The sequence below is a fragment of the Crotalus tigris genome, unplaced genomic scaffold (assembly GCF_016545835.1).
Source record: "Crotalus tigris isolate CLP2741 ecotype Arizona unplaced genomic scaffold, ASM1654583v1 scf7180000018155.2402879, whole genome shotgun sequence".
Lineage (NCBI taxonomy): Eukaryota > Metazoa > Chordata > Lepidosauria > Squamata > Viperidae > Crotalus > Crotalus tigris.
Genome location: NW_024096851.1, coordinates 1,368,649 through 1,856,235, shown reverse-complemented (window position 1 = coordinate 1,856,235; position 487,587 = coordinate 1,368,649). Strand labels below are relative to the sequence as shown.

Here is a 487,587-nt window from a genome sequence, read left to right as displayed (position 1 = left end):
TTGAGCTCAGTTGTGGTCGTAAGTCGAGGACTACATATAATCTGCAGTTAATCAAAGAGTGTATAGGAATGTGAATAGGAATATGAGAACCATTGTGCCCATAATTAAAATATGACCAGAAGCCTTTGCTATAATCCAGATGTTCAAGTGGACAGGGTTTTTTTTTTTAAGTGAGAAGGTGACAAATCAATAGAACAACACCTGAAGAGGACTCAATTACTTTTATTATCTTTATCAAATAATAAAGCATATATAACTGCTTTCTGCCCTGTATCACAAGTTACAAATGCTGATAAGGTTGATTTCTTTTCTGGTGAAAGAACAGAAACAGCTTCATTGTCCTCTTTTGCTCCTGAGCCTATTCAACAAGGCGCCATAGCTCAAACTCTTCTTGATTTATGCCTTTGATTTCACTTAGTATAGTGAATGTTTCAGTATAATGCATGATTATTTCTGATTGATTGGATGGGGGCAACAGTATTTTAGTATATAAACATCCTGGCTTGTGTAGAATAGCATGAGTATGTTTGAGCTCTGATTGCTCTTATGGGATATCCGCCATAATATATCAAATGCGGTATGGCTGTAACTAAGATGGTTATTTCAGTTTATTCTTTATCTTATGCAAACGCCTCAACTGACCAAAGCTATAATAGGCATGGAAAAAAATATTCATGAGCCTACTTGCTGACTTGCAGTATGGAGTGTAAGAGGAGTAAATGATAAAGAGCATGAATTAATAAAGTTAACTAAAATAGATCATTCGTGTGCTTGTAAAATTAAGAGAAAGGTGAAGGATGCATTAGATCTGAACAGGTTTGCCTGATTTTGTGGAGTGCAGCTGAGGGAGGTGTGCAAGAAAATGAAGGCGTAGATTTAACCATGAATGAAAGGCTGAAATGTCTATCAGAAAACATGAATTAAATCTCATGTAGGCCATTCTAAGCTTGTAAGAATTCCAGAAAGGTAACAGTTGTGGTTACGGATAAGGTTCCACGATAAAGTAGACATCTCTGAAGGAGCAGGCATGGCTTTGTGGCAGAGATTGATGACCCAGATTGCCCACCTGCACTCTGGACGCTTGCTCCTCAAGAGCAGACTACAGAAATAAGAAGAGATGGAATCAAGAATGAATGGATACTGAGAGAATATGAATAGAATACAAGAGTGAGTAAGCAGTATGAAAAAAAAGTGTATTGAAATGGCTTGGTCATACAAACACAATGAACGTTGTTGAACAATTTTATGAAAGAAGAATTAACGGAAGGGGAAGCATGGAGTTGATGAGTTCCTGAAAAAGAGAAGTTTGGCATTGAAAGTACAAAAGGCTGTATGGATGGTTTGCAAAGATGGAAAGATATGGAGAGGTATAATGAATACTGCTACAAACTACATTTAATTAGAGCTCACTTCTTTTTATCTCCTGCCTTTAATTTCTTCTGCTTATTACTCCCTGTTCTTTGCACATTAAGTAGAATTGCTTGTCCTGAAAGTGCATAGCTTACGAGTACGGATGGGTGTTGGACCTCACTTAGAATAAAGCAGAAGGCAATTGTTGTGTTTTCACAGTTAAAATTTAGATGTTTGTGTTGAAACAGGTGTCCTACTTTCTTAACTGTAATATTTTGTGTTTTATCGTCCAAACTTTCTCTCATCGAGTAATCTTGGGTAATGTTCCATTGTTCCTTTCAAGTTGGGCTACGCTCTTTACTCCACTTGCCCTGAGATGGAAGAAAATGAAGTTTTCATTACTGTTTGTCTGACACAAAATAGATAATTCCGGGTGGTTTTCTCAATATATGTATTATCTATATATTTACCTTTTGCATGTATGTTTTACTATTAGTCTTAATTTAGGAGAGGAGGCAATGGAAGTTTCTCTCCTTTAGAACCTAAAAATGCAAGTATTTTTAAAATATTTACTGATATACTTGAAGCTATTATCTGAAGCTTAGGATTGTTCCCCTTTATCAAATGACACATTTGCAATGAAATATTGGCACCATTTTGGCAAATACATTTTTCCACAGCCAAGAAGGACTAGGAGTCTTATAGCACTATCCCATGCATGTCTACACCAATATTTGTGCCTATAAGAACAACTATCTTTTGTAAAATACTTATTGCATTGCAATAACTTGCAAAACCTGTATTGCAAAATGGGACATATTCAGAAGCAGCATCTAGTTCAGGGGTGTCAAACTGGCAGCCCATGGGCCGGATGCATCACACATGGGCCAAGCCCACCCCGGCTCCGCAAAGACAAAAAACACTGTGTTTACTTCACAATACATCATGTGACGCAATTGAGTTTGACACCCGTAATCTAGTTTAAAAGCAACAAATTTAGTATTGAAGAGAAATTTGAACGGAATTTTATACTTCACAGGGTGATTTTTTGTTCAGGGAGCACTGGGTAATGTTTCTCTCTTTCTTGATTAAATTTAGGGCTTCCCTTTCTTTATATTTTGACTAACAAATATTGTGTAAAGGAAATATTTGGAGTGCTATCATTTCTCATCTTGATTTGTATATTTAGTGGTGTTGTATGGGACTTTTTTTTTTTACCTTAAAGGATATAATGAGATGGATCTGAATCACAGATTGTTTTATTTCCTTCTGGGCTCTAATATATATATTTTAAACAGAACTGATAAAATTTTTTAATTAAAACATTTGAACTAAGATCCTGATATACTGAGCAAATTGGGTTAAGCAGTATAGGCGATACATTTATTAGGTTGATAGCTCTTTGTATTAACTTATATATATTCACTATATTTTCTTTTACCAATTTTATCCCAAATAAGATCATGTATTTAATTTTTTTTAATTGATATGGTTGTAAGACTAATCAATTAATAAACTGTATTATACTATACTATACCAGGGTGTCAAACTCAATTTCACTGAGGGCCACATCAGCATTGCGGTTGCCCTCGGGGGGATGGATGGGTGTGGCTAGAGTGGGTGCAGCCTACTGGGTGGGTGTGGATGGAGTGGGTGTGGCCTACTGGGTGGGCATGGCCAGTTCTACATCATTCACATCAAGGGTACCTGTGGGGATCTGGGCAGGAGTGGGACAGATCTGAGGGTCTCTGGCAGAAGGGGGTGGGACCAGGGCAAGTGCCAAGGCATGGTCCACCGGGGCAAGTGCCAAGGTGGCCACTACAAAATAGTACATTGGCTCCCGGCTGCCCTGGGCCAGGGCCAAGGCAGCGGGGGCCGTTCCCTCACTGTTTCCAGGATGGCTTCTTGGGCCACATAAAACCACTTCGCGGGCTGCATCAGGCCCCCGGGCCTTGTGTTTGACATGTCTGTACTGTACTGTACTATACTATACTATACTATACCATACCATACCACACCACACCACACCACACCACAACACAACATAACATCATAACATAACATAACATAACACACCTTACTGCTGTCACTTAACATATTTCATCAGATATAAATTTTATTTCTTTTTCTTGTTTACTAAAGAGTTTTTAATCTTTTCTTTGTCTTCACTATAGCAGTTTTTAAAAATGTAATAGCTGAAATGTGTATATTTTTTTAAATAATAACATAATTGTGTTACTATGGTACACAACCTAAGTTCTTTTGCCACAGTCATGTTCAGTATAGATCTTTGGAAATTTAATTAAATACAGTGATAAAAACAAGAAGAAAAGAATCATGTTACATATAAATAATTTTTAAAATAAAGTGCTTTTTTTTTTGCTTTTGTAAGTAATTCTGGAGCAATACACCATAGTGTTAAAGAAATTCAGGTATGCCATTAAACATAACAAAATAGGACATGGGTGGTACCCACCATGCTTGAATCTGAGACAATAATCCTGAACCCATTTGCCGCAGAAGAAAATTTTATCGAATTTAGCAAAAAAAAAAATTGCTGAAGAAATATTACAGGACTATATACTTCATAGTATTTGCTTCTAATGTTCCCTTTCAAAGTTACAAAATGGGGAAAGAGAATTAGTATGGCCTTCCTCATCTTGGTGCTTTTGAGAATTTAGGAATTATAATCCCAGCAGCCAAGTAGGAGTAGCGTACATCTAGATTCTCAATTAGTACTTCTAGTCTGTGCTGGTATATGTAGTGAAAATCCTAATTAATGGTTTATATAGAAACTACAGTCTGATGGCCTGCAGATGTGATGGGATCACTTCTACCTTTACAAGCTATGAGGTTAATGACCACCTGATCAGGAAAGGTTCATCTATGCTAATCTATTCTCTTCTTCACACTTTTCCTTCATGGAAGTTTCAATTCTAACATTTACCTGAAGACAAACACCTTTATTTTTTATGATCTTTAAATTAGGAGACAGACAACATTACTTAATGTTCCAAAGGTATTACAATGATGGCTGTAGCAAAGCGCTCCCACAGCCCATAACCAAAATATGTCATTTCTCATCACAAAATATAGCAATGGTGCTTGGACAGTTACAAAAGTGTTCTTAATGTGAATTAATGAAGAATAAGTCTAGCAAATCTTTCTGGCAGGATGGCTATATATTACCTCTAGCAAATGGGTGGCAGTAGATTTCTCATTACCAGTTGCTAGGAAACCATGGTGAGATTGTGCTCATATCTCACTTATGGGTTTTCTACAGATATCTTGTTGACTCGTGTGGAAAGCATGACTCTGGAATCAACAGGGCTTTGACAGTACATCAGTATTTTTGACACTAAAAATGCTGTGAAATATAATCATTAGGAAGATATAGTTGCATGTAAATGTTTAAACATTCCATGGTCAAACTGTACATCTCAACGAATATTTAAGTGAATAGAGAAGTTACCAGTACAAAATTAAACGCAACATCTTTCTGCAAATATAAACACATGCTTACTATTTATGTGCAGCCATTTACAGAATTAGAATAAGGAAAGAGTGAGTATGATGGGTTTGGCTGGTCTTTGAATTGCTTCATGACTTCTTTTTTCGTAACGTGAAAGGAAAGGTCCTAAAAGTTGACTGGCTTATTAGGTTTGTTCAAAAACACAGTTCTACAGATGACCAATCAGTTCTACAGATGTTTGTTAGCACCTAACCTGTCTGGCTATGATTGCTGCATATTTCAACAAATATGGGTTCCTGTTAAATATATAAAAATGAAGATAATTCATTCCTGCAAAAGAAATCTCTAAACACTTTCAGTTAGCAATTTTAACAGTGACAAACCCAAGAAATCTGTGCTAGAAAAGCCCCAAACTGGTCAAATCTGTAAAACAACTTCACTGTAACTGACCTCTTGAAAAATTCACAGGTCCATCAAACAATGTTGCTTATACAGCAGTGATCCATGTGGAAGAGATGACAGGTTAAATCTTTTTCTCTAACCTCATCATCTAAAACCTGCAGAAGAAAACTTCAATAAGCCTGAATCCATATTTTGGATTCATTGTTTTTATCCTGAAACCATAAATGACTGCACATAAACAGTAAGCATGCAGTCATATGTTCATAAAGCTGTTTATTTTAACTTTTTACCAGTAGAGGTTGAATCAAAGCATGTTCATCTAGAGCAGGAGTAGGCAACCTTGGCTCTTTTATGACTCGTGGACTTCAACTCCCAGAATTCCTGAGCCAGCATGGCTGGCTCAGGAATTCTAGGAGTTGAAGTCCACGAGTCATAAAAGAGCCAAAGTTGCCTATCCCTTGATCTAGAGCTTCATTTAAATCAGTGTTTCCCAACCTTGATCACTTGAAGATGTTTGACTTTCAACTCCCAGAATTCCCCAGACAGTCAGAGTTGAACTCCAAACATCTTCAGTTGTTCAGAAATATTGATTTAAATGCATAATTTAACCAGATGTACCTAAACTTTTGCATGCAATTGAAGGAAAGACCTATTTTGGGAGGATCATGATGATATTTATAAATTAACAGATATGGGCTAGAAGGAAATAAGTAGTTCTGAATGGATATATTCATTTATAGTAAAGTGGGAAAGAAATAGAATAACATAGAATAAAGAAGAATAAAATAGAATAATAATAATAATAATAATGAAAAATCACTAAAAGCAAAAATCATGTGTCTGTATAATTTCTGGAAGAAAGCAGTGTTAGCCAAAAGCTGTATTAACAGTACGTGAATGACCTAATGCATATTTAGAAACATTGTTTAAAAGTAAAAACTGCATTCATTGTATTCCCATGAGAAATGGACCTAACGTGTGAGAAACTATCTGAATGTTACACAAAGTAGATTCCATATACAATGTAAGATTCCATCTATGCTTCCTTTGTTCCTGAGAAAAAGAAACCTATAAAGCTTTAGTTTAGACCCTCCCCCTTGTTCAGAAATTTGCTGATTGTAAATCACTTCTGAACCTTTGCGCAAAAATAAAAACCTCTCTTTCACCCTTGGAATTTGTAAAAGTCCTTTATTTTTTTTAAGGCTTTTATTTTTCCACAAGAATATGTTTTGTATTAAAAAGCTTGAACGTCAATAAAATAAAATATAGCAGCAAGTAAATAGTCTATTATTTGTCTCTCTTTGAGAATTTCCTACTATCAGCTTCTTCTGCAGTTACCATATTTGGCATGCATGTTTGCCTGTGATAATGACCTGCTGGAACCCCATCAGGGGTAAATGTTACTGACGGAAGCTTTAGGGACTACACATTTGGCAGGGAGAATTAAGTGTTTCTTTCTCTGCTGAACTGTGTGTAACACAAACGGCTTCATTATAAGAACCTTGGCAATTGAATAGAGATTGCAGTAAGATCCTGAGATATGGCAGAAGCAAAGCATATAATTTCCCCTGAACATACAATGAACATGTGGTCAAAGGTAATTATGAAAGGAAAGAGTGGAAGGAAATGCTTTTGAATGCCAGATTGAACTGCAGCAAAGCTAGGCAACCATACCTAGGGTTCCAAAAATTGCCAGAAACACTAGATGGCAGCAAAGAGACAAGGAGAAGGAAATATTTTGAGGGATATTAAAAAGGCAGAATATTATATTTCCCAAAGGAATAATGGGAGAAAATCTTAAAAGGCAGAAACTTCTCCCTCTCCCCCAAGCAGACACTTAGCAGGCCAGCTCTGTAGAAATGCAGATTTGATAATCCTATTCAGAAAAACTGGGCCACCTATTCATAAGCAAAATACTTTCAGCCATAGCCCCAGAAAAGGTTTGAGCTGATGGGATTAGAAAAACAAAGTATCCAAGGAACATGAATTTTGATTAGGGGTTCAGTGTGCCCTTTTGGTATTCTAATGGTGGTGGGTTAATCCTTCTGGTCAAAATTCATTGCACAGGAATGGGAAGAGCCTAAAATACAATGCCACAGGAACAGAAACAACTCCAAGTACAAAAGCCCAAAAAGGTTTAAAAACCCACCTCTCCCAGCTCCATTTTGTCAGCCACCTAAGAAACATGCTGCTGTCACTGAAGTTTCTGGCAACTAAATAAACTGGACCTTCTTTCCTAAGCAGTCTCCATTTTGTTTATTCCCAGCTTGGACTGGACCCTGAAGATTTTTTTTCCAACCCTATAGAAAGTGTTCTTGGATTTCCAAATATATTTCTTTCTCTTTATGAACTCTTTAAAAAAATTAACTTGATTAATTACAATTTAGAGTTTTCATCTTATTGTTGCCATTTGCACATATTGTTGCCAATTGTCATAAAGGAGGCTGCACTATAAATAGAGGCCCTTTATTTTTTCAGAAAATTGTAATACAAGGCTTCTGAGATTTTTAATCTCTGCTACCCTAGCTTCTCCTTACATCGCAAAAGCTGGCATGCAAAGTTAAGATTGCCCCCAAATTTTGATTCTCAACAATTATTTGCACATACACAGCAAACATTCAAGATGTACATTTTGTTTAAAACAGTCACTAAATAGTACTGAAAAATGTTATAGTCACTAAATACTTTTCCTTTTAGTTCTTTGACAATAGCAGAAACAGAAATACATAAGAGAGGGTTACTTTACAGTAATTCACAGCATATCCCACAAGAGGCTTAATTTTGCAGCCTACCTTCTGTCAAATATTCCTTGTCTTTCTATTCTGGAGGAGGAAAATGTTAAGGCAAGATAGAAAATTTCAGGTAAGGAAAGAAGAAAAGCAGAGATAGATGATTTGTACCTACAAAAATAGTATACTCTATGTAAGGGCTGATATTCTGAATCACAGGATGAAAGTAATCAACCAGATGGTCATTCCAAGGGTTAGGGTTAGACCTGGGCTATAGGTTTAGATTCAAAAGCCATATCTTTCTCCACATAGTGAATAAGTAACAAAATGTATATTTATCACAAAATTCCATCTCCTGAGGGCTCAGCAAAAAAGTCAACTACATTACAAGACTGAAGTTGCAACAAAATGTCTCCGGGTTAAAGTGTGGCAGACCATATAAACATGTTGTAATATTGGCACGTGAGGTTGAGTTTTGTCTCTTCTCATAAACAAATATACCATTTAACTTATGCTTCACTTTTAAGAAAAAGCAAATGTATCACTGTCGAGTTAAAATTTAACAGGGCTTCCATTGGTCAGATACAATTTATTACGAAGAACGATTTGGTCTATGACTATGAGTTGTGTATCCAAGATGTGTCACAAGAAAAGCATTGCCCCAGAACAGTTTTGCCTATATCAAACACCTTTTGAATGTTCTTTTTGGTCAAGAATATTTTACTGGAGCGGAATAAATTAAATCCCAGTGCTCCGTTTTTTTGTAAGATACAGCAGTTATCTGGATCTAATTAGAAAACTATACACATATCTAAGTATTTTTATGAAGTTGTATTTAATTGCTTAAATCCTGTAACATATCATTAAGGAAATTTGTTTCAACAGAGTTAAAATAGGATAATAACTTTTAAAATGGTATACAACAATGGAAAAAGAATAATGCATTTAACTCTTTACAATGAATACTTTCAGCTGAGATTACTTTTTTGATAATTAGTTCCATAGAAATTGATACAGCTTCAAAACAGTGAAGAAGAAATATGATTATCATTGTAATTTCTTGTGTTAGTTAAATCTAAATACCATCTGTGAATTCTTTGTCTGAGTGGCTATTCTTACATACAAATAACATCATCTAAGCATAAGACTAAGTCCAAGCGCTGTTTAAATAAGCCTGGGAGAATTTCAAGAGTTGCAAAAGTAGCACAGATTAAAAACAGGGAGAAAAATAATAAAGAGCAGACCCCACAAAACAGCTTCTTGAAACTTGAGGATGCCCTTAGATATCCATGTGCTCATAGACTCAAACCCAATGACTCTTTAAATTACAGTTATTCTCCTTCATTCTTTGTATCTTTCCTTGTCTATACAAGCGCTCATAGCCATGTAGACAGTCTTAAACATAGCCTCATGGGAAGCTTTGAGATATGAGACTAGGGCCTCCATTCATTTCCTGAAATTTACTTCCCAGCAGTCAGATGACCACAGGCAATGAAGTGAGATGCCTAAAAATGTAGCTCAGCCATATTAAGCCAGCCACTTCCCCAAGTCTGCATGATACCACAAGTGTCATCTCAGCTTCACTCTGTCACTCAATCTCTAGCTCAAGGGTCACCATACTTGGCAACTTTAAGACGTGTTGGCTTCAATTCCCAGAATTTGTTCTCCATGCTGGCTTGGGAATTCTGGGAGTTCAAGTCCACTAATCTTAAAGTTGCCAAGTTTAGAGACCTTTGTTCTAAGCCAGGAGTGTCAAACTGCCGGCCCACGGGCTGGATGCATCATGGCAAAACTGCGCCCATCCCATTGCCGGCAATGGAAAAAAAGTTGCGATACGTCGCGACACATCATGTGACATTGCGAGTTTGACACCCCTGCTCTAAACATATTACAAGGATAAGCCCTATGCTGAAAATCAAGACTACTATGCTGTTAATCATGAAAATATATAGGATTTCCCACCCTCCAATTCTCATGCATACTTTCAATACAGAAGGAAGCCTTGAAGTCAAGGACCTGTCTGGCGACAACTTGTATAGGTCACAAGTGCAGGTTTTTTTCTTTCTTTTTTCTTCTTCTAATTCTAGGGGTACAATGTGGAGATGCTGGGATCCTTTTCATTATTATCTATCAGCATTATCTCCATGCAAGGACAATTCCTTTGTCTCACCTTAATACTTCAGAGGATTGTTTAATCAAGAAAGGAATGTATATATTTTCTGGCCAAAACCAAACACACATGCACGTACACATACATCCCAAACCCCTTACTTGTTTATAGTTAAGACATTTATAAGCAATTCAAGTGGTACAAAGTGGTACGAGATGCTTGCTTTAGCTTGTTTATAGCGAGCTCCTGTAAAATTGCACACCGTAATGTACTTTGTTACAAATACATACACTTTTCTCCCACAGTGACAAGCCTATCTAAAGGAACTTCTCCTAAATAAAAAGCTTCTCCTTATGGAATTGAAGTCTTCATTTCAGTGAGTCATTTCCAACTGCAACTTCCTTCTAGTACTTTTTCATTCAAGGATGCTGTAGTGATCACTGAGGTTTTAAGCTCCTTATGCATTCTAACTTGAAGCTGATCCGTAATGGCCCTCAGGTTGGAGGAGATACCATCGGAAAAGTTGTAGAGGCTTCTAGTGCAGCTACTGATACAGTTCTACCTTCTCTTCCATGCAGTATTAGGCGCAAGCAACGTCGAAATTCTTCATTCTTCCAAGTATAGAGCAGTGGGTTGAAGGCAGAGAGAGAACAGAAAAGGAGCCAGCTGGATAACTGCAGCCCCCGGGGGGCAGGCTGAAAGAAAAAGCTCAGGAGGCTTACCCACACCAGTGGTTGGGTTGCCAGGAGGAATATCAGACAAAGGAGCAACACAGAGATGATGCTCAAATGGCGCTGGGCCCGACGGGGAGGTTGGCCAGTAGTATTGAGAAAGGGCAACTGTTGCAGCAGATGGAAGTCAAGGACACTGACCCGTTTGACACTGCTTTGAACCCGCTTCACAATCCTCATGTAGCAATGGAGCAGGAGAACTGTCTGGCTGAGAATCGCAAGGGCTATTCCTAAACTTGCATAGTTAGAGCTGTTGTTACTGGTGGCATTTTTAGACTCTTGCTGGATCGGTTGCCATGTTTCCAATCCTGGTGGAACCAAGGCAAGGAGAAGAGCAAATAGCCAGGTGAAACCTATCATCCAAGTAGTATGCTTCCTCTGATAAACAGTCTGGTATATGATGTGTGGTTTGGTGATGAGCACGTACCGGTTGAGGGCCACCAAGAGGTGGGAAAGTAATGAAACAAACAGCCCAAGAGCAACAAGACTCACCCGGAGTAAGCGGTAGCTTTCTGAATGAGCTGTAGGGGAATCAGAAGGTAGCAATCCCTGCGTTGCTTCTTGTGGCATCCAAAAACCACACACACTCAGGTCAGCAATACAACCATTCACAATGAAAGCATTGCTGATGATATGCAGCTTTCTGGAAGCGAAGACCATATAAATAACCATGAAGTTGGATAAAGTTCCAGAGATAGCCAACAATAGATAGAGTAGAGACAAAGGCAGCCTAGTTCCTAGGGAGTCTTCATGACAAAGGAACAGTTGTAGGGGTCTGGAGCTCCGGGAAGAGGAGAAGGAAGAAGTGTTGACCATCTTGTTGGAGAGAAGTTAAACTTTCTCGAACCTCCAAACAAACATATTCCCTGCTTGATTCTAGAGGTGATAATTCAGAAATCAAGACACGTCTACAAGACTATACACAACAGACAGCCAAAGATGGAAAAGTCGAAGGCATCCCAAAGAATTCAGATAACATCTAAGAGAAGCAGACAAACTGGATCCCAGAGAAATCTATAAAACTTCCCAAGCATTCCAGATTCGACTATAAGCAAGACTCAAAAAGGCATATAATAAAATAAAGCGAGGAAGATGCAGCGTTGTCTGAACTAGCAATGAGATCCAAAAATATGTAGTCTGCGTGAAGTGTAGCAGTTGCAAATAAGCAAAATAAAAAAATAAAAAATGAAAAGTAAATCCAGAGCAAAAAGTAATTCATCCATATAGATCCCTTTCTAGATGCCAGGACCTTCTAAGGTAGCAATAAGCATCCTAAGACTGGAAGACAAGGAACATTCCTCAAAAAAGGAAAAGAAATACCAGAAATCCTAAGAGGTCCAAGCAGTGCATCTGAAGATGTGGCACTCTCTCTTGAGCTTCTCAAAATGCTTGCTGTATCTATCAGCACCAGGAAGATGTAGTGCTTCTGCGTCTGATCTTTATGAATTATTCAGAGACTATAGGAGGGAGAAGGGGCGTGAAAAGAAAATCCAACTTGCTCTGAAAAGGCAGCTGTTGCAGAAATTGATCTTTCTCCCCCTACCCCTCCCTCCACCCTCTGTGGTTCCTGAGTCACCTTTTGCTTGAGATGGTACTTCTGTTCCCTGCTCTTCTGCCCTCCTCCTACCACTGATGTTCATCACAAACTGTTCAGAAACTCTTGCTTACACACATTCTTAACTCTAGGTTTGTTTGATGGTGAGAAAAGGTTCTATGCTTCTACCATTTTCAAAATATATGACCCATTTTTTTAGAGCATGTCTTAATTGCTATATTCAAACGCTCCTTTGATTACATGCTTCCTGCTCCTTGGCAACAAGGATTGTTATATTACCGAGCTGGCCTGCTAATATAATCCCCTCTATGTTAAGTAACGTTGTGGGTAATATACTATACAACTTTTCAAATGTAGATGTTTGAAATTTTGTGTATTAATTTGCAGAAAAACACGTGCCGCTTTGATCCCAGTTTTGAAACCTGTATGGAAATGAAACAAATTGAAACTACAAATACAGAAATGAGTAACTAAATTGGACCAATATATTCTTTCACTCACAGTTGACCTAACTTCCCTGAAGCCTGTTCCATCATTTTCAAGAAAATAAAAATCAAGGAAAGAAAGTAACTGTAGTGAAAACCTGGTTGACAGTAGTACTAGATAGGGGTGAAGGGTGTAACTCAGAGGTGGGGAACTATGGCCCCTTCATGACTTGTGGACTTCAGCTTCCAGAATTCCTGAGCCAGCCATGCTGGTTCAGGAATTCTGGGAGTTGAAGTCCACAAGTCATAAAAGGGCCATAGATCACCACTCCTGATCTAACTGGATATGAGAACTTCTAGATGAACTCAGGTTTTGGGGAACAGTTGGGACTACTACTGTTGTACTGCCATCCCTGCTGCATAGCATCTTTCCTGTTGGAACTGCTGGATTCCATTACTGAGTTGGTGGTGGACTGTATGAGGATAGTAGCTCCAGAAATTTTAATATGCCTCCAGGGCAGGGTTCTTCAAACTTGGCTCTTTTATGACTTGTGGACTTCAACTCCCAGAATTCCTCAGCCAGGCATGAGAGTTAAAGTCCACAAGTCATATAAGAGCCAAGTTTGAAGATCCCTGCTCCAGGGGATATTGAGTCCATAGCAGCTTAGGGCTCATGGCCACCCTGACAATCAGGCTTCTGTTCCAAATAATCAAAGGCTTGACATATACCAGAAGTTGCACTCTAATAATTAATCTACTTTTTTTTCACACAGCAGTTATGGTGCGATGTGTCATTGGAGAATATTAACAGCAGTCCATTCCTGTGGACAAAATTCTTCCAATTTGATGTCACCAACTCTCTAGAGAAGATAGGGCATGCTGGATTGGCCCATCCCAGACAATTTAAAGACCATTTTGGGTTCTAGACGGAGCTTAGGATTTTCCCTGAGAATCTGGTGAGCAATTTGGCACAGCCTTGGCTGTAGCCTGGAATAGGCATGGGATGGAGGCCTTGGACTACAGATGTTCCTTGTTTAATGACCACTCATCCAGTGATCATTCAAACTTATGATGGCATTGAATCAATGAAAATTATGACTGGTCCTTGTACTTAAAGCTGTTGCAACATCCCCACGGTCACGTTGATTGTGATTTGGGACTTTCCCTGCTGCTTTTCCACAAGTAAAGTCAATGAGGAAGTCAGCAGAATGTTGCAAGTCATACGAGATCCTTGCTTACCTACCTGCATAGGGCTCACTTAAAAATGGCAACCAGAGTTGCCAGAACTGCCATTGCTAAGCAGCATGGTCATGTGTTGTTGGTTTTTTTGACATAACCATATTGCTTAATGGCAGAGTTTCTGGTCACAGTTAGTGTTATTAAGCAAGGACCATCTGTACAATATTCCTATGTGGCCTTTTGTGTAAATGCAATTCTGGAACAGTATTCCCCTGGAGATATGCATAGTTCCCGTTTTACAAGGGTTCCACAAGTCATTGAAAAGTTGGTTTTGCTCCCAGACCTGGGGTTAGGTTGTTATTGAGTGCCTGATGTTTTTTTGTAATGTAATGAGTGGTTTTGTCCAGATATTACATGTCCTTTTCTCTTGTAATTGTTTTAATGATTTCCCCCCTTTGTAATTATGTAAAAACAGAGAAAGCTGATAGCAGAAAAAGACCTAGAAGTCTGTTGAGTATGCCCCTTTGAGTTTGTTTCTTGCTTTCTTTTTAATTGCATATTATATTTTTAATTATTATTTTAATATTTATTTATATTTAATTTTTAATTTTTGTCAGATGATCGACATGTGTTTATCCCAAGTATGTTTAAATTCAGTTATTGATGATTGATCCACCACCTTCACTGGAAGTTGGTCCCAGGTTTCTCCTACTCTTTCTGGGAATACTTTCTAACATTACTTTTGAACTTGCCTCTGGTTAGTTTGAGCTTATACACCATGTTCTTGATTTTTGCTTAATAGCATATTAGATAAACTGCCTAAAATCACTGCGAGTTAGACAGCTTTCTAAACTAAATAGTAAGTATGAAATAATGCCTGCCACTTTGAGTTCCTAAACAAAAGGTAGTATATAAATCTAACAAATTATTTCCCATTGTCACTATTACTGATCCCAGTACAGCACAGAAAAGAACTATTTTCTGTTTATCTAGGTCAGGGGTAGGCAACCCCGGCTCTTTTATGACTCATGGACTTCAATTCCCAGAATTCCCGAGTCAGCCATGCTGACTCGGGAATTCTGGGAGTTGAAGTCCATGAGTCATAAAAGAGCCGAGGTTGCCTACCCCTGATCTAGGTATTCAGTAACACAGACTGCAAATTATTGATTTGTGATGGCGATGTACACATAATCTTAGAGAAATAATTAAAGATTTTTCATGCTACTTTAATCTTACCCAAATTTTTAAAAAATGATTACCTAGGAACTCAATTTACAAATTGCTGCGTAGAGAATGGCAACAAACGTATTTGAAGAACAGAAGTAAATTTTTATTACTCTGATATAAAAATAAGCATTAATAGGTCCAAATGTTTTATAAGAAAGTGGGAATAACTGCATTTCATGAGAAAATATAAAATGGAATCTTTTAAATAAAATACAGATAACAAAGTTCAGAGACTATAACTACATTGAAATAAGAAAGCACCATTAATATTGCTTACTAATTCAATCATTTTTAAACTAAATTTTATATTCAAATATAGATTAAAAATTGTTTTTCTCTATAATCTGCATTACTTTCAAATTTTCTCCAGTTTAAAAAAAACCACTTTGTATCTTTGCTTAACCACTCTAATGCTGTTCTCTATAAGGAAACATATTTTATATGCTGAAGGTTATTCCTAGCAGAGATAAAAAAAAAAATAACAGATGAGATCAAGAAGGTCCATGGTTCAAGCATGTCAATAACGAGACAACAAATTGCTGGTATTAACAATAATATTGTATTTCATAATATCTGATTAAAATAAAGGATAAACCTATGCATAATTCTTACATTCATTAGCATTTATATTTCTACACTGGAAAAATAATACATCTGTCTCATAAGTAATAACAAAATACATGTCAAATTTCAGAGGTAGAATTACCTTAGAATTTGCCTATTATTCACTCATATATAGTACATTTGATGTACATTTGATAAAATATTGCATTCAGTAATTAAAGCAGCTGACAACAAAACACAAAACACCAAACATTTAGCCATCATAATTAGAACTACATATTTCCCTCAAATATTTAAATACCCAATAATTGTTAGTTGATATGAAATAATCTATTAGCCTTTGATCTTCCCTCTGACATGATTCATCAAATTAGCAAACTTCCAGTTAACTGGAACTGTCCATTTTGTTCCAACTTGGAAGCCAAAGTTCCCAGATTCAGAACAAACCATAATATTAAACATGAGAATGTATTTTATCATACTAACCTGTTATAAAACAATGAATGGTAATTTTCTTTTTTTAGATTAAATAAGAGTATTTTGACTAACCACAGGATCCATGGTTAATATAGTTTGCACAAGGAAGAGTGGAATGGCTGCATAACATGCGTAAAAAAAATATTCTTTCCTTGGTAGCCATTAATAGGGGAACATTTTTGTGATCATAATACAAATGGTATGTGAATGTTATCAATTGGCGCATCCAGAATGGCACTAAATTAGTACTGTAGACCCAAGACAATGCAGTTTCAAAAATAATTGTGAATAGAGGCAGATAAGGTTTTACAGTCAGAGAGCTGTACTTCAATTTTCTTTATATTTTGCTGTTTAGGACCTCAAGGTCTCTTAGCCAGTGACATGGTAAGATCATTAGAACAAATAACGAGAAGGAAACTAAGGAACAAGGAAGAATTAGAAAGACCTTTTTTTTCTTCAAAGAAAAACTAGAAAGTCCAGTTGCCTTGTGAAAAAGCACCTTTGGAACAAGGAAGAAGTGCTAAACCTTATAAAAACTTGATGGACATATTCTGTTCCTTATTTCTCACACTGACATCCCCGCCCCCCAAAATTAAGTAGTTAAAAATTGGCATGTTACTCTCAAAGTGGGGGTGTTCTTGGGAAACAAAAATGGGACTGGGGACTATTTGCAGCTCATGGTCCATTCTCCTCTGCTTTCAGATGAACTGGGAATTAAATGTTCAAGATTACATTAGCCACTAGCTTCACAGCATTTGCAAAGAATAATATTGATAGTATGGCTGAATGTATAAAAAATAGTGGAAAATAAGGAGTTATATACAGCTTTTAAAATGTTCTTACAATCTATAATTAAAATGTGAGTGAAAGACTTCCTGCCTCTTGGTCTCAATTTATAAGAAAAACAAAAGTTGTCTCTCTTATTTCACTGAATAACCCAATGAAAATCAGATGACATTGTAATCTTACAAATTCAATCAGTATATTAGATCTTCCCTGCTATGACAATCTTTTTCTCATGTTGTAACATTATACAACTTTTAGACAAAGCTATATAGAAAGGAAAACACAAGAAATAAAACCCTTTGACAAACAAATTATAGAGCACAATAGTTAAGAGATACAGATTTTAATTAAAATTAGTTTTCTTTGTAATTAAAGATGCTAAGGCAAGTCCATGTTACAGACTTCCTGCAGACCTTTAAAAATGAACATTTTAAACATCAGCATCTGAAATTAAAAAGTGGTATGACAAATATATATTTTTTCCACTAGTAAAAAGCACAGAGATAGACAGATACAATAAAGCCAACAAGTAGCAGAATTGGTATGGCCAGGATCAAAAGATGTACAATTCTGCTTCCAAATCTGGAGACATAATTGAGCAGATGCTTGGGGTCTCTGGAGTCACACTCACAAGGTATGAAGTACTATCAGCCATGCTTGCCCAGTATGTCTGCAGATGGACATGTTTCTCTGGATCTTGGCTCACGTTTGAAGTATAAAACAATATTTGAAAAATATACATTTTTGGTAAAAAAAACACCATCCCCACCTTGAATTCTAAACCAAAATATACTCTATTTTTATACAATATGCATGTTTTTGTGTACACATGGACACACATCTTTTACTCAATACATATACATTATAATACTGAACCCAGAACCATCATTATAAACTATTGCTACAGTTCATTAGAAGTATTCTCAATATTAAAATCTTGATCCGCACACAAAATTGTAATATTTAGAAGTTCAATTACAACGCATTTGCAGTAGTCACTACTGAAGTCCCTGATTACGCAAAGATTTGGGGGTTAAGTTCTAATCATGTATGAAGAAGTATTTCTGCAGTGAAGTGTTTCCTTCAACATTCTTCCTCTTTGAAGAAAAATGATTTTTAAGAGATGTCCAGCTTTCACCGAAGCAGTAAGGCTTTAGTACTGAACATATTCAGACTGAAGGGACTGTGTAGGTAAAAACAAAAGCTGGTATTAAGATTCAGTTAAAAGTATTTCAATTTCAATCATATGAACTTTTTTAGAATCAGACGTTTGCTGTAACCCAAAAAAAAAAGCATTAGAAAATTTAAGACACATATATCCAAGTATAACATAACAAAAATTCACATGATGGGCCCAGAAGCTGTAAATCACTAGCCTGAAACTAACCCCAAACCCCAGTTCAAAACTGTATACATCGTTTTAGACAAATAAAGTTTATGAATTATTCTCTATTCCACTCTTCTGTAAGGCCTTTTTACCTTCCTGTTAGATGTAAGCCTGGAGCTGTGAGGTAACCTTGTCTTCAGAGAGCAAAAAACAATAGTAAGAGCTGAAGAAAAGGATACCTTAGCTCATGATCTTTTAATTAAGAATTTTATTTCTTAACAGAATAACAGTTCCTGTTCATTTTACTTCCAGGTTTAAAAATCAACCCATAAATATTTGTAAGTATTGTAATAAGCACTTTTTCTGTGTTATGAAAATTCAAATAAAGATATTTGGAAAAGAACAGAACTATTTTTTTTAAAGTGATAAGACAATAGTTGCACAGAAACTGGGCATTCAATAGTCCTTTATATTTTCTCTTTATTAATTAAGAACATTCTAGCTGCCTTTGCTTTCAAGTGCTTTAAAACAAAGGGTAGAGTCATAATTATCTCTAAAATTCACTTCTGTACAGAAAATCGTATTGTATCTTAATTACATTCATTTTAGCTTCAATAAGGAAAGTATTCTTCAGTTTCATTTTGTTCAAATATGAATCAAGCAGGAATATATTTTAAAAGATGACGACACACTTTATATACATTTGAGAGAAGAAAATGGAAGAAGAAATAAAAATGAAGGTATAGTTAATGTAAACAACAATAAGAGGGACAGGTAGAAAATTAGTAGAGTTTAAAGCTTGCCGTGAAAATCTAATTTCTAATAATCTGTGCTTCTTTCTGCTCATATCTGTAACAAATATTGGTTCAACTGCTAATATTTTCTCTACAAAGAAAGTAATTTTCAGCTTACTTTTGTCTCTCTAGTGGTAGCGTGGCATGGAATCTATATGATTTCTGTATTTTTCAATAATAAGCTCATTTATCTGGTAATAACTTCCAGTAAAGACAACTGGACTTATTTCCAGTTAAAGAAACAGGAAGAAATTCCTCCCCTCATATGCCAGCAAATGATAGACTTCGCTAGATTGCCTGGGTGACCTTACAAAGCCAGCACATATGCAAAAAATAGCATGCAAATTAGCACAGTTGTATAACAGAATCAGCTTAATGAAGTAAAACTTCAATTGTGAATACTCAAGTATATTTATTTCATCAGTGTTACCTAATTATTTAAACTGAAAAGACACACAGATTTGTCAGAACAAAGTTTTTGAATTAAGTTTTGAGAAATAAACCAAGTACTATAAATCCAGTACAATCAAAATCACAGGGCTGGTTTAAAAATGCATGTTGTGTATATTCAGCAACATTAGGAAATATCCTTGTGTGAACACAGTATATCTACCTATTTTATACAAGTCAACAGAGATTTTAAAAATCAGGAAAAAGCATGGGAATACGCTTCCTAGCAGGGTTTCCAGTCTACTTTTTCTGTTTTCCATCCATGTCAGTGTTTCTCAACCTTGACAATTTTAAGGCGTGTGGACTTCAACTCCCAGAATTCCACAGCCAGCATTGCTGGCTGTGGAATTCTGGGAGTTGAAGTCCACACACCTTAAAATTGTCAAGGTTGAGAAACACTGATCCATGTGAAAGAAATCATCACATACTTATTATCTACATTTATTATTCAAATCTGCACATTTTATTCCACTGAGGCTGCTAAAGCTTTCTCTAAGTAAGTCACATATATTACTAATGAGTTTTGTTTGGGTTTTTTTTTTTCATTTTTAAGATAGAAATTTTATGGAAAACTTTTGTGAGCAGGTTTAGAAGGTATGAGGAAAGGTACCTATTCTCAGGATTATAATCTCTTTGTGCCTTTTCACAAAAGAAAATAGCAATATATCTCAAGTGTAAATATGTACACTTATACTGAGCAACTAAGGAGTACTTCAAATATCAAATGTCAATTTTATTGCATCATTCATTGTCTAAGATAGAATATTTTGTTCCATCTTTTTCTGCCAAGATAGAATCTTCTGTTCTATCTTGATCCGTTATGAAATATAAAAGGCTGTCCTTTTCTTCTTCAGATCAATAACAGCAACAATAATAATGAACTTCAATATATATTTTCAAAAATATTTTCATGGAATTGAAGTTTTACTTCAATGAAGAGAGTGAAAGGTTGATGGACTTCAAATTTGGTTGTAATTTTATATGACAACTCTTTTTAATTCAATCAATACTGTTATTTTCAAACATAAACAAAATTGGCACTTATGGTTAAATTCACTCTCTTGATAGTTTACTTATTTGTTTTCAATTTTTCTGCTAATGTTTATAAACCTAAATCTGATTTTCTACTACAATTACACAATGTCAAGTATGTATTTTAATTTACATAAAGTAACATGTCTCCGTTTATTATCTATGTGTGCCATGTTACATATATTAAAACAAAATATTATGTTTTGACAGTGCTTTTTTTGTCATAGAACGCACCGGAACGGCATTCTGACACCTTTTTTTCAATGGCGTTTGTGGGACTAAAAAAAGTTCAGTCAGACCTTCCAACTTCTCACGAAAAAAAAAAAAGATCTTGCAAAGAGTTGGAAGGTCTGACTGAACTTTTTTTAGTCCCACAAACCCCGTTTCCCTGCAGCAGAAGAGAAATGCGCCAGAGATGGAAGCAAGTTAGCAAAGAAATGCTTTCGGGAAGAGGGAGGAGCTGTGCTGGGAGGAGAAGCAGCAGGAAACGGGGCTGCTGTTTCCAGAAGGGAGAAGGGAGACGCAGGGCAATGCAGGGCAGCAAGCAAGTGCTGTTCTCTGCTCTGCATCCCTGCACAGAGCTGCTGCGTTCTCTGTTCTCCACAAGACAGGCAACAAAGGGCTGGTGGAGGGAGGTGGCGGGGGAGACTTGTGCTGCCCGTTCACAGCACAACTCACAGGAGAGTTGGCGGAGGACCAGGAGGCAGCGGCTATGCCCAGGCAGGTGATCTGCGGGGCGAAGCTTAAAGAAAGCCCCTCCAGCAGTGCACAGCGGCAGCGGACCTATTCACCATCATTCCCCCCTGGCTCTGAAATGGCAGAGGGGGACCAGGCCTACCCCACCCATCCCAGCCGCCGTGGTATGGCAGTCTGGCTCAGGAGGGGAGTGAAAGATTGCTGATCAAGGAATGGCCTGGCTGGTGAGGGGGGGCTGAGTTCTGGCACCTTTTTTCTTACAAAAAAAAGCACTGTATTTTGATATTTCCAGCTATATAAATATATCATAGTGAATTAAACACTTCTCAGCAAACCCAGCAGCAAATGTAGCATTTATAGCCAGCATCTATGTCTTTCAGCATCCTTTTGCTCAGAAAAGCAGGTAAAGACCATTTCAGTCAACAGATATCTTCTCCTCACACTTCTCCCCAAAACCATGATGGATTTATACATTCCCATTTCTTACTACCGGTAGCAGCTACTTAGAGTAAGAGAGTGGATGGAACTTAATGACACTGAATAATAGCAATAGCACATAGACTTATATACCGCTTCACAATGCTTTTCAGCCCTCTCTAAGCAGAGTCAACATATTACCCCCAACAATCTGGATCCTCATTTTACCAACCTTGGAAGGATGGAAGGCTGAGTCAACCTTGAGCCAGTGAGAATCAAAATGCTGAACTGCAGGCCGCCAGCAGAAGTAGTCTGTAGTACTGCATTCTAACCACTGCACCAACCATGGCTCATAATAACAATCAAGTTACCATCATCTTTTAGACTAGAAACAAATATTTAATGTGCTGAAACTGTGAGTACTGTGAAATCCAAGCTAGATGTTTTTGGGTAGATAAATATTGGACTGATCCACTTTGTTTCATAAGGAACCACTGCAATATGTCATCTTTTATATTTATGTTTGAATATATTTTCTCTTTATATTGCTCTAACTTTTCAAACATTCAGGATGTTTCCTGGATTTCTTTTACTGTGTAATAGTCTAACAAAACAACGGTGATCTAAGTTATGAAGAACTTTCTATTTTTAACATGCTCTTATCTTCCAAAAATAACTTATATTTTATGTACTATGCTGCAGAAATGTATTATAAAAACAGACAGAATGGTACATACTGTGCCTTTAAGCTCTCTGAGCAGAAAGATGTAAATAAGAATAAAACTGGTCACATGGTGCCTCCTGGTGGTCAAGGTAACTGAGAACACCACATAGGATACATATTGCATAAAAATAGACAAATCCCACATATATATATATACACACACACCATTTTGACAGCTTCTAGGTATTCCTTCTTACAACCACTGAACTGCAGGGCCTGGATAGCTCCTAAAGCTAATGCATTGCATGAAGTCACCTGACTGGCAAAAATCCATGAGTTCAATTTCCAGCACAGGATTTGAACCCCAAAGAATAACATCTGGCTACCCACAACTGAGGAGTCCGAATAAGGATGACAATGATCACGTGGTGCTTCCTGGTGGTCAATGTATTTAATTATAAGTTCTCAGGTATGAAAAACATACTTGTTCTTGGTTTTTTTTTTTAGTGGCGACTGGAATGAACTTATTTTAAAATAAAATCCTGAGATTAGTTTAGTTTCAAATTTGTGTAATATATGATTTCATCAGAAAAAAATACTTTCAAGAATTCTTTTTAAAACAGAGTGTGGTATATGCCAGATGCTCTCAACAAAATGAACTCATGTTGACCAGTAAAATAAATGCCTTAGTTCTTTTATTTTAATACTTTTATACTACATTCAAAAGTTGATCTTCTAAGAGATAAATCTTACAAGTTCAAGTAGGTAGACAACAGCTGAAGTTTGAAATGCTATAATTTCTTGCTGTTGCAACAAAGGCTTTTGCAGAGGAGATAATAGTTCCTACACAAATGGCTTAAATTATATCTTAGGACACCAGTTTTTGGTATTTTTTTTAAAGTTATGTAAAATGGTGATGGTAGTCAGATGTACTTATTTATCCATTTCATTCACACAGAGGAAATATATATTTTAAATCAGGGCTTTTCAGCCTTTTCACCCATTGTACCACTTTTAGGATATGGCAACATCCGAGTACCATCAGTCGCCTAGCAAGATGTCAAAAACTTGATGATTCCCCCCCCCCAAAAGGAAAAAAGTGATAAAGTACACTTTACTTACAACAGTTCACTTAGTGACTGTTCAAAGTTACAATGGCACTGAAAAAAATGCCCCCACAAGCCACAGCCGAGCAAGACACCTGCCTGCCTGCTCTTCCTCCTGTCCGAGGTTTTCATTGTTGCGAGCATTTCTGTTGAGGATTGGCAGCGGGGGTGGGGTGGGGTGGTGTTTGGTTTTTATTCCCCCCATCTGCTGGGTGGTTGCAGCAGGTTTTGGTCACTTCACATGACCCTGGGACACTGTGACCGCCATAAATATGAATCAGTTGCCAAGCATCTGAATGTAAATCACAAGACCCTGGAGATGCTGCAACACTCCAGCTGATTGGCGCTTCTTCTGGGCTCAGCAGAAGTGCCAGGATCAGCGCCGAGCTCCAGCTGGAGCCTGGTACTGATCCTGGCGCTTCCCCTGAGTCCTGACAGCCCTGCAGCTCCAGCCGTCTCTCGCTCAGGCTTGTGCGATGCTGCCACCAATTCAGCTCACTCCCCTCCCCTGCTACCACTTTTCTAGGATGGTCACGTACCACCTGCCAGGTGCCAATGTACCACAGGTGGTACCCGTACCACTGGTTGAAAAGCCCTGTTCTAAACAAGAACATAAGACTAAATTTAGAGTAGACTGAGAACCAATACTGATTTCCCCCCCTTTTTGGTCTATTATTTTACAGGTAATAGGTAATCCTCAGCTCATGACAGTAATCTGGACTGGAATTGCCATCATTAAGCGATGCAGTCATGAAGTGCAATATCATGAGGCCATATCGCCTAGTGATGGCAACTGTGGCAGCTCTCAATGCTGTTAAGTAAAAATCGTGGGTCATTAAGCAAGGACCTTATGTGATTGTGACTTCCTGCCAGCTTTCCACAAGTAGAGTCACTGGAGAAGCTGGCTGGAAGTCATGAGTCCTGGATGGCTTGCGAAGAATCCAGTGGGCAGGTGTGATCTATGAAGTGAGGTGAGCTGCAGCATTGTGTGAGTGCGTGTGGGCTAGGGAGGGGATGCTGCAGTACACTATGGAGTATGAGATCTCTGGAATCTCGTATTCCGTAGGCAGCTCCCCAGGAGAAAAGGCAGCAGGAGCAACTTGCAACCTTCCCTGCAGGCTTCTCCAGTGACTTTGCTTATGTGAAGCCAGAAGGGAAGGTTACAAATGGTGATCACATGGCAGCAGGATGCTGCAACCATCATATAAGCTGGTTGCCAAATGCCTGTATTGCACCCCTGGACTGCAGGGGCGCTATAATAGCTGGAACTTTGAATTTTGAGAACTGATTATAAGTACCACTTGTTTAGCACTGTCACAACTTTGAACGGTCACTGCATGAGTGGTTATCAAACAAAAACTATCTATATAAATTAGAATTAGAATAACAGGTACCTTGGAGGTTTTCTAGTCCAATGCCCTGCTTAGGCAGGAAACCATGTCATTAATTCTTCTAACTTAAGATAATTCAAAATCTTACTGAATCTCTCCATGCTCTTTGCATATATTTAAAAAAAAAATGTAAAAACTCCAGCAACAACCTTCTCCGTTAGAAACATCTGACACTTTCAGCGTTTTACTACAATGGATGTAGTAGAATGGATATAAAAAGGAAAGTGTGCTCATGGAAGACACTACAAAAATTAGAGAATGAAACAATTATCTTTTTTTCCCCTGAAGTGTCCAAGAAACCACAACAAAAAGTAGCTGACTGGTTTTTGATTGAGATAATAAGATACGAGTTGCGCAAGAGGAAGAGATCATAAATGAGAAAAAAGACCAGGAAGGAAGGTTCTAAGAATTGTTAGAAGAAAACTTTGTGGAGAAAGCTTTGGTTGAAGGAAAGTTCTATAAGGTCTCTGAAAGGGCTGCTGAACTGTGAACTTACAGGAATTGATCGACTCAGGTATCTTGCTGAAGAAGCAGCGAGCCCCGTAAAAGATCTGAAGGTGTTGTACTCCTCTGCCAGGACGTTGGGAGAATTGACATAGTTGTTGAGGTTGGTAGTGCTATTGCCTCTCCTGTTGTACAGGTTGTTGTTCAGCTCATGATAATTTCCGGCAGGCAACAGGGCACTGCCATTCAAATGACTGGAGAGTTGGCTTACAGAATAACCTGTCCTAGAGGATGATAATGTCAGTTTGCTCTCAGCATCATCTGAAGCAGCATGCAGGTTCCCTAGAGAACTGGCTAACCTGGAGTTTATGGAAAAGCTGAATGGAAAACACATGTGGGGTAAAAAGACACACAAAACGTATGCACATGTGATGATCAATGCAAGACATGCTTTAAAAGGCACTGAGGAGAAAAATCACTTTCTCGATATTAAATGGTGGCAACATACAGCTTAATTCTTTTGGTAACTTAATGGGGAAACCATTGGGAACATTTTAGGATAAAGAACAGTTGCAAAATAATTGTAGTGCTTTGAAGAAATACATAGAGGTAATCTCCAGCGATGCTGGAACTTTATGAAACACTTTTCTTGTTGGCTATTTTTAACATTTGTTATTTAAAGGGGATTTCCTTTAGGTTTCTATAAGCTGGTGTAGGCCAGTATGGGAGAAATTATTTTGAAAAATATGCATGTAGCTCTTTTAATATGAGATCAATGGGATGACATGAATGTAATTTTATTAGTGCTCACAGACACTTACAGTATTCCCATAGTCAAACTAAGGTATCTGAAGCAAGTATTTAAAGTTACATCATTTAAAGTTACATTCAGAATACCTTAGATTTCTCACACAAGAAATCCCAATTGCAAATGGAAAAATATAGTATTTGTTCCTATCATCTCTCTTCCCAAAAGCTAAAAGACATAGCAGAGTTAAAAAAAAATACCTTTTAAAATTTGGAACTGAAGATGGAGCATGTCTATTTATTCTCTTTGCGGCAGGTGATGTCGAAACCATAACTTTGGTGGCTTTCAAAGGAGATATGGACCCTTGAGAGAGAGCTGCTGTATTCAGTCTGAAAATATACCAATAGGAAGCAAAAATATATTCATATGATTGAAACAACATTTACTTTTCTATCCTTCATTTAGTTTTCATACCAGGATCACTGAATATAAATATTTACATAAATAAACATTAAAACTTCCTCAGGGTTTGCATATGATGAATTGTGTCTTCTACAACTGGGATCTAAAGATGTCTGGACACAGTAAAACCTTATGGAGGAACAGGAAAATATTTTATTCTATGAACACAGTTCTCTGTGTGAATCAGAACACTATGCCAAGGGATCTTCCTATCCTTTGGGTACTTTTCAGGGCTCGTGTTTGGTCTTGGACTGTAAATAAAATTTTGACGTAATTCAGGGGTGTCTCTAAAGAAGAATATAACTGAAAAAGTCTTTCACATTTGAAGAAAGCTACATATGAACCTTTGGGTACAAATTTCAAGCAGTGAACAGCATGGAGGTTTATTGCATAAGTATGTTCCTCCCTTCAATTTCTGTTTTGAACATTATATATTCATTTAAAATTATGGATGCCTACGTAGTAAAACAAATTCTTAAAATATAAGCGCAGCCTCTTGCAGATGTTATTATTTTTCAGTATCAAATGCACATGCTAATTCCAATGTTTTGATTTCCCCCCCTAATTATTTCCTATTTTTTATTTCATTTTACAAGGCAATGCCCCCCAAATCAGAAAGTTAACAGATACATCACTGAATATCCATTTCAAAAGTGACAACTATTTTGATTGCAATCATGTTTGAAATTTAGCGGCAAATGATCCATCTCTGAATTTTTGTATTGACTTGTTTGCTGGTCTTCCCCACTAAGGCACTGCTACCCTATATTTTTGCCTCTGGAATGTAAAGTCACTAGAGACTCTTCTAATCATCTCTGCTATTCAGGTTCTGCATGAAATCATTTAAAGAGGTGGGAGAAAGTGCCATTAATAGGTTGATAATAAATCTCTCTTTTCTCCATCTTGTAAAGAATTCTTTGAAAAATAGTGAAAACCCCTAACATAGTGCAAATACCATGGAATTAGGATAAACAAATTGAAACACATGATCCTCAAAATGAATGAATAATGGATTGAAGTATAGGTTATGTGTAGAATCTGAGTTTTTTTTTAAGACTTAAATCAACAGTTTGGACGTGCTTTTTCAATTTTGTAGCAACAGAATTTGGTAATAGAGAAGGTGGTTAAAATATATTTTATGTTTCTAGTTAGCCAACTGCACCTCTTCCTAAAAAGGGTGGCCTGAAAATCATTCAAAGATTCGTAGCATCCAGCTTTATACTGCCATAATGCAATTTGCATGAAAACACCTCTGACTTGAAATTTCGGAAGTATTTCAAAGAATGAACCTGCTATTGAATTAACCAGGCTTGTTCTGAACATCTAACTCCAAATCCATAATATCTGCAGACAATTGAGAAAGCTGATTTATACAGTGGTATCTTTGGTACTCATCATTAATTGGTTCCAGGAGGTGCAACAAGTAGCAAAAACGATGAATACTTAACAAACTTTTCCTATAAGGAATAATGTAGTGAGTCACAAGGCAGCCGACAACGACAAGTTCTAGCTTGTGCAATTAAGTACCAAACAAACAACGAGTACCAGGACAAAATGTTCATGTCAAAATGCATTGAGTACCAAATTCGATGTGTTTCAAAGCAGTTGAGTACCAAGGTACCTTTAAATTGCATCCCATCCTTAAGGTTAGGTTTCCTTAATGCTGGCATTTCTGCCTCAGCTCAAAGCAGTTTTCTCCTGGCAGGCACTTGAGGCTGTCTCCCTCACAACATTTAGTTTTTAAATTGCTGCCAATAGTTTTCAGGAAAAGACAGCTGCTCTAAGGGGCTGCAGGCAAGTGACAGATAATGCAAAAGTGGAACACTTTTTTAGAACTGAATTCAAAGTCTCATACATCTTCAAAAGGTAACTCACCTCATGGAAATGTATCAGTGCTAGTATACTGCGATTATATAAGTCAGGCTTCAGTGAGATAGTTCAATTTGCTTTAAATATTAGTATAGTTTTACCTATGAAGAACTATATATCAAGCCATGAAGCTGAATGTAAAATAGTTTTCCAAAATTTAATTTTTGCCCACCAAAGTCTCAAAGAATAGACAATAGACATGTGTTTGTGCTATACATGTATGGACCCAGTTTACCCACAAGCAAGGTTGCATGGGATCACAAATATAAATGTTTGTTATTTCACAGCCTTATTAGGAAGGTTATGAAATAGTATTAGTAAGAATGAATTCCAAAACCATTCTTTGATCTACAAATTTAACATGGTGAACAGCTTTTACAATCGCAGCGCTATTCTATTTAGTAATATTTAGTAATTACCAGCAATATGTAATAATTACATAATTATTATTGCAACAGCAAAAATTCAGAAGGCTTCTATAAATGAACTTGCTTTTTTCTAAACAATCAAAACAAATACCTGAAAGGCTGGGATATGGATCTGACATGTGTTTTCATATCTTCTAACCTAAAAAGTCAATAATATTTTACGTCAGAAGTATCAAACTAAAAAGGATATGTTATATATTACTGAATTTATATAGCCAATATTTACTCGCCCAACAATCCAATATACTAAATTAAACACATATCCCACAAATTCAGAAAAGCAGTCAAGCAATCAGGCAGACAGGCAATTAAGTAAATATGTCAATAAATAAATAACAAATACATAAATACTGGAGTGTCACCCAGATCCCTCTCTGAATCTAGCAGATGTCTTCCTTAAAAGGAAATTATTTCTACCATTGCTCATGAAGACTGGAAATTGGTTGTATCCATCTCCCTATGGAAGGAATTGGCAAGACAGTGCCATCAATAAAAAATCTTCAGGCTTCATGCTCGCACACTGTCGTTTACATAACTTGGTACTCAAAATAGGTTTCTCTTCAATGATCCTAACATGAAGAAGGTCATACATGCAATTGAATTACAATTCCCATCACTCCATGCTCTTATTTTGTTGGCTAGTACAGTAGAGAGTTCAAAGTTCCACACACTACCCATCTATAGGATATGTCAGGGGTGTCAAACTCAATTTCATTGAGGGCCGCATCAGCATTGCGGTTGCCCTCAGGGGGCCGGGTGGATGTGGCCAGGGTGGGTGTGGCCTACTGGGTGGGTGTAGATGGAGTGGATGTGGCCTACTGGGTGAGTGTGGCCAGCTCTACACCGTTCGCATCAAGGGTGCCTGTGGGGACCTGGGCAGGAGTGGGATAGATCTGAGGGTCTCTGGCAGAAGGGGGTGGGACTAGGGCAAGTGCCAAGGCATGGTCCACTGAAGGAGCCTCACTGTTCCTCTCAGGCCATGCGGAGGACGGGGCTTATGGAGCTAAGACTGAATGCATTTCAGCATAGATGGCCACCACAAAATTGTACATTGGCTCCCAATTGGCTTGGGCCAGGGCTAAGGCAGAGGGGGCCGTTCCCTCATAGTTTCCAGGATGGCTTCGCGGGCCACATGAAACCACTTTGTGGGCCGCATCCGGCCCCCGGGCCTTGTGTTTGACATGTCTGGGATATGTGATAGGAGTAACAAGCCAATAGTATAGCACACAATGGCCAGTTTCAATCACTAGCACCTTCACATAAACAAAATGAGGGACATATAGTAGATTATGGCTAAAAGTTTTAGCTGAACACTGGAAATATGCTGCCAGATGATTATCGTGATCATTTCAGTTTTTACCTTCCCTTTCCATCTCGGTATCATTTATCAATCGGAGGAAAAGCAAGCTAGGAAAAAGCATGGAGAGCATGGCAGCTGGAATTCTCTCCAGCCTCCTAAACATCAGTAATTATAGGAGGATCTGCATTTTCTTCTGTGTATCAAAGTACTACATTGCACCTGCAAGTCCTTGCCCAACCGCCTTCCTCTTAGGAACACCCTGGAGGATTATATTCTTTTCTTCTGCAGACTTTTCAGAACCATTTCAGTCAACTTTTTCCTTCCCTCCCCAATAGTAAATTTTGCTGTATTTCATTCATCTTTCGTAGAGTTTTGTTTATGAACCCAGAGCCCCTTTGTATAATTTCTTTCCAAAATTCTGCTGGGTTGAAAAAAAATGATAACTATCAACAATTGCAGCGAAAATAATCAACTGGTGTAAAAACCTTGGCTGGAAAGGAAGGAACCATAATTACTGGGACAGAACCGATGCATCAGTAATCTGGAAGCATATGTCTTGTTTCAGCTGCCTCAGAATTTTACAAAGCTTTTCTAGCATCCTTTTCAATTCATCTTGCTCTTTTAGGGCCTCTGACCACAAGATGACTATTAAGCATCCAAACTTATTCTGAACTTTATTAAAAATGCAGCCTGATTTTTTTTTGGGGGGGGTGACCTTAATGGAATATAAGGACAAAAGAAATAGTACTCCACAGTCTAATGGACTGCTGTAACCTTATAAATGTCATGAGGATTGCCAATAGAGGTGTCAAAGCAAGAACAACTCTTCAAAGAACTTCGAGGTATTGTTTACCTTAAAGCAGTGGTTCTCAACCTTTTTAATGCCGCGACCCCAACTGGTCGTAAGTCGAGGACTACTCAACCAGTCGTAAGTCGAGGACTACTCAACTGGTGCAGCACCGTTTGCAGAATGGGACTTTTGGCGGGCTCAGCAGGGCAGAGACAGCCTGGACAATTCCTATTGGCTTTTGAAAGCCAATAGAATTAGACTCTATTCAAGAGAGTCTATTCTATTGGCTTTCAAAAGCCAATAGAATAAAAGGGAGTAGCACAGCTAAGGAAAAGGGGGGAAAAATGGCGGACTGGGTTGTTTGGCGACCCCGTGAAATGGTCGTTTAACTCCAAATGGGGTCCTGACCCACAGGTTGAGAACCACTGCCTTAAAGATTCTTGAAAGTAAACAATGCCTAGAAGTTCGTTGAAGAGTTTCATCTGTCAGAACCATGACAAGAGGCTTATCTCCCTGATAATCTTATGGACAAATACATCCCTTTCTGTCATTATAGGCAGTCCTCGACATACAATCACAAATGGGATCAGAACTTCTATCATAAAGTGGCTCACTAAACGGTTAAGTGAGTCAGACTCGATTTTACAACCTTTTTTTGCCACTGTAAGCGAATCACCACAGTCGTTAAGCGGGTATATGTTAAGCAAATCTGGCTTCTCCCGTTGACTTTGCTCCCCTTCCCCCCTCCCCCCGGAAGATTATAAATGGTGATCAAATGACCCCAAGATGTTGCAACCATCATACATACATGCCAGTTGTCAAGTGCCCAAACTAGATCACCTGACTCTGGGGACGCTGTGATGATTATAAGTACAAGGATCACTTTTTAAAGCACGTCATACAGCTAAAGTGATAGTGAATGGAGATTATACTGAGAGCTTTGAGACAAGAAAAGGTACGAGACAAGGGTGTCCACTATCTCCATTATTGTTTATCTTTACTTTGGAAGTACTAAACAGAAGGATAAGACAGGACACAGAAATTAAAGGATTGAAAATAAAAGATGAAACATGTAAGTTACAAGCATTTGCTGATGATTTAGTGTTTATCTTGGAAGAACCTTTAGAGATGATTCCTAATCTATGGGGAAAGATAGAAAAATATGGAGAAATGGCAGGACTAAAAATAAATAAAGAAAAAACTAAAGTAATAGTAAAGAACTTCACAGATAAACAAAAAAGGCAAATATTAGAGAAAACAGAAGTACAAATAGTGAAAAAAGTTAAATTTTTAGGTATTCATCTTTCGGCTAAGTGTTCGTCAATAAAAGAAGACAATTATATAAAATTATTGAAGCAAATAAAGCTAGACTTGGAAAGATGGAAAAATCTGCAGCTGTCAATATTAGGAAGAATTGCTACAGTAAAAACGAATCTGTTGCCGAAGATTTTATTTCTATTTCAAACGATTCCGATAAAATTAGAGAGAAAATTCTTTCAGGATTTAAATTCATTGGTTTTGAACTTTATTTGGCAGGGGGAAAAAGCTAGAATTAAAATGAAAACATTACAAGATGCTAAGGAAAATGGAGGTTTTGGGTTGCCAGAATGGACGTTGTATTACCAAGCATCTATGTTAACATGGGTGAAAGAGTGGATAACACTTAGAAATAAAAGGTTTTGTATTTAGAGGGACATGATTTACAATTGGGGTGGCATGCTTTCTTATGGTACGGGAAAAATAAAGTCCATAAGTACTTTCAAAATCATTTTATAAGAAATGCCTTGTCAACAGTATGGGGAAAAATTAAAGCTAAAATATATTTAAAAATTCCAAGATGGTTATCAACGATAGAGGCATTTATACATCCAAACTTGGTAGACTTTGAAAAAATATGGACATATAAAAATATTCTAGATATTGATGGGAAATTAAAATCTAAACAAGAACTGGAAAATCAGGGAATTAACTTGTCCTGGTGGGCACATTTACAGATACAAAGTAGATATGAAAAAGATGTAAAAAATGTATAGATTTTATAAGGATCAACTGTGTTTGATAAGATTTTGTTAACCTCAGATGAGAAATTAACCAAGAAAATGTATAACTTTTTGTTAATTTTGGATATGGAAAGTGAAAAAGTGAAAGAAACAATGACAAGATGGGCAAAAAGTTTTGGCTATAATATAGAATTAGAAAAATGTCAAATGTTATGGGAGAGAAACTACAAATTAACAATGTCAACCTCATACAAAGAAAATCTGTACAAATGTTTTACAGATGGCACCTGCTGCCAGCAAGATTAGCAAAAATGTTTAAAAATATGTCAGATAGATGTTGAAAATATAAACATAACATAGGCACGTATTATCACATTTGGTGGATATGTGGTAAGGCAAAGGCCTATTGGAGAAAAATACATATGTGGTTAGAAAAAATATTGGGTGAACAACTGGATTTTAAACCTGAACTTTTTTTACTAGGTATTATGCCTGAAAAGACTAATAAGCAGAAATTATATTTAATCTTACACATTACTACAGCAGCGAGAATAATTTTTGCACAATACTGGAAGAATGAAGGACTGCCATCAGAAGAAGAAATAATCAGGAAAAGATTGGAATGTGCAGAGATGGACAGATTAACTATGAGGTTGAAAGATAAAGAAGATACAGACTACTATCAAATTTGGAACCTATTTTATTCTTGGCTAGAGGAAAGAATGAAGGATTAGGAATTGAACATGTATTAGCATAGCAAACTCCAGACAACTTGTTGATTGGAAAAATTAACATATGTTGATGAAAAAAAACCCAATAAAATCTTTACAAATATAAAAAAAATATAAAGCACGTCATAATTTCAAACAGTCATAAACGGAGAACTACTTGTATAGCAAGCAGTAGCCACTTCTAGTATGCTTTAGCAGCTGATCAAATTTATAAATATACCGTGGAAGGATGCTATAACCATACCCTAGATCATTAGAAAAGTAAAAAATTTCAGTGTGATTTAAAAAAAAAAAATTCAATATTAGTACAGAAGCATTCAGGTCTGAATAGGTTACCTAAGAGCTCCTGTTGTGGCTGAACGTGGCTGCCTCTGAAGTTTTAAGGCACGAAGTTGATCTCCCTGAGTCAAGTCACTCTTAGTTTCTGAATCTTCTTCCAAATCATTCTGGAAAACAGAAATAATTTACTTTTTTTTAAAAAAAAATTCGAGAACAAAATCTTTTTTTTTTAATAATTTTTTATTTTTCCAAACTCTCCCCCATACATATACCGTGATATTTATCAGATGTTAACATACATTCTTTTTACATTCATATATAAGATACTTTTAATAAAATGAAATAAATACATACACATGACTTTTGGTGTTGCTCGCCCATTTCCCCTTTCACTGTATCCACACTCCTTCTTCTCTACCTTCTTTCTCCCTTTCTTCTCTTCCCTACTTCCCTCTTCTTCCTCTCCTCTTTCCTTCACCACTCTCCTCCCCTTTCTCCCCACCTCCTCTTCTCCTCCAACCTTCCTACTTCCTTCCCCCCTCCTTTACTCTTTTCTCTCTCCTCTCCTTTCTTCCCTCTCATCCCTCTTCAGATACAATTCAGGGGTAATGTCCGAGCAACTCCTCTCTCCAAATTTCCCTATCTGTATTATATACAATAAGATTAATTTTCTTCAAGAACAAAATCTATGACAGAATAATCATCATAGTTTTTTCTCTCTCTCTCTCATTATTTTGACTCCTGACAACTTATCAAAAGCATTTATCACTATGAAAATATTTTAAGCAAAAAAAGGAATAACACAACCAAGTCAAACTTAACTGTGAATGCGTACACAATATGCTGAAGGGAAATTGTTGGAAAAGAAATAGTTTAATAATAAAACTACTACAAGCAATGGGAAGTTTAACTTGTCCCAGATTTCCATACAGCTGAAGGTCAAAAAGCACAATGTAGCATGAGCACATACATGCTTTCCTTCTTTTAACAGGGTTACTGGTGGGAGGCTGGCCAAGACTTTATAGTTAAGATGGTGACTGTAAGTGGCAAAAAAAAACAGCTATAAGTCCACAGCTGATCACAGAGTTCTGGGTGACCATGGGCCAATCACTTTCTCTTAATCCAAGCTACCCCACCATTTGTATGCCATCTTAAACTTGCAGAAAAATGGTGGGGTATAAATATAAAATAAATTTAATAAATAATCACACCGATTCTTTCCACACCTCTTTAGAATAGCAGGAAAATTTTTAACATTCACAAGTGAGAATATTTTTGCCTTCTACTTCTTTACCTTGCCCCGTGGAGTGAAACCTTTGGCTTAAATTAAACCAAAGTTATATTATGTCAGGAATCAAGTTAAAAAGGAGGAAAATATGTCATCATTGATGTGATGACACTAATTAATTTTCTTAGGAAACACAGTCACCAAAACACCTATTTTAAGACTGTAGTTTTGGCAAAGGGCTATTGAACCTATCATGGTTGCATGGGATACCATTGCGTTCCATCTTGTCCTTTATTCTTTCTTGGCCATGTCCTGCAATTTGCTATTTCAATAATCATACTGACCTCTTTTATTAGAAGGGTTGTAACACAAGTATACCAAATATACAAACATTTTGAATATATTACGCTGTTGTGATAAACTTCAAATATTTTATTTCTGAAATTATTGGCATGTTCTTCGGGTATGATTGGAGATTATTCCAGTGCAATTTTACCTCTATATATTTATCCAAATTTTCAATTCTAGTTGAAGTTCCACTGATAGAAATTTCATCGAAGCTAGATAAAACTTTGCTCAAACTATCTTCATCTACTTCTTTTGTTTTCTGTTTAGTTCGGAATATGTCGCCGTGGATCCACAACATCGACTGTTTTCTGTTCAATAAAACCAGAAATAAAATTAGTACCAGTGATATTGTACTATAGAAGATGAGGCGTGGCTTTCTTTCAAAATATGTGCCTTTTCAATCTTTAAATCTGTGCAATCTCACACAATTATTGGATGATCTAGTTAAGATTTTGGCCCTTATAATTAAAATATTTATCACTAGAGGAGAGCATTTGTAGGTCAGGGTCGAAATAAGAGGTCCTTGGTGCTCTCTGAGCTTGGTTGTTTTCTTGCAGACTTTTTAATTATCCAAATTAGGTGACATCCTCAGATGCAACAATACAATCAAGTTCAGAGAGCACCAAGAACTCCTAAAACATTTATTTTGGATATTCTCTGGCCAGCATTTGGGGATATTGCAGGTAAGAAAATGTCCACTTAGACCAGGGGTATAGGCAACCTTGGCTCTTTTATGACTCATGGACTTCAACTCCCAGAATTCCTGAGCCAAGTTTGCCCACCTGAGTAGACGTTTGAAACTAACACATGAAAGAGATTGTGGTTTGTAAAACCAGCAGTCAACACAACAACTGAATCTTATTTACAAAGCCCATTCTTATAGAAAGGGGGTTTGGTGAGTTAATGGTTAAGGTGCTAGGCTTATCGACTAGAAGTTTGGAGAGACCCAAGTACTATGTGATGGGGTAAGCATCTGTTCTTGCCCCAGCTCCTCCCAACCTAGCAATCTGAAAGCATGCAAACACATGTAGATAAATGGACACTACTTTGGTGAGAAGGTAACAGCGTTTGATGCATCTTGGTGTACAGTCATGCCAGCTACATGACTATGAAAGCATCTTTGGACAATGCTGGCTCTCTTGGTTAGGAAACGGAGATGAGCAACACCCCCTACAGTCAGTCAAGACTGGTAAGGCAAACCTTTACCTTTTTAAAAAATTCTTATAGAGTTAAATATATCAGCAGTGACCCTTTATTTGTTTTCTTCTCTCCTTACATGTATGTGCCCCTCTCATTCATAAGCAATCTTTCCCACCAGTTTTGCCTAACTAGATAATTAAATATGACAGCTGTGGCAGTAGGCAGAAATAAACTGTCACCCCTATATTTAAATTCAGACAAAAATTCCTGTTGGGAGATTAATGACTATGAAATAGAATAGGATTAGAAAGATGAAAACAGTATCCTTGGAAGGAAACTAACATGTAATAAAATTAAATAAGGCAAGCCAAGCTAACTCCTAGAAAAATTTGCTGAATTTGTATCATAAACACATAAATCAGGGGGGGGAAAGTCCTTGCAAGAATCAGTGACGTTTATGCTTGCCTAGAATAATTTTACCCATACATTGGTGGATAGGGATACCTCTTTCAAAGTTAGGTTGGAGAGGTTATTGTTAAGTTGACTTCAAAGATTGTTAGTGGTTGTTAACCCAGAGCAGTATTACCTAATGAGCAACAGTATCACAGTTTTAACTGCAAAGTATTGTATGCCTCAGTCCAATTTTTTTTTTAAAAAAAGAAATCCCACTCTTCTTCCTTAATTATTTTTTAAAATCCACTATGATAACTATCACCAATAACAAAACAAGGGGTCAAGGCAATGAATGTCAAAAAATTAGAGACAAAGGCAGTTTGTAATAGCATAGCAAGGAATATAGAAGAAAACTTCAATACAAAAATCTAACCTATGGCAGAAAAAAAAAGGTTTGGATGGTTAATCTGCAATGCTTGCATACAGGAAACAAACCCATAAATTTCAAATCAATAATGAACCCAAATAATTATTTTTTCACAATTTATCCTGCCTGCTCTTGACTGAAAGTTGCCTTTCTGCTGTGATACTGAGCTTTGCTATTTTAATCTCCATTGGACTGAGAAGATATTGCAAAATTGTCTGCCCTGCTCTCACCAACAGCAACTTGCCGATAGTTCTCTGGAGGAACAAGGCACTAATATAAACCAGCACAGAGAACAGGGTGAACAACTCCCGGAAATCCCTAAACCCTGGCATAACCATCATGAAGCAGTGTCCCCCCCCCAAGCCCCATCTCTGGTCCCTTGTTCCTACAGAGGGCACAAACCACGGGCATAATGCTCTGCATTTGTCACAATGCTACAATGCTGGCTGGGGAATTCTGAGAGTTGAAGCTTGAGGAACACTGGTCTATATTGGTCTATCTATATTGTTCCAAACCATTTCATACATGATCATGTACAAAAAAGAAGAAGAAGGGATGGCTTGTTTCAATAATTATTTTGAAGGAAGGGCGTTTACTGCCTTGTTAAGTATGAAATAATAGGCAATAACACTTGGAACAGTTTGGAGGCATTCCTCACACCTCATGCTTCATTTTATATGGCTCTTAGCAATTCATCCTGAACGAATACTTGGGCAATATTATAATATTATTACAGTATTACAGTACTGGTATAAAATCAGAAAGCCCTGTGCGAATTTCATCCTTGGGTGATGTATTTATAGCATGTATGTGCACCCAGGTCACAAGACATAACTATCAGATGTTCATTGCCACTGCCATATATCCCATAGTGCAAACCAGATGGCTTGATCTGATCCATACCAATTAGCACCACAGATAGGCAACCTTGCTAATTGTCAGCTCTTCCACATCTTTAGCTACTTTTAGCAAAGTTATCCCCTTTATGGATTACTGCCTTGTCGTGGCGAAGGGGCTTGCGTAACTCAATGAAGCTATAAGCTATGCCGTGCAGGGCCACCCAAGACAGACAGGTCATAGCAGAGAGTTCTGACAAAATGTGATCCACTGGAGAAGGAAATGGCAAACCACTCCAGTATCTTTGCCATGAAAACCCCATGGACAGTACTAAAAGGAAAAAAGATATGACACTGGAAGATGAGCCCCTCAGGTCGGAAGGTGTCCAATATGCTACTGGGGAAGAGCAGAGGGCTATACTAGTAGCGCCAGAAAGAATGAAGCAACTGGGCCAAAGCCGAAAGGACGCTCAGCTGTGGATATATTTGGTGGTGAAAGGAAAGTCCAATGCTGTAAAGATTTTTTCTCCATAGGAACCTGGAATGTAAGATCCATGAATCAAGGCAAGCTAGATGTAGTCAAAAAAGAGATGACAAGACTGAACATCGACATCTTAGCAATCAGCGAACTAAAATGGACAGGAATGGGTGAATTTAACTCAGATGACCATCAGGTATACTACTGTGGGCAAGAATCCCTCAGAAGAAATGGAGTAGCCTTCATAGTCAATAAAAGAATAGGAAAAGCAATACTGGGATACAATCCTCAAAATGACAGAATGATCTCTATTCGAATCCAAGGCAAACCATTCAATATCACAGTAGTCCAAATCTATGCCCCAACCACTGCTGCTGAAGAGGATGAAATTGACCGGTTCTATGAAGCCCTACAGCACCTTATAGAATTAACACCAAAAAATGATGTCCTTATCATCATGGGGGATTGGAATGCTAAGGTAGGAAGCCAAAAGATAACCGGAATAACAGGCAAGTTTGGCCTTGGAGTACAAAATGAAGCAGGGCACAGGCTAATAGAATTTTGTCAAGAGAATACGATGGTCATAACAAACACTCTTTTCCAACAACCCAAGAGACGGCTCTACACATGGACATCACCAGACGGTCAACATAGAAATCAGATTGACTATGTGCTCTGCAGCCAAAGATGGAGAAGCTCTATACAGTCAGTAAAAACAAGACCAGGAGCTGACTGTGGCTCAGATCATGAGCTTCTCGTTGCAAAATTTAGGCTTAAATTGAAAAAAGTAGGGAAAAGCACTAGGCCACTCAGGTATGAACTAAATCATATTCCTGATGAATATACAGTAGAGGTGACAAATAGATTTAAGGAACTGGATCTGATAGACAGAGTGCCTGAAGAACTATGGATGGAAGTTCGCAACATTGTACAAGAGGTAGCAACTAAAACCATCCCAAAGAAAAAGAAATGCAAGAAAGCAAAATGGCTGTCTGAGGAAGCTTTGCAAATAGCTGAGGAAAGAAGGGAAGCGAAAGGCAAAGGAGAAAGAGAAAGATACACCCAATTGAATGCAGAATTCCAGAGAATAGCTAGAAGAGATAAGAATGCCTTCTTAAATGAACAGTGCAAAGAAATAGAAGAAAACAACAGAATAGGGAGGACCAGAGATCTCTTCAAGAAAATTGGAGATATGAAGGGAATGTTTCATGCAAAGATGGGCATGATAAAGGACCAAAATGGCAGAGACCTAACAGAGGCAGAAGAGATTAAGAAGAGATGGCAAAACTACACAGAAGAACTATACAAGAATGAGCTTAACATCCCAGATAACCACAATGAGATGGTCATTGACCTCGAACCAGACATCCTAGAATGTGAAGTGAAATGGGCCTTAGAAAATCTGAGCAACAACAAAGCTAGTGGAGGTGACAGTATTCCAGCTGAGCTATTCAAAATCTTAAAAGACGATGCAGTAAAAGTGCTACACTCAATTTGCCAGCAAATTTGGAAAACTCAACAGTGGCCACAGGATTGGAAAAGGTCAGTTTACATTCCAATTCCAAAGAAAGGCAATGCCAAAGAATGTTCAAACTATCGCACCATTGCACTCATTTCACATGCTAGTAAAGTTATGCTTAAAATCCTACAAGCTAGACTCCAGCAGTATGTGGATCGAGAACTACCAGAAGTACAGGCAGGATTTCGAAGAGGCAGAGGAACTAGAGATCAAATTGCCAACATACGCTGGATCATGGAGAAAGCTAGGGAGTTCCAGAAAAACATCTACTTCTGCTTCATTGACTATGCAAAAGCCTTTGATTGTGTGGATCACAACAAATTGTGGCAAGTTCTTAAAGAGATGGGAGTACCAGACCATCTCATTTGTCTCTTGAGAAACCTATATGCGGGTCAAGAAGCAACAGTGAGAACCGAACACGGAACCACTGATTGGTTCAAAATTGGAAAAGGAGTCCGGCAAGGCTGTATACTGTCGCCCTGCCTATTTAACTTATATGCAGAGCACATCATGAGAAAGGCAGGGCTAGATGAATCAAAAGTTGGAATTAAGATTGCCGGGAGAAATATCAACAACCTAAGATATGCAGATGATACCACTCTAATGGCAGAAAGTGAAGAGGAACTAAAGAGCCTCTTGATGCGGGTGAAGAAGGAGAGTGCAAAAGTTGGCTTGAAACTCAACATTAAGAAAACCAAAATCATGGCATCCGGCCCTCTCAATTCCTGGCAAATAGATGGGGAAGAAATGGAGGTAGTGACAGATTTTATTTTTCTGGGCTCCAAGATCACCTCAGATGGGGACTGCAGCCAAGAAATTAAAAGACGCTTGCTCCTGGGGAGGAAAGCTATGGCAAATCTAGACAGCATTCTAAAAAGCAGAGACATCACCCTGCCAACAAAAGTGCGTATAGTCCAGGCCATGGTTTTCCCAGTTGCAATGTATGGCTGTGAAAGTTGGACCATAAGAAAGGCTGAGCGCAAAAGAATTGAGGCCTTTGAACTATGGTGCTGGAGAAGACTCCTGCGAGTCCCTTGGACTGCAAGGCGTTCAAACCGGTCAGTCCTAGAAGAGATCAACCCCGACTGCTCTTTAGAAGGCCAGATCCTGAAGTTGAAACTCAAATACTTTGGCCACCTAATGAGAAGGAAGGACTCACTGGAGAAGGGCCTAATGCTGGGAAAGATTGAGGGCAATAGAAGAAGGGGACGACAGAGAATGAGATGGCTGGATGGAGTCACTGAAGCAGTAGGTGTGAATTTAAATGGACTCCAGAAGATGGTAGAGGACAGGAAGACCTGGAGGAACGTTGTCCATGGGGTCGCGATGGGTCGGACACGACTTCGCAATTAACAACAACAGCAAAGTTAATGAATGCATTTTTTTCTCCTGTTTCTCCAAAGGCAGATGAAAAATATTAGCCGACCTCAAACAAAAGTTGCAGAGTTACAAATGAACTTTAATTAGATCCTGATGCTCTCTTTTGAGGATTAGATTGAGATACAGTTGACAAAAAAAGCACAAAATATTGACAAGGGGAAGTAACTTGTTATGATATGCTCAGGCAACAAAACCAAGAGAAGGGACAAACGTTTTCCAGATACTTAACCGATTCCTGGAACTCTTTTAAAAACGGCATATTGAGACATGAGTAATACAATAAACTGAATAACATAAAACATTACAGTGGCAGTGTAATATTATACACACCTTTTCCAGGACTCATTAAACTGTATAATACAAACAATATACACAGTTTGGTAGAGGGAGTTCCCCAAAAAATTACCATGTTTTGTGGCCTTAATAAATATTTATTAAGCAGTACAGGTGGGGAAAAGAACATATCCTGGAGCATCTATTATATGATTAATGTAGTTCTTATACTTACTCTTCAAGGAAGTGTTGCTGGGGTCCAATAATAGAACCTGGCCGACACATTCGTATCCAGGCAATGGCTTCAGAATGGGTAAATTTATAGTGTTTGATTATGTAACAAGCAATCAGTGTTCCTGTTCTTCCTAGCCCAGCTACATTAATGAAAAAAAGACATAAACATTAAATGTTTAGAGATCCAACAGCTGAATATTTGGCACTGAACAATGCAAAATATATTCTAAATGTTTGTTCCTAGGACTCAAGTTTTACAAAATTCATAGTCAAACGAGACGAGAAATGTCATAGCTCTATTAAAGGAAAAATAACCTGTATATTCTACACAGCTTGATTTATGTTTGTTTTAATCACTGGGGCCTTTTCTATTCCTGATGGGGATAATCTAGAACATTTCACTTCCTTGTTCTACATAACTCAGGTATATTGGGGGTTTTTCTAGTGCTATAAATTAGAACACTGATGGAGCCATAGCTCCTGCTGATTTGACCAAATTGACTCAAGTCCTTTTATTATGATCTTCTGAGGTATATCCATGCACAGAAGATACTTCCAAAATGAAGAAGGTGTACTTTAAGCATTCCAGGCTTTGCCTTGATCCTCCAAGATGTTGATTCGGAAAGATACTTTGATTACTTCTCAAATTATCTTTCCAAGGGGTTGTGTAGCCCTATTTCCTACAAATGTCAAATCAAAAGCATTTGCAGAGCTAGATCTGCATGGCTGGTTCTCAGGTTACAATCATTCATTGATTGAGCATTCAAAGTTAAGATAGCACTGAATGAGGGGGACTTATAATGGGTCTTTGGAGTTCCAATCATTGTAGCTTACCTGCAGTCGCATAATCATGAGTACTTATCACCCAGCTCATGGCTACAATGTTGCAACAAGCCACAGATATGTGATTGCGATTTCCAACTTTCCCTGCCAGCTTCCCACAAGCAAAGTCAATGGGGAAGATGGTAGGTAGTCAGCACTTGTGGCCACATGAGGTTGTTTAACAACTCGAGTGGTCCTCACGTAACAGCGTCACTCAGGATTGCTGGAATTAATATCACTAAGTGACACAGTCACATGATGTCACACTTTACAACTACACACTTTACAATTAGTGGTCCTAATTGCTGTTGTAAACCAAGTACGATCTTAATATTGGTATCTTCCTTTTAATGTGTGGAACCATTTAACAGATGAAGATGTTAGAATATGAATTAAACACAGAGGTGGGATTCAGCCGGTTTGGACCTGTTCAGTAGAACTGGTAGCTAATTTTTTGTTGACCTCAGTGAACTGGCTGATGCCCTAGCCCCTTTCACAAGTCCCAGAACGGACTGCTGGAAGTGCATGGATTCCACTTTAGGAAGTCCGTTCTGAGCCGGGAAGGCTTCCCTGGCTTAGAATTGACTTCCGGAAGTGCCGTCCATGCACTTCTGGTATGCTGTTCTGGGCCTGGGAAGCCTCCCCGGCTCAGAATGGACTTCCAGAAATGGTGTCCACGCAGAAAACTGGTTGTTCAGGTATTTGAATACCACCACTGATTAAATATATTATATATCATTAACTAACACAAATGGAGGCAGTCTGAGGATGTTTTTAATAACAGTCAGTTATTAATGAAAAAAAGAAGTGATATTGCTTCCTCTATATTTTCAAGTTTTTCAAGTGAAATCATTTTATTGAAATGGAATAGAAGATTCAAGATGTTAAGGCATCCCACATACAAATCATGGAAATTCATTACTATTCTTACACATGGATAAGAACCGAACATTCTAAAGAATACTAATTGAGAAATCTTTACCAAAAAAAAGGCAATAGCATCACTCAGTGGAATAAAAATGGCTCTGCAGATAGGAAAAAATCAATGCAAGGTCAGAGTTTTAAAATGTATGATTTGGAGTAATTTATATAAGTCAGCAAATATATTAGGATAGAAATTTTAATTCTAATTTTTATGTCAAACAGATTTAGTATTGCAATTCAGACTTACCTTTACAATGTACAGCTATAGCACCTTCTGCTTCCTCACAGATGTTCAAAAACTGTTGCAGTATACTGTCACTTGGGGTGCTACCATCAATGAAGAATAGATCGTAGTGGTCAAACCCACCATCTGTGAAGCGTTTTGCTTCATAAATCTTTTTGTTGAGCCTTATGACGGTTGTTATGTTATGCTTCCTAAAGTATGGGAAATAGGCTTCGGGTGCATGAAGTGGATAACCTACAACAAGCAGAGTGAGAATACTTGGATGTTTCCATCTCATCTCCAAGTAGCTGAACCCTTAAGAACACCATATGTTGAAAATAAATTACTTTAAAATAATACACATATTGAGGGGTTCTGGTACTCTCTGAGCTTGGTTGTTTTCTTGCAGACATTTCATTACCCAACTAGGTAACATCATCATGTTCTCTTCTATTAGTAATACAAGTATTATTAAGCAAATCTATTCAAAGTTGCAAAGCTGAATGCTTTAGTGTTAAAGATCTTCAACAACAACATCACAGAACATTAAAGGGCTCCAGCCAATATTCTGAGAAGTCATTTCTTCTTGTTAGTTCTAAACCGGAAGAAAGCTTTTTTGTGGAATCTTTCTTACCATGAAAAACATAATAATTTTTTAAAAGTTTGAATATTTGGAAAGTACTACCGTAAATGCCGGCGTTCAAGGCAACCCGGCGTATAAGACGACCCCCGTCTTTATAGCCAGGCCGCATTCCTAGAATGTCGTCTTATACGCCGGAAACTACCAGTATTTCCGGCGTATAAGACGACCCCCGTCTTTGGCGCCGATTTCAGCGCTCGCGAAAGTCGTCTTATACGCCGGCATTTACGGTACATACAACTGTAAATATTTGAGAGAGATTTGGCATAGTTATTTTGACTGATTTGCTACTTCTTCCTTTAACTAACTATATTCAACGCAATGAAATTTTACATGCACATACTTTATTTCCATCACTTCTTTTTATACAACTTCTTAAAATAGTACCAAAATGAAATTGTTTTAAAAATGGATACATATTTAAGGTAATGTTCACTGATTTTATAAGGCTGAGATAAAACTGATATTTGTGTGTGTGGGGGAATCAATTGGTAGTGATCACGGAATTGCATGTGCCTATCAACAATGTTGTTCTAAACATTCAAAAATCAGCAACAACCTTGTAATCTTTTATTATGCTGCAGTTTTTGTACAGATTTGCTACACTGCATTGTGTCTAATCCTTGGAAAATAAAGTACCCTCATGTGATTACTTTCCAAAATCAAAGTTCTAATTACCCTTTTGATGTTTATTCAAAAAAAAAACAACACCTTATTATTTAAACTTTCTTTTGCTAAGAATTGAAGGAAACACCCTGTGCTTTCAGACTCGTTGATCCAAAGGCTCCTAATAGCTGAAAATCATTTAAAAAGCAATTTCTAAAAGTGATTAGAAAAGGTATACGAATCTAGTGTCCTTGAAGGTTCCGACAGCTGGTTTGAGCAAGATGGCTATTCCTTCATCTCCCAGAGCTCTATATCCACTGGAGATCACTATCCTGCAGTCTCCTCATGAGGAACAACTGTGGGTGATCTCAAGTCCTCTCCTTGCCCAGAGAGGAATTACAAAAAGCTAGTCTACTAGCTGGCTCTTGATTTTACCATGGTTGTCATTTGTATCCCTTCAGTTTACCATATCTTCCCCAGAAGTCACAAACCTCACTTCCTAATCACTTTCAGAAATTGCCTATTCATCATTTTCAAGTTCGTTGGTTCAAATCTAACTGCTTTAAAATGGTTAAATGTTTTCATCAGGTGAGTTTATCTTCAACTCTGAACAAAAGAAAAATCAATCATAGGCTTAAGAACTTAAAGAATTTGAAATAAAAAAGCTAAATAAGCTTTTGATTTGACTTTGGCTATAAGATTTTGGAATTAGCTATAAAAAATAAAGAGCTTCTTGTGTGAAACAGATATATTTTAGCTATCTTGAATAGAGTAAATCATAACAAAGATAAATGATGATTTTAGAAACTGGTTACTAGAGGGGACTGAAAATTACAAGCAAAAGAAAGGGATTTTCATTACAATGGATGGCCTTAAAATGATGATCAAAATTTCAAAAATGTGTACTTGGATAATGTGGATTTAAGAAAAGAAATTCAATTGTGTTATGGGACATCACAATTCTACGTTCTCCACAGAACTCAATTCCACATTTTCTCAAAATCTACCCTAGAGTTTTGAGGGTATTTCTAGAGCAATTTTTAAAGGGGGAGAGGTGAAAAGTTTTAAAAATTGGAGGTAAAAACACAGACCTTGCTACTATAGGCAAACTCTCCTAGATCAGTGATGGCGAACCTTTTAGAGACCGAGTACCCAAACTGCAATCCAAAACCTACTTATTTATTGCAAAGTGCCAGGGCTGCATCAGCATTGTGGTGCCCTGAGGAGGGGCATGGGGCATGGCCCGTTGGATGGGCGTGGCTGCAGTGGTCACGGCAGACTGAGTGAGCATGACAGGGGCCAGTCCCTCGCCATCCCCGGGGGCCAATGCCACTTTCTCGCTCACTTCCTGCCCTATCACTTCCAAGTGCCATGTGCTCGCTATTCTGGCGAACTCTGCTGGGGCAACAGCGCGCATGCCCACAGAGAGAGCTCTGAGTGCCGCCTCTGGCATGCGTGCCATAGGTTCGCCACCAGTGCCCTAGATAGACTATTTTACTCGTTGAAAATGCGAAGTTGCCTTCATACTAAAAATTAAATTTTTCAGTATTGGTAAACAATTATTGTTTCCTAAACAATATAATGTCCAAAAGCCTGCATATACCCAAGGCTTTCTTGTGCATGAAATTCCTTCCTGGATTTCAATATTACCCAAAATTGCTGCTCAGAATTGCTATCAAATATTTGTCAAAACAAATTTTGTGGACAGTAATTACTTGGGTAAACATAGCAACTCTAGACTATAGTCAATGATTAGCCATAGGAAACAAAACCAAAATTCTATGTCACCATCCCATCAAAAAAAAAAAAAAAAGATAAATACCATTTTCAATCTTGGTCTTCGGATGTGGTCCACTAAATGCTAAGAATTTTCCAGGGACAATCCAATTGAAGTCACCATTTTCTACCCTCTATGGAAAATAAAAGGAGAAAAAAATACTTAAAAAAAATCTCTTTTCAATTTTTCAATAGCATCTTGTTTTGAAAAGTTAATTAAAATGTAACTTTGCTTTAATGTCTGACTAATGTCACTCAGGGAAAACAGTTTGCTGAAAGATTACTCAAGGCAATTTGCTAGTATTAAAAAAAAACCCATCTAATTCTACTGATGAATCATCAAGAGGACCAACAATTACTTTTATTTTCAGAATTCATAAAAGCAATGGAAGTATGCCATATTATGAACATTTGTAAAATTGATGTTTAAAACAATACATAATTAAAACCAATCAGCGTTAATATTTTTACATTGTAAGTACAGCTTCCTGCACTTTAAATTTTTTTTGCAAGACCAAGTGTAACTCCACTTATATCAAAAAATGAATTATGAGTAGGATTCTGTGTCAGTTGAAATCACTGTACATTATACTTTTAGTAGCAAGATTACACAGATAAGTGGAAATAATTTTGAAGATTTAAGCACTGCTTGAAAATGTCAACTTAACAAATTATCTTAATATTACTTAAGGTAATGATTTTACATAGCAATTGGTTAATCTGCCTATTATTCCTTATTGAAAAAAATGTGACTTAATACATATATATTTTTAACTATACTCTTGAAGCATTGTTTCAGATTTACTACTAATAAGCATTGTATTAGGCTAAGAGATGCCACATCACTCAATAAAACAGACACTAGTACAACCTAAAGTAATGAGGAGATTCCACAAGCTAATTGTCAAGTAAATGTAAATCTTTTCTAGGTCTGGGAATTAATCAACCAATGCATCTTCCTAGATTTGTAGCAACAATGAATTTTTAATACCATTAAATATTATATAAATTATCTTATTCAGGTGTCAGATAATGCTGGAATTGTAACTAATCTTTTATTCCTTTTCCTTAGTACTTTTATGATAGAGAAACTCAAAACCTACACAACAAATTTAGAAATCAGCACTAGTACACCAAATTTCCTATCTGTAAATTAGCAAACTCAGCATTTAAAAGATATACAGACCTCGTAGTGTTCATATTCATCTGCATCAAATGTTTTGAAATCAACAAATCCATGTTGTAAGGCCTAGAAAAAAAGCGTATCAAATTTTCATGAAACTGTTCATAAAAAAAAATAAAGAATCCAGTCCCTTCTGAAATAATATACATTGAATTAATGCTTATTTTACATCTTTAGAAATTGTTTTTATGCTGTTGATATAATTATAATTGAGACAAGATTGTTACTTGTTGTACAGTTTGTGACTTAGCAAAACCAACTACTTTGACTCAAACATTTCCATTTGGATCCAGAAAGAATAGCTAACTAAAAGTGAACAGACTGTAATAGAAACAAGAAACATGTTGCTAGAGATGCTACCTTTTATCTCTCCCAATGATTAAATTCAGAAGATGTATGTGCTTCTTTCTTAAACTAGAAATTTCTTGCTTTGGGGAAAAAAAAAAACTTATCAGGAACTTTTGAAATTATCCATCCAGAGGCTTGGCAAGAAAAACAGTCCACTTTCTAAAATGGTTTAGCGTCTTGTTAGAACGTAACACCCAAGAAACTGGAATTTTATTGTGTGCCATTGTTCTGCATGGTAACCCCCTTTTCTCTCTAGCAGCCGAAACAGACATAAGAAAAATAATTATTTTTCTTTAGGATTTATTTTCACTACTCTAGATACTGCAGGTTCTTTGTTCTGTTCCAGTCTGATCTTCACATATTGTTAATACTGTGAAGCAAACCCTCCCCCCCCTCAAAAAAATGGAGTAAAAACAAACTGGGGCTGCTTCAAACAAAGCACCTTAATTGGTTTTATGTTTTCCATAGACTGGAAAATGTTCCTAGGGTATCTTAGATGGGCACTTTAAAAGGCTTAGTCCCCTGCCCTCCCAATCTATGTTGTTTTTATTCTTAATTATGCCCTCAAAGGTTTTAAAAAAACATGTAAAAAAGAAAAGCATAAAACACGCAACTTGAAGCTACTGAAAAATTACTAAGCTATCACTTGACTTGAAGAATGAAAGGGAAAGTAAAGCTGATCCTGGCTTACCAATGTCCTGGGTTACAATCTTGAAAAATTTCTACGAAGCTATTTCCTTTCACGTAAGCACTATAATGTTACCTTTTTTAGTCCTTGTAGACAGTCGAGAATAGATAGATTATATGTGCAGTTCCCAAACGAAGCATCCCTATGAAAATGGGATATTAACATGTCAGAGGAACAGAAAGCAGTGATAACACTGAAGTGAGTGCCGTGTGGCCTTCAAGCTTTTAGATTTCTAAAAAATTCGATCTTGATATCACAGTTCAATTATACGCCTAAATCTGTAGAGAGGGGTTGCTTCTACTAATTAATAGAATGGGTATTTATTTAAAAGTTTAATAGGATTATTTTTAAATGAAGTAACTGGTTTTTTTAAAAGGAGGAAAATTGTACAGTATCTCTACACACTTTAGATTCCCATTTAATGGGATTATTCTAAAGCCCATTATTTTAGTGTATTTTAGTATAACAGTTTTCAAACATTAGTTTGAATAAAAATAAAATAGACAACAGGTGGATTACACGTAAAAAAAAACCAGTAGTCCTTGACTTGTGACAATTGAGCCCAAAACTTTTGTTGTTAAGTGAGAAATCTGTAAAGTGAGATTTGCCCCATTTTACGATCTTTTTTGTCACAGTTGTTGTGAAGCACTGCAGTTGTTAAGTGAGTAACATGGTTGTTAAGTGCATTTGGCTTCCCCACTGATTTTGCTCATCAGAAGATTGGAAAGGCTGATAACATGACATCAGCACACTACAACCACCCTGAGCATTTGACTTTTGATATGTGACCACGGGGGATGTTGCAACAGTTGCAAGTGTGAAAAAAACAGTCATTAGTCACTTTTTGCAGTGTTATTGTAACTTGGAAGAGTCACTAACGAATGGTTGTAAGTCAAGGATGGCCTGTATTACATTTACCTAGATCAGGCGTCTTCAAACTTGGCCCTTTTATGACTTGTGGACTCCAACTCCCAGAATGCCTCACCCAGGCACACTGGCTGAGGCATTCTGGGAGCTGAAGTCCACAAGTCATAAAAGGGCTAAGTCTGAAGACCCTTGACCTAGATGAATATTATTTTAGGCTTTTTATTGATTTCTAAAATTTATATTACATAATTAATATTACAGCTCTCAATATTTCGGTTAAAATAGTTGTACTACCCTTGCAGTTATCTGATTGTGATTTGAATGCTTGGCAACTGGCTTGCCTTTACAACGATTGCAGCTTAACCGTGTGGTACACTTAACAACCGTAGCAAAAATGGCTGAAAATTAGGTCCAATCACATGATGGCTCGTTTAATGGCTGCACTGTTTAGCAACCAAAATTCCAATTGTGGTTGCAAGTCAAGGAGTACCAGTAGTTGAAGTCTACTTTATTTAAAAGCAGTACAGTTACTACCACATTCATATATTATATAATTTTGTGATTACAATCAAAATTGAATACCTTAATGTTTACCAAAATGTCCAGTGTCTATAGACCAGTGGTTCTCAATCTGTGGGTCGGGACCCCATTTGGGGTCGAAAGACCATTTCACAGGGGTCGCCAAACAATGCAGTCCGCCATTTTTTCCTCCTTTTCCTTAGCTGTGCTACTCCCTTTTATTCTATTGGCTTTTGAAAGCCAATAGAATAGAATCTCTTGAATAGAGTCTAATTCTATTGGCTTTCAAAAGCCAATAGAAATTGTCCAGGCTATCTCTGCCCTGCTGAGCCCGCCAAAAGTCCCATTCTGCAAACGGTGCTGCACCAGTTGAGTAGTCCTCGACTTACAACTGGTTGGGGGTCACGGCATTAAAAAGGTTGAGAACCACTGCTATAGACGATTATGAATCTCTAATATCCATTTTGTAATTCCAATTAAAAACATAGTAATGTACTATTAAAAGTCTTATTAGCGTTTTATTTCACTGGATTACTGTTAAGAAGACAATGTGTATATATTTCTGCTTTAATATATTTGTTATACAAATTTTTGCATATATATCAATCCCCATTCCTGTAACCTCCAGTTCAATCGACTTTTAAGGAAATGATCTTCACAGTAAGAGCATATGCCTGTTTGCTTTAACTTATGAAAGATACGGTTATTCCTATAAAATAATCAATAGTAAAAGCAACAAGGTGTATATTTTCTCCTGTGAGAATTGTGTCAGTTATTGCAACAAATATTACAGATACTGATAGAATCTGAATATTTACAGTTTGCTCCTGGAAGAAGCAGAAACCATATTTTTAAAACAGAGCAATTTCTTTGTTAATTAAACTTGTTAATGTTTTATAAAAGGAAAGTTTGAAATTTATGCATGGAAAAAGCTAGGCAACAATACAGTTTCTTGCCCAAAGTGAAGTATATTTTCTGATTAATCATTCATCATTCAATAGAGCTTTACAGTGCTTGAGGCAGTATGATCAGGATTAGTAGCAAAAGCAATTAGATTCTTTCCAATGAGTTATATTAAACATAAAGATTTTAACAGGGCCAAAGTACAAAAAACACTACAATATATATAGTTGATTTCAATCAAACAGAGAACTCCATAATGTTTTAAAGGAGATATAAGTGAAGATGAATTCACATGAAATAGCAAATGAACCTTTAGGGCAAGTTTTAAATGCCTGCCATCTAAGAACCAAGTGTGTGAAAATGATGTACTGCCAGATGTGCTAATTAAAATTGACAAGTCTAATGTGACAACAATGAGCTATAATAAATTAAATGGGATCTGAAAAATAATCTGTTCTCAGAAGAGGTACAAATAAATTTCAGGATCCCATTATTATAAAAGATACATTTTGTATGTTGGACGGGCTAACACATCTCTAATATATATCTTATTTAAGTACTTTTCTTTAAATTTTTAATCCCCCCCACAAAACCCCCTTTAATTCATTGATTAAAATAAATGTTAAATAATATAGCCCAAAGATTATGGATGAATCTTTCCACCTGCAACCTGAGCAAACTTGAAAGTATCAGTAAACTTATTTATCCTTATACCTTATGATATGCAATAAATATCTGAATGTTCTCAATTGTAATTTGTATATCAATCTAAAAAAAAGCATAGAATTCTCAGCTTAAAAATGATTTTAACTAATACTCTTTGCTTAGTATCTATATTGCATGTGTAGTCCACACTTATAATAGTATCCCGGCAGATTTTACTGTAAAAGCACTTTTTATAATATATTTTTTTTTGTAGCAGTAGTTGCAATTAACAGAAGATGCTTAGTTAAAGCTCAAGTATCAAGATAGGATTAATAAAAATATGTGTAATTTTCTAGTTCTTCAACTAATACTAGAAAACAAAGTTGTGAAGAAGTATAAATTTGCATAAATAAAATTAAGTTATCTTGATAAGCAGTATACAAAATTCTACATGTGAAAGCTCCTCCTTAATTGTAAGGGTGAAGCACATATATCTCTCCTCATCTAAAGCAAGACAATATAAATGAACATGCAATTGCAGTATAAATGAATATTACTTGATGGTCTCTAGAGTATTCAGAAACAGAACTGAATTAGCAAATATTTTTATATCATGTGAATTACTGATTATATTTGTTGTTGTTAATTGCGAAGTCGTGTCCGACCCATCGCGACCCCATGGACAATGTTCCTCCAGGTCTTCCTGTCCTCTACCATCTTCTGGAGTCCATTTAAGTTCACGCCTACTGCTTCAGTGACTCCATCCAGCCATCTCATTCTCTGTCGTCCCGTTCTTCTATTGCCCTCAATCTTTCCCAGCATTAGGCCCTTCTCCAGTGAATTCTGATTATAATATACCCAAATAATTTCTATTCCATCCAAACTGCTGTTTGAGTAGCATCTGAAAATTACTAATTTTCTTCCAGAGTCGATTTTTTCTGAAAGTCTACTTTTGGATGCAAATATTCCAGTCTTCCTTAAATACACAGAACAACTTTACCAGGGAAGCAAGCACTCCTTTATTCTCTGAAGAAGGATTTGATACAGGTATCCAGATGCCATATCTAATTTCATATTATAACATAAGATATTGTCAATAGCAAATTTGTATTTATTTCTTCGTGCTGATATATTTCATCTTCCATGTCAGAAATCAGGATGAATGATTAACAACTACCTTGCTCTTAGTCAACATCAAGATTTGATAACATTTAACTGCATACTATAATCCAATTGCTAAGTATTTTAAAACAACAAACAAACAACATCTGGCAGAAAAGATCAGAAAACCTTTCAAAACACACTGTACTGAATTCTGTTAGGGCTGAGACCTAACATACAATTTAATTCAGATAATGCTTGCACAATTCAGAAGCCATCTTAAAAATCAAATTTTGGTACTTCCCCATTCAACTATCATTGAAAAATCAAGAAACAGGTGTATGTTTAGCAATTATACTTAACACTGCTTGCAGATTCTGTTGCCTGTTATGGACAGAAAAAAAAATCCTCTATTGAGAAAGCAGTTACAAGGAGTTTTGTGCACGAGAAACTTTTAAAGTTTGGGAGAGTTTCATTAAGAATCTTCCAGTTCTATATAAGCTGGGCAATTGTTATGAAAATGACTTACTTGACAAAGGAAACTTTGGGGACAAATCATACCAATTTTTAGTACAGATTTATTCAGAGAATTTAGGAGTAATCTCTATAGGTAGGTCTCGATTAATGCCATTACTTCAGTATTCTGCTGTGGTTCTTCAAAATAAGCCTTTTTTAAAAGTTTTCCTCAAATAGAAACCTTTCTCCATTTTGCACAATCAAGTAGCATCTAAAAACCCAGCACAACTGTACATGTGCTAGCGCCAACCATGTGCATGCTAGTCTCACACTAATTGAATTTTGCATATTAAATGGAACCTGGTATCAATTTTTAAAAATCATATTAAATCAAATTTCACACTTTGGATTGGCTACAACCTACATACACTGCAGAGCTGATGCCAAATAGGATAAAAAACAGGATTTCATGTATTAAAAAAAATTATATTTGGCAAGTTTCCTGCTCAACTGACCATACCGCTTAGAGAGTGCTTGCACTTAAAGCGGTATATAAGTCTCATAAATAAATAAATAAATAAATACTAAAGTCACAACATTAAGGCTTCCTCCTTAAGTTAGTTGTGATATAATTTTATTTTAAAAATTATGTAGAATTATACAGTGTTGAAATTGTACGTGTTGTACAGGATCTATAGGGGGATCTCAATCTCTCCTTTACTATATTTCACTGACATGATCTTAGGATACTTTAGGGGCCTGAGACAATATGTTACTTCAATTAATCTTGGGAAACCAAGATTCAACCAACTTCATTTTGTGAGAAAAAGGAAGAGGGAGTGCTCGGTACACCAACATGAACCTCTGAAAGAAAACGAAGAAATAAAATAACAAATTCAATTTTCACATCCAGTGAATTGAGCAAAAAGGCACACATTGGGAGGTATTTTAGCAAATTTGCCTTTCTCAGAACACTGAAAGATTTGTAGGAAGATCTTATGAAACCACAATTAAGGAGTTAGTACTATACTAAATCTCTAAAAGCTTATCTACTGAAAACACTCTTTCACAGTGAGGGATCCTTATTTTTATTTGTACAGCATGTTCTGACAAGACCACATTTGCAATGCACTATTAACAAAGCTATGACTATACTTATATATTCTTTCCATAGCAACAAACATCAAGATGGGGCACTCATGCAAACAAAGAACATTCTTCAATGCCAGACATGCTTTAAAGCTCTAGAAGTTGTATATGTGTGTAATAAATTCTTTAAAAACTTTCTTCCACTAATTCCTCTAATGTATTACATTTTCAAATTGTTCTCTGCTCAGAGCCATGTGGATTACTGTAGTCTATAAGCACTGTTTCATGGTTGTATAATTTTCCATTGATGGATCCCATTCAAAGTATCTTGGTTATCCAATTCAACATACCTATGGTATAATACAATCACCAATATTAAATTATTAATTATGATAAGTATGATATACATAATATTTTTGCTCAGATTGAATGTTTGGGCTATTGAAGTGGTACATATATTTGACAATTCAGGCATGCATGAATTGTTTTCCTGGCTTGTAGTGATTATTACATTCAAGAGGGCTCAATTTACAGCACAATAATTGAAAGGTCCTATCTGCTCATACGTTTTTAAATAAAAATTATTTAATTCAAATTAACTCAAAATTAAATCAGGTTAGTCAAAATATCTTTTCTACAAGATTCAAGTACATAACACACTAACAAATATTCGTTTCATTATTTAGTGTGTATTTAACACATTAACAAATATTCATTTCATGAGCAATGTTCATTCATTGCATGAGAAATTAGTGTGCCCTTTTTACCCAACAGCACAGGAGTTTAATGGGAGCACTGTTCTGTAACTTTTTCTTATGACTAATGTTCTAGAGATGATTTTCAACACAGCATGGTTCAATAGAAGCCTTACTAAAATATATGAAAACTTATTGGCTTTTACATCTAGTAGTGTCCCTATATAATAATAATAATAATAGTAGTAAAGTTGGAAGGGACCTTGGAGGTCATCTAGTCCAACCCCCTGCTTGGGCAGGAAACCCTACACCATTTCGGACAAATGGCTGTCCAGTCTCTTCTTAAAAACTTCCAGTGTTGGAGCATTTACTGCTTCTGGAGGCAAGCTGTTCCACTGATTAATTGTTCTCACTGTCAGGAAGTTTCTCCTTAGTTCTAGGTTGCTTCTCTCCTTGATTAGTTTCCACCCGTTGCTTCTTGTCCTGCCTTCAGGTGCTTTGGAAAATAGCTTAATTCCCTCTTCTTTATGGCAGCCCCTGAGATATTGGAATACTGCTATCATGTCCCCCCTTGTCCTTCTCTTCGTTAAACTAGACATACCCAATTCTAGCAACCGTTCCTTATATGTTTTAGCCTCCAGTCCCCTAATCATCTTTGTTGCTCTTCTCTGTACTCTTTCTAGAGTCTCAACATCTTTTTTACATCGTGGTGACCAAAACTGGATGCAGTATTCCAAGTGTGGCCTTACCAAGGCATTGAAGAGTGGTATTAATACTTCACGTGATCTTGATTCTATCCCTCTGTTAATGCAGCCTAGCACTGTGTTGGCCTTTTTGGCAGCTGCAGCACACTGCTGGCTCATATTTAAGTGATTGTCTACTAGGACTCCGAGGTCCCTCTCACAGTTACTACTATTGAGCATGGTGCCACCTATGCTGTACTTGTGCATTTGGTTTTTCTTGCCTAAATGTAGAACCTTGCTTTTTTCACCATTGAATTTCATTTTGTTAGTTAGTGCCCAGTGTTCAAGTCTGTCCAGATCCTTCTGTATCTGAAGCTGTCTTCTGGAGTGTTGGCTATTCCTGCCAGCTTGGTGTCGTCTGCAAATTTGATGAGTTCCCCATCTATCCCTTCATCCAAATCGTTGATGAAGATGTTGAAGAGTACTGGGCCCAGAACAGAGCCCTGGGGCACCCCACTACACACTTCCCTCCATATAGATGCAGTTCCATTGAGGACCACTCGCTGAGTACGGCCGGTCAGCCAGCTACGGATCCATCTGGTGGTGGTTCTGTCTACCCCACATTTTTCTATCTTGTCAAGTAGTAGGTTGTGATCTACTTTATCAAATGCCTTACTGAAGTCCAAGTAAATTATGTCCACAGCATTCCTCTGATCCACTAATTTTGTCACTTGGTCAAAGAATGCAATAAGATTTGTCTGGCATGATCTATTTTTGACAAACCCATGTTGGCTTTTAGTAATGACTTTGTTTGCCTCTAGGTGTTCGTTGATTCGTTGTTTGATTATCTTTTCCAGGATCTTCCCAGGTATTGAGGTCAGGCTGATAGGTCTGTAATTTCCTGGATCCATTTTTTTTCCTTTTTTGAGGATGGGAACTACATCAGCTCTTTTCCAGTCCTCTGGTAGTTCCCCTGTGTTCCAGGATCTTTGAAAAATATAGTTCAGTGGCTCCGATATCACATCTGCCAGTTCCTTGAGAACTCTGGGGTGTAATCCATCTGGTCCTGGCAATTTGAACTCATCTAGGCTGGACAGGTGCTCCCTAACCATTTTCTTGCCTATCTTAACTTGTGTTTCTGTTTTGTTTTTTATGGCACTATTTTTGATAGGTTGGTCTGTTTTTTCCCTTTGTGTAAAGACAGATGCAAAAAATGAGTTAAATAGTTCTGCTTTCTCCCTGTTGCTTGTCACCTTCTTGCCACTTCCACCCACTAATGGACCAATCATTTCCTTCACTTTTTTCTTGTTTTTTACATGTTGAAAGAAGCTTTTTTTGTTATTTTTGACTTTGGTCGCAAGCCTTAGTTCATTTTGAGCCTTGGCTTTCTTCACTTCATCTTTGCAGGCTCGGGCTATTTGCTGATATTCTGACTTAGTTATGTTCCCCTCTTTCCACTTTCTATACTTGTCCTTTTTATCTTTCAATTTGTCAGAGAGTTCTTTATGCAGCCATGCTGGTTTCTTTTGAGAGCTGTTATTTTTCCTCTTTGTTGGTATTGTGCTAGACTGTGCTTTTATTATCTCATTTTTCAAAATTTCCCAAGCTTCTTGAGTTGTTTTCCCCTTGAGGATTCTCATCCATGGAATCCTTCCCAAGCCCTCTCTAAGTTTATTGAAATTAGCTCTCTTGAAGTCCAAGACTCTAGTTTGACTGTGTTCTATTGGTTGTGCTTCTATAATGTTGAATTCTAATATTGCATGATCACTTCCTCTCAGGGTTCCTATGGCTTAACACCGTCTATCATTTCATCTGTTAGTGAGAATTAGATCCAAAATGGCTAATAAAATCTATCCAATGAAGACTTCTTCAAAAATAAACCAATCAGAAGTCCTCCTACATAATCAGCAGTCCCAAAGACAGACCAATCAGAAACTGATACTCTTAAAATTTCTTCAAAATAGACCAATTGGACAAGGAACCAATCAGGAATCAGCTTTTTGGGATTGATGTGACATGGCCCAATCAGATATCAGCTTGCCAGATTCAAATACAAGAACCTAGTCAGCCCAGTTCAGAGGCCTTTGTTACTGAAAGGCACATACAAAGCAACTGGTTCTGCTTCTGACGATGCCAACCACATCAGTATAAAAAAAAAGCAGACGAGAGTCATTCAACCTCAAAGCTCAACAATACAGTGAAAACTTGTTTTAGCAGACTTTGATGCAAAGGTCTACTTGTTGGACTATAATGTCAATACATAAATAATGTAAATTGATATAAATAACATGTATGGCATCAATGAATAATTGAACTGAATTCCTAAATAACAGATATACTTCCTCTCACTTAATCTATAAGATTTAAATTTTTGATATATGTGCTTACATTTCTTGCATTTAACCATTTAAATGAACAATATTTTGCACTCTAGAGCTTGTTGGAAAAAATAATAACAGAACCAACAAAATATCGAACATTTTCCATTCCAGGGGCGACAAGTCCATCCTTGCTGCTACAAAACTGTTTAAACCTAAACCTGTTCCACAGATGCTGTATGGTTCACAGGAATGCATCTATAATACCTTTAAACCCCTGGATATTTTTCAGTCCAAGTTTTTGCATGCTTTCTTCAAGGTTCTTTGCTATGTCTTAGATGTTCTGATGTGTGTGGAATCAAGACAAATTTTCCTTGAGGAAATAGCCTGCATTTGTCACCTCTTTTACTGGCTAAAACTTTCCTTCCCCTATCATTTGCTGGCCCTCTTAATTCTGACAACTCCCCTTCAGGATGGAAGACAAACATTTGACTGACTTGTGTTTCTGGTCTCTCCCCAGTTTTTGTAGAGAAAGTCAGAGCAGGTATCTGCTCAGTGAGTTTATGATGACATAGCATGGGGATGGACCTAGGGGTTACAGGTGACTGCCATGGGCGAGTTCTAGATCAGCATCTCCTTGTTCCTGTTAAGTATCTATTCAATCCCACCTCTGCAAACCCCACAGAGTCTTTGACTGGCCTGGTTTGACATTTTTTTCCACAGCAATATTGAAGTGCCAAAACAAACAAACAAACAAACAATCCCTTCTGTGGAGTTTGTTTTTGTGAAAGAGAATCTGTTTGGTCTAGTGCAGGGGTAGGCAACCTTGGCTCTTTTATGACTCGTGGATTTCAACTCCCAGAATTCCTGAGCCGTCATGGCTCAGCTTGCAAACCTCTCCCTTTCCCCTCAGTATGGCTGGCTCAAGAATTCTGGGAGTTGAAGTCCACGAGTCATAAAGGAGCCAAGGTTACCTACCCCTGGTCTAATGGTTAAGGCACCAGGCTAGAAACTGGGAAACCATGAGTTTTAGTCCTGTCTTAAGCATGACCGCCAACTGGATGACCTTGGGCCAATCACCAGGAGATGGTCAGTTCTAGTACTGCCTTAGGCATAAAAGCCAGCCGGATGTCTTTGGGTCAGTCGCTCTCTCTCAGCCCAAGTCACCTCTTGGACTTCAAAAAGGCATATTTTAATCAACCCAGATAACAAGGAGAATCGACCGCAGAGAATGCTAATGAGAAGAGGAAATCAAGAGGGTTACATTAGGCATCTATTTCTCTGATTCTTAAAGCATCGTTGCTTTGTAGTTTCAAATCTCAATCTTTGTTTCTTCTGTTCCTCAGAGTTACAGATGGAAAGTTTATAAGATAGAATAAGTTCCTCTTTTATCTCTGTTGATTCCTCTTCTAGTATGTTTTGATTTATAGAATAGTCAGCTATAGTCTGGACATCAGTTTGAATGTTTGAAGTGAGATTTCTGGATCTTAATTTTGTAGTAAACTCTTTCATCATAGCACATATTTTCTGCAGTAGCCTCATAAATCTTTTCCAATATAAGTTTACAGTTCAATTGTAACTGAGGTTTCTCCATTTTTATAGTAATTAAAAAGAGTCTCTTTTTTCTTTTTTGTGGAGGCTATATTTAATTAAAAAAATTAGGCAGTATCCACCCCACAATTCTCATAGCTGCACAACTTATCTTTTCTCTTCAAAAATAATTTGAAGGTCAGGTCTATTCCATCTTCAAACAGTAGCTAGAAGTTGCAGTGTTACGTTTTCACCACTAGATGTCCTCAGTAGGTTAAAAAAGATCTTTTCCAGACACCATTTCCTTTTTTTCTGTCTTTTAAAATATAATGTGAAAAAAGAAATAATCTTCCAGCATAAAATGATGGTACAGTTCTTAGAAAGAGAAAAAAATATGTACCCCAAAAAATATAGAAATAAAATATAGTATTTAAAATTTTGTTCTATTTTCATACAACGCCTTTCTTCCCAAACATATAGAAGCTGCTTTTTCAAGCCAGGGAAATAATTCCAACAAGGCTCTTACAGGCACAAAAAACAAGAGAGAGTAGAGAGAGTAGCAAGGGAAAGTCTCACCCGGATTCACCACAGGGGTTCTTACAGCTTAGATGTTCTTTGACTTGCGGTTTGAAGCAGCAGGGTGATCGGCCATTTTAATGGCCGATCTTCTCCGTCGGCCCTCAGAGACAGCTCGGACAGCTGGAAGAGCCGCCGCTCCTCCACAGCTGAGCAAAGCCTCCTCGACAGAAGTCGCACCCTCCAGAGCGACTTTAGACCTGCATAAGGGTCTACTGGCGGAGGGAAGCTAGCCGACGAGATGAGTCTCTTCAAACAGCTAGAGTCGCCGCGATCCGGAACCGGAAGTCATTTTTAACTAGATTGTTTGAATCATGTGATAGACATGAAGTAACTTGACTTCACCTATCATATTCATTGCTGGATGAAAAAACGAGCACGCTAGTATTTATTTACATACTTATTTGAAAGAAGAGAGGATCCACGGAAGAAGAGAGGATGAGAGGTTTACGGCGGCTTTCAGGATTTCATAAGATTAGGTATGCTCTTATTGATTCAAGGCCAACATTGAACTTTGTGCATTCCATTGAAGGTGCCTTCTGCGGTTTTTTTGGTTTCAAAGTTCCCCAAATCCCCACTAAGCTCAAATTTTTAGTTCTATTTTAGAGAAGGGTAGGACTTTGAGAACAGCAGAAAGGAGGCAATACTCCTCCTCACCTATAATTATATTCAGTACTGGATGGGAAAGGAAAAAAGAAAGAAATATATGTAGATCTAAAGCTTATGATCTTAAAAACTGCAAAATAATAGTGAATGGGCGTTAATGTGATCATTCTTTATCTTAAGTCAAATAGTTTTTAAAAGTATATTCTGAGTGATCAATTTCAGGAGATGGTATTAAGTTGCAAAATCAAATGATTAATTTTTTCTCTAACTCCAATACAAATTTCATATATGCATTCTTGTTTGTGGTTTATTACAAATACAGATGGATATACAACCCAGCAGGCTTTAAAATAACTTTCCTATCATGATGAACTGTCTCTATTTTAAATACTACTACTTTCTATTCAGAATACATTCCTGACAATTCTCTAAATTCCAGGTGATTACAAATAGCTTTGTCTGACAAACCTTTGATCTTAGCATTTTGCCAGGTTCTTCAGGCAACTGAATCAGCAGCTATTTTGCATTAATCAAAAGGTGTATCAAGAAATGTCAACTTTATGTAACAATACTTTTTTTAAAACCAAGCACTGCAAAGTCATTGTGAAAAGGACAAAGAAATAACTTTCAATTACAGTATATACATGTTAAGTTTCAAATCTGAGTTTATTGTATCTATTTTAATCCTATAACTGCAATGAATTTGCACAAGGCAAAAAGCCTTAAAGAAACTAAATACAAATAGTCCTTACTTACTGACAATTCGTTCAGCAATCATTCAAAAAAATGGAGAAAGGAAATCATTTGGCACTAGATAGGAAATTCATTGCTGCCCAGAGTCACTTGATTGAGCTGAGTGACTATAGAAATTTAATTAATTAATTAAATATCTTTACCTAGCAGTGAAAAAAACATTGAGTAAGTGGTAAAAGAGAAGATACAAAGAGTCTTTGTGTAAAGAATTATGATCAAGATGGGCAATGAAGAGCTGAAGTTTTGCCTGTGAGGGAGCTGCTTGGTACGTTCCTACATTTTCTCAATTCACAGTGCCCGTAGCATCTCAGAAAATTTTCCATGGCATCTCACAGTACCCAAGAAGCAAATTTACAGAGGCACTGTGGGATATTTTGAATTTTTGAGAGAAGCACGGCAATAGTAGGCTAGTAGTTTGTGCTATGTTCACCAGATGTTGGGTATTGCTATGTTTCCATTAAAAATGTGAAATATCTCACAGTCAATTCACTGTAGCACCATGGCACACAGTTTGGGAACCATGGATCTAAGGATTTAGCTAGAGATGAATTAAGGTTTGGAATGCCAAGAGGAGGGGAAGTGAAGAGAAGCAAATGAGAGGTGTAGTCTATAAGGAGGAAAGAGTGAGAGAACTGTTAGATCAGTGTTTCTCAACCTTGACAATTTTAAGGCATGTGGACTTCAACTCCCAGAATTCCACAGTCAGCATTGCTGGCTGTGGAATTCTGGGAGTTGAAGTCCACATGCCTTAAAATTGTCAAGGTTGAGAAACACTGTGTTAGATGAATCTGCATGTCAAGGAAATCACAGTGAGCATATTGGCCTAATTATTGGGGAAAGCTAGATTGTTTAAGAATGTTCTAGGCATCAGAAATGTAATGCATTTTTAAAAGGGATCCTTCAGTCTAATGTATAAGAAGCCAATAGCTAACTAGATTTCATGGTACAGTGTTATATATGCAGTGGAAAACTGGGAAAAACTGTGGTGCCTGCACAGCCATCTGGAGATTAGTTGCCAGCTAATGACAAGAGAAAGGGAACAAAAGATCCAGAAAAAACACAAGGAAGAAAGAAGGGAATATGTTACCCATCCTTAGCCCTTCAGGTCTTTGGATTAAAGCAGTTTATATATTGTGGCAAGCGAGTAACACTTTCCTTTCCTTGTTTCTTCTTGTAGAGTTTTATGTATGCACGTGTTCGCCGAATGTGACACATGTTCCTTATCATAAATTAAAGATCTTCTTACATATGAATTGCACTGTCAGATAATATCACCCAACCAATTAAGAAAATTAACAAAAGCAACAAGGTTTGAAATCAAAGTAGAACTCTTTAAGGCTGTTATTAATCAGAAATATGGCAAACTAATGATTAAATTAGAATAATAGGATGAAAAAAAAATTAAAGATTAGGAAAGCCATCAAGACCTGTACATTTTGTTTAATAGAGGTACTTTGAAAAAGAAACAAGCTGAATGAATTGCTGGGCTTATCAACTGTGCAAGGAACAGGATATATCACTTTTATTTGGGATGCACCAGGCATATTTCCACAATAATAAAGGATGTGATAGAATAAGCTGTTAAACATTACTCAAGACTATAAGTAATATGAGCTGGAGAAAGCTGGAATGTATTTGAACATAATCTTACTTATGAAACTTATAGACCCGCCTTAGGCATGAATGCTGGCTGGGTGGCTTTGGGCCATTCTCTGCCCAACACACCTCACAAGATGGTTGTTGTGGGAAAATGGGAGGAAGATATATTACATATGTTCACTCCCGTAATAAAAGTGGGACAAAAATCTTAAATATGAATGTAGTCTATGAGCGATCATCGGTATTAAGCAGCATATGGAATATATACAGGAAAGAATTCAGTCCAGACTTATCCTCTCTTGCCTCATTGTTGCATTTTCATTTTTATGATGAGGAAAGCCCAAATAAATTTGCTCAGGGGAGAACACATTATATAGAATGCAAGACTGATGTCAGTAAAATATGAAATAATCTCTTCAGGATGGCCACAACTATGAAATTGCTTTCAGTACCTTGAACATTTTAAAGCATTATACAAAATTACAATTATACCTAAAGGAAAGATAGGGTGGATTAGATCCAGATAAGAGCATCCGATAAGCTTCTTCTGGTGTTTTCTTCAAGTAAACTACCTACAAAAAAAAAAATGAAGATAAAGAAACAATTTAATTTAGAAAATGCAAACGTACTTACAATTGTGTAATTCATTATATCAATATAAAGTCTGGATAGAAATCAAACATGACATTTTAATTCCTACCATTTATGCTTGAGATTATGTTGATTCTTCAGAAAATTGTTTTTATTCCAAGCTTAAAATAGGAATTCTCTAAATCAAGCTCAACTCCTGGTGACTCCCTAGATACAACCAGGAAGTTTATTAGACAATAATACAGGAATGTTTTGATGCCGGCAGCGTAGCTAACAGCCCTGTTAACTCCTTCTCTCCTATTTTTATTGCTTTCCTAAGAAAATAAAACAAAAACATTTTTCTCCATTCTGAATGCAGATAATTGTTTACCTTTTCTTAGGAAAAAATAGGAAGCATTAATCAAATAAATCATTATGCATTGAACAAATATACCCAAATATAAAAGATATATTTTTAAAAACAGAATTATCAATAAAAATCAACATGTAGCAATGAAGTAACCCATTTTCTAAAAAGCACTCCCCAAATAGTTTTCTTCCTATTAAAATAACAGAATGATGCTTCCTTTAAAGGCAGCCAAAGTTATACAGCATTATTTGGATTCTGCACTTTCAAATTGGTTTGCTTCAGTAGCTTAAACTGTTTAATAATTCTTTTTAAATAGTTCCAATATTTCAATTATTATAGCCTAAGTAGTATTTTTGTAATTCTCTTAAAATCCTCCAGCCAATACGTACCTCCAGGTATTGCAATACCATTTACAAGCATGTTTTATAATTTATTTCAGTTAAAACTCAGTTTTCCTCCTAAAGCTCCTTTCCTTTATGCCTCTTGGCTTGACAGTAAGGGAGGCCCTTAACACTTTTGTCAATCTTCCTTTATCATGAGTATTATTTATGCCCAACCTTTCAGAATCCCCAATATTTCTTTGGTTTATTTATCCTTTAGATTTTCAGAGCATATTATACAGGTAGTCCTGTAGACTTACAACAGTTTGTAGTAGTGACTGTTTGAAGTTACAATGAAAAAAAGTGACTTATGACTATTTTTCACACAATCATTGTAGTATCCCCATGGTCACATGACCAAAATTGAATGCTTGGCAACTGGCTATATTTATGATGGTTGCTATGTCCTGAAGTCATGTGATCACCTTCCGCAACCTTCTGACAAACAAAGTCAATAGGAAAGCCAGATTCGCATTGACAACCATGTCACTAAACAATTGCAATGATTCGATAGAATGAGAAAATGTTATGGAATTTAATAGAATAATTGTTATTTTGTATTTAAATTCTATGTCTATTGTTATGAATTCTTCCTCCCTTTTCTATTTGTGATTTTAATAACAAGTAACTATAACTAATAAGTAATACACCAATATGTTAAAGTAATTATGATTAATTAGTAATATATTAGTATTATATTAAGTATGGTTATTTTATATTAATTATTATGATCGAATATGTATACCTGGACGGGTTTATTTGCTGAAGCGTTGACTTATTATGGGGGATAAACCCATTATTGTACCTATCCCTCCCCCTGGTTTAACTCTTGTTGTTTGTCACCCCTTGTTATAGCCCTATTGAACACATTTCCCCTTTATCCTTATAAAATCTAATAAAATATTTATTTTAAAAAAACAATTGCAGTGATTCACTTAACAACTGTGGCAAGAAAGGTCATAAAATGGGAGAAAACTCACTTAACAACTGTCTCACTTAGCATCAGAAATTTGGGGCTTATTTGTGGTCGTACATCAAAGACTACCTGTACTAATATTTTTAATCTGAATTCATCAGAAGTGGCTTTCTTGAATTCCAAGGAATGTGATTAATATTTCCTCAGCTTTCCCTTTCCTACTTACCATGCCTGCCAACATATTGTAGTTGCCTCCCTCAAAGTGATTGATACCATCAACCCATCAATTAATTCCTATGTTAATTAAGTTTTAATTCAGGATAAATGACCTCCTTCCTGAAATTTGTTCTCTGTAAACATGCTGTAGCATGTTTCAGGTATTGGAAACAAACGTATTGATATGCAAGTGTGTTTTGCTTAATACTAACCTACATATCTAGGGAGACTTTTAGAACCGCTTTTAAGATAGACTGAAATAGATACTGTGGTAATATTTTGCAGATGAAGCAAATTACCACTGCGGATACATTTGGCAAAATCTACAAAGTAAAAATTCATGGATGAAACTAAACTAGGGTACATATAACACTCAGACATGACAAAAGTGTTATGAGTGGGATTTCATACTCTTTAGTAAACTATCAAATATGTGGATAAGAGCATTGTCCTTCTAACAGTTGGATGGATACAGAAAAAAAAGAACACACGGTTGCATTTTTATAGCCAAATATATAACAAATAATGACAAACATTAAAATATAGGTTTAAGAAAAAAAAATTAGGAAGTCACAGTGTGTTCCAGTGTAGAATACACGGCTACCCCAGGAAGGTCTATTTGTAGCATTTAATCTAGTATTTACCAAATTTCATTTGCCACAATACTTTAGCATTAAGGCAATATAAGATTGCTAACGTAGCTAAGAATAATATATATGCAAAAAAAAAAATATCAGAAAACTGTTTACCAAACAGTATGATTACGCAATGCTGCCTGTTTTTAATTCAAGTTTACTGCTGCAAGTGCATGTATGTTGCAATTCTGTTTTCCTCAAGCAGGAATGTAATCTATACTATGATGTAGCTATAACAATCATTCTTTTTTTTTTTTCAAAGATAATTTTTATTAAATTTTTGAAATTTTACAAAAGCAAAACAATCTTCCCCCCATCCTCCCCAACCCTCCCATTCCCTCCCCCGACCTTCCCAGAGCTGAATATAGGCTTAATTAAAACTATAACAATCATTCTCGTAAATCAGCAAAAATTATTCCTTGAAAAATGTACAGATCTTCCAGTGGTTCCAGCGACGATGATGGCGGCGTTTTACAAAGCCGCCCATTCCTGGTCTGTGTAAAAGCCGTGGGACTTTGACAATCAGCTGTCCTGCGGCTTGAATCTCCTCCCTGGGAAAAAGGGAGGAGGAGAGCTCTCAGGTAGAGGTAAGAGCTCCCCTGGATCCTTGTTATTTTGGGGATCGGAGGGTAGAGCTCCCTCGGAACCTGAGCAATCTCCGCGTTCCAGGGAGCCTTCGTCCCGAAGTTTTGGGATGAAGCAAGCTGCCGCTTCCACATCTGCTTCTTTTAGCTGCTTGTGAGTATTTGAAAGCAGACGGAGTAGACCAGGAGAGACTGCATTCAAGTTTGATGGTGTCTTTAACTTCAGCAAGTTTCCTCTTCTTCTCCTTTTGTTCACTTTCCCTTTAGAAGAAAGGGAAAGTGAAAGGCAAAATGGCGATTGTCTTTCCTGCTTGATTTGCATTATAAAACAAAACCTGGACATAGATTAACCCTTTAAATATAGAAGTAAGAATTTGGCTTTTATTTCCTTTTTTTTTAAAAGAATATTTAAAAGAACTGTAATTTTTTTTCTTTTTTTTTCTTTTTTTTTAATAAGAATCTTTCTTCTTGGAACTTAAGAAAATGGCTTCAAAACGCCTGCCTCCTGCTCCTAATGCTCCTATCTCTTCCCCAATGCCTCAGTCTGTTTCTCAGAAATCAAAATCACCTCCACCCTCTCCTCCTCCTGCAATTTCTCTTAGTGATTTACAAGAAGCTTTAAAAAAGCATGCTTTGGACATTAAGGAGGAAGTAAAAGATCTTATAATTGCAGAGAGGGCTAATACAGAAGAATTATTGGAGAAAAAGAACAAGCAAGTAAGGGACCATATACTTTTTGCTTTTCAGGGCCTTGCTCTGTATATAGAGAGGATTGATGACAAAATGGAGGAGATTACTGAAAATGCAACAAGAATTGAATCTAGAATGCAGGAGATAGAGAACAAGATAGAAATCATACAGGATGAACAAACCATTTCACAATACAGAGAGATGGAATATGCATTGCGTATCAGAGGGCTGAGAGAGAATTCTCAGGAGGACTTAAAGATGCTTATTGTGAAAGATATTGCTCTTAATCTTTGCTGGAGGCCTGAAATAATTGGGAATGAGATAGAAAAAATTTTTAGAGTTAAATCACGGGTTGCCAGACAGAGAAATTTACCAAGAGATGTGGTTATCTATTTTTCTAGAAGATCTATTCGTAGTGAAATTATACAGTCTTTTTATAAACAAAAGTTTCAAATTGCAGATCAAGATGTGATAATTTTAAAAGAAATACCTCCAAAAATTCTAAGAGGCAGAAAAGATTTTACTTTTCTGTCTGATGAGTTAAAACATCATCAAATTCAGTTTAGATGGGAGATTCCAAGAGGAATAATAGTGAATTATGAGGGGATACGTCACAGATTAACCACTGTCACAGATTAACCACTGTTTCGAAGGCAAGAGATTTTTATCATTCTATTTTAAAGGCAACATTGTCATCACCTCCACAAATAAGGATAACGGAAGAGTCTCTTATGGCAGGAGCCTCATCAATGATGGCTATGGAACAAGCTGCACAGAATCTTGAGATAAAAGAGCAAAGGATGACATGAGCTGCCCATAAACGTAAAGAAAAAGAGCAGCAGCAGAAGAGTGGTGATAAAGTTGAAAGTATGATTACTACAGAGCCTGTGGGAGGAGCAAGACCAAAAAGATCTTCGACAGTGGATCTGCAGGCTATGCTCCAGAGGCTCCAGGCCGGTGGAGATGGCCAGGTTCCTGACCTGGAATGTTAATGGCTTAAATGTGCCACAGAAACAAAGAAAGCTTTTTCACTATTTGAAACAACATAATAACGACTTGATATGTTTGCAAGAGACTCATATAACTTTAAAGGACTCTAAACTTTTGATGAATTCTCGTTTGGGTTCACATTTTATTGCTCCAGCTCCAGGGAAAAAAGGGGGAGTGGTAATTTATGTGAAGAAAATTTTTTCATCTAAACTAATTGAGGCTGACTCTGAAGGAAGATATCTTTTTGTGCAACTACTATCACAAGGCCAAAAAGTTCTTATTGTTGGATTATATGCTCCCAATCAACAACAGAAACAATTTTATAAGTTGCTGCATGGGAAGATATCTCAGTTGGATTACAAATTGGTAATTTTGATGGGTGATTGGAATGGGGTTTTAGATTCAACTATAGACAAAAGGAGCTCTTCTAAAACTTTTACCCAAACCAAACTACCTAAGACTTTTTTTGACTTGAAAGAAGAATTGGAGCTTACTGATATTTGGCGAGAAAGGAACATAAGTGATAGAGACTTTATTTTCTATTCGGATAGACATCAGTCATTTTCAAGGATTGACTTTTTTTGATCACTAGTGACTTCCTCTCTAGAGTGAGGAAGGTGAAAATTTTTCCCAGAACATTGTCAGATCACAGTCCGGTGTGGATGGAATTATATTTGGAAGATGGGAATAGAAGATCTTGGAGACTGAATGAGAATTTGTTTAATCGGGAAGAGTTCGTACAAAAGTGTAAAGAGCATTTAAAGGATTTTTTTGCTATAAACATGAATAAGGGTACATCGATGTCTATGGTTTGGGATGCCAGTAAGGCATATATGAGGGGAATTTTGATTCAATTGAATAAAGTTTTTAGGGAAAAAGGGTTACGAAGACGTAGAGAAATAGAAGAAGAGATTAAATTAAAAGAACAAGAGTTGGTTCTTAACCCAACTGATAATAATTTAAAGATATCCATAAAGATGCTTAAGGAACAATTTAATATGTTGATGGCAGATCAGGTGGCTACCAATCTGTCGTATATGAGACATAATACTTTTTGTAATGCGAATAAGCCTGGGAGGTGGTTGGCTTATCAGTTACAAAAGAAACAGAAAGCTAGAATTATAGAGAAAGTAAAATATAAAGGTACTGAGGTTTTTCAGCAAGATCTGATTTTAAAAAGAGTTTTTTAGATTTCTACACAAAATTATATTCAAGTGATAACATAAAGGGTTTTGACATAGATAAATATTTACAATCAGTACATTTTCCTAAACTCTCAGAGGAACAACAAAATGGGATGAATAGTTTAATTACTGTGGAGGAAATTGGTTTAGCTATCAAGCAGTTAAAGGTTGGAAAGTCTCCTGGAACAGATGGACTGACCTCGAGGTATTATAAGATTTTATCTGAAGAAATGATAGGGCCATTAAAGGAACTCTTTAACAGTATTTTGTTGGGTATGCAAGTTCCTCCTTTTTGGAAAAGAGCTTTTATATCATTGATTCCGAAGGAGGATCAGGATCTTACAGAGCCTAAGAATTATAGGCCAATTTCATTATTAAATGTTGATTATAAGATTTTTGCTAAAATTCTGGCAAATAGATTAATGCAGGTTATGAAAGATTTGATTCATAGTGATCAAGCAGGATTTATAACAGGGAGATACATGAAACATAATGTTAGACAAATTATTAACTTAATTGAGTACTTGGATAAGAACAACCAGATTCCTGTGGCTTTTATCTTTTTGGATGCTGAAAAAGCTTTTGATCAATTAGACTGGCAATTTCTATTTTCATTGGTAGAGAAAATGAACTTTGGGGATAATTTTTTACATGCACTTAAAGCTATATACCAGCAACAATCTGCACAAATTGTCGTAAATGGGGGACTGACTGAGAATTTTAATATTCAAAAAGGGACAAGACAAGGATGTCCATTATCCCCATTGTTATTTGTTTTAACGCTGGAAATCTTATTGATTCAGATTCGAGAATCAAAGCTAATCAAGGGTGTAAAGATAAGGAAGAATGAGTATAAATTGCGGGTTTTCGCGGATGATTTGGTTTTAATTTTGGAACAACCGAATCAAGCGATTGACTGTTTATTAGAACTTATAACACAGTATGGGAATGTTTCTGGTTTTAAAGTTAACAATTACAAGACCAAGATATTATCTAAGAATATGTCAGTTAAGGATAGGGAAAGTTTGATTAAAGCCACAGGTTTTCAGATGGTAAAAAAGGTTAAATATCTGGGAGTATATTTAACTGCTTCAAATGGAAAATTGTATAAGAATAATTATGAACCATTATGGGTAAAAGTACAAAAGGACTTAAAAGACTGGAAAAAATTGCAATTGTCAGTGTTGGGGAGAATCTCAGCTGTAAAAATGAATGTTCTACCAAAGTTTCTTTTTTTGTTTCAGATGATACCTATTCTAAAAAAAGAGGAAAATTTGGATGAATGGCAAAAGGGTATCAACAATTTTATATGGGCCGGGAAGAAACCAAGGGTTAAGGATGCTCGAGAAAGAGGGGGACTTAAGGCACCTAATTTGAAATTATATTATGATACAGCCGCCTTAACTTGGTTAAGTGACTGGCTTAATTTAACAAATATGGATATTCTCTTTTTGGAAGGTTGGGATTTAATATATGGTTGGCATGCATACTTAATTTTTAATAAGAAAGTCGATCGGACTTTTAAATCACATATTTTGAGGAATGCCCTATTTCGTGTTTGGAAAAAGTATTATTTTAGATTAAATTATAAAATACCTATCTGGGGGATTCCCAGACACGCAATTGCGGGAACTTCTAAGGGGATAAATTTTGATAAAATCTCGTATAAAGAATTGTTAATCTGGTCTGGTTTGAATTGGCATTTGAAATCCCTAGATGTATTAAGGTAAGAAAATATTCTACAATCATGGTTTCAATACTTACAAATAGTGGATAGATGGACTGTAGATAAGAAAGAGGGAATAACATTAGAAGATAAACAATTGGTTATTCAGATTAAAAACCAGAGTCCGGCTCATATAAAAAGAATTTACAATGTGTTATTAGAGTTAGACTCGGAAACAGAACTGGTTAAAGATTGTATGATTAAATGGGCTCAGAATATACAGGAACCGATCTCATTGGACTTATGGGAGACAATTTGGACTAGAAATGTTAAATTTACACAAGCTCAAAATTTGAGAGAAAATTTTTATAAAATGTTTTATAGATGGCATTTAGATCCTAAAAAATTATCCTGTATGTATCCTAATATACAGCCCAAATGTTGGAGATGTGGTAATAATGATGCGACATATTTTCATATTTGGTGGAATTGTAAAAAAGTAAAGGCTTTTTGGATTATGATTTGGTGGAACATTCAAAAGATTTTTAGAAGGAAAATAAAGTTTACTCCTCAACTATTTTTACTGGGTATTTTCATTGATTTAAATGAAAAAGAAACTATCTTAATGTTGAATTTAGTAACTGCAGCAAGGTTATTAGTAGGTTTATACTGGAAGAAAGATTCTTTGCCTACTTTAGAAGAATGGACATTTAAAGTATCTAGTTTTGCAGAAATGGCAAAAATTTCTGCTTATTTAAAGGATCATACACAAGAAAGATACATCATTGTATGGAGAAGATGGATAGATTATATTCAGAAAAAGTATGGAATTAAAAAGTTTCATTTATTTTATGAATGAATATTATAACAAATATTATAGAGAATTGTCTTATAGGTTATGGAGTTAAAGGTTAATTATGATATTTTCTTTTTTCTTTTCTTTTCTTTTTTTTTCTTTTCTTTTTTTTCTTTTCTTTTTTATTATTAAATTTTGTTATTATTAACCCTGTATTCTGCTCTGGGAAGTGAAGGGAGGGGGGGTTGGGGGTGGGAGGGAGGGTAAGGGGGGGGGTAAGTGTAGTATAGATAATGGTTGATTATAGGAGTGCGACCTGGCACTCCTCTTATGCTGCGTTCATGGGTTTGATAGGGATGAGAGGAGAGAAGGTGTAGAGAGGAAGTAGGGTATTGAGAGGAGAGGGGGAGGGGAAAAGAGTAGGAGGGGAGGAGAGAAAGAGGATGGAAGTAGGGAATGTTTTAAGAAAGGGTGGATGCAGCCTGGGGGAATGGGCAGGTCGCACCAATGGTTATGAATTTATCTTATTTTAAAATTGTATTGTATTTTTATAATGTTTAAATGGAAAAAATAAAAATTTTCAATAAAAAAAAAAAGAAAAATGTACAGATCTAACCCAATCTGAGAAGCAGGATTCTGCTTGTTGGTTGGGAATATCTATCCTACTATAAGATTATCTTGCATCTACACACTGCTTGCAACATTTAAATTGGGCTACATTTGCTCTACTTGCCAAATAATTAAATAGTATCAAAAACTTGCACCTGATTTGTTTGTTGCCCACATTAGGCTGCAAAATTAGAGATGAGTCTACAATTTTTTAAAAAGTTTATTAGAGTCACTGACTAGTAATTAACCAGTAATGTTTAATTATTCACCTGCTTAAACAAAAAAAGAACAGAGCACAAGAGGCCACAGCATAGGAAGAAAAAAAAACAGAAATATCTAGAAAGAACAGAAAAATGTCTAAAACATGTTTCAATAAGAGTGCACACAATTTTACTATGATGCAGTGAGTACAAGCATAAAACTAATAGAAAATGATGAATTAAATTAATAAAAATACATTTAAGTGTAGAATATAGATAGTCTTTAGTTTAAGATGGGAATTGGGATTGGATTTCCCATTGTTAACCAATGTGGTTGTAAAGATCAACATTAGGTGACCATGCTAGTCCTGGTTGCCATTTTTAAGCGGGATTGTCACGGGATCATGACTTCTGACTTCCTGCTGGCTTCCCCATTGACTCTGCTTGTGAGAAGCCAGCAGGATTATTGGAAATTGCAAACCTGTGACCACGGATTGTTATGATGTTGTAATTGCAAGCCAGGTGCTGAGCACCCAGATCATGATCACATGACTGCAGGGGCCTTGCCAGGTCAGAAACTTGGAGGACCAGTCCTAAATACCACTTGTTCAGTATCACCCTAAATTTAAAAGGTTGCTAAATGAGTGGTGTTTAAACTAAGACTACCTGCAGTGAATCTTTTAAAATTTTATCAGTTTTTAATCTTCATGTTTGAAAATGATCTCCCTATGATTGAAAGTATGGATTTCGCATAACTCACTGTTTTTTTTCTAAAGAAAAAAGTTGCTGTTAAGCACAATTTTTCCCTAGATAATCAGGGACACCAAAGTGGCTCTTGCATGCTGCATCAGCTGGCAGAAATGCCCTTCAGATGTTCTTCTACTGTTCGTGTGAGCAACAGAGCTAGGCTTTCAGGACAATTAAATGCTTATTAGACATTTTAAAAATTAGTAGAGAAATAATGAGTGGGAAAGCATTGTTCCCAGTCATACTGGAGCAGCTCTTTAAAAATCATCATATTCTAGGAAGAGTTTCAAAGATAAACTTCTGTGGAAATTGCAAAATCAGAATTGATTAAATTTTTTTTTTACTCTGAATAGGAATGTTGATTCTATAGATAGGACATGCTCTTTTTTAATGTTTATTTGGGTTATTCATCACCAGCATCCTCTATGTTGTCAGGAACAGCTATGCTGATTTATTGTTTGGTTAATTGCCTAGATTCTATATTTGCTTATCCTCTCCACAATACAACATCACGTGCAAAATAACCTCTCCAAAACACCCCATTTGTTCCCCTCCCTGAACAGCAGATACAGATTAAGGCAGAAGACTCTGCACATATTTGTTAAAGCAGAGTAGAAGCTTATCCTAAGCCTTTCACTTTTTAGTGTGTCCTTTTATTATATTTACCATTATTTCAAATTGTATGCTTATAAATGAACAGGGGGGAAAATAATATTGATATGGCGTTAAACTGCTTTGTTATTATTGCTCAGAATGTTTAAATTAAAATGCTTAGAATTTTCAGCACAAGGATTTAAATTAAAAAAGAGATACAGGATGCTAGTAAAAATGCACTGTGTTGTGTTACAGTTTGCAGTAGATAAGCAAGACGCTACTCCCAAGATATTACATTTGGCCTTGGCCTAGTTTATCTGAAGTGAAAGGGTTTTGTGTGGGAGGACTACAGAACCCTTAAATAACATGAGTGAAGATTACATGCTAAAGAGGATAGGCAGCTTACTCACACAACACAAGACTAATGACTGAACTGTCTCATCTGCCTTTTCACTGTTGATCATTCCAAGGCAAACATTGTTCTATCATACTGTTATTTCTTCCTTTCTTCAGCACACAGATAAATTAAAGTTCTACTAATTCACAAGCTTGCAACGGTGCTTTGCTGCTTCATAATGAACTCAATTTATTTCAATTAACAACATGATTATCTTAAAAGGAAGATTAAGAACGTGAGCTATTTATATGAAAAGTTATTCATAAGTCCATTTCACTTCCCTCAGAGGCATTATTTTATGGCGCATTTATTTTACAGCATAGTGAAGTACTAAAAAGAGTACAGAGTAATACTAGATCGTATTTACTACAAATACAAAGTTAAGAGGATATGTACATATTACGTATTTAAATTAACAGTACTGTATATTAATAAAGACCTACAGGAAAGTTGTAAAACATAACACAAAGCCCATAAATCACAAAATACTAGCTTTTTAAAAAAAAGTTCTACAATTTTGACTATTCATGTAAAAACATACCCCAATGAAAGGTTTCATTTCTCAAAATAACTATTCTTAATAAAAAAAAAAAAGTAGGTAAAACATCTACAAGAAAACAAATGCCACAGTCGTGTAAAACAAGAATGAGCCTGCAAATCCCAGGGTTCTGATGCTATAATTTAGCAACAAAACTTCATCACAATTCAGCAATAATTTGCCACTCTATGTTGATGGCATAATCTTTTTGTTTCCAACTCCACCCTTCAAATGTCTCTTGCAACTCTCTAAATGGGTGGGGTGGGGGTTGGATAAGTGACAGGAATGAGCGTGAAAGTGTGTGGGAGGCAGATCATGTTTATCCCCTCCCTTATCGCCTCCCAGGTAGTAATTTAAGCAATACTTTAACGGTTGGGAGCAGCTTAAAAATGCAAATGGGAACTGCTTCCTTCCAGAGCCCTCTTGCTCACTCTTAAAATCCTAAAAAAAGCAGGGATGCTAGCTTTTGCAATATCTATTTAGAGACTGAAGTATCAGCAACTTCTCTTTAGAAATGCACCCAGCTATTGATACTTACTGCGTAGGCACCTATTAAAAATGCTGCATTTGCTCTTTTCCGTTGGTCAAAGCTGGTATAATACACAATTTTCTTTCTTGATAGACTGAAAGACTGTTTAAGATACAAATAAATAAAAAGATTAGGAGCAGACCACAAAATTATGCCAAATGTCTCAGCTCACTGATTCATCAGTTAAACAGGCTTCTGGCATGTCCTTCAAATCAGATCATAGCCCAGTAAAATTTAAACCAGAGTACAAAGAAAGTGCTCCCTAACCCCTTCTCCCATATAATGGGAGTATTTCTTCTCTGCATGCAATTCTTTAGTCCCTCTGTTAGTCTAAATATTATGTTAAGTGCAGGGAATCAGAATATTCACCCCCTTCTATCTCATGAATTCTAAGATAATTCTTCCTTTATTTAAGATTACCGTGCTTTAGAATTAAATGTCTAAATCAGGGGTCTTCAAACTTGGCCCTTTTATGACTTGTGGACTTCAACTCCCAGAATTCCTCAGTCAGTGTGCCTGGCTAAGGAATTCTGGGAGTTGAAGTCCACAAGTCATAAAAGGGCCAAGTTTGAAGACCCCTGGTTAAAATCATAGGCATCCAAATGTTGGCTTGTCTAGGTCAGAGGTCCTCAACCTCTGGTCCATGGCTCATTACTGGACCATGACCTATTAAGAACAGGGTTGTGCGAGTGGCGGGCCGGTGTCCATGCACACACACAGCTCAACTTGCAAACATCAAGCTGCACGTGCATGCGCACCAGCCCGCCACTCACCCAGCCTGGTTCGTCTCTGCAAAGGTTGGGGACCGCTGGTCTAGGTCACATCGAGCGAAGAGGAATTATCTCGGGCGACATAAAACATACAATGTAGTTAATGTATATCAATCACATAATAATGTTAAAAGTTTATAATCTTGTGGGGCCATATTATTAGGTGTCCAATGGGCCGTCGGTTGGACATGCCTGGTCTAAATCATGTAAATCATCTGCCTGGCCCCAATTTCAATTTGTTCTTTACTATATAGAAAATTACCCATGTTGAATCTTAAGTCTCTCATACATATAACAAGAAGGACAATGAAATAAGGAGTTGCTTTTTTTAAAATCCATCCAACGTTAACCAAAGTATATTAGTAATACTGTTAAAGAAATGAGTATTCAGAGTAAGCAGGAATAGGCATTAATTCTAAACACTGGTCTTGATAGCTATAATTTATCGGGAATACAGGTAGTCATCAATTTACAACAGTTCATTTAGTGATCATTCAAAGTTACAACAGCCCTGGAAAATGTGACTTATGACTGTTTTTCATAGTTTCCACCTTTGCAGCATCCCCATGATCATGTGATCAAAATTCAGATGCTTGGCAACTGGTTCATGTTTATGACCGTTGCTGTGTCCCAAGGTCATATGATCACCTTTTGCGCCCTTCTGACAAGCAAAGTCAATGGGAAAGCCAGATTTACTTAGCAACCAGGTTACTAACTTATCAATTACAGAGATTCACTTAACAACTGTGGCAAAAAAGGCCTTAAAATGGGGCAAAGCTCACTTAACCAATGTCTCACTTAACAGAAATTTTGGGCTCAATTATGGTCATAATTTTCAATTCTTTTGAAAGACTGTTTTTTTTTAACAATGGAGTCCTATATTACAAACTCTTAAATATCTATATGCATTGATATTTAAGAGTGTTAAACATGAATTTGCATGATATATTATTTTATTACTTACTAGTTTTCATGCTTAAATCACCATTAATATAAGAAACTGAAACCATAAAAATAGGTTTTCTATGTTGCTTTTATTATAAATTTAAATAAACATTACACAAGTAATTAAAAGCAGTTTATTCTTTATTAACTGGATGTATAAAATTATATTCCAATAATTTTGGGTATGTTCTGAAATCCTCTGTGATTACAGTCAGTATTATATAAAATCACCATGATACCATGGATTTGTGTTCACTAAAACTTACAGATTTTACTGAAGGTTGAAGTAAGAATAAAAGTAACACTGACTCTTATAACTATTTAGCCTGTAACTTATAACAAAAGTTTGCCATTCAGCTCCTACACACTTTTAAACTTTAATATAGGAAGTCCTCAGGATACGACCACTCATTTAGCAACCATTCAAAGTTACAATGGTGCTGAATGAGGGGCTCTTGTGACCAGTCCTTGAAGTTGCAACATCCCTGGCGTCATGTGATTGTGATTCAGATACTTGGCAACTGTCTTATAATTACAGTGTGACTGCATCCTGTGGTCCCATGATTTATTTAATTGTATCCCACCTTTATTGTTTTTACAGACAACTCAAGACTATGAGCATACCGATATTCCTTACTCTTTCTATTTTCCCCACAACAACTATGTAAGGTAAATTAGGTTGAGAATAAGTGCCTGGCCCAAAGTCACTCAGCTTTAGCCTCATGGGCTAAGAAGGGACTAGAATTCACAATCTATTCCTTTCTAACCACTAGACTACTACTTGCAACCTGCTCTACAGGTTTCCCAGAAACAAAGTCAATGGGGAAACCAGCAGGAGGTCACAAATCACTCCAGCAAGTCACCCCCATTGCTTTTTCTCCCAAAGACTTCCTGGGTGGTCATGAGAATTGCATTTTCTGTAGTGCTTGCCCATCTGCCTCTACCCACCTTGGCAACTGACAACCAGCTCGTACTCTATAGTCTTGTCACTCTGTTTGCCTGGAATGCAATTTCAATGCCTCTTTCCACATTATGGTTACATGGGGTCTTTGCTTAATAAACTGTCATAATGATGGCATTGGGGACTGCTGGTATTACCATTACTAATGATGTGGTCATGGAATGTCACACCATTGCTTAGTGATGGAAATTCTATTCCCAATTGCCATCATAACCTGAGGATTATTTGTACCATTTTATTTTTTGTCTTATTATTAAGTGGTAAGAAGGTGAGTAATTACATATATTGTTTCATGCAACTCCCTTATGAAAGAAACCTTTGTGTTGTACATGAGTAAACAAAGTGAGAGGTTAATTCAAGTATGATTTTAAAAGAGGACAAGATCTTAACTGTATTAGTAAATATACTGTTCATATCATCATTAAGAGGTTCTAATCTCCACAGGAAGCAATATAGTGGACATTTAGTTAACATGCAGCCCAATCCTATTTATGTTTATTTAGAATTCATGGCACAGTCCCAAGGTATTTATACAGAACTGCATTATAACACCCAAGAAAACAAAACTTTGTACAGCTTTAATATTTCAGTGAGATAATAAATGTAAATCAGTTCTTTTTGATACCACAAAATCTTGTTGTTTTGTTTAGAAAAATTAAACTGATCTGCTCAGAATATTTACCCTAAGTGATATCAGCTATGATATTTCATACATCTTTAAATGTTTAGACAGGTGGTGAATATTTACGATAGAACATGTGCACTTATCACATGCTTTCACACATGATCCAGGAACTGGTCAGAACATACATAATTTGTTTTGCTCTAGCACGTTCGTCTAACAGTAATTAGCCAAAATCACTTTCCTCTAAGAATTAATTGAAGTTATATAGTGATTTTTGTGTTATTAGGCAAAATATGCAAACTTTGGATAGCAACAGAGTTGTTTTAAAAGTTTGTATCTACTCCTAGAACACATTTTATGAAATACTAGAGAAACCACAGCTTCTGTTAGGGTGTTATAATATTGGGAAGGCTCCACTAATTAGCACAGGACACCTTGATTGGAGTTTGGCAGACAGACTCTTTACACAGCCTTCAGCTCACCCACTTTCATAAATATAGCATGCCATCAGTCGCTTATTTATTTATAATGCTGCTTCTTTGATCCATCTGGGTATTATGATACAGAAGCATGTTCATTTATACAGGTTTGATATTCAGCATTTGGGAGAAGACGAATCCTTAGGGGAAGAACTTTTAATTACAAGTTTAAGGACTTTTTTTTGTTTAATAAAAGGCAAAAGGACAAACTAAGGATCCAGATGGATTTGAAATAAGAACTTTCCTGTGGGAAAATACTTGTTTTAAATTCTTAAAAAAAACATAATATGGACTGATGGTTAGACACTGGAGGGAACTAAAGATTATAATTAAAGGAGAAGAACGTTTAAATTTGACTTATAAATACAGAATGAAGCAGAATATTCTAACATTAGATATATTGAAATTTATTTTTGAACAATGGACCTGTAGTTAATTGTAATAGTGTCTGCCTCTCTAAATAGACTCTATTTAAAAGATCTTAGGAGAAGCAAGTTTTACTTGACAAGATTAATACTGATCTGAAAGTGGATTTTAAAATCACAGGCTACAAAAGTAACATGAAAAAAGAGATTATACTGGTCATTCAAAAAAAAAAAACCTCAGCTTTGATGCACCTTCTGCTTTTCAATTTATTTTTTTAGTTGGCATTAGTTTTTATTGTTCAGTGTAATTTTTATAAAATTACTGTTTAAAAAATCAATTAGTAAAGCCAAGCACTCACCTACACCTCTGGAAGCTTACAGAGATTAACCAGATCAATAAAAATAATAATAAGAGAACATTCTTACCTTTAATTTTTTGTTTAATTTGCAGCAGAATCGATACACCAGAGCCAAGTTTAAAGGTCCAAAATCTGCATAAAAACTAAAACATATATATATCCAGATGAAACATTGTTCAAAGTAATTTTAACAGCAAATCAAATACTTCTAAATGCAAGTACTTCTTTTATTAGGTGGCTACATTGCTACTGAGATCTTTTATATGGGTACTGGGTAGCAGCATTACAACCAGAAATGTGTCAAACTATCCATTTAATATTTTCTGTTTTATATCACTGGTTCTCAACTGCAAGTATATAAAAAAAATCAATTGGGAAATTGAAGTACACAATAGAAATCTGCACCATATAAATTTAGGCTACCTCTGATATAATACTGATTAGCTAAGCAACAGGTTACTGCATTTTAGGACTTTTATGAGTAGTGCAATTACAGATTCTGTAGACTCTGCATTGACCTATTATCTGTTTTGCAATTTATTACCTAGATCAGTGATGGCGAACCTTTTAGAGACCGAGTGCCCAAACTGCAACTCAAAACCCACTTATTTATCGATGGTTGCCTGGTGGGCATGGCCCACTGGGTGGGTGTGGCTGTGGTGGTCATGACAGACTGGGTGGGTGTGGTCACCTTTATGTTGCTCGTGGGGAGGGATGCCTGTGAAGGCCAGGCAGGATTGGGGGGGATCCAGGGGATCTCTGGCAGATGGAGCGGTAGGCAGGAAGCTCATCCTGTGGGGTGGGGTGAGGCAAGGCAGGGCAGGGGTGCCATTGTCACAGGGCAAGGCGAGGCAGGGGCCGGGGCGGCTGCTGCCTGACACCATCGGCCCCCGCACACAGAGGCCAGCGAGTGCATGGGGGCTGACAGTGTCCGTCAGCAGCCACAGCCTGCCAACCCCTCAATCTGTGAACTCTGGGGCTCTGCAGCCTGCCGTCAGCAGTTCAGAGAAGCCGCCTTTAAGCTGGACAGCCGGCTGACAGCTGAGGAGGTGATGCAGTGTGTCGTGCCCAGGAAAAGGAGAGCATGTGAGACCAGGAGGAATGGGACGGGGGGGGGAAACCAGCTATGCTGGGATGCATTCGGCCACATGGGACCTCGGTAAGTTAGCGGGTGGCTGGTTGAAGAGGTTCGGTTACCATCTCTGGGACATGGCATGCGTGCCCACAAAGAGGCTCTGAGTGCCGCCTCTGGCAAGTGTGCCATAGGTTTGCCACCACTGACCTAGATAATGCCCAATACATATAGTTTGTTCTATAATTAAATGAAAGCTCAAACTCCACCTTGTAATTTTGCTGATTAAAGTCCACCTATTCCACAGTTCAGAAATACATAAGATGTAAAATGCTTTTCTATTTTGGAAAAAATGTGACAAATGCCTAACAATGTAATGATGGACAATCTTTTGTAGAAAGGGACTGTGCTTTAATGACTAAGAGCTGAAGAAATGGCTGGCTGGGACTGAAGAAATACAACATAGTCCATATATTCGCCTAAATGTTACTAGTATTATAAAGTTAAACCTTTGGGACATTCTGATTTATAATTCTGCTACACTGCTATAAAGAAGGCATAATAGCTTCATTAAATATTTGCACAATTTGCTTCGATTTATAATAAATATGGATTTTGAGCATTAGCTTTCAACTTTACTAGATTTTTTTCCCTACATTTTCACTTCAAATTAGAGGCACATCCAGGTGTAACGCAATTATGGTATAATAGTTTCAAGTTTCAAAGGCAAAAAAAGTATAGACTGGAAAACCTAGATCTTATTCCACAGTAAATGAATTTATTTATTAATGAATTAATCCAGAACATTTTACTTATAACAGTATCTAATGTTCTCTAGGAGTCTGTATTTTTGTGGCCAACTGAAATGTCACGAGAATAGTAATTTTTAATGGGGGGGGGGAGGATTACCTCTAGGATCTGGTAGGTGCCATGTTCTAATACCTCATGTACATTGCCATATAATATTGAACAACTAAAAGCAACTAAACAAAACAAAAGCAACTAAAAGCATTTTCAGAAGACACAAGTCTTATTTTACTGAGGTAAAACAAGCTATTTCATATGGAAACAGTTACAGGCCACCCCTAAAATATGCTGAGCAAATGAAAGTCTATTGTGAATTAACAAGTGAAGTGTGACACGATCATCCTAGATCCCCTTACAAAGAATTGAGTAAGAACTAACACTCCTCTTGAATAATCCAATTGCCAGTTCCTAACTCATTAAATAATAATAAGACTGACTAATTCAATTCTTTATCTACCAGCAATGTTTTCCTGTTTTAATTTCAGCCATCTTAATAAAGAAACAGTACCCATGAGTAAGACTTTTAGTTACTTGTAAAGCTTTTTTTACAAAACTGAATTTGATTTTCAACAGGTAGCACTTGAATCCTACAATTGGCTCATTTGGCCTTTTATTTCAACTAGCAACACACAGGCTCATTCATATTTTTTTGGCACAGATTCTAGTGTTTAATAAAGTATTTAAAAAGGCTTGGCACACTTATGTTGAGAGTTAATGGCATTTTAATAATGGCAACTTGAATCTACATCATCAAAATAATACTGCTACCAAACAGATGCAATATATTGCTGCATTAACACTAATATAAATTACAAATGAATAAACAAGATTTCAATCATAACTTCGGGTCCATGGATTATCACTTTGTAAAAAAATAAAATATTCAAATTATCACTAAAAGCATAGCATAGAATAATACTTGACATACAATCTTAAGGACAAAGGATCTAACTATTTAAATAAATAACACAGTGATAAAAATGTCTGTAATAATAAAAATAGCACCATTTTCTAGCATAATCTAGAAAAATGAAGTTTTAGAGTTAAATGTGCACATGCTTGTATCAAAGCAAATCTTGTTCTTAAATTATAATCGTATGGGGGAATGATCTTGAGGGATGAGTGGAAGAGAAGCTGCCTAGGAAACGATAAGAGAAGAAGGTGCCCAATGATCAGAGAAAGAAACTTGGGAAAAACCTGCCCTAATTGATAGGCGGTTAAAGTGACTGCAGAAGGTTTGTATTTTCAGACTTGGAAAAAAAAGCCTGTCAATGTAGTTTTACAATAAAACAGAATTAGCTCATCTGGTCAAGTTACCTGTCTGGTTACCTGGGAGGACTGACATAAATAAATGGGTATAAGACTGCAACTTAAATCTGCTTTCAAAAAGGAAACAAGAAAAAGATTATATGCATTTTTGTGTAAAAGGTATCAGGCGGAGAACACTGCCCATGAAAAGGTTCTGATGCACATAGGAACTAATATAGACAGTCTGCAAGATAGAATCTATAGTAAATTCCAGTATAAGTTATTAGTTCTTGGTGGGGGAAATTTGTATAAAAGAAGATATTCCCATAAGAGAAATATCAAGATATGCAATGTCTAGGGACTTGAGCTAATGGACGGTAAATATGACTCAGCAAACTAGTATATGAGGAAGTTAGCCCAGGTTTATAACAATGGGTGACTATACTCTATACTAATCTAAAACTTCTGATCTTCAAGATCAATTCCCAGATAGAACACTTGCTTTATCTGCAATTCAAGAGTCACTGGATACGACCCAGTACAAAGCACTGATTATGAAATTAAAATTACAGTACAGTTATAAAATAATTTTGCACTGGATGTTTGTTGTTTGTGCAACAAATGAACAAACTCCCTACCCTCTACCAAGTGAGTTTGCTTCAATAACTCAGGGTACATCAATAATTCTGACCCAGAAATAATAACTCATAATCCTGCTGTATCCAGAACAAAAATTTAGGATGAGCCCAGTATGAAAATAGACACCTAAAGTACTGAATGTGAGAACAAATTAGCTATCTGACCTCACTTTATATTGATAAACTCCACATAAATCCAATAAAATCAGAAATCAAAGACACAACATAGTTTCATTGTAATATTTATGAAGCTAAGAAGAGAAACACATAGCCCTTTCTTAATGACTGGTTCTTAATGACTATATGAAGTTATGACGGACTTAAAAAAAGCTTCTTACAAGCTGCCCTTGAAGTTGTGACTGCTGCACACCTTCCTAATGTGGTCACATGACTCTATTTCCGGCACTTGGCAACCAGATCACGTTTATGACTGGTGGCAGTGTCCCACAGTCATGTCATCATGATCTGCTATGTTTTTTTGTTTTTTTCTTCAGCAGAATACAGCAAAAATGTTCATTAGATATGGCTGGATTCACTTGACAACCATGTGGTTTGCTTAATATCATGATTTGCTTAACAACTATAATGACTTTCTTAATGAATTACAACCCAAATTCTGGACTCAATTATAAACGTAAGTCAAGGATTACCTGTATCTTACTGAAATATCCACAGGTTAGGGTTAAAAAAAAGACAAGCTGGCAGCAGAAATAGTGGGATCAAAGCTCCACTTATTTTTTATGTTTGCACCCACTCGTCTTATTCTCTTTTAGGAGCTCTGACAATTGAGAGATGATTCCATTGTCAAAAGGCCTCGGATATCAATGTAATACAAAAGTGTCATGAAGCTTTTGTACATAAAGTACTGTGCAGCAGATGAAATTGATGACTGTCCTTGAAAGGTCATGTCATAACAATTTTCAGGCATTTCAGCTTTTTATTCTTGTTGCAACAACTTACATGACCAGCCTTCTGGAAATGATTACATTTAGGCAGTCTGTGATATGCAAAATCTTCCAGGTTCATAGTGGAATGGTGGATTAGGCTAAATCTCTGTTCCATTTTAATCCTGCTGTGAGCAGAAGTGCAGATCAACTGTAATCTCCAATTAGATCCACGCCTCTAAAGAAAGGGTGATTTATTCAAACCCAAATCATATATAGGATCTAATCAGGATTGAAATAAATTGCTTAGAAACAGAAAAAAAGTTCAGTAGTATCTTCAGAAAATTGGTGGCACTTAAAATAATTAAAATCTTAAAAGTATTAAACTAATAAACCTCAGCATTGAGCATAGAGATTTGTAAGCACTGGGTCTTGGAAAAATCTACACCATGAATTTAAACACCATGACAACAAAATGCTAATGACAGAATGGCAACATCTATACGTTTTAAAAGCTGGTTTGCAGGGATAAAGTGCACGTCTAAATTGGTAAAGTTAAAAAAAAATGATTTCACTAAATAAAGTAAAATCTCTTAAGTGCTACATATATGATATATATTTAAGAATAACTAATGAAATATTCCTATTTGCAAATACATCAAATTATTCAGCATGGTAAAATCTCACAGTGGCAGAAAAAAGCCTTGAAGAACTGTTTTCTCTAAAGTTGCCTGCTTGGAAGGAAAATGAAACTGAAATTTCTATTCAAACTAGTGCTATGTGAAGTACATCAAGCAAAAGATAAGCATAATTATAGGCGAGCACTTAACAGATTCTTTTAAAAATTATAGTATATTATACCAGGAAGGAAATTTAACACTGGAAAAACACTGCATGTTTTAATAATCCCACTCAAATGCGGTTATCATAATGTTTATAATACTGCACGCAATTCTCAAGACAGATTACAGCTTGAAAATATACAGGGTATGCACATATTAAAATCGACTGGGAGGTGAAGTAGCAATCCTATGATAAATGTTTGAATAGCTGGGCACCTTTCATTCAGACAAGTAGTGGTCAACTTACAACTGTTCATTTAACTACCATTCAGTTATGCACTGAAAAAATATGACTTACAACTCTTCCTCAAACTTATGACTATTGCAACTTCCCCATGATCACATGATCAAAATTCTGGGGCTTGGCAACTGGCACGTTTTTAGGATGATTGTAGTAGCCCACTGTCACATGATTGTGTGACCTTCCCCAGGAGCTTCAGACAAGCAAAATCAATGAGGGAAACTGGATTCGCTAAATGATTGCATGATTTGCTGAATGACCATGACAAAAAAAAGGTCATAAAACTGGGCACGACTCATGTTCCAGTTCCAAGTGTAGTTGTAACTCAGGGACTACCTGTAAAACGGGATGAGTATAAGGAGTGAGGGACATTCACAGAGAAACCAAAAGGCAGTAGAATTTGATACAATGTCTAATGCCACTGGGGATTAAAAAATATATATCTTTCTTTCAATCGAAAGCCAGCTGGGTGACTTTGGGCCAGTCAGTCTCTCTCAGCCCAACTCACTTCACAGGGCTGCTATTGTCAGGAAAATAGGAGAAGGAGAAAGTGTTACGTATGTTCACCACCTTAAGGTACTTGTAAAGTAATAGGGTGGGATGGAAATCTAATAAATAAAAATATAAGAAAAGAATAATCATGACTAAGCTGTTACTTGCTTCAAAAGCTGTAGCGATGTATCACCTATAAAGGCAGCTTGCTACTGATTACAAGATCCTGGGGACAGAGAATAAATATCTAGTAACATATTTTCTTGGAGGGTTGTCAAGAACAGCTGGTTGACTATCCCCTTGAGAAAAGGCAATCAGTTATTTTGTAACTGAGCACACAATTTTGGTGTAACACTAAGAACTTTGACTATCAAATCTATGGCTGAATAAATTTTAATTGTACAAGATTGACTTGTCCTCTGACAAAACTAGAAGAATGCCTACCTATGGCAACCTGAGTCAGCAGTCTATTATGTATCCATACAAATATCTTGAATAGACATAGTTCTCTTTCAGTCAACAAAACAAACCTCAGAGTAGAGGAAGATTTTGCATAGGAAAAGGGGGCTGGGGAGACTGCTATTGAGCTAGTAAAGAAGGCAAAGATTTAAAAAAACAAAAGGTCTGTTGGGAAGGGGGAACTGGAACAGGTTGGAGAAATGGTGGCCCAAGATGAATCTGGACAGTATAGACCAGGGCTAGGCAACCTTGACTCTCTTTTATGACTCGTGGACTTCAATTCCCAGAATTCCTGAGCCAGCATGGCTGGCTCAGGAATTCTGGGAGTTGAAGTCCACGACTCATAAAAGAGCAAGGTTGCCTAGCCCTGGTATAAGCAGTTTAACATTTGTTGCTGGTGTTAGTAAAGAACAATGTTGGCTAGTGAACCTAAAATGGGGAAGACAGTATTACACAAGTGAATACATGTTGGTTCAAGGGGAAACTGAAGTCTTCTGAGTGGACCTGGAGGAAACTTGGAGAACGACCAACGATCCAAAGAGGAAACAGCACTATGGGTCCTTTTTCCTTTTTCTAAAAGACCTCTGTGAAAGACTGAAGCCAGACAGGAAAGACCAAGTTCTACCGGACACAGACAGAAAACCAGCACCAGCCTGAAATAGGGAGTGTTAGCTGCTGTGTTTAGCTTCTTACATCTCTCTCTCAAGAGAAAGGGCAAATGTTAAGATAAACAACAATTTGCAAATGTTTTCAGTGGAAAAATAATTTGCTTTAAAACAACTCAAGCCACTGTGATAAATCAGGCATGTGGGCAGAGGAAAGAAGCAGCAGCAAAGAACGGAATGTAACTATCCCGCTGGAAATAACTCTTGCAAAGGAAGGTGATGAAAAGTTAATGTAAATATTGGTTTAATTGCTTTCTTAATAAGAAGGAAAAATTCACAAGAGGAACTTTGTGTTATGTCTTGCATCAAATCCTACGAACCCATAGAAGGCTCTGTAAAAACCACACTATATATCTAACATACTTCAGATGTTCAGTTTGAGTAAATAAGCAATACAACAATCAACAAGACTGAAACTAAGTCTCCACAAATTTATCCATTTTGGGATACTGGCAGTGATTAAATACTTATCTCCCTTCAAAATAAACTGTTTATACTGTTCTGATTTTGGGATATGTACACCACAACAGTGTGTGAGGAAAACCACAGGATCCAAATTCCAACCTTGCTGAGAAGCCTGAAGAAAAAAGGGGGATGAGGTAAGAATTGGAGGGAATTAAAAACAGCCTGAGAAAACTTTAAACATCACAGAATATATATTTTTGTTCAAAAAAAATCCAGAAATACCAAGGGGTATGAGAGTTAATTTCAATAAATTAAAGAAATATTTCAAATCACAATCAATGTATTTCAGGGAAAAAAAACCTGTATGTTTGCAACCAAAAGCAGAATAGGCTTGCAATAAAAGAGCCCAGGTGGCGCAGCAGTTAGAGTGCAGTACTGCAGGCCACTTTAGCTGACTGTGTTCAGCAGGTCAGCGGTTCAAATCTCACCGGCTCAAGGTTGACTCAGCCTTCCATCCTTCTGGGGTAGGTAAAATGAGGACCCAGATTGTTGGGGGCAATGTAAATATATATATACATTGCTTACTGGTGTACACCGCTTAGAGAGTGCTTGCACTTAAAGCGGTATATAAGTCTCATAAATAAATAAATATCTGGTTGTCCTTTGGAATAACTTCAATAATTAGCCAAAGCCAAGGGGAGCCTTCTAAGACAATGACAGAATTAAGAAGCTACTGTATCAGATTTGCAGAAAAACAGATTGCCACTAGATTTCCTACCTCGCCCCTTTTATTCTTTATTTTTAGAAGATTACAAACTATGGAGTATCAAAACAATAAAACATGTATAAATATATTACAATCAGATAATTACTTAATGATACCACTATATTACTATAAAACATAATAAAAATCTAAGCCAAAGAACATCATATTGCTTCATCCTTTGAGTATCCCAAAGGTGCTTTCTCAAAAAGCAACTAGACTTTGTCTTTCCTTGAAGACATTTCACTTCTCATCCAAGACGTTTCTACAGTTTTGAACTGAAGAACTAAAGAAACTTCTTGGATGAGAAGCGAAGTGTCTTCAAGGAAAAACAAAATCCGGTTGTCTTTTTGAAAAAGCACCTTTGGGGCAAACATGACCTGGATGACTGAGAATCTCCACAGGCATCCTTTGACTAAACAAGGGTTCTCAATCTTGGCAACTTTAAGACTTGTGGACTTCAATTCCCAGAATTCCTCAGCCAGCTTTGCTGGCTGAGGAATTCTGGGAGTTGAAGTCCACAAGTCTTAAAGTTGCCAAGGTTGAGAACCCCTGGACTAGTAGAAAATATTGCCTTTTCCACAAGCAAAAAGTTACACATTTCCAAAAGTCATTCCTTAATATCTGGAATAGTGTAGTTATCACTTTTCCAATTTTCCAATGTAATTCTTTTGGCACCCGCTATGCCCGGTATAACTATAATTCCTCAAAGACAGTCGGATTCCAGGGTTTGATATATAGGTAATCCTCCACTTACAACAACTGGAACCAGAATTTCCACTGCTAAACAAGGGGGTTTAAACAAATCTTTCCCCAACATAGCTTTCCCCATTTTCTTTGCCCATTGGAAGTCGGCTGGGAGGATCACAAATTTGATCACGTAATCCAGGGATGCTGCAACTGTTGTAAATACAGGCCAGTTGCCAAGTACCCAAATATTGATCGTGTGACCATGGGGATGTCGTAACAGTCGTAAATATGAGGATAAGTTAGAAGTCACTTTTTTCAGTATCACTGTAACTTTGAAAAGTCACTAAATAAATGAGTGTAAATAAAGGGCTGCCTGTACAACTCAACCTCGCATTAATATTTTTAATATTGAGAAGCTTTCCGATATAATCAATGTTTGCAACCAAAAGCAGAATAAGCTTACAGTATCTGGTTGTGCACATTAAAATACTATTCCAGAAAAATAACAACAACAGAATTGGAGGGGGCCTTAGAGGTCATCTAGTCCAACCCCCTGCTCAGACACGAAACCCTATAGCATTTCAGACAAATGGTTGCCCAGTCTCTTCTTAAAAACTTCCAGTGTTGGAGCATTCACAACTTCTGGAGGTAGGTTGTTCCACTGATTAATTGTTCTAATTGTCAGGAAGTTTCTCCTTAGTTCTAGGTTGCTTCTCTCCTTTCTTAGTTTCCACCCATTGCTTCTTGTCCTGCCTTCAGGTGCTTTGGAAAATAGCTTGACTCCCTCTTCTTTGTGGCAACCCTTGAGATATTGGAACACTGCTATCATGTGTCCCCTCGTCCTTCTCTTCATTAAATTAGACATACCCAATTCCAGCAACCGTTCCTTATATGTTTTAGCCTTCAGTCCCCTAATCATCTTTGTTGCTCTTCTCTGTACTCTTTCTAGAGTCTCAACGTCTTTTTTACATCGTGGTGATGTAAAAGCACCAGATACAACCATACCATAAGGATCAATGTTCCTGAAAAGTTTTTTGTATCTCCAATGAAAAGAAACCTATCCTTTTGAATACATTCTTAAAGAGTCCAACTATAAATGCAGTTTTTTAATGAAGCAACTTTAATCTCAAATCCATTGATGCCATTTTAATATTATTAAGGACCTGCAACCACTGATAACAGCATTAATAGAAAATCCACATCTTTAGAGTAGAACACCACAAAGAGATAGCCAAGAGATAGAGAAATCTGTATTGCTACCTAATGGGTGGTTGAGTCCAGATATAATAACCTAGAACAGGGGTAGGCAACCCTGGCTCTTTTATGACTCGTGGACTTCAACTCCCAGAATTGCTGAGCCAGTCATGCTGGCTCAGGAATTTTGGGAGTTGAAGTCCACGAGTCATAAAAGAGCCAAGGTTGCCTACCCCTGACCTAGAACTATTATAGTATGCTTTAAGTACATATCTCTGTTGAAAATAACTAGTTGGGAATTGGTAGATAGTCACCTGATTGGTTCAAAATTGGAAAAGGAGTCCGGCAAGGCTGTATACTGTCGCCCTGCCTATTTAACTTATATGCAGAGCACATCTTGAGAAAGGCAGGGCTAGATGAAACAAAAGTTGGAATTAAGATTGCCGGGAGAAATATCAACAACCTAAGATATGCAGATGATACCACTCTAATGGCAGAAAGTGAAGAGGAACTAAAGAGCCTCTTGATGCGGGTGAAGAAGGAGAGTGCAAAAGTTGGCTTGAAACTCAACATTAAGAAAACCAAAATCATGGCATCCGGCCCTCTCAATTCCTGGCAAATAGATGGGGAAGAAATGGAGGTAGTGACAGATTTTATTTTTCTGGGCTCAAAGATCACCTCAGATGGGGACTGCAGCCAAGAAATTAAAAGACGCTTGCTCCTGGGGAGGAAAGCTATGGCAAATCTAGACAGCATACTAAAAAGCAGAGACATCACCCTGCCAACAAAAGTGCGTATAGTCCAGGCCATGGTTTTCCCAGTTGCAATGTATGGCTATGAAAGTTGGACCATAAGAAAGGCTGAGCGCAAAAGAATTGAGGCCTTTGAACTATGGTGCTGGAGAAGACTCCTGCGAGTCCCTTGGACTGCCAGGCGTTCAAACCGGTCAGTCCTAGAAGAGATCAACCCCGACTGCTCTTTAGAAGGCCAGATCCTGAAGTTGAAACTCAAATACTTTGGCCACCTAATGAGAAGGACTCACTGGAGAAGGGCCTAATGCTGGGAAAGATTGAGGGCAATAGAAGAATGGGACGACAGAGAATGAGATGGTTGGATGGAGTCACTGAAGCAGTAGGTGTGAACTTAAATGGACTCCAGAAGATGGTAGAGGAAAGGAAGACCTGGAGGAACATTGTCCATGGGGTCGCGATGGGTCGGATACGACTTCGCAGTTAACAACAAAAGATAGTCACCATTTATATTTGTAGATTCAAAGCAAATAATTATTCAATCCAATCTAAAGAAGCTGTGCATATATTTTTTTAAAAAAGTCAATCAACCTCTAGAGATGTGGGTGATAATGGGTTAATGTATGGCAAAAAAGGACTACATAAAAAGCAATTATTAATCCAGCAGAATTGGGTTCGCTAGAGAATCAAAATCACAAAACCAAGTACTATGAAAAATTAAAAGTGAAGTCGTGTCTCATTGAAGGCTTTTTAAAATTACTGATGTCAATGAAATGAAATAAAGGGCCTGCAAAATAACAACAGAAGAGGAGAAAACTGAAAAAGAGCAATTGGCTATAGGAGAAGCAACAGAAGAAAAAGCAGGTTTGCTAAGAAGCATGCAGGTGTAACAATAGAAAAATTACAAGTAGAGACATAAGTAAAATCTTCAGTTAACATAGTAGGAAAAAAAATCAGTAACTGCTGTTAGAAATTAGGCTGCCAGGCAGAGCACAGTTAACTACAGCTGTTGAAAGAACTGAGTACAACAAAAGTAGTAGTGGTGAAAGATTTAAAAGCAAGGGAGAACTGAACAGGACCATTAACTTCAAACTTTAAATACAATTATTTCTCCATGAGGTGTTAAGCAATCACATGAAATAGGAAGTGAAGAAAGAAGTGAAGTTGCTGAAAACAAAAGCAAGGTAAGACAGAAGAGAGCAAAAACACTGAAGGATCGGAATAAAGGATACTGTACTTATATGCCATAAAATGACATTCTTAACAAAAAATATATCAGCCTCAAATTGCTTCATGATATGGCCAGGGAACTTTTTTTGAGTGATGACTGCATGAAATTCAAGAGGGCATGAAGGACAGAGTAATGATGGAATGATGTCACCTTTTCACTGGGCTATTAAAATTGTACATTAACCTTAGCAAATGCTCAGCCTGCCTGTTTTAGGTTTGATTTCAATAAAGAGCAGAAAACCATCCCACTGTAATTCAGCAATCTGCAATCAAAGCCCAGTGGTGTAGTTCAATGAGGCCAAATGCAGCTCAGAGGGGACTATAATTGCTTGAAGAGGTGGAGAAGATAATAACATTATAGATATCCTCCATCAATATTCACAAAACTTCAAATACTCTTATTAATATAAGTTAATAACAGGTGTTAAACATGTAAATGTTTAAGTGTTAAATGTGTAAATGTTTCTATTCTCTTTTCTACAAACATTTAACATCACATGTTTTAACTGTCATACTTGTTAATCATTTGGATAGTTTTCCCACAAAAACATTGTATCTGTCCAATAAGATATTTTAAATATAACAAAACAATGGAACTCAGATTTAATGTAGACAAAAAAAAAAACTGAATTTAGTTGTAGCACCCAAACCTAAACATTCTGAAATAGTAATGCATGAAAATTAATATGTTATACATGCTTCAGGTAACTAATCTGTAACAGAAGCTGAGTTTTCATCAGCATGTAAAACTTTCATCCAAACTTTTAAACATACCGTACTATCAATTAGCAACAAGTACTATTTCTCAGATATATTGAGGGCTTTTGTTTTTAACTGATGCTACACTTCTTAGTTTCTTCCTGTTTGTCAATGAGTTTTGATAGATTATCTCATAACACATGGTTATATTCTCATGGATTACAGGTGTGTGGATGGCACATCCAGCCATATTTAGATTAAGATATACTACACATTCTTGTCAAGGCAAATTATATCAGACCTAAATAAAATTCTGAACAAAGAACTTGATGTTATGCTAGATATTGCACATCAGACTTTTTAAAAATCATATGGCTAGCTTAGGAGATAATATATTAAAAAACAGATTCCATGCATTATTTGAGTTAACACCTTAATAAAAGTGTCTAAGATCAAATAATTAAATCTGTAATTGTATACACTTACTTTTAAACCCCACTGAATGAATCAAGATAAACCACAGAGTGTTCACTTTTTAGAACTGCACTGAAAGTCCCAGAGAGTTTTTACTTGACCTTATTTACATCTCTGCTAAATCATAATATGGATTAGGCAAAAACAAGTATCTTTCACAAGCAAGGATATTTAACAAACAAGTCTGTTGTGCAACTTTGGGGCTATGGCTAATTCTGAGAAATATAAGCCAAAGTCTATGGTATATATAAAACATTAAATAACTCAAGGACGAAGCTTTCTATAATACTTCATGCATTCATGGGAGTAACCCAAGAGTACAATCATGTTTGTTCCTAGTTAGGTTATATTATTTATATGAATAAACCTATCGATCTAGAAGTAAATCCCATTTAACTCAATGTGACTTAATTTCATGTAAATAAATGGATTTGAAATTGTACTGAAGATATATATATATTAAACATTTCACATGATGGAAAGACTTTGAACCTCTTATCAGTAAATTGTTTTCCACCCAGTAATGTTTAATATAGTGCTGGTGACCAGTTCTGAGCTATTATTATATTAGTAATAGTAACATTACCTCAAATCTTCCACCTGTTCTATATTTTGCATATTAACAGAGCTTCCAGTTGGAAAAATGACCATGGAGCATGGCAGTCTAAATTGGTCTTGGAGAAAGAAAGCTAATTTTGTTAAAGCCCTTCATAAATAATCTCAATAGATACTGGCTTTTGTTCCAGGAAGAACTATCACAGTCCACAAGCTAAGAATAAACACCACATTCCTGTCGCTGACAAATAATATTACTAAGAATGTTTTAAACATTCATTCAATAGAGATTTCATAATGCCATAAAATCAAATGCAAACATACTTTGCTTTTATTGATGTGAGTTTCACATGCAATTTTTTTTTAATCTAGTGCGCCTAACACAAACTACTAGGACACGAAGAATAACTGTATAATACTGTGCAACTATAATCTTTTGTTTTTCCTAAACTTTGGGGTAGATGAGCTATTGTTTTTTTTTTAGAAGACGAACAGATGAATATCAGAAAAGCATTTTAAATCACAGACCAACGGTTCAAACATAACGTCCCTGAAAATTAGTGTCCCTTTTGCAAAAATAAACTTGGGGCAAAGAAAAGAGAAACATCCACTTTCTGATTAAAGAGCTTACAGTACAATGCAATTAGTCTTAAAAAAAAGCTCTAGGACTTTATAAACAACACAATGGTAATACGCTCTTCTGTGTGATTTAGGATGATCTGACAGGATCTCTCTAGTCTAGAAAAAGAGACAGAAAAGCCCCTGTGACCTACTTCTTCTAATCACTTGGAGACGACAGGAACGGAAAACAAACATTTCCAATGAGAAAACGAAAGTAAGCGGGGCTGTCGGAAGAAGCATCGGAAAAATAAAAAAGGCAAAAAGGAAGAACAAACTTACTTTTCATAAACAAACTCCTCATCCGTACAGAAATAGTGCGTGTTGACTGTGCTTTTGGGTCTGTTCCGCAAAGTAGCAAAATATAGTCGGTCTGAAAAGCAGGAGGGGAGGGGGAGAAGAAAAGAAAAAAGAGAGGCGATGAGCTGCTGAAGGATCTGATCTTTCCACACAAGTTGATCGCTCCCCGTCTTCACTTCTCGGCTCTGAGCGTCATTAATAAAAGCCACCACCGGCCCTTGTGACTTCAGTGGAAAGCCTTCGGGCTCCATTTAATAATCGCAGGGATCAACCACCTCAGGGATCGCCCTCGAGGAAAGCGCTCGGGTCAGGCTCTCCGAGGGCGCCGGAAAGCCTCACCCCACACCTCATACGAGATGGGGGTTTCGTGCTTAACCCTCCCTCCCTTCCTCGCCCCACTTAGCCATCCCACTCTTTTTCCCGCGCCTCTTAACATTATCTCTCTCCCCCACCCCAAGTTTAGGCGATTCTAGGGATCCAACCAAACTGTTTGCCTTCGGACAGCTTTCTTGCAGCAAACCTCCCCCCCCCACCCCGGGGCCAGGCAGGTGCTTGCAAACCACGGAAGTCAACAACTAGGGCGGGAGAGGGAAAGTTACGAGCCGCCGCCGCCGCCGCCGGGCCCCCTCCCGTGCCTTGCGCGCTCACCTTTGAGGAACTCAGAGGCGCCCAGCAGCTGCTCCAAGGCCACCGGCGGGTTGGGTTCCATCCTAAAGAGGGCGCGGAGGTGCGCAGAAGCGCGGGACGACGTCTCGGCACTCATGAGCGCCTCTCGGAACGGCGAGCTCTCCGGTGGCGGTGGCGGCGGCGGCGGGAGCAGCGATGGCAAGAGCCCCGCCGCCCAGCCGGATTCACCAAAAACGGCGCCAGCAGCGGGACATGCTCGGGGAAGGGAGAGCCGGAGCCGCCTGGCCGGGGTTGCACTCCAGCGGCTGCGGCTGCTGCGGCTGCTGCTGCAGCCACCAGAGACTCCTTCCCCGCCGCCGCCCGCATGGGATGGGACTGAGCACGCGAAAGGAGGAAAAGGAAAGGCGAGGGCTCCGGGACCCAGCGACCCGCGTGAGTGGCGGAGGAACCGGCCGGAGGGTGGGGTGGGAAGGATTTCTTCGCCTCCGTCCCGCCCTCCGGCGGCTTAAAGGGGCAGGACCCGGTTACCAGGCAGCGGGCGCTGCGGTGGCAACCGCGTTACCAGGGCTTTGTTACATACGCACCTGGGCTCGGGCCGAGGAGCTACGCCTCCGAAGGGCTGTCCCCGGATTGCACCTGAGGCCGCCTCGCCTCCTCTGCCCCGCCAGGTTGCGAAAGAAGGGAAGCTCGCCTCTCCCTCTCGCTTGTTTTCAGCCTCCACGCGGTGGTGGTGTTGGGTGATGGGTTTAAGTAGAATATTTTTATTGCCCAAGTGTGGTTGGACACACAAGGAATTTGTTTCCGGTGCATAAGCTCTCAGTGTACATATAAGTACTAGTGATAGTCATGATCATATACAACATGAAAATACATTCATCGTAAATCGTGAAATACAACACTTCATCATAAATCATAAGATGCCACACTTAATGATCGTCATAGAGGAGTAGCTAAGCAAACAACATAAATCATATTAGGGTGCAAAAAAAAACTATAAATTGTAAAATACAAGCAACAAAGTTATAGTCCTAAGAAGATAAGGATAGGTAATAGGAAAGATGAGGAGAATCATAGTAGTACAGCTTTGCTAAATAGTTTGACAGTGTTGCTGGAATTAGTTGTTAAGCAAAGTGACAGCATGGGGGGGGGGAAACTGCCCTTATGTCTAGTTGTTCTGGTATGCAATACATTATTAGCGTCGTCTTGAGGGCAGAAGTTGAAATAGTTTATGTCCAGGATGTGAAGGGTCTCTAGATATTTTTGCACCCCTCTCTTTTGCTCATGCAGTATATAGGTCAGTGATGGCGAACCTTTTAGAGACTGAGTGCCCAAACTGCAACCCAAAACCCACTTACGCATCATCGTAATGGTGTGACCTATTGGCTGGGTGTGGCCAATTGGGTGGGTGTGGCCCATTGGGTGGGCATGGCTGCAGTGGTAACAGCAGACTGGGTGGGACTAAAAAGTTCAATCAATTAATTCCAACTTTGCAAGATCTTTTTTTTTCCCCGCAAGAAGTTGAAATTGATTTATTGAACCCTCTTTTTTTTGCACACGGCGGCGGAGGCCTAAAGGGAAAAGGTTTTATAAAACCCAGCTGAAGGCCTAGGACTGGGGCGACGGTGCACATGCCCACAGAGAGGGCTCTGAGTGCCGCCTCTGGCACCCATGCCATAGGTTCGCCACCACTGATATAGGTCCTCAGTGGAAGGCAGGCTGGTAGCAATTGTTTTTTTCTGAAGTTCTAACTATCCATTGAAGTCTGTGTCTGTCTTGTTTGGTTGTAATGCTAAACCAGACAGTTATAGAGGTGCAAATGACAGATTCAATCATTCCTTTGTACATCGCCTTGTACCAGAATTAATAGAAAATAAAAGGCTGAAATGTTTTTAACCTACCTTCCTCCTCCGCCCCTCATCCTTGTTCCAAAAGACTTGAAAGAATTCCAACAGCAAATGGAAAGCTATTTTTTTTAAATCCTCGACTTACAACAATTTATTTAGTGGCCGTTCAGAAATACAAAAAAAAAAGCGATGGACCGTTTTTCACACTTACAACTGTTGCAGCATCCCCCCACGGTCACATGATCAAAATTCATATGCTTGGCAACTGGTTCATATTTATGATGGTTGCAGTGTCCCGGGGTCCTGTGATCAGTTTTTGCAGCCGTCTGACAAGTAAGGTCAATGGGGAAGCTAGATTCACTTTAACAACCACATTACTAACTTAACAAATGCAATGATTCACTTAACAATTGTGGCAAGAAAAGTTGTAAAATGGGGCAAAACTCAATAAATGTAAATTTTGGGCTCTAGTGTGGTCGTAACCCGAGGACTACCCGTAGTGTTTCAATTTAGGATGCGTTCCAGATAGGATGAAGTAAAGAGTAAAGGAAAGACAATCCTTGATTATTTCCTTGAGACATCTTGATAGGTATGAATCTCTTTAACTAACCATGTTTATTTCTGTTTATTTGAAAGCTGGTTGCCGGAACTGCACTCCCACACAATTAAACATAACTGTAATTGTCTTGAAGGAGTTTCATCAAAGCTGCAGAAGATCACTTGGAGTAAGTGAGACTTTTAATGATATTTGCTTCAAAATTCTGAAGAAATTAGCAACTCGAGGTCCCTACCTTTCAAGGCAGGTTTGGCATTTATCTAGCCCATTTCAATAATAGTTGAAATGTCTTCATGCAATGGGCAAACTATGATTAGATTTAAGGATTAGATTCTGAAACATTTTGCAAAGATGGCATATCTGTCAAATCAAGGAACAAAATCATGCCGCCATATTTTTGTTCTATTCTTGGTTGTTTTTTTGTGAGTTTGTATTTAAACTCTTGAATAAAAAAATAACATTTTGAAACAAAAGAAAATTTTCCTGTTTTATAACAGTAAGCACAAATCAAAGCACTTTCGCAATAATGGATTGTTAACAGAGGGTTTTGTAGTTAGTTTCTGTTGTTGGGCTTGCCTGTTACCTGTTTCTTTTTACAGTACGTGAATGATAGGTCAAATTGTTTGGGTAAATAGAGTTGTAGAAGCTTATATATTGTAGACCTGTTTTGCAAGGGGGGAAAACTGCTGGTGTTGTAAAATATTTATCAGTATTCAATTAGGGAAGACAATATATGTGTATTTTCTTTTTTTTATGCACTTATTTTTGTTTTTGTCCTGTTTAGTTTTGTTCTGTTCTTGATTATTTTCTGAGTTTGTATTTTATCCCTTGAATAAAATAAATAAATAAATAGAAATATGTCAAGGTACTTAGCCTAATATATTAACGTAACATGTCATGATCTTGTTCACACATCATGATCAGTTCTAAACTATAGTTTACATATCACAATTGCTTGTTCATACAGTAGGCTAAGCCAAAAAACAAATAAATCATAGATTAGCTGATTGCGTGAACCAAACCATTATGTCCCTTGATTTATAATTTATAACAAAATGATGCTGCCTTGCCTTAGTACATGTTCATATCTAAGTCTTATTCAGTCCTAGGAAAATGAAAGATTATTTCATTGCTTGATACATGTAAAAAAGGAAGTCACCACGAAGTTTTAAGACGCATTAACTTGCAGTCGAGAATATTTCCAATATCCCACAAAGAAGACATGAATTCTTGTTAATTTAAGCAAATAGAAATTATAAGTTCCTTCAAGTGTCTTGGAATGGATTCTTCTACACATAGCTCAAATTTTTTATTTAGCTGGCGATACTTCTGTTAACATTAACCCATGGTGACAATAACAGCAACGTATTGTTTTATCACAACACATTACACGACTGGAGTATAGTTAGGTCCCATGCCTCACATCACTAGAATTATTATATGAAAACAGGTGAACAGGATAAGTAAGCTCCAGTTTTAGAAATCTTCAGGCAGAGTGACTCTTGGGTTCACTTGGACAGTGGGCACCTCAAAAATGATTTGGAAAAAGTACTGTTAACTTAATTACAAGAACCACACTTCTCTCCCATACATAAAGGAAAGCTGGTTGTTTTTAGGTTTCTGAATCTTTTTAAAGCCTTATTTTTTTCAAACTAATGTGAAAACCTTTTAAAAAAAACCCTTTTTCCTGATTTTAAAAAGTTGCTTTTTTCAATGATTCTATACTGGGGACTGATAGAGAATTAAAAAGGCTGTTACTGCTGCTACTATTTTAAATATATATATATGTACAGTATACTATTGTTTAATTAAAAACCAAACAAACTATATTACATCTTAGCATGCTGCGTGAACCAGCCATCACATTACATTACAAGGTGGTTTCTTTGGATTTAGCATGTTATATGAACATGGCTGTTGTGATTGATTGTACATCATAATTGAAGGGCTACACTGATGTTTAAATACAATATGTGAAAGCTATATCCGACTAAGAACATTTTAAAAACTAAAGATGAAAAAAGAGCTTTGTTTTTATTTTATGGAAGCCTAAAACATTACAGTTTCATGATGCTACCTATACATGTGAGGAGATAGAATTGGAGGACTTGGGGGTTACAGCGGCTACACAGGCTACATCTGTGGGCTAGAATTTTTCACCCTTCTTTTAAACATAGCTACTATTAGTAAGGTAACAGCTGTTTGAGATCATGGTAACGTACACTAACAGTCATTATGATGTTCTCTGGTGTCAAATCCATTAAATTATGGTTGGTATAGATTATTAGTTTCCATTCATTACATATGACAAGAATTCTTCCAGAAATGCACATAGAAGAGACTCTAGTTTAATATAAACATCTGGTGACGGTTCTTAAAGGTCTTTGCTATGGCATTGTCTCTTCTTGAGTTTGAGAAGAGTCTTCTTTCACGAACTGAAGAGAGGTGCTGCCTTCACACAAAACTAAAGCACTTCTTCCAAATAATTTGTGAAATCTGAGTAGTAGGACCCTATTTTTATATGGCATGATGCTGCTTTTCCATTCCTTTCCAGGATTTGTGTGCACATGGAGTATGTTTTTTTTTTAATTTTGACCAATATCTGTTCCATGGCTTACAATGATTTTATGCGGGATGTAAAGCTGGGCAGCACTTTGGATTCATTTTCAAAATGGAGCTTTTTGGTGCACACAGAGCACTTGTCTTTAAAACAATTGCATATTTTCCTGTACAAATGATGTGTGTTACTGATAGATGCCATGTTTACACCTCTGCACATTTCAAAGTGTTAGTATGTTACAAAAGCTACCTAGAGTCGCTATATCAATGAGATGGGCAGCATAAAAATTTAATTAATAAGTAAGCATTATCACTCCATTCATAAACATGGGAAAGCTAGGAAAGCTAGCTTTCCTATGTTTATGAATGGAGTGATAATGCTTACTTAGCTTCTTTTTTGTCCCATAAATTAAATAAATTAAATTAAATTAAATAAAGACATAAACAGGCGACCATCCTCTATTTGTGGATTCCAAGCATTCAAGCTGATTGTGTGCAGGATGATTTAAAAGTATACTCTTGTGAACTGAGTGAAATCCTATGTAAAATTGTATAAAATGCCTTTTGACTATTTCAAATTAACATTTTGCACATAAGTTCATGGATGGTACACTGTTATGGTAGTTACATGTGATAAAAATATATTGTCAACCGACCAAACATCAGTCTGGCTTTTGTGTTCAACCTTGAAAAGCAGAGAAGAAATACAACCTTTTGAAGTTAGATATACTGTATAGTGCTATGATCTTATGATTATTACTTACTGCTCAGAAATAACTTTTTTTTCAAACTGTTTATGAAGGTATAAATGGAACGATAGCAATATTTCTCTTACAATACAGTGTTGAAAAGTATTTTATCCCATAGTATAGGAATATACTGTATTCTGTTATCACCAAGATAAACCTCAGAGGAAGCTAGCAGATTAAAAGTTAAAATTATAAAAACTTTTCAAGAACTTACTTATTTTTCCCTTAGGCCTTCTTGATACTTGTCTTCACAATGTCAGTTACAAACTGACCGGCATAAGCACTAAGAATACTGATTAGGTATAAGAATCTAGATTCTGTGACATCTGATTGGTCTGTTACTCCGGTTCTGGTCAAACATCATTCCATTTTAGAGTAATAATTTAGATGACTAAAACTGTTAGTCCTATTCTTAATTTGAATGTATCAGTGAGTCCACTTTATGGAGAAGACAGTGGAAATGGGTGGGTCACAAGGACACTTTCCCCAGGAAACGGGATTTTTTTGTGTTATTTTCTTTAATATTATAACTAAATTAATAATTATAACTATTTTCAGATTCGACTATTAAATATGACTTTCAAAAACACCTTTCCTTTTTTTTCTTTGTTCAGTTATTCTATTGTAGCCATTAATCACATGGTTTGTTTCATGTTTTTAAAGATAGCAGCTAATATTTCACTTGTGATTATTGTGCGGCTTGTTGAACTGGCACAAATATTGGATTAATAACCAAAATCATATTTATATAAATAGCACTATATTTATAAAACATTTGCAGCGCTGTTCTGACTGTTCTATGTACCCTTGCTCAAATTTCAGCAGTCTTGCTCTTTTTTAATACTGCTTGGCAAGATCTTAGGAGTGCCATCTGCTGGTGTATTGAAAACTGGGCAATTATTTAAATACAGCAATGAGGTTCGTGATGCTTGCAATACTTCCATTCATTATTTTTTTAATCTAAAATGGGTCAACAGCAGTATGCAGAAAAAAACGCTTCTATGGATTTAGTAAGCAGGCTAAGATTTTTTTCCCTCCCATTTTAGGATTACGCTCAATAAATATAATGACCTTAAGACATGCCAAGTTTCACTAAAGTAATCCCCTCTATTATAGTGTCATTTAATTTGTATAAAAGTGGTTCAGAGGCTCCAGCATCTGAATAAGCCCCATCCTTATAAGCCAAACAAGGTCTGGTCTTTAACTCCAGTAAAAAGCATTAGCTGCACTTGATGTTTATTGCGTGGATGCATTTCTGAATCTTCTTCTGCAGGGTCTAAAGCAGAGGTTTACCGAACTCACTCTTTCTCTCTATGTATAATTAAAGGGCTGTTGGCTAGACTAGGAAATTAAAACATCTTGGAAGAATGCAGTGGCAAACCACTTCTGTAACACTGCCAAGCAAGCCATACATATTTAGTCACTGGAAAATTAACTGAAGAACCACTGTAGTACAGGGGTTAAAATAGAGTAGAACTAGGGAAATTTGGTTTCAGTTTACCCATAGCCATGGGAACTCTGTAACCTTAGGCCTGTTGAGGTTGTTGTGAGAAAAAAAAAAAAGTGGAGAAAATGCTGTATTGAACTGCATGATGAAAAAGGCAGGATATAAAATCCAACAAGTGAATAATAACTAACCTTGAGGGAGTCTTTAATTTTAACACCTAGGGTTGCACATGTACATCTGTAAACGTTCCACTAATTTCAGTGGGAACAGGAAAATCATGTAGCTGTATGCATGAAGTCATCAAGAATAAAGTTTAACTTGAAAGAGACTTTAGCATTTGGAGAATTTTGGACCAGAAAGGCAGGTTTGCTTTACTGAAATCTAAATCACAGATCTGTAGCTAAATGGTACTCTATATCCAAAACCCTTAAGTTCTCCTCTAGCTGAGATGACATTATATTAAGACAGAGCCTTGAACAATGTGCTTTAGATACATAGGGAATATTCATTTTAAGACAGTGAATAAAGGAATGTGCAGTGGACATATAGGGTTTCCTTGGAAATAAATCTCAAGTAGGATTTTATTTCCAAGACATTACAGTATTTTATTTAAAATAACACAGCTCAATCCTAGATAAAGATTACCACTCAGTCATTTCTAATCAACCTTCAGAGCTGTAATCTTATATACAATTAATTCCAGTAGTTGGAATTCATTGGCATATGAGCATAAAAGAAGGAATTAGTCTACTTTCTCTATAGTACAGCTCACTTCAGCCAATAAATAACCATGCAACATTTCTCAATATTACACATTTTATTAGCAGTTCTCTTAGAAAATAAGGATGAAAGAACAACTATTCCAACAATATGACTATAAACGAGAAAATAAAATGCAGAACTTTTGCATTTACAAAATACATCAAAATACAACTGAACTAGGCAGTCACATCTCTAGGAACCACTGAATTCTAAATCATACGTATTTTCAACAGATTGAAAATTATTGAGCAGAAGGAAAAGAAATATACAAACTCAGATACAGAATAAGCCTAACTAAATGAATAGAAATATGGCACCTTAACATACAAGGTAGTGCAACCTGTTCCCAAACAAATACTAATATTCATTTTATTTCCTTGAAAGCAGCAATAAGCCACCAGCTTCAGATAAATGAGCCTGAAAAAAAAATGTGCATTCAAATTAAAAAAAAAATTACAGTTGAACTCAGATTGATTGTAGGCTGAGAAATCTTTGATACCATTTCCTACTTTGGCTTCTATGTTCTACCAGCATACTGCGAGCTGCTGCAGATGTTGGCTGCAGCTTTTGTATAGTAATCTATGCTTAATCTTTTTAATCCGATCAAAATATTGCACAGATAAAATGGGGGGTTCTTTTGGTAATGGCAAATTTTCAGTTGAAACAAGTTGGATATTAAAATATGGATTGAACAGCTTTGGATAGGGGGGGTTGATTCTTTGAAAAAGCAAAAAAAAAATGAATTATATAGGATCTCTGGATCTCAGACTTGGTTTCTGTCGAATGTATATAGTTGAAAACACAATTACTGTTCTTGAATATACAAATGTATAGTTTACAGAGAAGACAGCAACTTGAAATGCTAGGAGCTTTCCAAATTTCACTGTATCTGTCACAAGTGCTGCATTCTCTGTGTCTTGAATTACGATTTGCATGGGAAAAATTCCCAATCTTGTAATTTCCTTTGTTAACTTTTACTGATAGGCAAGGGATTAAAACTGTTACAATATTTTTGAAATATAGAAAGATTTCAGACTGAACAACCACATAGATATTACAAGTTGTGTAAGTTCAGAAACATTTTATCATTATGTTAAAAAAAACACTGCAAACTATTTAGGTCTGGGCTTAAGACATAAAATAGCACTGTCTTCAAAATTCAGACAGCTTTTATTAAAATAAAAAAGATCAGTGGAAGATGAGGGCAAACTCTTCACATGTCTCAAGATCAAGATAATAGTATTTGTGACAAATATCTCACCATTTGCTTTTTAAAAAAATATTATTTAGCTGTGGAAAGGGGAAGCAAATAATGTTATTGCAAATGCTCTCAAATCATCAAGTTATTCCACAGAAAATATTTCTACAAAACTATGAAACTATTCAGTGTCCTGGAGCAATATTTGATATATAAATCAAGTGTAGCCTCATTGTACAGATGTGTGAAGAAGAAACACTACATTTTATGGAGAATTTATTCTTTGCATCCTTTTACAGGCATATTTGAACAGGCAGGCTGAAAATGAAAAATGGTTGTTGGCTTACACATTGTGGCTGGAGATATAGTATATTTGCATCTTAGATTACATGAATGCACATGGCTTTCTGGGACAATCTGCATTCAAGTGTTTGGGGGAGGAAGGTTGTCTGAAATGGGGATAAATAGCAAAGCCAACTAAAAAGCTTTCACATGCTGAGTACAAGAGATAGAATGTTTCACCCAGACTTTACATCCCCTTAGAGCTCTTGCAGAAAGAGCTCCATATAATGTGTACCCTTACAGATTTCTTTACACACTTCCCTACTTGGTTTATTAGTTGAATTGCCGAGAAGCACGTCGAAGCATTTATTGGAGCATATCCTTATACTTTATTCTTGTGATTAGCATAGTTTGGAAAACCAAACTGGGAAATCATAATATTAGAATATTTTAAAGGCATGTTGCCATAGATACTAACCAATTTATTAAGGCAGTAGGACCTTTGCAGCAAGTGTTCTGCCCGGTGCCACATTCCAGAATAACCACTGTTGCTTTCTTTTTCTAAATTCCTGATGTCTACTGGCTTCACAAACATGCCCGATGGCTTTCCAGTATGCTTGGCTACCAAGAAATTCATGGCAATATCATCACAATTTTGAGTCTCATCAATCATGGTGTGCACAGCTTCAGGCTGCTTTTGAAAAAGTTCTAGATATGCGCTGTTGAAGAAGGCAGCTCCTACTAGGATCATTGAATACTGGTCTCCATTGCCAATGACAGGACCCTGAAGTTCAAAGCTCCCGTAGCTGAATATCCCTGCAGGGCTGGGTATGTGCTTTCTGGGAACAAATCCAACAATCTGATCTGGAAATTGCTGTAGGAAAAGAAAAATGTCATAATATTGCCGTTGGGCGCCTAATTGCAAATAAAAACAATTGCAAAACATTTATGACACAATAACAAAAACATACATCAAAAATAATTATTTATAAGATGTTCCCCATGTTAAGGTTTACTATCACTGCAAATTTAGCCACATTTTGTGCCGTATAGTTAAAAAGTTGAAGAGTAGAGTTCAGAAAATGCCCTTATTTTTATATTGGCATGCTTTATGCATTCAGGGTCCAATTTGCCTATGTATTCTATAGCCATTTATGTGTCTTCTGTGATATATTATAAAAGAACAGGATTTTTTCTCTCCTACATCTCGTTTCTAGGCTAAGCACTGACATTCCTTCTGGAAATCCAAAAGAGGTTTGGTCTTTTGGGGAGGTCCACAGCAGCAATACCCCAATTTAAATAACAATTTACATATTCAAAACACACCAAATTCATAAGCTAATGTAATCCTAACAACTACTTTAAAAGAATCAGTATTATTAATTTCCAAAGAGCACAGCTGAAATACTTGCCTAAGGGACATAGGGAAATCACGGTAAGATTTAAAATAAGATCTGCTTGATTTTTAGAACTGGTGTTACTATGCTATACCAACTCTCAGATACATGCAGAATTGTCATTAATTCAGTTTCAGTCAGATGTGCAAAAAAAAAAAAAAATAGCGCTAATATATACATTTGTATGGCAGAGGGAAAAACCATGAGTTAAGATGCAAAAGAAAGGAGGATTGGCACATCTAATTTGAAATTATATTTTGCTGTTTGCTCTTTGGTCTGGATGAAAGACGAGAGGTTGCTAAGAAACAGGAGACATTTGGAGTTAGAAGGGCATGATTTGAGATTTGGGTGGCATACTATCTATGGTATAAGTCTAAGGTTAGTGTAGATTTTAAAAATCATTTTGTCAGCCTGACATACTGAAAATTTGGAACAGATATAAATGTAGGCTGTGCCCAAAAATACCATCCTGGGTCTCAGCATAAAAACATTTTATAGAAGAGATACGATTATTAAATACAAATGATTGAGTGATATATTACAATTTTCTCAAGGAGAATGTAGAATAAAAACACGAGAAGAACTATAAGATAAAATAGATTAAAATAGTGGTCCAGTGGTTAGAATGCAGTATTGCAGGCTAATTCTGCCCACAGTCTGGAGTTCAATCCTAATGGGCTCAAGGTTGACTCAGTCTTCTATCCTTCCGAGGTCGGTAAAAATGAGGACCCAGATTGTTGGGGGCAATATACTGACTCTGTAAGCCGCTCAAAAGTGCTATAAAGCATTTTGGAGTGGTACATAAGTTTAAGTGCTATTGCTAAAAACTTTGGTTATAATATACAAATGGATCAGTGGGAGAATATGCATTGATATAATGGAAATTTAGAATAATATTGTAATCTTAAGGAGAACTTTTATAAAATGCTATATTGGTACATTCGCTGGAAAAAAAAGGCTAGAATGTATAAAGGCTCTTCTAATATATGCTGGAAATATAACCAACATGAAGGGACATTTTATCATGCTCAGTGGATGTGTAAAAAAGGCAAAACAATTTGGACTCAATTACATACAATAATTTTGTATTTTAAAGATTTTAAAGACATATATACAATTGAAAGCAGAGATTTTTCTTTTGGGATTGATGGATAAACAGCTAGAAAAAGTTATGGCACGTTATATATAAATCTGTCGCTGGACAAAGAATCATAACCCGAGGATTAGATGTATTCGTTCTCATATTTGACTTCCCAGCCCTGCACCCTATGTGGTGGGCTAGAAGAGGTGGGTACAAGAGCTTGATTTCTTTGCATCCTTTAGACTGCTTGCTCAAAGAATAGTTTCCTATTCTGGGTATCTTATCCTCACAAGGCTATATGTGTAGAAAGAGTAAGGCAGACGATCTTGATAGAGACGCTCCACATCCTTTACCAATAGACAAGTAAAAAAACAGGGCAGAAGAAATGCAGAAGTGGCTCCGAGAGACACCTCTTTAATTTTCATGAGTATAAGGGCAGGGGAGTGGGAAATAAAGCACAGTCAGGCTCTTTTGTTGATATAGCCAATCTCAACAAAAACAGTTTTAGCCTTTCTGTGAAACTGATTTCTTAATTTAGTCTACACAGTAGGGCTGACAGCATGCTTGCTCAGCGAACTATCTGGTATGGTTTCTGTGTTAGGACCACGCTTCAGTTTCAAATGTGCTATGTGCTCATTGCAGCTGTTTGCAGTTCCTCAAGCCAAATGCCTCTTTTTCAGGGATCAAAAAGCAGCCTTGCAATCCTGGGAAAAGATGTAGCTATATCACAGAGCTGCACTCTCCCGCCCCCTTAGAATCCAAAGTGTCAATCCTGCCTTTCTGTGCATGTTTTGTTCAAAACAATGCTTCATAGGTACATGACAGAACTCAACCTCAGATATATATACAGAGTTTGGCCACTGGCAAAGGTGGAATTGCTACAGATTCCCTTATTAAGATTAGTAGATTATGGTCTCTAGGACAGTGATGGCGAACCTTTTAGAGACCAAGTGCCCAAAAACCGGCCCTGCCCCCCCCACCCCACTTTGCCCCTGCCTGTAGCCCATCCCTGCTCCGCCCCCACCCCCCCACCCACAGGGCCACCCACCTCCTCCATGGTCTGCCACATATTGCCCAAGCAGCCCAGCAGCGCCATGGCAGCCACACCCTCCACCCACACCCCGCAGCATCATCTGCGCGACGGGGCACAAGTGCAATGTCCCCGCTGTCTGGCTGCCATGTTCTTGGCTGCGTTGCTCAGGAGTAATTCTTCTCCGGGGGGGCTGCTGGGGAGGAGGGGGCATGGGGGAGGTGGGCTGGGGCGATGGTGTGCATGCCTAGAGAGAGGGCTCTGAATGCCGCCTCTGGCACGCGTGCCATAGGTTCGCCACCACTGCTCTAGGATAATCTTTCATCAGGAGCTCATTCACTCTTTCTTTATAGGGATGGATGTTCTTATCTACACAGTCAACAATGGGTTTTTTTTGGGGGGGGGGGGATTGTTGTTAGTGTATTTTCTACTGTATTTTCCTTTTCCCTTCCTGGACTTGACAATTAGAAGACATGATGGTTGTTCCACTGGTACAGTGGAAATGTGTCTCTTGCACCACATATTGAATATATAGAAATTTGTCTCTTGCACCACATAATGAATATATTTACGGCCCCTCTGTTAAATAGTTAGGCTTTTAGTATGTTGGTTAAATCTGATTTAAATCTGAATATAGCTGAATACATTACAGACATACAATTTCCTTAGAACATCTTGGCACTTTTGAAAATCACCAGTTTTAAGAAAAATGACTATCTACCTATGCTGTGTTCTTTGAGACTTAATTTCTAAGTGTGACTGTAATCTCTAAGTAAGTGTACATAAAGGACCTTTGGAGATCAGAACAGTACATAACTCAAACACATTTTGTACTAAATGAACATGCAAAGCAGAAAGCTAACATTACCTGCCAAATGGAGAAAGCGAAAACTAGGTCATAGGCGCTAACTAGGGTATCATCATCCATCATCAAAACAGCTGAATGGAGAAAAATGCATTTTAATGAGTGCTTTTACTGAGCAAAATATTTACAATAGATTAAACAATATTCATGGTGATTGGAAAATATAGTTGCTCTTTGGTAGGATCTTGCCAACTTCAAGAGGACCCCAAATATGATATCAGTGGTTAAAATGTTCTCTTGTCCCCAAAGTGAAGAATAATTAGTGAAAAAAAAAACTGGCTCTCATTATAACAATCACAGAAGAAGTTTATGTTTCATTCTGTAAAATATGATCTCAAGCTTTTATACTCAAAGTGAATTCTACTTTGTTCAATAGGGCTTAACTCTGTAGTAAGAATGTTTATAATTTCAAGGGTAGGCTGGGTTCATATATTGCTGCAACTTATATTTTTATCACATTCTCCAAATATACTACAATTAGAAGGCTTTACTCTTAAACCCTGATTTGTAAACCCATTGTCTAGGCCCCCCCAACACACTGAAGCACAAAGTGAGCAAAACACATTTTGGGGCATTATCTTATGAGAATCCAATCTTAATGATGTATAGTATGTGATAATGGGGTGGTGGTGATGAAACTAGAGGTACCAAATCTATAACTTGCTTGTGGTGTGAGGGGCAGAATCAAGAGCCCTGGCTGAGAGAAATTAGTATTAAATTAACTGAGAGAAAAGAAATAGGACTACAAGCAAGTGTAACAGTGGTGGTTGGGAATAGTGCTGGCAACCATTGTGGAGAAAGGAGGGAACCCCCCCCCCAGGTAGTCCTTGACTCACAACCATACAGTATTTGGGACTGGGATTTTGATCGGAAGTTGTTGCAGTTGTAAAGCATGATCATTTCTATGACAATGCGAGGCAGCATGGTCTTAAGTGAACCACATGGTCATAAATGAAAATCCATTTTATCCAATGGAGATTTGTTGCTGGAAAACAGCAAGAAATGTCACAAAATGTGATCACCTGACCATGGGACGCTGCAACTGGATATAAATGCGAGTGGGCTGCCAAACACTCAAAATGTGATCATGTGACTGCAGCAGATGGGTGTGTTTTAAGTAACTTTTTCTTTTTTTTAGCTTTTTGAGGCTAGCAGTTGCAGGGCAAATGGGAAAGATGCTTACCCATAGCAAATATACAAAGATGGGAAAAAAAGAAATAACCATCTGTTATTACAAATCAATTCCAGCAAGAAGAAGGTATCTGAAAAGAATGCAGTGGAGATGAACTGCATGATTTTTGGTTGAAATATCTGATTAAGCTACACACGCCCATTGCCAAGCAGTTTAACAACTTACCACAAGAGATGACATTGAAGATTGGTTTTAACATCTGTAAAATCTACCTGATAATGAAAGATCCAGTAAAATGGGTAGCATCAGGCAGCTATAGACCAATTGCCTGCTTATCAACAACTTGCTAACTGGTGTGGCAGCTGATACAGTGCAACAGTATCTAGTTGAAAACAAGCTTTTTCCACCTTAGCAGAAGGGATATGGCCCAAACATCAGAGGAACAAAAGATCAGTTCCTAATTGACAAGATGATTTTGGAAAACTGCAAGAGAAGGAAGACCAACTTGAACATAGATTGGATTGATTACAAGAAGACTCCCTGCCACATGATTGGATAAACAAGTGCCTAAAAACAACAGGAATCAATAAAAACATCAGACACTTTGTGCAAAGTTCAATGGCACAATGGAAGACACAGTTGCTGGTCAATGCTAATATACTGGGAGAGGTTAATATCAAGAGAGGAATCTTTCAAGGAGACTCAGTATTACCACAACTGTTTCTTATGGCACTGATTCCTCTCAGAAACGCTCAACAAGTCAGGCCATGGCTATCAAACATCAAGTACATCAGCCAGTCTATCCCACCTTTACATAAACAATCTGAAGATGTACGGAAAAACACTATCTAAAATCACTGCTCAACACCTTTCGGATATACAGCCAAGATATTGCAATGGAGTTTAGACTAGACAAATGTGGCACACTCACTAAGATGTCCTATGGAAATAAATTGAGAGTCTGGATGAGGACGATCACTACAAATACTTGGGCATCTTTCAGGCTAACTACATCAAGCATAATAAAATCAAGAAGAAAGTTAGAAGTGAATACATCATAAAAGTGAAGATGATCTGAAAGTGCAAACTCAGTGCAGGAGATATCATCAATCCAGTTAACACCTGGGGAATTCCAGTCATTAGATACATCACTGGAATAGTGGGTTGCATTCAAGCAGAACTAAAAGCCCTGGATAGGAAGACCAGAAAAATAATGACAATGAACATGCCCTTCATCCATGCAGCGATATTGACAGAAGGAAAATAGGTGAATGTGGAATGTTGCAAGTACACCAGACAGTCCAAGAAAAAAAAAAGGCTTTGAAAGAATATATGAAGGACAGTGAATATGATGTACTCAAACTAGTAAACCTTGAACTTACTGTGTGTTTGAGAGATCAAACTGGCGTACAAGAAACACTAAATGAAGAATAGAAAAGAGATATGGCAAGGCAAAGTATTTCGTGGCCAACAACAAGACCTGGCAATGGCTAAGAGCAGGGAAATTGAGGAAAGAGACAGAGGGACTGCTACTGCCTGTAAAATAACTAAGTCTTAAGAGCAAATGCATACGAAGCCAGAACTAGGACTGCAACAGAGAGCAAATGCCCCCTCTGCAAAAAAGCTGAAGAAACAATGGACCAGTTAGTTAGCTGCTGCAATAAGATCACACAGTCTGTCTACAAACAATGGCAGGACACAGTAGCAACAATAGTACATTGGAATATCTGCAAGGAATACATTTGCCTGCAAGGACGGGTGGAACCATGAAATAGACAGAGTAATAGAAAATGAACAAGCTTAAAGTGTTCTGGGACTTCAGAATTCAAACAGGCAAGCCCCAGCCCCATAACAAATAATTGTCAGTAAGAAAGACAAAAAGGCCATATGAAAGTGTGATTATATTGATCCGTGATGGCTTATTCACCTGTAAAAGGCACTGTATGATGTTGTTGCAGTTATTAAACAATCAATTGTCAGCCTTCCCTGGTGGACCAGACAGGAAACAAGATCAGATGTGCTAACGCTAATGCTTTATTGTAAGGTTACTTTAACTGCAAGTCTGAAAGTACAAGTAGTCCTCAACGTACGACCACAACTGAGCCCAAAATTTCTGTTGCTAAGTGAGACAGTTGTTAAGTGAACCTTGACCCATTTGACCACCTTTCTTGCCACAGTTGCTAAGTGCATCCCTGCAATTGTTAAGCTAGTAAGACAGCTGTTAAGTGAATCTGGCTTTCCCATTGACTTTGCTTGTCAGGAAGGTTGCGAAAGGTGATCCCGTGACTCCAGGACACTGACATATGAGTCAGTTGCCAAGCATCTGAATTTTGATCATGTGACCATGGGGATGCTGCAACAGTCATAAATGTGACAAACGATCACAAGTCCACTTTTTTTCAGTGCCATTGTTAACTTTAAATGGTCACTAAATGAACTGTTGTAAGTTGAGGACTACCTGTATAAATTTCCTGCTGTCTCTTATCAGTCTGAGAAGTTTGGAGGGAGGGTCCATTCTTTCTTTGCCTGTTATGTAGCTCTGGCATGCCTGGTGTATCTTATCTAATCATTACCTGGGCACCATCAACCCTTTGCTCAAGGACTTTCTCACATTCCTTGGGCGCTGAATGAATTATTCATTAATAACTCCTCCCTTTCATCAATAGCCCTTTTATTGTACTATAATTACTGATGAGGAGGTAGAGGAGATAATAAGAAAGACAGTAATAATTACCTTTTGTTTCCAGCTCCGGGAAAACCTGAAGTCTATTCCTCATGTGATTTACCGTTTGCACTTTGAAGATGACTGGGACAGGATGAGGTCCCAAAGTATTCCATGTTTCTTCAGGCGCTTTCTCCCCGACATTATTCCACACAACTATCACTTTTTGGAGGTGAGGGATGGCTTGATAGTGATTTAAAAGCTTCAAGAGTAAGTCTGTTCTATTGTATGTCTGCATAATGAGAGTAAATGAATCTGAAGCCAACTGGCTTTGGGATTTTCTCTCCCTTCGCAGAGTGAGCATTTTATCTTCCTTAATATTAGGTAGTAAAGCTGTTAATGCACCTGCCACCAGAAGCAGCAAAAAAATCACTATAGAAGAGAAATGAAGTAGCCGGATACCCATTATTCTTCCAGGTAGCTTGCAGGTATGGTAAAACCTTAAGTATTAAAAAAAAAAAAACCATAAGAGGTGAAAATTAGTCAATCATTCATGATCATATAATGCTATATGCAAAATTAACACAAGAGCTAAGCAGTTTCTTTAAGCTGGTTGCTTGAAATTTAGATAATGAAAGAAACCATTCCCATCTTGCCATATCAAAGTACAATCTAATAACACTTGGGCGATGTCTTAACAACTATATAATTCTTCCAACTGTATAGAAGACCAGGACTGATTGTACAGCTTGAGTTGGACTATTCTAGTTGGTACTTCATGACATTAATCATGCTTGTAGATGACCTTCAATCACTTGGGATGGATGGTTCTCCTTGATCTTTTGGTGGCTTATTATAGCATATTCACTTCTCACAATTGAATACATATTGGTCTAGAGTAGTGTATTAGTCATCAAGACTGAGGTTCCTCCCTGATACCCTTTCCACCAAGGTAACTTCAGCTTAGCCTGATGATCTGCATACCATACACAGTAATAAACAATAAACCAAGGATAAACCAATCTGCACATTTATTTATTAAATATATACTGTATCTTTCTGCTTATACACCAAAATGTCTTGCAATAATTTGAATGAAAACATAAAAAACAGAACATGACGTTAAAATCAATATTTTAAAGAATCTGTGGAAGTAATATTTCCATGCTATTTTCTAAATATTCAGAGAGCAAGAGCATTCCATAACCTGGAGCCACACGGAAGCCCCTCTCCCATATATCAAGTGTACAAACTTTAGTCAGTGACATGTATTCAAAAGTCTTTCTATGTTATCAGACACGTTCATAGCAGGAGAAGTGTTCACTCTTAAGTCAGACCCTAAAGTGTTCACTCTTAAGTCAGACCCTAGATTTTTAACAATCAACACCAATACCATAAGTTGTGCCCAACAGACAATGAGTAGATTGTGCAAGTGCAGATTCTTTAATACAAAAAGTAGTACATGATACCTGACCTTTCCATTTTTTACACCCATTTTAATTTCCAGACACTTCTCAAGCTCACTGCAGTAGTCACAATAGATTGCAACTAAAACAAGGATGACTATCACCCAGCTTATAAGGAGTTGTAATTAATATATCACTTGATAGTTATGTAAACACACTGCAGGCCATAACCATGACCTATGAATTTAATTGTGGCTAGGAATGAAAAGGAGTATTTTCAAACAGTAGATAAACTCCTTCTATGAGAGCACAGCTCCACCTAAAGTAGACTTTGCTTCAGTCCCCACTTCTAGTTTCCTCCTTATTAATACCATCTTCTTCTTGCCTGGGTTTAATTTCAGCTTGGTTTCTCTTATCAAGTCCATCATCAAGATCAGATAATGATCAAAAGTAATGACTGCACTGAGCAGTTGTCTCCCAACTTCAACTTCTGGATATGGCATGATAGGAAGGACCAGACTGTACTTTAAGACCCAATCCTACCAGACAGCTGAGGAGGATATCTTCATTTATGGCAGTGATGTCGAACCTTTTGGGTTTGGTGTATCAAAAATTCAGAAAATGTCTTCCTTGACTCTGCTAGCATGTCATGCGCACAATTCATTAAAAAAAGGTATTAAATTATTTCAGTGTATTATTTAATAAATAGTCACATAATTATACATATTTTTGAAATGCTTATCTGAGGAAGCTCCAGGTTGCATGAAGCCTGGAAACTTCAGATAATGCTCTTGTGTAGCCTTGCAGTTTTTTGGAGGCTTCTTGGACTTCTGGAAGTCTTGTGGGTCTTCTGGTACCTCTGGAAATTAGGGGCTGTTTTTTTGCCGGAAACCGGAATAAATGTCAAATTCTGGTAAAAATGTCACAAAGTAAGTCACATGACTGTGAGGCACTACAAATAGATGTAAATGCAGGCTGGTTGCCAAGCATCCAAAATTGAGATCCTGTACTAGGATGTAATTCCCATTTTCTGGATCTGTTGTAAGTTGACAACATCATTCAGTCTATTATTTCAGAACAGGCATTCTTAATATCAGTGAGGAAATAAGACAAAACTGGCAAAGGGCCATTCATTACAATGCTAGAAAAACTAGCCTTTGGTATATAACACTTGAGTAACAGGTACACTTTTACATGCTAAACCATTTGGGTTACTTCGTCAAGGAGAGCTATTCAATGAAGATGTGAGAATTTAAATTTAGATAGCTTACTGATGAAGACCCAAGGTGATTCAAGAATACATAATGGATGCATATGAATTAACAGATACTTAATACTTTCATCTGAACAAAAATGTGCTGAGAGAGAAATAGCAGGATGCTATTTTCAGAATAGGAACAACTTACATAAATTCTATCCAAAAATGATTTATGCGACAATACATTGCAACATTGGTGGGGGTGTGTGTATATTTAATTATAAAATGTTATAATCTAGTACAATAATGGGGATGACATCGAAAAGAGACTACCCAGGGCTCAGGTGCTCATTTTAAATCAAAGTAGAGGTTTCAAAGAAAAATTAGGGTTGTATAATGATTAGATTACCAGATTAGGCAAAAAGAGATCTAGATTCAAACCTTCACTTGAGCTATGATGCTTATTTGGTGACTTTTGCTCAGGCCCTATCTCTACCAACAAAAGGGGAGATAATGCATGTTGTTCTGAACCACATCAAGATGGCATATAGATACGATAAATGAAGTCCAAGGAACAAAGCAAGACCTCCATCAAACAGCAAGCCAAAAAAAACAGGCTGAGGATAAGACAATTACAGAGAGCAAAATCCATAGAAATGAAAAGCTAAACCAAAGAAAAAAAATGGAGAGAAAATGCTTGCGTTCATAAGCAGAGACAGAGAACCCTTTTGAGGTAGGAACCATTTGAAATCCTGAAAGCAATCGGTAGGTGTTCTTACAAAATGGCTGCCATGGTTTGCTGATCACAAAACATCAATTCACCAGATGGTGAACTGCTTTTTACCATCACAGTGGGATCCTTACTGTGGCTAAAAAAGTTTTGCAGAAGAAACTGGTGATCTGCACAATGCCAGCTTCTGTACTAGAAACATGTTTTGTTTTTATGGCTATAAAATGTAATACAAGGGAGGGAGGAAGCTCAAAGTTGTCAAAAAGAATACAAAAGCTATCTACGGTAGAAAGAAAAGAACAAACATATAAAGGTAAAGGTTTCCCTTTTCCAGTCACGTCTGACTCTGGGTGGCAGTGATCATCTCCATTTCTAAGTTGAGCATTGTCCAAAGACATTTCTGTGTTTGCATGGTCATGTGAGCACATTTCTGTGGTTAGGAGCTGTGGTGGCACAGTATTGCAGGCTAACTCTGCCCACAGCCAGGATGGGCTCAAGGTTGACTCAGCCTTCCATCCTTCCAAGGTCGGTAACACGAGGACCAGATTGTTGGGGGCAATATGCTGACTCTGCAAACTGCTTAGAAAGGGCTGTAAAGCACTGTGAAAATAAGGCTATTGCTATGTGCCAGCATAACTATATTCCAAAGCCAAAGTGGTACTTATTTATCTACTCGCAAAGGTGCTTTTTCACGAGGCAACTGGACTGTTTTTCTTTGAAGATGTATCACTTCTCATCCCAGAAGCTTCTTCAGCTCTGACTAGAGGGTGGGGAATGGGAGGTCACCTGGAGGCTTATCTGTGTCATCAGGGTCACCTGAGTAGTGCAAATGGGTGTGGAGCCTTCTTGGAAGTGCTGAAAGGAACTGTCTCCAAGAAGTATAAATCCTTCCATTCCCCACCATCCAGTCAGAGCTGAAGAAATTTCTTGGATGAGAAGTGAAATGTTTTCAAAGATAAACAAAAAAGTCCAGTTGCCTTGTGAAAAAGTACCTTTGGGATAACTATGGCCTGGATGACTGATAATCTCCATAGATATTTATCTACTTGCATTTATATACTTTTCAACTGCTAGGTGGACAAGCAAACAAAAATATACAAGATATGTATTCATGGCTATTCTATATTCTCTCTCAGCCCACGATGTCAGGCTTGGGCAATAAGCCAATCAGTCAATTCTTATCCAAACCGATGGATCAACACTAGGTTGAGAGCCAATTTAGTCTAGTGGTTAAGGCACCAGGCTAGAAACCATGAGTTCTAATCTTGCCTTAGGCATGAAAGTTGACTCGGTAACTTTGGGCCAGCCACTGTTTCTTAAGTCATAGCATTAGGATCAAGCAATAAGGTGGTTTGGAAATCCTGTTACAACCAATGAATGAACACTCAGTTGTTCTAAAAAAAAAATAAAAATCCTGGGTCCTGTACTTGAGATGAAATGAAAATTCTACACAAACATTTCAATAAATGGTAGCTATATTTCATTAGAATAATCTACAGCTAATCTCTGTTAGTAAAGTAATTCATCTGTATATTGCTAATAAAATCTCCACAAACCATAGAGTTGTTTTAGTCTTTTAGCTGTAAGTAGAGCATATAAACAATCTGTTTTTTCCTTCTACTGTCAACTTCCATACAATAGGAACAGCGTTCATAAAAATATGAACATTTGAGTTTATTAAATCATGTCTCACAATTATATATGTAGTAACAATTATATATGTAGCAACTTCTTCCCAAAAATAGTAATTATAAGATATTGGATCAAACCTTTTGTTTATAAACAGAACAAAGTTCCTAAATAAAATGTCTTGTTTTTTAAAAGTAAGATATAATTTATGATCTATTGAAGAACTTGATATTTAAGTTAACACTTCTTTTCATTGTCTGTGCAAAACAGGAAACTCTAATTTTTTACTGCATTGCATATCAAATTGAATCATTGCCATTAGTGTCAGCAGTGTTGGAGTACTGCAAAATGTCAGCCACTGAAAGGCTTTGTCCTTGTAAGGTGAGGGCACTAAATACTATAGGCCTTAATCAATAATGATGCCATGACTATGGAGATTCTTAGTCATCCAGGCCATAGTTGTTTTGGATGAGAAGCAAAATGTCTTCAAAGAAAAACAAGTCCGGTTGCCTCATGAAAAGCATCTTTGGGACAATGATGCCACAAGTATCTTCACTGAATCCTCCACTGCACCCAAATATGCTTTGCCCGCTTAGTCTGTTCAATCTCCTATTAGGCTGAAACTTTTGATGATCAGCCTTTATGCTCAGAGTCTGTCAAAGACAACAACTGTACAAATCACCATCAACACTCCCAGGAATCTCTGCCACTCTACTTAGTCTTCCCATTACATTTTCAATAAACCAGGGCAGACTAGCTACAGATTCACAATCTGTACATTCATTGGGACAAGATTAGTTTTTCAGTTTTTGTCTAGTGGGGAGCTAAGATTTACTGATGAATTCAGGTATGAAGTTTGACAACTGAGAGCAATAATAACAAGGAATAAGGCTCACAAGAGTGCAGTACTGTAGGACAATACTGGATGGATTTCAAACTTGAGCTATCACAATGCAATGCAACAAAAGGGACATCTTTCACTTAGGACAAAGGACAGATCCAAGTTCATTTTTGTCTTGTATAAAAACTGAAACTGCAGTCTTTTCCCTAAAAAACCCCCACAACTTTGATTCCTTAAGTCTTCTTCTCTAAGCCTAATTTGAAAAAAAGAGGAGAGGATGCTTATGCTGGTATTAAAACAATAATTTAGTATTTCCCAATCTACTTCTCTTCACCACTACAATATGATAACTGATTGATGTTTGATACTAACTTGTACATCACCTTTAGTTCTGTACCTATAACACATGGGGGGGGGGGAATCTCAGTTTTACAACAGCAAATAGTTTGAAAAGCCAAAGCAACATAATTTGTAAGAAAAGCATGGATTATCATGAAAATGACCCAAAGCCAGTAACATCAACATCTCTTATCAACAAAACATGATAAGTATACATTAGGCACAATAACCAGGAGCCATGGAATCACCCCAAACTTTGGGGTAAATTTCTAGAGGCATTTGAGAAAACCTGGGGGAATCCTCAAAATTCCAACCACCTGGATGATTAAATATGCATTCTGCAAAATCACAATGACAAAATAAACAACAGATCAATCAGTTATCTTCAAATCAAGACCAAAGAGAATTTTCAAACTAACCTGAAATTACAGTGTAATGCAATTTCCTTCATTACATGTATGCTACTAGAACTAAGGTGAGTCAATGGTTGCAGGAATTGGGTATGTCTCATTTAATGAAAATAAAGACCGGGGTGGCATGACAGCAGTCTTCCAATATCTAAGGAGCTGCCCCAAAGAACAGGGGGTCAACCTGTTCTCCAAAGCACCTGAAGATAGGACAAGAAGCAATGGATGGAAACTAATCAAAAAGAGAATTAGTTACTTCTCTTTTTGCTTAGTTTCCATCCATTGCTTAGAAATAAGGAGAAATTTCCTGACAGTGAGAAATAATTAATCAGTGGAATGACTTGCCTTCAGAAGTTGTGGGTGCTTCATCCCTGGAGGTTTTTAAGAAAAGATTGGAAAGCCATTTGTCTGGAATGGTATAGGACAGTGATGGTGAACCTTTTAGAGACCGAATGCCTAAACTGCAACCCAAAACACACTTATGCATCATCGGGTGCCGGTGGGTGTGGCCCATTGGCTGGGTGTGGCGGAGGAGGTTGTTTTGATGTTAAATTTGATTACAGCCGCTAGGCTGTTAGTAGGACAATATTGGAAGAAGGAATCTTTGCCTACATTGCAGGAATGGTTTCTTAAAGTAGCTTATCTGGCGGAAATGGCAAAGATTTCGGCTTTCTTAAAGCAACAAACGCAAGAGAAGTTTCTTGCTGTTTGGGATAAATGGATAAAATTTATACAATTTAGATTGGGTATACAAAAATATTATATATTTTTTTCATAAGTTTTATTTTCATATATATTATAGATAATCTTTTTATATATATAAATATAAAGTTCTTAATTTAATTTTTATTTTTACTTCTTAAGCCTATATTCTGCTCTGGGACGCTCAGGGGGGGGGGAAGGGAGGGGGGGGTTTTGGGAGGGGTGGGGGTTTTTTTTTTATATATATGTATTGTTTAGTTTTATTTTTTTGTATATGTTGTCTCTTGTTTTGTATTCTTTTTTCTTTTTTGTAAAATTTATAAAACTTTTAATAAAAAAAAAAAAAAAAAAAAGAAGCAATGGATGGAAACTAATCAAAAAGAGAATTGGTTACTTCTCTTTTTGCTTAGTTTCCATCCATTGCTTAGAAATAAGGAGAAATTTCCTGACAGTGAGAAATAATTAATCAGTGGAATGACTTGCCTTCAGAAGTTGTGGGTGCTTCATCCCTGGAGGTTTTTAAGAAAAGATTGGAAAGCCATTTGTCTGGAATGGTATAGGACAGTGATGGTGAACCTTTTAGAGACCGAATGCCTAAACTGCAACCCAAAACACACTTATGCATCATCGGGTGCCGGTGGGTGTGGCCCATTGGCTGGGTGTGGCCCATTGGGTGGGCATGGCCCATTGGGTGGGCGTGGCTGCGGTGGTAACGGCAGACTGGATAGGACTAAAAAGTTCAATCAATCAATTCCAACTTTGCAAGATTTTTTTTTCCCGCGAGAAGTTGAAATTGACTGATTGATTGAACCTTTTTTTTTTTTTGCACACTGTGGTGGAGGCCTAAAGCGAAAAGGTTTTATAAAACCCAGCTGAAGGCCTAGGACTGGGGCGATGGTGCGCATGCCCACAGAGAGGGCTCTGAGTGCCGCCTCTGGCACCCGTGCCATAGGTTCGCCACCACTGGTATAGGATTTCCTGCTTGGGCAGGGAGAAGACCTCCAAGGTCCCTTTCAACTCTGTTATTGTTATTCAACATGTATAATGAAGAATTCTCACAAACCCATTCCCAATGAAGAACTGTTGTGAACTACAGGATATCATGATACTTGCTGTGAGTATAGTAGGATGACAAGCAATCTTTGCTTCTAAGGGATGGATGATAACACAGCAGAGTTACACATGAAATAAAGGTAGTTGCTATAATGTGTGCAAGCTCTTTCTAATGTGGTACACTTTAGATGTGTCAGACTACAACTGCCATATGTATTGATTGTTCCGGCCCTTATCATCCTATCATATCTGAATAATACTAGATTGGGGAAGGTTGTCCAAAGCATTTCTGGAAATGTCTTCTTGAAAACATTTTAACTTCCACACAAGTTAACTATTAACTGCTGAGTTCACATAACATGGTTAACCAGATTGTGTGTTACGTGTACCCGGTCAATTCATTTAGATTATGACTGACTGGGATAATTTAATAACCCAGTTAAGTGTCAATTCCCACATATTAAAAGACATATAGTGCAATGTAGTAGTTCAAGTGTTGGTCAGGATGGGGAAGCCAACATTCAGATTGACCCAGTGCCATTCTCTCTCCTCTACCTACTTCACAGAGATGCTCTTATGAAGATAAAATGAAGACAGATATTGATAAAAGACACTTTGAGCTCTTAGAGGAAAGATAGGAAGTAAATTTAATAAACACATTTAAAATAAAGAAGTACCACATGCTAAAATAAATGTTCAATTTTGTGATGGTTAAAGTGATTCTGGATTAGGAGTAGGGATACCCAAGTTCTAATCCTCTTTAGGCACAAGTGCCTGTTAAATAACTTTGGAAGAGTCACTCTCAGGCCTATACTTGGACATCTAAAGAACATCTGCCTTTGCAGTAGACAAGCATGGTAGATTATGGTCCATAATTTTCAATGAAGAGATTAGGCAGTGAATTGAGCGACTGATAATTAATATATAAATGATGTGTACACTGTGGTTCAGCAACTCTATCCAAATATCTTTATATAGGAAGCCAAGTAGCAGTGACATTTCTAAATATTTAAACATGGACAATGCTATGTTTTTCCTCTAGGCATTAGAAACAAATAATGTTTTAATTTCTAAAAAGCACAAAAACCAATCCAACAGAGGAATACTATTTGGTTGAACTTACCTCATTCCTGCAAAGGAAGTTTTCTCCTGTGTCTATCAGGGTTCTTGGTTTAGGATAAACTTTACTTCTGTTGGAAAATGAAGTAATTTAAAATTAGGCATTGCCATATTGCTTTAGGACAGTGGTTCTCAACCTGTGGGTCGGGACCCCATTTGGGGTCGAACGACCATTTCACGGGGGTCGCCAAACAACGCAGTCCGCCATTTTTTTCTCTCTTTTCCTTAGCTGTGCTACTCCCTTTTATTCTATTGGCTTTTGAAAGCCAATAGAATAGACTCTCTTGAATAGAGTCTAATTCTATTGGCTTTGAAAAGCCAATAGGAATTGTCCAGGCTGTCTCTGCCCTGTTGAGCCCACCAAAAGTCTCATTCTGCAAATGGTGCTGCAAGTTGTCTGCAGCGAAGGCGAGCTGTCTGGAAGTTTCCACCCCTCCCTGCTGAGCAACTACTAAAAATGTAAGTAAAAGAGGGCCAGGGGTGGGAGGCCGGCGGGCGCAGGGAGGCATGCTGGCATGTGTGGGGCCCGGTGGGTGCCTTACCTCCCTTGGGCTGGGCTAGCTGGTGGCCCAGCCAGTGGTCGGCTTGCGCCGTCCCTGCCTCTTGCCAGCTATGTCTCGGCCGGCGCAGGGGGCAGCACCATGCATACGCGGCAATCCCGGGCAGGGAAAGTCCTCGACTTACAACCAGTTGGGTAGTCCTCAACTTACAACTGGTTGTGTAGTTCTCGACTTACGACCAGTTGGGGTCGCGGCATTAAAAAGGTTGAGAACCACTGCTTTAGGAGTTATGTCATCCTTTCCCAGTTTGATGACCTCCCAATGTACTGAGACTGCAACTTCCTGAATTTCTAACTTGCCTGCAAGCATAAGATAATAGGTTCTAGCAAAGACATTTGTAAGCAAAGCCTTTTTCACCCAAATTGTGTCTGTTAGATGTTGTTAACATTTCTACAGTCTATCACTGCAAAGAGACGAGATCTCACATCTTTGTTTCTATACACCTTTCTGCCAAAATGTGGAATCTTGTCTTCATTATACATATAATGTGAGCCTCTGAATATAAGCTCACTTCCAAACAGACCACGCATTTAGTAAACAAAAACAGACACACTGACTGTTTTCAACTGAATGTTCTGTCTTGTCCACCAGATGGTTTTAATTTTTTGCTGACACATCACATCTAGATCGATGCATTTATCGGTTCTTATTTTAGGAAGGTTAACTATGACTGGTAGCCTCTCTTGCACAAAAAAACTGACAATATTGTAAGAGAGAGTATTGATAGGCATGAGTTCTTCATTGGTCATTACTTTTCTGAATCATCTTGAAGTAAGGCAACTGCTTTAGGACAAAGGTGTTTGTGGAAAATCTGTCCCTGAGTTTCGGGATACTCTCATTTGTTTAGAGCCATGAATTTAATATTTTTTATTTGCAGCTCCATGTTATACAACTCTGAGGAAAAGGCCCAACAATCTCAGTAGGTTCCAGTCCCAAACGTGTATTTATACAAGAGTTTTGTGTTAAATGTGACAGTGATGCAAAGCTGCATGGTTTAAGAAGCATTATGAACATTGCCTTTCATTCCTGTACAAAAGGCAAGATATGAATCAATTAAACATATAAATAAATAAGCCAAAGTATATTTGATTAGTTCTTTTGGAGCAGATTTCCATAACTGCTGCACTCTGTATATCAGACTTCAAATCCCAGAATTCCCAGGATGAGTCCAAGATATGTGGAGGGAATCAGCCTGGGGAAGGCTTATTATTCTGAATAATCATTTACGAGTTTCCCTAAATTAAAAGCTAAGGATAGTGTAGGTACAAATGTGGGGAAAGACCGTGGTTGATGCAGGGTCAGCACCTCTCTTTTTTAGGGGGGCTACCATCTTATTTTTAATACATCTAGACTCCAGATGTATTAGACTCTAGAGCAAAATATTATCTTATAGGGATCCCAGTCTGTAAGGAAGATCTGTACGATATACAGTATGATAGGGTTGTCAGTGACGCAAAGACGAATATACAACTCCTTCTCCTGGGCATTATGAAATCCCCGCAATACCCTGCTACAGTATTTATTTTTTTCATCCCCTTGTAAGTCCATAAAACAAACGCAAAACGACACACGAGTGAGATCAAAGCAAAAGATCCAGTAGACTATTGTTCGAATCAAAAAAAAATTTTTTTTTTTGATCCTTCAGTTTACGTCTCTTCCTCGACCCCCTCCCGTGGGCCCTCTACGTAACCACAAAATGTTTCTTCTTGCTCCCCCCCCCCACATCTCTCGCAATGTATATGACACTTCATAGCTGCTTAACCACAATCACAGTTTCAGACTGTCCCCTGCTCACCTGCAAACAAGGGGAGGCCGAGGCCCGAGAGAGAGTTCACATATCAGCAGGGGCGATCACCTCGGGAATTAGGATGCCGTTATCAAAGGCGTCGCTTCCGACTTGCAAACGTCTAGCGCTGTACCGCTCGTTTCAATCGCAATTAAAAAAACATCCATCGCAACGTGAGAGGAACGCAAAAGGGGGCTGGACTCGGCCTCGCAGTCCCTTCCTTTTTTGTCTCCCTGTGTTTCCTGTTGGGAGAAATCACCCCTCCTCCGGGCTCCGGCAGTTGCCAATGCGAGAGGACAAGTCGGTAATAATCTTGCAGGTATAGAATAAGGGATTTCCGTCCTTCTTCTCTTTTCCCCAGCTAGACTGATTTTTCTTCAGTCGTGAAGCCTATTTTGGGCGTCCCCTCCTTACTGCAGCCTCTCCTGTTCTGGAAAGGCTGTAAAGGGCGAGCCGCGTTAAGTCTATGGCAGCAAAATTCAGGAGGAGTCTGGTAACACCTTTTCAGACCAACGCATTTTATTAAAAGAAAGCCCTTTTTAAAATAACAGTACAAAGTTCTGCATAATACCAAGATCTACAAATAGAAATAGAACTATAGCAACAGAAAGCAAAGACAGTACCGATAGCGATAGGCACTTTGGTTGCAATTCCAAAACAACTAGTACCACTGGAACACGATCAGCATTGACAAAATCACTATAAATCAATTGTAAAAGGCAGCTTTACTTGGAACAGCTTATGTCCTGCAACCTACTTTTAACATCATCATATAACTTCTGCCTGTTCCAGGTTCTTGGGAAGGACTCGATAGGTGGATAAAAATGTCAAATCCAGTTTAAACATCTGGCTGACTGTGGGAAAAACTATAATCATAATTTGGCATGCCCCATTTGTCCCAACACAAAGATGCCACACTAACCATATGCTGAAGTCATAAATGCAAAACGTCCCCAACCTGCATCCAGCCCACTGCAAAGGCAGTCTCCTACTGTTTTTTCTTGATCTCCTTCAAAAGTAGCACTTTTTAATTTTTCCCACAAAATCAGTTTGTGGCAATTGATTCATGATAAATTTAAAAGGGTGAAAACCAGTAGTGGTTTAAGGCATAAGGCTAGAAACTAAAAGGCCATATGTTGTAGTCCTGCCTTAGGGTCAAAGCCTGTTAGGTGATCTTGGGCTAGTTGCTCTCAGCCCTATGAAGGAAGCAATGGCAAACCAAAACATTGCCAAGAAAACTGCAGGGACTTAACAGGCAGTCTCTAAAAATCGGATACAACTGAAGAGAAGAAAAAAAATTTAAGGCCAGTGCCTATCTTGCTGCTCCTGCCCACAACTTAGCTGCCGGGGACATACCCCTTGGCCTTTAAGCCAAGATAATTGAGTGTCTGTTGTGGTGCTGAAAAGTCACCTCTCCTGTGCCTTTGATTAATCTATGAGTGACAGAAGGAGGTTATGTGGAGAAACAGGTTTTTAAATGCCTGTTCTCCCTGTCCCCAAAAGACTTCTTCTATCTAGCTGAAGAATTGCTTCCCCGTGTTTCTGTTCATACAGAGAGGTAGTTCTCTGGGGGAGGGGTAGTGGTTCTATTCTGGAAAGCAAAGTGGGAGCAAATAATCTTCAATGATTATAGGTGGATTATTTTGCATCTGTCTGTGCATGCACAGGCTCTGTAGCCCATACCCTGTGGAAAAGGGTGAGAATCCAGTTTCCCCTTCTGCCCACCGTGCCTACTCCCCATGACAAAAGGTAGCAGGAGTAATGGAGGTAGAGTGGGATGGAAAAGTGAAGTAGGCTGGTGGAAACCAGAGGTGGAAAATGGTTCCTTTGGTGCTGGTTATGGGCAGCAGAGGAACTATGGATAACTTAGCTTACTGGGACTAGAGGAGGTATTGTACTCTTTACCCAGCTTCTTTTCCCTTAGGATCTCATTGCAGAGAAAAACCAATTCTCCTTTATTCCCTGGCAGGGGTCTGAACTATGTTCAATGTATTTCCGAAATGGTGTTCTTTTATTCCTGTTAATGCACTTGATTTTTATTTTGGATTGATTTATTAATGACATGGCATCCAATCAGCATGGACTCTGCTTCTTTTGGAAACAACCCTTGAAGTCCATAGGTTATCCTACTTCCTTAGCTTGGTAAAGTAAAAAATTCTTAGGCAACCATCCCAGAGCCGTTGACCTGGGATAATACCCATTAATAGAATTTACTGCTTTTTCGCATGCATATCTGTAGTGTCATATAGACGTATTCCCACCGTGGGAGGTTACAGCGAAGCGCACATGTTAAGGATCGGCTGTAAACCTGTATTACTTCAAGTCAATATACTTCCGTCTTCCTAGTGCAGCATCAGTGTCGAAGCACAGATCGCTGTACAGTATATCACGCCACTATTTATACAGAGTAAAATTAAACAGAGCAACCCATCCTCCCCCCTTTTTCTCATAGTGATATGACTTAGCCACTCCCACCTTCCTACTGCGCAAGCTCACTAGCGACGCTTGGCTCCGGCTGGGCCGGAAGTCGGTGCTCGGGAGAGAGGCCGGCTTTTGCCTTGCAGGCGGGCTGCCTGGCCATCAAGCGAGAGTTAGGGGAATCGCTGCTTTCTCGGCCCCTCACGCCAGGCGAGGCCCCGGCTTTTCCCTCCGCCGCTAGGAAAGATGCTGCCTTTGTCCATCAAGGACGACGAGTACAAGCCTCCCAAGCTCCATCTGCTCCGAAAGGTCTCGGGATGGTTCAGGTGAGAGCGAGTTGGGCGGCGGGAGTGGGGGGAACACATCACCCGAGCTGCCGGGAAAAGCCTGGGGGTGGATGGGTGTCAGGGAGCCGGGAGCCTCCCGTGGGTGGGGGGTTAACAAGCGGACGAGAAGAGGAGAAAATGGGGCAGTGGCTTTGACTATCGGTGAGGGGGGACGAAAGGAGCCTCCTCGGGTGGGCTGAATATTGAAACCGAATTTAGCTGCGGGGCTTACAGACGGGGAGCCGGATCTACCGGGGGGGGGGGGAGTTGGAGAGGTCGGGACGGGGATTTCTTCGTTTTCTCGTCTAAATGGATCTGCCGGCTGGCCAGGAGGGAGGGAACCGTGGGTAGTCCTTTAGCAGCATCTGTCTCCCTATTTGGCGTGGACTCCAACTCCCATCGTCCCCTGGCTGAGGTTAGCTGGCAAAAGGAGGGGTCCGGGTAACGTTGCAGGGTGGGAATGCAGTCGAGAGAAGGGGCCGGTTTCTCTTCGGCCGGGCGAGGGGCTTAAGCCAGGGAACAGGCGGGTCGTGGGGGGGGGGGGAGATTTCGAGGCCTTGGCTGTCCAGGACGTGTTTCCTCGTGGAAACCGGAACCAAGGTTTGTGTGTGTGTATGTGGTGGTGGGGAATGCGGTTTGCCTCTCGGCCACCACCTCTCTTCTTCCGCTTCCCTGCGAGGCCTTGCTGGGCTTTGCAGGAGCCGGGTCTGGCCTCCTGGCTTGACCCTCTCCCGGCCCTCTTTCTCCAGGTCGATCCTCTCGGACAAGACGTCGCGCAACCTCTTCTTCTTCCTCTGCCTCAACCTCTCCTTCGCCTTCGTGGAGCTGCTGTACGGCATCTGGAGCAACAGGTACAAAGGGGGAGGGCGAGGGAGGGAGAGCCCGAGAGAGAGGCGGTGCTTCTGCCTGGAAAGTCAAGTTCAGCGCTGCTGGTGTTGCCACGTCTCCTTCTGGCCCCGGCCAAAGGGGATGGCTGGCTCTGGAGAGAAATGCCATTGGCTTTTGGGAAAGCCAATATTCAGGCTTCATCTCCTGGGCTACTTGAGACCTGATCATGGAGCACTGGCTTTTTTCTTAAGATACCAGTTAGTAGAAGCTGATTTGTTTAAGCTGCAAGGGGAAAACCAGAAAGGTTTGGGCAGATCGCTCAAATTATCATCCTATGTACCTGGGAAAATTCTGCAGTCTTTCTCCAATATCCTGTCCTCTCTGCCATATTTAGATTATTGTTGCTGAGCCAGTTTTTTTTTAATGTACAGGAGTTGAGGAAACAATCACTCCTAAAAGGATTATCATTTGTTATTCATTAACTTGTCCAGCTACAGTTTATTCAGTCTGGACGGAACTGTTGAGGTGTCTAAACAGGTTCAGTAATGAACAGCTCTTATTTAGTACAATATAATTACTCCATAAAGTGTCTTAATTGTGATGCCATTTGCACTGCATTTATTAAGTTGTTGAACTAGATCTTAAGGAATATGTAGGTGTTTTTATGTTTTTCCCCCACAGATATTGATTTTTACATAAATTAATTGTAGGTTCTGGTGCAGGGATTTGTATGCTCCTATAGAAGCCATGGCTTATTTTTTGGAAGAGAGAAGTGCCTTTACATCTTAGGTTCAGGTCAAAACTAAAATTGTGCAAACGTGTATCAGACTATCACTCATTTAGTTATCTTGGTTTCATGTCCCCAAACTGACAAAGATATTAGCAGCTCGAGAGAAATCATGACACAAATGGTTTTGTAGAATCCAGTGATTTCGTTAAAATAATAACATTGGTATTGTGGAGCATGATGCAAGATCCCTCCCCTTTGTGTGTGTGTGATGTTACAGCACATGTAGAAAAGGGTGGTAGCTTGCATTGCAATGGAGTCATTCCTCACTGCCCATAGATGCTTATGCATAGTCTTTTTTTAATTTCTTGTATGCTAAGGCCTGTTTCTGTGAGCCTCCCCCTCAAAATATATAATTATCAGTATAAGAAGGTAGACAGCTTCACTATTTAGGCATGTGTGCAGTAATGCTATTTTGTGTACACTTTGTGTATGCCAAGAATATTAGGGACAGCAGGAATAAGCAATCCATGACTCTCTAAATGTAGTTAGATTTCAGTTTGCGTCTTCTCTAATTAGCAGCCATACTGGCTGTGGATGATAAAAATTAAAAGTTCAAACCATTTCTAGGAAACTGTCACTCCATAAAATAGGGGAAAATATATGTAAAATAAAATATGTAAAATAAAACACTTGAAAGAAGCCATACCCAATCAGAAAATGTGGAGAGAGCTGGTCTATAGAATTATCAAAAATTAGACACGATCATCATATGTAAAATGATCTTATTTCTGTAAGCATCTAGTAAATCACATTAAAACAAGAAACAATATTTTTAAAACAAAATCTAGCACTTTGGGTTAAAGTCAAAGGTGACATACCAGAGCAGCTTATTCAGTATTCATCCATTTGCTGGTTTGGCTGGTACAGAAGCATACTGTACTACATAAGTGAGTAACACAATTCATTTTGCAAATAAATTTCTGCATTTGAGCATGTATCTGTTATGATGGTATGCCTTAATGTAAGATGCTAGGGAAAAGTCTGGATAACTTTATGTTAGGACATATAAGTTGAAATCTAATAATAATGTATTTACTTTTAATACTAGATTGGTTTTTATTCCTTGTGATATTTCTAAACCTTCAGCACTTTGGCTTGCCCTAGCTAGTGTGATGTTTTTGAGTGTACTAGGCAGTTTGGCTTCCTTCAGACTTAGAAGCAACAGAAATGAAAATTGTCCCAGAGTACTATGACACCTATTACCTCTTGAACTTCAATGTAGAATAGAAAGTGTAGCCTTTGTATGAAGTAATATTTTCATAATAAATACTCTTTTTTCTTAGCCATCCAACCTAAATAATCACCAGAGAGGGTGGAATTAAGTTTAAACAATTGATAAATTGATGGTCAGGGAAAGGTGATATTTAAATTGTGTATTTATTAAATTTTGGAGAGTGTTTGAACTATGGTAGGTTACTTTATAATTACAGCATTTATATCAGACTTCTGGCATAGATTTTAGCTTGATTGGATTGTTGGATGGAGGGTCAGAAAGGTTTAAAGTTGAATTACTGTACGTCAACTTTAAAGCACCTGAAAAAATGGTCAAGAAGTGGGAAGCATTCCTGGTGAGAGTGTTCCATAATTAATGTTCTTTGACAAAGAAAGCTCTTCCTCAGTCAATACCTTCTTTGCTTCATGGGTGGAAATTTGGGAAGGAAAGAACTCCAAAGCTAATGCAACATATTGAGGCAGCTTTGTGTTGGCTAAGAATGCATTCTGTGAGTGTCTCAGAATGGATTCCGATTAATTCCATTTGACTCAAATAAGTTTATGAAATGAGCCTAATGAAAGGTATTATTCCTTTTTTAATCCAGCTGTAAATTAGAGGATTTGTTAGTAACTTTTGATAACATAATTCATTGTAAGAAGTCAAAATGAAAGCTGCACTTTGAAATGAAGGCAAAAATCTACTAAGAGGATATATATGCATATATTTATATTTGGTGTGAATAATAGTTCCAGCCCAATCAAATCATGTCTCATCTTTCAAGAAACAGTGAGGTATAGCATTATTTGCATTGGTGACCTTGTAACAAAGTTATGGAATGGAATAGTACTATTTGGTATTTGTTTTTTAAATTAAATTAAATTAAACTTGTATTTATTGATAAATTCACTTAAATTGGTTATTGGTCTTGAATGGACTGCACCTTTTTTTTTAGTGAGGTGTGTATGTATTGTGAGAGATTTGTGGGGAATAACAGTAAACACAGGTCCAAAGGGACATTGTCACTGTTATTATCAATTTTTTTTAACTACCAGGATTTTTTTTAAACTTTCTAATGTATTTTACTTTCTATAACCTTCTGTTTGTTTATCTTTATATTCCCAGTCTAGGTTTAATATCAGATTCATTTCACATGTTTTTTGATTGTACTGCTCTGTTAGCTGGGCTTGCAGCTTCAGTCATTTCAAAGTGGAGATCAAATGATGCTTTTTCCTATGGGTAAGTGTTCAAGTTCTGAAAAGCTATTTGTTGAAACAGTCACCTGTTGACAAGAATTGAAAAAAAAACCCATGTAGTTTTATTATAACATGCTGATAAAGCAATCTGGGATTTGTACTATAATGATTAATGGAATCAGGCTATAAATATTTCTTGTGTAATTTGGCTAATGTGTTTGAAAAATATACTATATTTCAGTAAATTTTTGCAGGAGAGGAGCCCAATCTCCCATACGTGCCTTGAATAGTTTCCTTCTTGATATTAATAACAATGTAGTAAAATTCACCATGCCAAACTCACCAACTGTTACTTAGTGCTGTTTTTTAAACCCAGAAAACATTTGCTGAGCTTTTAAAGTTTGAAACTTATATAATCTTCCTTCAAATAGATGAACCCTTCTGGTTCCCATTCTTGTTGGCTTTTTCTTCTATGTGGGATTGTCACTTCCTACCCTGTGTGAAAGTTACAGGATGCACTTTGTAGCTGCTATTGGCCTTTATCTAGTGTTATATAATAACACTTCTCTTTATGCTATAGAATTTTTCTCCTTTCATCCATACATTGACTTTAATTTTCCTCTTAGAGGTCAGGGTAACAGCGAGGCCACCAAGGCCTAGAAGTGATAGGGAGAGATGGATGGGTGCGGGAAATTGGAGGCAGTCCACATCTTAATGAAGTTTGGGACTGGGAGGGACCAAGCTCAGAATGATTTGGATTGGGGTGGATATTTGGTTAATCACAGTAGAGAGTGCTGGAATTTCTGTCATAGGTTGATGCAGTGACATGACATCTTGCTTTATGACTGCATCAGCTTATGAAATTCCAGTCTCACTTGTGGTTGTAAGTAGAGGATTACCTGCAAGCCTTATTTGTTTTCGTGATAGCTTTTATTTGTTGATATAGAAACTACATTTGTAAACCTGTGTGTGTGTGTGTGTGTGCAGTATATGTATATGTATGTGTGTGCGCACACACACACACACACACACATGTATATGACATATATATACTCTCTTTTCCTAAAAGTAAAGTCTCCCCCTTTTTTGTTGGACTTCTCGTGATTCCTTAAACACACCTATGTGCAGTGTACTTTTTATTGCTGAAGGCAATATATGGGAGATAAGAGTGAAGCCCATGAAAATCAACCTGTCTACTTCTTTCCTTTTGTATTGTTTTTATTCTACCAATCTTTTGCTATAATATAAGATGTCAGTTAAATGGAATGAGGAAGAGTTGAAATAGTTGAAGTACTGTATTTCAAGACTGAGGAGGGGAGACTTAATTATGTACTCTTTAGTGCTAAGAGCCCCACACCTTCCCTCTTTGTATTCTACTTATTTGGATGACTGATCAAACAAAGCACATAGTATTTATGTTCTGTATTAGCCAGAACAGTGGCAAAGAAAGAATAAGGGATGAAATAAGTTGTGGTTTTGCATTAATCTAGAATGAAATTTTGTGCTTTTTCATAGGTACGTTCGAGCAGAAGTATTAGCTGGTTTTGTAAATGGTTTATTTTTGATCTTCACTGCTTTCTTCATTTTCTCTGAAGGGGTTGAGGTATGTTTTGAAGATGGTTAAAAATATTTTTCTCTGTTCAAGGAAGAGGTTTTTGCACAGCAAATGAGGGTTTTTTTTAAATCCAATTATGTTCGCTTGGATGAAGTTATTGCTAAGTGCAAGGCCAGATAATGTAAAAGAGAATCACTTGATTGTGGCAGAGTATAAGTTCAATAGATAAACAAGTCTTGCCTAGTTGTCTAGCAAGTGAATCAGATGAATAGGAAATGAATTAGAATGTCTTCAGGATTTGACAATACAGTTTTAAATAAGCTGCTGAAACAAGTGACATAAAATTCAGCGAGATTTACTCAGTACGATAGTAATTGTGCAGAGGATGGCAGCCTTACATACCAACACTAATTCTTCAGGGAATATGATCCCATCGGTTTTTTTCCATAATAATGTTGAAAATCTGGCATTCTTATTTTTCTTGTGTTTTCTTTTGTTGCACTTGTATTTTGGTCTGTGACCGCAAAATAAAAAATTATTATTACATGTAAAACGGTAGGCCTGTCGATCACACAATATGTTAATTTTATTATGTTCACTTAACATTACAACACTTGTGAAAAAAATTTCTCTCATTCTGCAAAGCTATATGTGGCTTCTCTTTGATACGCAGTAATTCATGTAAAAATGATGCCACAAACAGTATAGTTTACCTGGAAAAAGCACTTTTGGATCAGATTAAAAATATCCATTTATTCCAGTATCTTGCTTCCTTCTGTAGCTAATCAAATGCCCTTAAGAACCTGGACATGAAAGCATAAGGCATAAGGCTTCTTCATTCAACTGCTCTCTATAACTGGTGTTTATAGGCAGTAATTTTTCTGAACCTGAATGTTACATGTAGCCAGAAGTGTCTAGAATTATTAGTTGCCTTTTCATCATGGGCATGTTTGGTGCCAATTAAAAAAAAAACATCTAAATTGCAACCATCCTTCTTATTTTTCCTCATTGAATGCCATACGTTATTTATGCATTTGGTGATTATGTCCCAAATCTCCCATCAGCCTGTTTCTTGGAATGATTTGAGTTCCAATGTTAAATGAGATTACACTGTCAATACTTAGCAATCTACCTTTGGTTTCTAGCAAAAATAACTAACATTCTGAATTAGACTGTGCTAACGTTTATGAAAAGTTGAGAAGAGCTTCATTAGTGAGATCGACAGTATGTATGAGTTTCACTGAAAGAGTTCGTTTCTCTATTACAGAGAGCACTCGAGCCTCCTGACGTGCATCATGAAAGACTCCTTCCTGTTTCCATACTTGGCTTTCTTGTAAATCTGATAGGAATCTTTGTGTTCCAACATGGTGGACATGGCCATTCTCATGGTTCTGGTAGGAAATGTTGCCAATTTGTTGTATCATGGACTTGTCCCTAAGAGGCCTCAAAATACCTTTGTTTTGTCCCTTGGGTTAAGGCCGTGTCTCTTTAATTTAGTCAACACAGGATAGACGCTTAAAATGACACTATTATGTCATTTGAACAAATGGAACTTTTTTAAAAATCTAATTTGTCTTAGAAATGTATAAAATATGGAAAATCCTTTGCATATTGTGCCGCTTAAAGTGAAACGTTTTATAGTTTGCAATAGTGAAGGAGTAATTGGTAGGGAACTTTTTATTTGAACTGGCATGGTGTGCTTTGGGTTATAGGTAAAGTCAGAATAAAGCCATGTCCCCCCTCTCCCCCCCCATACTTCTTTCCATGTGTTTTTGACATGTTGATTGTATTCTGACTTATTTAAACCACAGTTTTCCATTTGTATCTGTCCAAAAAGAGTGGCTCAGCTGGCGCTTCAAAAGTAATAAGTAAAAGCAAGATAGCTTATTGATACAATGTAATTACACTTAAACTGTGTTAATGCATTAATTAATTTCAATTAATCAAGGGCACTTTTCAGTCAGGAGACTAAACTGGCCTGCAGACATTTTTTAAATATACATTTTAATATAAATTTAATATAAATATTCATGAAACTGGCAAATGCTGATGCCCTCTTAAAGATATCCTTTCCAGCAAGGAAGAAAGATCAGGGCTTCTAAAATAACTGCTGTGGTTCATTAATTCATCACATAAAAGCAATTACATTTTTTTTTCAGAACTATGACGTAGCTTGGGATAGTATAATAATGGTGCAAATAAATAAATAAAATCCACAAATGCAGTTACATTGTTCCAGTGTAGATTTTGCAGTCCCTTTAATTACAGCATCTTACCCCTTATAAGGAGAACACCTACATGCATGGACACTGGAACGTATTTGGCTGTTTCCGCTAGATTCTTAACATACAACTTTTTTATTATCTTAATCAAATCCAGCATCTTGATATGTATTATGATAAATAACATACATAATTTTCTTTCTGCAGGACATGAACACAGCCATTCACTGTTTAATGGGGGTCTCAGCCATGGTCATGGAGGACATGGCCACAGTCATGATTCCAAGCCTGGGCATGGACATGGACACAGCCATTCCCATGGGCATGAGCATGGACATTCTCACGATTATTGCCATGGTGGGTATGTGGGAATGTGCAGCAGGCTTGCTCATCTGTATGCTATGTGTCTTCAAAACGGGATGCCTTTATAGGAGTGATGGCGAACCTTTTAGAGACCGAGTGCCCCAAAACTGGCCCCACCCCACTCCACCCCCTGCTCTGCCCCTGCCCTGCCCCCCCTGCCCCATCCTGCCTACCCGCAGGGCCACTCACTGCCTCCAGGGCCCGCCGCAGATCGCCCAGGCAGCCCAGCAGCACTATGGCGGCCATGCCCTCTGCCTGCGCCCTGCAGCATCAACTGTGCACGATGGGGTGTGAGGGCAGAGTCTTGTCTATGCTGCCTGGCTGCCATGTCCTTGGCTGCTTGCTCCGTGTGGGCCATGCTCAGAGGCGACTCTCCTTCAGGGGGGCTGCTGGAGAGGAGAGGGTCGTGGGGGGAGGCGAGGCTGGGGCAACGGCATGTGTGCCCAGAGAGAGGGCTCTGAGTGCTGCCTCTGACACCCGTGCCATAGATTCACCACCACTGCTGTATAGATACAAAAAGATGCTAAATTCTTCCAGTAACAAAGATGATATAAAAATTGTTCAATCTTATCTTTGGCTAGCTAATCAATTTCCTGTTGTTTCTGTAATAATAATGATTTGAAAGAAAACAGTAAGAAAACCTTTGGTCCTACCTCAGTTACTAGAAAAGGTCAATCTACATCATGCATCATATGTTTGCTCCAGAGACATTGTGATATGTGCATATTCTTCAGTTTGTGTATATGCCTATGGAGATTCTCAGTCATCCAGGTCATGGTTGTCACAAAGAGGCTTTTTCACGAGGAAACGTCTTCAAAGAGAAAAAAGAAAGTCCCATTGCCTCGTGAAAAAACATCTTTGGGACATTTGTCTATATCACAGGTGTCAAACTCGCCACGTCACGTGATGTGTCGTGACATATCGCAACTCTTTTTGCATTACCGGCAATGGGGTGGACGCAGCTTTGGTATGATGAAACCGGCCCATGGGCCAGCAGTTTGATACCCCTGGTCTATATGATATGCCATATGTATTTATTTATATTTAAGTATATTTAGAAACTGTCCATCTCCCTCATAGACCAACTTTGGGTAGTGTACAAATCAACAAAAAAACATATTGTATGAAAGGTGGCAATTAAAATTACACTTGTTTTTATTTTCTTTAAGATACGGGATAGTTTTAACCACATTTTAAAAAGAACCAGGGAATTTTAGTTTAGAAAAAATACAGAGGAGAGAATGGCCATTCTACTTCTGCTTTAAACCATATTGTTATGTAAAGCAGGCACTTCGTGATCAATATGAATGCTGTAATAGCTAAGGGTCTAAATCTGGGTTCTAATTTCCATGGATTTATTCAATAAGTTTAAGTATCTACTCTCACTTAGCTACATTTTTTATGGGGTTGTGTTGAGAGTAATATTATACAGCAGTACTATCTTTCTACCCTGAAGGAAGATAATGCTAATTATGCTGTTGTTTATTGCATTTTGGCAAGTAAATGTAATGCATTTATTAGAGAAAGAGCAATATTGGGCAGTTTTACATATGCAGAGCTTCTTCCCTCTGTATAACTAAATAAACAAACAAAAAAGAACCCTTGTCATGTCAATGTTTAATGGTTCTTTCTACACCATTCTATTTTTAAAGAAAATTAATTGTAATATTTATGTACTTTGAGAAAACTAATGGTGGTTTGCTATATCAGGATCAAAATAACCATAAGATAATTTAGAAAATGAATAAAATGCTGATAAAACCATGAACTCATCCAGTGTCTGAAGTCCATGTGATAGTTACTGATTAAAAGATATACAAAAACTATTAAAAAAAATCCATTGAGCATCTGGTGACAGACCATCCCCAGATTTCTCAAATGGTGATGGGGAAACCTACATCCCTGTTGAAATGAGAAGACTGAATAGAGAAGGAAGTTTGAAGGAGATTGCCTGGGGCAAAGCCATAAAGGACTCCGGAGGTTAAAGCTAACCCACTGAATTGTAGTGGGAATCTACTGAGATATTAATAGTATAGCTTTAAAGCAGTACGAATCTTTGTATAATATCATAGGATAAATCTTTCCGGAATTGTTCATGTTAATTTTTTTGTTGCATTAATTTTCACTTAATATACAGTATCCTGATTGTAATTTGGCTTCTTGATTTTTAATCTAGTGATTGACTGTACTTGGTATTGCACATGTGTCTCTACAATGCTTTTCATTTGATTAAAAAAAAGGTATTTTCGAATGCACAGGAGCATGAGCACCACAGCTGACTGTGGTTCATTAAAGCAGCTGCATAATTTTCCGGCATTGATTTGGCTAAAGCAGAAGCCTGCCCTGGTTGCCCCTTGCTCCTGGAAAACAACCCTTTGCAACTGGGCTTATTGATTCTTTAATGTGAATTGAAAATCTATCCAGACTTATTCACTACTTAGAAATCCTATCTTTGTATTTATTCTGTTTTACTAAACAATTAGACTTTTAGTGTGGTTGAGGCCGCACTAATTACTTCTCGCTTTATTTGGTTTTTATCTTATATTAAAACAAGGCATAAAAATACTTTGGAAATTTCTTAGTTTTGGAGAATTTACTTTAATTTTTTAACTTAAATGCGTGGTTTCTTATGGCTATGAAGGTCGGGAAGCTGTGTTTGAAATATAATATGATTTCTTGAACAAAAGCTAATTTGAAAGGATAAATGTCTTTTTTCTTTGCACCATTTTTACAGATGATCAACCCATTGAGATGGCTGCAGGATCCAACAAACAGATTTTAGAAGGTATGATATAGATACATTGTGTTAAATTTAGGCTAATGTGAAACAAAAATATAGTATGCATTTGGAGAAAATCTAATGCCAGACATTGGATAAGATTAATTATTGAGATTAATAACAGATAAATTAAATTTGGTTTTTTTTTAAATTCTGTTAATGAATTAAACGAATGAATAAATATGGAGTTTTTTCCTTTTTCCAAGCTAACTTTCATATATTTGCAAGTTGGTGATGTCTTTCTTTCAGAATCCTACTAAATTATATCAAAGCAGTAAGTTAAATTAGTTATTCTTTTCTTCCTAAAAGGTACATGAGCTGATATATAAAGAAATAATAGATTTTTTAGAATATAGACTTGCTTCTGAAAATACATTAATAAATACTACCAAACCTTGAGATACTTTGAGTAACCTTTCAAGTGGAAAAAATAAATTAGGCAAACAGAAAGTACCTGGAGGAAACTCACAAAGATTCTATTAAACTGACTTCTTTTATTTACCACTGCAAATATTTTATAGTCTTAGGAAAAGTATAATTACTTTAATGTCTAAATATATTGCAGTGTAGCTTTTCAAATTTTTGTAGAACCAGAACTTTTTTCTGATTGTTTTAATGCAGTAAATCTGCCTGCCTGTCTGTCTGTCTGTCTATCTGTCTATCTATCTATCTATCATCTTATATAATTTCCATTAAGAATAGTGAAAGAATAATGAAATCTAATACAAACTAAGCTTAAAGAAAACTTAAACAAACTCTTTGTTTCCGTTTTCCATCTCTAATCTAAACAAATCCATAAAAGTTCGTCCTTTCAGTCCTGATGTCAGCAGAAAGTCTGTAAAGGGTTGCCAGAGGTAACAACATGCCTTGTTTTAACCTTGATCAAACGCACCAACTTTATAAACCAACTTTTAACAATCTTAACCTTTAATTCATTCAAATATCGTCATGGGATTTGATTTCTCTTCATTCCTTCTTTGTCCCATTGCACAGAGTTCTTCAGATATTTTACAAGGCTCTTTTGTAAACTGAGTAGGAGAAAATTGCAAGGTTATTCTCTTGGTTTCTCACAGTATTTCCCCTTTGAATGTTAAAGCCTCAGGCAATTTCTTTTATAGATTCAGTGAAACATCCTTCTTCAAGACATTCTTTTGTCCTATCAGTCCACTTTCAATACCACTTCTGTCTTGTCAGTTAAAATTAGAAGCATGCATCATTACTGACATTTTTGATCTTGTAGCTCCTGTTTTCTGATTCCATTCTTCAAAAGTCTCCTTCAGTGTCTGATAACTGAGAGCTGATTCTGTCATAGGTGATCTCTCATCCTTTCTTTACATGCGGAGACTTTTTGATCTACTGGTTCCTTGGTCTTTGCTGCAGTTGTTGGTTCCACGTTCACAGAGCTGTTTTCAGTTTGCCCCCCCCCCATCCCCAAGCCTCATCAGTATTTGATTTTTGAAGTGTTATATATCTTTTTTTTTTAAACAAAAACCTACTTCCTAATCTGCATTTCCACCATGTGACTGCAGAGGGTGCTAAATGATCTTACTATACTACTCGTACATCATAATATTTGTGTTTGGAAACCTCTGATTTGCTCATTTCATATAAAATATAGTTTTCTTTTTCTCTGATTAAATAACAGCATATAGAATGGCATTTTTGTCTTCAGATTATCTTTAGGGAGAGGAACGGTATTTTAGCACAATTGTTAAACGGTTTTTTTGGGAGGGGGAATCCATTGGCTTTGAGACTTCCTCAGATCTGCAAAATATGCTGTATAAGAACTTAAACATCGCAATTCAACTGGCAAAAGAATGTGTGGACAGATGGGCAAAAATCCAACACCTGAAGTGCACAAAGGGATGTGAAAACTGGCAAAGCTTCTTTGCCAAGCTAATTAATTAAAAAAAAAACAAATCAAAACAAACACCCAGCAACCCTTGGCCAAAAGGAAGTTTTCTTTCTTTGTGGTATTGCTAATATATTTTTTGGAGGAGCGCATTGCAGATTGTGTGGTTGTTGTGCTGAAAACGCAATAGAAAAGGGACAAATAATAGTCAGATACTAGTTATATGAGGAATATTGTTAATGTGTATTAAGTAAATGACGGGGCACAGCAGGCATCGCCAATCCCCGGCCCATGGACCAGTACCGGGCTGCGGCATGCCAAAAACCGGGCCATGCAAATAAGTGAAGCTCCATCCACAGGATGCTGACAGCATGCAAAACCACATCCCCTCTGGTTCGTGGAAAAACCATGGAACCGGTCCTTGGTGCCCAAAAGGTTGGGGATCCCTGGTGTACAGTACTGTTATCCTCTGGCCCAGGGGTAGGCAACCTTGGCTCTTTTATGACTCGTGGACTTCAACTCCCAGAATTCCTGAGCCAGCCATTTATTTCAAGTCTCTTGGAAAATTTGATCTTGGAAAAAAAATTGATACCTTTTACTCAATATGTATTTTCTTGCAGGTGTATTTTTGCACATTGTTGCTGATACCCTTGGAAGTATTGGTGTAATCATATCTGCACTATTGATGCAGAACTACGGTTTAATGATTGCTGACCCAATCTGTTCGATGCTTATAGCTCTGCTTATTGGAGTAAGGTAAGCATTGTAAGCAGTAAAGGTTTAGAATCACAACATTTAGAACTGTAACGAATACCGCCGGCCTTGTTGTCACTTGTTCCAGCTATAACAATTCTGTTTTAATTACTATTGTAACCAAGCTTGTTTTAAAGAATCATCAGTATTTTTTTCCCTATCGGTATTTTTATTTCTGTCAAGTGCCTGAGTCACACCTGAGTTACATGTTGCTGCACAACAGTATTGATCTCCATTTTTCCCCTAGGGCAGGGGTAGGCAACCCAAAACACTTAAAGAGCCACTTGGACCCGTTTCCCACCAAAAACAAAACACTGGGAGCCGCAAAACCCTTTTGATATCTAAAATTAAGATAACACTGCATATATCCTTTTTTACCTTTATTATAGGTGTGTGTATGTGTGTGTGTGTGTGTGTGTATGTGTATATGTGTATATATATACACACACACACACGCGCACACACAGACACACACACACACATATACACATTAAAAATAAAAGTAAAAATATGACTCTTGGGAATATCCATACTATTAAAACAATGATCACCAAGAGAATGCTTTAAGAGAATAAAATTACATACACACACAGGTAAAAAAAGGATATATGCAGTGTTATCTTCATTTTAGATGTCAAAAGGGTCTCTCTCTCCCTCCCTCTCTATCTGCCCTTGATCTGCCACTCCTCTTCCCCCACTCTCTCTCTCTCCCTCTCTCTCTCTCCCTCTCTCTCTCTTTCTCCCCCCCCCCCCTCCTATCTGCTGCTCACCTGGCAAGCTTCAAGCTGTTGTCCAACAACCTCCCAGGTAGGCAACCTCGTCTCTTTTATGACTCATGGACTTCAACTCCCAGAATTCCTGAGTCAGCCTAGCTGGGCTAGCTAGCTCTCTCCTGCCCTTCCTGCTTCCTGCTTCCTGCAGAGACGCAGCAAAGGGAGGAGCTCCGCCCAGTAAGCTTTTCAGCTCCTCGGAGAAGACTGTGAGTGCGCTCTCTTTTATACACACGCACACACACACACAAAACACACACACAGAGAGAGAGAGAGAGAGAGAGAGAGAGAGAGAAGCAGGGAAGTACAATTGCCTCTCTCTGTCTCTGTCTCTCTCTGCAAAGGCAGAGGAGGCTGGGAGCCACAGGGGAAGGCTCAAAGAGCCGCATGCGGCTCCGGAGCCGCAGGTTGCCGACCTGTGCCCTAGGGAAATTACCACAGCTAGTGAATAGGGGGGTTTTTTGACATAGAGGGAGAAGAGATGCATATGTGCATATTTAGGATATGTAATTTGAATCACTTTTTTCCTTAGTTCGTATTTTCTTCTTCTTGTGCCATATCCGTTATCGCACGTTGACGATCCTGTTTTTATCAGCAGCCGCACAAAAAAGTGCTGTTTAGTTTTGTCCAAACCAGTCCCTTAGATTTTGAAGCCATGATATTCTTCTTCTGCCTGGACCTCATTTGCCTTCAATCTTTCCCTGGAGGATTAAATGGAGTATGCCATATTTTTCTGGGTGTCGCATCACATGTCCGAAATATTCTAATTTTCGTTTTTTAATTGTTTTGATGATTTCCCTTGGCTTTCCCAGGCGGCTTATCACCTCCTCATTTCTGATCTTGTTAGTTTGTATACCAGAGGAAAACTTTCTCCTATTAGAAATTAATTTTGCTTGTACAAATAATCATATATATATATATATATACACACACATATATATATACACATACATACATACATACACACACACACACACACATACACATACATACATACATACATATGTAGGCCTTTGGTTGTTCGGGTTTTCTCCTGCGTAAAATTGGAAGTGTCTTGGCGACGTTTCGACGAAGTCCCATTCGTCATCTTCAGGCTGGTGTTTTCAGCTTCGTGCTTCAAGGAGCACGAAGCTGAAAACACCAGCCTGAAGATGACGAATGGGACTTCGTCGAAACGTCGCCAAGACACTTCCAATTTTACGCGGGAGAAAACCCGAACAACCAAAGACCTACATACAAACACCCGCGAAAACCTCAGAAAACATATATATATAAGGATTGCAAAATGGCTTTTCTGATTCGTACCATGAAATCTTTATGTTATGGTAAGCATTTGTTGCATTACTAAAAGAAGAAGAATGATCTCAGATTCAGTGCATAGTTTGCCTTTAATTTTCCAGGTGCTACATAAAAATGATTATGCATAATACATTTGCTTTAGTATCAGGTTACTTTCTATCCAGAATTTGTGTTTAGGTAGCATTGTGTTCAATCAAAGAAACAGTAGAAGTGATCTTATAGGTACAAAAATCATTCAATAATTTGGCAAGGACAGCAGTAGATTTATCATGCATATCAAGTGCTGCCATTCAAAAATGGACAGGGCCATCCCTCTTTTGGGAGAGATTTTAATCTGGGATTTCAAGACACTTGGTTGCTTTAACACTTCATTGTTATATGTCAGTAATGATGACATTTTTGGCAAGGCAACATAATTTTTAAGTATTCTACATGGTTACAATATATTTAATTTTAAAATGAAAAGCTTCTGGCTTAGTTCTGTAATACAAATTTGCCAACAGTTTTTTTGGTAGGCTAATGCAATTTATTTTTGTCATGTAGGATTAATGTACACATTATGTCTTGATTGCCTTTTAAAGGCAAGTTACAATTATACTATTTTTGATGGTGATCCTATAAAATATAAATAACTGTATATATGGGTTTGTTAATTTATTGGTACAATTTTAAGTTTTCTTTTTCTGGAGAATAGTTCAGCGCTTCTGACTACTAATAATGGCTTTGGCTATACTAGTTGTGAAACAGTGACCCATTATGATTGCATTGGATTTAGGGCTGGGCAAGAAATAAATTTCTCTTATTATAATTATTTTTTTAATATTTATATTAAGTAAGCTCATTGGTGGGATTCAGCCAGTTCGCACCACTTCGGCAGAACCGGTAGCTAATTTTTTGTTGCCCAGGCCCAGAATGGACTTCCGGAAGCGGCATCCACACAGAGAACCAGTTCACATATTTGAATCCCACTACTGAGTAAGGTAATAGTAGAACCTTACATCTTTATAAAGCTGCTTGGAGTTATCAAAAGAAAATCAAATGCAAACCGTGTTTTCAATGGGAAATATACTTTTGCCTAATTCCTGAAATCTCGATTCACATTTTTTAAATAGCTACTTCCATTTCTTATTATATATATAAAAATTAACCTAAAAATTGAGGAACGTAGTCTCCTGGGTGTATACATATTCAAAAGATAAAAACGAGCACCAGGAGATAAAACAATTAAATGTTTAATGAATAGATAACATATATATACACACATACATACATACATACATACATACATACACATACATATATATATACATATATATAAGTTTTGTTGTATTTTCTTGACTTTCGCTTAACTTTTATCAGCACGAATAAAGATTGGTTGTTCTTTCTTTACTCCTTCTACTTTACTCTTTCTAGTTTACTCTTTCTGTTATGAAAAGCTAGTAATTTAAAATAGGAGATAAAAATACTTGTGCAAGTGCTCCAGAGTCTATAGATAACATATTAAATACCATGCTGTCTGGCAGTGTTAAAGATACATGAATATTTTTGAGAAGCTAAATCAAACTGTGTATCACTAATATTCAATAATAATTTGTCACATGATCAGTGTCATAACATCATGTGGAAATAAGAGTTGCAATTGAATTTATGCTAATAATGCACTACATTATGCTTTGTTCAGACAAAATTACAAAGCCATCAGGGTTTTTTAAAACTTAAAATACATTATAATAGATACATTTAAATACTTTGTAAAATAGATGTGAGTGTAAAATTGCTTTCAAAATAACATTCTGAAACATAGATAATTTGAAGAATACAATATTGGTGATCTACTCTTATCCCTGACGAAAGCAGTGGAGAACTGATTTGTAAACATAGTAGTACACAGACGTCAATGGTCAGATAATATGCTTAAAGTGTTTTTTTATGTGATTCTTTTTTAGGTTGATTATGATTTTAAAGAGTCATAACTCCACCCGATGAATATAAATTACTGTATTACAATAGGTTGCAGGGAATGTCTGCTCCCATTTTTGTCATTCCCTGGAATTTTATGATGCCTTTAAAAACCAACACATGATTGTTGTATAATCTTCTTATGGCTTGGGCCATTTAAACAGATGTATGAAGTTACTTTCATATAGTAGATAACACATACAAGGGAAGACATTTTTAAGAGGTCGTGAAATATGAAGCCCAGTATAAGTGAGATAACAGAGAAACGTTATGATAACACTTTTATTAGTTGCTGTATCTAAGTCTGTAATAGCCAGAGTCCAAATAAAAACAGATCTGCTAATTTTAGTTCTGAAATTCCATATTGGAAATTAATTTTTCAGTATCTTGAGAGAATTTGGTGATTTTCTGTTTAAAAGACTGTGAAACTGTTTTCCTGTAATGCCTGGATATTGCCATTTTAGCATCAAAATGAATGTCATTCATTTTCATGAGTTGGAGGAATAACCCATTGGGTTATAATCAGGAAAAAAGGCAATAATAATGAGTGATAGCACACATGATGGAGAAGACCTGAAGAATAATCTCCAATTGTTTGGCTGCTAATTCTTGCAAAGGAGCAATCTAAACAGATGAAAACCAGAAGCAGGTAGCCCCTCTGTTCCATTTCTATTTAACACTGCTACCCTTCCAAGCTTTTGAATAGAAAGATGTTGCAAGTAAGACTAAAAATTCTGTCTAGCTTGTGCGATGAATCCTCTACTTCTTTTAAATTCAGCTTCAAGAAGAAATATATATCCCATGTCCATGTGGTCTGATTCTGAAAAGACCCTGAGCAGAGGAATAAATAAGTCTTGGGCTTGCATATTTTTTGTGCATTGCACAAAGAACATTGTATTGCATTAGCCCAGTGGTTCTCCACCTGTGGGTCGGGACCCCATTTGGGGTCGAACGACCATTTCTCGGGGGTCGCCAAACAACGCAGTCCGCCATTTTTTCCCCCTTTTTCTTAGCTGTGCTACTCCCTTTTATTCTATTGGCTTTTGAAAGCCAATAGAATAGACTCTCTTGAATAGAGTCTAATTCTATTGGCTTTCAAAAGCCAATAGGAATTGTCCAGGCTGTCTCTGCCCAGCTGAGCCCGCCAAAAGTCCCATTCTGCAAATGGTGCTGCACCAGTTGAGTAGTCCTCGACTTACGACCGGTTGGGTAGTCCTCGACTTACGACCGGTTGGGGGTCGCGGCATTAAAAAGGTTGAGAACCACTGCATTAGCCCATCTGTTTAAACAAAGTTTGGGTGAACTGGCCTTCAACTTAAATTACCATTATTGCTTTGACTCTACATACTTCCTGTATTTTGATAACAGGGATTGGTTTAAACTGTTCATTATTACAGTTTAATACTGAGAACAGGGAGATCACTCTGTTTATCTAGCAGAGCATTTCCAGGCTGTAAAATAGAGGCTCAACATTTGCTAGATCATAAATTCCGTTTGGTGTAAACATCAAATTGAAAACTGCTGAACCACACATGCATACTGCTAAACATAACTGCATTTGCTTTTGCAAATTAGAAAGAAGGTGGATTAGTGGCATAAATGAGTAAGAGAGATTGTGGTGCTGAACTAAGCATACTTGGTAATTGAATGTGAGGATTTCTTTAGAAGGATACTTCAGGTGAATACATATATGTCAGCAAGCACAGGTAGAGAATTGATTGAAAATTTAAAAAATCATTACGTTCTCTATACACTATTGCATCAGTATTTTAAAAAATGGTTGAATTTAAAGTTGGGCATCCAAATTAAATCCAAAGGATACTTCTCAAACTCAAAATCATGTGCTTACGACTCTTAGTTTTCTGCTGCAGCTTTTGTTTCAGAAGCTGAGTCAGTGTATAGTGCCTATTCTTCTATTTTATCCTACAAGGCCGTCCTGTGAGGTAGGTTAAGTTGAGAGACAAGGACAGGCCCAAAGTCATCCAATGAGCCTTCATGGCTGAGGGGAGACTTGAACTGTGTCTGCCTGCGCCTGGTCCAGCACTTTAACCACCACACTAGTTCTCTTTTTTATCTTGCTACCTTCTCTTATGATAAATCACTACTTGACACACTAGTTTTGGGGAACAATTCTAGATATTATGAGTAAAATTAAACTGGAAGAGCCTATTAGCTTCCTGGCCAACAATTTGAATGACATAATATAGTGCAGCCTTCCATAGTCTGGATGCTCTAGTCAGCATCCCAGAAAATTCTGGAAATTGAAGTCCACACATCTGGATGACACCTTGATTGGAAAGCCACTTTATGGAGAACTCGCTTAATCTACTATGATTGAGTAGGACACAGTTTTTATGCCAGATCATTAGGTTCATCATTTCCGTTTGCGCAATGTGTGTGTGTGTCTGTGTGTGTGTCTGTGTGTGTGAGAAGAAGTACATAGGTAGTCCAACATTGCTGTTACTAAGCAAGAGAATTGTTAAGTGAGCTTTGCCCCATTTTACGATTTTTCTTGCCACAATTGTTAAGTGAATTACTGCCTTTGTTCACAGTGGTTAAGTGAATCTAGCTTCTCCACTGACTTTGCTTGTCAGAAGATCACAAAAGGTGATCACATGACCCCAGGATCATGTGATCTGCAACCATCATAAATATGAGTCCGTAGCCAAGCATCCAAATTTTGATCATGTGACTATGAGGATGCTGCAATGGTCGTAAGTGTAAAAAATGGTCATGTCACTTTTTCCAGTGTCGTCGTAACTTTGAACAGTCACTAAATGAACTGTTGTAAATAGAGGACTACCTGTATAAATAAGATCACTTTGGATGACAGAATCCAAATTGAGAACTAGCCCAATTGGATCTGAGACTAAAATTTCAGGTATGCAAGTGCCTTACCTTCACTGTCTATGTTTTGTTGTCCCATGTCTAGCTGAAGTGATAGATTACGCTTTGAATGACTTAGCAACATATCTTTGTGGACCTTCTAGGGCAGTGATGGCGAACCTTTTAGAGACTGAGTGCCCCAAAACTGGCCCCACTCCTGCTCCACCCCCCCTGCCTGCCCCAGCTCTGCCCCCCCCATCTGCCACCCTGCCTGCCCACAGGACCACTCACTGCCTCCAGGGCCTGCCGCAGATTGCCCAGGCAGCTCAGCAGCGCTATGGCAGCCACACCCTCTACCAACTGCATGATGGGGTATGAGGCCAGAGTCTTGTCTACGCTGCCTGGCTGCCATGTCCTTGGCTGCGCTGCTCTGTGTGAGCCACGCTCGAGGGTGAGTCTCCTTCAGGGGGGCTACTGGAGAGGAAGAGGTCACGGGGGAAGGCAAGTCTGGGGCAACAGCGCATGTGCCCACAAAGAGGGCTCCAAGTGCCGCCATTGGCACCCGTGCCATAGGTTTGCCACCACTGTTCTATGGCAAGAAGGGAGTATAAGTTGTTTCATAGGAGGTAGTAAAATATTATTTTGTAAGCTGCCACAGAATGTCTTTCCTATTTTTTACATTTATCATTTCTGAATGTCTGAAGTGTAATAGTTTCAAGGATTCATTCAACCACGGTATAAACCAGAAAACTTTCTATTACCGTACTTTCTGGCGTATAAGACGACTTTTGAAAGCATTGAACTCGGCGCCAAAGTCGGGAGTCGTCTTATATGCCGAGTCGTCTTATACGCCGGAAATAACGGCAGTTTCCGGCGTATAAGATGACTTTCTAGGCATGCGACTCAGCACCGAAGACGGGTGTCGTCTTATACACCGGGTCGCCTTATATGGCGGAATATACGGTATCTTATTCTATAGAAGATTTCTCTTTTCTGAAAATGAAACTTGATAGGGTTGATCCCTTGGGGTTCATCTGGCAAAATAATATCTGCCATTGCAATTTAAAATAAATGTATTTATTTGTGATAGCTGTGCCTGGGAAATATAAGGATTCATATTGTGTTTCACTTGTTCTTTCTATTTGAAACATGAAATAAAGTAGTAACCAGAAGCACATAAAAATACATTGATTTGGAACTCAAGTGTTAGAAAAGGTTTTTATTCAATTTTCTAAAGATGTGTCCTAGTTCTTATATTGCTTTTGTAGGGTTCATATTGACATAGGTGTACTTCTTAAATCTTGATTAATTGATTAAGAATTCTAGTCAAGCTGTCCTGTCATTTTAACAACATAAAATGGGCAAGAACTTTACCTAAAATTCAGTGCTAGTTCACCTTGCAACAAAACTTGATTCTAAACTTTTAAAAATCAATCTTTTTGATTAAAAATAATGTCCATCACAGAAAAGGAATTTTTAAAGAGCATGCAGTGATGAAAGTTATGGGTAACAGGACACTTGATTCCGAATGCCAATTGCCTAAACTCAGTGTTTCACTTTAGAGTAAATTTAATTTTCCTGTTAGAAACATGCAGTTGTTCTCATGTATTCATTCGGCGGTGGAATGAACTAGCTTGAAAGAAAATTATTTTGAAGTTTAATTGAGGCCTGTTTTTAATACAGTAGAGTGGTGGTTTTTCCTGCGTAATCAGAAGAGATTTTTTTCTTTAAAAAAAATATCTGTACCATGTAAATTGGTCATCTTAAATTTCCATTTTTGGTTTGGAAGTAATGGCTCATTCTTTTCCACATTCTCCACTTTTTTGATCTAGGTCTGAATTTATACTAATACATTCCAGATACATTTGCTGTGATATATTAATGCCTATAAACAGCAGAATTAGGCTTATAACTGTATGCTATGTGCTGTGAAATGATGTAAATATTGCAACTCTATTCCATTATATCCTTATGGGTGAAGGTCTGCAGTGGAAAACGTACAGGAAAGCTGTGTTAATATAGTTGCTCATGGCTGCAGTTTTGGAGGGAGGGCTGCTTATGGGATCTGTGAGAATGTACTATGGTTGCTTAGTGCAGTGTCAAACCATGACTACATGAATAAACATGCAGGTATATATCATGGCAAAGAGTTGGTTCATATATCATTCTAAGCCATCACATGTGCTTTTGATTTTAGCTTAGCACGTTATACCAATCCTGCCTTGATAATGTCTTCCTTTTCTTGATCGAGATAGTGTGTGTGTGCTTTGTTTTGTTAGAACTTAAGTGCTATTGTGAGAGATGGTGCCCACCGAGGGGAAGCTAATGTGATGGATTTCAGTGAAGGGGCAGTTTTTTTAGGAAGATGGGAGCACATTTCCAAAAAAGAGGGTGAGACAAAAGGCAGCACGACCAAGAGGCAAGATAGGAGACTGAGCAAGAGAGTAAGGATAGGGCAGAGGCGGCACTTGGAGGCGGCACTTGGAGCCCTCTCTGTGGGCACATGTGCTGTTGCCCCAGCCTCCCCTCCCCCCGTGACCCCCTCACCAACAGCCCCCCTAGAGGAGAGCCACCCCCAAGCATGGCCCATGCGGAGCAGCGCAGCCAAGGACATGGCAGCCAGGTAGCGTGGACAAGACTCTGCCCTCACGCCCCATTGCACACAGTTGATGCTGTGGGGCATGGGCAGAGGGCGTGGCCGCTATGGTGCTAATGGACTGCCTGGGCAATCTGCGGCGACCCCTGGAGGCGGTGAGTGGCCCTGCGAGCAGGCAGGGCGGGGGATGGGGTGGGGGTGGAGTGGGGCCGGGCAGGGGGTGGAGCGGGAGCGGGGCCAGTTTTTGGGCACTCGGTCTCTAAAAGGTTCGCCATCACTGCATTAGGGTGTAAACCTTTATGTAGGCCAGGGGTCTTCAAACCTGGCCCTTTTATGACTTGTGGACCACAAGTCATAAAAGGGCCAAGTTTGAAGACCCCTGGTGTAAACAAATAAAGAACTGAATTCTGACTGGGTTGCTGTTTGTCATTCTTGGGCTTAGCCTGACAACTATGCATTGAATTTACCCTACATACTACGTTTTAATTCAGGTAAACCTTAACATATAACTGTAATTGATCCTGGAATTACGATCCTGAGTGGTGGCAGTTGTTAAGCGGGGGGGGGGGGGGTCACCATGTGACCATGCCCAATTTTATAACTTATTTCGTGGCAGTCACAAAACGCAGCAGTCATTAAAGCAACATATTTTAGCCAATGGGTGTTTTTTGTCGGAAACTGCAAGCAAATGTCAGTTTTTTGGCAATACATATCAAAAAATATAGCACTATAACAATGTTGTGTCAAACATTTCTTTCTTTTATTGCCTTTGTCCAGATTAAGTGGCCCATTAAACTTTGAAAATTTAATAATTCAAAATAAAGTCCCTGAAATGAACATGCACAGCTCTTAAGAAATATTCCAAATAGGGTAAAATATTTATCGTGGTCTTGCTTACTTTGGTTTGGATGAAGAACAAATAATTACCAAGAGAAGTTACAAATATCTGCTATCTCACATTTGCAGTTTTACAGTATTCACATGACTATTTTTTTTTAAAAAAATAAAATTTTTACAATTTTTAAATGTGACTTTAGAAGCGGAAGAGCTTTCAAGAACCTTTTTTTAACTTAGTCTATGTTTTCCATGAAAAAACTCCCAAACCTCTCCAGTAATCAGTAGCATGTCCCCACCTTACACACATTCTCTCTCTCTCTCTCTCCCTCTCTCTCCCTCTCTCCCTCCCCCCCCTCTCTCTCACACACACAGACACACACACACACACATACAGAGGCAATTTTTCCTTCCTGCTTTTTGATTTGTTCATCTGTCTGATGATTTTAATCCTTTTCAGTATGGTGCTTTGTTCCACTGAATAGGACCAGAGTAAAAAAGGGTAGGCACAAAGTATAAGGATTAAGGATTGCCCTCCTTTGATCCTTTCTAGGCATGAATTGTCTTCCCACCCACTTACTTTACTCTTTAGACATTATTACAGTTATTTCACATTAGATTTAATGTGCTGAATTATTTGCTTTATTGGGCTGAATATGGTGGAACATCTCTCCTTATCGTGCAAACTGCTTGTGACTTGAGGAAAGCCCCTATTTTTCTTTCATTTGCATTTTAATCACAGTAGTAAAATAATTCAAGGTTTCCTGCAGTTTACCTCACCGTTGAGTCATGTTGTTTTAATTTGTACACTGCTTTTCTGCACACGTGTGCTTCATGCAGCTCATAGGGTAAGGATAGCGATACAGGACAGGAATATGTCTCAGATCTTTATTAAACAAAAGTATTCTCCACTTTGGACCTGTGGGCATATTTGGAATCTTGAGAGCATCTTCTAGATGTTCTTTTAGGTGGGAGCTTGCATGGGAACAAAATGGCTGATCTGAATGGGCATTACAAAACACCTTTGAAATCATAGGCAACTTTAGTAGGTTCACTCTACTTCATCTACCCTCTCAGGATGCTTTCTTTTTCTAGGTAGTGGACATACACAGTCAGCACTCCATTGTAACCCTTATCATTTTTGTCTTCTATGAATGTCCGTAAAAGGCCCAGGAATACTCTGGGAATAAAGATTGTGCTAAAAACTAAAGCTCACCCTTCGCTTTGTGAGCTTCCTTCTTGTTTAAAATAAAAAGAATCTAGAGCAAAATAAAATCAGATGGACAAGGGAGATTTCTGTAACTATTATGCTGGAGAGCCAGGTAACACACAGCTTGGAATCAATGAACTCCAAAAACATAGAGCGGCAATACAAATAATTCCTTTGATATATGAAAATAATATTTTAAACTCAGGAAAAATAAAATCTCCAAGAGGGGGGTTGATTGTGACTTTATGGCCATGCCTAAATAGTTTTCCTATATGGAAGTGGTTTACCATTACCTTCTTATGGGATTTTTTTTTGACATCCCAATCTAATTATAATTATGGACATTTTCTGATGTCTCTCATTCAGCCCTAAACTAGATCCAGCCTTTGTTTGCTTTTCAAGATTAGCCAAGGTCAAGCATACGATTAGTATAAACAGTTATGCCACAATATCCGCAATATTATCAGTTGTTTAAATGTCTAAGCCAAAATAGCATCTAATATAACTTTCCAATGCAGTCATATATTAATAAGCAGTATAACCACCAGACTATTATTTGCAAGTGCCAAATGTGGGAAACTACAACCAGATTGCTTACAGTTGTTAAAAATGTATGCAGAAATAGCAAAGGAGTCTTTGTTAAGCATTGCAGATGGGCTGTCTATGCACTTTCTAAAATGTAAAATTCTTTACATCTGGATAGGTCCTTCTAGGACATATCAAGACTTGCAGCACCCATAATTTAAATGACCTCAAAAGGCTTATGAGATCATCTAGATAAAGAGGTTTAGAATTGATTTTGCAGTTCTTTGTTTCTAAAGGAATAATTGCTCTGATTCACTTTTTCCACATGTTTCAGCTGAACTTCATTTTAAGTCTTCTTGTATGGCTCTACTTTTAAAGTCTCCCTGAAATGTTATTAAAACTAAGAATAAAATAATTTATTGCAGAGGGCAATTCTACTCTCTCTTGGATCCCACTAAACCTCCCATTAACCAGCTGGCTCTAGGGAAACTATATTTTCTTTTCTTTTCAAAGAGAACATACTTGCCTTCACGTGCATGCCATGGTAGCTGTAAATTGATTAGGCTGCTTGGATTAAGGTCCTTCTCTGTTCTGATAGTTGTGGAAAACCACTTGGTTGGCTGGCAATCAATAATCTCTTAGCCTTATAGAATTCCGAGGCCTTTATTGGTGTTAAATATTCATTTATCACTTTTCCCACAGAGAAAGTATACACAGATAATAACACAATAATGCTGATGTTGAATGGTTAATTTCCATTATGGACAAGCTTGTAGTGGGAAATTATCATGTGAATAATGTTTACAGCATAATTTTCTAATCCTGTGCATATACCAGCCTTTTGAAAAGAAGTATTACGAGATATATGGAGAATTTGGAAAATTTGAAGGTATAACTTTTCTGCCTAAGAGCTTTGTCTCTAATTCACTTTCTTTCCCCTGAATATTATTTAAGACTTATTTTATCTTTATATTTCTATGGTCCTAAAGTGGGATTAAAGCTAGTAATGAAGTGCTTAATCTGGATAGGAAACTGCATAGACGTTTCATCCATTTTATGGTGTTATTAGAAAATTCCAAACCAGACCTCTGAAGGTTCTTGATAATATTCCAAATCTAAGACTATTGCGAAGTCATGGCATTTGATCCTAATCATAATAATACCAAAATGACAAAATGTGCCTCATAATGTGACAACACGATCTTTTTGTATTTGCAATGTGATATCATATACAGGTACATAAGTAGTGAAGTTAGCATAACAACATAATGTGTGTTGTTGTGTTGTACACCCACATTCCACAGATTACTGTGATGAGGTCAGTATTCCTGATATTAGGGTCATAAAATTCTCAGTATTCTGAGCAGTGCAGCTGTATATGATCTATGATTCTAAATCATTTATCATGGGAATTGTGGGTCTCCTCTGATAGCTCAATATGCTTATTTTACCGTTATTGAATGGAGCCTTTAAATTGTTTCCAAATGCTTCCTGCTTGAGCTCTGCTAAAATCCCCGGGTTCCCTTATTTCAAGAAATGCAGAGATGGCTGTTTTAGACAAGTCATTTAATTATGGCTGAACATGTACCTACTAATTTCGTTCTGCGATCTTTCTCCTTGTGTTGTCCCCTACTTGTACCCCTTTCCTTTTTATTCTGGATTATAAACTTTTTCTAAACCAGAAACAGAAGCAAGTATCCTTTTTTAATAATGTATATATTCTCTATTTTGAGAGTTATTTTAGCTACCATTGTAACTGACCCCACAGAGCCATCATATTTCTTTTTTCTAACTGTGTTGCCATTTTTGTCAAGCACCTGAGTCAAAATAGAATTGTATGAGGTTGAATAGTGGTCTCAATCTTCTTTTTTCCCTCATGAGAAATTACCCTAGTTAGTAAATTGCTTTTTTTTTTGAGAGAGAGAGAGAGAGAGAGAGAGAGAGAGAGAGAGAGAGAGAGAGAGAGAGAGAGAGATGGCTATTTAGGATATGTAAATTAATCAACAATGGTTACATTTGGACAATTCAGTTTTAGCATAATGTTTTGAAAACAGATGGTCCTCAAATATAACTACAATTGGAAGTGGAATTTATGTTGATAAATGACGCAGTCGTAAAGCAAGATGTTGTGACCACATTGCTTAGCGACTACAATCCCAGCATTCCCAGCTGTTGTAAACTAAGAATAGCTCTTCATCAGAATGAACTTAATTCCAGTATGTTGCATTCGTCTGTCTGTCTGTCTGTCTATCTATCTATCTATCTATCTATCTATCTATCTATCTATCTATCTATCTATCTATCTATCTATCTATCTATCTATCTATCTATCTATCTATCTATCTATCAGATAACTTTAAATAATATTTCTAGTGTTGTTCCACTCCTGAGAGAATCCATTGGAATTTTGATGCAGCGAACACCTCCTTCTCTAGAAAGTGCTTTGCCTCAATGCTATCAACGGGTAAGTTATAGTATTTTGATTGGTTTGAAATACACACCTCAAATAGCAGCAGATGTTTAACATCTGGATAACACCTGTCCTCCAGGAAAACATATTCAGTTCTCCTAGTAAATGAATAAACCCTAAAATTAACAATTCTTATCTGATGAAACAAATTTGTACATTTGGGCAATTTTCATTCTATACAAATTGAAACCTCATTCTCATAATTGTAGAAATAATCAACAAACAAGTAACATTAATGACCAGACTAACTTTCAATTTTGTATGCCAGTACAGCTTTCCCCAACATGATACTTGTAGAGATGACTTTTGGACCTTGGCAGGTGGTCTAAATTAACATCTGAAGGCAAATTATGTTAAAAAAGTTATTATCAATTAAAATGGTTAAGCTATAACCCTGTTAACTCATATACTTTTTAAACCTTAACGCAGTGTGCTTATTTTGGGGTTAATGTGAGAATGAACATAATTTTTGTTTAGGATTTTGCGCAAAGCAGGTTTTTATGATTGCTTTAATAACCTGGGATTTTTTAAAAATGGTTTAGTACAGAGTACCACAGTGTTCTTAATACCATGAAGGAAACATTTTTTTCAGGAATAAAAATTGGGAAAAGAAACCCTGTCTTCAAAATTAGGCTGAGACTGACTTACTATATTTGCCTTAAAGGAAAAAATAATAATTGGACATTTTTTGGGGGAATTCATTTTGTGTATTATGTAACAGAGTACATAGAATTATTCAGGGTTGGGATTAATTGGTTCTTATAAACCACTCTGTTACAATCATTTAAAAGAAGGAAAGACTAAAATACTAAATTCTGTATTTTAGGTTCAACAATTGCAAGGAGTTTACAATTTGCACGATCCTCATTTCTGGACTCTTTGTACTGATGTTTACATAGGGACTTTGAAACTGTTTGTAGCTCCAGATGCTGATGCAAAGTGGATATTAAGCCAAACTCACAACATTTTTACTCAGGTAAAATTTGCATTTGTATATCTAAGTTATAAGTTACAATCCTGCTTTTAGCAACTGAGGAAAATTTTATTAAGGTATAACAGTTTTTAACCTGTTAAAAATAAAGTTGGGATATAAAGTTCAGGATTTGCAAGAAGCCTTATTTCTGAATTTAAATTCTATATTAAATTCTATTTACACTTATTTCTAGATAGATGCTGTTTAGCTTTACAAATATAACTTTTCTGTTGAGTTTTGGTCTGTGGATCACTTCACAGAGAGTACATTTGCCTCTTTGGTTTTGCTAAAAATTGTAAAATTTTAAAATGTTAAGATGCCCACATTGTCTTATTATTTTTAAAAGCTGCAATCTAATGCATTGTGTGCATAATTATTAGGCAAGTTGTATTTTGGAGGATTAATTTTCTTATTGAACAACTATAGTGCTCTCGGTCAATCCAAAACCTTAATATACCTCAAACCTGAATATTTAAGAAAGTAAAAGTGAGGTTTTGGCTTTCTTAGGAGAATATGTATGCACAATTATTGGGCAACTATTAGTGTGCAGAATTATTATGCAACTAAATGAAAAATAAAAATTTGCCCATCTCACTTGTTTATTTGCATCTGTTAAAGTGAGAATAATAAACAAACAACTCAAAATGTACAAATAAACATTTCTGACTTTAAAAAAAAATCAGTGACCAATATAGCCACCTTTTTCAATAACAGTCATAAGCCTTCCATTCATGGAGTCTGTCAGTTCCTTGATCTGTTGACGATCAACATTTTGTGTAGCAGCAACCACAGCCTCCCAGACACTGTTCGAGAGGTGTATTGTTTTCCTTCACTGTAAATCTCCCATTTAAGAAGGGTGCACAAGTTCTCAATAGGGTTTAGGTCAAGTAAGGAAGGGGGCCATGTCATTATTCTTTCATCTTTGAGGCCTTTATTGGCTAGCCATGCAGTAGAGTACTTAGATGCAGGCGATAGAGTAGTGTCCTGCATAAAAATCACAGTCTTCTTGAAAGATGCAGACTTTTTCCTGTACCACTGCTTGAAGAAAGTGTCTTCTAAAAACTGGCAGTAGATTTGAGAGTTGATTTTGAGTCCATCTTCAACCCAAAAAGGTCCAACTAGCTCATCTTTAATAATACCAGCCCATACCAGTATTCCATCTTGCTGGCGTCTGAGTCGAAGTGAAGCTCTGTGCCTGTTACTGATCCAGCCATGGGCTATCCACCGTCAAGAGTCACTCTCATCTCATCAGTCCATAAAAACCTTTGAAAAATCTGTCTTTAGATATTTCTTGGCCCAGTCTTGCTGTTTCAACTTATGCGTCTTGTTCAGTGATGATTGGATTCCAGCCTTCCTCACGTTGGCCATGTCTCAGAGCACTGAACACCTTGTACTTCTGGGCATTCCAGATAGGTTGCAGTTCTGGAATAGGACAGTACTGGAGGATAATGGGTTCCTGGTAGCTTCACATTTGATTCTTCTCAAATCTTTAGCAGTTAAGATGCATCTTTTTTTCTTGACACGTTTCGTGCGACCCTGTTGACTATTTGCAACAAAACATTTGATGGTTCTGTAATCATGCCCCAATATCTTAGCAATTTCAAGAGTGCTGCATCTCTCTGAAAGACTTTTTACAATGTTTGACTTTTCAAAGTCAGTTAAATCTCTTTTTTTGGCCCATTTTGCCTGAGGAAAAGAAGCTGCCTAATAATTATGCACACCTTGATATAGGATGTTGATCTCCTTAGGCCACACCCTTCCTCATTACACAAATACACACCAATGCTTATATCCACTAAGCCAGTGTTTCCCAAACTTGACAATTTTAAGGCATGTTGCTGGCTGTGGAATTCTGGGAGTTGAAGTCCTCATGCCTTAAAATTGTCAAGTTTGGGAAACACTGCACTAAGCATTCAAGTTTATACAGCTTGGAGGTGGAAAATATGCATGAAAATGATGATATGGTCAAAATACTTACTTGCCTAATAATTGTGCACACAGTGTAAATCTGTGATGTTCTGAACTTTAAAATAGAGTCAATCTGGTGATGTTTATTGTCTCATTGTTATGTGTATTTTTAAATTTTTTCTTTGTAGATCATAAAAGTCTTACATATTGGCTAGTTCTCGTTTTCATTACATTAAGTGTTGCACATCACAAAATTCAAGTCCACAAGTCATACAGTTGCAAAGGTTGCCAAGAATGCTTTTCCAGCATTCTTACGAAAATATTTTGAACCAGAAAAATCCATTTATTTTTACGATCGTAAGACCAAGGAATAATGAAATTAAGAGTTCGCTATGGTGCCATCTTATTAATTGGAACTGTTCATGCATAGTAGTGGTCATGTTTATTGAATTTATATCTGCTTTTCTATTGGAAAAGCAGACAAGGGAACTTGTCTGATGTGGCAGACAAGGGAACTTCCCTCGTTTTATCCTTGAAACATTATTCAGAGAGTTGGGATGAGAGAGCAACTGACCCACAGTCATGCAGTGATCTCTGTGGCAAATTGAACCTGGGTCTCTTTGATCCTACATCTCAACCATTGGTCTACAACGGTTGTTTTCCCAAAGAGAGCAGACCTCCAATGGTTTGCGAGTCACTTCCATGACAGATCACATTGAGTGGACTTTATAGCAGAGGTGTCCAACCTTGCCAACTTTATGACTTATGGATTGGAATTCTCAAACTTCTCAGCCAGCCATGCTGGGAGTTGAAGTCCACTACCCATTATGTTGCCCAGGTTGGACATCCCTGCATTGGAAACGTGGTTCACTTGTTCTCATTGGAAACTGATCAAAGAGAGCAACCTGGAATTCCTGACAGTGAGGACAGTCAACCAGTGGAACAGCTTGCCTCCAGAAATCGTGGGCGCTCCATCACTGGAGATTTTTAAGGGGCTAGACCAGTGGTTCTCAACCTTTTTAATGTTGCAACCCCCAACCAGTCCTAAGTTGAGGATTACTCAACCGGTCGTAAGTCGAGGACTACTCAACTGGTGCAGCACTGTTTGCAGAATGGGACTTTTGGCGGGCTCAGCAGGGCAGAGACAGCCTGGACAATTCCTATTGGCTTTGCCAATAGAATAAAAGGGAGTAGCACAGCTAAGGAAAAGGGGGAAAAAATGGTGGACTGCGTTGTTTGGCAACCCCCGTGAAATGGTTGTTCGACCCCAAATGGGGTCCCAACCCACAGGTTGAGAACCACTGAGCTAGACAGTCACTTGTCTGAGATGGTATAGGTTCTCCTGGTTAAGCAGGGGGCTGGACTAGAAGACCTCCAGGGTCTCTTCCAGCTCTATTCTATTCATATATGTGCCTTTTCTTCCTTGTGTTTTGCAGGCTGGAGTGAGGCAACTGTATGTACAAATTGACTTTGCCACTATGTAGCGAACCTCTTCATCTCCACTTTGGACCAAAGCTTTCTAGTACTGTCATTTTAAGACTTTGTTCTTCCTTTGGAATTGAAACTCCTGGTCTCCGTTTCCCAGCAAACTCTCCTGCCGTCCGATTAGCAGAAGAGAAAACAAAAAGAGGCCTCATCTTGAATTACCTGGGATTGATTTACAGGAGCCCCAAAACTTTGTGGATTCTTTGCCAAGTTTGTTCCTACCGACAGCAGACTTATCAATACAGATGTGTGGTTGCAATCATTGACTGTGCTTTCTGTAAAGCTGCAGCTATGGCAGAGATTTCTTGTTCCCACAGAATCGGTATTATTACAGAGAGGGAGAAATTAAACAGAAATGTCACAGTAGTTGACATTCTACAGCATAACTGTTTATGAGACTGTTTGTACTTTGCAAACTTAATGAACCAAACCATATTGGGTTTTCAGAGTGCCTTTTTTTATCAAAGTATCTGTCAGCACAGATAGGAAACAGTGGGGATTTTTATTAATTTTTACGGCTGTGACTTGTACCAGTAAAAGTTTTTGCTTGCAATTGGTGTGCTGTAAATGTGTAATTGAATACAGAGATGATGGATTCCCTGTTAACGTTACATTTTTAAGTTTCTTGGGGAGACGACTCTTCAGTTTTCAAATACAAAGTTAAAATGGATATGCAAAACACACTTGCAGTATGTTTCATTATCGTGAATTAAAATCTTGGCTGCTAATTCTGTAGCATCCCGACAGTAATTGGGCATTACTACATGTAGCCAGTGTGCAGAAGGATATCTTGCAAGAATGTCTTCCTCCGATCTGATGTCTTTTAATTGTTTTCATCATGGCCAAGTCTTGCAGTAAATAATTAGGGTTTTTTAAATTTAACTTTTATGAAATGCTCAAAAGGAGAGTTATGGATTTGCCTCTTCCTGTACTACCACTTCCTTTCTGAACCCTTTATGTTGGATACATTTATTTTGATAGAAGGGTTTTTTTTAATACTAGCCAACAGACAATACATGATTTTATTTTGTATTCTGTTATGTTTACTTAACAAATTATTTGATCCTCTTATGAATGTGAATCCAAGATATTCTTCCAGCAATTTCACCATTATCTGCATAGGTTTTAACATTTGGATTTTAACTGAACATAATGAGTTTTCCTAAACCAAACCCCATATTCAAAGAGGGTTGTTTTTTTTTATCAGTTTCTTGTAGGACCTATAAATCTTACAGCAGCATTTTCTAGCACTTAATTATTTAGTGACTGGCTCTGCCAATATTGTCTGTGCTGCTATTCTCCATCGTAATTAAAGTTCTTTCAAAACTTCACAGGAGCATTCTGGGTAATATGTCTGGTGTCTATATATCCCACTGTGCAAGTGTAATATTTAAAGGTTTCATTTGGTTAGAATGCCACATGTGCATTTTGCTGTTTCTAATGTTGGAACTGAAGTTGGTCAGAAGCTAGTCTCCATTTTAAGTTAATATGGAAAGCCCCAATTCATTGTTTGTCAAATCAACAGAAATCACTAGACTTTTTAAGACAATTGTAATAAAAGTGTGCGATGCAAGCAATATGTCCTTGCCTAGAAAAATGAAGGCTAGCATTTACTAATGGTCAGAAATGGTTTTTTTTAAATACAAACAATTGTTTTTTTTTAATGCTTGCATGAAATTGTATTAGGCATCAGAAATACATAAAATGGACCTGAATTTTATATTGGAAAAAACTGTAAGTGTGGATTTTCTGTTTTTATGGGAATAACTTTTTATTATTTTTAATCCCTTGGTTGTTAGATAACCTTTTACTGGTTATTTAATTTCTAACCCTGCTTTGTTTTGCTTAAATGTTAGAAATGTATTTTTATGCAACCTGTAATTTAAACCCTAATATAAGTTTTGATTCATTATTTTTGCACAGTAGCGTATTTGGGCCTCCTTCCTTTCCATAAGACACAATGAAAACTGTTTTGTGTATTACTGTTTTCTTATTTCCCTCATTCATAAAAGACAATAGCAGCAGATTTCCCGGGGAAAAAATTTGTGCTGTTTTCACTTGGTGCAGAAATATTATTTTTTCCCAGGGAGATAATTATTTAGCTCTTTGTAGACTAATGTGAATCCCCATCCCCTCTGAATCTGTTTCAGAGAAAGGGTTGGCTGAAATAGGTCATTAACTTGTTGTTAAATACTTTACTTGTAATCACTTCTTCAAAAAAGAAAATCAACTTATTCCACTGATTTGTGCATCGGTGCAAATTTTGCTTACGCTTTGACATGACTGTTCCAGTGGCTTTTGTTGGCACGTTCTGAATCTTGGGTGTGCCTTAAATAAGAGACGCTGGAAACTGCTTACCCTTTTTAGTGGGGTTAATATGCTCTTCGTTTTGTTTCTGCAGGATGTAGTCCTCGTTATTGCTGCTGACTTCTCTCGGCCAAATGTCAAACAGCAAAGCATGTTAAATTATACTTTTGCCAAATATGTGGCACTGAAATGTGCTTTTATCTAACTTTTGGCAACATAACATACATTGAATGTGTTGCCTCGAAACCATATAGTGTAGCAGAGATCTCACTCCCTAAATAAATGTGCATTTTGGTCTAATCACGAGACAAGATACTTAATTTAGGAGATCTGTAGAACAGGTTTATTGTCCGCTAAGCTCCAGATAGATAATATGAAGGAAAAAGTGTTCTTTATAATTTTAAGTTCGAAGTATTAGGCTTAATCTTAGGATCTGTTTCATTCTTGAGGGAAAATAGGCTGCCAAACATAGCTGAGAGCTTAGGACATTATTTTCTACAGATGGAACCAGCGACTTGAATAACCTGGTTTTTTTTCAGTGCTTTTTCATTCCTAAAAATGAACGCTTGCAATTTTATTCAGAGTCTTGGCTAGTAAACAAAGTACTGGTCTAACTGTGGCCAAAATTTTTAGAAGAGATGCTAGCTGCACTTTATCAAATGAATATTGTTGGCAGATGAAGAAATCGAGATTGGCAGTGGAAATATCAATGGCTGGTTTTGTGGGGTGGGGGGGGGCTGAAATTAATTATGTTTTCCAGGGGAGAACTGCAGTTTTTTTTTTCTTTGCAAATATGGTTGGTATGATTTTGATCAGGGGTAGGCAACCTTGGTTCTTTTATGACTCTGGACTCCAACTCCCGGAATTCCTGAGCCAGCCATGCTGAGGGGAAAGAGAAGTTTCCAAGCTGAGCCATCTTGGCTCAGGAATTCTGGGAGTTGAAGTCCACGAGTTATAAAAGAGCCAAGATTGCCTACCCGATTTAGATGAAACCCATGCTTTGTCCAGTTTAGAAAATTATCCTGTTTTGTTCTAAATTTCTTAAATCTTGATTCTGCTTTTATTTTGCCACAGAAAGTACTTCAATATGCATTTTTCTCAGTCCTGCTTCCTACTTTGACCTGATCTTTTTGCAATTTTTTTTATAACTTTAAAAACTCTCACCAATGAGTAAATTTACTTCGAACCTGTGACTAAGCTTTAGCACAGATGGATTTTTCTGTTTTTATTCTCCCATTGTCTTGAGGGGAAAGTGTCACTGTAATGAAATACTAAAAGCATTGTTTGCATATTTCATTTACTGAGGCCTGGTTGCTATATCAGTTCCCAAAACTTGCCAGTCGCCTTGAACCACAAGATGGGCAGCAAATAAATTGGATAAATAAAAAAATTACGCAGGGGTCTGCAGTCTGTTCAGGCAACGTGAATCACTATGCAACCTGTAGCTGTCAAATAAATTTCTAATAGTCCAAATTCTGACTTGAGAACACTGATTTAATAGGATTTCAGCTGCCTATTTTTAACTTTTGAGATTAGTAACCACTATTTAGTGGTGGTGTCTTGTTGCCAAGCCTCGATTTAAATTAAAGATTATAGATTGCATTTATGGCCTAGCCATACATTCTCCTGCATGAGAAAATGGCGAAACTCTTAGTTCCTTTTGTTTAGTTTCTAAAGCCCTGGTGTTTTGTACAATTTAAGGAATTTAGTTACCGATAAATTCAAAGTGGTAGCTGAAGATAATATACTGGAAATAAACTTGAAAATAATATAGCTAGCAGCCAGTCTGATTTGCTGTCAGTGCAATATTGAACATTTTATTGGATTTTTTTCTACTTTAATATAATCTTTATTGAAACAGCAAAAATGTTTGACATATTTGGGATCAATTTTTCTTATCAATAAAACTTTTTTTTAAAAGGTCATATATTGTTTATGTAGTTCTTGGAGTGAAATACATTTTTAGAGCATTCTTAAGTTCTCTTCTACTTGGCAAAAAAGATAGAGGTGTCGTAGACCTTAGCTGTACATTGTGGTTGATGCACAACAGCAGCTGGTCCCGCATAGCATGCTAAGCCACGTATTAGTAAAACACAATGTGTGAATCAAAATGCAGTGATAATGTGAGGTTGGTTGGGTAGATTTACTTCCCACTCTTTCTGCAGAAACTCAAGGCAGTGTTGAGTTGAGGCACCTCTTCTTGGAAATGGCACAGAAAAGATGGCATTCTTTAATCTCCCTTGAAATTTTTGGGGAGGAACCTCTAAATCTCCAGAAAACAGCAGAGAGAAGGAGAAGTCAATACAAATAGTACATTGAACCAACTGCCAAAGTCCATTTCCCACATCACATATAGTTGAAAGTGGATACCTCCTGCTTGCTCTAGAGGCAGAGATCTTTTTGAGTCTTATTTCATTTGGAAGGACATAGTCTCTTTATTTTTGAAAGGACATGCTGTAAAAAGGATTTAAAGAAAAAAGGAATAAAGGAGAGCTGCATGAGAATTATGAACCATTGGCTGCATACACTGATGGGGTCCCCAAGACCCTCTCCACTTTTGAAATGGCCTGTGGTCTGGATGCCGTCTCTGCTGTACACAATTGACCTTCTTGGCCAAGCTGTGCAGGGAACTAGTAAGGCAATTCTAACGCAGCTTCTGCAGAGACATTATTTTTCTCTGCAAGGAATTATTTGCATGGATTCAGTCCAAAAATCTCCATCTCCATACAGCCAGTGCATGGCCCACTTTCCTATCACTTGTTTGAAGAAAGGAAGCAGACACCTTTTACATGGATTCATTGTGTGTGCCAACTGAAGCCTTTCCTAGGCCGAGAGACCAGTCTCATAATTACTCATGGCTTAGTTACCTTTTATTTGGATTTCTATAATGTGGTCCATGTAGGACTGCACTTGGCACACCACTTGGAAAGTACAGTTGATCCAGCATGGAACTGTACAAGTAATTATTTACTTAGTACAGTGTTTCCCAAACTTGGCAATTTTAAGGCATGAGGACTTCAACTCCCAGAATTCCACAGCCAGCAACGCTGGCTGTGGAATTCTGGGAGTTGAAGTCCACATGCCTTAAAATTGTCAAGTTTGGGAAACACTGACTTAGTAGATTGATAGTGCTGCCCATCTCACTTGTGTGATGACTCTGCTCTGTGAGCAAGCACAATATCATCCATAAAGCCCTTCCTGGTTCAAGATTAGATTATTTGTGGGATTAACTTTCCCCAATTTCTTCTGCCCATTCTGCCCATTTCAGTGTCCTTTGAGAGATCCCAGATTCCTATCTCCTCTGTCATGACTCCTACTTGCTAGAATACCATTCTTACAGAAAATGCTACAGAAAATACTGAACTTTTTGATCGATCAGGCCATGAGTTGAGGTGCCTTGTGCTGTCACTGAAAAAGGGCTAGAACTGGGTTTTTGGACTTCCTCAAAGCACTGCTTATTTTCTGTATTTGTTTTTTTTACAGAATTTTTAATTGTAAATTTCCTTAAGTCTCTTTGATCTGACGGCCTTATAAGAACGCTCAGCAAAAGCTAGTAGTTTAAGTTCAATTCAAGCTTTATCTACTGCTACTGTTGTTATTATCCGCAGTTGGAAATGATACAGTTTAGGCACAGGTTTACTTCCTTGGGATATCGCCAACAAGATAGAAATATTTTTTTTTTGTTTTCAAATCTTTAACAATTAACCATCCTAGCCAAGTGCTATATTTCATCTTTTGAATTTTCTCTTTTGCCATACTGAGTGTTCTCCCATCACCTGCTATACAGGTGGAATCAATACAATACTCTCAATTTTTATTTTACTTCTGTCAAGTAACAAAACATTTACAAATTGCACGCAGTGAGCCTGAGCCATAAAGGAATCACAATTGGGCTTGCTATCTGTCGTCTTTAGAAAGATATGGGTGACTTCTTTGTAGAGTAGTCTGTTGCCAACAAGGAATTTATCAGCGTCTTTTCCCAGTAAGGCACAAAGAGTTTCTAATTCAGTGGTGTTCAAAGATGGATTTATCTACTGCAAATAATTTAAGCATGTCTACTTCCAAGGGATGCAATATTCCAGTTATGATCATAGAGTGCAGAGGATCGCCGAGGGCCACTGTACTCATATCCTGTAGAGTCCCTGATGCAATCTTCTGATCAAGTGCACCAACTCTTGCTAAGCCTACACAGACAGTGTTTTCAGTTACTTCTGCAAAAACAAAGGACAATGATTTAGGGAAATCTGCTTTAAAAATCTTGATTCCTGCAGCAAATCCAAAGAGGAAGTGATTCTCCCTCCTTTCCTTCAAGGTTACGTCATCTTATACCGACGCCAGGAAATCTTCTGAAGGTTTCGGAATCTACAGTCACTTCTCTGAAAATCGGCGCAATACCTGTAACACTGCCTCGTAATAGGATGTGACAAAATGTGTAAAGATCAGGCACAGGAAATACGGTGATCTAGCAGGAATCTGAACTTCAGGTTTAATAATTAGGTAGGTTCTCAGTCATGCAGTTATTTAAGTGAATATAGCCCCCTAGAAACACTAGGTGCTATTCCTGGTTACTGAGGAATTTTCTAAAAAAAAAATAAAAAAAAAATGAAAAGACAAGGAAAAGCATTTCTGAAATATCTGTGGACAGGGTTTTGTATCTGGAAAAAAGCTGCTGTAACCAGAGAATATGAAGTAGAGTTTGCTGGGAATCAGTTTTACTCCCCCCATTCGTTTTCCTTGCTGCTTTGATAGGGGAAGGTTGTTTTCACTAACCATAACTTGCATAACACAGTAAATTGGATTATGTTTTGCTTTATGTTATTTGAATCAAGATGATGAATTAAATTGTGGTTAAAGTTCTCCTTAACCCTAATTCTTGTCTTATGTTCCTTTGCTTCATAGTAGTGAACTGTGTTTTCCAGGTTTGCTTTTGATAAATAGTGTATCTGAGCTAGGATCTTGCCTTTATAGGGAAAGCGAGTATCCATGGTTTGTTTGCTATAAATTACTGGATCAAACACTGAAGAACTAGAACAGTGGTTCTCAACCTTTTTAATGCCGCGACCCCAACCTGTCATAAGTTGAGGACTACCCAACTGGTCATAAGTCGAGGACTTTCCCTGCCTGGGAGCGCCGCGCATGCGTGGTACCGCCCCCTGTGCCGGCCGAGGCGTATCTGGCAAGTGGCAGAGGCGGCGCAGGCCAACCACCGGCTGGGCCACCAGCTGGCCCAGCCCAAGGGAGGTAAGGCACCCGCTGGACCCCACGCGTGCCAGCAACCCTCCCTATGACCGCCGGCCTCCCACCTCCCACCCCTGGCCCTCTTTTACTTACATTTTTAGTAGTTGCTCAGCAGGGAGGGGTGGAAACTTCCAGACAGCTCGCCTTCGCTGCAGACAACTTGCCGCACCGTTTGCAGAATGGGACTTTTGGCGGGCTCAGCAGGGCAGAGACAGCCTGGACAATTCCTATTGGCTTTTGAAAGCCAATAGAATTAGACTCTATTCAAGAGAGTCTATTCTATTGGCTTTCAAAAGCCAATAGAATAAAAGGGAGTAGCACAGCCAAGGAAAAGGGGAAAAATGGCGGACTGCATTGTTTGGTGACCCCCGTGAAATGGTCATTCGACCCCAAATGGGGTCCCGACCCACAGGTTGAGAACCACTGAACTAGAAGCTTTACTACAGGGGTGTCCAATGTTGGCAACTTTTAAGACTTGTGGACTTCAACTCCTAGAATTCCCTAGCCAGTATGGCTGGCTGGGAATTCTGGGAGTTGAAGTTCACAAGTCTTAAAGTGGCCAAGGTTGGACACCCCTACTTTACAGTGTTATTTTAAACCTTAAAGCTAGGATGAGAAATCTTCAGCCAGTTAGATATTGCTGAATTTCAATTCCTGTCATGCCCACTGAGCATGACTGGATCATGACCAGGATGATGGGAGTCATAGCGCATCCTTGGTTTCTCTATCCCTGACCTACAATTTTACAATTAAAATGCTTGAGGATCAAACCAAGATCAATTTACTTCTGAGGTTTCTTTTTCTACAACACAGAAATGTTTTATCAACAGAGAACTACTTTGGGTTATATTCCTTCATGCAATGTCAAATGGTTAGCTGAATACAAGAAGTCAAGGTATGCTATACATATTTTTCTTTGTGCTGATCGAGGACTGTAATATTCAATTTGTTCTTATTAAAAGTGCTTTCCTCCTCTGCATTTGGGACATTTTGTGGCAAGTAGAATCTCAAACACTAAATGAAGGAAATGCATAATTTCTGATGAGTGTGGGAAATGATTAAAATCAATGTGATTCATTCTGAAATATATCCATATGGAATGTTTTTTTTTTAAAACTGGGTCATTGAACTTGTGGCTGGATTGTGTTTCCGCCAACATTCTGCGGCCTTCAAATATGTCCTTCTAGACCAGTGATGTACATTACATGATGATGAACCAGTGTAAAGCTTTGGTTTCCGTGCAAGCTGTATCATGCCAAGTTCAGGATGGCCCAACTCCACGTTAGCATAAGAGTTCTTGAATTTGGAAGAGACTTCAAGCAGGGTACCTTTCTACCAGAAAGGACAGACATAGACATACCTGGCTCTTGGCCCTGTAGCCGGCGATTCTGGATAACGGCAAGAAGTTGCTCAGCTGCTTGATTCACACTCATGTAGCGTGGTGGCTCAAAGATTTTCTTTCCCCTGACAGAGAAAATTGACAATGTCAAAACGAGGAGCTCATACTTCCGAGTCATTTTGGATTCATGAGCACAACAAACTGACATTTGTACTAGTCGGTTTGCACCCTGCCTTTTGTTCAACAAATGTTGGTTAAACACGAGACTTAGGCTGGGTTGGCTCACCGCACTAACAACTGTTGTTGTTGTTAATTGCGAAGTCGTGTCCGACCCATCGCGACCCCATGGACAATGTTCCTCCAGGTCTTCCTGTCCTCTACCACCATCTGGAGTCCATTTAAGTTCACACCTACTGCTTCAGTGACTCCATCCAGCCATCTCATTCTCTGTCGTCCCCTTCTTCTATTGCCCTCAATCTTTCCCAGCATTAGGCCCTTTTCCAGTGAGTCCTTTCTTCTCATTAGGTGGCCAAAGTATTTGAGTTTCAACTTCAGGATCTGGCCTTCTAAAGAGCAGTCGGGGTTGATCTCTTCTAGGACTGACCGGTTTGAACGCCTTGCAGTCCAAGGGACTCGCAGGAGTCTTCTCCAGCACCATAGTTCAAAGGCCTCAATTCTTTGGTGCTCAGCCTTTCTTATGGTCCAACTTTCACAGCCATACATTGCAACTGGGAAAACCATGGCCTTGACTATATGTACTTTTGTTGGCAGGGTGATGTCTCTGCAGGGTGATGTCTCTGCTCTCACTAACAACTGAAAAGCTGTAAATTCAGCAGACGAAAACATATTGATGTACTCTTCTCTTCACTGGCCTAGCTGTAGATGCGCATTAAAAGCTGCTTCCAATGTTTATGTCATTGGGAACAGAAATCATTCTTAGGCAGTTCTGTGGCTGTTTTGAAGCTTTTAACCAAGGAATTACAGCCTGCGTGATTCAGTTGAATGTATTCTCCCCTTCTAAAGGAAGTGCCATATGTTTACTCTTTTTACTCTTTACAATCCCAGCCATGGCTATTCCTCCACCCCCTCAAAAGTGGTGTTACTTCCCCTGCATCATTGACTGTGCTATTCATGCCAAATTGAAAGGAAAGCCTGTATTTTTCTACCATATACTCTAGAGTTGCATAATTATAGTCCCTCAAATCCAGTGTTCAAGAGTTGTTTTCAGCAAAGTTTGCCAACCCTGGACTTGGCCAAGCAGAGTTATGAAGAAGTTCCAAAATAAATCTTCCCCCAAGATTGTCAGTCCATATGAAGCTAAACCAAAGTAAGGATGTGTCCAGAAACTGTCAACTGTTCCATAAGATGAGCTGGCAAAGAGATTAAGGATGCAGACTGATCCACCCAGATTAGAAATACTGAACAACTGGGAATGGGAAAATATTATACCGCAGATAAAATGACTTGGATCAGAGCTAATATTGTTCTGTTCACTTTTTTAAAGTGAGAGACAGCTAATACATGTTAAATACACTATGAATTAAATTTGCTTATGAAGCAGTTTATCTTTAATAGAAAAAAGATGATTAAAAAAGGTTTGGCCCATGACATTTTATTGCCTGAAGCAACGGGCAAGTGATGCCTCAAATTCCAGCTAGTACAAGTCTTTAAAAGTACTTAAAACTACAAGGAGAAATGTCTGACCTAGTTATCTGGAGGAACTCCCTGATTGTGATGAGCAATTTTCCACTGGAGGTCTTCAAAAGGAGACTGAACAGTCATCTGTCAGAAGTGATCTAGTGTATCTTGCACAGTGCAAGAGTTGGACTCAATATTCTTTAAGACCTTATCCAACTAGATGTTATGAAAGCCAACGGTGCTGTCTCTTGGGCACCAACTTCTGGTGATGCTTCCTGAGGTAGATGGTGTTTCATCCTACAATGTGGTCACACTGTTGTGAAGACGACTAAATTGGCTCCTGTTGAAAGCTGTGGCAAGCCTCCTTGGAATGGATGCAACCAGAAGCCAGGCCTCTGCATTTCAGAGAAGCTGAGAATTGATTGCAGCATTGTTTCTGATTGTGCAAAGCTTTCAACTGGATTCAACTGATGAGAAAAATATATCTGCAACCGATTTCAGGATCTTTAAGAAAGTTCATACAAAGGTAAGGTCTGGTTGCATATTTATTCCAGATTCCCTACAAATATTTAAACCTAATACTTGTAGAAATACACTTGAGAGGATTCCAGTGGACTTCAGTTATGATTTAACTTCGCTATTAATCTGTCCCATAATCCAGAGTATGAATGATCACAATTCCTTTCCATCTTCTGCATTAATTATATATGTGTTTAGTCCTACAGGCTCCTATAATAGTTATTCAACTTTCAAGTGTTAAACGATCTACACACTACTCACTGCCACATGCTGATAATCAACACATAGCAACACAACTTACCTCATGAGATTCTCCACTGACTGCTCTTTTACTTTAATGTCTGCAGAAAAACATAAGTGTCATACACAGGAAGTTCATTTTTATAAAAACTATTAAGACTCAAGATTTAATTTTTCCCTCGCACATGATACAGAAATATGCCCATGGACTGTCCTCTCGAACCCATTTCTGCACGTATGATCTTACAAACTCTTTTCCCAATTATTTTTTTTTAAATTGGACTAATTCCAGCTAGCCAGCACCATTATATTCATTGCTCTATTGTATGGCCCAATACATGGTTAGCATTTTGTTGCTGCATAACATATTCATTGTCTTTGGGCTGCTCTAGAATGTACCGTATGTATGTGAGGTGGGAAGGAATTTATTTATACCTTACATTTATTATTTTTATAAATAACCCAAGGTGGCAAACATACTAATATTCTTTCCACCTGCTATGATCCCCACCACAAAATCACTGTGCAGTGGGCTGGGCTGAGAGACTGGCCCAAAGTCACCCAGCCAGCTTTTGTGCCTAACGCACGGTCTCCTGGTTTCTAGACCAGCACCTTAATTACTAGACAAAACTGGCAATTAATTAATTAATTAATCTCCCCTCCAAAAACTCTTTTGCAAAAATAATTCCAGAATATCTCTACTCAATATTAATACATAACAAGCAGTGATTTTCACAAACTGCTTGGTATTCAGGATCCCAGGCAATGTCAATCAATTCCTCGAAGGAGTTCTAATCTTCTTTCCTCCTTCCCAGTTATCTACTTAGGGGGCTCTCCAAGCATTCTATAGTAATGAGCAGGTTCTGTCTTTTGGAGGTCCTTTTGCTGGGCTTTTTCCCTCAGACGTCTTCCAATACTGGGATGGACATTGACACATCCTTATGTGTTTGGAGTGGCTTCATAAGGATCACTCTTAGAGGATGAATTGCTGCTAGTATATAACTCGGCGTGTAAGACACAGTCCATTTTTCATAATTAAAAAGATTTCTTTTTTGCATTAGACCTAAGTAGCAATCTTAATTGAAGTCTGTTAGGTAGACATCAGCTTTAATAAGTTCAAGCTGTATCATCTGGAACCAAATGTGTGTTTATAGGATTTAAGGTTGAAGCCATCAATAACATACTTGAAGTTTTTCATCCTATCTTCCAGTAGGAAAACATATTGGTTGTCGTATTTCCTTCAGATCATTAGTTATTGAATTTGATACCCTACTAAGCATAAGCAGTATGGATGGAGGAGCCATGGATGCAAATATAAGTGTTGTTTTGTTTCTATCAGCTGCCTGCTTCTTGGTCAGTGAGAGCCACCTTAGCAGGATAAAAACTGGAACTGTAGATACTGCATTGGCCTCCAATCATTTATGAATACAATTCAAAGGGCTATTATCAGGAGCAAGCAACCAGATCCACTTGTGAGGGGTTCAAGTCAGCAACTTTATTGTGTTCTATGTATAATCCATGACTCTCCCCAAACCACTTGGAACTTGTGCCTTTTATGGCTGTGCAAGGACGCAAGGCTAGTTCCCTGCTTGACCCCTCCTCCCTGCCTGACTGGGAGTTTCCCAACAGGTATTAACATCTACAACCCTCTGGACTCAAATCTTAGGTATCTTAGGGATTGTCTCCTTCCACCTGAGCCTGCCTAACCTGTGCACTCCAATCAGAGAGAAAATGCTTCTGGCTCTCCCACTCCAAGTAGGATAAGAGCAGATTTGCTCAGTGGCCTCATTCTGCCCCCCCCCTCCCTCTTTGGAATGGCTACTCCAGTCTTCTCCTCCCCGATTTAAAGAAGGCAGTCTTTAAAGCAGCATTGTGTGGTGTTGGATTATAATGGGCTATTTATGGTAGCTTTATCCAATTGCTTGTGAGTGAGATTACTGGAATTTTATGGATTTTTACTGTGAATCATCCAAAGTTATGTGATGTGATGGTAAACACATAATTAATTAAAGAACATTCCAAGTTTGTTTGTTTGTTTTTCTGTAAGAATCAAATTGCCCTTTCTTTGTATTTTAGTTCCATTTTTATCCAGTGCTTATTTCATTCTAGTCATTTAAACTCTGGATCTAATTCATTTTCTATACACAGCCAATGACTTCATAATTGCATTTTAATTTTTAACCAGCTGTTCACACATCTTCCTACATGGAACTTTTGCTATGATAAAGTGAATTAATCAATGACCATATTCATACACTGAGCTAAGCCATAATACATTTGGATCTTGATGTGTGGGCCAAGCAACTGTAATTTGCACACCAGGCTTGCAGCTGAGCGCTTTATGTGAACCCAGCCAATCATGATTTATTTACAAATGGATATCCTAGAGTAGCTTAGCATAATGTAGAAAGATAATTAATAAAATGCTTGAGTAGTTTTCCTCAGTATTTTTTTTAACTTAAAAGGTGTGCGTGTGTGTGGGCTGTGTGTACGTATGTGTATATGAAAAACAAACTGTATCCAATGGGCAGATTCAATCTTCCCTAATCTTTTGCCCTTTGGATGACTGGACTATAGTTCATATAGAGGCTTGTGTTGAGGCTTATGAGAATCTAAATTTGATGTATCTGGGGGCACCAGGAAAGAATTCATGTAGCTGAGAAAATGAAAGGAAACTGAGAATAGAAGTATTAAGGAAGGAGGAAGAGAGATGTGCTGGGCAGAGCATTGTCCAAAACATTTGATAGGCTGTTGTATACCGAAAGACCCCAATTTCTTCTTTCATTCAGCATTAATCATAGGGAAGAAATGCAATTTTAAATCTCTCTAGCTCTTGAAAAATGCCAAATTGCCAACATCTGCGCAGTTGAAATAGTTATATGGCTGTTGCAGCATTTCAATAATTGAGGAACAATTCCAGTCAATTCCCCAATGTATAAATGATCTCCAGACCAATTTCTGCAGCAATCATGTTGACTGATTATATGCTGGCAAAATTCAGTTTTTTCCAAAAACATGCAGAGAAATTGTCTTTGGACTTAGAGGTTTTGGGATATAGTGCTGGAACTCCTGGCTTGTAATCAAGAAAAGCAACTGAGGTCGTTAAGACTGTTAGTTGCTAGCAAGAACTCACCACCAACCTACGATTCCTGAAAAGTCTACAGTTAAATCAACTCAAGTATTTAAAGAACACCGAATGAGCTAATTACATCAGTCCAATTTCCATCTGATAACAATTTCATGTGTGTTTGGCTCTGTAGAATGTCTCTCGCTTACATGTTAAATCCAATTTTGTCTGAAAAGTCTGCTACAATTTTTTTTTAAAAAAATCATGCCTAGTTACAAAATCCATTGGGCTGCTTCCTTTTTTGCAAACCAAGTCATTGATAGTTTTAAGAAAATTACAGAAATATCAGAAACAATGAGCAATTTTGTTTTCCCTCTATAGTAGTTGACACTTATCATATATATATTACTGTTAAAACTCAGAAGCAGGATCAGTAAGCAGTTTAGCAATTCCAAGTAAAGGGATGGCCTTGCTAAAACTTTATTTTAAACATTTCTTTTAGACATTCTAGGATCGGCTCCCTAATAATGGAAGCACATTTGTGTGACCCTCTTATAACTGTAATTTAAGTCTTCTTATAGTGTAATTCTGGCGCAATTTAAAACTCCTGACTCTGCAATATTCAGTTATTATTCAGATTCCAGTTTCATTGCAGCTTGGTGCTAGATAAAGGAGTACACATTTCTTAAAATTAGGGATTTAGTGGGTGGGGAGACTTAGACTTCTCACTTCTTCCAAATGTTAAGAGAACACTGCAACTGATTACTATACAGGCTAATTTAGATTATGTAAGTCTAGCAATAACCCTTTTCCCACCCTATTCTACTAAATTTTAGGTGAACATTTCCATAAAGAAAAAAAAAAGCCTGAAATAAATTCTGCCCTGGGGCAAATATAAGGGGAAGGCTAGGCAAATGCTATTTTTGGCTTATATTTTTCAGTGAATAAAATGGTGTCTGGCTTGCTTAGATTAAAAAAAAACACACACCCAAATACAATACTTTCCTTCTAGTATCACAAATATAGTACATCCCCCCCCCAAAAAAAATTATTGCAAATGTATTAGATATATTCAAGCTTTAATCAGTGATGCTAATAATCTAGGAATTTGGATTTTTCTTTTAAAACAGTGCTCGCAAAGAATGGGGACACATTTAGACTGACAATAACATATATATTTTTGGCACCTTTGTATTAAATTCTATTATGGGATAAAGGTGGTCAAATTTGGAATAATATCTGCTCAGAGATCCAAGTGGCTCCCTCCCGGGAGACGTTCTGGATATCTTTTTTAAACTTGGCTGTTCTCCCACATCTTAGGAAGTCCGCTTGGGTTTTGTGATCTATGGTCTTCTGGACGTATACAATTTTTTTCCTGATTAGTTTCTATCCTTTTACAAATTTAAGTCACTTGGAGTTATTCTGGTGTCACATGGCTTCTAAATAAAATAAATTTATAAATATTGTATACAATGTTTGGTTAAATTTTTGTGCCATGTTAACACAGCTGACAAGACCTGTTACAAGGTGGATCCATTTTCTAAAAGTTGCTTTCTTCAATAGTTGTATCATTACTATGTTTTGATTAACTAATATTTCTTCAAGATCCAGTGAAAGTTGGGATTGCTCTTACGAGAACCGTGAGGATCGCTTCACTGGCTACATAGAGCTGGACCACCAGAGAAGGACTTTTTCACCATCACGACGACACTTTGGGGGGGGGTAATTGGGGTGGGGGCTTCCTTTTCCTCTCCTTTCTGAGCTTTTTTCTTTTCATTTCTTATTGGTTTTTTTTGTTGTTTTTTTACTTTGGGAGTCTTTTCATTTGAAGAACAGACGAAGTATATAAGCAACTAACCGATATATTAGCATAGGCAGCAGCCATGCATGGAAAAAGATGCTCATCCCTTTTTCCATTTCACTTTTTTCTACAATTTGATGCTTCTCGTTTGATCAGAAAGAATGAACCATTCAATTATTCACAAAAATGCAGGAGTTCGCACTAATGAAGCACGATAACGGACAGCATATTTATGACAAACGTGTAATGCAAAAATTCTGAGCGATGTACAGTAGGAGCAATTTAAAAAGACATCCAACCATTGCTTGAATTAAAATCTCACAATGATATCAGAGAGAGAGAGAGAGAGAGAGAGAAAGACCAGGTGCAAATGTTTCTTACCAAGTAGGCACAGTGTGTGCATCCCATTTTTTCTGTTTTTTATAATTTTGTCAAAAAAACTCTCAGGCTTCCATGTGTCTGTCCAGAATACAATAGAAACTGTTTCTCCAAAGTTATAGAGCTGTACAGGAGGGAAAAGAGGAAAGAAAAATCTGTAATCACCATTATACTGTCAACCATAAAGTAACACAAAAACTGGTTATAAACATTCGGTGTTGTGGGACTTTTCAAACGTACGAGAATCATTGAATTATAGTTATTTTTACATGTCAAAAGACAATGTGTGGAACCAAATGAAGTACATTGGCCAGAGATGTTTTTGAAAATTATTCCTACACATGACCTGAAGTGCTCCAATTTCTTCTTGGCCTATTCTTTCTATTTTAAAATGTGGTATAACTTAATGCAAAGTAGTAGTTTGGATTAGTAATAGCAGCAGCAGCAGCAGCAGTAGTTTGGATTAGGACCAGAGAGAATTAGGCTCAAATCTATTCTCAGACAATCAGCCTCTGTGGATGACTTTGGATCAGTCACTATGTCTCAACCAATCTCACAGGGTTTTTCTATACAGAAAGACAAGGAACTGCTATACTAGATGCTATTGGTTTTTAAGTCCCGTCAAAAATTAATGACTAAGTGGAACTTCCAGAGGAAATATGGCAAACAGGAGACATTGATGACCATGGCAAAGACCAGGAACCGGTGGGTAGATCAGTTCCTTAGAACCTTTGCAGAGAGGAAGACGAGAGAGCAACGACATGGACTCTGAAGGCTGCTTCACTGCAGGACAATGATTTTCCATGGTTTTGAGCACTGACAGATGATGGGATCCACCATTTTGCTTGCAATTACGTTGGAGTCTTAAAAAAAAAATTAAGTTCACAAACTTCATTTTTTAATCCCTTTCATAAAATGCCTGCTATCCATTTTAAAACTATTAGAGACCTTCAAAAGGACAAAGTTGAAAAGTCTCCATCGGCTGAATTTATCTTCAACTCCAAAGAAAAGAAAACTTAATTACAAGCTGAAGAGTTTACAGAGTTTGAAATAAACAGCAAAGAGCTAAGAAAGTTTTTGATCTAAGAATGGATAAGTACCCAGATAAATTACAATATTGGCTTTTACTGTAAGATGCTGGAATTCACTACAAAAAGTAAACAACTTCTTGTGGGAAATGCTATCCTGGTTATTGCAAGTCATAATAAAAGATAAATGATGATTTTAGAAACTGGACACTAGAGGGGACTAAAGATTTTAAGCAGAAGAAAAACAATACAAAGATGATGTCAGTTAATACTGGGACTTGCAAAATGACACTAAATGTTGTCAGAGATTTTAAAGGAGATATTCGAAAAATGTAACCAAAGGTTAGTGATTACAATATCAACACTGTCAGTAACGAAGTCTGCTTTTACCGATCAACTATCTATAAAAAATGTTAACAAAGGAGTGACAGATGTGGAACAAATTTTATCTGAGAAGATAAAGTAGGGAATGTGGAACTACAAATGACAATCCAAGAGAATGATTTGGAAAAGGGCACTTTACTAGATATAGAAACTTTGCTGAACTTTTAAAAATTAAACATAAATGATAAGCAAGAGAATGACCTGTATAATGTTTTCTTGTTGGATTTACAAAAGAGGCTTCTTAAAGCCTTGGAAAATCTATGCAATGGGATAATGAAGAATTGAAAATAAATCAAATCCCGTATTTGATTGAATTAAAGATTAAGACAGTGAGAAATAAAAGGAAAAATATAAAGTTGGTTTACTTGATCAAGGTTAAAATAAGAAATGGGATATGGGATGAAGAGATATCTGATTAAGGATCTGAAATGTTATTAAATTTGTTTATAATTGTGGTCAAGGTAGTAATAGTAATAGTAGTAAAGTTGGAAGGGACCTTGGAGGTCATCTAGTCCAACCCCCTGCTCGGGCAGGAAACCCTACACCATTTCGGACAAATGGCTGTCCAGTCTCTTCTTAAAAACTTCCAGTGTTGGAGCATTTACTGCTTCTGGAGGCAAGCTGTTCCACTGATTAATTGTTCTCACTGTCAGGAAGTTTCTCCTTAGTTCTAGGTTGCTTCTCTCCTTGATTAGTTTCCACCCGTTGCTTTTCTTTTTCTTTATTCTTCATTTTCTTTTTCTTCCTTCATTTGCTTTTTTCCTGCACTTTTTATTCTTTTTTCCCATTATATTTTCTTTCTCTAAATTTACTTTGTGTTAGCTTTTACTATTGTAATTAAGCTCTTAATAATTCTTCATATCCTTAAACAGGTGTCTCTTTATCTCATATTCCATTCCTTATAAAAGGATTAAATTCTTAATAAAATTATATTTTAAAAAAGCAACTGAGTAAATTTGAAGATGAAATAAGTTCTAAAACAGGCACTGAGTAACTACCAACAGGCTATGCAAGTACACTGGCTTGCATCATAGGCTTTGAATTTAACGTAGGGAAATCTGCCTTCCTTGTTTAAAAGAGTAGATCTCTACCACTCATTGTGCAATTCAAGTTTTAAAATACATCTAATCACTAAGCCTTATTAGGAAACAAACTTGCAATCTATACACACAGGATTATAATACAGGATGCTTATTAGTAATATTCATTTATTTTATCTGTTTATTTAAATAATATTGGCTCCCATATCTCAAGACACCTTATGAAAAGTGTGATAAAATAAATATAAACTGAAATAACAATAACATAAACACTGCAAAATCCAAACATAACATAAATTTTCTAGCCATTAAAATATTAAAAGAATTAAAAGGGTGGAGGACGGAGTAGATTAGAGTATCTTTATTGTCATTGTGTAACTCACAACGAAATTAAGTGCTGTCCACAGTGCATACTGCACACAGGTAAAAAACCACAAATAAGAACATACATTATATATACACATCCTTCACATTCTATTCACCATTGCGCTGCTCCTAATATTGCACTTCAATGTTGCACTACATATTGTAGTATTTAATATGGTTACAGCTCTGGGATAAAAACTTATTTTTCAGCCCATTTATCTTTGTTTTTACTACCCTGTACCAGTGATGGCGAACCTTTTAGAGACCGAGTGCCCAAACTGTAACCCAAAACCCTCTTATGCATCGTCGGGTGCTGGGTGGGTATGGCCCATTGGCTGGGTGTGGCCCATTGGGTGGGTGTAGCCCATTGGGTGGCTGCGGTAGTAACGGCAGACTGGGTGGGACTAAAAAGTTCAATCAATCAATTCCAACGTTGCAAGATCTTTTTTTTTCCCCGCAAGAGAAGTTGAAATTGACTGACTGAACCTTTTTTTTTTTTTTTTTTTGCACTTGGTGGCCAAGGCCTTATAAAACCCAGCTGAAGGCCTAGGACTGGGGCGACGGCGTGCGTGCCCACAAAGAGGGCTCTGAGTGCCGCCTCTGGTACCCATGCCATAGGTTCACCACCACTGCCCTGTACCATCGGCCAAATGGCAATAGTTCAAAGAAGAAGAAGAAGTGGCCATAAGGATGGAAAAGCAAGGGGAAAGTCCTACTTCTGAATTGGCATTCGAGAGACAACTCTTTCGCTCTGCAAGCAGGCATCATAATACCTGAAGGAACCCTCACTGCAATGGCCAGGAACAAGAAGATGCCGCTCAAATAGAAAAAAACCCTATGCAAAAGTCTTATGGAAGAGGCAACACTCCTTTTGTACCCAGGAGACAATACAGGCACTCCTCAGTTTACAACCATTCATTTAATGACCGTCCTGATGCTTACAACTGTTGCAGCATCCCCAGGGCCATGTGATCAAAATTTGGGGCAATCAGCATGAGTTTATGATAGATAGTTGCAGCATTCTGGGGGGCCACCTGATTGATCTCGGGCAATCTTCCCAAGTGGCTTCTGAGAAGCAAAGTCAACCGGGGGGGGGGAGGGAGTCAGATTTGTTTTAAGAACTGGGGTGATTCGCTTAACAACCGTGGCAAAAACAGATCATAAAAAAGCAGGGCCGGCTCACTTCACAACTGCCTCAGTTAGCAATGGAGGTTTCAGCCACAACTGTGGTGATAAGTCAAGGACTATCTGTACTGAACTGGCCCTGTAGGAAGGTTTCACTGCCCTAATTTTATCACATTTTGACAGCTCAATTTGCCCCATCATCCATCCATCCATCCATCCATCCATCCATCCTTTTATGCAGCCTATCTCCTCTATAAGGTGACTCAGGGCTGCTTACGGATAAAAGGCAAATAGAAAAATAATGAAAGTAAGGATTTAAATTATTAAAAATAATTAGGATTATGACGATACTGAAACATCCACCCATCCATCCTTTATGCAGCCCCTCTCCTCTCTAAGGGGGCTCACGGCTGGCTGCCTACGGATAAAAGACAAATAGAAAAATAATTAAAATAATGGTTGAAATTGTTAAACATAATTAGCATTTTTTTAAGATATAAAAACTATGCAAGGTAAAAATCCTTGCTTTGTGCAAGAAGATCAAGATGTGGTTATTGTACTGGACAAGCCATGCTTGAGAAGAGAACGGAAGGACACTTAGCGAAGGGCATGTTTTTGCAAGGGCCCAAAGTTATTAGGATTTGGGAAAATAATTTGGTTTAGAGCAGGGGCCTTCAAACTTGGCCCTTTTATGACTTGTGGACTTCAACTCCCAGAATTCCTCAGCCAGGCATGCCTGGCTGAGGAATTCTGGGAGTTGAAGTCCACAAGTCATAAAAGGGCCAAGTTTGAAGACCCCCTGGTTTAAAGAGAAGGTTGTTAAGTGAATCCAGCTTCCCTCGTTAACTTTGCTGGTAAAAAGCCGGCTGGGATGGTTGCAAATGGAGATCACAGGACCTGGGATGCTGCAACCTCCGAAATATGTAACGGTTGCCAATCACCCAAATTTCGATCACATGATCATGGTGATGCTGGAACGGTGGTAAACATGAAGACCAGTCTTAATTAAGGGTTTTTTTTTCAGTGCTGCTGTAATTTCAAATGCTTGCTAAGTGAATGGCTGTAAATTGAGGACTATCTGTATTCATAGACTGAAGACATAATGTTGTTTGCGATTTATGAATAAGTTGCTTACAAACTCAAATTATGTAGAAATTATGTCCTAGAAGAGATCAACCCCGACTGCTCTTTAGAAGGCCAGGTCCTGAAGTTGAAACTCAAATACTTTGGCCACCTAATGAGAAGGAAGGACTCACTGGAGAAGGGCCTAATGCTGGGAAAGATTGAGGGCAATAGAAGAAGGGGACGACAGAGAATGAGGTGGCTGGATGGAGTCACTGAAGCAGAAGCCGTGAGCTTAAATGGACTCCAGAAGATGGTAGAGGACAGGAAGGCCTGGAGGAACGTTGTCCATGGGGTCGCGATGGATCGGACACGACTTCGCCATTAACAACAACAAAATATCATCCTATATGGAAAGCTTTATAAGCCTGGGTATGTTTGCCTAGAAAGTCTTACAATATATATTTACAACACACACGCACACACTCACCTTTTTCTTTCTGCTACTGCTTTGTTTTTTTCCTCTTTGGCTTCGTTAAACAACATTTAAAAAAAAATCAGAGGGCTATACTTCGTATACAGAATCCTGGTTTAATTCTTGCAATCCTAAAACAGAGTTAGGAAAGGGCACACCATGTGATCTTGGATTTACAGCTATCAGCACTGATCTGGGAAAGCTGGTCTGCAAGCTTCCTCCAGGTGGCCCCTCCCTGAACAGTTCCAACGAGGAACAGCAAGTCTAGGAGAAAAGCACCACTGAATTGGAAGATGCTGCTCCTACAGATAGCCCATGTGTGCTACTTGAAGCATTGCTGAATACAGCTCTGCAGACTCAGAGCTGTCCCCAGGTGTATGGTTTCCTCCGCATTCTTGATAACACTTTTGGTTTTCCTCCTGGCAACAGAGAATAAGGGGATTGCACAGAGGGAGACACGAAAGGGGATTGCACCGAGGGAGCCAGGAACCGGAGAGGAATTGAATGGAAGTGAAAATGGATGGATGAGCTGGGATGAAAGGAGGCGGGGCCACTTTTGCCTCCAGGCCTAACTCCTTTGTTTGAGGCCTTATCCACTGCAGCCACAATGCAGCCCAACCACTGTTGCCTGGAAGATATACAGCCCTCTACCCTCAAACACTTTCACCCCCCCCCCGTCCTTTGCCTTGTAATGAGCCAGTCGTCTGAGTTTTGCACAAAATACTTTGCCTCATTCACACTCCTAGAACAGGGTGCTCTGTTGATGGTTCTTGGTATTTTAAAGGCTACACTTGGGTAAGTCAAACGAGAATGAGCAATCCAAGTTTTGCGTTTCACAACCAAAATTGCCCTGCCGGGAACTTGAGATAAAAAAAGTTACTCAAGTTTGGGGGTGGGGGAAGGTCAAAATGCAACTTTTAACTCTTCAATGTCTCTCAAAATACTCGGTTTTGCTTCCCCTACCCTACTGTAAGAATAGCTGGATGCCTTTTTAGAAGCTGATTTATCACTGGGATTTATGCAACTCTTCTCTACACCACCCTAGCTCAATTGGTAAGGAAGAAATTAGCACATTTTGAATATGTGGCCCAAATATTTGGGCAGCGAATTAGAGTGGAAAGGAAAATGAAAATAGGAGAGCTGTCCAAAGTTGACAGATATAAGAGTTACAGTGCAATCCAGTAAAACCAGTCAAAGACAATGACTGAAAAGAACTGTACATTCTTAAACATTACACTTCAGTAAGAGGTAGCTTGGTGGAGTGGTTAGGCACCAGGCTAGAAACCACAAGTTCTAAGCCTATGTTAGGCATCAAGGCAAGGCAAGGAGTGACGGGTGGAATTGAAGAGAGATCCAACCTGGAACTAAGGAGAAATTTCCTGACGTGGAGAGCAATTAACCAATGGAACAGCTTGCCTCCCGGAGTTGTGGGTGCTCTATCACTTGAGGTCTTTAAGAAAGGACAAGGCAGCCATTTCTCTGGGATGGAATAAGATCGCCTGCCTTGAGTAGGGGGTTACACTAGAAGACCTCCAAACATCCCTTCCAGTCCTATGATTCTAGGGTCTTATAAAAAAAAACTTTATAGCAGCTAGTCTGGGCAGTTGCCAGGAGATTCAAAGAAACCAAGATCAATTATGCAAAGAATGTAGAAGAGTTATTGTTTGAGCTAGATGTTCTGCTCAGGTATTCTTTTCACCTGTAGGGACAATACTTGCAAGGTAAATTTCAGTTGTACCCTACACCAGAATGGCCTGCTGGGCTTTTAATCTACCAGAGAGTAACAAGGAAGCAAACATAACCACAGTCTGGATATATTTTCAGAGAAGTCCCACTGAACATGTTGGAGTATATTATTAATGTGAATCTCTTTCTCTCTTTCAGTGTGATTTGTTCTTCAAATCACCTATGTGAAGAAATAGTGACCATGTGTAGAAGGACTACGACCTTGGTCTAGAGAGGAATGATCTTTTTTATTAAGTTATTTAAATAAATAGTTAAATTTATATGCCATCCATTTCACTGACCTGTCAAGCAACTCTTTAAGAAAGCAACAAGGAGTTAAATATAGCTTGAGTCCAAACCAAGAAGAAGAAATGTGTAAACCTCTTGGATTGATCCCTCCCTGCTTGCAATTCACAGAGTGAGTGTAAGAAAGGAGCAAGGCAAAACATAATCAGACTTGCAAAATTCTGTTACAATGGCTCATCTTATTAAGAGTAGATTTAGGCTTTCATGGAGACTGTTCCTGGTCTGGTTTACATCATAGGGCTCACACTGTATGATACTGTAATGGGAACAATTCTTCAGGGATTAAATTACTCAAGCTCTAGTCTAAGTCTTATAGGGAAAGAACTGTATTTTATATACAGATAGGAGATCATGGGTTCAAATACTGTCTCAGCTATGATGATTTCTGTACAAATTTAATGCTAATGTACTTCACAGAATAGTTAAAAACTTCTCATAAGACTTTTCAAATAGAACTTGACAGTGTAGAGCTTTGCAGTCAACTTTTTGATGGAAATAGATACTTCAGCACTTGAAATTCCACAGCAGAAGGGCAAAGAGGAAAAAAAATGAACTGAATGCATGGAAAATGGGGATCCCAGTTACAGTTTTGTTCAGATAAGGTCACCGATGCTACACATTCAACTGCATTCAGTTGAAGTAGCATTTTATCCAGTAACCTGAAATGCTCCCTGATACATTGATATAATTTTGGACCTGTAAAACCAGGTAAAAAACAACAGGCAGCATTTTAGCTCTGTAGCAGTTGTCTTTGCTTAGGAATTTCTCTTCAATTTATCACTCCAAGGACGCGAGATCTGTCTTCTTTTGCAACCAGTCATTTTAATTTCCAGATCAAATTGAACTCTGATTTTTATCAATAGACAGTTTTAAGATGTCCCTAATTTGCAGATGGTTATCACGGAGAAAATCTGTCTACATCACCACCAAGAGGCAACAATGACTTGATAGAACATAATCACTCAAATTTTCAGGTATGATTGTAAATACTTTCATATACCAAAAGCTGATGTCAGGAAGCTTAATTCTCAGTTGTTTATTTCTGGCTTTCCACATATTCCATATATGGCAGTAAGCATTGTACAAACCTACGGCCAAGGTTATATAACTGACCCATTAGATTTTCAAGACATGTGCATCCAAGCGCCCTTCTCTATGTTGCCTGCATTTGTTTCTAGAAACATGCTGTAAAAAACAATGTTTCCTGCAATAACTGTAAAAACTGTCCCTCATTACCATCTTTTACCATGGGTGGGCACATCTAAACCACAAATTCTGCAACCAGATGAAGCTAAAAGGATCCCATTTGTGTCTGTCAAAAGCTATCTAAAAAGTAAAGCCTCACATAGATATTCTTGGTGACTGCTCATGCAGAACTCCGCTGGAAAGATGCCAAAACCCACAGAATTTGTTAGAAATAGCGCATGAATTTTTTGCACAGGCAGCTTTGCCGGTAGAGGTTGAAGCAGTGAAAGAGTAGGTTTCAGTACAGAGTAATTATGAGATGTGAGTTGAGTTGGGCATTTAAGACACATAAATTGCTTCTATTTTCGGAAAGGAATTCGGGTGTCACTAAATTAAGAAACATCTTGGTTCTGCTATTGCAAACTGTACAATAATCTTCAGATAACATCTGAGGAATGATTGATGGAGAGAGGTTAGATATCATAATACAGAAGGTAGAATTCAGCCTAGATTTCACCTGCTAAAGTGGGAGAGATTTAAAGCCTACGATATATCGCCTCAGATAGTGAGATGGTGGCATATAAATTTAATAAACAAATAAAGAAGGAAGGAAAACAGATGAGGGAATGTCCTGCTTGCTCGTTGTTCACAGTTTTCTATTCAAAATAATTCTCTATTTTAATAATACCTATATTTTAGCTTTTCATTTTTTAATGAAATATATTAAATAATGATTTATATGTGTGTGTGTGTGTATGTGTTATATATGTGTACGGGTAGATATATACTTTCTTTTGAGAGTAGACAACAGAATTTCATTTTTAATGTGTGACGGTGTGATCACAGTAAAAAATGACAATAAAGGTTACCTAACTTTACCTTTTCTTATCTGACCTTATCTTTTAATTTTTAGTAAAGGAGGTAACTGGAAAACTGCCTTAGGGCAAAATGCCCATTATTAAATTCACTTTTCTTTACAAGAATACTCTTGAATCCCATACAGAGATAGATATAGAAAATAAATGTGGAAGGTGGCTGAAGCAAGTATTTCACTTGAAAATTAGCAGGGAGCCACATCACCAGCTTTCCATCTGGTAAATGGGCTTTCTGGTGCTGACCACATCCTCATGTGACAGCTCATTTGTGATAGCGTCCTCAGGAGTCCCCTTGCAATTTAAGTGCATTTACCAGCTGGAAAAACTGCCTCATCCTGACTGAAATGTAGAATAGGATACAAGTGGAACAAAAGATGCATTTTCTATGATGAAACAATCCTCATATGCTATCCATACGTTTATACATTCCTGCATCTTGGCAAGCCATTTTGATTTCTTTAAGCTGGCCAGTGGAGCAAGGAACAAAGGGAGTGATAAAATGTTGGAAGATAAAAAGAGGACACAGGGCCAGGATACGGGAAGGAGCAGTGGTTGGATTCAGCCGGTTCACACCACTTCGGCAGAACCGGTAGCTAATTTTTTGTTGCCCGGGCCCAGAATGGACTTCCGGAAGCGGCATCCACACAGAGAACCAGTTGTTCACATATTTGAATCCCACCACTGGGAAGGAGGTGTCATGCCTGCTACTATAGTCATGTGAATCAACATCACGACCCTTTTGTGAGGATACAGAAACGAGCATTCCAAACAACTGAGATAGCTCTGAACCCTAGATCAATGTTTTTCAAACTTGGCAGTTTTTAAGATGTATAAACTTCAACTTTCAGAATTCCCCAGCTAGCATGCTCACAGGGGAATTCTGGGAATTAAGTCCCACTTATCTTAAAGTTGTCAAGTTTGAATAACACTGATACGTACTCTACACCTTTGCAACCAGATAAATGTTTTGTAGAGGAGTAAAAAAAAACAACAACACATATAGGGCTGCCAATGCTAGGATCAGCCACAGGTTTATGTAACATCTGTTCTCCTAGCAACTGTAGAAATTAAACTGTGTTGTGGTCTCCTAACCATGATTGTTTAAGCACAAATATCACCCCATAACAGCCATTAAAAAAAAGTTTTCAGAAATAACTATGCCGTTCTCAACTCTGCTCTGACATTTTAAAACCAGAAATATGGGGGGAAGGATGCATATTCACATGCCATAATGCAATAGCTTGACAGAAATCATGAAGTAACTTTTCAAAACCAAGTATTTTTGCGGCATCCTTTCCCAGCATTGCTGCATTAGGCTGTAAGAATGGTCAGTGCATTTTTCAAGGTCATCTTAAGCATTCATGGTTCCCATTTTCAGTGAGGGTCAAAAACAGTGTTTGTCAACCTTGGCAGCTGTGGATTCAATTCCCAGAATTCCCATGCTGGGGAACAACAACAATCTAGATAATTTAGTTTTTAATTATCTAGATAGTTATTGTTTCCCAGCATGAGAATTCTGGGAATTAATCTAAATTAATCAAACCCCTGATTAGGGGGTCAAGAAAACAAGATCTTTATGTCATTCCATAAATAAACAGAGGTTTCCAGCAATCTGATACAGTCTGTAAGTACTTAGGGACAAATACAGAAATAATTGTCAGTCTGCAGCAAAGAACGAGATAAAAGCAGATACTCCTATCTGCTCTCCAAAGAGATCAGATACTTCCAATTGTGCCTGGCACTAAATCATTCCCACCCACTGGATTATTATAAAATACTGTCAACTGACATAGGTACAAGAATTTGGAGTAGAAACCCCATCACCCTCCACCTAATCAGATCACAATACCTAAATCAAATAAATAGGTGAGTGATTATGTGAAAATGTTGATGGGACCTTGATTATATCCAAAGGGGAGTGTTGAAATTTTTAATGAGATCTCCTATAAAAACAAACAAATGTAACTCGCAAAGAACTACACTAAACTTTTCTTGATACCCTTAAGTGATGAGAATTACCAGCAAGGTTCAACTGTGTGTAACGTACATAATGTTAACTTGATCTTTTAATCCCCAAGTGGAACATATATGAAGGAATTAACATGTGGCTTTCTTTTGCTAGTTCAAAGCTAAACTCCTTGACCTCGACTCTACAATACCAAAGCTTTTTTAAATGTTATTTTGCACAGATGATGACAGAAAGTCATGAGATTAAAATCTGTGCATCCCATCTAATTTGAAAAGCCTGTGTTGTCAACCATAAAGATATACACTGCAGCATGTTTTTCAGTATATAGGACACTTTTTTGTCTCTGCATACAACTTACAACTGTATTTGAGCCCAGAATTATGCTTGTATATCAAGACAGTCATTAAATGGGTCACCGTCTCACCACACCTTGATTTTTACCACCGTTTGTGCAGCAATTGTTAAACAAATTCATTTTACCCAATGGGCATTTTTTTTTTACTGGAAACAAGTGCCAAAAAGCAGTAGAAAATGTTGTCGGAACTCTGGAACTAGATCATAAATACATTTTGAGGGGTCCATCACAACTTCAAATGGTTGCTAAATGACCTGTCATCAAGTGAGGACTAGCTGCAATACCTGCCACTCTCAAGTACTCATGAAACACAAGGTATGATTCCCCCCCCCCCCACGGTTCCTGTGCAACTGGCTTCAAACTGGCTTCCCCCAACACTAGTCATGCTGGCAAAACTGTTAAACTGGAACTCAAAATGTCATTTGCTTAGACATCTGCTGCTCTCCGACAAGGCAGAATTACATCATAGGCTTCAGTGCACCCTCTGTAAGCTGTTTGTTGTTTTTTTTAAGGTAAAGGTGTTTCCTGTTTTTCATTACTGAAGTATGAGCCTCTGCATCAAGACCAGTCTTGAATACAGGCGCATCCAATCACGAGCCCTTATTTGGGGAAGTGCAAAAAAGATGGAATGAGGAACGCATGGCTCTCCAAGTTTTGTTGGACTCCCACTCTCTTAATCCTCAGCCAAAATGGTCAAAGGTCTGAAATGATGGGAGTTCTTCTAATGTTTCTTTTTTTATTTAAACTTACATGTTGCCAAATGGTGACAGTGTTTTCACTTAATGACTGCATTCCCTTAACAGATTGTGGTGATTAACTTGCAAAAAAGTTCGTAAAATCAGGTCACATAATCACCTGCTTTACGACCATCATGACTTGCAACCATTATTATTATTATAGACTATAAGTAATCATATAGTAAATACGGTTAGGGCACTAAGTTGGCGAAAGCTGATGCAGCTATTAGAATCTAGATCAGTGGTTCTCAACCTTTTTAATGCCGCGACCCCCCAACCGGTCATAAGTCGAGGACTACTCAACTGGTACAGCACCGTTTGCAGAATGGGACTTTTGACGGGCTCAGCAGGGCAGAGACAGCCTGGACAATTCCTATTGGCTTTTGAAAGCCAATAGAATTAGACTCTATTCAAGAGAGTCTATTCTATTGGCTTTCAAAAGCCAATAGAATAAAAGGGAGTAGCACAGCTAAGGAAAAGGGGGAAAAATGGCGTACTGCGTTGCTTGGCAACCCCCGTGAAATGGTCATTTGACCCCCAAATGGGGTCCTGACCCACAGGTTGAGAACCACTGATCTAGATAATGATGGGGGGGGGGAGAGCCCTAAAGAAAATAACTTTGCTGAGTGAAATAGTTGCACTGCTTTAGTGCTGGAAATAACTATTTGACCTATTCTGGTGTAACCCTTTTAGGGCTTTTCTTAAAATAGGATATCTAGAACAATGGCATCCAGCATGGCATCTGCTTTCCTGGTGATATAAAAGGGGAATCCAGGTATTCCAATATGTAGTTGCAAAACAAGGAAGGAATTCAAGTCCTGATCTAGCCATGAAAGCCAGTGGGGTGACTTCGAACCATTTTCTCTCAGCCCAACTCACCGTACAGAATTGTTGTGGGGAAAAATTGGAGGAGGAAGGTGTGTTGGATATATTCTCCGCCTTTTGTTATTTGTAAAAATAATAACAAAAGCAGGATAGAAATAAATAAGGGCCCACATTTTAGAAGATTGAAAAATATCCCAAGATTTTGGCAGTTTCCCCCAGATGGCCGTGTTAAATCAAAATTTCACAAGTTCTGTCAATCTTTGCAAGATTAAAATATAATAAGTTTTTGTTACAATTTACCAATTTACCAAGTGTAGATGCAAAATTAGATCAGCATTTTCCAAACCGTTTTTTTTCATTTAAATTACTAATTCCGCTGTCATGTATTTTATCATTATCTTATAAGATCAATATATATTGCAAAGTAGTTTACAATTTTATAAATAAATTTCTCATTTACTTGGCCAGCGGTTCAAGATAAAGGGGGGGGGGAAACCTCTTAGATCTGTGCCTAATTTATTAGTGCTTAATTTATTGATGGAATTGTCCAAAACTAGCAAAGGTTTGTAATTAAAACAACTTTTAAAATGGATTAAAAGAAATTAGTCAGAAAGTCTTAGTTGTAATGGCAAACTGAAGACGCCTATTGTTTGTATAAGTCTGACTTTTTGAATCACACATGGCCAATAAAGACTATTCTATTCTATTCTATTCTATTCTATTCTATTCTATTCTATTCTATTCTATTCTATTCTATTCTATTCTATTCCATTCCATTCCATTCCATTCCATTCTACTCCACTCCACTCCACTCCACTCCACTCTACTCTACTCTATTCTATTCTATGCCATTCCATGCCATCCCATCCCATCCCATTCTCCTGCCTTCATTAATTTTACAAATAACTCAAGGTGGTGAATATATCCAATACACCTTCCTCCTCCTATTTTCGCCACAACAACAACCCTGTTAGGTGGATTGGGCTGAGAGAGTTCTCGCCCAACATCACCCAATTGGGTTTACATGGCTAAGGCGGGATTTAAACTCACAGTCTCCTGCTTTCTAGCCTGGTGCCTTAACTACTAGACCAGGGGTAGGCAACCTTGGCTCTTTTATTGTGGACTTCAACTCCCAGAATTCCTGAGCCAGCATGGCTCAGCTTGGAAGCCTCTCCCTTTCCCCTCAGCATGGCTGGCTCAGGAATTCTGGGAGTTGAAGTCCACGAGTCATAAAAGAGCCAAGGTTGCCGACCCCTGTACTAGACCAAACTGGCTCTACTTAATCTTATTTGGCAACATGTAAGTTTAAATAAAAAAAAAACATTATTAGAGATATCCATTCATAGTTCTGATAATGAGTTTGCTTAAGGCAGTGAAAAAGAAAGTGTTAGCAGCAACGTATATCATAAAAAAGAGGTATATAAAATAGAAATAAAACAAGAGGAAAAATACACTGATCCAAAATTAGGATTATATGTTTTAGATTATGAGATCTTTAGATTATGAGTTTTCCCAAGGTCTATGGCAGTGATGGCAAACCTTTTAGAGACTGAGTGCCCAAAAACCGCCTGCCCCCGCTCTGCCCCGCCCCGCTCGCCCCGGCCTCTGCCTGTCCACAGGGCCACTCACTACCTCCACAGCCCGCTGCAAATCGCCCAGGTAACCCAGCAGTGCTATGGGGGCCATGCCCTCCGCATCAACTGCATGCAATGGGGCACAAGGGCGGAGTCTTGTCCCCGCTGCCTGGCTGCCATGTCCTTGGGTACGCTGCTCTGTGTGGGCCGCGCTTGGGGGCAACTCTCCTCTGGGGGGGCTGCTGGTGAGGAGGGAACCACAGGGCTGGGGTGACGGCACGCGTACCCACAAAGAGGGTTCTGAGTGCCACCTGTGGCACACGTGCCATAGGTTTGCCACCACTGGTCTATGGGAAAAAGCATCACCCATTCTTATTTTATCCATTAGGAGAAAAAAAAAAAGAAGAAGACTTTTTACTGTTCAGAAATTCAGTTATACAGGTAGTCCTCAACTTATGACTGTAATGGAGCCTCAAATTTCTATCATAAATCATGATGATTGTAAGTCAAAGAACACACAATGATGTTATAATTTTTTTGTGGTGGCTGTTAAATGAATGCCACAGTTGTGAAACAAATAATGTATATACGGTATTTCCATGGGTTTTTTTTATCAGAAACCAGCTGAAAAGGCCAGAAACTGAAAAAAAAAATGTTGAAAACTATGGTCATGTGACCCTGGAACACTCAACCAGCTGTAAAGGTGAGCAATTGCCATGTACACAAAATGTGGTCATGTCATCCTGTGTGTGTGTGTGTGTGTGTGTGTGTGTGTGTGTGTGTGTGTGAGTGAGATTGAGCAGCCTCAGAAATCCAGAACCAGGTCTTATGTAGCTACTGGGAGATCCATCATTAGTTTGAACAGTCACTAAGTTACCAGTTGTAAGTTGAGGACTACCTGGAATACATTACTTTACAGTACTATAAGAAAAAGGGCGGGGCAGAAAGAAAAAAAAGAGAGGAAGGATCACAACTGATTCTGAAACACAAGACCAGAAAATGCACAACTGTCCGCTATTTCTCACAGGTTAATGGCCTGTTACCACCTGCTTTCTCCCTTATAAAGGAAGGACAAAGCTATGGTTTTCTTTAAGAACTGAATGCACACACTCAAGGAATATACCTGTAGACCACAGCAGCCAACAGCATTCAATATGGAAGCATTGTGGACCACTCTGTAAGGAATTCCCTGCTTCACAGCCCGGAGAACAAGGTCACTATGTGTAGTTGCCCTGCAGTAAAAAAAAAAAAAAGCAAGTTATAAAACATGGTAAATTTTCTGTAGCACTGCAATTATGTAATAATAGCAATAACCAAATGTTGTCTTCCCTAATCACCCTTTTCCAAAACATGAAGCTATCCAAACTCTTGTTTTCCAATTCAAATGCAGAATTTTGTGTATCTGTCGCTTACACCCATTTCCAAACTAGTTCTGTTCCTCAAGCACCATTGTGTGTGTGATTGCAATCCATGGCCTGTTGCAAATCTACACACCTTAAGATCTCATGGCATCTTGCAGATGGGATGATAATTATCCCAAAATGAAGGTTAACATGTGAATCAGTTAAGTCCAAGAAATAAATGTCCCCCTGAATTGTATCATTCAGGGAATTCATTCAATCTATCTATATAATGTACTGCTGTGGAAACAGAAGCAAAATCAAATCAAGATGTGTTTTTTTTTCCTCCCACATTTTCACTCCCCCCCCTCCTTCACGTTGCCTCTGGCGTGCCAGTCAGAGCCTAAGAAAGTTGCAAAACCTTATCGTAAATTTGTATTTCACATATGGACACTTGAGAACTATATGCTTTCAGATGGTCCTTAGTGAAACAGCAAGAGGGATGAAAATCCACACTGAACTCAACCAACTAAAACTGGAAAAGAAAAAAAAAATCCAAGCGACCCTATACCAAAACTAGTTGAAACACTAGAAAACTAAAAATTACAGTCGTTTGCATTTTAACTTGAATAAACGATTGCATCTGAAAACTAGGTGCTCCAGTTCTTTGTCTCTTTCTGAAAACTGCAACAGCAACTGGGGCACAAAGAGCAACTCTGGCGTAGCTCCAATGCTCTCTTTTAATTACTGTGCAAACGGAGTTTCATTTAATTGTAGATGAGAAACTTGGTATGCATGCTCTGTGCTTGCCATCGTATGCAAAATGCTTGTTTTCTGATACATTCACATTTGTTATTCAAGAAGACTTTGGGGGAAAGTGAATGGTAACCCCTCATAAGTGCTGGATTTCCACTGCATGTGCCAGGCAAACATCTAGCTTAAAGAAAGATCTCTTCTGAGGGATTTAGAAAACAAAAGATTGCAAGAAATCAAGAGAAGTGCAGTAAGGCGTACAGAAAACATGCAAATCAAGGCTGTCAGAGGCTTTAGTTAAAAGAGCAGCAGCTCCCTATAAGCACTGATAAATATACGGCTGAAAAAAGTTATTCATTAGAATTAATATGGCCTACCATTCAGATAGTAAGATGAGTAGGCTAGAAGTACTTGGCCAACAAGCATTAAGGTGTTTGAATGCAAAACCGGACATTGATGAAGAGATTTCCTGGAGCTACTGACTGCTCAAAGCTCTAACCCTAGAGAAGCTCCTAATCAAACATGCATCAATCACATTTACTGTATTATCCACCCAAATGTAGAAATTAATTTAATAAGACAGCCAAACTTCAACAATGGCTTCAGCTGCTCCCATTTCCCCAAGGAATCTTAGTTTAATGCTGCTTATTGGATGGAAGAGAAAGAGGGAGAAGAAAGAGCATCTGGCTGAACAGAGTGATTAAGCAATCCACTTTCTGGCACTGATGCTTAATTCCCATTAAGGTACATCCAAGAGTAGCTGAGACTAACCCTTCTATCACTTTTTTTTTGGAAGTTTTGTTTGATTGCTCCGACCACACATTGCATAATATAGCAACGTTTGCACTCAGAAAAATATATGTTACCCAGTTGTTTAGATTTTGTGTTGGTGTACACATTCTCATCTTTCTATGTAAAAATTAATCATTTTTCGTAACTACCTTTTAGAGAATGACAGGAATAATGTGACAACTGCAATAGTTAGGGAATAGCAAAAGATAATTTTAATTATAAAATTAACTAGTCATCTGAAACCAGGCAGACTCTAAGCAGCTTATAGAAATAGAATTTTCCCCTTAGAACTCATTGTAAAGAATCAAAAAGTTTTCATAATAGGAAAACCAAGTAGGTAACTGACTGGGAACTAGGGCACATAGTAACCAGAACAGAGCATGGCTAAGGCTTTTGTGCTCTAGTCTACTCAACTTCACTCCAAACTGAATAAAATTTAAAACAATTAAAATATTTTAATGTCAAAAATGCAACTGTTAGCCAAGGCAATTGTAACAAAACTGCCAATTGCATTTTTTAGACGTTTGGATCTCCATTAGAATCTAAACATAATGCTTGTTTGTTTTCTTCTATAATGTTCAGAGGCAGCTTTAAGTAAGGGCAATTGCAGCACTCTAGTATGGAGATAACTAACATATGATTAACAGAAGCTAGAAAATCCATAATTGACAGATAAGATTAACCCAGACTGCATTGCCACTACCTGCTTTGTTGGCCCGCAAGCCCAAGAATATCTTAGGATTCACAATGAATATTTTGCAGCAGAGCAGATTCTTTCAGGACTAAATTAACATTTGTGTGCAGATAAGGAAGATACCCAAATCTTCAAAACCTATACGGATTGTTTTTGTTGGATTAATACATTTTATCCGGATTAATCTGGTTCTTTTCATTATGTTTCAGCACAAAGATTCAGTAAGACACATTTAATAATGTCACTGCTTTGAGTGGAGTAATTATATTAATTCACCATGGTTGGTATCATCTATAAGTACCATTTGTTTAAAAAGGCAGGAAGAAAGCAAGAAAATGTCCTTTTCATGTTGCTAAAGATTTATATCAATCCCCATTTATGTATATGCATACATTTCTTTCACAGCAGGAATCTTTCAGATGATGCCCATGGCAATTACATTTTCTCAACCCTCTCATCAGAAGGGCAATATTAATTTTAAAGCCCCAGCTGGAAACAAAAGCTGCTTTCCTTTTTACATTGTAGATTGATGATGCTCAACTGGCTAAGGCAGAAGGAAGGGGAAAGAAAGGGGTGCAAATATAAATGGAGCTAGGAAACTTAATAAGTCAAACTCATTTGTAATGGCCCAGATGTCTACAGTATGGATAGACTGTGCAACTTGTACTGCAGCATTACATTTCAAAGACCATCACATGCATTGTAGATGCAACATGAAAATTGGCAAAACAGTCTGAACAAGCCTTATTGAATCTTCTGAGAAACCAATAAGGAATAGCCTGTATGAAGAATACCTTTTTTTAAAGAAGGCAGTCAAGACATCAATAATCAATTTACTTCATTACTGATGAACAAGGTATTATAATACATCATGCAAATTAGTGTGCATTCCTATTTAAAGGTGCAACACAGGTGATCATCTTGACTGCATCGGGGCTAAGAAATTGGGAGCATGCTTCTCCTATAATTTCTCTTCACTTCTTCATGAACTGCCTTCCTTCCCAGGATCTGGTACTGATTATTAACAAGATTTCCACATATGTCATTATGATCACTCATTGTACCCATTATGTGATAAATAAATAAAATTATTGTGAATAAATAAGGTGAGTCTCCCAATCAATTTTAGAGCCTATTTTTAAATTCTGATGTTAGCTTCCACCAATGTACAATTAAAGTGTTAATCAGGAAAGTTATGAAAGTTAGGCACAAGAGATTCTGAAGCAAACATTATAGATGGAAAGTTACTTTTTTTCAGTGTAATCATGCTAGAGATATGTTTAAAACCATAGGCTGTGGGATTTGGTGTTTTCTCTTCTTACCCAAAAGGATCACCAACTACAAGAAAAGCCACATCAGTTTGATGTGCATCTTTCAGGATACCATCAGCATCTTGCTCTACAATTTCTCTGTCAGCAAGGATCAGCTCTTTACCATAGAAATCTTCCTACAAAAAGAAAAAAGTTATATCTGTATCCTATGTTCTAAAGGAAAGTAAGGTGACATGCAAAAAGATCTGGCACTATGACACCATCACAGCTATTCTGCAAAGCAGTTTAGAATGAAATCAAGTGGATGCTTAAGAAATTGTCCCAAGGATTGGGGTAGACAATTTTTGAGTGGTTGAGCTTGGAGGATGGGCACACATTCATTTTAATATTATTTTCAAACAATGAGGATAGCATTGACTTTTTCATGTCTTTCTGGACTGAGGGCAGCATGTTTAATTTTCAAATTACTTTCACAGTTTAAAGGACACTAAATCCACTTGAAGACAGAAAATCATGAGCTATGCTATTTTAATTCAGGAGGAAATCACACTGCTAAGCATTCAGTGACCTACTGATCAATTGTAGTAGCACAACTGCAGGAGGCTTGGGGTACTACAAAGCAGGGTTGAGGGCTATATGGCTTATTTAAAAGAATGGTGGATAGCAAAAATTACAAATGGGTGGCTTTGCCTTTTGCATTAAGTCATCAACTATTGTTAACAAACCACATTACTTAGTATTCATATCCTATTAAGTGAAAACCAAGCTATCTTCCTTATGATGTATCTGTTGAGTTCTTATACGCTATAAACATACATGTAATTGGCCCTATTGTGTTTCCAATCTTATGGGTTGGGAACAAACTGGGAATGTGGAAACTGGGCATCCAACTTTAATGCCAAGCCCTTATCTTACCAGTCAGAATGTAATACTTTTATCACTAAAGGGTCATGATAATCTAATGCCAAACTTTGAAAACAGTCAAACTCTTTGGCTCAGAATTATGTAAATGCATATACATGATCAGAAAACAAAAGTGTAATTTATAAAGTTGCCTGTTTGTGTCTGTATTCTAATTTTCCTCCACAGAGGTAGTCCCATTATATGTGGACTAAATCAAGATATAGTAACTAGATGCAATATTATCTAGAACATTTCACACCAGATTAGGGATCAGAATACCATTTGTATTGCTCTGATATTATTTTATACTTCGCCCTGCCTTTATTCACATACCAGTGCTTCTTTTCCAACAGTTAGGATAGAAGTGTAGGCTTCCAAATATACTCTGCTACACTGCTTTATTACTTCCAGCCCTTTTACTGTAATATCTTTGGCATCTCCAAGTCCAAGACCAATCAAGTAAAGCATTTTTAAAAACAAAACCAAGCAAGAAATGTTTTGGTATGGAGGATTTTTACACCTGTCAATGAAACAGACAAAAATACAATGAAAATCAAATATTAAAGCTTGATAATAGAACATAGGAAGTTTGAGCACTTCTATACAAGCTACCTCAAGCTACAACAGTTCATTTAGTGACCGTTCAAAATTACAATGGCACTGAAAAAAGTGACATATTTTTCACACAACCATTGCACCATCCCCATGGTCACATAATTCAGATAAAGTTCAGATGCTTGGCAATTGTCTCATATTTATGACAGCTGCGGTTCCCAGGGTCATGTGATCATCTTTTGCAATCTTCTGACAAGCAAAGTCAATGGGGAAGGCAAATTCACTTAACAACCATGTTAATAACTTCAGTGATTTGCTTAACAACTGTGGCAAGGGAGATCGTAAAATGGGGCAAAATTCACTTAACTATCTCACTTAGCAACACAAATGTTGGTCGTACGTCGAGGACTACCTCTAGTTCAAATATAGTGGAAAAAAATTACTGCAGAAGTTCTTGGAATAATTTGACAATACAATGCATTACTTTGAAGCTCTGCAGTTATAAAAACAAAACCAACAGACTTAGATATGAAATACAATTGCATGTAGGAAATATCGTTATTAAAATTTAATATTCCAAAATATGGATCATAGAGAGATATTGTTCAACATTAACCATTATATCAATACTATTCACATGTCGGATACCTACACAACCACAATTAATATGCCGATTACTTTATGCCATTAGTGAGTGTAAAGCTGATGTGGCAAAATTGAAAAGGCTTTTCTAATTATCATTCAGCACTGGTTAAAGAAAAAAAATGGCATAGTAGTAATTGGTTAATCGTTGCTGCTGTAATGTACATTCTACCTTGTATTATATTGTTTGGGAATTGGGTTAATTTTACCATAAACATTATATTGCATGATTGCAATTGTTATAAGCAGCCATTAGTTTGGAAGGACTAGCAGTATAAAAATCTAAATAATAACTAAAAAAACTGACAGCACCTTATAAAATGTATGACTTATGTTGTACTGGCGGCCCACGGGCCGGATGTGTCATGTGCAGGGCACGACCACCCCAGCTCGGCAAAGGCAAAAAAACATTGCGATACATCACGTGATGCTTTAGCCATTACCAAAAGCAAAATATTCATTTTACACATGCGTTTATTTAATTAATTTAAAAGTTTTATACTCTACCTCTAATCCTATGCATTCCCCCATTTAATATATTATTCACTTTTCTTAGGTTTACTTTTTTTTCCCAGTAAGTCCTTAGGCTTTCATATAAAATTGTTCCAAAGCCAGGTGTCTAACCACTCAGCAGCCCTTCAGCTGCAACTCTCATCTAATTCCGAAATTTCTTATCAGAACATCATTTTCTTTTAATTTGTAAATTGTATCCATAAGAAATTGTTACAAAGCAAAAAATGATTTATCAATAATTCATCATTCTGACAATATTTATGAACTCCCAGGAAGCGCCTAAAAATGAGACATGCTCCAGCTGAATATTAGTTACCAATTTTGGATGTTATCCTCCAGACACAAGGATCTTTTTTTTTTAAAGAATGAAAAGACTAGAACATAACTGCATTGCTGATCACCCTTCCTATAAAACATTGACCTAGTCCAATCTATTTCCAGACATCCTTGTTTCCAAATTCTCCTGCTCTGTATTAAGCACAGGCTGTATTTGCACATTATCATCATTCCTGAAGAAGTGAAATGAACAACCCAAACTGTATGTTGTACACATTGCCTGAGTTCACACAATATTCTGTATTTTAGCCTAACATGTTGAGATCTCAGATGCAGAAATTCAATCAAGATACCTTTCTCCAGCCAATGAAATGAGCTGGAGAATTAAAGAATTCCCATAATTTTTATTAAAAAGTAGGCTTCAATAATAAATCATATTTGCAACTGCATAATAAGCAAAATATATTAAAATCAAGTATTAAAATATTGTCTGAATGTATAGTGTTTGAATGCACATACACTTTGTTACTAATAAATGAACATACTGTATTCAGCTTTGTTATCTGATTAACCTTCTGCACTGAAATTCAGTTATCAAGTGGTTTCAAATTTCCAACGAAGCTAAATCCTTTAGGAATAATACAATTACTGCTTGATAGTCGTTGGGCTTTCTGGGAAACAAGCTTCATCTCTAGGAAATGTAATTCTAAAAATGCTTTTTTAAGAGCTAGGTCAATCGAATCCAATTGTTTCTAACTCGAATCTCCATCCAGGTGTAGAGTAGTACATTCCACCAAGGTTACTCATTGGATGAATGTACTGGCCACTCTTGTATGGAGATTCTCAGTCATCCAGGTCATCGTTGTCCCAAAGGTGCTGCACTTTTTTTTTTTTAAGAAGCTTCTGGGCTGAAAAAGCTTCTTCCAAGAAAAATAAGAAAGTTCAGTTTCCCCTTGAAAAAAAAAGCACCTTTGGGACTACTGCCCATTCATTCTCTTTACCTAATCCACCTCACAGGGAGGCTGGCAAAACAATGCGTGTAAACAACCCAGGACTCCTCACAGAAAGACAGACACGGGAACCGTAAAGTCTCTACACGAGAAATTCGACGTCCCCCTCCCCCGCCCTTATCCAGATGTGCTCAATTTTGCAGAACCTCACCTCCTCATTCATCGGCATAGAACCCTCAGTTTCTTTACCTATGCAAATGAGGATCTGCTTAGATGTCGTCGGAAGCTCTCCCTCCCTCCCTATTGCTGAGACCCCGTAGAACCCCCTGCCCGGCGCAGCGGTACCCTTTCCCTCCCATTTGCACCTGCCTTCCAGCTAGCGTTCGCCTTCGCTTCCGGGGTCTTTCAGTGCCGTAAACAAATATTGCCCTTCCCTTGCGACAATTTTACGGCAGCAAGATTCTGGCTTCTTTGCTTTCTTGGTGGGCTTCTGCTGGCTTGTTTCCGCCCGGAGAGGTGATGACAGGAGCGACTGGATGGTGCCTTTGCTGCTGAGGTGCAGGCAGATCAGGATGAGCACCTGGGAGTCCGGCAAAGTATTGGGGGTGCCTACTGTCCCTCTTTCTAATGGCTTAAACATCCCCATATTGGGGCTGGGTAAGTGCACGGATCTTCCCCGCTCGTCTGATTGAGAAAAAAAGAGGAGCAATTATAAATGTGATAAAACATGATCGCCCAGGTGCATGCGTCTTCATTTCGCCTTAGTATTCATCCTGTACCTGCCTGCTGTAAAGCAACGTTGTGCATTCCTCCAGAAGCTCTGAACTACAGCTTCCATCCTCGTTGCTCAGAGTAATAATGTCTGACATCAAGCTCTGTCCACCCAAATTAAGCAGGATGTTGTACTGGACACATTTGAAAAAAATCAGGTTGACAATATGCAATTGCTGCTATGCAACTGTATATATTTATTAATATACTTATTCTAGATAGGGGCAGTGATTTGTACTCTATATCTTGGAATAAATCTCTTTCACTTAAGACTTCTGAGTAATTATATGTAACATTGCAGTGTCAAAACAGTAGTCCTCTTCTTGGGCAGCACTTTTCTGCCAAGAGTCATTAAATCAGGTAGCTTCCTCTCTGGAAGCTCAGAGATGTGATTCATTTAGAAATCTAGTAGCAGTTTCTTATAAGATCATTTAACTTATGTTTGCACTGGATGATTTTGAACAAACTGGCAAGTTGTATGTACTTGGGTAAGGAACACCATAACTCAGTCTTAGGGCAGGCTGATTAATTGCAGAATAGTGCTATAGAAATATGCTACACATGTTCCATCTTTAGGTAACTATTTTTGATTTTTGGAGTATTTAATTTTTCTTTTAAATTGCATTCTTGTAGATCGTAGTGTCCTAAACTTTTTTTTTCTCAAGACCTCTTCCCAGTTTTAAAAAGTATAGAGCAACCCCAAAGAACTTTTGTTTGGATGGGTTATATTTATTGATATTTACCACATTAAAGTTTAAAATTGATGCATTTCTTGCCACTACCATGTCTCATGATTGTTTGATATGGTTTTAATATTGACTCTGTTTTCAATATGAGCTGGAAAATTTTGATTTTGCGGACCATACTTTGAGAAATACTGGACTAGATATATATTAGGAATTGAGCATTGGTGATGAGTAAGGCCAAAGCTTAGCTTTTTATATAAATTGTTTTCCCCCCTCTTAGTCCAGGTATTGCCAGAAGAAGAACAGGTAATTCCTAATGCATCTGAATTAATATTTTGAAGAAGATTTCCCAAGTTATGCTAAAGTCCTCAGCTTGTCCACCTCTAGTTTAATTTATTTTTGGTAGCATGCATTTTGGAAAGTATTACTTAAATGACAGTAATCCTAGCTCAGCGGCTCCCAACCTTTTCTATACCCTGTACCCCTAGAACGCTTCTGATACATTCTCGCATCCCTTATAAAAGTTTGAAATAACGGCAACGAATTATGCATATATACTATAATTTTGAAAACCCAAGTTTTCGCACCCCCTGGAATATTGTGAGCACCCCCGGTCTGCCCTAATTTGTCCTTTGTGTTGAATGTATTCTTTATGATCTCTATATTATTACCAAACTTATGACCGGTTGCTCAGTGACAGGTCGAAGTTACGATGTATCTGAAAAAGGAGACTTATGACCTGGATCTGAAATTCTGACAGTCTCCTCCCCACCTGTGGTCATGTGACTGATTTCAAGTTCTTGGCAACAGGGTTACATTTATGCAACACCCTTTGACTGAGTTTTACAATGGTTTTGCCGGAAAGTGGCACTTCTAATTATAGCAAAACTGTACTGATAGTGAACAGTGGGTTCACACTTACAACTGCCACATTTGCTTAACCACCACTGCAAAAATCATTGTAAAATTATGTGATCCATTTTATGATTGTCATGTCATATGACTCCAGTGGGTAATCTCCATTACGGTTGCATGTTGAGGACTTCTAATGTGGTTGACTGAAAGGTATTGTTTGCCACCTTATTTGTAGGAATAATAAGGGTTAGATACAAATAAATTATAAATGAAAATTCCTCTCTTAAATTTGAGTAAGAAATTCGTATTACTATAACAGTATATGCTACAGTCTTATTTTTAACCTTAAGAAAGATTTCTTTGAATTTATTATGACTTCTGGGTAGGAGCTCCGTCTTATTAGTAGGAAATATTCTCAAGAGATTTCATTCTCCAAAGTTTTGAGGGAGTATTTTTATTGTTTGTTTACTGTATTATACTGACATATTTCCACTATGTATTTTTTGTCATATTTATGTAGTGTATATTGTAGGTGGTGACCCTTTGAGAGCTGTATGCAATGAAATTTCATTTTAATGTATGCTGATTAGTGTACACTTAAAGTGACAATAAAGTTACGCTATTCTATTCCCAAGGAGGCATGTTGCATACAGTTAAACACCCTCTTCTCATATGTTTCAAAAGCAATCCATTTTAACAAAGTCCCATTACATTCAATAAGATTTATTCCCAAGTAAATGTTTGCTTAATTTAGTGGAGGGATTCTCAGACGGTGGGAGTCAAGAGTAACTTAGATACAGATTGCATTTTTTTTTTTTAAGCTGATCCAAGCTTACAGAAGCAAAGTGGGAAAAGTACCAAAACTTGCTCCTACTTTGCCTGTGCAAGCCCCAGATTTCCAAGGCCAAAATGAGGAGAAATATACACAACAGATTTTGACAATAATACTGTTTTGCCCAGACAAGGGATTTGCACAAACAAAGCAGGAATCTGTCAAAGTCTACTCCTATAATACATAAGCAAACCTACGGCAGATTTGCACAGACGAAACAGTGAGCAAAGCTTAAGGCTAGACTTGTGAGATGGCTGAACCAGTGGGTCTAGACATCTGTCAAAATCATCTACTGCTCACAGCAGTGCTTGTGACTTCTAGTGTGGAATGCACTCTGGGTCATTCTGAGTCATCTGAGTGATTATAATGTGTATGTGTTAAAGAAGTTCAGAATTTTCCCCATCGTTTAAAATTAATAGCCTTTCAAAATGGAGGTTTTTGATGGATACTAGGGGAAAAAAGCTAAAGAATAATAAAATTTAAGTCAAGAAATTATGCTGAAACTTATTCATGCTTTAGGTTAAGGGTATGTTATACCTTGCCCACTCTGCCTTACAGAAATCTTAAGTTTTATTCATTCATAGAATGGTAAAGTTTACAAATCTCTGAGTTAGTCTGTTACCGGATACAAATGAATGGCTTAAGAATGGCTTAAATTCTTAAATTCTTGAAAGGCTGTGTGGGTGGGGGACAACTGTGTATGGTTAGCATTAGTATATCAACTAGGAGCAAGAAATGCAAATTTCTTCAGCTTGAGGATATGGCAGAGGTGAAAGCCCTTTCTTTGTGTAGCAGATAATCAGTTCCTTTAATACTGATTATGCTGAAATAATAAAAGTATACATTCCACCAACCTCAATAAATAAGTTGGTAGAGTAGTTGGGAATTTAAGTAGTTTATGGCAGTGATTGTATAGCAAATGTACTGCTAGCTAATTTAACCACATTTCTTCAACAAACATTTACAGATTTGAATGACTCAGAGAATCATGAAGAGCCGCCCCAAACTGAGTTTGCACTTTATGCTAGGATTAAATGTGGTTAGCTGGTTTGTGGTTTGGTGTGTCATGTAAATATAGTCTAGGTATTAAGGAAAATTTAGATTGTCTGTATTGTGCTCTATAACAGTCATTTTCCCTGTTATGTATAATAATTACTACCTCTAAAACAAAATATTGTAGGAAAAGAAATATTTTTGTTTTATGCTTATGATATTAAATTTATTGAATTTGAAATTTATTGTTGATGTAATTAACATGTGGGAGACTTTATTTTATCTGTCAAGAAGCAGCAAAACACTTGCCTACAAGTTGTTAATTAGACTTTGTATAGCATACTTCATATTTTCAGAGTGTTTCATTATTTGAATAATCCTTTAAAAAAATTAAATGCATTAGTCCAATAGGGAGGGATTGTCTTTGATGTTTCTGATCTGATTGCTGTTCAAAAATAGAACATTATCACTGGACCTGGCCATAGGATTTATTTATTTAAAAGGTTTTTATGGCTGCCTATAAGAAAGAACTCAAAGCAGCTCATAGCAATATTAAACCAGTAAAAATAAGAAAACCAAGGAAAAAACAAGCCCCTGATCCATCATCTCTCTGTTTACTCATCTACACAATCACACTAACTCTCAGTAACGCTTCCCAGATCTCAGTTTCACTGGAGGAGAACTATGTAAAATAAGTAGGTATTTATTGTTTATTACCTTTTTTTGGAGTTCTGAGAAGAAGCATCAAGTCTCTCTGAGAATAAACTCAGGACTCTCTGATACAAGATAGTAATAGTAATAGTAGTAAAGTTGGAAGGGACCTTGGAGGTCATCTAATCCAACCCCCTGCTCAGGCAGGAAACCCTACACCATTTCGGACAAATGGCTGTCCAATCTCTTCTTAAAAACTTCCAGTGTTGGAGCATTTACTGCTTCTGGAGGCAAGCTGTTCCACTGATTAATTGTTCTCACTGTCAGGAAGTTTCTCCTTAGTTCTAGGTTGCTTCTCTCCTTGATTAGTTTCCACCAGTTGCTTCTTGTCCTGCCTTCAGGTGCTTTGGAAAATAACTTAATTCCCTCTTTTTTATGGCAGCCCCTGAGATATTGGAATACTGCTATCATGTCCCCCCTTGTCCTTCTCTTTGTTAAACTAGACATACCCAATTCTAGCAACCGTTCCTTATATGTTTAAATTCTTTGGGTTCAATTGCGGTCATACGTTGAGGACTGCCTGTATTATGGCTTGGGATTGAAATGAAGAGTCCTTGGTGCTCTCTGAGATTGTTCAATCTTCATTTCAATCCCAAGCCATAATACAGGCAGTCCTCAACTTACGACCACAATTGAACCCCAAATTGTTATTGCTAAATGAAACGTTTGTTAAGTGAATTTTGCCTCATTTTACGACCTTTTGTGCTACAGTTGTTAAGTGAATCACTGCATTTGTTAGTTAGTAACACAGTTGTTAAGTGAATCTGGCTCGCCCATTGACTTTGCTTATCAGAAGATCTCAAAAGGTGATCACGTGACCCAGGGACCCTGCAACCGTCATAAATATGAGTCAGTTGCCAAGCATCTGAATTTTGATCACTGACTGTGGGAATGCTGCAATGGCCTTGTGAAAAACAGTCATAAGTCACCTTTTTCAGTGCCATTTGTAACTTCGAATGGTCACTAAACAAATTGTTGTAAATTGAGGACTACCTGTATTTTGTGCCTGTGGAAGTCTGCAGGAAGAATTCTCTTAATCAGAATAAAACAGAATAAACAGATGGTGTTTGTTGAGGTCAGTTTTCAGAGATTAGCATCCTCTCCTTTTGATAAAAAGAAGAAGGAAATAGAGAAGGAAAAATGTAAGTTGACAGTTACTTGTGTTTTTAATGGGAAAAATAAAGAAAAGGCATTAAACCCAATGCAGAAACACACATACATTGTTTCCATGCTTGACCTCAATTTAGGAAGATTGATAATTTTGAGCAATATATTTTTGGAGGATGTTCATTCTTAAGTAGTCTGATTTGTCTGCAGTGAATTTAAAGGTTTACCAAGTTCAATGAAGGGGATGGGAGGAGAATCCAAAAATTCTTAGTTTAATTTAAAAACTATTGAAAAGGAACCACATATTCTTCTACATTTTGTTTCATTTTAATATGCAAGTCTTTATTACCTCTTCTGTGATTTTGAATAAATTCTTTTTAAATGTTTCATTTTAACAAAAGATCTAAGAATAGTTGGAAGAACACTTATTGACTAGAGAAGCTTTATTAGCTGAATAAGGTCTTTAGAAACCATTTAGTGTGACAGTTCTTGTGGAAAGCCGAGGACAGAGACATAGCAGGGTATTGTGGCATGACAAAAATTGATTAGCAAGGTATTTGTGTACACTTCTTTTTATAAAAAGGAAGCCTGTGGAAGAGAAACAAGTAATAGCAGAACTGTTTGCCATGCAAAAGTAGTGGAACTTTGTATGATAGGTATTCATGCTAGACTTTGGTAATGTTTAATACTGTGTTTCCCCGAAAATAAGACCGGATCTTTTTTTTTTGTTTGTTTGCCTCCAAAAGAGGCACCAGGTCTTATTTTCAGGGGGTGCCTTTTATACTCAACTCTGGCATCAACAGCCCCGCCTGGCCGGCCCACTTCTTCTGACCGAAGGAGCAGCTTCATTCTGCAGCTGCATTCTGGCCTGCATTTTGCAGTCAGCCTATGCAGCCGAGTACTGAGCTATAGATTCAATCCATACCTCGGTTCTTGGCTGCAGTGGCCTTCCGGAAAGGCCTGTGACTGAGAAATGCAGACCCGGCTGCAGAAGACGCCACAGAAGAAGTGGGTTAGCGAGGAGAGGCCTGGCTGCAAGATGAGTGGGTACAGGGTGCGTAGGGCAGCTCCACACACACCCTGCCCTAGTTTGATTTTTAGGTGTATGCCTGGCCCCAAAACTAGGGCTTATTTTGGGGGTAGGGCTTATATTAGGCCCACCCCCCAAATCAAGCTAGGTCTTATTTTCAGGATAGGCCTTACTTTCGGGGAAACGGTTGCTTTTCTTAAGTCCAGGTGTTTTTTTTTCTGGTTTTGGGAAAAAATTCGTGTTGAATTTCATGGACCTTTTCTGCTGCCATAACATTCAGAAAATTGCCATAATTTTAAGTTAGATAGCCAATGTAATAGTATATCCATGCAGTTGCTGTCAGAGAACTAGCATAATTTGACAAGGGCAGATTTTGGACATTGCACTAAGCCTCTAACCGCTGTTAATCGATAGTTTATTGAATAAGCTACAGTTGACCAGTCTTCTATCATAAACTAAGGCACACCCAATAATTCATCTTAGAGCATGATACAGTATGTGAACCAGTCACAGTTTTGAATTTTGCTCAGGAATTCAAGGTTGACATTCTTCTTAGACTAGATGCACTGTGAGACATTCAAACTAACCCACTTCACTGGGTTATTATGAAAATAAAAAACACCATCTGTTAAAATCTATAAGTGATTTTAGAGATTGGCTTTTCCCACAAAGAATTGAAGAATTCAGAAGAGGGAATTGAACCTGCAACCTGCCAAAAGCAGTGGAATCCAGTAGAGTTTAATTTGGGTACTCTATATCAGAGGTCCCCAACCTTTTGGGCACCAGGGACCAGTTACTTGGAGAGAGATTTTTCTGTGGACCGGAGGGGGCAGGTTTTGTATGCCGCCTCATCCTGCAGATGGGGTTTTGCTTATTTGTGTGGATCAGTTGCTGGCATGCCGTGGCCTGGTACCAATCCATGGACCGGGAGTTGTGGACCCCTGCTCTATATTGCATATTACATTGTAGCAAATTGGCTGAATGAAGTATTAATACAGTATATTTTGACAATTGGGGTGGATAATCTTTATTGTTAGGAATTTATGATGTTGTCTTATTCTATATGTTTCTTTCATGTGTGCAGTATAGCCAACAGGTACTGAAGGGCATACACTGCCATTGTGAAAAAAAAGAGATTTCTATAAAACATTACATCATAGGTTAAATTACAGGTTATTTTCGTGGTTAGCAGCCAAAAATCTGTAAGATAGAGCCAAGTGTTCAGGAAGTAAAATCTTTGTTGTCCAATGAAATGAATGTTTCCAAAATATTGCACAAGAAAAACAGATGGACATTTTTGTGGTATCAAACAATTAACATCCTCCCCATTAACCCAAGATTTGATTAGAAAATAGATCAAAGGCAATAGAGGAATCTTGCCTTAACATGCTCATAAATGAATAAAGGAAACTCAAGGTGTAGAGAGCAAGTTTCCAAGATTTTGTAATCTAACCTCTTTTTCCTTGTAATAACTCTACTTGTTCTGAACTTGAGAGGCTTCTGATTTTGTAGTTGTGAGCTGCTCTAAGTAATGTAACAGGCTTGTATTTGTACAGTATTTCTTAAATTCAGCAAAGATTGTGCGTTTATCACAATTGTAATTCAAAATTGCTCTTCTTTGCCAAGATCTTGGCAAAACCTGGAAGAGCTGAATGGCTGCATCATGTGAAACTACAAGTTGGACTGCAGCCATAGCATCTTCAGCTGAGTTGGGAATGTCTTTGGAAATGTTGATTTTGTGCTTCCCTTGGGAGGTTTTGATATGCCTCATCAATAGAAGCAACCATGCAGAGTTCTGGATTAAAAACTTCCTTTTGCAACTAATGCATATGTGTTAAGTACTGTGAAGAATTAGAGGAATAATTCTCTATTGCTGAGTTCTTGCGTTTTAGTATGGTATGGAAGAGAATGAATGTACACAAAGACTGTAGGATGCCTTTTATCAATGAGATTCCAGCTTCTGAACATGAGATGTGATGTGTCTTGTCTTATAATCTTGAAGGTAAAAGATCATTAAATGTGAGGTTGCATAGATGTCATGCTTATTTTAATGTATTAGAAACCTACTTGTTTAATACAAAATAAATACCATTGGAGTTTTATATCTGATGTGCATAGGATTGTGATATTATTCATTTAATCCATCCTAGGAAGGTAGAGACTTTCATATACAGTTACGTTTTATCTACAAAAATGATAAATCAAGCATAATTAATTGGCCTCTCAGGTGATACACTTCCACCTCACCTGGCAGCTAAGAAACTTCTACATGAGGGTGGTGGTTTGTTCTCCGAGCTTGTCGGTTGGTTTCTGAACATTTCATTACCAGGCTAGCCTGGTAACAAAACATTCAGAAACCAGCCCACAAGCTCGAAAAACGAATCTCCATCCTCATCCTACACCTGAGCTATATTTGCCACCATCGCAAACTTGTACATTTTTGGACAGACTGAAGTAGGACAAGCTTGTAATTTTAGTTTGGTTTGACAATTTCACAGACACAATAGGGCTCTTACCCAATCTAATTAAGTTTTATAGGCCACAACGAATATCTAGATTGACAGGACTATTAGAGAAGGAGAAAGTCAGTATTCTTCAAGAAAGTGAATAAATATTAGAAAGGAATTTAGTTTCCATCTCAGTTTTTTCTTGATTACACTTGTCCTTTGTTTCTATCTCAAATACTATATTTGTGTATATTTGCCTGGCTAAATTGCTCAGATAAAAAGTGACAATAAATTATGACTTATTTGTTCTGACACATCATAATTTATAACAGTTATACTGCAGCTAACCTGAAATAGGAAGAGTTGTGTTGTAAAAAGTGGAGGCATGGGGAACCCAAGATTAACTGGACTTCATTTTATTCCAATATAGTCAGCATGTTTCTCTTGCTTGATCCTTCTACTAAAATAGGCTTGTAGCCTACATTTATTTATCTTATAGCATGTTATGGATTCATAAAAGTGCAGTATTTTTAAAGTGTTAATTATCCTCTTTCTCCAATAATTTTTTATTGATGGATCTGTAATTAATTACAAAAATCAAATAGAAATAAAACACAGAAGGTGATTAAAATTAAAAATATGTTTATTTATCAAAATAATCCATTCATATCTAGTAATAGAATTGTAACTAGTACTTTTTAATGGTGGTACATTTTCCTGAGGTTGTTCACAATTCTCAGTCTTAAAACTATGAATGATTTCTACTGTATGTTGATATTTGACAGATACAATAACAAGGGCCAATTTTCTTCAACTATATTTGTAATTCTGTCTGATTATCTTAGAGTCTATCTGTATATCTAAGTATCTAATTATATAATACAGTGAATTTGTTTCTAATTTTTTTTGTATTCCACCTTTATTCTTTTTATAAATAACTGAAGGTGGCGAACATATTCAATGTACTTTCCTCCTCCTATTTTCCCCACAACAACCCTGTGAGTTGGGCTGAGAGGGTGTAATTGGCTCAAGGTCACCCAGCTGGCTTTCATGGCTAAGATAGGACTTGAATTCACAATCTTCTGCTTTCTACCCCAGTGCCTTAACAATCAGACCAAACTGGACAGGTAGTTTACAATTTAATAGATCATTCTGGGGGGAAAATTAATTGCTTGAAAAATATAATCCTGTTCTTTTCATCTCATTCTCTGCAGAACTGTCTACAAACATACTTTTTCAGGTTTCTCTGTTATTTCGTGGTGGGAATTAAAAGAAAATTAGAGAGACTGAAGATCTAACCAGGTATACTGTAGGAAGTCCTGAAAAGTCATTTCAGTTGTAACAAAAGAAATAGAGTGGAAATAATTTTAAACTGGTTCACACCAGCAATCCTTCGTGAACTATTAACTGTTCAGATCTAGTCACAAAACATTATTCTGAGGAGAAAAGGTTTAGTGAACCCTGGAAATTGGATTTGATTTATGCCAGAAAATCTGCCTTTTCACTGCTTGAGATTTTCTATGGAAGAAAGCCACAGCCTTTTACCAAACGGTTTCTAAGGAAACATCTTATAGCCGAGCATCTGAAAACAATTTGGTTGTTAATGAGAAATAGTTCTCACAACGGTGGGAAAGTGTTGAGTGAAAGAAAAGACTTCAAGATTTTGGCACTTTCTCCAGAAAGACATTTGAAAATAAAAGTGTGCTGCTGCTGCTGTAGCACAGCTTATGAAATTTCCTACATGGAGTGGGCTTTCATTACCTGCTTTTCAATTGTCTCTGCTCTGGTTTCAGATCTCCTCCTCCTTCCTGTAGATAAACTTTTTAAAGAAACTGTGCCTTATGCTTCCTTTTAAAAAGAAAAAAAAGATGAAAATTGGCAGTATGGAACAGAGAAGAAGTATGGTATAAAAGCTGGGTCTATATTTCATGCTAAGTCGTAGTATGGTTTGTTTGGTTTTGGCATGTTGTGCTGCGTGCAACGATAGCTTCTACAGCTTGGTTTATGACTTAATGTATAAATTCAGTTACAGGTAGTTCTTGATTTACGACCACAATTGAATCCAAAATTTCTGTTACTAAATGAAACATTGGTTAACTGAGTTTTGCCTCATTCTACAACTTTTCTTTCCATAGTTAAGGGAATCATTGAAGTTGTGAATTTAGTAACATGGTTGTTAAGGGAATCTGCCTTCCCCCATAGACTTTGCTTGCCAGAAGATCACAAAAGGTGTTCACATGACGCCAGGACACAGCAGCTGTCATAAATATGAGTCAGTTGCTAAGCGTCTGAATTTTGATTATGTGGGATGCTGCAATCATCACAAATGTGAAAAATGGTCATGTCACTTTTTTCAATGCCGTTATAACTTCGAACGGTCACTAAATGAACTGTTGTAAGTCGAGGACTACCTGTATATGTTACATGGCTGGTAGATATTCATTCTGTTCCTGAATAAATCTTAAGACTTGGGTAAGGAAAAGCATTCCCACTTAGCCCGGTCTTCTTAATATCGGGCAGGAGGCCGTATAATGATAGGTAAGGCATTTAGCCCCACATGTAAAATGAACCCCAAAGCAGCCATAGCAACAATTTTCTCTGCTTTTCTGCAGTTTTGTCACCAGCAGCTGCCTGAATCCCATCTGAGGTTTAGGTATAGAGAACCTCACATCCCTGGATATTTATATTACCATTTAGAAGTAGCTGAAAGGGTGGATGCAGTGCTTAACCCAGGCCTTTATCATGTGGTAGGCTGTATGCAGAGCTGATCCCTTGATGCAGGGCTGGACTCTGAAGAGAAGCCTCAAAGAGGTTTGCCCTTTAGGGTTGTTTCTTTGGTGAATTGTCTTCTTTTTTGCTGAGATTTGGGGGATATTGTGAATCTGGGCTCTCACAAGGTGAGAATGTGGATGGAGTAAGAATGATGACTTTGACCAGGGATAGGTAACCTTGGCTCTTTTATGACTCGTGGACTTCAACTCCCAGAATTCCTGAGCTAGCATGAATTCTGGGAGTTGAAGTCCACGAGTCATAAAAGAGCCAAGGTTGCCTACCCCCCCCCCCTTGACGAAGATAAGCGAAAGCTGTTGCCTTTATCTTTTAGTTTCAACATTCTGTTAACCTGTCAGGGTACTTTATTAATAATGGCTTATGTTTTAGCACCACATGATCTTGGCCAATTGTTAAAAATCATATTAAACAAAATACAGCTCAGTGTGATGTGTGGAGGCAGCTAATGACTGGCTGTCTACAGATAGTCCTTGACTTATCACCATCTGTTTACTGACCAATCAAAGATACAGTGGTCCTTTAAAAAGTGATTTATGGTCGGTCCTCACACTTACAACTGTTGTAGCATCCCCGCAGTCACATGATGGTGCTTCAAGCATTTGGTAACTGGCATGGATTTATGACAATTACAGCATCCAGCATCCTGGAGTCAAGTGATTGCCATTTGCCACTTTCCCAGCTGGTTCTGATAAGCAAAGTCAATTAGGGAAGCTAGATTCACTTAACAACCATGTGATTCATTTAAAGACCAAGCTGAAAAAGTTCATGAAATTGGGTGGAGTCACATGATGATTCACTTAACAAAAATTTCTATCGCAAATAATGCATAATAAAAATTTAGTGGCAAAAATTTCTATCGCAATTGTGCTCATAAGTAGAGGACTACCTGTATCTATTTGTTAAAATAATATTTCAAAACACATAAAAAACCAGTTTTTTGTGCTCCTTGTGATAAGTTATCCATATACAATGAACAAACATGAAGTCATATCTACATGTATATTTTAATACAAGGGACAAGTAAACTTTTCAGATAAAAAGAACCATACAAAATCTCTCATAATAAAGGTTCATGCCATTCCCAAATTATATATAAAAGAATTAAATAGTGAAAGTCTTGCAAAACTGTCATATCTCATCCCTAGTATATCGGATGCTTTTGCCTGAAAAATATTCGTTTTGTGAGATGGAAGCCACTATTAAATATTTAAAACATAATTTAATTTGGCTCTTTAGGTGCCATCTAGCAGTATTGTGCTTCTCATACTGATGGCCTATGTTATACACTCTTTTAGAGCAAAGGGAAGGTTTCAACTGGAATCTTCATTTAAATAATTCCTATACAATTGTTAAGATATTTCTGTGTAATTCAGGGAATTCCCAGAGGAGATAGCTAAGCCCTGGAATGAATCCTCCATTTCCCTTGAAGTTTTGTCACAGTTCATTGGAAAGATGTATAGTGATGAAAATACTGTTTTCCCAAAGGCTTTTCATATCATTACAGGATGAAGTAACTATTTAAAAAAAAACCTGGTTTTCCAGACACAAACTACTGTAGCAAGACACTCCTATGAGCAGGGTTTTGCAAACAGCTGTTACAACCCAATTTTAAGAAAGGAATTTTCTGAGGGCTGGTTTTGTTTGCTAAATTCTATTGACAGTTTCAAATATTTTGTGGACTATTGCACTTGAACGAAGAAATAGATTCGCTCCTTTGACAAGCTGACATTCAGAACCTGAATTCAAGATTCATTTCTAAATACCATAAAGTCACACACACCACACATGGCAACACGTCATGGCTTACTTTGTTAGGAAAAAAGAAAAAAGCCTACCACTAATCCTAGTGACCTTTTCATAGTGCTAGGCTAGCCATAGTTTTTCTGTGTGGTTAGATGGACTTGCTTTTGAAGCGACCGCTCTGCTAGAGAAATTACAGCTTTTTTATTTTAATTAAAAATGGCATTTATTATGTATTATTGATTTATTAAAAGCAAGGTAGATGGTTAAAAAAAACTAACAGAAAGTCACTTTCTTTTTTTTAGACAGTAGTTTTGATTTAGAAATAAGTTTCTTAAACAAAAGAAAGGAGCTGAAAAGTCAAGTGATATTTTGTGAAAGCATTCCTATGATGCCTGAATGTTAAGTAACTCAGAGGAAAGCAAACTCCATTGCTGTGGAACTTTAGAACTGAAGGATAGCACAATCAGGCCTCATCCATCAGCCAGAAAACTGTGTGTCTTGTTCTGAAAAATCATCATGCAAGAAAACCAGTCTGATCCTACTTCACTTCTTTATCCTCTATCAGGAAAACATGATAAGATTTACCATCAGATTTACCATGTGCTTTCCCCTCTTGTTTTTTAATTATTTTCTCTCTTTAGGATATGAACTTGAGAACAGGTCTGGCTTCTCTTTGCTACATGAAATATCAGATAAAAAGTGCCAAATTTATTTTTCATTTTACATACCCAGGTCCTGCAAAGACTTTCCTCAGTCCTTGACATCAGGTGATATTATTCAGCCAATTATCCATAGGCTTCCTTAGCACACATCCTGTTTTTATGCAAACAAAGAACTTCCAGAGGATAAATGCCTAAGTTATGATTCTGAATTGCACTGTAGGAAACACAATAGTTAAAATGTTTGACGCTTTTCAGGCAGGAAATTAATTCTGAGAGCTGAAAAACAGAGTAATGGCCTATTCATAGCAGAAGCCAAGTAAATGTATAAAACTTAATGGAGCTGTTGAAAGTTTAACAGACAGCCATTTTCGTTTATATACAGCGGTGTGGAGATTAGTGAATGATTAGTTATAATTAGGATTTAATGCCACACAATTTTATTTTCATTTCTATTTGTAAAGCTTTCAAGGGTTCTACGAGATTTTTATTCTCCCCATGAAACTCTTTTCCTTTAATCTTCAACAGTGCACGGAACTAAATGCATACAACCAGATTTTGGAGAAAAACGTGAGACAATAAACGTTACAGGGGGCTACTGTTATGTCCCGAGCCTTGCAAACGGCTCGGGCGTTTGCAGGCAGTCCCGGGCAGGTGCAAAGCTGCCCGGGACCAGACAGGCTGTCGCCAGCGCCGTGCGCATGCGCGGGTGCTGGCGCGGGAAAAGTAACCCATTTACCCGGGAGTTGCCTATATAAGAGGCTGTGAGGCGTTTGGGCTGAGCTGAAGCCATCTTCCTGTAAGCTGAACGCTGAATAAAAGAACCTGAGAACTCCAGCTGCTTCTCGTGTCTGTTTTCCCGCCAAGGACGCAACACTGGCGACGAAGGTGGGATGCCTTGCACTACCTGGAAAGGAAAAAGTGTAAGCTTACCCAAGGAGTCCTGAGCGGCGGAAGAGGAACGGTGTTGACTCAGCAGCTGCCCGCCAATCCAGTGCGCATTCGGGGGTAGGCTGGCTGATAGACCCGTCTCCTGAAGATCCGAAGATGGCGAAAATCGGAAGGCTTGCGGAATTCGACGTCTCACATCCAGAGCGGTGGGAGTCCTACGTATCCAGAATGGAGAACTACTTCAAGGCAAACCAAGTGAGGGAAGATAGCTTGAAGGCTGCCACCCTGCTTTGCGCTTGCGGCCAAGACGCCTTCGAAATCGCAGAAAACCTTGCAGCACCTGTTCCAGTAGAGTCTGTAAGCTACGCAGACCTGAAGAAGCTGCTGAAGGACCACTTCCACCCCAAGGTGTCCGTTATCTCATGGCGCCACACCTTCGAGCAGAGGGATCAACGGTCCGGGGAGTCAGCCAAGGAGTACATCGCCGCGTTACGGAAGGCCGCCAAGCCCTGCGAGTTCAAGGACCTCGAGGAACGACTGAGGGACCGATTCGTGTGCGGGTTGAGGCATCGAGAGCTACAACAGAGACTTTTCGCTAAGGAAGAATTATCCTTCCAAGACGCTTTAAGGGAAGCCACCGCGGAAGAAGCAGCAGGCGGCGCCGTCAAGAACATGCGGCCGATCAGAAGCAGTGCAGAGGGTGCGTCCGTGCACCAAGAAGACGTCCGACGAAACTCCGAGGAGGATCCGGACGAAGAAGTCGACCGTCTACACCCCGCGAAGGGAGAAAATCAGAAGGAAAGCTCTTCAGCTCCGCTCAAGTGCATCGGCTGTGGAGGTCGCCACAGGAGAACCGACTGCAAGTTCCGCTCCGCTACCTGCCGGGCATGCGGCAAACTAGGGCACATTGCAGCTGTGTGTCTGGGCCGACGAAAGGCACAACCTCAAGAAGAACGCCTGAAGGGTACCAGAGTCCCCAGCCAGAATAGGGTAGGTTTTTGCGCTTCGCGTAGAAACATTTGTAGGACAGGCACACACAAGCCCATGAAGAAAAAGCTGTCACTCAACGTGAAGCTACAAGGGGTTCCATTATCTATGGAACTAGACACAGGGTCTGCCCTTTCCATCATTTCATTGCATACATTTAGGAAGATTTGTTCCAGTAGTGGGACTAAGGCCAAGTTAAGGCCTTCTGATATTGTATTAACTGATTTTCAGAACTCAAGAGTGTGTGTTAAGGGGGAGGCCACCCTTAACGTGCAATACAAGAGTTTTGAAGGTCCACTAGACTTGTTAGTAGTAGGGGGTGAAAGAACGAGTCTCATAGGACTCGATTGGTTTGAGGCCCTGGGGATACACGTCACAGGACTCAACAGCTTACAAACACTCGACCTACAGGAAGTCTGCAAGGAATTTGCAGATGTTTTCAGCCCCCAGCTGGGCACATTCAAAGGACCACCTGTGTCCTTAAAGCTAGACCCCACTGTCACTCCCATTAGGATTAAAGCAAGAAGGGTCCCTTTTGCTTTAAAAAGTAAGATTGACACTGAATTAGACAAACTAATCCAACAAGGAATCCTAGAACCTGTTGATTCCAGCCCATGGGAGACCCCCATTGTCACGCCTCTAAAGGCAAATGGGGACATTCGCATTTGTGCTGATTACAAATGCACACTCAATAAGGCATTGCAGCAACATGCCTATCCTGTTCCTGTGGTCAGTCACATCCTGGCCTCTCTCAAGGGGGGGCGTGTTTTTGCAAAGCTTGACCTAGCTCAAGCATATCAACAGCTGCCTGTTGATAATGATGCTGCCATAGCTCAGACTATTGTGACCCACAGGGGAGCCTTTAAGGTAAAAAGGCTGCAGTTTGGAGTGAATGTCGCTCCTGGGATTTTCCAAAGCGTAATGGAAAACACACTACGAGGTATACCAGGGGTCTGCCCCTACTTTGACGATGTCTTGATTGCAGGAGACTCCACACACATTCTAGCTGAAAGGCTTAGGGCTGTCCTGTTAAGATTCAGGAAATCAGGCCTTAAGCTCAGAAAAGACAAATGCAAGATTGGGGTGCCTTCTACTGAATTTCTGGGATTCAAAATTGATGCTGCTGGGATTCATCCTGCTGAATCCAAACTAACTGCTATTTTAGAAGCACCCAGGCCAAAGTCTAAGGCCGAACTTCAGGCCTTCTTAGGCCTCCTGAATTTCTACAATTCTTTTCTTCCACATAAAGCTAGTGTAGCTGAGCCTCTTCACAGGCTACTAGACAAACAAGCTGTGTGGCTGTGGTCACAAGCACATGAGGCTTGCTTTAAAGAAGTCAAGGCCTTGCTCACTTCTAACAGTGTTCTTGCACATTTCAACGAGTCTCTTCCTGTGTGCATCGCTTGTGATGCATCCCCCTACGGGGTTGGAGCTGTCCTGAGTCACCTCAGGTCTGATGGAACTCAGGTTCCTATTGCATACTACTCCAGAACACTGTCTTCTGCCGAGCGCAACTACGCTCAGATAGACAGGGAGGCTCTGGCTGTTGTTGCTGGAATTAAAAAATTCCACGATTTTCTATATGGCAGGCATTTCACGGTCTTCACTGACCATAAGCCTCTGCTGGGACTGTTTACCACACGTAAGCAGACTCCCCACATCATTTCCCCTAGAATGCTTAGGTGGTCTATTTTTTGTCTGCATATGATTTTTCATTACTCCACAAGCCTGGGAAAGAAATGGGCCATGCTGATGGCCTCAGTAGGTTGCCTCTGCCAGTAGTAGAAGCTGACCCCGCGCCAGCTGTCAACATTCTATCAATCCAAGCCTTGCCCGAGCTTCCTCTTAGTGCCAGGGATGTTACCGCTGAAACAGGTACAGATCACACACTTTCACGTGTCCGCTCCTGGGTCCTGTCCGGGTGGCCTGAGCACTGCCCTAGTCCTGAGTTTCAGAGTTTCTGGTCCAAAAGGAACGAATTGTCCCTTTCTCAGGGTTGTTTGCTTTGGGGAAACAGAGTTGTCATTCCCACCTCAATGAGGACTAGGGTCTTAGAATCCCTCCACGAGGGTCATCCTGGCATTGTTCGCATGAAGGCTCTTGCACGCAGCCACTTGTGGTGGCCTGCTTTAGATAAAGATATTGAGGCTAAGGTACACGCATGCCACATGTGCCAACGATCTCGCCCAGAGATGCCCCAAGCTCCTGTGCATAAATGGGAGGAAACACAGTCCCCATGGTCTAGGGTGCACATTGACTACGCTGGGCCCTTTCAGGGCCAGTTCTTCTTGGTCCTTGTTGACAGCCATTCAAAATGGCTTGAGGTTGTGCCTGTCTCGTCCACCACCACTGCAAAGACTATTCAGGTACTGAGGGGGATTTTTGCTGCACACGGGCTGCCAGATGTCATTGTGTCTGACAACGGCCCTCAATTCACCTCCTCCGAATTCCAAGCTTTCTTACAGGCAAACCTGATTCGTCATGCCACATCTGCGCCTTTTCACCCATCCACCAACGGTATGGCTGAACGCATGGTGCGCATCGCAAAGGACGCCTTGAAGAGACTCACCTACGGGGACTGGCATCACAGGTTGGCTGACTTTCTCCTTTCTTATCGCACCACACCGTCCACTTCTACAGGGAGAAGTCCAGCTGAACTTCGTTGGGGGCGCCAACTTACTACGAGACTTGACCGGTTGCATCCGGACAGACTGCCTTCATCTACCTCACATCCTAGGGCACCTAGACAACTACTTGTGGGTGCCCCGGTTTGGGCTCGCAATTACGGGCCTGGTCATACATGGGTCCCCGCTTCTGTGTCCAGGATCACAGGTCCTCTCTCCTACGAGGTTGCCCTGGACAACGGTCGTGTCCTGCGTCGGCACATCGACCAACTCCGCTCTAGGCGGGACTTTTCTGCTGAAACTCCTGGGTCTTTTCCAGGGGGGGAGGGGGACCCTTTGGAGCAAAGGGAAGGGCAAGAGCTACTGCCCATCGCCACTGAGGGAGCCACAAACGGCTCGTCCCAAGATTCTGCAATTGCTCCGAAAAGGAAGTCTTGGAGCTTACCCACACAACAGGCACTCACGCCTACTCCAGCCAGGGAGTTACCCCGGGGGCATACTCACTTTCCACACACAGCACACAGCACTCCAGCAACGGAGGATACCCGGGGGCATCCCAACAAATCATTCCCCGCAAGAGAGCTGGCACACAATGCCCAAGGTTGGCCTGACCTTACCCCAAATCCTACAGGGGGTCAAACATACACAGAGCTAGTCGAGGAACCAAGTCCCGACTACAACACCCCTAGCACAAATCAGGGGACACCTGAGTTTTGGGAGAGTACAGAAACCCACACGAGCCCAAACACAGAATGGGGTTCAGGGAATAGACAGCCTCCTGACAGGTCTTGGACTGACCTAGGGGGTTCTACAGAGACGCCCAGCAGTGGCTATCACTTCAAGGGGCCTGAGGGTCTACAGCTAGGTAGGACAACCAGGTCACAAAGCAACAGAAGCCCTGGCCTGACGAGCCCGGTGGGCAAGCAAGCAGGCCAGGCATCGGGGCACAGTCCTTGGAAGACACCAGGGCACAGTAGAGAGAACAGGCTCACGCCTCCCTCCAGTCAGGGGACTTATGCCAGTAACCCAGAGCTAAGAAGGTCACAGAGAGCAAAGAAATCTCCTAAGTACCTAGAAGATTACATAACATTGTTGGCAAGACAAAAGCCAGTAAACAGTGGGAACACTGGGGAGCAAATTGTCGTGTAAAATAAATGTTGTATGTTGATAGTAGTTTTAGCCCGGGGGAAAGGGGTGTTATGTCCCGAGCCTTGCAAACGGCTCGGGCGTTTGCAGGCAGTCCCGGGCAGGTGCAAAGCTGCCCGGGACCAGACAGGCTGTCGCCAGCGCCGTGCGCATGCGCGGGTGCTGGCGCGGGAAAAGTAACCCATTTACCCGGGAGTTGCCTATATAAGAGGCTGTGAGGCGTTTGGGCTGAGCTGAAGCCATCTTCCTGTAAGCTGAACGCTGAATAAAAGAACCTGAGAACTCCAGCTGCTTCTCGTGTCTGTTTTCCCGCCAAGGACGCAACAGCTACCATATGAGATCTCTAAAAACCTGCTTGCAGATGATACTCAATTTTTTTTTAAATTTATTTGAAAAGGAAATGTCTCTTTATACTAAATCAAGCATTGTAGCAGAATCTTCTGCATGTCTGTAAACACATCTACTTTGTTTAATTCCTTCCTAATTATGTGCAAGATTGTTAAAAATGAGATAAATCATTAAGAGATGCCCCCCCCTTTTTTTTTTTTAGAAAGAACGTTAGCATGTGTGTATTTATCCATTAAACAAGTGAACAAGAAAAGGCTCCAGAAATGAAGCTATATTCCTACTTCTGATTTGGGCTAAATTGGGATTAAGGGTTTGGGAAAAAAAAGTTTCCTGCAGGCAGAATCTGAACCACAAGATGCTGCCAGCTGATCCCAGCAGTAATATTCAAGACCATCCTAAATGCCTTGTGGCTACTGTGCAATTTTTAAATTAAAATTCTGCTGCTACTATGTGACTTTCCAAATTCTGCTGCTACTATGTGACTTTCCAGGCAGCCTTTGTTAACTGGAATGTGGTTAATCTAGACTCAAAATAAAAGGGAAACTTGAGGGAAATCAAGTTGAAGATGGGTAGATGGTTGCTTGGCAACCGCAATGCCTCTTCTTGCTTCCTGATTCAACAGGAAACATTAGAATTGCATAGCTGGCACTCAAGGGCTATACACTTGACTTACTTTAATAATTGTTTGAATTTAAAAGAAAAAAAGGAATTAAATTTCATGGATTGTTTTTTTGTTAAAAAGAAATAAGGTCATATTTTTATTTGGTATTCAGAATCAACAGCAGTCATCTCATTTGTACATATATTACATAACTAAATATTCTAAAGTGCAAAAAATGTGAATTCTCTGTGTGTGTGTTTGTGTGTGTGTGTTTCATATTTTCTTCACTGGAATCTGTGATGCATAAAACTGAGATGATTTTCAAGATCTTTAAATGAACCCCTTCATTCTGTTTTCTTAGAAATGACAATTTGAATTGGAAACAAAGTAATCACAACATGCTTTCATTGGCACCGATAACAGTTTATTAATTGGGATGGATTTGTTATGCACAAAGCATGGTAGTTCTCCCTTAATACATCTGTAGTGCCTTTATGCAACATGTTCATCATTGATACTTTCTGATATCCTTTATAACATTCATATTGGATTTAATTACATGTACAGTATACTGTAGTCTGATATATGAGTATTTGAATATTCAATTGGAGTCTAGGAAACCCTTCAAATTGCACACTAGGTCTCCCTAGGGAGGTGTAATCCCATCCAGCACCAAGGATGACATAATCCTGGAACAGGTGGACCCCCAAAATCAGAGTCACTCAGTCTTGCCAGGGTTCAGATGAAACCTGTTGTTCCCTATCCAGAGTTCCTCCAGCACAATGTTCCTTCTTCCTCTTTTCTCCACAACTCAGCAAACCAAATTGGGCTGAGAGAGAGAGTGACTGATTCAAAGTCACCCGGCTGGATTTCATGACAAAGGCTGGACTAGAACCCATGGTCTCCCTGTTTCTAGCCTAGTGCCTTAATCACTAGGTCAAATTGGCTTCTGTTACTACTTGGGAACTTCCTTTCCTTCATGTGAGCCAGAGAGGAAGAAGCTTCATCACCACATAGTGAGAAAAGAAAGGAAATATGCAGTAGTGGGAGAAGGATATTAAAACCCTAGCATAGAACCATGGAGAGGTTTGTATGTGTGTGTGTGTTTGCGTATGTGTAGAATCTGAGGAAGTGAATAGAAGAAAACAAAGGGTAAAAGATTCCAATATTTCATAGAAACTTTGTATGTTGAGGTGGGGGGATAGGAAGGGATAGTAGGAAGGGTTGGGTGGTGAGAAATGTGGGGAAAAGTATATCTGGAGTGTCTTTGGTAGCTTCCTTTGAGCAATAAAAGGGGAGGTAATCTAAAAAGTGAAGTGTTGTGTCTCGTTTTTACACATTTGAATGTTATATCGACGTGTTAGTTTGGATAAATAACTAGCATAGATCAAGCTTCCCCCCCCCCCCTTTCCTGTATCTATTTTTAAGGAGAAAATAGGAGTGAATTAATGACAATTTCAGATGACACGAAGCTTGGGACACTATTAAAACCAAAGCTCAGGAAACCATACATTGCAAAGTGAACAATCTCAGGAACTGGGCTAATACAATAGAAGCTGGTAGTGCAAAGTTGTGTCTTTGAAAACATTTCTCAGGGCTAGTTTACATTATATAAAGCATAGATAATTCTCAACTTACGACTGTAATGCAGCCTCATGAAAGTCATAAGTTGAGGCACCCACATGACTGACCCAATTTTATGACCTTTATTGCAGCTATCATTATGCAATCATTAACTGATTGTCCCAGTCGTTAAATGAGACAACAGGATAATCAGCCATAAAGGTGATCTGGTTGTCAACTGCTCAAAATGAAATCATGAGATGGGGTGGGGGAATGAATTAAGTCATAAATAACTTGTGGGGGGAAATGTCTGTTGTAACTTCAAATGGTCGCTAAGTGACCGGTTATTAAGCAAGAATTATCTATATAGGGCTACTAGATCTGGTATGTAAAAGAAGGTGGAAAAGAATTATTTATATATTTACATTTCTTCTGCTGACATCCAGTAGTTTGCTGGATTTTTGCAGACCAAATCTGGTAGTCTAATAAATATGCATGGAGCTATGTATATATTATAGGGAGAACAAGATGCTTGAACTGGTTGGTGTGTATATGAGCTAACAGCTATGTTGTTGAGCTGACTTATAGTTTATAAATAATGTGACTCATAAACTCGACAAATTCTGACTTGTTCAGTAAACTATGGGTGAACAAAGGTTTTTACATTGTAAGCCCACAGTGTTCTGAAACTTTACCAACCTGCTTTCATGGAGAAATTTAAGTACTGCGTGAATCTCAATTTCAGTAAGTACTGTAGTCAATTAAAAAGCTGACCAAACGTTACATCAAACAGGTGACCTTGAACACTGGCTATAATCAGAAGATTGAAATAGGAATTTGTGCTTCCCTAAATGCTGAAGTCTCTAGACAAGTGGACTGTTGGCAGGAAAAAACAGCTGAAGGAAAGTGTAAGATAAGATAACTACAGCCTTCTACTCTTAGGGTCCAACATTCTTTATCTTGCAGGCCTCCTGCTATTTTTTCCCCCCAGCTAAACCACTTCCTCTCCTGCTGGCATACATATTGCACTTGATTTAAACCTCCAGCAAGTGCCAGGGAGGAACAAAGGTATTGATCTTTTTTCCACCCTGTTGATCCCTGTTAATAATCTGGTGTTGCAAAATGCCAAATGGACGATCTGATCTGCATCTTTAGAAAATTATTTATTGCGCTGGCAAAAGTGATGATGAGATCTGAACAGTTTTTACAAGAAGAGAGAGAAGGGGAGAAGAACAGTACAGGGAGTCCTTTACTTACAGCCACAATTGAGCCCAAAGTTTCCATTGCTGAGCAAGGCAGTTGTTAAATGAGTTTTGCTCCATTTTACAACCTTGTTTGCCACAGTTGTTAAGTGAATTGTGTCATTAAGCGAATCTGGGTTCCACTGTTGACTTTCTTTGCCGAAAGCTGGTTGGGAAGGTTACAAATGGTGATTACAGGAACCTGGGACAAAGCAACTATCGTAAATACATGTGACCAGGGAGATGCTGCAACAGTTTTAAGCGTGGAAAATGGTCATAAGTCACTTTTTTTCAATGCCATTGTAACTTCGAACAGTCACTACTACACGAATGGTTGTAAGTCGAGGACTGCTTGCAGTAGGTATACATGGAATTATTATCTAGAAGTTTCAAAGAAAGCAGAGAATCTTTAATTCTGCAGTGGAGCTTCAGAAAAAGAAAAAAAGTTTCATAGATGGGAAAAACTAGTATCTTTTCTAGGTTGTTTGCTATGTCAGAAAAAGTAAGGGGAGAAGATTTAAAGGGATATAAAGTGGAGTCAAAAAGATCTTATGATCCCAGAGGAAAAATAAATGTCCATTGAAAACGAAATTTGCAGAATGCCAGAAAAGTAGCTTAAAGGCCTGTCCTACATATTGTCCCTTTAATATACCGTATTTTCCGGTGTATAAGATGACTTTCTAAACCGTGAAAATCTTCTCAAAAGTCGGGGGTCATCTTATACGCCCAGTTGTCTTATACGCCGGAAAATACCGTATTTTCTGGTGTATAAGATGACTTAAACCATGAAAATCTTCTCAAAAGTCGGGTGTCGTCTTATATGCCCAGTCGTCTTATACGTCGGAAAATACAGTATGTGTAAATCACTTTTTTTCCTACTTTACCTGTCTTATTTTACCTCATTTGTTCTTTCTCTCATTTCATTTTACTAATCTCATTTTTTAAATTTTATATATTGTTCTTTGATTCCAGATTTATAAATAAAAAAAATTAATGAAATAACTTGCTTAAAACAGCTGTGATCAAGAGGTGATCCAAATTAATGAAACCAAATCATTCCTAGTCAGCTCATTCCATGTAGTTTACTTTATACTTCTGTAATGCTCTGTATGAAATACAGAGCATATTACCAAAATAACAACTTTTTCCCCCTCTTGATGTTTCAAGGAACATCCCATCAAGGTGGCTATTCCCACGAGGCAGTGGTATATGCCCTTCAGAAATGTGGCATTCGTCATATCGACACGGCAAAACGATATGGCTGTGAATCACTCCTGCAGAAGGCTATCAAAGGGAGTGGAATAGAACGGGAGAATCTCTGGATAACAACCAAACTCTGGCATGCTGACTATGGCTATGACAAAACAAAACAAGCCTGCTTGGAATCTTGCAACAGACTTGGGGTGGAATATCTAGGTATGGAGCTGGTTTTTCCTATTCTGGTTCAGATTATTATAGTCATAAATCTTGGTGAACATTTAATATATTTTTCTTATTGCATCACCTGCAACAATATGCTTTTATGATTGCTCTGGAACACAAACAAGAATTTTTAGCAGGGAGATTATTCCTTTAGATTCTTTAGCTAATCTTTTTAACCATAAGAAAGAAAACACATCTTAACAAGGATTAGAAGGTTATTAAGAGAATATGTCTGCTTAGCCTTGAGTGATTGATTATGTGCCATCAAGTTGGTGTCAACTCTTAGTGACTACATAGATTTTCTCTTGAATGAGCTATTCCCCAACTGCTCCTTCAGGTGCACCCATTGCTACTGTATCCATGTGTTAATTGAGTGTTGTAATTGAGTCAATGTTTCCCAATATTATACACTTCTCTAGAGAGCCAGGTCTTCACATAACATGATAATTGGAGGCTAGTCATTTGTACCTTGACTGAGACTCTGAGTTGATTTATTCAACTACCCAATTGTTTGTTTTCTTGACTATCCATGGTATTCTCAGAACTCTTCTCTAGTGCCAACGTGAAAAAGTCTCAATGTTTTTATATCCTGCTTAACCTTAATCACAAATACGGGAGAATATTCTCATAAACAAAGAACCAATAATTAAATACTGTCACAACAAATGGCTTTATTTTTCTATCCCATCTTTTAGTTTCTCTAATATTTTTTCCTCTTCATTCTTTCATTGTAAGTTGGTTTCTAGTGCTGAATACTAGAAAAATTACATACCAATGAGAAATTGATAATGTGCCAGATTGTGGGAGCAGTATTCTAACATTTTTAAAAATATATTTTTATTAAAATACATGATTTTCACTTGTTCTCTATAAGTTATTATAATCTGGCTTTAGGCGTTCATTGATAAATATTGAAAACAAATGAAATGGATTTGGAGGTTGGACTTAAGAGTTTGCATTCCTTGAAATCTGGACTCGTGATGTCATGATAACATCTCCTCACCCCTACATCACCCTTGTTTGCTGAATATATAAATGGTGATATTCTCTCCCATGCGTGTTTTGAATTGGTTTCTGGTCCCTATTAACAGCTTCCCTTTTATTGTGTTGGGAAGCCTGACGGAATTGCAGATATTAGTTCTATTAACAAACATGCGGAGAGGCTTGCATTTTGAATGAAGATGAACTTCTCTTTTAAGCCTCAACAGTGCCTGGGGAATAAGCAGTCACTGAAAATTAATGGGATACCAAGGGCGTCTTGAGAAGGCAGATTACCTGGTTGAAAATCTATATACAATGAAATGTTTTATTCTCCTGTTTCTTTGTTTAGCGACATCCTATTTTACCCTTGTGTAACTTCATTTTGATTACCCTCATTGAATGGAAATGTAAAATTCAAGAAACTGGTTTCATTGGCAGGTGTTTGGTAGGTAACTGTTGTGCTAAGCTAAAAGTTACCATACATATAGCACAACAAACATGTAAATATGTAATGATATGTGGGAATGAGCTTGGGAGGCAGGGAAAGAGCCATAACCAGGGGAATGGTTAGATAAGAGGCAGTTTAGCCTGCATAAGAAATGTGACTATGGCAATCATCTCAGAAGAGGACCCCCCCTTAGCTTTCCTATAAAAGCGATTGAGCAAAAATGTACTTTCAGACTTGCAAGATTAATATTAATTCTAATTAATATAAATATTAATTAATTAAAGAATTAATATTAATTCTATTAATATAACCTTGAAATAAAGTAAAATTAGTTCATCTGGGCATGTTTCCTATCTGGCCTACTTCACAAGGCTGATTTTGGGAGAAGAGTAGGCAGAACTGGAGGGCAAAGCAAAACACTTCATCGCTTTAGAGCAGTGGTTCTCAACCTTTTTAATGCCGCAACCCCCAACCGGTCGTAAGTCGAGGACTACCCAACCGGTCGTAAGTCGAGGACTACCCAACCGGTCGTAAGTCAATGACTTTCCCTGCCTGGGAGTGCCACGCATACGTGGTGCTGCCCCTGCGCCGGCCGAGACATAGCTGGCAAGAAGCAGAGACCGAGCAGGCCCACCACCGGCTGGGCCACCAGCTGGTCCAGCCCAAGGGAGGTAAGGCACCTGCCGGGCCCCACGCGTGCCAGCAACCCTCCCTGCGCCCGCCGGCCTCCCACCCCTGGCCCTCTTTTACTTACATTTTTAGTAGTTGCTCAGCAGGGAGGGGTGGAAACTTCCAGACAGCTCACCTTCACTGCAGACAACTTGCAGCACCGTTTGCAGAATGGGACTTTTGGCGGGCTCAGCAGGCAGAGACAGCCTGGACAATTCGTATTCAAGAGAGTCTATTCTATTGGCTTTCAAAAGCCAATAGAATAAAAGGGAGTAGCACAGCTAAGGAAAAGGGGGAAAAAATGACGGACTGCGTTGTTTGGCGACCCCCGTGAAATGGTCATTCGACCCCAAATGGGGTCGCGACCCACAGGTTGAGAACCGTTGCTTTAGAGTTCTTGCGTTGCCACAAGAGACTCAAGTCCAACCCCTCCCCCTTGAATTCTCTTGACCCATATCTAGCACTAATTTATTGCTGACCATTACTTCACCAGATTCTTCTGCATAGGCTTCAATGCTGCAACCTATACAAATGGTCCTGGTTCTTTGCATCTGACACTGACAGTACTACTTAATCGATAGAGTTGCTCTTTGTTCCCTCTTTTACTTAAGAGAATCAAGGTAGGCCACTCCTGAGTTTCTCACTCACCCCTTCACATCTTCCTGGGCTTTGTTGTTGTTGTTGTTAATTGCGAAGTCATGTCCGACCCATCGCGACCCCATGGACAACGTTCCTCCAGGTCTTCCTGTCCTCTACCATCTTCTGGAGTCCATTTAAGTTCACGCCTACTGCTTCAGTGACTCCATACAGCCATCTCATTCTCTGTCGTCCCCTTCTTCCATTGCCCTCAATCTTTCCCAGCATTAGGCCCTTCTCCTGTGAGTCCTTCCTTCTCATTAGGCGGCCAAAGTATTTGAGTTTCAACTTCAGGATCTGGCCTTCTAAAGAGCAGTCGGGGTTGATTTCCTCTAGGACTGACCGGTTTGAACGCCTTGCAGTCCAAGGGACTCGCAGGAGTCTTCTTCCTGGGCTTAGCTGATTTTAAAACAACTGCTCCATATTTTCTTCAAGGTAATAACAACTGCTCCATATTTTCTCTGACGCTTTACATCTGGTCCATAGAGACTGAAGTTCATAGATTCAGTAAATGCTTTTATTTACTGGAGGCTTTCAAGAAGAGACTAGACAGCCACTTTTCATCACTGGAGGCTTTCAAGAAGGGATTGGACTGCCCTTGCCAGAAATGGTATAGGGTCTCCCTGCTTGAGCAGCGGGTTGGACTAGAAGACCTCCAAGGTCCCTTCTAACTCTGTTATTCGGTATTCTGTAAATGCCTTTGATCATTCATCTCATATCTCAGCTAATACAAGAAGAATGTCCCAATCTTGATAAATCTTTAGGGATTAGCGAATGTCCTTTTATTACTTTTTATTTTACTAATAAAGTAGCACCTGCTGCTACCTAGGATTGAACTGTCAAACTTCCAAGTGGGAGGCAAGCATCTTCACCACTGGGCTGCCATGCCACTCACATAATAGAGGAGACAGGACTGTAATAAGCTAATTTCCATATCAGAATGAAATTACTGATTTCAGAAGAAAGAATCAGGTTTTTTTTTAATTTGGGTAAATGAAAATTAATGAATTAAATGAGAATTGAAGATAATGGGAAAAATAGAAAAAGAAGAAATCATATCTCTTGTCGGATTACACTCAGTGCCTGCTTTTCCAGACAGGGATATATCTGAGTGCAGATATATTACATGCGCAACAAAATAAGACTCAAGATAGAAGGGCACAATTTTGAACAATTCATTAAATAATAAATGGATTTTAATCCATATCTGGTTCTACTACTCTCTAGAATGGTTATTTTCTTTCTGATTCTCCAATCCCTCTAGATTTTCTGATGTTTACCTTAAAGACAGAAAACTTCCTAGTCCAAAATGACTGCTCAGAGTTTGCATTTTCTAGATTTTGTTGGTTTCTGCCCATCCTTTGGATTGGCAGGCCCAGTTTTAAACATCCTTTAACATTTTTGTATCTGAAGCTTTGGGGATAAAATTGCTGTTATTTTACTTCTAAAGGAGCCCATTTAAACCAATGGCTGCCATTTATTTGTGTATAGAAAAGTAAAAGACTATATTTGCAGTTTGCAGTGAGGGCAAATTTTCTTCTATAGTTTCTTAACAAGGATTTGTTGTGGCCATTTTTAAATGTTACACAATAACCTGGCATAATATACAACGTATCAAGCTAAATGTATCCCATCAGTTACACGTAGTAGGGTACAAGCATCTTAATAAGCCTTTTGATTTTGCTTTCTGCTTGGGCCTTACAAAAAAGAGAGAGAAAGGTTGAAAAGCATATATGGTTGGTTGGTCATAATCATCTTAGTTGGTTAAAATTGTATACCCTGTTGTGTAAATGCTACATAAATTACAGCGGCCACCAGTGAATATTCTTGGGGCTACTACAATACTTAGTCATTCAGTTTTTTGAGCAAGAAGTCAAATGACGCAGGCATGGCTTGAAGCTATATTTGTACATGGTTATCCTTCACATAGCTACTTTTTAGAGAATCTAGAAAAGTGGTTTTCCTGGATTTTAAGAAAGGACACGTGAATTGGAGTTGTATAAACTTGGTGCTATATGTTCTGCATGTCTTATCGAGCTTGTTGGTTAATGAAAAGTATGAATGAAATAGGTTTGTTTGTTTGTTTGTTTGTTTAGATCTTTATTTAATACATTGGCCAGATGCACAAGTCCCTGGAAAGAGCAGTCGAGAAGTCAGAGCAGAAACTTGGCAGGCCATGGAAGAATTGTATGAGAAAGGTAAGATGACTTCTGTAATGCATTTGTACTAGGGTTTTCCACATGAAATATTCAAATAGGTTTTATTCTATCCAATTTTACTGTTAGATTCTGTTTCCCTAAATGCTGTTGTTCATCCTAAACCTTGGTAATATCGCCGAATAAGTACTTCACTGGCAGATTTCTTTGTGTTCCTACTGTCTTCCTTAAATCATCTGAATTGAAATTGCGAGAGAGCTTGCACATTTCTCATCTAATGAACACTAATGTCATGGAAAAGAAGGGCATGAAATGAGATGGCACGAACGAGAAGAAACTTCTTTCCACAGTTAGCTGTCTCTCCTCCCACCCCTAATTCCTATAAAACAGTGTTTCCCAAACTTGACAATTTTAAGGCATGTGGACTTCAACTCCCAGAATTCCACAGCCAGCATTGCTGGCTGTGGAATTCTGGGAGTTGAAGTCCACATGCCTTAAAATTGTCAAGTTTGGGAAACACTGCGTATAAAAGGACAGAGGTTTGGTATCTTCCATGATGCAGAAGTTCTGACCTGTATCACTGTTTGACTTCCACGCCAAAACGGAGTGTAATCCATTGTCACATCTTCTGGTACTGACTATAGATATCTTTGATAACCCCTTTTTTTGTCAGTAAATGTACAGCATGCTTTAGTATTCTTGTGCTGCATATGGAAAAGCATTTTGGAAAAAAGGAGGACAACCTTAACAGTTATTTTCTCATCTTTGCGTATGTCCTTTGACACAAAGAGATGAATACAACATAGCTGACCTGGGTTTTATGCACCACACCCAAGTACTTCAATGACTCTAGGGTTTGTAATCTCTTCAACATTCTGAGTTCTAGTATTATCAATGGGGAACTCTGATAGGCCCCAAAGAGGGTTTGTGATGATGGATGAAAATTTTATCTGTGTAGCAATTTTGTATTTGTAGTTTTTAAGACATGGGCATTAGTTTGCTAATTCAGCAAAGAAGTACAATTGAAGAGGAAGACTATTAGTTGCGTTTTACAGCAGAGTTCTCCAACCTTTCTGGGCTCACGGCACGCAGGGAAGAACAGCTTCCAAATTATTGTGTGTGTGCACATATGCACACACGCAAATGGGGCCATGCCCACTGGTGTATTAGCGGCCGCATTTGCACAGGCACAATGCGCTGGTGCCATGCGTATGCATGAATGGCCGTGCACCCCCGCAGTGGCGAGCACCCGTTCATGCATGCACAAATGGGCCATGCACATTCCCTGCGCTAGCGACCTATTCGCGCATGCCCAAATTGGGTGTCCACCCCACCTGCGCTAGCATTCCCATTCGGGCCTGCACGCATGAACAAACAGGGCTGTGGGTGCTAGCACGAGTGGAGAGGGAATGCGCGCCCATGCATGCATGCCCTGGCCAGCCATTTCTGCAGCCCACTGGCCAAGAGCCTGCAGCCCAGTACCGGGCCAAGGCCCATAGGTCGGGGACCCCTGTTTTATAGTATCTTTTTGGGTGAGGATTGAATTTCTTTTCTCAAACCTTTGCTCAAATTAAGTCATAAGTGGTTCTGACAATAATTCATCATGTTAGTCCTTCAAAATGAGAAATATCTAAATAGTTAAATGGGTTATACCAGTGGTGGCGAACCTATGGCACGGGTGCTAGAGGCAGCACTCAGAGCCCTCTCTGTGGGCACGCGCACCGTCGCCCCAGTCCTAGGCCTTCAGCTGGGTTTTATAAAACCTTTTTGCTTTAGGCCTCCACCGCCGTGTGCAAAAAAAAAAAAGGGTTTAATCAATCAGTCAATTTCATCTTGTGGAAAAAAAAAAGATCTTGCAAAGTTGGAATTGATTGATTGAACTTTTTAGTCCCACCCAGTCTGCTGTTACCACCACAGCCATGCCCACCCAATGGGCCATACCCACCCAATGGGCCTCACCCACTCAATGGGTCACACCCACCCGGCACCCGACGATGCATAAGTGGGTTTTGGGTTGCAGTTTGGGCACTCGGTCTCTAAAAGGTTCGCCATCACTGGGTTATACCAAGACATTTTGTAAAAAGCTGCATTATATGAACAAAAATGAAAAACATAGTGAACCACAAGAATACAATAAGAAAAGGATTCTCAGACTTCATGATGCCATCATCCTCTCAAGTTTTAGATATAATTGAAATTAGGGTTCTTGTCATCTTGATATCACAAACTCAGGAATCTACTTTACGTTATGCAATTTTTCCAAAGTTTAACTGAAGCCATTAAAAACTGCAGCAGGTTTTGGAATGTTAACAAAAATATTTTCTATAAGAAGAAGTCCTTTTCAATAGGATGGTTAATTCTTGTTTATGAAAGATTGTTAGATTTATTTCTGATTGTTGAACTAAAGACAGGGAGGCACAACTTTATATCCTTGATGATCATGGCCAATGAAAAGGGAAATTTTTTTTCCTCTTATTTTTCTCCTCTTATTAATGTTGCTGAAGTGATAAATCAATAATTAAAACAATAGTAAAAGCTTTATAAATAAAAGCCTTTATCTCTGAGGGAGATGGATGGTTAAAAAATGTGAAAAATAAATGAATAGGAAATAAAGTAAAAGGGATCGGCTGCATTCCTAAACTTATTGATCACACATTTCTGGTTAAGACATTAATTGAGATAATACACTATTGTGCCCAAGAATTCTCCATGTCCACATTAATTTTTGAGAGAAGTTTTTGTCTGTAAACCATAACTATGCAGATCAGTTTCACTTGAAAAGGAATCAGTAGAAGTTAGGTTCTTTTATTGGCCTCTTAAGTCCCAGCTTTTGTTTGAACAAACAAGCCAGAATATTGTATTTCTCGTTGGCTATTGGGAAGGTCTGTAATTTTTGTTTGTATGCAAAGCCCAATCTATATCAGATTCACTTTGGGCTTTCCTTCCTTCTCTGTCTAGACCAACAGGAAAAATATTAGATTCTGGTTTTGCTGCTTTATGTCCAAAAATTAATGACTAGTTTTCATGAATCAGCTAGATAATATCCCTACCTTTGCTGTTCCTTTCTATCATTTCCTTATGTGTATTGATTCCACTAGACTATCTGTCTGTACTAGGTTGAATATTTTATGAGGAATTAAAATTGGATGTTGGAAGCTACCTTAATTTATCACTATAATTCAGAGCTTTTTACTTATTATGGAGCCATCCACCCTTGCATGCTATTTGCTATTTTCCTTCTTACATTATTCAAATTAATGGCATGTAAATCTCATGTGAGTTAAAATAGCCTGTGTGTTTTCTGGTCTCATCTGCTCAACAAATCATCATTTTTCTGTCTTGTGTGAAGCTGAATTTTAGAACCTCTGGCCATGTGTTTCTGAAATGATAGGCAAATGTTAATAAACGTAGAGGTTTAAATGCAGTAGCCTATGAGGAGAAAAAGGATTAAATAATTCATTTGCATAATTAACCACTAAACTTTCAGTTGACATTCAGATAATACTTAATCGTACTATTTGTCTTACGGCACTGATCTGGGATTTCTTGAACTGTTTTTTAATTTACATTCTTTGTTTGATTGCTCAGCCTTTGCAATCCTTACATATATCCATGCAAAGAGTAAGTACTACTGAACATTCTCATTTACTTCTGGGTAAATATGTATTGGATTACATTAGAAGAATGAGACTTGAAGAAGTTTTTATTTCAGATCTTTCCTACAAACAAACATAGGTACATGATGTCAAATCATATAGATTCCTTTTACTGAATTGCTAAAACATATTCCTCTCTCCTGGGATGCTTTTAGTTATGTGCTACTGCTCCAGAGTGGACATCCAGGACATGGCTAAAAGGGTCTGCTAAACCAGGGGTCCCCAACCCCCGATCCGTGGACCTGTACTGGACCGCGACATGCCAGCAACTGGTCCGCACAAACAAGCAAAGCCCTATCCGTAGGATGCAGGCAGCACACAAAACCACGCCCCCTCCAGTCTGCGGGAAAAACCCTTCTCCACGGAACTGGTCCCTGGTGCTCAAAAGGTTGGGGATCTCTGTCCTAAACAACTTGGTCCAGTCAACTCTCTCAGCCCAATTCAACTCACAGGTTTTGTTGTTGCAGGGAAACCAGGAAGAGGGAGGATGTTGGATAGGTTTGCTACCCTGAGTTATTTGTAAAAGGCAGGGTACAAACAAATAAATAAATTCCAAAGTTGTGCTTATGATTCTGATATAATGCTGCTGATTATTCTGTGGTATTGTTTGCCATATGGTAGTGCATATGCAGTTGACTATTAGATCTGAGTCTATATATCAATTAAACTATGACAAATCTTTGTTGAAATGGTGCTTTACATCTCCCTGATTGACTATCAGAATGTATTATCTTAGTAATAGTAATATTACGCACACTGAATCTTCCCCTGAGCACTACCCTGCTTGCTACGCTCTCCTTCCTTCCTAGGATAATAACTAGGTTCCAATTCCAACAGCACTAAATTTTGATTTTTAGTTTAATGGTCATTTTAAAGTTGGAACTACCCCAAGATCTAAATAACTTTGTAAAATATCCTAGTGTAGACTACATGTTGAAATTAGCATAAAGAAAGGGGGTGAGATTTGTGAAAATCTTTTGCATTCTCGCAAATTCACCAGCAGGTGTTATGAAAGGGACACTAGACATGTCAAACCTTCACAGCTTGTTATCAGTTGCTGTGATAAGCAGAAGAGACTTGTTCATTCCTGTTATGTGCATCTCTTCCTGACACAGTGCTTTATCAGTATGGGAGTAAGCCCCTGCTTATCCCAAAGCTCTGACTAGTCCCATGGCTTGTCCTTTGGAGCATGATATGTCATCTTATCCTAAGGCTACCTTCACTTACTTTTGACCCTGTCTCTTCAGGTCAGGCATATTTAAGTAAAACAAGCAGCAGTGGCAACTTTCTGAGAATTTTTCTGCCATTCCAGCTTTGCAAATGTGGATGAGACGTGAGGCAAATGAGGAATGGCCTGGCAAAACAGTTTCATTTCGAGGAGGAGCCCAATGGCAAGCTTTATAAAACAGTGGATATTGAAAGTTCTTCGTGACATCTTTCATTCCAAATATATTAGGCATACTTTATTACCACTAGTGGCACAGCTGGATTTCATTTCCTCTAACTGTACCCCATTAATTTATGGCATTTCTCCATATAACTGAGATTATAAGTGTATACTTTTATGATCTAGTAGGTCCATTTATCTCGTATCATAAGTATAAGAACGCGCTACCTGTAGATTCAAGCATATTTACTTAGAAACTGAAAATCTAGCGTGCTTCAGTTTGATATCCCCCAGATAGTTAGTCTAAGACTCCTATAACTCTTTCCATTGTACGCAGTTGGTTATGTTGACTGGAGCTGAGGGAGCTTTAGCTCCATGTCTCTGAAGGTTACCAAACTGGAGGAGACTACATAAACTTACGTTTCTTTGCACTTAATTACTTTTTATATGTACCATTCATTTAAGAGGAGGAGAATGTTTCCCAAGTTCTCCTACTGTGGCTCATTATAAGAATCATTTTTTGACTGTCGTAAAATAATGTTTTAAAGTTATTTGTAAAAAGGAGATATGAAAGCCGTTATAGTGGAGTGAAATTATTCTGTGAGATTGGTGGCCTGTAAGTTTGGAAAATACATTAAAAAAAAAATATGCAACAGGATTGCTATTGTTGCAGGTGAAATGAAGGAATATCCCCCATGTAAGCTGTCTTGAGCTTTTGGAAGAACATGGCATAAAAATCAACAAATGAACTAAAGGTAAAGGAATTTAGAGCTGACTTTGATGATAGGGAAGGATTGAGCAAGATGTTAAGGAGATTGAATGAGATATATTGAATGAATATTAAGGAAAGGACTTGTAGAAAAGTTAATACAGTCCAAAGGAAGGAAGGAAGAAAGGAAAGAAGGAAGGAAGGAAGGAAGGAAGGAAGGAAGGAAGGAAGGAAGGAAGAAAGAAAGAAAGAAAAAGAAAGAAAGAAAGAAAGAAAGAAAAAGAAAAGCATGTAAAAGAAACTCAAAATAATTCCACCTTGATTTTGTTCAATGTAAAATGGGAGAGAAAAAAACTTGGATGGGTTTTCCAGAGTCTGTTATTTCTGGAATCCTTGTGGGCCTGTGTCTTGAGTTGGCCTACCACAAAGGACTGATATAAATCATAATACTGTACAAGAAAATATATTTAAAGGAAATGGGAAATTCCATAGATGGATAAAATGAAGTTGTAACTCAAGCCATAAAAAACTAATGTGAAAGTGGACGCTTTGCAGATGCCTCGGTCCAATTCAATCTGTTTATAAATGCCTTTTTTCCTCTTGAGGAAATTAGAGAAGATGATCTTTGATAGCCTCTTAAGTTTTGAGATATGTAATATAAGCAATATTTTGTAACTAGGGAATATAATAGCAGAAGGGGAATTAAGTGCATACTGACATTTGCCCTCCCCCAGCTCTGTAGTTCCTATGAGCTTTACACTTGAGGAATTTGTTGTGCACTGCTGATATTTGTGCCTTCCTGTTTCCCTCTCTTTGGAGTTATATCTTCTTAAAGGGCTTGAGATTGGGTTATTTGCTTCAACATCTGGTCAGAGGGAAATGTTGCTATCAGTGGATTGTGTGAAAGGAATGACATCCAAAGTATCCAAAGAGTAACACTTATGGATTTAGCTTCCAGATCTGATATATTCACTTCAGCTTCAAACTTCAAACAGAGCAATTGTTAAGCAAGGTCTACCCATATTCCTAGTGGTTGCTGTTACCTGTTCTTTCAAAACAGTGTTGAAGAAGTTCTCACATTTTTTCTTAATTTTTCAAGGGGCAATCCCTTACAGGATAAACAGTATCTTTTCCTTCAGTTCATTAACTCATGACACTCTATCTTGATTAAGTTTCAGTTTGTTTCCTCCCAGCCAATTCCTGTTTTCTTCCATTGAATTCATCTCTGCATACAGTAGACCATAAGAATACATAGTCTCCAGAGAACGTTGATTGTTCCACAGTACAGGTTCTAATCTCCATCATTTCTATTTGTATACTTGTTGACTGTCCATTATTCAGATTGTCATAAAGCTTCTGTTGGGAAAAAGCCAATGATCTGAGAACTGAAGGGGCATTTCTTGAGTAAGTTTTTTTTTTTTTTACTCTTCCTCTAGTGAGTCAGGCAGTATGGTATACTGTGTAGCTTTTGAGCTTCTAATATTATAAATATAATATGATTCAGAAAAACTTTTGAAAAGTATTTTTGATGTATGAAAATGGTACTATTAATGTTCAAGTTTTAAAATTCTTGATATACACCCATGGCAGTGTTTAGGAAAGATAAGACTTGCTATTGTAGTCAAACAAAGCTTTGCTACTGAGACCATTTATTTATGAATCTTGCTGTTAAAAAGATCAGCGTGTCCCTCTTACTCTGTGTATAGAGTGTTTTTCTCTCTTCTTTTTGATCTTTACATGGAGTTTGTTTGAAGACCATTTTTTTCTGAACAACAAATATTGTATAGTGTTTAGCTAAACTATCACTTGCATAATACAGATTTGGAAGGGAGTAAGGTCAAGTATTTGCTTGAGTTCTGATGACAGAAAAGGGATGTCGTTATAACAGCATGAATTTCCTTATTTGACAAGGGACCATAATGAAAGCTAGAAGAATCAGAGAATGCTCATGATTTACAGATCTCCTTCTGTTCCAGAAGTTTACTAGTATCACTTTATTTAAGAGTATCCCAAAACATGGAGATGGCATTGATTCTCTTACATCTGGCAAGCCCAGATTCAGAGAGGCTGATTTAAGACAATCAATGCCATCTCCAGGTTTTGGGAGGCTCTTAAATAAAGCAATACTGCTGATTTTCTGGAAGAGAAGAAGATCTGTAAATCATGAGCTCTCTCTGATTCTTCTAGCTTTCATCATGGTCATGTTTATATGGAGGTGATGAGAATTGTCACATTTTTCTGGCAAAATTGTTTTGACTAGAAGTTGGAGGGTAGGAATATGTATCTTCTTACACATAAGTAAATGTGTTTATGTCTGATTTATATCAAATTTTTAAAAGATTCTGCTTCAATAAATTTTGGTAAATCTATATATAAAACATATTTCACACTGATTTGTATTGTCTTCTGCTGCAAAAGCAGATTGTTTTCCCTCCATCCTATTTGGTGTCTGATGGAAAACAACACACTAGGAAAATTACTTAACATAATTTAACATTTGTTCTTTCAAGAAGCTAATTTTATTGTGGGCCGTATTGCGCTATTTGCATAGAAAACCACCCTGAAGGGAAAAACTCTTGTTTCTTTTTTCTTTCGTCGTCTTGTGAAACTTTTTCTTCAAGGACAGGTGTCTTCATTTGCAAGACATAGTAACCATATTTTAGGTAAATGCCACCTAACATACCTTTGTGAAAGTCAATCACAGTAAATGTAGCGAAAGTTCAGTCTTATCTGTGCAAAAGAAGATTGGACTGAGCACTGCAAGTTAGTGGCTGGATTATTCCCCTCTGTCTTCCTCTCCTTGTGCGATCCTTTTGGAAAAGTTTCCAATGAAGCAAGCTTATTTGTAGTATTGCAAGCCATTTTGTAGGTTGGTTCTGATAAAGTGTAAAGTTGTAGACTGTTTTGAAATAAAAGAGAGAAAGTTGGCGAAATGGTTAAGGCAGCAGGCTAGAAACTGGCGGTCTGGGAATTCTAGTCCTACTTTAGACACAAAGCCAGCTTGGGTGACTCTCAACCTAGGAAGAAGAAAGCACTTCCAAAAGACTGCAGATAGTCACCAGAAGTCAGGACTGACTTGTAGGCAGCATTTATCTATACGTTTTGCAGTGAAATTTAGGATAAAAAGCTAGTATATAACCTGTACCATTAGCATATGTGTAAAATTAGCAAATCTGGATATAAGTGCATATTAAGAGAAGCAAGCAGATAAATAAACTGTTTGAAATAAACATAACCCAGTTTTTTCTATCCATCAAAAGAAATATTAAAATTTCTTTGTTTTGCCTGTTAATAGGTGCTGTATTATTTGAGTTACCGCTGAAATTGCTTCTCTCAACTGTGGATTACTGCTGTGTAACATTTGCTTGATAGAAATATGAGTCCATTGGAAGGATAGTGCTATAATATGTACTGTACATAAGATAGATTAATAAAGTAAACAAGGGTGGTCATTGTTACTGGCATGGCATGGCTGGAAGAGAACAGCTGGCTTGATGTACCCTTATCAAAATTACTGCCTCTGGTGTTCTAATTGTAGGACAGAAGTAATTGTAAATTGTGTAATTCTTTGAGGCAATATCAATTAATGGAAAAATATTACAGAGTTTGCTAACCCATATCTTTCCATGCTGCAATAGAATACTGGCTGTTTAGACTACTTTTGGGAAATTAATTTATTTGCATAGTCTATAGCAGTGGTGGCAAACCTATGGCACGGGTGCCAGAGGCGGCACTCAGAGCCCTCTCTGTGGGCACGCGCGCCATCGCCCCAGTCCTAGGCCTTCAGCTGGGTTTTATAAAACCTTTTCGCTTTAGACCTCTGCTGCCGTGTGCAAAAAAAAAAAAAAGATTCAATCAATCGGTCAATTTCAACTTCTTGCAGGAAAAAGAAGATCTTGCAAAGTTGGAATTGATTGATTGAACTTTTTAGTCCCACCTAGTCTGCCGTTACCACCGCAGCCACGCCCACCCAATGGGCCACACACCCCCAATGGGCCACACCTAGCCAATGGGCCATACCCAGCCGGCACCCAACGATGCATAAGTGGGTTTTGGGTTGCAGTTTGGGCACTCGATCTCTAAAAGGTTCGCCATCACTTGTTTACAGTAGGCTTACCGTATATGCCGGCGTATAAGATGACTTCCGGAAGCGTTAAACTCGGCGCCAAAGACGGGGGTCGTCTTATACGCCGAGTCGTCTTATACGCCGGAAATATTGGTAGTTTCCGGCGTATAAGAAGACATTCTAGGAAGGCGACTTGGCGATAAAGACGGGGGTCGTCTTATACGCCGGGTCACCTAATACGCCGGCATATACGGTACTTTTTACAATGCTGTTGCCTCTTCTTTTTTTTTTAACCATAGATTTAACCTTTGGGAGTCTGACCAAAGCAAATTGCAGTATTGTGGATTATAAACCTAGCTAACGGACACAGATTGAAATATGGTTATTAGTTTTGAGTGATACTTATCAGGGAGTCTAGTTAATATGCTAATTTAAGGTTTGCTGCTAAGAAGCAGGTCTCTACTTGGGCTCTGCTTGGGAATCTCAGTGATCCTCATCTAAAAATGCTAGGGAGAATTTCACTGGCAGAAACATGTAAAATGTAAGGTATGCTGGTGATACTATTACAATAACTTTTAATCATGAAATTGCACCAAACAGTAGTGCTTGAGTTTTTGCTAATATTAGAGCTGAAAATAATTAGGCAACAGCTCAGTGTTAATGAATTTCAGAGTGAACTGGGCCAATCTACAAAGATACATCCAGAACTTAGGGGAATTCACAGTTACATTCCCTCCTCCCCCCCCCAAATGTTACCTATTATAATGATCAATGGCCTTCACTAAGTTCTCATTTTAATAATCTCTCGGCAGCCTTGGAGGACAGATTCAGAACAATTGCATTATCACAGAGATTATGCCAACATAGTTCAGCTGAAGCGAATCTATATCTGTGTTTTCTCGGCTAAATATTTTATTCTGATAATCTTTAAAATTTTGCCTAGCTGAATAGAGGAATTTGACTCAAGTTATATTGTTGATTTCAAAGTTTCCTGTACAGTTGCCAAATTCTGCTACCTTGCATCAAGGATGTGCAATCATGATTATGGGGTCAGGAGGACTAATCTGGTTAATTAGATAATTTCTTTAGGGGTACATTAAGAGGAAGACAGTTTATCTGTCACTCTAAGTTTGGTCTGATATAAGGCAATATGGATTGTCCTTGACTTATGGCCATTTGTTTGGCAACTGTCCAAAATTATGACTGTGCTGAACTTAACACCTGTGCCCAAAGTTATATCCTTTGCAACGCCCCTGTAGTCATGTGATAAAACATTAAGCACTGGTCCTCCTCTTACATATAACTGCAGAGGCACTGCAATAGGTGCCAGTCCCCTATTTCTCTCTTAACTCCCCACCAGCATGCGCAAAGCTTCCATGGCCTGGGAGGCCTCAGCCTGCTCCCTATCTGGTCTACTCTCCCCATCCTTTAAAAGCCCCCTTGTTCAAATTGTGTGACTTAGACTAGGAGATTTCTGAGGCACCTTGAGAATGGACTTGTAAAGATAAAAAAAGCTTTTTGGATTAAGATTTGGTGGAATATTCAAAAGATTTTTAAGAGAAAGATAAAGTTCACGCCGCAATTATTTTGGTTGGGTGTTATTGTAGATTTTGATGTTAAAGAAATTAATTTGATGTTGAATCTTATAACAGCTACAAGACTACTGGTGGGGCAATATTGGAAGAAAAATATTTTGCCTACTATGGAAGAATGGATACTTAAGGTGTCTAATTTAGCAGAAATGGCAAAAATCTCTTATTTAAAGGACCATTCACAAGAAAAATTCATTTCGGTTTGGAGAAGATGGATTGATTATATTCAAAAGAAATATCAGACTGAAAAACATTATCTTGCTTATGAGTAATTTTTAGATTATTATTAATAGTTTAATATGATTGAATTTATATTATTTTATTTTATATAATATTTTATATTATATTACTTTTAGTATTATGGTTTAATTATATAATTATAGAATCATATAATTATTTTTGTTTTCAATTTGTTAATATTTATTTTGAAGAGGAGTTAAAGTATGTTATGGATTTGATTAATAGTATAGTTGGGTAATGTTATTTAGATTATGTTTGCTTATTTGTAACCCTGTAATCAGCTTTGGGAAGTGGGGGAGGGGGGGGAGGGGAGGAGGGATTGGGGATATATATTGTGTGAAATTTTTAAAACTTTTAATTAAAAAAAAAGAGAGAGAGAGAGAGAATGGAGCCCGCTTGGAGAATGGCACAAGGCGGCCTCAGTAAAAAGGCCACGTCTTGCATAGGTGGAGTGCACCTTCCAGTAGCTGGAGAAAAACACTAAAGGTAAACCCTGGTGGGGAGGGAATCCTCCAGGGCCTGGTGGGGAAGGAACAGCCTGAACTTCTTGGGCTATGACAGCTTTGCCAAATTCTATGCTGGACCTTCCCTGCCCTGTGAGCCCCCCCATCCCATGTTCCTTATATGAGACTCTGCTTAATAACCTGTAACTGGATTGTGATGGTTGAGCGAAGTGGTCATGAGATGTGATGTCTCACTTAAGGATCACTTGTTCAACCAAGACTCCAGTCCTAATTATGGTTATAAGTCAAGGATTAATCTGTAATTAGACTACACAAATAGTCCTCATTTAGCAACCACAATTGCTAAATTGCAAAACATCATGTGACCGCAACAGGCTTATGATCTCTCTTCAGTCATTAAGTGAATCACCGCAAGTTGTGAAGAGCAATGTCACATGATCATGGCTTGTGATTTTTTTCTGCCGGATTCTCCATTGACTCTACTTGTCGAAAGCCAATGGGGAAGTCACAGATGGTGATTATGTGACTGTGGGGCACTGTAGTGCTCCTAAAAGTGAGGATTGGTTGTAAAGTTACTTTTTCAGTGCCATCATAACTTCAGGCAGTTGCTAAACAGGGAAGTCATTAAGCGAGTTTAGCTGTACAACTTTATAAGCTCAATTTACAAAGAGTTTCTTAAGCTCTTTTACTAAAAAATACATTCAGATATTAGTTTTGAAGCATACAACTTTGTCGCAAGTAGGAAACTTGATTAATGTATCCTTTATATAGTGCAAATTATAAATGTGGCAAGTCTAGGATCTATATGTTGAGTGTTGGCATTCTCTAATCACAGGAACATCCATCAGTGAATTCGTTACATGTATTTATTCATTGTATTTATATTTTGCCTCTTTCTAAAGATGCCAGGCTTCTCCATTTATGATCTATTCTATCCATACAACAAATCTGTGAAATCAGTAATGCTGTGCCAAGGCACAGGGTCAGTCTGTCAACAATAAAAGCTGAATTGTGAATGTTAAGTGTTACAGAATCTCTGCTTTTGTGTTCAATTATAGTTATGTAAAAAGCCAAGATGATACGTTGCTGCTTTTATTTAGTATGCAAGTGCAAGCTGAAGAGTGAATCTGAATTGCAAATTTTTAATTTATGCTAATAGGTATTTATATTTAAATCTTGGATTAAGGTAGGTTTTCATCCCATTATATATTCTGAGATCCTATTAGTATTAATAAAAGTCATGCAGACATAGTGGGTTGACAACACAGCTGTTTCTAATGGTCAGGTTCTTTCCATTTATGTGGGGTTTTGGTGACAAGACAAATCACTAGTGATTTCATGCCTCAAATGGCTATGTGCCAATTCATTAGTATGTTAATAATCTTCCTGTGTTATCTGGTTGCAGTCTGCAGTTCCTGTTTTCACAAGAAAGAGAGTGCTGAATTTGCATTAGCTTAGTGTTTTGGGAAATGTGCTTATGGCTTCTGCAAATCCATATTAAAGAATTTTTCCCCCTGCAAATCCACATTAAAACACTGGACTCCACCAATAAAGAGCTAATTAATATACTGCATTAAGTGTGATTTGTTGAACAAACCCTTGTGGTCTAGTTCACATATACCTAAGCCATATATTATGTCTTGCAATTCATCAAATCCTTACACGAAGACAGAGCATTTGGTTTGGCTTAGCTTATATGAATCTAGTTTATGTTTTGTGAATTGTGGCTTATACCTGAATGTTGTATTAATCTAACCATTGTGTTTATTCTCTTCAGTCTGTTATTTTCAACTCATTTCTCTAACCTAGTGATTCTCAGCCTGTGGTCCGTGGACCTCTGGGGAGAAAGGGTGCGATGTTACCACAGGGAGTCTGCGAAGGCTTGAAGAAATGCTATGATTTAAAACTTGAGTTAAGTCTTGGGGGTCCGTGGCTATGGGGGTCTGTGGTGAAGAAAAGATTGAGAACCACTGCTCTAACCTATAAAAAAAATTGAATGCTATTTGCCTTCTACTTATTATTAGCTATTGGCCCAGTTTTGTATGATTGTGAGATTTTATAAGAATTCCTATACCTTTTATCCAATCTTTTACAAAGATGTTAGAGAACATTGGGTCCAGGTCTGAACCTTTTGATACTTAATATCTCTCCAATTTGATGAGGAACTGTTGATGTTCAAAACGCCTTTTGAAACATTTTTTTGAAATCAAAATATATTTGTCCACAGGTTTTCCATAGTCCACCGAGGAAGCCCTGTCTGTCTGTCTGTCTATGAGTCAGTATTAACTCCTGGTGACTGCCTGGAGATGTCTTTGCCGTTTTCTTGGCAAGATTTTGGAAATGGTTTACCATTGCTTGCTTCCTAGGAGAGGGAGTGAGAGATTGAAATTGAGATTAAGATTGACAAAACTAGTTCTTGGAAATTTATGATGGACTCTGATTATCATCACAATGTTTCAAAATGCTAATAAAGCCATTCTTCTATTATCTGCTCTAGAATTTTCTAAAAAGCTGATTAAAGATGAAATGGTCTACATTTCTGGGATCCCATTTGTAAAATAAGGACATCATTTTCCTCTTCCAGTTATAAGATGTTTTACCCATTTGCCAGGATTTTTCAGAGATACTGTAAAGCAGTGGTGGTGAACCTATGACACGTGTGCCAGAGGCAGCACTCAGAGCCTCTCTGTGGGCACGTGCACCATGCCCCGGAGATGGCAACCGTCCCTCTTCAACCAGCTGTCCGCTAACTCGCCGAGGTCCCACATGGCTGGATGCATCCCAGCACCCATGCGCTCACTGGCCTCTGTGTGCAGGGGCTGATGGTGTCAGGCAGCAGCCGCCCCGGCCCCTGCCTCACCTTGCCCTGTGACAATGGCACCCCCACGCCTTGCCTCGCTTCACCCCACAGGACGAACAACCTGCCCACCACCCCACTTGCCAGAGACCCCCTGGATCTCCCCCAACCCTGCTCAGCCCCACAGGCGTCCCTCCCCACAAGCAACACTGAGGTGATCATGCCCACCTTGGCCACACCCACCCAATCTGCCATGACTACCACAGCCATGCCCATCCAGTGGAACACGCCCACCTGGCACCCAGTGATAAGTAAGTGGGTTTTGGGTTGCAGTTTGGGCACTTGGTCTCTAAAAGGTTCGCCATCACTGCTGTAAAGGATACAGGATTGGCCAGATAGTCAGGAGTTTCTTAATTACCTAGCATGCAGTCTCTCTGGCCATGTATAGATACACAATATAGAAATCTTAGTTGGTAGATTTGTTTTACTTGTGTCCATCTGTCAGACACAGAATTAAACCATTTCCATTATTATAGAGCTAATAATATTTAAATGCAGTTTTCTGGCTTTAGCTGACCTTTTTCAGGAAACCATATATTTGTCTCATAAGCTTAAAAAAATACCTGTAAATGTTCTGCCAGTAGCAAAATTACTTTAAAAACAAAACAAAACCTATTTTGTTAAAAACACTTAAAAGTTTTCCATTGAATAAGTAATTTACTCTGAGCTCATATACATGTGGATTATGAACACTGATAGGGCCAATAGCTCATTATTTTTATTCCTAAAAGAACAAGTAGTTTCCAAAAATGTCAGTATAAGACACTTTTTAGGTTGAGCAGAATAGTCTCAAGATCGTTCAGAAATAAAATATTAAGATTCTTTTTTGGAGCATTATACCAATTATAATTTGGTAGAAGCCATAGAAGAACTCTTCTTAAACATGAGTGGGATAAAGTCCCAACAGTTTCTCTCGTTACTATACTATTCTGTGCTCATACCATATACTTAAGAATAAATCTGAATTAGCCTTTGCTATCTTAAGGAAGTTAAAATGCTTCTGTTGCCTCTCAGTAATTCCTTTTTATGTCTTGCAAATGTGGCTAAAAGGACTATAATAGAAATAATTTATATTTTTTGTTACTTATAGGGCAAATTTTCCTCCATTCCTGAGCTTGATCTCTATTCCTTAATACCATAAAAAAGAGAATCACTATACTGCTGCCATTGTTCAGGGCACAAAGAAAACGTTCATTCCAATATTATGTAGTACACAGAGGATAACATTTAAATCAGCAGTGCTGCAGAGTATGAAAATGTCAGATTGCCCGTTCTACCATATAATTACTTTAAGCCAAAACAGGATTCTCTTTTGTGTAGAAGCTTCCTAGTAAAGAAATTGGTGCTGTGAACTGTAAGTCAGTCTGAACTCAGACATTGCCTAAATTGAATAAATAAAATAAAGCGGGTTAATAAAAGAGATTGTCTTTTAAAAAAAAACCTTCTTCAACTTGATAGTGTTCATGGCTGGGTTACGCTGGGACACCTGGAGAATTGTAGAAGTTCTGGAAGCGTGATGTTGGAAACTCTAGATTTTATCCGTTGGCTTTTTATTCCATAGAGTATTTTTTCTTTTTAAATCTTTTTCCTATTTTTTTTTAATTTTAAGGAAAAAAATTAATAACTGCATAAAAGAAGAAAACAATGGAGAATGGACATGATGGATGGGAATGTAAAACATCAATAAGCGGAACTGACAATTGTCATGAAATTTTAAATTCATTGCTGCATTAATTAAATAATTGAATCTATAAAACCAGACGTATTGTATTGTCTTGAGAAATAGTTGTAAATCACTGCAAAAGACTAAACCTTAATATTTATTTTGATGTCACCACTATTATCTAAAATAAATGCCCATAACCTTATAAAAAGAAAGAAGAAAAATGAACAATGAATATGAAAAACTGCAAAAACGGGAAGATCCCTTCCCTTTATATCTGATTGTTGATTACATCAAATTATTCATAAAGTTTAAAAATGCTTCTGGTTACTCTCTTTACATCCAGATATTTCCCTCTTAAAAACTGTATTCTTCACTATCCAAGTTTGCCTGGTTACAGTATGTGACATGTAATATTAGGGAAACTATTGTTAAATTTCATCATACTTTTCCTTTTACTCGTTTTTAGGACTATTAAATGTAATTCAGATTAATACATTCCCTTTCACACATGTGCTTGTCTGCACACTTATTTGCATTTATATTGGAAAGCATTATAACCTCAGATACTTGAATATTATGGTGGCAGGCAGGATCAGAAATGCAAATCTCAGTATAAAATCTGTGCGCTTCAAGACCTTAATTCTTGACTTCCTAAACATAGTTACATAGTTATATAAGAACTTTTTTGCAGCAATAACCTACAAGGAGTTGGAAATCTGTTTGAACTATTTGTCCCTGAAGTTTCTCCCCCCCCTTTATACCCATTATACCAGTGTTCCACTTTTCTCTAGTTTTTGGCACATTGCTCAGAACACAGTTTCCTCCTTTTCAACCTGGTGAAGTCCAATTGTTCTTTGCTTACACTACATCAGCTTTTCCCAGAATTTAGCCTGGAAACTTGAATCCACTAGGGAATCCCCAGTGTGTTTAGATTATAAAACAGCTTCCTAAAAGCGTCTTGATTGGACAGCATCCTTAGATAATACTGTCATATTTGATTTTCAACAAACAGCCCCTTTCCCATAATGTTTTCAAGCAGAGTGTTCTACAAACATTGATGTGTACGTAATCACTCTTCCTCATGTCTTTTGGTTGATGCTGAGTTCGTCATTCTTGAAATGAATAGGTTGAGCCTTCTTGCCTTATAAATCAAAAGAGGGGTAGGAAGAAGACTGAAGCTGAAGTAGGCTGGTTTGCTTAGGGCACGGGTGTCAAACTCGCCACGTCACATGACGTGTTGCAGTGTATTGCAACTCTTTTTGCATTACCAGCAATGGGGTGGGTGCAGCTTCGGTATGATGAAACCGGCCTATGGGCCTGCAGTTTGACACCCCTGGCTTAGGGCCTCCTGAGATACAGCCAAGGTACCTTTTACTTCTGAAACTCTTAATGTGGACCATATTCAAACTTAAATGCAGAATCAATATGTATTTTCAACAATTATGTGTGGAGTCTGCAATTTAATGTAAAGGAAAAGATTTGGATTTCAAATATTTAAGCTCATCTCTGCTATTCACCATTGCCGTATGCATTTTAGTTCCCAATTTTAAAATGTAACATTGGCTTTGGTCATTTGAAGGAAAGTGGTCAAGTTGGAACGCCTGTCTTTAAGTTCAACATTCCTTGGGGTATATCAGAAGGTTAAACCCACTTCCTTTTGTTTTGTTTTAGAAAGCCACAACAAATTGTTACACATGTGTAGTTCCTTTTCTGTTTTCATTAAGGTATATGCAAGTCAATTGGAGTAAGCAACTTTTTAATTGAACACTTGGAACAGCTGAGGGAGGACTGTCAGGTAACTCCACATGTAAATCAGGTGAGTATGTTATACATAGTGCTCCTATAGCTTTGACCAGCAAATTAATGACAATGAACTAATGACTTAATGGAATAGAGATAAACAGCATTCACATTCCATTCAAAAGAGACAATTAAAAGCTAAAATGGAAACAAAAAGACCAAAATATCTCTTCACTAGCAATCAACCCCCAGATAAGCAGAAAATTAACACCAATATCAATACCAGGCCAACAATCAAGCAGTAAGGTAGTACCCCAAACAAGGATCTACCAATTCAGACAAGCAATCAAACTGTAAATAGTAGCCTAATCAAGAAACTATCAAGAAGAAAACAACACTGACTGGACAAGCCATTTTTATATAAACAGAGAGCAAACCCCACTCCCTTCTAGCACTGTTGACATTATCTAGTTGGGTAATGAAATTCTGCAAGTAAACAATAAAACCCTGAACTATAAATATTCTCTGGTAAATTAATGACTCTCTGAAATGAGGATGCAGAACAGAATCCTCTCCTCTCCAATTTGGATTGATGGCTAAATTACCATGATACTCAATTTCAGAAATGTGATTTCCAAATTCAATAAAGTGATATTTTTAAAAATATATGATTTACATTTGGATGTTCTGGATATTTGAAAACTATCTTTTTTCTTCTTTGCCTTTTTATCTCAACCAGTTGACAACCACAATAAAGTCATTTGATTTGATTTATTGGATGATCCTAAATGGAAAATTATTGCAAAATCTTTCTCATTTCATTAGTTAGTCTTAAGGAAAAATAGGGAATAATAATACTCAAGAACATCCACAGAAAATGATAACACTAAGAAAAACGGAGAAAACAGCTTAATCTCCTTTTTTAATAATTCAAGTAATTTTATAAGCTACTACAGTGTGCAAACAGTTTGATTTTTCCTTAGAGATAAGCTCTTCCAATAGGCAGATAATATTTGGATTGACCTTTTCTTTCCCACTGATTTTCCATTCCATAAATCTCCAGTGGTCACTCTCTAATGTTTGGGGATTCTGTGAAATGGAAAGGTACACCCGGATGTTCTGCCACTTCCCTCTTCCTCAAAACACTCCAGTGAAACTACTGGAAACGGTCTCTATTGTAGTCTTTTTGGGTGGAAGAAGATGAGCAAGTGAATGTCTCTGCAGTTGTAAGCCTGTGGTGGAGAAGGCCACAGAGAGGGCAAGAAACTTCAAAGGCGGTTGAAGAAATGGATGTGTCTGCTGCTTGAACCTTGTTTCCCATCCAGGCAGTCATTTTTGATCACAGTAGGTTGAGGCTGACCAAGCCTAGCCCTGGAGTGCCTGCGTTTCTTAGAGCCCGTGTTGAGCAGATGCCAGCCTATTGTTTCTGGCTATTGTTGCCTGAATAGACAACATGTCCTAAAGATGAGAAACAGGAAACAGCCTTTCATCCTACTCAGGGTGGATGAAAATTTCCATATTCCTCATGCTGATGTCATTTGTGCTGAACTATAACACTCTTGCTGCTGTTGCTGCTGTTGCTGCTGCTTCACCATAAAAATACGTAGATATTTAGGTCATTGGAAGAACTTTGATGGCAGTTTGGGATTGCTCTCTATGAACTGACTCTGTTACAGAATTTCTACTGTCTTTTGCATATGTTGGGAAAATAGCTCCTTTGGTGCAGGGATTGTGTCAGGTTTTGTTTTTCTAATCTTCTGTGCTAAAATTACAAGGAGAGGTAACACCAGGATAATTCACATTTTTACAGGTTTTACCACATAATTATTCCTTTGGACACTGTATCTGTAAATTCATGTTCATCATGTATTTATTCATATTTATCTTGCCCATTTCTCTGGTCTTCTATCAACTTTTGAACTCATATTTTTCTTGGATCACTTTCCAGGTTGAATATGGATTTTAAGAAACAGAAAGCTCTTGAGTCAGCCCTTAAACTAAGAAATGATATGGAAAAAAACAAATATAGTATGACTTGTCCAAAAATGTCAAGCTGTATATTAAATTTGTTATATGATATTTCTTAAACATTTCTCCATTCCAATACTGCCCACAAAATGTGTCATATTTCTCTTACTACTTGACTACTATCTACACAAGATTAAACTCTGTGCTAAAAAAGAAAAGTGTTCACAATCCTCTCCTTCACTGAGGAGATTTCATCATAGACGTATATTTTAAATCAATGTTTTCCAACTTTTGTTATTATGTGGATCCTTACTTGATAGCCATAAACTTTTGTGGAGAGCCACATAGTCAGGTGTTGACAGTGCTGGGTTTTGTGACTGTACCATCTCCAAGTTCAATAAAAAATAATCTATTTTTTAAAGAAGTTTCAGCTTTCATAACAACTGAGAATATCCTCCTCATGAGATTTCAGAATTTGGCTAGCTTTGAAATGTCAACTATATTTAAATAAAATATTTTTATTTTCATTTCCATCCCATGAAACATCTGGTATATCTTTGCAAAACACCAGCATTTTATTTTTATTTTGTCCTAATATAAACACGATAAGAAGTCTCATTTATTAAATGTTTATATGTAATTAAGAAGCTAGTCAGGAACCTGAATCCTAGTGAAATTTGAAGAGCTTGAATAACAGGTATGTATTGCAATGAAAACTGAGAAGTCAAAACAAAATCTAGGATAAATGGCTTCTGGCATTGTTTCCAATCTGTTTGCCAACAGAGGCTATAGAGGGTGTCTATGTTTTTCTTCTGGATAATAAAGAAATATGTTGCATTTGTGAATGTCCTGTTTTACTGCTTTCTCTTATGTTAAATCTGTGAGAATACATATTTACTCCCAGCAAGTACAGGATGAGCTGTGTATTATCCATTCTGTTACATGACTGGGATTGGGTTTAGAAGGGGATAGATGCCAACAGCATTCTATAGCAGTGGTTCTCAACCTTTTTAATGCCGCGACCCCCAACTGGTCGTAAGTCGAGGACTACTCAACCGGTCGTAAGTCGAGGACTACTCAACTGGTGCAGCACCATTTGCAGAATGGGACTTTTGGCGGGCTCAGCAGGGCAGAGACAGCCTGGACAATTCCTATTGGCTTTTGAAAGCCAATAGAATTAGACTCTATTCAAGAGAGTCTATTCTATTGGCTTTCAAAAGCCAATAGAATAAAAGGGAGTAGCACAGCTAAGGAAAAGGGGAAAAAAATGGCAGACTGTGTTGTTTGGCGACCCCCATGAAATGGTCGTTTGACCCCAAATGGGGTCCCAACCCACAGGTTGAGAACCACTGTTCTATAGGTATATACCAAGAATATTTTTCCTCCATAACCATCAAACAGATCTGACTTATTTTCAAGCTATCTTTCGTTTGCTGGCTTCACTATTTACACCAAATTTTGGGAGAGGTATCATGCTGATTGATAACCTGACCCCTATATTATTTTCTACTATTTTACTAGTTGGAAAGAATTAAAAAAAAGGGAGAGGGGAGAGGATAAATACAAATTCCAATTAATAACTATACATTTTTTTTTTGCAACCTTAGCATTTAAAGGTTATCTCAGCCATACAGAATGCAGATTCCGAGAATGCTTTTGTTTTCTTAAGCTGACTATTTCTTAAGCTGGATTCACTTTATTCTATTATACTAGCCTCTTAGAGATTCACTGTTTCACCTGTAATCCCTGGCTGAATAATGAAAAAATAATCTAATGGAGGATTCTAATGGAAATCTTAGTGAGCTTCCTTGAGTTGAGTGCGTGCTGCATGTTTTGCATGTTCTTTGTAGGTCTAGGAAAATGGGACAATTGCAGAAAATTAAGAGGAAGGAGAATATCTTATGATTTCTTTCCATTGTCACCATATTGTTATTTCTGGAGAACAAGACAGTGAAGATAAAAACATGAATCCTATCCTGGAAGAGAAGACAGTATAATTGATGCAGTTATTGTCCTGTGGTTTCTGTCTAGAATTCTGACTTATTCAGGAAGCAGTGACGTAGATTACTGTACAGAGATTATGAACTAGCAGTTTCTTTTATGCATTCTGAGGATGCTAGTAACCATGCCCCATTTTTTTCAGAATTTCATGTTTCCTCACAAGGAAATTTTCCTTGGCTTTTGGAAGGAAAAAAAGTTAATAAAATGTTATTGACATGATAGCGTTGTGCCAAAAGTGTAGCAACATTCAGTAGCTTGACCTTTATATTGTAATAGGTTATAAACCGACAAGAACTTTGAGGTAAATTTTCTTCTTCTTTTTAAAAAAGGTGGAATATCATCCTTTCCAAAGGCCTCAAGAGCTAGTAGAGTATTGCCAAAGTAAGAATATTGTTTTTGAAGGCTACTGTCCACTAGCTAAAGGTGAAGCTCTTAATCATCCCAACATTATTCAGCTTGCAAAGAAATATGGCAGAACTCCTGCACAAATCTGTATTCGCTGGAGCATCCAGGTAAGTCCTGAACTTTCAGTTCTGTTAAACAACAATTAATGACATGTAAGAGAATGCATTTCCTGTCTAGCTACATAAAACTTCCCACGCAGTAATAGGTTCACTCTTGGTTTTCTATGTCCACTGAATAGCTGATTTCTCATTAAGCAGTAATTGAAAGTAGAGCAGTATCGGAAACTGTTCAAAAATAATTTGGTCTCAGTTCTGTTGTAGTAAATAATTATCGGGAGCAGGTCTGGATTTTTTAACTTCCGTTCTGCAATTCACTGAGTAATTATTGTAGTCTGGGACGTGGGTTTATTTTAAATCTGTTACTTTTGAGGCTGTCGTAATCAGAATAGAGATGCTTGTAGTGTGTTCTGACTGAAAGATGTATCTGTAGTAGTGTACACATGTTCAGGAAAAGATAATATTTATATGTTGTAAATAGTTATGCAATAGCATCTAGAAATAAATCTGTTACATGAATTAGTCTTGGGAAAAAATAACCAAGATTCTGATAAAACTTTATTGGGGCTTCCTTCCCATGTATTTAAATGTCTCAGATGGAGATAGTACTAAAAAAACCTGAGGAAGCATTATTAATCACACATGAAAATTATGGCATACTACAGAGCCATAAGAATATATTGTTCTGAACACACATTCACACATGCACACTCTCTCACTCTTACTTTCTCACACACAAAGTTGAATTAATTGCAAGTAAACAGGGTGGTAACACTGTCTTAGTTAGTCAAAGATAAATTGACATGGTCCTATAGGCCTTACAATGGATACCTCAACTGTCAAAGCACTAGTATTTCTTGAAGGTATATATCCATCTTAAATTTTTTACAGCATTAAATTTGTACCCCAGACACAGCTAAATGACTATCTGTGTCCTTCTCTTTGTGTATCAATACTTATGGTTTCATGCTTCCAAAGAGTGATGAGGTAATAAACTTATGTATTTGACTCTATTTGTTGAAATTGCAGACGGGAACTCAAATGACATAACATTTTCTATAAAATATACACCTGTACATAAAAATATAACCTGTCAAAGAAAGACATGTTTTAGGGCTAAACATGCTCATAAGACATCATAAGGATATGATTTATTACCAAATTGCAATTGTTTCTCTTTCCTTTTTTTTTTAAAAAAAAATAGATCTTTGCTTCTATCAATAATGATTTTATTTTTTCTTGTAGAATGGCATAGTCACGATTCCAAAATCTACAAAACCAGAGAGAGTCCAAGAAAACTGTCAGGTAAGACCAGATCCCCTTCTGCTGGGTTTTTTTAGCATCAAATATTTGACATGCATACTATTTTTTTCTTTTTTATTTAGGCAATTTTGAGTAACCCTATTTGTGTAAATCTAAATTTAGTCAAGTTAACACAAATTAAATTATCTTGAGAGAAGATATGAAAGATCTAAAAACGTTTGGCATATGTAGTAGGAAATCATTTAATTAGAATAATTAGCTGCTTGGCCTAAACTATGAACAGTGACAACATAATAGCAAAGCCTTAAAGAAGTAGATTAAAACCAGTGGTGGGATTCAAATATGTGAACAACTGGTTCTCTGTGTGGATGCTGCTTCCGGAAGTCCATTCTGGGCTTGGGCAACAAAAAGGTAGCTACCAGTTCTGCCGAAGTGGTGCGAACCAGCTGAATCCCATCACTGATTAAAACTATGTGAGTTAGGCATCTCTGCAAAAGAATTGGGTATACAATGTTTAGGTTTGAACCTTAAAGAGATTAAATGACTTTTTTTATACTCTTGAGCAATTAAAGTTCAAATAAAAGAGATTTAAACTGCTAGTGAGAAGCATTTAAATAAAAAGTGCAAAAAGATTTAGTTCTTTCTGAGAAGAATGGGGGCACTTAGCTTGAATTGCTGAGAGAACAAACTGCAGAAGAAGTTCAGTGCTTGCAAGTAACTTTAATCAACATTAACATGAGTTGGTCTTGTCTAGCTTCAGTTTGGTTTCAGGGGCTACATTAGTATAATTTTGGAAAGAAATGTAATAATTAAAGACATAAATATGACATTAAATCATGTTTCTACTACTTAAAATTTTTATTTTATGAAGAGTTTTGGCTCTTGGCAAACTTGGTTCTTGGCAAAGAAGACATTCTTACATCAATAGAAAAAAAATGTCCTCCCAATATTATGGAGTAGATTCAGGATATACTTTGTGATCTGTTTTTGAGAACTCTTTTATTTTCTAAAAATGAAAAGACGAAGCAATATGGTTTACATTATTCAGATTTAATGACAAGCTTAAGAGTTGGATTAATCCATGTTGATACTAACTGGCTATTATATGGATTTTTAAAATTCTGTTACTTTTGGTTTATTATAACTACTGCAATATATGTAATATATTTTAAATTTTATTATCACTACTCTATTCATTTGTGGAGTTGCTTGCATTTCATTATTTAAAAAATAAAAATTAATAACTTAAAATATTAACCCAAAGATAGGTCATTGTTGAAGTTAGTGTCATTGTTGATATTATGAAAAATAATCTCTTACCAAAGTCTATCTGTGTGAAGAACAGATAGATTACTATTAGCTAAAAAAGATGGGGAGGGGGTAAAGATCTATCCATGAAATGATAACTAGGATTTAGAAGTTTTGGGAGAGTATTACAAGAGTAATTACCTCATATTATTATTTATTTAGTGTATGGCATATCATAAATGGACTTGCAATATATATTAACATATTTTGCCTAGATTAAAAACACGCAATAAAATATAAATGTTAAAAATATCTATATTTAAATACCAATGTCTAGGCCATCTAACCACTGAAGTGCAGCATTGTTTATATGAAAACATCAGATCCTGGACAGGATAAATTTCCTCATTTGTGCGCATCACAGGTATAATTGATGAAAAATAATTGATTATGGCTTCCAGCAAAATTTGGTTGAGAGATCTTGGAAGTCAAATATAGGTAGCTAGACAAGAAGCTAATGTTTAGGATATTTAAGATAGTAGTTTCAAAAAGTCTTTAATACATAGGACAAGATAGGGACACAATGCATCAGTGTGTAGTGATGTCAGAAAAAAAAGACTTAGTTTGGCCAGATAGTTGAAAAAATTACAAGGCAGGCAGAATCAAATATCCATTTAAAAAACTTGAAGTGTTATTGGCAGAATTGCACCAAAAAGTATATTTGAAGATCTGTGCAAACATATGTTTATTATCTAATTCCAAAAACTTCAAATCCCAATAGATAGTTGGAATGTTCTTGTTAAAAGAAAAAGTGACTCTACTAAATCCATTGAAAGAAGATTTTATAAAAATAAAAACAAAGAAAAATACAACGAATTGCAGAAAACAATTAGAAGAAAAATTCAACTGGCAAAAGAAAAGTGGTTTGCAAAAAGATGTAAGGAAATAGAAGAGACAGAATGTATGCATGATAATTTCAATTTACACAAAAAATGAAAGAAGCAGCAGGCCTCTACAAAAAAAACCCAACAACTTAGTAGACAAAGAAGGGAAAATTATCTTAGATGAGGACGAAAAACTAAAAAGATGGAAGGAATATATTGAAGAACTTTTTGACGACATTAGGGATGATATACATATGGGAAGTATAACAACTGGACCAAACATCACTATGGAGGAGGTTGAACATGCAATAAAAATAGCAAAAACAAGAAAAGCCACAGGACCTGATGACATGTCAGTAGAAATTTTAAAATTGCTGGAAGACAATGGGAAGAATTTTTTACTGCAGCTCTTCAGTCGAATATATGAAACAGGAAAGATACCAAATGATTGGCTAAAATCAACCTTTGTGACAATCCCCCCAAAAATAAACGCAAAGAAGTGTACCAAATACAGAACAATAAGCTGAATGAGTCATGCCCTGAAAATATTCCTGAGAATAATTCACACAAGAATATACAACAAAATTGAGGAGCGTCTAGGTAACACACAATTTGGTTGCAGAAACAATCTTGGTATACGAGATGCGCTATTCAGCATTCAAGTTCTTGTACAGCATTGTAGAGATGTCAATCACAGTGTTTACATGTGCTTCATTGATTTTGAAAAATCATTTGATAAAATAAGACACAGCAAACTATTAGAAATCCTAAAACAAGGGGGACTAAATGACAAAGACATCCAAATAATAAAGAATCTATATTGGCATCAGGTAGCAAATGTGAGACTAGGCCAAAAGTATTCAGCTGATGCAGAAATATGAAGAGGGTTCAGACAAGGATGTATTCTGTCTCTACTGTTGTTCAATATCTACTCTGAGTCAATCTTCAATGAGGCACTGGAGAACATCGATGCTGGCATTAAAGTAAATGGTGTTTGGATCAACAATTCAAGGTATGCTGATGATACAGTTCTGCTTTCCAGTAAGCATGAAGACCTTCAACTCCTCATGAACAGAGTCACAGAAATATCTGAAAAATATGGTTTGAAACTTAACATCTCAAAAAACAAGATCTTGGTCCTCAGCAAACAACCTGTTAATTTACCACCAATAAATTTGGAAGGAATACCATTAGAAAAAATTGAAAGGACCTCAGTTCTAATTTACATGAAAGCTGGGACGTGACCACTGAAGTAAAGACAAGGATAGAGAAAGCTCAAACGGCATTCTTTAAAATGAAAAAGGTCTTCTGCAGTCAAACATAAGCCTAAGATTGAAAATCAGGCTTGTCAGATGTTATATTTTTTCTGTCCTACTCTATGGAGTAGAGAGTTGGTCTCTGACAGAAGACCACTTGACTAGAAGCATTTGAAATGTGGATTTACAGGCAGCTGTTACGTATAAACTGGGTTGACAAGATCAGAAATGAGGAGTTGATAAGCCACCTGGGAAAGCCAAGGGAAATCATCAAAACAATTAAAAAATGAAAGTTAGAATATTTCGGATATGTGATGCGACACCCAGAAAAATACGGCATACTCCATTTAATCCTCCGAGAAAAGATTGAAGGCAAATGAGGTCCAGGCAGAAGAAGAACATCATGGCTTCAAAATCTAAGAGACTGGTTTGGACAAAACTCAGCAGCACTTTTTTGTGCAGCTGCTGATAAAAACAGGATCGCCAACATGATTGCCAACGTCCGATAACGGATATGGCACAAGAAGAAGAAGTAAATCCAATGATTAGATCAGGAGTCTGATGAAAAAATAAGAACTAACTACTATACATTAATATGAAATCTGTCAAAAACATCCATCTCCACCTATCCAACCTCCATAATTCTGAGATGGAGCAACAAATGTGAAAAACACATAAAATGAGATAAATATCAGTAACTTTAGCATCCACACACTGTCTGAAAAAATATACCGTAAATGCCGGCGTATAAGACGACTTCCGCGAGCGCTGAAATCGGCACCAAAGACGGGAGTCGTCTTATACGCCGAGTCATCTTATACGCCGGAAATACTGGTAGTTTCCGGTGTATAAGACGATGTTCTAGGAATGTGGCCCGGCTATAAAGACGGGGGTCGTCTTATGCGCCGGGTCGCCTAATACGCCGGCATATATGGTATGTTATTGGCCCTAAAAGAAGCATCTTCTATTCATAGAATTAAAAAGAGGCGATTCTGCTTTCTCTTCTGTATTTTCACATACCCATAAAATATATCCCAGGAATTTTCCAGAAGATAATACTGAAGGCCACATTTTGAGAGGAAACAGGCAAATATAAGGAGTAATACATAGCTCCATAGCTTAAGCAGATTTCTCCACACATGGACAGCATGACTTCACTTTTGAATAGTCACAAGACTGACCAATCTTTGTTTAGCTACACAGGAACACTGGCTACAGTCCTATTACATTCAATAACTGTGTAAGTGGATAGCTGCCCAGAAAGTCTAAAAGCTTCATTGAACTTCTAAAGGAGGGAACATTTTCCCCAAATGAAGGAGTGTTAAAAACAAGTTGGGGGGGGGGAATCAGAAGGATAAAGATTATTCAAGATTATTTAAAGCCAAAATAATAGAGATTTAGCGAAAGCAAATAAGGAATCTACAGGTGGGGAAATGGTTGAACAAAAGGTACATGAGGTAATGAGCAACATCCAATAAGGTATAAATATCACAAAACAAACATATTCCAATATATCATATTAATATGATGAGATACTTCATGTCCATTTCCTAGTCAAAATCAACATATTGGAAGAATAGCAAAACAATCCCTTCAAAAATTAAACTGAACAATTTGGGTTTGCTGGGAGAAACACCCCACTTTAAGGAGCAATGGGAAGCTAAAACATGGAGAAGCTGCACTTGCTTTTTGGACTAGCTTCCTATTAATATTCAGGCTAACTCTGACCTTGGCATCTTCCAAAAGCTGGTGAAAATGGAGTTCTTTTGGAGAGCATTTAATTTTTAGATTTTTTTTTTTAAGTTTCTAGAGCTAGACGTTTACTACCTTTATTGTACCATGGATGTTGTTTGCATGGTCTGTAAAGCCACCAACAATCCTGTGTAATTTTGACAAGGTATACATTTAATAGAAAAGGTAAAAATAAGATAAAAATAACCTGGATTATCACTGGATAAGTGAGGAAAATAGACAGAGGCATCAACACTAACAAATGCATGCCAATTTGCAATATAGCAATGTGTGTTTTTTTACTTACCACAAAAGCAAGAAACTCTCTTGTAGAAGATTTTCCTCAATTGTGCACCTCAGTGCAATTGTCATCATTCTCTGCATAGTCAGTGGTGCTAGGGGAATATAATTCAAAGTGAGAAGGTTTTGGGTAGTCTACTAATATGTCTCAAGATTTAAAAGTATGACAGAAAGGAGAGGAAAACTACAGGAAAACAATTCATTTAAAGGTGGTCCTCAACTTACGATCATTCATTTAACCATGGTCTGGAATTACCGTGGCCTCAGAAATGGTGCTTTACTGGCCATAAAGCACTTCTGGCCATCACAAAACACTGCACTGCCATTCCCGCAGTCATGTGATTGTGATCTGAGTGTTTGGAGACTTGTTATGACTGGTTGCCAAGTGTCCTACCTTCATGTCATTGCCATTTCCAATATTCCGTGCCAGTTTTCCCAGAAAGTCAATGGGGAAACCAGGAGGGAAGCTTGCAAACTGTTGCCACCTGCTGATAGAACTCTCTCTCGTCTCTGTGGGCTGGCTGAAACAGCTGCCTACTGAGGGGAATTGAACTCTAGCAATAGAGGGGAACTGAATTCCTTTGGCAAAAATGGGAGCTCAAATCCTGACAACTTGAGCTCCTTTCCTGCATCCCACAAAAAATTCCCTTCTGTGCACAGTGGGGAGCTGAAATCCTTTGGCAGGCAGCTCTTTCAGCCAGTCCACAAAGATGAGAAGGACCCAAAATCCAAGGAAAGAGTGGAGAGACAGAGTGGTAAGGTAAGAAGCATGGAGTGCCTCAGGCATGTGGTGCAGGTATCAGCCACATATGAGTATCTCTTTGCTGAGGAGCTGAAAACCCTGCTTGGATTTCAGCAGGGAGGATTTTCAACTCTTGAGCAGAGCTTCCCAGGGTCTCCCCCACTCCACAAAACACTGTACTCTCCTTATTTGGGACTCAGTTTGCTTAATAACTTGCAAGATCACTTAACTAGAACCTAGAGCGTCAGGATTGCAGTTATTGGGTGAAATAGCCATGTAGTCAGTCATGTGATGTCTTACATAAAAGCTGCTTCACTAAATGTCCTAGATTCCAGTCCTAATTGTGGTTATAAGTTGAGTACTACCTGTACTGTGGAAAAGGCTTACCCCTGAACCCATTCTTTCAGGAAAGGCATCTTGAAGAACATAAGATTATAATCCCAATTTGTATAGTCTGATTCATTGTATATTCTGGGAACAATTTCTGCTTCCATGAAAATGCAGAGAATCAAGACATGGTTTCAAAACTGATGGGCATATTTCAAACTAGTAAGGATTAGGTAGCACATTTACATACATTTTTTTTAAAAAAATTTAAACATATATCAATGAATACTTGATCTAATTAAAATATAGAAGCTGGCATCAAAATGAGCACTTTCCCAAGATGGTTGTTAATAAAACAATTGATCATAAACCCTTTTGCTGAATTCTGTACCAGCTAAATTGTATCGGAATCAATGTAATAGTCTAGGGCGTGTAGAGAAAGAAAGTTCTACTATGACTCTTGAATCATGAAGGTGTTCTGATGGTTCAGTAGTGTTAGGAATACATTAGCAGTTTTTACCTTTAAATAAGATATGGGTTTTCTAAAGAATTAGTACTCGAATCAATTAAAGTTGAAGTAGTCATAAATGATCTGGAGTTGGGGTGAATAATGAAGAATGAGTTTTGCAAATAACAAGTCACTGAAAATAGTGCAGAACATTCAGTATACAAAGGAAGCGTTCTTAAGTAAGTTTATGTTGGAGACGAAGAAATATGAAAATAGAACTGCAAATATCATAATTATTTTTATATAAATGCTCAAGTTGCATTCGAAATATGGTGAGCTCTTGTGTCTGATCAGTTTAAAAAAAGGAAAGCAAGTAGAGAATGCAGGGATAACAATTCATTATGAATTTATTTTATTGTTTCTGTATTGTTTTTGTAGTTTTTGATCTACTCAGAGAACTGATCAATAGAAAAATTACGTATTGGTATAACAGTTGTCCTGCTAACTGACAAAGAGTTCTGAGGACTATGGAACAGGTCCTTGGCTGTCATGACAGCCATGTACTCCTGAGCTGTATTCAGATTCCTCATCAAGAGAAGGCAGATAGAAATCCTCCATTTTCCAACATCATTCTCACTACATTCTTGCTGCAGTTTCTTATGGCACATGACTCCCAGCTTCATAGTGTGTCGCTAATGACGTCACTACACCTCATACTAACTTCAAGATCACCACTTCAGCCACCTAACCTAGCCAATAAAACAGTATCTTCTTTCCATCCCTACTCACACTTTCTAATCTCCTCCGGTTATCAATTACTTCTGAAATTCATTGCTGGAAGATATGGTGATGACCACCCTCATCATTGGCACAAAGAGGTGGGGAAGCCAAGTTTTTGTTAAAACCGTCCCTTACCAGTTAAAAATCAAAATCACTCTAGCAGCCTAGCTGATTATTTTCCAACCAAATCAGCTTTAGGCTTGTGGTCCTTGTGTTGTAGAATTATGATAAATTGACGCAGAAGTGATCCTGAAGGAGAATGATGCATGGTTGCTAAGACCATAAAAGGATTAGAGGGACTTTTCAAGAATGCATATATTCTTGTGTAACGCAGAAACTGTATCTGACGTTGCTGGCTCGGTTTTCATCTAGGCATACAACTTACAGGAACTTCCTAGCTCCTTAGGGAGCAGGCAAGGAAAGGGGGGAGGCAGACGAGGAAATGGCCTTCTGTGACATCTACTCCTTTTCTACATTTCCCTCTTCCATGCCTGTCCTTGCACTTAGTAAACACTAGGGAAGAGACCTCCTTAGCGTCTGCATCTCAGTCTATCCTCCAGGAAAAAGAACTAGCAGTACTACGTGCTAACTGCTGTGTTCCAGGAGCAAAGCATACGCAGCTTAGAATCTGTGTTACGAGAAGGGATGACTATTTAGTCTGGCCAAGAGAAAAGAGAAAGTTTTCTTTAAAACAAAAAAATAATAATTCCCAGCCAGGGAAACCCCTCTGGCCCAGAATCTCTAGTCATTATCAACAATCTCTCTTAGGAAAAAGGCCTCAGAGGAGTAGTTACTGATTTCATTTTTCTTTTGTTTGCAACTGCATTCTTTGTTTTTGTCCACATTCTTTTGACATGATTAATGAAGATTTGCACAAAGCTGCAGAACAGGAGGGCAGAAAATATCCAGCAACATAGGTCATGGAGTTAGGGTTTGGGACTTAAGAAATTATGTGTACTTCTAGGAAACCATAGGGACATTAGTCTTCTTCCTTACAAATTAAGCCATAATCAGTTTGTGTGTTTAAAGAAAGATGTAGTAGCAAACATATTCTCCTGTGCCAGCATAAACAAACCAGCTTAGTAATCAAGCAAACAAACCCATCACATTATGTAATTTAAGTCATTTTTTCCTCCAATTAAATAAAGGCTGGTCACTCTAAATAGCCTTCCCTAACTTGGTGTTGGAGTAGTACTGCTGGCAAACTTAGCCATTCTTCTATCTGGGTTTGATTGGAGTTGTAGTCACATTTTAGAGGAATTGAGTGAACAAACTGAGGAAGGCTTTTCTAACTCGTTGGCTGCTCTGGCTTTAGAGGCTTTAGAGAGAAAACCTTGCATCAAAACAACAATTAAGCATGCTGGTTAGCTTTAAGTAGCAGACACAGTGTTGCCTATGTATATACTCCATTAATCTCTATGCATTCTCCTTAGGTCTTTGATTTTTCACTAGACTTTGATGATGTTGCAGTTCTAAATGGAATGCATGATGGGAGACATGTTTCCTGGGATCCAACCTCAATTGTTTAAATTCAAGGTTTGTCTGCTTTCTTATTGCAAGTACTGGGCAAGTTATTTATTAGGGCGTTCACCTTTACATTTCCTGCAAAATTACAGAGATCATAGAATTTCTGTGATCAGCCCATATCTTCTGTTTTATCTATACTAGCTTTATCTAGGCCAGATCCTGAAGTTGAAATTCAAATACTTTGGCCACCTAATGAGAAGGAAGGACTCACTGGAGAAGGGCCTAATGCTGGGAAAGATTGAGGGCAATAGAAGGAGGGGACGACAGAGAATGAGATGGCTGGATGGAGTCACTGAAGCAGTAGGTGTGAACTTAAATGGACTCCAGAAGATGGTAGAGGACAGGAAGACCTGGAGGAACGTTGTCCATGGGGTCGCTATGGGTCGGACATGACTTCGCAATGAACAACAACAAGCTTTATCTACCAGCTTATACATATCGGAGGGAGAAGGTTTGGAGCAGGGCCCTGCTACAGAAGCATAATTTCCCCATTTCACTTACAATTCTGCTCTAAATTTCATAGGGGCATACAATATGTGCTTATTTTGAACTCTTAGGTTCACTGGTTTACTTTTTTCATGCTGCATTTTGATTGATTTCTTTGGCTTATATCCCAACCATTTAAAATAAATATTTTAAAATAAATTGTTAAAAATAAATTTGGTTATATTGGGATAGCCTGCATAGCAATGCCTCTTCTCATTTTTCCAAAACAAAACAAAAACAAACAAAAGAAAAACAGCCCTGTGACGGAGGTTGGATTAAGAAAGAATGACCAAGAGATGTCTATAGTTGTGTCTCCAACACTTTAATTAAGTTGCACTTCCTGGTGTTTCTTTATATGGACCAGTTTAATACATATCAAGTCAAGTACATCTTGCCTAGTATTGCCTACATTAAATGGCAACCACTTAGCCAGGAGCTTTGCCCATTCTGCCTGCACATGCCAGGGATTGCAAATATAGCAAATCTTGCAATTCAGCAATTTCCCCTCCCCTCTTAAATCTTACTCTTTTCTCAGCTATCCTCTATGATCTCTCTTTCAGGCGGTAACATTGTGAAACGTTCATTCCTTTCCATTTTTTTGTCCTTAGGCATATTCTCTTAGTCCACTTCTATGAAGAATTTTACTATTTTAAATATTTCATTCATCTTCACCTTATCTCATTTTTTCCCCATTACTTTTCCTTCTTGGCATACTATTGCTTACTCTTCACTGATATGATTAGGATGGGCTCTAGCACGAGTCAGAAAGTTTATAAGGCTAAACCTCAGGTCCCGGTGACCGACCCAGATCGGATCCTTCATTAATTATTTTTAAAAACATTTTTCTCTTTCATTTTCTTTTAGCTTGTAAGTTCTTCCTTTCCTACAAGCATTCTCTTCCCACATGCCATTTTTTTGTGTTGTGAGCCTCTAGTTATGCAGTGTTGCTGTTCTTCCATTTTAATACAGGGTATTTTCAGTGCTGCAATTGGTGAATTCCCCAAAGTCCTTTCCCCTTTGACAAAAGCATTATTTTCCTCCTTCTAACTAGGGTTTGGGCTTGCCTGGGCCCCATGGAGTGAAGAAGAATTGTCTTGGGCCACATAAATAAATATATATAATATGGATAATGTATTATAAATCAGATAATATTAAAAGTTTACAATCTTGTGGGGCCTCTTTACTAGCTGTCCAGGACCACATATGGCCCAGGGGTTGAGAACTGGATAGGCCTGTTTTAGAGCAACCACATAAAAAGTACTTTCTGATAGCCTCACTTTTCTATCCTGCTGTTCTTCTCGGTGTGCTTTTGAGCGTATCTCACTTCTATGTTCTGCCCCTGCATAGCTTCTTTCCCCCAACTAAATCACCATCTAACCTTCAGTTAGGGAGGTCCATATCTTTTAGGGTCCCTTATCCTTGGAAATGGATACTATCATTAGACCAAGGGATCTATCTGTTTCTTACCTTGTAGGTTTAGCCCAATGTTCAGAAAGCAGTGATTATACATCAATTTATTCAGCTTTTTTTGGTACATCAGTGCCTGTTAAGGACCAAACACCCAACTATCCTCAAGGCTTCCTTTCCTTGATTGAACAGATTAATAGTCTCTTGGCTTGTATATTTGACAGCCATACCTAATTATGGAGGACCTCTTCTGTCAGTTGATGAAAGATATTATACATTTCTAATTCTCATTCCTAGGCTGTTAGTCTTAGTGAAAAGAGCAAGAGCCCTCTTAACTACTATGCATTCACCTCTTAATGTATTGAGAATATTTATAAATTGAAAGAAGAGAGATGCTGGTTTTCACTCCAACGTTCCATCTGCTAATTCTGTCAGAGTGAAGGCATCTCTGAAAGGTTCCTGTAGCCAACAACATTCTGTGGCAGAAAGTTGGACTACAAGCTGTACTCTTGGGTTATTTTCCCTATATAGCCCATTAATGAAATATGTTTATTTTTATTAAGCACCCCCACTTCATATCTCCTTGCCAGAGAACAAAGAGCAGATAGTTCTTTTTTTTTTTTGGCTGATAAAAGCTAAGCAGTTTGTCATGGAACTGATTCACTAGCCATAATAATAAGGTTCTCTGATGGAATCATAGACCAGTTATTGCAGGTGCAAAGATGTCTGACTGCCTTCGCAGTGTTTATTGCTTTTATACAGTTTTTCTAAGCATCCTAAGATAAAATAGCAACAGCATTTTTATTGGTGAATTCTCCTTGCCAGTCCTTAACAATATACCAGCCAGGGGGCACCAGCCAGGGGCAGTGTTCTGCAACATCCTGGTGGTGTGAACTTGGTGAGATCATGGAAGTGAGATTATGTAGGTATTTGAGCCACGGCAGTGTGCTGCACACAGCCTCTACATGACCTCTATCTCTACAGTTCTCCATTGCTCTTTGTTCCACATTGACTTCACTCCTGCTTGACACCAGAAATGAAGACTAGAATTTAGGATTTTTATTTGTGAAGATGGCGTATTCAATAATAATATTGATGAGCCCCTGGACATAAGTTATACACAACAGCAAACCTTGCTTTGTCCCTTCTTACAACTAATATTGGTCCCATTTTTTCCTTGCTCATTGGCAACTAGCTTTTCTAACATATATACTGCATTGCATCCAGGGATTCCCCCTAGACAAGGCTTCATCAACCAGCACATCAGGGTTTTATTGAACAAGCTGCATTCAAGGTATGTGGGCATCCATAACTAATGTCCTCTGAGATCTAAACATGTATTCTAAGATTCCTTTATTGAATTTTGAGCTAGCTCTACATTGAACTACAACATTGGGTTAGAATACTTTAAGAATTATACCAGAAGATTCTCTCTCTCTCTCTCTCTCTCTCTCTCTCTCTCTCTCTCTCTCTCTCTCTCTCTCTCTCTCTCTCTTTCTCTCTCGTCAAAGAAAAGCAAAGTAATCCTTTTCTGTGGTTTATGTCTTGTGAATCAAGAGGATTCAGCAGGAAGTGCCCCTAGTTCTATAATGTGCATGGAACATGGCGTGATTGCTCCAGTAATTCTTCACATTTTACATTCAGTAAGAGTCTGTGCAGGTTGCCTCACCAGTTTGTATAAAATCACAAATATCTGTCTGTCAAAAAACTTCAGTTATCCATCATCCAGTTCTTGTGATTTTGCAATTCCAGAATTTAGAGTTAAAAAGAAGAGGGATATGCACCAGTATATGATATGAAACACCTACATGCTAACAGTATTCAGGAAGAATGAACAAGTGCCACAGGAGGAAGGAGGGATTGAAACAGGCAGGCAAATATTACAGAAACCAGAGAACGTGCTATTAGTATCATATCTATCTCAGCAGGCCCTTCTTTCCTCGTTGTTTATAGCTATTTCACCTGAATATATACTGTAGACTGCCGTTAAATATAATTCTAGGTAAATTTACACTTGTTTAGTCTGTCATAAAACTTCAACCTTCTCTGCCTTCAGCAAATCCTCCAGGTGTATTGGAACTAGGATTCCAAGAATTCTTAGACAAATAGCTTCCATTCTTAGATAGAAAGCAGCAGATTTTCTTCCATGCTTACAACTGCTGTACTTCATGAGTTGGTGGGCATGAAGTCTAACACAGTACATACATATTTGGGGGCATCTTGGTAGAAAACCTTCTCTCAATGTCATGATGGGCTGTGTTTCAAGTTTCACTAAAAGTTAGTTTAGCTTTTTACTCAACGTGGATTTGGGATCAAATATGGTAGTGCTCTTGGAACCCTATTTAAAAGCATACATTGATGGCTTATAATGCAATGAACTTTTAGAAAGTTCTATTGGATTATCAACTTGGTATTTGGTAAGTAGTCTCATTGGCCTGGTATTTTAGGAGTTCCTGTATCCAGAAGAGTATGGAAAGTCTGACTGTGATTTATATTGTTTTAGGACTTCCTGGAGCAGTTTTCCCACTGCTGTGCTGTTTTAGTCGTATCACAAAAAAACATGTTCCTTGCTTTTTATCAACACCCAGCTTGCAGTGGGTTGATATTGTTTGTCCCTGAAGCTTTTTTATTATAGACTTCAGAGACTTTCCCCCCCCTTGATTACACTTTCTAGAAGATTTTGTCAGCATTTCAAAGAAAGTTCAAGATTGTCTCTTGAGATACGTATGTATTAGGTTTTAGGAGAGAACTTTATGATTAAATTCATTTCTCCCCCTCCCCCTTTCTTTCTCTTTTAGTTATCTTAAAATAATCTACATATTATATTTATGCATAATATTGAGCTAGGATGTTTAACCATACTGTTTTTAACCAATAAGCCATAGTTGCCAATTTTACTCATTATTCTATGCCAAATGGAACCATTATGTGATTGCAGGCTTAGTTTGGACTCACTTAAATCATTCATTTAAATCCAACACTGTGCAAAACAGAACAAGAAATCTGGTAATTTATAGTTAGGATTGGCCCCCAAGAAACCCAACATTTTTGGACTACTTACCTTATACTAGTCAGGCAGAAAAGGGGGTTACTTTTTATTGCCTGAACAAAGATTATAGTTTATAGAGTGACTCTATAGAATGGGGCTTTTCTAGCCATCTCTAATAAATAGATTTTTTTATTTTTTAAAAAAAGGCTGCTGGTCACTTTTACAAAGGAGACTGGGGCACTGGCTAAGAAAGTGAGGATTATCCACTCAAGAATGATCTACAGAGCAATTAGCTGTTGACAAATAAAATTATTTACAATGTGTACTGCATTTTCATTTTGAGTTTCTAGAAAGATATTTATCTTGAGACGCGTAGTGGCACATCCTTTCCTTAAAGGTTTCCCCCTTGGATCTAGCCATACTTGACAACTATGGTCAAGGTCTCCAGCCTTCTCCTTTTGGAAGAGAGGCAACAATTGAATGTTCTAGAAGAAATGGTTTATTGGATTCCTTTCAGTCAGGTTTCAGCAAACTGGATTTACTGTCAACTGTGAAAGGGATAGTACTGCCCCAAGAAACCAAGTCTTTAATTTGAATATTCTTGTCTCATAGTTATTGCTAGATGCTTAAGTAGAGGCTTTGCCCAGCTCCAGTTGCTGCTCTCTGGTGTGGTAGGAGAAGCTCCCAACCATAATTCACACCCTCATTGTTACTCAAATGGATTACTATAAATTACAGTTTATATGGGGCTTGTATTAAGCCATAGTTGACACATAATCCAGCAATTTATTTATTCAGCAAGGAACATATTACCCCACTGTTGGGGGGGGGTATATAAAAATTAAATGAACCAAGAAACATGCTACATGGAGACTGATTGATTGATTGATTCTCTTTGGAGAGTGACCATGAAGACACTGTTTATATAGCCACCATATTTTGTGGTAGCATTAAAATTTTGCCCAACAAACTATTAAGCATGAATTCAGATTTCTAAATGCATGTGTGATATAGTATATAATAGCAGAGTTGGAAGGGACCTTGGAGGTCTTCTAGTCCAACCCCCTGCTTAGGCAGGAAACCCTATAACATTTCAGACAAATGGTTGTCCAGTCTCTTTTTAAAAACTTCCATTCACAACTTTTGGAGGCAGATTGTTCCACTGATTAATTATTCTAACTGTCAGAAAATTTCTCTTTAGCTCTAGGTTGCTTCTCTCCTTGATTAGTTTCCATCCATTGCTTCTTGTCCTGTCTTCAAGTACTTTGGAGAATAGGTTGACCCCCTCTTCTTTGCGGCAACCCCTGAGATATTGGAACATTGCTATCACGTCACCTCTCGTCTTTCTTTTCATTAAACTAGACATACCCAATTCCAGCAGCTGTTCTTTATATGTTTTAGTCTCCAGTCCCCTGATCATTTTTGTTGCTCTTGTCTGCACTCTTTCTGGATGTACTTAACATCTTTCCCACATCGTGGTGACCAAAACTGGGTGCAGTATTCCAGGTGTGGTCTTACCAAGGTATTATAAAGTAGTATTAACACTTCATGTGATATTAATTCTATCCCTCTGTTAATGCAGCCTAGAACTGTGTTGGCTTTTTTGGCAGCTGCAGCACATTGCTGGCTCATATTTAAGTGATTGTCCACTAGGATTCCAAGAACTCTCTCATAGTTACTACTATTGAGCCAGGTACCACCTATACTGTACCTGTGCATTTTGTTTTTCTTGCCTAAATGTAGGACCTTACTTTTTTCAGCATTGAATTTTATTTTGTTAGATAGCATCCAATGTTCAAGATCCTTCTGTATCTTAAGTCTGTCTTCTGGGGTGTTGGCTATTCCTGCCAGCTTGGTGTCATCTGCAAATTTGATGAGTTCCCCATCTATCCCCTCATCGAAATCATTGATGAAGATGTTGAAGAGTACTGGGCCTAATGTGGAACTCTGACCATATCTCCTCAGAAGACATTCATTGATGGATCTAGAATATGAGTCCATCCTTCATGTTTATGTATTTACCCAGTTAAAGATCCCATCTCTGTTCTTGCAACTTAAAATGTGATGTGGCTGCTGCACATGCTTTTATGTTTCAGGCCAGCATTAAGTATGGCTAACTCCCTGCCAGGAGTTCGATTCTGACCAGTTCAAGGTTGACTCAGTCTTCCATCCTTCCGAGGTCAATAAAATGAGGGACCCAATTGTTGGAGGCAATATGTTGACTCTGTAAACTGCTTAGAGAAGACTGTAAAGCACTGTGAAGCAGTGTATAAGTCTAAGCGCTAAGTGCTATTGCTATCCCAGACAGATGACTATCTAACCTTCACTTGAATACGTCTAATGACATGTTCATTAATTACCATTCTCATAAAAACCAGTCACCATGACCAGTGATTGGGGACTATAGGTTTGGTAATTGAAAACATCTGGAGGATGCCAAGTTGCTAATCACTATTCTAAGTAATTTGAAAGAGACGGTTAAATAAAAGAGGAAGAACAGAGTTCCTAATCTCTGTTAGGAGTTTCATATAGTGCTGCTATTCAAGATATGCACAAGCAGTATGAAATCCCAATTGTATTAGAAGCAAAAATACACAGCTAAGGGAGCCAGCTGTTTTAAAAGACAATTCTAAATATGCAGGCTAAAAAACAAGCTCCACCATGTTTTTGCTAACAGAATACCTAGAATATCATTCATTGGTGAAGATTATTCTATTACATATGACAAAAAACACATACATGTATTATTCCCATATAGAATCAGTTTCAGCTTCATTCTAACCATGCATACATCAAATATGGGTTGTTATTTATCCTGAGGCTACTTACAAAAGCTGTATTTTTATGTATATCTGTTTTTAGCCTTCATATGTTGATATAAATAAAATAAATGAAATGCATCTGAATAAATCTTCATAGGCAGGCATGTTTACATTTAGGGAATCTATTTTCATCAGAGCAATTAACATGACTGAAATGTTCCATACCATCTAAATCAAGCCTGACCAACCTGCAGGCCACATGTGGTCCTAGACACCCCACAAGATAATGCTGCCCCCCAAGGTAATAAAAAATATTTAAAAAATAAAGGAAGTTTATTATTTATATCATTAACTACAGACAATTTATTTTCACTCAGTGCGACCCAGGCAAGCCAAAAGATTGGACAACCAAGATCTAAATTAAAGAAATGCATTAATATTTTTTAATGTGTTCATCTCATATTTTCTGCTGCATGCTTAGCATTGGAGAGGGATTCATTTTAGACAATTTTTTGAAGACCTGAAGCCCCCATTTTTAGTTTCATTGTTCTACTATTTGGCAAAGAGGTTCAGGGACTCTCAGAGAGTGGATACCATATGATACACCACAAGTAAGTGAGGTCACATTTTTCTGAAAAACGTAAAAACATATAATCCCAGGGAGTAGTTTAGGATGCCCACTCCTGTTTAGAAGAAAATATCTTCTCAGGGCCCTCTTTAATATTCCTGAGGGACAGACAGAATATGAAAGCTAATATTCAATGTCTCTTAGGAGCTAATTGACGATCCAATCATGTGTATACTTTGGACTTTTGGATGCTCTTTTCTTTGAATCTAGATTTTTCAATTTAAATATGAAGTTTTGCTTCTTAATTCCAAAATATGTAGTTTGGCTTTTGTTATTCCATTTGTGGACATACTGTTTTTATGATATTAGTGAACTGACTATCACGATAGATTTGTGGCTGAAAATTTTACAGGACTATTACAAAATATTTTGTGTTGACTTGGTAGAGACTTCCATTCATAATGCTGGCTTCCACCGTGACTTGGCCCCTAAAAATGGCATTTTTCAATTGATGAATTCACCTACAAGGAACAACAAAGTTATCTTGTTTTTTTGTATTTGTCAGATTGCAGTCTGTTTAATTAGTTCTGTTGGAGCTATTAAGCGTGGAGCCAGACTTAATCTATATTGCCCATCCTTTATTTCCATAGTAGTTCTGCAGCTTATTATAAGATAAACCAGATTTTTTTTAACTACAGTATGAAAAGAACATGAGGTTTTCTGAGCATGGAAGAGTCAGATTATGATTGAATGGTGAATATTTTTATAATATTGATGTGCCAGTACCAAAAACTACGTTCTAATTCAAATTACATCCCCTTCCCACAGCCAACTTAAAATTAGATCTGTCAATCCTCCAGTTTTTTGGACAGGATAAATTTTCTAAAAGTCTACCTTCCGAGTGATAATTACAATCATCAGTGGTAAATGGCACATTTCTTTCTTGGGTTGGATGAGAACATCCCATATTTATCATCTCTTTCAAAGGCACTGTATTTGAGGGTGTATTCTGGCAATTGCAGAGGAATTATTTGAAAGGCTTTTGGGTGGCCTGGATCTTTTCAGTTGTAGCACAGCAGCTTTTATCTTTCTCTCTCTCTCTCCCTCTTTTTTTTTTTTAAAAAAAAACGCAATATAAAAACTCAGGTACTGGAATTAATGTGGTTCCTTTTTTCTCTAGAATGTTTGATATCATTTAACTCCATTGTATATGAAAGTATAAGAAATAGTAACCATCATTTGATCAAAGCCTGTTTTTTAACCACCTATGACGGCAGGATTAACATAATTTTTCAAGGGTGATTCCATGAGGCCTAGTTCCTATGAATTTGGGAATAATATTTTTTTTTCCAAATCAAATTCCAATTCAATGTCATCTATAGAGGGGGTCAAAACAGACAAAATAGTGGGTGGAGTAGCACTCTTCTTTGTTTGGACTGTAGATTTTCCAGTTTGAGAAGAGCTTTGGGTTGCCCACAATTTTGAAGTTTTTGAAGTTTTTCTGGGAGTTTTTCCTTCAGTTCCTTTAGCTCTATTTTTTACTTGTTTGTTTCCATCTAAATGAAACTCCTGAGGTAGCACAATTAAATAAATCAGTTGAACGTAATTGATGCACATCTAGGGCTCTTCTCAGGCTTTGCATATAGGGAAACTAGAAGATTGATTGCTTTTTAATCATGATACTTGGAATTATGCAGAGCCCTGAAATATGGTGGCAAGGCTGCTTTCTTCAAATATTGAAGTGGAAAATGTTACAAATTTTAGCTGGAGCAGTAATGCCAATGATTGTGAAAGAAGAAAAGACCAAAATTAGTTTTAAAAAGTGAAGGGGAAGAATCTGGGCCTTTTCTGAGGCTGTTCACCTCAGAATCTTAACTTTCTCCCTTTTTTCCCCTTTCAAGCATTTATGTGTCCTGTTGTTTTTTTTCATCTCCATCTTTGTGAATAATCTCCCCCTCCTCCTCCTCCATCCCCATTCTGGATGAAATGTACCTCAGACCCTCAAGTTTAAAAAAAAAAAAAACCCAAACCAATGGTGGCTTTAAAATGCACACATAAGGGATTTCTAACCAAGCTCATATATGATTGCAGAGAGTTGAAGATGCTGGGGCCCCTTTCCTAGCCCACAACTGAGACTAGAAGATAATTATGTCACTGCTACATAGGCAGTAAACAGGCTGCAGTAATTATAAGTTCAGAAGCCCTCAGAGTCAAAATATATGTGTTACTGGCCTGATATGCTCTGGTAAATACCAATCTATTTCCTTTTAAAGTGGTACAATGAAGTTACGTTGACAGGAAAGCTAGTGACAACTCTTTTTTGAAAGCTCTGTTCCTGGATGAAAATTGTTTTGTAGATGTATAAACAAAGCCTGCCCATGGTCAAAACGTTTTGTACTATCTGCCAAGAATGAGCCTGTTTTATTTTCAGATGGCTCCTGCTTTACTCTGGAAGGCTCCAATGAAGCCAACTGCTTTGGGAAAATCAGATTCTTGAATATGCTTCTGAAAAATGCAGTCCTTCGGAGGACAAAGTTGAATTTATTCCCATAAGTCTTCTATTAGAGTTGTGTGAAATAGCTGAGGAAACCTTCCTTTATCTTTCCTGTACAGGAGCATCTTTTCTCTTTCAATATCTCATTTGGAGATTAAAACAGGTATCTGGCATTCATCCATTTGAAAAGTCCCCTCAAAGGCTCTAGATCTGAAAGGAGCTGGATTTAGAAGGATAGATGTTTACACTGGTATCACTAGTTTTGGAGAGCTCAATCAAAACAGACACAATCAGGGATTAGATTTTAACACTTTATTTCGATGTATCAGTAGTAGGGGGCTTCATTTGTGTGTCTGTGTATAAAATATGTATTAATACTTTTCAAAAGGATACAAACTAATACAAACATAAAAGAAAGAAGAAAAGAGAAAAAGAAAAAAAGAAAGAGCAAAAAGTGCAAGAAAAGAAAAAAATTAAAATAGGAAAAATAGGAAAGAAAAAAGATACAAAGCAGTGGCTTCCGATATTCTTCACAGCAGTTATAAGGACAATTATATTTTAACCTCTCTTTCTAAAGTTACATCATAATACTCTTTTTTCTAGAATTATATTGTCTAATAATCAAAACCATAAATCACAAAATCCTTTTTTTTATTTTAATGCAAAATTCCCTGAGAAGTTTCTAGTAAATGTAAATGTAAGTTTCAATAAATGTAGATAGTGTCATGTTTCTAATCAAAGAAGTTAATTTATCCATCTCAGCAAGTTTTGACAATTCCACCAACTATTCCCCCCCTAATAGGTAGTGTTGAATCCTTCCTTCTTGGTACATGTAATAATCTTGCTGCCATAAACATATATTGAAGTAATCTTCCATGACAAGGGGTTTCATTTGTTTCTGTCATTTGAAAAGCAAATTACAGCCTTTTATTTCTAAAGACGCCTTGCTTTTATTTCATTTTCATACTGCTTCATTCGGATTATAGGCTGAGGTTATTTAAGAAGGCAGAGAATTAAATGTCAATCTCTAATAGGCTAATTGAAAGAACAATATTCAGATGATGCAATTGAGTGGAAGGCAAAAGTTGGAAGTATCAGCTGGCTAGATGCCAGGTTGACAATATTAACAAAAAAAATATAATATTTCTTTGATGTAATGCTTGCATCTGAATTGGAAGATTTCAGGTGGTAAAAATTGCATTCTGCTTACGCAACTTGTCATTCATCCATTTTTATCATGCATCCTTTTTTTTTTAATGGGACATTTTTGGAACCATTGTTTTGTTTTTAATAACCACTTCTCTTCCATTTTATTTGAAAGATTGATGGACATTTAGTTTTCAGTTGTCTTATCTTGTTTTTAAGGATCTGTTTCCCATTTGATGAACTACTGTTTATGGACCAGAGAGAAATCTCTTTAACTATCAGCTCTTACAGGAGAGTTTAATTAGGACAAGACATTTACTTGCATGATTTCTGTTTCTTTTGTTTCTACAGATAACTCTCAGATGCTATTAATATACCAGCAATATATTTGGAAAACCTGTCTTTTGTAATAAATGCATTTATTTCATTTTACATACTTAATATTATTATAGTTCAAATATAAAAATGCCATAATAATAACAATATGGAAAAGGTAGTATATCAAAGGGGATTCAATGATGCCTTATAACTTGAAATTTTATTTAAGCTTTCATAATGCCTAAACAAAAATGAAATAGCCTTTGAAACTGAGCGTCTTTTAAGTAAATTTGAGTTTCTTCAAATGGGCAGTCAGGATTCCTAGCCACTCAATTTTGGACATGACAGTCTTTTAAGACACTTGAAAACCTGTGTAAAGTTTTGCTTCCCCAGAAATGGACAGTTCTTTCATCTTGCTATGACCTCTGATCAAATTCATTTTGCAGATTTTTGAAGCCGTGCAAAGTCGGGGGGGGGGACATATTTGCTGGAGTTGAACGTATCACAGGTCTGCTACTCACCAGGAACAACAGCAATTTTCCTCCAAGACTTCCATATCCAAGCTTGAAGGAAAAACACCTATCCTATATCCCCAATACAAGTAATAGTAGTTTATATGCAGAACACAAATTGATGTTACAGTGGGTTGATTGTCAAAAACATTTAATATAATTTAATGTATTGAAATTATTCCTCCATTATTGATTTCCAGGTCTTTGATTTTAGGCTTGCAAAAGAAGATATGGAGTTGCTTGACTCCATGAACGTCAACAGAAAATTGATCTGTCTAACCTATCCATTATGGAAGGGATAACCATGAAGTAGTTACAGAATACAGTGGCTGAGAACATGATGACTTCTGGATTCCTCCAAGCTTGTTTCTACTATTTACTTAATGCATTCAAAGCTAATACAACTTGAGTACTTTCCTTAGTATTAGGCTACTGTATGGAGTCTTCCCATTTCCAAGCTCTCACTAAAAGACTTTTCAGGAAGTTGTACGTCACTCTTGAGCCTAACTAGAACTGAATAAAAAAAAGTCATTGCTACAGCTCTGTTGGTTTTGTCCGTGTGTGAGACAATTTGGAGTTTGGAACTGCATGGTAATGAAAATTAATGTAGTTAATTATTAACATTATTGTCTGATTAATATTTTATTCTATCTCCTCTTTTTTTTTTGCATGATGGTAACCAAATGAGTTTAGAACCAAAAATTACTATTACACAATTGCAGTCCATTTTATTGTCAATAAACATGTTTAAACCAATGTTCTGGGAAGATTTAATCAAAACTGTTTTGAGGAATAGGTACTTATCAAGGCAGTTTGTGGAAAAATAATTGCTACAAGTTTTCAGATATTAACAATAGCTATACTGCAACTTATTCAGACCAGGAGACAATTAGTATCAGTATTCATTCTTCATCTCATGGCAATAGAATATTTTGTTCTATTTTTTTCCTTTAACAAGAGATCATAAATTTGATCCAGATCAGTAGAGTTTCTGACAGTATGTGGGAGAAGCAGCCAAAGTGATAAGAAAGGAAGACAGGGATCTTGTAGTTGAAATACTTCACCCCCAATGTTCCATGTGATAGTCCCTTAAAAAGCATCAAGTCCTTTGATATTTTGATATAATTCTAACTTCAAGATTCAGATCTTCATACTTCAATGGCAAATTTGGACAAACTGTACAGAATGCATCAACTCAGTAATACCCTCGAAAGTATCCCTCGAAAGTAAGGCCTACCCCGAAAATAAGCCCTAGCTTGATTTTTGGGGGTGGGCCTAATATAAGCTCTACTCCAAAAATAAGCCCTAGTTTTGGAGCAAGGTACACACTTAAAAATCAAGATAGGGTGGGGGTGGGCATGTGAAGCTGCTCCATACGCCCCGCACCACTCACCTTGCAGCCAGGCCTCTCCTTGTTGGCCAACTTCTTCTGTGGCATCTTCTGCAGCCAGGCCTATATTTCTCAGTCACAGGCCTTTCCAGAAGGCCTGACTGCAAAATGCAGGCCGGAATACAGCTACAGAATGAAGCTGCTCCTTTGGTCAGAAGAAGTGGGCCGGCCGGGTGGGGCTGTCAGTGCCAGAGTTGAGTATAAAAGACAGAAAGTAAGATCTGGTGCCTCTTTTGAAAGCAAAAAAAATAAAATAAAATAAGACCCGGTCTTATTTTTGGGGAAACACAGTACAGTTGTGGGTTGTAGTAAACATGGATGTGATTATTCTTAAGTGCTAGAGATCTCTCTGTGAACACACTGTATATCTAAAATGTTATTTTGCTAGAGATTGCATTATGTATTTTCACTTTCATATAACTACAAATACGCAGTATTGTACTATATGACTGCAAGCTAGCACAGGAGATTTTGCTATGGTCTATAGACGCATATTTCTTTTCCTGAATTCTATCATGCAAAGTTCTGAATTCTTTCGAAGTTCTGGATTTCCCCCCCCCCCATAAAGGGTGTTTGTACAGAGTTGAAATATCCTATGGAATAACCACATCTAAGGGCACCTGAACATTTTTTAATCTTTATGCTATTTGGGGAGTGTATGTTGGATCCCTTAATATATAGAAGTAATAGATTCAAATTCAAATTTAAGATGTACTTTTAAATTGGGACAAAAAGCTAAAGTATTTCATAGTTATTATTTATTGTTTCCCTCTGCAAAGTTGAACTCTTATCATTTAGGTAGCTCAGACGAAATAAAATATGTGGGAAACAGTTGAGTACAGACAGTCCTTAACTTACAAACATTTGTTTAGTAAGTGTTTGAAGTTACAACAGTACTAAAAAAAGTGATTTATGACTGGTTCTCGCATTTAAACCATCCCAACATCTCCAGTCATGTGATTAAAATTCAGGCACTTGGCATTTGGCATTTATTTATAACACTTGCACTATCCGAAGCGCTTATGATTGATTGTCTTTTGAGACCTTCCCAACTGACTTCCAACAAACAAAGACAATGGGCGAAGGTAGATTCATTTAACAACTGTCTGATTCACTTAATAACTGCAATGATTCATTCAACTGTGGCAAAAAAGATTGTAGAATCAGGCGTGACTCACTCAACAAACAACTTTCTTAGCCACAGAAAATCTGATTCAAATCAAAGTTGAGGACTACCTGCCTATGTGCTATTTTATAATTTTAAATGTAAAGTTCTGTGTCTGACTTGAGCCATATTTAATTTTAAGTCTCCGTCACCAGTTTAGACAGCTTTGATTGACTTCAGCAAAGATGTGGATCTTGTATAATGCCAAATACTAGATTACAGTGTTTACAGACTTGGCGGCTGGTCTTATGAGGCTTGGAGTTCAACAAGTTAACTCTCTTGCCTTATGAACAATGGAAATGCCAATTGGGATCAGCTTAAACAAAAAGAGATGATACTACATTTTGTCACAAATCAAAAATATCACCTTTTACCATACAATGTCTTAACTTTGTCAGTAACTACAGCCACTCTCAATCGTATTTTCAGACAACTTTCTTGCCCTGGGAGTTACAGGAGTTGCATCCAATACAGCTGAAGGGTGCTACCGTAGGTTATGGAAGGCTGCTTTGGAGAATAAACGTTCAAAAAACCAGAGAGAAAGTGGGCCTCATCAGTGCAACTGCTGGTCAATGTAATTGGATGAGGTAGAAAATCCACAATGATGCAAGTTCAAACACCCTCTGAGTGTAGGGGTCTGAACAGCACAAGCAGTGTGATGCAAGCCCCTCCCCTATTATATGTGCATTATGTTATGGAATGAAAGATACAAAGAATTTGAAAAGGCACTTTGTTCCTTTTTTATGAACTGTTTCATACTGGAATGAATGAAACTTCTTTTCCTGGCTCCCATTTATTCTGCCTGGCTATTCTTACTAGACAAGACCATCAATCACAACAGTATTTTGCAAAACTTCAGCTTACTGGAAAAAGGAAAGTGGTGGCAGGGATGAATGGGCATACAGGTAGTCCTCAATTTACAATCACAAGTGGGACCCAAACTTCCATCGCTAAGCAAGGAGGTCATTAAGTGAGTCATGCAATCCTTTTTTTGCTGTGGTTGTTAAATGAATCACTGTGTTTGTTAAGCGAATTAACTGCCGTTAAGCGAATCCAGCTTTCCCCAATGACTTTGCTTGTTGGATGCCAGCTGGGAAGGTTAAAAATGACAATCATGTGACCTTGGGATGCTGCAACCAGTATCATATGGATTGTCAAGTGTCTGAATTTTGATCACGTGACCTCAGGGCTGCTGCAATAGTCATAAGTATGAGGACTGGTTGTAAGTCTTTTATTTGGCACCATTGTAACTTTGAATGGTTGCGAAACAAATGGTTGTAAGTTGAGGACTACTGTGGTTTCATTTGGTTAAGTCAAAGTTGGAGTCCCCAACCTTGGCAACTTTAAGACCTGTGGACTTCAACTCCCAGAATTCTGCGGGGAGAACACAGGTCTTAAAGTGCCAAGGTTGGGGACCCCTGCTCTATGCAACACTGACAAAGGGGAAAAAAAAGAAATAATCTTGTAGCAACCATTATAATTATAAGCCCCATCCTTTCCAATTCTGTTATTCAACATGACTGTGGTTCAGATATTTAGTGGCAGCTATCATATCTCTCTGCAGTTATAAACATAAATTACCCAGTGCCTCTAACTGTTCTTCATACTTTTTCTTTTTAAATCCAAGACCTTTATTATCTTAGATGCTATTCTATGGACATATTTCAAATTGTCAATGGCTCCAGATGTGGACACAGTGTTCCAGTATGATCCAATGTAGAAGAGAGAGGAACATCCCCTCCTCGATCTATAACTGTCCCCCCCCCAATGTACAGATTATACTACTACTGATGCAACATAGGATTATATCTCGTTGGATGAGGAAAGCTAGTACAGGTAGTCCCCAACTTTCAATACTTCATTTAATGACCATTCAAAGTTACAATGGCACTGAAAATGTCACGTGATTTACATTTGGATGCTTGACAACTGGTTCATATTTATGACACGTTGCAATGTCCCGGAGCCATGGGACCATCTTTTATGAACGTCTGACAAGCAAAGTCAATGGGGGAAGCCAGATTCACTTAACAACCATGTTACTAATTTCACAACTGCAGCGATTCACTTAACAAACATGGCAAGAAAAGTTGTAAAATGGGACAAAACTCACTTAAAAATATCTATGTATATCTATGTGTTGGCTGGAGCACCCGGTCTACCAAGTATAGGATAAATCAGTCTGTTCTGCATTTCGCTCCAATCTAGGAGCATGTTTTGCAGGCAGATGTCACATACTGTGAATACTGTAAATTCAAAAAAATTTTGTGGCTGACAAAGAGTTAGTGGGAGTTTGAAATAGCTATACTAGTCTCCCACTAACTCTTTGTCAGCCACAAAAATTTTTTGAATATGTATGTATGTATGTATATATATAAATCTTTGTGTGCCTATTGTATATAGCGCTCAGAAGACTTCTTATAAATAGAGGTGATGCAAGAGGCTGGTGCTTTTCTTGTTTATTTGCTTATTAAAATAATCTAAAAACCATGTAACCTATCTAAAACAGAGAATCAGCCAGGTACCATATAGCAGCAGGTGTGCTTTAACATGTTAGTGCTCAATGGCACCGAATTGTGTATACAGATAGTCCTCACAACCATTCATTTAATGACTGTTCAAAGTTATGACGACTCTGGAAAAAGCAATTCATGACCATTTTTCACACTTTTACACAGTATCCCCACGGTCACGTGATCAGAATTCAGACACTTGGCAACAAACTCATATTTATGACAGTTGCAGTGTCCCATGGTAATGTGATCCCCTTTTGTGACCTTCTCACAAAACAAAATCAATGGGGAAGCCAAATTTACTTAACAACTATGTTACTAACTTAATAACTGTAGTGATTCACTTAACAACTGTGGCAAGAAAGGTTGTAAAATGGGGCAAAACTCACTTAACAACTATCTCACTTAGCAACAGAAATTTTGGGCTGAATTTTGGTCATAAGTCAAGGACTATCTGTACTTACATTTGGGACAAAATGGGGTTGATATATTTATTTTTCAGAAGCAATGTGTCTATATAAAAATATATTTAGCAGTATTCAGCTAGGCGGGACAACCTATGTGTGTTTTTAAATGCACTCTTGTTTAGCTTTGTTTTGTTTCTCGTATTTTTTCCCTTTTTGGGAGTTTGTATTTTAACTTTGTAAATAACTTATTTACAGAAGCAATGTATGCTTACTTTCTTTTCCAATTAACTCCTACAAGACAGGGTTTTTTGTCTTTCTTCACAGGATTATCGTATTTTCTATAAATGAAACTTTTATATTTGATTATGAGATTTCTTGAGACACTACATCTGTAATAATAATAATAAAGTTGGAAGGGACCTTGGAGGTCATCTAGTCCAACGCGCTGCATAGGCAGGAAACCCTATACCATTTCAGACAAATGGCTGTCCAGTCTCTTCTTAAAAACTTCCATTGTTGGAGCATTCAGTTTCTGGAGGCAGGTTATTCCACTGATTAATTGTTCTAACTGTCAGGAAATCTCTCAGGTATGGAACTCCTTACTTGGATATATTATTCCCTCCAGATATTGTATGTTGTATGTTGAGACCAGATTTCCAAAGAAAAGGGTATCTCCTATTGCTTTGTCTTTCTGCTTATACTGTAGCAAAACATGTGCAGCTCCTGATTGTGTGGCTGTTGCAAAGATGGACTTCCGATTCATTTTTCTTCCCTTCTCCTCCCTGACAGTTGCAGAATAACGGTTCTCTTGTCTGGGCCTCATTTTCTGCTAATCTCAAAAGAGTGAGGGTATATATTGTGGTCATTCAGAAAGAGGTGTGGAACAATTGAAACTGTTAGTACAAAACAAAACAAAAAAAACCCCAACTCTAAAAGTTTTGCTTTGAGATCAATTTTTAACCGTCAAGATGGGTTGATCCATTTAACAAAACCGGAATTTCTGTCTGAATCAGTTTTCTGATATTACTATCCTGTGGTTACGGGTTTTTTTTCTCACCCAAAACAAAAAGATGACAGTTTCTTTTAAGCAATCTTATATCATTAACAACTAGCCTGCATTCATGGCCATTGGCAATGTCCTGTGGTCACATGACTGCAATTTATTTTATTTATTTATTTTTTTGCTGGAAACTGGCTTTTACTTCTAGTTTCTGACAAAAAAAACACCCATTGTGGATAACAAAAGGGATTCTCATCTCATCCGGCCTTCTGACATTTTATGTACCTTCTTCAAGGGAAAGTGACATGCCTGCATTCATCTCTGGTCCCTTTTGAGAACAGCTTCGTCACCTCTGCATAGCGCAATGCACTGCTGCTGTTAATTTTTTCCTCTTTGTGAACTAAGGAGATGGAGGGGGATCCAAGAAAGTAGGGGCAGTGATAGCCAGATCTTTTTTTTTTAATGCTTTCGTATCAGTAAAGTTGAGAGTTTTGATTTGCTCAAAGAAGGGAAAGTGAGGACCTTTGCTCAATGTTTCACACAGTAGTGCCCCCCCCTTTTATGGTCAGGGATAGGGACATTGGTAGTGTTCATTAAGGACAAAGCTTTGTAAATGAATTCTATTGAGTTCATCAGAGAATTTATTTCAAGATAAATGTAGGGGAAGGCTGTATTTGCACTCAAATGGGGATTAAATGGTCACACCTATATCAACCAATCCAATTTCAATTGGATATTGTTGTTCCTAGTTGCACACAGTGAAAACAAGATGAGGTTGAAATACTTGTTTGGGAAGATACTATCAGTTCAGTTCAAGATAGTTCATACTTTGCCTTGGCTACAGCTCAGAATCAGCTTTAAAAATCTGAAACATCATGCCTCCCCCTCAATTGTTATGAGCTAGCTAACAAATGTGTGTATGTGTGTGTGTGTGTGTGTGTGTATAGATCAGTGGTTCTCAACCTGTGGGTCGGGACCCCATTTGGGGTCGAATGACCATTTCATGGGGGTCGCCAAACCACGCTGTCCGCCATTTTTTTCCCTTTTCCCTAGCTGTCCTACTCCCTCTTATTGGTGGCCACACCCCCTTGGGAGTCACCACAACATGGGGAACTGTATTATGGGGTCACGGCATTAGAAAGGTTGAGAACCATTGGTATAGATAGATAGATAGATAGATGGATGGATGGATGGATGGATGGATGGATGGATGGATGGATGGATAGATAGATAGATAGATAGATAGATAGATAGATAGATAGATAGATAGATAGATAGATAGATGATAGTTATTTGTATAAGATTGCGTAAAAAAAACTGTCATCTTTTTGTTCGGGGTGAGAAACAAAACCCCTAATCACAGGATAATAATAACATAAAACTGATTCAGAAGAAATTCTGGCATTGTTAAATGGATCAACCCATCTTGACAGTTAAAACTGATCTCAATTTTATATATTGATAGTGAAAATAAAGTTATTTATAGCAGAATCAACCAGCCTATTCATTTATTTAAAGCACCAATAACTTATTCTTAATAAAGTTTCCTAGAACAAATTACAGTTGAACAAAACATAAAACAGCCTTAGGTTTACAAATGATCCTTTTACTTTCAGATTTTATAATGCATGTATTAAAAATAAGGAAGGAAGGGAGGGAGGGAGGGAGGGAAGTGTTCTTAAGAAAATGTAAGAATCTTGTAATTTTTGAAATTTGTTTCATTGATTGTGTGAGGCTTCTTGAATGGCATACAGGTTTAGTAAATTAATAATAATCATATTCAATCCCAAAATAGAAAATCAGATTGGAGACCGAGATAAAAAAAAAATAAGATCAGGTGCAAGTAATTTAAAAATCATGAAAGATGAAAAATTGAAGAATGTAAGAATCTATTCTAGACAAACATAAATAAATGAACTAATAAAAAAGTATTAGCTTAGCACCAAAAAATTGAGGAAGCTTTGGAAATCATAACAGCGATAGGTGGGAAAATTGAATGCTACAAGCTCAAGAAATAAGAAAATGCATGACAATTCACTATGCATTACATCCCTGTAGTGATTAAATCTGCCCCACAGAAATGGAGGCAGAGGTTTATTTCAGGTAAAACAAACTGTCAAAGATGGTAAGTGTGCATTGGCTGATTATGTAAAAGATAACCAAGAATAAGCATTGACCAAGTTAAAAATTGAAACTTAACAAAAAGTGAATATTGAAATAATGTAATACACACATGGCGCTGGCACAGAAAAACATTAAATGGTCAATCTTTACAAATTTTGAGAATGTGGATAAATATAAAATCTGACAATGGCTTACAACTGGAATATTAAAAAAAGAAACTGAAGGCTTAAATTTTGAGTGCTCAAGAGCAAGCTATTCAAACTAATGCAATCAAGGCCAGAACTGAATCAAATGATTCTAAGTGCAGGTTATGCAAAGAAGCAGAAAAAAAGTAAACCATATACTCAGCTTATGCAAGAAGATTGCACAAACTGATTATAAACAATGACATAACACAGTCGCCAAATGATTCACTGGAACAACTATAAATATCATGTACCAGTAAAGAGAAGTTAGTGGGAACGTAAAGTTGAAACGGTAGTAAAAAATGAGGTTAAAATATTGTGGGTTTTCTGAATATAGACTGATAACATCTTGACTCACAACACACCAGATTTAATGTGGTTGAAAAGAAAATACATAGATAATTGATGTGGCAATACCAGGAGATAGTAGAAGACAAAGAACTGGAAAAGATCACAAAAGTATCAAAAATCTGAAAATTGAAATTGAAAGGTCATGGCATAAACTGGCCGTGGTGGTCCCAATGGTTATTGGCCTACCAAAAATCTTGGATGGCACTTACAAAATCTGAGCACTGAAAAAAAATCTCCACCTGTCAATTGTAAAAGGCCACACTGCTTGGATCCTCATTTATACTACATTAATACATTACGTCATAAGCTCTTGGGAAGAAATGATGCATACGAAGGCCAAAACAAACTAAGAACTGGCAGCTGTGACTTCACCTTGTTATGAAGAGATTATGACAACAATAAATTAATGTCTGCTCTGGTTGATAATAGTTCTTCCACATTCTAAAATAGAGATTGCTTGTATCCACCCTGAAAACAAGAGACGCTGAGGACTGAACTCAGAATAACTTGCCAACAATGCCTGTATTCTCTGACAACATTCAGTCCTTTTCCAGGAAGTTTTTGTGAATGTTGTATACAAGAAAGAACAGCCTGACTATGAATGAAGGAGACAGGATTTCCTTAAGGACACTGCTTGTCTTTTAACTTCAAAAGGGAGAAGTGTGGTAATAACTTTTGTGACTAACAAATTTTTTATTAAGAAGCATAAAGTTTGGTGATGCATAGCTCACTTTATCAGATACATAGTCAAAGAGATGTAGTTCACATGAGAAGCTAATCAGAAAAAGTACCATCAGAGCCTGATTTTTGACTACTGTAGACTAGCCTGGTTCCTTTCCTATGATGTCTTCAAAAAGCCGGTATGCTGCCCTTATCTCATACTTTAAACCCAAGTTGTTGAACGGAGGAGGCAACAACTCTCTTGTGCACCTGATTATCAGCGCTTGGCTTCTGGGAATCCCATTTCCATAAAAAGAGAGGGAAAAAGGAGAAGATGAATAGTATTCAGTCCTTGCCATTTGATGATCATGATGATGACAACCTTTATTGTCATTTTTTACTGTGGGCACAACGGCACACATTAAAAATGAAATTTAGTTGCTTGCTCTCAAAGTGTACACATACATAACACACATATAAACATGCTATATACATATGTATGTACCTACACCTTTACATATAAATATTAATCACTGTCCATCTTGAATACATAACGGAAGGAGGAAGCTTTAGAATTCACAAGGTTAATACTGTATGGCACAAAACTATGACTGAATCTGGATGTTCTGCTTCGGATAACACAGAGCCTCCTGCCAGAAGGTAACAAGAAAAACAGGTTGTGAAGAAGATGTGTTGTGTCCCAAACAATCTTGCGGACCCTGCTCAAGCAACACATATATGCTGTGTCCTGGATGGAAGGGCAATGATCTTTTCAGCCATCCTCAGCACTCTCTGCACCGCCTTCCTGTCTGAAGCTATGGTGCTTCTAAACCAGACTGTGATGCTGTATGACCGGATGCTCTCGATCATCCTTCTGTAGAAAGTGGTAAGGACAGGGGAAGGAAGATGAGCTTTTATCATGCAACGCAGAAAATGCAAGCACTGCTGTGCCCGCTTCACCAGTTGAGCGACCAAACCAGCCTACTTGTTAACTGCACACCCAGGAATTTGATGCTGGCAACCATCTCCACAGGTGAATCATTAATGCACAGAGGAGTGTGGCTGCGTCTGCCTTTTCTGAAATCGATAATGATCTCTTTGGTTTTTCCAGTATTTTTTCCTTACACCAGTTCACCAAACCCTTTACCTCCTTGCTACAAATATGGTTAGGCTTTTCCTGACTGCTAAATAGAAGTGGGGTTTCTCCAGCTCAGAGCAATGAGAGGATGGCAGTATTCCCACATGCCTTAGTTGAGTGTGGAGAGAAACAGGATAAAACATCTTGAATAGCCTAAATAAAGACTGAGGTGATTCTAGTTCTCAGGAGGTTACATAAGAGGAAAGAACAGAATGTTTTCACAGGAAGAAAGGGAAGCCATGCGATAGCCATCTTCCTGGGCTTCAAACCATAAATAATGGTTTGGCTTGGGGAAGGGGAGAATGCCACTGCCTGTTGTCCTGACCAGTTTCCATCTTGTAGTTCAGTATGACCCATTCACTGAGTTGCTATCTCCTGTCAAGCTATGCTAAGTCCAAATCATCACGCTATGGCTTGTTTTAATTAGAGTTTGAGGAAGAAGCCCATGGATTGGATCATGCTAAATGTAACTCGTTTGAGCTTAAAGTGTGATAGGAATCCAACCATTACAGTTGGTAAACAATCTTTATGGCTAAGCATAGGGATGAGCCATATGTGCCCCCTGCATCCCTCCTTTGGGTACCTTGAGAGCATTTCACTGATTTTGGACAATAAAGAAGCAGAATTTTCACAGCAGGATTATCTTCATTTGTTGCTTAACATGGAGAAACTGGGGACCTCCTTAACAATTCCACATACCAAACATCTGCCATGAAGCATCTTTGATCATGTACATGTGAGTGCCCACCCAGATGCAACGCCTACAATGCCTTCTCCCTGGTTTCAGAGGGAGGCTGAAGACACACAGTCATTTCCTACAACTTCCCTGTTAAACATCTTGTCTCACAAATCAGGCCTGTAAATCATTAAAATGAAATGCCTTCATTTATAGCTCATGAACTACTATTGTTTTTTTACAATATTCTGGGCAAGCTTTCTATTTCAAAGTTTGGTGAAGTGGCTAAGGTGCTGGCCTAGAAACCAGGAGACTGGGAGTTCTAGTCCTGCCTTAGGCACAAAAACTGGCTGGGTGATTTTGGACCAGTCATTCTCTCTCAGCCCAATCCACCTCACAGGGTTGTTGTTGAAGACAAAATAGGAGAAGGAAGGAGTATTTAAGTTTGCCACCTCGAGTTACTTGTAATAAAAGTGGGATAAAAAAATCTAATAAATACAGGTCCTCCACTTACAACAGTTCATTCAATGACCATTTGAAGTTACAATGATACTGAAAAGATGACTTATGATCATTTTCCACTTACAACCATTGCAACATCCCCATGATTCAGATGCTTGGCAACTGATTCATATTTATGACGGTTGCAGTGTCCCAAGGTCGTGTGATCACTTCTTGTGACCTGACAAGCAAAGTCAATGGGGAAGCCAGACTGACTTAACAACCGTGTTACTAACTTAACAACTGCGGTGATTTCACTTAACAAGTGGCAAAAAAGGTCATAAAACGGGGTAAAACTCTCTTAACAAATGTTTTGCTTAGCAACTGAAATTTTGGGCTCAGTTGAAGTTGTAAGTCGAGGATTACCTATAAGTGTTAGCAGGGTCTTGGGAAGTACCTGGTTGTCATTTTTTAAATCTGCTATTCTAATGCATTTTATGTTCCTCAGATTGTAGCAAGAGCATAAAATGAACATCTGATAGAGCGATTTATCATGCCGAGATATTTGGAAAGGGGAATTGTTATCATATTAACATTCAGCATGCTTAAAAATTGGTGAACTCCGGATTTTTCACTCTCTCTGTCTAAATACCACGTGATCTATATTCTCCACATAAGACCTAAAACTAGATAAAGGAAAACCAATGAGTAAAAAAAAAAATAAAAAAATTATAGTGCTCTCTGGATTTCCTCCTGAAGGCAGGGAGGAGGGGCAAGTATTTCTCGACTTACAACTTCAATTGCGCCCCAAATTTCGCAACTGACTCCCCAAAATTTGCACCTACGGAAAAGTTAAACTTTTAAGGCGGGGGGGGGGGCAACGGACCAGCTCTTAGCGCCTCTTCTGTTGCACTTGTTTACACTCTTTTTGTAGACCGGGATTAAAAAGAAAACGGGATGGCAAAACGGCGAGCCCAGTAGGGAGCCGGGGAAGGAAGGAAGTGGCAGGAAATTCGGGCAAAAATCTAGGGAAACGAGGCTGTGGAGACCAGCATTTGGGGTCCAGCAAGCTAACTTTCGAGCTTCCCCCTCCGCGGTCGCCAGCCTCTCTCCCTCCTCGCGTACACTCACCCTTCTTTTTTTTTTTAAAGAAACCCCAACCAGACAAAACTTTGAAAGCGCAGCCAGAGGCGCAGGAAACAGGTGTTAACCCTTTCGAGGCTACGCCCGGGTTAGGAGGCTGCTTGGTGAAATCCGAGCGGCCAGATCCTCCCTGGTCTCCAGGCCGGGCAGGAGGGCACACAAACAAACACCGAGCCAGAGGGAAAGTCGCCTGGGCCGCGCAAGAGAAGAAATGGGAGTTTAAGGGAGGGGGTGGAGACCCAGACGACGCTTGGGAAGGAAAGCGCTTCCAATGAGCTCAGGAGCCAGCCCCGCTTTTGTTAGGCAAGGGGGGCGACGGGTGGGCCGGGCGCGAGGTGAAGGGTGAGCCATGCAGCCTCCTCCGGCGAGAGCGGCGCCCCGGGCGAGCGAGGTAAGAGTCGAGCGAGGGTCTCGCGGGCTTTGCAGGAATCCGGCCAGGATTTGCAAAGCGGGAGTGAAGCGCTTCGTCGCGTTCCGCCTTTCCGGGACGCTTTGAAACTCGCCAAGTGGGAAAAGGCGACGGCAGCCAGGAGTCGGTTGGCCGGCGAAGGCTTTGGAATAACACACCTCCTTGGGCTGGCGGTGCCTTGGCTAGCCAAACTCCGAATCCCTGGGAAGTAGTACCTCGCAGGACCAACCTTGGAATCGGTGGAGATTTAAGTCGTGGTTATCCGGTACGTGTCCCTTGGGCTGGAAGTCCCGTTTTGTTTTGACTAGAATTTTACTTCCATAGGGGCGCAGCTTTCAGCTTTTTGCCTCTCCCTCTTTTTTATTTTTTTATTTTTTTATTTTCTGGGAATTTCCCCGGATATTTTATCGGGAATCGGGAGATGTGGCGGAAAGGTTTACGTTGTACTAAACCTGACCGAGTAAAGTTCCCTGGAAGAGTTCTGCGCGCGTGCACAAGCCGGGCGAAATTCCCTCTCAACTTTTTGGCTCCTACCGGTAGCAACTGAACTCAGGAAAACGAGGAATCTTGTGCTTGAACCAACTACCAGCTAACTTTGTGCTGGCATCTGATTTGGGAAAGCTTTGCCAGTCTCTTATCTAGTGTTGCAGCAGGTAGCAGGTACTGAACGTGCTTAGTAAAAAGTCAGCCTTGGACGGTTAACTTGGAGAACTTGGTGGAATCTACTGGGAATATTTGCTGTCTGGATTCGTGCGCGTAGCGGTGAATTAATACAGCTAAAAAGATGAAAAATGTTGAAGCTAACGGGAATGCAAAGTTTGGGGGGGGGGAGCAAAATAACTCCAACCACGCAATTTACCGCTCCTGTCTGATGCAGATACTATCAGCGTAGAATACAAGCCACGGAATAGACACGTTCTGGTCTTCAGCCAGAATGAATGGCCCAGAGGTGTCTTGTGAGATGTTTCCATTGATTGAAAGTTACACGTGAATATTTGATGAAACTCGGAAGGCAGCAGCCTCTCTCCTCTCCATCCCCCCCCCCCAGGATCTGAAAACAGGCGCAGTTTTAGAAGAGATGTTGAAAGAACATGAGTTAAAACCAGACCGTTTTGGAGAATCCAAAGATCAGGACTTTTATTTCTGCTGTAATTTCTGCAAAGGTTTGGGCTTGAAGTCAGTCTCCTTATCTCTCCCCCCCCCCTCGCTGATTCTGGCTGTTGCTGTTAACCTCTGTACCACAAAAGTTTCAGTTTGACACAGGAGGGCTGATCTGTTTTAACAAAACTTGGTTGCAGCAAGTCGGGTTTCAGTCAATTTGATGACCTGATCATCTTTAAGAAGTCTTTCAGCCTGTAGTTAATTAAATTCCCTTCACAAGTGTAGAGGTTTAAAGGAGGGGGGGGGCGTTGAGATATGTATGTGTTCAGCAGTGTTCAAAACAAAGTGCTTTGTGTGAATAGTATCCACACTGGACCCTCTCTGCTGTCTTAAAAATATATCAGCACATTGTTTAACAAAATGTTTGATGCCTTGGAGAAATTGTGGTGATTCCAAATGGCAAGATTCTGATCTAGCCCTTTTCCTATTAGCCTAATTGTTGAATGCTGTTTGGGTTTATAGGGGTACCCATGTCTCTTGCTTCCTAGAGAAGAGGTTGGGTTGGGTTGGGAAGGGAATGGTTGCAGAAAGGAAACTTCTGTAGCTGGTTGACAGCCCTATTCAAAACAGATGTTCTACATCTGGGGACAAAAAGTAGACAAATTTAAATGGTGAAATGTTTGGGTCCTGCCAAGCACAGAAGTGGCATGTATCTATCATGTTCTGTGTAAGGGGAATAGCTGGGTTATCTTACACAGAACATGACAGATACCTCCCATTTCTTTGTTAGGTGAATTTGCATAAAGGCTGGCATGGTGTGTGTTCAAGGACAAAGATTTATATGCGAGTTGATCGTCTATCAAGAAATCCAGTGTGTGTCTTTGAAGAGTCCATTTTTTTCCCCAATTTATCCAGGCTCAGTGAGAAAAGAAAAAAAACTGTAAGATCTTCCAACAAAGGGAATGGAACTCAAATGCTAACTTTCATTCTCTTCTATCCTATAACATCTGCACCCAGTGAAAGTTTTAACTTTGCTTTCTGTGTTGGACTGATCTGCTATTTTAAATACTTAGTGTAAACACCATGAATGTTTACTCATATCTTTCCATACACTTTCTTTCATCTGGTAATGCCATGTGCAAACTAATTAAGCTTCCAAACTACATGCTAGGCTGTAGCCCAAAATCAGCCTTTCCCTCCCCCCCTCTCTCTGTGCTCCCAATTATAAAAGTTCAAGTGCCTTTCCTTTTGTCCTCTAGGTTTTTGCTGAGTTTATTCCAGAGACCTAAAACTGGTGATGGGGGAATGGGGGGAAAATAGTCCCTCCAGTTTACTGGTCATCTTTATTTTAACTAACACAATTAGTCCATTGTTCAAAGATGATCTTTCTCTAAGCCTTTTCTACAAAGTGAGTCTTTCTGAAGCTTAACTTGCCTCTTTTGTTTGTGTGGAACCAACCAAAACAATTTTCTTTCCATTGCTTCAGCCACCTGAAGAAAGATGTTTCAGGAATTAAAATTGTTTAGGCTGCCATCAGGGACAGGTCCTGGAATTGATGTGCATTGCACTTGAAGAGCAAAAAGTTTCCTATCTGGCTATAAACAATGATATTGGCGTTAGTCTCCCTGGCTTATGCATAGACAGGAATAAGTTGTCTTGTGACTTGTCAACTGAAGTTGACGTGGAATTAGGTGGGAACTTCTTGCCTCAGAAATTCTGAGTGATTCCTATTTCCTTTCATTGTTTTTAAGCTCTGCCTTTCAGAACTGGGATTTGATTTCATGCGTTTGAATTGTGCTCGGCACTCAGGTTTTTCCGTTTCAGTGAGATCAGTGGGCATTGAAAAAGATTTCATTGGTGTGGTCCTCGGTGATCTTTTAAAAACAAATGATTAATGTTATGTTTGCAAACTGCATAATTTGGCTAAGAAGGGAATGCTGTCTTGAGTGGCAGATAGGTGCAGGTAACTATGGGGCATATCCGTATGCTTAGCTTGGTAGAAGTACAGAAATGGTTTGCTGTTTCCTACTTGTGGTTTGGGGTTGTTTGTTTTCTTTTACTTCCCAGTTAGGTCTGCACTCCAAGGGTTTCCTGATGGCATCCTATCTAATTATTATCCAGGTCCAGCTAGCTTTGCTTTCTCAAAATCTGCCAAGGATAGCTAGGTGCTGCCACCTGCTGTGATATAATTTAGCCACCATTGTAAAAAATCAGAAGAATTTGTTATGTGCAATAAAAATAGATCTCTTGTCCTCATGATTACAAACATTAATGTGTGAGCGTATCCAGTTGCCTGGGCTTTGAAATGAGCCTGTGGCTGCTGCGGTTTGTACATGCTAACATGCTATACCTTAGAACAGCTTATCTTAGTCGGGATAGTACGCTAGATAATCATATAGGATACAAGCTATTATTTTTGCAGGCCTTGTGTGTAGTTTGTGTAACCAGTCAAATGTGAGCAGTGCATAGAATTAAATCAAACCACTGTTTCTTCATAGTCTTTCATTCTGCATAATTAAGACTTGCAGCAGTTGATGTTGGGATTTCAGCTTGTAGGATTTTGGGTTGTACTAGTTTAAATCAAATACCCTTTAACTAATACTCTTTTGCTTTGTCTCCCTTGATTTTTAAGGGTCCTGGTTTCTGAGGTTATCCAAGAGGAGATACGGGCCATAGGAATTGCAAACCTCAGATATAGCAGGAGGGACAGCAAGTGGCTGTCATTCTACACCACCTCTCTCCAGCCGCTTGGAAACCTGCAGTCCAGACTGGAACCATGGACTCTGCCAGGGCCCCCCACATGAAGGTCCGGAGCGATGTCAGTGACTACCTCAACTATGACATCATCAACAGGCATTACAACTACACCGGGAAGCTCAATGACAATGCCGAAAGTGGGATCAAAGCAACATCGGTGGTCTTCATCATTATCTGCTGTTTTATCATCCTCGAGAACATCTTTGTTCTGCTGACTATTTGGAAAACCAAGAAATTCCACAGACCCATGTACTATTTTATTGGTAACTTGGCACTCTCAGATTTGCTGGCAGGAGTGGCATACATCGCTAACATCCTTCTGTCCGGCTCCACGACTTACACCCTCACCCCTGCCCAGTGGTTTCTTAGAGAAGGAAGCATGTTTGTGGCTTTGTCTGCTTCGGTCTTCAGCCTGCTGGCTATTGCGATTGAGCGATATATTACCATGTTGAAGATGAAGCTCCATAATGGCAGCAATAGTTTTCGTTCCTTCCTGCTCATCAGCGCCTGTTGGGTCATCTCTGTGATATTAGGGGGTCTCCCTATTATGGGGTGGAACTGCATTGGCTCCCTGGAGAACTGCTCCACAGTGTTGCCTCTTTATCATAAGCATTATATCCTCTTTTGCACCAGTATATTTACTGGCCTCTTATTGGCCGTTGTGATCCTTTACTGTAGGATCTACATCTTGGTAAGGACAAGGAGCCGTAGGCTGACCTTTCGGAAGAATGTGGCCAAAGCAACCCGGAGCTCAGAAAAGTCACTGGCTCTGCTGAAGACAGTGATTATTGTTTTAAGTGTGTTCATTGTCTGCTGGACTCCCTTGTTCATTCTTCTGTTGCTGGATGTGAGGTGCAAAGTCAAGGCTTGTCCAATCCTCTTCAAGGCTGAATATTTCTTAGTACTAGCAGTTGTGAACTCAGCCACCAATCCAATCATCTACACACTTACCAACAAGGAGATGCGGAGGGCCTTTCTCAAGATTGTACGGTGCTGTACGTGTCCCACCACAGACTCTGGGACCAAAGTCAAGAGACCCATCATTGGAGGGATAGAATTCAGCCGAAGTAAATCTGACAATTCCTCCCATCCTCAGAAAGATGAGGGGGATCCTCCAGAAACAATCGTGTCCTCCGGTAATGTCACCTCTTCGTCTTAGGAGCTTTGGCAAAATGGAGGCCTGAGCCCCTTGAAGGCTGACACCTGGGGGATAGCTCTGCTTGCATGTCTCCAGACGGAAGGAGGAGAGTGAGAACGAGTTGGTCTGAAGGGGAAATAGAGTATTGATTGGGTGCAGCTGATAGCATACGACACATGGTATCATTTGAAAATATTTCTTCTCTCGGAGAATGTTGTGTGATGGTTTGCCCTGAGGCAGCTTAGGGTTCTAAGGAATACTTAAGCTCTATACATCTCTGAAAAGTGGACACTTGGATAAGCAGTGCCTTTGAATGGGAGTATGAATGGGGAAGGAGAGAAATATCTTCAATTCCCCCCCCCCCAGGCAAAACTTCTGAACCCCTGAAACAAAGTTCTTGCTGTATTGGATTGACAGTCTTCTTCAATTAACTCCCTTGTCAAGGGAAGGAAATGTGCTAGTATATTCTGAGTATTAGAAACAGAATCAGGGTGGGATCTTAAGTCAAGAGTTGTTCGGATGCATGTATCCCTTTGGCACTTAATCATCAGTGGAAAGTCAATGGGAATTAGGTGCTGGAGACTGCTGTGGGTTATCCTGGTTGTAGTTGACTCCTCAAGATATTAGTGAGACTGTGATATGTGTGAATTAGACTGGGGCTGTTTGAACTTAATAGATGTTTCATTTGAACCTTTAAAAAAAAAAAGCTGATATGCTGCTTTCAGTAAGGAGTTGCATTTTAAAAACTTTTAACAGCAGCTTTGTATAAACAGTTTTAACCATCAGCCATGTCCCATTTCTGCTCATGGTAAACTTAAGGATGTTAAGAACGGCTCTGCTGGAGGCCTTAATTTCCTTCCAGTAAATTTTGCATGATCTCCCTTATCTTAGTGTAGGATACATATTTTTCCTTATTCTTTTTGTCCCCACATTGATCAAACAGCTGTGCCCGGGGTGCTTGCAAGCAGGAGATGGAACCATATCCTTCTACTACTGTTGGTCTGCAACTACTATTTGGAGATAGGCTGTTCTAACCTATAACTCTTCAAAATTAATAGCTCTTGATAGAATGATTCTCCATGAATTTATCCATTGCTTTTTTAAAGCCACTAGAGTTAATGGCCATTGCTCTGTCTTGTGGTAATGAATACAACCAGGTTAATTATGTGCTGTGTGACAAAATGCTTTCTTTTGTTTTTCCTCTCTTTGCACTCAACTTCTTAGAATGATTTTTCTGAATCCTAATGTTCTTTGTGAAGGATACACATTTTCCCTGTTTTCTTTCTACACAGCATATGAGATTTCCTATTTTCTTTTGCTATGTAAATTGTTCATTCGTGGTGGCGCAATGGTTAGAAAGCAATATTGCAGGTTAACTCTACCCACTGCTAGAAGTTTGATCCTGACTGGCTCAAGGTTGACTCAGCCTTTCATCCTTCTGAGGTCAGTAAAATGAGGACCCAAAGTGTTGGGGGCAAGATGCTAACATTGTATACTGCTTAGAGAGTGTCGTAAAGCACTATGAAGCAGAATATAAGTCTAAGTGCTATTGCTATTCATTTCTCATAATCATCTAAGGAATCATCCTACAGTTTTTCCAGTTGTGTTACATCTTTTTTGAAATGCACCCAGAGGTTTGCACTGCATTATAAATATGGATGAACCCTAGATTTGTGTAAGGACATTACAATTTGATGGTTTTATTTTAATCCATAGCACAGACTATTTTCTTTCTCACAGTTGCCACACACTTGGTTAGCAACTTTATTAGTTGTCTGTTGTGACCATACTTTTTGGTGGGTTGGAGATATAAATATATACTTTATTGAAGGGGGGTGGGTTTACCTCAATGTGCAACATTTTATGTATTGATTTCTGAGATATAGTTTGGGCTGAAAGATGAATCACAGATCTTAAGACTTTTAAGAATGAACAAAGAAATAAGATTGGGCCATTCTGCAACTTCAGCCAAATGTCCACACTTAAAATCCTTGTGTAACCATTGTGCGTCCATTCATTTTAAATGTTGTCCATTGACTGCAAATCCATGTCCATCCATGGAAAGTATTATTTGTGTTAAATGAATGTATTTTATTACAGCATTAATTGCTATTTTGTATTTGTGTGTGTGTGTATTTTAATTTGAGAATATAAAATGTAGAGATGCTAATAAGCATAGATGCTATTTTATATCTTGACTGGTTGTTTTCAATTTTATGAGAAATTCATGCTTCATCCCAACCTGAAGGGAGAGTCCATATATTAATTATTTGGGACATACATTTGTCTTTTCCACTTAAGATCAATCAGTTGCAAAGGAGGATATTGAGGATTTGTGTACTTATAATAGTTGTGTGAAAGAAGGAATTTCTAAAGATGCTGCTTAACATAAAGTCAATGAGTGAGTGTCTTTGTGTATGTATGAGTGAGGTATCTCCTAAAATCATCAGAGTTCAGTGGAAGAGTCCTATGTTTTGCATTTGGCAGGATCCAAAGTTTAAATAAAAAAATGAAAATGGCAGCAGTGACTCCACTGTTGTGGCTGTTAATCCATCAATTATTGAGCTAATCATATGCAAAGTAGCTGCCACCAACAGATTAATGTACAAGTATTGGCTGAATTCACAGATGGATGTTAGAAACAAGGTTATTGGCCCTTTTAGCATTATTTTCCGTGCAATTTGTTTTAAAACATATGTAAAATGTTTCTGACTTGGTTGTACAATATAGCTTCATTGACCTTTAAGTATTAATAAACTGGGATTTTGTATAAACTGTACATTGAGCTATCCTTCCTTTGATGTCATACATGGCTCTGTTATAGTTTTGACAGGATACTTTTAAGCATTCTATGGAAATGTTCATTTCCTTTCTGCACTGAAAAGACCGCTCAATATTAATCATGGTATCTACGCATGACACACATGGACATACCCTAACAATTTCATTTGTTACAGGCGAATGTTACTTTGAAAATGTAGAATCGTAGGGTTTATTCCAAATATTTAATATTGGTTCTTAGATCAGCAAGCCAAGATTCAAATGAGAATAAATAGTAGTTGAGCTGCATTTCCCAATCTGATTGCTTCCAGATGTTCTGGGATACAACTCCTTTCCTTGCTAGCTAACTAGCTAGGAATTGACAGACACCAGGCCAGAGAAGCTGAATGAGAAAAAGTAAATTATGATTGCAAGAATAATTTGATTGCAGGTAGGTTACACAGAAGAGGATCAAATAGTTCTTTTTAAATACTGTGCTCAACCATTGAGAAAAATATCATTACAGAAATCTCAAGCCCATGTGTGGGTAAGGACTCTGAAAATATCTCTGAACTACATCTCCTTCACAGCTGTGTAAAAAAGAAAAGAAATGTGTTTGTTTTCCTTACACACATGCATGCCAGTATACATACCACCCCATTCAAATTAAGGGACAAAAGAAATAAAATGGGGAACTAATATTTCCTACAAGGCTTTATGTTCGCTCTCTGGTTAGAATAGTTCTGTTTTTTGTTTTTAAAGAAAGAATGCACGGTATTCTCTCCCCCTCCCATCACTGTAAAAAGTAAGTTTCAAGCCTATTATATCCACCCAACTGGAGGAAGCCTCTATTGACCACAATAGATCTTATTTCTATATAGCAATTATTGCTAAGCTAAAATTCCGAATTGACTGACTATAAGCCAATTGCCTCTTGTGAATTTTGCTAGACTTTTATTCCATTACAAAACATTTCTGTGAACTTCTTATTTTATGATGGATCAAAAACATTGTGAAACCCAAAGCAGATTTTCAGCTGAGGCACAACCAGTGAGAACTCACACTTTCCAAATGTTACAGTAAATCTGAATGCAGGATGCAGTTGGGTTAGAAAGATAACCCTCACCTTCTTAGGTTGTGTGTCATCTCTCTGTAACCTTTTCTGGTGGAAAACTCAGCTGCCTGACAAATGAAAGAAATGTTTTAGGTTGCAGCCTTTTACTTCCTGAAGGAAATTCCAAAAATGCCCTGAAGACAAAAAACGGAAGAAGGCTGGGATTTCTCTCCATCTTTTCCCCTGGCATGGAAGAAATGACTTCATCTGCAATCATTTCCTTTTCTTGGAGAGTGTTTTTGGCAAAGTTTGGAAGTGGGAGGTCCAAATACGCAAAAAACTAAGATTAATTTCTCCATCCTAATATCCTTTAGATATATTGGGACTGCTTTATCATTCCTATTGTTTGGAGATTCTGGGATTTGTATTAGTACATTCCAGGTTCCAGGTAGTAGGAGGTCTGATTTTGCTTTTTATGGACTGTTTCACTGGTTGTGTTATCACAGGTGACCCTTAATATATTTTAAGGAAATATAGAAGAATGAAAATTCTTTGTAACTTGGATGCTAACCATGACCTAGCGAATGGCCTTGAAAATTTATTTCTTTATACTATTATTTTTGAACTGCTGTTGGGCTTTACAAATTTTTTCAAGATGAAAGCCCCACTTAAAGAAAAGAGAATTATTGAAATTTAGAGTTCTTTAAGAACCATTCTTCAATGACCATAACACCATCATTTCAATGGATTATCTATATAACAAAACATACCAATCTAATAATAATAATAATAATAAAGTGATAGAAAATGATAAAATTAAACTGCTCTGGGATTTCAGAATTCAAACAGACAAGCACCTGCAACATAACACCCCAGACTTAACAAATGTCGATAAGAAAGACAAAAAAGTTTGGATAGTGGACGTGGCAGTGCCTGGAGATAGCAGAATAGAAGAGAAAGAAGTGGAGAAGATAACAAAATACAAAGACCTACAAATAGAAATAGAAAGACTGTGGCAAAAGCAAGCAAGGGTAGTACCAATAGTCATAGACTCCTTGGGTGCAATCCCAAAACAACTGGAGCACCACTTGAACACAATTGGCATTGACAAATTCGCTATTAGTCACTTGCAAAAGGCGGCCTTATTAGGAACTGCTTCCATCCTGCGACAATATCTGTAATACCATCAAACATCCACATCTGCCTATCCCAGGTCCTGGGTAAGGACTCGATAGGTAGACAAAATGCCAAATCCAGTCTGAACATCTGGCTGACTGTGCGATGATCCATAATAATAATAATAATAATGTTGGAAGGGACCTTGGAGGTCATCGAGTCCAACCCCCTGCTCAGGCAGGAATCCTACACCATTTCAGACAAATGGCTATAAAGTCTCTTCTTAAAAACTTCCAGTGTTGGAGCATTCACCGCTTCTGGAGGCAGGTTGTTCCACTGGTTAATTGTTCTAACTGTCAGGAAGTTTCTCCTTAGTTCTAGGCTGCTTCTCTCCTTGATTAGTTTCCATCCGTTGCTTCTTGTCCTGCCCTCAGGCAGCCCCTGAGATATTGGGGCTGCCACTGCTATCATGTCCCCCCTCGTCCTTCTCTTCGTTAAACTAGACATACCCAATTCCAGCAACCGTTCCTTATATGTTTTAACCTCCAGTCCCCTAATCATCTTTGTTGCTCTTCTCTGTACTCTTTCTAGAATCTCAACATCTTTTTTACATCATGGTGACCAAAACTGGATGCGGTATTCCAAATGTGGCCTTACCAAGGCATTGTAAAGTGGTATTACTTCATGTGATCTTGATTCTATCCCTCTGTTAATGCAACCCAGTACTGTGTTGGCTTTTTTGGCAGTTGTAGCACACTGCTGGCTCATATTTAAGTGATTGTCCACTAGGACTCTGAGTTCCCCCTCACAGTTACTACTATTGAGCAAGGTACCCCCTATACTATACCTGTACATCTAAACTTCAAAGTGAGAGAAAGAGACAGTTATAAATATAGGCTACAGAAAAAAATCTGGGTTCTGTTATTCTATTTATAATTATGCTTATAATTTGTAATAAATATGGAATGGAAAAATGAGAATAAATGCAAATGTTCACAGAAATGGGCAGCTTTGTACTGCTGGGCTGTATTTGCAAATTATATGTAATTTCATTAATGAACAAATTCATTTTTTTAGGTAAACACAATATATTGAATCATAGCTAGATTGGTTGGGTTTCATGCAAAGTGAAAATTAAGAAATAATCTACCAGAGAGAATATTTAAAAAGAAACATTTGTTTGAATATGGTTAAAGAAATAGAAAAGATTTTGAATACATATGTCATTCTAAGAGGGATGAATTCCTTAAATAATACTGTATGCTTTCCCCCCCTCCTTTTTTATTTTATTTCTTGATATAAGTAATATAATACTGTTGAAATGGCTTAGATGAAGGAAATGTTTTAGATAATTGAATGTGTTTGAATTTAGGGAAATTACAATGTATAAAAAAGAAAAAAATGTTTTAAATAAGAGTTAAAGGATTAGATCAGACATGTGAAACACAAGGCCCGGGGGCCGGATGCGGCCCACGAAGTGGTTTCATGTGGCCCACGAAACCATCCTGGAAACAGTGAGGGAACGGACCCCTCTGCCTTGGCCCTGGCCCAGGCTGGCCGGGAGCCAATGTACAATTTTGCGGTGGCCATCTATGCTGAAACACATTCAGTCTTAGCTTCACAAGGCCGTCTGGAAACAGTGAGGAACCAGACCCTGCCGTGTCGGCCTTGCCCCCTGGGTGCATGCTGGGGAGGTGTCACCCTTTGTGAGGAATGAAGAAATGGACCATGCCTTGGAGTTTGCCCCGGTCCCACCCCCTTCTGCCAGAGACCCTCAGATCTATCCCACTTCTGCCCAGGCCCCCACAGGCACCCTTGATGCGAACGATGTAGAGCTGGCCATGCCCACCCAGTAGGCCCCACCCATCCTGGCCACACCAACCCGGGCCCCCAAGGGCAACCGCAATGCTGATGCGGCCCTCAATGAAATTGAGTTTGACACCCCTGGATTAGATGACTAGACACATTAAATGGAATATTTAAAGATTAAATATATTTTTAATTATGGTTAAAAGAATAAGAAATTTTGGGAATGAATATATATTAGTTTAGGAGGAATATATATTTTAAGTAGTATTTTACTTTTTATGTTTCTTTACTCTTGCTCTCTTTTCCTTTTTTTTACTGTTTTTATCTAGTGTTGAGATGTTTTATATGGGAAAAATGGATTTAAATCTTTAAATGTAATTAACTGTTAAGAAGATCTTAACCAGCAAGAATACTTTGAACTTTATGGGAGAAACAAATTTAAATAAGGACTGTAACAGGATATAAGATGAGGCAACCAGAATGATTAAATGAAAAAAGAAATGTTATATTGATGTGATCATTATTTCTAGGAATATTGGGAAAAATCATATATGTAACTGTTATTTATCAAAATAATAAGAACTGTATTAATTCAAGATTTGCATTTGGGGGAAAAGAGGAAATCAACTAAATGTACTATGTCAGTGGTTCTCAACCTGTGGGTCGGGACCCCATTTGGGGTCGAACGACCATTTCACGGGGGTCGCCAAACAACGCAGTCCGCCATTTTTTCCCCTTTTCCTTAGCTGTGCTACTCCCTTTTATTCTATTGGCTTTTGAAAGCCAATAGAATAGACTCTCTTGAATAGAGTCTAATTCTATTGGCTTTCAAAAGCCAATAGGAATTGTCCATGCTGTCTCTGCCCTGCTGAGCCCGCCAAAAGTCCCATTCTGCAAACGGTGCTGCAAGTTGTGGGCAGCGAAGGCGAGCTGTCTGGAAGTTTCCACCCCTCCCTGCTGAGCAACTACTAAAAATGTAAGTAAAAGAGGGCTGGGGTGGGAGGTGGGAGGCCGGCGGGCGCAGGGAGGGTTGCTGGCGTGCATGGGGCCCGGCGGGTGCCTTACCTCCCTTGGGCTGGGCCAGCTGGTGGCCCAGCCAGTGGTCGGCCTGCGCCATCTCTGCCACTTGCCAGCTACGCCTTGGCCGGCGCAGGGGGCGGCACCACCCATGCGCAGTGCTCCTGGGCAGGGAAAGTCCTCGACTTACGACCGGTTGGGTTGTCCTCGACTTATGACCGGTTGAGTAGTCCTCGACTTACGACCGGTTGGGGGTCACAGCATTAAAAAGGTTGAGAACCACTGTACTATGTGGATTATGGATTATAGAAACCAATTGTTAATGATTTTTTTTTACAAATGTAAACCCAGCAAACACATTGTTTACCAACTATTAAGTGATCTATGTTTAAAAAAATCAATAAAATATATGGAAGAAGAAGAAGAAGATATAAGGACTGCTGCCACCTTGCTAAGAATCTTCCAACATCTCAAATTGATTCTCAACACAGTTCAGCTCAGTCAACATCTCAATTTAGTTCTCAAGATGACAAAATCAAAACAAATGGGATTATCTGTACAAAGAAAATGTCTAATTGAAATAGGTTAGTATTGCTCTATTGGCTGCTCGGCCACCTGCAAACGCAAGTTTAAAATGCTATTACCAGTTGCCTTTGGAGGAATGGAAAACAAAAGAACCATAGTGTTCAACTGAATCCTGCTGCATTGATTGATGGAATGGAGGATAGCAAGCTGACAAATGTGCTTATTACCTGCCATATTGCCAATTGCCTGCATGAATGTCAACTTCCTCATGCATCAGTTGCATCAGTAGGGATGGTGTCAGTGACAATAATTGGCTGATGCTTATTTTGATCCCTCCCCATCAACGTTTTTTTTTTGGCTACCTGATCTAATATTGAGATCTTCCTTGGAAAGCCTCTGTCAGATTCTTGGATTGGTAATTTGGGCATTGACAATAGGGACTATCTCCACTTACGGATTTCTCTCACCTCTTCAGCACCATACTATGATAATTTTAACTTCTGGTCCTAAGATCAGTTTTATTTTAATGGTAAATTACTGTATTTGGGTTTCTTTTAATGGGAAGCAAGACATAAATGTTTGAAATAAATGTATTATTTTGCCTGTTGTGTTGATTTCAGAGTAGAAGTCAATAAATCTTTGCACAAATTTGCAGAGATGGACAGGCTAACTATGAGGCTGAAAGACAAAGAAGATACGGACTATTATAAAATTTGGAATTTATTTTATTCTTGGTTAGAGAAAAGAATGAAAGATTAGGAAGTGAACATGTATTAGCTTAGCAAACACCAGACAACTTGTTTGATTGGAAAAATGAACATATGTTGATGGGAAAAAAAATTAAAAATCTTTGCACAAATTTACAAAAAAAAATCTCAAAAAGAAATTCTGATATCATGAAACGGGTTCAGAAAAAGGAAAACAAACATGGGAAGATAAATTGGATAAGAAAAGTTAGGGAGAAAGAGGTGTTTAGCTTTCAGAAAGGATGACTGAGGAAAGGATATAATAGTCCTCTTTACAAAGGTTAGCCATGGCCTGTTCCTTAGGCTGCAACAAATGAAATAATGGCTACAAGATGCTAGAATTGAGTTAGAAAACAACAACACACATCAATAACAATTCAACAATAGAATCCAATACTTTGTGAGGGGTGAGCTCTTGTTTACCGGATATATTCAAGCAGAAATTGACAATTGCCTATATAGACTCTCTGATTTAACTCCAGGATCAGGATTGGCATTGTCAGTGTGACATGGTTATTGCCTTATCCTGCTTTACTATAGGAATCATTCAACAGCTGGGTGTGTTATTGTAAGCCACATTTAGCTTCTTTAATGCTGCTTCCCTGGCATCATGATCTCTTTGGGGAATGAGAGGAAGGTAAACCTCAGGTTAAACATAAACTAGCTAAGCATATGTTGGTAATATGTTCAGAGAACTTGAAGCAGTCAGTCAAATCTTGACAATCTTTACAGTCGTCTGAATTTCCCAGATATTTTGTGTGGTTGACCCATCACTGAAAAACAAATTATGGAATGCAGAAGAAATTCTCTGCTTAAGGTAATAAGATAATTAAAAATATTAAGATAATAAGCAAAGAGCCATAAGTGGGTTTGCATATCCTCTCTACCTGCTCCTTTTACAAGGGAACATAGCTGTATTACAGAAGAGTGTTTCACATAGGCAGCTTTCTTGTTGTTACTAAAATATCTTCTTCTCTTTCTCTTCCTTCTTTCTGCCCTTCCCCCCAAAAAAGCATTTGCTTTTGAAATCAAAGAAGGCTTAGTTCAGCTTTCCCAATCAAATGCTACTCCTGGAATTGGGGAATTCATTTTCAAAATTCCCAGCCAACATGGGCCAATGGCATCTTAAAGAGATTAGATTAAAAAAAAAATGGCACAGATGAAAAGATCAGCAGGCAAGGGAAGAAAGGAAGGTAGGTAGGAAGGAGAGAAAGAAAGAAAGAAAGAAAAAGGAAGGAAGGAAGGAAGGAAGGAAGGAAGGAAGGAAGGAAGGAAGGAAGGAAGGAAGGAAGGAAGGAAGGAAGAAGCAACCTAGAACTAAGGAGAAACTTCCTGACAGTTAGAACAATTAACCAGTGGAACAACCTGCCTTCAGAAGCAGTGAATGCTCCAATACTGGAAGTTTTTAAGAAGAGACTGGAGAGCCATTTGTCTGAAGTGGTATAGGGTTTCCTGCCTGAGCAGGGGGATGGACTAGATGACCTCCAAGGTCACTTCCAACTTTATTATTATTATTATAAAAGAAAGAAAGAAAGAAAGAAAGAAAGAAAGAAAGAAAGAAAGAAAGAAAGAAAGAAAGATAGAAAGACAGACAGACAGTAGATCCTTTCACGGAGCATCTGCCTGTCAGTAGGCACAGTAATTGCCTATAAAAATAGACAAATCATGTACTTAATGTATTTTTTTTTTAAGTTGTTTTGTTCAGTGGTTTTTGTCCTGTTTTGTTTTGGGGGAAAATGGTTGACATTTATTCAAATCTATCCTATTCAAGTATTCTTCTTTCAAGGACACGCTGAAGTCCCGAGGAGCCAGTTGTTCAGGTGACCTTTTTCAATCTGAACTCATTACCAATTTTATTTCCTGGCTGATCCCTTGGTATGGCTTCTAATTATAAGTTTCATTATTTGAGACTCATTCAGTGAATGGAAAAAGTTTCCCTCCCCTCCCCCATATTCAAAGTATTGTCAGCTCTGTATTATGAGAACATTCATTCCAAGCTAATGGCCAACAGTTTTTTTCTCCAGTCAGCTGGAGAGCTGAATGAACAAAAAGGGGAGTCAAATAGGTGTTTCCCCTATTTTTCTTTGTTCCTGTTCTAGGGGAAGGGAGAAGAAAAAAAAACCCCTCAGAGTTGGGGTTGGGTTTTTTTTTTTTAGTTAATTTAAAGCCACCTGTCATACAAAACCCACAAAGAAACACTTTCTTTTTTAAAAAATAAAAATACTGTACTATTGAACTGAAGTAGATAGAAAAATTCATCTCTAGATCAAACTGATGTAGAAAGCAGAGGACTCAATCCAGCAAACTAGAACTTGAAGTGAGAACAAAATCTGAGCAGTAATAAATGCCATTCTTTTGTCTTTCGCTGATGAATGGGAATGGGCGGGACAAAGATGGGGCTTCAGAATACTGTTCAGGCGTACATAAAAAAGATTTTGAAGCTGAGCACTTGACTTCAAGCCTTTGCCAAAATTAAGCAAGTTGTAGAAGTGGTCCGCAAACTCTATAGACACCTAACCCTTCTGGAGGCTGCCTTTGCCTTTATTGCAACTCTCATTTTGAGGAATAAATAGCATCCTCACAAAGTAAGAAAAAGCTTCCAAATGCAGGAAGGAAGGAAGATTCTGAGAATTTCGGATGGAATTCCTGAATCTACAAACTACTGACATTCCCTAAGCCTATGGCCTATTCCCTCTGTTAAACCTCTGATCTCCAATCCCAGATATATTTAAATACACCAATGAATCTGTCATTTCTCTCAGATCCTAAGTTTACATCATTTGTGTAACAAGATCCTTGAACAAATTGCAGTGAAATGTAGTCCATTCCTTGGGAAGCCTGTTGCATCCAAGTTTGAAAAATTGGGGTTTCCTTGTATTACGAACTGGGAGCTATTGAATAATATTATATATTAGAGGAATTTTGATTCTGGCATGGAGATTGCAATTTAATTGCAATTTAACAGATAAATCAAACCTCACACAAGCAGTTTTAGGAGCCCCTTTAAACTGAATGAAGAGAATGAAGAGAAGGACAAGAGGGGACATGATAGCAGTGTTCCAATATCTCAGGGGCTGCCACAAAGAAGAGGAAGTCAAGCTATTTTCCAAGGCGCCTGAAGGCAGGACAAGAAGCAACGGATGGAAACTAAGCAAGGAGAGAAGCAACCTAGAACTAAGGAGAAATTTCCTGACAGAACAATTAACCAGTGGAACAACCTGCCTCCAGAGGCGGTGAATGCTCCAACACTGGAGGTTTTTAAGGACAGCCATTTGTCCAAAAAAGTATAGGGTTTCCTGCCGGAGCAGGGGGTTGGACTTGATGACCTCCAAGTCACTTCCAACTTTATTATTATTATATTATGTTAAACTGTTGGCGTGACATTTTAATAACAATATTATTTTTATTCATGAGTATAATTGTCTTCAGTGAGAAATATTATTGTGTAGAGCAGGGGTCCCCAACCACCAGTCCATGGACCAGTACCAAGCTGCAGCATGCCAGCAACTGGGCCGCATAAACAAGCAAAGCCTCATCCATGGGATGCAGGTAGCACACAAGATCATGCACCCTTTAGTTCGCAGAAAACCCCCTCTCCATGGAACCGGTCCCTGGTGCTCAAAAGGTTGGGGACCTCTGGAGTAGAGTTTATATATGTGAAAGCTTCTATGTAAGCTTCCATGCAGATAGTTCATGGTTTAGGACAGTGTGTCAAACCCTATGGCACACGTGCCAGAGGTGGCACTTGAAGCCCTCTCTGTGGGAACGCGAGCCATTGCCCCAGCCCTGCCTCCCCCCGTAATCCCCTCCTCACCAGCAGCCTGCATGGAGGAAAGTCTCTTCCAGGCACGGCCCACGTGGAGCAGCGCAGCCAAGCACATGGCAGCCAGGCAGCAGGGGCAAGACTCCACCCTCGTGCCCTATCACATGCAGATGATGCTATGGGGTTCGGGTGGAGGGCGTGGCCACCATGGCGCTGCAAACCGCCTGGGTGATCTGTGGTGAGTGGCCCTGTGGGGGGGCAGAGCGGGGTGGGCTGGGGGGGGCAGGGTGGTTTTTGAGCACTCGGTCTCTAAAAGGTTCACCATCACTGGTTTAGGATCATCTATATACAGAGTTGCCTGTTGCAGAAACTCACACTGTAGAGGTGAACAGTTAATATCACAGCACAAATTATTGATAGGACAGGCATCTTCCCAATGATCATATGGTGGGTTCTGCAGAAATTTGTATTATCTCAGAAAACAAACATAAAACAAACAACCAAACAACCCCTATAGTTAACATCTAACCAAAGGATCAGATTGGGCAGATCAACAAATTCTCTGACATGTTCTGCTTTTTCTTTTAATTCTCTAACATTGACATGATTGGTACTTCCTTTTATTGCTAATGTTATAGTTTCAAAACAGAGGGGGAATCTACCCTTTTTTAAAACCCCAGAAGTTCAAGGCATGCAAAATAATTATTAGCTTCCAAATCTCACATTTCATTCTGGTGTTTTTCGTTATTAGTATCAAGTTAGCCCTTTCACTCTCTCTGCCTTTAGTTGCTAAATACTTTTGCTTGATGTTAACTCTCAAAAACCTCTCAAAAACATGCCTATTTATATAGTTTGATAAAAAGATCATAGAATGAAATTCTATTGAGTGCCTATTTAAATATTTGATGATCTCTAATTTAACTTCCTACATTAAAAGTACCTTGTTATATGAAAATGCTACACATTCCTCTTGTTATTCAGTATTTTTTAAAAATGTACTTGGTGAAATATTAAAAATTGTTAAGGATTGAGACCATTTTTCTTCATAATAGAATAAGTCCAATAAGAAATAAAGACAGATACACATATGGATCATTAAAAAATCAATCTAGCATTCTCTCTCAAGACTCAAATTATCCTATTTTGGACACATTTTGCAAAGACCTAACTCTCCGGAGAAATCTGTAATGGTGGGAAAGGCAGAAGGAACGAGAAGAAACAACTCAGTTATACAGTAGTGACAATGTGTGCACTTAGAACAGTGGTTCTCAACCTTTCTAATGCCGCGACCCCATAATACAGTTCCCCATGTTGTGGTGACCCCAACCACTTATACATCACCGGGCGTGGCCAAAGAAAAGGGGAAAAAATGGTGGACAGCCTTGTTTGGCGACCCCCGTGAAATGGTCGTTCGACCCCAAATGGGGTCCCGACCCACAGGTTGAGAACCACTGACTTAGAACATTAGAAGATTTGGAAGACAAAGTTAGGGATAGATTATCATGCAGGAAATCTATGTTTGCAGTTGACAGTGACATGATGGCACACAATCACATCACTCGATCACCCAATCAGTCAATCAGTTGATCAATCAATAAGACTTTTGTCATCCAAGCAGCAAAGATGTCCCACAGCTGGATAGGAGAGGTTCATCTGAAGACTCAGCTCTTTAATTATTTTTCAACTCCTGTTTCAACTTATTCTGTGGGATAAAAGGTAAAATCTGTTTTGTCAACACAAGGCCAGTTTCTGGGTGAGTTGTATGGACATGTCCATATAACTTTCTTGGCAACAATTCAAGTCTCCTGGATGATTGATGGAATGCTCTTTATAGTTCCTAGTCTGGTTTTATAGTCCTGATGTTATTTTCCATCCACATAAAGTAGCAATCAGGTCTGCCTCTGCTTAACTTTCCAAGATCAGACCAAATTAGCCAGGTGCTGCCATCTAGGTGGACACTTATACAGCATTTTATAAGTTAAATGATTATTATGTTTCTATGTTCTTTCCAGAAAGTTGAAAGGGTTTGCAAGAGAGGCACTTCAGCATTTAACTATCTTTTTGGCATATTTAGCACCTTTATTTGGCAAGAAATATTTTGTCTCTAATATATGTTCACATAGACACATGAACCTTGTGCAGAGTGGCTGGCCTCCCCATCCTTTGTCCACTGATGTTTATTTTGAAATGTTCTTCTTTGCTTTGATTTCTATAATATATTTCCCTGACGTTCGTTCGGCAATATGTAGTCAAGTAGATCTGTTAGCTCTATATCAGTAGGATTTAATGTGAATGAGAGTTAATGAGTGATCACTCTTAAAATAATTGGAATGCCGGTGTCCATTTCCTGACTGAAGCCTTGCACAGTATTTTTTTCTCTTAAAGTGTATTTTTTTTTTTTAAAAAGGAAAATGACAAACATTGTGAATAATTCTGTCGTTAGAAAGGATGAAAGAAAACTTGATGCACAAAAATTATAGGCGGTATCAGTGATAGTCATCCCAAGTGAAGCTGTATTTATCCAATTAGAAGGTAAAATGGTTTAGTCCTCTTAACAATACTGACACCATCTGGTCCTTCCCTTTGCCTGCAATCCTTTTGCAATCCTACCCTTGTTCTTTCCTTTCTCCAAGGGATTTTTCTTTCTATTTTGTTATTTGTTCTCCCCTCCCACTCACCCACCCCCACACATTTTCTCTGCTTGGTGGTTTTCCCTTCTCTTTGCCTTTTGTTTTTCTTCTCTCCACCTCCTTTGCTCGTCTCCTCTCTATTGTACCAATTCCCACTGCTCCCCAACAGCTATTCTTTTTAAATCTGTTCTCTTATATTCCTCCTGGAATTCTGATCTCTGTATCAGGGAGACAGAGAGGGAAGGAGTGGGGTGCTTTTGAAGTATGGGTGCCACTGTGATTTCAGCCAATCTGTGGAATTCACCAATTACAATCGGGCTCTTGTACCATTCGGTGGAATTCACCAATTACAGTCGGGCTCTTGTACCATTCAAGTAGGAGTTCAGAGGCTGCTGATGTGTGTCTTGCAGGGACACAGCTTTTTATGGAGTAAGAGTGCTTAGTAAAGCAGATTTCTCTTCTCTCTTTCTCTCCTGAACACAACAAGGGGATTTGAAAGGCTGAAGCTTATTTGCAAGATTGAGGCCCTTTCCTTGCTTGACGTTTACATTGGCATCAGAATCCCTTGGCAACTGAAATGTTTTTCTCTGATCTCACAACACCAGCTTTATCTCCCTCCCAAACTTTAAGCACTTTTATGCCAATTCTCCATGTTCCCCAAAATAATCATTGTTTCCTGCTTTGGTTGACACAGAAGGTGGGAAAAACCCATTGTCCTTTACCCCCTCTTTCCAGAGAACTGAGAGCGGTTGGAAAGTATGACCAGCAATGTGCTTTGTCATGTAGAAAGGGGTGGTATCACCTCTTCAAGTCATTGGTCTTTGGGATATGGTAACTGGGACACCAACCAGACAAATACTGGCACATAATGCATGAGGGTAATATCTCTGATTAGCAGAACCTTTATGAAGATAAAATGAAGGCCACAGTCAAGACAGCCCATTTGTGGTGATTGTTCCTTTCAGGGACAATTTGAATGCTAGGTGACTCTAAAAAGCCTTGAAAGACCTTGGTAAAATAAGCTCAGGTTTTTGCTATACCAACTTGATTCCAGAAGAAGCCTACACCAAAGATTGCTAGTGACAGTGAATGTGTGCAAACTGGTTTCTTTTAATCTTTTTCATTGCTGTCCCAATGATATAACATTGGATGGCTTGCAATAGATAAAATAATAGTGGTAAAAAAGTATACCAAATAAATACAGTACATGTAAATATATAACAAAAAGTATATAATCAATAAACCAGCTGAAGGAGAGGTGACATATAAACAACAACAATAATCATTACATTTGGGGAAAACCAGTTCTGACTAACATGGGGTGGGGTGGGGGCGGCAAGTAAACCACAGTTCCCACAGAGGCTAGAGTGGATTTGAGATTGAAAAGTTCTTTCTGTTTCATTCTGAAACTGGCAGAACAAGTTATTGAAATCCCTTCAAAACGTTCAGTAACATCAGTGAAATAATTAACACGCATGTATGAATTTTCCTAGTATAAACTGGAAGGCATCTTTTGCCTGTCTACAACAGTAGTTATTTGGTTAGATTACAACATCTTTTGATGAATCTCTTTATTTCAAAAATGATCCAGAAATATAAATATATACATATGCAGATAGAACTGCATATGAGAGGGAAATTCTAATATTGGCCATGCTATTTCTCCCAACCCATGTTTTCTTTTGAAGTCTGAATTCCCAGGAGGGAGGGGCTGCCAGTTCAGAAAGTTTGCTCATCAGGAAGAGGGTTAAAATCAATGATGGGATTCAAATATGTGAACAATCAGTTCTCTGTGTGGTTGCCGCTTCCGGAAGTCTATTCTGGGTCTGAGCAACAAAAAAATTAGCTACCGGTTCTGCCGAAGTGGTGCGAACTGGCTGAATCCCACTACTGGTTAAAATGGCTCCTCCTTAGCCATACCCAGAGTATCTCTTTAGTGATACCGATACTTCCTTTAATCTGGCAAGATTCTGTCTAGAGGTGGAGAACAATAAAATAAACTACTCAGAAGTAACTATAGGTGTCATTCTTGATTCTTGCAGCCTGACACTTTTAATTGTTTTTCATGTTATGTTCACTACATAATTTCTTGACTTACAGAATTCAAAGAATAAACTGCAGAGTGGGTTGCTTTTTAAAGATTCTTATTCATGGACTTGGAGCTATTTTTTTTTACAGATGCCTTTCTACAATTCATTCCCCCTCCCAGTACTAGACCTTCTCTGGGTTGCAGGACTAAAAAGTACCATAAGATTGTAATGTCTTCTCACATTCTTCAAGGAAATATATGGTTGGGCCAATGAATCTTTGGAGCAGTTGCTTTCTTTCTGCCTAATTTACCTCATAACCACATTATTATGGAATTAAATTAGGGAGGCCCTCATGCATGCTGTCTTTAGTTTTCTGAAGAAAAATGAGCTATTAATGAGATAAATAATAATTCCCCAGAACTATTTTCTTCATGCCATCCTGACTATACTTGTCCTAGCTTGGTTTTTATGGCTAAGAGAGAACTTGCACTTGGATCTTTCCACGTCCAGTTCAACAAGTTAATAATTGCACTACAGTGATGTCTTGGGAGAATAGCAGATTCAATATCCCATGCATGATCTCTTGTGATCTGATAGACTCTGAGATCATTGAGGGCATATTACCTTCTTCAAAAGATTGCGGTACTAAATTAGTATCTCATTCTCCATCTTCCTGCCTACTCTAAGCAGTAGGATACGAGTACATTTATCCATTCCAATTTTATATGCAATACCATTTCAGGTCTGTGGGCTTATTATTAGATTCTTTCCTGGATGATTCTCCATGGATTTATTTTATTTTCAAAGACTTTTTCTGTTTTATATTTTACAGAATGATAAAAAAGCAAAAGAAGAATCCATCAATATAAAATTAGAGCAGAACATTGATGCTCAATTGACAGCGTAGAAGAATATCATGTTTATCCTTTTGCAAAATGCAGAGTGCATTTTACTAAACTCATGTCTGCTGGAGTGGATTAGAAAATAATTTCCTATTTTTGCAAACTAGCATTTCTGTGCAAGGATATGGATCGTAGTTGGCCCTCATATCTGTGAGCTCTATGTATTCTGGGAACTAACTGATGGTGTATGTATTGATTTGAAAAGAGAGACTGGGGGATTGTCCACATAAATACCATATTTGGTGCAATAGGGCTAGTCTAGCAAGTCACCATAAGCATGCAAGCAATTGTTTATTTGCAAAACATCTCCATGTAGCAATACTGGTTTTGAGAAATGGTCTGAAGCTAAATGTAGGAGAAGACTAGGCTGAGCCCATGGAAGGGGTCAAATGCATCTTCTGTGTGGAGTCCCTCTGCCCCTGAAAGAGACCTAAGTCCACCCTCCCCCTTGAAGTCCATTGACTCTTATCTGGAGCAAATTCGCACTGACCATTAGTAGATCAGGTTCTTGTGCATAGATTGCATGGAATAAACTTGCAGTATTTTTGAACTCTATCTTGGGTCCTTGTCTCTTGTACCTGACACTAAAGGTGTTATCACTTTTGACTGCATTAAATGCTTTTTCTTCAAATCAAAGAATATGTGGGGAATAGCACTGGCTGAATAATCAATGCAACCCAGAATCTTGAACACTCTTTCAGTTAAGATTTTTACATTTTCTAGTTACATTAATGAAGTAATTATTAATGTATCATCTCTATCTAAACAAATCCAACTTTTGGACAGAGATATTGAATATAGATGTTTAAAACTTTGCTTTTCACCATCAGGCTAGAAGTACCTCTTAATTAGCGTTTCTCAGACTTTATTTTTGGTTTGCTTCTTAGTTCTGTGTTATGCTTTTATATTTTTTCAAGCTTTTGTGAGCATAGCTAATAGGGAAAAATCTCATCCCCCAAAGTACAAACTCTTAAAAATCAGGAGCAAGAAGATTCTCCTTCCAAGCAAACTTGAAGGAACTGCAACTCCATTTCTCCCCCTCATCTGCTCTAAATCAGGTAGAGTATTCCAGCCCTCAAGAAACAGGGATTGGAGATACAGTTAAAAAAAAAAAAAGTACCATTCTAGAGAATAGTAGAACTGGGGTGGTTTAAGGTTTTTCAAGTTAATAAATTGAAATAATTAGAGCTAGGTGCAGAGGTGGGATTCAGCCAGTTTGCACCAGTTCAGCAAAACCGGTAGCTAATTTTTTGTTGCTCAGGCCCAGAATGGACTTCCGGAAGCGGCATCCACACAGAGAATTGTTTATTCACATATGTGAATCCCACCACTGGCTAGGTGCCTCTGTCTCTGCATTTATGTATGAATGGTATATGTATTCTGAGATGGAAAACTTTATAGATATCAATAGTTTTTAGAGCCCTGGTGGCACAGTGGTTAGAACGGAACATTTCAGACTGACTCTGCCCTCAGCCTGGAGTTCAATCCTAACTGGTTCAAGCTTGACTCAGCCTTCCATCCTTCCGAGGTTGGTAAAATGAGGATCTAGGTTGCTGAGGATTTTAAGCTGACTCTGTAAACCATTTAGAGAGGGTTGTAAAGCACTATTAAGCAGTATATAAGTCTAAGTGCCATTGCTATTGCTATTTTCCTTTTTGCTTCCCTTTCTTCTTCTGCCTTTCACCTGTCCTTTAGTTCTCTAACCTTCGTATACATTATAAAGACTTGCATTTCTTACTGACTCAGCATGTTATCCTGAAAGGATTTTAACACGCGCACTAAGTTAAGCTACTGAAAAAAAAAAGAAAAGAAAAAAGAAAAAGAAAGGAAAAACAGAAGCAGAAGGCGTGCTATTTTTTGCCCTTGAATAAAGGGTATACAAAAGGACTTTCTCTGGAATAAAGAGGATGGAAGACCGTTTACCTGAATACGGTCTCCCTCAGGCGTTCCCGGGGGGGGGGCAGGAAGTCTGTAGGTGGAATATCTAGTAATTCCCCTGCGAGACCCATTATACAACATTCTGTATATACTTGTGCAAGCATATTTTAGTACAAAACTTTTTGTTTAAATAGCAGTTGGGTGTAGTGACTAAGATCCTGGCCTAGAAATCAGGAGACTCTATGTCAGTGGTTCTCAACCTTTTTAATGCCGCAACCCCCAACCGGTCGTAAGTCGAGGACTACTCAACCGATTGTAAGTTGAGGACTACTCAACTGGTGCAGCACTGTTTGCAGAATGGGACTTTTGGCGGGCTCAGCAGGGCAGAGACAGCATGGACAATTCCTATTGGTTTTTGAAAGCCAATAGAATTAGACTCTATTCAAGAGAGTCTATTCTATTGGCTTTCAAAAGCCAATAGAATAAAAGGGAGTAGCACAGCTAAGGAAAAGGGAAAAAAATTGGCGGACTGCGTTATTTGGTGACCCCCGTGAAATGGTCGTTCGACCCCAAATGGGATCCCGACCCACAGGTTGAGAACCACTGCTCTATGTTCTAGGCCTCCTTTAGGTAAGAAAGCCAGCTGGTGACTTTGAGCCAATCAGTCTCTCTCTCTATCTCTCAGTCCAGCCCACCTCACACCTGTTGTGGGGAAAGTAGGAGGAGAAAGGTTGTTGGATATGTTTGCCACATTGAATTGACTATATATATGGTGGGATTAAGAAAATTAATCACTTTAAAAATCCATAATACAATTAATCTTGCTTAACAGCTTTTTAAAAACTGTTTGAAGTTTTATGACAGGAAAAGAACGAGTACTTAGGGGTCATAAAGCACTCCTAATGATTGCAAAAGGTCACGGTGTCCCTCTATGGTCATGTGACTGCACGTGGAGCAGAACAGCTTTATGATCTCTCCTGGCATTCGGTAGTTACGTGACCATGATCTACTTTGGTTTTGGGATTTGCTTATTGGAGTCACAATGTTTAGTGGCTTTGCTTAACAGCCTCTGCATTTGCTTAACAACTGCAGCAAAAGAGAATGGAAAATTACTTCCAGTCACGTGGTGCCTTGACTTATGGCATTACAACTTATGTCCATAATTCTAGGCTCAGTTATGGTCATAAGTTGAGGACTACTATAAATAAATTGGGTGGTGGGGGTAGGTTAGCTTATGGGAAATGTTAGAGTCCAATTTTTGGCCTAGACACAACTGACACAAAGGCAGGACAATGATATTTTTCTATGTGATAGAATATTTTCTAACTGCACATTCATGGAAAGGGACAGTTAAGAACAGCAATTTACCTGTTTCTATTATATTTTTTAGAAAAATTTATAGCTTCTTAACAGAAGCAACTGAAATATGTGATCATTGTCAAAATGCACATAATACCTGCAATAGCAACAATAGATGCCCAACTGTCATTTCAGATGGAAAATGAGTTTGTCTCTCTCTGTGTGACATATTTCATATTTTCAGTTCCTTAATGCAGTGTAAATAACTTAATCATCTGTCAAGTCGGCTCAGACTCTTTATTTGCTTTTTACAATTTAGAGACTTTTTATGTATTATATATTGTGAAGGTATTATCTTCCTTCACAATATATCTTTTCTGTTTAATGTAGTCACCCAGATAAAACCTGAGGCACTGGGTTGTTTAACAGTTTCTTTCCCTATATAGGTAAGTTAAAACATATTTGAACAATATACTCTGGTATGTCTAGTATTATCCATGGTTAAACTGTGGCCAGTCCTGGCTGGCTTGCTGGGAGACATTTTGACTTCACCCAGCTGTCTTTGTCATGACTAACCCACCTCCCGCCCCCTTTCCACTGTTTTGTGAAAAGAAAATGTGGCAATTAAGCAAAATCTCTGCACTTCAGAACTAGTTATCTTTTCTGGAGAAGAAACAAAGTGGGAGAAAGAAATAATGAATAACAGATCGTCTTTGCTTTACTCCAGAATTCACACTGTGTTGCACATGCCCAAATATCCAAAGTTCATCAGAAAAGAAAGAAAGCGTCATTTTGATTTTTTTCAGATGAAGCAACTCTTGCAGGGTCCACAAGAAATGAGCCTGTAGGGCTTGTGAATGTAAGTCATTTCATTATATTCCTGTGAAAGTGGCATTGTATCCATGGATAGAGAATTGCTATTTCAAGGAAGAAAAGGCAGGGTATCCATGGCTTCAAAAAGTAGTTAGTGCTCTTGATCAAGGAGATTCTTGGCCTGCCCTGATCTCATTTCCTTGGATCCATCAAAGCAGGTTGTTGGCATGATGCAGTCATGAAGATCAAATGCAAAGCTACCAATGTGTTAGCCTTGGACGTTTTGAAGGAGATTTGAGATTTGTCATTATAATAAACCTAGTAACAGGGATAAATGCTATGTTTATTATAGTTTTGTCTTTTCTTTAGGGTGAAAAGTGAAAGGGATGTGTTATTTAGTTCCTGGCTGACAAACAAGAACTGATTGGTCGATAGTTATTCACTGACTATTGGCTAGAATGGAGCAGTGCTGAGTGTCTGGCCATACTCTGTGAGTTCTATAGACCCATATACCAATTCATCTTCACAGTAGCTGGATGTCTAAATAAATTTGAAAACAACTGAAATGGTCCAGATCAGTTTTAAGTGTGCTTTAAACAGAAGAGCTGGGAGACAGAAAGGGCTGTTGTCTGGAAAAGCACCTTATATTGAGCTGTGGTTCCTGTTCAATCATATTGACTTCCCTCTGGCATGTGAAACTGTCTGCCAACTTGTTGATTAATAGGAATTTGTGTAGATCCATCTTCTGTGACTTTTAATTCATGGCCTGAGATTCACATAAGACAGTTGCCATTTGCAGGCAGCATTAAAACAAATTTGAGATTTTCAACTAAACTTGAACATTGAGTGCTATCTAACAAGAGTAGTTTGTTATTTTGAGTTGTTTATAAAAATAATGATATTAAAAAATCTTATCTAACACGGTGACCATATATTCTTTATTATAAAGGGCAGTCCTTTATTTCAGAAAACTCTCCTTTAGATTTATGTATTTTACAATTTCCCCCTTTATTTTGATCATTTAACTTTTACTGCATAAATAGTACCACTTAATACATAGTCCTTCACATTCATGTGAAATACTCGGAAACTGAATGGTCTTTAAAAGTTAAATTTACATTTACTATTTGATTTTAAACATTGTTTTATAAGAATATGCATTTTTGTAAAGTTTGCTCTTGAATTTTCCTTTGTAAAGCAAAGTGGTAAACATTAATAATTAATTTTTCTATCTTTATGAACCTCTTTCAGATTTGCCCCTTTTCCAGATTTGTCCTTTATTTTTTCCAAAAAACTATGATTACCACAATTATATGCCATTTTTTAAAAAAACTAAGTAAATTCCTGCACATTTTTACTCAGAATTACATTTTATAGGCTTACTAGTCCAATAAGTGTATTTAGGGCTGCAAGTTACTGTTATTATCCTGCGTTTTAATCTTGCATTTTAGATAATGGCTTTCTGAAATGGCTTTTTTGTTGCTCTTTTTATTTTTCTCACTTCCACCCGTAAGAATTATAATATTGCACATTCTTTCCAGAAGCACAGGGAAACCATACTTGCCCAAAGGACCCTCATAAAATTTATTTAGAAAAACAAAACCAAATAGAAATAGCGCGAAGCAATAGTGCCAGAAATATGGGTTGGGGAATTTCATGTGTTTGAGTCAGAATAATATGGTTATACAGCCTGGCTCCTACTTAATGAAACCTTAGAGAATTGCTTGATAATTAGAACTAAAACCCCAGCATGGGAGTTGCTTAATCTCCATCTGCCTGAAGACATCTCTTTTGCATTTATCAGTCTCCTTGCCTCTGTCTCCCTTTTATATTATTTTAATTTCATAAATAAAGTATCTCCTGAAACAATAATTTTTTGGTAAATCCATCATGCCAATCTAAACTATAGATTTGGGATTTGGTTGGCCAAATCCTGGTACCTGCTCTAAATATTTTAATTTTAAGCACAATTACAGAAAAATCTGACATGCTGCAAAGCAAATCACCATACTCCACAAATGCATTTAAATTCCACATATTGTAGATTCCATAGTTGTTGTTTGTTTATGGATTTATGCAGCCGCTCATCTTGCAAAAATGTGAGTCTGGGAAGCTTATAACAGTAAAAAACAAAATTAGAATATCCTCTGCAACAAAACATCCACAAATCAATAACAAAAAGAATAAATATCCTGGAGGACTGGAGGAAGTGGCAAGGACTATCCTCGAACACTGGTAAATTGATGTGTTCTGATTGACGGAATCCATTGTGACAGCCATTTTGTGAATGGGCATGTCATCTGTGACTGCCATTTCCTATCAGTGCCCACAACGTGTTCACAAAAGCCAAAGATGCTCAAAATCTGTTTTTTGAGGCTTGTAAGGAATCACGAGGAGTAAGTGAACTCTCTTATATTCTTCATACAATCCCCTTGTCAACCTCACTAGGTACATTGGATGAAGGAATCAACTTCATAGGAAGGCTAAAACTACTTTTTTTATTGAGACTGACTATAAAAAGAGAATCTTGCAATTCTGATTGTGCTCCTTTTCCCTTTTATGTTCCAGGGAAATTAAGGAGATCTGTCTGGACTTTTACCTCTTTTTGCTTTGGCAACAAAGCTTCAATATCACTGTCAAGGTCATTTTACCTCAAACTCTTACATCTTTTTTTTTTGTAGGCATTCAAGGTGGCACATAGCACTCCTTCTATCAATTCCCTAAGAGGAAGATTGGGCTGAGAATGACTTACTGGCTCAGGGAGCTTCGAAGGCTGAGGGTGAATTTGATGCTGGGTCTAGCTGCTCTTAAGTGAATGCTTAATTGCTATACACTGACTCTTACATTCAACTATCAGGTCCTATTAACAATTAGATTCCTGATGCTACTTGCTGGACTGGTTACATGGAATTTATTCTTAAGCCATTTGAGGGAATTGTTTTAGTTCATTTAAGTCCTATCAGCAAATGATTGGTATTATACTGAGTTGCTCCAAACAAAACTTCTGATAGCTAAGTACAGAGTTAAACACTAGAATATGTTATAAGAAGAGTTATGTTAGCTTATGGTGGCAAAAAATAAAAATAAAAATCAGGATTCTGAGAGCACCTTTTCTGACCCACAAATTTTATTAAAAAAACATATGTTTTTGTGAGTTGTTTGATGCTTTTGTGAGCAGCATCTGATGAAGTGAACAAGTCTTTTGCCTTTTAATGAATTTTCTTTGCAGAATGAATACAGAGCATTTTAATCCTGGTGATGGGCCATAATAAATTACTGAACAACTTATGAATAAATAGGAGATTGTCAAATTTGGATTAACTGCCTTTCATTCACATATTGAAAAAAGCTGGTCAATATATTTCAGGTTGAATCCAACCTGGAAAGCACCATATAACAACAAACAACAACAACAACAACAACAACAATAATAATAAAAAAATTGGAAGGGACCTTGGAGGTCTTCTAGCCGCACTCCCTGCTCAGGCAGGAAACACCATATCATTTCAGATAAATGGCTGTCCAGTCTCTTCTTAAAAACTTCCAGTGCTGGAGCATTCACGGCTTCTGGAGGAAGGTTGTGTCCACTGATTAAATTGTTTATGGATTTACAATGATCAATCACATTTCAGTCAGAGTGCTGACAGTGGCAAGTCTTCTATGGTCCACAAAGAAAGAGGATAAACTTAGGATGAATAATAGCAACTGAGCTTTCTTCAGCTCAATGCTAAGCATAACAAGGGATTTTTCATTAAAAAAAGCCTTTATTTCATTCTCCAAGTCTTAGGCAGAGGACCTTCACCTCACTTGTTAGCCTTCAGTAAGCAAAGCAGTTCCTTCACTACAGATAGTCCTCGACTTACAACAGTTCATTTAGTGACCATTCAATAAAGATAATTTAACTGTTGTTTGATATAGTCTGTAAACTGTTGTTTGATATAGACTGTAAATTGTTAAGTGTAATTTTGATCATAGTAGAATAGAAATGTATTGAATGAATAAATAATAATGCATCATTGAAATTATTATTATTGTATTATTTATTCATTTGAAATGTATTGAATGAATAAATAATACACTGTGTCACCAGCATTCTTACTGACATAAGTGACAAGACAGACTTCATTAAAAAATTGAACTCTAAGGCAATCTCCCTAACACCTTCATTTTAGCCACTATGGATCTTGAGGTCCTATAAATCAATATCCTGCACAGACACAGATTTCAATAATCTAGAACATACGTGCCGATGCCCAAATGGCACACCTTGCCACCAGGCTTTTGACTTTGTACTTATTCATCATCTACATTCACAGAAATGAATTTGTCACCAAATTCCATCATTATTTCAACAACCTTTGCCACCATCAACCTCAGCCTAGAACTTTTTACAAAACCAGTCCACTTCCTTGATGCCACCGTAAAACTATACAATGGACATATAAACATCATATTATGCAGGAAACCTAAGGTCACCATGCACACCTATATGCTTCCAGTTTCCACCCAGAACAGCAAAGCTATCATTGATGTCAGGTTCCAACCTATAAGCTCATTTTTGTTATAGCTCACTTGACAGAGAAACTCAAGTGATGGCACTAAACCAGGCACTTTTTCTTTCCTTATATTTATTTTTCAGCCTAATTGCTTTTTTTAAAGCCAGGCCTAAACTACAAGGTGTTCTTGAAGATATTAAAATAATTTCTATAATCTCAAGTCATTGGCCATGGTGGCTAGTGCTTGCCAGATTGCCTACATCTACTCTCTAATATTCTCCCTTTCCATCACTCTGCTTCTAGAAGAAGGAATTCTGGGAGTTGAAGTACACATGTATAAAATGGCCAAGGTTGAAAGACAGTGCTTTAAACCAGTAGCCCCCAACCTTTGGGTACCTGGGACCAGTTCCAAGAAGAAAGAGCTTTCCGTGGACCAGAAGGGGTGTGGTTTTGCATGCTGCCTGCATCTCATGGATGGGGCTTTGCTTGTTTGTGCAGTCCGGTTTCTGGCATGTTGCTGCCCAGTATCAGTCCATGGACCGGCGTTTGGGGACTCTAGACCCTTTTTCCAGAAGTCCAGTGCTAACCTCCAATTCCATACCTCCCTTCTACAATTTTCTCTCCATTTAGATCAGTGGTTCTCAACCTGTGGGTCGGGACCCCATTTGGGGTCGAACGACTATTTCACGGGGGTCGCCAAACAAGGCTGTCCGCCATTTTTTCCCCCTTTTCTTTGGCCATGCCCCTGGCACCCGGTGATGTATAAGTGGTTGGGGGTCACCACAACATGAGGAACTGTATTATGGGGTCGTGGCATTAGAAAGGTTGAGAACCACTGATTTAGATGCAGTGATCATTGTCAGCATTGGTTTTTTTAATCTTGCCCTGATGAAGTAATATAATATTGTATTCTTCGGTATCCCAGTCTTGCGTCCTGGACATTTTCCAAGAAAGGACACCTCTTCAAAAGAAGATGGAGCTGCTGTTTTCCACTTTGCTTTATCTTTTGAAGGAAGACTGATGTCTTCTGAGTGCAATGTCTTCCATCATAACATTATATAATGATATAGGGTGGGGTTATTTTTTTAATCCTTTCTGTTCTCTGCTCTTGGAAGGTGCACTTTATGCAACCTTCTTTTCCAGCCATCTGTTTGGAATAGTTAATTGAGTTAATTGGACTGAAGAAGAATTATGTATCAATTACTGAATTTTAATTTTTAAAGCAAATGATAGAGTAGAGAAGGGTGAAGGTAATGAGGATGCCATGCACAGCCAGAAGCTGAGTATTTAACATGAAGGAAAATAAGTGAAATCAACAATTCTTGGTGATTTCATTCTGCCAAGTTAGAAGCGGAGCATGAATGGTGCAGGGAGAAACCAACCAAATTCAGTTGTGGATAAAGAACTTTTATTTTCCTTTTGAGAATTAAAATGAATCCTCCAAAATATTGTTCCCAGAAACAATATTAAAAATACGTGAAATGCATCCAGTGCCAACTTTAAAGCACTGCTGGCTCCAGTTTTGGGTCCTGAGGCATCATTTCTAGCTTTATTCTATTTTTTCCTGGCTATTTGTCAGAAAGTATTAGTATAGCTAATACTGTACCAAAAATCTGTTCATTTCCCCAAAGGAGATTTCTGATTTTGCCCTGCCAAATCTAAATTTGTTTAGATTTGGGGCTATGTTGAGAATGGAGCTTGCTGCGTTATCTGATTGTTTTCTGAATAGATAGTAAATTTATTTATTTATTTAGTAAATTTATAGGGTGCCCATCTCATATGCCTCACGTGATCTTGATTCTATCCCTCTGTTAATGCAGGCCAGCACTATGTTGGCTTTTTTGGCAGTTGCAGCACACTGCTGGCTCATATTTAAGTGATTGTCCACTAGGACTCCGAGATCCCTCTCACAGTTACTACTATTGATGCTATTGGGGCCCCAGCCTTCTCAGCCTTTTGATTAAGATCAAGTGAAGTATCCAGGCTCAATGGCAAAGCCAGGTTTTAGTATCTTCTGAAAGGCCAGCCGTGTAGGGCATGTCTAATTTTGGGAGGTGAACCCCATTGCAGAAAAGACTCTTCTCCTGGTCCAACAAATCATGCTCTCTTGCAGAGGGGACCTGGAGCATGTCTTTCCTGCCAAATATAACCAGATATGTAGACACCACTGGGGAGAGACAATCTCATAAGTAACCCTGCTCCAAACCACAAAGAACTTTAAAGGAGACCAACAGGACCTGGAAGTAAGCAGGTAGCCAATGCAATTTGCAGAGCATACATATCACATGTCCCAATGATCGGCATCCATAACTGATCACAACACCACATTTTACACTTGCTGAAGCTTTCAAATACTCTTCAAGGGTAACTTCATGTGGACTGTGTTGTAGTAATTGCTTCAGGAGGTGTTTAAGACATGAGCATCTGGTATACTTTTCTTAGTCACTGAGATTTCATGACTGGCTTTCCTACAATCTTGGCCATCAAGAAACCAAGTTCAGGGGAAGAAACTTGCATCTCCACCTCTGGGAATTGTATTAGAATATAAATATATATATTTTTTCTCCAGCACAATGCTTTTGGTAACCAATTTCTCTTCTTGCTTCTTTGGAGATGGTGAATTTGTAGCAGCTAGAAGGAATTGTTGCCTATGTTGATAAATTATTTAGCCACTAGGTGGCACTGGATTTATTGTAATTGTATCTGGATTAAACATAAAATGCTTGCTATCACTATTGAATTGTTTTTGTTTAGGTTTTTTTTTTTTGAGAGAGAGAGAGACAGAGAGACAGAAAGAGAGAATGAGAGTCTCTAGCTACATTGTCTTTTAAGCCTTTTTGTACTTCTTAAAAACAAAAACACAATGGTGCTCTAGGACACTTAAACACCATTTAACATTCAAGAATTTAGCTGACCCCGCCAAAGCCAACTATACCTCACTCTGGTGGTGGAGTAAACAATATAAACCTATTATATAAGCCAACATATCTCTGACCTGGAGAAAGACCTGGTGACCTACTCCAGTTTTCCCCGCCAAGAAACTTTTATGGATCGATTCAAAGATGTGGAAGATATGATAGCGTGCAGTGAGTCCCCCTGCCTGGGAGATACCAATAAAGCTACAAGGGAAGAGCAAAGAGACTATTATAGTAGCAGGATCATCCATGATGTGAAAGGGGTAAATCTGAATGTCCCTCCAGCCACTGATACAGCTCCTGGAGCAGGAGTGTCAAATTTGCAATGTCACGTGACGTGTCGCGACGTATCATGACTTTTTCCTCATTGCGGGAGCTGGGGTAGGCGCAGTTTCAGCATGATGCATCTGGCCCATGAGCTGGCAGTTTGACAAAGAGAAAATGGATCACTTTGTTGTGCAAAGATTTTCAAATTAGGAACATGGAACGTCAATGACTTAAACTAAAACATTGTTAAGAATGAAATGAATAGGCTCAATATTGATCTACCAGGCATCAGTGAAGTTCATTGGACTGACTGTGGCTTCTTCAACTCTCATGGTCATATTGTATACTATTCAGGTAATGATAGTATCAAAAGAAGATGAGTAGGTTTCTTACTGTAAGAAAAGTGGGCAGAACCATAGAAAGTTTTCAAACAGTCAGTGATAGGATAATAGCAATACATATCAGCGGAAAACTTTTCAACATGACAATTCTACAAGTTTACACTCCCACTGGGGACTCAGCATTAGAGAACATCAAAGAATTCTATGCTGAAATTCAGGAAACTCTGAAACAAACACCAAAGAAAAACGTTACCTATATTATTGGAGATTTCAATGCAAAAGACATAAAAGAGACAGGGATCATGGGCAACTTTGGTCTTGGTGAACAAAATGAGGCAGGAGAACATCTGATTCAGTTGTGCCACAAACAACAGCTAAACACAATGAACACACGGTATGAACAACCCAAGCAGCAACTATTGGTATACACTTAGAGTTTACCCAATGGAGAACATCGAAAGCCAATTGACTACATGTTATGCCAAAAGAAGTGGAAAAGTTCCATCTTCTCTATGAAAACATTCCCGGGTGCAGATCGTGCGTCAAACCATGAACTGTTAGCTGCCAAGGTGAAGTTCAGGGCTGTAGTGTCAAATGGCCACCCATGATTCAGAAATCTGACACCGAGAAGATTTCTCCCGGAGTATACAGTTGTAGTTAAGAACAGAGTTGAACTGCTCAACATCACAAAAAACAACAACAACCAGATGAACTATAGGAGGAAATAAAAACGACCATCTCTGAAGTAGTTTAAGAACATATTACATACAAGAAACCAAGAAAATTGGCCAGATGGATATCAGAAGCTACAACAAAGTCTGCAGAAGAGAGAAGGAAAGCAAAAGCCATTGGTGACAGGGAAGAAAGAAGAAGAAATGGAAAGTTCCAGAGAGAGGCAAGAAAAGATAAAGAAAAGTACTCCTCAAAAAAGGAAAAAAAAATGGATCCAGGAAATTACAGACCTATCAGCCTGACCTCAATACCTGGGAAGATCCTGGAAAAGATAATCAAACAATGAATCAACGAACACCTAGAGGCAAACAAAGTCATTACTAAAAGCCAACATGGGTTTGTCTAAAATAGAGCATGCCAGACAAATCTTATTGCATTCTTTGACCAAGTGACAAAATTAGTGGCTCAGAGGAATGCTGTGGATATAATTTACTTGGACTTCAGCAAGGCATTTGATAAAGTAGATCACAACCTACTACTTGACAAGATAGAAAAATGTGGGGTAGACAGAACCACCACCAGATGGATCCGTAGCTGGCTGACCGGCCGTACTCAGCGAGTGGTCCTCAATGGAACTGCATCTATATGGAGGGAAGTGTGTAGTGGGGTGCCCCAGGGCTCTGTTCTGGGCCCAGTACTCTTCAACATCTTCATCAACGATTTGGATGAAGGGATAGATGGGGAACTCATCAAATTTGCAGACGACACCAAGCTGGCAGGAATAGCCAACACTCCAGAAGACAGGCTTAAGATACAGAAGGATCTGGACAGACTTGAACACTGGGCACTAACTAACAAAATGAAATTCAATGGTGAAAAAAGCAAGGTTCTACATTTAGGCAAGAAAAACCAAATGCACAAGTACAGCATAGGTGGCACCATGCTCAATAGTAGTAACTGTGAGAGGGACCTCGGAGTCCTAGTAGACAATCACCTAAATATGAGCCAGCAGTGTGCTGCAGCTGCCAAAAAGGCCAACACAGTGCTAGGCTGCATTAACAGAGGGATAGAATCAAGATCACGTGAAGTATTAATACCACTCTTCAATGCCTTGGTAAGGCCACACTTGGAATACTGCATCCAGTTTTGGTCACCACGATGTAAAAAAGATGTTGAGACTCTAGAAAGAGTACAGAGAAGAGCAACAAAGATGATTAGGGGACTGGAGGCTAAAACATATAAGGAACGGTTGCGAGAATTGGGTATGTCTAGTTTAACGAAGAGAAGGACAAGGGGGGACATGATAGCAGTATTCCAATATCTCAGGGGCTGCCATAAAGAAGAGGGAATTAAGCTATTTTCCAAAGCACCTGAAGGCAGGACAAGAAGCAACGGGTGGAAACTAATCAAGGAGAGAAGCAACCTAGAACTAAGGAGAAACTTCCTGACAGTGAGAACAATTAATCAGTGGAACAGCCTGCCTCCAGAAGCAGTAAATGCTCCAACACTGGAAGTTTTTAAGAAGAGACTGGACAGCCACTTGTCCGAAATGGTGTAGGGTTTCCTGCCCGAGCAGGGGGTTGGACTAGATGACCTCCAAGGTCCCTTCCAACTTTACTACTACTACTACTACTATTATTATTATTATTATTATTATTATTATTATTATTATTATTATTATTATTATTATTATTATTATTACTGGGCTGAGCAATGTAAGAAACTGGAGGAAGTAGCCATGAGAGAATGCTTCACTTTTGTGAAGAAGGCCAAAAATCCCTTTATGTCAATAAAGGCTATGGGCAGAGTAGATGATGGGCAGAAACTGCAGGACCCACAAGCAATCAGAGAAAGATGGCGGGCATATGCAGAACAATTTACATAAACGAAAAACGAGACCACGCCATAAGAGGGTAGCTGACCTACCAGAAATGGAATCAGATATCCTGGAGGAGGAAGTAGTGTAACCAGTTGCCTAACTGCAAACCCCCCAAAGTGGATGGAATTCCTGCAGAGTTGCTGAGACTGCTACCAACAAAAGCACTGGCAGTGCTTTGCCAAAATGTGTCGAAGTCTGGTCAGTGGCCAAAAGAATGGAAAAAGTCAATATTTATCCCGATACCAAAGAAAGGTGATATGAAAGAATGTTCCAACCTGCAAACCACAGTCTTGATACCACAGGTGATTACAATTCTCTTGAAGATAATCCAGCAACTTTTGAATTCAACCACTGACAGGGAACTGCCTGGTGTATAAGCAGGATTTTGGAAAGGAAAAGGAACGTGAGATCACATTGCCAATCTATACTGGAAGACAGAAAAAAAACAAAGGAGTACTAAAAAGATCTTTACGGGTGCTTCATTGACTACACAAAAGCCTTTGGCTGTCTTGACCATGACAAGCTCTGGAACTGCCTCAAAGAACTGAGAATATCCACCACCTCACATCTGGCTTGTTCAGTCACTGTACTCTGATCAGGCAGCCACTGTAAGCCATGTAAAACCATGATGGACCATATAGATAGTCCTTAACTTACACCCATTTGTTTAGTGACCATTTAAAGTTACAATGGCAGTGGAAAAAATGGACTTACAACTGGTCCTCATACTTATGACCATAATAGCATCCCCACAGTTATTTGTTCAAAATTCATGTAATTGGCATGAATTTACCAAGGTCACAATATCTGGGGTAGTGGTGGTGGTGGGTGTCACCTGATCACCATTTGCAACCTTTTCAGCAAGCAAAGTCAATGGGAAAAGCCAGATTTGCTTAACAACTGTATGATTCATTTAATAACTACAATGATTTGCTTAACAACTGTGGCAAAAAAGGTGATAACACCAGGCATGGCTCACTTAACAACCTCCTGGCTTGGCAACAAAAATTCTGGTCCCAATTGTGGTTGTAAGTTGAGGACTGCCTGTAGATGCCAATAGTTATGGGCCTATTATGTGATGAGTATATGATATAGAAAAGTGGAATTTAGAATCTAAGATGGCAGAAAGCATGACTTAATAAATGAAAGGAAAAGAAAAGAGAAAAATATATTTGTTGGGTGTGTTTATGAAAGATATGAGAAAGTGGAAAGGCATGAGTAAAATGAAAGTAAGGAAAATATGAATGGGTAATGATGGTTTAGTCCTATGGATTGGAGGCACATAAAGGTGTAGATGTGAATAAAAGGACTGGAATATTTGTCGGAAATTATTGCAGGACTGCATATGAAAATAAGAATATAGAGCATACTGATGGTTGTGTGCTATGTTCCAGTGAATGATGATTATGAAAGAACCAGGGGTGAGTTTGGAAGGAGTAAAACCTGTACACTGTTTTGAATGAATGCAACCTAAGGAAAACAAATTTTGTTAGATGGCACAAGAGCATAAATGGGGATAAGATAGTACTGAAAAAAAATGATTAGGCCATTCAGAGATCCTACAATGAAAGACTATGATGATTGTTGAGTATCTCCTTAGAAAAATGTCAGTTTGCTTCTAATATGTGCTTTAATCAAAAAGCCATTAATGTGTATGCATGGAAAAGGGATGGATTCAAAGGCATAATTGGTTTGATTGCTTACAATGAAAAAGTGGGACAATTAATGAAGCTTACAAAGAAGATCAGTGATTCTAAATGAGGGCTGGGCATTATTTTCATAATGTCAAGAGTGGAAGAAAAAAAATGAAAGAAATAAGAGTAAAATTAGAACGACCATAGGAAGAGAATAACCTGTATGTAAGAGTATTAGAAAATAGTTAAATTGCCCAACAAGGTGAATGGAAAATGGATGTGAGGAAAAAGACTGTAGAAGCTGCTTGGAACAGAGTGAAGACAATTATTTACAATTATTTATTTTTTATAGAGTGCCAGAGAAGTGTAGGAGTTCTAATAGTGGGAAGAGAAGTGCTTGATGGAATAATGTAAAATGCTATGGATGGATACTTATACGAGAGAACCGTTGTTGCAAAAATAAAGATGAAATAAAGATATTGTGTAGCATAAATGTAGAGGAAAAAGATAGCTGTAAAGAAAGGAAGGAATTGTTAAGATTAAAAGGTAAAAAAAAAAGAGTCATTGCTGTCTATAGGGGGCTGTGCTCATCTCTGTTTCAAGGCCATTGAGCAAAGCACTGTCTGAAGTCATTCCTGCGGTCATGTGGCCAGCATGACATCATGGAGTGGTACCTATTTATCTACTCACATTTGCATGCTTTCAAACTGCTAGGTTGGCAGGAGCTGGGACAAGGAACGGGAGCTTACCCTGTCACATGGTGCTCGGGTCTTGAACCTGGCCTGCTGGCTTTTCCAGCCAACGAGCCCAGCACCTTAACCATTGAGTCATGACACTGCCCACTAAGAGGCAATTGCAGAGGCAATTTATTGATGACAATTAAAAGTTATTTTGGATGTGGTTAAAAGGGCCAAACAAGGAGTCTTGTTTAACTCTTTTCATCTAGGCTGAGGATATGTGAAAGTGCTGTATGTCAGGTCAGGTGCATAGGGACAGCATGGATCAAGAAAAGAGCATGGATGTCAATAGGGCACATAGCAGGTGCTTCTCAAATCAGGTTGGGCATGAGGGGGAATGTGCAGGCTGGGGAAGTCATACGGTGAGTGGCATGGCTTGGCAAAGTTGTGTGGGATCAGGAAGGATGCATTGGGATTCCTTTCTTCCTATTCCTTCCTCTATCCCTTCTTCCCTCCAATATAAAATAAATTTTTGTATACTTATATATATATTCTTGAAACTAGGCATAAATTATGGAATGGCTTGCACGAACAAGGAGTTGAAGGTTGGTTGCTAAATATGCTACGAGGGAAATAAAGTATGATAAGAATAAGTAATACTAGATGAATAGTTCAGCATTGAGCTGGGAATAAGTGAAGGAAGAATCATGTCTCCTTGGTTGTTTAATTTGTTTATGGATAAATGTGTTAGGAATGTTTATGTGATATAGAGTTGTGCTGGTGAATATCTCAGTGTATGTATCATCTTGCACATAAATGATATGGTGCTGTTGGATAAAAATGGAAATGATTTGCAGCTAATGTTAGATGAACACTATGATACAAGAAGGAATTTGAACCTGAAAAATGTATTTATTGAAGACAAAGGTAGTTGTTTTTGATGGGAAAATGGAGTGAATGATTGAAATAGAGAAACAGAGAAAAACTAGAGCAATCAGATTAATTTGTGTGCCTTGGCAGAGTAACGACAGAAAAATGGATCAAAACATTTTGAGATGGGTAAAGGCTGTTAGAAATGTAATGGGTAGTATATGATCTATTGTGAGAAATGAATGTTTGTCATAAGAAGTGAAAATAACAGGATATGTGTGGGCTTGTCTCTGTCTACTCTGTTATAGAAAAAAAAAAAAAAAGGGAGTTGGCTGTGTCCAGAGAAGCATAAAAGCATCGGGGTTATTTAAGAAGTGCATGAGGTACAAGAAGAAAAGATGGGGCCAAAAATGAATGGATATTGAATGAATGTGGATTGAATACAAAAGTGAGCATTAAAGAAAAGCATTGTGGTGGCTTGCTCATATAGAGTGAACGAATGCAGATCAAAGTGCAATACAAATATGTAAAGAAATAGAGTTGGGTTCAAAGAAAGGCAAATAATGAGAAAATCCTGGTTCATTGAGTTGATAAGTCTCAGAAAAGAGAAGTGCGTAAAGATAAAGAAAAAAGGCAATGCATATGGACATGGGACAAGCAAGGATAATTGTCAAAAATAGAAAGTTATGGAGAAGTATAATATATGATCTTGGCTTTAGCATTATTATATTATATTATATTATTTATTTTATTTTATTTTTACATCATACCTTTATTTTGCTTATTGTTTCTTACTTTTAGCCTGCCCTCTGCATGAGGTTGCTTATCCAGAAAGGGAACAATGTGATGAGAATGTATGTTGTTGTCAACAATTCCTGTATTCTTAATTAGCTCAAATGGCCATAACAGGCTACAACTAAATTCATCTGTCAGTTTAAATTGCCCCACAATCTCAGCTGAGCAATCCCAGAATGGTGTGTTTGTGGATGTCTGTATGCGCCCATCAGAGAAAGATAATGAGAGAGAGGGAGGAGGGAACATAGTGAATTATATTTGCAGAGCAGTCCTCATCTGAAGTATTTTAGGATTACAAGAGACTTGTGGCAATATAAAGGCTAAACCAATTTATTGTCACCTACGCTTTCATGGACTGAAGGGCACTTTATCAGATGACAGGGAAAGTGGAAGCTGTAAAGTAAGCGGGAAATGAAATGCATGAAATACCAGGAGTGATAATTGTGTTCAAGTTTAAACATAGGTGAAATACTAAATAGTAGGACTCCTGCATTACCATCAGTGCATGTTTTGCTGCTGTGTTGGTTCTGCTAACTTTTGACATTTAACAGAGCTCATTGTACTTTGGTATTTCATCTTCTTCCCTTCTTACTAATCATCCCCTATACCAGGGGTGTCAAACCCGATCGAATCACTGGCCTTATTGTGACAGGATACGCATTGGGATTTGTTTGCGGGGCTGGGGTGGGCGTGACGGCCAATGGGCCGCATGTTTGACATGCCTGCCTGACACTTAACAGGATCACCTTATTTATCAAATAAATAAGGATCACCTCATGAATTATCTTTTACCTCATAAAAACATATGCCACAATGCAGTTATCAGTGTATCAGATTTTCTCAGTGTGGTATCCTCCAGATGTTTTAGAATGGTGCTTACCAACTATCAATGCCAATTCTTGGACAGCAGCTTCAACTCATCCGGAGGTTTCCAGTTTTGAAGGCCTTTATGGAAACAATTGGCTCTTTTTTTGGCTCAGTTCACACTTTACATTTTTTTAAAAAAACTTTGCTTTGTTGCGTATTTAAGTGGCTAAGTTCATATAATTAAGCTATAAACCATGATTCACCTATCACAATAGTTGGATTCATAAAACAAACACCCTTATGTCTTAGCCTGTGAAAAGGGGCAAACCTAGACAATTATATTCATGATTTTGGAGATCTTCTGTTCTTTTTGGACAAAGGGACATGCTTTTTGTTTCACAATCACTTGACTGCGTTGTTGGAAGGAATAGTGTGACACGTAAAAAGAAATGTCTGACAATTGATCAGCCAACTAGTCTGATGGGGATAATTCTAATGGGGTTAGATATAACCCCAAACAGCCCTGAGTCTGTCTGAAATTAAATAACTCCTCTTCCTCAATCACTTGGGTTTTCTGAACAGCCAGTTGCTAGATGAACTAAACCATTTCTCATTAGAGCAAAGATAAATGCATAGAGTATCTTTAGGCTTTTTGTTTTTGAGGCTATTTTCCTTCCCCCCTTTCTCTATAGACAACCAGGAGATATAAAGGATCCAGAATTAAAATCAAATGGGAAAAGAAATTAAGGCCATCAAACAGCTGGGTGAGACTACAATAATAGTTAAGGGATGAATGATCCAGAAATCTCAGCTTGTACATTTCTGATGCACAGAAGTGAGTGAATTAACCAGGGGAGGAATTGTTATAACTCAGTTGATGTTGCATGAAGAGAGCTACTGTTTATAGGACATTCCTCTTTAGGTTTTGAGCAAAGATCCTCCCCAGTAGATTTATCATTGACTAAGGCAATGCTTCTCAATCTCAGCAATTTTAAGATGTGTGGACTTTGACTCCCAGAACTGTCCAGTCAGCATATATTTTGCCCAATCAGCATGCTGACTGGGGAATTCTGGGAGTTGAAGTCCACACATCCTACTGGTGTTGAGAATGGAAAACACTAGACTAAGGGGAAAAAAAGGCTTCTTAAATAATTAAGACTGATGTTTTAGCAGAAGGCTCCTACATTGCTCCTATCTCTTCCTCCTTTTTTATATGTCTCATGCTTGCAGGGATGCCTTTATTTCTAATTAAAAACAACTCAGCAAGTCACAGCATAGGAGATTAATGATAATTGATCGATCATTCCTAAACAGTTTCTTTTTTAAGCCGCTGCAGGGGAACTAAGCAGCATTTGCAGATATCCCTGCCAAAAGGGAGGCCCAACGACGGTTGGCAGGTTGAGTTCTGGCCAAAAGAGTGTGTGTCTCACATAGGATAGAAACAGATTTGATATTAACAGCTGGAATTTATATTTCACAAAGAGGAAACTACAAATGTTTGTGGGTTTGTTCTTCCCAGTAAGTTTTGGAAAAATCCTTTTGAGGACATCCTAATGTGAATAGGAAGAGTACTGACTCTTTTGAACTTTTGTATTGGAGAAAATTCTTGAGAACAGCCAAGAGTTGGGCAGCCAAGTAAGGAAATAAACAAATAATGGAAGAAATCAATTCAGAGTTCTCATTTGATTATGTTCAAATTGTCACCTTTTAAACATATTACTCAAAAACCCAGTTTTCTTAAAAACTTCATAAGGCTGGCTGGGAAAGATAGAAAGAAAGGGAATAAGAGGTTGATCAGCAAGATGGTGGAAGGACTTAGTTACAGTGGTGATATTTGGAACCCCAAAAAGTTGTTGAGAATCCTTCATCCTGGAGAAGACTTATTGCATCTATAAGATTGTTAAATTAACACCAACTTGCATAATCAATCCATCAATTGCTGTTCATTCTCCTTCATCCTTGTCAGGCTATATAAGCTTGGTGTTTTTATTTTGCTTTCTGCAAACAAGTAGCTGCAAGGCAGTGTTGACAATTAAATCAGTCTATATTCTTTGATTTAACCTTCCAATTCCCCCAAAAAAGGTACTGGGGCTGCCCTACGGGTGAGAAGCAAGGAAGAGAGACAACATTTGGATATCTGTATATCCGGGTGAAGGGAACAAGTAAAATCATGAGCTGGAGGGAGACTTTCTAGCAAGAGTGGCTGCACTAACTTCCAAATCCAGAGGCCTGGGGACGTGCAAAGGAAAACCAGGTAGAGAAGAAGATCTTATGCAGGCTTGCTGGAATTCTTTCTAACTCATTGGCAGCCAATAGCAGGTCTGTTCTGGGTCACTTGTTTGTGAGATGGGCTACTATGTAAATTAGATAGATACAGTAGTTTGATAGATAGAGAAAGAAAGAAAGAAAGAAAGAAAGAAAGAAAGAAAGAAAGAAAGAAAGAAAGAAAGATAGATGATGGGTAGAATTAATAATGAAACTGTTGGTAGTGTTCCAAGCCACTGCCAATTGTCTCTTCCTAGGGAAGTACTGGTAGACTTCCCCCCCACCCTGAATTGTTTTCTCTGCAGCCCCCAATCATATCCAGCCCATTTTAAACTCAATCTTTCTTTTTCCCTTTCTCTATCTCCATTTTGGTCTCATATTGTTCAGGTTTTGGAGGATTATGCTGCTGATGGACAGAGTCTTTGGCCTCTGTGGGCAATTTCCTCCAAACGTTCCATTGAACGGAAAGAATAAAAAATTATATACACAGAGCCTCATTAAGAGCCAACTTTTGTTATTCAGTATGCAGCCACAAACCTATGGAGAATAATCCTCCATTTCCCTTTATTTAAGAGGACAAATAGGTGATTCATTTGGAAGGCCAAGAATACAAAGATGCAGCTACGATGTGTCAATCAGCATTAAGGGAAATGTTCTAGCTTGTCAAGAGTAATAAATCAGTAACTGGTCTAGCACTGCAAAGATTGCTGAAGTCCAGATTGTTTAAAGATTATGCTGATTGGTTAGCTATGTTGTTCTTCTGGGTATTTCCTTTATATTAGGCTGTGGGGAAAAAATCCCTAAGTTATGTCTAAGGCTCTTAGAGTACCCCAGTTCTATGTTCATCTTATTTATATTATGGGGTTTCATGAGCGTGTGGAGATAGAAGATTTTGCAGTGACTAACAACATTAGGTGCTAGTTCTTCCCCAAATAAGCAGTGAAAGAAAGCAGTACACTGATTTTGGTAGAGGAAAAGATGATAGACATTTAAAAATAAAATTGTTAATTAATCTAACAATACAAAAACAATGGGAAGAACTGTCTGATATAGAAAAGTGTTAACAGTGTGATTCTGCAAATCAATATAACCGGTACTATAATAATGCTGTAGGAATTCTTGAAATCACATTTTTTTATCAAAGCAATTTTTCTTCTTTTGTGTGTTGTATAAAGAAGCCTTGTCTAACTTTTTTAAAATTATACCAGAGTATTTACATTTAATTCATTTTATTTTTTTAAAAAAATGTATCGGTTGCTTAAAGTGCCATATTGTTTTGTTGATTTCCTTTTCAATAGCAAATTGATAATTGTGACAAATCAACGCTGAAACACTGACAATTTCATTGCTTGGAAAGTCATATTATTTTCTCTTTGATATTTGTATGGAAATCTATTCTAAAGGACTATTGCAGTACCATACTCTGCTGTAAATGAAGATCATCTATTGTCTAGGAACACAGTGGCTTGTGTGGTTAGGACGCTGGAAGTTAGCAAACCTGTGTTTGAGATCTGTGTATTGCTGTGGGGCGGGTGAGCTCCTGTCCTTCACTTCTGCTCCTGGCAGGGATATGAAAGGAGTTCATAACTGGGCATCCCCTGGGCAACAATGATGTCACTAGCTAATCCTTTCAACCCGGAAGCGCTTCGGTGCTTCCAACATGAATGTGATGAGATTTATTTGTCTATTATTTATCTATTTATCTGTCTATCTTTCATGCACAAACATATACATATACACACACATATGCACATACACATACACAACCACACTTTTTATGCTATTTAAGCAGAAACATTTAGAAAAAACTAAATAGAACATCCTGGAAAATATTCATATATTTTGAACTAGACAACTGGGTAATGATAATCTTCAAACACTTCTCAAAGCAACAGCCTGCCATTGGACTTCCCTTCCTTTCTCGAGTTTCATCTCCAAAAATGCCAAATTCTATTTTGTACGTCCACTGATGACTGAGCTAAAAAGCAAGTATTGTTGCTTACCGGTCCTCTATAGTTGTTCACCACCCTAGAAATAACCACTCTGTTTCACCATATTTATTTTCCGCAGTCAATGAGGGAAGCTGATGTGAGGTTATGCGGCGTGGAGAATCATTCTTAAATCTCAGACAATACGAGCATAAATGAGAGATAGAAAAGAGGGGAAGAATATGAGAACGTTGAAATGAGATTCAGAAAAACCTGATGGACTTTAATCATCACCGAGCGTTTCCACTGAAAACTGACAGCCTTGTTTGAATAAAGGGAAGGGGGAAGTGACTTTATTTGGTGTAGCAATTCAGGTTAGTGGAGTCCTAACTGTTTTGCACAATTACTGAAAGAGGTAGAGGTTTTTTTTGGCTTGCGTTCCAGTGGGACCTGATGTTTCAACTCTGAACAATAGCCCTCCAGGTTGCAATTCTTCATGAACCACCTACAGAGGTTGTTTTTTTTTTTTTTTTTTTGCTTTCCAGAACATTGTAGCCTGAAAAATTCAATCTCTCTCTTTTTCCTTTGTATTTCTCTGTGGGAGATATTCTGGAAGAAGCCTCATAAGAGTACAATATATGTCCTGGGGCTGGCCGACAATGCTGAACTATTCCTACTGAATGAACAGGGCTCCTATATTTCAGAGAAGAGACTCCTCTAAAATTTCCATCTTTGGGGAAATGTGCCTCCAAATTGCCACTTGTTTTTCCTTGGTAGTTGTGAAGCACTTCAAATGAAAAAGTCTGCCCGAGGCAAAATCATCCAGTGTTACAGAGAAGCGCAGATTTGTTACAGTCAGGTTGAGCTATCTTCTTTTACACAACGCTGGCATTTTCCTGCAGTGTGACAGAAACAACGTGAAGTGGATTTAATGCAAAGTCACGCGCTGCCCCCTGCTCTTCCACATGAGGAAGAGGACCGAAAGACCTTCATTTATATTGGGCTTTGAATAGCCAAGTTGGCACAGTGTGGCTTCTTGTATCTTGCAAGGGTGGTTTTGTTATGAATCACATTAAATTATGAATTAAGGCTCTCTCGCCTGCTCTCAGTTTTGCTGCAAAGCTTGCTTTGAGGTTTTTTTTACAGTTGGTGATGACTGCTGAAGAGTTTCGATGGCTAATTCAGAAGCTGCCAGTTGTTAAGCAAGGTTCCACTTGGGCTCTTTGTGAATTAAGTGTATCCGGTTGCCTGTCAATTATAAACAAGTATTTTCTAAAGTGTGGGAACTGCTTTAACTTTGTGCTATGACTGATATGGGAGGGATGTTTGTCTGATCTCCAGGCTTGATTGGGAATTGCTTGTTCTCTCCCAATCAACATGTAAGTGACTGGATTTAATTTAATGCTCATTCCCCCCCCCCCCAGGTGCATCTCTGTTAGGTTGGATTCCTCCTACCTCTTTTGCTCAAAACTGTATTCTGGTTGTCCCCTCTTACAGTTTGAATGTATTCACAAGTCCATTTATTCCAATGACTACAAGAGCATAGTGCTGTGCTGAAAATTCAACAATGACATCATTACTTAACAGCCTTTGACCAGTGGCCATGATTCTTAGTTATTTTTCAGAATTGAGTCAATTTATACTTTGAACATTATAGCTTTCCACTTTTTAGATATGGATAAAACAACGGTAGGTCATCCGAATGTAGAGATTGGCATACTTTTCTTAAAGAAAGGTCATATTGGAAGATGTAGAAGTCCTAGATTGTGTTTATACATCCTTTTTTTGTCCACAGGAATTGATAATTGATAGCTGTTTGCTGCACTGGAACTGGAAAAATCACAGAGAATGATGATGAACATGAAGATTTGGAAGCTAAATCCTTTGAAGAATTGTGAATGCAATTTGGTATTTTTAGCTTAAAAAAGAGAAGGCTGATGGGACATGTGACAGTAGTTTTCAAATACTTGAAAGTTAGTTACAGGGAAGAAGATGTGGATTTCTTTTCCTTGGCTCCTGAGAGTAAGACAAGAACTAATGGATGGAAACTTTATAGAGGGAGATTAATACCGTATTTTCCGGTGTATAAGACGACTTTCTAAAGCATTCAAATCGGCTCCGAAGTCGGGGGTTGTCTTATACACCCAGTCGTCTTATACACCGGAAATTACGGTAGTTTCCGGCGTATAAGATGACTTTCTAGGCATTCAAATCGGCTCCGAAGTCGGGGGTCGTCTTATACGCCGGATCGTCTAATACAGCGGAAAATACGGTATTCAAAATAAGGAGTATTTTCCTGGCCATGGTAGCTGTTAAGCAGTTTAGCAGCCTGCTTCCTAGAGTCATAGGGGCTCCAACTCTGGAGGTTTTCAAGCAACAACTGAACAGTCCTTTGGTATGGGGCTTCCTAGGCAGGAGCTAGGAGGTTAGACTAGAAAACTTTAGAGCTATTTCCAGCCCTACAATTCTGTATGTTCTAGTAAAGCAATTGTTTAATCTGCATTCTCGTATATCTTACTCAGTTAACATATATGGCCTGCTTTTTCTAAATAAACCAAAACATTTAAAAACATTTAAAAGTAGAACAATCTTCTCACACAAGATCATCATCATCATGGCATGGATTCATTACATCTGGCTAGGCCATTGAAGATTATCATCTAATGGTAAATAACTAATATTTGAATAGTCATACATGTATGTAAGATGTAAGTACAATATTGGTTTAGAGATGCCACTAGAAGCCTTATGGGTTTTTTTTTTACACATCTAACACCTTAATCTTGTTTCCAATAATGACTGAACTGGTTCTACCCATCCCCATATAGAAAACGAAAAAAATGATGCTCACTTAATTCCTTTACAAAAGTTAGTAACAATGCAACAGTATGTTTGATTTAATATCACCAAATTTGGTCTGCTTTTAAAAGGACCTCCCTCTACCATAGAGGGCCCGGAGCTAAACCTTTTCATTCAAAAGGTTGTCCTATACTTTGGTACAATCAAACAATTAAAAGGAAGAATAGAAATAGCATTTAAATTTATATACTCCTTCACAGTGTTTTACAGCCCTCTCTAAGCAGTTTACAGAATCAGCATATTGTCTCCAACAATCTGGGTTCTCATTTTACCAACATCGAAGAATGGAAGGCTGAGTCAACCTTGAGCAGGTCAAGATCGAACTGCTGGCAGTTAGCAGAGTTATCCTGCAATACTTCACTCTAACCACTGCACCATCAGGGATCTTCATTGTTCCTTTTCCTCAAGTGAAAATACAATGATGAACAGGAGTGGAAGGACGCGCCCAATCAGATGGATCTATCTATATCTGCATACACATTTGAAGCAGTTAGTATTTGATAACCATGAATAACAATTCAACATTAAACATGTTTTTAAAGTGCTTAATCTGATACAGTCCTATAAGTAGATAAATGAGGCAGCTTTATATTGAATCAAATTATTGATTCATCTAACTCAATTTTTTTTCTACAGTTGATTAGCAGTGATTTTTTGGGATTTCAAGCTGCTAATTTATTTATGGATTAGATTTATATCTTGCTATTCCTTCCAGATTTCAAAGTACCCTATTTAGCACTGCATACTCTTTTTTTTCCTCTATACAACAGGGCAATTTAGATTGGACTGAGATAGAGTGACTAGACTGAAGTTACCCAATGAGCATTCATGATTGATGATGGATCTGAAGCTGGATCTCTCTAATCTGCTCTTGCTTTTTAATCATTATACAATACTTACTTTGCTTTTGTGGCTCCCGTACCTGGAGATGCTGAATATTAAAGCTGAAATCTTCTGCATGCAAATGATGAAGTCTAGCATTGATCTATGGTTATTGTGGCATCAGTTGTCCAATTATGACTGGATTCCTACTGAGAGTGGCCTAATATTACTATTGTTCAGACATTATTCAGTCCTCCTTATCCAAATTCAAGAAACTGAGGATATTGAAGCAAAGACTTGGTGACGAAGGATGTTTGAGGCTTAAGAAAAAAACAAATATCCATTCCCCTACTATATCAGTGTTCATATATTCACAACAATCTATTCCCTCAATAGTATCATTAACGTTCTGTAAGCATCTTCTGTCTACTTGAACTGATAACATGATTTTCAAGCATGCCATTCTCAACCCATTCTCTCCCACCTTTCCTGGAATTACCTTGACAGAAACAATGCTTGTTATAGAAAATCTGCTGTCTGTATGGATATCAAGCAACAAATGAATAGGTTGTTCTACTAAACATGACAGGTTGCTGCAAATGCTAGTCTGATATTTGTGATGGAGATGGGGTGGGGTGGGGGTACAGAAAGCTCTACTAAAAATAGCTGTGGTTTTAAGATTCACAGATTTAGACTACAGCAGTTATCATGACAAGCAGGAGACAGAGCAATTGAAACTTTTTTGTTAGCAAGCACTTTTTTCACATAGTTGAGGGCTTGGGGCTCCACTGGGAGCATAAATTGCAACACACACACATACACACACACACACACACACACACACACACACACACACACACTGAGTAAAGGCAAAGAATTTGCATACTTATATATTTTATTCTCCAGAAAATGTTGGTTTTTGCTATTTTTAATGCTACATTCTATTTTTATTTCTTCCCAACTTCAGGAAGGGATTCAGGAAGAAATAGTAATGGATGACTTTTCCAACTTTGTGAGATGGAGCAGCGAGCACAGAATGACAGATCCAAGACACCAGGTAGAGCAGGGTTTTGAATTCAGACCTTGCTGATATTAGCCTAATCTTCTACCTACACTAGTTTTTGTAAGATTTAATTTCTCTATAGCCACCCATCTAGGTTCACTGAACTACAACTCCCAGCATTCCTCTCCACTGAAAATGTTGCTGGGGCTTGTGGGGCTGCTTATGTCATGAATATCTATCAATATAGAGTTTGCCATTGCATGTGCGAAAGCTACCTGAGATTGTTATCGTGATCAATTACTTTAAAGTGTCGGCATAACCAAGGTCAGCCTTAAACAGAGAAACAAAACTCAAGAACACACCGAAGATGGGATTCAGTTCAAGATATTTTCACAGCGCACAGTGGAAACGATGTGGTTACCAGGCTATAAATGTCAACAATTATCTCCAAAGCAGGAGATAATTATCTAATGGCAGTGGCTGTTGGTACTTTAATTTCTACTTTCAGCAATAAGAATTTCCAGTCCCAGTCTTTAGGTGAAATGAAATCTAGAAAATTTATTACCTACGTTTCATCATAACAAAATAACCCTGAAGTGACAGGACAAAATGAGATTAAAAATAATAAATCTGTACTTTGCCTCATGTTAAAGCCATAATACAGGATAGGAGCATCAGCAGCAAGAAATGATTCACCAGCATAAACGGTAGCCCCAAATCTGAGCAACAGAAAGACAGCTTGGTAGGTTTGGTAAAACCACACCTGAACAAGACAACAATCACACACCAACCACCATACAGTATAATAACATTTAGAAAACTGTCACATCAATAACTGAATAAATGAAAAACAAATCCTAAATACGTATAGCAGACTTTTTTTCATAAATAGAATAAGTCATTTTTTTTCAGATTGTAATTTGCCTTATGACCTTGACATGGGATCAAGTTCAGTGTTTTCAGTATAAAATTATATATTTCTAATATTTCTTCTTACTTAAAATGATGACATTCTGTATATTGTGTAATGTTAAAGGATTGAGAGGTACATCTAAAAGGGGGAAGCCTTATTGTTGGTGTTTGCATGAAAACTCATATTTTTCCTGATGAAAAGATCTACTGGGTAAAAATTGGGTGGATCAGATTCATGTATAATAAATGAAAGCTGAAAAATGATAGAAAACTAGCAATATCAATTATGGAATCTTAATTGTGAAGTGGACATTTTGGATACTGATGGCTATTATATAATTTTGATGATCAATTATGGAAACAGCCAGATGGCTTATGTAATTTTTTATAGTCTAACAATGGACGACCAAACATTTTGCACAACTTTTAGCTTATGGGTAGAGCATGTAGCTAGGGATTTTAATTTAGTTTTGAATCTATTAGTAAATTGGGACAAAATTTCTGGGAAAACCCTCCCAGAATTGGTGCTTTCTGTGCATATGTTCAGGAAATTAATTTGGTCAATCCTCTATATGAAGACAAATTTAATTAGGAATTTCATCAGATCTGTGGAATGCATGTTTATATTTAGATTATTTCTAAATGCCTCAGTTCATAATTAACAGACAAGAATTATGAATTTACCAGATTTATACAGTAGTTGTAACTTATTACAGTTTAAGACAAGGTGCCCATGTGATCAGAACCAATTTCATGATATTATCGTGGTTAAGCAAGCCACCATGGTGATTAAGTGAACATAAGTGGGAACCCATGTGTTGGTCATAAGTGGGAACCCATGTGTGTGTGTATGTGTGAGTGAGTTAGAGGTATGATATTTTATGATGGCCAGAAGTAATTTTCCTGTTGTAATTTCAAATGGTCGTTAAGTGATCAATCATAAACCGAGGACTACTGTATCTGTATTGATTCACTTACAGTATTATTGGGCTGGGGTAAGAAAATCCATTTTGATGTAAGATAGTATTTTCAAATGGTATTGCTAGATGATCCTTAGTTTAATGATCAATAAAAAAAATTGATTTTGATTTTCAAAGAAACAGATGATTAGCAAATGTGAAGATTGCCTGGGATGCAGTTAAAACTTTTATACATAGTAAAATTATATCTTATCAAGAGAACTTTACTGCAGAGAGTTAAATGAGAATGCAAAGAAACCTTTGGTTGTCTCTGCTTGGCTCTACCATCTGTATGGATTGTTAAAAACAGCAGCATTAACATCTATGTATTCATTTTTTTAAGGAAATGGGTATGTATATATTTAGCCATCTGCTAGGAGATTTGGAATGCTTCAGCCATGCAAGAAATTATAGACTCCTTCTATTATGTAATGTGTTTCATTTAATACTTCACAATAATAAAAGCTGGAATTTGCCAACCAATACACTTTTTCTTTTTCTTTTTTTAAAAAAGCCAAATCTCTTGGGAAAGTAGTCTGCCAGAGTAGAAAGTCCAATTTTATATCCCCATGAGTGAGATATGTAGACTCTTCCCCTCTGGATATATAGAACATTTCCTTTTTTAAAAAACAATCTGGAGAAATCTGTAGAAAAAGGTTATTATCTTCCCAACAGCCTCTGATAAACATTTGGAATCTCCAAGAAGACAGAGAAGTCCAGGAAAAGAAGCGACGAGATTTGTTTTATTTCTATAGGAGTAAGTATGGTAATATGTATATTCAGTTTGGGTGACAGAGAGTTCTTTATTGGTAGCAGTACTTGATTTCCAATGGAAAAGATGGGAGGGAGGGAATCACATTTCATTTTTAAAAATAGTTTAATTTTGTTTAATTCTTGTGAGAATGCCCCCAAAGGCAACTGGACTTTGTTTTTCTTGAAGACATTTCGCTTCTCATCCAAGAAGCTTCTTCAGTTCATGAGGAAGCTTCTTGGATGAGAAGTGAAATGTCTTCAAAGAAAAACAAAGTCCAGTTGCCTTTTGAAAAAGCACCTTTGGGACAATCATGACCTGGATGAGAATCTCCATAGGCATCTTATAAGAATGGTTTATCTCCCTGAGGTTTGGAGAAAGAAGGCTGAATCCTCTAGTCCAGACATGTCAAATTTGCAACGTCACATGATGTCGCATGACATATCGGAACTTTCCCCCCATTGCCAGCAATGGGGCGAGCGCGGTTTCCTTGTGATGCGTCCGACCCGCAGGCCGGCAGTTTGACACCCCTGCTCTACTCACTATGCCTCTATGTTACATGATAAGAAAATGATGCTAAATGTCAACTTACAATTTTGACTTTTTAATTGGCAGAAATGCAGCATAAGATGTGAAGGTATTTTCCTTGCCCTTTGGGCTTAGGGGTGAATACAAGACCCTTTGGAAGAGAGCAGTAGCAGTGAGAAATACCAAGTTGCTATTCCCAAAATAGAAGGAAAGATCAGGGAGGAAGGGGTAGGAGGTTTCTGCAGGAGGAAGTTTGTGTCCTCCAATCTTTTATACTGTGGCAGAGGTGGGGAACTATGGAATCTTTTATGACTTGTGGACTTCAACTCCCAGAATTCCTGAGCCAGTCCATGAGTCATAAAAGGGCCATGGTTCCCCACCCCAGCTCTATGGCATAATTAACACAGTTTTCACTTTTCTGTTTCCTAATAATTACATAATTGTGGTCTGAACAATCCTACTGCAGCAATTATAAATCAGATAGAATTCTGCCTCCCTGATTGTGAAAGAACCTAATTTGGATTTTTAGCAATTGACCGCTTCACTTCGAAAGCCTTAATCTTCTAACCGGTGCTATTGAAAAAAAGGATGTGCTGGTAATTTAGTCAATGTTGATGATTTCCTTCAGTGGCTTCACTAGTCTTTCTGTCAATATGGTCTGATCGGCCTAATCTTGTTTCGTTTCTTCTTTGACCTTGAATAAAATACATTTGTATCAAAACGTACCATCTCCCCGGCCCTGAAAATTACTGCATTGTTCATGATCTGGTTGGACACCAAAATAGCAACAAATAACAGCAATCAAGAACAGACTTGAACTGAAAGTACAATATTGTATTTCTTCAAGAACAAAATCTGACAATTGCAACCGTCTTTTGACACAACTGGATTCCCACCTCTTCTTTTATATTGGCTTGACATAGACAAATTTTGGATAATGTATTTAAAAGATGTGTAACAATGAACCAATTAGTACATGATATGTTGTGCTCCAGCAGCTAATGTATGTTTTGGTATTCTTTTAACATAAACCAGTCTTTGGTACTGAAATCCCTTCAAATTTAGATACGTGATTTTGCATTGGATTTTTACAGTTATTCTAAATGTAAACTGTTAAATACTATAGGTAGTTCTTGGCTTACAACCATTATTTAGTGACTGTTCAAAGTTATAATGGTACTGAAAAAAAAGTGACTTATGTCTGTTTTTCACACTTATGACCATTGCAGCATCTTCACAGTCACGTGTTCAAAATTCAGATACTTGACAACTGACTCATATTTATGACAGGGTCAGGTGATCACTTTTTGAGACCTTCTGACAAGCAAAGTGCCAGATTCACCTAACATCCTTGTTACAAACCTAATAACTGCAGTGATTCCTCTAACAACTGAGTCTTAGTGGCACAGTGGTTAGAATGCATGGCTTAGGGTTGACACAGCCTTCCATCCTTCCAAGATAGGTAAAACGAGGACCCAGATTGCTGGGGGCAATATGCTGACATTATAAATCGCTCAAAGAGTGCTGTAAAAGTACTGTGGAGCGGTATCTAAGTCCAATAGCTATTGCTATTGCTAACTATGGCAAGAAATAAAATAAATGAGGCAAAACTCATTTAACAACTGTCTCTAATAACAGACATTTTTGGCTCAATGGTTGTAAATCGAGAACAACCTGTACACCACTGTTACTCTTGTACTATAAGCCAGAGAAACAAACATGGCCAGGGGAATTATAGTGAATCTGAATGAATGTGAGATAACAGACTGCTACAAAATGGCTGACTTCTGTGCTGCTGTTGCCCTGTATTTTTAAGGTCTCTAGCCAGTACAACAACTGTTGGTTATAAAAGCTGAGTAGAGAGGCAGCTGGAGTGGTGTTGAGAATTTAGAGTTTGTTTTGCTATGTAATTGAACTACATTCTAGAGTATAGCTTTCCAGATTACAGGTGATGGAAGATAACATAGTCTATAACCTCCAATTGCAAGACAAAAAAAAAAAAAAAAAAAAAACCAAACAAAAAAACACCACCTACTGCTTCCAGAATGCCAATAAATTAAGAAGAATGATTTTTGCCTTTTATAAAAAAAATATGGTGGCTATCTATTTGCAGAGAAGTTAATTTGTGGCATCCCCTCCCAACAGCATTTTGAAGCAGTCAAAGAAAAATATCTGGTATTTTATAACATGCAACCTGATTCACAGGGAAAAAAAATCCTATCCCAGAGATTTCTTTGGTCTTTCTCTTTGTATTTTCTATTGGTTGAGCTAGGTTTTTCTGTTCTCTTTTTTGTATAGTTGAAGAAGAAAAGACAGCCTTTGGAGGAGATCAAGGAAGTTGTAGTATCATTTTTTTTCTAAACAAAATATTGTTGGGCAATTGATGTGGGAAGAAAATCATATGATGTGAAGAAAATAAGAACTTCTGCATGCCATTTTCTCCCTTTTTCATTGAGGTTACGATATTCTCCATTCTTATGTGAAAGGACTGGGTTAGAAAAACATTTCAATTTATTCCTGGTGTAAAGGGTGACTATGTTTGGACTACATTTTCTGAATTGCTGAGCCCTAATCTAAACACATCTGAAAGGCATCAGTCTTTCACATGGGGGTAGAGACCTTGAGAATGAGGAGGAGAATGACCTGCATTGTTTTAATCTAAACAATGTTTAATTTACGTTGTTTTAATCTAAATTGGTTTTGGCAAGTTGTTAAATATGCTTATATTGTCTTGAAAAATGATTTTCACTGCTTCTTTAGTTCAGGTACAGGTCATTCCCAACTTGCTTAGTGACTGTTCAAAGTTATGATAAACAACCCAAAAGGTCTTTATGAACTGGTTTTGAATTCCTACAGCAGGGCCCTAACCCATGTCATGTGACTTTATTTTGGGTGCTTGGCAACTGGCCTGAATTTATGGTAGTTTGCAACATCTCAGTCATGTGAGCATAATTTATGACATTTTTTGCTGAAAAGCACCCTTTAGTGAATTGCTCGCTTAATAACTATGGATTCACTGAATCATGGTGATTTGCCACAAAAAAGTGATAAAAGCAGGCTGACCTGATTTATGACTGCCACAACTTATGACTGTAATGGGCAAGGTCCACTACAGTTGTAAGTTGAGGACTATCTGCAGTCTAAGATTGTTTTTAAAGATATATATAGGTTTGAGTATCCTTTGAGGAAGATAGGTGAATTCTAAATAAGTGAAAAATGAATAACTAAACAAACACAGAGAACATCTCACATGCTAAGCTTGCATTTCCTAGCAAGACATTCAAACTCTATCCGTCTTGCTGATGTGATGACTCCCCCAGATGGTTCCCCAGATACCTCTCCAGATGTCAGTTCAGAGGAGGATGAACCAGTTCTGGGCACATCAGGAGAGGAGTTGGTCCATGGCTCCAAACAGCCATCTGAAATGATTTGGCTGAAGCACAGTTGCAGCAGGACAGCCCTGAGGATTCAGGTGGGAAAAGCATGTAGCTGCAGCTGCTTAGGGATGAGGAAGAGGAACTGCACATGATAGAGCAGAAAAAAGGAAGGGGCAGAGAAAGTCAGCCAGATTACTTGTGAGGAGAAAGCCTTCCAGGCTGCACCAGAAGCTGGCTATTTAGCACAGCAGACATATGGAGCTGATGCTGAGAATGTGTTCATTTCCTAGCTGTGTGTTTTTGCCTTGCACTTCAGATTGTATCTCTTCAGCTGTGGCCTTGCCCTGCCTTGCCTTGTGACCTTGCCTTTGCCCTGTGGATTTGCCTTTGCCTTGCCTTGCCTTGTGGTCTTGCCTTTGTCATGGAACTTGCCTTTGTCTTGGGAACTTGCTTTTGTTTAGTGGACTGGACTTGCCTTTGCCTTGAGGACTAGTGTTGGCTTCATTTGAGTAGTCAGGGATTAAAGATAGAGCAAAAAGTATTTAGGAAGCTAGAATGTTTTGTTTTAGAAAAGTGAACTAGTCATATTATTGATTAGATCAAAAGGATACATTGTTGTTAAAAAATTGAGTGAGTCCAGATAAAATTAATACATGACTTTTATATTATGTAGAGAAAGCAAAAAGAAATTGAATTAGATGCTTGTGGCATGAAAATATTTCATTTTATCTTGCAACATAGCTTAAAATAGTATATATATATATATATATATATATATATATATATATATATATATATATATATATATATATATATATATACAGGGAAATTGCCCTTACCTTTGCTATGTTACTGCAAAATGATGGAACCACTTAAAGCAATTATTGAATTTGATTATCCTGCAACCTAGATCATTTTTTAAAAAATTGTTGCTAAAATCTAGTTCTTTTGATAGCTTTTTCTTGTTTGTAATGTTAACAGCACTACTTTCACCTTCAATTCTTTTTATTTTGACTTGTGGACTTGGCTGTCTGCCCATCGTCCAGCCAGCTAGTCCACCACCATATGCTGTAAAATATCGCACTATTGGTCAACCAATCAAGATTGTCAGGAATTACCCATTTGCCATTTGAAAAAAAAAAGCCCATACGTTCTGTGAGTGTGGCAGGTGCATAAACCAATCAGATGCTGTCTTTGAAGATGTGCCACCCAAAAAGGGGCAGGCTTATTCCTGCTCTGATACATACAGTACATTGGAGAGATACTGCAAAAAATATTATCTGATTTTTGAAACTTAACCTGCTACTCACATTTGGGAACCTATTTTCTTTAAAATTATGTGTGGAGTGGTTGTTGCAGCCTTGATGATCTGGTTACCTATGACATATTTAAATTTGCCCAATGTCTGACTTTGGAGTCATTCATGGAAGCTTCTGGATTATGTGTTTTCAGACTAATTACCATCTTAAATACAGAACTTTAGAATTCAGCCCAACTTTGGGCTTATTTTAGGAGTTATTGTCTGATCTACTAAAATCCTGGAGAGGATTTAGATTCCTCCACCTAATGCTGAAAGGCATATCTGGGAATTATTATTATTATGGTTCATCACATAGTGAGCTAGATGTTCTGACTGGATCTGGAATTTTTATCCTTCCCAAAGATCTGAGATAGGCAAATGTTACTGTTTGATGGTGTTAAAGGTATCATTGCAAGATATAAGCTGTTCTGAGTAAAAGCTGCCTTTTGCAACCGACTGATGGCGATTTTGTCAATACCAATGGTGTTCAAGTGGTGTTCCGGATGTCTTAGGATTGCACCAATGAGACTATTACTATTGGTATTATCTTTACTTTCTTTTATCAAAATTTTTCTGTTTGCAGCTGTTTATATTTTGTGATTTTCTCCAGTTCTTTATTTTCTGTTCTGATCTCTTCACGTCTCCTATCCAGACTTTTTTTTTTGTCTGTCTTATCAACAATTGTTAAGTCTGGAGTGTTATGTGGCAGGTGCCTGCCTGTTTGAATTCTTAAGACCCAGAACACTTTAGCTTTTTCATTTTCTATGACATTATCAGGTTTGTGGTCCTATCAATTTTTCTATGGGAATAAAAATGATTCAGTATCTATGCTGGCTTCCTCTATTGCTGACTTGTCCTGGTTTGTCTATATAATAGGAGCTATTTCTGTCAAGGCCTTGTTTTCTTTGCTCTGGGTAGTCCTTTACAGTTCTTCAAATTCTTCTTCTGTGAATATTTTATTTTGTATTATAAATCAACATCAATCTGTTTTATTATTTCTGATTCTGAGTGTTGTTCTTTCCAGAACTGGTGCATTATTTTCAGATATCCCAAAGGTGCTTTTTCAAGAGGCAACTGGATTTTTTGTTTTTCTTTGAAGATGTTTTGCTTCTCAGTCAAGAAGCTTCTTCTTCAGATGAGATGAGAAGTGAAATGTCTTCAAAGAAAAACAAGAAAGTCCAGATGCCTCTTGAAAAAGCACCTTTGGGACAACCATGACCTGGATGACTGAGAATCTCCATAGACATTATTTGCAGATAATTAAAAGATGAATGATTTATTTCAGGGTGTTTCTTGGAAATTTATACTCCATTTTATTTGGTCCATTAATGATCTTGAAGGGATTATCTGTGGGTCCTAAAGCAGTATGTCTTTATTAGAAGGCTAAAGAAGTTAATGAAATTGATAGCAAATGTAGATATTCTGAGGAAATTGGCTAAAAGAATTATTCTATGAAACTGAAAGGAGAAACTTGTATCAGATTAATCTCAGTAAATAATTTCTAGGTATCATTTGATTAAGGGTTTTTTTTTTCAAACAAGCAGCAAAGAGAAAAGTTTTCAAACAATATGATCAAAATTTTTGGAGAGTTTTTTTTTGTTTAATATCCTAATTCTCTTCTTCTCTTTTTAATTGCTGGGCTATTCATTTTGAGGTTATTTTGATCCTTGCTGTTATATGTGGTTTATTTTTTCTTGATTCATTTAGTTTAGTAACTGTTTTTTTAAAAAATGTCCTCGGACCTAACTATAATTTAAGTCTTGCAGCATCTCTGGATTAGTTTCCCATTGTAAGCCTCTAAGGATAACAATCCCCTTCCCCTTTAATTATATTTGACAGCAATGCCTGGTATCTTTACAAACTAGACTTCCTGGCTATGTTGGGGGAAATTAGTGGATAATTGGAATTGAAAAAAAAAAGGCTAACTATGAACACCAGGCCGGGCTGTTGATTTAAATAGATTCCTGAATTGGGAATGTGAGCTGATCTGTTAGTAACACCTGAGAGACTTACAATCCATAGCTGTGGAGAACTACACAAGATTTCTGCAAATAGCATAGCAGCTTCATTGAATACTAATTGTAGAGATTTGGCATGTCCATAAACACAATTCAGTTGCCTCTCCTGAAATCTATAAAGAGAAGGGTTATCTTTCCCAAAATTGAGGTCATGTTTCAAATTAGAGCCTGCAGAGGGCATACTTGCTAAGCACAGAGCTAGAATTAGAAACCTAGGGTTTAATACACACAAACATGCACTCAGCTTTGTGCAATGGCTTCCTTTTGTTCAATATCCTCAAGGTTAGGTCCTCAACCTATCCCTGTGGTTCAATAATACTCTTGTAGAGCGAAACCCAGTGTGGTCTTGCAAAGAAGTAGGATCTGATCTCGATAGAAAAGAATATTTATAGATCAGGGTTGAACTCTGGGATCCTTGGTGAGCTTGGTTATTTTCTTGTAGACATTTCATTACCAAACTAGGTAACATACTAGCACCGATGATGATACCTAGTTTAGTAATGAATCATCTTCAAGAAAATAATCAACTCAGAGGGCACCAAGGACCCCACAGGAAAGTTAGAAAGTAACTAAATTTCTAGTGTTTATACCTAGCACACTCCCAGTCAATTCCTATATCCAGATCAGAGCAAGCACATGTGATGCTCAGATTAGCTAGAAACACCCCCCCCCCGATATTTATTAAACTTCAGCAAACTTTAAAAACAGTTGACTAGCAAAAGAGAACAAAAGACAGGAAAGAGAGAAAGATATGAATAAGGAAGAATTTACATTATCTCTTTAGCTCTGTATTAAAAGAAACAAAATTGTCCAGGACTACTGGAAAAAATAATGAATATACTTAGTATGAACAGTCCCAGAGAGAATGTCTTTTGTTTAATCCAATTTTAACCCTTTTAAGTACTTAACAATAGCAGAATAGAGATAGAAGTTTGGACAGCACGTGATCCTCTTCTGTTCTGTACTATGAAGGAAATAATTTGGTAGATAGGGATGATTGAATGAACTCCATGGGATAAATGGCTACAGATGAATATATTTTTATGTACCGTAGTCATAATGGGCATTCCACTAATACTAATTTATTTTAGAAGGCTTGTGGAGATGCTTTTTAACATGCTGGCCCCCATACTTGTTTTTTTTTCTTTAATGGTATCAAAAATAGAAAAAAATATTTTCTGTGTGGTGGTGCAGTGCTTAGAATGCAGTATTGCAGGCTAATTCTGCCAACTGCCAGGAGTTCGATCCTGACCGGCTCAAGGGTGATTCAGCCTTCCATCCTTCCTAGGTCAGTAAAAAGAAGAACCATGATTGTTTGGGGGCAATATGCTTACTCTTTAAACCATTCATTGAGTGCTGTAGAGCACTATGGAGCAGTATATATGTCTAAGTACTTTTGCTAGAAAAAATAATTCTGATTAAACAGTCAGATATTCCAAGTTTAGGATGAATGCCAGTATTCAAGATGCATTCCCCCCCATAAGCAATGCTGATTAAGACTAGAATCTGCACAAGACAGATAATTCTGAACAGGCTGGAAGATATTTTAGTCTCAGAATTGCAAACTGGTTGCTACCTTTCCACAGGTGTAAGTAGAGCCAGGGAATATACAGATGCACACATATAAACTATAGTAGTAGTAGTAATAATAATAATAATAATAATAATAATAATAATAATAATAATAATAATAATAATAACAATAATAATCCCCCAGTGAGGCACTACCTTGACGTGGTTGTGGGGCTTGTGTACTCTGAGGAAGATGAGAGCTATGCCAGAGGTTCAACCATACTGGACAGGTCTCATCAGAGGAGTCAGACAAAGAGTGTCTCTCCCATAAAAAATATGGTGAGACGTAAATTTCAGAATGCCATACCGGCTCGGACGTCGCCCGGGTTAACAAGGTCCGCACTAGATATTGGAGTTCCTGGATATCTGGTGAAAAATGGGTTACAGGACTCAGGACTGTTGGCTGAGCAACCAGGGCCAGCAGCTGCAGAACTACTGGAAGAAAAGGTGTTTACCCGTCGCAGATACACAGTGATGGAAAACAAAGAAATAATGATCTGTTACTACAGATCAAGTCCAACAAGACGAGGATATCTAAAACGAATGCACGAATTCTGGAAAGAACAACATCCAGAATCAGAAATAACAGAACAGAGACTAGCAGATCAACGCCGATTTATAACACGAAATAAAGTATTTACAGAAACAGAATTGGACGAACTGCAAAGGTTTACCCAGGGCAAAGAAATCAAAGCCTTACCAGAAGTAATTCAGAATGTAGAGGCAAACCAGGGGGAGTTGGCAGTGAAAGAATCCAGTAGAGATATACAACTGTTCTCATTTGGAAACCAGGCACCTCTTCCTCAGGAAGAACAAAACCCTCTAACTAAAGAAATAAAAGAATTGAAACAAAGAATAACTGAGCATCTAGAACAGCACAAAAACAACAGAATAAGGCTGCCTGCATTGAAGCTTGTTCCAAAGAAACAGCTAGCACAAGCATTAAAAGATGCAAATACTGCAATAGCAAGTATAAGCACCAATTCACTGCAAGAAACAAACCAACTAATGTACAGCACAGCTGCAGTTATAACAGAATACCTGGGATGTAAAATCAACAAAAAAGAAAAACAAACAAACAGTGCACCACAAAAATGGAAGGTTAGACTAGAAAATAAGATCAGCAAGTTAAGATCACATGCAAGCAAGCTAGAACAGATGAAAGAAAAGAAGCTGAAGAACAAGAAGACCAAAGAATACCTAATCAAGAAATACCACTTAGAAACAAGGAAGATCAAGGAAGCACTGGAAATAATAAAGCAACAAATAACAGCTATAGCCAGGAAAATCAGTAGATATGAAGCTCGAATTGCAAACTATAGGCAGAACCTCCAATTTCAATCCAATCAGAAACGTTTCTACCAATCCATCAATGGAGAAACTGCAAGGAATCAGTCAGTACCTGACAAGGAAGAAACAGTGCAGTTCTGGAAGCAGATATGGGATAACCCAAAGAAATACAACAAGGATGCGGCTTGGTTAAAAGAGGTGGATGCAAATAAAACAGAAGTTGAAATGAAAGAACTAGTAATAACAACAAAAATGGTAGAAAAAAGAGCAAAGAAAATCAAAAATTGGTCAGCACCAGGTGAAGATGAACTGCATGGGTTTTGGTTGAAACATCTAACTGTTATACACCCACTCATTGCCAAGCAGTTCAACAATATACTACAAGGAGGAGAAATTGAAAAGTGGCTAACAACTGGGAAAACCTACCTAATAATGAAAAATCCAGCAAAAGGGGCAACACCAGGTAACTACAGGCCAATTACCTGCTTACCAACAACTTTCAAATTACTAACTGGTGTGGTAGCTGATGCAGTACAACAGCATCTAGTTGAAAACAATCTCTTTCCACCTGAGCAGAAAGGAAACCGCCCCAATAGCAGAGGAACAAAAGATCAACTCCTAATAGACAAAATGATCTTGGAAAACTGCAAGAGAAGGAAGACCAACCTGAATGTGGCATGGATTGACTACAAAAAGGCATTTGACTCTCTGCCACATGATTGGATAATCAAGTGCCTAGAAATAACAGGAGTCAGTAGAAACATCAGAAAATTTGTGCAAAGATCGATGGCACAATGGAAGACACAGTTGCAGATCAATGGTGAGAAGCTGGGAGAGGTTAATATCAAGAGAGGAATATTTCAAGGAGATTCATTATCACCATTACTATTTGTTATTGCACTGTTTCCTCTGTCAACAATACTGAATAACTCAGGACATGGCTATCAAACATCAAAAACATCTGCTAGACTATCCCACCTCCTTTACATGGATGATCTGAAGCTGTATGGAAAAACATCATCTGAAATAGAATCGCTGCTCAACACTGTCCGTATATATAGCCAAGATATTGTAATGGAGTTTGGCTTGGACAAATGTGCCACACTTACTATCAAACAAGGAAAAATAGTGAAAACTGAAGGAATCAAGATGCCCCACGAAAATAACATTAAGAGTCTGGATGAGGAAGAGTACTACAAATACTTGGGTATCCTTCAAGCTGACAACATCAAGCACACTGAAGTCAAGAAAAAGATTAGAGGTGAATACATCAAGAGAGTGAAGAAGATCTTAAAATCCAAACTCAATGGAGGAAATACCATAAAGGCAATCAACACCTGGGCAATCCCAGTCATTAGGTACACAGCTGGAATAGTGGACTGGACTCAAGCAGAACTAAAAGCAATGGATAGGCAGACCAGAAAAATAATGACAATGAATCATGCCCTTCATCCACGCAGTGACATTGATAGACTTTATCTACCAAGGCAAATAGGTGGGCGTGGAATGCTACAAGTACATCAGATGGTTGAAGAAGAAAAAATGGCTTTGGAAGAATATCTGAAGAACAATGATGAAGATGCACTGAAATTAGTATATCAGGAAGGCTTACTAACTACTGGAGAGACCAAACTGGCCTACAAGAAAGACCAAATGAAGAACAGAATAGAGGCATGGGAAGACAAAGCACTACATGGCCAATACATTAAAAAAATAGCTGGGAAAGCAGATAATAATAAAACCTGGCAATGGCTAAGAGCAGGAAAATTGAAGAAAGAGACCGAGGGACTAATTCTGGCTGCACAAGACCAAGCCTTAAGGACAAATGCATACAAAGTCAAAATTGAGAAGACAGCAACAGACAGTAAGTGCCGCCTATGCAAAGAAGCTGAAGAAACAGTGGACCACTTGGTAAGCTGTTGCAAGAAGATTGCACAGACTGATTACAAGCAGCGGCATGACAAAGTAGCAACAATGGTGCATTGGAAGATCTGCAAAAAATATCATTTGCCTGTAAGCAAAAACTGGTGGGATCATAAAATAGAGAAAGTCATAGAAAATGATAAAATTAAACTGCTCTGGGACTTCAGAATTCAAACAGACAAGCACCTGCAACATAACACCCCAGACTTAACAATTGTCGATAAGAAAGACAAAAAAGTCTGGATAGTGGACGTGGCAGTGCCTGGAGATAGCAGAATAGAAGAGAAAGAACTGGAGAAGATAACAAAATACAAAGACCTACAAATAGAAATAGAAAGACTGTGGCAAAAGCAAGCAAGGGTAGTACCAATAGTCATAGGCTCCTTGGGTGCAATCCCAAAACAACTGGAGCACCACTTGAACACCATTGGCATTGACAAATTTGCTATTAGTCAATTGCAAAAGGCGGCCTTATTAGGAACTGCTTCCATCCTGCGACGATACCTGTAATACCATCAAACATCCACATCTGCCTATCCCAGGTCCTGGGTAAGGACTCGATATGTAGACAAAATGCCAAATCCAGTCTGAACATCTGGCTGACTGTGCGATGAATGACAATAATAATAATAATAAAAAACACCATTGGCATTGACAAATTCGCTATTAGTCAATTGCAAAAGGCAGCCTTATTAGGAACTGCTTCCATCCTGCGACGATATCTGTAATACCATCAAACATCCACATCTGCCTATCCTACGTCCTGGGTAAGGACTCGATAGGTAGACAAAATGCCAAATCCAGTCTGTACATCTGGCTGACTGTGCGATGATCCACAATAATAATAATAGTAATAATGTGGGAAAGAAATAGAATAACATAAAATAAAGAAGAATAAAGTATAATAATAATAATAATGATGAAAAAATCACTAAAAGCAAAAATCATGTGTCTGCATAATCTCTGAAAAGAAAGCTGTGTTAACAAAAGCTGTATTAACAGTACATGAATGACCTAATGCATATTTAGAAACATTGTATAAAAGTAAAAACTGCCTTCATTGTATTCCCATGAGAAATGGAGCTAACTGTGAGAAACTATCTGAATGTTACACAAAGTAGATTCCATATACAATGTAAGATTCCATCTATGCTTCCTTTGTTCCTGAGAGAAAGAAACCTATAAAGCTTTAGTTTAGACCCTCCCCCTTGTTCAGAAATTTGTTGATTGTTAAATCACTTCTGAACCTTTTGCGCAAAAATAAACATCTCTCTTTCACCCTCGGAATTTCATAAAAGTCCTTATATTTTTAAAGCTTTATTTTTCCACAAGAGTAACAACAACTTTATTGTCACCAATCGGCATACATCAAAATGAAATTTCGTTGCATACAGCTCTCAAAGGATCACCACCTCCGATATACACTCCTTGTTCATGGCCAGCTCAAGTTACATATCTTCCATTTTAGGGAGCGAACGATGGCAAACAGGACAGATGGAAATGGAGCTTCATGTGGATTATCCCTCAAATTAGTTTGTATTCCTGCACGACAACCTAGCCTCCTTTTCTTTTTCTGATCTTGTCTCTTCCACCTTTTCCTTTTCGCCCCTGGAGAACACTGCCGCCCGCCACCAACTCCTCCAAAAGCCTCTCTCCCATCCTCTGGGCCTGCCAACAGCCTCATCCAGTTCCTTCGCTCCATAAGCCCCGGGAACTCTCCTCCTCTGCCTCCTTTGGAAACAGCCCTTATTTGCAATAGAATTCATTGCTGGGCCAGCAGTCAGATCTTGCTGCTGGCAGAACAATTTCAAACAGCACCAACAACTTTTAACGGTCTCACCAACAGTTCCGAAACAGCTAGAAACTTGCCATGCCAACAAAGATTGTCAGTCGTATGTTGTATGTTACCTTAGTTCCACCACATTGCTCAAACACATTAAAACCTTCCTGATCATGTGGCCTATATCTCTTAATATCCCTCTCATAACTCTTCACCTTCGAGAGCCAATGCAGCCGCAGCCGATCCAGGCGCCGCCATCTTAGAACTCAAGTACCTACAGATACTTAATTATCTCTTCTGTAGTTAATATATTTCTCCTGTTATACTTCAATGATTTTCTAAAAGGCTGTCGGGGAAAGCTTATATACTAAACCCTGAGGTAAATTTTTAGGTGGAGGCTTCGAACAATTGCTTTTTCAATTTTTGTATGTCATCCTTGCTAATGTATTCAGTAGATAGGCATTTACTTACCTAATGTACGTTCTTACTTTTTTGTCCCCAGCAGATAAGAAATTATATGTTGCTCCCCAAACTTTCTAGTCTAGTGCTTTGGGATTAGCAATCTTCACATTAAGATAATGTAGCTTTTCAGACTCATGGGCAAAAAGATATTTGGAGAATGGGGCATTCACAGGGCATCTTTAAAGCAGCTGCCTTAGGTACCTGAAGTACAGTTTTGGATTCAAGCAGTTTGTGAGAGATAAGCTGGGAGTCAGTGATTCTCAGATGTCAGATATGTCTACAACCCACAATTGCTGAGTTTCAAGGCTATAAAACACTGGACAGAGTCAAAATATTGAAGAGGCTAGAAGAAACAGTAAGAGGTTTAAAAAGGGGAACTGCACCCTCACATCGACAAGGCACAAGCAACTATTTAATGTAGTTTCAATGTAGTGTATAATAAAGACTCTTACCTTACTGTGTGCACTGTGTATCTGAAAGGTTTTAGCCAAACTGAACCCAGCAACCTGGTTAAGCTATGTGAAGTCACACAACAAAGATTTACTGCTGAATCCTATTCTGCAGACATGCGTTGTGCCCATTCCACAGCACGTTGTTGTCTTGTGATTGAGCCTTGTATCATATGCAGTAAACCAAAACTAATCATACTCGTGTGTGTGTGTGTGTGTGTATGTGTGTGTATGATGGTAAGAGAAAATCACTAACTGTGCCTCTTGGGGAAAAGGCAGGATAAGAATTACTTGTATTGCAATATTCTTTGTTGAATCTGTGCTGATCATTCATATCTTTTACTTTGAGAGAGGGTTAGATATTCTAAACAAGACCATTGGTTGACCACATGCCAACATAATATGGGAGAAATAAGATCACTTTTTATTACCACAATATAGCCTGAAGCTGTGCTTGTTCCTATGCTCAGTCTGGTTCACTTCTCATCTTTCCCCACCATCTTCCAGAGTTCTTAAGTAAACCAAGATACCAACAAGTTCGGCAAACAAAAAGAGATTGCTTGGAAGCAATCATTTCAAGTTCCTGACTAATTTCCTGTTGCCATGATTATCTAGGCAACCACTGGAACTATCAAATTCTCCAAGTATCCATCAAAATCTATCTAGATCTATGAAAAGCCAGGACAAACTGTTCTGATCCATTTTTCATCCTATAGAGATCCAAGGTGGTAATTAATCTCATCTGGACCAAGAAATTATTTCACTATGGCAAGGTGAGGTCAAAGGCTGAGGCTGAGTGTGTGATATCCTCTATATTAGATAATTATGCAACTACTCTGAGGCGAAAATAAGGTCCAATGTATCTGCCTGTAAGCATCACACCACAGAATACATGGAAAAAACCCAATGGCTGCCATGGAGGCTATGAATTCCCAGCTATTCCCAGACTTGGGACCTGAAAAGTACAGTCATCCAATAATGAGCTATGGTGGTGCAGTACTGCAGGCTGCTTCTACTGCCTGCCAGCTGCTTGCAGTTTAGCAGTTCAATTCTCACTGGCTCAAGATTGACTCAGCTTTCCATCCTTCCAAGGTGCATAAAACGAGGACCCAGATTGTTGGCGGCAATATGCTAACTCCAGGGGTGGGATTCAGCCAGTTCACACCAGTTCAGCAGAACCGGTAGCTAATTTTTTGTTGCCCAGGCCCAGAATGGACTTCCAGAAGCGGCATCCACACAGAGAACCGATTGTTCACATATCTGAATCCCACCACTGGCTGACTCTGTAAACTGCTTAGAGAGGGCTGTAAAGTGGTATATCAGTGCTATTGCTATCAGCAGATGAGGCGACTCTAAAACCTCAAAAGCTTAGAAAGTGACCCCTTATTTTACCCCTATAGCTTAATTATACACATGTAATCTCATCCTGCCCCTTAGAGACAAAAGCAAGAAATTTTGCAGTCCAGTTGCTGTAGGTCCCAATCCAGGAAGATAGCTATTTTATAGGGCAACATTGCTACCCCTGCCTTGTCCAATGTGATTTTAGTATGACATTCAAAGTCCATCTCTTCTACCACCACTATAATGTGGATGAACAAGATCTTGTTATGGATAGACCTGTTAACAACTTCAGACAATGGACAGCAGTAATGTGGCCACCAGGATTCATGAAAAAAAAAAAAAAGAGTGGGAGAGAAGTGGGGATCAGCATCATACAGCTGATTCCCTTCTCCTAAGAACAGCAAATTCAGTTTGATGTCTTGCAATGGAATTTACTGAACTCCCCACTCATATGTAATCCCTCATCCCAGTATTAAGATATGGAAAATCCAAGAAGTCAGCAATAGAATCTGACCTTCTATTCCTTGTCCACCCTTCCACATCCTCTACTTCATTTCAATATATGTAAAAACAGTAACTGCAAGTACCTCTCTCCTCCAATCATTAAGGTCCCCATCTCCAGTCTCATAATGTATTCTCAGTCAAGTATGCTCTCCTCAGATAGATTCTCCTCTTTCATCCTGAGAATCTTCCAACCCAGATTCTACTACCTCACCTGAATCCACTCTCCTGCGTAATGACGTGATCAAACTAAGTGGAGTGCTGATATCACCAATAGTAACAGGCATGAAACAGTCTGAGATCCTCACATACCAATCGCTGCTCTCCATACCATCTGCTATTGAATTTCTGTCCAATCAAAGAGCTCCTCTTCCCCATCATTCATGATGTCTCAACTGGCACCGAGCAGCACAATTCCTTAGTTTTCCTAGGGCCAACTCAGGTTAAGAGGAGACCCAGAAATCTATATTCCAGGTCTTCCCATTCTCTGCCAAGCATAAGAGATCCCTAGCAGATAGTACAACTGAAGCTTTCGGTCTCTTTTTTCTAGTTTAAACAACACTTCCTTCATTCCTCCAACCCCATCCACTCCTAAGTGCCATCAGCTTTCAGAACTACCTCCAAAGCCACTTTTTTCTAGCCTTAGTTTTTTTTTTGGGGGGGGGGGGCATAAAAATTCCCAAAGTGGAGATGGAAATATGCAAAACAGGTATTTCCATGTGAATGGTTGTATTTCATTTTTGGACAGCATGTCGGATTTGTTTTATCATTTCCAAGTGGGTCCTGCAATGACACCCTTACTTTAAAAATGCATATATTCCAAAAACCACGTTGTGGCCCTGCATTGCAAATATAAGGAATATATTTCGGTGAATGTCCAATGTGACTTTACTGTGTGCTTATTGCTCTTCTGGAATGCAGAAGGTCAACAAGTTTACCCATGGATATGATTCAAACCTTGGCTATTGGAGACTGAAACCAGGGCTGGAGGAAAAAAGAAGGCTGGATCAAACTCACACATTTGATGTCTTGGTATTGCTTAGTGCTTGAGGAAAAATCTTTTATTCATTTAGTAAATAAATTTTTCTTGATGCTTTGGAGGAGATAGAGGTGGGGGAATGCTTTTAAGTTTCTATAGCTTATCCAGAGCAGAATAACAAATACTGAGGACAACAAATATTCTGTATGCATTTCCATATTGCATTATATGTAACTTCTGTGTATCTGTTTTGCTTACCAAACCTAGTATTTTTTTTAAGTAGCATGTACTGTTATCTTTCTATATCTGAATGAGACGGTTCTTTATCATACTTTTTCTGATGAAAAGTATCAAATCTTGCTGTATCTCAAAAAAGGAATATGGTTTAGATTTTTTTTTCACTCTGTAAGATTTTTGCTGTTCCAATAAAACTGAATTTTATTATACCGTTATTAAACTAAGGATAAAATTTTCTGCTTCCAATTTATGGCTATCATGATTCTTGCCACTATCAGCATCTAAATCACCAGCTCTTTGGATTGGTTTTATTATGTTCAATGAATATTCCCTCTAATTCTGGATTTCCTAACTGATTATTTTATCCATTTCTAACTCTTGGGAATATCCACCAGAGATGAGCATTTACTGCTTATTTACTATTTACTTAGTGTTAGCCATCAGACATGTTTTCTTTTTTCTTTTTTATCAAATTTAGGAACTGCCCATCTCACTCAGAGAGTGACTGTACAGAGGGTAGCTGTATAAATGATCTATATAAATAAATAGAGGAAGAAAGCAAGGCATTAATTCTTAGCTGAACATTTCCTGGCGCTGTTTGTTTTGTCAAGGAAAGCTGAAACAAGTTGCTGACTTCTTTACTCTTGCCTGCAAAGTTTCTGGAGGCATCAGCACTGGCCAGTATTAGGACCAACTTGTTGGATTAGGGCAGGGATAAGCAACCTTGGCTCTTTTATGACTCGTGGACTTCAACTCCCAGAATTCCTGAGCCAGCATTGCTCAGTTTGGAAACTTCTCTCTTTCCCCTCAGCATGGCTGGCTCAGGAATTCTGGGAATTGAAGTCCACAAGTCTAGGGAGATACAACTCCCAGCAACAATGGCTGGTATAAGCAGTGGTGAAGATACCCCCATTTGAAACAACACTTTAACTCAGCTTAGTTGCGCGATAATAATTGGCTTATGAGTAATCCCTTAGGCACCAAAGTATGAACATGCACGCCACAAAAGATAATTTTGATCCATTCTTGTTGGAGGAAAATAACCCCTTAATAGTTATTTGTATCACTCTTGCAATCATGGCAGCTGCTGTGCAAAAGAATCATCTTTTTTTATCGTCTCTTTTTTTGAAATCCCATTTGATTTCTTCAAAGCACATCAAAAGATAATGCCTATGTTGGCAGAGATGCAGTTAGGGATTGTAAATTGTTGTTGTTTTGCCAAGTGCTTTCCTCACTTTACTGGTATCATTTTTCCAGGTGCGGTGATGAAGCTGAGGAGAACTAGAGTGAACAGTAAGAATCTGATTTGTGGTTCAGATTAATTCTTGCCTTCTTTTGATAGACAAACTTTGACAGGGGCTGTGGATAACCCTCTAGAAATCTGCACCTCCATGGAGATTTTTTTTTCCTGAATATGAGTTAACATTGGTTCTATTATGACCCTTGGCTTAGCTTAAAAAAAAAAGATTGCTCTCTGAAAACTATCTTTGTTACTGCTTCAATCCATATTTATAGCCTGAAGCCGCTGAGTAAAAAAACACCAACAATGCAGCGTAGGAAGAAGATGGGCCTGATATTATTATTGACTCCCTTTGAGTTAACACAAAAGTTGAATTCACAGAATAGAGAGCTATAAAAAAAAAATTCAGAGGGGAAAACAAGAACCTAATGTTTATCTGGGAAAACAAAACAGTAGCATACGATTCTTGATTCTGGTTTTGGTGAGTTGACTCCCTTGGCAAAGAGGTGTATTGTGAGGGGTTAATTATCATTTCCAAATCTTCTCCATAAAGAAACTTTTCTATATCTATATCTAAAGATGCTCTAACGCTCAGAACAAAGAAGGCCAGAATTCCAGTAAAACACCGAACCCAATTTTATGAAAATGTCCGGATCACGAGTTAACATTTTAATTTCCCACAAAACTTTGGGGTGATGGAGCATAAAAGACCTAGTGGAAAATTAAAAGTTCTTGGCCCCCCCCACCTGGTATTTGAAGAATAGTTGCAAGCAGATGAGCTTAATGAGCCCATTTATGTGGTGAATGCCCTTCTCAAAGCTAGAGCTGGTCCTGCAAGCTAGCTCTGCAATAGATATTAGGGCACACTCTAGGAGAGGGGTGTTTTGTGGCCCTTGTATGGGTACAGTTGTTTTACATAAGACTAAAAAGCCTCCACATCATCCTGAAAGGAACAAGTTTAGAATTTTTGAATGCACCTAACTCAGTGGTGGGATTTAAACACCTGAACAACTGGTTCTCTGTGTTGTTCTCTCCGGTTCTCTTTCTAGGCCCCTGAGGCCTAGAATGGATTTCCGGAAGTGGCATCTACACACTTCTAGCAGGCTGTTCTAGGCCTGGGAGGCCTCCTCCAGGCCTGTGAGGCCTAGGATGGAGTTCCGAAAGCAGTGTACATTCAGCCAGTTCTCCGAACTCAACAAAATTTAGCTACCGGTTCTGCCAAACTGGTGCAAACTGACTGAATCCCACCACTGACCTAACCTTATTTTCTCCAAGAATCCAGTGTGCAAACAACATTAGTTCCCACTATGTGGGAGTTTAAAATTCAAAACTATGGTACAATTAACCCCCTTTGCATTTTCAAATCTTGGTTGTCCCCACTCCCCATTTAAAAAAAAACATGTAAAGTGTTATGTCCCGAGCCTTGCAAACGGCTCGGGGCGTTTGCAGGCGGTCCCGGGCAGGTGCAAAGCTGCCCGGGACCAGACAGGCTGTCACCAGCGCCGTGCGCATGCGCGGGTGCTGGCACGGGAAAAGTATCGCATTGACCCGGGAAATGTCTATATAAGAAGCTGGGAGGTTTTGGGAGCTGCTGAAGCCATCTACTTGTGAGCTGAACACAGAATAAAGAAAACTGAGAACTACAACTGCTTCTCGAGTCTGCTTTTCGCCAAGGACTCAACACTGGCGACGAAGGTGGGATGCCTTACATCACCTGGAAAGGAAGAAGTGTAAGCTTACCCAAGTGAGTCCTGAACGGCGGAACGGCGTTGACTCGGCAGCTACTCGCCAATCCAGTGCGCATTCGGGGGTAGGCTGGCTGATAGACCCGTCTCCTGAAGATGGCAAAGGTTGGAAGGCTTTCGGAGTTTGACGTCTCACATCCAGAGCGGTGGGAGTCCTACATAGCCAGGGTGGAGAACTACTTCAAGGCAAACCAAGTGAGAGAAGAGAGCTTGAAGGCTGCCACCCTGCTTTGTGTTTGCGGTCAAGACGCCTTCGAAATCGCAGAAAAACTTGCAGCACCTGTTCCAGTAGAGTCTGTTAGCTACGCAGATCTAAAGAAGCTACTGAAGGAGCACTTCCAGCCTAAGATGTCCGTCATCGCATGGCGCCATACCTTCGAGCAGAGGGATCAACGATCCGGAGAGTCGGCCAAAGAATACATCGCCGCATTGAGGAAGGCCGCCAAGCACTGCAAGTTCAAGGACCTCGAAGAACGACTGAGGGACCGATTCGTGTGCGGCTTAAGGCATCGAGATCTAAAACAGAGGCTTTTCGCCAAAGAAGAACTGTCCTTCCAAGATGCCTTAAGAGAGGTCACCGCAGAAGAAGCAGCAGGCGGTGCCGTCAAGAACATGCGGCCGATCAGAAACAGTCCAGAAGTTGCATCCGTGCACCAGGAAGACGTCCAAGGAAACTCCGAAGAGGATCCGGACGAGGAAGTCGACCGTCTCCACCCCACGAAGGAAGGAAAGCAGAAGGGAAGCTCTTCAGCTCCACTCAAGTGCATCGGCTGTGGAGGTCGCCACAGGAGAACCGACTGCAAGTTCCGCTCCGCTACCTGCCGGGCATGCGGCAAACAAGGACACATTGCAGCTGTGTGTCTGGGCCGACGAAAGGTACAACCTCAGGAAGAACTGCGCCTGAAAGGTACCAGGGTTCCCCAGCCAGAATAGGGTAGGTTTTTGCGCTTCGCGAAGAAGCATCTTCAGGACAGGCACACACAAGCCCATTAAGAAAAAGCTGTCACTTAAGGTGAAGCTACAAGGGGTTCCATTAACTATGGAACTAGACACAGGGTCTGCCCTTTCAATCATCTCCTTGCATACATTTAGGAAGATTTGTTCCGGTAGTGGAACTCAGGCCAAGTTAAGGCCTTCTGACATTGTGTTAACAGATTTTCAAAATTCAAGAGTGTGTGTTAAGGGGGAGGCCACCCTTAACATGAAATACAAGAGTTTTGAAGGTCCACTAGACTTATTAGTAGTAGGGGGTGAATGAACGAGTCTCATAGGACTCGATTGGTTTGAGGCTCTGGGGATACACGTCACAGGACTCAACAGCTTACAAGCACTCGACCTACAGGAAGTCTGCAAAGAATTTGCAGATGTTTTCAGCCCCCAGCTGGGCACATTCCAAGGACCCCCTGTGTCCTTAAAGCTAGACCCCACTGTCACTCCCATTAGAATTAAAGCAAGAAGGGTCCCTTTTGCTTTAAAGAGTAAAATTGACACTGAGTTAGACAAACTGATCCAACAGGGAATTCTAGAACCTGTTGATTCCAGTCCTTGGGAGACCCCCATTGTCACGCCTCTAAAGGCAAATGGGGACATTCACATTTGTGCTGACTACAAATGCACTCTTAATAAGGCATTGCAGCAACATGCCTATCCTGTTCCTGTGGTCAGTCATATTCTGGCCTCCCTCAAGCGGGGGCGCGTTTTTGCAAAGCTTGACCTAGCTCAAGCGTATCAACAGCTGCCTGTTGATGATGCTGCTGCTATAGCTCAGACTATTGTGACCCACAGGGGAGCCTTTAAGGTAAAAAGGCTACAGTTTGGAGTGAATGTCGCTCCTGGGATTTTCCAAAGCGTAATGGAAAACACACTACGGGGCATACCGGGGGTTTGCCCCTACTTTGATGATGTCTTAATTGCAGGAGACTCCACACACATTCTAGCTGAAAGGCTAAGGGCTGTTCTGTTAAGATTCAGGAAAACAGGCCTCAAGCTCAAAAAAGACAAATGCAAGATTGGGGTGCCTTCTACTGAATTTCTGGGGTTCAAAATTGACGCTGCTGGGATTCACCCTGCTGAATCCAAACTAACTGCTATTTTAGAAGCACCTAGGCCAAAGTCTAAGGCCGAACTTCAGGCCTTCCTGGGCCTCCTGAATTTCTACAATTCCTTCCTTCCACATAAAGCCAGTGTGGCTGAGCCTCTTCACAGGCTACTAGACAAGCAAGCAGTGTGGCACTGGTCACAAACACATGAGGCTTGTTTTAACAAAGTCAAGGCCTTGCTCACTTCTAACAGTGTACTTGCACATTTCAACGAGTCCCTTCCTGTGTGCATCGCTTGTGATGCGTCCCCTTACGGGGTAGGAGCTGTCCTGAGTCACCTCAGGTCTGATGGAACTCAGGTTCCTGTTGCATATTACTCCAGAACATTGTCTTCTGCTGAGCGCAACTACGCTCAGATAGACAGGGAGGCTCTGGCTGTTGTTGCTGGAATTAAAAAATTCCATGATTTTCTATATGGCAGGCATTTCACGGTCTTCACTGACCATAAGCCTCTGCTGGGACTGTTTACCACACGTAAGCAGACTCCCCAGATCATTTCCCCCAGAAACCTTAGGTGGTCTATTTTTTTGTCTGCATATGATTTTTCTTTACTCCACAAGCCTGGGAAAGAAATGGGCCATGCTGATGGCCTCAGTAGATTGCCTCTGCCAGTAGTAGAAGCTGACCCTGCGCCAGCTGTCAACATTCTATCAATCCAAGCCTTGCCCGAGCTCCCTCTTAGTGCCAGGGATGTTGCCGCTGAAACAGGTACAGATCACACACTTTCACGTGTCCGTTCCTGGGTTTTGTCCGGTTGGCCTGAGCACTGCCCTAGTCCTGAGTTTCAGAGTTTCTGGTCCAAAAGGAACGAGTTGTCCCTTTCTCAGGGTTGTCTGCTTTGGGGAAACAGAGTTGTCATTCCCACCTCAATGAGGACTAGGGTCTTAGAATCCCTCCACGAGGGTCATCCTGGCATTGTTCGTATGAAGGCTCTTGCGCGCAGCCACTTGTGGTGGCCTGGTTTAGATAAAGATATTGAGGCTAAGGTGCATGCATGCCACCTGTGCCAACGATCTCGCCCAGAGATGCCCCAAGCTCCCGTGCATAGATGGGAGGAAACACAGTCCCCATGGTCTAGGGTGCACATTGACTACGCTGGGCCCTTTCAGGGCCAGTTCTTCTTGGTCCTTGTTGACAGCCATTCGAAATGGCTTGAGGTTGTACCTGTCTCATCCACCACCACTGCAAAGACTATTCAGGTACTGAGGGGGATTTTTGCTGCACACGGGCTTCCAGATGTCATTGTGTCTGACAACGGCCCTCAATTCACTTCCTCCGAATTCCAAGCTTTCTTACAGGCTAACATGATTCGTTATGCCACGTCTGCACCCTTCCACCCGTCCACCAACGGTATGGCTGAACGTATGGTGCGCATCACGAAGGACGCATTGAAAAGACTCACCTACGGGGACTGGCATCACAGGTTGGCTGACTTTCTCTTTCTTATCGCACCACACCGTCCACTTCTACAGGGAGAAGCCCAGCTGAACTTCGTTGGGGGCGTCAACTTACTACTAAACTTGACCGGTTGCATCCGGACAGACTGCCTTCATCTACCTCACATCCTAGGGCACCTAGACAACTACTTGTGGGTGCCCCGGTTTGGGCTCGCAATTACGGGCCTGGTCATACATGGGTCCCCGCTTCTATTTCCAAGGTCACAGGTCCTCTCTCCTACGAGGTAGCCCTGGACAACTGTTGTGTCCTGCGTCGGCACATCGACCAACTTCGCCCTAGGCGGGACCTTTCAGATGAGACTCCTGGGTCTTTTCCAGGGGGGGAGGGGGACCCTTTGGAGCAAAGGGAAGGGCACGAGTTGCTGCCCATCTCCACTGATGGAGCCACTGACGGCCCATTTCAAGCTTCCGCAAGTGCTCCGAAAAGGAATTCATGGAGCTTACCCACACAACAGGCAGTCACGCCTACTCCAGCCAGGGAGTCACCCCGGGGGCATACTCACTTTCCACATCACACAACACTCCAGTCACGGAGGATATCTGGGAGCATCCCAACAAATCATTCCCCGCAAGAGAGCTGGCACACAATCCCCAGAGTTGGCCTGACCTTACCCCTAATCCTACAGGGGGTCAAACTTACAGGGAGGTGGTCGAGGAACCAAGTCCCGACCGCAACACCTCTAGCCCAAATCAGGGAGTAACTGAGTTTTGGGAAGGTACAGAGACCCACACGAGCCCGGACACAGAACGGGGCTTAGGGATTGGACAGCCTCCTGACAGGTCTTGGACGGACCTAGGAGGTTCTATAGAGACGCCCAGCAGTGGCTATCACTTCAAGGGGCCCGAGGGCCTACAGCTAGGCAGGTCAACCAGGTCACAAAGTGACAGAAGCCCTGGCCTGATGAGCCCGGTGGGCGAGCAAGCAGGCCAGGCATTGGGGCAAAGTCCTTGGAAGGCACCAAGGCATGATAAGGGGAACAGGCTCTTGTCACCCCTCAGTCAGGGAACACCTGTCAGAAACCCAGAGCTGAGAAGATCACAGAGAGCAAGGAAGTCTCCTAAATACTTAGAGGATTACATAACATTGCTGGCTAAACAAAAGCCAGGTAACGGTAGGAGCACTGAGAAGCAGAACATTGCATAAAATAATGATTATACGTTGGTAGTAGTTTTAGCCCGGGGGTAAGGGGTGTTATGTCCCGAGCCTTGCAAACGGCTCGGGGCGTTTGCAGGCGGTCCCGGGCAGGTGCAAAGCTGCCCAGGACCAGACAGGCTGTCGCCAGCGCCGTGCGCATGCGCGGGTGCTGGCGCGGGAAAAGTATTGCATTGACCCGGGAAATGTCTATATAAGAAGCTGGGAGGTTTTGGGAGCTGCTGAAGCCATCTACTTGTGAGCTGAACACAGAATAAAGAAAACTGAGAACTACAACTGCTTCTCGTGTCTGCTTTTCGCCAAGGACTCAACATAAAGGGCCCTTTTCTTCATGCACATTTAATGCACTATACCATTCAATCATATGAAATGTAGTAACAAGCAATCTAGGTCTCATCCATGGACCCTTTTTCTTTTCCTTAGGCATTGCCAGTTTACCTTCCATTCAATCCCCAGTTATGTCTTTCTATCATCAACGGACAGAACATACAACTGCTTTGGTCTGGCCCTTTCAGAAGCACATCACCATGTTGGGAGGGAATGACAAGATGAACAGTGAAGGAGCAACATTGGTGACAAGCTGCTAATTCACTCTTGCTAATTTATCATGGAAACAAAGCTGCAACAGATTTCAACTTTAGTCATGGTAATTTACTAAGCTCTGCAGTTCCCAAAAAAAAACATATTAATTACTTCAATGGGATTAATGTGTCTGGGAGTGTCTGATTCTGCATCTCCTTTATCTTCAGCAGAAAGTTACATTTGGGGACAGTTTTGCTAAATTATCTCTCGGAATTTTTAGTAGAATCTAACTAACCTACAGCTTTTAAAAAAGTGACATAGAAATTTGATTTGAAGCACCATTATTGGAGTGAATAGTATGATACCCATTACCTGCCCTATAATGGGGTTTTTGCTTTGACTTGTCAGTTTTTGTTTTGTTTTCTCATTCCTCATTTGCTATACGCTCCAAGTTAATAACACACATTTCATTATGCATGACCTAAGCCTGTAATGTGACTGACTGATAACTGCAGCATTCCAAAACTGAACATTAGCAGACATATTTGAAGAATTCTTCTTGTGCACCAAATGATGTTTCCTATCTCTAACTATATTTAAAAGGTGATTAATATTGGAAGAGTCTGAATATCCCTTTGATCAGTTACCGCTACAGGGCTATGCCAGTGTTTTTTCTTTCTCTCTCCCTGTGATTTTTAAGGTGATACAGCTCCAGGAAACGTTTTGTGCAAGTTTGCACAGTATACGTAAAACTTCAATCAGATTGTAGCCCACATATGGCATATGGTAGCCAATTAGTTTTAAATATGTTGCCTCTTTTGACTGGCCCCCATCAAGCAGCAAAACCCCACCTTTTATAAAGTCTTTGTGAACTGCCAAGTCTTCTTGAATTTGGCTCTGTTTGGTGTGATGAACCACAAATACAGATAGTCCTTGACTTAGGACCCCAGTTGAGGCAAAAATTTCTGAGACAGATGTTAAGTTAATGTTGTCCCATTTTATGACCTTTCTTGCAACAGTTGCTAAGTAAATCACTGCAGTTGTTAAGTTAGTAACATGGTTATTAAGTGAATCTGGCTTCCCCATTGACTTTGCTTGTTAGAAGCAAAGTCAATTCAAAAAGTGATCACATGACCCCAGGACATGATAAATATGAGTCATTTGCCAAACGCCTGAATTTTAATTACATGACCGAGGGGATGCTGCAACAGTCGTAAGTGTGAAAAATGATCATCTTGTTTTTTTAGTGTCCATTGTAACTTCAAATGGTCACTAAATGAACTGTTTTAAGTTGTGGACTACCTACATACCGGATTGGAACAGGTGAAGAAATCCAGTATTACCAGAGTGAAGAACATGGTTGATGCCTCCATTATTAGCCCAGGGTGGGAGTATAGTACACAATTAATTGCTCATTGTAATGATCTGTATCCTTCAAGCAAGTGAAATAATTGCAATATAAATGCAATCAATATTATTTGGAAATAGAACTTCTCAAATTCTTCCCATGGGACAGTTGATAGGAATGACACAAATTGGGAAGAATTCAACTGAGCAGGCTTCTGTGATGATTGTCCCCTGCCTTCCTCCCTGTCTCTTCAAGCATCCTCCTATTTAGGAGGGATAGTGATGCCAGGTTTGAGAGGAAGATGGGAATTTTCACATTCTTCTGACCCACTACAGTGGGGAGGCAAGGAATGTTGCAGATCCCGTCCCCTAAGGAGGTACAGCTGGCAGTACCCAGAGGAAGGGACTTCTCTGTTGTAACTCCCTCCCTCTGGAACATCATCCCTCCAGAAATTAGAATGGCCCCCATGCTGACACTCTTTTGGAAAGCCCTGAAGATGTGGTTCTGCCAATGGTCCTGGGGAACCTAGAGCGGGATGGAGCCCATTAAATGACTGGTATGAGTGTGTGTTGTCACTGGGGTGGGGGTGGGATTTTATTATTTTAATTTTTTCATTATTTTGATTTCTTTTATATTGTGTGTGTCCCCCCCTTGAGTTTCCCTGAGTGAGTAGGCAGCAATATAAATTTTACAAACAAACAAACAAACAAATAAATAATCCAGCTGGGGTAGTGCTAATTTTTCTACTAGAGTGGCACACCAAGGATGAGATTCAAGATGAGATTTGGGAATCTTTCCCATTTCAGAGACTGAGGAAGCTTAGGCAGCCCAAAACTTCTGAGCAAACTATTTCTTTATTCTTCAGATGCAAGAGGGTTATACAATTGCATTGCAATGGTCCAAATCTGATATATGAAGTTCTTCAGATGTGATCACGGGAGGTTTTTAAGAAGAGACTGGACAGTCAGTCTCCTGCTTGAGCAGGGGGTTGGACTAGGAGACCTCGAAGTTTCCTTCCAGCTCTATTCTGATTGATGATTGATTGATTGATAAGAAATGCAAGATGGCTCAAACTTTCCACCAAAACTGGAAAGACCTTTCTGGAGGATTTGGATCTGCATCTGTTTGAACTGCTCACGTACGAGTCATGAGCATAAGCAGATATTAATGATGGGAATAATGATTAGTAGAATCATTATAATAATAGTGATGCTGAGGATGCTTTTTGGAGACTGATCTCCCCTTCCCTAACTCTGTCATCATATGTAGCATATCAAGTAGTGAAGCTTTTGGATGAAGACTGGGAAGATTCAATTATGTATCTTTATTTGATTATGGACTTCACTGGGGTGATTCTGAGTTAAATATTTCTCAGTCTAACCCATTTCAAAAGATTTTTGTAGCAACAAAATGGGAGAAAATTCACAAATGTGTTAACTTGACCTTCTGGAATAAAAATACGAAAGTAATAGTCTTAAATGAAATAAGGTATACTGGGTGCTTTGATACTCTCATTCATGAATATTGATAATGAACTCAGAATGTGTGTTTTGGTGGATTTGTTCTGATGTGGTCCCCTTACCCTTCTTTCAAAATGCCCCAAACTCCATTGGAATTTTAAGAAGAAGAAGAAGAAGAAGAAGAAGAAGAAGAAGAAGAAGAAGAAGAAGAAGAAGAAGAAGAAGAAGAAGAAGAAGAAGAAGAAGAAGAAGAAGAAGAAGAAGAAGAAGAAGAAGAAGAAGAAGAAGAAGAAGAAGAAGAAGAAGAAGAAGAAGAAGAAGAAGAAGAAGAAGAAGAAGAAGAAGAAGAATAAGAAGAAGAAGAAGAAGAAGAAGAAGAAGAAGAAGAAGAAGAAGAAGAAGAAGTAGTAGTAGTGATTCACTTTGATAAGCCTAGTCTCTGGATTTAAAGGTTTTTGGGGACCTTTTGCTGGATCTTATTTCAAATTGTAGCAAAGTACCTTTGTTGTGTTTGGAGTCTTGTCTGCTTATTGTGGAAATAGCATCTCTGACAAAATAGGTGAAGTCATGAGGCAATCAGTTATGCTTTAACTTCTAAAAGAGATTCTCAGTGGCTCTCACACAAGCTAAAAGTAATCAAGATGGAAAAATCAGCCTCCCCAGCATGGACAAAATAAGTTATTTGGTAGGAATAGGATCATGGTCTCAAAGTAGGCTAACAACTCAAGGAGAACCAAAATGGAGGAGGCTATCTTGAGAGTGGGTGAAGAGAAAGTCCTTTCGGGACCAACATTAATGTAAACGTTGACAGACTTTGAGCCAGTGTCAGCTAGTAGAAGTGTCAGCTAGTAGAAGTTAAGCTTCACAATGGTATTGTTTCCATCTTCTAATTAAAGTCTATAAAATAATTATCTTAGAAATGAGGACAGTTTTAATCTCCAAGATATATAATGGGTTTCAAAGGCCATCGCAGAAGTTTTTGTATGGTTGGCATCATCATCACAGCTTAATTGTGTGTTATTGTTCCCTGAAAACTGGGCTTTTTGTCTGCCTGAGTTTTTGGAGGAGGCTCACAACTTATTAATTTCATTTTTAATAATAAACTCTGGGCAGCCTCCCCATTCAGTTACAGGGTAATAATGAGGTAGCAATTTTATTTGGCAGGCGACTGCTATGGTCGGTCTTCAATGGCTTTTCTTATGTATGCCACTGCGAAGCAAAGCTTTGCAATGTAAAAAGCCCATGTATAATTAATACAGCCTCTTTGGCTTCCTTCCTCCCTCTCTTGCTGACTGGCAATAGATATGGAGTATGCAAATCTTCCCCAGTAGGCTGTGGCTCCATTTATGAACAGTTTTATGAAAATAATGCATAAGATATCTGTGTGTCCTAGAGGAAGGCAAGTGGAATTGTTTTCAGTATGCATAGGGTTTTCTAATATGACAGATTCAAATATGATGCACTATTGAGCATCATCAGACAGCTCCCACAGAGAGGCAGTGCTACCTGGTTTTGTTAGGTAAGGATCAAATGGAATAATTTCCCAAAGGGTCCCCTGTCCCCCTTTTTCTGTTTGTTTTGCCTTTAAAAACAATGCTGCAGATTCAGATGGTGGAAAGGAGCAGCTGGAAATAAAAAAACAAAGAGTGTTTGAACGTGAAGTATTGACTTTTACACTCTCAGAGTGTAAGTGGTAAACATTCAGTGCAATCATAAATAATATCTGCAACTTTTGTCCTATTTGTTCTAATTGGTCTTACAGCTTTGTTGAAATAGATGAAAAGCTTATTTTTAACCCAAAAGTACAACAAGATAAGTGTACAGATCATAGGCAGACTTTCCTCCTCCTCCTCCTTCTCCACCTCCTCCTCCTTCTCCTCCTCTTCCTCCTCCTCCTCCTTGATTTACAACAGTTCATTTAGTGACTGTTTGAAGTCACAACAGCACTGAAAAAAAGTGACTTATGACCGTTTTTCAACACCATTGCAGCATCCCCATGGTCACGTGATCAAAATTCAGATGCTTGGCAACTGACTTATTTTTATGATGGTTGCAGTGTCATAAATATTGTATGATCCCCTTTTGAGACCTTCCGACAAGCAAAGTCAATGGGGAAGCCAGATTCACTTAACCATCACGGTACAAATTGCACAACTGCAGTGATTCACTTAAGAACTGTGGCAAGAAAGGTTGTAAAATGGGGCAAAAGTGACTTAACAATTGTCTCAGAAATTTGGGGCTCAGTCGTGGTAGTAAGTCAAGGGCTACCTGCATGGTATGTTTATTGAGTTTTGGGGTTAATTTTTTTTTTTGAAAACCTCTACTGTTGAATTGAACTGCACAGTCTGGGTATGAAAAGAGTTCCAGGGAAGCAAAATCGGGCCTGGTGGTCTAGGCTCCAGGCTGCCCATTTCTAGCAATGGCAGACTTTGACAACTTTATTCTGGAACTCAAAAGTACCGTATATGCCGGCGTATTAGGTGACCCGGCGTATAAGACGACCCCCATCTTTATAGCTGGGCCGCATTCCTAGAACATCGTCTTATATGCCGGAAACTACCAGTATTTCCGGCGTATAAGACAACTCGGCGTATAAGACGACCCCCGTTTTTGGCGCCGATTTCAGCACTCGCGGAAGTCGTCTTATATGCCAGCATTTACGGTACGTTCTTCCTTGATTCTGTTCTGGATGAGAGCTCTAAAGTGACAATCAGGGGAGAACCTGCTGATCTTCTCCCTACTCTGAAATCAGCTTCCTATATATTGCTTTATCTCTTCTTTTCAGCTTTTTCTAAAACGTAGCATGAAATATTCAAGAGACTTCACTGCTTTAGGAGAAGGCAGTGAAAGAGTGGATTGCTTTGGTCTGCTGAAAGCAATGACCAAATCTATGGCTTTTTTCCAACTTTACTTATAGTTTTTCAAAAATATTGGGCTGACCACCATTTGAGCTACACTTACCTGGAGGTCAACCCTGTTGAGCTTGTCATGCACAGAACTGCAGGTTAAGCTAATGCAGAGAGGAAATCTATCACCATGGAAACCTGATTGATTGCTGCATTAGTTAGGCAAAATCCTCATCTATTGGAATGGCATTTTATGCTGAATGCTTGACGTGAGGGCAGCCTTCCCCAACTTCATGTCTAACAGATACGTTGGATGGCTGCAGCTCCTATAGTGACACTAGGAGAATCAATGATCATGCTGGGGGTGAGTGTGGCATAATCCAGTATGCCTGAAAAGCCTCAAATTGGGATAATCTACAAAATGTATGTGCATGTATAATCGTGTGATGTCTGCAATTAAGGAGAAGTTCCCTTTTATGAACTATGCCCTACTGTAAGTGAAATTATTTTTTGAAATGACAGCTTTAACTCAGTGCTTTTTTCATGTTGGACAAAATTCTTTAATGCCGCTTGAAGAGAGGGCAAAGTTCTTTTTTGTGTGTGTGGTGGTGATGAGGTTTATTAAACATATGCTCATAGCTACTGTGTAATCTATATTTCTTGGCAAGAACTCAAATATTCAGAAATGGCCTGCAGTAAAGGATGTGAATGCATTTTACAATAGCGTGCTGTAACAAAGATAAATAAGCTTAGCTTACAGTAAACCATTCTAAGCCCTCATTTGTGCAGGCCTTTAGCCCTGTGAAAGCCCTTCTGCTTTTATATTCCCATTAATGCCTATATTTATCGCAGCCCTTTAGAAAATACAGCAAGTCCCAAATATTAAGTGTTGCCTAAATATATGATAAGCTAATATTCAAATGGGGTACTTTTATTCTTATTCTTTTTATAATCATGACTAGAAGCAATACTTGCAACTGGTTGCCATTGTGCATGAGCAGCACAGCACATATACCATGTTTTTCTAGCAATAGGTGCTTTAACTGGATTCCAGATTTTCAACTGACAGTCATGAAATGAGATACAAATAGTCCTTGACTTATGACTTTTCATTTAAAGATGGTTCAAAGTTATGACGAACTTGGACAAAGTGACGTACGACCTGTACTTGCACTTACTATTGTTGCACCATCCCCTTGGTCATGTGATTGCAATTTGAGACTTTTTAAAAAGAAATGTGACAAAAAATGCCCATTGAGAAAGCAGATTCGCTGAATAGCCATATGATTTGCTTAAGGACTGCTATAAAAATTGTCTATGGAGATTCTCAGTCATCCAGGTCATGGTTGTCCCAAAGGTGCTTTTTCAGGAGGCAACTGGACTTTCTTGTTTTTCTTTGAAGACGTTTCGCTTCTCATCCATCACATGGAAGCCATGCCCACCCCATTGCCGGCAATGGCAAAACAGTCCTGATACGTCACGCGATGTCACGTGATGTCGTGAGTTTGACATGTCTGCTCTACAATATGTTTAAGGTCTCACAGTCTTATTATTCTATTAGCTATTTCTAGTCTGATTGAAAATTTGCAAAGAGAAAAAGAGTTATGGAATAGAAGAGCAAGTTGTTTGAAAAGCTGGGAATAGCTATTAAACAAATTTGGGACTTAAGCTTTAACCTTGGAAGAGCTCAGAGAGATAGGCAGGGTTTCACCTGGCTAGTATGAGGATGGGAGAGTCCCAGCAAACCCAGAACTGCATACTAGACTGATGTTATCCAAATAAATAAATAAACTTAAGAAGGCAATGGCAAATTGCTTCCATGTTGTCGTTCCATTTGCCAAGAAACCTACATGAAGTCATCTTGAGCTGGGCTCAACTCAAAGGGGACTCATAATAAAACACCAGGTCCCCTAAATGTTCCTAACTGAAGAAAATAGATGACTTCACAAGGACTAAAATCATGATTAGGATCCAGTTGAGGACTGGGCAGTCTAAACTTCCAGAGTCAAAATTGCTCACCCAAGTTGGACACACTTGGAATAGAGCATCCAGTTCTGGTCACCATAATACAAAAAAGATGTTGAGACTCTGGAAAGAGTGCAGAGAAGAGCAACAAAGATAGTTAGAAGGCTGGAGGCTAAAATGTACAAAGAATGATTATAGAAATTGGGCATGTCTAGGACTAGCTAGCACATGATAGCAGTATTCCAATATTTTACAGGCTCCTATAAAGAAGGGGGGAAACTATTTTCCAAAGCATCAAAAGACAAGACAAAAAGCAATGATTGGAAATTAAGCAAGGAGAGAATCAACCTAGAACTAAGGAAAAATCTCCTAACGGTGAGAGCAATTAACCAATAGAATAGCTTGCTTTCAGAAGTCGTGGATGCTCCAACACTGAAGGTTTTCAAAAAGAGACCTGACAACCATTTATCTGAAATGATAGGGGGTTGGACTAGAAGACCTCTGAGATCCCTTCTAACTCTATTATTTTATGTTCTAAGTTCTTCTGAAAGTTGCCATTCAAACAGCCATTTTTAATAGGACAGAAGGTATTAAATATAAGGAGAATAATTGTGTTAACTATCTTCAATTAATCTGCCTTACTTTTAATTAAAAAGAACATCTATTCAATCTAATTCATTTTTTGTCATGGTCCTTGTTCATTTTTAAAGTACAGACCTTCAAAAAGGGTGCATTTACTTTTGAGCCTGAAAATAGTTATGCACCGTTGGCCTCAAAAGTAGCCGAGAGAGACAGATGGAAAAAAATGTCATAGCTGTTAAGTTACAGGACTAGCACCAGGGAAATCCAAGCCCACATCTACATTGAAGCGTGAAAATTTTGGGCCAATGACTTCTCAAACCACTGTACTTTCACAAGGATGTCTCTGTGGGCATAAAATGAAGGGAGATTTTGATGCAAACTGCTTCAGACTCCGGGATGAGAGGTGGGACGTAAATCTGATAGCCAAATAAATAAATACAAAAAGCTCAAGGTGTGATCATTCTAGTATGGGCTCTGTGTAAATACTGCAACTAAAGTGGAGATTTATTCTTGCAAAGATGGCTTTAGAAATGTGGACTGTTGACAAGCTTAATGAAGGGATGGGGAACTCCTCCAGGGCAAATAAGAAAAATGGCTGGATTTGATGGTCCAGCTACCCAACCCCTCGATTGCTGTATAAGTGACAGGGATACTCAGAGGTGGCTCAAGATGATTCCATTCCTAAGCAGACTGACTAATATTCTTCCTAAAAGTGGAAATAGTTGGGAATTAACTAAATATTGCTAAAAGTCTTTAAGTCATGGCATAAGAGATGAGTGTGCAACCATCGTAAAATCATGCTGTGAAGTCTATCCCATGACATTGTGTCACCAAAGGACAAAAGGGACTTTCCTTCTACTCTCAAAGTCTATTTGAATGGCCTAGAATCCACTCCAAAATCTTGTCAGGTGGCATAGTTGCTTATTAACAGCAACTATGGATATGTGAAGCTGCGTTCTAAGAGATAAAGACAGTGCTTTTTTTCTTAAAAAAAAAAAAAAAGGTGCCGGAACTCACACACTTCATACAGCCCGCCTTGCCTACCTTACAAGGTTCCATCCCAAAAAGGTGTCGGAACTCTGTTCTGGGCATTCTATGAGAAAAAAAGCCCTGGATAAAGGTATACAACGCTATAGAGCCGAGGTGGTGCAGCAGTTAGAATGCAGTACTGCAGGCCACTTTAGCTGACTGTGTTCAGCAGGTCAGCGGTTCAAATCTCACCGGCTCAAGGTTGACTCAGCCTTCCATCCTTCCGAGGTAGGTAAAATGAGGACCCAGATTGTTGGGGGCAATGTAATATATATATATATATATATATATATATATATATATATATATATATATATATATATACATACATTGCTTACTGGTGTACACCGCTTAGAGAATGCTTGCACTTAAAGCAGTATACAAGTCTCATAAAATAAATAAATAAATAAATAAATAAATAAATAAATAATATAGCCATTCTAAGATAAAGCTGGTCAGAATCAGGGCAGTATGTTGTTTAGGAAATCTTCCTGGAATGTTATTTATAATACTTGAATTGTATTATAAATAACATACATACAGTATACAGTACATACCAGAAAATCATGTTGAGTGGGAATTATGGCAGCTGAAGGCCAACCTATATGGAAAGCACCAGTCTAGAAAAGCCATAGATAACATGATAACAATGATTTCCCATATCATCCTGGCTTTCATTTGCTTCAGCATTTTTTACGGAATATGAGGATGAGTGCCCTTTGTTGTGCTAGGCAAGGCACTTCTACGTCTTGCAAGGCACTTCTTGCAAGGCATTTCTATGTCTTGAAAGTCAACCTGAGATGGCTTCATTATACAAATAGTCTTTGGGTTATGACCACTCATTTAGCAACCGTTCAAAATTACGATGGTACTGAATGAGTGGAACTTATGACTGGTCCTTGGCTGTTACAATCTCCCTATAGATGCTTGGCATCTAATTTGTGAATGTGAAATTAGTTACATGTTCATGATTTCTGTGGTTCCCTGCCGGTTCCCCACAAGCAAATTCAATGGGGAAGCCAGCAGGAAGTCACATGTTGCTTCTGCTCCTGCAGAGTTTTCACCCACCTACACTCTGTAGTGCCCACCACAGCACTTGCCTACTCACAGTTCTACACTGAGCTTGCCAGCAACACTCTCCACCACCACCATGGTATCCACACCCCCATCCATGCTGCAATAGTGTGTTGGTGGGGGAAATTCTGGTTCCAACTACTATCATAACCGAAGGACTAATTGTAGATATATAACAAACTTTTTACGTATTTATCTATGCCAACATTATATCTATGCCAACAGAAGGTATCCTTTAGGTAGGAGAGGATAGTTTTTTAGCAATTTAACCATTCTGCTTGGTAAGAATCAGGTTTCTCAATTCTAAGAGCAAAAGTGATTTTTCTTTACGCTTAGCTAATTTAATGAATATATGTTCTCTGTATCTGGGGATAGAGGGGTCTATCTAAATAACGGGTGTCAAACTTGCCGCATCACATAACGTGTCGTGACATATTTTTTTGCATTGTGAGAGCTGGGATGGGCGTGGCCTCCACATGATGCAACCGGCCCATGGGCCAGCAGTTTGACACCCCTGGTCTAGATTAATCAGGGAGAATATAGTTGTCCTGTAGCATCAGTAAAGGTAATTTGATAACCAATGAATAAACTAAACCATTTCCAGATGGTGACATTGAGAAACAGCTGGGGATTTGACAATTCTACAGCAGAAATGTTAACAGCAGCTGTTGCTCAGTGTAAAGTTATGTATGCTCTTTTCATTTAGGAATAAAAGCATATCAATATGGCAGATAAGATAAGGTTGATAGGTTATAAATAAGCTTCTTCAGGTTGATAGGTTATAAATAAGCTTTAGAAGATGTCTGCAGTTTGTGTTGGACAAAGAATCATACAGTCTTTGTACTCCACTTTCGAGTACTCTAGAAAAGGACATTTTTTATCAGCTTCTGCTAGTTGAAGCAACATGGCACACCAAATTGAAAAAAAGGGCTGTTTATAAATTGCTCACTTTACATGTATTTGTCTCATGGAGGAGTAATGAATTGAAGTGGGCTGTGGCAATTAATTCATTACTGATATTAGCAGTTCGAATGGTGTCCTCTTGATTTCCTTCTCTGCCCTCTCTCTGGCTGGTGTAAAGGTGTAGCTCATTTATGCTTCATTTTGTGAATCACCCAAGTGGTCACAACAAATAAAGGAAAAGGCTACAGGGTGGGTGCCATGGGCTGACCTTGCTCCTAGAAGTGTGAAGGATAGAATTGGGAAAAACGTATCACAGGCAAGCAGTTACGAGTTGCATTGAGGCAAGGAACAAACTGCTTGGTTAATTAGGCAACTTTGGAAGAAAATCACAACATGAAAATGTAGGCCCTATATCTTTTCAGCCCAAACATTTATCCTTTCTAAATAGACAGTGAAATTGGATTCCCTTTCAGAATGAAAATGACCAGGAAGGTTGAGTGCATTTAATGGTTTTCATACATGGGCCCAGCTTGTTTTATATTTAGTACAAGGAGTCTAAAGGATAGGCCTTAGACCACTGATGGCGAACTTTTGGGATTTAATGTGTCAAACATCAATGCCTAAGTTGACTCTGCTGACGGGACAACCCCTTTATCCTTCCCAAGCAAAAGAGAAACAAGTGTTTACATATTCATTTATTTAAAAAAATACAGTCAAATCATGTGTTGTGATTTATCAAATTCATCAAAGATCAAATAATTACAGAAACAAGATATGAGAATGACCACCCTCCCTGTTACAGTAACCTGGCTTATTTAAGTATCAGGCAGGAAGAGAAGCCAACTTATTTTCTGCCTCAGATCATGGCTTACTCCTGCTCCTGAGGGAAGAAAATGTGGTTTTAGAAAAGGAGATGCCAAATATTTGGTTACCTATATAACCATATAACTCTATAACATATATGTATACAGTAATTACATAACTATATGTCTATCTATCTATTGCCTGTATCTATCTGCCTGCCTGCCTGCTTGCTTACCTATCATTTTTCTATCTGTCTAACATCTCTGTCTGTCTGCCTGCCTGCCTGCCTGCTTCTGTCTATCTGTCTGTCTTTCTATCTATCTATCTATCTATCTATCTATCTATCTATCTATCTATCTATCTATCTATCTATCTATCTATCTCCCCTTTATGGATTACTGCCTTGTCGTGGCGAAGGGGCTTGCATAACTCAATGAAGCTATAAGCTATGCCGTGCAGGGCCACCCAAGACGGACAGGTCATAGCAGAGAGTTCTGACAAAATGTGATCCACTGGAGAAGGAAATGGCAAACCACTCCAGTATCTTTGCCATGAAAACCCCATGGACAGTACTAAAAGGAAAAAAGATATGACGCTGGAAGATGAGCCCCTCAGGTTGGAAGGTGTCCAATATGCTACTGGGGAAGAGCAGAGGGCTAGTACTAGTAGCGCCAGAAAGAATGAAGTGACTGGGCCAAAGCCGAAAGGACGCTCAGCTGTGGATATATCTGGTGGTGAAAGGAAAGTCCGATGCTGTAAAGATTTTTTCTCCATAGGAACCTGGAATGTAAGATCCATGAATCAAGGCAAGCTAGACGTAGTCAAAAAAGAGATGACAAGACTGAACATCGACATCTTAGGAATCAGCGAACTAAAATGGACAGGAATGGGTGAATTTAACTCAGATGACCATCAGGTATACTACTGTGGGCAAGAATCCCTCAGAAGAAATGGAGTAGCCTTCATAGTCAATAAAAGAATAGGAAAAGCAATACTGGGATACAATCCCCAAAATGACAGAATGATCTCAATTCGAATCCAAGGCAAACCATTCAATATCACAATAGTCCAAATCTATGCTCCAACCACTGGTGCTGAAGAGGATGAAATTGACCGGTTCTATGAAGCCCTACAGCACCTTATAGAATTAACACCAAAAAATGATGTCCTTATCATCATGGGGGATTGGAATGCTAAGGTAGGAAGCCAAAAGATAACCGGAATAACAGGCAAGTTTGGCCTTGGAGTACAAAATGAAGCAGGGCACAGGCTGATAGAATTTTGTCAAGAGAATACGATGGTCATAACAAACACTCTTTTCCAACAACCCAAGAGACGGCTCTACACATGGACATCACCAGACGGTCAACATAGAAATCAGATTGACTATGTGCTCTGCAGCCAAAGATAGAGAAGCTGTATACAGTCAGTAAAAACAAGACCAGGAGCTGACTGTGGCTCAGATCATGAGCTTCTCGTTGCAAAATTTAGGCTTAAATTGAAAAAAGTAGGGAAAAGCACTAGGCCACTCAGGTATGAACTAAATCATATTCCTGATGAATATACAGTAGAGGTGACAAATAGATTTAAGGAATTAGATCTGATAGACAGAGTGCCTGAAGAACTATGGATGGAAGTTCGCAACATTGTACAAGAGGTAGCAACTAAAACCATCCCAAAGAAAAAGAAATGCAAGAAAGCAAAATGGCTGTCTGAGGAAGCTTTGCAAATGGCTGAGGAAAGAAGGGAAGCAAAAGGCAAAGGAGAAAGAAAAAGATACACCCAACTGAATGCAGAATTCCAGAGAGTAGCTAGAAGAGATAAGAATGCCTTCTTAAATGAACAGTGCAAAGAAATAGAAGAAAACAACAGAATAGGGAGGACCAGAGATCTCTTCAAGAAAATTGGAGATATGAAGGGAGCGTTTCATGCAAAGATGGGCATGATAAAGGACCAAAATGGCAGGGACCTAACAGAGGCAGAAGAGATTAAGAAGAGATGGCAAAACTACACAGAAGAACTATACAAGAATGAGCTTAACATCCCAGATAACCACAATGAGATGGTCACTGACCTCGAACCAGACATCCTAGAATGTGAAGTGAAATGGGCCTTAGAAAATCTGAGCAACAACAAAGCTAGTGGAGGTGACAGTATTCCAGCTGAGCTATTCAAAATCTTAAAAGACGATGCAGTAAAAGTGCTACACTCAATTTGCCAGCAAATTTGGAAAACTCAACAGTGGCCACAGGATTGGAAAAGGTCAGTTTACATTCCAATTCCAAAGAAAGGCAATGCCAAAGAATGTTCAAACTATCGCACCATTGCACTCATTTCACATGCTAGTAAAGTTATGCTTAAAATCCTACAAGCTAGACTCCAGCAGTATGTGGATCGAGAACTACCAGAAGTACAGGCAGGATTTCGAAGAGGCAGAGGAACTAGAGATCAAATTGCCAACATACGCTGGATCATGGAGAAAGCTAGGGAGTTCCAGAAAAACATCTACTTCTGCTTCATTGACTATGCAAAAGCCTTTGATTGTGTGGATCACAACAAATTGTGGCAAGTTCTTAAAGAGATGGGAGTACCAGACCATCTCATTTGTCTCTTGAGAAACCTATATGCGGGTCAAGAAGCAACAGTGAGAACTGGACACGGAACCACTGATTGGTTCAAAATTGGAAAAGGAGTCCGGCAAGGCTGTATACTGTCGCCCTGCCTATTTAACTTATATGCAGAGCACATCATGAGAAAGGCAGGGCTAGATGAAACAAAAGTTGGAATTAAGATTGCCGGGAGAAATATCAACAACCTAAGATATGCAGATGATACCACGCTAATGGCAGAAAGTGAAGAGGAACTAAAGAGCCTCTTGATGCGGGTGAAGAAGGAGAGTGCAAAAGTTGGCTTGAAACTCAACATTAAGAAAACCAAAATCATGGCATCTGGCCCTCTCAGTTCCTGGCAAATAGATGGGGAAGAAATGGAGATAGTGACAGATTTTATTTTTCTGGGCTCCAAGATCACCTCAGGTGGGGACTGCAGCCAAGAAATTAAAAGACGCTTGCTCCTGGAGAGGAAAGCTATGGCAAATCTAGACAGCATACTAAAAAGGAGAGACATCACCCTGCCAACAAAAGTGCCTGTAGTCCAGGCCATGGTTTTCCCAGTTGCAATGTATGGCTGTGAAAGTTGGACCATAAGAAAGGCTGAGCGCCAAAGAATTGAGGCCTTTGAACTATGGTGCTGGAGAAGACTCTTGCGAGTCCCTTGGACTGCAAGGCGTTCAAACCGGTCAGTCCTAGAAGAGATCAACCCCGACTGCTCTTTAGAAGGCCAGATCCTGAAGTTGAAACTCAAATACTTTGGCCACCTGATGAGAAGGAAGAACTCACTGGAGAAGGGCCTAATGCTAGGAAAAATTGAGGGCAATAGAAGAAGGGGATGACAGAGAATGAGATGGCTGGATGGAGTCACTGAAGCAGTAGGTGTGAACTTAAATGGACTCCAGAAGATGGTAGAGGACAGGAAGACCTGGAGGAACATTGTCCATGGGGTCGCGATGGGTCGGACATGACTTCGCAATTAACAACAACAATCTATCTATCCATCCATCCATCCATCCATCCATCCATCCATCCATCCATCCATCCATCTATCTATCTATCTATCTATCTATCTATCTATCTATCTATCTATCTATCTATCTATCTATCGATCTATCGTGAGCCTTGGTACAGTAGTTAAAGTGCAGTATTGCATGCAAACACTGCCCACAGCCTGGAGTTCGATCCCAATGGGGCTTAAGACTGACTGTCTTCCATCCTTCTGGGGTTGGTAAAATGAGGACCCAGCTATGTAAATAATGCTCTACATTGTAAACTATCCAAAGAGTGCTGTAAAGCGTTATGGGGCAGGATATAAGCCTAAATGCTATTGCTATCAGCTTTCCTCCCAACACTTTAGACATCCGCTCGCATGGTTCCAAGTGACCCAACCTCAGTCTCACTTTGGTTGAGAATTATATGAGTAGGAGCAGAATGGTCTGAGTTAGATAAGGCTGCTTTATGTCCGGTTAAATCATATTCTACATAAATATCTAATGAGAAAGATGGTTATTTGTATCTGCAGGCTTGAGTTTTATTCATAGAGGTTCTCACCTGAGATGTGCACTGTCAAATCAGTGTTCAGCAGCCTAGACAAATCCCTGCAGTTTTCTTGGCAAGATTTTAGAAATAGTTTGCCATTGGCTGCTTCTTCCCAGGACTGAGACTGAGGAAGTGGCCCAAGGTCATCCAGTTGCTTTGGTTTCTGGGGCAGGACTAGAACTCAGGTTTCCCCAGTTTCTTAACCATTTATACCAAAGTAACTCTTCCTTTCCATATATTTTATTAATTTTTTAAAACATAAATCACTTAATAGTTGGTAAACAGTGTGTTTGCTGGGTTTACATTTGTAACGAAAAATCATTAACAATTGGTTTCTATAATCCATAATCCACATAGTACATTTAGTTGATTTCTCTCTTTCCCCAAAATGTCTTCTTTGCAAACCTTGAAATAATACAATTTTTATTATTTTGATAAATAACAGTTACATATATGATTTTTTCCCAATATTCCTGGAAATAATGATCACATCAATATAATATTTCTTTTCTATCTAATCATTCTGGTTGCCTCATCTTATATCCTGTTACAGTCCTTATTTAGATTTGTTTCTCCCATAAAGTTCAAAGTATTCTTGCTGGTTAAGATTTTCTCAACAGATAATTACATTTAAAGATTTAAATCCATTTTTCCCATATAAACCATCTCAACACTTTTACATTTCTTAAAGAATAGGTAAAAACAGTAAAGAAAAGGAAAAAAGAGCAAGAGTAAAGAAACATAAAAAATAAAATACTACTTAAAATATATATTCCTGACCTAAGCTAATATATATTCATTCCCAAAATTTCTTATTCTTTTTAAGTATGATTAAAAATATATTTAATCTTTAAGTATTCCATTTAATGTGTCTAGTCATCTAATCCTTTAACTCTTATTCAAAACATTTTTCTTTTTTATACATTATAATTTCCCTAACTTCAGACACATTTAATTATCTAAAACATTTCCTTCATCTAGGCCATTTCAGCAGTATTATATTACTTATATCAAGAAATAAAATAAAAAGGGGAAAAAGAAGCATACAGTATTATTTAAGGAATTCATCTCTCTTAGAATGACATATGTATTCAGAATCTTTTCTATTTCTTTAACCATATTCAAACAAATGTTTCTTTTTTAAATATTCTCTCTGGTAGATCCTATCATCTATTTTCTTAATTTTCACTTTGATCTTTTTTCTTTTGACCAGTATCTATCTTGATCACTGTGTTTTGCTGAATCAAAAAGTTTTTCCATATATTCATGACTGTTGCTGTAAGTATAAGAAGTAAATTGAATAAAGTGTCTCTATGTGAGGCTTTTGCCTTTCCATGTTTCTTGAAAATCTTTTTCTCTTTCTTCTTCTTTGCTTCTCTTGTCACTTCCTTTCTCTCTGATGTTTTCAACATCTCTACATTCCATTTTATCCAATCTGTTTTTTTGTCCTCAGATTTTGTAGTCTTAAGGGATGAGTTGTTTTTTCCATTTCTTGTAAATTTTCCCCCACTAGGATTAATTCATGTTTTCTTGCTTTGCCTTTGACTTTCTATTTTCAATTTTATGTCCATTTATTTGTTTTGTCTGCTCCTTCTCTGTTGTTTCCTGGAAGTTTTTGTTGTTGTAAAGTTAACTTAGAGATAGATTGATTTGTATATTCAAAGTTATTTTGGATTTTTTTGTGATTTGAACTCAGTGTTATTTGAATTAATTGCAGTATACTATATATCTGCTCCTGAGAGGTATTTATGTTTTCTTGGTGTATTCTGTCTACATGTCTCTGATACATGATGGCCAAAAGTTGGAGTTTTCCTTCTTATCTGCAAATAGCTTTAGAGACCCGGTTAAATAGATATTTGTAATCCAAAGAGTTAAAAAAAGATTTTTTTCCTAAAGTTTATAATTCTCTCTTTGTCTGCAGCCCAGATTGTTGTCTTTTTTTTTTTGTCACAGCTGTTCTTTATTATTAAAGCTTTGAAGGTCACAAATACAGATTAGCTTTTCCCAGGTTTTGGCAAGTTTTCAATGAAAATCATAGCTGTCATAATCTTCATCCACCACTAGGTGTCAGCATCTATTTAGTTTTCAATATGAACAATTGTTCTTTAAAATGAGAGTCTTAACCATTCAACAATCTTAAACTTGTCCAAAGTTAAATTTTAGCTCTCAGGTTTATAAATTTATTTCACTATCATATATTTTGATCCTTCATAGAAATTTTAATTCACCCCTTCCGTTAGTATAAGGATGGGACGGAAGTCCCCCTCCTTCACTTTTGGAGGTATTTTGCTTCTTGGGGATCTTTTCCAGGAAATTAAGTGTAGAATAGAAAAGGGAAAATCAGATTCCTCGCCCATTTTCAAGCACACTATTTACTGGTTAGTTCTTTTGGACTCTGGTTGCAAGTAGCTGATTGATGAAATACAGCCTTTCTCCTGTTGGGTTAGAAGGCTTTCCCCAAGATAAACAGAATGACCGCCATCATTTCAGAGTTGCTGGGGCACCCTTCTTTCTTTGCCCCTTCTCCGGGGCAGCTTGGACCCATTAGGGTTTCCAGGCAGGATGAAAGTTAGCCGTGGGGGTGCAGCGGTCTGCAAGCCCACGACCAGTCGCTACCACGCAGGACCAGAAGTCCAACTCTCTCTCTTCCTTTCTCTTACCCTCTGAATAATTACATAACAGTTTTAAAGTCCAAATGGATTATAGGTTTATTTTTTAATTTAATTTTTCTTTAAGATTTTTAAGAAGGAAGATAAAAACTAATAGAAACTAACATAAAGTAAGAAAAAGAAAAAAGAGAATGCTAAAAATGCAAGAAAGAAAAAAGAAAAGAAAAAAGATATGAAGAAGCAGCTTCATAAATTTACCTTATACTCTATGGTTACCACTTAACTCTCTTCTTTCTGTCTAATCATCAAAAGCATAAATCACAAGGACCTTTTTCTGTTTTACACAAAAAGTCCATAAGCAACTTCCAATCAGCAATAAATATTGGTATTTGTTTTTTCTGATCAAAGAAGTCAATTTAGCCATCTTAGCAAGTTCCATCATCTTTATCAACTAGTCCTCCATTGTAGTTATTGTAACAATCTTGCCTCAGTTATCCTGTACAAAAACGAAGTTCCATGACTTTTTCCCCCAAACTATTTGTCCACCAATCCTATAAGAAAAACCTCTGGTCTCAAATGAATATTAATCCATAAAATTTTCTGAATTGCTGTGTTCATTTGAATCCAGAATTTCCTAGCTTTTGTACACATCCACCAACATGATAAAATGTCCTTTCTTCTTGTTCACATTTGCAAGAAAAATTTGAAGTGCCTTGTACATTCCAGACAATTTTTCTGGTAGAATACTGTATGTTAATGATACATAATCTTATAATAATTTTCTTTAAGATGATAATGACGATAGAGTAAATTTCAATCCTTTCAACCAGATTTTTTCCCATTGTTCTGTATACAACAACCAAAATTTGTAGCTCACTTGACTGTATCAAACATTATTTCACTTGTTCTACTTGTTTCAAATTTCACAGTTGATACATTATAGCAATTATGTTCATCATTTCAAACTCTGTCTTAACATTGTTCAAAACCATAAATTCTTTTGTCTACTTTAAATCTTTCTAATAATTGTAAATTAGAGAACCATTGACATTTATATCCCTCTGCTACCAGTTTTTAACCTGATTTTATTTTACATCCCCCTTGACAAAATTCTATTATCTCACAATAAGATTAAATGGTTCTTAGTTTCCTAGCATCTGGGGTTGGGAGGGGGTGCTCACACTTGCCTTGATCTGGCGAGGAGCAAAATGTGTGAGGATGTAAAGAAGGCAACAGTATCAATTTGCTGAGCTAAATATGGGTTGAGCATTTAATTATGAGTAAAATTAGAGGGCAAATTCACCAGGGAATGGAGGTAAGCTTAGCTGTAGAGATTCATGATTTTACTTCCATTTTTGCAGTCCAATGAAATATTTACTTTGCCCTCTATCCACGGGGGGAAATCCTTTGTTGGGCTACAGAAATAAAATGAAAATCTACAGGGTTTAAACTTTGTTCCTCTAGTCCATGGGTGTCAAACGTGATCGTGTCATGTGATGTATCGTGACATTTTTTGTCTTTGCAGAGCTGGGATAGGCATGGTTTGTGCGTGACGCATCCAGCCTGCAGGCCACCAGTTTGACACCCCTGCTGTAGTCCAACAAAGGATCTCCCCACAGTGGATGGAGGGGAGGTCATAAGTGAAAAAGATGTTGCCAAGCACCCAGATTGTGAATACCTGACCACAGGGGGAGCTGCATGACACTTTTTGATGACTGGAAGCGCTTTATGATCCATAAAGCACCTTTTCCAAGGCCATTATAATTTTGATTGGTCTTAAGTCAAGGACTACCTGTAATATCAAAGCTAGTGTCATTCTAAAGACAAAAATGTAACATTGGCAGCACAAAATATTATGATGTGCTTTCTAAGCCCATGAGGGTCCACTTGTATTACTGGTTCTTCCTTAAGCCACATTTACGTTATATTAACACAGTTATTAGTCTACATTAAGTATGCAATGAAGCATAGCACAAATCCAAGAAGAGTAAATCAAGCAGTATCTGCTCATCTGCATTCTCATTTCATCCTACTAATTGTCTAATGTCCTTGTTAATTGGTGAAACTTTGCCCACTGCCTATCTGATGTTTTCAGATGAACACTGCATACGAAAGAGAGCATAAAACAGCTTGCAATCTCCACTGATGCAAATCTATGCCTTATTATGAGAAAACTACCTGCTGTGAAGTTCTAAAGGAACATTCCCCAGCCCTCTCATCTTGTCTCGTTTCTGCTATGCTGTCTGGAGTTGCTGAGAATTGCTATCCAACAAAACTCAAAGATGCCAGGCTGAAGCAGGCTGGTATAGAACTAGCAAACAATCAAGGGGAAGGAAAAATATATCATAGTCTAAGTATTCTGTTATCCCTTGTGATGTAGGGCTTTTACTATAGAAATCTGCCTGGCAGCCAAGATTACATGTTTTGTTTGAGTTAATTAGATATGACCAAACACTTGAAATGAGCAGTTTTCATTGTATGTGTGAAAATCCTCCCATTGGGCGTTAACTATGTGGTAGGATTCACCTTGTGAATTAGGGCAATAGCCCAGGAAATGCTGCCAGATAGCAGCCAATCAAATACCAGAGAGCTTGCTATTCCATTCAGGTGAATTCAACTGAAGTAAAGATAAACAAAGAGCCACTTTGGTGTGGTGATTAAAGGTGCTAAAACCAGGGGTGTCAAGCTCACCATGTCACGTGATGTGTCGTGACGTATCATGACTTTTCCCCCATTGCTGAAGCTGAGGTGGGCACGGTTTCGGCATGATGCATCTGGTTTGACACCCCTGGGCTAGACTAAGAGCAGGGATGCATGAGTTCTAAGCCTCCTATCTCTTTCAACTATAGTCTGGGTGGTAAAAAAATAAAAATATCTAGAAGAAAACTGCTATGTGGTCATTAGGAGTTAAGATTGATTTGAAGAACCACAGCAACAATAAGTAAGGATAAGCATGTTTTATATTCTTCAGGGCCACCCTAGATTTTACACAGAGGTCTGTAATGCTACAAATCTGTACAATCTATTTGTTCCCTTCCTCTCTTGAGTTTTCATGAATAGTAAAAGCCAGCACATCTAGCAGGAGGGATTTCATACAATTCTCTGTCAGAACATCGTGTATGAATTCTGGTGAAGAAGGAAGTAACTTGAGCTTCCCAAATCTTTTCTTTCTTTTTTCTTTTTTTGTTTTGTTCACAGACTCTTGTCTAACCAAAACCCAGTGGGATAATTTCATAATATTTTTTATACAAGAAAATAAAACAGTTGGTACCCAGACTGATAAGAATTCAGGAGACAGAGTCATAAAAAGCTACCTACAAGCTTCTCCATTATCAGTGAAGAGGCCCACAGTTCACTGATTCACAGAAAAGCATTTAAAAAAAAAATAGGGTGACACTATTGTAATATATTGGTGGGAAATAGTTCAGGTGCTGGAATTCTTATAACCCCATCCCTTTCTTCTCAAATCTCACCAAAGAGACTGAGATTTTTCTCCAGGAAAAGAATTATTTTTGTTAGGCAGATGCCAATATAATATCTTATCCATCTTTGAATTGACACCTTTAGGCTTACACTGGTTGACTTAAGATGATGGGAACCGTATTCCAACATACTATCTCTGAGCAAAAGACAGACACAGCTAAACTCTGAGTATCATTTTCTTCTTTTATTTCTTAAACTGATAGTTTTCATTGGTTTTCTCCAATTATTTAAGAAGGAACATCTCTAAATTAAGATAGTAATTAGATGATGGGCAGATGGGGGGTGAATAAAAATTTAATAAATGAAATAAATAGAAAGGGGAATGGTATGTGAAGAAGAAAGAAACATTAATGATAGCTTCTATAAGTGGCAATCTGTAAGAGACATTGGTAGAAAATTAAAGTGTACAATTCTAAATATATACAGTCCAATTAAAAGTTTTATTTATCTATTTGAATTTATTAGCCTCCAAGATGATAGATAGATAGATAGATAGATAGATAGATAGACAGACAGACAGACAGACAGACAGACAGACAGACAGACAGATCCTCTATCAATAGGTTGCTGGCAGGGTTCAGAAATGAACTATTATGCAGCATGATAGTGCCATATTACCAACATTTTGCTTTTGGAGATATTTTTCCCATCCCATTTTCCCCAGGATATAAAGAGATATAATAAGAATGACATATTAACAGAACAACAACAACAGAATACTGCCAGCTCCAGATAAAATATTCTCTGTTGTACTACATGGTGGGCTATCTCCTGAGGAAGGGAACATGGTTTTTGGAATTGTACATGCTATTAATTGTCCAGCTTGGCTTATAGAACCAGTTTGGGGTAGTGTTAAGTCAATGGGCTAGAAACTAGGAGACTGTGTATTCTAGTCCCATTTTAGGCATGAAAGCTGGCTGGGTGACTTTCAGCCAATCACCAGAAGACAGTGAATTTTAGTCCCGCCTTAGGTATGAAACCCAGATGGGTGACTTTGGGCCAATCACTCTCTCTTATCCCAACTGTCTTCACAGAATTGTTGTTGTGTAGAAAATAGGAGGAGAAAAGAATATTAGATATGTTTCAGCCTTGAATTACTTAAAATCAACAAAGATGAGATAAAAAACTAATGAATGAATGACTAAAATAAGGATTCTGTCCTCTCAGTTATAATTCAGATCACTAATATTTTTCTTTTGTGGGCAGAAGTCCCATCCACCTGAAAGGAGATACTGGAAAGTCATTTGCTTAAGAAGGACATGGCCAGTTTTAATAATTATTGGATAGTATTTAATATTTGACAAGAAGAAACAATGATGTTGCAGCTCCAAGCATTTCCAACCTGCTTATACTGGTAGATGAGATGTGGAAAAAGGCCTTTGTGGGCCTTACTGGGGAAAAAATGAGATGGATGAAATCTTGTTAATACGTCAGAATCTTTCTGCAGCTTTGATATTGTTGGCTATGGTATCTTGTTGAAGCATATGGGGGAGCTGAGGATTAAATATGTTATTTAATAGTGACCTGGAGTCATAAAAAAGGATCCTTCACAAGTTTGGGATTAAGTTTGGAACTATTATCAAAGGTTGAGGATACACTGTTCTATTTCTCCCATGGACTTAATTTGCCTGTCTCCAGAGTTCCATCAATTTTGAGCTCCTTAGAGAATGATCTCAAGATGAATGCAGATGTGATATTGAGCATTAAATTGCTACTGAAGTTAAAGCAAGCCCTACCTTACTACACTTCAGGCTTTTAAATGTTGCTCTGTTTAAAAACACAGAGAAACAGACATATTAATGGATGCTTTACAGTATCTTGTAAGCTGTTTAGAGCCAAGTAAGAGAGCGAATAGTGTATAGGTTTTCTAAATAAACATTACTAAACCAACATGAGAGGCAATGGTGTCTCATCCTAGGTAATCCCTGACAACCAGCTACTACAGAAATTGAAAAAGATAAATGTTTTATTTTCAGTAAGGCAAAACTGTTTTGAGGATTGAAGGGGAGAAGTAACATTCCCCATCAACCTTCTGTGCAGAGAATACACAGGCAGCCCTGCAAACCCTCCAAATAATTGCATTAAAACACATGCTAAATTACCGACTTCTTTTCAATGTGAGATTCAGCAGGGCGTTTGGAAAAGACAAAATTGGTTCAGTCATCCATTCTCATTTTGAAAGGTGAAGAGTGACAAGGCACCATTTGTAATACACTTTTCAGCGTGAGCAAGGATGGAAATAATACAGAATATCTCTTTGCACATAAGAAGAAATGTGTTTCTGAAATGGAAAAGAAATAGAACAGCAATAATAATGGCAATTTTATTATCACAGACTTGAGAGCTGATGTCAAGTCTGCAGGAAAAGCTGAGGTATTTAACAGCCACCCCCCCCCGTCTTAATCTCTGAGAAATCTGAGATATTACTAAGTGCACGGAATTCTATGCTTGTTCTAATTTGACCACCATTAAATTAGGATCTGCTTCATCTTTCTCAAGGTGGCTTTGGTCCAACCTGTAACAATGTGCTGTGTTAAGAGGCTGGAGTAACGAGTGGCCACTGGAAGCAGCAAACAACCAATTTTGATTCCCCCCCCCATCTGCTAAATATAAATGGCATTTAATGTTCTATCTGCTTGGCTCTATGAAGCAGCTCAGGGGGGTGCACTGAATATACTGGTGCAAAATTGCAAGTAATATTAAATTCTTCTGATGTTCATGTTATATTCTGGGGTACAAATGCTATACTTTTCCATTTAAACTAATCATTATAATCAGCGAAGGAAGTGAAATTGTTCTACGTTTCTTCTTGGGGAGAGGGAGGGAGGGGGGAGGGAGAGGGATAATGGCTTTAAAAGTACACACGTAAAATTCTTCCACTCTATTTTTGAACCATTTCTGGCAGGCTCATTCATTTCGTTTTATGTTTGTTATGAACTCATTTATTTTGTTTGTCTTTCATTAGTGTTTCATTTGTTTCTTGCTCATTTTTCATTTCCAGGTGGCTTACAATGGAGATCCAGCTTCTCCTCTGATGCCACTAACATCGGAGTGTCTGAGCCAAATAGCCTGATGCTTTCAAGTGTTATTCCACCCACCTGAAGCACCCATTCAGGTTTCAGAGACCTGGTATAAATGCTGGTATGTAAACAACTTGATAAAGAAGGATGTTGCTTAAACTTTCTTCTGCTTTAGGCTTCAGTAGTAAACACATTTAAAGGGCATAGGAGTAGTGTGGGCCATCTCACCCAAATAATTTTGGCTGTTTTTCCCTCTATTCCTCATTCTGCAAAGTTGAAAATAAAGTTCCGCTTTTGCATTTATTTGTATAGGAATGCAACTGTCTGCAGAACCAGATTGATCATGCAGAACAAGGATTGGCAATTGTTTTACACCCTGGGCACTATCCTGTGATTACCAAGAGGTCTAGGTGCTTTAGATAACAATAATGGTAAAATAATACCAGTACTAATAGGTGCCTTGCAAAGCATTTGGCTCACCACTTGAACACCATCGGCATTGACAAAAATTGCTGTCAGTCAATTGCAAAAGGAAGCTTTACATGGAACAGCTTACATCCTGCCACAATATCTGACAACCATCAATATAACATCACAGGTCCTTGGGGAGGGCTCGATAGGTGGGCCAAAATGCCAAATCCAATCTAAACATCTGGTTGACTCTGTGACTAACCATATTAATAAAATGATTGACACACTGGTAACAACTGCCCCCAAACTCTGGGTTGACCTCTATCGACAGCTTCACATAGATATCAAACAGCAAGAGACAGTAGTCAACTACCTGCCTCCAAAAGATGGTGCATCACAGTCTCCTCTTATGCTACTGGAGATGTTAATTCCTCCTAAATCCATTCCTTTGACTTTAAAATTAGGCTCCCTATGAGAGGTTTCAAGCATTTAATTAGCATTCTACAGCCCACTTAGAGAGGGCTGTAAAGCACTGTGAAGCGGTATATAAGTCTAAGTGCTATTGCTATTGCTAATCTCACTGGAGAGTCCTTAACTTATAACCATTCATTTAATAACTGTTCGAAGTTACAGTTGAAATAAGTGATTTATGACCTTTTTCACTCTTACAATATCCCCATAATCATGTCATCAGAATTTGGAGGCTTAGCAACTGGCATGTATTTATAACAGTTTCACTGTCCTGGAATCATGTGATCACCATTTGTGATCCTCTGGCTTCTGATGAGCAAAGTCAATAAGGGAAGCCAGATTTGCTTAATGACCTATGAGTCACTTAACAACTGCAGTGATTCACTTAACAACTGTGGCAAAAAAGTTGTAAAATGGGACAAAATTCATTTAATAACTGCCTTGCTCAGCAATGGAAATTTTGGGCTCAATTGTAGTCATAAGTTGAGGACTGCTTATATGTTGTCGATGACAATAATGTTGTTGAGGACGATGAAGGATAGTTTCGAAGGAGAGCACAAAATATTTAAAATAAAATAACAGTTTACATGGCCTAAACTGGTGTGAACCCAGCCCACGTGACCGATCTATGGTTCAATATGTCATGCAAACACATGAATTAATTTGAACAGTGGCTAAGTTAATTCACTTAAGCAGGTCATGCAAACATGGGCCAGTCACCCTCTCTCAACCCAACTTACCTCACAGGGTGGACGATGTGGTAAAAATGGGAGGACGATGGAATATTAGGTATTTTTGTTGCCTTCAGTTGCTTATAAAAAGATGGGATAAGAAATCTAATAAATTTATAAACAGCTACTAGTGCTGCTTCTTATCAGTTTTAAAGATGGAAGATAAATGAAATGAACAGATATGACTGGGAAGATATTTCCCTTCCATTTACTTTTTTTTAAAAATAAACAGGGTGCATTCTTTTCCTTTTTCCTTAAACGCTGACAGATTTATGAAACTCTCTATAGATCTATAGATCCTTGAGGAAGAGAAAGCTCCATATTCCCTTCTTCAGAGGACTCGGAACTGCTCTCGCAAACTAAGCTGTCATTTACTGCCTCTGCATAAGGTTGTAGTAAGGGGCAATGAGAGTGGCCTATGCTTTGAAAAGCTTCTCTTCCTGTCAGATGCTCCAGGATCTGCACTACACACACTACAGAAGAAAAGCATTGCACAGGATGGCTTCTCTTTGAGAACAAAATGGCCATAAAAACCACATGACAGGCTTGTAAAATCCAATCAGCTATTCACAAAACATAGCCCAGGGGCATCTAATCTTGATTGCTTTATTATCTTTTAAATAAAGAACAAGTCTCCATATGCCAGTGCACGTAGTTTTTTTGGCAAAAAGGAAGAAGCCGCTGACTGGAAAAGAAAAAAAATGAAACACAGGTGCTGGCAGTTAGGTTTCTTCAAGGAGAGCCTGCAATCAATGGAGAAAAATGGATAAGGTTTACAGAAGCCATTCTTTTCACTGGCACCTCATTATAATTTTTCATACAATATGTATGCATTTCAAGCAATGGCCAAAAGCATTTCCCGCTGCTCTTTTTTTTAAAAATAGAGCCCACACAATTTGTTGCCTTGTCACTAAATTTCAAATGGTACCAAGGGAAGGAGATGGGAGATTATAAACAATCAGTATGTGAGGAACTGTGGGATTTGGTAATAAGCTGAATCATTTATCTGGAACGTATTCCAATTTAGTAAACTGGGCTAGATTTTATTTTCAAAGCATTTAGCTCCCCACTGGTGAATAATAATCTTTTCTCATATTAGAAAATCAATCCGGTGTAAGGTCAATTTGAGCCTTTCTGTATCCATGAAAGTTAGGAAGCATTAATCAAAATGGATAAGAGTCAAATTTTATTTTGAGAAAGATATCATGATTGGGCTTATCTTCTCTGTAACCACCAGGGTTACTTGCTTGTGAGTTATGGGAAGTGTGATAATTAAATGACTTAAATAACACAATGGGACTCTGATCTGTTATACATAGTCTGAAGTGGCAGTTGGGAATTTGATCAAATGTACATTTGTGATTTTCTTTTCTGATTCTTCTCAGGGCTGCTTCATGTTGTTCAAATTCCACTTTATAGAAACAGTCATCCTTTTTCTGTGAATACAAAATGTAGCTCATTTTGACTGAGGCCTAGGCATCCTGTGAAGTAGCACTAGGTTTTCAGCTACATATTATGATGTATTGGGTGCTTGACGGTCTGCCTCACTTCTCCATGCATGTAATGCTAAATGGACAGCGAAGCAGGAGGTTTATTGATTCCTGGCAGGCAACCATAAATAAGGAATTGGACTTTCCAACAACTTTTTCAGCTGTAACAAAAAGGTGCACAAACTCTTTCTTGCTACAAGTCTGAGAATTTCATATGTGCTAATGACATTTGTAGAAATGAAATTGACAGTGATGTGTGCATTAATATTCAACCCGACAAAGCAGTGATCCACCAAGGGGATTTTGTGTGGATACATAGCTTCAAGTCAGTTTTTGGACCATTCCTTGCAGTTTTCTTGGCAAGTTTTTTCAGAAGTGGATCGCCACTGCCTACCTCCCAGGGCTGAAAGAAAGTCACCAAGTGGCTTTGTTCCTAAGGTGGAACTAGAACTCACAGTCTTCTGGTTTCTGGTCCAGGCTTTTAACCACTATTCCAAACTGGCTCTGTAGGCAGGTGACAGTTTCTTTAAATTCTGGAATTGGGAGAAGTGTAATTTTACACTTTGTTTATTTTGCTTTCTCTTGCTGACTTTCCTCCATACAGCATATGATATGGATGTAATACATTTCTTGTATTTAGGTGAACATTAAATCAATAGGGCAACACAAACAAAGGAGAGGAAATTAAAAAAAACAATCGCAGAGGGAACATCCCAATAAGATTTAGTAGTCTTTAGTAGTCAAAATATTGCACTAATAACAGAGATTAAGAGGAATAATAGATATAACAAATATCTATGCAGATTCTCATGAATCCAGGTCACAGTTATCCCAAAGATGCTTTTTCATGAGGCAACTGGACTTTCTTGTTTTTCTTTGAAGATATTTTGCTTCTCATCCAAGAAGCTTCTTGGATGAGAAAGTATAAATCTTTCCATTCCCCACGATCCAGTCAGAGCTGAAGAAGCTTCTCGGATGAGAAGCGAAATATCTTCAAAGAAAAACAAGAAAGTCCAGTTGCCTCGTGAAAAAACACCTTCGGGGTAGCTATAATAATTCATAGTACAGCAAGTACTATGGGGGGACAAGGGGGGACATGATAGCAGTATTCCAATATCTCAGGGGCTGCCATAAAGAAGAGGGAATTAAGCTATTTTCCAAAGCACCTGAAGGCAGGACAAGAAGCAACGGGTGGAAACTAATCAAGGAGAGAAGCAACCTAGAACTAAGGAGAAACTTCCTGACAGTGAGAACAATTAATCAGTGGAACAGCCTGCCTCCAGAAGCAGTAAATGCTCCAACACTGGAAGTTTTTAAGAGGAGACTGGACAGCCATTTGTCCGAAATGGTTTAGGGTTTCCTGCCCGAGCAGGGGGTTGGACTGGATGACCTCCAAGGTCCCTTCCAACTTTACTAATATTACTATTACTAAGTGCACATAACAAAAATCTAGAGGACTGCAATAGGAAGAATTTTAAATGATGCTTATTTCTAATAGTGGTCAATCTTAGTTGAGCTCCATCTGATTTCTTGAGTTGTGGGGGAAGAATCTAGTAATCCTGAGGATGCATGGGTATAACATTGGAAAAGCAGGGAGAGAAGTTTAAGAAGAAAGGACAAGAAGAAAGGAAATAGGGAGGTAAACATGTAATTTTAAAATCCAAGATGGCCACGAATAAAACAATGAGAAAAGTATTTTCTTCTTAAAGTTGCTCTAACACAAAGGTAACAAAATTAATAGAAGAAAGATATAGAAATATAAACTTTTTGTAGTATATGTGGGCACTTAGGATTTTTTAAAAATTTAGGTAGTCCTCGACTTGCAACCGGTTGCTTAGCAACCATTTGAAGTTCCTATGGATCTAACCTGGGGATACTTATGATCCAGATTCAAAGTTCCAATGATCTCCCCCTTGTGGTCACATGACTGTACTTTGGGCACTCAGCAGCTGGGCTGCATTTATGATCACTTGCACCATCCCACAGTCACCTGACTGTTTTACGAGGGTTTGCCAACAATTGTCATTTACTTCTGGTTTTAGCAAAACTCGTTGGTTCACTGAATGACCACGGATTCACTTACTGAAGTGGTTATTTGCTTAATGATGGCCACAAAAAAGGTCGTAAAATCAAGTATATCACATGATGGGCAGACTCCAGCATGGTCAAGACTGCCCATAAATATAAGCAATTGCCAAGCCAGACAAATATAATTTTATAATCTCTAATGGAACATTACACAATCTTATTTATAAAGTTGAGGAGCTTAGTGTGGAAAGGTTATGGCTTACTGGCAGACACCCCCCCCTCCCAGTTTTTCACAAAGAACACTCCACATTATTTCAAATTCAGTTAGAAATATCGGGTTGCAAGAGACAGGAAAGGCCTCCAAGTGTTGTTGTTGGTCTATATTAGTCCTTCCTTTTTTTGATCAAGCAGCTGATACTTGGGAAGAATGGAAGGATTCTCTGATTTATGGGCCTGGAGCTAAATGAATATTATTCGGTGAAGATCATTAGCCCTCAATATATTTTGGCATTTTCTCAAAGACCAGATCATTTTATGATTAAATGGTTGGAGGGGGATTGAAAATTTGATAATCAAGTGCCAGGGAAATCAGGAGATTCAGGCCATTCAAGTGAGTATAAAGATTTATCTCAAGCTTAAGCTCTCTTCAAGAATCTGAGCTAGTAACAGTCAAGGAAAATGAGTGCAAATTAAGAAGGCTTTCAAGATGGGCTGGACTTGTGGGATGCAGGGACTCATGACTTATGATGCGTTTGACCCCTCCCTCAGGCTCAGTCTGGTCATCATCTACATAGATGTTTATAATGTTCTAGTGGTTAAGATGCTGGCCCAGAAACCAGGAGACTGTGAGTTCTAATCCCACCTCAGGCATGAAGGCCAGTTGGGTGACTTTGGGCTAGTTACTCTTTCTCAGCCCAACAGCCCAACCCTCACAGGGTTATTGTTGTAGGGAAAACAGGAGGAGGAAGGAGTATTTGGTATATTCACATCCTGAATTATTTATGAAAGTATTTATAAAAGGACTTTAAAACAACAAACAAACAAACAAGTAGGAAAGTATTTGGTATATTCACATCCTGAATTATTAAAACAACAAACAGACAAATAAGTAGGAAGGTATTTGGTATAGTCACATCCTGAATTATTTATAAAAGGACTTTAAAACAACAAACAAGCAAACAAACAAACAAACAAATAAGTACTAGATCTGACTGCTGTGGACATTGGGAATTCTTGCTAAAGATCACATTTTGATAGGAACGTGGCTCTATCCTGCAGATTCCTAGACTCATTGTTTCATGTGGCCCATTTCCCTGTTCTCTCCCATCAGGTCATGAGGATAGTACAAAGAGCACAATTATCTTTCTATATGCATAAGGTAACAACTTATACATTGTTAAAAAAGGGAAATTCATCCCCAGAAAAATAGAAACAGAAGACACATGTTTACAACTTTAGCAGAACACCTCTCATTTGGATAGTAATACACTATCCTCAAGTAGGGAGCTGTTACCACCAGGTGACTTTTGTGTCTCTAAGTACTAAATGTTGATGAATAACTGCTGCTTTTATATGAGTTTCCATATTAAATTTTAAAAGAGTCTTTTTTGCATTGAACTGTGATTTTATGGATACTTCTACATAGTGTTTGTGCAACAGCACAGAAATAACTTGTGGGTTTTTTTCTCTCCTAATTTCACAGCTCAGTATAAAGCTGTAGTATTTTTGGCAGTCTTCTAGCCAAGTGCTACTCAGATTTGACCCTACTTTGCTTTCCAAAATTAGCCAAGCTCTATACTTAGCTGGATATGAAATTGGACTTAGGCCTTTCTAAAAGAAGGCTGTTCTTTGACACCTTTCCAACTGGATATATGGCCAATTATGAGAAAATTTTAGCTGGTTTTCACCATCTCCCTATATGGGCTCCAGTAAGAGAACTCAGAGATTTGGGGATAAAAAAGGGGGCATTTTGCAAATAACAAATGCGGCATCCCTTATTTGGTCAAACAACCATTAACCCTTATTTAAGCCATCACTGTGAGAGAAATTCAAGCCATTCATAATGATCCTGCCTCCGTGAATTCACTAATACCTAAGGCTGGAATTTTACTAATTCATTTTCTAAGAGTTTGTATCTCAACCATTTTCTTTCTGGCATTAAACCTGATTAATGGAATTTGGTGTGAATCTTACTCCCCTGGCCCTGTATTATAGGGCTTAGAGTCTCTTAGGACTCTAGGCTAAGATGCTTAAAGTCTTAGACTGTGGTGAAGGAGGAAGTTATTCAAAATAATTGAATTCTCTCAAAGAAGAATGGGATTTTAAAGTAATAAATAAGGAAATCAGATGAAGCCTTTGCATGATTAGTTGCTGTTAGAAAACTGTCATTGCTGTTAGGAAACTGTCAGCCAGCCTTCTTTCCACAAACTATTTAACTGAATTTCCACAGGAAATTTCCACAGGATCAGAATCTATATGTCAACTAACTCTGAAAATGAAGTCAGAAAAAAAAAAGCTAAGCAATGGAGGTAAAAAAAGGGAGTGGTGCTTATAAATGACAAAAAGGGAAGGGGGAAGGGAGCGAGAGGGACTGACAGACCTAAGAAAAGTAAATCTGAAGGGAATCTTCTTTGAAAATTCAAATAAATTTTCTACTGCTTCCCTTACTTTGGGTGTAAAGCTGCCGATGCATAATGATGGCTGCCCTTTGGTCTGAAAGATGCTACTTTTGGGCTCGTTGACATGTTGTCACAATGACACTTTTGAAAACTTGTTTATTTCACTCTTCTCCCAGAAGCAATTGTCAGTGACAGAATTTATAGGCAGGTGTTTAAAGTGGTGAGATGAGAGGGGTTCCCCCCCCTCTTCCCGTCTCTTGTCTTAATTCTAAAGATGCTACCTACGAGGGCTTCCATACAACCTCAGATCTAAGAGCAGCTTGTTATAATTACCTGTCACAGGTATGGACCACTTCATATTTAAAAACTGGACTTTGATGGAGGTGTAGAAAGCTCAGGGATGTGGAGAAGGCTGAAGGTGAAGCTGCAATTGAAGATGAAGGCACCGCTTGCTTTTGTTTATTTCTTTGCAAATCAGTAAATAAGAGCATTTCGGCTATATCTCCCATTCTGCTATCTCCAACTTTCTTTCCCCGTGAAATTAATTATAAGATTATAATTGCCAATTAAGCGATAAAACATCAATCCTCTGGGCTGCTGCTCGTGAGTCTGATACAATTTGGGATAAGACTAGAGGCCAAGAGAAAAAGGGTGGTGTAAAAGCTCCAGAATTGCTCGCTGCCCTGCTCTGTTCTTGTGTTTTCCTCTGAGTTGGCTTTTATTTAAAAGCCCTAATGTATCATGATTAGAGGATCAGGCTAGCATTGGAGGGGCCCCGTTAACATCTTAGTTCCTCACACAGCTGGATGCTCCCTTCTTGACCTTGAATCAGTCACTATTTTTCAGGTCAACCTGCCTCTCAGGATTGCTGGGAGAATAACATGATAGAAGATAAAACACGGGAGAAACTGCTTTGAGATCTTTCAAGCCAAGTTACCCTTTCAAGTGTTTTACAAAAAATACATCAGTTGCATAAAGGAGAGGGATAATTGAAGTTCCAGATCCAGGCACATTTTGCCACATTAAAGCCAATACCAGTTGGATTTAAGCAGGCGATTAAGGACCGAAGTCCAACACATTCCTAATAATGGACATCAAGTTGAGTCTCCCTGTTCTAGCTGAACATCTTAAACACTATATTTTACTGGTTCATTAAAAACAGAGATTCCAGACTGGACCAATGAAAAGATCACAGAATCGTGTTTGTTTTTAAACTTCCCACAATCCGTCAGCAATGAAGGGGATTAAAAAAGAAGTTATAAGTGCTGCAGGCGTTGAAGCCACAAAATCATATTAAGATGAAAGCTAGGAGGAGATGTCAGACATTGAGATGAGTTTAGACCAAGTGCTCAGGTGGTGACGTATTGTACCCAGGACTGTTATAAACATTTCTGAAAATGAAACATTGATTCCCTCCCCATTTCCCAAGAAAAATAAACTATCCTGGGGGATATAGCAAAGAGATTTTTTGATAATAAGCATGTGTTTCCAAACCAGAAGCAACTCCTAGTCCTGAGGTAGGCAACCTTGGCTCTTTTATGACTCATGGACTTCAACTCCCAGCATGGCTGGCTCAGGAATTCTGGGAGTTGAAGTCCATGAATCATAAAAGAGTCAAGATTGCCTACCCCTGACCTAGTCCAAGCATCTCCTTTTCGTACTGGAGTTATTTCTGCTGACTATAATCTAATTCTATAACCACAAGCTGTATTTAAGGGAGAGAGGACAATGGAAATATTTGCCCAGCCCCATCATACACATAGGGAGACCAGCTAAGGTATGACTCAGTATTTAATACCATCAGATGGACTGAAAATTTTCATTCAGGGCAATACAAATGTATCTGTTAAGCATATTAGTAAATAAACTGTATGTCAGGCACCCCCCTCTCCCCAAAAAGACATACTGAGATTCCTCTAAGCAGTTTCCTTTATTGCTTCTTGCCTATAGACAGAAATTTTGCCAAAGTTAAGCAGGCTACTTACATCATTAAAGATATACTCTGAGAAATCTTAGGGAGATTTCAATTAAACTTTCTAAACTTAGCAGTCTTTTGCACCTCTGGAACGTAATCACTTTCTTCTGGTTATCTGAACAATATTCTGCCACAATGTTTACACATTTGTTGTTTGGTGCCCTATCAATTATTTATATACCACCTTTGAATTATTTCAGTGTTTTGACTTTCCCCAGATAATCCGGGACTATTGAGTACAATCATAGAAGGTAATGTAAAAATTAAAAAAAAAAAACTCACACAGGATGGCTAAAATAATCATCCTACTCCTGCTGTAAGGCCTTTGGGAATTTTCAAAGGCTTTGTATGACAGTGGAGAAGACAATGAGGCTACTTTCATTGGGCTGACACTGTTTTCATTTTGCAAGCCAGAGATTTGGGAATGCATCAGATGACTGCAACCTCAATGCCAGCTCACCCATCCTGGCACAAAAAAATTGTTTGCCCTACTTAAAACACAGTTGAGGAAGCAAAACAAATGGTGGGAACCAGCTTCTTCCAGCAATTTCTGGTAAGGCAGTCCCCCTTAAAAGTCTTTTAAGTATTGGACTGGAACACTAAAAAGTTCATTTTCAGGGTGAACACAAAGCTGCTCATCCATCTCTATGGATAATTGCTTCAGTTAACTATTGTGCTTTATTTTCCTGCAATTTGATCACAATTTTTATTTTGCAGCAACCTTGAGACTTTGGGATGGAATAATAAATAAAGCAGAGAACCAGTGCGCTTCATCACTTTTCAATTACTTGCTGTTTTATTCTCCTTGTCTACTTCTCTGCTTTATTTGATTTTAGTTTCTGTATTTTAAAAGAAAATAATGCAAAATGGCTAAATCTTTGTGACAATTATGAAATTCTAGTGCCCTTGGCAGTAGGAACCTGTCTTTGGGACTTTGGTGAATGAGTTGGCCTTTCTGCTGAAAATTCTACTACAATAGGGAACAAGATAAAATGCATCAAAAGTTTGCTGGCTGAATTTTGATTTATTTGCAGACACTTCCAGCAAGGCACGTATCAAGCAATCTGGAGTGTCAACAAATCTGAGTTTTCAAATATGGACTCAGCCAAGTTTTAAGGAAGAGGAACTGAATGGGGAATAGTCAGTGGTGAAATTGAATAAACTGCTAATTAATTTGAAAAATTTGGAACCACAGCCTGCAAAAACATAGGGGATTCCGCATCATTGCATAAGAATGTCACTATTTTGTGGCTATTCCATTTCTTCTGTACTTGCAGCACATACACGCATACACAACACACATACATATATTCACTCAAAATCAAAAGGAAATAGCTTCTAAATGACAGTTAGAGCAAGATAGAAAGCAAAAGCGGAGTCTCAATATAGATATAAAAATTGGGTATACCTCTCTAGAGTATAGGGCAGGTATGCCCCTAAGCTTGCAATGTTCCATGTTTTAAAGCTATTCTTTTAGCTAGCACTGGGATTTAATACTAATATCACTGTGATGTGTGTTCACATCTTAGCTATAGGTTTTCTATGTGGCTGCAGCTTTAGTTGCCATATTTTACCTTAGATGTCGACACATTTTTCTATATTTTGCTTTCCCCTGCAGATTGGTTGACTACAAAGGTCTACATTACACAATGACATGAGACAATAAAAGTCAAGGCAGAGTGAATCACTCTATAATGACCCATTTTGTAGAACATTTGTTTTCTACTCAAAGCATATGAGATCTGGGACACATGAATGGTGGACAAAAGTCTTGTGTTTCAAGTAAATTTAGTTCTCTTCCAGTTTCCTAAACTGGAACATTGCAATTTACGCAATATTAGATCAAAATATGCAGCATTTCCTCTTCTTTATTGCAGTAATGCTCTCCTGTTGGATTCAAGAATGGATCTTCCCCTTCATTTGTGACACAGTCCTTTAACCAGAGATTCCAAAGGGGGAGAACCATGACCTTATGTTCTATGATGTTGGTTCACAACTACTTTTGCCTGGAAGGTAAGAGAGAAGGAACAGAGGCCAAGTATGTAATTCCTACTTCTAAAAGTAGTATATTGACATTTTGTTGTCACAGATATTGCTTCTGTTTTGATAGAGAGTGCAGGGCAGATGGTGTTTTCATATAATAAATTAACTGAACCTCATTCTATGTGTCTTATGATTCCAAAGCAGTATATATAGATTTCTAGGTAGTCTCCCATTCTGCTACTGACTACCAAAATATTTCCTTAATTTCAGCTTTGCCCTTACATTCCTAAGATTTCTATTTGGATCAGAATTAATCCATGAGCTTCTTACTGGCAAATTTTACACTTCTTACAGGAAATGTAGGAACAGTACTAGACAGAACCAGTGGTGGGATTCAGCCAGTTTGCACCACTCTGGCAGAACCGGTAGCTAATTTTTTGTTGCCCAGGCACAGAACGGACTTCCGGAAGTGGCATCCACACAGAGAACTGGTTGTTCACATATTTGAATCCCACCACAGGACAGAACCTATGAGAACCTATTAGATTGGGGCCACAGAAACTCAGATGATTATTAGACAGCAGTAAAACAATAAAGAAAAGTAGTTCCTCCTTACATCCATTGGTCATCCATATTTTTACAGCCTAGACTTGGAAGCATTCATACATCTGTCCCATGATCAGTTATATTGTTGGGATATATGGAGATTGCCAAATTTACACCTGCAGAAGCCAAGGCTCTGATAGCCTGTGTCCAAAAACATCAACAACAACAAACAAACAACCACTCAGAACCTGAGCAAGGGAGTTTTCCTACTTGAGACAGCAAAAGGATCTGCTACACCCATCACATCTTCCCTGCAGCAACACACAATTTTTGCAGCAGCAGCAGCAACATTCATGATATCTTTCTGTTGATATCATTCAGAATGACACCTGATGAAGCGGCTACACCAATGTTTACCATCCAGCCATTCTCAATTTGTCACTCTGAGACATACCTCCCCCCCACCTAAAGCTATGTCTGTAGGATGGCAGTGGAGTAGTAAACTCTCCAAAGAACCATGTATTTTAAGCATAATGAAGTAGATGTCCTGGGTGTCAGATGGAAAGGAGGGCTTGGTCCCACTTCGGCCTGCTACTCAGAAAGGCTGCTTCATGGGCCTTTTTTTCCTTGAACCTGAATTCAGGAAAGCTCCTGAAGCAGAGAAATATGGCGCATTAACTAAAGCATAAGCTGCCGTGATTCCATTAGCCATGCAGAAAGTTTGATACAAGATGGCTCAGGATGCAATTCAGGCACATTTTCTCTGTGGGCCTGTAGCTTTAATGGGCCTGGCCATGGCTGACTGGCCTTCAGGGGTGCCCTCAAAGTGAACAAGTGTAATCATACATTGTTATTTTCTTGCCTGACATATATCTTGTTTATAAATGGACAGCAGAAGAAAGAAAGAAAGAAAAAAACCCAGTTCTTTTTCCTTATGGTGGTATGAGCATTATTCAGAAACGGATAAAGTCATCCCCTGCAGGGAGCCTGAAAGAGAAAGGATGTAACAAAAATGATTCAAACACGAAGCAATTATTGTGGCGAGACTGGCAGCGAATCTCATGGAAGAAACCAAGCCTGTCAAAATGTAAGCCATACGGGCTGCTAAGGCCACCTTTTCCTTGTAACTCCTTACTGAAAGAAACAGTAGGTATCGATCACCTATTGTCTCAACCTGCTTACTAAAAGCTGCCTATTAAGCTGAGCACCAAGTGGAGGCCAGGCACAGAATATCTCGCCCGTCCTCATTCTCTGCACCTCCAGTGCTAATGGGCAGCTGACTGATTGCAGTGCTGCCTTCCCAAAGATGCTTTAAGGATAGGCAGCTGATTCCTTTACTGTCCTCTTCACCTGTAGGCAGCTGAGCCTCATCAAATAATGAAACCCCATATGGCTCCAAATTGCAGGGTTTCCTTGCCATTTTTTTTACAAAAAAAAAAACAACAACCAACCCCCCCTCCCCCCTGCTTGATTAGCCATCTGCTTTTCGAGTCATTAATTGATACGAAATGCAATCAATGGGACTGAATTTGAGGTAAGTGTGCATGAGATTGTCACCTAAACTTAAATGCTGATTACCATTTTTTTTCTCTTCATAAAAATTGAGATACCGTGCAATGGAAGGAAATGTAAGAGCAGGTACAATTTAATAATCCAAGGTGCTATATATTATTGGACAAAGGGATGCCACGTATCTTTACTTATAGATGCATATGCCAATATTGCAGGTTTCTACCAGAACTGAAGGAGGTGTAAAATGAGGAATATGCATTTAAAGCATGACTGTCCTAGCACTCCTAGCCAGTATGGCCAATGGCAAGGGATAATGGGAACTGTAATTCAGCATCTTCTAGAAGGCTACAGATTAGGAAGCCATGTATGGACCTGCTATTTTCTCATGATTATACTAGCAAGAGAAATCCTACAAACTATCATGAATTGTGGTTTGTACCGAACAATGAAAATTGCCCTATTTACTGAAACGTCAGTCTACTGTGGATATTTATCTGAAAGGATGTGTTTCTAATAATAATTTACCTTTGCAGTGGGAAAGTCATCATCCGTTAATGTAGTAATAGAAACAGATTCCCCATCTCATCCTTGGTGGGATGGGATATCTTAAACTGAGTCATGTTCCTTTTAGAGAAAGATGGTAATAACCTGTTTTGACTGATTAAAGCAGGCATTGCCTTTTTAAAAAATATGTCAGCTGCCTAATGTGTGCAATCAAAAACTCATACTGAAGAGAGAGAATGAATTTTGGTTGAATACCAATATACTACTAAAACCTTCATGTCTGTAACATTTAACTGAGTGAAATGGTGCATTATAGGGAAATCTTTGTCAACAAAGGTACCACGAACGGTCTAACTGAAGAATGCTGGGACCCATTACTCCTGAGGGAATGAAATTTGAAAAAGTTATAGCTGCAGCAATCACACAATCCCCATTTTCAATATTCCATGACAGTTTCCCAGCCACTTGTGCAATACCTTATTTCCTCTCCTACCCAGCAGCAGCCACTTAATTACTTGCTGAGAAAGGAAGGAGGAATAGGGAGAAAAAAACTCCATGCACCTTTCCTGGCCCAGGCTAACCTCTGTTCGCCTTCCCAGACCTGCATTGGCACCTTTTGCACCCTCCCATGTATTCTCTCTGACCCATGCATCCCCTCTCACACATTCCTGCAACCTTCTCATCCTGTGCTCTCCCTGCAGGCCCTACCCGACCTACAAAGAATATTTGAAAACCCCCACTCACTCTCCCTGAACTGTGGGGCACCTTTTGTACACCCCTAAACAGTGGTGGGATTCAAATATGTGAACAACCGGTTCTCTGTGTGGATGCTGCTACCAGAAATCCATTCTGGGCCTAGGCAACAAAAAAAGTAACTACCGGTTCTGCCGAAGTGATAAGAATCTCACCACTGCCCCTACGTAACCTTTATGACTTGCACCCCTGCATACCCCTGCGCATACCCCTGCGCTCCCTCTACCACCCAGCAGCAGTCATTTACCTGCCTGCTGGCCTTGGACTTGAAACTTGCTGCTGTCTTCCCCACTGACTTTCCTCCTGTAAGCTTTCCATAAGAAAGTAAATGGGGAAGTTGGCAGGAATTCTAAGGAGGGACAGAGGAAGGAAGGAAGGAAGGAAGGAAGGAAGGAAGGAAGGAAGGAAGGAAGGAAGGAAGGAAGGTAGGTAGGTTTTTGATTCTCCCTACTAGCTTCGCATAAGGAATTCAAGCTGTTTGAAAATGGAAGGTTGATCTCTCTCCCACTTTTTTATTCTGTATCTCTGTTTAGGTAAAGAAATATCTCTAAAATGATAACCCCACAAGTCATGGGTTGTCTAGAGAATAATCTCTTAGCCAAACATGGAGCCATGGGTTCACCCTTACTCCTGTTAATTACAGTAGTGCAATAAAAAAATGCTGAACACAGTGCAAATAAACCAATGTGCCCCAGCGAAGACAATACCAACTTTTAATATTCAGTCTGAACAACATACAAAGTTATGAAGGAATACTGTGGAAAAAGCCCTTCAAGCATTTTGGAATTTTGTACTGGCTTTCCACTTAAGCAAGCTGTCTGGTCTATGCACAAGCCTTTTGATCGATGGATATTCACCAGGCAGCAATTCATTATGAAACTCTGGTGTTTAGAGGTAGTTGCCATTTGTAAATGGCATTCAGTGCTTTTGTGCTTGCTTGGTTGCTTTCTTTTAAGGTAGAGAGGCATTCATCAACAAGACATTCTTTCATGAACAAACTAGCAAAGAAATTCTGTATTTAGTGAAATGTCATTTGGAAAAGAATGTGAGTAATAAGGTAACTGATGACTTGAACTTGGTCAAATGAAAAAGTATACAGGTAGGCTGCAGAGGATTGCGATGGATGGGGCCGGGGGGGGGAGAACACAGGAAGCTACCAAACCAATCTGACATCCAAGGTTGTAAGAATCCTCAGCTCAATGGATCTTAAGTCTGATCCAACAAGTCCCATTAGAACTTTGAATGACATGTAGGCAAAGTTACTGTTTTCACTCCAGCCAACATTTGGTCGGCCAGAGTTATAGCTTTATACTAAATGAAAACCTCTGTCAAGATCTGCCTTGCTAAATCATATCAAACTTCTGTTACTCCTAAAGTCAGCGATGATCTGGCAGATGTCTTGCGCCAGCTTAAAACCGCCAACTGAAACATTGGTTGGTACAACTCAAGCCAAAGATAAGTGAAAATTATAATGGCCCATTATCTTGTTTCTATTTTAGGAAACTGTTGAGTCCGTGGCGGGAAACAGACACGAGAAGCAGTTGAAGTTCTCAGTTTTCTTTATTCTGCGTTCAGCTTACAAGTAGATGGCTTCAGCAGCTCCCAAAACCTCCCAACTTCTTATATAGACATTTCCCGGGTAAATGCGATACTTTTCCCGCGCCAGCACCCGCGCATGCGCACGGCGCTGGCGACAGCCTGTCTGGTCCCGGGCAGCTTTGCACCTGCCCGGGACTGCCTGCAAACGCCCGAGCCGTTTGCAAGGCTCGGGACATAACACCCCTTTCCCCCGGGCTAAAACTACTACCAACATATAATCATTTATTTTATGCAGTGTTCTGCTTCTCAGTGCTCCTATCGTTACCTGGCTTTTGTTTAGCCATCAATGTTATGTAATCCTCTAAGTATTTAGGAGACTTCTTTGCTCTCTGTGACCTTCTCAGCTCTGGGTTACTAGCATGAGTTCCCTGACTGGAGGGAGATGTGAGCCTGTTCTCCTTATTTTGCCTTGGTGCCTTCCAAGGACTGTGCCCCGCTGCCTGGCCTGCTTGCTCGCCCACCGGGCTCGTCAGGCCAGGGCTTCTGTCACTTTGTGACCTGGTTGACCTGCCTAGCTGTAGACCCTCGGGCCCCTTGAAGTGATAGCCACTGCTGGGCGTCTCTGTTGAACCTCCTAGGTCCATCCAAGACCTGTCAGGAGGCTGTCCATTCCCTGAACCCCATTCTGTGTCCGGGCTTGTGTGGGTTTCTGTACTTCCCCAAAACTCAGTTACTCCCTGATTTGGGCTAGAGGTGTTGTAGTCGGGACTTGGTTCCTCGACCACCTCCCTGTATGTTTGACCCCCTGTAGGATTTGGGGTAAGGTCAGGCCAACCTTGGGAATTGTGTGCCAGCTCTCTTGCGGGGAATGATTTGTTGGGATGCCCCCGGGTATCCTCCGTGACTGGAGTGCTGTGTGATGTGTGTGGAAAGTGAGTATGCCCCCGGGGTGACTCCCTGGCTGGAGTAGGCGTGGATGCCTGGTAATTAGGTAGGCTCATAGAATTCTTGTTCGGAGCTCTCGCGGAACCCTGGGATGGGCTGTTTGTAGCTCCATCAGTGGAGATGGGCAGCAGCTCGTGCCCTTCCCTTTGCTCCAAAGGGTCCCCCTCCCCCCTGGAAAAGACCCAGGAGTCTCATCCGAAAAGTCCCGCCGAGGGCAGAGTTGGTCGATGTGCCGACGCAGGACACGACCGTTGTCCAGGGCTACCTCGTAGGAGAGAGGACCTGTGACCCTGGAAATAGAAGCGGGGACCCATGTATGACCAGGCCCGTAATTGCGAACCCAAACCGGGGCACCCACAAGTAGTTGTCTAGGTGCCCTAGGATGTGAGGTAGATGAAGGCAGTCTGTCCGGATGAAACCGGTCAAGTTTAGTAGTAAGTTGATGCCCCCAACGAAGTTCAGCTGGGCTTCTCCCTGTAGAAGTGGACGGTGTGGTGCGATAAGAAAGGAGAAAGTCAGCCAACCTGTGATGCTAGTCCCCGTAGGTGAGTCTTTTCAATGCATCCTTTGTGATGCGCACCATACGTTCAGCCACACCGTTGGTGGATGGGTGGAAGGGTGCAGACGTGGCATGACGAATCATGTTTGCCTGTAAGAAAGCTTGGAATTCGGAGGAAGTGAATTGAGGGCCGTTGTCGGACACAATGACATCTGGCAACCCGTGTGCAGCAAAAATCCCCCTCAGTACCTGAATAGTCTTTGCAGTGGTGGTGGATGAGACAGGTACAACCTCAAGCCATTTCGAATGGCTGTCAACAAGGACCAAGAAGAACTGGCCCTGAAAGGGTCCAGCGTAGTCAATGTGCACCCTAGACCATGGGGACTGTGTTTCCTCCCATTTATGCACGGGAGCTTGGGGCATCTCTGGGCGAGATCGTTGGCACAGGTGGCATGCATGCACCTTAGCCTCAATATCCTTATCTAAAACAGGCCACCACAAGTGGCTGCGTGCAAGGGCCTTCATACGAACAATGCCAGGATGACCCTCGTGGAGGGATCCTAAGACCCTAGTCCTCATTGAGGTGGGAATGACAACTCTGTTTCCCCAAAGCAGACAACCCTGAGAAAGGGACAACTCGTTTCTTTTGGACCAGAATCTCTGAAACTCAGGACTAGGGCAGTGCTCAGGCCAACCGGACAAAACCCAGGAACGGACACGTGAAAGTGTGTGATCTGTACCTGTTTCAGCGGCAACATCCCTGGCACTAGAGGGAGCTCGGGCAAGGCTTGGATTGATAGAATGTTGACAGCTGGCGCAGGGTCAGCTTCTACTACTGGCAGAGGCAATCTACTGAGGCCATCAGCATGGCCCATTTCTTTTCCAGGCTTGTGGAGTAAGGAAAAATCATATGCAGACAAAAAATAGACCACCTAAGCATTCTAGGGGAAATGATTTGGGGAGTCTGCTTACGCGTGGTAAACAGTCCCAGCAGAGGCTTATGGTCAGTGAAGACCGTGAAGTGCCTGCCATATAGAAAGTCATGGAATTTTTTAATTCCAGCAACAACAGCCAGAGCCTCCCTGTCTATCTGAGCGTAGTTGCGCTCAGCAGAAGACAATGTTCTGGAGTAATATGCAACAGTAACCTGAGTTCCATCAGACCTGAGGTGGCTCAGGACAGCTCCAACCCCGTAAGGGGACGCATCACAAGCGATGCACACAGGAAGAGACTCGTTGAAATGTGCAAGTACACTGTTAGAAGTGAGCAAAGCCTTGACTTTGTTAAAACACCCCTCATGCGTTTGTGACCACTGCCACACTGCTTGCTTGTCTAGTAGCCTGTGAAGAGGCTCAGCTACACTAGCTTTTTGTGGAAGAAAAGAATTGTAGAAATTCAGGAGGCCCAGGAAGGCCTGAAGTTCGGCCTTGGACTTTGGCCTAGGTGCTTCTAAAATAGCAGTCAGTTTGGATTCAGCATGGTGAATCCCAGCAGCATCAATTTTGAACCCCAGAAATTCAGTAGAAGGCACCCCAATCATGCATTTGTCTTTTTTGAGCTTGAGGCCTGATTTCCTGAATCTTAACAGAACAGCTCTTAGCCTTTCAGCTAGAATGTGTGTGGAGTCTCCTGCAATTAAGACATCATCAAAGTAGGGGCAAACCCCCGGTATGCCCCGCAGTGTGTTTTCCATTACGCGTTGGAAAATCCCAGGAGCGACATTCACTCCAAACTGCAGCCTTTTTACCTTAAAGGCTCCCCTGTGGGTCACAATAGTCTGAGCTATAGCAGCCTCATCATCAACAGGCAGCTGTTGATACGCTTGAGCTAGGTCAAGCTTTGCAAAAACGCGCCCCCCCTTGAGGGAGGCCAGAATATGACTGACCACAGGAACAGGATAGGCATGTTGCTGCAATGCCTTATTCAGAGTGCATTTGTAGTCAGCACAAATGCGCATGTCCCCATTTGCCTTTAGAGGCGTGACAATGGGGGTCTCCCAAGGACTGGAATCAACAGGTTCTAGGATTCCCTGTTGAATCAGTTTGTCTAACTCAGTGTCAATTTGACTCTTTAAAGCAAAAGGGACCCTTCTTGCTTTAATTCTAATGGGAGTGACAGTGGGGTCTAGCTTTAAGGACACAGGGGGTCCTTTGAATGTGCCCAGCTGGGGGCTGACAACATCTGCAAATTCTTTGCAGACTTCCTGTAGGTCGAGTGTTTGTAAGCTGTTGAGTCCTGTGACGTGTATCCCCAGGGCCTCAAACCAATCGAGTCCTATGAGACTCGTTCGTTCACCCCCTACTACTAATAAGTCTAGTGGACCTTCAAAACTCTTGTATTGCACGTTCAGGGTGGCCTCCCCCTTAACACACACTCTTGAATTTTGAAAATCTGTTAACACAATGTCAGAAGGCCTTAACTTGGCCTGAGTTCCACTACGGAACAAATCTTCCTAAATGTATGCAAGGAGATAATTGAAAAGGCAGACCCTGTGTCTAGTTCCATAGATAATGGAACCCCTTGTAGCTTCACCTTGAGTGACAGCTTTTTCTTAATGGGGTTGTGTGTGCCTGTCCTAAGGATGCTTCTTCGCGAAGCGCAAAACCCTACCCTATTCTGGCTGGGGAATCTGGTACCTTTCAGGCGCGGTTCTTCCTGAGGTTGTCCCTTTCGTCGGCCCAGACACACAGCTGCAATGTGTCCTTGTTTGCCGCATGCCCGGCAGGTAGCGGAGCGGAACTTGCAGTCGGTTCTCCTGTGGCGACCTCCACAGCCAATGCACTTGAGTGGAGCTGAAGAGCTTCCCTTCTGATTTTCTTCCTTCGTGGGCTGGAGACGGTTGACTTCCTCATCCGGATCCTCCTCGGAGTTTCTTTGGACGTCTTCCTGGTGCACGGATGCAACCTCTGGACTGTTTCTGATCGGCCGCATGTTCTTGACAGCGCCGCCTGCTGCTTCTTCTGCGGTGACTTCCCTTAAGGCATCTTGGTAGGACAATTCTTCTTTAGCGAAATGTCTCTGTTGTAGATCTCGATGCCTTAACCCGCACACGAATCGGTCCCTCAGTCGTTCTTCGAGGTCTTTGAACTCGCAGTGCTTGGCGGCCTTCCGTAATGCGGCGATGAATTCTTTGGCCGACTCACCGGGCCGTTTATCCCTCTGCTCGAAGGTGTGGCGCCATGCGATGACGGACATCTTGGGGTGGAAGTGCTCCTTCAGTAGCTTCTTCAGATCTGCGTAGCTGACAGACTCTACGGGAACAGGTGCTGCAAGGTTTTCTGCGATGTCGAAGGCGTCTTGACCGCAAACACAAAGCAGGGTGGCAGCCTTCAAGCTCTCTTCCCTCCCTTGGTTTGCCTTGAAGTAGTTCTCCACCCTGGCTACGTATGACTCCCACCGCTCTGGATGTGAGACGTCGAATTCCGAAAGCCTTCCGATTTTTGCCATCTTTAGACCTTCAGGAGACGGGTCTATCAGCCAGCCTGCCCCCGAATGCGCACCGGATTGGCGGGCAGCTGCCGAGTCGACGCCGTTCCTTTCCGCCGCTCAGGACTCACTTGGGTAAGCTTACACTTCTTCCTTTCCAGGCGGTGTAAGGCAATCCCACCTTCGTCGCCAGTGTTGAGTCCGTGGCGGGAAGCAGACACGAGAAGCAGTTGAAGTTCTCAGTTTTCTTTATTCTGCGTTCAGCTTACAAGTAGATGGCTTCAGCAGCTCCCAAACCTCCCAACTTCTTATATAGACATTTCCCGGGTAAATGCGATACTTTTCCCGCGCCAGCACCCGTGCATGCGCACGGCGCTGGCGACAGCCTGTCTGGTCCCGGGCAGCTTTGCACCTGCCCGGGACTGCCTGCAAACGCCCGAGCCGTTTGCAAGGCTCGGGACATAACAGAAACTAAAGCTAATTTAAGAATTGTTAGAATGCATATTTTTAGGTATTTTTATGCTGTCCACCCCACAGGTCTAGGTGGCTTACAGTGTTTCACTCTTCCCTCATACAACTTCCCATCTAAGACTATGCAAGATAGCAACTTTAACTGCCTTCCTGAATGCTATTAGGTTGGGGGTTCTTCTAATCTGGGGGGGGGGGGGTAAACTGTTTCAGTTTGGTTGCAACCAGTAATACCATGCTTTGGGCTTCCATCGCCCTAACCTCCCAGCTAACATGTATTGGGTTGGCCACTAAATAGCTTTAAATTGCCATCAGCATCATGAGCTTGGAAGCTTACCAGCCACCAGTATAGCCCTTGCACTATAGACATTTTTCTGCTAACTTGGATACCACCAGTCAGCAATCTGGCAGCTGTGTTTTGTGCTAGCTTAGCTTCCAGATCATCTTCAAGGGCAGCACCATTAACATGAATTGCAGAAGTCTAACATAGATGACAAGGGCATGAGTCATTCCTATGGCTTGCTCCAGTTCTTAGGATAGAGTGCCAGGGGTAGGCAACCTTGGCTCTTTTATGACTCGTGGACTCATGCATGGCTGGCTCAGGAATTCTGGGAGTTGAAGTCCACGAGTCATAAAAGAGCCAAGGTTGCCTACCCCTGGAATAGACCTTTGGCTGAAATACTTGGAGAATTGCATGCAGCACTTCTATATGGGGATTGTGTTGAATCTCTCTGTCTCTGTCTCTCTCTCCCTCTCCCTCTTTCTCTCTCTCTCCACCACTACACACCAATTTCATATTTGTTTGGTACTTAGCCTTATCTACCCACTAAGCATGCTCTGTTTCAGAGAAATTTTGCTTTTCTTGATGTATAGAAATACTTATTCCAAAATCAGCTATATTCCATTATTTGATTTTTTTCCACTGATGTCTATGAACAGTTCTTTACTCCTTTCCTGGAAACATTTTAAATTAGCTTCTCAGAGTGAACTAGGAAATGACAATTCTCTCTGTCCTTCTATATGGGTGTTCTTTCTTCTCATCTATCCTCAGAAGACTCTTTTCTAGGAGAAAGATTTAGAAGTCCCTGAGTGCACTGAAACTTTCAGATAGAACAAGAGATGCTTAAACCTTTGGGGAAAAGTCCTTTCAGCCAGTATTCTTTTAGTTAAACAAGTTCTTCTCAGAAATAGAACTACTAAAAGCATGGGTCTTTAAACTTGGTCCTTTTATGACTTGACTTCAACTCCCAGAATTCCTCAGCCAGCGTGCCTAGCTGAGGAATTCTGGGAGTTGAAGTCCACAAGTCATAAAAGGGCCAAGTTTGAAGACCCCTGACTAAAAGTGTAAGCTGAAGGTGCACTGATGATCAAGCAGTTTTCCTCTGAAAACTGAACTCTGGAATACTTTCAAGTATTTTGTTTGTTTGTTTGTTTATTAAATTTATGTGCCTTTCTCATCATTAGGAGAAGTCCAAGGCAGCTGATGGTCAACAGCAATGTTTTGTGCAGCACTCAGTTGTTAAAATCATAATAAAAAAAAGCTACAGCTTTCTAGAACAATGTTCATTTTCTGGAATGACCAGCAGCAGTCTTTTATTTTTTGTAACTCATCACTGCTAGAGGGATTTAGTTTAGATATTGTTTCTGCTGATCTGCTGCATGCTATCCCATGAAAGAAGACAGTTGCCCATTTTGTTCCTTCTACGAGTGAGTTTGTTAGGCTTTTCCTTCCCCCCTCTCATACTGTGGCATTGAATTCTTGGAGTGGAGGCAAAGGGGGTGGGGTGAGGGAGGTTGAGAAAGGGAATCCTCAGGACTTTTCCCCAAATGAGTGTGTCTAATGTTTTTTCATATTGATCTATCCTGAGGTTATCCTTATAATCATCCCCTTATGAACAGACAGAACTTAGTAAAAATCAGATTGGAAACTAAGGGAGCGCATGAGTGATAAAAATGGGAATTAGTGTCATTTCTAACATGACCAGGTCTTTTTTTTCTCATAGAACGCTCAGAATGGAATTCCGGCACCTTTTTTGGATGAAACCTTGTAGGGTAGGCAAGGCGGTTTGTATGACGTTTGTGAGTTCTGGCACCTTTTTTTTTTTTTTTTTTTTAGAAAAAAAGCACTGAACATGACATTCTGCAAAAGTGTTAAAATGCTGTAATAAAATGCACTATCCTATATTTCAGGATCAGTTTAGAAAAGAACAAAAACCTGTTTCACTCCCAGTGTCTTTGTGTCACCGCACATTTAATAACAATCTCAAGGACCCCCAGCTAGTACTTAATGCACATAGCTGTCATTTTACAATATGAAACATCTATGTCTACTACTCATCTGAGAGCCATGGAGCTAACTGTGGCTACTCAGGGATGGGATGTGTACCGAGATGGTCGTTACCCAACAACAACACAACTAAATGATAATTTGCAACTGCAAACAGGCTATTTCACAAGCATCATAATAAGAAAACCTCTTCACATTAGAACACAATATTTTATACTTAGTATACTTAGCTACGGCTCACCAAGTGGAAAGCAATAATTAAGCAGTTGAGAACCAGCAATGCATTGGAAATGGCTTGGGCTAGTTAACCTTTGAGCTGCCTTCTAACTCAACTCTAAAATAGAGGCTAGAAGTATTGGCAAAGTGGGTATTGCTTGGAAGATAAATGTTACTAGTTTGCACGATTCCTCTGCATTATGAATCAGGTGCCATTTTTATTACAATAATGACGATAGGAAAGATCAACTTAAAAAAGTAATACCTGGGGTAAGCCAAGAGGTGACTTAGTTATAATTCCATGTGGATGTGGTATAGCAATCAAGTGGAGCCAAGGATGTTTGCTAGGCCTGTCCTGTGAATTGTGTGGGCAGGACTGTGTTTAACTGTCAACCATATTTCATTTCTGACATGGAACAAAATTGCCAATATTTTAACTTACTGCCTTCCCTCTGTTTACTCAAAAATTGTCTGCTAAGAACATTTTGCCTAAAGTTTTTCCTCCAACTTGAAATGTAAGCCACTATTCTGAGAGTGCAGAGTTCAGGAAAGGGGAATGTAAAATCTAATTTTCCTATAAACCAGCGGTTCTCAACCTTTGTGTGATGGCGACCCCGTCACATGGACGCGCTGTGCATGCGTGGCGTGGCGCGCATGGGGCGCTGCCGCCCCCTGAGTGGAAAAAATGTTGGATTGCATTGTTTGGCAACCCCCGTAAAATGGTCGTTCGACCCCAAATGGGGTCGCGACCCATAGGTTGAGAACCGCTGCTGTAAACCTATATTTTCTAATCTAATTAGTCAGAGTGAAACCTACAACGAAGCAGGTGAGGGTGTGGACAGAGGAAGCTATAGAAGCATTGCTTTGAGTGCACAGATTGGGGCATGTTCAAGGAAGCAGCTAATGATAACCAACATATAAATATTGAGGAGTATGCCACTATGGTGTCAGCATATATCCAAAAGTGCATAGAAGATGTCTGTGTCTTGAAAAGCATTGTTGTGAGGGCGAATGAAGAACCATGGCTGACTTATGAGGTCCGCAAGATTCTGAAAGCACGGAATGTGGCTTTTAAATCTGGTGACATGTCGGCACTTAGAACAGCCAGAGCAAATCTGAAAAGTGCCATAAAAGGTGCAAGGCAAGCCCATTGCCGGAAAATTCAGAATTTTTTTCAGGACCCAACAAACACCAGGCGAATGTGGCAAGGGATCCAGGCCATTACGGATTATAAGGTGGCTCCATCGAGATGCAAGGACGACACAGACTTCCTAAACAAACTGAATGCATTTTTGGGTAGATTTGAGGCACCAAATAGCACTCCTGCTAGGAAAGTTGTGCACCTTCCTGATGAGCAAGTGCCAAGCTCTGTCCGGAAAACACTGCAGACAGTTAACATTCGGAAAGCAGCAGGCCCAGACAACATCTCTGGGTGTGTCCTTAGGGAATGCACAGAGAAGCTTGCTTGTGTCTCACAGATATTTTCAACCTCTCATTGCAGCAGGCAGTGGTCCCATTGCGTTTTAAGATGTCCATCATCTTGCTAGTGCCAAAAAAGTCCACAATTACAGGCCTCAATGATTACCGTTCGGTTGCACTGACATCCACTATCATGAAATGCTTTGAGAAGCTGGTAAAGGACATTATTGTATCTAGCCTCCCGCCAGCATTTGACCAGTGTCTACCGACCAAATCGCTCTACGGAGGATGCTATTTCTTCTGTTCTCCATCTGAGCTTGAAGCAGTTAGAGGAAAAAAAATACTCACGTGCATTTGTTTTTTGTCGACTTCAATTCGGCATTTAACACAATCATTCCCCAAAATCTAGTAGACAAATTGGGCCTCTTAGGCTTAAACACTCCTTTGTGCAACTGGATTCTTGATTTTCTTACCAACAGGCCCCAATATGTGCGAGTTGGAACAAATACCTCTAATACCATTTTCCTGAGCACAGGTTCTCCTCAGGGCTGTGTCTTAAGTCCGCTGCTGTTCACCCTGTTGACCCATGACTGTTGTGCTAGGTTTGCCACCAACCATATTGTGAAGTTTACAGATGATACAACAGTAGTGGGCCTTATTCAGGATGACAAGGTGGAAGCTTACTGCAAAGAGGTTGAGGGGTTGGTGAACTGGTGTAAGGTAAACAGCCTAGTTTTAAATACCAGAAAAACCAAAGAGATCATTGTTGATTTCAGAAAAGGCAGACATTAATGATTCACCTGTGGAGATGGTTACCAGCATCAAATTCCTGGGTGTGCAGCTAACAAGTAGGCTGGCTTGGTCACTCAACAGTGAGAAACTGGTGAAGTGGGCACAGAAGCACCTGAATTTTCTGCATCCCATGAGAAAAGCACATCTTCCTTCCCCTGTCCTGATCACTTTCTACAGGGGGACGATCGAGAGCATCCTGTCATAAAGCATCACAGTCTGGTTTGGAAGCTTCACTGCTTCAGACAGGAAGGCGGGGCAGAGAGTGGTGAAAATGGCCGAAAAGATCATTGGCAGTTCCCTCCCTCTCATCTAGGACATAGCACAGAAGCTCTGCTTGAGCAGGGTCCGTAAGATTATCTGGGACACTACACATCCTCTTCATGACCTGTTTTCCTTGTTACCTTCTGGGAGGAGGCTTCGTAGTATCTGTAGCAGAACATCTAGATTTAGCCATAGTTTCATTCCATACAGCATTAACCTTGTGAACTCTCAAGCTTCCTCCTTCTGTTATATATTCAAGATGGACAGTATTTAATATTTATTTGGTACGTATAGGCAATGCTTTTTTTGTAAAAAAAAAAAAAAAAAAAAAAAAGGTGCCGCAACTCATACACATCATACAACCTGCTTTGCCTACTGTACAAGGTTCCATCAAAAAAAGGTGCCGGAACTCCTTTCTGGGCGTTCTATGACAAAAAAAAAGCCCTGCGTATAGGTAGGGGTGTGAGTCTATACATATGTTATTCATAGTATGTTTAGGTGTGTGTCATATATGTTTCACTTTGAGAGCGGGCAACTAAATTTCATTTTTGATGTATGCCGTCATGCCCACAGTAAAAAAAAATGACAATAAAGATTATCTTATCTATCTTAATATCCTCTTCCCAATATGGGAATGACAGGAAATGTAGTCTAACCTTGAGGTAAAATGGTGACCTACAAACAAACAAACAAGCAAGCAAGCAAGCAAACAAATATATAGGTCTTCCCAAAGTTGCTGAAAATGCTTTGAAAATGGCATGTTCCAAGATTCTTTTCTTGGATGTTCTTGGATATGTAAGTATAGTATGCTCATAATTTGTTCAGCCTGTGGCACCGTTCTTGGACTTGTTTGTAGGATGGCTGATATTCATATAGAATATTCAGAGGCTATAGAAAATTATATTTCTACTACCACAAGAATACCTTTCATATGAAAGTGAAAGAAAACTATGTCACTGAAACTAGAGCATACTCACAGCATACTTCTGGCTTCCTTAGAAGATCAGCAGATGCCAGAAACAGGCTCAAGAAAAAGGAAACACATCTGAAAAACTCTGTATGTTTCTTCAATAAACTCATACATGCTCTTAGCAGCCCAAATTCTAATGTTGGATTTGATATACTTCTAACAATGTTTAGAGATAAGTATTAGTAAGGGATCAAAATATTTTGTGGAAGGATAGTGAAGACTAAATTTTACTTAATGAAATAGAAGTGATAGTAAAGGTGAATGGAAGAGGCTAAATTTCCAGTTAGTAACTGCAAGTACAAACACTCGTATCTTACAATATTTCCTTACAGGTAAAGATGCTTAAGGATTTAGTTTAATCTATCTTTTAAGAGAAGTTATATGATTTTCAGTTCCTGACTTACTCTGCAGATTGGAATACTATACAGCTATCCTTCAAATTAAGCTTTTCATCAGGTTTTGTGATCCAGCTCTTGACATAGAACCCAGAATTGTATATTTAACCCAAATATTGATAACATTTTGGTCATTATTTTGGTAATGGTTGCAAAAAAAGTTATGAATATGTGCAAAACTGCATATGCAGATCCAAATCAGAAAGATCTGTTCATCCACAGCTGTAAGTCCCATTGATTAGTTTAGTTCTTAATCAATCGAGGGCAGTTCATCCTACAAAGAAGTAGAACTCCTTTGAAGGAATGATAACACATTTTATACATTTCTGAGTAAAATGCTTCCCCTGCATGGGGTTTAGGGGTTTAGGCAGACCTCTATCTGTTCTAATAAAGGAGAATATTTCTGGCTCAGGATTGAAATGAGGGGTCCTTGGTGCTCTCTGAACTTGGTTACTTTCTTGCAGACATTTCATCACCAAACTAAGTAACATCATCAGCACTAGCCCCACTCCTTACTAGCACTGATGATGTTACCTAGTTTGGGTAACGAAGTGTTTGCAAGAAAACAACCAAGCTCAGAGAGCATCAAGGACCCATCATTTGTCTGTTATCTATCATGTGAGTCTGACTATCATTCAGATAAAAACTAGGACCCAGTTTGAATGAGCTATCTATCTCTTTGTGAACATGAATGTTTAGTTTCAGACCTTTCTCTCTGCCACAAATCTAAGCAGGATGGTTTGGGTCGGTGAAGCTATCCAACTCTGTAAATAATCCACCTGAATTCTTGAGTGACTTATTCAGAATCATCTTACCATGTAATTCAAATCCAATATTCAGCGTTCCAATTACTTGCAAGTGGATAAATGATAGGATCAGGTAATGGAGCATGGTGTTTATTGAGATGCAGCTGGGAAGAACAATTGGGAAGAAATGAACTGCAATCCAAGCTCTTCTGTCCACAAGCACCCACAATGCATTGTCTTGGATATTCCTTTCAGTTTTCCCCACTTCCCATGGAGAAGGCGGGGTGTTTTCCCCCCTTCTTTCCTTTGGTCAATTGAGTATGGCACAAGGATAATAACCAGTCTAATAGATGCTGTAAACCACCCCTTCTAAATGCATAATGTAATTGAGTCAGAAAATAGTGCCGATGCTGATAGTATCCCTGGTGCTTTAACGGCTGGAATTATGATTAGACGGAAGCGGATAATGCTGACTTCTAATACATTAAAGAGTGACATTATACAATTTGCTTTCTGTGGCACAGTCACTTTTCACTGCTTTTGAATTATGTAGAACCATTTTAAATGAGTTTATTATTGTACTGGAACAGAATGCTAAAGCCAAAGAAGGATTTTTTCTTTTTTGGATCATTGTTCTGGAGGAACAGTATGCAAGCAAAAAAAATTCTAGTTTCTATGCTGAAATGGAGGGGGGGGCATAATTTTTCCTGGGGGGTGGCGGAAGGGAGATTATTTGGAAAGGCAATAATGGCCATGTAAATTCTCCTAACAAAAGAGTTCTTTTGCATAAAATATATCATGGCCAGGTAGGAAATGCCCCAGAATAATGGGCCATTTGCCCCTATTTTGTGTTTGCAATTCAGGCAACTGCAGGAACCTCTTTTTAGATTTCTGGACATATTTGATATCTAATCCAAGCAGCAGTTCTTTTCCTACAAGTTCCACCACTGATTTTACCAGAAGAGACCCCACCATTCCTGCATCTTCATGCTGGACTTTAATTTTGGCTAGTATTTTGAGAGTGAAAAGTGGGCCAATAGAAATGACGATAGGCTGTTCAAAATCCTTCTGTGTCTGTTCAGATCCTTCAAGAGCATCCTTGGAAGGGATGGCAGCCAGGCCTACGTGATCACAGCCCCTTTTTTTATGCATGCAACACATGTAAAAAGAGAGGCAGGACTTCACCCATATAGCTGAGGCCATCTTTGTTTTTTTTTAATTTACCGCTCCTACCCCCAGGAGGTGCCCCTGCAATTCTTGGATGCTTCTCAAGCAATTTTTTTTAAAAAAAACTTGGCTATTATAGCAATGTGGAAACAAGTCGGCAGCCTGTATATATCTGTAATTCCTGATTTGTCAAGGGTGCAGATGCACAGAAGCAGTTTCGATACATAGATTAGTTCTTTCCTATCCGTTCCTTTCGTGCCAGGAGCTCGATTAAAAGGACACTGCTTCAGTTAATAGCCATCAGCTCCTGAACAGAATACAAACTGGAAACGTCTTTGCACTCAGAGCAAACTGTTGCAACTTCCCCACTATATTAGTGTCATGCCTTCTTTTCTCTCTACTTTATCAAGACCACAAAGTCACAAGACCCCTTGTGGGAGTTTCACGGGATGGGGAAGTTACTCTTAAAATGAATGAAAGCCCCATAACTCACAGAGTCAGTGAAGTGTGAGTGAAATATGTCCCCCATTCACAATTTTCTATAAAACTCATCATTTACAACTGGTTGTCAAGATATTTTCAGGAGAAGTTCTAAAGGGTATTCATTTTAAATTTTTTTTTTTATCCCTTTCCATTTTTTTCAGCCTGGTTGAATTATGCATGTATGTATTGATTTTCTTATTATGCAGGTTTTGCCTATATAGAATTCAGATACTCCGAGGGGCCATAAAAACAATGGCTTATTCCTCTGGCTTTATTTTTTGGGTGTTCCTAAGGCATAACCACAAATTTCCCCATGGCGTTGTGCTTACACAATGTCTGATCTTATTCTAAGCTAATGGTAATCATCCAATTTTAAAAAAAACTCAAGTCATTTTGTTGTAAACGTTTTATTTCAATGATTCATCAGCTCTCTCTCTTAAAATCTATTTAGGACAATAAATATTAACTAAGGCAAGACTGGGTAAGCTTCCCCCCCCCTTGCCTTCTAATTCAGGAAATATGACAGAGGAAAGGCACAAAATCAACAGAGTGTTTATTATTTATTTTTTTTAATTTATACCGTATCCCACTTTTATTCCAGGAGCTCTAGGGAGTACACCTAGTTTTCTTTCTTCCAATTTTTCTCCACAACTCTATTTGGTAGGTTGGATGGAGAAAGAGTATAGGGCTTCCATGGCTGAGGCTGGAATTGGACCTGTGTTTTCTTAGTCCTATATTTCACTATACCCTGTTGCATTTGATGATATATTATTATGATTGATTGCATAAGCAGTCAGGGGTCTAAACAGGATTCAGCATTTTTGTCCACTTATCAAGTCCTTCCCAAGGATCTGGACAGGCATATTGTTTGATGGTGTTACAAACACCATATTGTTTGATGGTGTTACAGATACTATTGCAGGATGTAAGCTGTTCCAAGTAAAGCTGCCTTTTGCAATTGACTGACTGTTTCTGACAATGCTGATGCTGTTCAAGAGATGCTCCAATTGTTTGGGGCTTACTGTTGTTGCATTATGCATTGTTTTTATGTTTGTATTCATTTATGAAGCCAAGACAAACTTGATACATGTTTTCTTGCATGCTGTTAACCCCATGAGGTAGTCCTGATAAGAAGCACAACCAAGAATATTAGCTCAATCTTTATTATAAGGTTATATTCATTTGCACGATTAAAAGTGTTTCTCTCCTTCTTTTCTTTTACTCTCCAGAAAGCTAGGGAGAATCCTTCTGTGGGCTGAGATGTCTGTTACATACTGGTTGTCCAGTCTGCAGATATTTCCACTGTGCCCCAAAGTCATGCTTATATATATACGATTAAAAACTATATCCTAATGTAGGCCATATTCTTTATTGATGCATTTTTTTTGCCCACCTTGAAGAGCTGGAACTTTGATACATATATTGAAGAGATGCCACTGTGGATGGAGTGAAAATGGAAGGGATGATATTGGTAGTGCCAGGCAGGGCAAAGATGGGGAATTGAAAAACAAGCCCATCCAGGAGACGAGAGATTAGAAATTTGATTCTGGAGCGCGCATGTGAGCCATCTCCCATCCTCACCTTGTCAAAAAACTCATCTACATGGCAGTTCTTGTCCTTTGCTGCAGTTGTCGGTTCTGCTTTTGCAGAGACATCTTTAGTCCACCATCCCCCCCCCCAGAAGTTCTGATGCAGCTATTTATTTATGTGATATATATAGCTGCCCATCTTGCCAAGATGATTGTAAGATTAAAATCGAGGAAGAATGAGACTCTTTATAAAACTATATAAATAAAATCAAATTATTACAGTCATAGGCCATCATAAAAAGGGTAGAATATGAATACTTAATAATTTTAAAAGCTAAAAAACAAACAAATACAATCTTCCTGCCCCCATACATACCCTGTGCCTAGGGCTGAATCATCCCTCCACCCCACTTTACCACTAAAACAGTAACAGTGGGATTTACTTAGCCTCCTGGCCTAGATAGTTTTGGCAACATGAAGGTCTTTAACGCCTTATAAAAAGCCAACACGATTAGGGCCATCCAGAACTTTGTAGGAATGTTGTTCCACAGGGCAGGTGCATCCATAAAGAAGGCTATTACAGTATGCTACTGAATCCTTCAAGACTTTAAGCTCTTTGGAAAGTGTCTACGGAGATTCTCAGTCATCCAAATCATGGTTTTCCCAAAGATGCTTTTTCAAAGGCAACTGGACCAAGTCCAGTTACTTTTTGAAAAAGCACCTTTAGCTTTTGTTGGAAACATAAACATATAGCTCCAGTTATTCAGTGGATTACAGAATAGATCAATGTAAATTAGCTATGGATGACTGTCATGAATTATGGCTTCCATTTATTGAAATGTTCGTTGTCCAACTTTATATATGTATGATATTTATGTTTGTGAATATGTATGCCCTGTGTGCTTTTAGTTCTTTTTGTATTCTGTTTCTTTGTTTTTTTATTAGTTAATTAAAAAAAGAAAGAACTCTAGTAAACCCCAAACTCCCCAAAATAATATGCAAGCCAAATTAAATTACAAATGAAAACTGCTTTGTGGTGGCCTTCCAAAAAAACTTGATTTTCAATAACTTCCTGAATGCCTTTTCTAAAGGGAACTATTGTACTTTTATGGGGAGGTTGTTATACAATGTTGATGTCATGATATAAAAGCAATGTTTTGGGGGCTTAGTCCCCCCTCCCCTCATGAAAATGGGGCATCATTAGCACTTTGTCCTGGAAAAAGCTGTTCTGACTGGAGCAAGAGGTCCTACAGCCAAGCCATATAAACTTCTATAGGGAGTGAGTATGAAAGAGTGGTTAAAGGCACTAGAATGGAAGCCAGAAGATTGGGAGATCTAGTCAGTAGTGGGATTCAAATACTGAACAACCAGTTCTCTTATTGGATGCAGGCCTGGGTCTCCAAGGCCTAGAAAAAACTTCCGGAAGTGGCATCCATGCACTTCCGGTGGGCCGTTCTAGGCTGGATTTCCGGAAGCAGTGTTCATTCAGCTGGTTCTCTGAACTCAGCAAAATTTAGCTACCGGTTCTGCTGAACTGGTGCAAACCGGCTGAATCCCACCGCTAGATCTAATCCTGCCTTAGACAATGAAGTCAATATGTGACATTGGGTCAATCATTCTCTTTCAGCACAAGGGAGGAGGTTTAAGGACTGAACATTCTCCACCAGCAGAAAATGACAGAGTCGTTGCACTGTTTTGTGTTAGAAAATGTTCTTGTTATAAAAATCTCCTCCAGTCAGGTATTCCTTTACTATTTATTATACCCCAATGGCAAAAATTCTACAGGGAGAATTCTTGAGTGAATATAGGACAATGATGAACAATTCTCTATCAAATCTGCTATCCAAACAATTGCATTTTCTTGTCCATGAGGCTGCCAGGAGCCAAGAATGACTCAAAAGTACACATTTACAAAGATAAAAACCAGCACTCTGAATCGCATCTGGAAACCTATTGGCAGGCAATGCAAGTTTCATAAAATAGGTGTAACATGGTCAGTGACAAGCATCACCTAATAAGTAGGTTATTGCATTTGAAATCAGTTGCGGGTTTCTGGATAGTTTTTGTAAAAGCAGCCTCAAGTGGAGAGTATTACTGATGTCCAAATACAGGGTGATAAGAGCCAGAGTTACTCTAGACAAGTCCTACTGCTCCAGAAAAGCTGCAAGAAGGGGCTGCAGAAAAGGCAAAGCAACTGGATTTTGGTGAAGAACCTTCTGGCCATCAACTCCATCTGCCAATGTAGCAGTAGCCACGAATCCTGGAGGAACCCCAAGCCACAGACCTACTTGAGAGAAAATCGAGCCAAGAGGGGTTAGTAGCGAAAGAAAGCAATTCTACAGGCAGTCCTCAACTTACGATCACAATTTCTATTGCTAAGCGAGACGTTTATTAAGTGAATTTTGCCCCATTTCACAACTTTTCTTGCTATAGTTCTGAAGTGAACCACTGCAGTTGTTAAGTTAGGAACACAGTTGTTAAGTGAATCTGGCTTCCCCCATTGACTTTGCTTAACAGCAGGTCGCAAAATGTATCACATAACCCCAGGATACTGCAATCGTCATAAATATGAGTCAGTTGCCAGGTGTATGAATTTTGATCATGTGACCATGGGGTGCTGCAATGGCCGTAAGTGTGAAAAATGGTCATGAGTCCCTTTTTTGTTGTAACTTTGAACAGTCACCAAATGGATTGTTGTAAGTTGAGGACTACCTGTAATTTGTTGGGATTCACCTTTAGCCTGCTCCTTCTCATCCAGACCCTCATTGCCACCAGAACACAGGGACAAAACTTTGACAGAATCTTTAGCTGGGCCCAGGATGGCTATATAAGGTGGAGGTTTAGCAGCCTAGCCATGGTTCCATACTTTAAACCCCGATGGCTCAGTCAAGTGGCTTCATATATATATTAAACACCAGGAGGGGGAAAAATCTATCCTGTGGAAACCCATATAATAAAGGCCACTGGGTCAAACTCTTCCACAATAAAACAGGGCATCGAACTTGCAGTTGTGGTATAACAAGTACAGTATGCCCAACTGGGGTAGCTTTTTATAATCAGAACACATCTAACTTCAGAACAATGCATTTATTCTGTAGTTTTCTGCTGGGGAAGAGAGAAAGGGAATGTTCAGTTCTGTAGAGCTGCTGAAGCAGCTGTTGAGTTGATGGGTAAAACGAGCAGGGGAAATATCTCTTTGTATTATCACAAATACAGATTCTTTACCAGCTCGGTTCCTTTAAAATCTGGTGTAAAACAGATTCACAGATAACTGAGGAGATGTGAGCTGTGGAGTGAAATGAATGAACTCAGCATCTGATTTCCCAGAACTCAAGGGCATGGATCCTAATTTCAAATAATACTATTGTAACATTCTTTCTGCGTTTTGAAAAGAGAAAAATAAGGTTGCTCAATCTAAAGGGAGTTTTCTACTCCACAGCACCAGAGACATATGGCAAAATCAGAAACAAGAAGAAAGCACATTACATAACTTCAGGATCATCCTTAGAAATTAAAGTCTGGGATTTGAAGAAAAAGGAAGCAACTTTCCTACCAGGATGTACCATGTATCCATCCTTCTTAGCTCAAAAATATCTCTTACAGTACTGGAAAACTGTAAGCATCAATTTCTTAGGATTTGATCTTGAACCTCACTTTTATTATTTGCAAAGATATATTGACTAAGTGGAATAATGTGGGTTGTTTTTTCACAATATACTTTTTACAGAGAGCTTTGTGGTAGCTTAAGACTATATAGGGTAAGTGGTATAAAATACCTCTTTGTATTGCAAATGGATTGGATAGAAGAAGATTTTAGATTTTTTTATATGTGTAGAATTATAGGCATAGTCATCTTTAATAAAACCCGAATCTGGTCATTCCAATGAAGCAAAATGGCATTGAGAGATCAGGAAAAGGACTTGTGAACATAGCAAAAAGTTAAAAGATGGAATTTACTGTCAAAAGAGGCAGTTGTGGCTGCCAGTTAGGGTGGCATTTTTAAAAAGAAAGACTGCTTAGTGGAACAAATTCACGGAGAAATTGACTCATCAATGACTATTGGTGTCATTTTCAAACAAGAGGGAGTATGTCCCTCAAAATAATTGCTTAGGGATGTGAGAAGTATGTTGGTACAAATTTCAGATCTTGTTGTCAAGCTTCCCAATAAATCATATTGTCTGCTTTAAAAAAAGAATGATGGTCTAGATATCTCCTCTTTTGTCTTGATGTTCTTACTTCATGAATTACTTCTTTCTATATTATGCTGTCTATATCCCAAGCTCTAATGGAGAGGCTTTTTTCTGTGTCTTAACTTTGATGGATTCTAGACTGGTCAAAAGAGATGTTTGAGCTGTTTCATTTGGGCACTTTCTCGTACTGAAAAGCTACAAATTTGTTCCATCTGTATTTCACGTTTGCCATTAAATGAAGTTAAGATGCTATAGGTGGGCTTTTTAATCTTGATATTCAAAGCTGAATCTCTTCAATTATATGCTGTGCTTTTCTGGATTTAATTATGGAAAATTGTTTTATTGCTTTTTCAGTATTATTAGATGCCTAAAGGGCTGGCTACTCTGAGAAATGGAAAAGTATAACGTAAATGATAACCAATAACCAAAATAAAACAATATCCATTTCTTGTCTGCTCCAGGTAAGCTTTGCTGAGAAGAGATGAAGAGAGATTGGAGAGATAGATAGATAGATAGATAGATAGATAGACTTTGCATGCAAAACACACAGAAATGTCCATCTAATAACCAGGAAGCATTAGGTAAGGCAAATATTATTAAGTACTTTTCTTATTAAAAATATTTAATAAAAGAGGAGTGCTCCCACGGAGTTCAGGCTGTCTCCGCTTCCCAGCTGCTTTTGTCCCTAGGGACAAAACAAGCCGCTGCAACCACCTCCGCGATTAAAGTGATCTGGTGAGGTTTTTTTTAGAGGCGGACAGAGCTGAGTAGAGGATTTAGCTTTTGCTTTCTTTGATTTTATTTGGATTTTAAGTTTAAAGATTTATTCATACTTTTATATTCTCTCTTTTTATTTTTTTTTCTTTTGTTGAAAGGGAAAGTAAAATGGCGATCGGCAAGCCTTTCGGTTTTTTTGGGGGGAGGGGAGGTAGAACGGCGATCGGCAGGCCTTTTGGTGTTTTTTTTTATCCTTTTCCTTTTTTTTAATGATTGGAACGGAATGTGGATTTGATTTTGATGTTGGGTTTGGATTTTAGAAGCATTATTATTTTTGTTTAACTTCTTCGTTTTGCCTTTTGTACTTTTAAAAAAAATGGAATGGATTTTTTCTATTCAATTACTTTTTTCTTCTTTCCTTTTCTTTTTTTAACTCCTTTCTTTTTATTATAATGATCTCCTTTTGAAGGATTTTTTGATTTTTTTGGAGTTAATCTCTCTTTTTCTTTTGTTTAATTTTTGTAACTTTTAAGAAGGAATAAAGATTTTTCTAAGATGGCTCCAAAGTGTTCAGTATCTTTTTGTTATAATGATCTCCTTTTGAAGGATTTTTTTGAATTTTTTTGGACTTAATTTCTCTTTTTCTTTTGCTTAATTTTTTTTAATTTTTAAGAAGGAGTAAAGATTTTTTTAAGATGGCTCCAAAGTGTCCAGTAATTCCTACAGCTCCTAAGGTGGCTTCTTCTTCGGTGTTATCATCAGTGCAACAACCTAAATCAATAGCTTCACCTTCTTCCTTGGTACAGCCAATAATTGTGAAGGATTTGCAAGATATGATGGGAAATGTCATATCTCAAATTAGGGCAGAAATGAAAGATATTTTAGAGGAAAATAATAAGATTTTGAGGCAAGAGATAGTTTTGGCTGTAAAAGGAGTTGCCTCTGTTCTTGAAAAGCTGAACTCTCGTGTAGAAGAGGTAACAGAAAAAGTGGAATTGATGGAGGGAAAATTTGAAAGCATGGAAAAAGAAATGGAAAATGAGATTCTTATGCTTCAATATAGACAAATGGAATATGCCTTAAGAATCAGAGGTTTGGGAGAGTCTGTGCAAGGAGATCTGAGAGAGATGGTTGCAAAGGACTTTGCTGTGATTTTGAATAAAGAAAAAGAGGAAATACTTAGTGAAATTGAAAAATTATTTAGAGTTAACTCTGTGGTGGCAGTGCAAAAGAATTTGCCAAGAGATGTGGTAATTTACTTTGGGAAAAAATCCCTGCGCAACGAAATTATACAAGCTTTTTATAAGAAGAGATTTCAAATTGCTTCACAAGATGTTATAATTCTAAAGGAGATCCCATCAAAAATTTTAAGAAGAAGAAAGGAGTTTGCTTTTTTAGCAGATGAACTTAAAAAGAGACGAATTTTGTTCAGATGGGATGTTCCGATTGGAATGGTGGTGAATTACCTGGGGATATGTTATAGACTTAATACTGTTTCTCAAGCAAAAGACTTTTATACTTCGGTCCTGGGGGTATGTTCATCGCCATTTATTAAGTTTAAAGCTTTGGAAGAAAAGAAGCTAGAACTGCAGTCTGAAGAGCCTATACTTATGAAAATTGGGAAACCTCAGTTTGAGGGGCCTCAACAAGTTGAGATGGAGGAGCAGAGGATAACCTGTGCAACATATAATTATAAAGAAAAGGAGCAACAGAAGAAGGTTAAGGAAGCCTCACAACTATTGGTTTCTGAATCTGCGGGAGAAGTAGTTGAGGGGCCTCAACAAGTCGAGATGAAGGAGCAGAGGACAACTCGTGCAACATATAATCGTAAAGAAAAAGAGCAACAGAAGAAGGAGTTTAAGGAAGTCTCACAAGTATTGGTTCCTGAGTCTGTGGGAGAAGCAGGATTTATAAACTTTTTGGAGCTACCTTTAAGGGCAGATTTCAAAGCACTTCTTTCGAGATTTATGGATAAGAGAGACTGACAAGGATGGAGATCGAATGAAAATTCTAGATAAGAAGTTTAAGTTTAAGTACTTAGTTTAAGTATTCAATAGAGTACTGAGTTTGTGGGAGAAGTAAGATTTACAAACTTTTTGGAGTTAGTTTTAAGGGTAGTTTTCAAAGCATTTCTTTTGAGGTTTATGGACAAGAGAGACTGATAAGGAATGTGTTTATTGTGGATGGAATTTGTTATTGGTAAAGATTTAAATGTGTATAAGGGAATTTTAATGGTTTATGAACAAGAGAGATTGATAAGGAATGTGTTTATTGTGGATGGAATTTGTTATTGGTAAAGATTTAAATGTGTATAAGGGAATTCTAATGTTTTAAGTAATGTTCAAATTTGTGTTTTGGAGGGAGTTTATAAAGAATGATGGATAATAACATAAGTATGATATGAAAAGGTTCAGAGTATATTATAATGTGTTTAATGATTGGGTTTATTATTATTATTATTATTATTATTTTTAAGAGAAGATAACTTGTTTAATTAAATGTACCTAGATTTGTTTAGGATTTATATGTCTTTTAAGTTTTTTGTTGTTTTTTTTTGATAGGAGAGAAGATTATGGAGATTGAATGAAAATCTTAGATAAGAAGTTTAAGTTTAAGTATTTAGTTTAAGTATTCAAAGAGTATTTAGTTTTAATGGTATTTTTTGTTCTAGGATAAAGAAAGAGGGAGAGATTAGATTTTATATTGTAGGTATAGATATTCAAAGAAACTAATGTTTAAATTTGTGTTTTGGAGGGAGTTTATACAGAATGATGGATAATAATGTAAGTATGATACTAGAAAATGTTTAGAGTATATTATAATGTGTTTAATGATTGTAATTATTATTTTTTAGATTAATTTAATGTATTTAGATTTGTTTAGGATTTATATGTGTTTTAAGTTTTTCTTTTCTTTTTCTGAAAAATTTTAAGTAAGCCTGTATTCAGCTCTGGGAAGGTTGGGGGAGGGTTTGGGAGGTTTGGGGAGGTGGGGGAGGGTATGGGAGGGTGGGGGGGTCTGGGGAGGGGATTTGTTTTGTAAAATTTAAAAAACTTTCAATAAAAAAAATTTAATAAAAGCCTAGGGGTTCACTTCTCTCTCGATTGGATGGGAAGGAATTACATATTTCATCCAATCTTTTCAGTTCATCTCCATGGATATGCTAGACTGGCATATCTCTTATCCCTACAAATATACCCAATAGGTCTGTTTCCCAAGAAAAACTGATTAAAGATGGTTCAAGTTAGATTTTTCAAACAGGACAACAGTCTGAACTGCTAATGCAGTTGGATTTAAGGTAGAATAAAGTCTGTTTTAGTGTCTACATTGACATGTCCATGAGGTTCTTTTAATGACAATATGAAAGTGTTTATTTTAGGGTTGTTTTTTTCAACCTCCAAATCTAATTTAAAACCCCAAAATTCCTTGATGGCTTCTCACACAAATATTAAGAAGTTCCATCTGCAGGGATTTGTACCACTCCTGTGAAACAAGCTTCCATATATATATATATATATATATATATATATATATATATATATATATATATATATATTTGTTTTCTGAGGTTTTCGCGGGTATTTGTATGTAGGTCTTTGGTTGTTCGGGTTTTCTCCCGCGTAAAATTGGAAGTGTCTTGGCGACGTTTCGACGAAGTCCCATTCGTCATCTTCAGGCTGGTGTTTTCAGCTTCGTGCTTCGAGCAGCAATGTGTGGTCTTAGCTGTTTCTTCCTTTTAACTGCCAGTGGGGGTATGAACTGATTGGGTGGGAGCTTGGCTGTGTTCTGATTGGGTGGAGGTGTGTTCTGATTGGTTAGGGGCGTGGCTGTGCTCTGATTGGCTGGGGGGTTGGCTGTGCTCTGATTGGCTGGGGGGTTGGCTGTGCTCTGATTGGCTGGGGGAGTGTTCTGTTTGGTTGTGCTCAGGTTAGTCTGAGTTGCAGAGGGGTTTAAGATTTTGGGCTGCCTTGCTATTTTTTGGCTTCGCGTTTGTGGTCGTGCCTCATTTTCATGGAGGGTGTCAGTTTGCTTCATGTATGGATTGGAGGGCTTTAAAGTGGCTAATGATGCAGCTCTGGTCTGGCTTCTGGTTTGTGGTCGTGCCTCATCATCGGTGTGGCTTTGGGTTTGCTTTTTGCGTGGATGTGTGGTGGTGACATCCTGTGTGGTTTTTGTGAGTGTGGGTCTGGTATCATTTTTTGTGTTAGGGAGTCGTTTGTCAATAAGGGCGGGTTTCCAAATGGCTGGTAGGCGGGAGGTATCATCTCGCTTGTTCATGCTGTGTGGGCGTTTTTCTATCTCGATGGCTTCTCTGATTATTCTGTTATTAAAATGTTCACTTTTGGCAATGGTTCTGGTATTTTTAAAGTCAATTTCATGTCCTGTGGCTTTAAGGTGTTGGACCAGGGAAGATGTTGGTTCCTCTTTTTTGACTGAGTTCTTATGTTCTTCAATGCGTGCACTTATTCTTCTGTTGGTTTGTCCGATGTATGTGGTGGGACAAGTGGTGCATGGGATTTCGTATACTCCTTGATTTTCTAATTCAATTTTATCTTTGGGGTTTCTAAGGATGGTGGATATTTTTCTGTTTGTGCAGAATGCTGTTTTGATGTTGTGTTTATGGAGGATCTTACTGATTCTGTCTGTGGTGCCTTTTATGTATGGGAGGAGGGCTTTGCCGTTTTCTTGTTCTTCGTCTTGGATTTTAGTGGGGGTTTCTTTTTGGATTAGGTTTGTAATCTTATTTCATGGAAATAAGATTACAAACCTAATCCAAAAAGAAACCCCCACTAAAATCCAAGACAAAGAACAAGAAAACGGCAAAGCCCTCCTCCCATACATAAAAGGCACCACAGACAGAATCAGTAAGATCCTCCATAAACACAACATCAAAACAGCATTCTGCACAAACAGAAAAATATCCACCATCCTTAGAAACCCCAAAGATAAAATTGAATTAGAAAATCAAGGAGTATACGAAATCCCATGCACCACTTGTCCCACCACATACATCGGACAAACCAACAGAAGAATAAGTGCACGCATTGAAGAACATAAGAACTCAGTCAAAAAAGAGGAACCAACATCTTCCCTGGTCCAACACCTTAAAGCCACAGGACATGAAATTGACTTTAAAAATACCAGAACCATTGCCAAAAGTGAACATTTTAATAACAGAATAATCAGAGAAGCCATCGAGATAGAAAAACGCCCACACAGCATGAACAAGCGAGATGATACCTCCCGCCTACCAGCCATTTGGAAACCCGCCCTTATTGACAAACGACTCCCTAATACAAAAAATGATACCAGACCCACACTCACAAAAACCACACAGGATGTCACCACCACACATCCACGCAAAAAGCAAACCCAAAGCCACACCGATGATGAGGCACGACCACAAACCAGAAGCCAGACCAGAGCTGCATCATTAGCCACTTTAAAGCCCTCCAATCCATACATGAAGCAAACTGACACCCTCCATGAAAATGAGGCACGACCACAAACGCGAAGCCAAAAAATAGCAAGGCAGCCCAAAATCTTAAACCCCTCTGCAACTCAGACTAACCTGAGCACAACCAAACAGAACACTCCCCCAGCCAATCAGAGCACAGCCAACCCCCCAGCCAATCAGAGCACAGCCAACCCCCCAGCCAATCAGAGCACAGCCACGCCCCTAACCAATCAGAACACACCTCCACCCAATCAGAACACAGCAAGCTCCCACCCAATCAGTTCATACCCCCACTGGCAGTTAAAAGGAAGAAACAGCTAAGACCACACATTGCTGCTCGAAGCACGAAGCTGAAAACACCAGCCTGAAGATGACGAATGGGACTTCGTCGAAACGTCGCCAAGACACTTCCAATTTTACGCGGGAGAAAACCCGACAACCAAAGACCTATATATATATATATATATATATATATATATATATATATATATATATATATATATTTCTTAGAGCCATTTGAAGTGCAGTGCTATAGAAATGTCTGTAATAAATGAATGACTACAAAGCAGGCCTGATGCAGCTTAGCTTCTCAGCCAGATAAGAAGTGTGTCTTCCCAACCCAAAGCCTAATTTTTTCTACTCTATTTTTCAATTTAGTCAATTTATTTTTCAATGTTTAAAAGCATTTTCCTGACCTTCAGTTGTGCTTAAAAGTCTTTGCTTTTCTAGAGGGGTTAAAACTGCCCTATCAGAGGTTACCTGGGGCACTTTTAAGACATTGCAATGGAAAGGCGACTTTATTGTTTGTCCTGTAGCACAGCAAACCTTTTTAAGAAGTTCACTGAAACAGTTGGAGGGGAAAAAAGTGCTTGTGACTGTTATTGGCCTGACTGGATTGGTTGGGCTTAAGAAAACACAGGAAGAAAAAAGCAAAGGGGAAAGAGAAAAATACAAAAGGACATCTTTTACATTTTTGCTTCTTTTCCCTCCCTCTGACTTAAAGAGAGACATGTTGCTGAATTTGATGGCCCTCTAATCTGATGTTCTCCACCTTTGCTAAACATTCTCCTCCTGATGGTGCCAGGATGGTAAATTCTAATACAAATTCAGATCCACTTTTTAAAAAATAATCCTGCTATGTCAATAGGAAACCCAAAGTCATAAATTCATAATATCATGGAATTGGAAGAGCCCATTTAAGATGAGTCCAGCTCCATAACAAATATCCATATTAAAACATTACAGTTTTAATAATTTTACTTGAGCTATCTAATGAAGAGCTTATTTCCTCTTGGGTTATTAACTGACCAAAAGTTTTTCTTATATTCAGTCAGATTAGCTACCATTCCAAGATCTTTTTCACAAAATATATATCCAAACTAATATCCACTTTCTGTTCCTGTGCATTTAATTTTTGTTTCCTACATGAAGAACCTATCTTGGTGAAATATAAATGTACTCCTTCTAATCAATTTCTTTAATTTATCAATATTGTTTTGAATTTATTTCTCTCTTTGAAGCTATTCCACTTGATTTTGTGCAATCTGCTAATTTGATAAGAATTCTTTTTGTCTCTTTATCCAAAGCATTAATAAAAACTTAAGGCATCTCCAGTCAATACCGTAAATGCCGGCGTATAAGATGACTTCCGTGAGCACTGAAATCGGCGCCAAAGACGGGGGTCGTCTTATACGCCGAGTCGTCTTATACGCTGGAAATACTGGTAGTTTCCGGCGTATAAGACGACGTTCTAGGAATGCGGCCCGGCTATAAAGACGGGGGTCGTCTTATACGCCGGGTCGCCTTGTACGCTGGCATTTATGGTACTTTGTCCCAGTTTGTTGAGCATTCGGCAACATCCATGGGGAGGTTAAAAAGATGACACCTGGGGCATGATCTAAGCTCTGCCCCTTTGCCCATGCATGCAACATTGACACATATACAGTAGGCCCAGGGCTTCAGTTGTGATGCTGTGACAGCTATCCTTCTTAGTTTTAATAAGAAGGTTGTTAATATGATATTTGAGCTAGCTATATATCCACTCAACTGCCATGCTACCCAGCCCACGCTGAAGTAGCATGTCCTGAGATACTTTGTCAAAATGCATCGCTCAGAACAATAAGTCAAGCTGCGTGTGCAAGAGAGAGAGATAGGAAAGCATGATCCTTGGCTTTCAAATGGTAACACATTTGGGAGCTTAGCTTCTTTACCTTACAATAGCCATTGTCCTAAAAAGACTTGGCTTGCCTGACAAAATTGCCAGAACCTTAGTGAGGCACATAATATTGGCCTGCAACTCTATCAATCTCTTTCTGTCTCTCACAAAAAAACAAAAACAAAACCAACAACCAATTATTTGTAGTCCTTAGTTTAACTGCAGTATATTGTAAAAATGTACTGGGATATGTAATAATGTACTATAGTATATTGTATATGGTAATAATGAACTGGGATATTTTTAAAATGTTTTGCATGTGTGAAGATTGTGCATATGACCAGGCTACTTCAGAATAACTGCAGACGGTGGAATATAAGAAATTTAATTTGGTATGAGGTAACAGTCAAAAAAGGCAGATGGGACTTGTTATTAGAATGCTTGAAATCCTGTTTGTGGTGATCCAGTGTCCCATTTTGTGAATTCATCATGAAGGAATGGGTTGTAACTAAAGGAGACCCACATTGATTTTGTAATCATACAAATAACATTGTTCATGCACAACTCCTCCAGCCATTTCAATTATCTTTAAATAGCAAGATGTAAAAGGGAATGCACATTATTTTTTTTTAAAAAAAATAAATGCCTTTTAAAACAGAACAGACACTGTGGCATTGTCCACATTCTTCTCCTTTTCCCTTTGCTGGGGAAAATGCAAAAAATAAATAAATAATGCTATTGATTAAAAAGGTCCTTGTGTCTATTAATTATATTGCAACCTTTCTGACCGAAGCGTTGTTAGTGTTTATAATAAATGCCAAGGAATGACGGAAGGATACATAGCAAAACATCTTAATATCCAGATATTGATATTAATTTTGCCTTTGGTGACAGTTTTGCTTTCCATATCAATTGCCCAGTCTGAGATCAGTGTCAGGTTGCTTCTCATCTATATATATTAGGAACCTCTCGAGAAGCTGCACCCCCAGGCTATGCTGATAAAAACTTCCTTGCAAACTGAAACTTGGGATTTTTAACTGAGACTTAACTATGGGAGAGTTTCACGTATTATGAACTGAATAAATATACTGTATAGTAGATGCTGTGGGAACATTGTCCTTTTTAAATGGATATTTCGAACATTGGAGAGAGACAGCTGCTTCTCTCTAATATTATAGCCAAGGGAAAACCCATCTTCTAAAAAATGGTATCCCTTCAGTTGCTGTATTTGAACTCAAGCTATTCAGGGTTTTAAAAACAACTCCCCACACTACCAATCATCCAATCTAGCTATCTTATCAGGCAACAGTGCAGGTTAAAGGTCCCATTCTGTGTTTGCCTTTCACAGAAATAAATGGTGCTCATCTTTGGCCAGAACATGCTCAGTATCAAAAGCTAATAAATGTAAAACAAGAAAGGGGAATCTTATTTTTGATTAAAAGTTGTGTTTCCTTAGGAATGATTTGTCAGGGGCTGAACATCAGCGAGGGCTGGGACTGAAAGCGACAAGACTTTTTTTCTCTCTCTCCTTTGCCCACTTACAGTATTTTCTCTCTGCCAAGCTCGGTTTCCAAATAAAATAGCTTAGAAAATTTGTGTCAACCATCTTCTCTTGATTGTTATCCCAGCATAAAGACCATTACTGCTTCATTCTCTTCAAATTTGTTTTAATGCTGCCCTTTCTTATAACTCTATGTATGTCTATCTATCTCTGTTCTATCTCCATCTCTCTCATGTCTATCTCTGTCTCCATCTCTATCATCTCTATCTCTGTTTCCATCTCCATTTCTATTTATCGCCCTCATCTATCTACTTTTATTAGAATTTTGGATACTTTTAGAAAATGAAAGAATGGTGGTGGGATTGAGGGAAATGTGGAAAAATATAGAAAAGCAAATCTAGACCAGTGTAATTTTTCTTGCCACCACTGGTCTTTTCCATGTTCCCTCAGAGTAGCCTGAAGAAAGAGAAAGTTTATGCCGCTGTGAGATTACAAGAATTGCTGAATGCAGTGTTGTTTCCCTGGCAAGAAATAGCGAGACCCAATTTCTTTAAAACTTGTGTAGTATCACACTAGGGACTGCTTGTCTGTATGCAGCACAGCTCTGGCAGCTGAGCCTAATCCTTTGTATTTACCTAGAGCTGAGGCAATTTGTGTGCAACACCAAAATTTGGGGAAAGTTACAAAAGTTGCATAATCCTTGAATCCTACAGTTTTCTCACAACAGGTTTTTTTTTTCTTCCTATGCCTTCATTTCAAATGCACTGAACAGTTTTCAGTCATATTGAGGAGTTGCATGCTTAATTTTCCTTCTGGAAGCAATGCTTTATAAATAAATATGTGACTGTTTAGCACTAGAACTCCTTTTCAGTTCACTGCACAGGCAAGTAGGATTACAGTTTTCCAAAATATTTATCCAAAGATGGCACTTTCCAGCCTAAATTTTGCACTTTTTAAAACCACGTTGATGTTTATGGAAGAAATACAAGCATGTGCTTGTCTTTTGACCTTGATATGGTTTAAATGGACCTACCTTTGATTAAAAGTAATCTATATTGCAATGAAGGGTCAAGTGTTTATTTGATTAAGAGTGCAAATATATGTAATAGGATAGCTGCATACTTTGACAATGTATTTCCTACTAAACTCAGTGAACTTATTTTTTAAGATTATGTACTGAAAGCTTCACGGTATTTCACTTTTCAAATTTAAAAATCTTAAACAAATAAAATTAGATAACCATAGCACCTCCCATAAAAATAATAATTGGATGCATTCTAACGTTGCAAAACTCAAAAGGTAAGCCCAAGTGGTAGATGCTGTAGGACCTCAGCAGCTAAGCAAAGCTTGAACTGATACATATTTGGAAGGGAGACCTTTATGAATAGCTGGACTGTAGGCCAAACTATATATCCTATTGCCAAGAAAGCTATATAGATATGTTCATAAAGTCACAAAGACTTGGGTTCAACTTCCAGACTTTTTAAAAAGTGGTATAAACCTGATGATAATTTTATTACAATCTATGCTGAGAGTTTTTATAGATCACTCTGTCAATCAGCTTTTATTTATCTGTCTGGATGGGCCTAACTCACTATGACAGTTTCCAATTTTTTAATGGTTGTCTCCAATACAAAAATCACTAATGCAGTAGTAGCTTTAGATGAATCTCTTTAATTGCCTTCGTCTTCCATCTAGAATTGATTAACAAAGATAGGATTGATTGAAGTACATTTCTCCCTTGGAAAGTGAAATCTGAAAGCATTTGAAAACAGAACAAACACTTATAAAAGGAAGGCTATATATATATAAGTATATATATTTATTAAAAGTTTGGAAGAATAAGACATCTAAAGCTCAAACAAATAGTGCTCTTAGCAAGTATGTTTAAAGTTTAAGCATGTTTTTATGTGGAAATTTGCTTTGAGACAAAAATCAAGTCCACCCAGAATCTCTAGTGGATTATAAGGTTGTCCTCCATTAGTTTCAAATGCAGATGTAGGACTAATTTTTAAATACTGCAGATTAGTTATTCATCAACCCAGCTGGTATTAACCACAGCAAAGGAATTGCCAGAACATGCCATAATGTGTGTATGGCACATTTTTATTCTCTTGCTCTGTTTACTGGGTTGTTCTTTTTTGGGTTCCCCATTTATTTTATGAATGTGTCAGGAGAGCTCATTTTTATAAACTCTGATCCATGGCTGTGGGACTCAATTCCCTATTGCTATTAATAATGTAGAAGGCTGTTTTTCTTGCTTCCGCCCCTTACTTTCTTATTGAAAAAATATTTGTTTTTGCTTGAGTTCATTACTATTTGATTCCATTTATTTTTACTGTGAGTTTATCCTCTGCTTTGGAAGGCTTGTACAAAGAACACTTTATAATGCAAATGTTGATGTGATTGAAAGATCTCAGAGAGCCAGATGTGTTTTGGATGTGTGTGTGATTGCAATGACATGTATCCTTACGGAAAGATAGAATAGGGGAAACAAAGAGGAAGCTTGTTATTCTGGAGATGTTATTCCCTGCTTTTTTTGCTGGAAGCTTTTGCCGCATAAATAGAAGCTGATTTTCATTAATCTTTGTTTTCCCAATGTAGTGCGTGAGTCTGTTCTGTCCTTAATTTATATACCTGACTTGATTCCTTTATCTACTTGTATTTCACTTTGCTACAGATGCTCTCTGGTGTCAATATTAATAACACCCATAGCAAGGCAGGCCTAATTAAAATGTGCTTCATTAATTTCCATTGTTAGTATTTGGGATTATTGCTGCCTTGTATTTAATCTAAGGCTGAATGAAATACGTCTGTCCTTTCATAGCTCCCTTTTATTAAGAATGGGCAAAACTGCCAATTCAATGTTGCCCGAATTTCTCTGTTTTCCAATCTAAAATTAATCCTATCCCAACTTGTACGATGTTGTCATTTTAAAAAACAAGCCTGCACAAAAAGCTATCTGAACTTCAGTGCACATATTCCCAATAAATTAAGTATGAATTCATTTTCTTTAAAATATGCATTTTCCTGACAAGTACATTTTACTATATAATGCCATTTTGGAGTTGCAGAAATAGGAAAAACACATGTAATGTTTCTTTACAGCAGTAAGTAAACAAAACCTCAAGACAAAATAGGACGGGAGAAATATCGTTTGGTGACAGAATTGCTTTAAGTATTGGGTAAGAACGGGAAGTGACTGATCCTTTTCTCCTGTTACGTTGGATGAGCTACTTTGCCCTTGCATTTGGTTAAAAAAAAAGAGGTCAAAGCATCTTACAATAACATCTTTCCTCTATCAATGTTTTTTTTAAAATAAAACTATCAGATTTTGGGTGAAGAAATAAAATGACAAAATAGTATGTCTTAAAATTCTCATAGATGTGTCAGTGGACAGATTGGGCCCAAAGATATGCAAGAATTTTCTGAAACGGGACAGAACAGAACAGAATAGGATCGGGTGAGTTCCATTAGAGATAAACCAAATCACAGTGCCACCTAGTGTTAAACCTTGCAAATATGTTGTCCATACGAGAGCAGAATTTTCACAGTGTTTTCTTATATATTTTGATATCTATTCATTGATGTTATCCTAGTGACAGTAAATACGTTTCGGCTCCTCTGTAGATGTGGAAATGGGATTTAGCTGGAAGCACTCAATTTCATTAGAGTATTTCAGTTCTCTAACTTCCAAATGTTAATTAAAATGTTTATTGGCTCGTTAATAAATGTGGCACACACTCAGTGCCTCCTCCTCCTACACGATGTAGAGATGGGCAGTTTTTTGATGCAGTTCAGCCTAACACATAAAAAAATACGAATTTGGGGGCAATAATAACATTTCTCCCCTTTATGGATTACTGCCTTGTCGTGGCGAAGGGGCTTGTGTAACTCAATGAAGCTATAAGCTATGCCGTGCAGGGCCACCCAAGACGGACAGGTCATAGCAGAGAGTTCTGACAAAATGTGATCCACTGGAGAAGGAAATGGCAAACCACTCCAGTATCTTTGCCATGAAAACCCCATGGACAGTACTAAAAGGCAAAAAGATATGACGCTGGAAGATGAGCCCCTCAGGTCGGAAGGTGTCCAATATGCTACTGGGGAAGAGCAGAGGGCTAGTACTAGTAGCGCCAGAAAGAATGAAGCGACTGGGCCAAAGCCGAAAGGACGCTCAGCTGTGGATATATCTGGTGGTGAAAGGAAAGTCCGATGCTGTAAAGATTTTTTCTCCATAGGAACCTGGAATGTAAGATCCATGAATCAAGGCAAGCTAGACATAGTCAAAAAAGAGATGACAAGACTGAACATCGACATCTTAGGAATCAGCGAACTAAAATGGACAGGAATGGGTGAATTTAACTCAGATGACCATCAGGTATACTACTGTGGGCAAGAATCCCTCAGAAGAAATGGAGTAGCCTTCATAGTCAATAAAAGAATAGGAAAAGCAATACTGGGATACAATCCCCAAAATGACAGAATGATCTCAATTCGAATCCAAGGCAAACCATTCAATATCACAATAGTCCAAATCTATGCCCCAACCACTGGTGCTGAAGAGGATGAAATTGACCAGTTCTATGAAGCCCTATAGCACCTTATAGAATTAACACCAAAAAATGATGTCCTTATCATCATGGGGGATTGGAATGCTAAGGTAGGAAGCCAAAAGATAACCGGAATAACAGGCAAGTTTGGCCTTGGAGTACAAAATGAAGCAGGGCACAGGCTAATAGAATTTTGTCAAGAGAATACGATGGTCATAACAAACACTCTTTTCCAACAACCCAAGAGATGGCTCTACACATGGACATCACCAGACGGTCAACATAGAAATCAGATTGACTATGTGCTCTGCAGCCAAAGATGGAGAAGCTCTATACAGTCAGTAAAAACAAGACCAGGAGCTGACTGTGGCTCAGATCATGAGCTTCTCATTGCAAAATTTAGGCTTAAATTGAAAAAAGTAGGGAAAAGCACTAGGCCACTCAGGTATGAACTAAATCATATTCCTGATGAATATACAGTAGAGGTGACAAATAGATTTAAGGAATTAGATCTGATAGACAGAGTGCCTGAAGAACTATGGATGGAAGTTCGCAACATTGTACAAGAGGTAGCAACTAAAACCATCCCAAAGAAAAAGAAATGCAAGAAAGCAAAATGGCTGTCTGAGGAAGCTTTGCAAATAGCTGAGGAAAGAAGGGAAGTGAAAGGCAAAGGAGAAAGAGAAAGATACACCCAGTTGAATGCAGAATTCCAGAGAATAGCTAGAAGAGATAAGAATGCCTTCTTAAATGAACAGTGCAAAGAAATAGAAGAAAACAACAGAATAGGGAGGACCAGAAATCTCTTCAAGAAAATTGGAGATATGAAGGAACGTTTCATACAAAGATGGGCATGATAAAGGACCAAAATGGCAGGGACCTAACAGAGGCAGAAGAGATTAAGAAGAGATGGCAAAACTACACAGAAGAACTATACAAGAATGAGTTTAACGTCCCAGATAACCACAATGAGATGGTCACTGACCTCGAACCAGACATCCTAGAATGTGAAGTGAAATGGGCCTTAGAAAATCTGAGCAACAACAAAGCTAGTGGAGGAGACAGTATTCCAGCTGAGCTATTCAAAATCTTAAAAGACGATGCAGTAAAAGTGCTACACTCAATTTGCCAGCAAATTTGGAAAACTCAACAGTGGCCACAGGATTGGAAAAGGTCAGTTTACATTCCAATTCCAAAGAAAGGCAATGCCAAAGAATGTTCAAACTATCGCACCATTGCACTCATTTCACATGCTAGTAAAGTTATGCTTCAAATCCTACAAGCTAGACTCCAGTAGTATGTGGATCGAGAACTACCAGAAGTACAGGCAGGATTTCGAAGAGGCAGAGGAACTCAAGATCAAATTGCCAACATACGCTGGATCATGGAGAAAGCTAGGGAGTTCCAGAAAAACATCTACCTCTGCTTCATTGACTGTGCTAAAGCCTTTGATTGTGTGGATCACAACAAATTGTGGCAAGTTCTTAAAGAGATGGGAATACCAGACCATCTTATTTGTCTCTTGAGAAACCTATATGCGGGTTAAGAAGCAACAGTGAGAACTGGACACGGAACCACGATTGGTTCAAAATTGGAAAAGGAGTCCAGCAAGGCTGTATACTGTCGCCCTACCTATTTAACTTATATGCAGAGCACATCATGAGAAACAAACACATCATAGATGAAACAAAACAAAACAAGCACATCATAGATGAAACAAAAGTTGGAATTAAGATTGCCGGGAGAAATATCAACAACCTAAGATATGCAGATGATACCACGCTAATGGCAGAAAGTGAAGAGGAACTAAAGAGCCTCTTGATGCGGGTGAAGAAGGAGAGTGCAAAAGTTGGCTTGAAACTCAACATTAAGAAAACCAAAATCATGGCATCCGGCCCTCTCAATTCCTGGCAAATAGATGGGGAAGAAATGGAGGTAGTGACAGATTTTATTTTTCTGGGCTCCAAGATCACCTCAGATGGGGACTGCAGCCAAGAAATTAAAAGACGCTTGCTCCTGGGGAGGAAAGCTATGGCAAATCTAGACAGCATACTAAAAAGCAGAGACATCACCCTGCCAACAAAAGTGCGTATAGTCCAGGCCATGGTTTTCCCAGTTGCAATGTATGGCTGTGAAAGTTGGACCATAAGAAAGGCTGAGCGCCAAAGAATTGAGGCCTTTGAACTATGGTGCTGGAGAAGACTCCTGCGAGTCCCTTGGACTGCAAGGCGTTCAAACCGGTCAGTCCTAGAAGAGATCAACCCCGACTGCTCTTTAGAAGGCCAGATCCTGAAGTTGAAACTCAAATACTTTGGCCACCTAATGAGAAGGAAGGACTCACTGGAGAAGGGCCTAATGCTGGGAAAGATTGAGGGCAATAGAAGAAGGGGACGACAGAGAATGAGATGGCTGGATGGAGTCACTGAAGCAGTAGGTGTGAACTTAAATGGACTCCAGAAGATGGTAGAGGACAGGAAGACCTGGAGGAACATTGTCCATGGGGTCACGATGGGTTGGACACGACTTCGCAATTAACAACAACAACAACAAATAACATTTCTACATGAACTCCTTCGCAGCCTTCTGACATATTTCTAGGGACGTAAGTGGGACAGAAATCACATCCATACAGCTGCTTTGATGTGTTCCTATCCCGGAGCCATCTGGAAATCATGCCTTCCAAAATCTTGCTGCCCTCTTGGTTTGTCTAAGAATGCTACATTCTTGCCTAGACAGTTTTAAAGTAAAGTATTTTAAGGCTGTGTTTGATGGTTCTTTCAGCTGTAATTCCAGCTGTGCCCAGTCTTTTCCACTGTTTGAAAAGACTCTTTTTAATACTTAATGCACAACGATCTGAATACGTTGGGTATCGTATTCCCTTCACCCTAATTTCTGATTTACATATTAATATACATATACATACAACACACACACACACACACACACACACACACACACACACACACATATAGCAATTATATACAAAATTGGTAGCTCCAGGCTTAAGCATATAGTCCCAAGTTCACGGATGCGCTGTAAAATTCAAATAATGCTAATGTTATGTTAGCCGATGAGGAAAAAAGTCACTAATCAACAAATGAACTCCAACCTCTTGTCAAGATTATCTCTTTCTTCCTGTCCCATTGCAAGAAACATTTCCCACAGAATTAACACATTGCTGATTTCTTTGGAATGCTCGCTGCTGTTTCCGGGATGCAAAGGAGCTCAGAAGAGGCACATTTGGGTCTGCCAAAGACATCACATTTAAAGCTAGATCTATACAGAAATCTCTTGGAGAGATGGTTGGAATTTATCTTCAAAGGCAGTAGCTTTCTATATCTACTGAACCATTGACCATTATGGACAATACATGTAGACACTGTTAGCAGAGTGGATGCTGAGCTTTTTGCTTTTTTTCTTTTGCTTATCTAAAATATTTACTTTTCATGGTTTGGGTGAGCTGCTTCTTCTGATTAGACTGATACTTTAAGGACTTTCATTGCACTGTTTCTCTCACAGTTCAATTCATTTTGTCATCTGTTTTTGGTCCATTTTAGTTTGATTCTCTCTCTCTAACTCTCCATCTCCATCTCCCTATCCCTCCCTGTATATACCTATCTCCCTATCTCTCTATCCCCCTATCTCCCTATCACCTCTGTATCTCCCTATCATCTCCCTGTCTCCTCCCTATCTCCTTATCTCCCTATCACCTCCCTATCTCCCCATCTCGGTATCTCTATCCCTATCATCTCTAATCTCTATCATTTTCCCCCCATAATAATGGAGGACAGCACATTGCAGCCTCTAAGCTTAGATAGGTTCAGGAAAGGGTTTCCTAACACCATATTATTTCCTAAAAGCTTATTTTTCTGTCATGCAAGTGCCAGTCTCAGGAATACTTTCTTATAAAAGTTATACACCTAACTTCAGCGTGTCAGTTCTCATTCATTTTTTTCCTCACTGCATGAAGATATCCAGAAAAAATTCCAGTCTGAAACCCTGGGCCAGTGATGTGACTCAGTATTGACCCAAGAGGTTAGAATAGACTAAGGTTGGACTACATAAAATAGCTTCCCAGGATCTTAGTTTAGAATCTGAGGACCTTTTCTTAATACAGGTAGTATTCACTTTACAACCACAATTGGAACTGGCAATTTGGTCATTAAGTGAAGGACACTGTGCTTATGACCTTACTTCAGTTTTCCTTTGCTTTAGAGACCTTCAAATATGTAAATATGAACATGGTGTGCAAAGATACTTTTTCATCACCGTCATAACTGCAAACCATTGCTGTGCGAAGCTGGGCTACCTGTAAACTTTATGAATCTGTTGACATTATTCGCAAGGAGGATACTGCAATTTGGGGAAAAGATAGAAGCACAGGATGGTATGGTGGTTGAGATAAGATGCCGAGACCCAACCTTATAATTGCCACTTGAGTAACTTTTGAGGTGCGAAGGCTATTTTTTGACACTACAGCAACATTTCGTTGTTTTATCCATTGTTTCAAGTTCTTGGAGTGTTATCCTATGGCACTTAGTGTTGACAGCAGTGTGAAGTTCAAGAGAGTCCACGTAAATAACACCATATGAATCCCCCAAATCTATAAGCATGACAATTCTGACTTTAAATATGGAAGTCAGAGTTTGGATTATTTTCTCTGTAGATGAAGCTTTGTGATGATATTTCATGGACTGACACTTTCATCCTCACAGTATGATAGTAATTGCTGGGCAAATTCCAACTACTGAAGCTTTCATTTCTGCCATCAGCAGGTGAAGAGCCCATCTGGAACAAACTTTATATTAATGTGATTCATGCCTTCCTGTGCAATGGCAGCCTGATGTGGTAGGTTCCCACAGGAGGATATGTGGTATCCTCAATAACATCATTAGTTTGGTAATGAAACGTCTGCGAGAAAACAACCAAGCTTGGAGATCACCAAGGACCCCATAGTTCAACCCTGAGCTTCAAACATTCTCTTTTACTGATAGGCCAATTGTTCCTAATCAGTTCAATAACCTTTTTCATGTCACAAGCTGTCAGAAGTCATTCACTTCATTCTTGATCACACAAATCAGATCTTCCCGGTTTACCACATTTACACATTTTTGATCCGGGGTGCACAGTTCTCACCACACACAGTCCTTACCATAAACTACCTATATTCAGCAGCTAAAGTCAAGTGGGGAGGGGGAGACGAACTCTGGTCACCAAGCGTTCAGTCACAGCGCATTGCTTAAAGCCCACTGACAAGTACTGTAGTCACTAGAGGTTTCCATTTCACAACAGCGACATAATCTTTTCGTACAGCAGCTGCCCGCCAACTGAAGTGAAAGAACAGATACTCAAGAACATGGCAGAGCTTCACATGGATCAGTGCTGCCATCTGTTGGCAATTTATAACAACTTTTCCTTCATACATGTTAGATCAGACTTGTCAAACTCACGACATCACGTGATGTCGCGCAAGGTATTGGGGCTGTTTTGCCATTGCCGGCAATGGGGTGCATGTGGCTTCTGCGTGATGCGTCCGGCCTGCAGGCTGGCAGTTTGACACCCCTGTGTTAGATGATAGGTTTTCCAGATTCCCATGTCTATTTTTCTTTTCCATATCATTTTGACTATATGCTAATATAGAATTACTTTATCTGATCTGCAAAAATCCGTATGACCACAATGTGGCAACAAGATTTTATTTTGTATTGCCTAATGATCACATAGAGGTTTATACCTCAGATATAGTAACCCTATGACATGCAAGAGGATTTTTTTAAAAACACAGTTTAATTTATTATTTATTAAATGTAGTTCTATTTAATAATAATTTGAGCTGGAAAATGGATAACCGAAGCGAATCTGAATACAATGCAGTACTCATTGGCGCATTTGGCCAGTATTCATCGATGCAATTATTTAGGTAACCATATGCTGGGTTGTACCATGCTTTTTCCTTTATGTAAAGAAATAATTCCCAGCTGCACTATAAAATATCGGCTGTAAAATTGCCCAAGTTTCAGTGGCAAAATGCATTTGTCATGCAGTTGGTTGTGTATGATGCTCACTTGAGTTTCCTCGGCAACATATGGAAGAGATGAATGAAAAGGAATTGTCTTATTTCTGGGATTTTATAGGGAAACTCCGCCTTGAAATATTAAGGCCCCAACCTTATGAATGAATTGGGCTTATTCTCTTACTTAAAGCACAGGCCAAACTGTGAAATACAATAGTTTGAAAGAGACAACTATATCATATGAGACCACTAACTGTTTATAGGCAATGCTTATTATACATGGGTTTCTAAAAAGCTTTCCAAATTCCAAATATGTAATCTCATTGTTCATAACCTTCTCATATCGAATCAGCTGAAGTGTATAGTAATGTAGTAGGGTAGATATCAGTTAAAAATCCAAGTGGGAATTTTTGCTTTGTTGCACATATCATTAATAGGAATAGAAAAGACTTATGGGCTGAAAATGGAATAATAAAATTCACAGAGCTGGAATCTTCATTACTCGCCAATGTATTGATTTTTATAACTTATTTCCCATGGAAGACTTTTTTTTTAATGTTAAGTTTGCCATGATAACATAGTGCCATAAATAAGGTTTAAATGTTAAAGCTACTTAAGATGAAAGTAATGGCTATAATCCCTATTTTGCTGCGACCTTCCTCAATTTTCATAAGGAGTCTTTTACAGACTATTCAACTGAAGTAAGTAATGGTTCTGCCATTAGATCTCTCTGCAGTATGTTTATAAAATGGATTAGTTTTGTAGCATATTGAACTAGATTAACATCATTTTGTTCTTAAGTCCAAAATGGCTTCATCTTCAAGGAATATTGCTAAAAACTGATCTTCTTTAGGCTTAAAATGGCTAAGCAAAATTGGCCACTTGCTGAGAAAGCCATTCCAAGTGTAAAATTATCCATTAAATACTTTTGTCAGTTGTTAAGACACTGCATTTTTATTTCATTCTTGCCCACGCAGCTCTCTATGATGAGTTATTTCTTATGGGAAAGGAAAGCAAGCTCCTGCTTTAACAGAATCGGAATAACTTAGAAGAAGTTACCTGCTAACTAGACCTCTAGATCAGGGCTTTTCAACCAGTGATACGGGTACCACCTGTGGTACATTGGCACCTGGCAGGTGGTACGTGGCCATCCTAGAAAAGTGGTAGCAAGGGAGGGGAATGAGCTGAACCGGTGATAGCACCGCATAAGCCTGAGCAAGAGATGGCTGGAGCTGCAGGGCTGTCAGGGCTCAGTGGAAGTGCCAGGATCAGTGCTTCTTCAGGACTGTCAGAGCTCAGTGGAAGCGCCAGGCTCCAGCTGGAGCTCGAGGCTGATCCTGGTGCTTCTGCTGAGCCCTGAAGAAGCACCAATCAGCTGGAATGTTGCAGCATCTCCAGGGTCTTGTGATTTACATTCAGATGCTTGGCAACTGATTCATATTTATGACGGTCACAGTGTCCCAGGGTCATGTGAAGTGACCAAAACCTGCTGCAACCACCCAGCAGGCAGAGGGAATAAAAACCAAATACACCCCACCTCACCCCCACGGCCAATCCTCAACAGAAATGCTCACAACAATGAAAACCTTGGACAGGAGGAAGAGCGCTGCCGGGTGGGCTCGGCTGCGGCTTGGGGGGCAGTTTTTTCAGTGCCATTGTAACTTCGAACAGTCACTAAGCAAACTGTTGTAAGTTGAGGACTACCTGTACTTTATCACGTTTTTCCTTTTTTTTTTTTTTTTTTGGTCATCAAGTTTTTGACACCTTGCTAGGCGACTGGTAGTACTCAGATGTTGCCATATCCTAAAAGTGGTACAATTATCTGCTCTAGATAATGTTATCCCATGGGGTTTCAGTTGATTATTCTTATTTAAAAGGGCTGCACAGAGCCTTTGAAAGAGGTGCTTTCTCGTTTGAAGCATGTCTTTCTGAATAATTAAAGCAGGCTTTGCAGCAGCTTCAAAAGCTGCTTCGGGTCATTCTCCTTGTGTATGGAGATGGGCCCCTTTGCTTCGCTGCTGGGAACAGTTTATAGAGCAGTTGTTAATGACAAGGCTGCTTTACATGTTAACAAAGAGGTTTTTCATGTATGACCTACATCCGGAAATGCACAGCCCTACTGTTTACTGCTTTGCCTAAAATCAGTTTCCAGCCTTTGCAAATGTATAGAGTCTCCTGCTTGAGCAGGGAGTTGGACTAGAGCAGGGGTCTCCAAAGCCTGGTCCATGGACTGGTATCACTCTGAGGCAGTGGTTCTCAACCTTTTTAATGCTGCGACCCCCAACCGGTCGTAAGTCGAGGACTACTCAACCGGTCGTAAGTCGAGGACTACTCAACTGGTGCAGCACCGTTTGCAGAATGGAACTTTTGGCGGGCTCAGCAGGGCAGAGACAGCCTGGACAATTCCTATTGGCTTTTGAAAGCCAATAGAATTAGACTCTATTCAAGAGAGTCTATTCTATTGGCTTTCAAAAGCCAATAGAAAAAAAGGGAATAGCACAGCTAAAGAAAAGGGGGAAAAAATGGCGGACTGCGTTGTTTGGCGACCCCTGTGAAATGGTCGTTCGACCCCAAATGGGGTCCCGACCCACAGGTTGAGAACCACTGCTCTGAGGCATGCCAGCAACCAGTCCACACAAACAAGTGAAGCCCCCTCTGCAGGATGCAGGCAGCATGCAAAACCTCGCCCCTTCCGGTCCAAGGAAAAACCTTTCTCTATGGAACTGGTCCTTGGTGCCCAAAAGGTTGGGGGCTACCAGACTAGAAGACTTCCAAGGTTCCTTCCAACTATCTAAAAAAAATGAAATTCAGTGGTGAAAAAAGTAAGGTTCTACGTTTAGACAAGAAAAACCAAATGCACAGGTATAGCATAGTTGGTACCTGGCTCAGTAGTAATAATTGTGAGAGGGATCTTGAAATCCTAATGAACAATCACTAAAGTATCGGCCACCAGTGTGCTGCAGCTGCCAAAAAAGCCAACACAGTGCTAGGCTGCATTAACAAAGGGATAGAATCAAGATCACGTGAAGTGTTAATACCACTTTATAAAGCCTTGGTAAGACCCCACTTGGAATACTGCATCTAGTTTTGGTCACCACGATGTAAAAAAAGATGTTGAGACTCTGGAAAGCGTGCAGAGAAGAGCAACAAAGTTGATTCGGGAACTGGAGGCTAAAACATATAAAGAATGGTTTCTGGAATTGAGGTATATCTAGTTTAATGAAAAGAAGGACTAAGGATGACATGATAGCAGTATTCCAATATCTCAGGGGTTGCCACAAAGAAGAGGGGGGTCAAGCTATTCTCCAAAGCAAGAGAAGGCAGGACAAGAAGCAATGGATGGAAACTAATTAAGGAGAGAAGCAACCTAGAGCTAAGGAGAAATTTCCTGATGGTTAGAACAATCAATCAGTGGAACAACTTGCCTCGAGAAGTTGAGAATTCTCCAGCAGTGGAAGTTTTAAAGAAGAGATTGGACAACTATTTATCTGAAATGGTATAGGAGCAAGGGCTGGACTAAAAGACTTCCAAGGTTCCTTCCAGCTCTATTCTATTCTATTCTATTCTATTCTATTCTATTCTATTCTATTCTATTCTATTCTATTCTATTCTATTCTATTCTATTCTATTCTATTCTATTCCATTCTAATTATCTGCATTAATTTATAGTAGAAGAAGTTTGCAATTCAAGGGATTGAACTTCTAACTTATTTCCATTTTATTCCTGCTTTGTTTAACTTCCACCCAGAAGGAGTGAGAATAGGCCAGCAGATACGTTTGTGTCTTGTACATTGTGTTATTTGCTTATGGTAAATGGCTTTTGGCTTCACATCTCTGAGCCTCCTGTGACAGTATAGCAACACAGGGAAGCACAGTCTGAGGCCCTCTAAGATTTTGCAAAAACAGAAGGGAAGAACAATTAAATACATGTCTGGAAAGTAAGGTGTGCTATCTTCAGTGTTAATGCAAATGAAATCAAATTTAATTTTTACCACATTCCAACTCAGTATTTTTTTGGGAGTGCTACAACTGACACTTAAAGGCCAAGTATGACTTGCAGCTTGGAAATGATTGTGCACTGCCCATATAACAAAAGGATTTTGCTTATGGGGATGAGCCAAGAAGTTCAGAATACATTGCAGATGGCAGGGAATGTAGATGGCTGGACCGATGCTCCTCTTTTAAGCAGCCAGTCTTAATTTTTGTTTGTTTGTGAGGTTGTTTTGTTTTGTTGGTGCATTTCAGGTTTTTGCCTATGTGGGAATGACTACTTATGTTTTGACTTTTTTTTTAAAGATCCTCTCCGAATACAAATGGCTGTTGACCTTCACACAGTTGCTTCCCTGATAACCCAGTTTTCCTATATAATTCATCTGTAATGGTATCGCTGAGTTTACTTTGGTTCATCTGCAGAAGGATTTCAGAATAAATGTCTAGATAGCCTTAAATAAAATGAAGATCGTGGCAGAAAAAAGCTCATTTACCATTTTGTCTGAAATTAAGATTCTGCTGATTTTTGACAATTTGCTTATTATTTGGCTCTCAGATCCAAAATCTAAATTTTCCACATAGTAAGTGTCTTGATCCAGACACTTTGGATGTCAAACTTTCAGAAACCCTGAACGTATATTGAAAAATAAAACAAAAAAGAAAAAGCTGCCCATATATCACAACAGTTGGCCATTGCAATACCATCCAATTGTAGCATCAGAAATGATCTGAAGGGATCCCAGGAACTCTGAGCAAACTTGGGATGATTCACATCAATCTGTGCATGATCCACCATTTGTATCCTAACCTGAAGGAGCTTGATTGGACACTGATGCTGTTTCTTTCACACACTGTAGGACTAGCATCAAACTTTCTTTATCCCCCTATATGCAAACAACAGTTTTTCAAATACCTTCCTTCACATTTTTTTACATTTGTCTCCTCCTTGCTGCATCTTTGGGCTGCAAAAAGCTCAGGGGTGAATAATGAACAATTTAGATTATAGATTATATTAAGTTTCCACTGTTGTATTATATTGCATAATTTTAAAGGGAGACATAAGATATAAGAAAATGGAAAAGTGATTAAAAATGTAAAGCTACACATATTTTTTTCCTGACTGGGAATGGAAAGTCTACCCAGAACATAGGTTTGGAATTGAAATATGTATAATCAAATGGCTTTTTGTTATTATTCTAAAAAAGGAAACTTGAGTCTACTTCAGTTCTCAAGATGAACACAGCTATGATCAAGAAGCAATTAATTTTTTTGTAGAATGGAAAGCCTCTTCAATATAGCAGAGAAGTATTTCATATTAGGTTTTTGAGAGGTGGCACTAATTTGAGCTATGCTATGAACAGCTAGGCTGTTCTAGCTTAAAAGTTGATGAAAGCGATTTTAAATGCAGAAATAGAAAAATTTGATTTTTTACACCAAGTGCTCCTGTAGTGATTTTAATATTAGACAGATTGTTTAAAAAAAGTAATTTTGGGCCCACATACTAGTTGCCCAAGTAAAGGATCCCAATGATATATTTTAAATGTTCTTTATATGCTCCAGTTGGAATTATTATTAATGGCAAAATGCTCACTTTTTGAAAAAAAAAATCAATATTTGGAATCCAGACAAGTTAGCTTCGTTTTTGCCTATTCTGAAAAATTGTGAGCCATCTGTGGTCCCTTTTTCAGTGGAAACCTAGACTAAACCACAAGCTGTCCTAACAAAAATTTGGACCCAAATTTCCATTGTAAGTAATTGCCATCAGACCTGATTTTATGACAATGTTTGCAGCAGGTGTTAAGTGAATCACTGTGGTGGTTAAGTAAGACATGCAACCATTAAGTGAATCATATGGTTGTTAAGGGGTGGGGGTGTTTTTTGCCAGAAATCAGCAAAGAAGTTCACAATCATGATCACACGACTGGTCATAAATATAAGCTGGTTGGAAAGCACTCATATTGGGACCAGGTGACCGTGGGGATGATGCAACTGTCATAAATGCTATTACATGTTGTAAATCGCTTTTTCCAAGGCTGTGGTAACTTTGAAGTATTTGTTAAATGAATGTTCATAAGTTGAGAACTCGCTGTAGACTAAGAAGGTAAACAAGATGAACAGAGACTCACCAAATGATTGAAATAATATTGGTTTGGAAGTATGGAACCCTCTTCTACATCACAGTTCTGTTCTGTAGTTTATTAAAAATGGTTCTGTTTCTTTTTCAGCCACATGTGGACATCCTGTAGGTTTTGAAATAATAGGATTCCTTTTGGAATCGTGTAAACCCTGACTTCTCCGGTTTGTCACCTATGATATGAATGACAGTTAAAAAGTGGGAGGTGTTTTTCTGGGTCCTTCCCATGTATGCTGAACAACAAACTATGAAACGCCTCCCTCCTCTTGCTATTAAGTCATTTACAGAAAATGCATCTTATGGGAGAAAAGAAAGAATCAGAGTGTTGTTTATCAAGTGTCTCTAGTCTTTGTCAAACAATAGCAATCCAAGTTGGAGCACAATTGCTACCAAGAATCTCTTTATGAAGGGAGGGGAGCAGTAGATTAATCTGAATGGAAAGTGGGGCCATTGCCGCTTTTTCATTTCTCATGCTGGTTGAGAGCTCCTGTAGTTCTTGATCCAAATTGACACTCAAGTGACTGAGGCCTGGAGGCCCTGTAGCAATGTCACATCCATCAATCATTTAATTAATGAATGCAGAGTAATATTTACCAGACAGAAGCCTGATAAAGGCCACATTAATTTAAAGGAGGCAAGAAGGAAAACAAGAACTGGATTTTTGTTCTTGTCCTCTCTGTCTGCCTTATTTCCCCAGCATCATCATATTTACGGTGGCGTTCATCTAAGAATGATATTCTCAGTAATTTGAATGCAGATGTGCCTTGAGATGCAGCACTACAAAATCACAGTTTAAAAAATTGCTTGTTTCTTCTTACTCAGATTTCCCCTTGAATATGTTGTTGTTGTTGCTATGGGTGCTGAAAGTTGCAGTGATAATGAAAATTATAGCGAGCTGTAGAGCTGTGGAGAGCTTTAGAGTCAATTGCAAAAAGTGTTTCTGAGCACAGAGTGAGTGTGTCAACTTTATAGAGTTGAAGACAAGGGCTATATGTGAACAAACATCAGTCAATTTTGTTCTTCAACTATTGTAACAGGTACTTCTCTATCCTCAGAGTAAAGTTACTACTCATGTTTGTGTATGTTCATGTGTGGGGGCATCTGGATGTTTGTCACAGCATGATAACACAAGCTTATGTACATCAATACAGAAGTGGATCCCATTTAACTCATGAAACTTAATCCTAAATAAATGTCTCTGGATTATACTTGAATTCATTTCACAGGATGAGAAGAAGCTTGGTTGTTGTTGTTTTTTTGAAAGATATAACACATTCAGGGGGCATTCAGGCAAATAAGAAGTATGGTTTTATTTGTTCCTCTTCTTTTAAGAAAAGATTTTTAAATGGTGCCATAGCTCTTTCTTATGTTTACTGAAATTAGCATGAGTAAATTATGAGCCAGCTAGGTTGAAATAAACCTGAAGCTTTGGAAAATAAGGAGAATTGTGTGTTTGTGTATGCCTGACAGAAACAGACATATACAAAGGGGGGAGGAAAGAATGGGAGGGAGGGTTTCTTAAGATGGGGTGAGCAACATTGGGTCTCTGAACAACAAATGCTGGAGGACACTGCCTTTAGTGGACTCTTGTGGATTCTTTCCCTACCTGATATCATATGGAAAAACTCTCTTGTATTATCTTTCCTCAAGAAAGCAAACCAATGGGTCATCAAACAAATCAACACAAAGTTCTTACATTAGGCTCACATTATCTTACTTCAGACATATTATGTGAAGACCTAGCTCTCTGGAAAAGGCACTAATCCTGAGAAAGGTGGAGAGAAAGAGAAGAAGAGGACAACCAGTAGCAACATGGATGGACTAAAGTTACAGTGGTGATGAGTATACTACTAGGGGACATGAAAGAACAGGTTAGGGATAGATCATCATGGAGAAAAATCTTGTCTACATAGTCACTAGGTTTTGAAAATGCCTTGATGGCACATACTGAATCCACCAGCCGACCAACCGACTGAACGATCAACTGACTGACCATTTTTCCTATTCGTTCTCATTCAATTTGATGGACAATTTGCTCTCAACTTCATCCTCTCCCCAATTTAAATGTAATTCTCAGTGGTGTTCTTGCATATGTTCAGTTGCAAGATGTCCGAGGGATGTGTGCGAAGGTGCAATCTTTGCTGGTGTAATTATCTCTCCATCAGTCTGCAGCCTTCAAATACTGTACCATCAGGACGGAATTTCTGTCTTTGCTCAGACTGAGAAGTTGGATAGCCAGAGAAGCCAGAAGCCAGGAAAGAAAACCATGATACCAGCAGCTGGTAATGTAAAGTCAATAACCATTATCTAGAGGGATGCAACATAATTCCTCATGCCTCTGAGACTCAGGCAGAACAATAGATGCTTCTTAAGGAAGGAAAACATCTGTGGAACTCTAAGGCAGATTTTGGTATAACTTAATCTGTCTCTTGTATCATGTTTAGTTCCAAGAGTGCCTTGGGCTTCACGGCAATTACTTTCTGATAAATTGGTGCTTTGTGGCTGGCTAAAACTATCATGACAGCCATTTTGTGAAAGTAGCCACAACATGCCTTCTGAATGCTAAACATATTGATCAGTTTACTAATCTGCTTCCTTCTGTTTCTGAGGAACATACAAGGGAGTCTTTCCGCTAACCTTAACTGTGATTGCACCAGGTTTTTCCTTCCAATACAGTACTTCCCAAATGTCATCACCCTTTTGCGGGTGTGTGGATGGGGACTTCAACTTGAATGGACCATTTTTCTTTTAGAAGTTGCTACAAAATGTGACTCTGGATGATGCATAATAAAAAAAATGAGAAAACAATAATATAAAAAACAATAATTTAAAAAATTAATATTGCAGTTTATTTATAATTAAATTTATTTGCCACCCATCTTGCGGTTTGAGGCAACTCTGGGCTGCTTACAGGGTTAAAAAAGGCAAGGAGAGAGTGACGGGTATGAATAGTGGAGCTGTCTCATCAATTTACCATTCTTTAAGGGCTCCCAAATCTGATGACATAGTCAAATCTTGAGGAACTTGCAAAAAGTTAATAGGGATGGAGCCAGCCTGACCTTGGGAGTGGGGGAAATGATGGTCCACTTTATGAGAACCCCAGCAGAAAAGTCTCTGGAGCCTGGCACCCACAATATATCTCTCCTGCTGGTTCTAATGAGGTGAGCAGATGTAACTGGGAAGAGGTGGTCCCACAAAGAATCTAGCCCCATTTGAGGGGCACACATAACAGTCTACACCACTACATTTTGCATGAGTTGAAGCTTATGAACACTATTCAAGGGTAGCCCCATGCACAATGCATCACAATAGTCCATCCAGGAGGTGACCCGGTCATGAGTGACCATAAGCAGAGCCTCCCAATCTAGGAATTTGCACAACTGGTGCACAACACAAACTGTGAAAAGGTCCTTCTAGTTATGACTGCCACCTGATCTTCAAGCAGGAGTCATAATCTACAAGAACTCCTAAACTGCATACGGTTTGTTTCAGGCTTTGTAACCCCATCCAGATGGCATCGTCCCAGAAAAGAAGGCCCCCAAACCCAAGACTACTGAGTCTTGCCAGGTTTCAGTTGAAGCCTATTGTTTCCCCTGCAGATCTGTACAGCCTCTAGGAACTGGGCTAAGATATCAATATCCCTTAATTTGCCAGGGGGAGAGAGGTATAATTGGGTATTATCAAAGTACTGATGACACCTCACCCAATGGCAGTGGATAAGCAGACCTAGGGGCTTCATATAAATGTTGAACAGAAGAGAAGATAGCACTGAACTCTGAAGAACCCACTTAGGCGCTGAAGGTGGGATCTCTCCCATCCAGTTGCCAGCAACTGATATCAACCCCAGAGAAAGGAAGTGAACCAGCACAGTATATTGCTGCCCATCCCCAATCCACAGAACCAGAATCAGTCCAGAAGAATGCCATGGTTGAGGGTATTGAAGGCTGATGAGAAGTCAAGTGGATCAAGGATAGTTGCACAACCCCCATCCGCTCCTGCTGGAGATTATCTAAAAGTGTGACCAATGACATTTCTGACACGTACCCAGACATGAATCCTGATTGGAAGGAATTCAGATAATTTGCTTCATTCAACGTCTTCTAAAACTGCTCTTGACCACCTTCTCAGCATCTTTCCCCAAAAGCAGGAGGTTTGGTACCAGACAAAAGTGGTCCAGTGTGATGGGGTCCAGCATGGGTTTTTGAGGAAGAGGTGAACCAAGACCTCCTTAAGATGGGAAGGAACAACCCTTTTGCTTGGGAAAGAATTCACCACCACTAGAACATGACACTTCCCCAAAGAACTTTAACAAGCCAGAAGGGGCATGAGTCTGAATAACAGGTGACTGAATTCATAGCCATAAGGATCCTGTCTACTTCCCCAAGTCCAACAAATTCAAACCATTCTCAGATAACAAGGCAAGTTTCCTCCCTGAGCATCCCCCTTAGACCTGCAACAAGACCAATGTTCAGTTGTGACTGACTATCTGTCTGACAGTTATTGAGCAAACTGACATATCAGTGCTCCCTCTACCCCAAAGAACACGTATCACCTGAAACAGGGAAGTTACTGCAGGGAAGTTACTGCAGATGCAATAGGGGTGGAGAAGTATTGTCTCATTGATCTTACCACCACAAGGTAGACCTTGACAGCAGCACTTATCTTTGTCCAGTTGAGTTTGTCCCCAGCCGAATACCAGTGACATTTTAGATGTCTCTACTCATGTTTTTTCTCTCTCAACTCTCTGTAAGCCACCAAAGTTGATGAGATCTAAGAAAGGGGAGAGGTTGCATAGACCAATCCAATACATAGCCTTGGTGCCCTTTTATTCTAAGCAGCACCCAAAGCTTCAGACCATTGTAATGGAATGTACAATGGAAGGGGAAAAATATGCTGCCTGGAAACAATCAGACAAGAGATGGCTTAGCTGTCTGAGAAAGAAACCTAGGAAGGATCCATCAGGTACTTAAAAGTGGGTGGGTAGTGGGAAGTCTGTACCTTCAGCCTTGCAAGATTCTGTTAATCTAAATTAGCTCATCTACTTATGCTTTGTGTCTGGTTTACCTGGGAGGGTTAACAACTATGCAGTAGCTCCCTCTGAAACTATCCAGTCACTGAGGGTAGACAATAACAGGTCCTGCATGTTTGCAAAAGATAATGGTGCCAGAGAATCCCACAATAATCAGGACATGATCTGACCATTTACCATAGAAAACTTGCCTGATTCCAGATCACATTGGCACTGCAGTGACAGGAAGCCAGGTTAGGTTGTGACCACAGTCCTGTGTCAGGCTCTAGATGACCTTGGATAGGCCCATTACTTTTGTGGTAGCCATGAACTCTCAAACCACCTCAGATCCCACTCTCAGAGAAGGAAGATTGAAGTCCCCCCAAAACACAAGTCTGGGGAACTCTGACAACCCAAAAATGGAATCAAGCAGCTTAGGAAGGAAGATTGCTATGCAGCAGGGAGGCTGGTATAAAAGTAACAATTGCAACATCCCAATTTTTTTTATGACAAACAGATTTTTTTTAAATGATGGCAGATAATGTGCACCCATTAATAGGCTGTTGATAACTGGTGGTTAAGTTTTTAATAAGGTCACTCACCATATTTTGTTGATCATTGATGCAGTGCGAGTTGATCTGATTGTTTAAGCAAACCTATGGCTACTGCTAATTTGGTTCTAATTAAAGTTTACAAAGATTCACAATTTGGCATTCCCCCTAAGAAGTCAGTGTTTTTAAAACTACAACAAGATGATAAATATAATCAATCAGTGAGGAATGTGCCCCTAGGAATTAATTGTTGTCAGCCAACTTGCTTAATAGGATATCACACTTCATTAGCTTGGCTAAGTCATTAAGACTCTAAAAGGAGGGGGGAAAAGTTATTGAACAAAGTTAAAGTATCTAGGATGGCAAATTCCTCATTTGCCACAAGAGACCCAACTTTTAATATCACCAAACCTATTTTTATATGGGTATAATAATTCCATTGAAGTCAATGAAGTCCTGTTAAAATCTATGCCTTGAACAAAATGCTGAATCAGGATCACAAATTAACATTTGTCCAATATTGATTTAGTACGTTATTTATAGCAAAAAGGCAAAAGGATATAGTTTTCTGTTCCTGACACTGGTGCCAAAGCAAGAAATTCTCACAGGGATTGCATTGGTCATAAATCAGATGAAATAGAATTGCCTGCAAATTTTGGTTGTGCAAAAGAAAAAAATATTAGATCTCACTGGGGCAAAGAGCAAGTATAATATTTCACAGAAAGAAAGCAATATGTTTTGTGGGTGTTAGGACTCCACACAATCAGTAAATTACTAAAGTAAATGGTAAAATGCTCTGGAATTCCAGCATGAACAGAATACACTTTCATTCACATTAAATGACAAGAATCTTCCTTGTTTTTCTTACTGGAACTGTCATGCTAGATTTTCATAAAGAAAGAGATTTCAAGAGGGAAGTAGAAGTTCCTTAGGACAGTATAGAAATATATCTTTAGGTTTATTAAAAACAAATGCAATAACCTTTTCAGATGTAAATATTTGATTTTCTGTCCAGGCCAGTGATATTGGAAATTGATGATATTATACTATTGAAAAAAACCACTCTCTACACCTAAGTGTCCAGAGGAATTTTACAAAGAGAAGGATGACTATAACTGCAGTGATCATAGGAAGAATAAATCTGAAAGAGGTTAATAAAGTTTTTAGAAAATTGTTTATGGTCATAACTTTGCTTTATAAATAAAAATTCAAGAGCAAAACTAAGTAAAACTTCATGAAAAAGGCATATTCTAATAAAAAATATCTAAAAAGCATAAAAAGCTATGCAGTTATAAAAAACAAGTGTTAAAGGGGATTTCTGCAATCAAGTTACACATTGAGTGGTATCAAACGTAAAAGTTAAATGATCAAAATAAAGTACAAAAGTGAGCTTTTGAAAAAAAAATCTAAAAGACAGCTTTCTGGAATAAAGATTGTCCTTTATAATAAAGGACATGGGATCACTGTAGCTGTAGTGTAAGATAGCACTGTAATTCCTGTGAGCAATGTAATGTTCATTGCTTTAACATATCTATTTTAGCCATGTGTGTGTCCTTTGATTCTTACAAATGTACTATAGCAATTTTAAGAAAGTACTGGATCTTTTGGACTATGTCATCTTTTTCATAAATCTGGTCACTTCAAATGATTGCGAAGAGTGTCATGTTCTAAAACAAGAACACTGGAACTTGTCTTACACTAAGTCAGATTTTTCACTCATTTAATTCAGCATTGACTGCACTGGCTGGATGCTACAATCCATGTTTTATCTGGAGATTCCTGGGACAATGGGACATTTGTCCCAGTGGGACATCTGCCTTCAATTTAGGGACTCAATTCCAGAGTTAGGACGCTTTCTTTCATCTTGAAATATTGGTGAGCATTCAAATGGTTTTGGGGATAGTAAAAAGAAATGGATTGAATTAGCAAGAGATCAGCTAACCATCAACTACCTTAAAACTGTACAATTTTGACTTCCGGTTCCGGATCCTGGCACCTCTAGTCATAGGAAAAGACTTGTCTCCTCATCGGCTAGCTTCCCTCCGCCGGTAGACTCTTATGTGGGTCGAAAGTTGCCCTGGAGGGTGCAATTTCCATCGACGAGGCTTCACTTGGCTGTGGAGGAGTGGCAGCTCCTCCAGCTGTCCAAGACAACTTTGAGGGTCGACGGAGAAGAAGATCAGCCAGTAAAATGGCTGATCACCCAGCCGTTCCAACCGTAAGTCAAAGAACATTTAAGCACTAAGAACCACCGTGGTGAACCCGAATGAGACTTTCCCTTGCTCCTCTCTTCACTCTATCCTACTTTTTTTTTTTTTTTTTTTGCCTGTAAGAGCTTTGTTGGAATTATTTCCCTGCCTTGAAAAAGCAGCTTCTATATGTCTGGGAAGAAAGGTGTTGAACAAAAGAATAGAACAAAATTTTAAAGACTATACTTTATTCTTATTTGCTTTGGGGTACAGAAAAAACTCTTTCCTAAGAGCTGTACTATCATTTTATGCTGGAAGATTATTTCTTTTTCCACATTTTATTTTAAAAGACAGAAAAAAGGGGAAAAAATGGTGTCTGGAAAATATTTTTTAATCTATTGAGGACATCTAGTGGCAAAAACCTAATATTGCAACTTCTGGTTATTCTTTGGGGATGAAAGAGACTTGACCTTTAAATTACTTTTGAAGAGAAAAGATAAGCTGATGCAACTCTGGGAATTGTGGGGGTGGATACCACTTAACTTTTATTAAATACAGCCTCCACAAAAAGAAAAAACAGACTCTCTTCAATTACTATTAAAATGGAGAAATCTCATTCACAATTAAACTGCAAACTTATATTGGAAAAGATCTATAAGGCTACTGCAGAAATATGTGCTACAATGAAAGACTTTACTACAGAATTAAGAACCAGAAGTTTTACTTCAAACCTTCAAACTGATCTCCAGACTACATCTGACCATCCTGTAAATCAAAACATACTACAAAGGAAACAACTGAGATCAAAGAAGAATTTATTTTACTTTACAAATATTCCATCTATAGCTTTGAGGATCAGAAGAATCAAAGATTGAGACTTGAAACTTTAAAGCAACAAAGCTTTAAGGATGAGAAAAATAGATACCTAATGCAGAGGATAGGATTTCTATCATTCCAAAAGGCATTGCAAGCAATAAAGAGAGATCTATTGGCTGAAAGGGAAGCTTGGTTATGGAAACCAGCCTGCCAAAGAAAGAAGACCAGAATAAGACTGAAAAGAGAAATTTAAAATTATGTGTAATGGATTAAAAGGCACTGTTGATTTATGGATTGTTTTAAGGATTAAGATTCAGAGTTAGAAGTAAGAAGAATGTAGTTTTTGGAATAATAGGTTTATTTTGATGAAAATTATTACGTATGTAAATAGTGGCTTTTTAGATTTGGATTGCTTCAATAATTTATTGAGTGTTTTAAGATGATGTTTTTGTCTGATAATATAGATGTGATAAGACATGATATTCAATTGGATGAAATTTGAATTTTGTTTAATGAACTGAAATGATTTAAGGTTTAATATTATTTTGTTATCTTAAACAGATTGATCGATTGATGGATTATATATGTATAGGGTAGATTAATATTTTATTTTAAGTAGGATATGTACTGTGTAGTGGAAGAAGAAATAAATGAGACCTGTGATAAAATGAGGGATGTGAGAGATTAAGAATTAGAATATATCTGGAAGGGATACCTGAACTGATAACCTGTCAATTTAAAGTTAAATTTGATTATGGTAATTGTAAACTTACAAAGATTTAAAACAGATTTAGCAGTTATAGAAATTTAAATTAGAAATGGAACATCTTAAACGTATTATGCTATTTTAGGGAAATAGAGAGGGGACATTGAATGTTTTGAGTTGAGTTATTTATATATGATTTTATTTTTGGATGTTTGATTACCCCAACACCATGGTGTGTCCTGAGCACTTTGTTCTAAGAATTAGAAAAACAATAAAATGTGTTTTAAAAAAAATTGTACAACGTTGTTATTATCTGAACGTTATAAGTACTTGTAAAAATTGCAGATGTCGGGATTGTTTGTATAATTCATTTAGAAAGTTCATACTATAAACATTTATGTATTTCTGGTGACTTGAGTAGTATAGTACTATTTTGGACAGAAAGGTAGGATAAAAAAAATCTAATAAATAAAATAATACTTTCCCTGGTTTCCTTCACCTTGGCAATATAGAGCAGCCAACATTTCATCTCTGAAATAACCACGTCCTTATTTTTATGTCCCTCACATAATACAATATGAGGCAGATAGTGCCACAAAGAGTATCTTGGTCATGAATTCTTCATGTAGAAATCTATTCATATTTCACCCATTCCTGAGTTTTCTTGATTTCAGCAGCGTAATTTAGGAAGGGGAAAAAAAAGTTAATTGAGAATTGCTCATCTACTTCAAATGAGAAATTAGTAGTTTAGATCTTGAGGTATATTTTGATAGTGATTTTAGCGCTGTACAGGTTTCAAAAATAATTTGGAAAAATTGTTTTGGATTCTGTGTGACTGCAGCATGTCTCTGCTATTCATGAAAGAAGGCTGAAATTTATTTATTTATTTATTTGCAGGCATCTATGCAAGCTTGAAAAAAAAAGGATGTTTCAATCAGTTTTTCTGTTTCCGCTTTCTGCAGGTCTAGGAAGAATTATTTGTTCTCATATATTAAAACTGGTTAAAAAAAAAGCACAGCCTCAGCTCTGGAACTAATGTAATAGAGAAATACATGTGGGAGAAGCTAATTTATTGGCTTACAGTATGTGGGCCTCTCCCATCTCTGTTATCAAGATATTGGAACTGTCATGCTAGATTTTCATAAAGAAAGAGATTTCAAGAGGGAAGTAGAAATTCCTTAGGACAGTATAGAAATATATCACCGTGTCAATAACTAAATAGCACTCATCATCTTCCATGGTGTGTAGGGTTCTCTAAAATATTCTTCAGTGGAAAGTGTTGACATTTTCTTCCTCACAATCTCTAAACTTTTAAGTTTAAATCCAGGCAGAGTTCACTCCAGGAAACATGTCAATTGGTAAATAAGGAAACAAATGCTGACAAGCAGACTCAAGTTTCAAGGGAGTTTAGTTGCTGGCATATCTCATTTTAGAAACCAAAATGACAAGATCAGCAACCCTGGGGAATATGAGCCAATGATGGTTCTCTGTTTGCACACTTTAATCAGGCTCCTCCTCCAATGAAGGATATAATCTTCCCTAGGGCCAGCATTCAAAAGACCAGGGCTATAATGTCACTGGTTTCTGTTTGGCTCACTTAGCAATTAGGTTAGATATTATTATCCTTAATCGTTCAATAAAAGGTGAGCTTACTCAGGGGTTGTACCTACTGTGAAAACAAAGATACTTTATGAAAGAAACTAGCTGTGTTAAAAACGGATCCTGAATTCCTATACTTGATTAAGTCCCTGTATAGAAATGCCTACTTGAAAGTTTACCTTGCATTAGTAGCCCTTTAACTCTGGACATACTTGCCCATAAATGTGTCAGACCACAGCGCATCTTGGCTCTGATACTGTTCAGTCTCTATATCAATGATATTTATTACAGGATTTCTTGATTCTGCAGGTGTCCAAACACTAAGGATCTCTAATAAATTCATTAGTATCCTTTGCAGATGACACAATTTTGATTTTCTCAGTTGGCCTGAGAAGATTGCTGTGAAAATTAAGTGTGCGTTGTGCTTCCCAATCCTTGAATATTAACAGAGCTAAGTCTAAAATGATGGTAAGAAATGTGCAGAATATAATTAGCACCTGGACGGGATATCCATTAACAAATTGACTTCGTTCTATACATACAGGTAGGTTTTTTTTTTTTACAATGGGTAAATCATTTCAAAAGAAGCTCAGCCAAAGCAGCACCAAGTTCCAAAATATAACTTAAACCCAGTGGTGGGATTTGGACAGTTCACACCACTTGGGCAGAACTGATAGCTAATTTTTTGTTGCCCAAGCCCAGAATGGACTTCCAGAAGTGGCATCCACACAGAGAACTGGTTGTTCACATATTTGAATCCCACCGCTGCGTAAACCATTCAATTATAATTATCCAGGTACTTTAATCTTCAGACTAAAGGTTTACAAGGCTAAAATAGCTCCAATGTTGACCTACAATGCAGACTTGTGGGGGTTACAACAGTTCATTTAGTGACTATTCAAAGACACAACGACACTGAAAAAACGTGCCTTAAGTTATGAGCATTTTTCACACTTACTATGATTGCAGCATCCCTTCCCCATGATCATGTGATCAAAATTCAAATGCTTGACAACTGATTCATATTTATGATGGTTGCAGTGTCCCGGGGTCATGTGATCATCTTTTGTGACATCTTTTGTGACAAGCAAGGTCAATATCTGGAATAACTTAGGATAACTTATATTTAAACCAGCTTGACGTCAGATCAATAATCCATTAGACTATTGGAATAGTTCATTAGAGAAGGAGGAAGAGGAGGAGGAGGTGGTGGTGGTGGTGAATGATTGCTAGTTACAACCAAACCCTGTACTCATGGCTGTCACAACATCCGCGTATTCATTTGATATTGATATACAACATTCCCTGCCAGCTTCCCACAAGCAAAGTCAGTGGAGAGGTCAGTAGGAAGTCATAGGTGATAGTCATATGAGGCCCTGGCCTAATGACCCGTGCAATCCTCATTTAGTTATGGCAATTGGGACTGCTGAAAATACTGTTGCTAAGTGGTGCAGATTTTTTTTTTAAAATTACTACTGTATTGCTTAATGATGGAATTTCTGGTTCCAGTTTGTAATGGCATGTGTGGATGACCTTAGGGATTGAGGGAAAGAGATGCTACCTAGGAAACAATCAGACAAGATATGCAGGAGCCCCCAGTGACTTACTGGTCAGAGAAAAAAAACTTAAGAAGGACCTGCCCTAAAGAATTAAGCAATTGAACGTGGTGGTGGAAGTTTGTATCTTCAGACTTGCAAGATTCTGTTAATGTAGCCTTACACTAAAGTAGACTTAGTTTATCTGGTTTGTATCCTGAGAGGGCCGATACAAAGTTATTAAACAAGGCCTATCTGTATGAGCTTGTTAAGCATAATTATTAAATATAAAATAGTAAATTATGTGCAAGATGGCTAGGTAAGGCTCTTTATCAATTTAATCAGGAGAACTCATGTATTCTCATAAAGAAGCAGGTAGGGTCTGGTGAGGGATGTTTAAAGGGATACCTGACCTCTTTATTTAACCTCAATGGATTATTTTACATTTGGCTTTGATCTATTACCTAAGGAGAAATTAGATATGTTTACTGTTGATAAAAGATTCCTAATGTTTATCAAAAGGCTACAAATTAATACCAATGTCAGATTCATTTGTATGTCGCCATCTAAGAGAGATGAGACAGTATCATAGCTCCTCTTTTCAATTTAGATATTAACACAATTGAACAGACTCTTTCCCAATTTCTCATCCTCTTTTCCTGGCTTGCAGACTGATTCCAATATTATTGTAATGCTGATGAGACATTTAACATGTTTTGCAGGTGAACTTGGGAAGAGAAAAGTTGTTTTGCAAAACTGGTTTTTAATTACCAAAAAATTGAGGTGCTAATTTGTGCAACAACCCCTCTCCCGGGGTCTATGACAATTTGCCATGGCCAACTCACTGCAGGATGATTTGCCATGGCTACAGGACAACTTGCTGCAGGACAAGAATTACATTAATTATCAAAGAAATGGTGGAATAGAATAATTAATGAAAGGATGCAAAAAGAGGGACAGAATGGAATGTGATTGACAAAAAAATATTATTATTATTTTAAATAGTTAAATAGAATTGTTAAATTGTCCTGCAGTGAGTTGTCCTGTAGTGCAGAGACCCCTCCAACCTTTTGGGCACCAGGGACCAGTTCTGTGGAGAAAGATTTTCCTGTGGATCAGAGGGGGTGTAGTTTCGTGTGCTGCCTGCATCCAGCAGATGGGGCTTCACTTGTTTGCACGGCCCGGTTGCTGGTATGCCACAGCTCGGTGTCAGTCTACGGACTGGGGTTAGGGACCTCTGCTGTAGTGAGTTGACCATGTTAAGTTGGCTTGGCAAGTTGGCCCATTTCCCCCTCTCCCGCCCTAGAGTGAATCTTGACAAATGAACCAGAACAAAACTGAGGTGTTTAATGTTTTTTAAAAAAATGGGATTGTTTCTTCATGTCTCTTTATCATAGAATGAGCAACCCAAGTATTCTGCCTTTTGTACCTAAAAGAATAAAACAGCCATCTTATTTTTTTTTCACATAGAGGGGAATTATTTTGTCCTAGTGGCCTGTTAGTTGTTGGAACTGAAATTAGTCCTCAACTCCTTTAGGATGTACAAATCCATATGTTTAGAAAAGTGGTTGTATTGCAAACTATATAGATGGCATTTTTTAAATCTATTGACTGTCCCTGCTGAGCTAGTATTGTAGCTCTTCATCTTCACCTTATTGTCTCTTGAAGCGAGAGACTGATACGATGTTCTCAATCTTCGACTGAAATTATTATTTTTTCCTCAGGAGATTTCACCCCAGTGATAGATATTATCATTTCAGAGTGAGCTGACTAAAACAATGTGACCAAGAAGCTCAATTTTCCTTAAAAAATAAAACCAAAACCACTATTCTTCCTTTAGATTTCAAGCTTCATCCAGTAATTTTCTTAGATTGTGATTGCTGATTTAATTACATTGCAGTTTGAAATATCCGTCTTTAAGTGAATAAAATCAACAACAACAACAGTCTACGCTAAGTCTGGAAAACCACACAAATCTTATCTGTAAGGTTATTATTCTCAAATTTCCCAGATCAAGACTTGGCAGACTCTTGACTTTAGACAGATTAACTTAGTTCTTAAGGCTTGAACTCTGCTGAAGTTTTCAGACACTTGACACAATGTGCTGATAAAGACCATATTCTTATCTTTCCTGCAGCAAGACATTGCCTATTTGATGGATAGCTGGTAGAGTTGTCAGAGGGTCGTAAGTCCCCATGCTAATTCTTGAGCTGCAGGCAGTGGTGGGAATATACTGAAGGGGTAACCAGGCTTTCAGAACTGCCCAGCCCCTACCCCCAATCAAGATTTGGCACAATATCTCAGCTTTGCTCATCTTCACTTGGCTGCCCAGCTGAGTTTGGATGAATTCTCTCAGATAATTGAACGAGCAGAGCTAATAAGAATTTATTACAAACTAGGATGAAGCCACACTGAAAAATTGATTTCCTGATGTCAACAAAAGGACGCCCTTCCAATCCTATAATCACAGTGTTTAAAACCCATTGCTGCTGCTTCTCACCTTCATGGATTTCAGCAAATCTGAAGCCTGATGCCGTTTGGTTGTTGGCAGAACTGACTCTTCTGCCCTGAGAATCACTCTTCTAAATTTATCCCTCATTGTCTCATATCTTACAGTTTTCAAAGAATTGAAACAACACAAACTAATCAAACACAACTAATTAATATAAATCAACTGTAACAATGTGAACAAATATGAGCAAATACGACTCTTTCAAACTACACGAGTTGCAGTGGTTAATTAGGTACTATATGGCTGACACACAGAACCCCCTTAAATACATAATATCTCTGTTTTGTATATATTAATGTGGGGTTAAGTTTTCTGGGCTGAAATAACTCGCTGGGCGTTTCCAACATCTAGTTCTCCTTATAATTTCTAGAGCAAAACAAAAAGATGAAGAAAAGGTACGAGACTTAAAAGGCAGCCTAATCTGCATCCTCCATAAATGTTGATAAATAAGGCAGAATGATTGCACAATAAAAGCTTCCTCTCAGAGTAATTACCAGCTGGAAGCTTCAGGTCTACTTTTTCCAACAGGTATGACGTGCACCATCTAAGCATCAGCAAAGTGACATAATAATATAAAGAAAGTCAGGGGCAAAATTACCAATTCATGAAAGTATGATCTGAGATTAGATATTTTATGCAGTTTGGGCTCTGTTGGTTTTGGAAAGATACACTATACAGTTCACTTTCCCAAAGTTTTCATTTTCAATAAGGGCAACCGTTGCAAATGTTCCCCTTTGAAGGAGCTCCACAACGTGTAGAGCTACTGAATTTTCACTGAGCTTCAGCTGTATTCTGTACATGTAGATCTGTGCCTGAAGATATCCAGTGAAATGAAATGAAAACACCCATGTTGGTATTTTCAAATGAAGGAATGTCTCCCTTTTCTGTTTTGAATGCAAAATGAAGTCACAAATGTCAAAAGGTCTTTAGATCTCCCTACCCAAAAGTGGGCAAAAGGTCAGCAGAGAAGTTTAAGAAAAGAATATGAAATACAATACTATGTGTATGGTGATAATAGCTGATTCCTGAAGAAGGTCACAGGAAATGGAAAAGAATGGGACTACGGGACCATTGAAAATTTCTACTGAAAGGATTTATGTTTGTCAATGCCTTTCCAAGATCTGAATCAGTCCTGAAAAATGAAATATAAACCTTCTTCTTTGGCAGGCTTGTATGTCATGTTGTGTTCTTGGAGAGTCAGGCTTTGTTTGATGGATTGAAGTGGATCTTGTCACCAGTTACCTTTCTCCCTCTATCTTGCTTGATCACCAGCCAACCAAATCTTTCTAAGAAGTATAATTCCTGTATATTTGATATATGGTTTAGTTTCTTGCTCCCTTCCAGAGTTTCCTTGGGGTTACCCAATTCAGGCATAATCAGTAGTAGATCAAGGAAATGACTGTTTGTAGTTAGCCTATAGGGCAGGGCAGCCAAGTGGCTTGTCAGCTGGAAGGTCAGCTGTTCAAGACCCAAGCACAGTGTGATGGCATGAGCTCCTGTTACTTGCCCCAGCTCCTACCCACCTAGCAGTTCAAAAGCATGGAAATGTAAGTAGATAAATAGGTATCACTTCGGTGGGAAGGTAACAGCATTCTGTGCACCTTTGGTATATAGTCATGCTGGTCACATGACCACGGAAGCATCTTCAGACAAGGCTGGCTCTTTGGCTGTGAATCAGAGGTGAGCATCACCCCTTAGAATTGGACATGACTGGCAGTGGAAACCTTTACCTTTTTTTTAGTCAGCCTATTTTTGCCATTAGTAGATAACAAAACCACTGGATTCACATTTTGCTTCTACTGTATTAGCCTGAAGGAAATTGAAACTGTCTATATTATGATGTGGAGTGGAAGACAGAAAAAAAGGCTACTTCTGAAAATATTTGGAGAGCAATCAGCAACAGGATAGAAGGTCGGTTTAGGCCTCTAGTTGCCATCCTCAGATGGTTGTTGTCAACGATGCAACTTCGTTTTCAGTTGCCACAGTTGGGAGAGGGGATGTGTGCTTTTAAGGTTAGACAAAACAATAAATTGTCCTGTGGGAACCAAGGTCATTGCTGCTTGAGTTTTGGCGGGTTGAGCCTTCTGTTAGAAAGCCCACCAAAGTAGTTTATTGAAGAATATGATTAATGACATATTACTGGGGTGGGAAGTTCAACTTTGTAACTTTGTAACCTTTGGGAGGGAACTTCAGTCTTGGTTTCACTTTTGATTGTGCAGATACTTTGTAGCCAATAAATATGTTCTTTAAGGAAACCTCTTTACCTTAGAGTTCTGTTTTTACTGGTCTCATCTATCGGAACCATGGCAGTTGTATAGGGAAAGGAGTTGCACGTAGGTCTCCACAGAATGATTTAGATGGCATTTCAAACTAGGAGACACCCAGTGATAGCAAATAAGTATTTTACTTTTGAAATATGTTATAAGATGAATAGAATAGAATAGAAATCTGGATCTGGAGTAGCAAAGGTTTTATTCCTTTCTAAGTACAGGAGGAAAAATGACCCCAAATCAGAGCTTGGAAATGTTTTCTGGCTTTGGATAACAAGTCTGGACTCCTATAGGCTCCATGTCCCTTAGATAACCTAACACTTGCAACCCTGAGAAGTAGGAAGCTGTGGTTAAGATGTTGCCTTGGCACTGTAGAGACCTTGATTCTAAGTATTCTTTGTAGTTTGGCTGGCATTCTTACTCAGTCCAAATCATCTATCTGGGCTCTTGTGAAGAAAAACAGGAGGAGGGAAAGTTGTATACAGGTAGTCCTTGACTTACAACAGTTCATTTAGTGACCGTTTGAAGTTACAATGGCACTGGAAAAAGTGACTAATGACCATTTTTCACACTTACAACCTTTGTATCATCCCATGATCATGAGATCAAAATTCAGATGCTTGGCAACCGATTCAGACTTATCACCTTTGCTGTGTCCCAAGGTCATGTGATCCCCTTTTGTAAACTTTTGCCAAGCAAAATCAATGGGAAAGGCAGATTCACTTAACAACTGTGTTACTAACATTAACTGCAGTGATTCACTTAACAACTGTGGCAAGAAAATGGGGACAAAACTCACTTAACAAATGTCTCACTTAACAACAGAAATTTTGGGCTCAGTTGTGATTGTAAGTCGAGGACTACCTATATATACAAGGCCTGAGTTCCTGAACAAAAAGGGAGGCTATGAATCTAAGAAAGAAACAAATAACATTGTCTAATGTCACCATTTCAGTGATCATATTCAAATTAAATATGTGCAGAGATTAGATCTAGTCTAACTGTTCTGGATCATGTAACCCTGACTAGAGCATGTAGATCTGTATTTTAGAATGTTTGGCATTTATTGGGTTAAGTGCTGTCTCCTTAAGAGATGGCTTATGGGTAATGTAGTTTTAGCTAGTCAGCAATCCCATGTTATCAGATTTGTGGGAGGAGCCACTAAAGTTCATCACAGGATATCCTGACCATGTGCCAGTTTGGGAATGCCTTTGTCTGAGTTAAGCATGGAACCACCGGAGGACTCAGATGGCCTCATTCCACATTAGAAGTTGGTGTGGGGGAAGTATTAATTTCTTACCTATAAGAATGAACAGATGTGTCTTATCCAGAAGCAACAACCATAAATGCAAGTATTTCTGAATAAAATATCTGTTTTATAATCATTCTTATTGAGTTTATCTGTCTGATCTGGGTTTACAAAGCAACTTAACTCTGGATCAGAACACTAACTATGATAGAAAAATAAGTGCAGAAGGGATGAAGTGAGTGTTGATGTCCATCAATTTATTTTCCAAGGAAATAAAAAGAAGATAGCTTAATAGAGAAAAACATGGATGTAAAATTATAATGGAATAAAGGATTTTTGAAGCATGCACTTTTAATCATTGAACATTTTAATTTTCTTCTAAATTAGTCCTCTCTGCCCTTTCATTCAGTTATTAGAGACTGCTTGGACAAGTCCCTGTAGTTTTCATGGCAAGAAGTGGTTTGCCATTGCTTCTTTCCTAGGGCTGAGAAAAAGTGATTGACCCAGAGTAATCCAACTGCCTTTGTGCCTAAGGCAGGTCTAGAACTCACAGTATCCCAGTGAGTCCAGCCTGATTCCTTAAATGCTACATCAATCTCCTTTGGTACACTTTAGATTAAAATCCAGGTATTTATTTTGTGAGCCCTCACACAAAATTCAATTGGATATTCCTGAGGGCTCAATGCCGGTGTTATTTTGGTATTTATGACTGTAAAGGTAGATAATTGGCTTATTTCCATTTTTAATTTCATATATTTATGTGGAAGCAAAGAAGAGGGCTGGTTTGTGTCTCTTTAAAAGTCATTAGCACTTACCTTCTGGAATAATTGTTGCTTTAGCTCATTTATTTGTGTATCCAGAATAGTTAACAAAAGCTATGCAGGGCTGCCTCAGTACAATCAGTATTGCCATCAGCAAAATAAAAATGCCACCTCAAAGCAAAAAACAAAATGAGCAATCAAACTGAAATTCTTGGAAGAGATACTTATGCTGTCTTCTAGATTTGATGAAAAATGTATTGGAACATAAAGTTTAGGATTGTTACGGTTATCTTTCACCATGGAACTGAAAGTGCTTTGAAGAGCAATCATTACCTGCGTTTTAATGCAATTTTATGTGTCAAACGGGGTTTTCTACGCTCCTGGCCTCTCTTCCCTCAAAAGTGTTTTTCCTAGAAATGAAAGGGGAGCACAAACAGTGGTACGATTCAGCCAGTTTGCACCAGTTTGGTAGAACTGGTAGCTAATTTTTTGTTGCCCAGACCCAGAATGGACTTCCGGAAGTGGCATCCATTCAGAGAACCAGTTGTTCACATATTTGAATCCCACTACTGAACAGAAGCCATGTGTGCATACTATGAGAAGCAAAGTCCCTCTCATTAAATGTAGCTTCCCTCCCACAGCATGCTAAAACAGTGATGGCAAACCTATGATGTGTGGTCTGTGGAGATTCTCAATCATCCAGGTCATGCTTATCCCAAAGGTGCTGTTCTCTCTCTCACAAAACAACATTTCTCATTCCAGAAGCTTCTTCAGCTCTGAAAAAGCTTCTTGGATGAGAAGCAAAACATTTTCAAAGAAATAAAACCCCCAAGAAAGTCCAGTTGCCTTTTGAGAAAGAGAAAAAAGCACTTTTGGGAAAACCTATGACACACATGTCAAAGACGACATGCTGAAATGTTTTGGGTGATACATCAGCACTCACCAACAACTATTCTCAAAAGCACACTCCATTCTTGTCCAAATCCTTGGAGGCTTTGGATGCTGGGAAGAATGAGAGGTGCTAGCACACAACCTCCAGAAGTTATGTGAAAAGGCTTGCGTGCCTTGAGGAACAGCGCAAGGGGGGGGGCTTTTTGAGTGACAGCAGTGGTGATAGGACTGAGTGTCACTATTCGGGGTGGCTTAGAGAGTGGGGACATAGACAATTGTTCTTCTTTTGCTCAAAGGAAGGGTGGTATGACATACCGTAGAGTTAGGCATTTTCCGAATTTCTGACATGTCGAGCTCAAAAGTTCCCCCCTCAGTCTGCTAAAGAACGATTGCCTGCCTTTAATCTCTGATGGGAAACAAACAAGCATGATCAAGCAGCAGACCAATACATATGGTAAATCCCAGGAGCTCAAAATATTTGTTGCTGGCTTATTTTCACTTTGACCATAGTAAAGGCCATTGGAGATTCCCCCCCACCCCCCGCATATTAAATTGAGAACTGTAAATATAAACTGTCAAAGGGTCAGAAAACCGATGAAATATGCTCCTTTGGGCTAAGCATAATTCCCCAACCATCTCCAGATCCAGGCAGACACAGTTCTGATCCCGAAGGAGGTTGATTTTTAATTCTTTCTAACCCCTTTGGCAATTGCTACCTTATTACAATGCAAGATCATATACTAGTATATCCCTTATCTAATGTGACTGGCTAATTATTAAAATCCTTGATTTTTCTCCAGCTGTTGTCTTCTCTGGTAAACAAATTGCTGAGTTCAATTGGCTTGCATTTGCACTTCATTGCTTCTTGACAGCAAACACTCTGCAAAAATGTGCTGCCTTGGGGTGTTCATAATCTCCATGGATGCGAGTAGGTGTGGGGGGAAAACCAAAAGTATGCATCATTTCTGTATTTTCTTTAAATACTGCCTTTTTTTTAAACATGATTGGGAAGCAGACCCTTGTAGTGTTTATTCTTTCAGAAGGGGCAAAGCTGAAGGTAAGATGTCCTTACTTTACGGTAGACAAATCCTCTGGGGTGCTGTAGCCTGTTGAATAAATTGCATTCTATAAAGCTGAGATTGTAGAAAGATTAGAGGAAGGTCATGGAGCATACAATGCTACTTTCCTCCTGCCAGACAGACAGGCATGCCCATGTGCGCGCGCGCGCGCACACACACACACACACAGACACAAATTAAAAAAGGAGATCCCACCCGATCTGATTGTGGTTGATATTCCTTTGTTTCAGACTGGTCATCTGGCGGGAAGACAAATCTTGGCTAGCAACGAATGACATTTCTTTTGCTGACTGTATTGAATGATGTCAAAGATGAAAACAAACAAACAAACAAACACACATGATAAATGGCCATACGCCTTTAAAAATCACATTCCCAAAAGGACTCTGGGAGTGATGCTTCAATGGCCTTTTAAAGAGAATTCTTGCCATTGCTACAAAATTCTGTTCCACAGAAGCAACATTTTGGCAGAATTAAGGCTTGTCTTTTGACCCTTGAGGGGCATGCCAACAGCTGCTCTGCAAGAAATGAGTGCGGTCAGAATAAAATTTAATTTTAATTAACAATGATTTAAACTAAACTGATTAAAAGAGTGAGCAGGATTGTTGCATGTCCTGTTCTTCGGACATATTTTTAAACAGATAGAATGGAGCAAACCAGAGTGGTATTAAAGCTAAGCTAAGAGGTTCACATCTGGATGGGGAACCATCCAGGGTTGCATGTGTTATTTACCTATCTCATTTCTGGCTTGATGCCAACTAAGCTGAGAGGACATGGAAAGGAAGTCAGAAAGAGTTGAGAGGCTCTTATCTTCTAACATATGGTTTGTCAGGAGACCAGACAGAAAACACTACCAGTTGAACTAATTCTACTTTATTGCAAAGCTACAGTAACAGAATTGTGCAAGTCTGAAAGTAAAATTCTGCCGCTGCCACCTTTATAGCCTGAGAACTTAGGGAAGTCTTTTTTGAGCCTCTTGCTCCACCCATGGTGCAGCTGTGCTCTCTCTTATCTGATTGATGCCTTGGCAATATCTCCTTGCCTTGCTCCCAAGGTCTTTCCCAGATACCATCTCAGTAGTAAGAGCCCTGGTGGCACAGTGGTTAGAATACAGTACTGCAGGCTACTTCTGCTGACTGCCAGCTGCCTGCAGTTTGACAGTTCGATTCTCACCGGCTCAAGATTGACTCAGACTTCTGTCCTTCCAAAGTCGGTAAAATGAGGACCTAAATTGTTGGGGGCAAAATGCTGACTTTGTAAACTGCTTAGAGAGGGCTGTAAAGCATTGTGAAGTGGTATATAAGTCTAAATCAGCGGTTGGGGTTGAACGACCATTTCACGGGGGTCGCCAAACAATGCAGTCCGCCATTTCCCCCCCCCCTTTTCCTTAGCTGTGCTACTCCCTTTTATTCTATTGGCTTTTGAAAGCCAATAGAGTAGACTTTCTTGAATAGAGTCTAATTCTATTGGCTTTCAAAAGCCAATAGGAATTGTCCAGACTGTCTCTGCCCTGCTGAGCCCGCCAAAAGTCCCATACTGCAAACGGTGCTGCAAGTTGTCTGCAGCGAAGGCGAGCTGTCTGGAAGTTTTCACCACTCCCTGCTGAGCAACTACTAAAAATGTAAGTAAAAGAGGGCCAGGAGTGGGAGGTGGGAGGCTGGTGGGCGCAGGGAGGTTTGCTGGCATGCGTGGGGCCCGGTGGGTGCCTTACCTCCCTTGGGCTGGGCCAGCTGGTGGCCCAGCCGGTGGTCACCCTGCGCTGTCTCTGCCGCTTGCCAGCTACACCTCAGCCGGCGCAGGGGGCGGCACCACGCATGTGGGGTGCTCCCGGGCAGGGAAAGTCCTTGACTTACGACCGATTGGGTAGTCCTTGACTTACGACCGGTTGGGTAGTCCTCAACTTACAACCGGTTGTTTAGTCCTCGACTTATGACCAGTTGGGGGTCGCGACATTAAAAAGGTTGAGAACCACTGGTCTAAATGCTATTGCTATTCTGGATCACCTGTGAGGTTTGAGAACTATAGCCACCCTTCTTTGGTGGTATAGGGATGAGCTGCTAATAAGGCCATGGTTAGATAAAAGATATCTGAGCCCAGAGCAGGAATGTGGCATGAGTAAACATTTCAGACAGGCCTGTCCTAGGTCTGATGAAGATAAAAGGAGGAAGAGAAGAAACTCATTCAGTCTTGCAAGATTTATGTCAGCCCTGCAAGGCGGACCAGACTAAGAAACCAAGATTGTGTAGGTCAATACTACTTTATTGCAAAGTTAGAGTAACAGGACCTTGGAATGAAAAACTCATCTTGCTGCCTGGAGATTATTAGGGTCTGGAGGAGGAAATATAGGGTGAGACTCAATCCTACCAAGTCAGGCTGGCCGTGGGATCAAAAAGCTGTTTCTCTTTTTATGTAATTTTTATTAAAGTAATTTTTAAGAGAATAAAAATGATAGCAAGCTTGATAAAAAGAATAAACATAAAGTAGTAAATGAGAGAAAAAGATGTAAAGAAAGAAAAGGGAAAAGAAAGAAAAAGAAAATTAATATATATATATATATATATATATATATATATATATATATATATATATAGGAAAATTTGCATAAAAATACAACTCCTGGGCATGTATATATATATATATAAAGAAGCAGCTTCCGATCTTCTTAACAGCAGTTACAAGTCCATTAATATTTCACCCTCTCTCTCTAAGACTACAACATAATTTTCTTCTCTTTATAATCTACCCTTTGTAATAATCAAACCCATAAATAACATTCTTTTTTCTTTTCAGCGGAAAGCCCATAAAGAATTTCCAGTAACCAATTGTCCTTTTGCTAATTAGACAAGTCAATTTTGCCATCTCTGCTAATTCTGTCATCCGTTGTTGCTATTTCAGAGTCTGGGGCATATAACAGTTTCAATAGTTTCAAAACAGTTATCATATACAAAACCAATATTTTGTAACTCTTCGAATTATCTATCCATTAACAAGAAAGACTCTGATTTCAGTTGAATATTAATCTTTAAAATTTTCTGCATTAACTGGGTGAATTTGAACACAACTCTAGAACAGTGTTTCTCAACCTTTTTTTTCCATTATCACCTCTCCAAGCCTTTTTAGACATTATTAGCCTCTCCCCATGAAATTTTAATACCACAAATATAAACACATAGATCTCTTTATGTACTTTATGTATATATATCTGTGTTTTATACATAAAAGAAGTATGCACTTTTTATTCAATGCAGGTTTAAGAATGCCTAAATAATTCTTCTAAAATTAAAAGTTAAATTAAAAATTAAAAGCTTAAGCTAACATTTGACTTAACTGTATTAGTTAACTGTATTTGTTGAGTAACTTTTCACGAAATGCATTTATGTAAATTGTAATATATCAAATAGCAATTTATATAAGCAACAATAACAAAGTAATCAACATGTTTTCAAATAATGCAAAATGGTTATTTTTCTAGCAAAAATAAGTCAATTGAAATAATTAAATTAAATTCTTAAACATTATTTTAGTGAACTTTTAATATTTGCTTGATGTGAGAAATTAATTAGTGAACTTAACTAGTTTGCAAAAGAAAGTACCAATACCCAAGAACTATCCAACAAGATCCCTGAACCTGATGTTTTTCAACTAAAAGTTCAATATTGGGTATGATGTTAGTAAGTTTAATTATAATATCCCCTCCTGAATACTTTTCAATTCTGTTTCTTTCCTAGGATTATATATTACTTACTGAACTAAAACCACTTTCAACCATATCAAATGTTAGAACTTTTGCCCTGTCATACCACAATGAGCAATACCCAGAAGGAATCCAGTGGTATCCAATGAGCACATCCAGGCCACTTCTCTTGATATGACTTCAACATTCAGCAACTGACTGAAATTCCTACAATCATGGCCATTCATTCTCTATTTTGCACAACCTCGATCTTGCATTCATTTTGTGTATCTTCCATAAACTTAGCATCAATGCTGCTCATGTGATACCCAGGAGAGAAATTAAAAACTAGGGAATAAGATTTTGTTTGGTAGTTGAGCTTTAGAGGGTCACAGACCATTGCAATAGCTAAGATTTCTGATTTCTCTCCCCAAGAACCAATTTTTGCCCTTGGGGTAATATCACCCCTGTTGAGAATGCATTCTCTAGAATAATTACATTTTAGGTCTGGGTGGGATTGTGTTTCCATAACAAGAGCTGGTGTGTGATCTAGGGATGTTCCTGCATCCTCAGGTCCTCTTGGAACAGAAGGCTTTTGTCCAGCTTTTGTCCATACATGACACTTATGTCCATTTCTGGAACAGAAGGCTCTGACCACATCCACTTATGCCTTAATGAGTGTGGTGTGTGCTTCCAATTACCCCACCAGCCTGGTCAGCTTCTAATAAGAAACTCAACATGTTTATTGCAGTCGTAAATGTTTTTCCAGTGTAAACCAGGAACTGTTGTAAACTCATAACCTTCTGCATAGAAAGTGGATACTGTTATGTCCCGAGCCTTGCAAATGGCTCGGGCGTTTGCAGGCAGTCCCGGGCAGGTGCAAAGCTGCCCGGGACCAGACAGGCTGTCGCCAGCGCCGTGCGCATGCGCGGGTGCTGGCACGGGAAAAGTATCGCATTTACCCGGGAAATGTCTATATAAGAAGCTGGGAGGTTTTGGGAGCTGCTGAAGCCATCTACTTGTAAGCTGAACGCAGAATAAAGAAAACTGAGAACTCCAACTGCTTCTCGTGTCTGCTTTCCGCCAAGGACTCAACACTGGCGACGAAGGTGGGATTGCCTTACATCACCTGGAAAGGAAGAAGTGTAAGCTTACCCAAGTGAGTCCTGAGCGGCGGAACGGCGTCGACTCGGCAGCTACTCGCCAATCCAGTGCGCATTCGGGGGTAGGCTGGCTGATAGACCCGTCTCCTGAAGATGGCGAAAATCGGAAGGCTTTCGGAATTCGACGTCTCACATCCAGAGCGGTGGGAGTCATACGTAGCCAGGGTGGAGAACTACTTCAAGGCAAACCAAGTGAGGGAAGAGAGCTTGAAGGCTGCCACCCTGCTTTGTGTTTGCGGTCAAGACGCCTTCGACATCGCAGAAAACCTTGCAGCACCTGTTCCAGTAGAGTCTGTCAGCTACGCAGATCTGAAGAAGCTACTGAAGGAGCACTTCCACCCCAAGATGTCCGTCATCGCATGGCGCCACACCTTCAAGCAGAGGGATCAACGGCCCGGTGAGTCGGCCAAAGAATTCATCGCCGCATTACGGAAGGCCGCCAAGCACTGCGAGTTCAAAGACCTCGAAGAACGACTGAGGGACCGATTCGTGTGCGGGTTAAGGCATCGAGATCTACAACAGAGACTTTTCGCTAAAGAAGAATTGTCCTACCAAGATGCCTTAAGGGAAGTCACCGCAGAAGAAGCAGCAGGCGGCGCTGTCAAGAACATGCAGCCGATCAGAAACAGTCCAGAGGTTGCATCCGTGCACCAGGAAGACGTCCAAAGAAACTCCGAGGAGGATCCCGACGAGGAAGTCGACCGTCTCCACCCCACGAAGGAAGAAAAACAGAAGGGAAGCTCTTCAGCTCCGCTCAAGTGCATCGGCTGTGGAGGTCACCACAGGAGAACCGACTGCAAGTTCCGCTCCGCTACCTGCCGGGCATGCGGCAAACAAGGACACGTTGCAGCTGTGTGTCTGGGCCGACGAAAGGTACAACCTCAGGAAGAACTGCGCCTGAAAGGTACCAGATTCCCCAGCCAGAATAGGGTAGGGTTTTGCGCTTCGCGAAGAAGCATCCTTAGGACAGGCACACACAAGCCAATTAAGAAAAAGCTGTCACTCAAGGTGAAGCTACAAAGGGTTCCATTATCTATGGAACTAGACACAGGGTCTGCCTTTTCAATTATCTCCTTGCATACATTTAGTAAGATTTGTTCCGGTAGTGGAACTCAGGCCAAGTTAAGGCATTCTGACATTGTGTTAACAGATTTTCAAAATTCAAGAGTGTGTGTTAAGGGGGAGGCCACCCTTAACGTGCAATACAAGAGTTTTGAAGGTCCACTAGACTTATTAGTAGTAGGGGGTGAATGAACGAGTCTCATAGGACTCGATTGGTTTGAGGCCCTGGGGATACACGTCACAGGACTCAACAGTTTACAAACACTCGACCTACAGGAAGTCTGCAAAGAATTTGCAGATGTTTTCAGCCCCCAGCTGGGCACATTCAAAGAACCCCCTGTGTCCTTAAAGCTAGACCCCACTGTCACTCCCAGTAGAATTAAAGCAAGAAGGGTCCCTTTTGCTTTAAAGAGTAAAATTGACACTGAGTTAGACAAACTGATTCAACAGGGAATCCTAGAACCTGTTGATTCCAGTCCTTGGGAGACCCCCATTGTCACGCCTCTAAAGGCCAATGGGGACATTCGCATTTGTGCTGACTACAAATGCACTCTGAATAAGGCATTGCAGCAACATGCCTATCCTGTTCCTGTGGTCAGTCATATTCTGGCCTCCCTCAAGGGGGGGCGCGTTTTTGCAAAGCTTGACCTAGCTCAAGCGTATCAACAGCTGCCTGTTGATGATTATGCTGCTATAGCTCAGACTATTGTGACCCACAGGGGAGCCTTTAAGGTAAAAAGGCTGCAGTTTGGAGTGAATGTCGCTCCTGGGATTTTCCAAAGCGTAATGGAAAACACACTGCGGGGCATACCGGGGGTTTGCCCCTACTTTGATGATGTCTTAATTGCAGGAGACTCCACATACATTCTAGCTGAAAGACTAAGGGCTGTTCTGTTAAGATTCAGGAAATCAGGCCTCAAGCTCAAAAAAGACAAATGCAAGATTGGGGTGCCTTCTACTGAATTTCTGGGGTTCAAAATTGATGCTGCTGGGATTCACCCTGCTGAATCCAAACTAACTGCCATTTTAGAAGCACCTAGG

At 38.6% G+C, this 487,587-nt stretch overlaps 8 protein-coding genes across 22 annotated transcripts; 4 read left to right on the top strand and 4 right to left on the bottom strand.

The window, feature by feature from the left end:
- Nucleotides 1–256: 256 nt before the first annotated feature.
- On the bottom strand, nt 257–97,016 carry CDC14A (cell division cycle 14A). 4 transcript variants are annotated; one of them, XM_039348477.1, is made up of 16 exons: nt 96,530–96,938; nt 95,864–95,954; nt 80,924–80,999; nt 76,362–76,454; nt 64,234–64,313; nt 49,477–49,543; nt 48,369–48,431; nt 47,229–47,316; nt 44,185–44,415; nt 42,193–42,331; nt 35,660–35,819; nt 33,993–34,102; nt 28,927–28,974; nt 26,337–26,465; nt 25,381–25,705; nt 15,721–18,190 (listed from the first exon to the last, which is right to left on the bottom strand). In XM_039348477.1, exons 1-16 carry the CDS (start codon nt 96,642–96,644, stop codon nt 18,161–18,163), a joined length of 1,845 nt encoding a protein of 614 aa, XP_039204411.1. In that variant the 5' UTR covers nt 96,645–96,938; the 3' UTR covers nt 15,721–18,160. The 4 variants fall into 4 exon arrangements, with proteins under 4 accessions (XP_039204414.1, XP_039204411.1, XP_039204412.1 ...); XM_039348478.1 differs by having other exon boundaries at nt 25,381–25,612; nt 96,530–96,937; XM_039348480.1 differs by lacking the exons at nt 15,721–18,190; nt 25,381–25,705 and adding an exon at nt 257–1,721 and having other exon boundaries at nt 96,530–97,016.
- Nucleotides 10,558–11,719, bottom strand: GPR88 (G protein-coupled receptor 88). Its single transcript, XM_039348526.1, has one exon. The coding sequence runs from the start codon at nt 11,608–11,610 to the stop codon at nt 10,558–10,560; it is 1,053 nt and encodes a 350-aa protein (XP_039204460.1). The 5' UTR covers nt 11,611–11,719.
- Nucleotides 97,017–104,461: 7,445 nt separating the features above from the next.
- On the bottom strand, nt 104,462–126,327 carry EXTL2 (exostosin like glycosyltransferase 2). The gene is made up of 5 exons (XM_039348466.1): nt 125,852–126,327; nt 123,501–123,567; nt 114,145–114,572; nt 110,282–110,352; nt 104,462–106,779 (listed from the first exon to the last, which is right to left on the bottom strand). The coding sequence occupies exons 2-5, from the start codon at nt 123,503–123,505 to the stop codon at nt 106,288–106,290; spliced, it is 996 nt and encodes a 331-aa protein (XP_039204400.1). The 5' UTR covers nt 123,506–123,567; nt 125,852–126,327; the 3' UTR covers nt 104,462–106,287.
- Nucleotides 126,328–128,341: 2,014 nt separating this feature from the next.
- SLC30A7 (solute carrier family 30 member 7) lies at nt 128,342–162,901 on the top strand. The gene is made up of 11 exons (XM_039348465.1): nt 128,342–128,586; nt 129,336–129,437; nt 132,540–132,653; nt 134,126–134,213; nt 135,433–135,559; nt 136,595–136,744; nt 139,485–139,535; nt 142,002–142,137; nt 156,527–156,617; nt 157,450–157,599; nt 160,941–162,901. Exons 1-11 carry the CDS (start codon nt 128,507–128,509, stop codon nt 160,986–160,988), a joined length of 1,137 nt encoding a protein of 378 aa, XP_039204399.1. The 5' UTR covers nt 128,342–128,506; the 3' UTR covers nt 160,989–162,901.
- On the bottom strand, nt 162,183–201,729 carry DPH5 (diphthamide biosynthesis 5). Of its 5 annotated transcripts, none has more exons than XM_039348475.1 (8): nt 201,602–201,729; nt 198,634–198,820; nt 197,449–197,573; nt 193,671–193,779; nt 177,520–177,640; nt 172,332–172,371; nt 169,895–169,998; nt 162,183–167,507 (listed from the first exon to the last, which is right to left on the bottom strand). In XM_039348475.1, exons 2-8 carry the CDS (start codon nt 198,766–198,768, stop codon nt 167,302–167,304), a joined length of 840 nt encoding a protein of 279 aa, XP_039204409.1. In that variant the 5' UTR covers nt 198,769–198,820; nt 201,602–201,729; the 3' UTR covers nt 162,183–167,301. The 5 variants fall into 5 exon arrangements, with proteins under 5 accessions (XP_039204409.1, XP_039204408.1, XP_039204407.1 ...); XM_039348474.1 differs by having other exon boundaries at nt 201,606–201,726; XM_039348473.1 differs by having other exon boundaries at nt 201,486–201,621.
- LOC120310255 (uncharacterized oxidoreductase ZK1290.5-like) lies at nt 201,647–278,324 on the top strand. Of its 4 annotated transcripts, none has more exons than XM_039348470.1 (8): nt 201,651–201,893; nt 226,429–226,677; nt 231,514–231,615; nt 249,935–250,026; nt 254,249–254,431; nt 255,626–255,685; nt 264,793–264,895; nt 277,783–278,324. In XM_039348470.1, the coding sequence occupies exons 1-7, from the start codon at nt 201,773–201,775 to the stop codon at nt 264,886–264,888; spliced, it is 903 nt and encodes a 300-aa protein (XP_039204404.1). In that variant the 5' UTR covers nt 201,651–201,772; the 3' UTR covers nt 264,889–264,895; nt 277,783–278,324. The 4 variants fall into 4 exon arrangements, with proteins under 4 accessions (XP_039204401.1, XP_039204405.1, XP_039204404.1 ...); XM_039348468.1 differs by having other exon boundaries at nt 201,652–201,893; nt 277,769–278,324; XM_039348467.1 differs by lacking the exon at nt 264,793–264,895 and having other exon boundaries at nt 201,647–201,893; nt 277,769–278,324.
- Nucleotides 278,325–290,643: 12,319 nt separating this feature from the next.
- S1PR1 (sphingosine-1-phosphate receptor 1) lies at nt 290,644–298,945 on the top strand. Of its 5 annotated transcripts, none has more exons than XM_039348461.1 (2): nt 290,644–291,152; nt 294,904–298,945. In XM_039348461.1, the coding sequence occupies exon 2, from the start codon at nt 295,048–295,050 to the stop codon at nt 296,185–296,187; it is 1,140 nt and encodes a 379-aa protein (XP_039204395.1). In that variant the 5' UTR covers nt 290,644–291,152; nt 294,904–295,047; the 3' UTR covers nt 296,188–298,945. The 5 variants fall into 5 exon arrangements, with proteins under 5 accessions (XP_039204395.1, XP_039204394.1, XP_039204396.1 ...); XM_039348460.1 differs by having other exon boundaries at nt 290,644–291,435; XM_039348462.1 differs by lacking the exon at nt 290,644–291,152 and adding an exon at nt 291,484–292,333.
- An 84,988-nt stretch (nt 298,946–383,933) lies between these two features.
- LOC120310244 (craniofacial development protein 2-like) lies at nt 383,934–384,866 on the top strand (the record flags this gene model as incomplete). Its single annotated transcript, XM_039348445.1, is given in 1 exon segment — nt 383,934–384,866. A coding segment is annotated over 1 exon segment (933 nt), but the record flags the coding sequence as incomplete, so codon positions are not given.
- Nucleotides 384,867–487,587: the final 102,721 nt, after the last annotated feature.

Excerpts from the sequence above, each read along its gene's own strand:
- GPR88 (XM_039348526.1), bottom strand. The coding sequence starts at position 11,610 with ATGGTCAACACTTCTTCCTTCTCCTCTTCCCGGAGCTCCAGACCCCTA.
- CDC14A (XM_039348477.1), bottom strand. The coding sequence starts at position 96,644 with ATGAGTGCCGAGACGTCGTCCCGCGCTTCTGCGCACCTCCGCGCCCTC. Across the intron at positions 49,544-64,233 it reads CCACCCTATCTTTCCTTTAG|GGATGCTTCGTTTGGGAACT; the intron begins GTATAATTGTAA and ends CCATTTTCATAG. Across the intron at positions 35,820-42,192 it reads CAGCAACACTTCCTTGAAGA|AAAACAGTCGATGTTGTGGA; the intron begins GTAAGTATAAGA and ends TTTATTGAACAG.
- EXTL2 (XM_039348466.1), bottom strand. Across the intron at positions 110,353-114,144 it reads CCCGGAGCTGGAAACAAAAG|CTGTTTTGATGATGGATGAT; the intron begins GTAATTATTACT and ends TTCTCCATTCAG. Across the intron at positions 106,780-110,281 it reads TCGCTTTCTCCATTTGGCAG|CAATTTCCAGATCAGATTGT; the intron begins GTAATGTTAGCT and ends CTTTTCCTACAG.
- SLC30A7 (XM_039348465.1), top strand. The coding sequence starts at position 128,507 with ATGCTGCCTTTGTCCATCAAGGACGACGAGTACAAGCCTCCCAAGCTC. Across the intron at positions 129,438-132,539 it reads TACGGCATCTGGAGCAACAG|TCTAGGTTTAATATCAGATT; the intron begins GTACAAAGGGGG and ends TTATATTCCCAG. Across the intron at positions 157,600-160,940 it reads CTCACAACATTTTTACTCAG|GCTGGAGTGAGGCAACTGTA; the intron begins GTAAAATTTGCA and ends TGTGTTTTGCAG.
- DPH5 (XM_039348472.1), bottom strand. Across the intron at positions 177,641-193,670 it reads TTGGCTGCTGTGGTCTACAG|CTCTATAACTTTGGAGAAAC; the intron begins GTATATTCCTTG and ends CCTCCTGTACAG. Across the intron at positions 167,508-169,894 it reads GCTACAGGGCCAAGAGCCAG|AAGTAACTGAAAACACTGTC; the intron begins GTATGTCTATGT and ends TTGTTTTTGCAG.
- LOC120310255 (XM_039348467.1), top strand. The coding sequence starts at position 201,773 with ATGGTGCCTTTGCTGCTGAGGTGCAGGCAGATCAGGATGAGCACCTGG. Across the intron at positions 201,894-226,428 it reads CATCCCCATATTGGGGCTGG|GAACATCCCATCAAGGTGGC; the intron begins GTAAGTGCACGG and ends TGATGTTTCAAG. Across the intron at positions 231,616-249,934 it reads GGAAGAATTGTATGAGAAAG|GTATATGCAAGTCAATTGGA; the intron begins GTAAGATGACTT and ends GTTTTCATTAAG.
- S1PR1 (XM_039348461.1), top strand. The coding sequence starts at position 295,048 with ATGGACTCTGCCAGGGCCCCCCACATGAAGGTCCGGAGCGATGTCAGT.